This window comes from Zootoca vivipara, chromosome Z, assembly GCF_963506605.1.
Source record: "Zootoca vivipara chromosome Z, rZooViv1.1, whole genome shotgun sequence".
NCBI classification, from domain to species: domain Eukaryota; kingdom Metazoa; phylum Chordata; class Lepidosauria; order Squamata; family Lacertidae; genus Zootoca; species Zootoca vivipara.
This window is the reverse complement of record NC_083294.1, coordinates 28783973-29285119: the sequence shown is the minus strand read 5'-3', so window position 1 is coordinate 29285119 and position 501147 is coordinate 28783973. Positions and strand designations below refer to the sequence as shown.

The 501147-nt window shown below is 42.7% G+C and overlaps 2 protein-coding genes across 9 annotated transcripts; one reads left to right on the top strand and one right to left on the bottom strand.

The window, feature by feature from the left end:
* Positions 1-97839: 97839 nt before the first annotated feature.
* DACH2 (dachshund family transcription factor 2) lies at positions 97840-400213 on the bottom strand. 5 transcript variants are annotated; one of them, XM_035113841.2, is made up of 13 exons: positions 399449-400213; positions 248475-248590; positions 235940-236011; positions 205886-206017; positions 173882-174037; positions 168155-168327; positions 154402-154537; positions 151010-151090; positions 114048-114193; positions 112245-112392; positions 109736-109879; positions 108529-108594; positions 97840-108397 (listed from the first exon to the last, which is right to left on the bottom strand). In XM_035113841.2, exons 1-13 carry the CDS (start codon positions 399994-399996, stop codon positions 108123-108125), a joined length of 2193 nt encoding a protein of 730 aa, XP_034969732.1. In that variant the 5' UTR covers positions 399997-400213; the 3' UTR covers positions 97840-108122. The 5 variants fall into 5 exon arrangements, with proteins under 5 accessions (XP_034969732.1, XP_060126311.1, XP_034969733.1 ...); XM_060270328.1 differs by having other exon boundaries at positions 97840-98757; XM_035113842.2 differs by lacking the exon at positions 235940-236011.
* A 30986-nt stretch (positions 400214-431199) lies between these two features.
* Positions 431200-500920, top strand: CHM (CHM Rab escort protein). 4 transcript variants are annotated; one of them, XM_060270452.1, is made up of 15 exons: positions 431200-431290; positions 441244-441310; positions 450987-451059; positions 451666-451790; positions 455461-455863; positions 459830-459946; positions 461825-461945; positions 463549-463774; positions 474790-474867; positions 482972-483076; positions 487330-487393; positions 489495-489591; positions 494615-494707; positions 496734-496903; positions 500079-500920. In XM_060270452.1, the coding sequence occupies exons 1-15, from the start codon at positions 431242-431244 to the stop codon at positions 500268-500270; spliced, it is 1980 nt and encodes a 659-aa protein (XP_060126435.1). In that variant the 5' UTR covers positions 431200-431241; the 3' UTR covers positions 500271-500920. The 4 variants fall into 4 exon arrangements, with proteins under 4 accessions (XP_060126435.1, XP_034969737.1, XP_060126434.1 ...); XM_060270451.1 differs by lacking the exon at positions 431200-431290 and adding an exon at positions 431309-431564; XM_035113845.2 differs by lacking the exons at positions 431200-431290; positions 441244-441310; positions 450987-451059; positions 451666-451790; positions 455461-455863 and adding an exon at positions 455991-457477.
* Positions 500921-501147: the final 227 nt, after the last annotated feature.

Here is a 501147-nt window from a genome sequence, read left to right as displayed (position 1 = left end):
CCTACTCTGTAATGGTGATTATCTGCTAACTGCTCTCATGCAGCTCATTCCCTTATTTTCTGAGAAACGAACAAAATAACCTGTAGGGGTGGTCACAATCTTGGCCAGTGTGCTAGAAACCACATGCCAGCATAATTACTAGGCATTCATATATCCTATATCTGTGGGACATTCTGACCCTTTATACTGAATGGGAAGCTCTTAATGAAAACCACAACTCATGTTTCAGAAATTAATTGTAAACAATAATATCCTTCGGTTGGTTACAATGGTATAACTTGGTGTTGACTTTGAGGGAAATCTAATGTTTTTTATAAGACAACGCATGCCATCAGTGTGTATTGCATTTTACACCATATAGAAATCCCAAAGCAGTTTAACAATCAATCACTCTCCTTGGAACTGAGAATTGTAGTTCTGTGGTGGGAATAAACATCACCTAACAACGCTTAGCACTCCTAACAGTTCCCATAGTGCAGGTGGGTCCTTGCTCTATAAAACATTTATAACATGCTTCTTAAGAAAGAAATTCACAAAGGGTATACAAACAACCAGGAGAAAAGCATTAAGAATAACCACAATTCAAAATTATATTTTAAAACAATTCAGCACAGCAACACAATAAGTCTTCCCAAGCCACCAGGCAAGTCAAAAAGTGTCCGATTTCCAAGGACACGGACTTCAATTAAGGCGGGGCGATGTCTGGTTTTCAACATTGTGATATATCACCAGCTAAACATTAAAGAGGTAAAGAGACCCCTGACAGTTAAGTCCAGTCACGAACGACTGGGGTTGTGGCGCTCATCTTGCTTTACAGGCCGAGGGAGCCAGCGTTTGTCGACTCCACAGACATTTTTTTCCGGGTCATGTGGCCAGCATGACTAAGCCGCTTCTGGCGCAGCAGAACACCAACACCAGAGCAGTGCACGGAAATGCCGTTTACCTTCCCGCCAGAGCGGTACCTATTAATCTACTTGCACTTTTTGGCATGCTTTCAAACTGCTAGGTTGGCAGGAGCTGGGACCAAACAACGGGAGCTCACCCCGTCACAGGGATTTGAACCGCTGACCTTTTGATCGGCAAGCCCAAGGCTCAGTGGTTTAGACCACAGCGCCACCCACATCCCTAAATATCTCTCTAAACATTGCAATATATCAGTATATCACGATGTCTGCAATAAGGATGGAACTATGTAGAAGCAAACACTTTCCTCTCTGTTTGAGTCGCCCCCCACCAAAACCAACAATATTTTAAAGTTAATAAAAAAGAGAGTCATTTCTATACATTATTGATCAATGAAGATTAATAAAACACATCTGCAAATGACACTTTTATCAATTTATTATTTTCCCTCTTCTGGTCTGTTTCAAGCTATTCCACTAGGGGGTATCAAAATATTTTTTGTGGGAAAAGAAAGCCTGTTTAGTAGGTATTTTCCTTGCATGTCTGCTCTTCTAACAAGTAAAGTTGAAATCATGCTACTAAATGTTGTTCTTTCTTCCTTTCCTCCTCCCAAACCAAACCATTTCATCCTTTGTTTCCCATGCCATCAGCAATTTATACATTTTAGAAATTAATTTCTCATCATTTTCACATAAACCTACTTCAAAGTTTGACTTTTGCTCTGTAAATCGATTATTTAAATCCTTTTTATAGATTTTGTTTAATTGATGATATTGGAACCAGTTACCCCCTAAGTTTTGTATTTCGTTGAACTTTTGAAGCTTACATTCATTATCCTCAAAACTCAATAAATCTCTATAGCCCATAAACATCTGGTTGGGCATTGTGAGAACATGATGCTAGCCTAGATGGGCTACTAGCCTGGTCTGGAAGGTTCTTCTTATTTTCTGAGAAAGTCAGTAATGGAAAAGTATGCCAAAATTTTGCATTTCCTAAAGAAAGATCAGAAATCAATACAGAAATGGCTTATAACCAGAGTATCTGAAGGACCATATTCTCCAATACAAATCCTACTCATTTATTCATATCCATATCATAGTCTCTGACAGGGTCTTCTCAATGATTGTGCCCCATTTCAAAGTGTTCTGTTTGGCATCCACACTTTAATTTTATTTTAAAAAAAACCACACACCTGCCTTTCCCCTTATATCATGTGGATGTCTTTTGTTATCATTTCTGCTTCCTTTTGTTATGCCTCTGTTTTTATTGCTTTACCAGCTTTGAAATATATTGTATTAAATTGCAGGTTGGGGTGTTAATTAAAAAATCAAGTTGCCTTGAATGCGGAAAGTGGAAAAGTAGGTAGAAGTGTGTAGAACAAACACACAAATTAATAAAACAAGATGAAAAATCTGCAACATGGACTCACTTCTCCTAAGCTGGAGGTGCGCTGGGTGTTAATTTGTTTCAAATCTCTGCATATATTTTGCATCTCATAGAATATTTTAAAAATATTATTTGTCAAGTGGGACCTCTAACAAAATGTTGCAGTGTGAAGTGCCTACCCAAATTAGTCTGCTTTATCTCTGCAGTTTTTAATCCTTGCTGGGCTTTTAAGATCATTTTTAACACTGTTTTATGATTGGTTTTCTGTTCTATTTTATTTACGTACACTGCTCAGGGATCCCTTACACGTAGAGCAGTTTATAATTGTTTTATAATACAAGTGAGTGAGAGAGTAATTAAAAAGTGCTCCTGTTCAGGGTGCCAGCCAGCCATGCTTTTTTCCGTGATGCTCCATTTCATACTACAGTGGTACCTCTACTTACAAATAACTCTACTTATGAATTTTTCTACTTACAAATGGAGCTCCGTCCGCCATCTTGGATGCGGTTTAGATAGGATTTTTTCTACTTACGAATTTCTAGATAGGGTTGCTTCGACTTATGAATTTTTTCTCCCAATGCATTCCTATGGGATTTGACTTACAATTTTTTTCGACTTACAAATGTGTGTTCGGAACACACTAAATTCGTAAGTAGAGGTACCACTGTACCAGATTTCAAGATCACTACCACCACCTCTTGCAATAGTCTGAGCATCCTCAGTGCTCACAGAACTGTTTTTGCTTCTTCTCTTCCAATACCCTTGTCCCACCCTAATTTCCCCTCTTTGTGACATCTTGCCCCTTTGTAATCCTGGCAGCCTCCCCCTTTCTTGTCTGAAGCTGAATGCCTCACCTTTTGGCAGGATAATGACTCTGCTATCTCCCGTCTAAGGAAGCCTAGCTCCTGAGGAAGCTGGCTTGACTTCAAACCCCATATTTACTAATTTCAGAAAATATGGGGAGAACCTCACACAAAGGAATTTTAAGAGATCCTTGCCCTCTGCAAACCCACAACAATATATTGGATTAGATGTTAGATGCAACTTACATGATTGCTACTGTTTTGTTAGACAGGATTTCTTCCATTTTAAAGTTATCTATTAAATTTTCATTATATTGCAGACCATTGCACCTATTTTATGACTGCTGTGTTACCTGGTGTTTTGTGTGTGTGTGTGTGTGTGTGTGTGTGTGTGTGTGTGTGTGTGTAAATTACAGACTAGTTGTATTTAATCAATCTTACAAACAGTATTCAGAGCACTTAACAACAGACAAAATATTTTCACAGAAACACAGACCTTTATAGTTGGAAGGGGCCATGAGGGTCATTTTGTCAAACCCCCTGCAATGCAGGAATCTTTTGACCAACATGAGGCTCGAACTCACAACCCTAAGAGTCTCATGCTCTACCAACTGAACCAGGGGTCAGCAAACTTTTTCAGGAGGGGGCCAGTCCACTGTCCCTCAGACCTTGTGGGGGGCCGGACTATATTTTGAAGGAAAAAAATGAAAGAATTCCTATGCCCCACAAATAACCCAGAGATGCATTTTAAATGAAGGCACACATTCTACTCGTAAAAACAGCAGGCAGGCCCCACAAATAACCCAGAGATGCATTTTTAATAAAAGGACACATTCTACTCATGTAAAAACACGCTGATTCCCGGACCGCCCACGGGCCGGATTGAGAAGGCAATTGGGCTGGATCCAGTCCGGGCCTTAGTTTGCCTGTACATGATTACTGAGCTATCTAAGCCCAACTTTTCTTGGCACAGTAACAATTGGTGCAGTTTCTACAGTCATTAAGAAAACGTATGTATCTATCAATATAAGGAAATTGAGAACATATATACAATTGTACAAGCACTACTGTGAGTAAGTCCCATTGAACTCCACAGGTTTTACTTCTGAGTAGGCATGCATAGGCTTGCACTGCAAGTCTTGAAGTCCTTTAGAACTATAATGCAACCTCTTTACCCTTTTTAACCTTCACATATTTTGTTTCACTTAGCAGCATCACACATTGTTGTTCAACTGATGTGTGTGTGTGTGTTCTAATCTTTGAAGTATTTAGATCTTTTGAATTATTTTGGGAAGCTTTCTTGACTGCTTTATCTCCCATTTCATTTCCTTTAATACCCACACAAGCTGAGATCTATACAAAAATGTCATTGTTGCCGTGACATATTACCATATTAGGGACATCAATAATTTCCAAAGCCAGACCCTCTTTGGTGATTGAAATTTCCAGGATGATATCAATGGCACTTAAAAGATCTGGAAAAGTGACAGATTGTAAAGGTTGCACTTTAGCAATCTAATTCAGTGCCATCAGAACGTCAAATAACTCAGCACTGAAACCTGATAAGTAATCTAACAGCCCAACTGCCTGAATTGAAATTTATACATACAGGGTAGGTGAATTGTTCCAAATCCAGGAGACACACACACACACACACACAGAGAGAGAGAGAGAGAGAGAGAGAGAGAGAGAGAGAGAGAGAGACTGGTTCACATGTATGTATATTCAACACTTGGTAACTGCAGTTTTAAGTGCCCAACTCAAGTGTGTGAATGATTCACACATGCAACAGGATGAGCTGCCAGAATAGACTGTACCACTTCAGATGCCAATGGGGAAGTCACTTTTCTGAATACTCCCACTTAAAAACTTTCTGCAAGTAGAAAATACAGTAACATTCCTAGGACTGGGCTGAGTTAGGGCCTTTTCCCTTGCTGTGATAGGTTGTTTTTGTTTTTTCTTTCAAGTACGGTATTTTAAACTGTAATTGAGAGAGCATACGATATTGGCACACCCCCAGTCCTTCAGTGAGAAGTGGTATAATCCACTTTGTGTCTTTAAGGGGTCACAAAGCACTTTCATACTATTTGTTCGTTGAGGTCTGTGTACACACTTAGGGCTGGGCAATATATCAATATACTGTATCATCCAAAACTGGTTTGAAGTCCATATTGTGATAGCAGTTTCATAATTTTTGACCTCACAGTATATAGTGAATCGTGTGTGTGTGTGTGTGTGTGTTAGCTATGCAAAAAACACAATGTGGGGGGGGGGGAAACCATGAAGCCAAGCCAATGCTTCTCTTGATACCTGCAGCCCCTGTTAACTCTGCCAGCTCAGCTTCCCCCTGCCCTCCTGCAGGGGGCAGCAAATCACAAGAGCAGGCGCTAGCAAAAATCACGATGCGGGAAAAACTGTGAAGCCAGCCAATGCCTCTACATAGCTCCAACCTTATTTGAGACACTGTGATTGATTACATTGGTATATCGTGATGTTTAGCTGGTGATATATCACGATATTGAAAACCAGGTATCACCGGGCTCTAGTACACACCATACATTTGAAGCACACAATTTCCCCCAAATAACCCTGAAAACCATTGCTTAAGGGTGCTTGGAATTGTAGCTTTATAAGGGCCCTCGAGATGTTCCCGAACATTCATATCTAGCCATTGGCCATGCTTGCTGGCCCTGATGAGAGTTGCAATTCAGCACCATGTGGAGGGCCAAAGTTTCCCTACTCCTTGCTTTAAAACTTGGGACTGGTACTTTCTCAGTTGTATGACCATCCCCACTCATTTCAGTGGGGATTTACTTTGCAGGTGGACCTGCTCCTTCATTCCAGAATGGTTGCTTGAGATGAAGGGTACAATGGCATCCCCCTCCCTCTCACATACTGGAGTAGCAGCTGAATTTAATCTAGCCTTATACTGAATCAGGCCATTGGTCCTTCTAGTTTATCTGCACTGACTGGCAGCATTTCTCCAGGAATTCAAGCACGATAGTCTCCCAGCCTGTTGAGGTGCCAGGGATTGAACCTGGGACCTTCATGCAAAACAGATGCTCTATCACTGAGCTACAGTCCTTCCCCCAAAATTGATGATGGAACAAGCATCTTCCACCCAACAACAGCAAGCTGAGTTGAGGGTGCAGGGCTGACACAGTTTTGTCATCTTAACATTTCGCTTTCTAAATCCCCCAAGCATCTACCACCTAAGGTAGTCATCTCATTCTGCATATTTGTAGGACCAAACCAGCCAGCATATTCAAGAAGTTTGGATTGGGGCAAAGACCTTCAATTTCTGCCTGTGTGTTGAACATTCAGTATTATATTAGCATTTGTTAACCACAGTAGAACTGCCAACTTTGGGTGCACATTCTTGTCCTTAACTAGAGTATTATACACTCAATGCTGTAAAATTCTGAGTCACAATGATCTAACTACTTCAAGCTTTATTTTTCAGAGGCCATCAGTTAAAACTAAAGTATGTTCGAGTTTTTTCCCTACTGTCTATAAATACAACACATAAAAAGTCCTTATTACAGAATGCTTTATTAACATCAGCAGACAGTCTTACAGCGTGATCTATGGATGATCGATTTGCCTGAAAGCCACTTTAATATGGAGGAAGAAGATTGTTCTTCTCCAGAAAGAATGACAGCCAGCAATAAATCATCTCCTCCATCATCTTATATAGCAATGAAGTTGGGGGACAACAGATCATAAGGACCTAAATCAGAATATGATCCTATTTTCTTTTTGAAATTGAAAAATGAAAAAAGATCTTTCAACCATTCTTGAGACTACCAAAACTACAAATATAATTATTACAAGGAGCTGAGCCGAAACTTCGCCCAGTTTCCCGCCAATGTATTCAGTAGGTTAAAAAAAAAAAAAGCCTATCTTTTTTATGATTCCTGACTTTCCTTGTGAAAATGGTGGCATATTTGTTTCCATTGCCTTCACTTGCTCTTGTGCAAATCTCTTTCATTTGCTGTTTTGGCACTCCTTCTGATAATGGTCAACAATTCATTTGCATTGTTTCCACTCTGTTATTGTCACTTGCCCTCACTGACATCAGGACGCAATCAAACTTGATCTGTTTCGTAGCAATCAATTATCTCATTCACCATATTATCCCTGATTCTGTCTGATCACCCATGTGACTATTCCAGGAAGGAGTAAGCTGTACTATTGGAAGGGGACATCACTGAAAATGTACAATCCAAAGAAACCCATAACACCAAATAGCATTTTAAAAAGTAAATGTTCACAAAATCAAAGTGTTTACTGAGACAAGCATTTCTAACCTACCAAAACCATTAGTTTCTACTGGAAAATCACAATGAGTCAAGCCAGGGTAATGAGTGTTGTGCCCTCCAAGTGCTGCTGGTCTCCAGTTCCATCGTCTCTGACCATTGGCCAACAACATCTGGAGGGCATTGGGCTGCCAACTCAGCTTAAGTTATTACTCATATGTTGAGCTATGCAGAAGTTGCCAAAGTAATGCAGCATTCAAGCCATGTTCTCTCTCAAAAATTCCCAGTTTTTAGGAAAGAGTTTTCTGGGCTACGTCTTGGAACCTAGTTGGAACACCTGGGGAGATGTTCCCTCCTTAAATCTACAACAGGAAGGAATACCAGGCTATTTTGTGACAAAAAGGCACTCCCTACTGTTTTGCTGAAGTTCTATAATAAGCAATATATTTAGGTTCTGTTTAAGGCTTAAAAAAACTTTTACTAGATTTATCACACTAAAAAGCGTTATTGAGATTTTGATTTCCTTCATATCTTAATGCAATAAAGCCACTTAGCATTGCCTTATCAAGTGCAACTAATTAACAACAAAACAGATATTGTTAGCTATAATCATCCTATGATCAGCTATATGAATGCTGAATTGGCTTTTCCAAGTCTCATTCAATACTCTCACTTTAAGTACCATATAGATTTTTCTGCCTTCAATAGCATCGTACAGTTATACAAGTTAATAATGCATACGCATTTGACTGGAAAATTACCTCTTCCTGAAGAACCATCAAACCTGTCTATTGACATTTTATAGAAATTAAAAGTAACACATACTTCTCGGCTAAACGACAAGCTCACCCAACCCATTCCTTTCCATCTGTGAGATGATAGAATGGGTATACATATGCTCACTGTACCATTGTTATTTTTTATCTGTTTTGACATTTATATCCCACTTTTCTATGATAATTCACATTCAATATCACTTACAAAAAATACAAAACATATTAAAAAAAACTGTACTAAAAACTCTCAAACAAACGATACAGTCAGGCATAGAAACTTGCAAAATGAAAGCTGAAATCCTTAGACTGAAACCTTCCACCCAGCCCAGAGGCATTACGGGAATGATTTCCCAATTTCCAGCATACTACAGCTGCCCCACACCACCAGAAAATTAGGCCAGGGTGCTGGCAGGCTAGATCACACCTGCAGGCTTGCAGTACAACATTCGTGCCTTAGAATTTTGCAATGTCATATTTGGATCCTGCCTTATACTGAATCAGGCCATTGTTCTATCTAGCTCAATATCATCTATAGTGATGGGCAGTGGTGCTTTATGGCAGCGTTTCTCAACCACTGTTCCGCGGCACACTAGTGTGCTGCGAGACGCTGGCTGGTGTGCCGCGACGTGCGGCGACGAGAAGGGCGATTTGCATTGTCACGTGCCTGGCGGCCGCCAATATACAACACTACCCTGCTGGAAAGCAATATTTCTCCTCCTCTTTCCCAAAGCTCAGTGCAAACGAGCCTGGCGGCCGCCAATACACAACACTGACCCGCCAGAAAGCAATATTTGGCAAGTGTTTCTTACAGTCATAATTATAATATAGGGCGGCACAGAGTTAAATTTTTAAACTTTTTTAATGGTGGTGTGCCTCGTGATTTTTTTCACGGAACAAGTGTGCCGTGGCCCAAAAAAGGTTGAGAAACACTGCTTTATGGTTTCAAGCAGGGGGTCATTCTCAGTCTCAATCCTCAGACACTAAGGATTGCACCTGGGACCCTCTGCATGCAAAACAGATTCTCTTTACTAGTGAACTACATCCCTCTCCACATTTCTTAATAGTACAACATCCAAGCATTTTTACCAGGGCACTTGCTGCTCTGCAAACCTAATGTCACATTGCTATCTCAGCGGTCACCTTGTGGGGTGATGGAATTCTTGGCACCGATTCCGTAGAAATGATGGCAGTGGTATAAACTAGCACCATCTATACTTAAAACTGAAGTACAACGATTTCTACTTTTAAAAGTGGACTACCCACCATATGTCACTACTGTCACTTTTGAAAAGCACAGTAAAATAGAGCGATAGTCAAAAAGACCACTGTCAATTAAGCAGAGAATGGCTTTGTCACTGACATTCCAAGTGCATTGCTTCTTCAAGCACATCAGGAAACTGCGTTTCTTAACCATTTCCCCTCTTTAACACTAGTCACCTGCCCACCCAGCTCAACTGCTTCCCTGTGCTCTGTTAATAGGGATATTGCTGCCCACTGTGAAAAAGAATGTACAAATCTATCGATTCTGGTTTGTTTCAGTTCCCCACTTTTCCAATGTAAAGTTCATTTCTCTGTACTGCATTCTATATCAATTTGTGGTGGTGGTGGTGATGATAATGGTGATGATAATAATAATCATCATCATTTCATGACAATTTATCAGTGTATTTCCCCTAGATGGAACTTTTATCAATCCACATTTTTGCAATGCCACTTCTGCTAAAAAATAATGCATTTTAGAATATTATTTTCACAAATATATGCATTGCACACTTTAGCATATGCATTTTTATACACAATACTTAGGTGGAGAATTGCATTGAAAAATTATGAGAAGTGCAAATTTTGAAGCATGGTTGTGTTTTGGTTTGTGTATTGTTTCAGGAAGTACAGAATAAGTAGGTTTGCCTTTAAATGCAAACTGATCCAGATTCTCTCCCCTCCCCATAACCTATAAATTAGCTGCACTTAGATCCCATTGAAATAAATGGGTAAAGTTAGTTACTTAACTTAAAGTTAAATCCTTCTGATTTCAATGAGATCTGGATGAAACTACTTGAGGTTGGATCCAACCCAAATTCAAGTAGTCTCATCTTTAGCTCACCAATAGGGATCTTGGGGAATTCTGATGTAAAGCAAAATGAGAGTGGAAATGGCTGGTGTTTATTTATCCCATGTCTGGGGTGGAAATCAATCCAGCAAATACAATCGGTATTTGCTATGGTTGTTGCTTTCAGTCTACAAACATTACATAATTGATTATGTGCTGTCTCTCTTCCCTGCTCCCACCCCATATTTCCATTGCCTTTGCTTTGAAATGAATGACCTGGAATAATGTAATGATAATGTAGCCATGCAATTTATGCAATTACTTATGTAATTTTTTCCACAGTGGCAGTAGGACAAATAATGACTTTGTGGGCAGCAGACAAACTGCAGCAAAAGGAAAACAATGCTGCATGCAAGCGATATAGGTTGAAATGAAAACATGTACTATTTTACATAGCTAATTAGTGTGATTCCAATATGTTAAACTAAAAATATTTTTTTTAAAAAAAAGATTGACATTCAAAATCACTAAGATTAAAGCCCAGGGCTTCCATTCTTCCAGTGGAGAAACGGAATGATGAATGATATTAAAATGGGGGTGACTTTTAAGGAAGGGATACATCCTCTGGGGCACCTTTTGTGAGACCATTACAGTTTTATGGCTCCTGTGAAGTTCCTTGAGAAATGCACAGAGCTAAGGCCAGAGCATCTGACAAGTTTTAATGTTTTGCATCAATTCTCAGCCATTATATATTTTTTGGAAAATAAAAAAGTCCCATATTGAAGAAACACATAAAGGTCAGGACGTAAAGAAGATGCATTTCCCTAAAGAGGAGGAAAGTTCAGCATGATGGTGTGTGTGTGTGTGTGTGTGTGTGTGTGTGTGTGTAAGTGCATCAAGACTAGTGTGCAGATGCCTTTTCAGCACACAACAATGATCCACCTTATAAGAAGTATATAAAACATGAATTAATGTGACAGAGCAGACACAGAACACACACTCCTGTTCCTTGCACTATAAAAGAAAGTGCACTCTCTGCACCAAGGAGCAGGAAGTGTGGGTGGAGGGAATGGCAGGGAAATGTGCATGCTGCAAAACAAATATCCCAGGACCAGTCCTGCAGTACACCAGGGGTTAAATGACCCCCTTGAGTGGCACCATAACGGAGTGGTAGCAGTGGAAACAGATGAAGGCAGGCACTGCCTCTGGATTCAAAATGTCTTGGACAGTCACTGGAAAACTCTTGCATAAAATGTTATTTTAAGTAAAATGTCAAAAAACCTCTTCACAACAGAGAATGTGCCCTGGCTTGTTATCTATCTAATTTGTGTGCCACCCTGAATGTCATACAGCAAAAGTAGGGGTGTCAGGAAAAATCATTTTGTGTTCCACTCTATTCATTGCATGCAACCCTGCTTCCACTCTGCTGCAGCGCTCCTTCTGCAAAAGCTACTTTTCTCACTGTCTGCTGTAGCAAAATCATGCGACCTACATAATCCACATGTAAATTACATTGTGCAACTTTCCATAATTTACGTAATTCTGTGTTTGTAGGCTGAAGTAGCTTAGAAATCCTAAAACTACAATTAGCAAGAAGACCTGCTACCTATGTGTTAATCTTTGATGGGCAACATCAAGGGTTCTGTAGCTCTCCCTCCCTAAGGCTCTTTTATCTTGAAGCCAGACTTGGACAGCACTTCAAATACAGGGCACCTTCCAATAAAAGGACTGTCTTCTGGAAACTGGGCACAACCTCACTTTACCCCTCCACGCACCCCAGGGGGAGGTGTCCCCATGCCCATTTGCAGCAGATGAAAAATGGAAGTTTATGCCTTTAATACAAATGCCATCATGGTGTTTAAAGATGAACTTGAGCTCTGATAATTCTATTAATCTGCCAGATGGCAATGAGTAATACAGTACAATTAATCATTCTGTCAGCTCCAGCTATCCAAAGCAAGCTGGTGTACATTTGAATATATACAAAAAGCTGTTGACCAAGGACCTTACAAATTTTTCATGTAAATGCAAAGGGTGTTTATCCTTATATTGGTCCTTGCATATCACATTTTATTTATTTATTTACTTCAGAGGATTTCTACAAAGTCTTTTTTTTTCATGAATCCTTTCCTCTCTCTTTCCAAGGGAAAAAATATCTTCCAAAAGTGACACGACGGAAAAGAACATTTCTACTCGCACTCACAAAAGTTGATCAAAAGTTTTCCAGGAAGCGCCAAAATATTATCACAGTATTTCTTTATTTTAAAAAGGGTTTATAGGGAGTTAAATACTGTAATAGCAAAACGATCAAACAACAGTACACAAATAAGGATTTTACACAAATGATATAATTTACACAAGTGCCATTAGATTAATGTAACAGAGCACCATCTTCAGAACATTCTATTTTTCAGTCTGTGTTACCACAAAACCACTTTTCTTGAAGCTTGGCCTTCAATGTTGCTGGAGGGAAAATGGCTTTCTCTTATCCACCTCAGCTCCACAGTGGTTCTCTCAAATGGGTTGTCCCTTGGAAACGGGAACCTACAGCCCATTATAAGAAAAAAATAAATAAGCTGAATGCCTTGAGGTCAGGGTGGAGTACACCTTCCAGCAGGATCTGGCACCTGTGAGTAAGAGCCCTCAGTTTCCTGGCAAAGCTCATCTGTGCTGCGCCCCACCTGTCTATCTACCTGGCCATGGCATCAGCAAACAACCATTACATTTCCCACAATGCCCTGAAGCGACTTTGTGTCACAACACTGTGAGGAAAAAAATGGCCACTTCTCACTGACATTACTAAAGGCCCACCAATTTAGGAGAGGGTCTCCTCAAATCTGAAGCTGATCTTGGACCAGAGAGCACAACCAAGTCCTCTTTTTTCTGTGTTCAGTCTACATACAGTCCATGCCAGTGTGGTGTTGTGGTTAGAGTGTGAGACCTGGGATTATCAGGGCAGTAGGTGACCCTGGGTCAGTCACACTGTCTTTCAACCTAACTTACCTCCCAAGGTTGCTATGGAGATATGATATGGAAGAGGAAGCCATGTATGGCCATAGCTGCCGCCTCCCGTTTTCGCGGGAAGCCTCTGTATTTTAAACCGTTTCCCGCTGGCAGCCCGGATTGGGAAAAATCCCGTAAATCCCCCGGATTTCCTACCTGCCAGGGAGGCTCCATTTTGGGTCCTGGCGCCGCCCAATTTCCAGTGCCCAGACATGGGTAGTGTGGCACTGGAAGTCACTTCTACACATGCCCAGACATGCGTAGAAGCGACTTCCGGTGCCGGCAGCACCCAATTTCCAGTGCCCATACACGGGTAGCGCGACACCGGAAGTCGCTTCTATGCATGTCCGGATATGCGTAGAAGCGACTTCCGGTGCCGCGTTGCTGCTGATCCCGCATTTTTCAGCGGGAGACTTGGCAGCTATGCGTATAGCACCTTGAGCTCTTTGGAGGATGGGTGGGCTATAAATGCAATTATTATTATTATTATTATTATTATTAAACAATTATGATAATGTAACCAGCATTTCCCAATAGGGTTGCCTGCCCTGCAGAAATTGCTGGACACCAGCCAGAGTGTCCAACAGTTAGAGATGATGGGAGTTGAAGCCAAATAACATCTTAGAGGGCACCAGCTTGAGAAGGTTGGTGTAACCAAACTTTGAGAGCTGGTTTTGACACATATAGACCTTTGGCAAAGTTTTGATGAAATAAAACAATAATTCTTTCCTTGAGACACGGCAAAATGTAATAACCGTTTCTTGAGGAAGTCAACCTATTTAGTCAAATTTTGTAGCTGACAGTGCAACTGTGTCTGCCAAGTCAGGTTGCATCAAAGCACCAGGTGATGAAAAGGTAATGAAATGTGACTGATAGTACTTTGGGGGAAATGGTTACATATAGTAAGGGGGACGTGTCAGCATTTTTGCTGGAGTCAGGGAGGAATGCTGGCTTTGGGGCAAGGTACCTTCAAAATTACTCTCCACCACCAGCAGTCCACTCCTGCTTAGCACTGATTTAGGTGCCTTGTCTGTCTGTCTGTGTTTGTTTGTTTGTTTGTTTGTTTCTAATAAAAAGCACAGTCTGTTGATAGCATTCAAATACTTCCAGCTGATTGCCTTGGGTTCCATTTCACAAGGCATGCAGATCTTCTGCTTGGAACGAAATAGTTGGATTCAGTGCTTAGATTCATTAAAAGCATAGAGAATTGGAATCTTATCAAGGCTATATGTGTGCCTGCACACAAACATATAACCAGAAAATGCTTATTATGGGACAGTTATAGAAATGCCCAGGGCTGTCTCAAGCACGTCGGGCACCCTGGCGCCGTGGTGCGGAGATCGCTCCAGCGCCCCCGCCCCGCTCCGTTTCTTGCTGCGGCTGGTAGGCGGGTGCAGCGCGCAGCATGGTTACCAGACCGGCGCCCTGGCACCCCGCGCCACCCAGACTACCCCTAGAGCCGGCCCTGGAAATGCCATCAACATGCACACAAACATAGAAGCAAAGTGAGGTATTGCAAAATGTTGCTGCAAATTCTACTGGAGAAAAATTAACACAGGTATATGTGAACATTGAGCATGAAGACTTAATATGTTAATTTTGCAACAGGGAATCTTTATGGCCTGGTGGGCCAGATTGTTATCTGTTCCCACCTGCGCAGGCCGACTTGAGTAGGACATCCCAATCTGTCAATCGCCTAGGGGTCTTTGTGACATCAAATGATTGACAGGTGGGTGGTCCTGTTCTTCTGCCAAAGTCCCCAGCATTGTCAGGCACTTGGGAACTGTATTATCATTTATTAAATTTATATACCAACCTTCATCCAAAGATCTCAGGGCAGTTCACAATATAAAAACACATAATAAATAGAAATAAATAGAGCCAAAGACTTTGCCAGCCCTATGTTCAGCAAAGCTCCGTGCAATAAGACTGGGAAAGCTGTTTTCCACAGGAGAACTTGATTGTGCACCTTCTCCAGCAGGGTTGAACTCACACCCCTCAGCTGATGCACAGTGGCTTCAACCCTTCAGGAATCTGAATGGCAAAGCAGAACACTCACTCATCTATTCAGCCTTTATTGGCATGATTTTTTAGACAATAGAATCATAAAAAGGGGGGGGGGAACTATGCATAAAACATTGGCAATCCAGATGACTCAATAGCAACCATTCAGTGAAATTAAGTAGTTTTAAATTTGACTTTTAAAATATTGGCTAAATATCCTGAAACAATCTCAGTAGTTTTGGGTATATCATATTTCATCGGGTATATCATGGATTACGAACCCTTTGCAAGTAGATACCCTTAAACTTCAAAGGAGTCACCAGTAGGTCTCTCTGAAGAGAGGGCAGTCCAAAAATTACCGTATATGGTATATTGCATCTGGTTTATTCATACCACAAGAGCAAAGTCTGTTCTGAAAGGGTATTTTTGGGAACCTTCCAGACAGTACAAATGAGGGGAAAGCATTTAAACGGGTTAGCATAAAAACTCTTTGATACAAAGGGGTATCTAAATTATATATAAAAAATTAGTTGGGCGTCATTCCATAAGAAGGCTGCAAACCTAAGCAAGCGGATGAGCCTACAGAAAGCCGATGTTCGCCTCACACCACTCATCTGTTATCAGAGTTCATTTTTCTTTTTCTAAATTCCCTTGTATGGTAAGTAAAGCAGTCAGCATTTGGGGCCACAGAGGACTTTTGACTGTTTCCAGTGGTGTGCCCAAAGAGCTGATTCCTGCGCCTGGAGGCTGATTGGATGCACATGACTGCCAAAGGTGGAAGCAGCTGGGAAGACAAAATGGACATGAGTCGTCCCCCGTCCCCTCATTGAAGCCACCTATCATGCATCCAGATGGTCGTGTGAAGAAGCGATCGGTGAGCTTTGGAACTTGAGGAGAGCAGTGTTGTGTGAAGGATGAGACTTATTAAACCCTATTGCCACCCCCATCCTTCCTTGGTGGATGAAAGACAGTCAGCTGTTGGTCTCGGGCAGATTAACAAGGAAGGTTGTTTTTTGTTTATCTGCCTGGTCAAGGACAATTTACAGTTCAGTTACTCTGAAGCAAGGACTTGTTGATCCGAGCACGCTCCTGTTATAGCTCCAGGTGGAGGGTGATAGATCGAGCCGTCAGTGTGATAAAGTGCAGCCTATAGGCAGGCAATACACAATATAAATAAAACACCCATAGATCTGTTGGGTTCAGCTATTTAACAACTAGCACTGGTATGTAGGCGCAAGCATCCGTGGAGGAAGTGTTGAGGCTTGAAAGCCTACAGCCCTACAGGCTTTTTTTCATTCAATGAATAAAAAGAAAAAGCATTTTGGGATCTTGCAGCTTGCTCCTAAGCAAGCTTAAGCACACACACACACACACACACACACACACACACACACACACACCCCTTTGCATTAACTGCAAGTTCCATGGTGTTCACTGCTACTTAAGGGAAGGTCTGCAGTAGCAGAGCAGATGCCTTGCATGCAAAAGCTCCCAGGCTCAGTTCAGGGCACAGTCCCACCAATCTCTGTCTGCCCTCAGCCGGTTACCCAGTCCACCTGCATACCTTCTTTCTTATAACCAGTCCAGAAGGTAGCACTGCCAGTTGCCAGCTTGCTTCTCCTTAGCTCCAGTGTTGCCCTTGCAGAGCTCAGCAGGGAGGACAAAACTAGAATTAGTTTCCTTTTCATGGTAGTGGCTCCACCTGCCCAACTACCGTTTATTTATTTGTAAAATTGTTTCCTATACTACCACATCCCGAAATATCAGGGTGGAGTACAGCAATCCATTCACAAACAAAACCTTGCATTCTTGTAGTTAGGTGTAGGATGAATGAATGATTAATGTAAAGATGTATAATAAACATGCAAGCAAATCGGGGTGAATGCAGGATGAATGTTCATTGTCATTTAACCTTCCTGACAACAAATTGGAACAAATGGCTGTTGAAAACTGGACACAGTCTAACCATAGCTGACAAGTTATCCCTTTTTTAAAGGGATTTTTCCTTATGCTGAATAGGCTTCCTCGCGAGAAAAGGGAAAACTTGGCAGCTATGAGTCTAAACCTATACATAAGCTTTATGCAAGCAACTCAGAATGAAGGCTCAATAAGCAGGTCATCTGGAGGAGCCCTCACATTAGTTCACTCTTTCCTCTTTAAAAAAAAAAAGGACCATGCTTGGATGAAATCTTTAACTGCAAAAACTGAGTGAACTGCCAACCAGAGATGGAGAGAAACTTGATTCACTTTGCATCTAAAGGTGAGCCTACCTATCCCACACTTTCTGAAGCAATATGCAAACCGAAACACGGACATCCTTTGGAATTCACACCTCTCTGAATTTTGCAATCCTGTTCTCCAACTAAGTAATGTGTACAAAATGTACATACCAGGGTAAAGTGTACATAAAAATGCATATATTCAAGTAACATACAAAAGTGTTTTATGACAGAGGAATTGATTTCCAAAAATGCAAATACTGTGGAAAAAGTTGCATACAAAATGGTGTACATTGGGAGAAATCCACGCGACTGAGCTTGTGAATTTTCACAAGTACTTTAAAAGAGTATGAAACTGATGTGGAAATGTGGAGAACTGAACTTCAAAACTGAAAAAAGAGAAACTAAAAGATATTGAAATGCTAACAGCATTGAGTTGTTTTAAATAGAGATGGATTCCTTAATAGATTAATTAACTGCCAACACTGAGATTTTTTAAAATACAGCAAATTCCTTAACATATGCATTAAGTAAAAATGCAAATATTGTGCTTGTTGGCTGGCTGTAGTAACAGCACAGGCTTGTGTGTGATGGATTGCATCTTTTCCATATGATTATGTGGAGGAAAACAAACACAAACAGATCCATGTTTGCACTTGACAAGATTAAGGAATCAATGTTGAGAAAAGGAGAATAAATAAATAGAAAACCCAAATAGGCAAATATTCATGTACCCAAAGATATGCAGATTTAGTGATGGAGGAACAGGGGTGAGAATTTTTTCTCTGGTTCTACTGGGATATTTTATTCATTAGTACACACTTTTAAAGCTTTTGGGTGCATGATTTGATCAAGGCCACATCCATACTATACATCAGGCACCCCCAAACTGCGGCCCTCCAGATGTTTTGGCCTACAACTCCCATGATCCCTAGCTAACAGGACCCGTGGTCAGGGATGATGGGAATTGTAGTCCAGAACATCTGCAGGGCCGAAGTTTGGGGATGCCTGCTATACATCTAAGTGATATTTAAAGCACAAGGCTTTCACCCAAAGAATCCTGGGAACTGTAGTTAATTGGGAGTGCTGGGAACTATAGGTTGGTGAGATGGTGCTCTTCAAAAAGGAGAATACTATCCAAATACTCAAAGGCTTTCTGGCTGCACATCATTTGTAGTTGTTTTCTATCAGAAGTATATATTAAAAAAAGATTCTGCACATATTCAACAACATTTGGAGTTGTACCCAGTTTTAGTTCAACTCAGAGTAGATCCATCAAAATCAACAAACATCTTAGGTCTGTCAATTTCAGTGGGTTGACTCTGAGTAGAATTCAGTTGGTTACAGCCACATCATCTTTAATTCGTTTTCTTTCCACACACAAAAAGCCTGCACAGAATAAACACGTTTTGTGCATGCTCAAGCACTCATTCTAAAGTATGAAGACCATTTTTGGGGGGGAGTTTTATTTCTTTATTATTTAAAAATCAACAAAACGAAGAAAACAAATAGTTAACAAACAAACGAAAGAGCAATGAAAAAACGATAGAAAGAACAGAGGACTGGCTGCAGCACAGCTCAGCTGGTAAGAGCATGAGACTCTTAACCTTAGGGTTGTGGGTTTCAAGCCCCACGTAGGGCAAAAGATTCCTGCATTGCAGGGGTTGGACTAGGTGACCCTTGGGGCCTCTTCCACCTCTACAGTTCTATGGTCAATGGTATTTTTGTTGGGTAAACAGAGATGGAATATGTGGTATTAGGGGCTGTATGATCCAATGTAGCACCGAGTCGAAGTCACTGAGCAATATATGTTTTCTTCTGGCAAATCGTTTTGCCACAGAAGCAATGGGGTGTTGTTGCACAAGAGAACACAGAAGTGGGTTACCAGTAGCTATGCTGTGCAACAGAATGTGCAATTCTGCTATGCACCGATTCCCCACTAGCATAGCTATTGCCTTGGATTCCTTGGCCATGCAATATACAAACTCACCCATCTGCCAGAAGAGGGGAACTTGTGCTGGAGGATAGAGACTGCTGGATGCAGCCCTAGGTCATTCCAGAATGATTATGTTGGATTGATGGACACTGTACTGAGGGGCTGGATGCTGGCTATGAAATGGAATCACTGGTCAACAAAGTTATGTGGGTGGGAATTATTGAGGGCCATTTTTCTGCTCAAGTTAAGTTCCCCCGACCCACATTTTCCAAAACAATGCCCGGCAACTCTGTAGGTGGTAGAAGCTGCCAACTGGTCCTTAAAACAAGGTCTTTCTGTTCACACTACTGTCTTTGCACATGTTTTTTTTTTAACTATGCAGACTGGAAAAAGAATTCTTCTTTTTGCCCACCTATGTCCAGTAGGGGGCAGCAAATGACACTGAAACAGCCCTCCTTCCCCCAAGTCTTTGCTTCTCTAACCCATTAGAAATTAACAACACAGGTTGAATGCAGAAAACAAAGTTGAATGAAGGTTATTTTAATTAAAGAAATTGGCAAAGCTAGCACAATTCCATCCACTTCCCTACCACCACCCTGTCAATTTCATAATGCTTTTAAAAATTCACAGCGGCCTCTCTCTAGCCAAACCAGCTTCTCCTTCTTCCCTAAGTACAGTGCTTATCTGTTAAAAACAACAACACAAAACACCCTCATGTACACACACAAAAACCCTTGACATTTTCTTGTTCGATGGTAACACAAGGAGATGATTTATGGGTTAATGGCAAGAAAAGGGGTTAGTTAAATGATCCCCAAGTACAGGAAACTTTCTAAATAACGTGAACTTGTTGAAACATAGCCACATGCATATATCATTGTATTGGAATCCAGGAAAATTAGCAGAAACACTAGTCTTCTGGGGGCTGTTGGAGCATTATATTCTGATAGTGGTTGCCAACCACTGAGGGCAGGGGAGTCAGTCCTGCCTGTTTCTCCTTCCCCCTTCCAATATTGGACAAGCAGTTATTAATTTTGGTTGGATCTAAAGTCATCACACATTAGTAGTCCCAATGAAACCATCGATTCATAGAGATGGAAAGGGAACTTCAAAGGGCATTTGGTCCATCCCCCCCTACACTGATGCAGGGAAACCAATGCTACAACATCCCCAAAATGTGGCCATCCAGTTGTTCACACATCATACCCAACTAACATACAGTCCACACACCCATGTACACAATAGTTGACCTGTAGCATTCTTTCATACAAACATCTCTACATGTGTAGAGGCAGCAGTCTCCTATCTGTGTTGAGCGTAATGTGTGAACAAGCCTATAGAAACCTATAGTGAAAGATAACACACCACTTTCCAAGGCAATCTTTTGTGCTGTTGTGCAATCTGGAAGTTATTCCACGTGAGCTAACTTGTTGCACTGATCTCAATGGGAATAAAACATGCCTTAACTCAAGTTGCAGTTCTAGACACACTTACTTCAGAGTACGTCTCGTTGCATTCAAAGGGGAATTGGGACTATTTCTGAGTAGACCTGCACAGACAGCCTAGATTGAACCAAGGAGCATTAACTAGCCCCTTGAGATGTGCCCAGAACTGTATAGAAAGGGCCATTTTAACAGAACAATGTGATGTCATCTTATTCTCATTATGTACGTACTTATTCCCAGATTAGTGGGTATAAGATTGCAGTCTCAGTGAAGTAAGGTCCTCATAAGAACTTCTCCCGATACACACATTTTGTACGCACTTTTCTCGAATATACACCTTTCCCCAAAGCATACAGTATTTCCCCATATGTTTATATTTTCCATGATATGCTACACTTCTATATTCTATTTTCACTAACATATGCATTTATATATGCACACCCTACCTTATCAGATGCATTTCTTGGCTGGAGAACTGCATTGCAAAAGTTGGATAAATGCAAGTTTAAAGGATGACTGTCCAAAAGATCGTTCACGTACAGTTTCAGAAAGTACAAACTAGATAGCTTTGCTTTTAGATGAGTGCTGAATTGAATTTGACTTGTACGCCTACTTCCAAAAAGCAAAATGTGCTTCATTTGAAAGAAGATCCAATGTTGTGTTTCGTTTCCCTCCTTGTTTTTGGAAGGGGTAAGCGGAGATTGACAACACATTCCTTTGCATGCCAAATTGCTGTACACCACACTGGCGCCCTAAAAGACTAAAACAAAGTTAGATGTTCCAAATAAGCAAATAACCTGAAACCTCATTGAGTTCAAAGAGACTTACTCCTGACTAAACATGCTGACAAAACAGCAAAATGAATTGGCAAAACAAAGTGATTCAGGGGTTGGGGGGCAGTTTATGAATCTATTTCTCTTCAATGGCATTTCCATGATTTTGATTTTTTTTTACCTTTACTATTTCATCCTCTCAACAACCCTATGAAGTAGGTTAAGCTAAGACATAGGAGCCACCTCCCAGGGGCCATGGGGGCTTTGGCCCCCCACAATATAAAAGATTTGAGGTCACCGGGCCTCCACAAAGTCGATGGGCATTCCCATTCAAATTGTGTGTGTGTGTGTGTGTGCGCACACACACACACACCACGTCATGTGATCAATTATGCAGGGTGGGGCTTACCTGGGCCCCCACAATATTTTATTCAAGTTGGCACCCCTGAGCTAAGAGATAGTGGCTGGCCCAAGGTGACCCAGTGAGGTTTATTGGCTGAGTGGGGGAATCGAACCCTGGTTTCCAAGATCCTAGTCCAACACTTTATGCTACATTGGCTCCTGCCAAGTGACATCTGAGAGATAGGAGTCCTGGTGGAGCTGAGACAGATGGAAAGGATGAATGGATAGATGCACACACATGATGGAATGGATAGTACAATATTCTATTCTCTGTTCAAAAGCCAACTGGACAGCCAGTTGAAACTTGACTCTACGACAGCTGAAGCCAGCAAGCTGGCATAGGAGGTGTATGACAGGGAATATACACACAGTTCTGGAAGGCGATAGCTCAGTGGGAGAACATCCCTTTGGCACACAAAACTTCCCAGGTTCAATCCCTGGCATCTCTAGGTAGAACTGGGGATTTCCCCTCTGTGGAGGGCCACTACGAGTCAGTGCAGAAAATACTGAGCTAGATAGACCAATGGTCAGCCTCCTACATTCCTGTGTTGGCTGTTGGAGTTGCACTCAGGCCTTGCTTGTGGGCTTCCTGAAGGGCACCTGGTAGACCACCATGAGAACAAGATGCTGGAACTAGATGGGCCTTTGGTGGCCTGGTCAACCCGGGCTCTAGTTGAATGGTGAATGGTGGTGATGGGACTGCCACTGCCACCCACAGCATCTGCCTAATGGTACTTGGGCTGAGTCACTAGTTGCTTGGATGCGTCCTTACTGATGTGGACCTCCCAAATGAACCCCGGAACCGCTCATCTTGAACAGTGAACACAGAGATCAAACTGTGGCAAAGAAAGTGTGTGAGTGTGTGTGTGTGTGTGTGTGTGAGTGTGATTGTGTGTGTGTGTGTGTGTGTGTGTGTGTGTGTGTGTGTGTGTGTGTGATTGTTTGTTTCAGGGCTTCTTTAAATGGAGGCGGCACTGCCTTTGGCAGAAAAATTTGCTGATGCCTACAGCTGGCCTTGAGAGTTTGGAAGGATTTATGTTCATCATTCTTAAGTAGTAATCAGTTTTCTTACAACTGTTCCCTCCGATTTCCAAGATTATTTAGTGTCAGCAACCTTCCATCCTCATGATTTGCTTTCCTTAGTAAAACTTCGGCTAGAAATAAATTACTCAATAACCAATACAGCTTGAATATTTTAGCAGTGCTCCTTCAGCCGTTTGTTTGCTCTGAACTGTAATTTTTCCTCGTTAGCAGCCCACACAGCATGGCCGGTTAACAATCTGTTTATTGAGAAGTTGTTCCACCCATCATGCCGACGCAATGGACAAGGGCTTCTCTCTTTTTAAAGTTAAGACATGGAACATTGCTCCTTATGAAATGGCCATATTGAAATGATCAAGTGCCATTTGGCAATGCCAGAAGGTGATGCTTAAGGGCACCAACCACATTATTTGGGGGAATGGTGCTTTGGATATGAGAAAGGAATGGCGCAGAGTTTCTTTAACTGGGCACAAAATTAGGAGAAACCAAGGTTGTATGATGTTGGCACAGTTGTGATGAGAAGCTGAAGCACAAATTGAGAACTTCACTGGTCTATATATATGACTGCTAGGTGTGGGGAGTCATTAAATTTTGGCTGCAGAATCTGTCTGGGCTGCTTAGTATCCTATAGGCCAGGGCAGTGTGTACCTGGTAACTAAACAAGGTGGGTGGCTACCCATTCAAAGGTGGTAGTAAAAAGTGCTGAAATGACTCAGGGAGGGGGTGGGGGGCATGGAGGGTGATGAATGGTGGCATGGCAGGGCCAGGCCATTGGGGGTCCTGTTTAAAGCCCCGGGGCATACAATCAATGCTAAACCAACCACTGGCACTGGGCCTGTTGAACAACCAGGTCTTCCTGAACTTTAGTGTTTCCCATTCACAGAGAACAAAAATGCTCATTTACAAAGCCATTGGTAGGCCCCTCGATGCTGGGTTCAATCTGGCCAATGGGGCGCAGTCCAAACGGATCAAGACAGCTCTTCCTGAACTCGAAATTTTATGGTTGCAGCCACGTGTGTGGCATGGAAGCTGAGAGGGCCAGGAGGCATGTCCAGAGCACAGTGGCCAAGAAAGTTCTGGCTTTGGGTGGGACGGTGATCCGTCACCTGGGCATTACCTTCCGTGATGCATCCCTTTACAGGCTTGATGGGGTTCATCTGTCTGTGATTGGGAATGCTTTGTGACTGACCACCATGTCAGCCGGGTTAAGGGATTGGTTACAGGTGTGAGCGCGGGTGCTCGTGTGGCGGATAGGCACTGGTTCAGGTGATAGGGATGGGAGAAGGCTCTCGCCATCCCTATGGGAAGGGTATTCCATTAAAGGAATCCAGGGACTCAAATCGTTTGGTCAACATCTGGGTGGCGGACATAGCCTGTTCCCAGCTTTCCCCGCCTATCCAGATGTTCACCCTTGGCTGACCTATGCTCGTGCCCTGGGTCAGCGCTACCTGCAAGGGTGCAGGGAGCTAGTCGAACCAGAGCCTATGCAACCACTCACTTTCTGTAATCAATAAAGTTGTGGTCTAAATTCTGCCAAAAACCAAACCAAAATTTGAGTCAAGTGTGAATTTATTTAGGGGGGGAGGTCTCTGGGTCTGAACACGCAAAAAATACATATCACTTGGGAAGACAGGCAAACTAAAGCCAATGTACTGGAAGAAGCAAACCTCATCAGTGTCGAAGCAATGATTGTTCATTGGACTGGTCGTGTTGTTCCGGTGCCTGATTATTGTCTTCCAAAGCAACTACTCTATTCCGTACTTAAAAATGGAAAGTGAAATGCTGGTGGTCAACAAAAGAGGCTTGAAGACTGTGAGGCAGGGGTGGGTGGGGAATTTGCTGACATGTCCCTCTCCTGAACTGTCCTATCTCCCATCACGACCTCCAGCATGCCTTCCTCCACTTCAAACTGCCCTGACTCTCCCTCCTCCCCTGGCCCCTGACTTGTGGGTGGAATAACACCCCACAAATCACTGCTTCCCTCTCCTGGCTCACTCCCCTGGTCCCAGACCTCTGCCACACAGACTGCAGGGCTCTGCCAGTCCTTCACAGGTTGCCTGCATGGTTTAAAATGAACCTGTGACTGGGTGGGGGCAGGCAAAGGCATATCCTTGTGCTCTGTGAGCCTGATCATCACACCTGCACATCCTCACACAAGACACTTTGCAACAACCAGCAGCTGATGGGAAAGAGCTCTGCCAGAGATCTCAGAGAGCAGCAATATCTGAAGGGCCATGGATTAGCCACCCCTGTCTTAGTATAAAATGTGCACAATTTACATGCAGATTTTTAATTTTTTCAATCGACACACAAAAAAAAACCCACTAGGATGAATGTGCCTGTTGGAGCACATGCAAAACTGTCATGGAATGTCAATAGACTGGTCCTTCTATCCCTCAAAGTGTTTCTGCTTTCACTCTTCTTTCCTATACAGAGAATTTTTACAGCAACTTGTTATAGACATAGTCATGGAATTTCCCCTACAGAAAAGCATGAACACACACACACGTCCCCCCCCACACGTCCCCCCCACACGTCCCCCCCCCACACAAGTAATGAACATCTGGAGACAAAATGCTTTTTAGTACCAACTGAACAAAATAGAAAAGTAATTGTGTGGGTGAAAGAGGCAATAAAATATTTTTGGCTGCTTGTTACTTTTGTAACTTCAAAATAGTTTTCCTCCCAATCAATATTATTCAAGGAAACTTTTCAAATGGTAACAATCATTTAAAAAAGCAACAACCAGGGAGAGGGGTTGCGGAGGAAACCCACACAGACTAAACTACTCCTAAATCTGGATGTATTAATTGTGAAGCTTAATGGAACATTTTATGCGTCTGAACAACTGGTTTGCATAATTAAAATCTCCTTTGATCTGTGAATGAATGATTTAATCATAATGCTCATTAGGCTAAACGGGTCTTCCATTTGATTGTATCAAGATGGCATGGAAAATTTTCAGACCTTTTAGAGATTATTTGTGTTGTTATTAAGAAAGCATGGAAGCCCATTTGAAAGCTTTTCTTTTATTCTGATGAATGTAATTGATTCTGAAATCATTCAGATTAAAGCATTGTTTTTCTTTATCTGATTTTGTTTCGCTCCCCCCGCTCCAACACCCAGCAAAAGCATTTCAGTGAAGTAAGTAGTTTCTCAGTCAATTTATGTTCCTTAAACACTTTGCTACAGGAATGACACATGGATAAAGCAATCTGATTGCTCTGCTCTTCAGAGAAAGCTGCTGTATTTCCCTGTTAAGAAAATGTGATTATTGACCCTTTGAAGTAGAAAAGTGATATATTAAATGGATGGCCGGGGTTGTTAAATAGTGTGTGTGTGTGTGTGTGTGTGTGTGTGTGTGTGTGTGTGTGGAGTGGTGCTTGTGTGCATTATCAATTTATTTATTATTCATAATGAGCTTGCAATAGAAGATGGATAATGAGTTCCCTAAGCCCTAAACCTTAAGACAATTGACTGGTTCAGACAAGGTCCTTGTTGTACATTAAGTTCGTAATGGAAGGGGGAGGCAAAGAGAGCCTGCTTATGCCTTCCTTGCACAACTGCCTTGCAATGTAGGCCAGTTGTGACCTAAACTATCCAGTAATACTGCCACCACACCCTTTATTAACCCCTATGACCTCCAGGTGGGGTGAAGTCTGGGAGACCAAAGTCTGGGAGACCAAAGCAATTGCTTCCAAAGTGACTCTGAGACTGAGCACCGTCAGCCAAATCCCTCTCAATTTATCAGGAACAGCAGGGCCAGCATTCATCTTCCTTCCTCACACTGGGGCTCACTGCAGCCTGCTCTTTCCCCCATAAATTCTCACTCTTTCACTCAAGTAGTAATGTTCCCAGTGGCTAGGCATGTGGGAGACTACAAGAATCCTCAAGTTTGGCATAAACACACTTCAGACCTCCAACAGCCAAATCATATGAAGTTTCACAAAGGATAAAAAAGAACGGATGAAAGAAAATAGACAAAGTAGGAGGTGGAAAAGAAAAGGAACCTAATTTTAACACGAGCATTTTCTTCACACCTATGTGTTCATTTTCTTGTCTGTTTCATGCTTTATATTTCTTTTGTGCCACGTGGACCTGCTGGTGGAGTGAATTCATTTCTTTTCCACTGCAGAAGGTGATGTTTTCTTGCACACTGACTCTGAGAGGAGCTAGTACTTAGCTTGCACAATACTGAATACCTAGAAGCAACAACATGCTATTTTGTAGTGAGCTGAGCCTAGGAGCATGCCTGTTATCTCACCCACCTTTCCAGTTGCCCAAATAATAGGGGACATTATTTCTTTACTAACCAACAAAGTTTTCTGGGTGGGTTACGATAACCGTGTAATAAAACAGTAAAATATAAAAGAGAGGATAAAATCAGGTAGGCTTACCTGGCAAGACTCCATATTGGGTAGCTATCCTTTTAATTCTGCACAACAATCTAGAGAGAAGCTAGTTCAGAGCGTTGTCAGAAATTAGAAGGGTGACTAGATCCATCTGCTTGGCTCTACCTGGAGCGCCAGAAAAGGAAAGGAAAATTAATGGCAGGCATCAGCGATGAGCTGTGCCAGGACACTGGTAACTGCCCAAGGCTGCCAGGTGTTGGTGCCAGTCCTGCCATGTGGCACCTATGTGGCTGTTGATGTCCACCAACTTGGATGGCAAATTCATGTTCTACCTCCACTGCTGGAGGTGTTATGCCTCCGGCAACCGGTTGCTGGGAATTGCAAGTGGGAAGAGTGTTGTGTTCATTTCCCGTTTGCACCTGGATTGCCACATGCACCTGATTGGCCACTTCTAGAAACAGGATGCTGGTAGTAGATGTCCCCACTTTGGCCTGACCCAGCAGAGCTCTTCTTATGTTCTTTAAAAAAACACAACATGTATTTCTGAGGCTAGTATGTCCCATGGAAGCCTTTTCCTTCCTGTAACTCTTAAGACAGCCAGAAGATGCTTAACTAGGACAACCCAGATAAAAATTTTAGGACAGAAAAACCAAGTGTCATAAATTAACCTCCTGTTTTGGTTCACTGCCACTCCTCCACACATTTATTTCTCTTCTTCTTTTACTGTAGCATTCTTTCCAGTTCATTTCACCTGCTAATGAGGACTTAGCAGTGACATGCAGGGGAAGGAGAATACAACCACAGATATCACCAAAAGAACCTCTCTTCTCAGTTGGGAGTAGTAACGATTTATATATTCTAACATTAGATCCTTACAAAAAGCTGTCACCCATATATACAACTATTTAGGCCAGTAGTTCCCAATTAACTAATTACTGAGGACCCCCTATTTTTCAAAAGCCAAGCCAAGGACTCCCTACTTTTGAAAATTTTGATAACTCTAAGGTAACTGGCTCAGCAAAGCAAAGCAATTTTTTTGAACAAAATAATAAAGAAAGGATTTTAGGTATACTAAAACAAACAAAAAACAAAAAAACACACCAGACCATAAAATTTGCAATATCACCAAGCAAAAGTGACAAAAAATTAGTTGGGGGGCAGGCAAGGACCCCCTGGGTGCATTCAACAGACCCCCAAGGGGCCCTGCACCCCTAATTGGGAACCACTGCTTGAGGCGGTCATAAGGCCATACCTGCAATGAGGTCAATAAAAATCATTGACCGCTCTTCTGGACCTCCTTCTCTGATGATTAAAGGGAGGCAAATGGTAAATTATTTAACTGTTGTAAATCTGGGGCAACTCCACCTAGGTTTGCCATATTTTGAAGAGCAAAAAAAGAGGACACATTTGACGACTTCTACTTTTAACTATGGATCACTATGATGACTCTCATTTTACATAACCATGAAAAAGAGCATGTGTCCTGAAAAAAGAGGACATATGGCAACCTGATTCCCACGCCACAACTATGGTGGAAATCCTTCAGGCTGTTGGGTTCTCAAGGCTCAAAACTAAACCAGATCTGTTATAGGTTCTCCTGCAATTTTATTCTTTCCTCCTTTTATTAAATAGCTGCTGGGTTCCCCTGGTTCATGAGGCCATGAAAATGAAGGACATGTTTTTAACCTTGTACTGTTGTCCTGTTGCATATTTTCCCTTCCCCACCACCATCACCATTTGGGGAGCTGCCATTTGCTGCAAGGGGATATTTACAAGCACTATATGGGGCTTATCACATCCACCTTGGCCCTCATAGTTCTTTTCAGGAGCAAGAGATAGCACACTCAGTGAAAGGGAAAGTTTATTGTGCCACAGGGACAGGTGGCTCTACCATTAGGCTGAGAGAGGCAACTGCCTCAGGTGGCAGGTCCTGTTGGTGGCAGCCCCAGAGCAACCCTCAACTGTTCCTCCTTGGTCATTTCATTCTGTCGCTACATGGTCTGTCCTAGCCTCCCCCTTCTAACTGGCCTATCGCTTCAGGTGTAATAGAGGATAGTATCCCATCATGTGTTGAAACATGATTCACCTGCTAGTTAAGTTAGGGGGAGCAGCACCATCTTCACATCAGGTACCTCAACATCTTGGGCTGGCCCTGACAACAACACGAATGGGTTCAGTGCTAAAATAAAAAAACTGTCGCAAAACCAACGCTAACCACAATAAAATAATTTAACACGTTACCTAAAACCAAACAAGTCAAAGCCAACCAGCCAACCAGCCTTCATCAAACAGAAGGACAAAAAAAGAGAACTCTTTGAAAGATTTTAAAGATGTTTGCCTGATGTCAAAGAGACGCTAGCATAGGCACCAGGTGAGTCTCTCTAAGTAGAAGTGATGTAGCTCAGTGGCAGAATATCTGCTTTGCATGCAGAAAGCTCCAGGTTCAATCCCTGGAATCTTCATATAATGCTAGGAGTGACCCCTACCTGATATCTCGGAGAGCTGCTGCCAATCAGTGTAGGCACTACTAAGGTGGATGGGGCAGTGGTCTTGATTTAGTGCACAGCAGCATCCTATATTTAGTAAGCTTCTTATCAGAGCATTCCACAACTGGTGGAGCACCCTTGAAAAGGTCTTCTCCCTCAGGGGGGAAAGCGACACAATGTAGTGGCCTCCAGAATTTGTTAAACTGCAGCTCCTATCATCCATTTCCCATGCTTGCTGGGGCTGATGGAAGTTGTAGTCCCACAACATCTGAAGTACATCATGTTTCCTACCCCTGATGGGACAAATAAGAGATGTGGGAGGGTTAGGGTAAGCAAGGGCTTGAGCATACCAGAAAATGGGTTTTGATCTGAAAGAAAGAGAGCAGTGTGACTCTACCTCAAGCTCTGCTTACACTACCAAAGAAAAAAGGGGAAAAAAGGAGTCAAATGATGGCTGATAATTTTCCCACACTCTTTCTCCCTAATGCGTTTTTAGATGTCTTTAAAAAAAAATGTGCCCAACCAATTTTGCCCTTTTCCCCATTTGATTCAAATTGATTTGTTATCCTGTTCCTAATGGAGCTTGAAATTAACACAACTCTCTTTATTTACTCTCTTGTTTGTGCACCCAACATCACTGGTTAAAAAGAAAAAAAATCACATCACAACACACACACACACACAAAGAAAATGCATTACCTCTACCGTCCGCAGGCAATGGTCTGCTACTACTTCATAAGTAGTGTGAATTAGTTTATTTGTACTGGGGGGGGGGAATCAGCTCAGATGGTGAGGGATAGCCCATAGTCTTGCTGAATTAAAGCCACACTCCAGAAACAAAAGCCACACTCCAGAAACATAGCACAGAAAAACCCAAACACAAAGTCATTGTTATTATGTGTTGTATCTGAGTTTAGAACATTTGCAACCATTGCTTACAATGACTGCTCTCTACATATAAGAGGGGGCACCCTTTGCATGCACCCCCGATCCTACATGATTCCTGGCAGAGTGCTCGTGGACCACCTCCCCAAGTCATGAACCTTGAGGTTCCCGCCAAACCTCAGTTCAAATAACCCATTGTGACTGGGGAGGCAGAGCCAGGGGAGTGGACCATGTAAGGGTAGGGCCTGCTCTTTAAGCATAAAAGGGGGGGGGCTGCCCAATGTACATTTCTGCTAGGGAATGTATGGAGTCATATCACTACTTCCCCCTTGCTCTCGGGAGGAATCAGTGCCTTTCTGGCACTAGCAGCCATTATACAAATCCAAACCCTCTTCTCAGATCTATTTGCATGTCTAGCAACCATGTAAGAGCATTATCATAGTTCAAGGAACATGCAAGCCATGCAAAAACACTTTGGGTGTGAAGCAAGACTAATAAAGGGTGTGTTGGTGTTGGTGATGATCCCATTAAAGCTTGGGATGATTTGTCGGTTTATCCGAAGTACTGCCTTAAGCTACACAATTTATTTAAATTTCATTTCTACGGTAGGCGAGACACATTTTCAGAGTTCAGGGACATATTCCAGCCAGGCAAAAACATTTGAGGTATGGAGCAAGGCGTGGCAAAGGTGTGGTCTGGGATGAGCTCCATGGGCCAGAGAGAGAGGCCTGAGGTTCTCCAGCCTGGTTTTTGGATATGATTCTGGATACATTTGCCTAGGATGGCACTGCATGCCACATGTTCATGTACCCATGCACTCCTTCCATTAGGTAAGCATTTTTCTACAATTTGCATCCTTTACATGGGAATAATTATGAAGGGTAGACTGGCCTACAGGCAGAAGCCAGAAGTCAGGAATGGAGGATGAACCAGGAGACAAGACCAAAGAATACAGGTACACAACAGAGCTCAGGGAGATCCTGTTGCTCAAGTAAGACTCAGCTGGAACACAAAGCAATTCCTGTCCACAGGGTCCAGTGGCAAGCCTGTGCAGGTGGAGTCAGTCCTGGACCCAAGTTACTGCCTGCAATTTGGTGGTTTACCACATGGCGGCGCCGCTCACAGATCCAGCAGCTCCTGACAATTGACTTAAAAAAGAGAGAGAAGTGGCCCACAGCCCATTTTGAACCTCTTAATAATGTGCAGATTGCTTTATTTATTCAAAACCTAAATGAAATATAGAAGGCGTTGTGAATATATCTGCCAACAGATATCCAAATCAAGCTGAATGACCTTCTTGCTAAAGCTAGCTGCAGTAGACTTTTTCCATCTCCCATCACGTAGGGCAGATATATTAAGAATATGTTTTTTGTTTCTTTGGCTCTCACAGCTAAATCTTTTGATGCAAAAGATACGTTTTCAATATTACCTTGAAGCTTTACCTCCCCACTCTGAAACAGGAGCTGTGATTCAAATGAAGGGGCTTAATTTTCCAATAAGCACTAGGTTAGTTTTATATGAGCAATCCCCGTCTATCAGCACACAGGAAAACGAACGAGCTTGCGCCGCCACCGCCCCAATCCCTGTGACCTGTACATCTGTGCTTTATTTATTCTCGTGAAATATTTTATTTTCTAAAATGTAAGCAAACTTTGAAAACCTAATTCAATTTAGTATTAATTTTGAGATTGTGCCGTTTGGTTTACAAAAGAACTGAAAGGGGTTTGAGTTCGTTGAGTGCTTGTTTATTTTAAGCCTGAAAAGTCGGCAGCTGTCAGAAAGGGCGGAGGGGTGGAGATACCATACAGTCCTAGGTTCAATTAAGAAAACAGGTTGCTTTTATTAAATGCATGGTTCTTATTCATTTGCAATGATATTGCTCAGGAGAATACTTTTGCGTTCCTTGCCATGGAGTGGTGGCTTTCCCTGTAGGGTGGGCTGGTGGGGTTGAGTTCTTCATTGGAGACAATGGCCATGGAAAGGTAATAACTGTTATTTGTCTAAAACAGGGGTCAGGAACCTTTTTCAGCCAGAGGGTCCCATTCCCTCATGGACAACCGGCAGGGAGGAGGGGAACATGAGGGTGGTGGGAGAAGCCAAAGGGGGAAAAAATAGGTGGAGCAACAAAAATATCTCTTGTCTTTGTACAATAAGACCTCATTTGCTCCACACATTTAAAGGCCGTGCCGTACCACTTTAAACAGTCATAGCTTCCCCCAGAGAATCCTGGGAAGTGTAGTTTATTGAGAGTGCTGAGAGTTGCTAGGAGAACCCTTGTCCCCCTCACAGATCTACAATTCCCAGCGTTCCCTAGAAGAGTGATTGGCTGTTAAACCGCCCTGAGAATTGTACTTTTGTGAGGGCAACAGAGGTCTCCTCAGAACTCTTTACAGCAAGGAACACTAAGCAAAGCCCTGCAGCTATCAGGATTGAATGTTGAGCTGGTAAGCTGAGGATCCAATCCTGCTGGGTTCTGATTCCCCAGTGCCTTCCCTCAGGGCAACACTCTGGTAAAAGCAGACCCCTGCAACCTGCAGGATTCAATTCAGTTCAATTCTGCTCAGTTTGACTGCAGCCACGTGCTCCCTGCTGGGAACAGGACATAGCTGTCAAGTTCTCCCCTTTTTAAAGGGAAATTCCCTTATGCTGAATAGGCTTCCTCGTGAGAAAAGGGAAAACTCGACAGCTATGGAACAGGCACCCAGCCAAACTCCCTCCTTTTCACCTGACACCCCCATCCCCTGGCAGCTGTAGGACATCCAACACTAACTGGGGTGTTCTGGGGTTGTCCTCTTACAACTCAGCCAAGGCCTGGTTCTGCTCTGGTAGAGTTCACAACACTCACTCAAAAATCCAAATGCACCCAGAGGCTAAAAAAGGTTGGTGGCTCCTGGGATAGTGGCGGTGGCCTCAGCAGATGCTGCCCCCTGCTCCTGCCAATGGTGGACCAAATTATCTCACCCAACACATGCACCACCACCACCACTGCCAGCCTGAGAATTTGCTCCTCTTAGCTTGGCTTCTTGTTTTAGCTCTTGAGAATCAGGTTCTGAAAATAGATTGTTCTCAGGGAACAAAAATATATGAAAATAAAATTGATTCCTTGGATTCTCGGCATTAGGGCAAATTATGAGAAGTATGTGAATGGAACATGGAGAGATATAATAGCAATGTGCTGTATATTTGGCTTAAAAGGGAGTTCTGTTGAAAAGTATAAGGGATTATGGAATGTTTCTTTGTTAGAACCACACAAACTGGCCCGGTCCTCCTTCTCATGAAAACCAAAGTGATAATTTCCATTCCCCTCCCCACCTTCCGCCGTAATCCATCTCAGGGTTGCTGGGGCATAATAAACTATTTTAAACCAGAGGATTTGGCAGAAAGCCCCGTCCTTAGCAACTCTTCCAACTGGTTCTGATGCTCAGCACCTATTAAAATAAAGACCTTTTCAGCAAACAATCCTTCCTGAGATCTAATCCAAGAGGCTGGGAAATACTGAAACTCAAGAGGCGGATAAATAGTACTTTTACTTTCTACGTGTTGTCTTGATTTCATTAAGGAAGCACACAGATGTAAAAAGAGAAGAACTTAACTGGATCAGGCCAGTGACCCATTCAGTTCCAGGCCTCTGTTCTCACAGATGACTATGGGAAGTTAACAAGACGAATATGAGCACATCAGCACTCTCCCCTTTCTGTGGTTTTCAACAACTGGTATTCAGAGTTGTGTTGCCTCCAAAAGTGGGGGTAGCCATTGATAGCCTTCTCCTCCATGAATTTGTCTAACCCTCTTTTAAAGCCATACAAGTTGGTGTTTAAAGGCTGAAGGGGAGCAATGTGTATCATGGAAAGTGTAAATGAAACGGAAGCTGTTTTAACATGTAGGCTTCCAAACTTCCAATGCGGAACTGGGAGCATGGCCTTCTTTCCCCTTGTTCCTCATGCATATTTGGGCATTGTGACCAGGACTGGAACCTTTGCTTGGAGGAGAATGAGGAATAAGTAAGCATAAGCTAGTTAAGACTGTTCTGGGAAGCCTTGGCAACTGTTGCCCCCAGGGGATTGGAGTGCTTGAACAGGTAGGAATGGTAGGCTATTGTGGAAGAAGGAAGTGTTGGTGAATTTGTGGCATACATCTGGTGAGAGGACACTGTGGCACATCTGGTGGAATGTACCTTGACAGAGTGCTGCAAGTGGCTGTGGAGGGCATAGATGGAGCAAAGCAGAAGTGGGAGACAGGACAGCTGCAGGGCGCAAGGGGGATCCGGCAGCCTGCAATGCCAAAGAGAAAAGAACGATGGCATTTTGTACCTGTGGAAATACCTTAACAAGATGATATTGTGAAGAAATATACACCATTTGCTTCAGTGAGAGATATTCAATTTATATGCAATTCCAGGTACTATAAGACCCTAGCCTTATCCAGTCCCTGATTAAAAAATAAAGAGGACATTAAAATTAAGAAGTGTCCTTGCATCTGTTTAAAGAAGCTCAACCATCAATTAAGCTTCACCTTTCTATTTGGAAAAAAATAAATAAAATCATTTTGGCATTTCATAAAGCTCCACTGCGGCAATAATAACACCTTTTATTATTATTTCCATTTTTATGTGTATAATCACCAGTTCCCCCTTTCTTTCCTACCTGTAAATGGATAATTGTACTTTTATGTTATATCAGCAAAAAAAAAAAGCAAACTCAAAAGTGGGAATTAATTTTGCGCCGAGTCCGGAAAGTTCATTAGCTTTTGACATCAGTCATCCGTTTCCTTTCATTACAAAATTATTAGTATTATTACTTTATTTTTATATTTTTATATTTTTTTAAAAAAATTACATTGTTTCATAAATAGCAACATATAAAACACAGTGCAGCAATTTCACGTAATGGTTGCAATTCTACAAGGAAAATAAGTATTGTTTCAGAAATCCTTTTAGTTCGTTGACATATGGAGTTATAGTAAAAGAAAAGGGGGAAGGTGGGAAGGAACAGCTTCCTGCCTTCTACTGAGTCAGACCATTGACCCATCTAGCTCAGTATTGTCCACAATGACCGGCAGCAGCTCTTCAGCATTTCAGGCAGGGGTCTCTCCCAGACCTACCTGGTGATGTTGGGGATTGAATATGGGACCTTCTGCATGCGGAGCAGATTCTAAATACTGAGCTATGTCGGCTAACAGATTGAGGTTGAGTCCTGACAAGACAGAAGTACTGTTTGTGGGGGACAGGAGGCGGGGAGGTGTGGAGGACTCCCTGGTCCTGAATGGGGTAACTGTGCCCCTGAAGGACCAGGTGCGCAGCCTGGGAGTCATTCTGGACTCACAGCTGTCCATGGAGGCACAGGTTCAATTCTGTGTCCAGGGCAGCTGCCTATCAGCTCCATCTGGTATGCAGGCTGAGACCCTACCTGCCTGCAGACTGTCTCGCCAGAGTGGTGCATGCTCTGGTTATCTCCCGCTTGGACTACTGCAATGCACTCTACATGGGGCTACCTTTGAAGGTGACCCGGAAACTACAACTAATCCAGAATGCAGCAGCTAGACTGGTGACTGGGAGTGGCCGTCGAGACCACATAACACCGGTCTTGAAAGATCTACATTGGCTCCCAGTACGTTTCCGAGCACAGTTCAAAGTGTTGGTGCTGACCTTTAAAGCCCTAAATGGCCTCGGTCCAGTATACCTGAAGGAGCGTCTCCACCCCCATTGTTCTGCCCGGACACTGAGGTCCAGCACTGAGGGCCTTCTGACGGTTCCCTTGTTGCGAGAAGCCAAGTTGCAGGGAACCAGGCAGAGGGCCTTCTCGGTGGTGGCACCTGCCCTGTGGAATGCCCTCCCATCAGATGTCAAAGAGAAAAACAGCTACCAGATTTTTAGAAGACATCTGAAGGCAGCCCTGTTTAGGGAGGCTTTTAATGTTTAATTATTTTATTTCATTTTTCTGTTGTAAGCCGCCCAGAGTGGCTGGGGAAACCCAGCCAGATGGGCGGGGTATAAATAATAATAAATAATAATAATAATAATAATAATAATAATAATAATAATAATAATTACTAGGCTACTCTCAGCTATAGCACTCACTATTTATTTTACGTATTTTGAATTTTTATATCCCACACATCCTGCATTCTGGAGCACAGGGCAGCAAGCACCACCACAAAAGAAATCAATAAAACAACCCTAAACTAAAGGTAAAGGGACCCCTGACCATTAGGTCCAGTCGTGACCGACTCTGGGGTTGCGCGCTCATCTCACATTATTGGCCGAGGGAGCCGGCGTATAGCTTCCAGGTCATGTGGCCAGCATGACAAAGCCGCTTCTGGCAAACCAGAGCAGCACATGGAAATGCCGTTTACCTTCCCGCTGTAGCGGTTCCTATTTATCTACTTGCATTTTGACGTGCTTTTGAACTGCTAGGTTGGCAGGAGCTGGGACCAAGCGACGGGAGCTCACCCCGTCACAGGGATTCGAACCGCCAACCTTCTGATCAGCAAGCCCTAGGCTCAGTGGTTTAACCGCAGTGCCAATAATAATTAATAATTAATAATAATAATAATAATTACTAGGCTACTCTCAGCTATAGCACTCACTATTTATTTTACGTATTTTGAATTTTTATATCCCCCACATCCTGCATTCTGGAGCACAGGGCAGCAAGCACCACCACAAAAGAAATCAATAAAACAACCCTAAACTAGACATCATTTAAAACAATTAAATTACATTAAAATATAAAAGGACAGGAGTGATGAATATCTACAGGACCACACACAAGATCCGAAAGCTTGGGTAAATAAAACAATGTCTTCAGGCATCTATTGAACATTTAAACTGTAGGGCAGCTGGATGTCACTTCGTTCCATAACTGGGAATGCAGTGCATGTAAAAGAAAATATTTATTTGTACAACACAAAATTAACGGATGGAATTTGTGGCTGCAAGATTTGTTGATGGCCACTTGCGTAGATAACTTTAAAAGTTGGAATTCGGGGTGGGGGTGGGGGAAGGTTAAGTCTGTCAATGGCTATGAATCCTGATGGCTATATACAACCTCCAGATTCACAGATAAAATGCTTGGCAGTAATGAGAGCAAAGGGCTATTGCCTTCAAGCCCAGTGTGGAGGTTTATGACTTCCCAGTTATTTTGTGGTTGCTTTTTTAAAATGGTTGCTTTTTTTGCTATGAAGACCCTCCTCAATAGAAGGGTCAAAAGTTCAAAGGAAGTTAGACATTTGATGGGGGATGAAATATACTCGGAGTCGAGAGTGAATTTCATGCTCTTTATTCAGCTCATATTCATCAAGGAGAAGAAGAGAAGACGAATGGCTCTTTTCCCAAAACCATCTGCTTATATACATTATTTACACAATGGGCCTTGCGTGATTGGCTACTTCAGGGCTACACCTGTGGGCCAATTATATTGTGGATTGACTTCTGCCTGCAGCCTGATTGGTTGCTCCTACAGGCCAATCAGGTAGCAGATTCACTTCTGCCAGCCGCCTGATTGGCTGCTCCAGCAGGCCAATCAGGTTGCGGATTCACTTCCACCTGGAGTTGGATTGGGTAGCTCCCGCTGATTCTGAATCCTATTGTTCTAGGATTCAGCTCAGTACATAACACCCCTCCCCTCTAAGTTCTAGTCCTGCCCGGGAAGTTGCATTCGTAGTCCCCAAGGTCTGCTGGCCGCCTCCGTGTGCGTTGTGGCCTGGGGTGTTCCTTGGTCAGGGGTTCTGGTTCTGGCTCGTGTTCCGAGGCTGCTGGCTGTGCCGGGGCTGTCTGGTCTGGCGCCACTGAACCACTAGGTTGTGACTCTGGTTCCGGTGTCCTTCCAGCCTCGGGGCGCCCCTCTGTGCCTACTGCTTCTGCTTCCCCTGCCCACCCCTCTCGCTCTACAGGCCTCACTGCCCTGCTGTCCCCTTGGGACCCCTCTGTCCCGCTCTCCTCCCGGGTTCCTCCTGGGAATCGTCGCCGTAGCTGGTCGCAGTGGCGGCGCCAACATTGCCCCCCTTCCGTTAGTACCTCGTACGACACGGGACCGGTCACCTTGGTGACTGTGGCGGGTACCCATGCTGGGCCTGCCCCAAAATTCTTTGCATACACTGGGTCCTGGGCCACAAATGTCCGGGGGTTCCTGCCTTTCCCCACCACTACCTCATCCTGAGCTCTGTCGGGGTGAAGTCGGTCCAGTCTAGTTGCAAGGCGCCGGCCCATGAGTAGTTCAGCTGGGCTCCGGCCCGTCGTTGTGCTTGGGGTGCTGTGCTGTGCTAGAAGAAATGCGGCAAGGCGGTATTCCCAGTCCCCTTGTGTTATGCGGCGGAGGCTGTCCTTGGTGGTCCGCACCATGCGCTCCGCTTGGCCATTGGTGGCAGGGTGGAATGGTGCTGAGCGGATGTGGCGGATGGCGTTCTGCGCTGTGAAGGTCTGGAACTCCTCTGACGTGAATGCGGTTCCATTGTCCGAGACGAGGGTGTCAGGGAGCCCGTGGGTTGCAAACAGCTTACGTAGTACCCGGATGGCTGCCGCCGTAGAAGTGGACGGTACCAGTGCGACCTCCAGCCATTTGGTGTAGGAATCCACCACTATGAAGAATGTTTTTCCCTGGAAGGGGCCAGCGAAGTCCACGTGCAAGCGTGACCATGGATGTCGGGCGGACTCCCAGGGCTGGACAGGGGCCCTTGGGGGATCCGGGCGGGATTCTTGGCAGGTCTGGCAGTGTTGGACCCAGGCCTCTATCTCTCTGTCAATCCCCGGCCACCACACATAACTCCTGGCAAGGGCCTTCATCCTCACTACCCCTGGGTGTGTCTCGTGTAGGGCTGTGAGGACCCTTTTGCGGAGGGGCTGGGGAACAACAACCCTGCTTCCCCATAACAGGCACCCCTTGTGGGCCGACAGTTCATGTTTGCGGTTTGTGTAGCCAGCGAATTCTGGCCCGGGGCTGCTGCTGGGCCATCCTCGCCACACCCAGTCCAGGACCCGGGAGATGACCCTATCTTTTGTGGAATGGTGCGCAACTTCTTGTGCCTGAATGGGTCGGTCGGGAAGCAGCTCCAGGGTCATAACCTCTTGCGCAGGCGCTGGGTCGGGGCCTGTTTCTGGTAGTGGTAGCCTGCTGAGTGCGTCTGCGTGGCCCATCGCCTTCCCAGGGCGGTGGATTAGTGCATACTGGTAGCCGGCAAGGAAAATTGACCACCTGAGGACACGTGGAGACAACACTTGGGGGGGCTGCTTCTCGGGGGCAAACAGGCCAAGCAACGGCTTGTGGTCAGTCACTATGGTAAAGGGCCGCCCGTACAAGAAATCATGGAATTTTTTTACGCCCTTCACGATTGCCAGACCCTCCTTGTCAATCTGTGAGTAGTTTCGTTCGGCTGCAGCAAGCGTCTGGGAGAAGTATGCCACCGGCACCTCTCTTCCATCCGGGAGTTGGTGTCCCAGGACAGCGCCGATGCCATAGGGAGAGGCGTCGCATGCCAGCACCACTGGCAGCCTCTCGTCGAAGTGTGCCAAGACCGAGTTCGAGACGAGCAAGTCCTTGACTGCCTGGAATGCGGCCCTTTGTCGCTGGCCCCACACCCAAGGGGCCCTTTTATCTAGGAGTCTGTGTAGGGGCTCCGCTACCGCTGCCTTATGGGGAAGGAAGGCATGGTAAAAGTTCAATAGTCCCAAGAATGACTGAAGTTCGGGCTTGCTCTTGGGTGCTGGGGCCTCACAAATGGCCCGTACCTTGTCACCGGTTGGATGGACCCCTTCTGCGTCCACCTTAAATCCCAGAAAGTCCACCTGCGGCACTCCCAGTAAACACTTTTCCCGCTTCACCTTGAGGCCCGCCGTCTGGAAACGGTGCAGGACGGAGCGGAGGCGGTCCTCAAATTCCTCTGGTGTGGGCCCGGCGATCAGTACATCATCGAAGAAGGGGGTGACGCCAGGAATCCCTTTAAGGAGAGAGTCCATTAGATTCTGGAATATGCCTGGTGCCACGCTAACGCCAAATTGCAGCCGCTTTACTCTGAATGCCCCTCTGTGCGTCACAATCGTCTGAGCCTCTGCTGTGGCTTCGTCCACAGGCAACTGTTGATACGCTTGGGCCAAGTCCAGTTTGCCAAAGATTTTTGACCCAGCCAGGGTGGCGAGGACATGGCTGACCACTGGCACTGGGTATGCATGGGCCGTGAGAGCCTTGTTTATGGTGCATTTGTAGTCTGCACAGATGCGGACCGAACCGTTAGGCTTGACGGGTGTGACAATTGGAGTTTCCCAGGGGGCGTTGGGCACCGGCTCCAGCACTCCTTGCTCCACGAGCCGGTCCAATTCCTCGTCTATGCGGGGTTTCAGGGCGAACGGGACCCGGCGGGCCTTGTGCCTGATGGGTCGTACAGCGGGGTCTAGCTGTAGGGCAATGGGGGGTCCTATATATCGTCCCAATGCCCCATCGAAAACCCCTGGAAACTCTTTGCATATGGCGTCCACGTCCACTTGTAAGCTAGTGCGGTTCACCCTGGTAACGGCTAGCCCCAGAGGTCCAAACCATGCCAGTCCCAGTAAGCTAACGTAGGGGCCCTTAACTACCAGCAAGTCCAATTGTTGCTTTCGCCCTCGATATTGCACCCTGAAGGTCCCCACCCCCATTGTAGGGACCTTACGTTTCTGGAAGTCCCGGAGGGTGAATGGGGCCGGCCTTAGTTTGGGACCCCCATTAGGGCACAGTTCCCTTAATGTTCGGGCTGAGATTATGGATAGAGTTGAACCCGTGTCCAGCTCCATGCGGCATGGGGCTCCCTCTATCTGTACCTCTATATAAATTTTCTCTGTGCTGGGATGGGGCAACTGGAATACCTGGTAGTCCGTGATCTCCGTCGAGTTGCCTTGGTGCATGGTGCCGTGTGACCTGGGGCTCCTGGGTCGGTCATCTGATGCTTGTCGACGGGTGAGTCGAGCCCGACACACCCGGGCGATGTGTCCCAATTTTCTGCACTGCCTGCACTCTGCGTTGCGGAAACGACAGGTCCTCCTCTCGTGGTTCTCCCCGCAGCTTGCACAGTTCCCTCCTTCTCGTCGAGGCTGCTGTGGTGTGTGTGCTGCTTGAGTGCGCCGCTGTACTCGGTGTACTTCCTCCCTGTCAGATTCGGATTCGTCGGTGAGGTCTTCGTGGTAGACCCTCGGTTGGGATGGCGGGGCCGGTCGTGCCTCTTGCGTTGACCTCTCGGCGGCTTCGGTTGCCAGGGCTTCCTCCAGAGCAATCTGGAACGTGAGGTTTTTTTTGGCGTAGAGGCGTCGTTGCAACATCTCGTCCCTCAGGCCACCGACGAGGCGGTCACGAAGCATGTTCTCCAACTCTGAGAAGTTGCATAACCGGGCGGCTTGGCGGAGGGAGGTCACAAACCCAGTTATGGTTTCCCCCGGGGCTTGCCGCTTTGCGTAGAAGGCATTTCGGCAAGCTACCACCGAGGGCTGTGGTGAAAAGTGCTCCTTCAGCCGTTCCATTATTGTTTTGTAAGAGACGGTAGCGACATCTCTAGGTGCAAGGAGAGCCCGGGCGATTTCAAACGTCTCCTCTCCACAGACGCTGAAGAATGTCGCCCTCTTCATGGCATCGTTGGTGACTTCTTTCGCTTGCAGGAGGAAGTTGAAACGGGCGGCGTACCCTTCCCAGTCTCCTGATGCTGGTTTGAATGGCAAGAAGCTGCTGTCGGTTGCCATTCTGGGTTCCTTGGGTCCTGGAGCGGAAGCCTGGATGCACGGTGCGATGCAGCGGTGCAGCAGGTGGCGGTGCTGCGGTGCAGTGCGTGGTGGCGGTCAGCTCAGCAGGATCCCACCTTCGTCGCCAGTGAAATATACTCGGAGTCGAGAGTGAATTTCATGCTCTTTATTCAGCTCATATTCATCAAGGAGAAGAAGAGAAGACGAATGGCTCTTTTCCCAAAACCATCTGCTTATATACATTATTTACACAATGGGCCTTGCGTGATTGGCTACTTCAGGGCTACACCTGTGGGCCAATTATATTGTGGATTGACTTCTGCCTGCAGCCTGATTGGTTGCTCCTACAGGCCAATCAGGTAGCAGATTCACTTCTGCCAGCCCCCTGATTGGCTGCTCCAGCAGGCCAATCAGGTTGCGGATTCACTTCCACCTGGAGTTGGATTGGGTAGCTCCCGCTGATTCTGAATCCTATTGTTCTAGGATTCAGCTCAGTACATAACAGGGGAGTTGTGTTCTGGAAGCAGTCCTGTAGCCAGCCTTCCTTCTTATGAGCAGGGGTGCCATCTGGGTGGCCGAGGGAGGGGCATCTTACCTATAGAGGCTAGTGGCACGGGGCACCAGGGCGCCAAGTTCTGGAGGGCGCCAGGGAAGAGGCAGAGGCTGGACACAGCGCCCCCGGCATCAGCTCTCCACTCTCGCCCGCCTCCACCATGCTGCGCTGAAACAGTGCTGCGCCCGGAGCCTCCGTCTGCCGTGTCCACTGCGGCACAAAGTGGCCAGCTGAGCCAGGAGGCACCGCGTCCAGCCTCCGCCTCTTCCCTGCCAGAGGAGCTGCCCTCCAGCCGCTGCCCGCCTTCTCCAGCCTCGCTGGCAGCACCATCCTCCCTAAAAAAAACTCTGGGAAATGGGGGGCGGCGGAGGGAGCTTTGCACCACGGCATCTGATATGCTTAAGATGGCCTTGGACTGAGGGCCCCCAAACAATTTTCAAGGAGGGCTCCCTCCATATTCCACAGCCTGCCAGGCCCTGCTGGATCTTCCCACGACTGCGGAAGGGCCCACAGGCCCTACCCTCGGCTGCAGTGGGCCCCACTGGGCCTTCCTGCAGCTAGTGGAAGGCTGAACTGGCCTGTGCAATGTCAGGAGACACGGCGGGGACTGGTATGTCTGGCATGAGGTTGCTCAGGTGTGTGAGGCATCTCCTGATGCTGCAGGGACCAGCACAGTCTAGCAGAAGGCTGCACCAGCCTGCACAACGTTGTGATGTCACCTGTGTGTGAGGTGCTCTTTCAATCTTGGGTAGCCTGTGCTTTGGGGTATGAATGAAATTTAAGGTGTTGAACTGTCTCACCCATTTTTGAGATATCCCCAGGAATACCAGACTGAAAAGCTAGACTTTGCATATAACTATAGTCCTCTTTAACCAGTGGTCTGCCCCCCTCCACCCTCCCATATTCTGATTGTTCATGAATTGCACTACTTTGGTAATGACAATGATCTCCTGAGCTCGGTTTTTGACACTGGGTAAATTCTTAGGGCCTCAAGGTAGCAAGTTTAAATCTTAGGGCCCTCAGCTTATCTAAAACTATTACCTTTAGATCTTGAGTTTCATCCCAGTATTATTCTGAAACATCATCATTATCATTTTATTATTTATACCCCGCCCATCTGGGTGGCTCCCAAGAGAGGACTAAAAACATGATAAAACATCAGACATAAAAAAAAACTTCCCTAAGCAGGACTGCCTTCAGATGTCTTCTAAAAGTCAGGTTCCTTGACATCTGATGGGAGGGCGTTCCACAGGGCAGGCACCACTACCGAGAAGGCCCTCTGCCTGGTTCCCTGTAGCTTTGCTTCTCACAGTGAGTGAACTGCCAGAAGGCCCTCGGAGCTGGACCTCAGTGTCCAGGCTGGACGATGGGGGTGGAGATGCTCCTTCAGGTATACAGGTAAACATGATTATTACGGTAGCTTTTTTAAATAACATTTTGAAACAGAAAATGTTGCATAAGACTTATTTATTTTAAAACCACAACAAAGTGTGCTGCTTCTAAAGTTTATTTCTGGCAGTTTGTGTATTTTTGGTTCAAAAACACACACACACACACACACACACACAACACTCATGAAGAAACCATATTGCTTCACCTGTTTATGCCACTTCAGAATGCAGTTTTCTACACTACATTTAATGGTTTCTTTCAAGCACCACAAAGCCAGTCCAAGATCAACCAAACAAATGTGGGCTTCAGTGGCTGATAACATGATATGCCAAATTAGCAAACAACAGGGTATAAAAAGTGGACAGTTGGTGGGTGGGTGGCTAGGCTTTCACCAGAAATAGCAGAAAAACACTTAAGTCATCTTGCAAGTTATGTGGGTAGTTAATCATCCCACTGGAACAGAATTTAAAAGCCTGCTACCCTGAGCTCTTTGATGTCAGATGCACTTCCACATTCACCAGACCAATCAGAATTCAATCAGCTTTTACTAACCAACTCACACATTCACACATTACTATCCACTTCAGACCTACATTTCAAAGTGACTTTCAAAAACTCCTGTTTACATTTGTCTCTTACACAAGTCTCTCAAGAAAGTAACATCTGATTGGAAAATTTTCTTGATTCCTTTTATTTTTGGTACTACTTGCACCTTCGATTATTTCATCCATAGGTTCTGTGTATCTTGCAAGACACATGCAACACACCTTTTCTTATGATGGTACTTTCCACTTACCTGCCTGTATGTTACCACAAATATCCAGGTAACCAACTTTATCATTTTTTTTCCTTGTGACCCTACCATCCCATGGCAGCCTTGGTTTGGTTTACTTTTTATATTTTTGTCTCACGAAGTTCTATTTTGTTAGTTGGGTTTGTGTTGTTACTGTTGGTATCCTTCTGTCTCAAGAGACATTGGAGTGCGCCTCTGGGGGTGAAGTCAAACCGCTATGTTACCAGCACCAGTGTCCCCCCCGGAGTACAAGCTTGGGCATTGTGTGTGGAGGTCCTGGGCTGCCCAGATGACAAGATCCTCCTCTCAACCTTTACTGATATGGTCCAGAAGAAAACAGACTAATATCTTTGGCAGCAGCTTGGCTAGAGGAGTTGCCAGAAGGAATAAATTAAAAAATTAGCACCTTAGAGACCAACTAAGTTTGTTCTGGGTATAAGCTTTCATGTACCTTCCCAGGTTGATGAGCCCTGTCTACCCTTCACTTCCTGCTACAGCACATGCAGAAACTGCCTCTTGGACCCACTATCAATCTTGTCTGCTCAATCTGCCAGAGCAAATTTTTGCATGCAGGGGAAGTCACAAACTCCCTAAGGGTTTGAGACCCATTGGCTACCCTCCCCTGGTTTAGCCGGCCAGTTGAAGCTGTTCCTGGAGTGTGGCTGCTGTTGCAAGCTGACAACTTCTAAGAGCCACAGGTGAGAGTTGAGGGACCAGTTTTATTTGGGTTATATGAAGAAAATTCAGTTGAAATACTTAAAACAAACAAACCCTCTAAAAGGAACACATTTTTTTTTGTCGTCGCGCCCCCCCCCCAGTCATTATAGGGAGGGAACAGAAAAGCACTGACCCCCCATCTGCTTGGGGGTCTGGCTTTTCTCCCTTTTGCTCCTGAATTGTCCTGCCATGGGAGAAGGGTGTGGGGTTGGGGACTGACCAGTTTGTGCTCCTATTTGCTGCAGATATTGTGGCGTTATTAAAGATAAGCCAGTTCCTGAATTTAGAAGAGTGTGTACATGATTTGAAAATAATTCTCTGTACTTACAGAACCCATCTCCCCCAGAGCACCTCTCCTTAAAAATGAAGTGGAAGTCTGTGGTTCCACTCATTTGATATCAAGGCTCCGGATTTCTCCAAGCAGAAGTGGCATCAACCCAGAAAAGTGTCTGCTAAAGATAAACTCACAAAGTTCATTTGGGGGAAAATCCAGGTACTTTAAATTCCATGTATGTAGACGCCATCCAGTGTGGCCTGCTTAAATCTGGGACAATCTTGCACAATGTGGAATAAAGCGAGGGATCTAGCAGTTCATCTTTTCGCAATCTGAGCGGAAAGTCCTATTTGTTTTCAATGGATTGCACACATATCCAGCAATTATCTTGATAAGATGACAGTAGTGGAGCCTGTCTCAGTCAGAAACCTATAACCTGCCTACCAGTATATCTTTTGCCATGGCTTTATGTTAAAGCTCTGTGGCTCATTATTGTGTGGACGGCCACAGGTGGAATTAAAACACTGGAGAAAGTGGACCTGAGTTACCCAAAATGGATGGGCAACTCTGTCAATTTCTTTTCTCCAAGTTTCTAATTTTGACAATCTTAAACCCAGTTCACCACATTTTTGCAACCATTTTCCTTTCTTGAAGAAAAAAAATGAATCCTCAAGAAAATTAGTCAGCATTGTAAATTTCTCCTAATATATTTCCGTATGCAGTTTTGACGTGTATGCACGTTTTTGCAAGCAAATCCTCCCCTAATATAATGCTTTTTAATGCGGTTTTGACTTATATAAACATGTTTATGCATTCTAGTATACACATTTTTGTATCCATTACTTAGCTGGAGAACTACATTGCAAAGGTCGGGGGGCTGTAGACTTTGGAGGATGGCTGTTTTTCAGCTTGTGTATTGTTCTGAAATGTGCATATCTGGCAAGTTCGCCTTTAAATGTGAACTGAATCAAATCTCTCCCCCCCCCCATCTCTTCCACAGAGGCCCCTATCCCATCCCCATTACTGCAAAGCCTGGCTCACTCATGCTCTGTGTGATGCTAACCCATGGTGCGCCCAATATTTAGGCCTTTTTATAATGTTATTTTTCAGAACCATTTTGTGATATCTTTTTTTAAAAAATATTGTGATGGTCATTTTGCTTGTTTTTTTTAATGGTGTGAGCAGTACACACTCAAGTTCTTACTTGAGAGTTAGCAATTCACATAGTCAGCTAAAGCAACACAAAATGAACAGGCGTATCAGAAGCTGCCTTCTACTGAACCATGCCATTGGTGCATCAAGCTCTGCATTGTCTACACTGACTTGCAGAAGCTCTTGATGTTTTCAGGCACGGGTCTCTCCAGCCCTACCTGGAGATGCTGGGAATTGAACTTGTTACCTTCTGCATGCAAAGCATATGCTTTAAACCTTGAGCTACGGCCCATCTCCAACCAATGTGGCAAATACAAATCTGAATAGGCAGCTAGATTTGCTACTGTTCAGATCTATAACAACCTTTTTAGAACAATTGCCAAGTCTGACATGAGCCGTTTTCCTCTACCATTGCAAATTGTGGACATTTGTATACTCAGGGTTACAGTACTAGATTACAGTCAATAATTATTCATATATTTTTCCACATTGTTTTTCCTCCTCTTTGGGGGTTGTTGGATAAGAAATCACTTTCAAAATGTGTTGTCAGAAAACCGCCCTTAATGCAATAAAAATATTTCAAATATGTGCCCAGTGTCATTCAATATGTGTTGATCTGTGTTGGCTCATTCATTGCAATCTGTTTACGAAAGGAAGGGGCAAGAACATAGCAGAGCGGGTTGCTGTTTCAAAAAGTGCTCTGTGGAATGCTAAATTGGTTTTGGAGGAGAAAATGGTAAATTTGCTAACTCTCTGTGTGGTTCTCTTTCTGAGCATTTGGAAGAAGGCTTCTCTCCTGTAAGATTTGGTTTCAAATATGCACTCTCACTCAAGTGGGATATGTGGCTAGTTTGTGAGTGTAAGTAAAAGGATGAGAGTTTGTGTCTGAATGCAGCAATATCCCCTCAGGGACCAAAGAAACCAACACCAACACCTTGCGACAGATCATGGCATTAGGAAAACTGGAATTTTGTGGTAGAAGTGCTAACCTTCCTAAAACAATGTTTCTCCAGCAGCTCTCCTTTTGGATGAAATGCTTATGGTTGCCGAAGTTATATGTTATTTGGAAACCAATAAAGAGTCTATATAAATGAAAGATTTTCATAGTAAACGAAATAAGAAATTATGGCACTTTTACATTATTTTCAAGTGTTAATATGTATGTATTTTGGGGAGTGGGGGTGGGGAACCACCTCTGCATCACCGCTTCACACACCTACCTACTCACTGAAGAGCTTATTGCATCCATGGAGACTCCCTGGGCATCTTAGAAAATCAGGGCTATGGTGGGTGAGGGAAGAGCTCGTTTCCTTACATGTTTAACTTCCTTAAAAGAATCACTTTAAGAGGCCTATTATCACATCAATTACTAATGTGTGAATCAACTTGAAGGACACACCTATTATTGGTGTTGTTATCATTATTTCTTACCCACCCTTCATCATGAGCTCTGGCAGCAGGTTACAATGGTATAGATGGAAATCAGTTAAAACAATTTACAACTTACAGTAAGGTGGGTCTCACATGTCAAAAGACCAAGGCCAAGAACTGCATCTTCAGCATATGATGAAAAATACACCTTGAAGGTGCCAATAACACCCCTGCAGGAATGGAATTCCACAGCTAATGCCATGCAACATGGCTTGATGTTTTATATCACATATAGTGATCCCTGTTGTCTGATTGCAGGCCTTTACATATTCAAAATGACACCATCCATGCACAAGGAGGGGAGGCATTAGCAGGCCTGGGTTTGCAGAAATGCAGAAAACCTTAGGGGGGGGGACCCTTGAGGCATAGCTGCCAAGTCTCCCATTTTTCATGGGAAACCCCCGTATTTTGTTACCATTTCCCGCTGTTATCCCAAATTGATTATATCCCGTAAATATCCCGTAAAGCTCCTGCCAGTGGCCATGTCCCAGCTCCCGGCTGTCTGCCCATGTCTGGACATGCGCAGAAGCAATTTCTGGTGCCCAGACATGCAGACACGGGCAGCCCGGCACCGGAAGTCACTTCTACGCATGTCTGGACGTAAAAGTGACTTCTGGTGCTGCACCGCCACGTAGAAGTGACTTCCAGTGTCGCGCCGCCGCTGATCCTGCATTTTTCAATCCGGGAGTTGGAGGGTATGCCTTGAGGGGGAAGGAGAGCTGCCCCCCAACACCCCAATGTTAAGAATGTTAAGTGGACATAGAATGAAGACTGCCTTTTGGGGGGGGTCAGCAGAAGAGACTCAAGCTTGTTTTAACTAATTTTGGCTCATGCTGATTACCGATTGATGAAAGCTCTACCACAACCCCCCCACGCAGACAGCAGAGCCATCCTACTCCATATTTCTTCTTGTTTTTGTGCTAAGAGAGACACTCATCCAGTAGCACAGTAAGATCCATTGTGGGCAGAGCAAGTGCTATTTCTTACACTATTTATTCTCAAAGCTGCCTGCCCTTATATATTAGCCATGCACACCCAACAGAGAAATGACAGAGAGAAGTCTGAATTCCAGTGCTAGGTCATACAGAGATCAGAAGCAGAAATAAATATACATGTTAAATCTCTTTCTTGACTGGCTGCCACAGGAGTCATGAGAACCAAAATATTGAGAAGTTATACCGAGCACTAACTAAAATATACCCCTTCACACATATTAAATGTTTCATTATATACGCTGCACTGAAACTGATTCCCAATGGAAAGGTCCCTTTCCTGCCTCCATTCCACACATCCAGTTAGATTTCGGGGAACCTTTTTCGGGCTTGTGTTATGGAAACCCATTCAATTCAAGGATGGAGAAATGATTAGCTCCAGAATTTGGAGTGGTTTTTTTGTGGGTGGTATGTGAGAATGAATGTATTTTTTTATCAGGAGGAATTTGACTGCCGCAGACAGGCTGGGCAGTGCCCGCTCCAATGCTAAACTAAGTACCCAAGTGTGCAGAGCCAGGTGAGGCCCCCTCCCTCCTCCACTCTCTGCCCCCCATCTCATCCATTCAGCTCTCAATTCTATACATCATGTCAGCATTCACATCCATTATCAGATCATGGATAAGGGAGAGCTTAGTATAAAGACCCCACTCCTGCAAGTAGAAGCCTAGTCAGCCAAGCTGCCAGTCATCATCAACATCATCATCATTTATTATTTATACCCTACCCATCTAACGGTGTTTCCCCAGCCACTCTGGGTGGCCCCCAACAGAATTAATGATAAAGCAATAAAACATCAGACATTAAAAACTTCCATGAACAGGGCTGCCTTCAAATGTCTTCTAAAAGTCAGATAGTTGTTTATTTCCTTGACATCCGATGGGAGGGCGTTCCACAGGGCGGGCGCCACTACCAAGAAGGCACTCTGCCTGGTTCTCTGTAACCTCACTTCTCGCAATGAGGGAACCGCCAGAAGGGCCCTTGGAGCTGGACCTCAGTGTCCGGGCTGAACAATGAGTCACAAAGATGGCCAGTGATGTTCCTGATCATAGAATCATAGAGTTGGAAGAGACCACAAGGGCCATCCAGTCCAACCCGCTGCCAAGCAGGAAACACCATCAAAGCATTCTTGACATATGCCTGTCAAGCCTCTGCTTAAAGACCTTCAAAGAAGGAGACTCCACCACACTCCTTGGTAGCAAATTCCACTTTGATGCCCTAACTCAACAGCAAGGGAACAGAAGGGCAGCAGCACTGAGCAGGGGTTAGGTGGAAGAATGACTGTTCCCCACATAAAAGAGGAGGCGCATTTTGTGCGGTCACGCGCAGCCCCCTGGGATCCCTGTGGCAGCCCTGGAAGTTCGGAGGCCGGCCCTACCTTCCTGGGCTGGATACTGGTGATCTCCACCCAATCCAGCTCGGGGAGGCGTTGCCGGGGGGGATTGGCCAGGTAGGAGGAGGTAAACTTACCTTGAACACGGCTGAAGCAGAGTCATTCCTGAGAAGCAGTCGTCAGCTCCAGAAGCTTTCCCACCCTCCACTCCCAAAAATAAAAAAATTAATTAATGGTTGCATTACAGGTTATTTTCTTCCACAGGCGTACACGCACGCAGGCGCTGCTATGACAAGGATGCTGTTGAAGGGCCAGAAAGGAATTTCTCCTGCATTGGCAGGTTTCCCCTTTCCCATAGCAATTCGTCACAACTTTGGCAGATACAGGTCTTGGGTGGAATCCTTTAGTCATCTACATAAATAGGGGGGCGTGAGGTGGTGACCCCCTGCCCCCATTGCGGCAGCAATAACAGGGTTCCTGTAAATGGGGCTAAGGGGGAGGCATTGACCGTATGCAATAGGCTGTCATTGCCCTCCCTCTCCAGCGGCTGCGATCGGGGGGGGGGCTATCTGCTTGAACATATGTTCTCCAGAGCTAGCCCAACCCCCACACATGCTGGATAACCCTGAAATTACCCAGATCCCCAGCTGGGGGCTGGGAAGGATATACGCCCAATGCCTGAGCCAAAGTCTCCCTACATCCGAATTCTTAATAAAGTTGTGGCCAATTTTAATCCCATAGAACGTGGTCTTGTGTCATCATTCCGCTCAGGGGCTGCCTGGGGGCTTTGGGGGACTCCGCCTGACCGCGCAACAGCTGCCCTGCTCCACAGATTGTCCCAACCACTGTGTCTGTTGAATCCACGGCTTAGTCAAGCCCACTGTTATATTTTGATGTAGTGTCAAACTGGGTATATTACCATATTTATGATGTTTCCAGCATAATTGGGTAATAAGAAATTTCACTGCATCTTTGAATAATTTCGTATTACATAGAACTATGCCTGCATTTGTTCAGACAGCATTGACAAAATTCCCTGTTATTTATTTTTGTCCTTGACTATGCTGGCCAGATTCCATTCTAAAAATTGTATTTACATCCGGAGATCAAATTGCTGATTCAGTAAGAACTAGCTTCTATGTTCATGCTGCATCATAGCATCCTGTCTTTCTGTATACATGCCCAGTCTTCTTAAATATACCTGCTCAAAGCTAATATGAACCATCACCTTTTTTTGGCACTTAGATACTATTTATGAAAGTCACACTTTCCCCAAATAGTGGTATAACAGATGGCACTGTATAAATTTGCCTCCTTTGGTACTGGTTGTGCTGCTGTGATGTCATAGAAGATTCACAAGCTACTGGTCATGACTGAATGGCTCACTCAAAGGATCTTAAGGGATCAGTCAAGAGAAAGGTTGGCTTGTCATAGTAAGAACTTCAGGTTCTTGTCAAGACTGCCAGGGGATTTGGGGAGCAGGGAAGAGAGCCAAGTGTGTAAGTGAGGGAAATCAACACAATACTTAGGGATCAGAGAGTTATGTGATGCAGTGGACATGGAAGTCAGGGAGCCTGCAGACTGAAATTTGGAAGAAATCAAAGGAGGACAGGAGGAGGTTTGTGATAAAGGTGGGCCAATGATTTCATGTCCTTATCCATAAATCCAGTCTGTCCTATTTCAACATCCAATTTCAGTTTTTCAAAAAAGAATATGCATGAAAATTTACACCTCAGAATGTATTTTCAAATGTATTTTCATTCAAAATGCACATTTCAAAATGTATTGTTTATACATTTTCTAATCTGAGAAGTGCAGAATATTCTGGGTCACCCATCTCTATTATCACACAGGCTAGCCTGGGAACAGGGCAGGTAGAGAGCAGGGCAGGTGGGAAAAAATGGTGGATGCAGGGTGGATTTGGTAGTGGGAAGGCAATCTGAACACTCATGACAGGCTGCACTGGTGAGCCGCCCCTGACAACAGGCCATGGTGCAAAAAACCCCAAATCACAGGTTTCTAAACACACTTCTCCATCCAGTAATCAATGGGCATTATCACAGTTGAATGGCAGGTTCTAGCCAGGCAAAACCTTTCAGGAAGCAACAGAGCAGAGACAGTGACCAGTGAGTGGGGAGGTGTCTGTCCTGGGGCGAGTCTTGAGGGCCAAACATGGGGATCCAATTGTGTGTGAAGACCCCCAAGACCTCCCAAAGAAAGATACAGTTGACAGCAATATTAGTTTAAGGTTATTGGGATAATTTTGGCCACAACTTTTTTGATTACAGAATGTGAGTGGTTTGCTTAGGCACTGGTCTGACTAACTGCACCTACACCTCCGGCAGGGCAGCACTGACAACTGGACACTGGCAGAAGTCAGTAAGGGTAAACAGACTGGGGGGAGCATTGGTCCTACCACAGATGCAACCTCACCCCCAAATACTCCCGGATGCTCTGGCATAGCCCTAACCCCTGGAAGGGGATCAGACAAAAGCATGGCGAGCCCCTGGATTCCTTTAATGGCACATCCTATCACACATTGGGAGGGGTAGGTGTGACAACCTCCCCTCCACCACACCTTGAACCAATGCCTAACCGCCAAACCTTACAAAGTTGTCATGATTTGCTACGTGGCAAGGGAAACCCAAGTGGCACCAGCCAATCAGCCAAATGGGAAAATTCCTACCGGGCCCCTGCCCCAAAAGCAGACAACCCATGTTGGCATAGCAAGGTCATAGCAAGACCCTAAATATAGGGAGGGTGGGAGGGTGATCCGATGCATGAGGCGCTAAGAGGAAGCTTGACACAATGTGCAGAGATATAAATAGGTACCCCGGCTGCAAATTCTCTCAACCCCATTGGCCAGAATTACCCCAGCAACCGAGGGACCCAATCAGGTTGTGGTGGATATCCAAACGATCCCACCCACACAAACGGTGAGGTCAGTCTTGGTGATCTCACCGCAACCCGTGCCCTCCGTGAAGAGGACACGATTTGGCCCATGGGATCAAATTAGAAAGGGAAGTACGGTAGCAAAGATCCAGCCACTGAAAGCTACAGTTGAGAGAGACAGACACTTGCCTACACTTCACAACAAAGGCCCAGAACTTTCCCATAATCGCAGAAAGTGCTATTCCTCTAGACAAATAAATGCATTATGAAATGTTTATTTTCGAATTCTTTCAACTTAAATCTCTTGGTATTTTCTCCATGTTTGTGTCCTGCCAAAAGCTTTCCTTTGCTTTAGTTTTCCTTTCAGCCTTTTAAGACTCTTGCTGATTTTTTTTGATTTTTTTAGACCCATAGTTTTTGTTGTTGTTGCAGCAGCGAAACATTAAGAGGAAAGGGGAACGCTAGTGCCAGATCAAAAGACGAAAGCACCGTTCCTTTGGCTACTAAATTAATTCCCTTCAAAGGTTTCATTAACAGCAGATTTCTTATCACTGAAGTAAAGTTTTAGATTGGAAGCTGGACAAATTTCTCCTTTTATCAATAGGGAATAGATTTCTCCCATATTCCCACTCTTCTCCCCCCCCACACCTCCTTATGTTCATTTTGGAAGTTGAAACCTGAAAGAATCATGAAGAGGTGGCCACACAGAGAGGATGCATAACAAAAACAACTTTAATGCAAAACAGTTTATGGAGGGGTTAAAGTTAAACCATGCCAGCAGGGTGCTGCATGCAGTGCAAAACTGAAACTAAAAGCACAGTGCCTGAGAGTTCCTGGTATGGCAAGCCAGGAGGGCCAATGTTTTACTAAACCCATTGTGTGGCACTCACACCAAGTTTTCCCTTCTTCCTTCCTTCTTGACAGAAGTAGATCTCTTTACAAAAATCATCTGGTGCATTGAGCTGAAATATAAGAGCAGGTTTCAGAAAGTTTCTGAAATATGGAAGCAGATTTGGAATAATATTTTCCTATTAATTATTATCAGTGCCAACCCCCCCCCCCAATAAAAAATAGGTGCCGGTACTCACCGTGAAGTTGTTGCAGTAAGTGCCACACTTTTTAACAAAAAGATGTGCCAGTACTGCATACCCTTGAGTACCCCCTTTAAAAACCCAAGCACTATTATTATTATTGTTGTTACTATTATTTAATTAACTACCTGCCCTTCAATCTAAGGTCTCAAGGCAGGTCACAAACAACTTAGAATGCAACATTAAAAACAGACCCCTTGGCCTCCTATGCTTCTGAGGCCAAAATGGCACTGCCGTTGTGAGGTGTGCAGTGGCAGCAGAGCAGAACCGTTGCTGGGGAGCTACTCTTACCTGTTCCCCTGCGGCTCACCTTGGCCATCACTGTCATCATGCTGCAGTTCATGTGGTAGCCTCTTGGCAGCTTGGGGCAGCGATAGCAGTACTGTAGAGAGCTCTTCCAGGGCATACTTCCAACCTGTGAAGTTATGCATGCCCCAAACTCACTCTTTCAACATCCACACATATAGATCATAGTTCCTGGGAGGGGCACAAATCATGAGGAAGGGCTGCAGCTTTCTGGAGACCACACCCCAATGCTGGGTGTGAAAGTAGGTGTGGCCAGACAGACAACCTTTCTATCCTCCGTTATTAGAGTCCAGCTGGGTAAGATCACTAAAGAAGGGCGCAGAGTGGGGCCAAAGATGGGTGTGGCCTGAGATGGGTGTGGCCTGAGGAGGGTGTGTGGCCTCCCCTGGGCCTGAGGTTCCCCACCTCTTAGTTATGAGGATGCAGTAGCAGGTGATGTGAAAGGCTGTTCCCTGTCTCATCCAAGCAGAGTAGACCCTACTGGGATCAATGGGCACACAATTTGACCTGAAATTAGTGTGTTGCAGCCATGTGTGCATAGATCCTGCTTTTCGGAAGTCACAAAAAATAGGTGTGGTCATGCTCGCTCTTCTCCACACCTTTAATGTGTGCATGGAGAAGGCTTGGACAGGTAAATGACTGGGAGAGGTGTTGTGTTTAGAGTTCAGGTCCCTGTATTCAGTGTTTGGTCATGTGCCACCCAGTTGTTTGCTCTCAACATCTGAGAGCATCTGAACATGACTGTCATAACTGATAGGTGGGCTTGCAGAGGCAGGGCTGAAGGTAAAACAGTTAGGAAGAGGTTCACATGAGTGGAGCAGTGGGAAGATGGGTTGGCATGATGGTGGAGTGGCTAAGTGGAGGGGATCTGTAGAAATGTCAGTTTTGGAGAGGCACAGTCCACCTCTGCAGATCACATTCTGCCTTGATATCGTTTCGGCTCTAAATGCCTTGTGTCTGTTGAATGGGTAAACATTGTGTCTAACAGATTCCTCTCGTTTTGTTTTTTTCAATTTGTTTAGAGAAAGCCATTGATTTTATTTACTTACCTAATTTATTATTACATTTATATGCCTCCTCTCCTCCAAGAAGTTCAAAGTAGCATGTAAGGTTCTTCCTCTCCTCATTTTATCTTCCTAACCACCCTGTGAGGTAGGTTAGGCTGGGAGACAGTGACTGGCCCAAGGTCACACAGTGAGTTTCATGACTGAGTGGGGATTTGAAACCTTGTTCTCCTAGTCCAACACTCTAACCATTTCACCACACTGTCTCTCATGTGGACGTTCAAACGGAATGCTGAGCTAGACCCGCCAAAGGCTGATCGTCTCAGTACAAAGCCTACATTATGTTCTCATATAATGATCCCTTGCTGTGATAATGCTTTCAAGCCTCCTATTTATAAAAGGGGGGGAGTGAGGAAGAAAAGAAAGATTGGAAATAGATTTTTTCCAATTAATAAATTCCAATACCTGATTTATTGCATTAGAAATGGAAGGAAGTTTTAGTCTTCATAAATGGAATTCTATGCCATGGGTTTGAACTGTGAAGCTGTTGTTTTTGTATTTGATGTGGCAACTTAAAAGGCTGGTTGCCATGTAAACCAGGTGTTCTGAGTTAATATTTACACATGCGGCAGTGTAAAAAAATTATACAAGGCTAATAAATAGTTGAATCCCTTAATTAAAAATGAAAAGGAAGGCACTGTGAAATCAAAGTCTTTACGCTTACCTTAGGTCGAGTATTATGTCTAGGAATTCATCTCTGAAAGGCCTTATGGCGTCTTTCATCACTCTCGGACTTCTGGGAATTATTACCAGTAAGTGGGATGGTGATTTTACTTAATAAATGGCCTATATGTGAAGTAAGTAATAGAGGTAAAATGAAGTTCTCCCTGTTGGGACCATTGCTTTACAGAGTAGCTTGAAAAGTCAACTGATAGATAGTTTAAAGTTGCTATTCTCCGTTTAAATAGCCAACAGGGAGACTGTTGGCATCTTTCTGTGAACAAAGCTCTCTCAGCTAACATCTTCAGTGCTGCAAATTAGAAATATACCTGCTCCTGAATGGGATGTGAAGCAAAAAATGACATTAAACAGCTCCATTTCCAACTCCTCATCACTGCGGAAGGAGACACAGCCAGCTGTAAGCAAACTCCTCCAGGTGTGAGCCAGACTGGGACTGGCAATTATGAGCAATATTGGAGGATTTTAGGCACACACACACACGTGATTTTGATAGCTCTCAACCCTCTCACCTGGTGGTTGGGGCCATGGCTATTGCAACAGCAGCACTATGAATCTGCCCTGCAAGTTGTACAAGAGACAAGTAATAGCAACCTTGGAAATGGTAAGAAATCTGGATATCTGTGTTCGCTTGGAACTAAGGTGCTTCTCACCTTAATGGCAAATGCCAGATGGAATGAGACTGCCCTACTAAAAACGAACTGATCCTTTTATCATTGGCAAAGTTCATATTCTGCTAACAACACTGAGTTCTGACAGAAGAGGCTCCAAAAAAGCATATGTAGGGTTCAAATATTTCTTTTTCTGAAAACATAAAAGCTTAGCAGTTTTATTGTGTGCTGACCCATGTATTGTTTTCTTTTTAGTAAGCAAACAAAAATAGGTGAAACACTGGGTGTGACACACAGGAGGAAGTGATTCATTCCAATGAGACAAATTCTTAAGTGTTGGTGCTTATTAAATGACTTTCACAGAAGTGCCATGTTCCTTTTGTTCCTCTGGAGGATTGCAGCACATAACATATGCTAGATTTCTTTCTTTTTTTTTATTTTAGTTTTTGGAAGTCTTGTGTTTACAGAAATATTAGCACATGAAATTATTTCACATTCCCCATGAGAGGAAATACTCACATTGTTCAGCCCAAATAGAACTGCTTTCAAGGAAAGCTTTTGTCATCACTGATGAGAATCGATCAAATGGTCTCTTGAGTTTTGTTTTATTTTTGTTTGTTTTTTACCCCAGTGCTATTTTTGGGAAGAGAAAACAAATGGTGGTAGCACCCGAAGTATATGATGTTAATAACAGAAACATAGGGAGCTGCCTCATACCAAGTCCAACCTGGTGCCCTCCAGATGTTGTGGGCTACAATTCCCATCAGCTCCAGCCAACACTAAATAAATAGTCCAAAACATCTGGAAGAAGCCAGGTTAGGGTAACCTGGCTTAAAATGGAGATAGCCATCGCTTGCTCCTTGTCTGCAGAATCTGAGAATCACATTCCCTGCGGAGATAGATGTCTCAGCCCTCATTCACATGGATAATTGCCAGTGATAGCTGTATTCAAGCCAATTCCATGAATTAAAATAAATAAATAAATAAGCCGTACAAGCTGCAGGATCTTGTCAGACTGTGGACTGCATGGACTGGAAAGATTCTCTCCCTTAAATGTTCCCTGTATTAGACAAACTGACCTTCCTGTTATTGCTACTGCTTGGTTATCGCTACTGAATAGCTTGTGGGCTTGGATCTCGGAAGACAACAAGTGGAAATCTTTGTCTTTCGGGTAAATCCCAAGGGCATCCAGAAACAGACCTGAGCATCCTGACTCAGATTTTGGGGGCTTTTCAGGGGTGGAGGCAGTATTATTGGGCAGGGTTGGTTTCCCCTTGCAGCCCTTTGCAACTAAGTTGCAGAAATGGGAATTTAGCCCTGGGTAGAGGGGATTGACACCCCCCCCCCTTCGTTACATGTCTGACTTCCTATATTTGGTGAAGCAGCCATATCTCAGTGCTTTGCATGCAGACGGCCCCAGGATCCGTTCTCAAGAACTCCAAGAACTCCAAGAACTCCAAGTAGGGCTGGGAAAGGCTCCCTGTTGAGCTGCTTCTGCCAGGGATTGCATACAGTACTGAGCTAAATGGACCTTTGCTCTGACTCAGTACATGGCAGCTTCCTATGTTCCTGTGAAGCAGCACCATCAAAAGGCTCAAAGAATCTTCCAAAACGCTGAGCTCAGAACACAAACGCAATCTGCACTGTTTGATCAATGCACCACCAATATTGGCACCATCACAAAACATTATTTGGATACAAAAGCTGTTAGGTAGCAAAAACAACATTGTCTTTATGAGGGTGTGGGGTTTTTTTGTTTTGTTTTGTTTTTGGTCAGACTCGATTCCAGACTTACACCAACACATTTGACATTTCATACCGCTCTGCAGAAAAGCATGTAAAATGAGTCCATGTTTTAAAACAGCAGGGAATCTTCCAGTGCTACAATTAACTGGTAACATATGCCACTGTTGCCAGGAGGATTTTTTAATCCCTTTAAACATTAATGTAGTATTTCTGCTTCTGTCGCAATACGGCAGCCATCTGCGTTTGAACCTGCTGGGAAACCAGGGATATGATAACAGAGAGAAAGACTTAGAAAGAGGGAGGGAGGGAGGGAAGCAGACAATATTGGGTTTGTTTTTCACATCCAGCATCTAAAACAACAATTTAAGTGTTTTCTAAAGTATTATTAAGGAGTCAGATGGCTGCAAGAATGAGGCACAAACTGCTCATTGTATGGTAGGATGGATCCAAAACAAATCAAAATAACAAATATGTGCTTCCCTCTTTACACACACACACACACACACACACACACACACACACACACACACACCATGCCAAACACTTTTTTTTTGCATACTTTTGCAGAACAAATGCTAAATTTCTAACAAAGGCATTTTCCTGCCTGGGAAAATAAATACCTTCATGGTTGGTGTGTATGTCTGTGTGTATGTGTTAGGAGGGGTTGAAATCATATAGAAAGTTTAAAAGCATATAGCAGTCTGAAGGTGAGTCTATAGCTTGCTTACTCTGCCTATGCCATGGAAGCCTTAGGCACAAGTGCTCAATGCTGCTTTCCAGGCCTCTCTGTCTGACCTCAGGACTCTCCCTAGGCAAGACCTGCTCCCCAGGCCACACATTCTCTCCCAGGCTACTCCCCTCACCTATCTTGCCCTCTCCTTGAGTGTTTTTGCCTGGCTGGATTGTGTTTTTAAATTGGAATAATGCTTCTTACTTGCCTGGATGAAGGGTGGACAGTATAAGCAAGTCAGAGAAGTTGAATAAGACATACCGGTAATTTTATTAAGGCAGTATGTACAATAGGCCTTTTGACCTTTAGCTGCTTTCTCACTGTGTCCTGCTTAGGCCTAACCTCCTCAGCTACATATGGGGCATGCGTCCGAAGCTTGTGTCAGGAGTAGGTCAGCAATAAACAACATGGTGTCAGTGAAGTTAACTCTTTATTCAAAGAACCCAAACCGGCATAGGCCTAGTGATCAAAGCAAGTCTTCCCAGTAAGTCTTGCCCCAATAAGGCAGTTATGATGACCAAAGGTCCTCACCTTCCTAGTGCTCTCTAAGGATCCTCTCCAGGTTCCTTCCCCAGCAGCCTAAGGCAGGCATCAGCAACCTCCGGCCCATGGAGGCTGTTTATCTGGCCCAAGGGCCGCCCATGAACTGAGCCACCCGCTCAGCAAGCGGTAAACCAGCGTGGCGCGGGGACTCGCCGAGTGGTGCCAGAAATCGCGTCTACGCAGCTGCAGATGCGATTTCTGGCACAGCAGACATTTTGGAAATGGGCAACCAGCACCGGAAATCACTTCTGTGCAACCGCGGACATGTGCAGAGGCTATTTCTGGTGTTTGGGACATGGGCACCGCGGCACCGCAAATCGCTTCTGCACCTGTGCAGTCCATGTCCGGCCCACGGACGATAGTCCATGGGAATCCTCTAGCCCATGGGCAGAAAACGTTGCCGACGCCTGGCCTAAGGTGTGCAAGTGCCATCTTGAGATCACTTCCTGGTGCAACTGGACTTTTCCATGACCCTTCCCCTTTGCAGGGAGGTGGGACCAATTTGGATGGTCTGCCCTCGCCACATAATGGATCCAAATGGTTTCCAGAGAATGGTAGGGGATGCTTTATCCCATTTTGATGGCCTTTCAGCTTATTCCCTGGTCAGACACGACTAAATGACTAAACAACAACAATCTGTTGTCTGGCTCCAAAGCACCCTCTCCGATTGGATGGAGCCCAGACAGCCCCATTGTTTTCTCTGGAGCTGAGGACAAGGAAATAATCACTGAGAGGGTTAGAGCGCAGTTGTCAGAAAATTCATTCTGAATCTGACCGGACACGGGTTAGAGCTCAACGTGGAGCCTACCAAGTGGTGATAGCGATGGCAAATAAGACTTTCTTCGCCGCCTCTATTGTGTCTGCAGAAAATATTAGCAGGAGACTCTTTCAGGTGGTTTGCAATTTAATGGAACCACCTTTACCATTGAGGCCTTGTAAAGACCCCAAGATCTCCTGCAATGGTTTTGCAAAGTTTTTTGCAGATAAAGGTGCTCAGAGAGCGGCAGCCCATGCAAGAGACAGCCAGTGTGGACACCCGTATGGACGGCTCACGAGAGTGGCAGCCTGTACGGACGCTGGCGCCTGTACTGACTATGCATGCTCTCAGACACTCTACAGCTGGGGGGAGGCAGGAGCCATCTTGTCACCCCCTCCCCCAGAGTGGCACCTGGGGTGGCCTGTCCCCTCCACACCCCACTTTCCCCGCCCCTGCATCCAGCCAGTCCATGACAATGTGCTCTTTGGCATACTCACATTAATCCTCCCAGAGGGGTGTATGTATCTGGAAACATCCACACACACTTGTATGGCTACTGTTGAAAGATGAGAGTGAGAGTAATTGTTCCACCCACTTTTGTTGCTGGCCACCTCCACTACTGCCATGCGGCCCCTGGAAGGTGTTCCATGAGGGAATTGGAGCCCATGGGCTGAAAGGGTCCAACACTCTATGCAACTAGTCATACAAGTATAATCACCTGGTGAACTCTGTTGACTGTAAGGTGGTCATGTGTCCTACTTTACAGATATTAATCCTCTATTAGAAGGCATACGGAGGAGAGTCTTGTGTTTGAAGGGCTGTCCAGTTCAAGTCTAGTTTAAACCTGAAGGATTCTAAGAAAGCACAGTTTACAGTGGGCTTGGAGTTCTCCATCTGCAGTGAGCGCCTGAACAGCAGACTAAGCAGGCACACAGGTCAGAGTTTCCTGCAGTATTGTGAGATATTTTGCATTCCTGTTTAATTATAGGCCTTATTTCTCAACTTTTTAAAAAAATGTAAATTAGCATATGTCCATAATGTGCAAATCTGAGTCCCCTTTTCAACTTTGTTTTTTGTTGATGCCAAATAGGCCACCGTAGCTTAGCTCTCCCCATCATGCACTGTTGAAGAGAGCTTCTCAAGAGCACTTGACTACCCTCTATTGGAGACAATAGTTTGGTCTAATCCAGCAAAGAAACTTTGTTGTTCCATGCCCTATTTGCCACAGGCACTTACTGAGGACATTTTAAACTGCCTTGGTCAGGCAATTAGCATACTGCTGAGTAACATCATTCTTCCAGTGTCCCTATTCACAGATTAACATTTCTCAGTAATGAGTTCCACAGATTTCATACCTATTATGCAGTTATTGTTGATGTCTGTTCCCCCTTTCCTGGTTTTATACTTTTCCCAAAGAAAAAAAAAAGGAGAGAACTTAGAATTACCAAAATGCACCATTTCTTATTTCCAAGTCACTCTGGACTCTTCAACAAAAATTAAACTGTGCCTACAGGTTTTCCTCCATTCCCCTTGAATGAGGAAAACACCTGTCTCATTAGATGTACATTATCCTAAACCAGAGGCAGCTAACCTGTGGACCTCCAGATGTTGCTGGACTATAACTCCCATCATTGGCCTTCCTGGTGACGGCTGATGGGAGTTCAGAAACATCAGGAGTGGTAAACAAAAGGATTTTGGCCATCAGATGTCAGTCTCCAAACATCAAAAACAGGAAAGGGGGCAGTAAGTCGTTTCCATTTCATACATTTAAAGCACACTGCTTCCCTCAAAGGAGCCAAGGAATTGTAGTTTACCCATCACGGGGCTACAATTCCCAGCAACATTAATGAACAACAGTTCCCAGGATTCTTTGGGGAAAGCCATGTGCTTTAAGTGTGTTTTTAATCAGCAGATGTCAATTCAAAATATCCATGTCTGCCTCAGTTACACAGGCGGGCACTAGAAGCATTGAATTATATATTTATGGTATTATTTTTTTAAAAAAACTTATAGCCCACTCTCCCACAAAAAAAGGAAAAAAGAAAGAAACCCAGGGCAGCTCACAACAAATTTTCAAAATACATTAAACCACTCCAAAAAATTACCATTATCATCAAATCCAAAATCACCAAAAAACTTGCATTTCCCCCAGGCATTCTGCAGTTGAATTGTCCTTAATTTCTAGCCAATACAATAAAGGATTCTTTATTATGCTTTTAATTTTTTTATGACTGAATTCATACGATGTATTTTTATATACTCTTGTTCACCACTTAAAATATTTTGTATCAAGAGGTTTATACAATCCTAAAACAAAAAAATGCAGCAAACAAGCAGCAAAAGCAGCAGTTCATAAAACTCAAAAATGCAAGTGAAGTGATCAGTACTTACCTCCCTGAAGCGTATTGCTCCCAAAGGCTTGGGTTAGATAACAGTAGATTGAAATGCATTATGGCATATTCTTTGAAATCCAAAGAAGCTGTGACATCAGGATATTGCTGACAACATACTCTAAAGCTCCGAATGACCCCACTCAATGGTTTCATGTAGATGTTAAACAGGATGGAGGATAAAATTGAACCCTGAAGAACCTTATGTTGAAGGCTCCAAAGCTGCCAAGTACCCAATTTCCCCCGGGAAACCCCCGTATTTTCTTACCGTTTCCCGCAGGTGTTCCGAATGGCAAAATACCCCGTATTCCCCCGGATTACGGAGCTCCTGCCGGCAGCCATGTTCTTCTGGTGCCGCGCCGGCACCAGAAGTCGCTTCTATGCACTTCCAGACATGCGTAGAAGTGACTTCTGGCGCTGCGGACATTTTGGAAATGGGCAGAGCGGCACCAGAAGTCGCTTCTAGGCACTTCCGGATATGCATAGAAGCGACTTCCGATGCCGCTGTGCCCATTTCCAAAATGTCTGCAGCGCCAGAAGTCGCTTCTACGCATGTCCAGAAGTGCGTAGAAGCAACTTCTGGTGCCGCGGGGCTGCTGATCCCAGATTTTTCAATCCGGAACTTGGCACCTATGCTCCACAGGACTGAAGAAATAAGTAGGAAACAAGTAGGACCAGAACCAATGCAAAACAGTGCCACCCACCCCCAACTCAGATAGCCACTCCAGAAGGATGCCATGGTTGATGGGATCAAAAGCCACTGAGAGATTGAAGAGAATTAATAAGGAGACATTTCCCCTGTCTCTCTTCAAATAGTGGTCATCATCAGGGTGACCAAAGCAATTTCTGTGCCAACCAGGCCTAAACACCAACTGAAATGGATCTGGAGAATCAGTTTCCTCCGAGAGTGCTTGGATCTGGTATGTAAGCACCCACTCTAGAACCTTCCCCAAGAAAGGGAGATTGGCAACTGGCCGGTAATTACTTGGATTTTCCAAATCCAGGGAGGGTTTCTTGAGGAGTGCTTTTACCACTGCCTCCTTCAAGCAGGCAGGGACCATCCCCTCTTGCAATGAGGTATTAATCACCTCCCTGGCCCAGCCAGCTGTCCCCTTCCTGCTAGTTTTTATCAGCCAAGAGGGACAGGGGTCCAGAATGCAAGTGGTTGTCCTGAACAATCTAAGCACCTTTGTTGTTTGCATCTTCAAGCTTTACTAACTGAAACTAATAAAACACAACAGGACTAGACAGTGCTCGAGCCACCTCTTGAGAGTCATCTGCTGTAACAGTGGCGTCAAGTTCTCAGCTGATGCAAGAGTTTTTGCGTGTCGAAACCCTATAACCACCCCCTCAAGAAGAAATAAAAACACTAAGACACAGGATATAAGGTTAATGTTATTGGGCAAATTTAGGCCACAACTTTATTGGTTACAGAATGTTAGCGGTATTGACTTAGGCATTGAGTAGACCAGGCTATATCTGACTTCTGCCGTTGTGCAGGAATTCTGGTAGGGTAAACCCACCGGTAGGGGGAGCCCCGTCAATGCAAACCAACTCAAGCTCCCCCCTGGGTTCCCGAAGGGTCGTGGCATGGCCCTAGCCCTGCCCCAGGCTTCGGACAAGATCCACACACCCGGATTCTTTTAACGGAATACACCTAAGCATGGAGGGGCAGGCGATGGCCAGACCTCCCCTCCCCCATCAAAAGGTCACCCAATGCCTAACCGCCACAAGAGCCCTAAATGCTCGTCGCCACATACCCTCACAACTGCAACCAATACTTCACACCCTCAATTATGTCAGCCAACCAGATGTCATTTCCCCAATCTGAAAGGTGGACAACAATCATCTCGAAACAATGCCATCTTGCTGTAAACTCTAGCGGGTTGCGGAATCACCTGGCCACCAAGCATGTGCAGTAATATGCATTGCATTTTTTGTGCAAGCTGTAAGAAAGAATATGCAAACCAATGTGAAAATACAACAAACTGAAACCAAAATTGATGGATCTGTCCATCCCTGCTCTCAGGTAAGTGTGCAAATGATTGGAAACTTAGACAACAGGCCAAGGTTTACAGGAGAAGAAGGCATACTGACCACCTGAAAATCCAAGTCAAACTGAGAGCATTCAGGACCAAGGACGGCTCCAGAGATGTTGTCTCTGCAGATAACCGAAGCTCTATACAGTGGAACCTCAGTTTATGAACACCTCGGTTTATGAATTTTCGGTTTACGAATGCCGCGGACCCACCTGGAACGGATTAATTCACTTTCCATTACTTTCAATGGGAAAGTTCGCTTCAGTTTATGAACACTTCAGTTTATGAACAGACTTCCGGAACCAATTGTGTTCATAAACTGAGGTACCACTGTATAGGCTGAGGGGTGTATGGGGTGTTAGGGGATGAGTAGTTCTTCTGGTGGGGGACACATTGTGCTGCTTTTTGGGTAGTTTGTCTACCTTTGGTCCCCACCCTACACTCAACTCTCATCTCTGACTTCTAGAAGCTGTCAGCATGTGACAGTGGCCACACCCCAGGAATGGCTTCAATTGGCTAGCTAACCAAGTTGAGGGTAGCCAGTGGGTCTCAAGTCTTGGTCCAACTCTTCATAGAGGGCACTGCTTCTGCAGCTTCAGCAGATGGAAGAAAAAAAATGCCTTCCCAGCTCCACATTGGCTTGTGCACTTTGGCTGTTCAGGAGCATCAAGGGAAGATCAGAGATTTAACATTGCAGGAGAGAGAAGGATGGGTCAAGCAAGAGGTAAGAAACCTCAGTAGTAAAGATGGTATGTTGGGAAAATTCAGCATGAATGGGACCTGTAGGGTAGACAGTAGGAAGGCCAGCAATAGGTGGAGTGAAAGCCAATGAAAGGCAGAGACAACTAATTCTAGTTTTTTTTGTTCCCTTCCTCCTCTTTGCTGAGTTCTATAATTCTGAGACTAAGAGGAACCTGATAGGCAGTGCTACCCCCTGATTGATTGTAAGAATGTGGGCAGATGGGGGCTGGGTGAAAGCAGCCTGAGATTGGTGGGGGAATGCCCCATCTGCCATAATGGAGTAGCTTCCACTGATCAGTGGGTCCCACAGGTAGATACTGCCTGCCCTGCCCTATTTTCTGTCTCTCTCGCCATACATTTGGTGAAGAATGAAGGGTTCAGAGGCAGTTGCAGAAAACCATCAGCTGCAGCAGAGCAGATGTTTAGCTCAAAGGAAGAGGATTTCTGTAATCTTCAAACAGATGCTTTCTTGATCAAAGGAGCAAAATTGCCCAGCAGGTCCTTCTGCTAAAGTGTTGCAATGGCCCTAGTGAAACACATCTGCCTTTTCCCAACAAGATTCTGTGTTGTTGTTGTTTTTGAGGGTGGGGGAGGTGCCCATCATCCTTTGTTTTAAGTGGAGCTCTGAAAGTAAAGCAGAGTTCAAAAGCCACGAGGTGGTATGTTAATGACATTGCCTCAGGGAAAAAAGGTTTCTCTTTGGAGAAAAGTGCCTATCATAAAGCCATCTCTTGTGGCTTTATTGGAGTTTTCTCCTTTTTTTGCAACTGCTAATGGAGAAATTAAATAATTGAAATCATTAAAATAGTCATGGAAGTCTAGTAATTTGTACAGTATTATAAAGGGGGCAGACAGCTGGCTGTTGAAGACTGAGCTCCGTTCTTCAAGAGCACAACTCATGTTGCAGTGCCAGTCTAGTCACCCGACAGAGCACTCAATCCAGGGATGGGGAAGTTCAGGTCCTGAGGGCAAAATGCAGCCATGCAGGCCTCTCTCTATCTGGCCACCAGGACTCTCCATAGTCCATACTCCATAGCGGCCTTCTTTTGCATTAAATTTGTCACTACAAGAATTTTCCAATTCTTTTCTCGCTAATACTAATATTAGTTCAGTGGTTGCAAACCTTCCAGGGACCTTTCAAGCATATTTGCAAAATGGAAAAACTGTTATGGGCACCATGCACTTGCTGCAACTGTGAACATGTGTCCTGCAACCAAGCACATACATGCCCCTCTCTCTTTTTTCCTCCTCTCCAACAGCATTTTCTACCTGATGTACTAGTTGCCTTTGCTGAGTACTTTCCTTTGCATTGGTAAACATTCTGCCATGTGGTGGCACAGGCTGAGTAGAAGCCATATCATGTGATTTTGTTGACAGCATGAGTTGGCTCTGTTAGGCTTCCCAGGTAAAACCACATACATGGATATATTTTCCACCCTTGATTTCTGTCCTCCCTGGATATCTGCCACTTCTTTGAAGGGAAAAGCATGTGTAGGGCATGCATGTGATAAATGTATGCATCACAATGTAGGAAGTCACAATTGCTTGTGGTGTGTGTGAAGAAGCTCATTGTGAGTGTGCAGGTTCATCTCCAGAATCAAACTATTTTATTTTATTTATATTTTGTTTATTTGTATCTTCTCTATCAAGTTCCTTCCTTAGTCGTGATTACTTTTTTCTATATACAGCTTTATGAATTGGCATATACAGGAATCATGCTGCCATCTCTGGGGTGGAAGAATGTGACAAGCAAGCATAATGCACACATGATAATTCTAGAACTTGGGGGAATGAGGCTATGACCTTCTTCCCAGAAAACCAAAGGCAATATAGTAAGAGTCATTGCTGTGTGCACTCATCACATTACTGCCTTAATTTGCAGTCTTGGAGTCATACCTGCCAAGTCACCCGCTGAAAAATGCGGGAATAGCAGTGGCGCGGCACTGAAAGTTGCGTAGAAGCAACTTCCGGGGCCTCTCTGACCATGTGTGGGCACCGGAAATAGGGCAGAGCGACACCGAAGTCACTTCTACACATGCCCGGTGGCCATCTTGGTGGTGGCCACATGGTGGCAGTGGCCATCTTGGTGGTGGCCGCATGGCGGCGGCCAACCATCGCCATGTGACCACCACCAAGATGGCCACCAGGCATGCATAGAAGCGACTTCCGGTGCCGCTCTGCCCTATTTCTGGTGCCCTCACATGGTCAGAGCAGCACCCAAAATGGAGGCTCCCTGGCAGGTAGGAAATTCGGGGGATTTCCAGGATTTTTCTCCATTCGGGAGACCAGCGGGAAACGGATTAAAATCTGGGGGTTTCCCGCGAAAAATGGGATACTTGGCAGCTAAGCTTGGAGTATGTGTGTGTTAAAAAGTCATTCAAAAACCTGTTTGAACAAAGGCCTCAGCGGGACAAAATAAACAGAGTATATACAGCATGGGGAAAGTGCTGGAAGGATGGTGCCTTCATTGTATCCTCAGCAGAGCTTTCGCAGATAGTGTGGGGCCTTTTGCAGTTTGTCCTAAAGTAGATGGCAGAACCAATGGCACTCACTGTGACTTGTTTGCAAAGCATTTCGTGGATAAATCTGCTCAACTTCCCAGTGGGGAGGAGTTGCGGTGGACCGTGTGGCCAACCACTCTCCTCCGGGGGCGGGGGACGTTGTTCCACGCTGCCTGGGGGATCCCGGCCATGTCATCATTCGGCCGGCCAATCAGCTGGCTGGGGGGGCGTGGCCAGGACCTGCTTAAATTGAGGCCCGCTGTCTAAGTTTTCAATCATTTGCACACTTACCTGGGAGTAGGGATGGACAGATCCATCAATTTTGGTTTCAGTTTGTTGTATTTTCACATTGGTTTGCATATTCTTTCTTACAGCTTGCACACACAAAAATGCAATGCCTATTACTGCATCTTTCCCTTACTCAGAATCATGGAATTGTAGCATTGGAAGGGACCATGAGGGTCCTAGTCCAACCCCCTGCAAAGCTGGAATATTTTTGCCCAATGTGAGGCTTGAACCCACAACCTTGAGATTAAGAGTCTGATGCTCTATCAACTGAGCTATCCCAATCCTTGTCACTGTACACACTGTGGTAACTGGATAGCTCAGTTGGTAGAGCAGGAGACTCTTAATCTTAGGATCATGTGTGTGAGACCCACGTTGGGCAAAAGATTCCTGCATTGCAGGAGGTTGGACTAGATGGCCCTCATGGTCCCTTCCAACTCAACCATTCTATGATTCTATGTATCTTGGCCGATAAACATTTTTGCAAGTATCTTCCCCATATGATGTATTTTTGTAATTTTCACTAAATAAAGCACATAGGTGTGTGCATGTTTTTTTCCCCATTGGAGAACTGCACAACTGTGCCAACTTCAAAGTGTGTCTGTTTCAGTTCTGGAAGAGTGAAATAGGTAGATAATACATTAAAATGCAACCAAATTAGTATCTCCCCTATCTTGTAAGTTCCATTAAACCATGGGTAGGCAAACTAAGGCCCGGGGGCCGGATCCAGCCCAATTGCCTTCTCAATCTGGCCCGCGGACGATCCGGGAATCAGCATGTTTTTACATGAGTAGAATGTGCCCTTTTATTTAGAATGCATCTCTGGGTTATTTATGGGGCATAGGAATTCATTCACCCCCCCTCCCAAATATAGTCCGCCCCCCCACAAGGTCTGAGGGACAGTGGACTGGCCCCCTGCTGAAAAAGTTTGCTGATCCCTGCTTTACCAGGGATGAATGTAAGTTAGTTGCATTTAATTCCCCTTGTAAACAGCATAACTCAAGGCTCAGGTATGCATTACTAAAATAAAATAAAAAAAAGTATGGTTCTATTATTTTGTAACCAATTATGTGAAACGTGAAATTTAGGGTTTAAATAAATAAATAAATAAATAAAGGCACTCACAATCTGAGGCCTTAAATATTGCTAACTTAGCCTGTGTGTAAATCTGGCAGTGGTGGAACTTAAGGCATGACTATCTTGTTTCGTTAATTTTGATTGGGCCTAAGTTCAACTAACTCAGTCTGGATCCACCCCACTGACATCTGAAGGCAGCCCTGTTTAGGGAGGCTTTTAATGTTTAATAGATTGTTTTATTTCATTTTTCTGTTGTAAGGCGCCCAGAGTGGCTGGGGAAACCGAGCCAGATGGGCGGGGTATAAATAATAAATTATTATTATTATTATTATTTAGTCCGAGCACAATCCCCACTGAAACAAACACTTAGGAACTGGCACATGGAAGAAAACAGTCTTCCACTAAGCTTTTGAATGGAGAGGCATGAAAACGAAGGCACATCTGATTAGGAAGTGTGGGGAAGTATAGAATGTCTCAATCATTCTCAGAAACTCCCTCCCTTGTTTTGTCACCAAAATAGTAATCACTTAAGCATCTCCTGCTGTCTTTTTGTTCAACATCTATTCCTGCCCATCTGCCTATCGATTGGAAGGAAACTCCAATTGGGGATTTCATCTCATTAATCATGTCTCATCACAGGGCTTGCAATGCACACAAAAACAGAAAAATCCTTTATGCTCACAGCAGTCAGCTAATACCCAGAAAGATGGGAATGAATATGATAGGGGTGGAATGTATTCACACTAATTGAATGTCATCCGCTTTAAAACAGCATATCATGCTTGTTTTGCCTATCCAACCAACTAAACCTATAACTACAGATACTATGTGAAACTAGGTTTTTTGTCATTTGCAGTTTTCTATTTTCATTACACACACACACACACACACACACACACACACACACACACACACACACTGAGATGTGATGGCGGTGTACCCACTTCAACATCCAGTAGTGCAGTCAGATAATTGTAGATACTAGGCTTAATGGTTTTACAGATAATGATCTCATGGCTAAAAGCTACTTATCTCAACACCAGCAGCTTCATACCCAGCGTTGCTCGGGAATTTATTAAAAAAAAAACCCCTCATCATTTTAGTTTTGAAATCAGTGGTTTAAAAAAGTGCAGTCCTGAAATGTTTGATCCACCATCTTGATTCAAAAAGGCAACAAATTGTATTCTTTGGGCCCAATAGCGGGAACAGGCAGTGGGCCCTCTCGGCAGTAGCGCCCTCCCTGTGGAATGTCCTCCCATCAGATGTCAAGGAGACAACAATTTTTAGAATATATCTAAAGGCAGCCATGTATCGGGAAGTTTTAACGTTTGACGTTTTATTATGTTTTTATATTCTTCTGGAAGCTGCCCAGAGTGGGTGGGGTATAAATAATAAAATGTTCTTGCTGCTGCTGCTGCTGTTACTCCCCTGGGCTCTATCCAGAATATGAAGGGTGGGACTAAAATGCACAGCCTTGCTCCTCCCACAGTGCACTGTGGGGGAAACAGGGCTCAAGCTGAACTGCAAAGCAACAGCCTGCTTAGCAAAATAGTGGTGAGATGACAACTGTAATGGCACATTAACAGCATGCTCATAACCCAATGGATCTTATTGGAGACAACATTGATCAAGCTAATGGGGCTGCCATTAGTTGTGTTGGAGCTAATAAGCACATGAAGACTTTTCTATATGGGAGTCTTAGGGAATCACTCCTCTGAGCAGGGCCAACCCAAGACATTTTTGTGCTTGAGGTGAAGGGCAAGATGGTGCTCCCCTCTATTCCACATTCAGAAGTCAGCTGGACTGGCAGATTAATCTTAGTTCACCACTGGCATTGGGATAGCATCCCCTTCCACACCTGAAGCAGCAGGCCAGATTAAGGGGGCCAGGAGAGACCATGTGACCACAAAGGAGAATACAGTGGTGACTGGTCCCCTTTGGGACTGGTAAGACAGAAAGGCAGGGAGACCAACATTAGGTGACAGGCAGAGGCAAATAACTCTCCTCCCTGCTGAGTCCTACAGGAGTCAAGGGGGAGGGAGCTAACAGGCAGTGCCATCTTTTGAACTGGTTCTATGTAAGAAGGCAGGCAACTGGGGGGCTGACTGGGAGCACATTATATTTGGTGGGGCAGTGCCCTATTCACCATAATGGAAGGAAGGAATGGCTGGTTGGTTCAGAAGGAATAGCCATGGGCTGCCACTGCATCCCCAGAGCACTGCCTCCTGAGGCCATTGTCTCACACTGCCTAATGGTAGGGCTGGTCCTGACTTGGAGTCTTCTCAAGGAACACTGGGATATAAATAAAATCAAATATCTACCAATTCTCCTTATCTCTGTGTGTTTTTCCTCCTTCCCCCTCCCCCACACAACAAAATCATATTCACAGCAAGAGGCTAAGGCTTTCCCCTTCTGCTTAGTCCCTAATATGCAAAAGAGAAAGCAATTAAAATGCAGAGAGATGACAGAACAGGTGAGTCTTCCTTACCTTCTGGACATTGTGGCAGATGAGCAGTATATGCACACACACACAGAGCCTTGGAAGACAGCCAACTTATTAATGAAATTTATCCATGCAAAAACTTGTTGCTATCCCTCTAGAACTTTGAATACTGCACAATGATGTCATTGCCTAATTCCATGGAAATACTGTAGTTTCGTATGATTTGGGTTGGGGGAGGGTGTAGTTCTTTTTGAATGAAAAACGAGAAATATTTTTGCAAGTGTGTCATCTTGCTTTTCAACTTGCATTTGATGAAGTGGTCTCTAGTCTGCTGGGTCAACACTAACAAAATTAATTTCAATAGGGACAAATGTAAGGCTCTATACGTAGGCAGGAATAACCAGCTGCACAAATATAAGCTCGGGAACACATGGATTGTCAGTAGTAGATGTGAAAAGAATATACGGGTCTTAGTAGACCACAAACTTAACATGAGTCAACAGTGTGATGCAGCAGCAAAATCAGCTAATGCCAAGTCCAGATCAAGGGAAGCCATAGTACCACTCTATTCTGCCTTCGGTAGACCCCACCTGGAGTGACTATGTCCAGTTCTGGGCACCACAGTTTAAGGAGGATATTGACAAACTGGAATGTGTGTAGAGGAGGGCAACCCAGATGGCCAAGGGTCTGGAAGCCAAGCCTTATGAGGAATGGTTGAGGGAGTTGACTAGGTTTAGCCTGGAAAAGAGGACACTGAAAGGAGATATGATAGCTAACTTCAAATGTCTAAAAGTTCTGTCGGATGGAAGATGCAGTCAGCTTGTTTTCTGCTGCTCCAGAGGGTAGGACCCAAACCAATGGATTGAAGTTTCAAGAAGGGATTTTCGAACTAAACACCACAGCTGTTGGACAGTGGAAAAGACTCCCTTGGAAGGTGATGGACTCTCCTTCATTGGAAGTTTCTAAGCAGAGGTTGGAAGGCCATCTATCATGGATACTTTAGTTGAGATTCCTGCATTGCCGGGGGGGGGGGTGAACTAGATGACCCTCGGCATCTCTTCCAACTCTACAATTCTATGATTCTATGAAGATCTTCTGCTGCAACAAATCTGCATCATTAGACTCTTTATTTTACTTGCCATTGAAATATAACCAGAGAGAGAGAGAGAGAGAATGATTATTATTTATTATTCTTGAGATAGTGATTAAGTAAGCAGATAATTATATATCCACATCCAGTGATTATACCAATCTGAAAATCAGTAAGATGTGAGCAAGAACCTTCAGGGTGGAGAGAGGCAATCCTACTTCCACTTATCTGAGAGTAAGTCCCATTGAATTCAATAGGACTTACCTCTGAGTATGCATGGTTAGGATTGCCTTTGGAGGTCCACTTTCTTTTTGCCACTAGTACTTGGTGCCATAGAAGGTTTTTTGCCCCAGCTTTATTTTCATCTAGGTTCCCTTTTTTCAATATCATCTCTCTATCACTCAATAGTTTCCAGAGATCCTGTTTTTTATTCCTGGTCAGTCACAACTACTTTGGATGTGAATTAAACATGACCCCAAAGAGGGTAAGGTGGGAGTGAAGTTTGGAGGAGATATTTTTAAATGCAAGATGCAATGTTTTATTTGTATTAAATAGCCATGAGCTAACTCCCCTCCCCTCAAGTAAAAGTACTGTGCTTGCTTCCAGCAGGGCAGAACTTCCTGGTTTGCTCATGTGACTCCGTGATGTCACAGCCCAGGAAGTGTTGCTCAGCTGAAAGGTGGCATATGGAGACCTTTGACTGTTGTGAGGGCATTCAAGGCTTAAAAAAATAACAAAAGAGCAATATTGCAGAGCAATGTGGATGTCCCAGGAAGTGCTGATGAGCTGGAAGCCAGCATGAGACCTTCACACTATTACAAGTAAACACGGTGCTTTTGCTTATTGCTGATGTTCCATACAATGAAGGCACCCACTTTTGATTTTTTCTTTTCTTGTCGTGCAGTAGATCACTCAAACAATGACCCAAAGGTCCAATAACAAAAACAGATGGGATGAAGAACAAGACAAGTGCATTCTGGTTCTCCACATTTCAGGAATGAGAGGAGACATTTTAGTGGGCGGGCTGCTTTTTAGTTGCTCTGCCCGTCAACATTTTAAACACACACTTCACCATATGTTTGCAACTGTACTATTTACAAGCGCTTGGAATAAACAGGGTACAGAAGCTTATGTTTGAGGGAACTGAGAAAAAGCAAATATTGAAATTCTGGGTTTGAGGCAGTGAGAAAGGGTTGAAGAGGAAGCCCTACTTTGCCCTAATGTAGGGGTGTGAGAGAAATTTGGTTTAGTTTGCATTTAAAGGGAAATATACCTAATCTGCACTTCCTCCAAAGGGCATAAACAGTACCCTCAAGATTTCTCTTTCAAGTATCTTGGTGTGGTCTTTCAGTGGACAGGCAAATGGTCTGCACAGGTCCAATTGTGGTGCTGGCCCAAAGGGCCACAATAAATGTGACAATGTGTACCCCTGTAAATCCTTGATTATGCTTCTAATAGAGAAGTTATGGTAACCTGTTACTTTATGAAACTGATGATTTTGCAAGTTGCCGCCCCCTTGGGGCAGGAATACAGCTAATATGTGAATTACAAAGATGCAGCTCAAAGCCAGTGGCGTCACAAGATGGGGGCAGGGGGCAGTGCACTCCGTGTTCCATGTGGGGTGCTTGCCCTGCTGCCGCGGCCTGACTTCTCACCGCTGCAGCCATCGCACCGCTGCAGCTGCATGTGGTGGATCCTCTGTTCGCAGTTGCAGCCACAAGCAGAGGATCCCATCACCGTACGTACGGCTCTCGGGCGACGCACATGTGCTGTACATAGTGGTTTGCCACCGACGCTGCTGGAGCACCTTATGGATGGCGGTGGGATCCCTCCGCCACCAGCAGGAGCCACTTACGGCAAACTGCCCCCCAGCCTCCCTCTCTCCCTGGCTCGCTGTAAGTGGCTCCTGCTTTGCCACTTGACAGAGAGCCGGGGAGGGAGGGAGAGAGGGGGATGGACGGGAGCCATGGCTTCTGACAGGATGAGCTGCGCAGCATTGCCAGCACCCCGGCAAAGCGGCATAGCTCCCCCCTCCCCAATGGCTCAGGGTACTTGGCATAGCTGCCAAGTTATCCCTTTTTTAAAGGGATTTTCCCTTATGCTGAATAGGCTTCCTCGCGAGAAAAGGGAAAACTTGGCAGCTATGGTACTTGGGAGTCACAGGTGTGGGGGCGCAGAGACTGCACATAACACAGGTTCTCAACATGCATACTAATACAATGTAACAGATCAACACCGAATCAGCAAAATTGCCAGTTCTTATTGTGCATGTAACACAACCAGCCTTTGAAATATGCAGTTCTCCAAATTTTGCAATGTAGTTCTCCAGCCAAGTAATGTGTGTAATGGATAACAAAGGTAAAGTGTGCAAAAATGCATATATTAGTGGAAATAACATACAATATTATCTAAGGGAAAATATGAATATCATATTAGCGATAATATAAATATTAGAAGCATATGCTTTTTCAAAAATGTGTCTGTTGGGCAAAATTGCATAGAAATATGTGTATTTTAAGAGAAATCCTGAGGAATGTTAATGAGGGCTTTACTTTCCCCCCCACACACTTGGACTTTCAAAAAACTCTTGACAAGGTACCTCACCAAAGATTCCCGAGTAAGCTTAGCTGTCATGGAATAAGATGACAGGACCAGGGATTTGTTAATTAGCAGAGAGTAGAGAGTAGGAACAAATGAACAGTTCCCTGAATGGAAGGAAGTCGAAAGCGGGGTCCCACAAAGATAAGTATTGGGACCTGCACTTTTTGACTTGTTTATAAATGATCTAAAGGGTGAGCAGCAAAGTGGGCAGATTTGCTGATGATATTAAATCGTTCAGGATCAGAGAGAGAGAGAGAGAGAGAGAGAGAGAGATTGTGAATAGGACCAAAATGACCTCTCCAAACTGAGTGAATGGGCAAATGCAATTCAATGTAGGCAAGTGTAAAGTGAGGCATGTTGGGGGGATTCACCCCCCTCTTAATTTCACTTATATGCTCAGGGATCAGAACTAGCTGTGACTGACCAGGAATGGGATCTAGCATTTGTAGTGGATAGGTTGATGAAGATGTTGCCCCAGTGTGCAACAGCTGTGGAAAGGCAAATTCCATGCTAGGAAACATTAGGAAATTGGGAATTCAAAGTGAAACTGCTGATATCATAATGCTGTTATACAAATCTATAGTGCTATCACATTTGGACTACTGTGTACAGTCCTGGCATGTGTACAGGATATTATAGAGTAGCAAAAGGTTCAGAAAATTATTAAGGGTGTTGATCGACTCTGTTATGAGGAAAGGTTGTAGCATTTGGGACTTTTTAGTTTAGAGAAAAGGGGAATAAGAGGAGACATGGTAAATGCTTATAAAAGTATGTGTGGGGTTGAGAAAGTGGATAGAGAAAATGTTTGTAACACTAGAACTTATGGACACCCAATAAAGCTGAATGTTGGGATATTCAAAACAGATTAAAAAAAATACTTCTTCTGGGAGTACATATGGATTGGCCCATGGTTACCCAATGAAGTGGGCGGTGATTTGAACCCAGCTCTCCCAGCCCCTAGTACTCAGTACTAAGAACTCAAGGGGCTTACGGTAGTTCTTTTCTTTGTAGAGGAAGATACCTGTGAGAATCCTGCACCTGGTGGTAAGTAATCTGGTCCAAGAGGCTCCTGCCTGCCAGCCTTAGATTTAATGGCTACTGGGTCAGCAAGATCACACTTAGAGTCAGGTACCCAGTATGACTCCTTTGTTGGTGACTTTGTAGCCTCTGACTTGATCACTGTTGGGCCCAGCCTTAAGCTTGGTTCTTGGCATTTCCACCTCAGCTTGTGATTATTTTTTGAAGAAGTCCTCATGAAGATTCATCAGCATTTTAGTGCCCGTTTCGAATGTACAGTACACACTTTTTCTCCTAATACACAAAGCAATTATTCCTAATACAATCCATTTGTATGTTATTTTCACTACTATTTGCATTTATTTGCACACTTTACCCAAATATATGCTCTTCGGTACACATTACTTGGCTGGAGAACTGCAGTGCAAAATTCAGAGCCTTGTGAATTTCAAAGGATGGTAATGTTTTGATTCAGGTATTGTTCCAGAAAGTGTGAATTAGGGAAGTTTGCCTTTAAATGCAAACTGAACTGAATTTCTTCCTGAACCCTACAGTCCACACATTTGAAGCACATCAGAAGGGGTGGAACACGTGTGTCAATTTAGAATTTTGCCAGGTGATGGGAGATCTGGTGGGATATTTCCCCCTCCCCCAAAGGCTAATTGCAACAGGGAGGCAAGAGTTAAACCTCACCTCCCCACATACTGTGGTACTGATGAAAATCCTCCATTTTCCTCATCTAATGAGATTGTTTTACTGTGTTTGTTAATTACGGGTGTTTATCTTTTAATACTTCAGCAATTGGTTATATACTAGTGAACTACTTGGATGTCTCCTTTGTAATTAAACAGTATATTAATTAAATAAGAATAACCTATAATTAAAAGGGTGGAAACAGATGTCATGCTACCGGTGCACATATTAATGTACTCTAGCTCGATCCTCAGATTGCCTTCCCAACAATGACAAGAAAATGGCAAGAACACTCCAGCAGTATGTACTCTCACCAAAAAACAAGTGAACAGATTCCAGAATCATTGGAAATGTTGCCATTATGCAGGGATTTGTGGGGGTTAGCTGTGTAAGCCACACCCTGCACATACACTCATATTTTCCAAAGTGTACCCATCTCAGACAGAAATCAGCTTCCAATTTCTTTGTTTTTCATACATAAGCCACAAACCTCCTGTTAAAGCTTTCTTTTTATCTGTTAAGAACATAAGGGAAGCCCTGCTGGTTAAGGACAAAGTTCCATCTTGTCCACCAGCATATTTTCACACTGGCCAACAAGATACACATGGAAAGCCTGCAATTAGGATGAGAGTGCAACAGCTCCTTCCACACTTGTGATTCCCAGCAACTGGTGTTATTGGGCAAGCTGTAAAAGTGTAAATCATCAATCACCATCATGGCTAATGACCATTGATTCTGGTTCTGGAACCACAGAGAGAGTGAGTTTTGGGTGACACCACTTCCACCAGGCAGTTACAGGTATGAAATCCTTACTAAGCCATATTTTTTAATTTTCATATAGGAGAGGAGAATGTTTGGAAGAAAAAAAGGTACACATGACGTCTTTCTCAGCCTACATGATCCAGCTTTCTTTCTTTCTTCCATTTCATGGTGGGCAAAAGTTTGTCAACCATAATTTTATAAAGATGACAATTGAACTGGCCATCTGGTAAGAATTAATTTATGCCTTTCTACATTTTAAACAACCTGGCTATTTTTACTCTCTCTATCCCTCTCCAAGGGAGTGAGACGTAATGAAGCATGAGCTGGAGGAGGGCCACACCTCAGCTGGAAAATGTCAAACTCTATCACATAGCCTTCCAAAACATAAATCATTGCCAGGGCTTTTGAATAGGTACAGAAGTATCAGAAAAGACAGAGGAATGGTCACGTGAACACAGCACTTCTTGCAGTAGCTCAAGAACGCTTTAATGGAGAGACCTGGGTCACAGAAACAGCTGCAAAGACATCACTGAAATGGGTTCCTCAGAAAACATTTTTATTTATTTATTATTCATAAAAATATTTATAAACCACTGTCTCATGGGGGGCATGATGGTGTACAACAAACATTAACATTGTTTTCAGCAGTGATGAAATATCAAAAGTGTAGGTACTTGTCTGATTTTAGTAGGAAAGGTATCATAGCATGATTGGTGGTGCTTCTTTTTAAGTCATTATGAAAAATTATTTTTTGTTAGTGTTTATTCTTTCTAATGTACATATTTTTGCAATGCAATTTTCGCTAATAAAATGTCCTTTTGTATGTTATTTTCACTAATATATGTATGTGGTGCAGACTTCACCTTCATCTATATGCATTTTTAATAAACATTTCTTTCCTTCTCCTTGGCTGGAGAAGGTGTCTCGCAAAAATGAGAGAAGTATGAAGTTTGAAGGACGGCTGTATTTCAGTTTGTTTTTGAGAAAGCAAGAATTGGCTAGGCTCATCTTTAAATGTAAACTGAATTGAATTTCTCCCTCCATTCCTACCCAGGAACATATGAGCCAGCAGCCACCACTGCATCTTGTGGAGCTCAGATACTGAAAGGACACAGGGTCCAGGGCCATTACAAAAATATGCATAACATTTGCATGCACTTTATTTATAGATGCCCAGAACTACTGTGTTTTGCTGAGTCCCCAGTTGCCCTGCAAGCAAGGTAAAGGTGCAAGACTGGAGCCTAGCAGCCTTGTGATGGTTGCCATGTATTACAGTAATTACATATGTGCAATTTAATTCTCAGCAGACTTAAGATAGTAGCCTAGTTTTTGTTTAAGAGAAGAGGCAAGCTGTCTCATGAACTGATAATATTTTCTTGTCCTCTACAAGTATGTAATATTGAAAACGGTAGAGCTTGCATCAAACCTAAGTTGATCACACAGTCAAGGAGAATTACTCTGAGATCTGAGCACACCAGGAGGGATCGTTGTACATTGAATTTCTCAGTGTAATATGGTATAAATCTTCGTGAGAGGCTCAACTTTTATTGGACGCACAAAAGGTGCTCTTTTCCCCCTTATTAAATGCAAGAGATGCTCCCAAGGGATGCCTAGCCTTCTAAAACATCTCTATCAATTTTTTCCCTCCCTGTCTACAAGCTCCAGAAGGCTGATGGGTACAGTCTGGTAAATCACTCCCTCTTGTTTATCAAATGTAAAATAAATTACTCGTTTCCTGGTCTGAAATTCGCAGAGTCCTTCTCTCTAGCAATGAATACATTTTCATTTGCTTAGTTACGATGTGTTAGCTTCTAAGATCATTCCAAGAGAAAGTAAATCTTCCAACAGGCAATAGGACAAAGTTTGCTTTGTTCAGTTGGGTTCTTCAGACTCAGGGGTAGCCCGTCCTGTTTCGCCACCTGAGGTGAAATGGGAGACATGCCCCACAGCCACTGCACCCTGCCTGCCCCACCAATTCCACTGCCAACAAGCAAGATTGGGACTGGGGGTGTTCTGGTGCTGGCAGGGCAGGCAGGGTGCTGTCTCTTGTGCTTCTGCTGCCTGAGGTGTCTTCATCACCCCACCTCATGGGTGGGCCAGCATTGTCCAGAGTGGTCATATAAATGGGGTCTTTAATGGGGCTGAATCTCAGCCTAGGGTTGCCATTTGTACATTGCCAAAAAGAGAGGAAATCCCACATTTAATTTAAATATAAGTACTTCTTATCCTAGGGGGATAGGATACTGTGACCAGGTGTCCTGCCTACTTAGTCTGCTGTCCGGGTGCCAATGGCGGATGGGAAATGTCCAGGGTCCTGATCTCTCTTCTTAGTTTTCTTCCACAAAGCAAAAGTCTGCGATTCTTCCAGCAACTTTAATTATATATGGCCTATGTGCTGCCCAAATCCCCCCTCCCCACCTTGATTTTGTAACTTAGGACAGCAGCCTGGAGAAAGGTGACAGGTAAAATCTATAACCATGTTTGCCACTCCAATAAATTATCTTGCGTATGCCACTGTGGGTAAACAACTTGGGATGAAACCAGAAGTTCCACCTGGTTTGAAGCCACCTATTTTTTATAAGCTAGACATTGCCAGAATAGCAAAGCTGGAAATGTATAATGAACAAACACAAATCTGTCTTCCCCTTGGAACACCTTGTCTTCGCTATTTCTCACCAACGTCATCTGCCCCTTTCAGGCTGAGCTGCTGAACCAGGACATACTATTTGTTCTACGCTGAGGAACCCTCTCTTGGTCCTTCATAAGGCTCAAGCCATCCTTAAGTGTGCCTGCTGTCCAGTGAACAACAACTTGCCCTCCTCTTACACACACACACACACACACACACACACACACACACCCCTTTGAAGTGCATTAATAGCAGCACAATAACAAAACAATTCACGCTGGGCATGAAATTGCCACATATTCCACATATCCAAGGATATGGAAGAGTAGTTGGAGTAGTGGGACTGTGTCTGCAGGGCCCACCCTTATCCACCTGTTCCCCCAAAACTGTATCCCAAGGTGGTGGGAACCTGTGGCTGGACTACAACTCCCATCACCCCTGACCTTTGGCTATGCTAGTTAGGGCAGATGGGAGCTGGAGTCCAACAACATCTGGAGGGCAACAGGTTTCCCATCTCTGCTGTAAGCAGCATTATACAAGCTGTACATGTCTCAGGTCTCCACGCAGTAATCCAAGGACAGACAATGCGGCATCCTTTCGATGTTTCAGATTCCAGTGCTCATCAGTGACAGCCACTACCGCCAGTGGTCAGGAATGATGGGAGTTATAGTGCACAACATTTGGAGGGTGCCACGTTGACTACTCCACAGTAATCAATGGTCATACAAAAGGCAGGTTCTCCAGCTGCAGAGAGGGATTCCACATGCAATTTTTGTTTACTTGTTGCATTTTATCCCATCCTTCAAAATACCGAGAGTTGCATACATGATTTTCCCCATGCCCATTTTATCCTCACATCAACCCTGTGAAGCGGTTCAGTTGAGGCAGGAAATCACAAGTTGGGAGTGTGCACCCAGGTCCTGCTTGTGAGTTTCCCATGGTCATCTGATTGGCCACTGTGATCAGTGGCAGAGCTTCATGTTCTGGCACCGGGGGGGTGGAGAGCAGGGGGGGTGGCTGGCATTTGTCCTGGGGGTGTGGTGCACCACCTGTAGGGGCATGGTGCCCAGTGCGGGGAGGGGAAGCAGCCGCAATGGCACTCCACCGGGATCGCGCTGCCAGGGGTGGTGCGCTCCCCCCGCCCCCCTCATCCACATCTGTGTGGATGTAGCCTATCTTGATTTCAGCAAGGCCTTTGACAAGGTGCCCCATGATATTCTTGTAAAGAAGCTGGTAAAATGTGGGCTAGACAATGCTACCATTCAGTGGATTTGTAGCTGGCTTACTGACCGAACCCAAAGGGTGCTCATCAATGGCTCCTCCTCATCCTGGAGAGTAGTGACTAGTGGGGTGCCACAGGGTTCTGTCTTGGGCCCAGTCTTGTTCAACATCTTTATCAATGACTTGGATGATGGGCTTGAGGGAATCCTGAGCAAATTTGCAGATGACACCAAATTGGGAGGGGTTGCTAACACCCCAGAGGACAGGATCACACTTCAGAATGACCTTAACAGATTAGACAACTGGGCCAAAGCAAACAAGATGAATTTTAACAAGGAGAAATGTAAAGTACTACACTTGGGCAAAAAAAATGAAAGGCACAAATACAGGATGGGAGACACCTGGCTTGAGAGCAGTACATGTGAAAAGGATCTAGGAGTTTTGGTTGACCACAAACTTGACATGAGTCAGCAGTGTGATGCAGCAGCTAAAAAAGCCAATGCAATTCTGGGCTGCATCAATAGGAGTATAGCATCTAGATCAAGGGAAGTAATAGTACCACTGTATTCTGCTCTGGTCAGACCTCACCTGGAGTATTGTGTCCAGTTCTGGGCACCACAGTTCAAGAAGGATACTGATAAGCTGGAACGTGTCCAGAAGAGGGCAACCAAAATGGTCAAAGGCCTGGAAACGATGCCTTATGAGGAACGGCTTAGGGAGCTGGGTATGTTTAGCCTGGAGAAGAGAAGGTTAAGGGGTGATATGATAACCATGTTCAAATATATAAAAGGATGTCATATAAAGGAGGGAGAAAGGTTGTTTTCTGCTGCTCCAGAGAAGCGGACACGGAGCAACGGATTCAAACTACAAGAAAGAAAATTCCACCTAAACATTAGGAAGAACTTCCCGACAGTAAGAGCTGTTCGGCAGTGGAATTTGCTGCCAAGGAGTGTGGTGGAGTCTCCTTCTTTGGAGGTCTTTAAGCAGAGGCTTGACAGCCATCTGTCAGGAATGCTTTGATGGTGTTTCCTGCTTGGCAGGGGGTTGGACTGGATGGCCCTTGTGGTCTCTTCCAACTCTATGATTCTATGATTCTATGATTCTATTCCTTCACCAGTGATTGTGAGAACAGGGTGCTGGACTAGATGAGCCATTGACCTGGCCCAGCAGGGCTCTTCTTTTTTCTTAAGGAACAGAGTGACTAGCAGCCCAAGGTCACTTACAGCACAATCGAAATCCAGCATCCACCAGGGTGAGAGAGCTTTGACAGATCTTCAGCTTTCCCAGTTGAGCCTAAGTCCCTCACTGTGGCTTAGCTGGCTCAGCTGGGTCTCATGCAGTGGAACTTAATCCAGTATTCTGGGACTGTGGCAGAGATAGCACAGGGCAAGGAGAGACTTTCACCTCTTCCGAATCCCTTTTCGCTTGGTCTCATGACACAGCAGTCAGCCTCCTCTGTTGGTGTAATTTGGGGAAAATGGGTGAAATTGCACTAAGTGCTTGGTCCATGTCTTGAGCACCATGTCTGTATTCTGTTTGTGCAAGGCCAAAAATTGGTGCCCCCCCCCAAATGGATTTTTTCAGTTATGGGTCTTCTCAATTTTGCACCCCCTGAGGTTGGCACCCTGTGCAACAGAACTGCCCACTGTATTAACTTAAAAACAAAGAATAAGCAGTAAAAGACTACAACAATCATGATGATATGTCACCAGACAGCTTACAATTAACTGCACAACGCACAAACTCACAATAAATTTAAAGAGGAAAAGTGGGGAGGGGAGTAAGAAGAAAAACAAACCATTGAGAAGAGCTGTAGCTCAATGGTAGAGCATCTGCCTTGAATGTAGAAGGTCCCAGGTTTGTTCCTTAGTGTCTCATTAGCATCAGTTGGAACACCTGAGAACTGGGTGGAAGGCATGTTCACAGCTTTGCTCCCCAGCCCCTCCTCTGTCTGCCATCAGGGCTGTGGGAGACCTTATGTCAAAGAATAAGCCGGCAGTAAATCACACAATTTGAAGTTGGAGTTAACTCTTTATTTGCAAAACCATGGTCTTCACAGACTTGGCTCAGTGTCAGCACAGCAGCTTTTTCCCTATAGGTTACAAAAGCAGTTGCTAAGACTAAAGGTCCCCAACTTCCCACAGCTATCTGTGCCTCCTCTTCTCCAGGGCTTTTCCTAAGCCATCAGAGATTGTGCCTGCACACAGCCTGTCTTTGCTCTACCCATTTCATGCCTCTCCTAGTTCTGGAAGTCAGGTGGGGGGAGGGGAGCTTGTCACAGCAGGAGGGGGAGACACCCTTAATTCTTCAGTAGCCTGTCTCGTCTCTGCCTCTTGGCCTCCCTCTCCTACTCTCCTGCTTCAGCTTCTGACTCTGATTCTGGACATATCTCTGCCGCAGACTCTCCCAGCTCACTAGACTTGTTAGCTCCCATCACCACCTCTTCCCAGTCTTTACCCTGTGGTCACTTATCATTATCCCACCACCACTCCCCAGGGTCTGAGTCTTCCCTTGGTGGTTTCTGCAGCTGGTCCCTCCCACCATTTCTCTGCATCCAGTCAGTCCATGATACCTTAACTGCAGCCACCCAATGAGGAATATCTGGAGAAAGTCCTGCATGACTAGAGAGACCTGAAGGGACTCATTTGGCCCCTGGGCCTGAGGTTCTGTATCCCTTATCTGTGTATCCTTTGTAATGAAAGAGGAATGCATCCTCTACATATGCTTTGTTTGCATATGTAATAAAAACCCATTCAAACATCACAAAAACCCTGTCTCTGATATTTTCTGCATTGCCCTGACTTGATGTTGTAAGCTTTTTGTTAAGATGTAAAGGTGCAGTCAAGTGCAACATTCCGACAGAGGACTAATGGCCTCCATGTTCTAACTAGTTGCTGTGACAACCAGTTTGTCGGTTGCTGGTAGTTTTGAAAGATAACTGCTCAGCTGCAGTCACCTCAGGACCAACTTCCCTCTGGTATAGTTTATTTGCTTGTTATGTAACCTAAGCCTGCCTTCAGGTACAGTTCTGTAAACCTGAATGAATCTGAGAGTTAAATAGTTTTATATTACCCCCCCCCCCCACACACACATATTAGTTATCTCCCACTTGGAGTACTGCAATGCGCTCTATGTGGGGCTACCTTTGAAGGTGACCCGGAAACTACAACTAATCCAGAAGGCGGCAGCTAGACTGGTGACTGGGAGCAGCCGCCAAGACCACATAACACCAGTCTTGAAAGATCTACATTGGCTCCCAGTACGTTTCCGAGCACAGTTCAAAGTGTTGGTGCTGACCTTTAAAGCCCTAAATGGCCTCGGTCCAGTATACCTGAAGGAGCATCTCCACCCCCATCGTTCTGCCCGGACACTGAGGTCCAGCACCGAGGGCCTTCTGGCGGTTCCCTCATTGCGAGAAGTCAAGTTGCAGGGAACTAGGCAGAGGGCCTTCTCAGTGGTGGCGCCCACCCTGTGGAATGCCCTCCCATCAGATGTCAAAGAGAAAAACAGATACCAGATTTTTAGAAGACATCTGAAGGCAGCCCTGTTTAGGGAGGCTTTTAATGTTTAATAGATTATTTTATTTCATTTTTCTGTTGGAAGCTGCCCAGAGTGGCTGGGGAAACCCAGCCAGATGGGTGGGGTATAAATAATAAATTATCATTATTATTAAGCAAAATAGAAACATCGTCACCCGATCCCACCCCCCCACCCTCCCCCCATCTACCTCTCTTCCTCTTTTCTTCCCAATGTCTCAACAAATGAAACTGATTTGTAAAAATGTTTCATAACATGACACATTGCACATATCTTTGTAAACCAAGAAAACCTTTAATAAATATATATAAAAAATAGTTTTATATTAACATGAATCAGATTCGTGTGTGTATTCTTTAAGAGGGATTCAATGGGATTTTTAACCAGGAAGGCATGTTTATTAATAGAACTCAGACGAGTCAGCAACAAGCTGATCGCTGCATAAACTTATAAAGGGGATTGTTTAACTCTGCTAAAGTAAACCATCCCACAACCTTGAGTTTCAGGTACATATGCATAGGTCTCAAAGTGGTGAGGAATTAATATGCAATACTTCTCTCACTTCAAAATGTAACTCACCCTTGCTGAATTTGGACCCCTTTTGCTCATTTTACTGAATGAGACCTCGGAACTCCTGCCCCAAAGTTCCTGTGAGACATTTCTGGACAGTTCAACCCTGATGGTGCTGCTGCATGAAGATTGACAGCTTGTTCTCCGTCACCCACAGGGCAGGGCTAGATCTGAAGGGTGGGATGGAGGTTTGTAACACGTTTGCCCCCCGCCCCAGCATAACTGCATTTGCCACCAGGGCCTGGAGCTAGAGAGGCAGCAGCAGCAGCAGCCACCACCCAGTAAGGAAGTCTTCATGATCTAGGCATTTGAATATAAGGGAACAAGGAAGAAAAAATTATACAGTGATATATTGGTTTCTGAATGTCTTGGAAGTCGAATGTTTTGGTTTTCAAACACCGAAAACCTGGAAGTAAATGCTTCCGTTTTCGAACATGCCTTGGAATGGAAGTTGAATGGTTTCCACTGCGTGTTTCTCAATTTTCTCAATTAAATTTGCAGGGTGCCCTTCACGCCTGTTTTCAGATGTTTCGGAAGTAAAATGGTCTTCCAGAACAGATTACGTTAGAAAACCGAGGCACCACTTTCCAAACCTTTGCCCTGCTTCAGTGACTATTGTATCATTGTCTATTTTACTGTGCTTTAAAAAATTGCAAGCTGCCTCAAAAACATCCGATTCGTAGGAGGGGTAGAAATACTCCCAAATCAATCAATCTCCAAGCAGAGCTGAGAGAGCTGCTGTCAGTCAGTGTAGACAGCATTGAGCTAGCTGGACCAATGATCTGACTCTGTGTAAGGCATCCTCCAATGTCCCTGTGATAAAATAAGGCCTTAGGTTGCAATCACAAATTTGTCTCTGATACAGAACATACCCATGGCCTTCCCACCTTCAGAACGGTTGCTTTTTTTCTCATGAGTTAATCACCTGAAACATGATTAACCAGCTATCAGATTTCTTTAATCAGGTGAAGCTCCAATAAAATGTTTCTTCCTCAAGCCTATGCCACAGAGTCTGGGTTTGTATTAATAGCTTGAGGTGCCGTCAGCACCTAGATTAAGTGAAATTATGTTCAACTTAAAATTGATCAGGGTGGAAGCTACAAGTGGATTTATCTTTCCTATTGTCCTCCTGATCTTTCAAGCAGCAGTTGAAGGGCCTGGATAACTCTCCCTTGATTCCACACAAGCCTCTGTAAAACCCTGTATTAATTTATAGGATTCTTTCCCCCTCTCTGTTCCCTTCACAATATGATTCAAGCCCAAGGGCCCTTCCCTTTTAATATAGTGAGCAAAAAGAAACGGTAAAACCTTCTTCCCCCACTGCCCAGGCAAGTTCTGGAAACATGTGACATTGACATATCCAGTAAATACTCTTCAATGTTTGCCATGTTATTTACAAGCTGTCATCCATGGTCACAGGAGAGTTAAATAAATAAAACAAAGAAGAAACAAACAGGGCCCTCAAATCACTGCAATGTCCGTGATCAGGCTGATACCAATTGGATTACAAGAGGCCAAGTTGTGGTTAGCCAGCCCAATGAAAATAAGAAGAGCCTGACTTCTGGATCAGGCCACCTAGACCAGCATCCTTTTTTCTCGGTAGCCTTTGGGAAGCTTGCAAGCAGGACATGAGCACAACAGCATTAGGGCTGGGCGATACATCATCCAAAACCAGTTTGAAGTCCATATAATGATATAAGTTTCATGATTTTTGACCTGGCAAAATATCACGAATCATGGTGTGTGTGTGCTATGCAAAAAATTACGATGCGGTACAAACCGTGAAGCCAGCCACTGACTCCACATAGCTCCATCCTTATTTCAGACATCATGATATATTAGTATATTGGGATGTTTAGCTGGTGGTATATCACAAAGTTGAAAACTAGATGTCTCCCAACCCTAAACAGCACATTCCTCACCTGTGATTCCCAGCAACTGTTATTTAGAGTGAATACTCCTCTGGTCCTAATAGGTTATCCTTGATAACCTTACCCACCCCAGATTTGTCAGATTCCCTTTCAAAGCCATTCTGTGTACAAAAATCCAGAAATGTTTTAAAAGAGAAATAATACAGTAGTGGCTTTCTAGTACACCAGTTTCAATGTGGGGTGGGGGTGGGGAAAACAGAGTTGGAAACAAAACCTCTTAAAATGAAACATCAAAATCTTGTGATTCCCAACAAGTTACATTCAGAGACATACTGCCTCCAACAGTGGAGGGAAAATGTAGACATTGTGGCTATGTCTTTTTAAGCATGGATTCAACAAGCTTCCCCAATAAGGGCATTTTATTTAATTTTTCTGGTTATTCAATGCCTGGGAAGGATTGATAGAAGTGTAAATGCAAATAGCATCCTTTTTTTTGCAGAACGATATCTAGTTTCAGAAAGCGGGCGTTTATGGAAAGTAAAATGCATTATAAAATTCAGTAAATGTTAGTGTGGCTATTTCTACTCTGGTATGAGACTCATTTCAACATACTTTTCTTTGGCTTTTTTTTAAAAGTTATTGAAATTGTCATAAACATTCCTGGCCATTATTCAAGAAAACGTAATGGAAATCCGCCTGGCATGAAAATTTTGGGCAGCTGATTTCTCATTTAAATATTGTCCTGTGTTCCAGTTTATGTCCAGTTTACTGAATAATTAGCTGAGGGTGAGGAACTGGCCAACAATGTAAAAGCACCACAGCTATTGCTTAAAGTAAGTCTTTGGATCCTTCCTAATTTATTAAGGAAAATATGTACACAGGGACAGAGGCATAGGAAGGGGGTGCCAGTGGGTGTGGTTCGCCTAGGGTGTCCTGACTGGAGCGGGGGTGACAAAATGGCAGGCAAGTGGGTGGCACACCTTGTGCCCGGCGGCAACAGCTCTTCTTATGCGGCTTGGGACCCTCGTACCTATGTGACCGCCTCTCCTGGTATGCCCTGCGGAGGACCTTAAGGTCCACAAACAACAATATTCTGGAGATCCCGAGCCATAAGGTGGCTAGATTGGCCTCTACTAGGGCCAGGGCCTTTTCAGTATTGGCCCCAACTTGGTGGAACGCTCTTTCACAGGAGACCAGGGCCCTGCGGGATTTTTCATCTTTCCGCAGAGCCTGCAAGACAGAGCTGTTCCACTTGGCCTTTGGGTTGGACTTAGTCTGACCCCTGTGTTTTCCTTCCTCATGGCTTGGATTTATGGACTACTTAAAATGAGGCTGCATTTTAAATTTTAATATTGTATTTTAATCTGTATTTTAATAAATTGCTTTTTATGTTTTATTGTAATTTTATTGGTGTTAGCCGCCCTGAGCCCGGTTTTGACTGGGGAGGGCGGGGTACAAATAAAAAAGTATTATTATTATTATTATTATTATTATTATTATTATTATTATTATTATTATTATTACCCAGCGACAGAGAGCAGCCCTCTTCAGCCATGGCGAGGCACACCCAGCCGCAGCAGCTCCATTGCCGGGTCATGCATGACCCAGCTGTGGAAAGCAAGAGGAGAGTGAGAAGCAGCTTCCTCACCCCTCTCCTACCCTGAACTGTGGCGCATGGGAGGGCACCCTCCATGCCCTGCCCCCCTTTGGGAGCATGCCCGCCCTGGGCAGCGCGGGCACATGCTCTGCCGCTGCACAGGGATTTGGGTGAGTTGTGTTGTTAATATGGCTCCTATACAGGTAATATCTTGCTATTGCTTTTGCCGATGTGATTCTCGAAGGTGTTGCTTTGTTGGTGAATTTATGATTGCATTGTTCTTTTGACTCTGTGGAAGGAATTCAGCATAGCCCTAAGGAGATCACTCCATCTGTGCAAACATTTTTGACCTCCTCTCTCCTCCCTCTGCATGCTGTTCTGGGGATACTACCAAGCCCCTGAGACAATTTTAGGGGGCAAGCGGGCACACAGGGTAGGAGAGTAGGGAGAGGAAAGCCTCATTGCACTAGCAGAGGTCCTGGCATGAAGTGCGGCTGCAACAGGTCTTTGTAGACAACACTGAGCTATTTGGACCAAGGAACTGACTCAGTATAGACTCGTAGAATTGTAGAGTTGGAAGGGACTCCAAGGGTCATCTGGTCCAACCCCCTGCAATGCAGGAATCTTTTGCCCAATGTGGGTAGGACTACTCAAGGATTCCTGTTCTTGCCCTACCTTCTGGCTGTGTGATAATCAGGTGAGGAAAAGCTGCATGATCAGTTCCACCTATGCAGTGCTAGCCTTTCAGTACAGTTGTACCTCTACTTTCATATCCCTCTGGATACAGAATCTTTGGGTTACAGCCACAGGAAACCTGGAAGTGTATACTTTCATGTTTTGCCTTGCATGCATGCACAGAAGCACCCTATGCACCTTACATATGCACAGAAGTGCTCAATCGCGACACACGCATGTGCAGAAGCACTCAATTGTGCCATGTGCATGCGCAGAAGCGCACCTCTATTTACGTAATTTTCGGGGTATGAACAGACCCCTGGAATGAATTAAGTTCATATCTGGAGGGTCCACTGTACTAGTCAAATAGGCAGGGGTACATATTAAATACACAAGAGCTGACTGAAATTCATACAGGGGCTCTTGATACAGTGGAACCTCGGTTTATGAACACCTCGGTTTATGAATTTTCGGTTTACGAACGCCGCGGACCCATCTGGAACAGATTAATTCACTTTCCATTACTTTCAATGGGAAAGCTCACTTCAGATTATGAACGCTTCAGTTTATGCACAGACTTCCGGAACCAATTACACCTATGCTTCGGGTTAAGTACGCTTCAGGTTGAGTACTCCGCAGACCCGTCTGGAACGGATTAATCCACTTTCCATTACTTTCAATGGGAAAGTTCACTTCAGTTTATGAACGCTTCAGTTTACGAACAGACTTCCGGAACCAATTGTGTTCATAAACCGAGGTACCACTGTAGTTGGATGTATGCTTTTCATGGAACCATTTTATAAACTGCATTCTTTAATAAGAGACTTCTGTTCTTTGCTCAATCTACTATCTATCTAGTACTACGTTTTAGAGAGAGAAAGTATTTTGTGTGTGTTACATTTTATATGTTTGGAGTTAACAGCAGAGGGTTATGGAAGTAATTTCAGAGGGTTCTCCCCCACCCCCGCCACCCGAACTGTGTGGCTCTTTTCATATGTAATTATTCTCAGAGCACATTAGATAATGCTGCTGTTCCCACAGCTGTATACACATCTATAAATCATTAATGAGGCAGTTAACTGAAAGAAAACTATAAAAGATTTGCATTACCCAGCAGAACCCAACCTTAATTGACTTCCAGTTATTTACAATTAATTTTTCCATTTGGAATAATAACACGTAACTTTCTTTTTCTTTAAAAAAATATTTTAATGGTTTAGGAATAAGATGCTGACTTCTCATCAAAAGTTTATACAGTAAGGTCCCTGCTGACATGCAGATGCTAGTTTTCTGCTTGTGTACAAAAGGCACATGCCAAAGCATTGTTTGCAGATAACACCACATTCCTTTGTTTCAGTTTATACCTTACATTACCATAGGACAGGTGTGAAGAACCTTTGGCCCTCAATACATTGCTGAACTACTACTCCCATTATCTCTGGCCATTGGCCATGCTTGATGAGGCTGATGGGAGATGTACTTCAGCAACATCTGGATGGTCAAAGGTTCTTCACACCTGCTGTAGGACCTTCATGTGATGGAGCAGAAGAGTAGCTTGTTCCATCCACATAAATGATGTTGATTTTCTGAACTGAGCTCTCATTATTCAAATTCCCAACAATGCAAAGGCTCCATTTGCAAGATTGTTGTCCTTCAAAAGTTGGGGGCGGGGAATTGCATGATTTATAATTTTCATAATCTACATTAGGTATGGGGGAATCTGTGGCTCTACAGATGTTGTTGTGTACCAACTCTCATCAGCCAGCATGGTCAAGGTCAGGGCTGATAGGAATTGTCCTGCAACAAATAGATTTGGGGACAGCCCTAATCTACACAAAGGAGGAGAGGCAGGGGACACTGTTTCCTCCACAACACACTATGGCCCCAATCCAGCTGTATCCCCCCCCCATTTCTGATGGGGTCTTTCCCAGTCCTTCCAGGAGATGCCAGCAATTGAAACTGGGTATTTCAGCATGCTGCAACGCATGTGCTCTTCCCCAAATGGAGCCCTTCCCCAAATGGAGAAGGAACATGGGAAGTGTCCTTATCCCAACGGAGTGGATCTGCCTAGCTTAGTATTGTTTACATTGACTGCCAGTAGTATTCTAAGAGTTTCCAGCCACTTTCCTCTCCGGCACTGCCAGGTGATGCTTGCGATGGAACATGGGACATTCTGCATGCAAGGCATGCAGTACTCGCATTGAGCTCTCCTATGTGAATTCATATCCTCAACCTAATCTAAAGGGGGTATCAAATAAGTTCACTGCAGCTCAGAGGAGACAAAATGATCCAAGAGAAAGTACTCTCCCATAGAAGAGCTTTTCTGTTCTTTTAGTTTAGTTTTCGGGGTGGGGAATGAAGGGAGAGGATGGTGAAATTTTGCTTGCCATAGCATAGAGGAAGTGAATGATTTCCTCAAAAACACTGAGCACACTGGGGTGTTAGGGGATGAGTAGTACCTCTGGTGGGATACACACCATGCTCCTTCTAGGGTAGTTTGTCCACCTTTGGTTCCCACCCAGCACTCAGCTCTCACCTGTGGCTCCTAGAAGCTGTCAGCATGTGACAGTGGCCACACCCTGGGAACAGCTTTGATTGGCTGGCTGGACCAGGTAAAGGTAGCTGATGGGTCCCAAACCCTCAGTGAGTTAGGGACTTCACTTGCATGCAAAGACAGGCTCCGGTGTGTTGAGGAGATGAGACCAATAGTGGGTCCAATGGTCAAGAAGAGGGTTTCTGCATGTGCTGCAGAAGGAAGTGAGGGGCAGACAGGGCTCGTCAACCTGGGAAGGTAGCCCATCTAGAAGATGGAAAACTGTGTGCCTTGTGTGCCTCCTCCTGTCACCTTCCTGCAGCCAGGATGGTGCCAAATGTATTGCTCTGCTTTCCTTTGGACCACACTAGAGGCCAAGAGGGAGTCTTGCTGCCTGGGCAGCCCAGGACCTCCATGCACACTGCCCAGGATTGGGCCCTAGGGAGGACATTTTAGTGCTGCAGATGCCACAGTCTGACTTCACCCCTGGAGGTGCCCTCCATTGTCTCTCAAGACAGAGAGATGCCAACAACAGCAGGAGATTCAGAACCATTGTAAAAGGAAGCCATTGACTCAGAGATTAGACAAATGAAGGAGGTGGAAGAAAGGTTTATCAGTGGCTGTTAGGCATGTCCGTTAAATGAATGGCATTGCCTTATTAAGGCAGAGGCAGTATGCTACTGAACACCTGCTGATGGAGGGCAATGAATGGGAGAAAACATCTGCCTTCAGTTGTGCTTGTGAACTTCCCAGAGGCCACTCAGGGCCCAAATATCTGAAAGACTACTTGCTGCCCCACAGACTCCCTCACATGTTAACAGAGGGGGCCCTCTTGGCAGTTCCACAGCTATCAGAAGTTTGGGGGAAGTGGCCCAGGACAGGGTATGGTATTCCCTCATTACAAAGGTGCACCTGGCACCTTCATTATACACCTTCATTATATTTCATCACATAATGATCCACCTCTTTGCCCTGGTCTTCACCACCTCAGATGTTTTTTAGAGACCCACCCTATTCCTGTGGCTGTGATTTGTTTCAACATTGAGTTGTGTATCACCACCCTGGGACCTGCTGGTGAAAGGCGTGAAATAAACTTGATCACCATTCTCGTCTGGTTAAATACTGTGTGAAGCATGGAATAGATAGGCTGGTGGCTTCATCCATCAGAGCTCTTATGTTCCTTGTTCGTACCCATGATGCAGATGTGAACACTGATAGTACATCTTGTGTGGACATTTCTCTTGTTGGCTTTGAGAAGTGTGTGTGTGTGTGTGTGATAAAATCATGTTAAAAATTCATGATCTGGAGCCCCATGTGTGCTCTCAACCGAAACCGAAGGCCAAGAGCTAAAGAAAGAAAATAGAAGCAAGAGGGAGGCAAACTAACAGAGGCAGTATATTTCTGAATACAGTTGCTGGAGTGGAGAAAACTGTTGCACAGGTCCTGCTTGCAGAGACCAGGTTGGCCAGTGTAAGGACTGGACATTAGACCTTTGGCTTGATCCAGTAGGACTCTTCCTATGCTCTCATATAAGGGGCTAGCTGGCCCTGCCACGCATTGCCATGGCTAATCCCTGTGACTGCCACCACCCTGTGTCGATTCATGATGTATCCTGCCCCCTCAACCCCCTCCCCAGGTTTTCCCTGTGATTCCCCCCCACCCTGTCCCAACCCATGACGTATCATGCACCCTCTTCCCCCACCCCTGGGTCATCCCTGTGGCTGGCCCCACCATGTCCTGACCTATCCCGTCCCCTCCCCCCCCACCCAGGCAAGTCAGTACCTCCATTCGGCCGAGTCTGTAAAGGCTTCGGCCTAGTATGTAAACAGCAGCTGAGGTGCTGTTGAGAGGGAAGGTTCTATAGGTGTAGTACCAGTGTAGCCGCCGCTAGAGGGTGCTGGTTTGCAACCTGGTCCTTTTCCCAGCATGCACTTTTGGGTGAGTTGTGTGTTCTGTAACATGGGGTTTTATGGGTTTTACGTGGCGTAAGTGTGACATATGTCTTAGCAAACTTTATAAGATTAATCTCACGGTAGCATGAGACGTGTGCAAATTTGAATGCTATCGGTCAAGCGGTTTCGGTGAAAAGTGGAAGCACACCCACATGCCATTTTTACATTTATATATATATATATATACTAGCTGGCCCGGCCACGCGTTGCTGTGGGTCATCCCTGTGATTCCCCCCACCTTGAACTCTGATTTCCCCAGTAGCTGAAGCTTGACTGTCTCTCCATTATGCCACACTTGCTCTGTCAATCAGTTCTGACAAAGTTGTTGTTGGTGAAATGCTATTTGGCTGCATAAAAGTTAGGAACAAAACCTTGGGCACCTATTGTTTCGAAGGAGCTCATGCATACACCTCTCAACATGGATGGTGAACATGAACTAAGTTATGCATTGTTTGAAACTTTCCCCTTCCCTAAACCTCATTTGCCTGTGCCTGACATTTAAAACTATTATGTATTGGCAATTGTGCTTGCTAAGCTAGTATCAACATAGACCAGACTTTGAGTAGGAAAAGGATGCTATTATCACTTTCCTGAAGTTGCTTTAAAGCAGGCACCCCCAAACTTTGGCCCTCCAGATGTTTTGGCATCCCTGACCACTGGTTCTCTTAGCTAGGGATCATGGGAGCTGTAGGCCAAAACATCTGGAGTGCCGCAGTTTGGGGATGCCTGCTAAAAGGATAAATTCAGTTGTATACTATAGTTTATTCTAACCCCGCCCCCCAACCTTGGTAACACAAAAAACAAAAGAAGCTATGCCGTATTAGACTAAAGCTCCACTGAGAACTCAGAATCCTGTTAATTTGAGCATCCAGGTGCACATTGGAAGTCCGCATGTAGGAATCCTCTTTAACAAAGTAAATACTCAGATAATTCGAGATCGCAATCAGTATATACCATGACGACTACTCTTGGTGGAGAAGTGGTAGAGGACCTTCTTGGTATGCTGCTTTTATTATCTGTATTTTAATAGATTTGCTTTAATTTTATTATAGTTTAATGACTTTTTAACCATTATAATGTAAAAGCTTTTAGCTTTCTGTATTTTATCTGTGTTGTTTTAACCTTGATTCCCAATCTGGGGGGAAAGGCAGGATATAAATGTAATAGTAACAACAGCAGCAGCAGCAGCAGCAGCAGCAGCAGCAGCAGCAGCAGCAGCAGCAGCAGCAGCAGCAGGATCCAGAGAGCAATGAATGCTATAGAAACTATGGTACTTCAGATGTTGCTGAACTCCCTACTCCCATCATCCCTGAAATCAGTGTTAAGAAATTGAGATATAAAAGCTAGGAGCTAAATGGCACGTTAATCCTAGGTTATGGGTGCAATAATGGAATGTCTAGGTGCACTTTTTTAATAACCAGAATGCAAAGCTGAAGCTGAATGAACTGCAGCTAAAATATTATGTTCATTTTTCACATGGTGTAGTCCTTCCCCTGACCATCCCCCTAATATTCTTAAGAGAGTAGCTGGAAGTGGGGAGGCAGGAAAAGGTCCTCCTTTCCCTTCCAACCTGCAGTTTTAATCTGCAATCTTAGGTGCAGTACTGCACCCAGAGCTCAGAAACTGCGTGTGCTAATTAAATTCTGTCGCAAAATGCGCCTAGAACAATGGGAGTTTTGAACACTGCTTGAAATGAGTTAAAATTGCTGATGCTTGCTTTTTCATACGATGTCTGGAACGAAAATCAATCCAGAAAATGTGATCAGTATCCACTGCTGTTCTTGTTTTCATTCCAAAAACAATACAAATTCTATGTGACTGATGACTTCCCCTGTCTCCCACCAGCTGCATTGTGTTTTCTTTGCATTGAAATGAATGGTGTCGGATAATGCAATTAATTGCTTAAATAATTATGTGAAATTTTTCTGTGGCAGACAGCAAGACAATAAGATTTTTGATGGAAGCTGAATTGCAGCAGATTAGAAACAATGCTGCAATGAATATGAGCAGAATGAAAATCAATGCTTTCTTATATCCTTAACCCCTCCCCCCCACTGTTATGGCTTCTTTCCCCTTTGGCATTTCCCCTCCCCAACACTTTAAAAAAATTCAATCAATTTCCAAAGTCAAACAAAATGTTTTTAATACTGCTGTTTTTAGCAAGAACATTTTAACAAAGAATGTGTACCTTTAACTTAATATTGTACAACAGAGAAACTATACTTTAAAATTTCTATTGTCTAATATTCTACCATATAGTCATCCTCCCCTCCCCCCATTCTTCTTGAAAGACCAAAAGCCAAGCGGAACTGAGAATAATAATAATAATGTAATAATAATGATGATGATGTTGCATCAATTTATAATCCCCTTATTACATCAGCTATTGTAGGTTAAGTTCACACCCTCTCAGATTGCTCATCTAAGGAAAGGACAATTTTTACATCGTTATCATAATAAAAAATGTACATACTTTTATCTTCGAAATGTATTATATATTGAGTTTCAGCTTCAGTAAACAAAGCTTAAATTTATAAACACAATTGAAACGGCTCTATGTTGAGCAGTTTCAGTGCTAACACTGGGCCTGTAGGACATACAGCCAGTGAGAACCTTTGCGGCTTGTTTTATTCATTGTGCCATTGCTATACTGTAATAGCTAACTCCTTGGGGAGGTGGGAAGTTAGTTATTTTGGGGAATCATTCTTGTGTGTGCTTAAATATAGTAAAACTTTTACCCCCTCCCTCTCTATCCTCTGGGGCCTAAAATGAATTGCTACAACAGGTTTGGTATAGTACAGAAAGCTTGAAAGAAGTCATAATATTTCTCAATGACATTTTGGCAGTTTTCAACACAGGAACAGTAAATTGCTTCACACTGTCCACATTTCAATGCTACCAATCCTGTCCTTCGCAGAACACTGAAGGCATCAAAGGTTAGAAGGGACTTCGTTCATGAGTTATATAGTCTTCAAATAGTGATCATTATATTTTTCCCCATCCCACCCCTTCATTTTTACTGTCTTCAGTACATAATGGTAGGTTTGATGTATGCTCTGTTTTCTGGAAGAAAAAAAGAAGAACACAGCATGGTAATTACATAAATCTAATATTTGCACTTTTGAAAAGGCTGAGTTAAAATCAATATTTATGAATCACACACGTTTCAAATCTGCAAATGCAGGAATATCCTGATTGGCTAGAGTAAAAGTAAGACTTTGAGTACAGCAAGAAGTGAGACATGTACCATGGCAATTCCTTCTGAGTAAATATACAAACAATATTTGTAAGGCTCTGTATAGATAGACAAAGATGGTGAGCCTGTTGTGGATCCGCCTTCACTTCGCTTGGGTCAGACATACAACCTTTCTAAAAGAGCTGAGCTCAGGAACAACCCATTTCTTCCTGATTCTGGCTGTGCAAGGTGCTGATTGGCTGGCCCTTGTGGAAATTATGAACTCACTTCCCCTCCTCTGCATGGATCAATGCAATAGTAATAGTAGTGATGATGGCAATGATGATGATGATAGAAAACAATGGACCAGCTTAAAAACATACCTAAGTGCAAAAATAAACATTGAACCTGCTAAACATACCCGCCACATCAATTTTTTAAAAGCAGAAAATCTTAGCCATTTTTTTTTTTGGGGGGGGGCAACCTGTACTGGATTCAGAGTCAGGTATGCATGTCATTAGAGGAGCAAAAATGAATGGAAGCAGAATTTGCTCTACAGCAGAAAAGCCTTCATTGGTTCCTGACTTTAAGCCTTTATGGGTTTGGCAAAATCATTATGGGCTGAACTAGTCAAATAAGAGCAAAAGAGCTATGCAGAACATTAAAAAAGAAGCTCTAGTAGTAATAATAATTTATAATAATAATTTATTATTTACACCACGCCCACCTGGCTGGGTTTCCCCCCAGTAAGACTCTAGATCCTTTCTAAGTTAATAAAAACAAAACTTTGCTAAATCCAAGGTGCTAGATAGTTCTGCCGGGAGGTCATGCACTTAAGATTCCATGCAAGACTTCAAGACCTCATCCAGCAAACTAGGAATCAACAACTAGTTTATGACCAATTAGATTTATTTTTGCTTTTAAAAAGGCTTAACATTTTCTTTTCTGCTTAAAAGTATGACAATAAGCAACAAGTTTAAGTCAGACCTTCATGGTGGGGGTGGGGTGGGGACTTGGGATAGGAGTCATACCTGGAAATATCTGCCTTTCCAGAGAACCCAGGGAGTCAGCACTGCCAAGATCTGCCCTGTTCTCTTTTGAGGGTGCCTCCTCTTCAGAACCCTTCTCGGTGTGGGAGGGTACCCTACCACTACCACCTGTCAGAGACCATGCTGAAGAGGGTTGCACTGAAGAGGAATGGTGGGAGCCTCCCCCTCCCCTTGGATCCTGAATCTTCCCAGGAGATGGAGGACAGTATAGATTTGGAACAGTGGTTTGCAGAGGAACATAGTTCAGAAGGCAGAAGCTGGGAAATACTGGGGAATAGCTAGGAGAAGAAACACTGGGGGAGAGAGGATTAACAGATTCCCTGCCTCTGGAAAACACTCCTCTGCTCTTCCCAAGGTCAAGAAGAGCTGAGAAAGTGGCAGAACAGAAAGCACACAAAGCACAGGGGCTACAAGCTCAGATTTCAAGATGCAGAAGTAACATGGATAAATAGAGATGTAAGGAGGTGAAATTCTTAATTGGGAGCAGCACCATTCCTAGTAGATGGGTTCTTTATTCTCTTGCTGTGATCATTAAAGTTTCTAACTGGTAAGAAGACTCCCTTTCCCTTTGTTCTGCTTATCTACTGCCGGGGGGGGGGGGAGTCGATTCCCTGAAGCTTGACACCACCAAACAGGACCTCCCTCCCTGCCCCACCAAAGCCAATGCCTGAAAAACAGCATACAAGCTCTTTCAGTTGCAAGCTTCCTCAGAGGGGGTGGAGTTAAAGAAAACCTCTTTGGTGCAGAACTATAAAAAATCTAGTTGACTTTGGACTATTGCTGCAGCAACATCCCAACTTGCTGCTTTTAGTGCCTTTACAGCCATTCCATGACACCCAATCCACACAAGAGCTGGCCATGGTCCTGATCTCCTGCAGCTGGCCTGCCCTTTATCCAGGCCTTGGCAGTACCAATGTGAGGTCCTAGACTGAAATAGCTTAATTCATTTTGTTTTTGCATATATTCTTGAATAAAACCTGGAATATGAAATTGAGAGACCTAAATAGGTGTTGAGTGAATCAAGTGAATACTTCCATTAGTCTACAAAATGAATTAAGCTCATCACATGCCCAATCCATCTGCAAGAGGGCCTATTTTAAAACATAAAAGACTGCATTACAAATCAGCACGGTTAGTAAATCAATATCTACTCCTGGGATTGGGAGGGGAAGCCACTTCTATCACCTTTGTTTTCTGCATTCCTCTTTATCTGGAAAAGCAAACAGACACCAAGCTCTTTTCTTAATGATAAGAAATATGCTGTTTTAAGTTCAGGCAGTGGTGGTGGGGGGTGGAAGGAGTCTACGGAGAGCGAAAAGGAATGCAAATCTATATTCCTATTAGTCTTAGAATACATTTAAAGTCCAAACAGCTGCACCAGCAACTACTGCTTTTGGAGGCTGTAGGAAAATGATCAACCCAACCGGCATGTGTATAATGTTGACATATCTCCCATTACTGTTTTACATATGCCAATACCAAATCTTCATAAGGAAAGAACCTGTATTGACCGGCTAACCGACACAGATCCTTGGAGCAATCACCAAGTTTTGCTACATTTCAATTTTGAAATGCATTTCAGCTATAATATGAGTGATTTATCATTTAACGGGAGCTGTCAAAGTAAACTCCTAGATAAAACAAAAACATCTGGAACTATAAACAGCCGAGTGCAGGAGCTGAATTTTAATCCACATCCAGCATGTTCACTCTATTACAAACAGGAAACAGCTAATTAGTAATTGAATGTTTCATGTTTTTAAGAGGGCTTGTGCTTTCCAAACAGTGATGATCTAATATGGAGCTTGGACATAAACACGAATAAATACCAGGGACAAATGATTGCCAGAGGAATGTCCAGGAGCCTGGGAACCTCAAAAAGGATGCCAGGAGAACTGGACTGTGGAGGTCTTTATAGTGGTGCAACATTACTGCCATGAGATCCACAGGGGCTTGGGCAAAGAGTAAACAACTTTCAACATTTCACATAAGCGAAGTGCTGCTTTCCATGAGTCACAGGGCCCAGAATGGAGTCTAGCAGCCATGGGGCAAGGTCACGTATGGTGGACAATGGTAGGTCAAGGGTATGGCCTGTATAAAATATACAGGAAGCATATTTTACAGAAAAATAATGAACAGATGATGGTAGGCAGATAATGGATATGTTCAGATGTCATGACAGACCATGGTTTATTGCTCTGGGAATGAGCCTAGTCTCTGTTAATCTGGGCCCTGCTAGGCATGAAGGCACAAGCCATTTCAGCAAGCTTCACCCAACAGCAGAGCAGCCATGATGGATCAAAATGGATGGCAAGGATGGGAAAGTTCAACTCTGGTCCACTCTGCGAAGGCTGCTTGGAACTGTTAGCCAGCTCGCTCAGTGACAGTCATATGAGACCTTGGCATCTTGGAAAAGCACAATGTTAGCAGAATAAGATGCTAAAGAGCACAAAAAAGAAAAGAAAAACCTAACAGTGCTTCCAACATTATTGAAAATAGAATGTGCTGGGATGAGTTGGTTAGACCATGATCTTAATGAAGCAATGCTGGACAAGCATGAACCCCAAATACACTTTCCCCTAGTTAGATTATGGACATTCAAGGTCTACAACTCACGTAGCTTGCCTACGCAAATCAAGTAATGATGGAAAAGATGGGCAATTATGTTCCATTTCCTGATCAATACTGCACAAGAAACTACTTTATCCCTTATACTGTATACCCAAGTAGGTCACTGCAGTCTGTGGGAGAACTTCTCCTTCAAGTCCCAAGTGCACCAGAAGCCGGATCCACAGTAACTCAGAGCAGGGCTTTCACTGTGGCTGCCCCTGTTATGTGGAACAGCATTCCTGTTGAGATATGACAGGCAACCACTATCTGCATTTTCCAGAAACAATCGAAGACATTTTTGTTCCAACAAGGTTTCTCAGCCAGATGAATAGGTCTCTGCCATGGGGGTCTACTTGATATTAATTTTTAAAACAATTGTTTTTAAAGCTGTTTTAATTGCATAGAATCATAGGATTGTAGTGTTGGAAGGACCCCAGAGAGGAATCTAGTGCAACCTCCTATAATGCAGGAATCTCAATTAAAGCATCCGTGACAGATGGCCACCCAACCTCTGCTTAAAAACCTCCAAGGAAGGAGAGCCCACCACATGTTGTGGGAGTCTGCTGAACAGCTCTTCCTGATGTTTAGTTGGAAACTACTTTCTTGTAACTTGAATCCTCTGGAGCAGGAGAAAACAAACTTGCTCCATCCTCCTCCTTGTGGCAACCCATTAGATATTTGGAAATGGCTATCATATCTCCTCTTAGTCTCCTCTTAACCAGGGTAAGCATACACAATTCCCTAAACAGTTCCTCATATGTTTGGTTTCCAGACCCTTGATCATCTTGGCTGCGCTCGTCTACAGGCATTTCAGCTTGTCAACATCCTTATTAAATTGTGGTGTTCAGAACTAAACGCAGTACTCCAAGGCTTAATTTCTATGTTCCATACCTTATCCTCATTTCTGTGTTTCTCAGCATGCCTAGCATTTGGGAATAAAGTTCATTGTTGCCCAGACAGAGCTGAGAGGCAGCAACAATGAAAGAAGAAAGGAAATGATTCTCTGCACATCATTATTACTGATGTTATTATTAACAATATATTATAAATTGCTTTCCATACACATGTCTCAAAGTGATGTAAAAAAAAACCCCAACCCAGTTAATGCTATTCTATGCTGCATCAACAGAAGTATAGTGGCCAGATCAAAGGAAATAATAGTCCCACTCTATTCTGTCTGATAACTAGGTGAGCTGAAGGATGATAAGAGGCCAAATCATCAGTTAAGAGTTGGAAATAGAAAGCTTAAGATGCTCATTCAAATGACTCTGATTGCTTTGTCAATGTAATTATAATGCTATTATGCCATTCTCAACCCGTATTAGTTTCTAAGTACCATATTGCTTATCTTTCATTGCTTTATGTTGCCAAGTTCCGTTTCAAGTTCAGAGTATCATTATCTTCCATATGAAGGTAATAATACGCTTTGAATGAAGCACTGCATGTCAATAAACTGATGGATTTGTTTCAGTTATAATCTTGAGTCTGTGGTATTTATCACTGGGTATGCACTATTCCCTAATTCTCTGGTTTGCTAATGTGCAACTTTGAACCTTGATCAGATCACCAAATTAGCAGCCCCCTGCCCCAGTTTGTTAGGAAGTTTGAAAACTTTTGCTTCTGGTTTCATGTAACCACAGTTTAGCATTACATTGCAAGCCCAAATTGTGATTAATCTATGGTTTGTTGAAACCACAGTTTGAAGCAAATCATAATTAAGATCATTTGTCAGGTTTGGACAATACAGCAAGCCACAATTAACTGAAAACAGAAACCAAAGCTTCCAAATGCCTCCTTGTAGCCACACCAGCTAAGGTCATTCCATTATGACACCATTGTTTATTGTGATTTCTGGATGCAGCCAGTCTGTGTTATGTAGTAACAATTTCACATTAGCTGCTATTAAGTATACAGGCTTTGTGTCACTATTACCACTATTTACCATTGCCTTGCTTGCAGAACACAGATGACGCATTTCTGTGAGCAGCCCATAGAACATACATTATTAGTGACAATGCAAATGTAAGAGATGTTGATGATAATAAATGTCACTGGGTAGGGAAAGCACCTTCTCTGCTGTGACCTCCTCTGTCCCTAGGGAGGCTCACCTGGCACCGAATGTTTGAGGGAGTTGGGTTTGTTTAGCCTGGATAAGAGGAGACTGAGAGAATATATGACAGCCATCTTCAAAGATCTAAAGGGCTGTCACATGGAGTAAGCTTGTTTTATTCTCCTCTGAAGGGTAGGATCTGAGCCAATGGATTCAAGTTACAAGAGATTCCAACTAAATGTCAGTAAGAACATTATGGTGGTAAGAGTTGTTCAACAGTGGAACGGACTCTCTTGGGTGGTGGACTCTCCTTCATTGGGGGTTTTTAAGCGGGGTTGGATGGCCATCCATCAGGGATACTTTAGCTGTGATCCCTGCATTGCAAGGGGTTGGACTAGATGACCTTAGGGTTTCCCTTCCAACTCCACAATTATGTGTTACTGTGACTGTATGCCTTTTCATCAGGCAAATATTTTTCTTTACTTTCCCTGGGCTTTCATAACTTGAGGAGTTTTACTCCATTTGATTTTATTGCTCTTTTTGTCCTACTTATTTAATTGTGGCGAGTTTTATTGGGGCTTGTATTTTTTTTTTATTGATATGAGTTTTTAGTTGTTGTTAAACCACCATGGGAGTTATTGCATTTAAGAGTTGCATAGGTGTTGACTTTGAGATACAGATGGATGTTCAATCTGAGACTCACACATTCAAGATGCACCTTGACACTGCACTCATTCAATAAGGGTGGATGTGGGAACCAGTCCTATGATATTATGCCTACTACCTTATTTCCCACTTCTTTCCCATTCCCAAATCCACCAAAATCTTTTTCATTGTTCAAGCTTTGTGCAAACTGGTTGAATAAGAAAAGAAGCTAAGGTCAAAAATTCATCCTGTATGGAATGTTCAGGACCTATTGATGTTTCCATTTTATAGCATTTTTTACTGTATTACATAGTGAAGATTTTAAATAAATCTTTGGGCCATAAACGTATTATTTTATTAGGTTTATCCCATAATCAAATATTCATTTATGTGGGCTTCATTCTATTAAAAAATGAAATTAGACAAAGGTGAGCCAAACTGTGGATTTACAGTAGTTTAAAGCATAATTTAATTCTCTAGGGATAATATTGACAATATAAAAAGGGTATAAATGATATTCCCTAACACTAAAATATGCTTATGAGCCCCCAGTGCATGATAGGCTGCTTTACAACCTACCGTGAAATGCATGACTGCCTTAATAAGCAAGACATTTAGAAAGGGTTTTCAGACCCAGTACATTGTGTAGCATGAATAAAGATCTCACAATTTTGCCTGTGAGCCAAATCCTATGTTAATGATGGTAATTTCCCCTTTGGATGATATTTTCTTTCCTAACAGGGTTGTTATTACATAGTATAGATGTCTCCCTCTGTTCTATATTTGGTATCATGGAAGAAAAGGGGGGGGGGACTCAGTAATTTTGGAGGTGGGACTCTTAATAGCAACCTAGGAGGCTGTCTTATACTGAGTCAGAGCACTGGTCCATTAGCTCACTACTGTTTGCATTGACTGGCAGCAGCTCTTCTAGGGCTTCAGGCAGGGTTTGTTCCTCAGCCTTACCTGCAGGTGCCAGGGACTGAACCTGGCACCTTCTGTGGGCAAAGTAGGTGATCTTACCAATGTGCTGCAACTCTTCCCTTAATTCTCAGTGCATGCTCATTAGAGCACAGTAAGTGGCTCATTTGATGTTGCTCAATGAAATTGCTGGCACTGTGGGCACATGCACACAACAGATTTTTTACATTTAGTTGAATCTTGCCCCAAGCACAGCTTCTACAGGCCAGTTCATATGCTCTCCAGGGACTGGAAACGTCAAGAGTGTAGGTGGCAGGACTTCATGTTTGAATACACTGCTGTGTGTTCAAATCTCTCCCTACATGTAGAGTCTTTGGTAATTAAATGGCAAGCAAACAAGTAAGTAAGTAAGTAAGTAAGTAAGTAAGTAAGTAAGTAAGTAAGTAAGTAAGTAAATGCTAGGGAGAACAGCTCTGCTCTTGTCCTTGATAGTCCTCAGTGAGGACCAATAAAACTGTCCAATGAGCAAACTATAATGCTAGACTGTACCATTTCTGAAGGAGGGGGTCCCACATATTTGAATTGTTCCTCTTTACTTAGGTCATACAGTAATTTAGTGAGAAGGGGGTTTAGCAAAGCATACTAGCTGATTGGTGCTTTAACTCTATTCCAGATTACATACAATCAAAACTGGAGCTCCTAAGCGTCAGTCTCATCCCCTCAATTTCATCACCCTTTTCAAGATGTACAAAGAGTTCCCCTTTCCAGTGATTCTTCAGGATGGGGTGGGAACAGAGACAAATAGTTTGCCAGTTCTGTTTCTGCCACTGGCAATGCTGGTGGTACCCCATGTTGATGAGTGGCACCTGTTATTTCTTTTAGCTGCATAATGCAACATGAGAGCAAGAGCAGGAAAGCAATGCCCTCACTCTGATTTGGTTTCATGATGATCCAACAAAGCCAATTCAGAGTGAGGACAATAAAATGGTTTTGTGATGATATCATGAAGCCAAACCAGAGTGAGGCTCATATTTTCTGCTGCAACTAAAGCAAAAAATGGATGCTGAACAGTGGCAGGGAATGTGGTTACTGCTGCTGCCAGAACTACAATAAGGTGGCAAAGAAGGGATACCTCCCACCATTCTAACTTTCAAATTCAAAATATTCTATTTCAGAAGATTCTGCTCAGGCCTTCTTTTAAGGTCTCACTAATATTGTCAAGACTTTCCAAATGAAATCACTGGCCTCTAAATGTGCTCAACTTAATCACCCTACAAGTTTGCTGTTATTTTGTTTTTTAAACGTGAAGATTTTCATGTTTACTGTGTTGGTACATCTGTAATATGAAGGAGTATTAACTCTTATTTTTATAGAAGAAGAGAGAGATGAAACACTAGCATTGGTTATTATTTTCCTCTTTTTTGCACCTACAGGCTCTTACTAAATGAAATATAATAATATACAAAAGTTAACTAAGGTATAAACATGCAAAAGGAGAAGTCTCCCTGCGATCATAAAATGATGTTATTTTCTGTTCAGCAGTTCATGTTACTGCTGTTCATGCTAATTAATTAAAGGAGCTGTTGCTGTAATGTGCAAACAGGGAATCTGAGAAACTGAGAGGGCTTTTAGGTCTCCGAGTGAAGTTAAGTCAATCTGGGTGCGAGCAATCAAACGTAATGAAATCACATGTCAGTGCTAAGCTTGCAAAAACTGTGAAGTTTGACTGGGGAGTAAAAGGATTATAATTAGATTTCCAATAGGATAATAACTAAATGGCAGAAAGCAGTAAAGAGAAAATATTACTTTGTTAGCTAATGGTGCTGCTGTTCGAGCTTCAGTTTTTATCAGCACCGCTTGTAGTTGTGCTAATTTAATTTGCTTTTATCAGCAAAAAATGTACCACTCGAACGGTACTTGAATGTCATTTGCAAAAATCATTGATCTGAAGGTGCACTTAATGACACCCAGTATGTTTATTTTATGGGAAACGGAGATTGGTTGATAAAAATTGGTTGATGCACCATCCTTGCATTTGGCCCCGCAAGTGAGTTATGGCAACTGAAACAGAAGAACATTCAAATGTGAATCTTTTCTTCGGCTTTACAATGCAACTGCCTGCTGGACGCCCACACAAGAGTGAAGAGTTAAGACTTGCATGCTGAGGAAACAGTGGCGGTTTCCAAGGGCAAGACCGGCCTGAGAGATTTTGCTGCTTGAGACAAACGATATCTGGAGGGCCACAGGTGGAGAAATCTGTGGAGAAATCTGTATGATTAGAATTTCAGAAGCATCTTTAGGGCTGTGTAGGCTTTGTTCCCATTAATTGCTAGCTTGCTGGGTTAGAAGCGGAAAAAGGATAGGAGAAGAACTGAAACATACCATACCTTGCATTGGCGCACTGTCATGTTGGGTTCCATTGCGTTCAGTCTCCATGTCTGGAATCCCAGCATCTGCAAAGCACAATTTGTAGTTTTATGTTGTGAACCGCCCTCAGATCTACGGGTACAGGGCAAATATACACATTTAATAAATAACAACAACAACAACAATTTATGCAACCACAATATCTGAAGAAAGTTAAGCACAGATCAAAATAATATTTCATTATCCATTATGTTTATACTCCAGCTTCTCTCCAAGGGCTCAAGCTTCCCTCTCTGTGTCTATCCTCACAACCACCCTGTGAGGTAGGAGTTCATGTCTGGCCCAGAGAATTTTCTGGTCTTTGGAGATTTGCTATAGACTGGTGAAAAGTTTGGACAGGGACAACTCTGTAAGCATACATCCTGAACTGGGATTAAAAAGGATTCTAGATTTTAACTTGTTTTGGAGAAGTACATTTCCAGAGCAGTTTACTGCAGCAGCCTAACATTGGCGCACCTCATTCTCAGTTGTTCCCTGGATACAGCAAGGACCACTTCTTTCCACACAAACCTGACTGACCAGGTAACAGGATCCACATCAGAAGCCCAGGAAAATGGATTTAGGATTGCAGCTGTGCAGCACAATCCAAACCCAAGACGAACTGAGGGCATGCCGGAATAAATCCCTCTACCTGTCTTTGCTTGCTCAGCTGTTGGAACTTAAGAAGGCCTAAGTCCCGAGAAAGCTATGCGATTGGGGATGTGATGGTGCAAGGAGACACTTAACACTTATTCCAAACCTCTTTCAGCTCATTCACATGACCTGGCAACTGTGACAAAAAGGGTGGCTGTACGTCAAACTCTTTTTTAAAAAAATGGCTTTTTTCCTTCTGCCAGGCTTGGGCCGACAGCCAACAGTGGCCACACTCCTGTATGGAGTTTGGAATGCAGTTAACTTATGCCTGCTTAATTTAAGCAGGTATAAATTCTGCTGGCTTCATATATTTAGGATTGCTCTGCAAATTTGACTGATGAAGTTATCTGGCTTTTAAAATGTTCTCCTCTTGTGATCTTCTTAAGTAGTGCTGCATTAATCTTCACCGAGACTGTATCTTTTCACACTTTATAAACTGCTTTGGACGGTTGTACTCCTGAAAAGCAGTATAATATGATTTAAATGAATGAACAAATAAATGAATTCACCAGCAATGCCCGACTAACACATTACCATTTAGCATCCTGAGACTATCGCCTGATGTTGCCTGTTTAAGTGCCTGTTCCGCTTGCTCTCTCCTCTTTGATTCAAACTCAAGAGCTTCTTGCAATTTTCTCTTGGCTTTCTTCTCTTTCTTCAAGCGCTTTTGAATTATTGCTGAAAGATGAAAACACAATTATGAAAGCATTAATGGGACCTTCCCTGGGAATATAAAACAAATATATTTCTCTGCTGACATTCCAGTTCTGCTTTTGGTTTACAAGACTATTACACCCTCTTTCTCCATATAAACATTCTTGAAAATTAGATACAGTGGTACCTTGGGTTACAGACGCTTAAGGTTACAGACTCCGCTAACCCAGAAATAGTACCTCAGGTCAAGAACTTTGCTTCAGGATGAGAACAGAAATCGGGCGGTGGCGGTAGCGGGAGGCCCCATTAGCTAAAGTGGTACCTCAGGTTAAGAACATTTTCAGGTTAATAATGGACCTCCAGAATGAATTAAGTTCTTAACCCAAGGTACCACTGTGAGAGCCAGTGTGGTGTAGTGGTTAAGAGCAGTAGACTCGTAATCTGGGGAACCGGGTTCGTGTCTCCGCTCCTCCACATGCAGCTGCTGGGTGACCTTGGGCTAGTCACACTTCTCTGAAGTCTCTCAGCCCCACCCACCTCACAGGGTGTTTGTTGTGGGGGAGGAGGGGAAAGGAGATTGTTAGCCGCTTTGAGACTCCTTCGGGTAGTGATAAAGCGGGATATCAAATCCAAACTCTTCTACCACTGTAATAGTGATTCTGCTTGCTACACATTTGAAAATTTATCTGATCTATCTATATCTAACTAACTATCTATCTAAAAATATTACATCCTGCCTTTCCATGAATCATGAGCAGCGTGTTTAGCAACAACAATAAACAAACAACAGTAATAGTAATACTGTACTACTTTTAACCATAATAATACAATTAAAACAAAGACAGAATCTGGAATGTCAAATTTCTTTCCATTTGAAAATGGTAAGCACACCTTCGAGGTTTTTGTTCTGCTTTTGCAAAACTCAAGAGGGTTTGATTTACTTTAGATAATTAGAGTAGACCCACTGAAATCTATGGGACTTTCTTTGTGGGGGGGGGGGACAAAACAATGGGTTGGATCTACATTGTCATGCTTAAGAGAATAAACTATTATATTCTCAAAGTATGATAGCCTACTCTACGTAGCACTAGGCCTGGATCCAACCCACAGTTTTGATTCCCCACCCCACCCCACCCCACTGCCATGATGCTGAATTACTTTTTGTGACCTGAATTTCATCACAATCTCTCAATTTGCTATGAACCTCAAATATTTAGCCAGTGAAATGTGAGCTGTACATCACATTTGAAATGCAAGTCTGTGGTAATATCTTCTTCAAATTTTAATTTTATATTCCAAATTAATTTTTAGCTTACATATCAATGGCTATCAGCGATGGGCTATTATTAAGCTGTTGAATGATTATTTGCATGAATTTGTTTATATAAGCAGACATAAAATCCCAATTGTTATAGATAATAAACACCAGTTTGCTATTTACGAATTCCATGCTCTTTATAGGTAAGCTGAATGTGAGGGATTAAATATGAACAAATACTGCTGGTGAATAAATGTGAACATGAATCTGGGGCATATGTAAGCTATATGACCTCAATAAAGATTGCTACCCAAGCCCAATAATTTCTTAAGGAGATGTAATGTGCAAATACTTTCACTGCTGACCAACACTGCCCCATTAACTTCAGCAGTGTTGGTCAGCAGTGAAAGTGCTTCCACTAGGAGTAAGTGCCGTAAGTAAATGAATAAAGATCAATTTGTGCATTGAACAGACAAGTGACCCTAATCAGAGCAAGTTGCTACAATCCAGTTACAGTGCAGCATTGGTTTATGGTTATATTTGCTCCCATTATAGAAGGTGAGCACTACAAAGTTGCACCTGAACAGAATAATGACATAGAACATAGTTCCCCTTACCCCTGGCCACTGGTCCTGCTAGCTAGGGATGATGGGAGTTGTAGTCCAACAACAACTGGAGACCCAAGTTTGGGAAACTCTACAGTCTATTCAAAACCAGAGCCCATCAAAGTTGCTCCAAAACAGTGGTGGAAAGCACAGCAGGAGATCCGATCACAGGTTTCCTATGTTTTGACCCAAAGATGTCATCAATGTCATAAAAATTTAAGAGGAGCCCAGCTTGACCAGTCCAAAGGCCTATCTAGTCCAGCATCCTGTTTCTCACAGTGACCAACCAGATGCCCCTGGAAAGTCCACAAACAAGATATGAAGGCAACAGTTCTCTTCTCCTGTTGTTCTCAAGTTTCCCTCTGGCAGCCTCTCCCTGTTTCCCTCTGTGATATAGTAAGAGCACATATAGAGGAGGTGAGGCCATGGTGAATTAGGTTTAGATGAAGGCTTGGTGGGTAGGAAGGAGGAAGGCGTCTAACCATAGGGAGCAGTGTGCCAGAAATCAGTTTTTCTTTTGGCTTACCTCTGTTTTGCAGCTCAGCAGTGAGTTGCCTCTCCAGACTCTCTCTCAGTTCTCTCTCCCTGCACAGCTCCATCTTCAACTCTTTCTTATCCTGCTGGATCTGTTTCTCCTGCACTCGAGCATTATCTACAGCAACTTTCAGCAACCCCTGTTAAAACAGTTGCACACAAACCGATCCTGAAAACAACTTTTTAATGGAATGGTAGGGCTGAGCTCAGGCGAGGGAACAATGGGTGCTGTTTTATTTTTTGCCTTGTCGACATGATCACAATTCTGGTGAATCTAGTAGTTGACATTATTGTTGGATGACATCTGGATGAACAATCCCGTTCAGAGTCTGCAGGACACAAATGCTTTACTACAGATCCAGGCTCTGGTTAATGCACACCCCAATTTCCAGTCTCATACATCAGTGCAATACAATATAGCAGTCTTTCTCAATCTGGTGCCCTCAATATGTTTTGGTCTGAAACTCAAATCTTTCCTTACCATTGACCATGCTAGTTCAGGCTGATGGAAGCTGTATTCCAAAGCATATGAAGGGTTCCAGGCTTAGAAAGACTGCACCATTAACTAACACAGATTCCCACTATTATCTTAGCACAAACACTCCCAATTTCAGCAAATACTGGATTCACCCAAAGATTTGTGTTACTGGAAAAATAAATGTATTTTAGGACCAAATGGTTTTTGTGGGAGAAGATTCAGCAGCAATGGCTTAATCATGCTCCATCTAATGCTCATGCGTCAGTCTTCTTCCAATTTAGGGGCTTCCTCATTTATTTCAGAACTTGCATACATTGTTTGGAGTTCTCAGTCTGAAATACTTGTGGAAGATTTTGAAGGTGGTGATACCCGTGTGTGCCTGAAGTCCCTTGTGTGTAAGAACTCCATTGGTTGAGGGCATTCAAATATAGTGGAATTGTATGTATCAGCTGAATCTCATTGCTAAAATCTATTGATGAATGAAGGACAAGTGGATGTTGGCAGATGATCCATAAATAATCCGGCATATGCATTCTAAGGAGAAGAAGTATTTGTTAGTTGATTTATTTAAATGATTTCCATCAAGCTTTTTGACTATAAGATCCTCAAGATAGCTAAGAAAACAAATGACAAAAAAGCAAAAGGTAAAAAGTTAGGTTGAAGTGCTTGCAAGCTTATAACATTTGTAATAAAATGTATTATCACACACAAACTTTCTACTTTTCACAATTCACGTTAAAATCAAATGTGATTCTGAGATCAACAAATAGTTGATTGAAACTGAATCCAAATTCCCCACCATAAAACAAAGTTCTCAAATCCCAACTATATTATAGATAATAGAGATTTATCCTTCCCACATATCTGACCTCTTATACATGAGCACATCTTTCATATAATAAGGCATATGGGTTTACTACAGCCTCTGTATTATTATTCCAATACAAAATAAACTCAATTTCTCTGAGAATGTATTATCTTATTTGCCTCCCTTCCCTGGCTCTGATTACATTTGTTCTTTTTACATGTACTGTATACTTGTTCCCAAGTTTTCATTATCCAAACTGCTAATTTCTGACTTTTTCTGAACTTGACATATAGTCATCATACCGTGTAGTCATCTGGGCAGCTGTTGCCAGTTGTCCTTTGGGGACACCACTTCTTTAAGATAATCAGACAGACTAGAGGAACTCTTGCTCATTTATAACCAATAATTTATCTTATTTCTGTTAATATTTGATACCAATATAATTTGATTCTGAGTCTCTGTCATCTCAATGCAGGGTGGGAGGTGGAATAATCACTGGGGCATTTTACCTGTATGTTGGTTAATAAAGTTTCTACAGATGACAATCCATCTGCAAAAAGAAAAGGTGCACGGAAACCAGGAGGAACAGTCTGCCCAGCCAGTTGGATCTTCTCTAGGGTTGGTGCCATTATTGGGATGCCAATCTGGATCTCTTCTGTAAAGACACGACAGAGAAGGAACAGATTACAACTAATCAGCATCTTATTACTTGGGGAGCAACTGAGGCAACATCTTTAAAAATGACCTGGGTTAAATAATCGAGGGGATGCTCCCAAACTCGGAGGGGTAGCTCATGCCACAGAAGACAGAATTAGGATTTAAGATGACCTTAACAGACTCACAAAACTAACAAAATGAATTTCAACAGGGAGAAATGTTAGGCTGAATCACTGGTGGAAAGGGACAACTGCCCATCAACCAAAGTTGCTCTGGAGGGCAGAATCATCTTGGACTTTCTCAGGTGGGAATGGATCTCATTATTATCAAGGGCCACAGGAATGAGTTCTTCACCGATGGCACCTGGGTGGGCTACTCGGAGTCAATATTCACCTTACCATTGGCAATAGGCCCAAGAGCCTCACAGTCTCCGCCATGGCCCACTACCTGAGGAGCTCAGCCAATGCAGCATTTATCTGAGCTGGTATGGCAATGGGCACCATGTGTATTTTAATGAACTGAATGGAGTAAAATATTAGGAGTTATGGAAGAGTGGAGAGAGAGTTTGTGAACAGTGCTTACCTTGTTTATTTACGGTAGCTGCCATTTTGCTGTTAACATTGTTTTACAGATTATAAATATTTGTTGCATAATATGATATATAATATATTATGTAATATATCTGTGCTATGGTCCATGGGGTCACGAAGAGTCGGACATGACTAAACGACTAAACAACAACAACAATATATCTGTTATACACTATGACCTTTGCTGTAATTGTGATATTTAGATTGTTTTCTACATTGTAATTGTTTACTAATAATTTGCTAATTATTTTAGAAATTGCATAGAAATACAATAAATCAAATCAAAATCTAATCAAAGGAGGTCATCTTGCAGTTCCAGAAAGGAACAATTATAGAAAGGAAAGAAATGAGATAGCTTTTTTTTTTTTTGACCTGGGGACTTCTTTGTCTTAAATAAACGAAGCAACAAACAGAATGGAGTAATGAGAAGTAATTTGGTTCTAACAACAGGTATAATACTAACTATAATAGTGTAATGTTTAAAATACAGTCAAAACTGCTGGCCTTTACATAAAACAAAGATTGTGCACAATCTTCACTGTGTTGAGAGACATTTTTTGCTTTTCGTTGGTCATATTGTTTCACTCTTGCTGATTTAAAAAGGATTAAAAGAAATCTGATTTTTGCTCCATTGCCCTTTTTGATGGATGGATGAATTCAATGCTTAATTCTTTTTAATCCCCTTTGCGATACTCAGTGATCATGTAACAATGGAAATTTGGGGCTGTGTGTACTCTGTAACCACACTGTGCAAGTTCAGAAATTAGTAATGGGTGGACAGCTCTGTGTCCTGTATGAAGGTGCCATACAGCCATGTGAAGTCAGACCACTGATCCATGCATCCTCGTATTTATAGGATTGCTTTATTTCATATTTTAACTCTAGGTGTTATATGTTAATATATTAATAGGATCGCTCAGTATGCATTTTATTATGCATCTCTGTGTTTTAATGTTTGCGTAATTTGTTTTTATTCATGTAAACCACTTAGAAACCTATTTCGGCATTAAGTGCTATAATAATAATACTAATAATAAATTCTAGCAATGATTCTCCAGGATCTGAGGCAGGGTGCACAGATTTTAGGAGTGAAGTTTATAGAATCATAGAATTGTAGAGCTGGAAGGGATCCTGAGGGGTCATCTAGTCCAACCCCCTAAAATGGAGGAATCTCAGCTAAAGCAGCTATGAGAGATGACCATCCAAACTCTGCTTAAAAACCTTCAATGAAGAAGAGCCCACCACCTTCGATTGTCAAACAGCTCTTCTTGTCAGAAAGCTCCTCCTGATGTTAAGTCAGAAACTATTTTCTTGTAACTTCAAGGCATTGGGTCCTACCCTCTGGAGAAGGAAGAAACAAGCTGACCTTCTCCCTGTAAGTGTTGGCTACTCGTGTACACCAGGCATCCCCAAACTTTGGCCCTCCAGATGTTTAGGGCTACAATTCCCATCTTCCCTGACCACTGGTCCTGTTAGCTAGGGATCATGGGAATTGTAGGCCAAAACATCTGGAGGGCCGCAGTTTGGGGATGCCTGGTGTATATTCTTGCTTTGTAATTTCCCATTTCTTCCATTTCCTATGCATGACATTATTATTATTATTATTATTATTATTATTATTATTATTATTATTATTACTGTCATTATCGCTATCAATATTATTATCTGATTATTTCTCAGAGTTTCTAATAAGATTCTGTCTTCTCAGCAAATCAGTTCAGTTAATATTTTATGAGAAGGTATGATCAATCTTTCTGCTATTCTCTCCAACCCTATCCTCTGGTTACACACTTAAAACAAGTTATTCCCAAGTCAAAGACTACATACCATTTCTCATGCTCAAATATTTCATATGCAGGGTCAAGTCATTAAAATTAATTGTTTGTGCCCAAAACCACTCCTCTGTGAAGCAAGGTAAACTAAATGTATCTTGGAGAGGCGGAGGGAAAGACAGAGGGGGAGAGCAAGCGAGCGGGTGAGAGAGAGAGCGCAATGAATGAATTGTGGATAAACTGCTTAAAACAATCTAGAAACCTCAACTGCTTGGGAAGGGGGGGCATGGGAGGGTGGGGGAAAGTAATGCTATTAAAATGGCCAAAAGGAAAATTCATATTGACTGCAGAGACAGGGCACACCGTCTATGGTTAGTAATGTTGCTGTAGAGTAGATTGAAGTTTCAAAATGGCATTAGTCTTCTTTAAAGAGATAGACATGGCTAAATTAGGTGCTGCTGGCTGCAGTGAGGATCAAATGCAAAAAGAAATCATATTTCACCCGAGCTAGTCAACAGCAGGAAAATAAATAGAAATATAAGAGCTATGCAGGCAATGATTCATTTTGATAATCTGGCCCAAGAGAGACACAGGGAGACAGCATCCAGATCTAAGCTCCCCACCAAAAGACAAATAGGAGACGGAGGGTGGAGACTGGGATGACAGCCTAGCAGAGGTCACATCGATTTCTACCCGCGGTTTTCACACAGATGAGATAACCCTGCACTCCATTTGCCCCATTGTTCATATCCTACCTGTCCCACAAGCCATAAATTTCCAAGTCCCCGAAAAAAGGGGCAGTAAAGAAGAAGGATTCTACTTATGACTTCTTATGATTAAGTTTTTGTGCTAACCAAACATGGTTTGCCAACCAAGGTCACATTGCATGTTAAAGTCCGTAATAGCTAGGAAAAGACATGGGGAAGCATATTATGGTTTAGCGTCTATGGGTGGGAAAGGGAGAGGGGGGTGGGGAGAAAAGAACCCCTGTCAAACAATTCATCATTTTCTCCTCCTGATTGAAATCACACACTGCGAAGATGAATGATATAAGCATTAGAAATCTATTTCAATCTTGTAATAGATCTTCACATCTGAATGGTGCCCCCCCTTTAGGGCTACCTTCAACAGAAGCACATGGAGGGAGTAGAACCGTATTTGTTAATTTGTTAAAGACATAAAAATAAAAATCTTAATTGGCAAAGTGATGATGATCCCAACAGCAAGAATAAGTGTTGAATGTCCCTAAACAGGTCACTCTCTTTGTGGGTGGAATACAAAGGCTTTGATGTGTGTGTTTGAATTTTAACACCCACTATTCACAATGTATACATTGAAAGCTGCCACCCATGGGGTGGCAGAATAAACAGGAAATAAAACTAGGACCTAAGCAAGGGCACAAGCAACATAGCATTTATTGAGGCAAAGGGAAGACTGCTTTTATAGAGCTTGTTTGTCATACAAGCATGTGTAACTTTGAGATTTTTTTTTAAAAGTTTTAAATTTAATTTTTTTAAAAAAATTGTACACTCTTTACATCAGAGGATTTTACAACAAAAATAAACCATAATATAAACAAGAACATGACTTTGCTTTTCATTCATGTTAATCTCCTTCTTTTAACTCCTTGTTCTTAACCTCTTAAATCACATACTGTATATATCTTTAACAATTTCCCAAATGCTGCCCTATACCTCCCTCCCTCCCCCCCCGTTCCTTCCCTTCACCCATGTGCAATCATCTCTACCTAATATTGTTTCTCGTTGTGTTAACAAAAGTTTGTATTTGTTGTTCCATATATCGTCTTGTATCCTTGCACATTTTACCTATTGCATATTAAATTTAAGCTCCAAAACCAAATCTTTCCATGTATTCCTTTATGCACTCCCACTCTTTGTAAATTTTTTGGTTGGAATAGCCTCTAATTGTTGCCGTTAATTTTGCCATCTCAACAAATTCTCAGATTTTAGCTTGCCATTCCAATATTTCTGGTATTTTTTTCTGTTTTCCAATTTTTAACCAATAATAATCTAGCCGCTACTGTTGTGTAAAGGAAAACATTCCTTTTGTCCTTGGGGATGTAACTGGTTATTGCATGTGCAGCTTTGAGATTTGGGACACACACACACACACACACACACACACACACACACACACACACACTGGATGTTATCTTTGGCAGGGCTGTGCCCCAGTAGCCCTAGTGGAAGAGTTTCCACTGGATCTAATTCATCAAAACATTTCAATTCCAGTCAACAGCAAGTTGCTTCCTATCCATTTAAAGCAGTATCAAACCAACAGTCATGGCTTCCCCCAAAGAAACCTGGGAATTGCAGTTTGTTAAGTGTGCTGAGAATTGTTAGAAAACCCCTACTCCTCTCACAGAGCTACAATTTCCAGAGTGGTATAACCATCAATCCATCTTTCACTGGTACTCTGGAAATTGTAGCTCTGTGAGGGAAACAGTGGCTCTCTCCCTTAAGAAACTACAATTGCTGGGTTTCTTTGGGGGAAGCCATGTTAGTGCTTTAAATGGTTAGCACAGATGTGCCCTATGTCTAATTCATTAGTGCGCAACCTGTGGTGCTACAGGAGTTGCTGGAATACTATTCCCCATCATTCCTGCCCATTGGCCATGCTGGATAAGGCTAATGGGAGTCAAGTGTGCAACAACATTTGGAGTGCAAAAGGCTTTCCACCCTGGTGTAATTGTACCAAACTAAGTTCTTCTGTTTAACCTCTCACCCATCTTCTTCCCATCCCTCCCTTGCCTCCCATGCACTGGGACAGGAACATAGCCTTTTCTTATTACTCTGTAAAATGCCATTGACCATGATGGTTCAATACTACCATGACAAATGTCATCTTATTAACACTGTCACCACAAATGCGCACACACTTAATAAGATGGGTGAATCATTCAGATCAGATCCCAGCCTCACATCTGGGACTGGCATTGCTCTGGTGGTGTCAGTGGTGAGGGCTCACACAGCAGGCTCCGTTCACCCTCTACACTCTGCCCCCAACCTGCCCCGGGCACCAGCAACCATGCTACACCAATGCTCCTCCCCCCTCCATAGTTGAACATGATAGCTTTTCTAATATATAGATAGATATAGATATAGATATAATTGCATTGTAGAAATGTATCTCCCATTAGTAGTATTCAGTGGAGACTACTCCATTAGGGCTAAGGGGGAACTGTCCCACCCACCTCAGGCTGCCTTCAGCCAGCCCCCAGGTGTCTGCCTTCTAACTTACATTCAGTCAGAGGGAAGCACTGCCTATCAGCTTCCTCCTTCTTAGCCTCAGTAAAGAACTCAGAAAGAAGGAGGACTGGGAGAAAACTAAAATTAATTGATTCTGCCTGTCACTGGTTCTAGTTCCAACTACTGTTTGGACTCCATGCTTTTACGCTATCCGTCCCAATGGGCACCAGACACCACTGGTAGTATTGTAATAGAAGTTTTGATTTCTCTTTCCATAATGTCTGCTCTTAACTAATTTGGCCAATCTGCTTAAGCAGACTACTGACTACCTCCCTATGTGCCCGTGCTTTTGACTGATAACGACACAGACAAAAAGAGGGCTAGATTATCTTCCATTCTGGCCACTGCACAATCTGTTCCGGCAGACAAATAACTTCCTCCCAAGCAGAACTGAATGTATCATCATCATCATAATCTTATATAGTATCATCACCATCATTTTATATAGCACCATCAGTGTGCATGGCACTTTACAAGAGGTACAAGATGATAAGTTCATGCCCCATGGAACTTGCAACCTAAAATTCAACAAAGTGGAAAGAACAGAAAGAAGGGGAGGCAGGGTTAGGCAGGGAAGCTATATTAAGAACACGAGAAAACCCCTGCTGGATCAGGCCAAAGACCCACCTAATTCAGCATCCTATTAACACACTGCCTATTGGAAGCTGGCATGTAGGACCTGAGTGCTACAGTGCTCTCGCCACTGGTAATCCCCGTGAAACTGGTATCCAGAGGCTTGCTACTTCCGAGAGTGGAGGCAGAACATTGCTATCATGGCTAGTAACCACTGACAGCCTTATCGTCCATCAGTTTGTCTAACCCTCATTAAAGCCATCCACGTTGGTGGCTATCACTGCCTCTTTGGGGAGTTCATTCCACAACTTAACTATGTGCTGTGTGAACAATTATTTTTCTTTTTTCTTGTCTTTAATCTGCCAGCATGCAGCTTCATCGTATGGTCTTGAGTTCTAATATTATGAGAGACGAATTGTATTCTTTAATATAAACTTTGCTCCTGTGCCAGGAGAATAGGAAGCATGACAAACAATCAGGGAATTCCTGAGGTGGGAAGTGGGAGACACAAGCCACCTGGATGTGATCAAGACTGCAACTGAGCAAGTGCATCCCATGTGAACATCACACATCACAAGATGAGTGTAATGTTTGGAGCTGGCCTGAACAAATACTTCCCATTGAGGCCAGCTCCATTGGCTCATCTCAATGTGCACGTCAAAGAACTACCCTCTTTCACAGAAATTAGTGGAGATGTTCATTTGAGTGGATGCTGTGTGCACAATACTGATGCATGTCTACTTGGCCTTAGGTAAAACTTTGGCCTAAGGGCTAAGCTATGCTTCATATGGTCAAGGCCATCAATAGAAGTGCATCACTTGTGGGGCTGCCTGCCCTTATCAGGAATCAGGGCAGGAATATCACATTGGTCCAAACCACCTGTTGGCAGAACATGGCTCCTGGTGTCCCAAACCAGAAACATTTGTTTTGCTTGAATATTGTATAACTAGTGGAATTCAGCCCGTTTAAAAACGGGCGCTAGAACACTGCTGTCGTGCAGCGCCAGCATGGGACGGAGCTTCAGAGGTCTCCGAAGCCCCGTCTCATGCGGGAGGTGCGCGGCGAGGCGGTGGGGGGGAGAGAAGCACTTCTCCCGCCCCCCCGCCGCGCACCTCCCGCATGAGACGGGGCTTCGGAGACCTTCTACGAAACTCCGCCCCATGCCGGCGCTGCGTGCCGAGGCGGCGGGGGGGGAGGAGCGCTTCTCTCCCCCCCCCGCCGCCTCGCCGGGCACCTCCCGCATGAGACGGGGCTTCGGAGAAGGTCTCCGAAGCCCCGTCCCATGTCGGCGCTGCGTGGTGAGGCGGCGGGGGGGGGGGAGGAGCACTTCTCCCCCCCGCCGCCTCACAGCGCACCTCCCGCATGAGACGGGGCTTCGGAGAAGGTCTCCGAAGCCCCGTCCCATGTCGGTGCTGCGTGCCGAGGCGGCGGGGGGGGAGGAGCGCTTCTCCTCCCCCCGCCACCTCGCCGCACACGCCAAGCCAGTCCCTGAGCCGAAGTGCGGCGCGGCGGGTGCTTTTCGCAGTTTGCCTCCCCCTTCGCTCCGGGAAGGCAAACGGCGAAAAGCCCCCGCCGCGCCGCACTTCGGCTCAGGGACTGGCTTGGCGGCGGCGGGAAAAAGGGGAGGAATTCCTCCCCTTCTTCCCGCCGCCGCCAAGCCAAAGCCGGCTTCCCTCAGCGCCCGCTGCCGCTTCGGCTTCCTCGGGGAAGCAAGCAGGCGGGCTGTCTGCCTGCTTGTGTTCGCCGAGGAAGCGCCGTCCCATGCCGGCGGTGCGCGGCAAGGCTGCCGGGGTAGCGCTTCTTTCCCCCGCCGCCTCCAGCATGAGACTGGGCTTCGGAGCGGCGGTTGGCGGAGCGGCGGTTGGCTGTTGTCTCTCCGTCCAATCCCTGTGTCCCTGGGGCCCATGCGCAGTACCCCAGGGACACACGGGACAACTGGACGCAGGGACAACTTGGACATTATTATATAGGATTAACTGTAATCGGGGCTTGTGTTTGGAGAGGTGGGGTGGGTGGGGAGAGAGATTACCTAGAAACATAGAACTGTAGAGTTGAAAGGAACCCTGATCATCTAGTCCAGGCATCCCCAAACTGCGGCCCTCCAGATGTTTTGGCCTACAACTCTCATGATCCCTAGCTAAGAGAACCAGTGGTCAGGGACTACAATTCCTATCTTCCCCGACCACTGGTCCTGTTAGCTAGGGATCATGGGAGTTGTAGGCGAAAACATCTGGAGGGCCGCAGTTTGGGAATGCCTGAGCTAAACCATCTTCAAAGGCAGCCCCACATATACTACATTTAATACAAATTGCATTTACAATCCAACTTACAAGTTTACCAGAGCACAGACAACAGACAGCTGACAGTCGAGAGCACAGGGCTCTGGAACAATATACTTTTTTTGGAGGGTGCTGAAAGGGGAATGGAACAGGATAGTTTCTCACAAAAATGTGAAATGTTTGTGCCTGTACATTTTGCCTCATATCTCAAGTTAGAAAAATGCTAGGAACATACTCTTTACTTTTAATAAAATGAAAACTGAGAATCTGGAGATTATGGGTCATGTGGGGCAGAACTGCCCTCTTCCTTGCCCCCACCCGCTATGCTACTCAGAAGAGGGAGAGGGAATAGAGTAGATGGAATTAGCTGGGTGAGGGTATGCTTAGCCTTAGGAGATCACTAGCTTTGGTTGAATTCATTAGTTAGTTCAGTCCATAAACTGCCAAACAGCACCAGTGGCAGCTGAAGTCCAGTTCAGATCAATTGCAGACTACACCCAACCTAACCCACTTTATTATTTTCTATTTTAATTGTCAATAATAATAATAATAATAATAATAATAATAATAATAATAATTTATTTATACCCCACCCATCTGGCTGGGCTTCCCCAGCCACTCTGGGCAGCTTCCAACTGAATATTAAAAACAGTACAGCATCATTTTATGTTAAAATAATATTTTTTGTTGTTGCTCTTAAACATAGTTGGACCTGTCTTAATCCGCCCCTGCTCATTACAGTTATCAGATCTTGCTATCATGAGACTTACCTTAAAAAAAAAAAGTCTGATGGAAATCCGCATTCCACCCTGATTCCACCTCTGTGATTCCATGAAATTTCACATCCATTTTCAAGTCTTCAAGGACAAGGCTATCTACCTTCGATGACTTACTAGCGCTGCAACCTCCTCCCTCGTCCACTGCTTCTGCTTTCATTGCCTCTCTGCCAGGAGGTGAGTCGTTCTTTTCATCAGTGAGAAAGAGGGATGCCTCCTTCTAACCTGGCAGAAGTCAAGCCACCCCAAATTTACTGCTTTAACCTTGCAATTCAAGTGCCAAATTTAAAGTCCCGGCTGTTTTTCTTAATTACACCCTCTGAATGCGCAAAGGGGTCAAAATGAATGCAATTTGAGGAGTAGCTGATTAATCTGGTTGCTGAGTGTTAAATCAAACTTTGGGATCGTTTTAACGGTATGATTTATATTTCCTGGTGCCGTGGTGCCTTCCACCTCCTCCAGTGGTCCAATTTGTGATAAGGTGCTTAAGGAACATTTCTAGGGCATCCCAGAAGCATTGCAAAAAGCATCAAATGAAAAAGACAGCTAACTTGTAGATTACCTTATTTGCCAGTTAAGCTTAGTTGCACCGCCATCTATTATTGAAAGCCATAGGTATGCACAACATTGTTTTTTTTACAGACAAACAGGAAAGCAAATATCTGCCCCAAGATACTTACAATCTAAAATTCTATAAAAAAGGGAATGATGAGAGGAAGAAGAGGAAAGAAAACAGGATGAAGAGGTGATTTTTAAAGTTGCACATACTTGGTTCTGCCCATCAGGAGTATAGTAGGGCAAAGTGACTTGTCTGACTTGTCCTCTCTCACACTAGCTATTCGTTTATTTCAATTTTGTTAAAAACCCATAAGCTACACATGTGTCTGCCCCTTAGTTACAGTACAATATGAGGGCTCAAGGGTTGTGCTAAAGACTTCACGGGAAAGGTGGGTTTTGAAGAAGGGGTTTTAAGGAAACATGAGACAACAAACGGGTGTTGCAGGATGCATGTCCAGGCATAAGAGGCAGGAAGGGAAAAAACAATGGTATCATTTGAAGTGTTTGTCTATTCATTCAAATCAATAGGTTCTTTTCTGTACAGGTATCAACTGCAACTTTCAACCTACTGGTTGTGAGGATTTTGTTCAATCTGTATTTCAAGCACAGCTGATCTGCAGTTCTTAGCCTAATACATAGATTAGAATGCAGTTATATTTTGTTTTTCGCACTTCTGCCTATGCTGCAATAGAGTTCTCTGCTAAAAAAAAAGGACAATAAAACTGCACTTTTAGGATAAAATGTGTGGAGAAAAAATGTGTAAATTTAGTATAAAGTCCACACCAATATGTGTGTTTTAGATGGGGATGGGAGAGAAATTTGATGCAGCTCACATTTAAAGATGAACTTATCTAATTTGCATTTTCCTAAACAATTGGCCAACTGAAAGCACAGGCTCACTTCAGAATTTAAAGCTCTGTGACAGATTCTTTCATCCTTAATATTAGAATACAATGCATGTAAAACATGTGTATTTTGTAAATAATAATGTAAATCTTTGTGTGTATGTTTGTTCTCTTTAGTTTCAGATTGACTGATTGATGCAGAAACAGGACAGAATGGCCTTATCAATGAACACAGGCAAAACTGACATGGTCTGGGAATAGAGTGGTGCATCCGTGTGTGTGTGTGTGTGTGTGTGTGTGCGCGCACACACACACACACACACACACTGTTTTACAGAGCTATTCTTATCAAAGGTGTTTTAAACAAACAGTCACTTAGAAAATATCAGTACAATAGCACAAAGATTACCCTGCAACGCAGAATTATGCCAGTATACTTGTTAACAATGATACCTAGGTAATTTATACAGTCGTGACATTTACCTGCATGAAGCTCCCATTAATAACACTGAAGATTATACTTATTTATAACTGGGTACATGTTTAAAATATACTTTGGTGCCATAAGTTCCTGTCAACAGTTTTGTGTGTGTGTGTGTGTGTTCAAAAAACTAATTTGGACTTAAATCTTCATGGTGAGAGGGAACAGCTAACCTACTCAGAGGCAAGAAATATATGGCAAACATGGATAAGAATTTGGGGAGAAACACAGTTAATTTGGTTGGTAAGGAGCTCGGATCAGCAAAGCCACAGAAACAACCAAGTCAAAACATTCAGTCTTTAGGGACGATGGAACTATTTAAAAAACTTAAAATAATCATGCAGTACGTGGACTGAAAGCTGATATAAATACCATAAAACCCACTGAAAAGCATTTCTGGGCAACAGCTCTTCTACACACACACACACCCTAATCCACCATCAATTATAACACCTCCAAGTAATCCAGAATTTACTAATAAGAGAATTACAAGAGGGACTGACAGTTGCTGTTGTCCCTGCTGTAAAGGAAAAACCAACAGCCCACCAGCAAACCTGTAGCCCCCAATGACAACCTACATAGATGAGCCACAAATAAACAACAGGTGCACCTGTAGAAAAGAATCTCCAGATTATTTCTCCAGGAAATGGTGCTGCCTGTCAGAGTAGATAGTACTGTGGGCAGGGTTGGGGGTAGCAACTGCTATGGGGCACATTCCCCCAGAGATAATCTCTCAGAGGCTACGTACTAGAAGTGGCATCAGGTCACCCTCTGGGTCTCCATGTCTCTGTCACCCCCTTTCCCCACCTTCCACTTTCTGCCACTTCCCCCCCCTCTGCTATTTTCTCACTGCCTTTCCCTAATGTCAACCTCTTTCCCCTTCTCCTTCTCCTGCTCAACCACCCATTCTCCCTCTTCGTTTCTCTGTCTCATCCATCCCCTTTTCTCTTTCCTCCCATTTTTTTGCCCCTTCCCCACCCCTTAAAATAAGGGCGGGCGGTTTAGTCTTGCAGGTTGCCCATCTATACAATATGAGTACAGAAGGACAAACTGACCTAAGTCAGATTCCTATGTGCCTATAAGCTTCGCAAACCTATTTATATGAAACTTCTCCCTTTCCAATACCCAAACTTCCCATGAAGTCTCTCCCCCCCACACACACATTAAATAACATTTTTGTTTGTTTGTTTCTCACTATCATGGGTAGGTGAAACTTGCCAATGCGGAGTGGGGTGGGGTGGGGGAGAGAATTCTAAAGAATCTTGAGTTTCCTTGGCAGATTCAGCCTTTCCATATTAATGTTGAGATGATTTTTCCCCCCTAGCTATTTTGTTGCAAATATTTATGACTCCATATGGAACAACAGATGTTCAAGGAAATGCATGGCAGAGAAGACTTCATTTTCAGCAATTATCCTTCTACTTGTTGTCACACTGTAGGTGGTTTTAGAGCATCTCTCTAAAAAAATATTAAAAAATAAAAATAAATCCACTCACTCACACACTGTAAGGACATCAGCAGAGATCATTATGCTATCCTCCCCCTCCCTTCCTAAATACATTAGGTTTTTTGGGGGGGGGGAGTGCCATTAATTTCACTTAATCCTAAGTGTGGGGCAGGTTGATACAGTGCCAATTTTGCAGGGGGACCAATGTCTAACTCTACTCCCTCACCTTGCTGAAGTTCCTTATCTGATCTTAGAATCACAGAGTTGAAAGGGGCCTTAAAGTTCTTCTAGCCCAACCCTCTGCCAATATAAGAAATATTTTTGGGATTCCTAGCTTGTCGGACTATGCATCCTATTTAGATAAAACAAGCACCACTACATCCACCATGTTCTGTCAATTCCACCAGATTTTGTTGCACCCAGTATAGAATATGCTCTCCATTCTTGGCATATGTGTTTTACCCTATGGCACTTTGACCTCTTTGACTTGCTATCATGTGCTCCAGCACTTACAGTTTAGTTCCTTTAATCTACCCTCAAGAGCAACGGAAGATGAATTTGTCACCTATGCGACAGCCCTTCAGGTATGTGAAGGCAGCTAAATAGTGCCTGTTAATAATCTCTTCTCCAGGCTAAATATGACCATCTCCTTCAATGTTACCTATGCACTTACTTTGATATCCATACCACATATATACTGGGGTGGCAAAACTTTGTCAGCTGGAGGGCTACACGGCATTCTTGGCAACCCCTCGGGACCACGTGGCAGTGCCGGGCAGGACACGAGGCAAGTGTTTTCCCTTTGTCCAGCTTCCAAGCAGGCCAAAGACATGATCAGAGTATCAAGGATACACTTCCAGTCAAGAGGCTACAAATCAGGGCTAGTAGGGGTCATGCCATGCAGAGAGGTGGGTGGCTGTGGGGAGACTAGAGGGAGTCCCGAGGCCCAGAGAACATTCATTTCAGACCGTTCTGAAGCAGATCCCTCCATTCTGTAGGGGAAATGGGAAAGGGGAGCTGAGAGACAGCCCTGTCTTCATACAATCCGAAAATTTGCACCCAGAGGCAGAATCCTGCACACCACTAACTGCAATTGCTGAATTGATAAAAAGCATGATCCCGTGAAACCACCCTTGAAATGGCCACGGTAAAAGATCAAGTTCAGACTTATCCAACAATCTTGCAAGGTTTAATGCTATTGTAAAGCTGAAGTTCTTAACAGATTAGCAATATATGGAGACAAGTTACACCCCATGAACCCTACACACACACACACACACACACACAAGATAGGAAATGGTGTTTCCCACTTCCTGTTTTATTAAGCTTTATTTTACAACTGTATTAAATAGGTTATAAAGGACAATCCCGCTATTATACCCTTCCTTGCTTAGACTTAATAAATATTATATCCCCACCATCTATTAAAGCCAAGCAGTGGAGAAAATAAGTGAGGTAGTAATCTCCTCCGCAGATGTAAAATACCCTTAATAAACTTGGGGTGTATAACAGTCAGGAACGAATTACTCATGTCTGCTTTAATAAAATAGTACCCTTAAAGCAGTATTACTCTTAAGGTACTGACATTCCCACTGGCGCTACAAGCATATCCTTTCAAAGCAACACAGCTTGTTAAAAACGGCAAGATATCTTCTTGCAATAGAGAGTTTGTGTCCAAGCAAGATACAAGGTTTGTCGAGAAAGTATCCGGGGAGCAATAAAGCTGATGGGAAGCATATTTCTCGGTGGTATTTTAGCACTGTGAAAAATTCAATCACGGGGAAAAAATGTTTAGCTGTAAACATTTGAAGAGTCATATAAAAGCAATAGCTTTCCTGCAACACCTGCTTAAATAATTTTAAGAGGTAGAATGGAGCCCCCACCCACCCCACCCCGCTCCAATCTTTGAAAAGCCATTGAGGACATTGTCTATTAATTTCCCTGGTGCCATCATGGCCGGATTCTTGAAATCAGGCACAGTTAATAGCAGAATTCAACACAAACCAAGGGCATTTGACCAATATGGCTAATTTTCAGAGCCTTCCCCCCTATACCAAATATCTGTTCAGTATTAAGATAGGCAAAATTGTCATTCTTCCACAGGTTCTTTTACAATGGCTTCAAATCTGAAGAAGTGTGCATGCACACGAAAGCTCATACCAAAATATAAACTTAGTTGGTCTTTAAGGTGCTACTGAAGGAATTTTTTTATTTTGCTTCGACTCAGACCAACACGGCTACCTACCTGTAACTAATGGCTTCAAATGTAAGAGCCAGTGGTAGTTATATTATGAGAATCTTAAAAGGGAGGCCTGGGTTCAAATTCCCTCACAGCCATGAAAGCTCTTTAGGTGACCTTGGGTCACTATTTTTCACCCTATCCTACCTCATGAGGTTATTCTGAGGATAAAACGAGGAAAGGAGGATTAACCTAGATTTGAACAAATCCTCCATCAAGGACCAAAGAGGGGTTTGTCCAAGCTAAAGCAGGCTCTCTCCAAATCACACTGAACCAAAACAAGGACCTCTGAAGTGCTTCAGGGCACTTTACTAACTATGGGTGCTTGGTTAGAAAATGCTGGACTTGCAGTCCTCCTGCTTGAGCCATATGCCCACACACATCCACTCCTGTTAAATCAGCTTCTCACTTAGTTTCTGTAACTTCTGAGTACACAGAAGCCTGAAGCTGTCTCCACCCCCACCCTGCAAATCATCATAACTCCTTAGCCCACCTTTCATAAATTTTGCAGATTAGGCTTATGCCTGTTCATAATAAAATCATTGCTGAGAATATCATGGGGGAGAGGAAGGATATAAAATCTAATTTAAAGGTGGTCAGAACTACTCTGGGAAACTACTTGTCTGTAAGTTGCCAGCTTTCTTACCTGGGGGTGTATGCCAGGCATCCCCAAACTTCGGCCCTCCAGATGTTTTGGACTACAATTCCCATCATCCCTGACCACTGGTCCTGTTAGCTAGGGATCATGGAAGTTGTAGGCCAAAACATCTGGAGGGCCGCAGTTTGGGGAGGGGATGCCTGGTGTATGCTATACTGAAACATGCTCTACAAAACTGTGTATCGTGACATGTGTATCGGCTGCAGCGTGTAGGTGTGTTGTGCGAATGCCACTTACCTGCCCTGCCCCCTGCCTGGTGCTCCTCCTAGGGCTGGAAAAGGGTTAGTTTAACCTCCGGTTTGCTAGGAAAACTGACTTATTGTGTCATGAAATGACGCATGTCTAAAAAGTGTGTCACCAGCATGAAACGTTTGGAAAGCTCTGCTCTAGGGTATAAACTCACATGGGTGGTTAGCCATACCTGTTGGCCTTTGCATTGCTGAATATGACCTGAGAGCACACCCTAGAACTGAGTGGACACCCTAAAAGGCACCCAAAATGCCCCTGTGGCAGGTGAAGATCAGGAGGGGTAGCGAACCAGCTCTGTATAAGCAGCAAAACAAGATGGCAGAATCACAAGCTGGTAGAGAGAACTGTGACCACTACAGGTTGGAGGTGGGTGGCTGGGAAATGTGTTCTGGTTTTGAATGCTTCCCTACATTACTTACCAAAGCAAGTTTTTTTAAAAAAGTAAGAACTTGGGGTGGGGAATTCTAGCAAAGCCTACTCGCTAGGCTATGTTTCTACTTGCAGGGAAATTTGATACAAGGGAGCGTTCGGAAACGTGGGCCATCACAGGCTCCCTGAAGTGGTACAGCCCAGCCTACCAGAGCAAGCCTCTACCACCTCATTGTGCTGCATGTGTGAACCAGCCCCACTGCTCTTTACTGAATCCCATCACTGCTCTATGCCATTGTTAGCAAAGTGCTAAAAATTGTGTTTGCAAAGGTGAAACGAGCAAATGTCCCAACGAACATTAAGACAGCCAAAGCAATCATAACGAACTGGAAAGTTTATCAATCTTGATCATCACCTGTACAGAATTGTAGTAGTAGTAGTAGCTGTCCTTCCCCCCCGCCCCCAATTTCTCCCACCATTTCTTGTTAAGACTGCAGAAAAAAGGAGCCATTCAGTCTTTCAGATTAATGAAGTAGTGTATAACCTCTGTGGTTCAATTGTTCTCAAACAATAAAACATGTTCCTGCTTTTACGGCCTATTCTGTTTGGATTTATATCCTACAGTAATAGCTTTTGACTGAAATAAGCTACTTCTACTATTCCTGAAAGGGCAGGAGGGGGAGGGGGAGGGGGTCCTAAGACCATGTAAATTGGACATTGAGTCTGGGAGTAAAATAAAATTTAAGTAATGAACTATATAAAACCTTAAATTACCCAAAGAAAATGTTTCAACTGTTAAAGAGCATGCAAGAATACTCACTTGCAGCCCCATCAACAGCTGCTAGCAAGCCATCGTTAATGAATGTAACTTGCAGTAGGACACGACTGCCAGCCAGATCAGTAAAACAGTGGGTTGTATTTCTTCCTTCTTTCAAGCAAGTGCAGACCCAGCACCACCACATGATGTCCTTGGGCATCTGCCAGGCCCCACTACGGCCCATCACTGAGAGATGCCCTGTGTCTTCCTCCTCCTTTGAAAGAGCACATCTGGGATGAGGAGCTGCCATTTTAATTTTTCAAAATTTCATAGAATTGAAGAGTTCGAAGAGACCACCCAGGTCTTCTAGTCCAACCCACTGAAATTTAGAAATCTTTTTGCTCAAGATGGGTCTCAAACTCATGACCCAGAGATTAAGAGTCTCATGCTCTATCAACAAAGCTATTCCAGAGTGGGGAACATCAGGCCCAGAGGCCATAGGTGACCTCTGACTTTTCCCAAGCCTGCTTGCCTCCCCAGTCTTACTCTGCCCTGTCCCTGGGTGGTGTTGCCTGGCTAAAATGTGTCATTGGACTCTTTATACAGATTCTTGCTTGCCTGGATGGGGAGCAGAGAAGGGTGTGAGTGTGTGTAGAAAACAAAGTCTTCCAAACAAAGGCAAAAATTACATCAATTGCCCCTTCCACTATTGCCTCTGGCCCCACCTACCAACAGCATATTGCTCCTGAAATTGGCCCTCAGGCTCAGAAAAAAACCCCCACAAAAAACTTAAAACTTGAATTACTGACCTGGAAAGACCAAAAAAGTATGTCTTAAAGAGGCACTGAAATACAGTCAAAAATGGTGCCTACCAAAATTCAGGAGCAAGATGATTCCATATTAAGGGGGCCATCACAGAAAAGGCATTGTGCCCTTTCTGGACATCAACAGCCTCTCCATGGGCCATGACCCACCTCGACAGATAATAATAATAATAATAATAATAATAATAATAATAATAATTATTATTATTATTATTATTATTATTCCACGCCCTCCCCAGCCAAAACTGGGCTCAGAGTGGCTAACATCAAATGTACAACACATTAACATAAAATCAGGCAATCAATTAAAATACATCCTAAAATCAGATCAGGATCAGAATAAAATCCAGTCAGATGGCAACCTGCAGATTAGGGCTGGGGACCTTAAATGCTCACCAGACCCAACTGTTTGTGCTGAACTTATATGAGCTTGTGAAAAAAATTGGGAGGCCTCTTTTATGCAAGTTCTGATGAAAGGGGAGAGGGAGACTGAAACCTGACCAAAGGCCTGGTGGAACAGCTCCGTCTTGCAGGCCCTGTGGAAAGATGCCAAATCCCACAAGGCCCTGGTCTCTTGTGATATGAGTATTTCACCAGGCTGGGGCCACGACCAAGGCCAGTCTAATCTTCTTGAGGCTCAGGACCTCCAAGATGTTATTATTTGCGGACTGTAAGGTCATCTGTGAGACATACCAGGAGAGGTGGTCCCGTAGGTACTGACTGTGTTGCATAATAAAGGAGAAGATAAAATTATAGAATCTTAGAGTTGGAAGGTACCCCAAGGGTCATCTAGTCCAACCCCCTGCAATGTAGGAATCTCAGCTAAAACATAAATAGATGACCCTATGGGTACTCTGGTCCTGAGAGGACACATTGCCCCAATCCCCCTAAACCTGGAAGTGGCCCTGGGTAACCGGTGCTGCAAAGTGTGCCTGTGTTGAAAATTAAGGCATGCAATGTTCTGTCCAGGCTCTAGCATCCGTTATAGTTAGTCCAAGTAAAGTGGAACATACTGTATCATATGGTATATCTGGCTGATTCAGTCTCGTGGATAATCGCACTGATTGGTCTTTGTGGGGTGGTTGCAAGTATCTATGCTTCTCCAACAGGAAGGCAAAGATCCAATCACATGACTGTATAGGAACTACTGGTTTGCCTAGTCCAGCATTGTCTAATCTGAATGGCGGTATATCTCTGGCCAATTACTTTCTCTTCACCAGCTGTCTGATCTTGGAACTGGATATGCCAGAGATTAATTTGAAAAGCATTAAGCTATGGATGGAGAACTTTTAACCCTCTAGTTATTGCTGGACTAGATATTGATGGGAGTTGTGTTCCAACAATATCTGTATGGCCACAGGTATCCCACCCTTGACCCTCCCCATTATAATGGTTAAATTAGCTTCAGGTAGGCGTGTAGCTTACTGGCTTTCCATCTTGGCTACAGGCCTCATATCTCTTCCCAGCTGCTGCACCAGGAGGGACCCAAATATTTCAACTCTGATGTCTTTTTAACAACAGACTGCTTGAGCTTCAGTTGTTCTCTCTTGAAGAATCTACTTCTGTTGCTGTAGTTTAAATTATTATTGATGCATAGCTGCCAAGTTTTCCCTTTTCTCGCGAGGAAGCCTATTCAGCATAAGGGAATTTCCCTTAAAAAAAGGGAGAACTTGGCAGCTATGTATTGATGCCATCTCTGCTTTTAAATGCTTAAATGCTTTTAAACAGTAACCTTCTCTGAAAGCCTGTGGGCTGAAGAGTGGGAGGTGAACATTTGCAATTAATAAACAAACCAAAGGAAAATGCAAAACAAGCAAGCAAATGGACAAGGATACTCTTCTTTGTTCCCTTGTAAGCAGGAGCCCTGCTGATCTTCAGACTCCTTATGCAAACACTGGTCTATCTAGTCCAGTACTGTTTCTACGGACTGGTAGCAGTTCTATACAGGGTTGCAGACAGGGGCAATTCCAGCCCTGCCTGGAGATGCTGGAGATTGAAGCTGGGACCTCCTGCAAGCAAGGCTGTTACTCTAACCACTGAGCTATAGCCCTTCCATTTAAGTCCTATCGCCAGGTAGGTTGGGTACACATAGCCCCTTCCTCTTGCACATGTCCTTGTGAAACCCCCCCTCTCATTCCATGTCTATAATTTCATCTTTCTCTTCCTAGTTTCTCTTTTCCTCTTACATCTTGTCTCCCCTCCTTCCTGGGCTATTCCCTTCTACCGTGTTTCCCCTATTTTAAGACGTAGTCATTATATAAGCCATAGCAGGATTTTAAGCGTTTAGGAAATAAAAGCCATACCCTGAAAATAAGCCATATCTTAAAACCTTGTACAAGCCTACGTGCGCTGAAGTGGCCTCTAGTGCATAGAAGCGGACGCCACAATAATAGCACGCGGAGTGCAATGGGGGTCGACGCCCACAAAAGGATTGCAACCAGCCTAAATCCTGCGCAGCGCAAGCCCGCGCGGGCTTCCGCGCAAATAATCCCCAGCGTGTGCAATGGAGCAAGTGCGTCGAGGACTGCAACTTTGCAGCGCCATCCCAACTAGGTCGAATTCTGTGGGTCTTGTAGCCACGCCACCCCCACCCCCACCCCCAGGTAAATGGGGCCGGGATTCAAGGGGCCACGAGGAAGTCCCTCGGACGCGAACAGGCAAAGCGAAAGAAGCGCGGCTTTCCTTACTAGCGCTCGGTCATCCTCCAGCTTCCCACATAAGATCAGTGCGCCTGCTGCGATCCCACGACGGCGACGGCATTCCCATATTCTTCCGGCTTAAGGAAACCTTGGAGGACGGCGAGGCGGCTCGCTCATGGCGCTCCCGAGCGGCCTCTCGGCGGGAATGGAAGCAGCCAAGCGCCTTGGTCGCTCTCGGCGGCGTTGCGCAACTCTCCGCCTCCTTCCTTTGTGTAGGTCCGGGAGAGGGGCAGGAGAGACACCCCCGGCGGGAGCTGCCTCTTTCCACGTCGGGGACTGGCTGCAAAGGAGGCTCCCCAAGCGGCTGGGTCTGGGCCACAGGCGGCGGCGGCGCTGAGCGCACGGAGACGGCCCACGAGGCGCGAGGAAACGGCCCGCCTCCCTGGCGAGCCTCTCCGGGCGCTGCAGCATCTCTGCGCCCACGGCTGCTCTGCGCGGCGGGAAGAGGGAGCAAGAGGACGCTGGCGAAGGCTCGCCGCGAACTGCTGCCCTCTCCCGGGTGCCGCGGGCGTAGCCGATTTGGCAAAGGGCCCCCGGGACCACCGGGGAAGATCAAAGGCAGCTTAATTAAAAGCAGCGTCCTGAGAATCAAGGCGCCTCTGCGGAGTGAGCCTTAAGGTACAAGACATCCCCTGAAAATAAGACACCGTGTGTTTTTTTGAGTAAAAAAAGAATAAGACGGTGTCTTAAAAGGGGGGAAACACGGTAGGTGCCAAGTCCTGTCAGTCTGCTGTTCCACTCATGGCTTGAAGATGTGCAGTTCCCCACTGTGCCCTGGTGATGTGGATCACTAGCTGTCAGCACCTACAGATGAACTGTCCTCTCCTTCAGCACATAGGAGGGCAGGGCAATAGCGGTGGCTGGTGGCCACTGTTAGGGTGGACAGCAGAGAGGCCAACGGTATGTCCAGTCAGAGCCAAGTAATTCCAGTTTTGTTTCCATCCTCCCCCCTGCTGAGTTCTGTGAGAGCAACATCAAGACTCAGGAGGAGGAAGCTGACACCAGGGCCGCCCTCTGGACTGGCTATGAGTAAGAAGGCAGGTAGGTAGGGGCTTGCTGGGGGATGAATGATGCTAACAGGGCAACCTCCCCCCCCCAACTGCTATTCTGGGCTCCTTTCCCCTCTGCAGGGTAAAAGATGCTTGTTAGCGAGGGTAAACATATCTAGAACGTATCTAGAAAAATACAGAAAAATAGCAACACATGGGGAGACTCAGATGAGAAAACAGCAAGGGTTAAGCACTCCCCTCCCTGATTTTTTTTTTGTAACTCACAACTGCAGACTACCAAAGATGTTTTCAATTTTAAAAAATCCTATTAGCTCTAGTTTTGTTTTGTACAAGATGATGTTGCAACAATTGTCAGAGTTCATTAGTGACAAGCCATTCCTTCTTATTCAAAGTTCACGACAACACACTCCTTTTCAAACAATGTCATTTGGAACGGAGAAAATTTATTTTTCATGTCTTGCAGAGTTTCTGCCAGCTTTGTCCTGGTATGATCCACTTCTTAATTCTCCTTACAACACAAATATTTTAAGATCACCATGGTTGATTTTGCTTTCTTTGTCGGAATGATGACTGCCTCGTACAGTGGCTCAATTATTTATTATCATCACCATTCATTGAGTATTTTTGTAAGGAATGTACTCAAAGAGGTTTAACCAAAGCTGAAACAAACAATCCACCCCCCCACAATTAAACAATTAAGAAGCGAACAAAAACATAAAAGCAAAGCTTATCCCCCCCATTAAGAGGAAGAAAGAAGCAGAATGCTAAACAAAACAGAGGATTGCAGGCCATAGGGAAAGTTGGGCTTGAACTCCCTCCCTTCTAGAAAGAATAAAATACCTAGAAAGGGGGACACTGATTCAGCCTTATGATGTGCCTTCGTGAGAGTAAATCAAAATGATAAAGCAACAAGTATTAGTAATAGCAGCAATAATAAAAGGTGAAGCAGAACAAGTGATGAGGGGTGTATGTGGGAAAGGTGAACCTCCTTAGTCCATACTTTCTGAGACAAATTTGCGATGTAGCTTCCCAAGCCATGTGTACAAAAATGCACACTCTAGGGTAAAGTGTGAATAAAAATGCATATATTTTGGTGAAAATAGCACACAGAAATGCAACATAGCGTGGAAAATTGCTTTGCAAAACTGCATAGAAAAATATTATATTAGGAGAAAATTCACACCAAAATGTTGATGAATTTTCATAAGGACTGATGTGGAAATGTGGAGAACTGAACTGGAAGACTAGGCAATAAGAAAACAGAGAGAAACTGAAAATAACTGTTTTGCCAGTCTCTAAAGTAAGTGGTGGAAGCAGGTGGTTATGAACCTGCAGAGAAAGAAGGAAGAAAAGAAGGGGGTGGGGAAGTTGCCCTAATAGTTCACTAATATTTGAATACCAGCAAAACAATATGGGAACCGTGGCTTCTCTTTCCTTCCCAAACATTCCTCCTTTCCGTAATCACCCCTTGTTAGGGAGATGTTTGGTGGCTGCTTGTCATGGGCAGCATCCATCTTCATTTGTATCTATCAAATCCATGTATAGATGTTCCTGTGATCCTAAATACTTGAGATGGCATATTTGTTGCCAACATTACAGTGATCTCTCTGAAGTGCTGGTGAGAAGCATTTGGTGTTGGGGTTGAGTTGAAACATTTTCGCTATGAAAACGGGTTTGGAAGGGAACATCGAAAGGTCCAATTATCTGAAAGGTCCTTTTTGCACTGGTTTTACCTCTATTCATGCCCCTAGGCAGTTGCTTTGGCGTTCTTCTGGATGGCTTACTAGATCCAGCCAATAAGGGAACACATAGCCAAAATGATCCAGATTTCCCCACCACTTTCATGTTGAGGACACTCAAAAGCACCCCTTGGCCACTTCAAAAGTAAGCACACAACCATCACCCTGGCACCCTGACTCATGAGAATCTCGCTGAAACACTCTCTCCCCTTTGATTATTTTCAAATGTAATTTATTTTCTCATGAACTGATGGAGAATTGTCAAAAGAAGAAGAAAAAACGAGCAAATTTTTGGCAGGGCACACTGCAATTTTGAGCAGACAAATAAGGGGAGGTGTAAGAGCTAAGCAGCTCCTTCCTGAGTTGTTTTTTGATCTATGAAAAGAATGTTTATAGAGAACATATTAAACAATCTACATGAAGCTTGCTAACTTTAGAGGCAAGTATTCTAAAGGCAGAACTGCAGACTCCAAGAAACAAATGAGGCTAAGATTGAAGAAGGTCCTATCTTCCTGCCGCAATAAATTCTTGCATGGGTTGTTAATAGACATATGCTGCTACCCCTGGAGCTCTTTGGTGTGCGATTCAAGAAATATGCCTTTATTGCCAAAGTAACACCCACCTACCCCAAATATAATGGCAAGTAATGTGATCATTGCCCTTGGCGGCACCATTAAACTGGGCAGTGAACTGCTTCAAATAGCTTGTGAGTATTCAGCATCAATACAGACTTAAGGAGGTTGGGTTTTAACAGCCAAATGTGCACCACAGTCTACCCAAACATAAAAAGCACCTTTCAAACTCATTTTTTTTTACTGAAATGTTAATGACCAGAACAAACTATAGGAGGCTCAAAAGAAAAGAAAAAATATTTCAGTGGATGAAAGGAAACACTAAATTAAAACTCCAGCTTTTAAAAGGGGTGGTGGTGGTTGCTGTAATTTATCTGCTTTAAGGAAATTGTTAGCTAAGGGGATGAGGAAGATATTAATCTTTCTCTCTCTCACTCACTCACTCCTTTTCTCTGGAAGAAGTGGAAAGGTTATTTATTTACTTAAACATAAAAACCAATAAGAGTCAACAAGTAAGCCATCTCTGAAAAGCTTTGCCAGGATAACAGTAACTTAATGGTTTCCAAATATACGTTTCCTACAGCTTTGTTTTAGCAATAAATAAGAGCACATTGTCACAGTGTCGAGAGAGTGAAGTCAGAATAAAACAAGTTTCTCTTTCATGTTCTAAATGATCAGAACAGAAAAGGAGAATGACACTTATGCGGAAATGTATTGCATTTCCCAACAGAGAAATATTTACATGTCTTTTGACCGTGAAATATTTACACAAAAGCCATGAGAAAGAACTAAGATGACTTGGGAAAACTGAAGAGGGGAAACAAACTTCTGTGATTAATCCTGCTACCAATAAGTGCCCTGGATATGCAGAACCAAAGGGAGCAAGGTAAAATAAATTTACCCAGGAGACAATTCCGGCAGGATTTTCAGTGTGATAGCCCACAGTCACAACTGCATAAATGGTTCTTCGACCAACTGCCCTTCTCAATGCAAATGAGAGATGGCATGGGGATTGGGTGAAATCATCCTGGTGAAATCATCCTGCATTCTGCATACTAGAGACTTGTTGTTTTTCAAACTTTTCTTCTTCTTCTTGAAAGCAGAGGTGAGGATCTTTTTTCAGTACAGTATAAGGGCTACAATGCATTGCGGGCTCCTGGAGGCCACATGCCAGAGGCAGAAAGTGAGCAAAGCAACAGATACGACTCTTGCACGTGTACATTCCAGCCATATAAAAACCCACAGATTTCTACATACACACAACCGGCATCCAAGCAAGCAACAGACACAGGTTTCAGACACAGATCTTTCTCAGATCTACCTGAAGATGCATCGTATCAAACCTGGGGCCTTAAACATGAGATCTACTGCTCAGGTGTAACATCTCTCCAAAATGGGAGCATCCTACAGCAACTGCTTTGTTCAGCGTCCATGCACGCTACCACCTCAGAACTCCTCCATGCAAACAGTTTTATTCACAACTTGTTAAAAGGGAAAACTCTGAAAACTTTCCATCTCTGGAAAACTAGGGAGATGGCTGCTTCACCTTGTCTATAGCTGTCTTTAACTAGAACCTTTGCAGGATATGATTATTTTTAATGGTCTGAGAACTGTATGGTTCAAAACATCAAAACCACCCTCCCCAGATCCATTAGGGATTATATGTCATCCCGAGCAATTTCCAACCCAAAATCTGTACAAATTTGTCACCGTGCATAATAAAAAAAATATGGTAATGCAGTTGTAATGCTTCACTCGGCATTGTATTTGATAGTTAATTAGTTTGTTGCCACGCCCTTGTAAATTATTGCTATTCATTTGAGCCCTTGAGATGCAGCAGGTTAAAGATATTAAAAAAGAAGATTAAAAAAAACCAATAAAAGCAACTCTGAATGGGGGGAAAACATGGGCACCTGCATCTGAGTAGCAGAGTTCATAATTTCGTTTGACTCTCAAAAACTGCCAGAGCAGTATCTGTTCCAAACGATAAATCCCAGTGTTGCCAAGCTGAGATTGTTTGGTTGTACTGCTAGCATGAACACATCAAAAACAACTTTGTCAGGAAAGGCAGCAGCTTTTGGCAGCCAGGAGACTAAAAATTGTAAGTTTCTGCTGTAGCCGGCAAGGTATATATTTTATTATTTTCATTATTTTTTGTAGGGGGTGGTGGAAATAAATGTGAAATTCAGTCTTCCACAAAAGAAGCAGTGTCATGAGAAAACTTGGGACTCAAAAAACTTCTGTAAACGCTGCATTTTCAATATTGGAGTGTCAGTCTTCATTCATTCCTTGACAAGGTTGTCAGTCAAACGGCAATCTAGTTTTGTTAAGACTTTAACCAAAGATCAAAGCAATGATACTGCTGAGTTCACATTATCTTCCCAGAGATAACGACTCAAACACTTTCATACACTGCATCGATATTAACTTTGCTCCGGTCCATTCTTCCTGGGCAAATAAAATGACACAACGTTTTGGCAGCCTCTGTAGGCCTCACTGCTTCCCCCCTGTCAATGGATCTATTCTCTCCATGCTCTCCCCCCCCCTTTTCTTTTCTCCCAACCCCTCACCCCAGTTGCTAGCTCAATACTGTGGCCGGCCAGCCCAGCATTCAAATAAATGGATGACCATTTTTAAAAAAGTAAGAAAATGAAACATTCTCTCTCCCTCTCTCGTTCTGGGTCTCCTTCTTGAAATATATCAAATGTCTTTTATTCAATAACAATAGTTAGGCAATAAAAAGATGAGTGAGCAAAAATGTGGTATATCATCATTTTGCTTCTGACTTTAGCCCAATGGCAAATGAAAGGCATCCAGAATCAATTCCAAGAAGCTAATAAATTCCACCAGTGAAAGCAGGGAAAATATAACTTTTGCAACCTCATCATCCAGCTGATTTGTAAGCAAAGCTGGCCCTCGTTCCTGAACAGTATGTCACCTACAGTTTCACTTCCAAGTGGGTAATATAACATTTCTACGGAGCTTATATTCAGAGGCTAAACATATTTATATCTTCTTTCCCAAAACATACAGCCAGCTAATACCACAGTAAAAATAAAAATGTTCTGGCGACGGGAAATAATCACATTGATTGCTATCAGTTATTTCACCAAGTAATGGTGACAGAAAAGTATGTCAGCATGCAAGGGTGTGCAGGCTGGGCATTTTAAAGCTTTGCAATCATTGCAAAGATCTTTAAGGGTTTTACAAGGTGCCCTAAATTGGTTCCCGTGCACTTTACAATTGCAGAATGGTGTCTCCAAGGCCCACAATTGTGCATGTGGAAATATTCATGTCTTGGTACACTCAGTGGTCCAGTTCAGATGTTATGGGAGAAACTATGGTTTGACTGTTGCTATATAAAGAGCCTTGGTCACCCCCAGCCTTTCACAGGTTTCGTTTCCCTCCCTCACTTCCTGGTTTGCATGAAGTATAACTGGTTGTTGCACCTGTTCTGAGCAAGCTAATATTACCACTACCCATCATTCACCTTCAACTCAAAATCGGAAGCCTTTTCAAAGCATGGTTTCTATTTCTAGTTTATGAAGAAACAATGGCTTGCAATAATCAGTTTGTGTGATTCAGATGCAAAGATCAACAAAACGTATTGCAAACCAGGAGGTGAAGAAGATAACTGGATCATGCAAATGTAGGCTAAAACACTGTCTGGTGAATTGGGCAAAGCCCATCTCCCCAGGAAGACTGAATAAACCCACTAAAAATAGATGGTTGGATCCAAACTTAGATCTGCTTAGAGCTGGCTCATTGCAATAAACAGTATTTAAGATATTCTGCAGGTTCAGCTGAGTCCCGTGGATTTCAGTGAATTTACTCGAAGTCTGGACCCAACTGATAAGAAGTTGTGCCCATCAAGTTTTGTAAGTCCCGGGCCAAGATCATATTGTTACTATGGCATCTTATGACCACTTTACTTGTGGGATCACCTTAACCCGCCATATGTGCCTGCTTGACCGCTTTGATTTGCATAAGTGGTACTGTTACAAGTGCTACACAATATACAGTGGTACCTCGACTTACGAACGACTCGACAACCAAATTTATCAACTTACGAATGGGGCAAATGGCCGCACGTTTACGAATTTCTCGACATCTGAACGGAAACGGCGGCGGGTTTAGATAGGGTTTTTTCAACTTACGTATTTTTAGATGGGGTCGCTTCGACTTATGAATTTTTCTGTTTCCAATGCATTCCTATGGGAAATCGCATTTCCAATGGCGCTTTTCGGCTTACAATTTTTTTGACCTATGAAGGTGCCTTTGGAACGGATTAAATTCGTAAATTCGTAAGTTGAGGCACTACTGTACATCTTGCACTTGTATGAAATCAATCTTTTATTGTGGCTGCACCTACACTTTGGAATTCTCTGCCTATTGCTGTGAAATACTCTTTTTCTCACCTGCTTAAAAAATTTTTTTATATTGTTACATATGTTTTACTTCTTTGCAGATACTGTTGATTTTAATAATCCTTTTAAATACCTATTTTAACTTGGGTGTGTGTGTGTGTGTGTGTGTGTGTGTGTTACTGATAATTTCAATGTTTTATTCTACATTTTTGTAATCCACTTAATTGTTTTGTTTTTACAATCAAGTGGTAAAAAGATTTTGTTAAATAAAATAAGAGAAGGGAGCAGGCAAGAATTCACATTCTAACCTGGGAATTGGGAACTGACTGCTTTTAATGAAAGGGCTGGTACCATGCTGCTTTTGTGTGGTTATTTGTATGTTTTAAACATATGCTACTTTATTTACATACATAATTATAATTATATTAATGTTTAATTGTTTTAAAGTATTGTCGTTTTCTATGCTTTTAGTGGTTCTTGTTTATATCTGTAAACTGCATTGAGTCTCGCCAGGGAAAATAAATCTATATAACAACAACGATAATAATGATAAAGATAAAAAAAGATAATGATAAAATGATAAAAGCTCTATAAGGCAGAATGCGGCTAAAACAGCCCTGACAGATGGCTGCCCTCTGGAGAAATAGGGTGTGTTCACACAGCAGTTTGTTCCATCCTCATGTTTCCCTAACTGTTGATTTCTGCATTTACACGATGTAAAAGCCACTTCCAGAAACATCGTGCAATGCAATTGCACAGATTTAGTGCTCATTTATATGTTACTTGCTTCCAGGAAAAAAAAAATCTGTTTGCTAAACTTGCATTTTATTCCACCATGTTTCTGGAAGCTGGTTTTTTTTAATGTAATGTGAAAGCTCAAATGTAATGCAGGAATTAACTGTTAGGGACAATCAGTAAAACTGAATAAACTGCAATGTGAGCCACAGAGAATAAATGTGCTCCATCTTCTGCATGTCACCTGCCCATACATCTAAAGATGCTTATCTTGTTTCCACTTAATCTTCTCCAGGCTAAATGTACTACCGTATGTACACAACTCCTTCAACTCACAAGACTTAATTTCCCAGTCCTTTAGCATCTTGATCGCCATCCTCTGCATATGCTCCTGTTTGTCAACATCCTTCTTAAAATGTGGTCCCCACAACTGGATGCTACGTTCCAGATGTTGGCCTGAGCAGCATACAATAAAATGGAACTATTAACCCTGACACTATTGCTTTTGTTAATGCAGCCCAACATTGCATTAACCTTTTTTTTAGCAGGCACACTGCACTGCTGGCTCATGTCTAGAAATATGATCAACTAAGATGCTGACCTGGACCAACCATGCTAAAGAAAAGGACATAATAAGTGGCAAGCACAGCTGGGTATCATGCACCACCATTGTAAGGAAGGGTATCTATGTCACTCTCACCTCTCATTCTCCACCTCACCCCAATGTTGGGTACAGCAGGGCATGCTCCAACTCCCTGGAGTCTTGCTTCAGTCCAAAGATCCATATAGACCAGTAACAGATCTGTCCTCTGTCTTTGTATTTAGTGAGATGCCCCATATGAAGCTCGGAAACAGGACACATAGGAATAAGCCATGCAACACCCAAAATCTGGTAGTTAATGTCATAATGCCATTCTTAACGTGATTTTTACTTACTGAATTTGTATTCTGCCTTTCCTCCACGGAGCTGGAAGCAACATAAGCTGCTCTCCTCCCCATTTCGGCACCACAAACATTCTGTGAAACGGACTGAGTACCAAGAGTCTCCCAGTCAGCTTCATGGCCAAGTGAGGATTTGAACCTGAGCCTCCCTGGTCCTAGCCTGACACGCAAAACACTACACTGGACTGGCCCTAATATATTGCCACTCTTCTTGGGTTGCGATGCTCAGAGCTTAACACAGTGCACAATGCTCCAATGTATCAGGAAAACCCAAATATTCTGTGTGAAGTTAAAACAAAAAAAACCAAGCCTCTCAACCTCTGAGATGTGATCATTCCCAGCGATGGCCTTTAATAGTCTGCTAGTTAGAAGCTTCGTATTGATTAATGAAGGCTTAGCAAAAGACAAAGAGCCTGCAATGGTCCAAGATAATTCAACATTGCTTATGACATCAAAGATGTTGCTTAGGTTTGCGTGTGAATTACGGGATGTGTGGATCAGCCGTGTGCAAATTAGCCATCCTCCATTGTAACTGTGAATCAACATCAATACCCGCTTTCTTTCTTTCTTGATGTGTTCACTAGAAACTTGAAAGACAACCTTGAATGTCTTTATTTATATCCTTCCATGGCCCCACAAGTCAGCCTTTCATGGCTGTCCTTGTGACACTATTCTAAGAGCTGATAGCAAAAGATGCCATTAAAAATGGTCTTAGCTACAGTGCGCATTTAGCGCTGGTTAGAGGAAATAATTGCAGCCAGGGAAATGCTAGCCAGTCAATTAACCCCTAAATCACATCTTGAGCAGCACAGTAAATAAAGGGTACAGGTTCAAGTCTCAATTAGGGTGACCGTTTCCCACCCACCCCGCTCCTTTAATAATGTAGTCTTGTGGTCAATTAAATTCCTTAACACTGGATTAATTGCTAGAGGAACAACGGGCAACTTCTCATTTAAAGGTTAGTTATAGAGTGCCTTAGCCTATTAGGTTTATTGTCAACTAGTTCTGAAGCATCAGTCAATTGTGACGGGAGTGTGGGGGAGATACTTGCCAATACCACTGAACTATTCCTGATCCTGCCAGTATCAGCCCTTGTGCTGTCCTTCTTTCAAGCTGCAATCCTCTACATACTTACCTGTGCATTAAGCTTCCGTGAACTGAATCGGCCTTACATCTGTGGAAACATGTATGGGATTCTGCTCCTAGGGTCATTTCACAATAGGTACTTCACATTCGTGTGTTTTGCTCCTGGTGTTGCACTGGTACGAGTAAGAGGGAAGGGAAGGGAACCGGTCCCTTTGAATGTTTTGATTTACATCCCACCTTTGAGGATACAGATGGGGAGCCTTTGGTCAATGTTGAATCTTGAAGGCTTGTTTAAAAGTGTAGAGGGGCGTGGGATGTGTTTGATCTCATGTGGTACTGAATTCCACAATTTGGGGGGCCACCACGGAGAAGACACTATTCCACGTGCCTGCCAGCACACAATGCACTTAACATTTTGTCTGTTCCAGCAGACCACAGGTCAGCTCATAAGAACACAAGGAGCTGCCTCACACCAAGTCAGACCATTGGTTCATCTTGCTCAGTACTGACTATCAGCAGCTCTCCAGTGTTTCAGGCAGGAGTTTCTGCCAGTCCTACCTGGAGACACCAGGAATTTACTTTGGGCTTTACTGCACTCTACCACTGAACTGCAGCCCTTTCCCAAAGCCATTGTTTTATTGTACAAATCGTCCCCTTACCAAATGAGTGCTCCACCATAAACTCAGATCTCTTAAAAAAAAGATTAAAAGATCTCAGCTTGTAGCTTTAAAAGCTATAGATGCTAACCCCATCAGCATTTATCAGTTTGCATGGCATATTGGTGGAAACAGCAACTTGGGATATTAGTTTGCCTTTCCATCTGCTTGCCCTCTAGATTTGTGCCATTTATGAAGCACTTCTTTGCTACTCTTTTTTGGGGAGAAGAAAGTCTGGGATCACCTCATGGGAAGCGAAAGACATATGCTGATATTCTAGACTGCGACTGTTCGAGCGGGGAGGGGGGTGACTGATTCTTCTTGGACAGCATTCTGTTGAGTAGGTGCTGGAATCATATAAAACAAACACACCAAAAAAGCAGAGAAGGAGTGTGTGTGTGTGGGGGGGGGGGAGTCAGCTAAGTTCCTGAGCCAAATCACTGATCTTTTCTTATCTTCCAACTCATTAATTTTCACCCCTTGCTCAAAAATGAAAACAGTCCATCTGAAAGACTGTCTATTATTACTGCAACCCCTCCCCTCCCCAAAACTATTTCCAAAGTTTCTGAAAGCAATAATAACAGATGCTGGAAGGGTTGAAAGTATCAGAAACTGCAATGCCATGCAGAATAAAACTTCAAAACAAAAAGCAGAGGGTGGGGGGAGAGATTTGCACATTATCCCAATAACTGGGAATGATTAAGGGTTTATAGACACAGGTAGATAGTATTTCACCCCTTATATAATACAACTTACCAAATACAACCTAGTCTCTACAAACAAATCGGAAAAGGATATGGTCCTTTTACAGTATTTGTAGGCAATTGCTTTCTCAAAAAACAAATTAGTTCAGATATCTATTGCTAAAACGTGGGTCGCTTGAGGAATCTGGTGTTCGTAAAAACCACTATGAACAGACTTTGCACCTTCCATGTCTGGTTTGGAAGTCAGTTATTTACCAGGTTTCACAATTCCTGAAACTTCTGGTGCAATTTTTGGTTCAAAGAAAAATTAAAAATTCACAGATTAAAGCACAAATGGAATTGTTCACATGCAAAAATGACATGAACTAACTTTCCCATCCTCAGCTAAACAAAAGTGTCATATATTCAAAAATGTAGGAAAGGGTTGGTGCGTTATTTCCCTTGCCTATTTTGAACATATTCAAATTTTCCAGTTTATAGGGACTGCATAATACTGCAGGGGAGAATTAAACTTAGGGCTGCCGACATGATTTTTAGGGGCCCAGAACACTGCATGTGAATTGGGTTCTCCTTCTCACATTCAAAAGTGCCATGAGAACATTCATACCCTCTTTTGTAGGAGGGATGGAGTACACAAAATAAAAAAGTAAGATATCTGACAGACAGAATGCCAACAGGTGAAGCTTTCACCATAGGTGTAAAGGTAAAAAAAGGTAAAGGATCCCTGGATGGTTAAGCCCAGTCAGAGGTGACTATGGGGTTGTGGTGCTCATCTCGCTTTCAGGCTGAGGGAGCCGGCGTTTGTCCGCAGACAGCTTTCCGGGTCACATGGCCAGCATGACTGAAACCATTTCTGGCAGAACGGGACAATGTGACACAAGCCAGAGTGCACGGAAACACTGTTTACCTTCCCACTGCAGCGGTACCTATTTATTTGCTTGTGTTGCTATGCTTTCAAACTGCTAGGTTGGCAGAAGCTGGGATAGAGCAACAGGAGCTATTTCCATAATTAAAAAAGCCCTAACCTGACGGATTTCTGCCTGCCATACACCTCAAGAGCCCTGCTCTTCTGCCTGTGCCAATCCTGAATGATGGAAAGAACTTAAGTTTCATGAGTTGTAAACTGGTTTTGTTGCTGTAGAGCTTTCGTCAGCAGATCTTATGTTAGCAGTACTAGATTTCAGATGGGGGTTGTGATCAAAGGAGATTGATGATTTACGGCAACTAAGCTCATGCCTGGAGAAATCAACATTAAATTCTTAAAAAGCAAGCTGAGCATTCTAAAAACATTTGTTGTGATCATTTATTTATTCTTTATTAGTTACAGCAATGTTATCAGAACAAGTGAAACAGCTACTACTTTCTTTTTCTTGTTTTGAGCAAAAAGGATTCCAGCCTTTGACATGAATCTCTCCATTTACAAGTTTTTACCACCAGCAGCAATGAATCCCCCTATTTTTCCTCTATGGGTGCTAAAGCAATTAATCACCTGCCTTGGCCATTGCTGCCAAGTTCAACCCCTGCCTCCACCAACTGCATTTACCTAAAAGAGACTGAATAGCAACACTGTACAACACTGCAAGGGGATCATACACTACTCGCCCACGCCCCCCCCAATAAGTATAGCAACACTGGGCTACTTTGTAGGGATGACATAACCTACAAATCCTCCTGCTCTTTGCAACATATGCTAATGATGGATTTTATTTCCATTAGCAGGACAATTACTTGATACCCAGATACTGAAGGAGAAGGAGAAGGAGGAGAAGGTAGCATGAAGCTTAATCTGAGAAATAGCATGGATTCCTGTTTATGCTGCTAATTTTGAGAGGACACACTACTGCCCTGTCACCACAACACTGCAGTTCTGGATTTCTCAGTTGTTGTTATTATTATTATTTGGGTAGCAATCACTTCTCTATGGAAAAAGATGGAGGGGGCAGCTTCAAAATGACACAGAAAGTCCCTTAAAAAATAACAGGGCAGCCTTTTGATATTGTTTGAATCTAGAGGAAAAACCAGTTTGACATGTGCCCGGTGTATAAGATGATTGGGCGTATAAGTTTGACGTATATTCCAGTTTGACGTATATTCCGGTGTATAAGATGATTGGGCGTATAAGACGACCTCCAACTTTTCCAGTTAAAATCTAGAGTTTGGGATATACTTGCCGTATAAGAAATACGACCTGGCGTATAAGACGACTTTTGGGAAGATTTTCCTGGTTTAAAAAGTAGTCTTATAGGCAGGAATATACAGTAAACATGGCTTCAAAATGGCCCAGGAAATCTCTTCTGTATTTTCTGGAGAAGAGATTTCCTTGGCCATTCGGAAGCCATGTTTGTGTCTTCTCTGGTTTGTGTGACTCTACGCTTCTCTACAGGGTTCATAAAACACACCTCTGACATCACTCACTGGTGAAACACACTGAAAGGTATCTGAAGAAGTGTGCATGCACATAAAAGCTCATACCAATGACAAACTTACGTTGGTCTCTAAGGTGCTGCTGGAAGGAATTTTTTTATTTTGTTTCGACTACATCAGACCAACACGGCTACCTACCTGTAACTGAAAGGCATGAGTAAGCTCATAACTAACAAAGCAATTGCTTCAAATGGTGCCTGCACATTTTGCTTCATAACTTTCATTCCACACGTGCTAGGGGCACATTTATTATATTTTTTAAAATGAAAGCTCACAGTTTGGCTCCCCTGCTGGATCTGGACCTGTAACCCCTCTTCCTCACCCCTAGGTGGCCCTGATTATTGCGGCATCCTACAGGGACACACTCTGAATTCTACTTGCTACCTATTGAGGAACAAGATAACCTTGTCAGCATTTTAGGGCTTCTCAATATGGAGTGTTAACAACTGTAGCTGGATTTTGCACAAATTGCCCTGCTAATTGTTATGGAATACCAAACTTTTGGAGTTACATTTAAGACGTGGGCAAACATCTCTCCCTCACTCCCCTGCTCCCCCACCCTGCCCTCATTACATGCTTTTAGTAATTTGCTCAATGACTGAAAAACTCCAAGCTACAGCAAAGCTGGCATTTTATGGCCTGCAGAGCTATAAATCATTTTAAAAATCATGATGATATTACTCAAACCAGATGTGAAAACATATGTTTGCCATGCTTGTGTAAATTGCTGACTTGTCATACTTAATAAATGTTGATAATTTTGAGTTAACTACATACCACCTTAATAATAACTTTGAAAACCTTCACAGGAATAAATACTATTTTTTTTCTCGGTAAAGACAAACAGTCAGGGTATGAAAAATGAGGCTCACATTTCATACAAATATTACGGAAGGAAATACTGTATACAAAACACAAGTAACAGAAGTATATAGGTAAGCTACAAGGCACAGCCCAGGTATGACTGCAGAATTTGCACTCCTGAACTGGCATTCCCTATTTAATATTCATCTGCTTGGTATAATTTTGTTGGAGTGTGAATCAATATTTGTATAATTTTGCCATATAACTTGCAATAATCTGTAGCCACAGGCTCACTCCAAAATTGCGTGTTCTAGGAAAAAAAAACTGTATTCAGAAATGCAACTGTCGGCCAACATGCTGAGTCACAGTAAGCACTCAAAATCTTTAGTCATATTCATATTTAATCTATTTTTTGCATACCATATTCTACATGAATTTATTTATGTAGACATGTTCACTCTGCTTTTCCATTCATATGGTCCTTTGAAGCAACAACAACAAAAATCAGAAAGCTCAGACATTGCAACACACACACACACATATACTCATCAATGAATGCAGCAACCAGCAAAACTGGGGAAAAGAAGCAGCAGCAAAACCAGGACCTAACTCTGATAAGATGACCATCTGTTAGGCAGAAGACTCAGGTGACAAATGCTGGGGCACATTCCCAAGAGCCACGTTACAAGGGAACAGTCATAGCTCAGAGGTAGAACATCTGCTTGACATGCAGAAGGTGCCATGTCTGAAGGCAAGACAAGAAGGAACCAGATGGGTATTTCAATACAGGGTTTGATATATGAGCCTTATGGAGCTCAAGACCCTAATATCTCAAGGTTCCCCCTGCACTACACTTGGTCTTGGTCCTCCAGAACTATTCAGGAACAGATATCCCTATCCAAGGGCATAAACATCTATCTTTGTGTTGAAATTGTGTATTATGTCCGTCAACCGGCGTAAATGCTCTCTTCCCAATGAATAAAACCTGGCTCTATTGAACTTCATGCCTATACTTGTGGGTTGCTTTTCTGTCTGTCCCTTTCTCTGGTTTGTTTATTTCCATGAAACTCGAGGTCTGGATCAGCTGTTTTACCTCTACATGAAAGAATCTCACCAATATCCCTAACAACTGATTGAACCACGTAAGCAGAACTTGCAGCCTATGAACCAGACTGTTTGTTTGTTTGTTTGTTCTCCACGGTTAGTACCCGGGGGGGGGGTGTCTTTGCAACAAATGCGATCTAATTGCAATCTAAAATCAAATGAAAACTACACACTTAGCTACTGTGATCATTTTACAACAGACAGAAAGAGTGCAGTGAATCTAGTCTGTGATCCTTTGTGAAGAACGAAGATCCTTTGTGAAGAATGAAACATGAGAGGACATTACCTTTTTCCTTCAGGAGTTTCTTTGGGTTGGGTCCAGGATCTTGATCCACGGGTTCACCCTCTCTATTATTTGGCAGCATGCCTAAAAGAAAGGGCACGACAGAGTGAAGAAGGAGAAGGAGAAAGAGTGAGGGACACTGACCTGCATATTTGCCAAAATTATAAACAATATCCTCAGTGTACAACAGTTAAGAGCTGTGGTTAAACCACTGAGCCTAGGGCTTGCTGATCAGAAGGTCGGCGGTTCGAATCCCTGTGATGGGGTGAGCTCCCGTTGCTTGGTCCCAGCTCCTGCCAACCTAGCAGTTCGAAAGCATGTCAAAATGCAAGTAGATAAATAGGAACCGCTACAGCGGGAAGGTAAACGGCGTTTCCATGTGCTGCTCTGATTTGCCAGAAGCGGCTTTGTCATGCTGGCCACATGACCTGGAAGCTATACGCCGGCTCCCTCGGCCAATAATGCGAGATGAGCGCGCAACCCCAGAGTCGGTCACGACTGGACCTAATGGTCAGGGGTCCCTTTACCTTTACCTTTTTACTATATTCTTGGGGGGCCCTCAATCTTCTTGAGATTGCTATTCAGGAACTGGAAATGTATTGTGCCACACACCTGCCACAAAGGATCAGGTTTTATGAAGCCCAAGAGCTTCAACATAGCTGGCCAATTCATACAAAGTCAGATGGGAAATGACCTTCAGAGCCCATCCTTTTAGTTATTCGGTGTCCTTTTTCCACTGGTGGCCCTTGACTGGGTCAAATTACATCCCAGCCAGAGAAATCAGAATAGTTAACTTTATGACCACTGCAAAGAATTCACAGATGTCCTTAAGGCTTAACCCCACTATGATTGCAGTGTGGAATTGTGTGAAGTGAAGCAAGCCTTACTGGGATGGATACCTACTCTTCCTACTACAGATGCTTTCACATAAATATTTATTTGTCTCCCTTATCACCATTGATGGTATTCTACTAATCTGCCTGAGGTATATTCAAATGTCAATCCATTTATGCGCTCTGAAATACGAAGCAATACTATTTCCTATTGTAAGAGAGGTCACATCTCTAAGTGAATTTGCAAAATACTTTTTCCCACCTATGTCAGTGATAGGTAACTTGTGGCCTTCTAGATGTTGCTGGACTTCAGATCCCATCAGCCCTAGCCAATGGCCAAGGGTGATGGGAGTTGTAGTCTGACATCCAGAGGACCAAAGGTTCTCCATCCCTGCTCTGTGATCAATACTGGTAACTAGAGTCTAGTAATAGATGCCTGGAAAATTGCTATGGAACATGAAAATGCATACTAGTTAGATCGTTCAAATATAAATCACCACCATTTCTAGGAATTATCTTTCACTTTTTTTTAAAAAAAAAGCCCAGTTCCCATATTTTGTACCATGTTGGACACATACACAAGTTCAAAAAAATTCATATGCATCATTTGCTCATGCACCTTGTATGATAGATTCTGAAGTGGTTGTGTAAAAAGGCACCTAGTGTTAGGAGCCCACATTATCCCCTCCATATAAAAGCCTAACACATTAAAGGTAGACTGGGGCTATGTTTTCTGCCAACAGCTGTACTCCAACACCCCTGTGCCCTGCTACAATGGCATCTACATGTTCAGTGAATATTTGAAGGGAGTAGCCAGCTATACTCCCATTGGCCCCCTTCTCCACATCACTGGGACTCCCAATTACATATAGGAGAACAGGGGGCTCTGTCTTCTGTGAGAAGGGAAGAGCCAGATAAGCACACTTGCCATGGGCAAGACCATATGGCTTAGCTCCATGCCACACACACACACACACACACACACACACACACAGGTTTTTTTTAGCAGGAACTCACCAGAACTGAGTTCCGGCACCTTTCCAGTGGGCACCATTGCCATTATAAGACAATGAGGGAGGTGTTCATGGTGCGTTTTTGCACCTATTTTTCTAGAAAAATAGCACTGCGCACCCTCCATCCATTAGCCATACACATGAGAAATGGGAGTCTAGGGGTATGGACAAAATGAATGGATTTTTTGGAGGGAGCGAATTACCAATTCTTGCAGACAGGGGGAAATAAGCCTGCAAGCCTGCAAGCACAATACAGTACAAAGAAAACCATGAAGAAAGTGAAAAAACTGCAGATGAGTTGAGACATGAATGATTTCCTCTGAAATGTTCAGATTAACTAATTAAGAAGAGTGATTCATTGAAATCATTTCGGAAGAAAAATGCTTTTAATAGACCAGAGGATTTAAGGAATTGGTAATTATCTGTAATTCCTCTCACTTAATAGACAGATATAGACAGCTAGATGGTTAACCACCCAAACTGATGGATGACAGTTCAAAGACAATAATCTGTGCTACTGAGATTTTTTTTTAAAAAAAAATGTAGCACCTGTAAAATCACATGGATGAGGTAACTATATGATATTTGGCTTATCTTCTCCATTGATTAAAAATTACATTTGTCATACTTAACAGAACTATTAAAATTCTATCCTAAAATAATAATAATAATATTATTATTATTATTATTATTATTATTATTATTATTATTATTATTATCAACATACTTTACATGACTCTGATGAATGTTTGTTGTCAGAGAGCAAACATTTTAAAACAAATATGGCGATTTTCAGGTTGCAATCAGATTGCAGACTGAGACTATAGGAATGTAGGTAGCCTGCCCTACACAGAGTCAGACCATTGGTCTATCCAGCTCAGTATTCTTTACTTGGACTTGCAGGAACTCTCCTAAACTAATATACATAATCTGCTTCCTAAATTTTTCAGGGTGAAACCAACCAGAGCATATTCTGTGAGGAAGAACTAATTATAACGGTTACCTAATTAAATTGGATTTAAGCTTGTATCATATTCCTCTGTCCACTTAAAATTGGGGCACCTTCTTTGTGTGCAATCATCCTAGGGAATAAATCCAACATTGAACTTCTCTGAAAACAATTCTAGGCTTGTGCTCGTAAGTGGCTAATCTAACTGATTACCAGTAAATGTTATTGCCACCCACAGTCATTATTTCTTGTTTGCATCCTTTGGATATATGCTCACTTCCTACAATTACAGTGGTATATTGGCTTGCATACTCAACCTGTTTTGGGGTGCCGTTCGCACCCAGAAAACTACGCAGCCTGAGCGGCGCTTCCACGCATGTGCGAAGCGCTGATAAGAGTGCTTCTGCGCATGCGGCGGAACCTGGAAGTAAACAGTTCCGGGTCTGCACGGTTCTTATCGAAAGTACGCAACCCGCAGCGTACTCAACCCGAGGTATGAATGTAGCTTTCTTTCCACCTGTCTCTTGTGAGAGATCTTTGACAAAGGACACTTCCAGACATCAGTGGCATCAGAACAGTCACCATGAATAGGGTACCAACCAATTCTATCTGATGTGTTGTCAAGCTGCGATGGAGAACTTGAAATGCTGCTGCTCTGGTGTGAAGAGGCATGACTCCCGGGCCGCTGACTCTCTTCCATGGATGGGGCTGGTGAAGGGCTGTCATGAATTCTCTCCTTTAGAAAGAAGAAGCACATTAAAATAAAGTATTTGGAGTACATCGCTGCTGCCCCAATTCAGACTCATGGCTAGGCCACCCCCCCAAAAAAAACCCTATCAGAACACACACAAATATCTGCCAAGACAGTACTATCCTAGGTGCCTCAGCAGAAGAGGCAGACAAGGGTAGTCAAGAGGGAGAGCAGGAATGAATACTGGCATGGCTCTGTTGCAGTGCCTTTGAATACAAGGGGGACTCAAGACCGCTGGGAATAGCAGGTAGGGAGAGTGCTGTAGGTGGCTGTTCATAAGGCAGCCAGGCATCAACCAGCCCCAGAGTGCTCTGGTGAGAGAAAGTCAAAGGTGGAAAAGAGCCCAGAGAGATTGGGGTGTGTGTGCTTTAACTCCACTCCTTAATACCTGGGGCACAAGCTAAGGCAGTAGCTGTGTGAGATGACCATGTCATAGTAAGCAATTAAAGCAATCAAATAGTATTTGGTGTTACTTTAGAATACACTTTCAAGATCAGTTACCCAAAGGACAGTATATTTTACCCCCAATGCATTTTTATGCTGTACACCAGGGGTGGGGTAGCCTGTGACTCTCCAGATCTTGCTGAACTACAACTCCCAACAGCCCCAAACAGCATGGTCAATGGCCAGGAATAGTGGGAGTTGTAGTTCAGGAACATCTGGGGAGCCAAAGGCTAGCCACTCCTGCTGCACAACTTTGCTGAACTGCTTTGTGTTCTGTTCTGTGGATTGGGTCCACCTACATCTGCTAGGCTATACCTCAAGGTTTGCCAAAGTGTGAGAGGCTCTGTCCTTAGATCCATCAAAGACCTCTTTCTCACCACCTGTTGCAGCTCTGATCTCTCTCCGTGCCGATGCCAGACCCTGCCCAGTGATTTTTTTTATTTTAGGCTTCGGCTTCCCTAGTCAGTAAGGTACCATACTATATGGAATACAGTTCTCTGTTTCAAGTGCTGATTGATCCAGGTCCAATTTAAAGATAAAAAGAAGGGAGATCAGGAGTCCTGAAGCTGCCTTATTAGTAGTTAGCAGCTGGACAGCAGACTAAGCAGGCACACTGGTCACCTGGTCACAGTTTCAACCCACTATTTAAATTACAGTAATTATTTCCAATTTTGCATCTATACCTACAAATTAACACATGCAAATTTTATGTAAATCTATCCTCTTTGTGTCCTCTGTTGGTGATGCATGTCCTCTAGGGAGGGGAGGGCCACTACTCAGTGGTAGAGCATCTGCTCTGCATGCATAATGCCCCTGGTGTCTTCAGGTAGGGCTGGGGGAAACCCCCCTCTGAGATCTTGGAAGCTGCTGTTGGTCGGTGTACACAACACTGAGCTAGATGGTCTAATGATGGGACTAAGTATAAGGAAGCTTCCTCTGTTTTGGCAATGTGTTAAGTTGCCACACTGCTAATCAGGCCTCATATTTCAAGCTCTGCTTCCAGCAGGCTGTGCAGGGGGCTCTAGAACAGAGTTTCCTAATTGTAATACTGTATGTAGCATTTGCCTATTCCAAACACACTGCGCTGAAAATGTTGCCTGAAATTCGTTTTTTTAATAGGATAGTTATTGGACATTCAATGCCAAGTGAACCTCAAAATCATGTAACAGATGCCTATCTATTATACAGTGGTTAATCCTCAACGGACATGCTTTTTAACTCATTATCTCTTATTTAATGAACATACAATAACTAATAAAACTTAAAAGAGAAGCATTTAATTGCTGTACTATTTGTCTACTAATTAAAAATATTTGTTAACCTTAAACAGATCATAATCTATTCAAGGCCTTTTGTGCCTCTGTATCTTGAGGGCATTTTTGATTTAAATCAGTTTGAAACAAACATTGGGTGTTTTTTCCTTCTCTCTTCCCAGGGGACCTGTAGGATATTATTTCAGAGATTATAACTGTATTGGTAAGAAAAGGAGGAGAACAATAGGCACTACTATTTTGGGTAGTGAAAATGGCCTCTGGATTAAATTACCTAAATTGAGAAAGGACCTGAGAGAGAAACAAGGAAGCATTGGTTCTGTTTTTGAATTGTTCCCATCTATTGCATACATTTGAAGAGTTCCCCCCCCCTTAGTCTCCAATCCCTGCCTTACTCTCCCCAAATAACCCCTTTGATTCAAAACCTCCAGATGTTGTTGGACTCCAACTCCCATCAACCTCAGCCAGCATGGCCAATGGTCAGGAAAGATGGGAGTTGTAGTCTCTGGCCTAATGGAACAATGATAGAACAGCTTAACTTGCAAATAATGAACCCTTTTGGAAAGAGAAAGCAAATTTGCATCATTGCTAACTAAACAGGTGGGCACATGCTTGATGTGAGGAGGATTTCCATTTCCCAGGTAGGCAGTAGTGGAGCTCCCTAGAGGTTTGGATTCTTGACAAACTACATTTAGATGACACTTGGTGATAAATGAAGACCCAGCAATGAGAACCAGGATGTGGATTGAGACGTTCTCTATAATGGAAGGCAGTTGTGATTCTCTTTTTACCCCTTAATATATGCGAGCAGTTTCTTCTTTGCACGTAAACAGATCCATTTTTCAGCCCCGTAATCAGTATGCATCTATTAAGCTACTTAACAGCAATGAGCTGTGGTTCATTAGGTAGCTACTGTTGTGTCTCCGTCTAGTTAAAATTTCACAGCAAGTTAATCTATTTTATTACAAATGAGAACACAAGCGATAATGTCCCCGCCATTTTCCAAACACAGGGTTAACAGTATTTGTAACAAATCAATGAGGACATTTCAATAGAAAAATTGCAAAGCTCAAGGCCTGAAATCTTTTTTTTTTTTACACCTTGATGGCTTCATTCTGTCGTTTCTGAATTTTACAGCCCCGTGTCACTCTTCATGTATTTCAGTTTTGTTCTCCTGAAAATAGCTGTTGTTCCGCTAGCCCAATACATTAAAGGCTTCCTTCTGAATAGTGAATTACTACTCACTCAGAGAGAAGAAAATATCAGAAAAGCGCAAGGGGAACCTGTGGTGCTTGGACTCCAGCTCTTGTCAGGTCCAGCCAAGCATGGCCAATGGTCAGGAGTGGTGGGAGTTTCAGGGGAACCAGAGTGCCACAGATTCCCCATTTCTGTATTAGAAGACTGCTACAACAAAACTTAAGCCTGCTGTCAATAGGATTGCACTCTACTTGAAGGAACGGGGTTGCAGTCTGCAGGTGCTCCTGGATTGCCAGGTGGCACACGTGGCCAGCGGCGCATTTGCACAGCTTTGGCTGGAGTACCAGCTGCACCCTTTCCTAGATAAAGTACATGGAACTACCTTGAAGAGTGTTTGGAAACTTCAACTAGTGCAAAACACAGTGGCAAGAGTACTACGGTATCTGGCCACTTTTGGGGGGGGGAGCATATTACTTTATCTTTGTCTAATCTGTGCTGGCTTCCAGTTCAATTGTGGGGACAATTCAAAGTGCTGGTCATCATTATTATTAAAATTTGTATACTGCTCTATACCTGTAGATCTCAGGGTGGTTAACAGCATAAGATCACTATCTATCTATCTATCTATCTATCTATCTATCTATCATCTATCTATCTATCATCTATCTATCTATCATCTAATCGATCATCTATCATCTGTCTGTCCATTCATTCATCCATCCATCCATACTAAAAATCAAAACAAAGACAACCAATAACCATCTCCCCTTTGACAACACATTTAAAAAGGCATTAGGTGTCAATCAGCCAAACACCTAGTTAAGAGGCACCTTTTAGCCTGGCACCTAAAGGTGCAAAACGAAGGCACCAGTCAAACCCTCTCCTCAGCTGTTACCTGCAGAATTTCTTAGGGTGGCATGAGTCTTAAGAGGGCCGCTTTTCCAGTCTTAACACCTGAGAAGGTCTGTAGGGAAGGAGGTGGTATTTGAATCTTACTTCAGCACTGGCAAAGGGACAGCGTCCTTCACTGCACAGAAGGGCATCAGGATGGCGTATGAATGAAAGACAACTCAACTGTGCACCAACATTTTGCCACGACGCCACGCCACCAGCACCTGCCACCTGATGCTCCTGTAGCCGGGTGGCAGAGCCTTGCCTTCTATGCCATTTCTCTTTACCAAGGCTTTCCAAGTTTTGTCTGAGAGTCATGTATATTGCTGGTTATTGTGGATATGTGAAATTATTGCATTTCTTATTGGTTTTATATTATTTTATTATGCACAGTTTTTTCTTACTTTTGGTACATTGCTTTGCATTTTTAAAAAGTTGAACAGTTTATATACATTGAAGTAAAATAATTAATAAATAGCTTCGTTGAGAAATTACCAGTTCTCTCTGTTCCTTTCTCATTCCATACAAACTGAAACTGCTGCCAGTTTAAAATAGGCAAACACATATGGGCTTAATAATAATAATAATAATAATAATAATAATAATAATAATATCAATTACCAATAAGTGTCCTATTTCCCTTTGCATCCCCCTTCTAACACATGTACAGAAATGCAGGACATTTTTCTCATACCCCACTCCCCTGAAAATGAACTGCAGAACTTCAACAGACCATCCAGTCATTAAAAAGCATTTAACATTACCTTTGGTCCTACTTTAGTGCTGTTAGTGTGCTGCCAAAGCTTTCTGTAGCTATTATTGGGCAAGTGGTGGTTGTGTGTGTGTGTGCGTGCGTGCACACACACACATGTGATTTAACTGTAGGAGTTTGCATGAGAACATTGATGTTTTATATGCATTTTTATGTTTTTGTTTTAAATGTAAGTCACCCTTGAATTTGTTAAGGGACTGTCTGAAATGCACTGGTTAACTGTTCCCAATAGATGTCAACATACATGCTAACCATACCCTAAAGGGATTCATACTGTACAATACATGTGGAAGTATTGACATTAGTGCTCCCATTTCCATGGATGGAACCCTATGCATATGCAAATGGAGAAGATCATGCATCAACCATAGGGGAGTGGCAGCTATCAGTAGTGTGTTAGTCCATGCATTTTGCATAGCCCCTTTATAAGTTCAGTACCAATGGCTACCACATGACAGAATATGGCTTTTGCCAGGGCCCAAGCTACCCATTCACAGTGACCAAGTCAGCTAAGCTCACAAGAACACATACATAACACACAGATACACACACATGCAGAGCATATCTATTCTTGACATAATCAACTTGACCTTACTACTTCCAGCAGTGATATTTCATAGTATTGATCTTCATTTGTGTGCCAAGTGTTTAGAGGAGCTGTGATGCTAAGGCTTGCTTGTTTATTTTTATTTCTAGTGCAGCTATAATTACTCATCCAAATGTTAATCTATTAATGAGTTCCTAAAGGACTTAATGGCATTTCTCTGCTGACAAGTGGGTTTTGCAGCTCTGTCTGAATACTGGAAATTTTATTCATACATTTGTCTCGATATTTCTTTTTAATTTATGCCTTTCCTCTTGTGATCTTCTAGGCAGGGCAATATGGGAGTTAACTCACTAATGAAACTGGAGGCAGCATAACAACATCACCCTGCTTCAGGACCAAATGTTACCATGTTTGGAGCGACTAGTCATCACATTCCCACTCCCCACAAATATTCAGAAATGGGGGTGCTCTGAACTGTTTTGCCCATGTTATCCTTGTAAACACACATGAGAGAATCATCCAAATGTTCCATACAATCCTACCACCAGGAAGTGGCAACCATGCCACAGGTAAAGTATAAATCAGGTTTAAATTGGATGGATGTGTTTCAATTCAGAACCTCATGTGAGCTACAACCTGCATATTTAGCTTCAGGAATGTAGACTTTCCCATTCTTTTCAACACAGGGGGCAATCCCAATGAATGAAACTCTTACGGTGGAGTTGGGGGATCTCCCTGTACACAGCAAAGCTTCTCATCCACAGCATCTCCCTGGAGCAACGACCTGAACTTCACACTTCCCTCCAGAGGAAGTAACTTTGGTATCAATAAAATGAATAGTCCTGTGTAGGTATTATGCCGGGGGGGGGGGAGAACTATCAACCTGAAGGCATTAACTCCACAAGCTCATCTCAGCCACCATGTCCCAGCATGCACCAGTTCCACCCTCTCTGTTCCCAACCTTCTCAACACTGAACTTACATAGAACACTCAGCATGGTTAGGAACTTTGATAATCAAGGGTGTCTAACTGCATGAATACTTCAACTCATGTCCAAGTGAATGCAATCAGAAGCCCCTTTCAGACTTTCCCCACACAACACAAGGAGATTAGGACCACACAACACAAGAAGATCCACTTACTAGTGGATAGGATGTTTGGGGCAGGGCCAGCATGCCCCCCCTGCCCCCTCCAAGAAGCATTTCCTGTTCAGGCCCGAACTGGACTTTTGTTTCACTATAATCTGAAAGATTAACTCCACCTTCAGCATGCATTAGCTTTTAATACCAGATGTTCACTTACTAATTTCACTGCATTGTGACCATTTCTCATCAACTCATTAATTGCCAGCTGCTCAGCCAAAGGAAAAACAACAACCCAAACAAACCCATAGATAATCAGAGGATATTGGTAAATAGCCAACCAAGAACACACCACTTTGGCAATTCTCTGTCAGTCGAAGAATAGTAACAGACACTTCCTTTGTGCTATTATAACATTTCCTGGACTTGTTATCAGTATTGCTACTCCAGATAAGTGGGGAGGGGGAAAAATAAATTAATGACCCAACAAAGATCTTTGTTAAAATGTAACAAATGTAAAATGTAAGAGGACATTTAGTGCAGGAATGAGGAACTTCTGGCCCTCCAGATGTTGTTGCACCACAACTCTCATCAGCTGTGGTCAGCATTTAAAATGGTTGGGAATACTGAGAGTCACAGTCCAGCAACAGCTGGAGAGCCACAGTTTCCCCACTCCTCATTTGGAGGAACAGTCAAACGACATTATATGTCAGTCAACAACATATGTGATAAAATCCCATCAAACAGACAGATGGGCTCAGCAGGGGTGGCATGGATGAGAAAAGTGGAAACTTGAGTTTAATGCCATCTTCCTTCTGCACACCCTGCTGCAATTTCCTTTTGGCATCTGGTTGGTCACTATGGAACATATGAAGCTGGAGCTTTGCTCAGGTCCAGCAGGGCACTTAGTATGTTCTATATAATATAATAATAATAATAATAATAATAATAATAATAATAATAATAATAATAATAATATTTTATTTGTACCCCGCAACAAATACTAAAATACATTAAAATATCACAGATTAAAAACTTCCCTAAACAGGGCTGTCTTTAGGTGTTTTCTAAATGTCAGGTAGTTGTTTATCTCCTTGACCTCCGATGGGAGGGCATTCCACAGGGCAGGCGCCACTACCGAGAAGGCCCTCTACCTGGTTCCCTGTAGCTTTGCTTCTCGCAGTGAGGGAATTGCCAGAAGGCCCTCGGCGCTGGATCTCAGTGTCCAGGCTGAGCAATGGGGGTGGAGACGCTCCTTCAGGTATATAGGACCTGGTATATAGGACCATATAGGATATAGGTATAGGATATAGGTATATAGGATCATATAGTTAAGGAACAACAGGGGAGGTGAATGCATACTGAGGCTGTTAGCTGAGACTCAACTGCAACTCCAGACATGTTGCAACACCTCCACCCTGCCATGTCCACCCCATCCCCAAGCTCTGCACAGAGATTCAAGAGGCCAGAAAAGCCACATACACCCCACCCGTATAGCATTGCTTTAGAAGTCCCATTTGCCTCTGGCTGCGAGAAACACAAGAAGAAGGAGAAAGAAGAAGTCAGCTGTACCTGTCCCTCAAATCTACATGGCTAAACTTGGGAGGGGTGCAGCAAGCCCTTCTAGTCATGTTAAATGCACTGCCCATCCTTCTTTTTGCCTAGCCATTATTTTCCATCACACGGTTCACTTTCTTCAAACTAATTAGGCTTTTCTCTCTCTCGAGCTCCCAGCAATCTCCTTCCTACTATGAAAACATTCCTTATTTGATGCTGTGTCTGACTGATTAAATGATGTTTCCAGGCTTTAATGACGTTAATGCTATTTCCAGCCCACATTAGGGCTATATTTGTTATTAACAACAAACGCTGGCGGCTGAGCCAACATTAAAAGGACCTGAAGCACAGCAAAAGGCTAATAAGCGATTGGTCTGACAATATTCCCAGGTTAGCTTTTACAGAAAAGCATGTGGATTTGCAACTCAAAATAGCTCTCCCAACATTAAAGACAAACACAGCACATTGGTTATTATTTACCAGAAGCTACCACTGAGCTTTGAAAGAACTTTTATCTGGCACTTATGGGTCTCAAACCTGCATCCCCAAGGAAGAAGCATCGATTCCTCCTGCTATACCATCAATTGCACAGCAAACTGAATTGCAGTTGTTTCAGAACTGGGAGATCTGCAGTGTTCTTACCATTAGGCATGTGTATCAGTAAAACTACTACTACTACTAATATATTGATGCATTTGAAGTGCCATATTATCAAAGTGCCTCCTACGCCAGTGTTTGTTTTTTTAAATGAATCAAATGATTTTCAAGATTCCAAGGGATCTCGGGAGGTCAACCTCCCACTCAGTGCAGGATCTATAATGCAGAATGCAACAATGGGAACAGTCTGCACCATACAATTAAAGCACATCCAACACGCATTTACAGAACCTGGCTACCCCCCCCAACCCCCGAGAACTGTAGTTTCCCATTCACAGAGCTACAAATCAATTAACAAACTACAGTTCCTAGCATTTTGGGAGGGGAAGACATTGTGCTTTAAATGTGTGTTGGGTGTACGATGGTGTGGACCCTGCCTGTTCGTATCCCTGACAGATGGGTGGCCACCCCCTGCTTAAATACCTGTAGTGAGGAAGAGCCACCACTCCCCAGGGCAGCCTGTTTCCACTGTCAAACAGATTTCACTGCCATGACATTTCTCCTAATGTTTAGTTGAAGTGTGTTTTCTTCCAATTTCTACCCATTAATAATAATTCTAGCCCTGCCTCATGCAGTGACAGAGAAAAAGTCTGTTTGAGCCAAAAGGTTGGCAGAGCTGCAAATATGACTCTATCTTTGCACAATAATAAGCTACATTCCAGACCATGCAAAAGATAGGGGTTTACCTCCCCCCTTGCCCCCCTCTATCTTTCATCTAGACAAGCAGGAGACATTACCAGAGTTTAATGGCACATTCTGGCCAGGCAAAAGCACTCAACAAGACTGAGGAACAGGATGGATGAAAAACATGGCCTAGGGAGAGAGGGTGTGGCCTGGGGAGTGTCCTGTGGGCTGCATAAAGAGAATGGAGGGCCACAATCAGCCCCCATGACTTAGGTTATACATCCCTGTTGTATAGATGATAGTGTTATGTGTGGCTATCTGACTTCTAGGACTATCCAACTGGAATTCTTCTGAAATGCTTCTCATGCAAATTTATCTTTATTTATTTTTTGAATTCGAATGACCTGGTCTTCTCTCTAAAGTGATATAGTAGGAATCTACAAATATATATGCAACAAATTTTGTGTTAGTTACAGGTAGGTAGCCGTGTTGGTCTGAGTCGAAGCAAAATAAAAAAATTCCTTCAGTAGCACCTTAAAGACCAACTAAGTTTATATTTTGGTATGAGCTTTTGTGTGCATGCACACTTCTTCAGATACACTTGAAACAGAAGTAAAATAAAAAAATTCCTTCAGTAGCACCTTAAAGACCAACTAAGTTTATATTTTGGTATGAGCTTTCGTGTGCATGCACACTTCTTCAGATACACTAGAAATTTTGTGTTGTGAAGGAATAGTTTGCTGTACTTTTCACTTCCTTGTATTCATTTCATTTCACTTTGTTGTTGTTTAGTTGTTTAGTTGTGTCCGACTCATGGACCAGAGCATGCCAGACACTCCTGTCTTCCACTGCCTCCCGCATCATTTCACTTCCTTCTGTTTATTTCCTCCTTCTGGCTACCACATTTTAAGAAGGATGTTGACAATCTGGATCATGACCCCTGGAGGACAACCAGAACAGTGAAAGCCTTGGAAACTAAAAGTCCAAGAAGGAATGGTTGAAAGAGCTGGATAAACTTAGCTTAGAGAAAGGAAGATTATTGGGGGAGGGGGGAGCGTGATAAAAAAAACAACCAAAGGACTGCTATCTGAAGGACTTGCCTAACACTGGCATGTGGCCCCCAGAAGGTTGACTGTGAGAAAAAGTGGACCTACTTCCTGGATCTCCCCCACTTCTCAGTCTTAACAGCTGTTCCAAGGAGTTTGCTATTTATTCATTATTATTATTTTTAAAAACAACTTTTTAGTCACCTTTCTGTAAAATGCAGATATGACACACAATATAAAATATACATAGCAACATGTCAAGAAAGGACAGAAAAGAACATGAAACCACCAGCAGTCAGAGCTTGGCAGCAGGATAAAAAATTCAACTCAAGTTTCAACTAAGAACACTGTCTTCCAAGAAGACTTTGCCCCCCCCCCCAAAAAAAAATAAGAGGGCACAACCTGTTGGAGAAACAAGTACAGTGAGAAAAACCGGTACAGTGGATGCTTGGGTTGCCAACGTGATCTGTGCAGGATGCACGTTCGCAACCCGCAGTGTTCGCAACCCGCGTCTGCGCACACGTGGGTTGTGATTCGGCGTTTCTGCATATGCGCAAAGCACTATTTAGCGCTTCTGCGCATGCGCTGAACCCGGAAGTAACCGGTTCGGCATGGAGCACAACCTGGAAGGATGAACCCTGCAGTGGGCATAACATGAGGTATGACTGTATACTGTTTGGAATAGTGAGTTTCACAGGGTGGCATGCTCACTAGTGGACACTTTTGAGTGCTAACCATCTTCACTTTTATGGCTGAGTGGGGATTTGGACTGGGGCTTGTGTCGAAGTTCAGACCTAGAACCTAGGGTTTCCTTAAAGGAGGAGCAGAGGGAGCATAACCTCTCCCCCAGCAGAACTCCAGGCTGCCAGCAATTCTGACAATGGAGTCACTGCATCCAGATATTAATGAAAATGAATTCAGACCATTGACAAGGGAGTCCTTAGATCTAGGCATCAATGACAATGGAGTCACTGGGTAAGACATGCGTGGCAATGGATTCAGACCAATGACAGGTGTATCACTTCACCCTAGACATCACCAGAGGGCTCCACACCAGTTGCCTAAATTCCTGGCTGGCTCATTCCATCTGGAGTCATAAGGACATGGAAGAAGGTGAGCCAGGAGCTTCAGGACCATCTGTGAAGTGCCCAGGTAGCTTCATGCAAGGCTACTTAGCAGGGGAGATAATTACCGTAGTTTTCACTCTAGACCAGGCACCCCCAAACTGCAGGCCCTCCAGATGTTTTGGCCTACAACTCCCATGATCCCTAGCTAACAGGACCAGTGGTCGGGGATGATGGGAACTGCAATCCAAAACACCTGGAAGGCCGAAGTTTGGGGATGCCTGCTCTAGACCATAAGACACACTTAGTTTTCAGAGGAGGAAAGGGGGAAAGCCCCATTTTTTTGGGGGGGGGAATCAGCCCAGAGTTGTGCAGCTTCTTTTGCAAAGAGGAAAAGCCCCATTTTGTAAAGGATCAGCTCAAACTTGTTGAGTTTACTTTGCAAAGGGAAAAAATCCTGTTAAACTCACAGTTGTGCAGCTTCTGATAATCTAATCAGCCAGATAATCCAATCAGGCAGTCACATGTTGCTGGGGAAACAAACAGCCTCCCTCTGCAGAACATTCAACAATGGAGGCCTGGGCAAGGGGGTGGGGCCAGAAAGCTAGGGTCCCTTATCTCCCTCCTCCATCTCTTGCAATCAGCTGCTGAGCGGCATCTTTTCAACACCCCTCTTTCCCTCTTGTTAGCCTTTAGTTCTTATTTTTTTTATATATATATAAAGCATGATCTGCTTTTTGCCCCAGGCAATTCGGCTCCAGGGAACACACATTTGCTCCATAAGACGCACAATCCCCTTACTTTTTAAGAAGGAAAAAAGTGTGTCTTATGTAGCGAAAAATATGGTACATATATACACTTGTATGGATCAGGTTCTGGTTGAGAGGAAGGGTGGTGGAGTCTCTGGCTCCTATGTAACAGCTCCAGTCACAACAACATCATACATTTAAAACACTATTATACCACCTTTAGCAGTCATGGTTTCCCTCAAAGAATCCTAGGAGCAGTGAGGGTACTGAGAGTTGTAAGGCAACCCATTCCCCACACAGAGCTACAGTTCCCAAAGTTCCCTGGATAGGGGCATTGATTAAACCACAATGGGAAATGTATAGTGTAGAAGATGAAGCCTCCATTAGAGCTTCAAACATCCGTGCAAAGCCTTCCTGAACTGGGGAAATGAGTAATCTTCCCATTCCTAGTCCTACACTCAACAGCCAGCTTACACTCATTCAGTTCATTCTGCGCTTTTTAAAGACATATTCTGCAGAACAGAGAGTGCTAACATTTTGTTTAAAATTCTGATCCCATGGATGACTTACAGCAAGCCAAGATTCAAAGAGAGGGAGTTTCCTCAGCGGGACTGTAAAGGCAGGGATTTACAGTAGAGTTTTTGACAAAGAGTCTTTACTACAGAAGTGCTAGTAGGACCTGCTAATCACATGAGGCTAGATTAAAAATGGCAAGGAAGGCTTTCTAAATGGGCCTACTGTAGCTCTTCCTAATGTATAGTGTTCTTGTCAAGATGAAATCAAATTTCATAGTTATGACATTTCTTTCCAGAGTACTAAACGTTAACTTTGCTGAGCAGGCACATTTTGCAGCAGGGTAGTGGCGAAGGCAGGGAGAGACAGCTTTGTTTTAGATAAATTAAGGCAAGGAGGGAGACACACATGATAACCTCATTCAAAGATGTCCATGAAGCAGACTCTTCTGACACTACAGAGAAGCAACTAACTCATACAACAGCTTGCAATAGGGTTTGCACAATTCAATCTATTGATTGCATTAATCCCATTTAAACATTATAATTGAATCAACAGATGGACTAATATTGGTGAGCATCAGCAAGGCCCACATTGATGCAGGCTCTGGGCTGTCGTTTAACAACAACACTCTTGATTCTGGAGTCTGCCATTTTTGTTTTCAACAATGCCATGGATGATGACTCTATTCCAGGCATTATATGGGGCAGGGGAGAGGAAAAGGCTGCTCTCAGGAACTGTTGCCTCCACCATGATTAGCACACACACAAACCCACGAAGTCTGAAGGAAGGAAGGTCGCCACTGTGTTCTAAGTACTTGAGATGACTCCATTCATTGTTTCTATTCATTTTCCAATTGCTCCAATTTTTGCTGTTTGGGGTTCATATATGTGCAATAACTCTTAGGATCCTGGAACTTCACTTCCTACTTCCCTGGGCTATATGACTTGCAGAGCACATTACCTATGCATGACAACTCACTCCCCTAAACCTTGCTGACCTGAGAGACATGCCCCTTGAACTAGAAACAGATCATCTCAGGAGATAACCCAGTTTCCTGTATTTATTTTCTCTGTGTGGAAAAGAGCTTGTAAATATGAGGTCCTCCCTTCTTGCTGCCAGGGTATATTCCAACAAGAGCTGCACCATGTGATTATGTTGATTGTGTAACTAAGCTTTGAGCCTTACCTTTATAACTGAAGCTCCTGCTCTTGAGAGAGGACTGTGCATCTGAGCTGCAGCGGCCATGTTAGCTATAGTGTTGAGATGGTTCATCTGATTCATAGCCATTGCCACTGAAGCAGGAGGTAGGCCAACTGGAAGAAGTGGGTGGGGCATCATCATAAAAGGCAGATCTATTCCTGGGGGGGGGAAAACAGGCTGTGGATCAATTAAGTATTGTTATTTTTTTCATTCCTTAATAATCTGACATTTTACTCAAGACTGCAACTGTTCCATGCAATTAATAATCTATCAGATCTTTTCCCCACCAAATTGCAGGTGGAGTGATAAGAAAATCTGTGGTATCTGTGGATGTTACAAGAAAAGAGATAGGGGTGGGAAGCTACATAGAGCCACAGGGCACTTTTAAAATGTCTTAAGTTTTTTCTGTCTGCACTGGAGGAGATGGAGGAAGAGGATGAAGAGGAAGAGGAAGAAAGTGAGGGAACACAGAGAGACCTGAAAGATATAGAGATCTGTGGCTTTTTCTTTGAAGTGCTGAAAAGGAGGCATGGAATGATGCCCATTCTTTTTCCATCTGTTAATCATATTGATTATGGTCCATTTGGACTGCCTTTGACAAGCCCCCATCTGCCTGCCTTCTTACTTGCAACCAGTTAGGGGTAGGGCTCTCTGTCATCCCTGGCCCCACCAACTTCGCCCCCCCCCCTGCTTACCACTGCACTAGTCCCAACTCCTCCACCAACGCTGTCTCCGAAAAATTTTACACATCACTTGGGAAGACAGGTGAACTAATATCAGTGTACTGGAAGAAGCAAAGATCACCAGTGTTGAAGCAATGATTCTTCAACATCAACTTCGTTGGACTGGTCATGTTGTGCGGATGCCTGATGATCGTCTTCCAAAGCAACTACTGTATTCTGAACTTTAAAATGGAAAGCGTAATGCTGGTGGTCAACAAAAGAGGTTTAAAGACTTCTCCAGGCAAATATATATATAAAAAATGTAGTATAAACACTGACAACTGGGAAACACTGGCCTGTGAGCGCTCCAGTTGGAGAATAGCCTTTACCAAAGGTGTCATGGGCTTTGAAGACACTCTATCTCAGAACGCAAGGGAGAAACATGCTAAGAGGAAGGCACGCTTGGCAAATCCACACCGTGATCAACTCCCACCCGGAAACCAATGTCCCCATTGTGGAAGGATGTGTGGATCTAGAATTGGCCTCCACAGTCACTTACGGACCCATTGTTAAAACCGTGTTTATGGAAGACAATCTTACTCGGATATGAGTGATCACCAAAGAAGAAGAAGAGGAAGAGGAAGAGGAAGAGGAAGAGGAAGAGGAAGAGGAAGAGGAAGAAGAAGAAGAAGAAGAAGAAGAAGAAGAAGAAGAAGAAGAAGTCCCAATGGGCATTAGCCACTACTTGACACATATCATTAATAAAATAATGTGTTTTAAAAAAAAAAAGATTTAAGATAGCCTAAAATGATTAAGACCAATCATTACTTCCCAGCCAGGTCAAAAAGTGTGTAACATCTTGACCTGGAGTCCAAAATCAGAGAGGGAGCCAAATAGATACTCTGCAACATAGAGCTCCATCCAAGACCATATCCTCCAAACAGCTTCCGGAAGAACTGTATTTTCTTGTTTCAGTTGTCATGCAATGGCCAGGATTGAGCAGCTATAGGATATCTTGAATTTCATTACGGTGTGTTATCTTGGTTTATTTTTTAAGTATTGTTACTTTCCTCAAGCCCTTGGGGAAAGGTGAGGAATAGACGTTGAAATAAACAAATCCACACTGCAAACAGATGGCATTTTCAAGGGGCGAAGCTTTCTTAACAAAGATGGAGATAATATTTTAAGCAGAGTGAACTTGGGCATAAAACACTGACATAAATGGTAATTATAAAAGACCAGAAAAACAGACAACTCTGGTGCATAACCCAGGTTACAAATATGCAGCTGCAAGAACACAGAGTTGGATGTCAGTGGAGAAACTTCTTCAGTCAAAAAGATTCATTGTATAACTGACCAGCAAAGCGTTGGTTGCTCTTCCTGTTAAGTTTTAATGATGGGATGGCTTGTTTTCAAATTTATAATTATTATGAACTTATTATGAACTTTTAAAATGTTTTTGTAACTGAGGACATTTTTAGCTACCTTTATGTCCACAGATGGAAAACAGGGCAAACATTTTAATAACTATAAAGGGAAGAGGTGATCTCCAGGCTCATTCACATTAATCCAAATCAGCTTTCACCAACCTGGTGCCCTCCAGATGTTTAGGGCCACAACTCCCATCAGCCCCAGACTTCTTGATGAAAGTGACACAAAATCATTATTCAGATATCAACTGAAATGAATCTTGAGATCATTCCCCCTGTCTCCTACACATAGCTGCCAAGTCGCCCGTTTCATGGGAAACCCCTGTATTTAAACCCGTTTCCCGCTGTTATCCCGAATAGGAAAAAAAATCCCGTAAATCCCCTGGATTTCCTACCTGCCAGGAAGGCTCCTTCTGCGCATGTCTGGACATGTGTAGAACCGATTTCGGGTGCCGCTCTGCCCATGTCTGGGCACCGGAAATCGGGCAGAGAGGCACCGGAAGTTGCTTCTACGCATGTCCAGATATGTGTAGAAGCGACTTCCGGTGCTGTGCCGCTGCTGATCCTGGATTTCTCTTACCAGGAGTTGGAGGGTATGCTCCTATGCTTTGGGCTTGCACACACGCACACCCTTCTCCTCCTGCTCATGCGATACAAGGGGAAAGAAAATGTGCATTTTAACCTTAGAACATCTAGGATATTAAACTGCAGTTTGATTTGGGTTTCTGTTACTTGTGGTTGGAATCAACCACAATTCACTGAGTTCGTGAGCAACCCCACCCACCTGACTGGGTTGGCCCAGTCACTCTGGGCAGCTTCCAACAAATATAACATTAAACATTTTAAATTTCCCAATACAGGGCTGCCTTCAGATGTCTTCCATAAGTTGTATAATTATTTATCTCCTTGACATCTGATAGGAGGGTGTTTTACAGGGTAGGTGCCACTACTGAGAAGGCTCTTCGCTTAAACCAGCAATGAGGAACCCGTGGCCTTCCAGATATAGCTGGACTACAACTCACATCACCCCATGCTGGTTGCCCCTGACAGGAACTGGAATCCAACAACACCTGGAGGGCGGAACGTTTTCAATTCCTGTTGTATATACAGGATGGGGAAACTGCAGCCCTCCTGATGTTGTTGGACTCCAACTACCACCAGTCCTATCCAAAATAACTAGTGGTCAGGGATGAAGGAAATTCTCATCCAGCAACATCTGGAGGGCCAGAGGTTCCCCATCCCTAGTATAGACTGTGCTTGTCATATGGAGTCAATGCATTAAAGGGCTGAGTAAAGCAAAACCAGAAGGTGTAATTGTACATGGAACACCAAAAGGAAGCCACTGTAGATGTTGGAGCACTAGCCCTCTCACCACCACTTCCAAGCACAAGACGTGAAATAATTTCCACTGTCCCTCACAGGAGTAGCAGTCATGCAAGACCTATATATATATATATATATATATATATATATATATATATCCCGAGAATAAATTTTGTGCTAGGGATGGACAAGGATGTATTACACATCCATCTTTAGCCCCAACCATTTTTATATTTACTTTTTGAGCACGTTAATCTGTTTAAATTTTATGTGCACCACAATCTCTGAAGATAGGGCTGGATCTGAATTTAAACACAAATTAATCTGATTCGGTGTTGGTCATTTGCTCTGCATGTTATGATTTTATAATTTTTTCTGGTGTTTCATTGATTTTATTGCACACTGCTGAGAGGTTGCCAGTTGAGAAATGTTAACAGAAAATGCTAAATAAATAAATAAAATTAATTGATCGCTTAGATGGGCTTTGGAACAGTGTGCGTGTGACATCTCTTTTCTTTAAGCAGTTCTACAACCTCACCCAACCCTCCAAGCTCATACAAACATAAGTCTTTGTTTCCTCATTGATGCTCCCACAGCAGTCTGGTAATCTTTCCTCATACTCCACGGAGTTTTCAACCCTCCCAGACACCATCTGTCTGCACTGAGTTGCGTGCCTACTTAGAGTCCAATTGACATGCAAACTAAATGCAAACTACAAACGGAATTTAACAGCACATTGCCAGTTTTAAGGGACAATACATCAAGTGCTTTCAAAAGGGTGTGTGAAGGAAATGCATCTCATGTTCACAAATCAGACATAATGCCTGATATTCAGTAAACCCTTGAATTGTCTTGTGGAAGGCTGCTGAGTGATCAGCAAGACAACAGGGTGATCAACAATAATAATAATAATAAATAGTGAAATAATCTGAAAGGAAGGAAAGAAATTTCATTTGCAGACCTTGAAAAGATACTAGATACTACAAATGTGTTGAACTCCTCAGTACAGAAAATGAAATTTAGCAGTATATAGAAGTTAGCTACTGTCATTCAGTGTGACACAAGAAGTCTAGGGATTTTCAGCCAAATAGGGGATCAGAGAATGCGTTGTTATAAGAACCAGTGCAAATTGCTCAGTGTGTTCAACTAACGTTGGGAGTGATAATCAATATACTTTGTATCACATCACAAATATATGTATCTTAAGTAAATTGCATAAACCTACCTTTAATATTTCAGAACACAAATTAAGACATTTATTTCTCCCTCATTCATTTGCTGTCACCCTTTCACAACTTTTTTCCTCTTTGTCTATCTGGCATGCAACCCATCCACATTCTTTTCCTTCTCCTGCCTGGACAAAATATTCTTTTGTGCACCAGGAAAGAAAGAAGGCTGTATTTTCCAATGATTTCAAACCACTAAGTTTGGCAGAATTACCAAAGAAACTTGTATAACAAGGAATCATTATTTCCAGCTTTAATTCAAAAACCAAATGTTCACTTCCCATTTGTTTGCACACATAAAAAAGTAAGCAAACCCAAGCAAAAGTGCTTAGATTTCAGTGTAACTCATGAAAGATCTAGGACTACAAGTTAAAGCTCTGGTCCTAAGTATTAGGCCCAAGTTTGAAGGGGATAATAACACCCCCAGAGATTGGATTAATGGAGTGGGTGAATTCTAACATTTTGTTAATTGTGGTCTCACCTTTAAATAAGGGACAGTCAAGGTTCTTTCCTTTCCTTTACCAAAATGATAAAGACAGATGATTTCCAAGGACAGTGGTAGCTGGTACACATTGCAACTGGTAGGGCAGAAAGTACGGAGCTCAACAGTAGGTGGAGCCAGAGCCAAAGACAGGTTGAGCCAACACATCCTACCTTCACCTCATCCTCCTACCCCCTGGATACAGTATGTTGTAAGCAGGAAGGCAGACAGGTGAGTCTGAAAAAATCAAGACTGAGATTGGTTGGGCCCATTTGCCCTAAAGAACCAGCCTCCACAGGCCAGGGAAATTGTGTTCCTGGAATGTTGACTGGGCTGTTGAGAGCAGCCACATTGGTCACTTGAAGCAGTATTAAGGTTTTCCTGATACTGTAAATACCTTGTATTTAAGAACACCATCCTGACAATTCTTAGAATCCACTTGGCTCTCAAAAAGTTTCTAAGTATCTCCACACACTTTTGCAGGGGATGAACGTGTGGTAGGATTTTCAGCCCTACCACATGTTTTCAGCTTTCCTCCCACACTTCTCATGGCCATGTGGAGAATGAAAAGAGGACAGCATCATACATACTGTTTGTGAGCAGGTGGTTTTGCTGCAGAGGGCTGAGAGGATGAGCACTTCCCAGACTTGGCTGCCCTGCCAGTGTCGCATGGCTGACCCCATGATGGGATCCCGGTGGGATGGGTGACTGAAGTTTCTCTTTATCCCATGAAGATTCACTTCCACCTGGAAAAGAGTGTGCAAAGATTGGGCTTTGAGCAATTATTTTTCATCGCTGGCAAAGGGTCAAGAAAAGATTTTCCCCCTACCCTGACAGGAAGATTAAAATAATAATAATAGTTAATTAGATGAAATGTTCAATTATGCATTAAGGTGTGTGGGGGAAACAACAATACATACAACAAACTAAAGAAAGGACACAAATATAACCCCAACACAGGATGTCTGTGAGGTCAAGAGTTTACTAAGATACAATCGGGCAGAAGAAAAGAGAAAGCCCATCTGTAAGGAGAAGAAAGATCTAGTGACATCCATATATTCTGGGCTGCTGCTGACATATAGAATTGAACATCCAACATATTGGATTACAAAATAAAGTTCCACCAAATAGCACTGAATGGCTGTGTTTTCTCTTTCCCTTGTAATAGGTGTAAGTTATGGGTTTGGTTTGTTTTGTTTTGTTTTGTTGCAGTATAGCAAATAGACCCCACAGGAATAAGATGTTCAGGGACAATGGCTAAATGAAGTTCCTACATAATGGACTCTAGATTTGTGCATGTGACATACCCATGAAATTTTTTAAAAAAATGATGGAGAAGATTGACTGCACTCTCTGTCCATGTCCCTGACTTCCACAAATGTGACCAAAGACTACATACATACAGAATACATGAGCTCTGACCAGGAAATCCACCACCCAGAATTCCCAATTATGTGGAAAGAGCCTATGCTGTTAAACTAGAAATGGGGAACCAGTGACTCTCCAAACTTTGGCCTCAGATTATAGGTGCCCAATGGCACCCATGACATAACGTGATGTCATGATGTCATATTACATTGGCGCTTCGCAGCGGCACATCTGAGGCCTTGAAGACCTCTGACATCGCCTCAGAAGTCTGGAAGTCACATCAGAGCCCTGCGGTGTGGGTGCCCAGGCCCCCAGGGCCCCCTATAGTTGGCACCAGTGTCTCTCTCCAGGTGTTGTTGGATCATAGTTTCCATCATCTCTAACCACTGTATTGGCTAGTTGTGACTGATTAGAGTTGGAGTCCAACACCATATGGAGAATCATAGGCTCCCCATCTCTGGTATATAACGCACAGAGTATGGAATCTTTTCAGCTCTTCAAGTAAACAAGCACATCTCAGAGTGGGCAGCTGAAGAGAATTTTCCTGGAAGTCAGGGCCAAGCTGTCCCTTGAAACACCATTCATAGTTGATGGCCCTTCTGCACAACTAGAAGAAGAAGCAATAAAGTCTAATGACAACACAAATGTGTACTCATTGGCTGAATGTTGCATAGGTCAGAGAATTCTGTTTTTGTTGGAATTATTACCAATCCACATCTTTATTACAGTCATAGATCGGCATAAGGAATTATTTCAGATAATGTTGTGTGTGTGTGTGTGTGTGTGTGTGTGTGTGTGTGTGTGTGTGTGAAGTGGACTGCCCTGTTCTACGTGGCACATCTTGTTCCATGTAACAAATCATATGCATTTCCTGTTGCCAGGCAAAGACACTCAAACTGGTCCCTCCCCCCGACTACCCAACCATTTTCTGCCAGCCCAAACCTCCTCAAGTTTCTAATCTGCCCCCCCCCAAAAGGTTAAAAAACCCCAAATGCTAATTAAGGAATGCATTATTAATTTTGCCCATGCACTCGGTTCTGGGCCAATGTCCCACAATACTTTTCTACAGAGCAAAGTATTATGTTAATGTTAATCAAGGTATCTTCCGTTATCTTCCGTTTTCAATGAAAGCATTCGATTAGATTTTGTATTGGTCGAAGGAGGTGGGGGTGGGGGAGGGGAGGCGCCTGTCTGGGTTATTGACACTGCCAGGAATTCATTAACTTGATTTCCAATTAGAATCAGTAATACTTTGTTGGTGCGTAAGGGACAGTGGCAGGAGGAAATATGTATCTTAATTGAAGATGAAAGTAACAGCATAGAAACACTCAACATTCTTTATGATAAGCACTTGGCTAATAAATGTGATTAATGCTATCAAACAGAACAAAAAAACTGAAAGATCAATGATTGAGCAAAAAGGGAAACACTCCATCATTTTAATACTACAGCTAAGCTATGAATTACCTTTACTATTACAGATTTGTAATTTTCAAAAATGATGAGCATTGCAGTGACAAAGAAAGATACATTTATGCCAAGCTAAATTATACCATATGTTTTAATATAATGTGGCATAATTACAGCGGTGTTCAACAGCGCTGCTATATTTGCGTTAGTTGTGTCAGCACTTCCATCGTAAATTTAACACACTGTGCATTGACTGTCCCAAATTCACACTGACTGAAATAGGGTGCATTTCAAAACATGGTGGCATTTGCATCTTCTGAAAGGCCAGTGTTCCAGCGATTAAACATAGCTGGACTAATGAGCACAAAGCAGGCACTATGCATTTTGCATTCTAGAATTTAAAAGTTCCTTTTCCTTGGAAGTTGAGTTCTCATAGGTCAGCTTGCCCCCACCTAGCACTTTCCAGATGCTTTAGATTACAACTCCCGTCAGCTCCAGAGTGGTCAGTTATCAGCAACGATGGAAGCTGTAGTCCAGGGGTCAGCAACCTTTTTCAGCCATAGGCTGGTCCACCTTCCTTTAGACCTTGTGGTGGGCCGGACTATTTTTTTTGGGGGGGGGGGGTAACGAATTCCTATGCCCCACAAATAACCCAGAGATGCATTTAAAATAAAAGGACACATTCTACTCATGTAAAAACACGCTGATTCCCACACTGTCCGTGGGCTGGATTGAGATGGTGATTAGGTCACATCCGGCCCACGGGCCTTACATTGCCTTTCCCTGCTGTAGTCTAAAACATCTGGTGGGAACCAGGTTGTGACATTGTTTGACATTCTTTTGTGAGGCTGCCTCTTTCCCCCCTATCACTAATGAGATTATCTTCAGGTAAAATAGAATAGGTAAGTAGCTGCATCAATTGCATTTTTTAGATTTACACCCCACATTTTTAAGGGTATACCTAACAATAAAAGTAAAATGTAGACTCATCCTTCTTCTTCTTTAAACTATTACATGGCAAAGTCAGGGTTTGTGGTGTTTTTTTTTTTGCTTTACAATGTGTGTGAGAGGAGAAGGATTCAGTCCCTATAAAAGAGCTCTCTTGTTGAACCAAATCCTTTACTTTAAGTCTTGATCACTAGTTTTATACTCTCTTCTCAATATCCATTAATGTGTCAACAGGTCTACTCTAAGTAGGAGAAGGTTAATTGCCACCCTGAGCTTTCCCCAAATAATCTTAGGAACTGTTAATTAATAAAGTGAGCTGAGAGTTTTTGGGAGACCATTGTCCATTCTCCCTACAGAACTGCAATTGCTATAGTTCTCTCTGGGAATTGTAACTCTGTGACAGTACGGTAATATGGGTATCCTGTTAAAGTGATGTAAGAGCCCACTAATTCTGGTTTCTAAAAGGGTCGCATAGCTGCCAAGTATCCCGTATCCGCCGGGAAAACCCCTTTTTTCTCACTGTTTCCCGGCGGTCTCCCGTTTGGCGGAAAATCCCGGCATTGTCCCTTAAATTCGCTTCTTCCCGGCAGCCATTTTTCTGGTGCCGCTTTGCCCTTCTATGGGCACCAGAAAATGGCGCCGGCGGCGCCGGAAGTCGCTTTCACGCATGACCGGAAGTTGCGTGACGCGACTTCCGGTGGCGCTTCGCCCTTCTATGGGCATCAGAAAATGGCGGCGCCGGCGCCGGAAGTCGCTTTTACGTGTTTCCGGTCATGCGCGGAAGCGACTTCCGGCGCTGGCACCGCCATTTTCTGGTGCCCATAGAAGGGCGAAGCGCCACCGGAAGTTGCGTCACGCAACTTCTGGTCATGCGCGCGCTGCCGATCCCAGATCTTTACGATCCGGACTTGGCAGCTATGGGGTCGATCTTTTACTTTTATTCAGGATGCAAATGTGAATTGCATGTACCATTATGTAATTATACTGTGTCTACAAATGTTAGCTAGATAAAATGCTCACAAACAACACACAATATGGTGTCTGCATAAATTAATATATCCATTTCCTAACAAAAACATAAAAAATGTGTTCTGGATTGTGGCCAAAGTTTTCTAACTTTTAAAATAACATTGGCAGAACCAAATGCAAGTTTTAAGGGCTTGAGAATTTTATCTCCATCACATTTTGCTAAGCACATTTTGTGTCAAAGTAACTTTTTTAAAAAAGAGGCACAAACTACCCTTCCTCCAGCAATGCAAACACCTTACTTGCTTTGGCTTTCGAGAAAAAGGTTATGCTACAATTTTGTTTATTTATTATTCCATTTATATGCCACTTTTCTCCCAAAGAGCTCAGGAAAGCATAAATTGCTTTCCCCTCACAACAACCCTGTGATGTAGGCTAGGCTGAGAGATAGTGACTGGCCCTAGGTCACCCAGTAAATTTTCATGGTGTTTTGAATCTGAGTCTCCCAGGTCCTAGTCCAACACTGTAATCACTATCCCACACTTGATTCTTTATAGTGATGAACCAAGAGAGAGAAATACACATACAATCTGTAGTTAATGCTAAAGCCAACTTTGACTCTGAATCAGTGGATCTGCTTAACATGGGCATATTTTTTTCTGACCAAAGGTGGCTAAACAACAGGAAGAACTTTCTGACAATAAGAGCTGTTTGGCAGTGGAATTGACTCCCTCAGAAGGTGGTGGACTCTCATGCACTGAGGGTTTTTAAGCAGAGGCTGGATGGCCATCTGCCATGAATGCTTTAGCTGAGATTCCTGCATGGCAGGGGGTTGGAAAAAATGACCCTCAGGGTCCCTTCCAACTCAACAATTCTATGATTCCATGTTGCCTTTGAAAAAGAACAACACATTTTCTATAATAAATAAGTTTGTTGAGGTCCACGTCATTTACTAAACAGTGGATGCAGTGCTTAAAGTAAGATGATGGCCTGTGCCTGGGCACGTTCCAGATGTCTGAATGATAGATGCTAACCAAAAGGAAAAGAAACTGAAATGCAGGCCAAAAGGAACACTACATATAAAATTTCAGTCTGATTCAGAAGCCTTCTCTGATAAACAAGTTCAGCTGAGCTGGTTTCAGAAACTGTATGGGAAGAAACAATACATATTACAGAGATGCCATCCATTCAAAGAAGGTGAAGATGCTATGACCTCTTAAGAGTACTGTTTTATAGGCTGACTACAAATGTTGTTTTCAGATCTACCCTTCCACATGTAGAACAAATGTCTGTAGGGGAGGTTAGGATTATGCCACCAGCCCTATTCCTGACATCCCCATGGACCACTGGCCTCACTTCTGAAAAGAGGCCTTTTAATGTAGCTAGGCACCCCTTTTCTATCTTTTGGTTCTCCATACAGAGTTGGGGGTGTGGCAGTATGGCCAGCACTGGAGTCCCCAATGTGGTACTTGTGGGTGCCATAGCACCAGCAGACATATCCTTGTTGCCAGCTTAAAGTCTACCGTCCCTCCCATTTAAAAAAAATCAGGGGCTTTGGGGGAATGCAGGCAGTTGCCTTTATTGTATTCTTTTGGCCAAGACACTTCGCTGGGATTTTTTAAATAGAGTTTTATTTTCAGTTTTTTTCTTCTGTGAAATGGGTTCCCATAACAGTTTCCAAAGGTGCCATCAGAATGTTGGGGACCCCTGGGCTATTTCCTTTATATCCCACCTTTCCTCCTAGGAGTTCAAGCACATGGCCTTGCCCTCGCCATTTCATCTTCACAACAACCGTGTGACTTTCCCTGTGTAGGAGAATAGCCACCTCACACCAGCAAATCTGTTGGGGGAAATTCCTCAATTGCTTTTCGAAGCCAGGTTTTCTGGGGCAGGGAAGATTCTGAAAAGGAACTCAAGGCATACAATCAGGTGCCCACACTCCAGGTATCGACCACTGGTTCTTCAAACTTGCATCTTTCAGGGGAAGGCAACTTTGTAAAATGCAAATTTGTTTCAAAGTTTTAGATGGACAGGGGTGAAATAAAAGTTTTCAAAAAACCAATCTAAAGTTCAATCGGCTGACAGCACTTTCTCCTTTGGTTTCAGATTCCTTTTATCTATTTTTAAAATTGTGTGGTCTGTCTAAATGAAATTCACACTGTCCACTACATCTATCTGCGTTTGACATTTGATTTGTTGCTATACAATTCAGGGAGGGGGAGGGGGAAATTGAATTCCCTAGTTGAAAGCAATAATGCCTTCAGTGTCCATGCCTGGTGAATTCTCAGAAGCTGGTGTGTGTGTGTGTGTGTGTGTGTGTGTGTGTGTGTGCGCGCGCGCACGCGCACATGCAGATCCTAAGAGCCCAAGGGTGGGAAGTCCTGAACACCTTTTTTGTTTGTTTGTTTCCCGTGGCAAAATGAAACAATAACAACAAATACCGGCTTGCAAAAATAAAGCAAATATTTGCACTTTGTCTGCACTCTGAATCCATTAAAACTGAGCCCAGGCAATTGTGCCTTGCCCCAGAGAACATCAGCGGGAGCCACTGCTTGGCAGTTACCAGCAACAGCTGGCTTGGCTCCATCATGGGCTGAGCGAGTTTCACCTTCTCAGCTCTACTCTCTTGTCTCGGAAGAGCCCTCCAGCAGGCTCCGCTCCTTAGGAGGCTCAGGTCAAATGGGAAATGCCACCTGCATAATCCTGACACCACAGCACAGGCACAACACAACCCAGAAACTACAACTAATCCAGAATGCGGCAGCTAGACTGGTGACTGGGAGTGGCCGCCGAGACCATATGACACCGGTCCTGAAAGATCTACATTGGCTCCAGTACGTTTCCAAGCACAATTCAAAGTGTTGGTGCTGACCTTTAAAGCCCTAAACGGCCTCAGTCCAGTATACCTGAAGGAGCGTCTCCACCCCATCATTCTGCCCGGACACTGAGGTCCAGTGCTGAGGGCCTTCTGGCGGTTCCCTCACTGTGAGAAGCCAGGAAACCAGGCACAGGGCCTTCTCGGTAGTGGCACCCACCCAGATGTCAAAGAGAACAACAACTACCAGACTTTTAGAAGACTGAAGGCAGCCCTGTTTAGGGAAGCTTTTAATGTTTGAAGGATTACTGTATTTTAATATTTTGTTGGAAGCCACCCAGAGTGGCTGGGGAAACCCAGCCAGATGGGCAGGGTATAAATAAATTATTATTATTATTCTCTTTATGTCATGGATACCAGACTTGAATGTGATTTTATTGTGATAATCTTTTGTAGGTTTCTTTGAGAGCCTCATGGAAAGGTAAAGTGGAATATAAGTGTTCTAAATAAATAAATAACCCACAGCAGAAGCTTGTCGTGGCCTTTTCTTAACAGCCTTCTTCTGCCAGGTGGCTACAACCTTCATGTTTAGAAAGGTTTTGGGGCTATAAATGGTGATCTTTTCTTTAGCTGAATAGTTGAGCTGTTTTTGACTTCAGGAAAACAACCAGCCTACTTTGGATTTTTATCTATTATTTATTCCACAACATTTACAGACCGCTTGGTTTTAATAAAACCTCAAAGTGCTTCACACAAAAAATCGATAACTTGACATTATTTTTATATCTGAAATTGTTCTACAATTTTTTTTAACACTTATAACTGGGGTGTATGTGAAATCCTATTCTGAGTAGACTCATTGAAATCAACGGGACCTAATCAATCATGCCCATTAATTTCAGTGGGTCTACTCTTAATAGGATTAACATTGAATGCAGTTCATTGTTTGTATACGTGAAATTGTGTAATTGTTTTTTTTATTGCTGATGTAGTTATTGTGAAATCCATTTAAGATATTTCATAGGAAGCAAAGCATAAATGGAATTAATCAAAGAATTAAATAACAGCTTTGTCATTTTTTGGAGGGACAAATAGATTCATGAGTTTTGGTCAACTCAAGTTTCTCATTTTTCCAATCTTAAATTCAGTTCTCCACATTTATGCAGTAATTTGTAATATTCTCTGTAAGCCCTCATGAATATTCTTCAGCATTTTTGTGCAGATTTCTCCTCATAAACATATTTTTGTCTGCAGTTTAACTAATGTATGCATTTTTGCAAGCAATTTATCCTAATATAATGTGTTTTTGTATGTTATTTTCACTCATATATTCACCTTTGTGCACATTCCCCCCCCCCTAACATGCCCAATATTTCAATTCTGTGCTTTTAGCTGTTTCATGTGCACTTTTTAAATTAATGCTATCATTTGTAATTGCTAACTGCCAACTGCCACAAAAATGTTTTAATGGTCTGTTGACTGCAAATAAAGGAAGAAAGAGAGTAATATATGCATTTTTGTAAAGACTGGTTGGAGAGCCGCACCACAAAATTCAGGTAAGTGCTTTAAATGCAAACAGAATCAAATTCTCCCACCCCACCGCTGGTCAGGCTTATGAGGCCCTAGAGAACAGATGGGAAACCTGTGGCCCTTCAGATGTTGCTAAACTGCAACTCCTGTCAGTCCCAGTCAGAATGGCCAATGGCCAGGGATGATGGGAGTTGTATGTCAGCAATACGGTATATGGAGGGTGAAAGCTTTCCTATTCCAAGCACGCATGTCTAGGGACTTTAGGAGCCACGAGAATTCCATCTTTCCATGGCCCCCTAGCAGCTGTGGACACTCCCTGCAACATCTAGTTCTTAATGGAGATGGCTGTTGTGAGCCCTCCTTACTAACATGCCCATTAAGTTTGGGGAAAGGGTCTTTGTAAAAACAAAACAAAACAAAACACAAATACCTCAAAGCGGTTTACAAAAAGATAAAACAATAAAATAGACCACAATTCACAACCCTACAGAAACACATTGAAATTACCTCAACTTTATAAGCATCTGAGATGGGATTATCTAAACAAGAATTCTAGTATGCACCAAAAAGAGTGCTTGATCTCAACAGGCAGAGAGTTCCAAAGTGCACTTTCTGCCACACTAAACAACCAAGTTCTTACAAATGCAAAACAAGTATTATATGGCACCTGCAGTAGTGCCGATTCCGCCAACCGAAGCAGTCAAGTGGGCATCTGTTAGTCAGTTTTTGCTCTTTAAGACGGAGTACACCCCCCCCCCCAATAAATCAACGTCATATAAAATTTCTAAACTGATTTTTCTTTCAGGTGTGTTTGAAAGGAGAGTAAAGGGGAAAGACATACTTACAGTATAATCCTAATATGTTTATTCGAAGGTAAGCCCCACTGAATTCAACAGTGCTTACCATTAAGCGCAGGGTGATATAATTCTAAATTGACAACCTTACAATTTCAGTGCAAAAGAAGAATCGACATCCTTCTCCCCCCACCATGAAAAGGCACCGGACATTTTGAGGTGATGGAGAAAGGATTGAGTTTCTAAATGTGGAGAAGGGAAAGAGAGAGAGACTGGAAATCCTTTGGACAAAACAATTCCCCAAAGAACTAGCCTAGTAATAATCTGAAATGATAAATGAATGACTTACAAAAGGCATTTCGACATTTCATGCACCGGTTTGTACAGCTGCGTTTAGGGTGTTCTGTACTGTGCACTCGAAGTAAGCTATAAAACCGGTTAAGTTAAAATATTAAAAATTGAGAACTCTAGCGATGGCTTTACTGGTCTACTTCCAAAAAGTTATCAAGTGGTTCAGCAGATGTAATTACTGCTCAGTCCTGCCAAGGCTTTGAAATATGCCCATTAATTCAGCAATTCCCAGTCTGTCCATCAGTCAGTCATACTTAAAAAATATGTCTGTCACAACTTAGGTGTGGTAATCTATTGATAATTATATAATAAAAAGTCACTGGGGAGGAAGGAGGGGAAAGGCACCCAGAATATCATTTTTTCTCCCCAAACTTTTTGAAAACTCTTTCTGACTTTAAAAACTAAAACTGGGGGTAGGTGGAATAAATTGCATGTCGGCCGGGGTCTTTGATGCTTGTGATTAAGTTTCTAGACCATGAGCCACAATACTGCTGAGTTGCACTGGAACACAGGATGCCTTGTGCCATCTGACCATTGGCCCATCTAAATCTACCCCACCAGTAGCCAACCTGGTGCCCCCTAGACGTTTTGGATTACATAGACAGGCCAAGTTCAAATGATCACCTATACCAGGCATGGGGCGCACACCCACCCACCCCTATATAGCTATCTATATTGCTATCAATATCGATATAATTTTTACAACAACAAAACATCACATAAAAAAGAAAAACCATACACCAAAACCTTAAAACAACTATACGTATACACAATCCATATTGAATCCAAAACATGGGACTACTAGAATTCCCTGACTCCCCCACCCCCACCCCCAGTTCCCTTGTTCTATGTTGTTCATGCATGTCTATAAATTCTTTACCTCATTTTACTTTCCAATTTTATACCTTATCTATAATATTACAAGCATTTTTTTATAAAAAAAGTCCTGCTAATGTGTTAACTTGTATACATTGCTTTTGTATATATGCAATAAACCAGGCGTGGGGAACTTTTAACGCTCCTGATGTTGCTGAACCTAGAACCTCCATCAGCCCTAGCAAGCATGGGCAATGGCCAGGGATCATGTGGAGGACCAAAGGTTCCCTGCACCAGACCTAGATTAGGCCTAGAACAGGGATGGGGAACCTATCCAGATGTTGTTGAGTTCCACGCCCCATCAACCATGGTCAGCATGGCCAAGGGTCAGGGATAATGGGATTTGTAACCCATAACATATGGAGGGCATGATGTTGGCTATTTCTGATCTACACGGACTAGCAGTGATTCATTGAGGTTTCAGATGGAGGTTTTTGTAGCCATACATGAAGATGCCAGGGATTGAACCTGATTGAACCCAGGACCTTCTGCATTCAAAGCATGAGATCTGTAACTGAACTGCTAACTTTTACATTTTGGCCACTGGAGAACAAATTTCAAAGGTAGGATGGGGTGGAGGACAAAACACATTGTTGTTCCCTCAACTCCTTGTTGCTCCTGGCTTTCATTTGGAAGAGAAGGGGGCACATCTACCAGAGGCACTGGAACCTCCAACTGCCTTTAAAAAGGAGGACAGCCTGGTAAGTGGGAGTGGAGGCAGTGAAAAGTGTTATGGTGGGGATTGACCTGCACAGAGAAGGTAAAAGGGAGTGACAGGAACTTGAAAGTCCCTCCCTGCGTATTGCCAGGTTGGGGAATGTGAATCTAGAGCAGCACCCTAGTGTTGGGTGCTTTCACTCTTTGCTTCCCCCTGTAGTCACGATTTAGGTTGGTCCAACCTTGCAGCCAAGTAGCACGTCAGAAAAAGCTCTATCTGAACTGAATTCAGGCTTCCTGTAGGCATCACTTTGGTCAGTCTGAGAACAGGATGCTGAACAAGATGGGCCATTGACCTGATCTAGCAGAGCTCTCCTTATGTTCTTAGTGGAGTCTTTTTTAAAAAAAAGGAATTTACAGGTGTGGGGCTTCAGAACCAGAAGCACAGAAAGGGGACACAAAGAGTTAAAGCTATATTTCTTACTGTGGCCCTGATTGTGTTCTGTAGGACAGTATGAACAGCCCCTGCTTTCCTGATGTGGGCTGAGACAGGTCAGCACTGAGCAATAGGTTGTTTTGTCTTGTGTGCGGTTGTTATGTGGGGTGGCTTGTTTGTGTGGTTGCTGCAGTGGGGGTGGGGGTTGATCAGTGGAAGTTGGTTATTTCGTTATGTGTTTTAAGGAGCAAATGATAGTTTGGTCTTCAGGGCACAGACAAAACCTCTGACGGGCTCAGTTTCTTCTTGTGACTCCTAGTGACTTGTCCTTTGTCACAAGGCAGGCCCTCATAGCAGCCATTTTGTGACTTGCAAGGCTCTCACAGACACCATTTTGTTGCCATGCCCATTACAATTTCTCCTATTTCCAAATGTGCCCATAGTCTACCCCCTCCTATATATGCTGGTAACTGTATAGCTGTGGATTTCCTACATCAGCAGGGGTCAGAATAAATGGCCCTTGAAGTTCCCTTCTATAATATTTCAAGGCCATTACCCCTTCTAAAGGGACTCTCTGGAATATAAGTATCTGAAATCTACATCGGAACAGTTTCCAAACTTTACTAACCATCTTGGCTGGGTTACATTCTGGTGCTAAGCAAGCAGCACCTTGATGATCATTTATAAAAATATTGACAGCTTGCGTTCTCATACCAGTGCCCAGCAACACATTTCCAAATGTTTTGTCCCATTTCTTGCAAAGCAACGCCATCTGCCAGAGGTGGCATTTCATAGCTATTTACTCCGACTACCTCCAAGAAGTCATCTGCCACTATCTAATGCTGCCTGAATAAAGGGGATTAAGACTCTGATGCAACAGAGACTATTGATAATGTGGTATAATTGGGAAGAAATGAAGATAAATGAGGTTGAGGATGGAGAGGCAATTAGTTGAGGCGCCCGTACAGCTGTGCTCTCGGCCTAGCTCCCTTGGCCTTTCCTTTGGTGAGGTATGTGCAAATTAAACATAATGACAAATGCTCACTTCACCCAAGCTCTTCATTTTGGGAAGAAAGTTGATGTTCATTCTTGACATCCCATGCAATAAAATTTATACTTTCTTAAAAAGCAATGTATCACAGTGCCTTTTGTGGAGAGTGCATTATTTTGTTGACTTTTTCTCTCTACTTATTATCACAGTCAAGCTGTGATCTTTCTGCTGATCTTTCAAAGCACAGTTTGTAATATTGGGAGTGAACCTCAGGTTTATGCTTATCCCCACCCCCCTAATCAGGATCTCTGATCTAACTCCCTTCTCTGGTTCAGCAAACCATCATATGCCTGTAGTTTACCACAGGTTGCCTCCATACCAGAACTGGAAAACATAGTTTGAACCAGAGCTGAGCAGAAATTTCTTAGAAGTTGATTTTCAGAAAAGGTTTCTGAAATTTTTCTTTTTCTCATTACCCCACCAACTTAGAAAAAGAATGTCAATTCACAAAAATTTATCCAAATATTCTTCAACACTTTTGAGGGTGATGGGTACCCTTCCTCCCCCTCCAAAATGAAGCTGGGTCCCATGCACTGGAGGTGATGTCGAAACATGGCCACACTGCAAAGACAGTGATTTATGCTACCACTAGCAATGGCAGCACAAAACAAAGCCAACAAACAAACATCAGAAAGGAAAAATATAAAGATGCCACCCTCCTGCCACTACTCATGATGAGCCTCGCCCAGAGAAGCCATTGGGGAATTTCTCCTCCCCGTGGAGACATTTGTCAGTTTCTCTGCCCAAAAACAAGTTGGAGAAAATCAACAAGTCATTTTGTATATTGCTTTTATTTGGACTTGTCTGGAGGCAAACCTTGGCTGGTTTGAACCAGGAAAGGAAAGAGGTGTGTGTGTGTGTGTGAAATTCTACCATTCCTCTCTGATCTTTACAATCACTGTTTGCAGGATCATCTGAATCAACTCTGTGTACACGATGAGCATGTTTCCCTGTACATTCCTCCACTGGAGTACCAGTTGCTAATATTCACAGGAGGGAAGACTGTTCTCACGTCCCATTGGCACCTAGTTGACTTCTGTGAGAACAGGATGCCGGACCAGATTAGTCCACTGGCTTGATGCAGCAAGAGCTCTTCTTACGTGGCAAAAGCATAGCTGCCAAGTTTTCCCTTTTCTCGCGAGGAAGCCTATTCAGCATAAGGGAAAATCCCTTTAAAAAAGGGATAACTTGGCAGCTATGGGCAAAAGGCATTTCTCTCTTTAAACAAGGATGGAAATGAGAAAGTCCTTCCCCAGCAGTTTTACCCTGTATGAAGCATGCAGATGTTATAACATTGCAAGAAGACGTCCAAGGAAGCCTGAACATATCCTCCTAATGACAATGGAAGCCAAATCTGCACTTCAGAAGTATTACCTAATACAGTCTTTCCTGGACTACACCACTTCATCCTGCAAGTGTGGGAATTAGTATCTGAATACTTCCCTCATGTCAGAAACTTATTACACTAAGGAAGCCAGGTGATCTAGAAGAACTAGTCTAGTCTCTCTTTTCCAGTGCTACTTTTCCAGTGTGGCTAAGGCGGGGGGGGGGGGGGAATAATGTCAGAGAGAGATAGCATTCAAACATGTAGTCCACTACCTCAATACCACATTATTTCTGCCTGCATAGTTCAGCTCTTACTATGTAAAACCTTGCACCTGGTCAGTTGTGCTACTGAGCTCATGCTGTGCTTGTAGGTCCCAAAGGCATCTGTTTGGCCACCACGAGAATAGAATGCTGGATTAGGCAGGCTTCTGCTCTGAGTATTCTTTCACTGCGCAGACATTTTCCAGGGCATTTACCAAACAGTGAGCAAGCTGAGACATTGATAACTCCAGATGAGCAGGGAGATCACATTATCCCGATATCTGCAGAACTTCTTCCTGCGGCTTCCTGGGTCAGACCTGCTGATCCTACATTACCAACCAAACGCAGAAGTGAAAACATAGTTAAGCATACTATGCACAAGAATGTTGTGCGCAAACCTGCGTTGAATTAATGGGTGCAACTTCTATTTGGCACCCAGTGCCAGTGGCTGTCCGTTGGGACTGGCAGGGCGAAAGGCAAGGAAGCCAACAGTAGGTGGAGCCAGAGCTAATGACAGATAGAGCCAAAGGCAATTCTGAGACTCAGAAGGAGGAAGGTGACATACCGGCTGTGTGTGTGTGTGTGTGTGTGTGTGCACGCGCGCAGAGTGAGAGAGAGAGAGAGAGAGAGAGAGAGAGAGAGAGAGAGAGAGAGAGAGAGAGAGAGAGAGAGAGAGGTTGTAAACGAGAAGACAGGCTGGTGAGCGCTGCTGAAGGCAGACTGAGGTTGGTGTGGACCACCTCCTTATTCCAAAAAGAAATAATTAGATGGCCATCCCACAAAGCATTTTATTTCCTTATTCTTTTCTTTTAAAAAAAAATGCTTCACAGTGATTCATTTTATTTTTTTCTCATAAAGTTACGTTACCATAAATAATATCAGATTTTATCAGTCCATTGCATCGTCAGATATGTGTCTGGGTCAATCCCTGACCAGCAGTCTGCCTACTTACTCCTGTACATTTCCCCCTATCATCACATTTCAAAACATCTAGCTGTGTGTGTAATTATACTAATGAGCATTGCAAGGGTAAATGTGACCTTTACTTCGTTTGCTCTTAGCAGTGTTTCTACTGCGCCATCCAAATTATGCCCCCTCCCCCAAATATGTTACATGTAAAATGAACAAGATAAATGCTTATTATGGAAAGCTTTGATTTAGATCTTGTTTATGCTGTTTTAACCAAATGTGTTTTGCCAAATGCACAGGATCCCAGTCTGATTCTGGGACCAATTCAAAGGGTACCTGAGAGGTCGTCTGTCTCCATTTCTGCCTTTCTCAGCAGAGGCTGAGAACCTCAGCAGAGGCTCTTCACAAGATCCCCACAAACAAGATGCACTGGGGAAAGGACCTTTTCAGTGGCAATGACTTGGCTTTGGAATGCTTTCCTCGAACCCATTCTCTTATGCTACCCTGAAGAATATTCAGGTGAAGAGTAAAGATAGGCTGCCCTAATTGTGGTGGCATCCACACGAGAGTTCTCAAGAAACTCAAATGTGAAACTGCTCACCTTCTAACAAAAATATGTAACCTGTCCCTTGATTCAGCCTCCATACACGAGGACTGGAAAGCAGCCAATGTAATGCCAATTTTTACAAAGGGATCCAGGGGGGATCCTGGAAATCACAGGCCAGTTAGCTTAACACCTGTCCCTGGAAAACTGGTAGAAATTATTGTTAAAGATACAATAAAACCGAGCACATAGAAGAACAAGGGGAAATATTGCCTCACACACCTAATGTAATTCTTTGAGAGTGTCAACAAGCAAACGGAGGTGATCCATCTGACATAGTGTACTTGGACTTTCAAAATAACTTTTGATAAAGTACCTCACTGAAGACTTAGCAGTCAAGCTTAGCAGTCAAGGAATAAGAGGGGAGGTCCTCTTGTAGATCAGGAATTGGTTAAATTGCAGAAAGCCAAGTGCAAAAAAATAAATGAACAGTTCTCCAAATAGTCTTCTTCTTTTTTATATAAAAAAACCCCATCTCTTCCACAGCATATAGGTCAACACCTTCAGAACTGGATAAGGGACCTTTAAGTCAACACAGCCAGCTCCCTAAGATGGCGGGGTCAACTGCAGTATGGGCCAGTCTTCCCCCACCTGGTGCCCTACAAATGTTGGACTCAAACTCTCACCAGCCCTAGGTGGCTTAACCAATGGTCAGGGATGATGGGGACTGCACTCCAGCAACATCTGGAGGATATCATGTTTGGGAAGGCTGGTGCAGATCTCAGCTACCGATAAAAGGCCTCACTCAGATCTTTGCTGAGACAACATCCGCTGAGACAACATCCTCCAAAGCTCAGCCAGCACAATCCACTGGCAGTTGCCCAGGGTCCACAGCTACTTGGAAGAGTTTATTGATAGTTTCTACTGCCTCTGCGAGACCCAAGTTGTAACAGAAGAAAATACTCACCAGAGAGACTCATTAGGGCCCCACCCTGGTGTCTTTCTGGCACCAAGCAAAGCCTTTAAGTCCCCCTGTGTTTTAAAAACTTTGGCTGATCTGTTTTATCTGGATGATCTGTTTATAGAGTGGATGGTTTTAGCTTATTTGAAAGTATTAGTTATATTACAGTATTTATGATATTTTTAGTAAGCTGTCCTGATCATGCATTTAAAATGTGAAGTATACATTTTTCCAAAACAAAAAAACAAAACACACCAAGAAGTTGAGGCTATAATTGATAACCATGTGTTATGTGCTCCAAGTTTTTCTAAAGGAAGACAATACCTATCTATATACCTAATATAAATAAAATGTATGCCTGTAGCTGTCTTAGGGACCAAAAATACACACAAAATAATTTCATGGAAAACAAGTTGCTGAAACAGTATACACCCTTGAAGGTGACTTGAAAATAAATACCCTCCTATTTATAATTCCAAAGCACAGGCAGATTTGTGTAACTGATGGCCCAAGGTAATGGACGTGGACTTTCAAGTGGTCTTTAGAGCGCCTTGGTATTGTGCTGAGAACAAAAATGATCTAAAAAGGTTCTTCTCTCTTGCACCGACAGTGTCAAGGTTAATGAGCTAAAACTAGTTAAATTGATATTACCAAATTAATGACTTTTTTATAGTACACTGCATGGATTTTAGCAGAAAGCTTAATGTGGAATAGTTAGTCTTAATTGAATTAGAAGGTATCACACGCATACAATTAAGCTCACTGTAGACTATGGTATTTTAAGGTAATTGCATCCAATTCTAGAGCTATCTGGGCTATCCATTTGCACAATGGATGCTCTATAACTGCCACACAGTTGCCATTATCTTTTCTGAATGCAAGAGGCCCAACAGGTACACAACCAGCAAATGTCTTAACCATTGATTTCAACAAAGTGAAGTGATCCAGCCACGCATTCCTGTGAGCAACAGATACATGTGCATGTCTGAATCCACACAGATTTCCTAATTGTCTGTAGCAACTCTCTGCTTTGGGCACAAAAAATAAATAAATGAAAGCATTCTAATTTAATTGAGATACAACATGAAGTCATGACTTAGCACACACTCTCCTCTAGCGATTTTTTCAGAAATCCGACAGAATCAAACAGTGGCTTAAACAAACCAGAGTTCAAACTACCCAGAGTTCCCCAAGTTCTGATGCAATGAACAATTCTGGTTGGTTTTGTTTTACAATTATTATAATAATTACTAACATTTCTTACTCACTTCTTTGCCAAGGCAAGTCAAAGTGGCTTACAATATTTTAAGCATAAAATAAACATAAACATATATTAAAACCAGTGTTTAAAATAATAATCTAAAAGACCATTCTGTCTTGTAAAAATTAGATTAAAACATCCTACCCATGCAAAAGGGCCACAGATACCGTACTTTTCCGTCTATAAGACCCCCACGCGTAAGACTCCCCCTATTTTGGGGGAACTCAAATCTAAGAAATGGGGGGGGAGGTGGCTTAGTTGTTGAGCTTTTTGGGGGGGATTGCACAGAGTTGTACAGCATTTCTGCAACCCGCATATATTAAACAAAGTAAGCAAATCTGCATGTGGTGCATCTCATGTCAAAAACGTGAAATGTGTATGTTTTCAATTGGAGAAATCCAGTCAAATGGAAAGTGTCATAAAATTATAAGGGAAAATATGTTAGGCCTGACACTTCTGTTCTTGGGACACATTTGTGTTTCCTGGAAGCAACATGGCAGCACAACTGCAATGTTAATTAATGCTGATTTGGCAAATTGCTATGGTGTAGATTGGGCCAGGTTTTTAATAGTGCCAGATTAATGGGACACACACCAACAACCATCACTACCTGGTATGAAAACTACGTGCCAAAATGCAGCTGGCCAGCTATTACCTTGCCTTCTCAATGCTTATCATAAAATGGTGACACACAGGATAATAATAATAATAATAATAATAATAATAATAATAATAATAATAATAATATATTATTATTATTTATACCCCGCCCATCTGGCTGGGTTTCCCCAGCCACTCTGGGCGGCTTCCAACAGAAACATTAAAATACACTATTTCTTAAACATTAAAAGCCTCCCTAAACAAGGCTGCCTTCAGATGTCTTCTAAAAATCTGGTAGCTGTTTTCCTTTTTGACATCTGATGGGAGGGCGTTCCACAGGGCAGGCGCCACCACCGAGAAGGCCCTCTGCCTGGTTCCCTGCAACTTGGCTTCTCGCAATGAGGGAACCGCAAGAAGGCCCTCGGAGCTGGACCTCAGTGTCCGGGCAGAACGATGGGGGTGGAGGCGCTCCTTTAGATATGTCTTGTTTTTTAAGATGTCTTGTTTGTTTGTTTCATTCGTGCATCATTTTTTTACCAAGTTTGCTGGGCTATTACACAGAAGTATTGGAGAATAGCATCAAGCAGAGGTAGTTAGTGTGGTGTCTTGCAGATGCTGCTGGACTTCAGTACCCAACACCCAGACCTTTTGACATGCTGGCTGGGGTTGGTGGCAGTGCATTGTGTTAGCTACCCTTGGTACATGCTGCTGTTATTCAGTTAAGGGTGGGGAATCTTTTTAGCTCCATGTGGGTGGGTGGGTGGGAATCACCCACCTGCCATTTGTGTCATGCGTTCAACAGGTGGGTTCAACAGGTCCTGCCAACTTGTCGAAATCTCTTAAGCAATGTTCCCAAGCATCTAATAGTAAGCTGGCTGGTGGCTGGTGCTCTTGGGAACTGAAGCAGAAGGCCCATTGCTAGCCCTATGCTCAGCGCATTGACAAGTGCCAATCACTTTATCACTCCTCCTGCATGGAATTCTACTGAACTGAGCAAGATTTAATTCCCAGCCAATGAGTAGCAGTCAAATCCTGCTGCCTTAGCTGCTCACACTGGTTCTATGCTGGGAACAGACATGCACAGCCATTGTAGGGTTTAACCCCATCCTTTCACACATCAGCTGTGGTTAAACCACTGAGCCTAGGTGGCGCTGTGGTTAAACCACTGAGCCTAGGGCTTGCTGATCAGAAGGTCGGCGGTTCGAATCCCTGTGACGGGGTGAGCTCCCGTTGCTCGGTCCCAGCTCCTGCCAACCTAGCAGTTCGAAAGCACGTCAAAATGCAAGTAGATAAATAGGTACCGCTACAGCGGGAAGGTAAACGGCGTTTCCGTGTGCTGCTCTGGTTTGCCAGAAGTGGCTTTGTCATGCTGGCCACATGACCTGGAAGCTATACGCCGGCTCCCTCGGCCTATAGAGCGAGATGAGCGCGCAACCCCAGAGTCGGTCACGACTGGACCTAATGGTCAGGGGTCCCTTTACCTTTACCTTCACACATCAGCAGGCATGGACCAAACATGTCACCTGGTACGGTAGGTAAGAGTATGGGGTAAACAGGGAAAGGATGGGTGACTTCTTCAGCTTTCCTCTGAAGTGCAGTGATAGCAATAGTCACCTGCCTTAGATGTTTGTTGTTAATGACTGTGATTCTTTTCAAACTGAAAAAGTAGTACAAATGAGCCAACGTCCTGTGCAAAAAAAAGAAAAGAAAAAAGTGCTGCAGATGGCTAGGGATAGTTGGTGGGGGTATCTTTTTTCAGTTTGCAGGCCCTAGATCCCCTCCACACCTTGCTGGTTATTTGTCAAGGTCCTTTAATGGTCTCTTGCCCAGGGCCTTCCAAAAGCCTGGAACCAGCTGGGTCTATACATATACATAAAGAAGCAATCAATGAGACAATTAATGTTCATGTTGTCAGGAAACATCGCTGCCTTCTACATAAATTAGTATTTTTTTTATTGTTGCATGTGGGTTTGATAAAATCAGCTCTGATTAAAATTGGCATTTATGTGGCTCCTGCTGTTGGCAGCTGTATAGCTGGCAGAAACGTCTTGCGCTCAGCATGGGAGTTGCAAATCCAAAGAGAGAATGCTCGTTCCGGTTTCAGTTTTGCGCGTGCGGTTGATTGGACGGGATAAACTGTTTAATTTTTTTGGGTTCTAGGGAGTGTTTTATTCAGATTTCATTCCTTCTCCCTGCCTCTGATGATGAAGCTAAAGATCTGGGCTCTCTCTTTTACTGCTCAGATAGAATGACAGTATCATACATACACATTCATACAGAGTAATTTCTTAAGTTTTAGTAAAGAGCTTCCCCATCAGTAGATGTTGGGAAACACTAATCATCGTCATGTGCAGCTTCCTAATGCAATAATTAGGAAATGGCCAGAACCTTCTTACTGCTTAGTTATGAAGCATAAGAAACCTGAGCTACTGGTTCAGGGGGCTGAAAAAATTAAACCAACAAATAAATAGGAACAACACAATTTCTCAGCTGTCCCCTGTGAAACTCATTTCTAACAAAAAAAAAAAAGGAACTCGGCCCAATGATACATTCCCACCCCCAAACAGAGGGAGACAGAATGAGCAGAGGTCATGGAAAATGGTGCTCCCCTTGGGGAAATCTTGTAACCCGGCCTTTATGCATCCACTCCAAACCACTCTCACATAAAGACAAGGGTAAGAGAATTGTGTGTAGCTCTGTATTCAAGTACTGGTACCTGATCCAGGGTGTATGAGCAGCTTAACTCTTAGAACATTGAAAGAGCTTTGTACCTTTCAGGGAGAGCATCAGTCAAACAACTGCCAAGGGATGACTCTTAAGGGCATCAGTGCTTTGTCGCCATGCAAAAAATTCTTGTTCTTGCTATTTGTTTGTTTATTCCATTCTATCAATGTGTGTGGCACTTCATAGAAAATGAAAGGAGTCTGTAATCTAAAATGCAACATAGGTGAGGAAAGGGACAGAGCTGTAGGGAGGGGTAAACAGGGAAAGAATGGGTGACTTCTTCAGCTGGATAGCTCAGTCAACAGAGCATGAGACTCTTAATCTCAGGGTTGTGGGTTTGAGCCCCACGTTGGGTAAAAATTCCTGCATTGCAGGGGGTCGGACTAGATGACCCACACGGTCCTTTGCAACTCTACAATTTTATTATCTGAAAACTTTTGTTCAGAGATCACGTTATAGCATGACAGGAGAAGTAGGAGTTCACAAAGGCTTCACAGTAAAGCTGGTATGGGGAGCCCTTTTTAGCCCAAAGGCGACATTCTAGGCAAACTTCTGCAGGCCACATGCCAGAGATGTGAGCGAGTTCAGATGGAAAAGAGGCACAGCAATTAATGCCAATTGTACCTCTGTTGAGTACACTCCTTTCTACAAGCACCCCTCTCTATCCTCTATCCAGGGAAGCAAGAGGCTTTATCAGAGTTTCTGGGACATGTTTGAGCCAGGTGAAAACACCTAGGGTCTGAAGCAGGACCAATGAAGGGTGTAGCCTGTTCCAAGGGCCAGATCCAGGGGTTCCAGGGGCCAGGCAGAGAGAAGCCTAGAGGGTCTCTTGCAATGAATGTTGGTTTTGAAGAGAGCGGCACTCTAAGTGGGACCGAAATAGAACTCACACTTTTTGCAAGCATTGCCTCACTAACCTTCCCACCACATGAGCTCCTAAAATACTCAGGTCTGAATGAAAAACAAAAACTAAATGGTTTACTACGTAAACCCATAAATAATTTGATGAGGAATAAAGCCGGATCAGACACACTCCTGCCTTTTTCTTTATTAAAAAAATCAATCTCTTATGTTTTCTATGTTTTCTCGGACACATTTCCTGTCAATAGCTTGAAAGATGATATAGATTTAGGAGGAGAGTGGTCTCAGTGTAGCGTCTCTCATATTATTATTCCAGTATCATCTGTTACAAAGTAAGACCAATTCCCACATCTAATTACAAACAGGATTTCAGAGTCATTAAACAAAATACATTTCCATTAGTGCTGCTGTAAGAAGATAGCAGAATGGGGGGGGGGGGTGTTTGAAGATTAGTGAATGCTGAATGTCTTTTCTCTTTTTTATGCTTTGAAGTGTTAGACCTCTGCACTCAAATACTATAAATTTGTTAAGGAAACGAAAAAAATGTGACAGATATAGGCACTCTCTTCATTTGGAAGAGGCTTTTTTTGTTGTTTTAAAAAGTTCTGTTCCACTTGAATCTCATCACTAGGCCATCTTATGACACACTAAGATTTAATAATTTAATATTTTGTTGTTAATTTTTAGAGTTTCCAGCAAATTCCAACTTGAACAAAAATACAGGAACAAGGGAAGCTGCCTTATTATACTGAATCAGACTATTGATCCACCTAGCTGTGTATTGTCTACACTACACTGACTGGAAGTGGCTGCCCTGGATTCCAGAAGGCATCTTTCCCAGTCCCACCTGAAGATACTGGGATTGAACCTGGGACCTTCTGGATGCAAAGTACGTGGATGCTCTTCCATTGAGCTATGGACCTCAGAGCGGGAGACCCAGGCTCACATGCCTCCTCTGAGAGTTTCCAAAACGGCCCACAGATGGTGCCCCTCAACACTGGAACCTCAACATCAGAGGTGTTCTGGGGTACATGGGAAGAGTGCTAGCTGACACTGTGGAATCACAGGATTTAAAGTCCTCCGACATGCACCCAGAAAGAGGGATGAACTACACCAACCTTGAAGTTGGCATAATTTATTTCCTTCCCACTAGAGTCAATGGGAGGGAAATTGCTCTTCATTTTTAATGGAATAGGAAGGGGGGAAGGGAGGAGAAATGTATACCCCACTGATTCTCATACCAGCACGGGCTTTGCAGGCTATAGAAAAAAAAGTGGCTTATCTCATTGGTTCTTCCTCATTGGTTCTTTGGATTGTTCTGCTAGATTTTTTTTTAAGTAAAAAAAGATGCCGGAACTCAACATAAAGTTGTTACAGTAAGTGCCACACTTTTAACATTTTGGGGCTGGGTGGGTGCCGGTACTGTGTAACCTTGATTTACCCCCCCCCCCAGCACTGGATCTTCAGGGGGGGTACTTAAAATCTGTATTTAAATGTCAATTTCCATGCTTTTTTTAAAAAAGTGATACTCACAACTTTTATTTAAAATGGTGCTAATAGCTGACGACAAGTTTGCAATGATATGTTCTTGATACTGACTCACATGGTTAACTTTAACAGTGCCATTTGGGTCAAATATTTAAAAGTGGACATGCAGTCTGCTTTCTCAAATATTCTTCTAGTACATTTGACTATCACACATGCCTTAAGGCAGGGGTGTCAAACTCAAATTCATCAGGGGCCGCATCAGCAGTTTGGTCACCCTCAAAGGGCCGGTTGTATCTGTAGGACTATGTGTCCACTCTTTATTATCATAAATTATTGTCACTGCATTCAATTATTACTGTTTTTTGTAATAATGTAAGTAATAACTAGCTCTGAAAGCAGAAACATAGTCAGAATAATGGCAAGTAGATATTCAAATGTACAATTATTGTACAATTTATTGAAAAATGATTTTTGGTAACTGCACTGGGTGGTGGAGGCTCGCTAGGGTTTCATGCAGGACCTTTGCAGAGCTACTAGTACCTGGAGATGCTGGGGTCCTTCTGCATGCAGGACAGATGTTCTGCCAGTGAGCCACCACCCTTCACCAAAGGGACTGGCTGAGGTTGACTCACTGGAGCTGCTCTCCTGGTTCCAGGGTTTAAGGGCCAGAAGTATGAAGCAGCATCCTATGTTTCTGAGGAGAGGGAGAGGGAGAGGGAGAGGGAGGGGAGGGGAGGGAGGGAGGAAGGGAGGAAGGAAGGAAGGAAGAAAAGAGGGAGTGGGAGGGAGAGAGGAAGGAAGGAAAGAGGGGAGAGAAAGAAGAGTAGGAAATAAGGAAGGGAATAAAGAAGGAAAGAAAAAGAAAGAGGGAGAGAAGAGGGAAAGGGAGAAAGAAGGAAGGAAGTAGAGGGAAAGAAAGAATAAGAATGAGGGAGAGGAAGAAAGATGGGAAGGACGGAAGGAAGGAAGGAAGGAAGGAAGGAAGGAAGGAAGGAAGGAAGGAAGGAAGGAAGGAAGGAGGGAGGGAGGGAGCAGGAGGGAGAGAGGAAGGAAAGAGGTGAGAGAAAGAAGAGTAGGAAAGAAGGAATAAAGAAGGAAAGAAAAAGAAAGAGGGAGAGAAGACAGAGATAAAGAAGGAAGGAAGGAGAGGGAAAGAAAGAATAAGAACGAGAGAGAGGAAGAAAGAAAGGGAAGGGGGGTCGCCGCCTTGATTCAGCGCCAGAAAAGAGCGCGAAGGGACCCCCCCGGCCCCAGCTGTTTGTCGGCGCTTTGTCGGCACGGCGCTTCAGCAGCAAGCTGCTGGGTCCCGCTGGCTGGGGCGCTCGGCGGGCCACATGACGAGGTCTGGCGGGCCGGATTTGGCCCCCGGGCCTTGTGTTTGACACCCATGCCTTAAGGAATGACTGGACTGGTTCCAAATTGGCCTGGATAGATTTTTGCTACCTTGCTCTTTGCTTAAGTTCAGCTTTAAGAATGGCAGCAGGCAATTTTTAATTTCATAACCAGGAATATAAACTGGCCTGTATGGATTTTTGCCACCTTACTCTTTGCTTAAGTTTGGCTTTAAGAATGGCAGCAGGCAATTTATAATTTCATAACCAGGAATATAAACTGACATATGCAAATGAGCTGCGGCAGGCAAGCTTCTTCTCCCAGAAGAACTGGGCCATACAGTTGCTTACAATTCATTCTAGAGACATTTGTTAGTAGTGTAATGTGTTACAGGTGGGTGTTGGCAAACTCACTTAAATAACAGAGATGGGAGTCCAAAGAGGAAATGAATCCTGATAATACTTCACTAAGGAAAACTGAACAAAAACTGTGTATAATTTGAGGAGAAAGGAACAGAGAGGTTTTGTCTATCTTACTTCAGGCCTTGTATGTAACAAGGAGACATTCAATCAAACCATGCAAAAGAAAACCCTCTCAGGTAAACTTAGCCAACCAGAGCACGTGCTACCTCAGTAAGCATCCTGCTAATCTGGCAGATTGCTAAACTACACCTTCTGTGCCATGGGTGCATATGATGCACTGTATTTCCCATCTATCAGATGGGTTCTCCCAAATATCTCTGTGGGAGGAGGCATGATGGAAGCATAGAAGCCTAAACAACAAAAGGAACTTTTAACACCTATCTTCTAGTTTATTGCTATGAAAAAGAGCAAGAGTTCTAATCATTTGGCAGCAGAGAGTTTATTTTATTAGTGATTTCATTTATTTTTTATTTTGCAAATTCATAAGCAGTGTACAACACGTATTAACAAGAATCATCTTATGGGATCATAATATTTGGCAGGGGGGATCAAATATCTAGTTTAACTCCCTGTCAATGTGACATGACCCCAAAGTCCAGTAGTGACCAGCTTGCGGACTTGGAGGCCACAGTAACAACAGCTAAAGAGCTAGGTCAGGTGATCAGTCGACCATTAAACCTGAAACGGCAGGCCTGATGGACCACATTCCATACATTAGGCCTTGTAGAACCAGAGTCAGGACCCTCATGGGGGCCTTCCAGTGAGTCCCACCGCACCAGTCCAGCAGTGCAGGTGGGAGGCCATGGGAGGGAGAAGAAGTGCCTGCCAACAGGCCTGTGGGTCAGTCCTTTGAGAGACTCTAGTACTAAGTCCAGAAGCTTCAGTTAGTGGAGAATGCATCTGCCTGACTGTTGACAGGTTTCAGGGGAACAGATAATATAACACCTGTTCTGTTCTAATTACACTTGATGCCAGTACACTTCAAACCCCAATGCAAAGTGCTGGTTTTGACCTATAAAGCTCTTCACAGCTCAGGATCCCAGTATCTTTTGGAACACCTCACCCAATATGAACCTACCCAGACATTTAGGTTTTCTTCTGAGGCCCTTCACCAAGGCCCTGCTGTGATGGAAGGGTGGTGACAAGGGAAAGGGCATTTTTGGTTGTAGCTCCCTACCTGTGGTATGCTTGTGTTACACACACAAAACTGACATATTTTCGGCACCAGTCAAGACTCAGCATTTCCCTCGGGTTTTTGATAGACTGAAATGATGGTGTGTTACTAGTGTGCTGCCAAAGCTTCCAACAGATGTAATGTATGGCTGCTTTGTGTATATATGGATGTAAGATAGATAGGAAGGGGTGTGTGCGCACACACACACTCACCAATGCACACAGACACCTGTCTATCAATAAATGGCAGGTGTTTTGTCTGATTTTTTTTTTAAAAAAATGGTACAATGTACTTCTGTTTATGTTTTTAAATGTGCTGAAAATTGCTTGGAGATTTTTGGCTAACAAGCAATTAACAAGTAGTAGCACAGGACTCAACAAGGAGTTGAGTGTAGGAGAGTTGGACTAGGAGCTGTCCTTGGTGCTGCAACAGCCAGCCAGCCTCGCTCCTGTCAAAGTTAGGAGGGGATAAAGGGAGCTCAACTGAGTTGCTATGACAACAAAATTGATGAACACTGAAGAGCTGCCTGGATCACAGGTCCATAGTAGGGTCTACTACCTGGCCCCCTTATATACCTAGCACACCAAGCAGCCATCCCTTTAATACCTCACATTGTCCCAGATCTAGGATCACCCCACATGGCCTGCAGCCGGGGAAATCCACCGGGGCCCTGTGACAGAAGAGCACCCACAAGAGGGCAATTTACTAGGGGAATCTGAGACCTGGAGCCAGCCCCATCCTTCATGTTTAGATGTGCAGAATTCCTGTCCAGGTGGCTTTTGAAATAGGGACAAGTCTTCTTTTGCCATTGACACCTGGACATTTGTGACTGGTGGGGTGGTGGTGGTCAAAACAGGACAGAGAGAGATGCTCAATGTCCATAAAATGTATCCTTGCCCAGATTATACTTTTTGGGATAAGTTCTCATGCAAAATATAACATAAAGATTAAAACAAAAATCAAGGTGCTTTTATTTGGCCTTTAGATATATGTGGGTAGATAAAGATATATAATATGGAGAATTAAACATTAGCACCACTGGAATATAAAACTGTCCATGTTTAAATAAGCAAAACGTGCCCACATTATGCCTATTTTACTGGTGGGGGTTGGTGGCGGGGGTAACTACTTTAGGAAATCAGCAAAGGCATTTTTTAAAAGATTCTTTAAAAAACAAAACGCACACACCTTGTTCTTGGATCTTGTCATCTTTAACTTACAACAAAATAACAGCTTAGGCAGCCTGTTTTTTTGAATAAAACACCTACCACTTTCAACTTGAGATTTTTAAAATGGGGATTTTTAAAAGGGAGGGGGGAGGGAATGCTGACCGTGTAATAGCTGGGTACTTGTGGTGGGTGTAGAACATGAAAGGTTACAATATGGATCCATGCCTATGCTTTTTCTTTTCAACTCCGAGCCCCTTCCCTCCTGCTTCTGCTAACTCGGCAATCATACTGCTGACAGATTTCGAGGTTTTCTAAATAATGTATGGGATTTTCTTTTAACGTGTCAGTGCAGAAGTATCAATTCTGCCCTTGTGTCATTTCTGATGCTGATTTTTCTTGACAGCATTCCATTAAACCAATGAGTTTCTCCCCTCCTGATGCTCCTTTAAATATTCCTCTGAGTGATGTATTTGTGGTTTTTTAAACAGATCGGGAAGGATGTTTGCATTTAGGAGGGGCGGGTGGAACTGCATGGCAGGTACATGGGGGGAAACTCATGTTACACACACAAAACAGAATTTTACTTACTTACTTACTTACTTACTTACTTACTTACTTACTTACTTACTTACTACTACTTCCCCTATAAAAGAGGTTTCCCCCTGGTTCTTGAATTTCCAGAATCTGCATGAGGCTTGCTTCCTTGGTTGCCCTGATCCTTACTAACATATCAGTTTGCCTCAGAAATCAACCAGTGATATTGAATATTTGCCACAATAAGTATTTAACGCTCTTTGGTGCTGTTGCTCAGGAATGCTACTGACACACACGTACTGGAGAATTTCTATTAAAATGCCTCCACCCCACTGTAAGTCAACTGCTTTATTCCTTGCTTAACATGCCGGAATGGGCATGTTCAATCTCTGGAGTTATATGTTGACGCTCCTTTGATTACAGCACAATGGCATAAAGAGTCCTTCAAAGTACAGCAACAAAAACTTGCAGGCAACAATCAGTTTATTCACTTTTCATCTCCCTTGCATCCACTCATTCACATGTTTAGCACATCAGCAAAGAACCAATAATATCATCAGTGGCATGACTGTTGCCCCTACTAGTCCTTCTAAATTATGTGTTTTATTTATTTATATAATCACTTAATTACGGGTAGTCTCTAAGTGGTTGCAAGTTATGCCATAATACAAAGAAGATAAAAGTAAGTGAAAACTGTAAGAACAGAATTCAAACGAAATGCTTGCTAAACAGATTTTTAAAAAAGGTTTTGGTAGAACATTAGACCTGCCTGACCTCAGCTGGAAAGGAGTTCCATAAAATTGGGGCCCATTTGTATTATACCTTTCAAAGCAGTATCATGCCATGTTATACAACCATGCCCCCCCCAAAGAATCCTGGTAATTTCAGGGTGCTGACAGTTCTTAGGAGACCTGTAATCCCCTCACAGAACTGCAATTCCCAGAAAGGTTTAACAATGAATTCTTCTTCCCAGGCAACTCTGGGAATTGGAACTCAGTGAGGGGACTACAAGTCTCCCGACCAACTCCTCCTTATTCTCAGTTTTGCCCACGCAGAACTCTGCTAGGAGTGGGGGTGGGTGGGAACAAAACTGGAGTTATTTGCCTCTGCCTGTCATTAGCTCTAACAGCACCTCTGTTTGTCTCCCTGCTTTCCACCCTACCACCCCCTGTGAGACCCTTGAAGAAGGGCACACTACTACATGTTCAACATCCTTCTCACAGAAACGCCAGGTGTACTTTGGATTTGAATCTTAACAAAAGCACAATAATATATACTCAAAAAAGAAAGACACTGGCAAATATCATTTTATTCCAGCCCAATTGCAAAACATTCTCCTTGCTCCACTTAAACCATCACAAAAGGCAACGAGGCAATCACCCAGAATGAAAAGAGGTTTAAAGGCATATCTTTTCTATCTCTCTGGTGGAAATCACAATGTAGCAATGAATGAAAGGACACACGGACATGAACACACACACACACACACACACACACACTCCACATATATTTTTTTCAAGTAAAAAGGTGACTTCAAACTCTTTGTTACTCATGTGTATCTATTAAAAATCCAAAAGAATAACAAACTCTACCACTGTAAACCAATATTTCTGATTTGACAGCTATAGTTATAACCACTCAGGCGTCTATTTCCCACAAACTCTCAACAGCCATAACCTTTAGTGATTAATTATAAAGTTCCAGGAGCAATAGTACACAGACTAATTTCCTAAAACAATAAAAAGACAGAATTTCTCATTTGGAGCTAAATGAAACACGAACAGGTTGTTATTCATGCTGAAATCGAGATGCAGAGTCATGTTGCAGCCATTATAGAAGCTATTAAACACAACCTCGAATCAAAGAAACTGTAGGTCTGTCTCCTTAAAATAAAATGTTTTCTTCACTGACATGGCTCCTGCTTCAGTGGCTATGTTGCCTCCTGCCTTTGTTAAGGAGTTACTTTCAAAATTCAATCTCCTTTTATTTTTGTTTTACACCATTTTATTTTAGCAGTAATTTCGCCCGTATGAGCCTATACACACAAAAACACCACCCCAAACATTTGTTGAAAGCTTGAGTGTAGACATAGAATTATAATGGGGATACCATAGTTTCAGTGAAGTATCTAGGTCAATGTTTGTCAAGCTTGGGTCACCAGATATTGTTGAGCTATAACTCCCATCAACCCTGGCCACTGGCTGGGAGATGATGGAAGTTATAATCCAACAATAGCTAAGGAAATGAAGGTTGGGAAATGCTGATCTGCATGGCTTGGGTGGTACAGAGAGCACCCAAAGGAACATGCACAAGAGATAATTGTTGGTATGCACTTTATGACTGGGGAGAAGGGCATAGCTTAATGGCAGAACACCTGCTTTACACAGAAAAGGTCCCAGATTTAATTCCTAGCATCTTCTCATACAGGGGTAGCTTGTCTGGAATCCTGAAAGACAGCTGGCAGTCAGAGTAGACAGCGTTGGGCTAGAAGGACCAACAGTCTGGTCTGGTATATTGCAGCATTTTCTATTCATACGATTGCCATAAGGAAGTTGGCAAAATCACCCACCCTCTTTGCATATTTCTGATCTACCCTGCTGAATCAAGATCAATACATTGGCCATGTTCGCACATCATGATAAGACTGCTGGCTCTTGTGCATTATTTGGAATGAGCAGTGTGCTGGTCCAATGTGCTTGATCACTACTGCTTTGCTCTTCCTGCACCATGAGTGGGAGAAATGAATCAGGAAGCTGAACAAACTAGGAAGCCACAATTCGGTTTGGGTTTTTTTGGTGATGCCTGAAACAGTTTTACTACGTAGTGAACAGCCTTGTGCAGGCTGGTCTCACAAATGGAGCTAAGTCAACAGTACTGTGAGCTGGAGAATCAATGATATGAGCTCTTCAAAGTCAAGAGGGGTTGCTAACCTTTTTTGGGCCTTTGGAGAAATTGAAAAGTGGAGAAACTTTTTTGGACCCCAGGCGAAAATAGCTTCTATGGGCTACAACAGAAGGCTTATTTCAAGTCTAATTTCAGGAAATGAGACCCTGCAGGCATATTGTGCCATTGTGGATTGTCAAGCCATACACCAGAGGATCTCAGGCAAGCCAATATTCAGCCAGAGCTATGATATTAATGCATATAATGCAGCAACCTTTTGGTATGAATATGATCAGTGTCTGGATTAGGAGACCACTCAACAGCCTCATAACAAGACTGAGAGATTTAAAAAAATGGAATAATAAATCTTATCTCAAGCCTCAGCGCCATATTTGCAACCTAGTGAAAATAATCGAGGCCTATCTTAGAAGATCCCATAAGGACATTGAGCTGATATACATTAAGTGCTCTCAAAACTTGAAATGTGCTAGATCCATGCTAATTATAATGATTAACACGTAAACACACAATCATTCTCCCCAAGGCTAAGCATTAAGATTGCCATTTGCCAAAAGCAAAAGGTGTGATCAACATCTCCCCCAAAGCTCATTTGTGCAACAATGACTTCTCCTGTTGCCAAAAAAGAAAAGAAAAAATCCTCCATTGTGTGTGGACTTTTCCTGTCAATAATGGATGACTTCCAAAACATTCTAATTTTTGGAATGCAGTATGAGTCATCCCGCAGAGAGACAAAGGTGGAGAAGCGAGTTACCACCATCAACCGCATAATCTGGCAGCTTTTCCATGTGTGACTCTCGTAAAATGGCTATTCGAGTTGCAGGCGACCCAAAATAGCAACTGTTTGACAATGGAAGAGTTTCTCCTTCCCAGGAGTGAACAGTTAAGAGGAAAACTCAAAGAAACCTATTTCAGATTTGCTTACCTGCATTGGAATTCAGTTCCTCATTCTCAGATTCTGTCCCATTCTGACTCCCACTTCCATGAAGGCTATTCATGGCCATCAGCTTCATCTTCTGTAATTTCATCGCCTCTGCCATGGCAGCTGCTGTTAGACCTAGCCACAGAAACAAAGAGGAAAATTATTTAAACAAAATGACCAAACAGTATTTTATGTCATTTCAACTTGCCTAAGAACATAATATCCCTGCTGGTTCAGACCAAAGGCCCATCTAATTCAGAATCCTGTTCTCACAGTGGCCAACCAGATGCCTCTGAGATGCCTACAAGCAAGATACGTACACAATAACACTCTCTCAACTTGTGATGTTTGGCTTATTCCCTCACAGGAAGCAGTGCATTGCCATAATGGCTCTCAGCCATTGATAATGTGGATACAGTAGTTGCTTGAGGGAGGGAAGCGAGACTCACACAGCAATTATAATTTATAACCTGGTGCAAATGGAGTTATAGAATCTGGTGGGCACCCTGATAGATATTCACACATATATTCACACATATATGTATTTTGCATTCATATTTATATATTATGGATGATGATGGAAGGTTGTACTATTCTCTAACTAAATCCTCACACACACACCCTCCTAGTTTAGTAATTGGTTAGATGGTACCCATCCCTCTGCATTATTCATGAAGCTTTTTTGTCAAAACTGTGAACGAGTAAATTAACTAAAGAGGAGCTATGAGTAATCCAATCTTGAGGTATGCAATTAATTAATTAAAATTGAATGGCAAGCCACACCGCCTGCACTACAGTCCCTCATATTAAAACAAAACATTTAATTAAATTAACAAACTATTTGTAACTGGAAACATCCAAAAGGGGGAGAAAACACACGAAACTACTTAGGCTCTGGTGCCGCTATGATTTCAAGTCCAAATTGTGCCTGGTTTCTGGGTGCTCTACCGGTTGTATGCAATATCTGCATTCAAACCTGTTGTGGGTCAAGTGAGACATTCAGAAAGCAAGAACAATGAAACATCTGGTGGTATGAAATTTTAATGCGCAATGCCATATTGAAAATAGGAGGGGGGGAGACATTTTGCGGTCTCTGGATCCCATACTCCTCAGAGATGAGTGCAGCTGCTCCCGGCTTCCTTCAGAAGCAGGCTGGAGTGAACAGTCCTCCCTCCAGACCAGAGAAATCTTGCTCATTGTGGGGTGAAGGAACCCATCTATCATTCTGCACCAGTTACTACTGCATGCTTTCCTCAAGAGGGAGCATGTGCCTTCCTCAGGACCAGGCCAGAAGGCAGATGCTACCACAGGCTTCCCCAAACTACGGCCCGGGGGCCAGATGCGGCCCACGAGGCTGATTTATGCGGCCCACGATGACCCCCACCACCCGCTCTTGCCGGCGCGGCTGCCCACTTCCGGGTCGGAAAAGCGCTGGAAATAGCTTGCACGCATGTGCATGCGTCATTTCCGGCACCCTTCTGGGTCAAAGAAGGCCCGTGCGCATGCGCACAAGCTATTTCCAGTGCTTTTCCAACCTGGAAATGCGCCAGAAATAGCATGTGTGCATGTGCACAGACGTGCGCTCCGCTGCCCTCTGCGCGATCGGTGCTGCGGGCACCAGCCCGAAGCCGAGTAAATTTGGGGACCCCTGCTCTTGAGGGAAGGTAGACTGTCACTGAGTGACAGGGGAGCCAGACCAGGTCTGAAGGTGGAGGCAACTTCCTGAGCAGAGGTGGGGAACCTTAGTCCTGAGGACCTTTGTACCTGGGTCTAGGTACATTCCCCAAGGCCACACTCCTGCTCCTGATGTCATACCATTCACTGGCCTTGCTTCGCATTTTCCTTGAGTGTTTTCGCCTGGCTTAAAATTTGTCCCTGAATTCTGATGTTTCTTGCCTGGATGGAGGTGTGTGAGTGTGTATAGAAACTAACCTAACGGACAAAGGTGAAATTTACCCTCTACTGCAGTGTTTCTCAACCTTTTTTGGGCCACGGCACACTTGTTCCATGAAAAAAATCACGAGGCACACCACCATTAAAAAAGTTAAAAAATTTAACTCTGTGCCACCCTATATTGACTATATAATTATGACTGTAAGAAACACTTGCCAATTGCTGTGTTGGTTGCAATCTCCTGTAATAAGGCTTCACAAGCCACTGATTTCTCTGCCAGCACAATCCTTTGCTCAGCAAGTTTCAGGTTGAGCTAATCCAGCCAGCTTCTTTAAGTTTGTCTAAAACCACCCTCCAGTCATTTGCACTGAGCTTTGGGAAAGAGGAGGAGAAATATTGCTTTCCGGCGGGTCAGTGTTGTGTATTGGCGGCCGCCAGGCACGTGACAATGCAAATCGCCCTTCTCGTCGCCGCACGTCGCGGCACACCAGCCAGCGTCTTGCGGCACACTAGTGTGCCGCAGAACCATGGTTGAGAAACGCTGCTCTACTGCACACACATAGAATAATGGAACTGTAGAGTTGGAAGGGACCACAGGGTCATTTAGTCCAACCCCCTGCAATGCAGGAATCTTTTGCACAACATGGGGCTCGAACCCACAACCCTTGAGATCAAGAATCTCATGCTCTTCTGACAGCTATCCCTCTTTCAATGTATCAAAATCCAGCTTAATCCTTCAGTCTTTCAAATGTTCAGCCTAACTAAACCTAGTTTGCAGATGGATCAGAAAGAAGGGGGGATGAGTAGGTTGAGTTCTGGGGTGCCAGAATGGACTGCATCACTTATGACTGTATTGGGAGGGTCTTCTTTTTTAATGCTTCTCTATGAAAATATTTTGATACAAACTTTGATGTTCCAATTCCATCCTGGCTGTTTTGTTTGGAGTTGTTAACTGCAATGTAAGGGCAGCATGAAAAAAAATGTTACCCACTACTTGCTGTTTTCACTGACTGCCCCCTCGTTGGTTCAACCAATTCATTCTGCTTTATGTATAAGTCCTAAAATGGCAGTGATGGTTTTAGGATCTTGGATGGAACATGTCAGGGTGGAAGTGATAGATGCCAGGCTAAGTCCAGCCAATAAGCAGCCTATGATATTGCCCCAGCACTGATCAGGAGCTTATTGAAAACTGGCCTCACCCTTCTCAGGGAAACGTCAGTCCCAGAATCTGAAATAAACCTAGTGAAAATGTATGTGTATTACTATTTGTATGTATCTTGGCATATTATTCCACCATGTAAAATGTTAAAATCAGTAAAATAACAATATTATCAATGATGGATGAAACATAACAAGATGCATCCATCTCATACTCAGAAAATCTTTTTTAAGTTATATGATTGAGAGGAAATGACAAAATCAGAGTTGGAAAGGGAAAGGCCGGGTTAGATTGTATTTTCCCTTGCTTTCTTTTCAGAGACCCGCTTATGATGGTTGATTGATTTCATGACATTTTCCGTTCCTTTTAGAGTCTAGGCTATGGGAATGATTTGTCAGGATTGTAATACTTAATACTTTTAGTGAGCTCCACTCCAGCGACCTTTATCTTATTCTCTATAGTTGACTGCCTGACCCTTTCGGTTCTCAGGATCACAAAGATGAATGTAAAAAGGCAGAGAAGGGATTTTGGGCGATGGGGTTGAATAGAGAGGAGGGGGAGGGGGAAGAAAGACTGGCTGTCCAGAAAATCAGCAGAGTGCTCCATGTCCTATAATAATTGAACCTCTTTTTTAAAAGTGGCAACTGTCCTGGTAAATGCATTAACCGAAGAAGAATAAAAGTACTCATTGAACTTAGGTTTCCGTGAGGCTAAGAGGCAAAAACTGCAAGCCTATGCACTCTCCACTGAGTGGGGCATACAGTGGGGCATACACCCAAGTAAATATGCCACATGTGTGGTGTACTGGTTAGAGCACGGATAGGGAACCTGTAGCTCTCTTGGTCAGGGCTGAGCCATAAATATTTGCTGCCTGAGCAAAGGACAGGATGGCGCTCCCTCGCATCCACTCACTATGCAAGAGCTTAACTGGTAATGGGACAGCCTCCTTCAACTGTACCTGAGGGCAGTAGCCTAGCTGAGATGAGGTTTCAGTCTTTGACTGTGTCACTCTACCTGATGGTGGAGCTGACCCTGTTCCAGAACTTTGTTGGACACCAGCTCCCATCAAACCCAGCCAGCACAGTCAGGGATGATAGAAGTGCAACTCCAGCAACACCTAGAGGTGTTCAAGTTGCCCATTCCAAGGTTAGAGTGCTGATAGAGCACGAGACTCTTAATCTCAGGGTTGTGCGTTCGAACCCCATCTTGAGCAAAAGATTCCTGCATGGTATGGGGTTGGACGAAAGATTCTTGTGGTCCCTTCCACACACACACACACACACACACACACACACACACATTGATTATCATCTTCCAAAGCAACTACTCTATTCCCAACTTAAGAATGGGAGGCATAATGCCAGTGGAAAACAAAAGAGGTTTAAAGACACTCTCAAGGCAAATCTTTTTTAGTATAAACACTGACAACTGGGAATCACTGGCCTGCGAGCGCTCCAACTGGAGAACAGCATGAACTCAGGACAAAAGGGAGAAATGAGTTAAGAGGAAGGGACATTTGGCAAATCCTCACCATGACCAACTCCCGCTGGAAACCTATGTTCCCATCGTGGAAGGATGTGCGGATCCAGAATTGCCCTCCACAGTCACTTATGGACTCACTGTTAAAACTGTGTTGATGGAAGACAATCTTACTTGGCTATGAGTGATCGCCAAAGAAGAAAGAACAATATAGGCCTCTATATAGCAGCTAGACTGAGAAGCTTCCCTTCTTGGTTTTGTTTCCATTACAATTATGAATGTATGACTCTATCATCGTTATTAAATGACACAGTTCTGAGGTGATAGGCTAAGGCAAGGACAGGGAACATCAGGCCCAGGGGTCAGATGTGACCCTCCAGGCCTCCTTATAGGGTCCTCTGCAGGCTGTGCCCTCTCTAGCCATTGCCACACCTGGAGACCCAGCTCCTAGTACACTAAGAACTATTTACGCTAAGAACTATTTACAGAAAACATGCTACAGAAAGTATAATACTTTAAAGGTGTAAATAAAAAGTGATCATTTTAACATTATTGGGGAGCATCAAAGAGCTGGTAGTGGCTGTCTTTCTACTGGTACTGAAACCGGACTACAAGTCTCATAATTTAGGAGTAAATGAACCTTTTCCCTGATTAAGCACCCGTCAACTTTGACTGATGAAGAGGAAACCACATTAGAAGCAACTAAGCTACCTGTTATCAAATTACAAAGCTTTTTTTTTTAAATCAAAGGACTAAAACAGGCCATAGATCGACCAGCTAACAGGTTTCCAGTGACCTAAGGGGGATTTTCTTGTTCCAGTTAACAGCCTCTGAAGAATGCTTCCTTTTGATTCTTGTCTAAGACACAAAAATGATTGTCCCATTTAACCAGTGTTCTGTCGCATACACCAGAGAATCCTATTTACTTAGATGCTGGAGGAACATTAAAAACACAATAGTGTGATTGTCTTTGGAAGAAAATTTTTCAAGATTGACTTTCCCCCCTTCTTTTTTGAAAAAGAAGGGGGGAGATCAAAAAGCTAACTTTAATAGATGTTTGACTAAGGTCAGACTCCTAGGAAATGGAACACTGAAGATGAAAGCGAACAAATAGATTTGGCTTTTGATCTCGGCCAAATCCATTTGGCATTGTTTAGCTTTTCTATAATGCTTCAATTCTGGAGTGATATCATGGCCGAAATGAACTGCCTTCTATTTGAAGTTTCTTTTTTAATAGCTTTTGTAAAACTTTAACATGTACCACAGAAGAAGTTTAGGAAAAAAACAAAACAAAACAAAAGCTTTCTAAGAATTTGGCTACAAGGTGTTCACACCCACCCCACACCTGGTGGTTATTCTTATATAATACAGTAGCACTACTTTGCGTTTTCAGCAGAGTGGTTAAGGGTGCAATCTGAAAAGCACAATTTCCATCAAATTAAGAGAGATTTCATTTTATAGAATTGCACTGTATGCATGAACAAAAGCCAGAAAAGTCCTTAGCTCAAATTGTACCTTTGTCACTGTTTCACTGGGCAACCTAAATGAATGTTCCAGGTTAGTGAAAGTAACAAGGGTGTTGGTCTAGGAATGGGGTAACCCAAGTTGCAATCCACATTTAGCCTTGAAGCCCATTAGGTGAGTTGTGCCAGTAACTATATTATCAGTTTGACCTGCTTTGTAAAGTTGTCAAAAGAATAAAATGAAGTTGGGGGGGGGGAGTGAGGAACATGTAAACCTTTTACGTTCCCTGGAGTAAAAGTGGGATGTAAGTCCAAAAATGCTACAACCTCTCAACCGCAGCCAGCTCCCCCAATTTGTAGCATAAGGACGATAATATTTACCTCCTGCATAAAACAGTTATAATAATGACTGAGATAACATACGTAAAGTGTTTTGAACACTTCAAAAATACCAAGTACTGTATTGATGTTATGAGATGAGCTGGCATTTTGAGCTTCCAACCATGGTAATGTTCAGTTTCTCAATGGACAGCCCCAGGTCAACTCATCAACCATCTTCAACCAACCTGCCCTCCCTCCCTCCCTCTCCCATTGACTTAACACCTATATCTGCTTTTCATTCTATCTGCATCATCCCAGCAACCATCCCAATATTCATGAACTTTAGTGAGTGGCAGCTGCTACCCTTTGGAACTCTCTCCTGTAAATATCAGAAAGGCACAGTCTCCATTGTCTTTCATTCTTTTTCAACAAGCATTTGAAGGGGAGATTTTATATATATATATATTGTATTGGACTTGAAATGTTTTTTACATATGAAATTGTTTTAATTGCTTTTTATGTGAAATGTTTCTATTGTTAAATTGTTTTCAGATGTTTCATAAAAAGGGATTAGGTGTTGCGATAAACAAATGAGCAAATGAACAAATAAATACCCTGATGGTTATGTGTTTTCTGAAACTGAAGTTAAGAGTTTGCATTCCAGCCAATTTACTCAGATGTTTGCAAGCCATCTTGAAACTGTGTTGGTTGGGATTCTGCTTTGGTGGCAACCTGCAAAGCACAGACCATCGCATTATGTTGGCTTAGACATCAACACAAAACATGGTTTGGAATTAATGTCTGAGTCATATCATTGTCTTTTAAAAGCTACAAGGTCCTTGGTTGTATTTGATACCGAAGTCTAACACAATTCTGAAACAGAGCTCAGCAGTGTTAAAAGTAGAAACAAAATACGCATAGTTCCCACTTTCCAAATACAATGTGTTCCCAGGAAATTGTTCATTAAGTGAGCATTTGCATAACAAGCTGACAATTTCCATTATTTCCTGTGGGAACATTTCTAATCTGTGATCTCTTCCCCCCCCCCCAATGGTTTCCTCCTAAAATGGCTGCAGTCAACCAGCTACAGAGAGGCAGAGGAAAAACTGGTTTGTCCAACCTCTCCTGCTCCCTGATTTGTCAGATACCCCTCCCCCTACATGCTTTCTGCCTGAAATGGCTGCTGTTGACCAGCAAAGCACAAAAAGTGTGCAAACTCTGGCTGTGTGGATATATTCGATCTGCCATTCAGGTAGTGAGGCTTGGGAATAATTCCTTGTGTTTGGATAACCAAGGTTTTGGATAACAAAGACTCCAAGAGCAAAATCTGCGTGTACTACAGGAAACCCCTGAGTTGTACATGGGTTGCGTACCTGTCTCCTGTGTGCATAAGCCCACCCTGCCCCTAAAGGGAATTGCCGATGATTCGAATGAAGCCAAACTGAGATACCTACTAAATGATGAAGACCCTTTAAGATCACTCACGGTTGCCAGATTCCTGATCAGCGTTCTATCCCTAAAGAAGAAAAACGGACTCCTGTGCGGCTCGGATAACCCTTTTAAACCATGATTTGTGTTTTAGGATGTAATTAAGTGACATCAACATTGATGTCTTTTATTAATTTATGAGCAGAGGGCGATGTTTATGTTGTAAATTTATTGTATTGTATGTTGTTGGTCTTTTGTTTCTGTTTTGTTTGTTTTCTGTAGTTTTTGGCTGTTTTAACCTTGGAGGTTGGTATATGTTGGTATGGGAAATTGTTGTGTGATGGGCCAATGGCCGTAATAAATATATCTATCTATCTATCTATCTATCTATCTATCTATCTATCTATCTATCTATCTATCACCCTGCCCCATTCCACCCCACCCGCATTCTGCCCTCCTCTAAGTCCAAATCAACCCAAGCATTGGCAGTTGCACATTGGTTGAATACGTGCAAAATGGTCACAGCCTGTACTTCACAAGCATTTTAAAGCACCCCACCTTCAATTCAACATGTCAAGAAGCACTGGGAAGGAAATTATTTTCCCCAGTCCCCTCCAGATAGTTCCCACTTTAAAAGCTTGCTTCCTAGTTACCAATTTTATTGGGATGAAAAGATATCCTATCATTATAACTGCAAGGCAGAAGGTTGGGGTTTTTCAATGGCCATGTGCCACTATGTTAAATCTGACATCCAAAGTTGCTTGAGCGTATATATTTAAACTAACACCTTAAAACAATTTAAAAACAGCACTGGTAGGCGAAGAAGATAAAGCAATCCCTCCACTGTAGTTGAACTTAATTAAGCAACTGTTTCCTACACTTTTAATAATTGTTATTGATGGGATCAATAAAACAAGCAAGTTGAGGGAAACAGATGGAAAGAAAAGCTTGTTGCTATTGAGTGCATTAATCTGAACACGTTTAAAGGTGGTGCAAACATGCTGCAATTCGTAACGGGGCGGGGCACACAGGACACACAGGCAGTGGGGAAAGTCTGTTGTGTCTCCTGCGCAAGATTCGATGAAATGGACAGGACTGGGTTTTGCGAGAGGACTGTGCAAACCGCTGCGGGGGCCAGTTGTGCCCCTTCAGACCAGGTGGGAAAGGAGTGCAACTCACTGGCACAGAACACACTTTGCACGCAAAAGGTTCCAGATGCAATCTTTGGCACTGTGGTGTAGGGCTGGGGAAGGCACTGAAAATTCAGCAAAGCTGCTGGCAGTCAATTTAGACCAGGGGTAGTCAACCTTCTTATACCTACCACCCACTAATGCATCTTTCTTGATGGTAAAATTTCCTTACCGCCCACCAGTGCTCAATGGAAGGAGGATTCAGTTTGTGCCGTGGAACCCCCTACCGCCCACCTGGAATCCTGAACCAGGTTGACATCCAGGGTCCAGGTTGACAACCCAATTTAGACAATTCTGGGCCAGATGGCCCAATGGCCCAAATCAGTTATCAGCAGCTTCCTGTGTCTTGATGTGCAATGCTTCTCTATACAAAGCAAATACCTGCCCACATAAATCTAGCACACCAGACTAGGGTATGAGCCTACTCCAAAACTCTTAAAGGTGTGTGTGTGTGTTTTTTAACAATCAGTGTATAAATTATGAAATAAATAAATAAATCTTCTCAGCGTGTGATGGTTACTTGTATGTGAAAGAGACTATAGTCTCAAGTGGTAATATGCAAGCAAGCATTTACTGCCTTACTGAGAACAGGGACAGAGTTTATGACCACAGGTAAGATTAAGAATGCAAGAAGGACCTTGCTGGATCAGGCCAAAGGACCACGTACTCCAGCATTCTGCTCTCACAGTGGCCAACCAGATGTTGATGGGAAGTGCACATGCACAACAGCATTTCTCCCAATTGGTATTATTGGTATTCAGAGGCATCCTTCCTCCTCAAAGCCTGCTGCTTGCTGGAGAAAACTGAGAGATATATGGAGGGAGGAGGAGAGGTGGACACTCAGTATGTCACCACCACTCACAGATACTCTTCTGATCAGATTCCAGACTGGTTGATGATTAGCTCTAGTATGATGATTAGCATGAAATTTATTTTATTTATTCCACAAAAATTATGCACCACTTGATTGTAAAAAAACAACAACCTCAAAGTGGTTTACAAAAATATTAAAAAATGAATCTACATTGGAGTTCAAGGGCCTTATAACTAGGGGGTTTTTCAGACAGAACTCACCAGAACTCAGTTCCAGCACCTCTCAGGTGGTCGCTATTGCCATAAGAGAACAATGGAGGCATTCATGGTGAGTTCCAGCACCTGTTTTTCTAGAAAAATAGCACTGCTTTTAAAGTTGGTTCAAGTTCCTATTCATGCATGAAGATGCTGTTTGTTGCAAACAGTGGGTGTGTGGGGGTAATTATTAGTGGAGGAAAATATGAGAGGACTTTGACCCCCACCACAGTTCCCTGCATATCATAACTTCCCAGCTACAATTTCTTTCTTTTTAAATTTAAACAATAAGAAGAGCAGCATGAATGATAATGCATAAAACATTCCAAGTATAAGTGTGGCTGAAATAGGTCACTGCCATAGCTTTCCTGAGAAGTCATTCTTAAAATGCAACCAGATCTCCTCTTTCTCAACACAGATATAAACTTCACTTCCTTAGGCTGCCTGCTTCAAACATGAAAGGCGATACTTATTCAAAGGAGCTGAAGTATGCCAACTGTAGACTAATTTGAAGAGAGGTCATCTTTGGTGAGTAACTTGCAGGGCTACAAGCTAAAAAACATTTTGCCCATTCAGCAGCATCTTGGAGGGAGAAAAACTGGAGCTGGTTACATTATTTAAGGCTTCTGCATCAGACCACAAAGGCTTTGTCTGCCTTTCTCAACTGGGACAAAAGTGTTGTTTTTAATCTGTCCTCTCTTACCCGGTTCCCTGGCAGGTGTGTCATTCCCTTCTGGTGCCCCTTGGAAGTGATAAGGTAGAAGGTAAGGAAGCCAGCAACAGGTGGTGCCAGAGCCAGTGACAGGTGCAGCCAACTAATTATTATTTTATTATTTTGCCCCCATCTAAGAATAAGGAAGTGTAAGCTGCCACAGACATTGCCACTCCCAGAACTGGGTGTAAGAAGACAGGCAAGTGGGGCCTGGCTGTGGGCATCAAGAGGTTGGTAGGGAAGTACCCCATTTACCACAATGGATCAGCCACCCGCCAAAGCTCTTTAATAGTACCTCTTCTCCTGATGCTATCTAAGTAGTTTGGAAGGCAGACCATACAAACAGACAACTGTTGTGGTGTGGCTTAATATAGATTTCAGAATAAGGAGTACATTCACAAGAGATCTTAACCCAGAAGGGAATAACTCACTTCTCACTTCCCCTGGGCAACCTATAGGTTTATCAATATTTCCTTCTGCATCTGGGGCAGAACACCTGTGACCCTTGAGATATCGCTGGACTGACTACAATTCCCATCATCCCTGACCATTGGTTGTGCTGGCTGGGTCAGATGGGAGTTGGAGTCCAATAACATCTGGAGGTTCACCGGTTGCTCCCCACCCCACCCCGGTTCTACATGGTGACAACCACAGGGATTGCAGGAATCTCATTTTTCTCCCCTTCATCTTTAATATCTGCATGGATACAGACACATAATTATACAAGATAGATGGGTGAGCTCAGCATTTCCCCTTCTAACGTATATGAAAATGATATGGAAATAAGCAAAATAATGTTTTATGAATTAGGTTATTAGTATGAAAATCGAAGGGCATTCCCCATCTGCTGGAACAGGCCATGTGACTGATTTATGCCATGCAGGCTGAATTATTGATACAGATGCTTATATATTATATTTTATATGGGGTATCATGGGATGAGACCATCTGGCACAGAGACATTAATGAGAGCACCTTTGCCTAAATAAACACTAACAATGAGATACCAAAACCGATCATGCAGAGGTGGGTTTTGTTGTTGTATGTGTGCCCTTCTATGGAACTTTACCAAGCAAAAAGATAAAGATGAACAAAGCCCACCTGCAAAGCAGTTTGACTGTTTTCCTGACAACAAAGGGCTCAGACTGCACAAGTGTCTTTATAAGAACATAGGAAGCTTCCACAGATTGACTCAAACCATTGGTACCTCTAGGCTGGTACTGTCAGCACTGACTGGCAGTGGCTCGCCAGAGTTTCAGACACCTCCAATTAATGCCAAGTCCATTTTAGCATTTCAACTTATCTATCTGCCATTTATTGTATTTTTGGACTTTATAGGCTCTATTTTAAGTTGCTTCAAGACTCTTTCTGCTATAAGGAGCAACAAATAAATTGGAATAGAAAATGTGTGTATGCAACTCCTCTCTTCTTCAGTAAGGCCTGCGGTTAGCTAATGCTGAAACGCTTCTTTCCCTGATGAAGGCGAAAGTGGTGGGCTAAGGATGGGTTAGCTGTAGTTCAAAGTCCTCCAGCTGCCAACCACCACAATAGGATCTTTTGTTTATTCTGAGAAAATCTCAGAATGCAAAAGAAGGTTATCAAGCCTAACTCACACCACTCCCCCCCCCCAGGATCTTCTACAAACCAGTGCATGACACATTATTTTTGCACAACTGATTCCAATGGCAGAAATGCCACCAGAAGGTTATAGGAAGAGAAGACTGGTAGAAATGGTTGCTGATTCCAAAGGAAACAAATAGTTAAGAAAAAAATGCCAAGTCAGCAGAGGGAGAAAGTCTTGGGAATGGCCAGTCATTGCTAGTTTCACGTGGACTATTTTTGTTCTTAGTGTCAGCTAACAATGGCTGCAATCAGGCAGCATTTTATTTGGTTTTTGAAATATTTCCTTACCTATTCGTTTTTTCGTATTATGTTATCTTTCACACGACGTAAAAACTGCTTCTGGAAATCTAATGGAATGTAGCAGATATTTAGCATGCTTTTCTATGTTATTTCGGGGGCGGTGGGGGGGGGCAATATACAACACTCTTAACTTGAAAAATCACAGGAGTTTTGTGCTTTAATTTCATTTGATTAAATTTGGGGCAGTATCCAAGAATGGAGTACTTTCCTGCCATTTAAAATTCAGTGTGACATGGTGGTATATTTACTGAAAAGCAACAGTTCCATAATGCAACAGGTAAAACAGTGTCAAAGGAACAATACAAATTGGGACATAAGCTATAGAGTTATAACCAGTAAAACTAGCACAATCAAAGCCATGTTTTAATGCAGCCCACGTTTCTTTTCTCCTCGCTTATATTTGCAAAACTAAAATTATTATTATTATTATTATTATTAATAACTCAATCACTTTTAAACATGGGCACATACCCTAGTTTATAGTAAAAACACAGAATAATGTAAAGGCAGGCTGCACATTTTAGAAATAAATAGCCTAAATTGCTGGGCAGTAAGGGAAAGCTAAAAGAATAACAGGAGATGGATTTTGTCCCAACGGTTGCAAACAACCAATTTATCTTCCTTTTTTGAAAAAACAAAAACATACAAACAGAAGAACATCTTGCTCTACCTAATTACTGTTTTAGGTAAGCACACAGTGTTATCAAAGCGAGTGAGCAATGGTTTACATTTTATTGGAACATTTTGTGGCTTATTAGTTTGCTTTTGCATAGGCAAGAAAGCACAGTCTGAAGCCTGGAGAGAGAGAGAAAGAAAGTTCTGTTTCAAGGAAATGAGCTCTTTCCCCCTTCCTGGAAGAAAACTCCCAATACAAATGAACAAAACAATCACTAATTATGAGATTATTATTTTTAAAAAGCAATGTAAACATAAGCAGAAACAATGAATCTATTATGCAGAACTCCCACCAGGAATCCTGGAAACAGGACAATTTGCTGTCTGTTCCTATTTTATTTAGTCAGAACAAAAATGAGACAAGAGAGGTTTGTGGGTCTGGGTATCAGTTAGCTTTAGTCAGAACTTCCAACTGCACTTAGCCCACAGCTGACTGGTTGTTGTCTTCCGTTCATCTATTTTTGTTTCTTTCTGGCCAAGGCGAACAGACGGCAAAGATGTCTTGCTTGTCCCCTGGTACATTAGTATTCATTAAGGCAAAAAGTAAATAGTCCATGTTTCATCTTCAGAGCACCACCCAAAAAGGCCTGATTTTCATAAGATCATGCAAGTCACATTACAAGCCTTCAACACACATCAATAATAATGTTGTCATGTGTAATAAAAATGCAAATCCATAGGTGACCAGAAAGACCACCAACTTCTCAAAGTTAGCAAATTTTCAGAGCTCAAACAGTTTAATGTTGCAAAGTTTTGGTTTCAAAACAGACTGACTCCCTTTTGAGGACCCAGCAACTGAGACTGAGGTCACCACACAACAGCTTTCCCAAAAGAATCATGGGAACTGTAGTTTATCCCTCACAGAGTCACAGTTCCCAGCACCACAAACAATCTGCAAGTCCCAGGATTCCTTGAAAGAAGCCATGTGCTTTAAATGTGCTTTAATGCATGGTGTGGTTGTGACAATATATTTATAGAGGAGGGGCTGGAGCTCAGGGGTAGAGCACCTGAGCTTTGCATGTGGAAAGTCCCTGGCATCTCCAGTTAGGGCTGGGAGAGCCCATTGCTTGAAACACTAGAGAGCCACAAGCATTCAGTGTAGGTAATGCAGTGCTAGACGTATCTGCTTTGAATGTAGATGGTCCCAGGTCTGATAACAATCATCTTCAGGTACAAAGAAAAAAGACTCCTGTCTGAATTCTGGAGAGCTGCCGCTTGGCAGAACAAAAAACGCTGAGCTGGAGGGTCCAATGGTCCAACTCAGTAAAAGAGGAGCCTTGGAGAATCCGGGATGCAAAGTCAGTGTCAGAGCAGAGGCTGCCAACATGGACCTCATAGGTGCAGTGGCACTCTTGAGACTTTCCCCTGGCACCTACAAAAAGGCTTCTCCCCTCCCTCTCATACACTTACACTCACTCACTGCCCCCTTAGTCATGAGGTGGTGAAGATGGTTACATACCCTCCAACATTTCTCCAATGAAAATGGGCAAGTCCAGTGTTATTTTTCTAGAAAAAGAGGTGCCAGAACTGAGTTCCGGCTGGAAAAAAAAAAAGCCCTGGGGAAATCCTATTCTATAAACCCTCCAGCATTTTTCCGATGAAAATAGGGATGTCCTGAGGAAAAGCGGGACATTCTGGGATCAAATCAGAAACTGGGACGGCTTCTGTGAATCCGGGACTGTCCCTGGAAAATAGGGACACTTGGACAATCTGTCAGGTTAACCTTTTCTCCCTGGAAAAGTACATAAGACCTGGAGGAGGAAGAGAAACTCTCTTTTCACTTCCTCTTTCAGCGCTATGTGCTTTGCAAGGCTTGGAATAAGTCCATTAGATTTGACTTTTACCAAGATCTCTTGGAAAAGCAAAGTGCACGTTCTCTCTCTTTCTCTCTGCCTGGGGAGGTGAGAGAACTAACTGGAGAGGGTGTTGCTCACAGCACTCATTCAGATGTGCTCACAGGCCTAAAAAGGTTGGCAAGCCCTGAGTTGAAATCTTTTCACCTTGGCCAGGAATAAACAAAAATAAATGACTGGCAGACAAGTCAGCTGTGGGCTGAGGTAGCATACGAGATCCAGAGCCACCTAAGCATAAAAACTAAAAGATCTGAATTAATATTACACAATTAGCACCCGAGCCATTATTTGCCAGTAAAGAGTCTATATATATTATACAGTGGTACCTCGGTTTAAGTACACAATTGGTTCCGGAAGTCTGTACTTTACCCATAGCTGCCAAGTTATCCCTTTTTTTAAGGGATTTTCCCTTATGCTGAATAGGCTTCCTCGCGAGAAAAGGGAAAACTTGGCAGCTATGTACTTAACCTGAAGTGTACTTAACCTGAAGCGAACTTTCCCATTGAAAGTAATGGAAAGTGGATTAATCCGTTCCAGACAGTCCGTGGAGTACTCAACCTGAAGCATACTTAACCTGAAGTATGAGTGTAATTGGTTCTGGAAGTCCGTACTTAACCTGATGTGTACTTAACCTGAAGCAAACTTTCCCAATGAAAGTAATTGAAAGTGGATTAATCCGTTCCAGATGGGTCTGCGGAGTACTTAAACTGCAAGTACTCAAACCAAAGTGTACTTAAACCGAGGTATGACTGTACACATGTAACCTACCTATTCTCTAAAGAGCTCAAGGCACTTCACATCTCTTCCCATTTTAACCTCACAACAATCCTGTAGTTAGGATTAAATATAGGAACTGGCCCGAGGTCACTCTGGGAGCTTCATAGCTGACAAAAGATTATGCCTTTGTTTCCCCAGTCCAAGTGAGATACTCTAACCACCAGTGGTGGCTGGTGCCCATTGCAGCTGGTAAGGTAGGAGGCAGGGAGCCCAATAGTGGTTGGAGTCAGAACCAATGACAGGCAGACTCAACTAGTTTTCTCCCCATCTTCCTGTTTGCAGATTTCTACAAGGGTGACAATGAGACTATGGAAAAGGAAGCTAACAAGCTAAAAGGAAGCAGTGCTACCCCTTGGCCTGAATGTAAGAAAGAAGGCAGGCATATGGAAGGTAGCCGAGACGAGGCTGAGGCTGGTGGGGCAGTGCCCCATTCGACCCAATGGTCCAGGCCCCCACTGCTAACCACTACAGCACACTAACTCTCCAGCATTATTTGTGTTTTTTCCCATTTGCTGTCTTTTGTGTGTGGTTTTTAGACAGCTGCATTTTAAATAATTAGTTTTAATTGTGGATTTTACATTTGGTGCATTCAGGTTTTTTAACAGCCACTTCAAGAGCTTAGCTGAGAAACAGGGCAGCAGTATAAGAGTGAACAATGTCTCTCTTAAGGGGATGCAAGAAAAATGTTCATCTAGGTAAGGAAGTTGAGCTGTCTAAGGAATATACAAGATGCATGCATTGGGAGTATAAGTAAACCCTTGGAACAAGCTGGAAAAAGATCATATTTTATTCATTATTTTAGTTCGTTATTTTAAAGTATTCATTATTTTAACATAACCGTAAGTAATACAAGGCTGGAGAAAATAAAGTGCAATCATTCACCGTGTAAAAACACTTTAAAGCTTGCCTTCACATCTGCTTTCCACCTGTACACGTACACTTTAAGGAATAATCCATCTTGGTGTTAAAGGGCCCTAAAACAACAAACAACAACAACAACAACAACAGTAGGGGTTGCATAAAGTAAGTGAATTTGCAGTTGACAGTATGTGTTGATGTGATAATGCCCAAAAGGCTCAGTTAAATACTTTTGAGCTTTGAGAAGGAAAGGCGGAGTATAAATGTAAGAAATAAAAATATATTCCTTAGTGTTGCATGTAACATTGCACTGTGTTATCACGGGTACAATAGTGTTTACAAGTGATTGCCCAGCAAGCCTTATGGTATAAGCACCCATTATCCAATAATGGTCTGAAGATTGTACTCCCCTTTCTACATTAGAATGTGTATCATATAATCATCAATACCATTTGCATATCTATTTGAACATAAGAATTGCTTATATAACTATATATTCAAATTAGGATTATTCTTATTGTTAATGTGAGTTGATGTTTCTTTTTGTTATACTTGCAGTAAAATATTATTGTTGTTGTTATTGTTGTTATTATTATTATTATTATTGGTTTTGGGGAACCAGGTTTAGCATATGGGCTTTAAGAGCTCCAGAACAGGAATACATTGTGAAAACAGATGTGAATGTCAGAACATTTAGTGTACTTTATTAATGCATAGTGTCTTTTTTGTTGCTGGTTTGCAGTTATGGTACATCTTACAAATAAATTAGGTTCAAAGTTAAGGAATAGTTCCTTGAAATAAGGAAACAGTGGGGTAGGCTAGGCTGCTGCTTACAGAAACCAGGGGAGGTCTTGCATGCACCTGTTTAACTGGAAATGAACTGAATTGTTGTAGAATACTTCAAATTCCATGACCCACCCATACGTTTTGACGGGTCAGTTTGTTTGGAAGGTGCCTTATTCCCTGAACCATCAAGGCAACAATCAGACAGAAGGCGTTATCAGTGCCATCTCTACACTGCCACCCAAATGCAACCAGAGATGGTACTGCTTCTTTTCAGCTCAGCTTGATGAGGATCAATGGGAACTGAGGTTCACATAAAACTGGTTATAAATTGGCCCATTTTCAGGCAATCAGACTACAGATTGGGACCAGAGAGACAACATAGGAAGCAACATAGGAAACTGCCTTATCCAAGACAAATCATTGGTCAATCTAGTTCAGTAGTGTCTATTGACCTTCAACAGTTTGTCAGGATTTCAGGCAGATCTCTTTCCCAGCCCCAGGTGGTGAAACTAGGGATTGAATTTGGACTCTTCTGGGGCCTGGAAGGCCCCATGTAGCTAAACTGAGATTGCAGCCGGCCCTAAACTTCATGGCCTGTGGTTGATGCTTGAAGAGAAGCACCTCTTAAATGCCCACCAAAGGCAGAATTAAGCAAAGCGTGACTCTTTCCCCTACTGAAAACAACAGGATATAAAAGTGCTTCAATTCGACTGGATTGCATTCTTATTTTTTGAATATCACATAGTACAAAGGCATTTCATAATGTGGGTCATCTATTGAAAACAGACAGAAGATGCGTCTCTTTGCTAATTCAACTTCAAAGTTTATTCTCTAAAACGTTAAAAGCTATTCAACATCAAGTTTGGGCCTAATGACTTGCCAAATTGTATTTCAATCAAAGCCATTGTTTAGTTTAGAAGAAGTCTTCTCAGCCAGTGCATTTGAAAGCAGTTAGCAGTTTCTTTTAATCTATGTGGGGGTTTTTTAAGTCAGAAAGCCAATTATTTAATTGAAAATTTATTGGGGGGGGGGGTAAATTACTCCCAGACTCCCAAGTCTTTTATGGAGCTGATTTCAGCAACTTTTAAAGGTGTTCACATTATGGTGAACAGAGTTGTTTGTAGTAGGGAAATGTAACTGTTATTAACAGTGATGTTAGGCGATTCTACTGGAATAGACATGGACAACTTAATTTCATGCACTTTTATCTAGACACATTCCTCCTACCCCCAGGAAACAATGCGTGAGTTAATTGTCTCAATTTACCTCATTGGGTTGAAAAAGACTGAATAAAAAATAAATAAATCTGAATATCAAACATCCATTAGGTTAGTGAGGAGTTTCAGACTATTAAAAGTAAGTATCCACTTTATTCTTCAGGAGTAATGGGACATAAGTTTGACAGTTCATTGTGGCCTCTGCCAGGTAAAGTAAAGTAAATGAGCTTAGACAGACAGACAGGCAATCTAGCCATCTAAACAATAAAGCTGGACCAAATATCTGCCTTCTACAGGAACGTTTGTCCTCTACAAATGTGGTGGTGGAGGAGGAGTTATTAGTTGGCTCTCAGGTGGAGTTAGAGGGAAGGGATTTCAAGACCTTTTGGGAGGCCAGAGACATTTCCATGGGTAGACTGGAATGCCACTTGAAGCAACATAGTTGTTTTTCCTTTTCCTTTTTTTAGTTAAGAAAGACCCTTGTCATCCAATATTTGAAAAGAACCTTGCCCATTCAATGAAAAGTCTTAGTATTTCATCCCTTAAAAACCAGATCAATCTTTGGGGGTTATGATTATGGCAGCCATATGCCCTACTTTACAGATGATACAGCTCTGTTTGTAGGAGCTGTCTATTTGAAGGGCTGTCTGGTCCAAGTCTGGTTTAAAGATAAGAAATCATTAGAAGGGAAAGTAGAAGCCTTGAAATTGGCCCATCAACAGTGAACACCAGGACAGCAGACTGAACAACACACAGTTTCCGCCACTACAGTGAGATTATTACTTTTTTATAGATGTGTGAATTGCCTTCCAAATATATGTCCCAAGGCAATTTGTAGGTATATGCATAAAAAAAAAGCAGAATTAATTTTAAAAACCGGTGAAGAACCACCAAGTACAATTTTAAAAACACGACAAAATCAACATCTATAGCAAATACCTTTTCATTTAGCTGTAAAAGCTTGTTGAAAGAAAAAAATGTCTCTAATTGTTTCTGGAGGGTACATAGTGGGCATTTGACATATCAGGAATACAGAACAGCGGCAGCCACACCGGAAGTCTTGCTCCAGAGGTTAGTGTGCAGCAGGCGTCTGATATTTTCAGGGAGTAAGTATTCTGCAGAACACTGAACTACTGGGCCTATAAGGTGGTGTCTCAGGTAACCTGGCCCTGACTTGTATAAGGCCATATACGCTATGAAGACTTTAACTTTGCTGGATAGCTGATTAGGAATCATTGCAAATCTCACAAACAAGGTGCTATATGCTAGCAGGAGTTTGTTCCCACAAGCAACCTAGTCACTGCTGCCGCTGCCTCTGAACCAACCTCAAGAGTAGCCCCTCCATGGAGCACATTGCAGCAATCCAACTTTGAAACTACCAATGCTTTGAGTACTGTGGTCAAGCTAACCCAGTTCAGGAAAGTCTGTACCTGCCTTACCATCTGAAGCTGGTAAAAGGCACCCCTAGCCTATAATGACACCAGTGATAGAGTCGGATCTAGTAGCACCCCCAGACTACACACCTGCTCCTTCGGGGACAGAGATATTCTGCTCCTATTTACAATGGAATAGTTACCTATACATATGAATTAGCATGTGCAAACTGAGAATCGGTAGCCTCTGCCTTTTTTTGGCAAACACTTTCTCTCTCTTTTTCTGCAACACAGTAGTCATCCTATCTTGGCACATAGCTATCCAGGTTATCTTTATCTTAATTAACCTAATCCTTAATTAAAAAACAGTTTACACAACGTGGCATAACATATTCATTTAGAAATAGCAAATTAAGACATAATGAAATGATCAAAATAAAGATAAAATCAACATATTTTGAAAACCAAATATACAAAATAAAACTGTGCCTGGGTAGGCGTCCCTAAACTAAACAATTTTAGCAGGTGTGGAAAAAATACACAGTGAAGGCACTCATACTTTGGGTTAAGTACGCTTCAGGTTGAGTACTCCGCGGACCGTCTGGAATGGATTAATCCACTTTCCAATACTTTCAATGGGAAAGTTCGCTTCAGGTTAAGTATGCTTCAGGTTAAGTACAGACTTCCGGAACCAATTATGTACTTAAACCGAGGTACCACTGTATTAGATAGAAAGTATTCCAACAAGTTATTTGCTTTCTGACAATTAAAATAAATTCCATTAGAGAATCAGAAGGAACCTACTCCAGAAGAGCAATGGTGTACTTAAAATATTTAAAACAATAACTCTCTCTATGTGTATACTATCTATCTAGCTATCTATCAACTATCTATCTCTATACATACATATATACATACATACACACACACACACACACACACACACACACACACAATTTAACCCTTGTTAACATCTAATTGGATAGAGTAATGTCATGCACCACTTATTTCTACTCTCAGTGTGATATATTATGCAAAACAGCCTTTTCAAATTATGATTAAGTTCTTCAGTGGTGCCCATGTTCACACTAAACCCACTTATCTTAAATATTATCATTTCCTGCATGGTCAGTGGCCTCAGAGAGGGTAAGAGGAAGGTGGTAAAGAGATTACAATGTAGTCAAGTCTAATTGATAGATATCTGTAATAGGAAGCGCCGGGGAGTACTTTGGATACATTAAAGGAAGTCTGATGCTAATAGAATTGAACAAAAGTCAGCCGGAACAAAAGCAAAGCCTACTTACATTTGTTGAACAACTCCAAACGGATCAGTGATGGGGGGATTAAAAATATTACTTACCACAGACTGCAGATCTCTTTTTTTTGGCATCTATCCGAGCCTTATCGCAAAAGCTCAGGGGCAGGGGAGATAATATATGGAACAATGAGGAAGCCCCCCTACAAATCAGGCTCGCTAATATACCACTTGCTTGGCTTATTTCAAACCTGAGATGTGTGACAGAGGCTTCACACAGTACCTATAAGAAAGAACTGCTGCTAAGTGGTAGAGCACATGGCTTGCGTGGAGAAGGTCCCAGGTTCAATCCCTGGCATCTCCATGTAGGGATGGAAAACTCCCAAAACACTAGAGAGCTATTGCCAGTGTAGACAATGTTGAGCTAATGGACCGAAAGGCTAACTTAGTAGGAGGCAGTTTCCTGTGTTCCTATATGTGTTCTTTCTGAGCAACTACAGATATTCAAAGTCTGTTTTCCTAACTTTTAGTAGAGTGGGATGAGTTAGATCTAGGGATGGGGAATAAAACTGGTTTAGTTCATGTTTAAAGGCAAACCTAGAACATCTGAACTTTTAAAAACAGTATGTGAACTGAAACACAGTCGTCCTTAAGAAATTCACACTTCTCTGAATTTTGCAATGCAGTTCTCCAGCTAAGCAACTTGTAAAAAAAAGTGTGTGTGTTATGGTAAAGTGTGCATTAAAAATGCATATATTGCTGAAAATAACGTACAGTAATGCAATATATGGGGGGAACTACTTTGCAAAGATGTATATTTAATTAAAATCTTTGTTAGATTTTTTAAAAGATCCAAATCATTGCGGAAATTTGCACAACTAAATTAAACACTGGAACAATGAAGAGACTTGGAGAACTGAAGCTGATAGATTTATCTGCAGTTAAATTTGCCTTTTTATATATATTATAGTTTTTTTCATTTTAAATTTTATTCTAGCTTTTATACTTGATTCACTTTGATCACTTTGCAGGTCACAAGTAAAAAAACAATGGAAACATCATGAAACAATCAATCAATCAGGTTAAAATCTAAAAGTTGAACCCAGGCAACCAAAGGCTTTTTGAAAGAGTGAAGTCCTTAAAATAACATAGTGTTAAGGTCTAATGACACTTGTCTAGATAAGGCATTCCACAAAGTTGGTGCCCTCATAGAAAAGGCCCTGGTCACAGTGGGTGCCCACTGAATATTATTCAGCAATGACACACGGAGAAGGAATGGAGTGTCTATGGGCACACAAACTGATATCTAAATCCATATTCTAAGTTACTGAGATGCTCAGTAAGTTCTAACCTGGAGTGGGGATCTGGAGTCCTCCAGACATTGATGGACTACAACTCTCATCATTCCTGAAACTTTCTAGGCAACATATGGAGAGAACATTGGCCTGAAGCCTCACTGCATCAGAAGTAGTGTGAGAAGAAAAAGTTCATCCCACTTGCACTTCCTCCCTTGAAATTCCTTCAGAACAAAGGTAGAGAACCTCTGACCCACAGGGCAAATTTGGCGTGCCAATTCTCATTTGGTCCATGAGGCCATTTCCCTCAAATCACATCCACCTGCCCCACACCTGATGTCATATGTGATGTCAAGTTGTGACGGTAGATATTGGCTAGATCAACTGCTCACATACCTGAACTCTGCAGAAAGCAGGACTTCTCTCTTTACTTCTCAGTGAAGGGCAGATGGCTTGAACAAACCACCTGTCAGTTACCTGGCATGATTAGGATATCAGTTAGCCCATGGAGTGAGGATAAAATGCCAGCCAGGCCAAAAGGGTTCCCTAACCCAGCTTTAAAACATCCAGCTCCCCCATTTCCAGGGCAGGAGGGAGCAGGATTGCCAGTTGTTAAGTCAGTGCTCCATATAGCTCCTTGGTCTTCTACAGGGTTCCAGGCCACGTGGCCCTTCATGCAACAAGTGTGCTTGAAGCTAAACAGTTCCAGGTCAGGTCAGTGTTTGGATGAGAGACTATCTGGAATTCCCTGTGTATATTGCTATGAATTCCAAAGCATAAGAAAGGGAGGCTATATAAATATATACCAGAATAAATTATGCAAAATAAGCACTTTTTAAACATAATTTTGTTTATTTCACTATATTTATATCCTACTTTTCCATACAACATACACAAAATGGCTAACTGATTAAAGCAACCAATAAAAATGTCACATGAAAACCATCGTTATGATAAAACACCGAAAGCAGCATTGATCATTCACGGGAAGGCATTTAAAAAGCACAGCAACCATCTGAGATTAAAAGCCTGCAGAAAAAGACAACTTTAGCTGTTAATCTGGGGTGGGGGTATCCTAGAGCATCAACTTCCACAATCCAGGCACTGCCATGGAAAAGGCCTAAAAAACCCTCTAATGGTGGTCAGATAGAAAGAGAACAGCTCTGGTGCTGGCCTTAAGAAGTAAGGTATAGCCCCCAGATCCTGCACACTGCAACTGCCATCAGCTCCCACCCACAACATCTGGAGAGCACCAAATTGGCTACCCCTGGTCTTAGCTTATCCCAAGCCTCGTTCACTGAAAGCAACAAGAGTTCAAGACTTGAGAGCAATGCATGCCCTCTAGCCCTGTTCCCAAACAGTGTGTGCTTTGATTAGCCCCACCCTGTGGTGTCCATGGGTAAAGCATGAAAATGTGCAGGAAGGGGGCCTTCACACATGCAGCTGTTGCACAAATGCTTCCACATGACTTGGAACCCTGATTTTGTAGTATTCCACTTCACATAGAAGCTTCCCTAAGAACAAAGGCCCCTGTGGGCACTCATACAATGTGTACTAATACAAGGAATGCCTAAATGCAGCGTGGTGGCGGGGAGCACAGCTGATCAAGCGCAGGGCCATAGCTCAGTGGCAGATGCTATGTATAGCACATAGCACATGCTATGTATGCAGAAGGTTCCAATTTCAATTTCTGGCATCTCCAGGTCAGACAGCTTCCTATGTCCCTACAGGGCTTCTTTGAGTCACTTGAATGGGACTCTGGTTCTAAGCTATTAAACAACCAGTTGCAGGATTGCACTTCCTTATAGCATGTTTTCTTTTTGCTCAGTCTCCAGGTGTTAAGTAGAGATGGCGCAAACAAGGATGCAGGACCTTCCCCCCAACATGCTGCCCTCCAGAGGTCTTTGGACCTCCGACTCCCATCAGCTTCAGCAGCATGGCCAATGGTCAGGGATGATGGGAGTTGTAGTCCAGCAACATCTGGAGAGCACCTGGTTAGGTAGGGAAGGCTGCCATAATTAGACAAAGACACTGAGGGCAACACATTTAGAAGATTTCAAAGAGAATCTTCAAATGTAGGTATTTAGTCGCCATAATAATAATAATAATAATAATAATAATAATAATAATAATACCACTGCTGACTTTCATTGTCAACATGGCCATAGGATAGGGCTAATTATTACCGGCACCAGAAGCAGCTTGTGATTTTATATTACATTGAGGTAAATTACACTGGAATTAGAGTGGATTACTTTTATCAAATAGGGAATAAGCTGTTAATTAACTCCCTGCTGTAGCAATCTCTTTCAGAGCTTGCAACTGTTATTAGCTCTAGATTAAACTGTTGAATTAATTTCCCACTTACTTACTATTTCAAGAGGGGTTTTTTTTAATTTACCTGGCAGCAGCTTTAATGGGAAATTGTATTAGTGAGCATAAATTGTTTTCTCCCCCTTTCCTTCCTATTTTCCTTTTGGTGGGGAGGGTAAACAGTTTGTGGTAATGTTTATGAAGTCGTTTTGTTTGAGCAATATATATGTGTGTGTGTATATATATATATATATAATTGTAGTTTTAATTAGTGCACGGTTGTCAGAGTATTAGGTTTGAGATTACATTATGGCTTTTGGAGAAAACAAACACTCAGGTAATCCTCACATTAAGAATAAATTTACAAATGGGGGAGGGACTCTGTTGGTGTGACTGTGTTGATGTGAGGGGGGGCAAACAAAGTCCACTGTCTTTCAAAGTAGCCTTTGGGGCAGAGCCCAGCCTTCCCCAGATTTCTGCCTCCAGATGTTTTGGATTACAATTCCCATCAATCACATTAGGCACCCAGTGGAGGCTTCTGCAGTGGGGCAAATGCCACGAGCCTCAGTCTGCCCTCTGCTGGCACCCATCTGCCTGCCAACTTCCTTGGTCTCCTTGGTCTTTGTGTTGCCCTTGTGGAACTCAGCAGGGAGGAAGATGGGGAACAAAAGTAGTATTTGTTGGTTCCACTTTTCATTGGCTCCGGCTCCAATCTGGAGGGATAAAGGGAAAGGGAGGTCTACCACATTCTGTCTGGGAAGTCTTCTCTCCCAACGTCAAAGGTGTTTTGTACTTTAGGCCAACCAGATTATTTGGGCACATCAGGCAGAAACTTCCACTAGCAGCCCTCCCACTCCCTGGCAGTTAAAATACAATAAATTTATAAACCAAGTAACTAAGAACTTGCTACCTTTTACAACACCCGAAGTCAGATGCCTTAAGCAGTTGCCTTAGTCTGCCTTATGGCAGGACTATCACTGCCGACCTTCAGGGCAAAAATATAACCAGCTGGTTTCAATAAATAAATTGGGGGTGGAGAACCTGCAACTTTCCAGATGTTGTACAAGTCCCATCATATCAGTCTATTGGCTGGGGCTGGTGAGAGCCCTCGCCCCAAATATCTGGAGAGCACCAAATTGGGAAAAGCTGAGCTGTACAAAAGCTCTTCCATGGATATGCCAGTCCCATGAATGTACCTAATTGGTCAAGCCAGTTGGAGGATCTGAAGCAAGGCTGCAAACCCTTTGGTTCTTCTGTTTGTGAGAAAACATCTTAAATGATCAGCCTGAAGCCCCATCTGGTCCTTCATTCTATGATTCTGTTTCAGATCAATAAGGGAAGCCTGCAAAGAGGACACAAGCTGCAGCAGTTGCCCACTTCTGTTACCCAGCGACTGGAATTCAGGAGCATGCTGGCAGTGATTATAGAGGTAGTATATAGCTATCATGGCTAGCAGCCATTGGCAGATTTATTCCCATGAATTTGTCTAATTCCCTTTTAAAGCCATACTAGGTGGCGGTCATCACCACACTGAGCATCAGTACAGTGCAGTGCAGTTTCCACCAGCCTGGTGCCTTCAAGATACGACAGGGAATGATGGAATATGAGGTCCAAAAGGTCAGGGCAGCACCAGGGCTCTGGTGCTTCCAGGGCTCAGTCATGAAGCATTCTCAGTGACGCCAAGACACTCTCTCAGCCTAAGCCCCCATGAGGACATGAGGGAGCTATGTATACCACCTTGAGGTCCACAAAGGAAAGTCAGAATATGGGTGCAGTAATCAATAAATAAACTACCAACAGCCTTTTCTGCGGTGGCCCCCTGTTTATGGAATGTTCTCTCCAGGGACGCCCGCCTGGCATCTTTGTTGTTTATCTGAAGTCGCCAGGCAAAAATGTTCCTCTTCTGCCAGGTCTTTGGTTAATTAAACAATCTATGGCTTTTTAAACCTTGTGTGTGGAGTATTGTTTTCGTTTGGCATTATGGTATGTATTTTTGTGGTTTTATATTGTAAACCGCCCTGTGATCCTCAGATGAAGGGCAGTATAGGAAGAAAAATGAGGTGGAGGAGGAGGAGGAAGAGGAGGAGGTGGAGGAGGCAAATCTGTGGTCAGTGGACCATAAATAAATTATATCCACATTTGTTTATAAATCTAGCATAACAAACCTCTAATAAAAGCTTGATTAGACATCTCCTCTTCATTAGCACTGTGGCTGTTTTCACAGAGAACCCTATGGGGGGCACATTAGTCGCCCATCCCCTAACTGTAGGGGGGGTGGCAGAAAGTGGTGTACAGTGGAACTTATTAAAACATAAACAGAAGCATTAAAACATCAGTTGGAATTGTTTCAATTAATTGCAGCCTCATTTTTACAAAGATTTAACTATTCATGCAAATAAAAACAAAATCAGAAATGAAATGTGTAGGGAAGGTGGAATGTGCTGACACACAACATAACTTTACAGCCTTTTAAAATACAAAAGTAATTTTAAAAATAATCGGTTTAAAATAGTTTTTTATATATAAATGAACAAACCCCAAAACGAATAGTGTCATCCCCCCCTCAAATTACCCTTTTATTACATAGTTTCAATTAGCAATTTCTCCCCCCTCATAAAGGTACAAATTGCTCTTCTCTTTTCTCTGGAGGAAATTATAAGATGATAGAAATACTAAAAAGAAATCAACCAAATGCTAGACTTAAGCTGAAAGCATACATTGTGCATGTTTGACAATTCCTGCACAGTGCACACATGAGATATGTCCCTTGGCTATGGTTACACATAATATTCTACCCAAATCCACCCATTGCTTATTGCATTTAATATACACAATACTTAAGAATTATAAACAATTCATGTTTTCAGTCTGAGCATGGTCGTGCTTCCTTTGAAGTTGTTAGGAAATAGGTTGTGGTATTACTTAAAGCATTTATGCTGGAACATGCAGAAAATTTTGAGGTTACAGGTGCACAGATGACTTTGCCCAGATGCTACGTGGACACATCTGGAACCTAAACAATAGATTTATTCTCAGTTTCTTTATAGTGCAAATCTCATGGGTCAGAAGGAAAGGTGGCATTCACAAGTAATAGTGCTATATGCGCTGTCAACATCGAGTCAAAGGATTCATGATCCCAAAGTGTGCTTCCTGACAAAAAAAAAAGAGGGGGGTGCTTGGCTTCAAACCATGAACCCACCATTAGGTCTTGCAAACTGTATGTGCATTCATTCCACTCTGAAGTTCTGTGGCTGCTAACACTTCACGGATAGAACTATAGCACTAAGTGGGTTTCTCCAATTCAGTGCTGGGAGCAATTCTGAGCTTGGATTAGGGATCTTAGTGTGCTCAACACTGCATGATGTTTGAAGACCCACGGCACACAAGTAATTTCTACATCAGCTGTTCCACTTCTTGACTTAAACATCTGCCTCCAAATCAGTGGCTGTCAATATGCTCAGCAAGTGGACATAAATCAAGATCGAAATGCATGGAGAATGCTGTTCTAGAGCACACCGCAGCATACACACAGAGAGATTTTAATGCGCTTTCGGAGGCAGATGACTAGGTATCTGGCTTACTGGCCTAGTCAGTGCCACAATTCTCCCTTTCGGTTCAAAAGGTCCTGTGTTCAATTCCCACATAAGTTGTTGAATAGAGGGTAAACGGAGCCATGCTTTTTAGAAGCTGTGCCTCAGTGGCACAGCACATCCTTTTTAAAAGCCCCCGATGCTATCCCTGGCATCTATAAAGAGATGCTAGGAAATATTCAGGTCTAAAATCCTGAACGGCTCTCAGTAGGGCACAGAGTAGACAACACTGAGCTAGATGAACTAGTGGTATAAGGCAGCTTTCTACATTCAGAAGAATCTTAGCTCAAAGGAAAAGCATCTGTTTTTGATGCATGGGTCAGTCTCCATGTCTCAGTAGGGCTTGGAAAGACTCCAGTCTGAAACCTTGGAAAGCCACTGCCAGTCAACATACGGTATGCTGCGCTAGATGAGTCAATGCCTGACTTGATATAAGACAGCTTATGATGGCTGCATCACAGCTGGATCTATGGGGCCTCCTGCTCCTCATTAGGAGTGCTGCAACCTTCCATTGCTTGCACCACTTGCTGGCTACTTGTGCCCTCCATATGTGTGCACCTACCTAAGTCAGTCCATGGCATTAACAGAGCAATATAGACATGGCCACCTGGATACTTAAGCTAGCTGCCATCACCAAATTTTTAGGTACATGCACAGCACCTAGAAAAGCCTGGTCCAAGTAAGTCTAGCTCCTATTACACTCCACCTTAAGACTATGAATTCATATACAGTGGTAGCTCGCAAGACAAATGCCCTGCAAGACGAATTTTTCGCAAGATTTGCGAAAAATTCATCTTGCGGATCGCGGTTTCCCATAGGAATGCATTGAAATTTAGTTAATGTGTTCCTATGGGCAAAAAAAGAAATTTCAATGCATTCCTATGGGAAACCACGATTCGCAAGATGAATTTTTCGCAAAACGAATTGACTTGCGGAACAAATTAAATTCGTCCTGCGAGGCACCACTGTATATATATTGTAGCTTCAACAATACCAGCTTCATATCCCTCCTGTTGCTTTGCTTAACCTCCAGCCAGCTAAGAGGCTCTGGAGGAACTTGTTCAGTATTTTGGGATATTCTAGTTGGTCGGTCAATATAAAGTTATTGCCCACCTGTGGGTTTTGAAATTTCTCAGATGCACAAACACAGCTATGCTTAAACAAAAACAAAAACCCTCAGTAAGTTAATAATTATTGTGTATAAGAAGTGTTTCTTTCCATTCACATCTTAACTGATTGCCAGGTCAGCTACACCAAAGCTTTAAATTCAAGTGGCTACAAGTTAGAATCATTCAAGGGTAACAGACAGAAATCATATGCATATGCAGGAAAACACACATGCTTTTTAAAAATAAAATATATATGCAAAGTTATGTTCCAGAGGAGGGGAAAAATGTATGTGACACAAGATATAAATAGGAGTAAACACCTTGTATTTGAAGGGTCTTGAGCTCTGCAAACTTTATGTGGCTTTCATCAGGGAAAAACAAAGTTCTTATATCTGGAAAGAAAAACACTGTTAAAAGCCTTTACATAATATTGAATGGGAACACTGTCTTTTTGTCATTTTGCCATATATACAGATAGAACAAGAAGAGGTGGGCATTTCAGATCTGGAAGTCCCTGCAGGAGGAAGATTTGTTCATTCACAGGTGACTAGAGAGCCTTTCCACCCATAAGGTATATGGTGGGAAGTTCTAGCGTTGAGCTGAATTTCTCAGAATACTATTTATTTATTTTTCTTAGAAAGCTTCTGAGATTTTTCCTTTCTTCTACCACCACTCCTTTAAAAAAGTAAGGCCACTTTGCAGAGTTTTCCCTGAATATTTTCCAACATTTTTTGGTATAAGTTGTCATTTACCACCACCACCACATTACCCTGGGGTGACACTAGGTTCTGGTGCAGGATGCCAACACAGTCACTGCTACTCCCACTTGCTGTGGGAAACAAACAAAAGATACCATCAAAAAGAGACAAAATAAGTTATGCCACTGTCACTAGTAATGGTGAGCCCTACCTCCAATAAATGGTTGGATAAGTTATCTGCCTGCTGAAGAACTTTGGCAAAACGTTCCTCCACCTCCAGCATGACTCTTCCCAGTTTCTCCAGCACAATAACATGAGAAGAACCTACTGGATCAGACCAATGACTCATCTAGTCCAGCACCCTGGTCTCACATTGGCCAACCAGATGCTTGTGGGAAACTCTTACCGTAAGCAGGACCTGAGCAAAAGAGCACTCTCTCCTCCTGTGGGTTCTAACAACTGATATTCAGAAGCAATACCACCCCTGACCATGGAGGTACAGCTCAGCCCAATGGCTCAGCTAGTACCCATTGATGGCCTTATCCTCCATTTCCACAGGTAAGGTGGAGAATTCTGGGAAGCCACTTGCACACAGCTCTAGTAAGAACTCTTTGTGTCAAAGCCAATATACAGATTCAGAAATACCTGTGGAATGTGGCCTTTGGAAGAGAATGTGGCCCCTGTTTAAATGTTTTTGCTCAAGAATGCCTATCCAGACATATAGAAGTTACATGTGTAACTTATTTCTTCTTCTTCTTTTAGCTAGTGTTGATTTTAATTTTCTTTTTAATAGTTTTAAATACCCTATTTAACTATTTTTTACAGGTAATTTTAATGTTTTATTTTATATTGTGGTAGAAAGCATAGAGCTTGCTGTTTTGCAATCATCCGTTATATAAATTTTGTTAAATAAATTAATATATGGCAACAGTTTGCTGCAGTTCCCAGTTGTAAGCTATTCTACTATCCAAGACCTGCTCTATACACTCAATGTCCTGCGGTTGGCCACTTTGCCATTCCAGGCTGGAAAAGCATAGCTGGAACATAAGACTTTGATACCCTATTAATGTTATTCTACTGAGAGTGGTACTGAGCAGTAAGTACTTATTGTTTATAGATCTCATTTGAATACTGTATTCCAATCGCATAATTTGAGGTTTGCTAGAGGAGAATCTGGAATTGTTGACACTCATAGATCCAGACCCCTTCTCCTGAATGACACCACCTAACAGCAACTGTTCCAGAAAACCTCTGGCTGGCCTATGTCTGCTTGTTGCATGAGTTAGGAACACTAAAATTTCAATGATGTCTTTAAATTTGAATGGTTTCAAGCTGTTGTAAACTCCTGAAGCAATCAAAAATAATCTGTCATGGGACTGCTGGGTATGTGTACATTGCGCCATGGCCTGATCTGATGTCAGATTTATTGGAGGGTAAATTATGTCATTTATGCATCAACTCACAGGAGGAAATGGGGAGGGGGAGCAATCCCTATGCAGTTAATTTAATAATAGAGTGGAAAGCCACGGTTACTGTTTCAGGTACACCCGCTCTTTCAGAGCAATGGCTGGCTCGCGTCAACAACAGCAACCTTTGCTTCTCAGAGCCATGGGATTAACAAATATTTAGTGGAAGTGGGGGGCTTTGAGAGACGCATCCAGAAGTGGTTGAACCAGGAGCAAAGGCCTCTTCCACTGGGTTCTGTTGTGCAGCAGCTGAATCCTACCAGCCTCCTTTTTTCACCTTTCTGAAACTTTCCTCTATCCTCAATCTGGTGTCTTCCAGATGCTGTTGGGTTTCTACCCCCACCCCCATCATCCTTCTTAAGAACTGTCAGGGTGAGCTTGTGTCAAGCTGGGGTAAGAGGACAAGGCTGTGGCAAGTCTAAACTTGAAGTATGCTAATAGGTCAGAGAGTATCACATGACCTATGAGTATCTTTGGTTAGATCAGGCATCCCCAAACTGCGGCCCTCCAGATGTTTTGGCCCACAACTCCCATGATCCCTAGCTAACAGGACCACTGGTTGGGGAAGATGGGAATTGTAGTCAAAAACATCTGGAGGGCCGAAGTTTGGGGATGCCTGGGTTAGATATTGCTTTGCTTTTCTGGTTGGTTTCCCTGCAGTTACCTCCCTTGGCTTGCTGAAACTCCCTTAAATCCTAGGCTTAGGATCCACTGCATGTGTAAGTCACTCAGCCGCTGCAGATGCCTGATTTCTTTCCCTCCTCTCACTACTCACTATGAACATTACAGGCATGAGGACAAGTCCTTCAAAGCCCACCATTAATAACAGAAAGGTTCTTCAAAGTGAGAACTGCCTCCCTCCGCCAGCAGCCTCTCAACCTGGCCACATCAGAGGGGCAGCTGAGACAGCAAGGCTTGCTCTAACAGTCTGGCATCTGGCTTCCCCTCTCCACCTGGTTACGAGTGAAATAGCAGCACCTACACTATGTGCTTTGCTGAGACCAGCTGCTGTTTTGCTCCCACCTTCCCAGAACTGCCACCCACAGCAGCTATCCTACTTGTGTGAAGATCCATCGAGATGACTACATCATGGGCAAACAAGAGACAGTGAGCCCCCTCCATTGGCCTGGGTGTGACGTGACCAACTCCCATTGGACTCCTCACCTATTCAGAACTACACACATGGGCTGTCACCACAATGATGCATCATTCTGTAGGTGCTGAGACTTCACTTTGTTCATTTTTCCTCATAATCGTTCCACTCATGGTTTTTATTATTATTTTAATTCCCATCTATGAGATAGGTAAAGGTAAAGGGACCCCTAACCATTAGGCCCAGTCGTGACTGACTCTGGGGTTGCGGCGCTCATCTCGCGTTATTGGCTGAGGGAGCCGGTGTACAGCTTCCAGGTCATGTGGCCAGCATGACTAAGCTGCTTCTTGCGCACCAGAGCAACACACGGAAACGCTGTTTACCTTCCCGCCGGAGCAGTACCTATTTATCCATTTGCACTTTGATGTGCTTTCGAACTGCTAGGTTGGCAGGAGCAGGGACCGAGCAACGGGAGCTCACTCTGTCGCAGGGATTCGAACTGCCGACCTTCTGATCGGCAAGCCCTAGGTTCTGTGGTTTAACCCACAGCGCCACCCGCATAGCAGGCCATTAATTTAAATGGCAAGCTGCCTTGAATTCACTGACTAGAAAGCACTATATAGATGCCAACAACTAAACAAGGCTGGAGATCCTAACCCCACTTACCTGGGAGTAAGCCTCACTGAATTCAATCGGACTTACTTACGAGTAGGCGTTGTTAGAATTGAGCTGTGTATAAATAAAATATGAGTTGTTGTATACCCCCTCTCGGAATTATACCATTTTCACCCCTTATCTCCTCTCTCCATTTTTTAGCCTTTTACAAAGGGCAATATAAAATAAAGTCCTAAAACGAACCAAATCCAACACAAACCACTGAAATTCTGTTCTCCCTATTTAGGTCATCCCTAGGTTGGACACTCACTAAATTGGCAGCGACAGGCCCTCTGATATTTCAGTACAGCTTCCAGAGAAGATTGTACATCTGAAGTGACTCCTGGGGGGTGATGAATTCATATTTGCTAAACAGATTAGCTGAAATAAGCATAATAAATGAAAGTGTTTTGTTTTTAAAGAAAAGAAAGAAAACAATTTCACACTAAAATGCAGGCTTGACTTATAGGAAGTGGCAGATCCAATGGCCCAAGGCCTAAGATTGGTTTTGCCACTTGATAATTTGACTGATTCACTTGAGTAGCCAGAAGAGGACATTTTCTGCCTGATTTCAGCATAATCGAGTCACCTGCTCCATGATTGCCAAGGCCAAGTCAATTGCACTCGGCTGAGCACCGAGGGTGTGCGATGCATTGCAAAAAAGGAACCTTTGCTGCATATGTGTGCAGAACTATTGAGATGTAAATGATAGTGGAACACAGCCCATTCCCGCATATTAGAAACAGCTTCTTTACTACTATATGAACCTTCTCCCTGGAACACAGTTACTGCATTTTGCTCTCTTAAGGTTGGTTTAGATGGTCACAGTCTAGAGGAACTGAACTAGAGGGGATTGATCACTGTTGTAGCCCAAGTCAGACCATTGGCCCATCTAGTTCAGTACTGTCTACACTGGCTGGCAGTAGCTCTCCAGGATATGAGTCAGGATTGGAGTCTCTCCCAACCCTTCCTGGGGATACTAGTGACTTCCTGCATGCAAGACAGGCACTCTAGCTACTAAACTATGGCCCTTCCTCGTCTAGCTTAGTTGCTTGCTCCAACACACCACTTCTCAATAATATTCTAAAGATTATTTCATAAAAATAAGGGAAATGGTGACAAGAGAGAGAAGTTGCCCATTTAGTAAGACTAGTAGCTCAGAACAGATCCCTTCAACTTGTACAAGAGATCTGGTGAGAAGGATGGGAAATAAGGCTGGATAGAATGGGTGACTCTGCAAGTACTCTGCCTCCTTAATATTTGTTTATGGGTGGTGGTGGTTGTGTTGTTTTGTTTTGTTTTTATAAGAACCAGCAATTACCATTCTGGCACTTATTTGAAGAGGCTGAGGTGGAGAAGACAGAGCTAGACCCAACAAGACCCAATTTAAGAGTCAAATTGTTTAGCTACAGCTGAGCATTTGGTGGTGCTCATATGTCACTATGTGATAATGATTTTAGTAATGTAAGAAGAACCTTTTATTTAGACAAAACAGCTAATGGTTTATGTGTTTATATTACTTGTCTCTGTCACTGCCTTAGCCGTGAGTCCCTTTGGAGACAGTAATAACCACTGGCATATAAAAGAACATTAAGAATCATATCAAAAATAGTTACACAAGCACAACCTGAAACTAGGTGTGCTATCATGTGAACTGCACAGTGGAAGAAAGGCAGGTTATTTAGGGATGTTTTTAATGTCTGATGTTTTATCACCTTTATTATTATCGTTATCATTAATTCTGTTGTGAGCCGCCCAGAGTGGCTGGGGAAACCCAGCCAGATGGGCAGGGTATAAATAATAAACTATTATTATTATTATTATTATTATTATTATTATTATTATTCAATGAAACTATTTAACCATGAAAATAATGAGCAATGGGGCATAGATTTAACACTGCCAAAGGTAGCCAATGACTACCAACAGGTCTTCAGCATTTTATAGCAACTGAGCACCTTTGGTCCTCACTGGGCTGTCTGGGCTTCCCTACTACAAACCTTGGGGTTCCTCCAAACCTGATGATACCTCCCTGATGATACAAAATGGTGACATTTTGGCTTCATAGGCATCCATACTTGGCTTATTATTGGTGTATACCACTCTCTGCTTTTGAGGGTAGTAGTCAGTATGAGAAAAGAGGCTAACTCAGAACTATTTTTCTGTTTTCCATCTTTATCTGAAAAGCCCACCTAATCAAGCCTTGAATTACATCATCACAAATTAAAGCACTGTCTCCATGCTTTAACAAATCATCCTCTGGTAAAAACAACAACACCGAAGGTTTAAGCCACCTTAAATTGATTCAACATTGTTTCAGCCTATTTTCTATTTGACATAGGTTCCTGAACGATTTAGCCATATTTTTTTAGAATCAAAGTCCAAACCTAATCTGTTAATAAAATGAAAAGGTGACCTTGCCTAATTTAATAAGTCAGTGCAAAAAATACTCTTTCAACATGCTAAAGAATTCCAGAAAGGGTATCGTCTAGTTCTTTCAGAAGAAGTAGTTCTCTCTTTCCTGGTCTGTTTCTCCGAGCTGTATTTTCATTATTGTTAATTCATTATAATTTTTAAAACCCTGTTTGCAATATAATATTTTGATAACAGCTTTTATTTATGTGACTGGTATTAACAGGCACATATTACAACCTGCATCTTATTTTTGTGCCCAGTGCTGCCCTTCTGCCTTGCAAGGCACAGAGACTAAGGGGGAGGACTCTGACAGACAGTCAGCCAATAGACTCGTTACAAATAAGAAGGCAGGCAGGAGGGGATTGGCACTGGTTGAGGGAGGCTGATGTTGTTGGGACAGTGCCCCATTTCCCCATATGGGCCAACCTCCACTTCATATGAAGAGATGTGTTCAAAGAAGGCAAAAGTGGCTATAACATGGAAATGTAGAATTACGAAGGGAGCCTACGAGTAGATTAGGAATCTAGCCAGGTATGGGAAATCTTAGGTCTCTCTATCTGGCTCTCAGGCCAAACAAGCTTTCCCAGTCACACCCCATCTCCCCAGAGCACATCTCCCAATGCCCTCCTTCGCACCTTCCCTTGAATGTTTTTGCCTAGCTAGTATGCGTTCATGAATTCTGATAATCCTTCTTGCTTGCCTGGATGAAGGATAGAGAAGGGCATGTGAGTGCCTCTAGAAACTAGCCTACTGTAGAAAGGTTACTTTGCTGTTATTTGCTCTGTCCAATTTTTCCTCTGACTCCACCCACCACAGGCATTTGGCCCCCAGAAGGTTACCTAGAAGAGAATGTGGACCTTGGACTGAAAATGGCCTCCAATTCTTGCTCTGGGGTCTCTAAAATCCTATCCCATGAACAAGATTTCAGGGTCATTTCTAATACAATGGTACCTCAAGTTACAAACACCTCAGGTTACAAACACTTCAGGTTACAAACTCCACTACCCTGGAAGAGTTACCTCGAGTTGAGAACTTTGCCCCAGGATGAGAATGGAAATCGTGTGCCAGTGGCGCAGCGGCAGCAAGAGGCCCCATTAGTGAAAGCACGCCTCTAGTTAAGAACAGTTTCAGGTTAGGAACGGACCTCCAGAACAAATTAAGTTCGTAACTAGAGGTACCACTGTATGCACAAAAATCTGGATGATGCAAACCCCACCACCCATCCAAAAAAACCCACCATTACCACCTCCATCTTTTGGTTACTTAAGTCTGACTGAGAAAATGAATAGCTCTGATACAAACTGCAGATCCCTGCACAATTCATAAATACGTGGAATAATTATTTCCTGGGGAAGTAGTATCTAATTTATTGCATTTTTATGGAGTGTTAGACTAACTTCTTATTTGTGGCCTGTCAAAATAGCAGCAAATTATGGCAAACATAACATTAAATGCTATGCTGTAAAGCAAATATTTATCTAATTTGGGATTCTGTACATCTTAAAAAGCATGATGGCTTGCTTTTCTTATGTCAAAAGCAAATAAACGCCAACTTTGTTCCTCTCAATTGTATGAACTAAAGGGGGGTTTCACTATCAGTCAAGTTATTCTAAGAGCTGCCATTACCACTTAAGATTTTTTATGATAAAACATGACTCTCTTTTATCTTCTAGTCTAGATACCAAGGCAATCCTTAAGCCCACATCCCAATGCAATAACAGACCACAAACTAGCAGGAGTGTTACTGCCTTGGAAATACAATAAATAAAAAAATGAGCAACCTATAACTTCCACATCTCCTTCCATAATGTGGAACACTACTATTACAATTGTCATGCTTTCAAAATGAATTTTAATATCACCCTGTCTTAAGTGCATCAGTCCCCATAAATCTAATGTCAAGTGTCAACCAAGTCTTTAAGTTTTTGAGGCAGTGGTTGCTCTGGGATACAGAAGCTATGGGGAACATTACTGTTTTTCTTTGTCCTTTAAATATTTCTCTGACTGGAGGATTTTACTGCAGAGAAAGCTGATACCTGTCAAAGCCCTGGTTTTGCTAAGCAGTTGACATGATTCCAAAGCATCCTCTCCAACACTGTATTCTGGGGAGCTTCAGGCTATGAAAAAAGCTGGACAGAGACTCTAGCACAACTTGTACATGCCTTGCTCGGAAGCCAACCAAACACTGGTTAGTGTACATATTCATGCCTACCATGAGGCAATGTGGGGTGCAAAAAATGATCATTTCACAGCTTGCATTGCATCCTCTAGTCGTCAGCCAGCAGAGTTATTTTAGATGGTCTGGAGGTTACAGCCTCCCACTGTAGGGAAGCAGCCTATGGAGCTGTGTCCAAGTGGCTATATACTTTGGGGATAAAGCTGCTTGATTTCGGGTGACCTTGACTCTGCAGTTGTAGTTCCAAATGAAGCATGCAGTGCCAGTTTGTGATGTGTTGTGGGATCGGTTTCAGCTTATGCAATCAGCTTCTCCGCTACCTACCACCATGCAGGTAACATCATGGATGACATGGGGTCTTAAGTAATACCTGGTAGCAGCAGCAGCAACGACTATGACTAGCTATTCAGTAATTGCATTAAAAGTAAAAACAGCAGCAACGATCACCTCAAGGATTAGGAGTTTTGCAATAAATATGTTTAAAAGACCAAATCCACAGGCTCAATGTTTAAAGAAAGGAACAAGATGTTTAAGGAAGGGTGGGCAGGAGAGGGTGTGAGAGAGAAAGAGACAGAAGTCTTGTGAGAAAAGAGATACTTAAAAATTTGGGAGAAAGGCAGTATTTTCAGGTGCTGTAGCACAATCAACATACCTTGTGAATTCCCTTAACTCGCAGCCCCACAGATCAAAAATCTGCCCACTCCAATTTAGCTTCAGTTGATCAATTTAACTATTACAGCTTGCAGACCTAGATACTATTCTTGAACGACTTTGTTATCAGAGGAAAGTTTAAAACTAAAAATAATCAGATCTTCCTACGATCCCTGCAAGGCATCACTCATGAGCGTGCGATCTGTATAAAATACTTCTCATTTTGGATTAGTTTGAGGGCACACCAGATGGAACACAGGGTACTGTGGGATCTGCCATTTATCACAGTGACAGTGCGTAGGAAGCAACGATCCTCTCACCACAGGGGGAAAGGCAGGACTGCAAATGTAGAGAGCAGGAATCAAAAGATGGACTTTGTGGAGTTTGGCAACATTTGTGCTGCTCATTAACTTAATCATATTAATTTATTAGCCACAAACATCAAAGTAATTCGCAGCAGAATTTTTGTCACCGAGAACAAGTCTTCACAGAGACAGTGGATGAAACTGTCGTTTTAAAGGAGTACAGTTTGCTTCACATTTTGTATCATAGATGGCTAAGATGGTACTGTATGTGTCTTGCCTGCCACATGAAGCTGCTGCTTTTAATCGTCTCCACTTTGGGGCAGGTAGCATGGGAATACTGACCAAATCCTGTCTCCCTGATGCGTACACTTAGATGTTTAAAGGTGAGCATACATACAATGCCCTGTTTCACGCATTTGTTGCATTAACAGCATTAACACTAGTGTTTCCCATAGCGCTCTCTCTCTCTCTCTCTCTCTCTCTCTCTCTCTCTCTCTCTCTCTCTCTCTCTCTCTCTCTGTGTGTGTGTGTGTGTGTGTGTGTGTGTGTGTCCTGCACCTTTAATTAGCCGCCAGCCATGGGGTAATTTAACTCAGTCATTACATGGCAGCTGTGAAATATCTTTGACAACCAGTCCCGTTTTCTGCCCTTTTAATAAACGCATATTGGAAGTGATTTTACATTTCCTTCACATCTGCCAATGGAGAATGGTCAAACCAAGGAGAATGTTCAAACTGAGTCAGTCCAGTTCTTCCAATAGTTCAGCATTCTATCCGCAGGCGCTAGCCAGCAGGGGTGGGATATCTAAGCAGGGCAAAATGGTGGTATCCCATTTCTCTTTCAAGCTTTACTTAAGTCCAAACATATCAATCATCACAAGATCCTGGACTATACGACTTCATACTACATTGGGGGGAGGGTTGTTGTATGTTGGAATGGTACACAAACATGCCACAACTCCCTGCAGACAAAAAAACTGAGATCTTCAACCATCAATCTACACTACTCAGGAAGAGTTTGACCACACGGTAACTTCCAGTAAAAGTTGAGATGAATATGCATTTGTACAAAACTCAAAGTCTGAAGAAGGGTTTTGCCCAAAAAGCATGTTCACAACATTGCACGACATTTTATCTGAGTCACAATAATGGCACTGGTATACACTGTGGTATTAGGTCCTTCGCTTTGCTTTGTCTTCAAACAACACCGTACATTACAGCTGTGGGAAATCGCTGAGCTACACTGATGTTTCTCTCACAGAGCTACAGTTTCCTTAAAAAAAAATCCCTCTGGGAATTGTAGCTCTCTGACGGGAATAGGGAACTCCTGACAATTCTCAGCACTTGTAGCAAACAACAGTTCTTAGGATTCTTTGTGGGGAAGTCACAAATGCTTGAAGTGGTATGATGCTGTTTTAAACACATAGTGCATAATGGGGGCTGAGGTATCTCGTAATATTCAAGTGAAATCTACCATCCTGTAGATGCAGGCATTCCCTGGGGCAACAGAGAACAAGTCTTTGCCCTCTTGTACATGATACCCAGTGGTGGTTGAACCCCCAGACTAAGGACCTAATTAATTAGCAGCCAGCTAATGGAAGGGCATTTTGGCTAAGCCCTGCTCACCTGTCCCCTACCTGATGTCATCTGATCACTGGATCTTACAGTGCCCTGTGCATCATGCCCCACCAATAATCAGCTGGTTGTCAGGCCTTGTGAAGCACTGCAGGCACAGCACACTGCAAGACCCAATCGAATGTTCAGCTGTTTGTCGGGGCTTTCCAGGCAATGTGCTTGCCAACATAGTTTGATTTCAAACCAGGACAGCAAAAATGGGTCGCCTGTCATTGTCGAAAATGGGTCAAACTTAGCCCATGGCTGGATCCTGTTACCCACCTCTGTGATAGCCCTCCTAGCACTGCCTACCCAGATGTTCAAAGGCATTATGTGCACATGTGTATGATTTCTACATCTTGCATGGTCTGCCACAGGAAACATTACTAGTGCTACCCACAGCTATCACCATGCATGAAGGTCCTCTTTGATCATGGTTGCAGCACCAGATTAAACCCTGTGGAGGCCCCTAGGCAGTCGAAATCTTTCTCCCCTCCCCCCTTGCAAATTATCTCCTAGTACAGTGGAACCTCAGTTTACGAACACCTCGGTTTACGAATTTCAGTTTACGAACCCATGTGGAACGGATTAATTCACTTTCCATTACCTTCAATGGGAAAATTTGCTTCAGTTTATGAACGCTTCAGTTTATGAACAGACTTCCGGAACCAATTACACCTATGCTTCGGGTTAAGTATGCTTCAGGTTGAGTACTCCGTGGACCCGTCTGGAACGGATTAATCTACTTTCCATGGGAAAGTTTGCTTCAGTTTATGAACACTTCAGTTTAAGTACTCCGCAGACTGTCTGGAACAGATTAATCCACTTTCCATTGCTTTCAATGGGAAAGTTCACTTCAGTTTATGAACGCTTCAGTTTATGAACAGACTTCCGGAACCAATTACACCCATGCTTCGGGTTAAGTACGCTTCAGGTTGAGTACTCCGCAGACCCGTCTGGAACAGATTAATCCACTTTCCATTACTTTCCATGGGAAAGTTCGCTTCAGTTTATGAACGCTTCAGTTTAAGTACTCCGCGGACCCGTCTGGAACAGATTAATCCACTTTCTATTACTTTTCATGGGAAAGTTCTCTTCAGTTTATGAACGCTTCAGTTTATGAACAGACTTCTGGAACCAATTGTGTTCATAAACTGAGTTACCACTGTACTCACAAATATTCTATTAGAATCTGGAGTTGGCAGGAACGTGCGACACACCAACGCATAGAAAGCTTCGTTTCTGGAGGTTTCTCATGCACACACTCTAGTGGGATAGCCTTTGAACTAAGAAAGCTTGGTTGTAATTTTCTTTCAAGACCAAACCAGTATTATTTAAAAGGCCCCATAGGCCGGTGCCTACTCTGCCTATTTGGTAATCCAGCACTGGGCGGTTGGCTTCCGTGTGGCTTCGACAGGGCAGGAGAAAGAATAATTTTTCCCACCCCACTACACTTAAGAGAAGGTATTCATCCAGCCTATGAGGCCCTTAGGAGAGCAACATCCCACCCTGCCTCCGCCTGTATCACATAGCCAAGTATCTAATGGCACTTTCCCTTTAAGGAAATTACGATTAATGAAGAACTAAATCGCAAATCCATTAGGTTTTAGTCAGCACAGCAACACCACACGGGGTTTTTCATGAATGCTCAAAAAATCCAATAGCGTAACCTCTGGTAAAGCTTGAAAAGCCCTGAAGGACAAGGCAGTTAGATCAATATTAGTTTATTTCAACCGCTGTGCAGTACGGAGAGACAGAGCTGATCATCCAATGGATTTTATTACCTGTTGGGGAGATAAGTCCTGGTGATAAGATGCCTGGTACTCCGTGGGGCAGTAGGCGCGTGTTCTCTTGTATTGCAACCCCCAGAGAGCGCTTGGGGGGTCTTCCTGGTCGTGAACTGTTGAAACAAAAGTGAAAATGAACTTTTCAGAGCTCTTTTGTCAAAAGGATTTGCATAGTAATGCACTCTGCATTGATTTTTTAAGGTCCTGAATAGCATAGAGGGCCTTGGCTGTATTCAAAACCAGCTCCTTCAGCCTTAACTCTTTCGGTAACCCATTCTGCCAGTGGCCCTTAAACAAGTGTTGGGGGCGATCTGCTTTTCTGAACTTTGACATATCCTCCAACATTTCTGCAATGAAAACAGGGAAATTCTATTCCATAATAATAATAATTTTACTATTTACACCCCACACATCTGACTGAGTTGCCCCGCCCCTCTGGACAGCTCTCTCTCTCTCTCTCTCTCTCTCTCTCTCTCTCCTACTCACAGAAACAAAAGGTTAGGACCTGGTGCTTCTTGTCCATGAATAGACCACATGCTTATGCTGCACTATCCCCTATAATGTCTTTAAAATAGGGGAGGACAGCAGATCTGAATACACTCCAGGAATCCCCACCCCTAACAGACCAACCCACTTCAAGCATTCCTGTTTTACAAGCAATGGGACTTCTCAACTGAAGTACAAGGTTTAAACCAGGCATCCCCAAACTTCGGCTCTTCAGATGTTTTGGACTACAATTCCCATCTTCCCCGACCACTGGTCCTGTTAGCTAGGGATCATGGGAGTTGTAGGCCAAAACATCTGGAGGGCCACAGTTTGGGGGTGCCTGGTTTAAACAAATATAATATATTGTGTATAACAGAAGTGGAGAACCTCAGGACCTCCAGGTCTCTGTATCTGGCTTTTGAGACTCTCCCTGGGTCACAACCCCTCCCCACCCTTCTCACCATGTCACACACCTCACCAGCCTTGCTTTGCACCCTCGTCTGCTGTTGCCTAGCCTGAGTGTGTTCTTGAACTATGAAGATAATGTTGATGCCTGGACGGAAGGGCCTATGTGTAGAAAGCTCTTACTTTAGCACGTGCATCAATTTGCCCACTTTTGCCTCTAGCCCTGGCCTACCTCTGGTGCACTTCCCCTAAATGGTTCCCCATGAGGGAATACGGCTCTCAGGATGAGAAACGTAATCCAACCCAAGCATATAACAACAAGGGAAGGGGCTGTATCCAATGTAGCACTAAGTTGAAGTCACTTAGCAGTATACTTCTTGCACAAGGGGAAAGGCAAGTTCATTACTAATGGTGGTTGCACGATGGATTGCATAACAAGAATCGTCTCTTGCAAAAAAAGCTTCTGCTAGCACAGCTGTTGCACTGGATTCCTTTGTTGTGCAGCCTTTAATTTCTGCCACCCACTAGTCCAACGGTCCTCGTGCTGCCAGACACAGAACACTGGTTGCGTCCCAGAGGCACAAATAAATGGGACACAAACACTGTAACCTGGCCACTAATTGTGATATGCAGGGCAAGTGATACAAAACAAGAAGACTTGGGTCATCAAGCTAGATTTCCAATTAGACCTGCCACCCAAACAGGCAGACACTTAGAACCCAAGCTTTCCTGCAGATCAACTGTGAGCCAAATATGCATCTGGCAGAATTATTAAGAGCTTATGCATGTACACCTAGAAGCTTCACTGAGTGCAATGGAACTAAATCCCAGATAAGTGTGAATAGGATTGCAGCCTAATTGTTAAATCATATATAAAACTACAAAGCCCACATTTCAACTTCCCAGTGAGTGAAATATTCGTGTGCAAAAGCACCTGGAGCCTTTAGTACTCACTAAACAGAACACGAATTGGACATTCCCCCTCCTCTTATTTCGTAGAGAGAACTCCATTCCATCTAGATGAGTAAAGAAGCTTTTTGACAAACTTTGTGTTATACAGCCAACCAGCAACAATGAATGAGAGGTTCATAGCAAGAACCATTTCTCTCAAAAATGATTTCCCTTGTTCGCAAAGAAACGAAAGTTAAATTTCACTCCATCAAGCTTGCAGTAGCAAAGCTCTTTATCAAAAGGAGACACACTCAAGTGGTTAAATGTTAGAAATCTCTGGTACTATTGCACAGAGGTGCCATTACTGTATTCATACTTCCACAAAGAGTGCATATTTGTTTTATTATACATCTGTCTAGACTTCAGATACACACACACATATCACATCCTAAAATCATTCTTGAGTTTACTACTTTAGGCCTATAAACCTTGTCCTTTTTATCTAGATTAATTTTTTAAGTCCCATAGTCAGTGCATTTTAAAAATATACTCTGGGGAGTCCTATGCAATACAATGCAGCAAAACACAATAAAAAAACTGTGCTGTATAGATCAATACATTTTATTGCACAACAGTCCTCGGCTTTGGAGACCTGCTCTTGTGCAGCAGCAACCGAATGACAATATCACTTGTTTTTCACATCACTGCAACATCATACTTACTAAGTGTGCAGTTTTACACACAGCCATCAACTAAGCACCTTAAGTATTGGGTCATGAGGAAGTGATAAGCTGGGTATCACCACAATGGAACAAATGGAGTGGCAGAAAGAAACTTGAGCCAGGTTGTGTTGAGCCAGAGCTCCCATCACCGGTGACTATTGATCTTGTCTCTAGAGTTCAACCACTTCTGGGGGGCCACAGGTTTTCCACTGGTCTTCTCCTTGCAATAGTCTTAACTAACTATGAGGATCCTGTAAGAACAAATAGCCCCCTTTCCACGTAACTCCAGCATCTCTTGAGGAAGGCAGGTTTTACCCCATTACGGCACCCTTTGCACACTGCTGTATATGACATCTATGTTCTACCATCCACTTCTCCCTGTGACAGGGAGCAAACAGTTAAGCACTATGAGTGGGGGAGAAAAGGTGGCAGTAACAGTTCCTACCCTTCTGGATTTACAGGAGCTCACTTCAACCATCAGTGCAAGTCATGGCTAAAGAAGATATTGACCTGAAGCATGTCTTACAATTGACCTGTGAAACAAAACTGGAAACCAAGCTTGGAAGGAGTGCATGGTTTTATGCAGTGGGTTAATTGACAAACCATAGTAGCTCCAACTCTGCAGAAACCACATGAACCCCAGAGAAGATTGAAATGAGTAAGCAGCTCTATATTATGGCATGCCGGGCAGCACAGGGGAAAAAAAAGAAACAGAAACTTCACAAGCACGTCAAAACTGTGTCTTGCCAGTACATTTGGAAGCCAATAGTATGGTTTTAGGTTCTAAAAATATGGCTTCACAAACCATGGTTTAGTGTGAAATTGAGCCATGTATGCATATACCTTACAGGAGGGGAAGTGAACTTCACTGGAAGTCCAATCTGGCCAAAATGATACGAGAGTAGACTGTCATGTGATAGTCTAAAATTGATGTTTTGCAAACTTAAAAGACAAACTTTTAGAAGCAGTTTGTATGCAAATGGCTGAAAACATAGCTTTCCTGATGGAGGCCAAGGCTCTACTTTTAAAGTTACTAGAATCAGATGTAAATTTACATATTAATCAAGACAAATAAACATGTGGGGATTTAACTAGGAAACAATCTGATGGCAATTTAATCAGCACAGGTTGAAAGGTCCATCACTACCACATCCTGTTGCAGTGAAAATATTGATTGTGTTACTGATTTTAGTAATGCCTTGTTTTGCAGGGTACAAATAGCCATGTAATTATTCTTTAATTGAATGGTGATTGCTTGCTAGTGATTATTAAGGTTGCTTGTGTGTGTGTGTGTTTTGCTTAATTACTAGATTATTTATGCTCAGCAATATAATATAATATTTCATCTTTTTTTCTTTCTTGGGAGGGAGGTGTAGGCTGAAAGACAATGGGTCAGATCATAAACCCACTTCAACTGTGATAACAGAGTAAGTCCCCCTCCATATGGGGTCAAGTTCAGAAGTAATGATTTGTTGGACTTTGGATAAGTCATGTGTCCATGCTCTCCCTTCTCCCCTCTCTTGTGAGTCATCTTTTTAGTTTTTTAATTCACAGTTTCCTGTGACATCCAAATCAAGATTTAGCATTCCCTACAAACCAGGCCAGAATCAAACTATAATTTGGTATCCTAATTCACAGAGTATGCTTCAACCGCAGCTGATTTGCACATCATGAGAAACTGTGGATTAGCAAATCAGGAAGTATTAAATTAAGGTGTACAAGCGATACAACAGGGAGAGGGAGCACACAACTCATTCCTGGTGCAACAGAAATTAACTGGGTTAACTGTGTCTGAACCAAACCAAAAGAATTATAAGAGGGCCCAATTCACACCATCAATTCCTTGTAAAAAAAAAGCGGGGGAGGGCGATAATGCAACTTGAAGAGCTTTCCACATCATGCATTCTCTTATATATGTGATGTATGTGTGCATATCCTTTCTTTTACACAACACAAAACAAAATTGCTGGCGTAATGAACCTATGAACCATATGTCCATTAAAATACAAAGCCACTCAAAGCCCATCTAGATAAATAAAGTTGAATGTCTTAAATCCTTTTGAAATCAAACATTGGGGAGGGAAGTTAGTTCTGACTTCATGAAGCATGTGATATTGTCATGTACTGAGTCTGACCACTGGCCCAAAACTCTCGCTTCTGACTACCAGTGCCTCCCCAAAGTGGCTCCCCAGGGCCTGTTGGTGTCATGACTGCTGACCTTGGGACCTTGCAGGGCATGGCAGAGGACTCAGATGAAGTTCAGGTCACTTTCATAGGGGGAGAACTGCCAGTACCATATCCAGGTCCCTCCCAACAAGAGGACGCACTTCTACCACCACCCTCAGACTCAGAGAAGGAGTCTCCTGCAGTACCTTCCATGTCTCCACCTTCAAATAAATCAACAGACTGCCTTTTGAAAACCCAACCAGCTCCTTTAGGGCGGTGGAGCCACAGTCACAGTACAGGTCTCATTAGCCCACAATGTTTCAGTTGACTTCAGCTCCCTGCTGGAACAACATCTTTCTACCTCAGCAGGACACAGCTTCAGTCATGTGCTGAGGCAACATCATATACCTACCTTAGTGGGAGAGAGCTTCAGCAATGAAGTTGTCATTATTAGGTACTGTAGAGGATTGCATCCCAATGGCAACATACTGCCAATGACCACAAAGGGAAAGGGGTATTAAAGGGATAGTATATACAAAACACATCAAGGCTCACGTCCTGCCAGGCCAACCACTTGCATTGTGCATAATGCATACTATTAAATTGCACCAATGCAACTGCTTGTGTAGCAACAACTCCCTATGAGCATGAAATGTTAATGCTGAAATGATCACTGTTTAAAGCACTGGGTGGATCTGCAGATCTTTCGACAGTTTAGCTTTAAAGAATTAACATTAGATGTAGCATTTTGTAGGATTAATGGTGGGATACTGTCCCGCAGAAGCTTGATTTCCTCTGGGGGTCTAGCCCTTCATTTAGGCATAATTTAACCTGATGCTCTGCCTTTCATTTTCTGGCCTTCATTAGAGAAACTGAAATAGTATCCTATCCCCCTGAGTGCTGAGAATAAACCAACTGGAAATATATCTCAGCAGTACTTCATGTTTCTGAAACTGAAGTGGATTATCACCCAGCAACATTAACTCAGCAGCCTCCCTATAAACTTTGTGGGCTTGGCAGTTATCTAGATGAGAAGGGAAAGCATTGAATCTCTGAGTGTCAATGAGATATGACACATTCCAAAGTATGTTTGCTACAAAAGGTGATAAATGAGGGAGCCAATATATTTTCCGTTAAGTTTTTTTAAAAAATACTGGTAGCTACCTCATTTTTGACACCTGCTACTTATGAATTAATGCCAGGCAATTTGGCAATCTCTACTGATTTGGGCAGATTTCCACCCTATCCTCTGTCCTGGGGACTCTGATTAGTAAATTACTTGTTGATCGCAGGAACCTTTTATAAGGGGAAGGGTCGTAGCCCAGTGTTGAGCTTCTGTTTTACATGCAGAAGGTCCCAGCTTCAATTCCCAGCACCTCCAGGTTGGGCTGGGAGAGACCCTGACCTGAAACCCAGGAAAGCTGCTACCAGTCAGTGTAGACAATAGTGAGATAGAGTAACCAGTGGTCTGATTCAACATAAGGCAGTTTCCTATGAATGTTTCGTTCGGCAAATTCTCGCACATCTGACACAGTCAAATCCACAACGCACTTAAGCAAAAATCCTCTAAGACAACTTCCAGTGGGGTTTCCATTAGCTTATATAAAATTCATTCATCTCAACCAGGGTATTGATTGAGCTTCTTCTCTCTCTCTCTCTTTCAGGCATTTGCAGGGTATAAAGGTAATTCCTTAAGAGCCAGGCGTGTGCTGCTTTACAACAATTGCTTATACAGCACTTCCCCACCCCACCTCCCAAACATTCAAAGTGTTTCTCATTAATTAACAGAGAGATTGTCCGTAAACTCTATAAGAAAACCCACAATGACCATCTCCATTTTACAGCTGGGGAGGGAAATACATCTCAGAGAGAAGCCCTGTTCATGCATTACTCACACTACACATTTAAGTCATATTTAAGCGACATGGCCATATGACTCCCCTAGGAACTGTGATTTGTTAAGGATGCTAGGAACTGTAGCTCTGTGAGGGTGAAACTACAGTTCCCATGATTCCTTGAGGGAAGCCATGTTTGCTAAACTGGTGAAAATATGATTTAAATGAATATTGTAGATGTGACCTATCAATTTACAGCAGCAAAGTCCATAAAGTATTCAAATACTTTTCCATTGACTCAATTTCTTTGACCCAAGCAGGAAAGTATTTACTCTCATGAATTACTTTTCATTGATTTGGGCAATTACGGTAGCAGGATTTAAATCGAATAAAATTAAGACTAAAATGGTGGTTTAAAATATGACTAAAGCTGACATAGAAGAATTGCAACAAGGGTCAAGAATTATGGTGGTAAAGAAAACAAAATATTTGGGAATTTGGCTCACAGTAAAAAATATCAATTTATTTAATGATAATTACCAACTGGTGTGGAAGGAGATTAAGAGGGATTTAGAAATACGGAATAGATTAAAGTTGTCATTTTGGGGTAGAATATGAGTGATAAAAATGAATATATTACCTAAGATGTTATTTTTATTCCAAACAATTCCAATAATTAAGGGAACAGGACAATTCAAAGAGTGGCAAAAGGTACTTTCAAGATTTATCTGGCAGGGGGGAAATCCAAGGATGAAATTTAAACTGTTGATAGATAAGAAAGAAAGAGGTGGATTCTCTGTGCCAGACTTGAAACTCTATTATGAGGCATCTGTCTCTATGGGTTGAAAGGGTGGATTATATTGGAAAATACAGACTTATTAAATTTGGAAGGATATGACAACAGATTTGGTTGGCCCTCTTATCTTTGGTATGACAAAGTTAAGGTGCATAGAGGTTTTACAAACCATGTGATAAGACGATATTTATAAAAAGTTTGGGAAAGGAATAAAAATCTGTTGAAAAGGAAAACACCATAGTGGAATCAGTGGATATCACCTGTGGAAGTACTAACGGTAAAGAAGTTGAATATGGAAGGGAGATGGGCCACTTATGAAGAGATCTTAATGAAAACTGATAGGGGTTGTAAATTAAAGCCGTATGACCAAATTGAAGATGTCTTTACAGGTTGGTTGCAATATCATCAAGTAAATGATGTGTTTTTGTGTGACAAGAAAGTAGGATTTGAAGATAAAAAAATCTAGATTTCGAATCAAAGTGTTGGAATGAAGAAGTAAATTATTATCTAAAATGTACAACTTTTTATTGGAATGGTTTACAAAGGATGAATTGACGAAAGAAGTTATGATAAAATGGGCAATGGATTTTGAGCACAATATCGAGTATGATGCACGGTTAAGATTATGGAATGAAAGTTTAAAATTCACAGCATGTCTTACCTTGAAAGAAAGCATAATGAAAATGATGTATAGGTGGTACCTAACACCGGTCAAGTTGGCTCAAATGTATGGGATGAGCAAGAGAACATGTTGGAAATGTAAAGATAAGGATGGAGACTGTTACCATATGTGGTGGTCATGTGCCAAGGTTAAAGCATTTTGGGAATTGATTTACAATGAGTTGAAAAAGATGTTTAAATATACCTTTCCCAAAAAGCCGAAAGCTTTTTTGCTGGGCTTGATGGGAGAGGAAATAGCAAAGGTAGATCAAATATTATTTATGTATGTAACAACTGCGGCGAGAATATTATTAGCCCAAAAGTGGAAAATACAGGAGGAGTAGCAGACAAAGATGATGGATTATGCAGAACTGGCAAAACTGACCTGCAGAGTCCGAAACCAGGACGAATTAAAATTCCAAAGAGACTGCAGTAAATTCATTGACTATATTAATAATAACTGTAGAAGCTTGAAGACACTAGCGGGATTGAAATAAATCCTACGACGTGGACTTGATTTAATAAGACGAAACTGTGAGATATAGACTGGAAAAGGGAAAACCGGATGGCGGGAGGGAAGGAAGTCATAAGCTCGGCAGAGCGGAGGGGAATGAGATTGATTGATATATGTTGGAATTTATTGTTTTTTGTTTAAAGTGAAAATTTAATAAAAATTATTTTTTTAAAAAAATTACTTTTCATTGATTCTCAAATTTGAAAATCCAGAAATTCCTGTTTACATGAATGATGACAGCTCAATCTGAGAGGCAGGGCTCAAAGAACAGAGAGATCTACAGTTCAAATGTAGTACCATTGGAGGTCAGTTTCAATAGGATTGGTTCATAAGTATATCCAAATGGAATGCAAGGGAAAGGATGTGACGCGATGAGCATTTGAAATATTCTTTGGAGCTTTATCCCTGCAAAAGGAGTACACACGAACATACACACGCACATTACTCCTCATTCTACAAGTTCTTTATCTGCATTTTGACCTCAGAACATTATTCTCTTCACTTGGGCCTTACCGCACACATTTCCACCCTACCAAATGCAGTTAAACTCTATGTGACCTTCTGAGTGTTTAGGAAGATAAAGAAACTATGACCTCTCTGCAACCCGATTCTGTCTCCTCTCAGCATTGGCAAACTGATCACTTGTCTAACTATTGAACCACATTGTATTACTAACCAGATCAAAGGCAACAGCAGGCCAATTCAGCAGCGGGGTGGGGGCGGGGAGTCAACCATGCAAAATGAGTAATTAACATTAATCATACATGAAGTTGTTTAAGCAGATAACTAGAACCTGGTCACCATAGCAACCCTCATAAAATAGGGCTTCACGCTAATGCTCGGACTCTCTCCTTACCACATCTTGTGGGAACGCCAGGCCGCTGTCTCCTCTTGACTTTAACAGACTAAAGTGAATTACTGTTGAGGGATGACCAATGGTATAATGACATGGTGCTTAGCTGCATACCACTGAGGTTTCACCCACAGCTTTGGAGCCAGTTTGCACAATCATCAATCTTACAATCTTCTTTGGGTAGCAGGGAGCAGGTGTGCGTACACACAAATACAGGCCCAATCTGCACTGCGCATTTAAAGGAGTATCATACAGTTTTAAACCGACATGGCTTCCCTCAAAGAATCCTGGGCACTGTAGTTAGCTAAGGGTGCTGTGAGTTGTTAGGAGACTCCTGCCAGCTACAATTCCCAGAGCTCAATGGGAAAATAGATAGTGAATTGCAGCTCTGTGAAGGGAGCAGGGAACTCCTATAAACTCTCAGCACCCTTAACAAACTACAGTTCCCAGGAGACTTGGGGGGGCATGACAGTTTGAAGTGGTATCACAGTGTTTTAAATGTATAGTGCGGTTGGGGCAACAGACTCTTCATCCACAAGCTGGTTTGTGTGTTTGCACATATAGAGTGGTACCTTGGTTCTCGAACTTAACCCGTTCCGGGAGTCCGTTCGACTCTCAAAATCATTCGAAAACCAAGGCACGGCTTTCGATTGGTAGCAGGAGCTTCCTGCACTCAAGCGGAAGCCATGTTGGACGTTTGACTTCCGAAAAACATTTGCAAACCATAAAACTTTCTTCCAGGTTTGCAGCGTTCGGGAGCCGATTTGTTTGGCAACCAAGCCATTCGGGGAACCAAGGTTCCACTGTAATGGCAAACTAGGATCCACAGGCCTAAAGGCAGCTGATGCAGCTCAGGAGTAGAGAGATTCAGTGCCATGCCTTTCCTCAGGTCTCTCCCTAGATCATGCCCTCTCTGCAAGCTACACCTCTCACTGGCCCTGATCCAAGCCTTTCTCAAGTGCTTTTGCTTATCTGGAATGAGTCCTTTAGGGGTCCACGCGCTGATGGCAAGTGCAGCCAAAGGAAAAAGTGGGCGGAGCAGCAAATATAATTTTTACCTGTGTCCAGTAGGCTAGCTTCTACCAGCACATACCTCTCTCCTCCATCTAGACAAGCAAGAAGCATTATCAGAACATAGGGACACATTCCAGCCAGGTGAAAACGTGTGTGTAGGGGTGAAGGAAAACCATTAAGGTGTATTCCAAGGACCAGACAAGAAATGCCTAGAACGTAATCCACAGTCCCGAGGTTCCCCACCGCTGATCTCTACAGATGACAACCCCACAGTGGTCTCATTCCCATTTCCTTCATAAATACACCTCCTCTCCTCCTAAGAAATGAGAAGGGCATCAACAATGAGTACTTAGGAACTATGGTATAAACACTTTGGCAAAATGTCAGAGCTAACAAGATTTTCTAAGAGGCAAGTCACGGGGAAAGATGGAGTAAGACCCCCCTAAGAGCTCTGCTGCTTGAAGCGAAGAGCAAAGTGTCTGACTTGACGCACAGTTTAATCTTATTTCAGGTAACGTGATAGTGTTGCCAACCTAAGTTTACCAGATGTCCCCGTTTCCCGGGGACAGTCCCCGGATTTACAAATCAGTCCCCTGAAAAAATCCTATCATTCCTACTGAAGTTGAAAAGTGTCCTCAGATTCATTGGAAAAATCTGGTAGCCTTATGCCTTATGCCAACCACACTTGAGGGCAACGTGTCTGTTATGAGCATGTAGGGCAGGCCACAAGGCGCACACAGCTCTGTCTTGTGCCAGTGAGTTCAGAAGAAATAGCCAGGGAGCTGTTACAGGTGCCTCTAGCAAATTCCACCTGTGGCAGTTACATCACTTTGCCTCATGTTGAGCCGGCCCTGGGTGGAGGCTTGAGAATGGCAGTAAGAGTTAGGATTCTATTATCACTATCAGGTTCTGATTTATTCTCAACTGATTGTGTGGCATTCTCTGACACTCCCTGTCTATTAATAAGAGGCTGTTGCCTTGGTTGTGGTGCTTCTGATTCCAGCTAAAAACATTTCTGGTTTAGGAAAACCAATTTATACATGTAATTTTATTATGTACATTAGTTTTTTAAATGGTTTGTTTTATGTATATTGTGTAAGTTTTCTTAAATCTACTTGTTTTCTTTTAGGTCTGTTGATTACATCTGTATGAATATTTTATATAATTTTATGTAAACTGCTTAAAGGCTTTTTTATTATTAAGTGCTATATTAATCTTTTTTCTTTATTTTTAATTTTTCCTTCATTAATTTTTAATAGTTCATACAAACCATGCACAGTTTACATTGTCACAAGCATCTGAAGAAACAGCATTAAAAGATTAATTCTCAAAAGGGCACCTAATATGAAATTATTAAATGCATTGCACTGTTACTTCGCTAGAATAAATATTACAAATAAATAACTATAAACAGAATACTCAGTAACAATAATGAATACTTCAACTGCAGTCCTGCTTGTTCTTCATTTAATTTAAACCTTTTGCCAGGCATATTATTTTCATTTCTTCACAGATTCATATACAGTGGTGCCTCGCTTAACGAATGCCCTGCTTAACGAAATTTCCGCTTAACGAAAGGATTTTTCGAGCGGAGGTTGCCTCGCTAGACGAATCCGTTTTATGAAAAATTCGTCTAGCGAATCACGGTTTCCCATAGGAATGAAATTCAATTAATGCGTTCCTATGGGCAAAAAAAAAATCAAAAAAAAATTCGATGCATTCCTATGGGATTCGCTAGACGAATTTTTCGTTATAAGAAAAGACCCGTGGAACGAATTAAATTCGTCTAGCGAGGCACCACTGTAAATAATTCACTCCCCATACCCTAAGCAAGCAAACAAACAAAGATGACCACTTTCCTATATAACCTCAGCCATCTCAAGTACCAGCAGCCCCTTGGTCCTCATCCATGTCAACAGGATCCACAAGACTAAGATGGTGTATGAGAGAAAAACATAGGGGTGGTGGTCAGGCCTCAGCCTGAGAATGCAGCAGAGCTGAGTAACCAAACTAAGCTGGAAAAAGGACAGAGGGTGGACCGAAGGGGGAGAAGGAGTCAGCAGCCAAAGCCTACAAGCGGCAGCACCTGTGGAAAGAGATTGACTTGCCACCCCTGCATACAAACGAACTTCCAAGCCCTGTTTTTAAGGCGCCATTAGCAACTGGCACTGCCTGAACCACCTCAGTCTGGTCATAGCCTGCCACTTCCTGCCCACCTTCTTACTTACAGGCAGGCCAGGTAAAGCCACTGGCAGTCATTTTCCTTCTCTTTAGTCCAGTGCTTCCCCTTGTAGAACTCAGCAGGGAGGAAGAAATGACAGAAACCAGACATAGTGGTCCCTCCTGTCCTTGGCTCTTGGCACCAACCACCTCTGCAACTTGGTATTTGTGGCCCTGCTGTGGAATACAAGATCCTCCTCAGTGATCAGAGTTGCCTCAACTGAGGCCGTTTCTGCTGCTGTCTGGCCTGGGCTCCCCTTTTCCGACGCTCCAATGAGCATTGGAGAAGTTTGGTGAAGCTATTTAAAATTGCCCCAGAGAGCTCCTGATGTGACATCATACAAAATTGATAGGACAATTTGTTTTCCAGGATCTCCTTCTTTTGAAACTAAGCTTAGATTGCAGTCCTAAACACACTTACTTTAGAGTGTGAGACCCATTGAATGTATGACATGCATAGAATTGCACTCTTAATATTTTAAATATTAAATATCCCCAAGCCAATCAGATAACTAGCGTCGTACTACTCCTGTAAGTACAGAATTCATTTGATGTACCTTATTACACAGGTCTTCTCCCTTTTGATATGTTAAACCTTTTTAGTTTTGTTGAGAATTCAAAACTGCTATAAAAAAAGTTAACCATTTGTTGGCTTATCATGCCTCTGAGTCATAGCTCCATTTTTCTGCCCTGGTAGATTCAACAGAACTTTAAAAAAAAAGACATAGCCATAATGTGGAGAAATACCCCAATGTCCAATATTCAAACATATTTTTCCTTATCTAATGTCTCACCATAAAACCACCCTTACAGCCAGATGCGTCCTTTATAGCAAGTGCTAACCTTTCAAAAAAAAAACTGAAGTAAATTATTTATGAGGGAAAGGCATTTTAAAATATGTTTGAAAGCACTATAGGAATGTGCTATTAAATGTCTTGGAAACACATGGCTCTCCTCCTAATTGCCTCTGACTGAAGTTGGGCAAAAATGGGTGTGCCAAAGCATAGCTCGATGCTTTACTTCCATCTAGTCTTTGAAGTGGGACAGAAAGTATTATGCCCCTCTAAAAAGGCATCTCAGCAGGCTCAGAAGGGGTGAAATGTAGGCCCCATAGACCAGAAGAAGCCAATGTTGAGGCATCCACATATTGAACTGTAATTCTGATCACCCCTGAACAATGGTCATGCTGGCTGGTGCCGTGACTTGCAATGAAACAACATCAGGAGGTCACTATTTTGGTTATGTCTGCTCCAGACCTTTGGGATATGGGCACCTCCAGCATTTACATCAGGGACACCAGGGGATGGGTTCTGCCAACAAATGGACTACTTCAAAAAAAAAAACCTCTGATTTTGCACCAGAGAAATACCCCACTAAATTAGGCTGCAGTTTAGGTCTTGCTCAACATAATGGAATATGGCCAAAGATCTTCCAGCAAGCTTCATGGACTGAGTGGAGATTTGAAACAAGCTCTCCCTACTCCTCTAGCCACTAAACCACACTGGCTCGAAGGTAAGTGTGTGAGTGTTTGTGTGTCTGTTCCCCGAAACAAACTCTTTCTCTCTCCCTCTGGCAGGAGAACAGGAGGATTCAAACCCAAACCTGCTTGTGGGCTTCTCAAACGCATCTGGCTGGCCACTTTCAAAATATGACGCAAGACTAGATGTGTCTGTTGGTTCTTTCTTATGACCTCACACATACAAGCCTTTTGGCTCCTCCCTTTCCTAAATTGTTTCTATCCAAGCTGGAAATTCAAATGAACATTTTATGTATGAATGCAAGGATGAAGGCAATGTCACTTTAAGAAATGGTGCCTGTGAGTTTGCCTGATTTCCTCTTTTTGAATTTATCTTCATTTATTTGTTTGTTTAATATAACTTACAACCTGATTTCTACCCAAGTTTCTCAAAGCAGCTTGCAGGAAGGAAAAAAAGCATACACACTAGGAAATTTAAAACTTAAATCAAAATGTCAAAAACAGAAACATGAAAATGCACATATAGTTGTGGAACGCTACAATTCTACGGTCCTATCTTGCTGTGTGAAACTTAACAGGGATGGTGCCTGCCTGATTTCTAACAGGATGGGGTCCCATATACCTAAAGCCCACTACACTTGTACACTTGAAGGCACAACTTTTCACCAGCATGAGCCATGCCCTTGGTTCGGGGGGGTGGCCACTACTAGCACTCCTCCAGATGTTTTCATTGTCCACCGCTAATTTCTTTGCCCATTAGAGTTGGGCTTTTTCAACAGGGATAGGCCTTCCAGTTTACAATCTGAAACCATGTGCAATACTTAAGTAATGTTACATGCTTTATAAAATTAATATTATTTGAATCCTGTCCACACCACCTCTTCTCCAAAGTCTCGAAGCAGTACACATAATAATGATCATATAGTAAAAGTGGGAAGCCTAATCCATGAAGTTGAGAGGGGAGGATTCTCCCCCCCCCACGCCCTTGAAACATTAAATAGATGTTTCTATTACAGCCAGCTAGTTTACAAGCACTTTACAGGCACAAATATTTCGGCTGAAACCCATCTTCAAATCCCATTTAAAATGTAAAAACAAAAGTGCCAGGAGCTTTGATGTATAAATAAGAGTTAGGTATATTTGAGCCTCAGTCTCTCTTCCCCCCCCCCCCGCCCCCACTTCCTGCTGTTTTTTATGTTTCTATTATATTTGTATGTGCATTCTATTATTGCCCTTCTTATACCAAAAAAAAAAAAAAAAACACAACGTAATTCCTCTGTCACTTGCTCACACTGGATGCATTCATTTTCTTTAGACTTTCCTTGTTGGTTATTGATTTCCTGCCCCTTGAAGGGGCTTTGATTCTCTGCTCAGCAGGCCAGCCATTAGAATAAAGGTTGTTAAAACTAACAAAGAGGGGGGTTGGAAATCTAAAATTAGTTCTATCCACTTTCATCTAAGCCAAACACAAGCGACGCACTTCTGTTCCTGAGCGCAGAAATTAAAAGGAAGTATCTTTACGCCAAAGACCGGCTCATCCAGCAGTGTCATTATCCAACACTGGATGCCTATTTTCAAGCAGAAAATATGACCTTTTCCAAGGGGGCAACTGCTGCTTTTGACGTATGCATGCCAGGAGATGTTTGAAAACAAAGAAAAAGACTTCCACAGAAAAGTTAGGAGGCCTAGGAAGCTCATAAATCATCTCGATAAATAATAATTTCAGCAAATTCTCAAAGCTGGAACGTAACTTAGGAAAACTATTTTCATGAGAGGTCTGAATGAATTGACTAACTACCGGTAGGAGTGTGAGTGACTCTCGTGTGAAAAGGCACTGTTGTTCTCCATTAATGGAAACACTAATCACTTAAACAGTGGATGGGCCACCCCACTCCTTTACCACCACTTCTTTCTTACTGTTGCCAGGATTGCGTAGCTGGCATTCATATCAGCTGACAGCACCTTAGTTAACATAAGGAGAGCCCTGCTGGTTTCGATTAAAGGCCTATCTCAGAGGCTGGGATGGTGGGTGGAGTGAAGGAGTAATTTTACCTTTGTAAATTAGGCTACTTTCCTTAGTTTCCTTACGAGAATGTGAATTACTCACATGCATTACTGTAAGCAGCCAGAGCTCTAGTGTAAGGTTACTAGACATCCCCGGATTTACAAATCAGTCCCCATACAAAATCCATTGAAGTTGAAAAGTGTCCTCGGATTCATTGAAGAAATATATGATAACCTTACTCTAGTGCCAGCTGTCAATGAATCTAGCAGAGAAGATTCTGGGTCAACAGCAGATTGGGTGGGAGAAATGGAAACAAAACATAATACTTTCGATTCATGACTGCATGAATCACAGGAAAGGTACCTCTGAAACTTTCAAGGGTGTTATATTGGATTTAGGAGCTGCAGCAGTAGACCATTTAAATCCACGCAAGTAAATCTCTGCTCCATGAGGTTGTTTGTGGCTACAGCTCTTCAGTGGACAGAAAACATGGACATCAGAAATACATGAACACAATAGTATTACGGCCACAGGCAATAAATATACTTGACCGCCAGCAAAAGTTGAATGAAGCAAGTGAAACCTGAACAATCATCAGTAACTCCTCCCTTATATAATTATTTGCATGTGCATCTTTGGATTAGAAATATGTTGAGTTGCAAACATCCAAGAAACTCTAGCAAAATTATACCCACATGCATATTGTTGTGCACACCCCACTCTCCAAGTAGTGAGAGACTTCAGCCAGTGCTTGCTCAGCATTTGGTTTCCATGGAATGAAGGTCACTGAAGACTATGGTGTCTTCAGGGTATATGGTTTCATTTACACATACTGTACAGTATATACAACCTGAACATAAGATGGAAGGACTCATAGCATTAACATCCCAACAGATCTTGCTTCCCAATTAGATTTCTAGGGGAGTCCCCAAAGTTATTGCTTTGGATTCAGCCCAGAGAGCAAAATTAAGCCTCTCTGTCTTTTACAGCTCCCAGTTTCACACAAGACTAAAATAAAGACTAGCTCCACAGCCTATTACTCTCCTACCCCCTGGGATGCTATGGCATGGCATCCAGCCAGGTAAGAGAGGAGGAAGCTTACCCCCTGCCTCCTGAAAAAGCATTATACCAGTTATGTCTATGGCAAACATCTATTCTTGAGGAACTCTTTAGACATGTAAATGGAGATGATAATGATGACATGTAAATGGAGATGATAGATGATAATGATAGATAGATAGATAGATAGATATATTATAGATAGATAGATAGATGATAGATAGATAGATGATAGATAGATAGATAGATAGATAGATAGATAGATAGATAGATAGATAGATAGATGATAGATAGATACTGTGTTTCTCCAAAAATAAGACACTGTCTTATATTTATTTTTTTCTCAAAAAAAACATACTATGGCTTATTTTCAGGGGATGTCTTATTTTTTCCCTCCTCCTGCACCTATCACTATGTCTTATTTTCTGGGTATGGCTTATATTCCTTGAATGCTTAAAAATCCTGCTATGGCTTATTTTATGGCTACGTCTTATTTTCAGAGAAACAGGGTAAATAGATAGATAGATAGACAGACACCCCAATTTACTATCGGCAGGGACCAGAATATAACCACTGTGCTTGCCAAATAGATGTTTTTGAAATGTATGCAGTTAGTAAAACTGAGCTCAAACCAGAATACTAATCAGTTTGTGGGACTGGGATGGGTTGGGACAGCAGAGGGGCAAATCACATATGTATTCTAGGGATGAGGAGCCTGTAGCCCTGCAAGGATTACTGGGCTGGGGCTGGTGGGAGTTGGAATCCAGCAACATCTGGGAGGTCCCAGGCTCCTTAACACTGATATATTGTGTGTCTATATTGTAAAAGGAGAATTAGTAAACGTTTACAGGACAGATCCCTCCCACCCACCTTTCTACAAATGTTTTCCTTCAAATGTCTTGTTTAAATATTAAGTATATACCATTTGTCCCTGGGATCAGAAAAGGTCACCCAGACAAGTTCAGTTTGAAAACCAAGGAAAGGGTTAGAATAAGTAACAGTTTTTGCCTTATGTCTCATTTACATTCACTTACAGGGAAATCAATCAATTTCGGGGTCCTCCACAGTAAAGAGCTTAAGAATCCTCTTTTTGTCAACCTCTGAGAGAAGGTCCATTTGTTTTGTATTCTAATCCTTTCCCTCTGTACGATTAGTGGCTGTTATTTAAGTTAAACTATTCATTTTGCCTTCAGATATGCGATGTATTACAAGCTGCTTTTCAATTAATCTTAGCCCTTGAAGACTGCAGACTCTCTGACAGCTTCCTCAGGAATCTCACGGTTATGTGAACATTTCACAAAAATTACTCTTCATAACTGCACACATTATAATTTACACATTAGACGCAGCAGGTTTTCACCTTAGGCCTCTTGCCAAGAATAACCTCCCCCACCCCCACTTCCTTGAAATTTGCTCTCCTTTGATAAAATAATAATTATGAATGTACAACTAGCAGCAAAAAATAAATGTTTTTTGGAAAGCATTTGGAATAACATTCTCACTTACTACCTAAAAACTAACATTACATCAATTAGTGTAGTGTAGCAATACATCACCACCACCACCCCTTAAGACTGTCATGTAAAATAGAAAGGGCAAGAGATAGATGATAGATAGATAGATGATAGATAGATAGATAGATAGATAGATAGATAGATAGATAGATAGATAGATAGGTAGATAGATAGACAGAGGTGGCCAACTTAAACAAAATATGGCGGCAAAGGTTAGCCTAACCCTGCATAATGAATCACATGGCACACTCAAACCATTTAAATGGCAATGCCCACCAACTTTGGGGGGGGCAGCCCCCTCAAATATTTCATTGGGTGTGTGTGAAATGACCCCAACCCCTAGCAATTGGCTCCTATGGATGAATAGACAGACAGACAGACAGAGACATTACATAGACACTCCATAATGTAAGGTCAAAAAAAAGCATAACAATTAAAATACAATGTGAAACCCTTTTTTTTACTATTACTACTATTACTTTAGTAGGAACTTTAGGGACGCAGGTGGCGCCGTGGGTTAAACTACAGAGCCTAGGGCTTGCTGATCAGAAGGTCGAATCCCTGTGACGGGGTGAGTTCCCGTTGTTTGGTCCCAGCTCCTGCCAACCTAGCAGTTCGAAAGCACGTCAAAGTGCAAGTAGATAAATAGGTACCGCTCCAGCGGGAAGGTAAACGGCGTTTCTGTGTGCTGCTCCAGTTCACCAGAAGCGGCTTTGTCATGCTGGCCACATGAACCGGAAGCTATACGCCGGCTCCCTCAGCCAATAATGCGAGATGAGCGCGCAACCCCAGAGTCGGTCATGACTGGACCTAATGGTCAGGGGTCCCTTTACCTTTACCTTACTACTTTAAAAGTACTTGAAGCATGTATTTTTAAAATGAAGAATGCTAGCCCATAATTTATTTAAAAGGCCAGGGTGAACAAAATAAGTTCTTCACCTGGCAGAAAGATGGCACTGGGCAAACTTCTATGGCAAGTCCATTTCTTAAGCAGGGTGCCCCGTTCAACCACTGGAAACTGCCTTACGCAAAATCAAGCCCTTGGTCCACCTAGCTTAGCACTATAGAGACCGACAGGCAGTAGCTCTCCAAAATATAAGGCAGGAATTCTCCCCGGTCCTACTTGGGTATTCAGGTATTGAATATGGAATTTTCTGTATGCAATGCCTGCTCTCAGCCACAGCGCTCCCTTGAAAGGTCCTCTCACTCCTGGCTACCCACCTCACTTCGTTCGTCTGGGACATATTAGTACTTAGCATTTCCTAATATAAATATTATTAAGACTTGGCATTGCCTAGGTGTATGTTACACATGTGACTATTACATGAGCTATCCTCAGGATTATGTGGGATGCAAGAGTAAACTATGATTTGTACTAAAGAATGTGTGTGAGAACCTAGCACATTCCTGACCTGACACACCATGATTTGGAAGCATGTTATATCTGAACCACACCCATTTTATCAGTTAAATCTATCACAACCTTGCAGAATAACACAAATGTTACTATCCAAAGGAGTGAAAGACAGCCACTTGTCTAAGGCCAGCAAGTAAATTGATGTGTCAGTTGAGATTAGAAACCAGGATGTTCTCTCACCGCTCTTTCTCTTAGCTACTATGCCAAAACAGCTGTTGACATCGCAGATCTTCCTAACATTACATATGCCCAAACAATATTTTATATAAAAGCACAAGAAAGCTGCAATGATTATCCATTGATTTCCGTTAGCAAAGCATAATGGAAAGTCCACGTGCAAAACAAGTTATCCAAATACACACACACACACACACACACACACACACACACACAAAGCCCCAACAGCACCACACATTGCTGTACCGGAAATAAGTAACACACTCTGTTTTTAATGTTACCACTTAAGGCTGCACAGTCTAATCTACAAGCCTCTTCCTCTACAAATACAGGTGTTTCCCTTTCACTAATTGAATGTGACCATTGAGGAATTGTTGATATGCTGAAAGCAGCATGTAATCTCTTTCAGTCAAAGGCTGTGTTTCCATGAAAGTCATGGGGCGGGGGGCAGGGGGAGAACACAGACTTTCCGCAAAGCACAAAGTGTCAACAAATAGCTACAGCAATCTCAATCTGGTTAAAGTGGGGAAATAGTTATTCATCTGCTAATTAGTGGCTGGGAATGTTCTTTTTCATTATTTGAGTATAGTTAATCTTGTTTGCTATTATTATTTTTACGGCGAGTGTTGTTGTTTTCATAAGTGTTATGTTTGGTGATATATTAATATATTATAAGACACACACACACACACACACACACACTCGTCACTCGGAGACTTTCAGGTGACAAGCAACTAATAAGTTAGTTAGTTAGTTAAATAAATAAACAAACAAACTTTTCTCTATGCACGCTCTCCATGCCATTTTTTTTATTTTAAAAACGTCTATAATCTCACCCCATACTCAACTTTTCTCTAAGCTAAAAACATGCAACCTTTCTTCTTAGGAGAACTAGTCCTTGCAGAAGGCAGCATTCTGAGTAATCCAGCACGTGCTGAATTGCAAATTAATGTGTGAACTCGCAGCATATACAGTGGTACCTCAGTTTTCAAAAGTACGTAATCCATTCTGGAAGAACATTTGAGTTCTGAAACCTTCGAAAACCAAAAACTCAGCTAGGCCTCAGAATCTTGCACTCAGCAGAAACCGTGTGGCATGTTCAACTTCCGAGGCGTGTTAAAAACCCGAAGTACTTACTTCCAGGTTTATGGCATTTGAGAACTGAAATGTTCATCAACGGAGACGTTCGAAAACCGAGGTACCGTTGTAACAGACTTCCACTTCAGGAGATCTGGAGTGATAGGAAGGTACTAACTCTGGTGTGCTTTACTGGTGATGACTGCAGCATATAGCCTTGACTCACCAGTGCAAATGAGGCAGTTGTTATTGCCACCCGCAGTGCCTTCTCCCCTTCACTCCCCCTCCCTCCCTCCCTCCCATCGCCTCCTTCGTTTATGATCAGAAGGTGGCATGAAGAGTGAAGACAAGCTTTTCCGCTTTGCTGAAATATTCTCCAGGCTTTGATCGAGTTCCCAAACCCTCTGCAACTGCGCCCTTGGAACACTCAGCTTCTGTGTAATTGCAACATGTAGTTTGCCAACGCATGACATGCTTCGGGATTGACTGACAGCTCCTGCATTCCCAGGGTGGCCCTAGCCAATAATGAGGCATGTAGGATTGGGAAGCATTTCTCAAAAACATGAGCATGCAAATGGCAATGGTGATGCCAAGAACATAATTATCAATGTTATTTTAAGTTACCCCCACATGAGGCAGGCAGGCACAGTCATTCTTGTGTAAAGATCCCCAAACAGCTGCAGCCATATGTGATTTACCAAAGAGTGAAAATATTCACATTTTAAATATTTCAGTGGTATGTGTGTTTTATTTATTAAGAGGATTTACATCCCACATTTCAACTGCCGTTAACAATATTGCTGCAGGCTGCCTGGAAAAGAGTTAAGAGACTACTCAGAGATAGCACTCAAAGTCATGCAGAAGCCTTTGAAACAAACTGTTAATAATGGTGATTATGAAGAAGATGATGATGATATAAGCCAATGAATTCAATTTCATACACACACAAGCAAAAGTCAATAAATGCTTGTAATTCTACAAACAGTATATGCAAAACTGGAGAAATTACCTTACAATTTTCTTTTTTCCCCATTGTCCCTTCTGCTTCAGAAAAGCACACAAACATACTTCAAAGCCCTGCCTGGTAAATATTGGAAGTGGCTTGCTCACACTTGAGGGCTAGAGTCTTTAGCTTTTAAACCAAATAAAACCTGTGGTTCTCAGAATGCTGAGTTTGATAACAAAACTCCAAAAATTGCAACGAGATACTGCAATTTAAGAAGAACAGAATACGCTTGACCCCGATAGTAGATGTTGGGGGCCCAATTTCACATCTGACCACTGAGTGGGTGAACTGAAGACATTTTTACAGCACTAAATTGTTCCTCCTTTGCCTACTCTCACATTTCCTCTGAACTTGCTTTGTCCTTTAAAATTTGTACCATTAGATTAAGAGGTGGATGGTGGTGCCCACTGGGACTGGTGAGGCTAAAGGTTTGGAGTCCAACAACAGGTGAAGCCATAGCCAATGACAGTCAGAGTCAACTCATTCTAGCTTGATCCTCATCTTTCTCCCTACAAGGGCAAAACTAAGACCAAGAAGGAAGAAGCCGGTTGTAAGCAAGAAACCAAGCAGGTGGGGGCTGGCTGAGGACAGACTGAGGTTGGTGGGATAGTGACCCATTTAGCTTAATGGAGCAGCCTCTATTGGTTGGATTGTTGAAAGGTTTGTTGTGGGTTATCATATTATTTTTATGTTTGAGCTGAGAGGAAATCAGCCACTCCAACCCTTCCACAGTACTAATGAGTAGGAGGAGGAGGAGGAGCAGCAGCAGCAGCAGCAGCAGCAGTAGTAGTAGTAGTAAAAACATGCAAGGTGGGGCTGGGAGGTTTTGCCAGTGACATAGAGTAAGGATTGGGAATCAGCTACATGCAGGGCTGTCTTAAGCATATGCGGTGCCAGGGTGCAAAGATCCACCCAGCGCCCCCTCCCCTAGGTTGCCCAGTCCCAGGCACGCAGGAGGGTGGAGCCAGCTGGCTGCCTCAGCGTCTCTCTGGCTTGGTCACCCCCGAACTCGCAGCACAGAGCCGCCCACAGCAGAAGATCCCGCCACGGTGCTCTGACCAATGGGCAGGCTCTTCCCTAGACTCAACTCTCGGACCCCGGACACTCGGCCTGGCGCCCCTGAGAGCCCAACACCTCTGGGTAAGACGGCCCTGGCTACATGATGGCTCTAAGATCATGAGGTGTGTTCTATTAAATAATAATGATAAGGCTACTTGCTTGCCTTGATGTAGAGAGGTGTATAGGCAGGTACATCTACCTTTTACAAGGCTGGGACTGCACAAAAGGAAGAAACACACCTGCAGCTCCATTGGCTTTTGCCTCCAAACTCCAACCATTTCCAGCTTTGGCTCCACCCACAACTGGTACATAGAGGGTCCATGAGGAAATATGTCCCTCAGGCTAAAAAGAAATCATCACCCGTGGTACAGAGAAAATCAATGTAGATAAGAACATGAGAGGAGTCTGCTACATCAGCCCAATGGATTATCTAGTTCAGCATCCTGTCCTCACAGTGGCCAATCAGATGCCTTTGAGAAACCTGCAAGCAGGATTCAAGTACAAGAACACAACTGTTTCATCAATGCCTTACATCAGCAGCCTAAAAGGTATTGGAAGAATTTCTGGGTTGGGATCTGGGAAGAGAGGTGGGAAGAAGTCTGAGTAAGCAGTAACAAGGAAATAAACACATTTTCCCCCATTGCTTTTCAAGTGCACGTCACCATGTTTGACACCTGCTACTTTCTGCCTAAAGTTTAGCCTTACCTTTCGCTTCGTCTTCTTGTTACCCATGTCTGCTAGCAGAGGAAATTAAAGATGATCAGAATCCCTGAGGCATCATCAAGACCATCACCTCAGACAAGAACAGAACACTTGGTACTACGCTGGCACTAGAAGCACTGTTCCTTGAGGCTGCCAGCCACCTTCATCTCCTCAATTTCCTGCCTTGGCCCAAGGCAATGTGATGTGGCTGGGGCCAGGAATGGATGGCGAGAAAACAGATTAGCAAGCCTCGCTCCAGGTAGGAAAAGCAGCAGCTGTAATTGACCCTTGCAGTTGCTCAACTTGTTCAGGAAAAGGAGGGAAACAAAAGCTGGGCAGGGTTCAGTCGGCAATACTTTTTTTTCAGTATTGAGAACTATATTCTTATATTCCTAATTTTTGTTAAGGGTGCTGCAAACAATAATGGTACACCTGGGATAGGAGGGCCAGTGGCCTTCCAGATGTTGATGGGCGCTAACTCCCATCAGCTCTAGTCAGCAATAGCCAATAATGATGAGAGTTGTAGACCAACAACAGCTAGGGGACCACGGGCTCCCTATCTCTGTTTTTTAACCCTTTCATCTATTTCCCCATTAAAAAACAAAATACAAAACATTATGAAATATTGCATCAAAATCTTGCCCCAAAAAAAGAATAGCCACAGGCCCAAGACACCAGGTAACACCAGGTTTGGAAGAGAAGGGCAATGGAGGAAAAGCATTTGGTGGAAACACTGGATAGCTCCCGCTGCCCCCAACATCTCGCAAAAAAACCTGTGGGGATTGTAGCTGGTGGCAAATACTGAAGATATGCGCCACAATGGTGAGAATCTGCCCAGCCCCAGAATGAATTCACCATAAACATGAAAATGAATTCACAATTTGGGTCTCCTGATGCAGCAGCTGATGCATAGGTAAATCATAGACAAACCTAGCAAAATGGCACATGTTCATTTGGCCAAGAATTATGTATGCATTATGGTTACCACACACCACATTTGAAAGAATATAGAACGGTTAACATATAACCTGCAATTCTATTAAAGGGACCGAAGTGGGCAATGAGGAGGGTGGAGAGGCTGGTCATATATTTTTAGATTTCTTTTCCATTAATACACATTGTGGTTTCCTGGTTCTGAAGGCATAGCTCTTCCTTAAGTAAACACTAATGACAGAATGCATTCTCTCTTTATCTGAAGAGGTTATTTTTGAGTTCTGTCTTAAATACAGTATGCTTGTCTTCAGGCTCCATGCTCTCCATTCTAAACAGTTTATGAAAGAAGTTCTTTCACAAACAGGACAAGTTTAATACCTTCATGTCTGAAGCCTATTTTCAGCCTATTACTGAATGAAAGCCTGATTTCCTTAACTTGTTTTAAAGTCTTGTGCTCAATAAACATGCTTTTTATGGCAACAGTTTTACGATGGCGAAATAGATATACTCCCATCATGTGTCTGGAGAGTCTAATAAGAAATGCATGCATGCTGCACTATTAATTATTAGTTTTTTGTGTGGGCTCCAAGATTCACCCTGTATCTGTGCTGCTGTTTTTGAAAATGTGAATCTGTTTCTGAGTCACACTGTGCTCTTTCCACTTCAATGCGCGTCTCAATTTCTGAGCCATTCTGTATAAAGCCAAGCTTTCGCCACCACACCTTAAGCGCTGCCTCTCCCCATATGAACCAGCCTGGACCCTGTGATCATAATCTGAGGTCCTTTTTCGTGTGCCTCCTCCACAAGAGGTCTGGAGGGCAGCAACACGATATTGGGCCTTTTTTGTAGTCGCTCCCTGTTTGTGGAATACTCTCCCCACAGATGGTCACCTAGTGCCTTCATTGCATATCTTTAGGTGCCAGGCAAAAACATTTCTCTTCTCCAAGGCCTTTAGATGACTAGGAGTGAGCAGCTTTATGGAGGAGCGATCAATCTAGGGCCTTTTAAACTGTGTGTGGTGGGTACTGTTTTGATTGTTATTGTTATGTACTTTTGCATTTTTATATTGTAAACCACCCTGTCCTCAGTTGAAGAGTGGTAAGTAAGTAAGTAAGTGGAAATCTAAAAACAGATATAACTTCCTCCTTTTGGTCAAAAAAATGGAAATACTGGTACAGTGGTGCCTCAACTTATGAATTTAATCTGTTCCGAAGGCACCTTCGTAGGTCGAAAAATTCATAAGTCGAAAAGCGCCATTGGAAACGCAATTTCCCATAGGAATGCATTGGAAACAGAAAAATTCGTAAGTCGAAGCAACCCTATCTAAAACCGCCGTGGTTTCCGTTCGGATGTCGAGAAATTCGTAAGCGTGCGGCCATTTGCCCCATTCGTAAGTCGAAAAATTCAGTTGTCGAGTCGTTAGTAAGTCGAGGTATCACTGTAAATCTCATCATACACAGGGGAAATGATCCTGGCTATTACGCTTACACATTGCAACTCTTTTAGGTGCATCTGACAGGTTTCGGACTACGACCTGAAAGGTGAGGGCTCAAATCCGCACTCAGTCATGTGAACCTACCTTTGCCCAGGCTAGTCAGTCAGATTTTTATTGCCAGTGGCCAATGACCATTATAATATAAATAGCAATAAACAAACAAGGCAATCAAAGGGTAAGTTAAAACATACCAATTTTCAGAACTGCAAGTTATTAGGTCTTAAAATCCTCCAAATCATTTAGATTATGTGTTTAAAAAAAACCCACAAAAAAAACCCTAGGGAGTCGAGACTGCTAGCACATTCAAAGCTACCCTATAGGCAACACCTGACAGCAACTATCTAATTCTGAAATCATATGATTGACCTTTTAGGGAAATTCAAAAATGAACAGAGGACTCAAAAGGGCAACACAGGACATAGTGAACAATGTCTTTGATCCGGCCTGATCTGCATGCACAGAGAGTGTCATTTGTTGGCCTGTTACAGAATTTATTGGTCAAGATATTCTGTGGGTATGTCTAATTTAATTTTAATATACCAAACTGAGTACTGTACTTGGAATCATGGTCTCTCAGCCTAACCTACTTTACAGGGTTGTTGTGAAGTTAAAATGGGAGGAGTGATATATGTAAATAATCAAGTTATATCTAACTTATTCATCCAACCCTTCCTCCAAATTGCTCGAGGTGGTATCCATGCTTCTCTATCTTCCCTTCCAACAACTCAGCTAGGCTGTCACAAAGTGGCTCACTTTAGATGTAGCATTCCTAGTCCAACAAACTGGTTTGTTGAAGTGAGAGAATAGCCATTAGGTTTGACCACTCCTTCCTTCTCCCCTTGCATGTCCAGCTGCAGAGAAGGCTTTCTCCTTTGATTTTTTTTTACCCACTGTTTCCTATAACATCTGAACCCTAAGACATCATAGTTTAAATCAGGCATCCCCAAACTTCGGCCCTCCAGATGTTTTGGGCTACAATTCCCATCTTCCCCGACGACTGGTCCTGTTAGCTAGGGATCATGTGAGTTGTAGGCCAAAACATCTGGAGGGCCGCAGTTTGGGGGTGCCTGGTTTAAATGCTGCCTAGCCCAAACAATGCCTTGCAAACTTGGCTTGGAGGAGATGCTTAAACCATAGTTTCCTGGTTTGGATATTGAGGACAAATTGTTTAACAAACTAGGATGTCTTATCTTAAGTCAGGCACATGAAGTGAGGAGGAAAGTATCAGAAGAAGCATTGAACCTATCACTTGGTGGTGCTCTGATTAAGTACAGCACCTTGGAACAGGAGGCTTGCCTGGTGCTGTTAATGTTTGCTGGTTGGTGGAAACTAGGCCATCCAGAAAAGCTTTTGACAGTGGATACTACCTTATTTGTGCTGCTTTGGAAACTGGGTCCTTTTTTGCTGATTGCTGCTTCTTGTTTAATATGAACACAGGGGATGGGGAGGGTTGTTGTTTGAGGTTTGGGATTCTATTAATTTTTGTATTGTTAGCCGACCTTAATTTGCAAAAGCATATAAACTTATTAGAAGGAAATAATTACAGCAGCTATAGATGTGCAACCTTATTCAGTCACATTCGCTTGTTCTGCAACACAGACTGCAGTCACAGGAAGTAGGCCCCTTTGAACTTATTGGGACACCCTCCTGGGTAAATGTGCATCAGATTGCACTGATTGCATAGGGGACAAAAAGTAAACCGTGCAAGTAGATATTAGGACCCACCATCCCGCCCCACACCCTTTGCAGAGCGCAGCAGCCCAAAAAAACAACACCACTGAGTAAGTCAGGGTGCCTTTGAAGATATTTAATTAAAATCTAATCCTGCATTCTTAAAGGCTCACATAAATTAAGCTGTCATTCAGGAGATTTATGCATTCACATTTGCATATTACATACAATTCATCAATTACTCATGTTTGAAAGCAATGCCTTTCTTGGGGAGCAGAGCTGCCAACCATGCCAAAAGGCGCACTGAGACACACAAACGGTGCCCGCTGGTACCTTGGAGAAAGCTGCTTCCATATGTCTGTTCTTCCTTTGCACAGCCACACAGCCCCAAGCACGCTCACTACAATCATACTTTTAAACTTGATGCTCTCTTTTCAACTCAAACTTGTCAGTTCGAGATGAACCATCTTTGGTTCTGCTCAGGGCAGCCAGGCAAACAGCAAGGTTTCTGCTTTGTGATGAGCATGTTATGTATGAAATGCCTTGCACTTTTGCACCAGGTGGTATCAGAGTTGGATAATGGGTCAACTGTTGTCAAATAATAGTCAAGGCTTTGTTTACAAATCATAAAACTGAAAACCATACAAGGAGGAAAATCATGGTTTTTACAGCAATGAAAAATAAGAGATAAACAAGGACCTGGGTGCATAGGATTATCTTGAAACTTATGCCAAATATATATCATAATAATATTAATACTATTGTTTTGTTTCTTGTAAAGTATTTCCAATCGGTTATCAGATATTCCAACTTCTTCTAAACTATTCTTAAGATTGGAATGGTTATGCATTTCATAATAATAATAATAATAATAATAATAATTTATTATTTATACCCCGCCCATCTGGCCGGGTTCCCCCATCCACTTTTAGCAAATTTATACTTTTAGCTAATAATTTTGACTTTTCAACAATCCATATTTTAACATCCGGCTTGCAGCGTTATTTTTTTTTCAGTCAGTACCTTTTAAACCTTTTTTTCAGTCAGTACCATTTAAATTGGATTTTTTTGATTTAAATCGGATTTTTTTTTAAATTGGATTTTTTTAAATAAAATGCTTTTTGAGGAAAACATATTACCATCCAAAGGTTATTCCATCATGAAATAAAGATTAGTTTTTTTAATTATGTAGTATAAGGTTGTATATGTTTAATTTTTGGGGTAAATAAATTCCATTAATCCATTCACCTCTTCCAGAGGTTTTTGTAAGATTATTGGGCAGTTTCTCTGCCTACAAGATATTATCACAGGTGCTTGGTTTACTTTTGCAGTTCTCAAAACTGAATTTGACTCAACAGAGATCACATGCCTCTTCTTCACAGCAAAAATGTTATAACATGAACAGAGTTGAGAAAAAGACCTTAATCCTATTGTTCTACAAACCTATGAATACAGAAGCAACCCCTTCAGTGCTAAGTTTCAAGAAGTTCAGTGAATAGAATAGAAACAATATTTTTCTGATTGTTTGGACAGTATTTAAGTTTTTCATGTGTAGGCTGGGCTGACAGTCTAAGTTTCTTAAAATATATATATATTGTTTTTGTTTAGCCAAATTAGTTAACAAACATGGATGTTTGTTTAAGCAAATAACATTTGCTGAAATGTTATTGTTTCAGTTGAATAAATCTATTTAAATTGTTATTATTAAGGTAATGATTATTTTTCTCCTTCCTAAGTACAACAGTAAAGTTGTCCAAATATGAATGATTAACCTATTAAACTGGGGATAAAAAAACTAATATGAAAAGTTGTTATTCTAAAAATCTTCATCTACTTGCATAATAAAGTTATACCAGCAAGAATTAGTCTTTATGATTAAAATCAACTATGATTTAAATCAAGCCTTACTGACTAGTGATTTAAATCGTGATTTAAATCGTGATTTAAATCAGTTTGATTTAAATCAAATCCACCCTGTTTTAATATCAAGAGCTTTTTCTAGACCTGAGTCCAGTCCCACACAGGATCTTTGCAGAATAGATCTGCAAATGATATGCTTCCCTCTTTCCAACAACAAGCAAGATGGAATCATAGGTGATACTGTACTAGGCAGTAAATGTTCCCCACTGAAGTTGGCTTGCTTGTGTTCCTGTTCAGAAATGCCTGCAGTTACAGGAGGTGACCAGCAGAAGAGGGGGGTACTGGTATATTTACCCCCCACTGCTACTGGGCTAGGGGACAAACAGCCTTTAATCTTGTCCTTGACAATGGAATAAAAAAAGGGGGGTAAGCGCAGTTGCACTTTGGGCTTCATGGAATATTTGATCACAATCAAATAATATATGTTCAACTGCCAATATATTATTATTATTATTATTATTATTATTATTATTATTATTATTTATACCCCGCCCTCCCCAGCCAAGACCGGGCTCAAGGCAGCTAACACTGAACACAAAACAATTAATTAAAATACAGCTTAAAAACAAGATTAAATACAACATTAAAATTAAAATGCAGCCTCATCAGAAAAAGGAAAAAGGGGGAGGGGATCAAGTTGATTCCAGGCCAAAGGCCAGGCGGAACAACTCTGTCTTACAGGCCCTGTGGAAAGAAATCAAATCCCGCAGGGCCCTGGTCTCATGAGACAGAGCGTTCCACCAGGCTGGAGCCAATGTTGAAAAGGCCCTGGCTCTGGTTGAGGCTAATCTGACTTCCTTAGGGCCTGGGATCTCTAAGGTGTTGCTATTTATGGACCTTAAGGTCCTCCGCTGGGCATACTGGGAGACGAAACAACTGACCAATGTGTCAAAGCACTGGTGCCCAACATTAGAAAACCAAACATTTGACTAACTTTTCTTTTTCTTCAACGACATATACACACTAGTACTATATACACATAGATCTTTTCTCTGTTTCTTCAGGGGATGAAGATATTATATGAAGAAGTGTCAAGGAAACAGGTGGGGTCTTCCCTCTTGTGTAGGTGTGCTCTACAATTTCAGGAGACATCTCCATTTACTTTCAGTTCTTCATCCCCCCCCCCCCAAACAATGAGCACTATAAACTTGCTTGGGGAGGCAAATGCACCCATATCAACTGCTAAGCTCCCTGGCTACAAGTATGCATGGTTAAAGGACCTTATGAAGCAAGGAGATATTCACTCCAAAATATCATGTCCTTAGTATTTTGACTGGCATATCCCCCCCAAAAAAACCCCACACTATTAAAAGTGCTTAACAAACAGAATACATAATGATACAATTTCGTGATGGGTGGGGCATTCATCATTGCGTGTTATGTTGTTATGTGATGGCTTGTCACAACAAGGAATGGTGCAGTCACTCACAAGGCACGATGCAATGTATTCCGATACACATCCAAAGTAGCTTTCATCTTACACGTGGTGTTTATATATTCTCTGCAGCAGAATCCTGAACTGTCAGTAAGCGTGCTGATAATCACATGATGAACCTCCTCTGGGTGAAAGCAGTTGATTAAGGTCTTGATAAAATCCTCAAATCTCAAAGGTTTGCTTTGAGGGCGCACGCGCGTGCCGGGGGGTGGGGGGAGGTTGTGATAGAAAATACCCTCTCAGAGGTGTGTAAATAAATAAACCTGGAAAAACCCAGACTTACAAACGTTAATACATCGCCAATTTGCTTCAGATCAATGTGAAATATGTGTGGCTAAATCACATTTGCAACGTTTCTGGAACGGGGTCAACTCAAGGCATTTGGTTATCCAAGGGAAAAGACTAGCAGTCACTGAAACTGGTACGGAAGAAGGCAGGGAAGCAGATGTTGGTTGTATTGTGCTAGTGCTTCTTTCACATTTTGCAATGGCCCCCTCACATTGCAATAACTATTGTGTTATGGAACTGTGGACTTTTGACCAATATAACAGCTAGGGGAACAGAGGAACCAGAGACCAAATAGCAAACATGTGCTGAATTATGGAGAAAGCTGGAGAGTTCCAGAAAAAACATCTACTTCTGCTTCATTGACTATGCAAAAGCCTTTGACTGGTTCGACCACAGCAAACTATGGCAAGTTCTTAAAGAAATGGGAGTGCCTGATCACCTCATCTGTCTCCTGAGAAATCTCTATATGGGACAAGAAGCTACAGTTAGAACTGGATATGGAACAACTGATTGGTTCAAAATTGGGAAAGGAGTACGACAAGGCTGTATATTGTCTCCCTGCTTATTTAACTTATATGCAGAATTTGTCATGCGAAAGGCTGGACTAGATGAATGCCAAGCCGGAATTAAGATTGCCGGAAGAAATATCAACAACCTCAGATATGCAGATGACACAACCTTGATGGCAGAAAGTGAGGACGAATTAAAGAACCTTTTAATGAGGGTGAAAGAGGAGAGCGCAAAATATGGTCTGAAGCTCAACATCAAAAAAACTAAGATCATGGCCACTGGTCCCATCACCTCCTGGCAAATAGAAGGGGAAGAAATGGAGGCAGTGAGAGATTTTACTTTCTTGGGCTCCTTGATCACTGCAGATGGTGACAGCAGTCCCAAAATTAAAAGACGCCTGCTTCTTGGGAAAAAAGCAATGACAAACCTAGACAGCATCTTAAAAAGCAGAAACATCACCTTGCCTACAAAGGTCCGTATAGTTAAAGCTATGGTTTTCCCAGTAGTGATGTATGGAAGTGAGAGCTGGACCATAAAGAAGGCTGATCGCCAAAGAATTGATGCCTTTGAATTATGGTGCTGGAGGAGACTCTTGAGAGTCCCATGGACTTCAAGAAGATCAAACCTATCCATTCTTCAGGAAATCAGCCCTGAGTGCTCACTGGAAGGACAGATCATAAAGCTGAGGCTTCAATACTTTGGCCACCTCATGAGAAGAGAAGACTCCCTGGAAAAGACCCTGATGTTGGGAAAGATTGAGGGCACTAGGAGAAGGGGACGACAGAGGACGAGATGGTTGGACAGTGTTCTCGAAGCTACAAACATGAGTTTGACCAAACTGCGGGAGGCAATGGAAGACAGGAGTGCCTGGCGTGCTATGGTCCATGGGGTCACGAAGAGTCGGACACGACTAAACGACTAAACAACAACAACAGCTAGGGAAATGTCAAGGAATAACCTGTCATATGAATGCAGACTATGGCCAAGGATGATTCCAGGATGAAGCTGGTGGCCAGTCCCATAAGCAAGTAGGTCTGGCTGAGGTTAGCAGAGCACTGCCCTATTTGCCCTAACAGACTACCCTCCACTGCAAAGGGCAATGTGGCACTCTGTGCCTTCTATGTAAAGGAACTGACAAGACAGAGACGTGAACCTTACTTCAGCACTGGCAATAGGACAGTGTCCTTCTCCACATCCAAAGGCAGCAGGCCACGTGATAACAGCTCCTGCCATTGCCCACCTGCTCAGTATTTGCTGCCTGCAGCAGCTGCCTTAATCTATCTAATGATCGAGCTGGCCCTGGCTAAATGAGCCACATTCTCTGCATATTGTTTTTCGAAGGGTAAAGGTGAAAGAGGGCAGGAAAATGCTCCAGGTTGATCAGCTTTCTCTTGAAAGTTCCTGCTTCAAGCCAGGTAGGATGCCTCCCCAAATGGGTACCGTCCCCTTGAGGTGAGGAGAGCAGAGCAGGGGTTAAATTGAGGGATTGTGGTATCCAGTGATATCAAGTTTATTGCTTATAGCCAAAGGCTGATGCAATGTATACAATGTCATTCAGTAAAATATATACAAATTTGGTACAAAACTTAGAACATTTACATTATCAAAACATGACCTAATCAGCACAAAGCTATAGAAACACTTTAATATACCAGTTGAAACATTAAATAATAAAATTTATAAACTAAAATCATCACGTGGCCACTGATGTATTAAAAGAAATATTAAACAATACAATTGATAATTGTGTACAACTTTGGTGAGAGAAATGCATCTTGGTATGGATGGGGTCAGATAAATTCATCTCCTTTACAGTTAGTAGCTACCTCAGCAATATAATTTTTTTCTAATTTTCCTGGCGGCAGTTGCAAAAAGTGCTACATGCTAGGTCACATATTTATCTGTGTCTGCAAGAAGATAAAGAATCATATCAGAAGGATTCTGGCCAGGGGACCTTGTCATTATCGGTGTCAAAAACTGTTCTCTTGCATCACTGTATAAAGGACAACGTAACATATAATGCATTGTTGTTGTTTAGTCGTTTAGTCGTGTCCGACTCTTCGTGACCCCATGGACCAGAGCACGCCAGGCACTCCTGTCTTGCACTGCCTCCCGCAGTTTGGTCAAACTCATGTTCGTAGCTTCGAGAACACTGTCCAACCATCTTGTCCTCTGTCGTCCCCTTCTCCTAGTGCCCTCAATCTTTCCCAACATCAGGGTCTTTTCCAAGGATTCTTCTCTTCTCATGAGGTGGCCAAAGTATTGGAGCCTCAGCTTCACGATCTGTCCTTCCAGGGAGCACTCAGGGCTGATTTCCTTAAGAATGGATAGGTTTGATCTTCTTGCAGTCCATGGGACTCTCAAGAGTCTCCTCCAGCACCATAATTCAAAAGCATCAATTCTTCGGCGATCAGCCTTCTTTATGGTCCAACTCTCACTTCCATACATCACTACTGGGAAAACCATAGCTTTAACTATACGGACCTTTGTCGGCAAGGTGATGTCTCTGCTTTTTAAGATGCTGTCTAGGTTTGTCATTGCTTTTCTCCCAAGAAGCAGGCGTCTTTTAATTTTGTGACTGCTGTCACCATCTGCAGTGATCAAGGAGCCCAAGAAAGTAAAATCTCTCACTGCCTCCATTTCTTCCCCTTCTATTTGCCAGGAGGTGATGGGACCAGTGGCCATGATCTTGGTTTTTTTGATGTTGAGCTTCAGACCATATTTTGCGCTCTCCTCTTTCACCCTCATTAAAAGGTTCTTTAATTCCTCCTCGCTTTCTGCCATCAAGGTTGTGTCATCTGCATATCTGAGGTTGTTGATATTTTTTCCAGCAATCTTAATTCCGGCTTGGGATTCATCTAGTCCAGCCTTTCGCATGATGAATTCTGCATATAAGTTAAATAAGCAGGGAGACAATATACAACCTTGTCGTACTCCTTTCCCAATTTTGAACCAATCAGTTGTTCCATATCCAGTTCTAACTGTAGCTTCTTGTCCCACATAGAGATTTCTCAGGAGACAGATGAGGTGATCAGGCACTCCCATTTCTTTAAGAACTTGCCATAGTTTGCTGTGGTCGACACAGTCAAAGGCTTTTGCATAGTCAATGAAGCAGAAGTAGACGTTTTTCTGGAACTCTCTAGCTTTCTCCATAATCCAGCGCATGTTTGCTATTTGGTCTCTGGTTCCAAATTCATAAGGTCCAAATTCATAAGGTTAATGCATAAGGTCCTCTAATTCAGGGCATCCTCTAATACAAGCACGTTCATTTACTGGAATGCCTCTGTGTCTCAATTGTGGGATTGGGTGTGAATAGCCAAAAGAAGGAGATGTCTGGGAGGCAGGCGAGATAAGAGACGGCAATTTTGGCAAATATGGCTAATGATGGGGCAAAACCAAGGATGAGGTAGGGATAAGGAAAGAGCATATTATGAGTTTACATTTCTGCAAAATTTCATAGGCACTTTAACACCAATTATTTAAAAGGGATCAAATTACAAGGCAGTTAGCTTAACTTCTGCTCTGGGAAAACGGATTGAAAGTATTATTAAATATGAAGTTATCAAGTCATGCTGGGGGGGGGGTGTACCAGGATGGTCATACTTTATACAGAATCAGATCATTGGGTTGATGTAGCCCTTGGGCTAGTCACACTTCTCTGAAGTCTCTCAGCCTCACTCACGTCACAGAGTGTTTGTTGTGGGGGAGGAAGGGAAAGGAGAATGTTAGCCGCTTTGAGACTCCTTAGGGTAGTGATAAAGCAGGATATCAAATTCAAACTCTTCTTCTTCTTCTTCTAGTGAAAATGGCCCCTCTAGAGTTTCAGGCAGGGACTCTTTCCCAGCCTAGTAGGAGATGCTGAGGTTGTGTGCAAAGCCACTGAGTCTTGGCGCTTCCTAAGTAGGACTGTGCCACAGTTTGGCTAAAGCCCCACAGCAAGAATGTGAGGTTAGGGATGAAAGGTTACCCAGTGACCAGCTTTACTTCAACCAAACATTTTGATTCATTAATAAAATATACAGAGCATGGTCCTGCAATCAATTTAAATAAACAATAAAACTTTTTAACTTCTGAATTTGTCCAAACCATTCACATAGTCAGGCAGTTTATCTTTTGGGTTGCAGTACTAGTTGAGGCTGAAATCAACAATCTCTCTTGCTGCCTCTCTGGCAGATGACTGGCATGGAATTTGTTTGGCTTCACCAGCTAACTCCAATTTATGGCCCCTATGTACAGGACTTGGCTAAGCATTTATAGATCTTAGCCTGTGAAATTGACATACTGACCTAAAATGTATCCGGAAGCTGACGGGGGAAACAAAGGTCAAGCCTGATGGCCCATTCAGGAAGGAAGAGGAAGGATGGTAGGAAGAGAAGGTGAGACCTTGGGGTGCAACAACAGGTCAAGCTTAAAACATATTAGGCATTTTCTGTCATTTAACCTCAAACCTCTCAACTCTCTGAGAGTTGCTTTGTAAAATGATGTTCACATTAACAGAGCAATGTATGGGAAAGGGGTGTACAGTAGCTCAGTAGTGGAGCATCTGCTTTGCATTCATTCGCTAGTATCTCCAGGCAGAGATGGAAAAGATCCCCTGTCTGAAACCCTGAAGAATTACCCCAGTCAGCGTAGACAATACTAACTTCAACAGACCAAAGGTGTGATTCAGAATAAGGCAATTTCCTATAATACATTTCCTTGTAGTACCAGTGACAACCAAGCATGCTGTTTGGTTGTCAGAAGGCAGGAACTTGGGAAGGGAAGGGAAGCAGAATGGGAAAGGGGCATGGATAAGTTGGCTGGAAGATTCTATGCTGGAACAGTTTACTACAGGTCAAACTTGTGGTAAGTAAAAGGAACCTCCCTGCTCAGAAGCGGTACAACTAGTTGTTGTAGAATAGCAGAGGAAGAGGGTTATTGCCCTCATGGCCTCTTCCGTGCTTTCCAGAAGCAACGGGTTTCCCAGTATGCTGCACTGTGTCGACATTTCGTATGATCCAGTAGGGCTCTCTGTATGTTCTTATTATTGGCACTGCTACTTAAAACATTATGCTGAAGTTTCCCACCTAATCAAGTCTGTGTCCTTCTCCAATACTTGTTGAAACAGACATCACTGCACATCGCTTGAGCTAACAGCGTAGCTCCCCTACTTCCTATATTGCTTCCTGGAGTTTTCATATAGCCATCAAGATTTTTATTGTTGTCATCATCCCCTTTCTGTAATATTTCTCGGCTGGAAGGTGGGGGGGGAAATCAATAACAGCTCATCTCTTGAGTAGCTTACCGAAGTAGCCATCAAACGAAAATGTCCAAATTACTTGCGATTGTGATACGAAAAGCGTCTTTTGAACTTTCCATGCTTATTTAAAGAAAAGCTGTACACCTGGCTTGACTACTTCGATCGAAAGCAGCCTCTCAAAAAAGCTACAGTTGTGCACACACCAATTTACTCAAGTATTCAAAACAAGCTACATTTTAGGGTTTAATTTTCAATTAAATAAACTCAAACATAGCTGCCGACTTCCACTGAGAATTTGAGTTGGCCAGCAGCCAGTTCAATCTATTCATTGTTTTCCTTTCTGCCAAAAAGAAGGTGAGGGAAGAGAAGTGCTATATGAATAATTTCCCAAACTCTGCATTTCAATTTATTTATTTATTTAATGCTAGAATTTAGTATGGGGTGGGGGTTGTGAAAAAGGAGAAACCCATAACCTCATCAAGTATTGGTACTATACTGTTGTCTTTTAGCCATACCGACTACAATCCTGAAATCACAGTATGCCCAACTGAAAGCAGGGACACTTACTTATGTGCAAAAGAATGGCACTGCATATTTATTCATGCAATACAGAGAGAACCGCCTGAAACCCTGGAAAGCCACTGCCTGTCAGTGTTCACAATACTAAACTAAATGGACCAGGTATAAGACAGCTTCCTATGTGCCTGGAACCAGTGGCAGACTTTGGGGTCTCAAATTTCAATGGTGCCCTGAGCAACACCAAAATTCAGCACCTCCTGCTTTCCATTATACATCATTGTTGTGGCTCCCCCACAACTGGTAGCACTCGCCTAAATCCCTCTCTGCTAGAACTGGCAACTGGTTCCTTTAACATTTAATTAAATATAATTATATGGGTAGGAACCTAAAGAGATCAAAATATGTCCCAGTCTATAAGAAAGATTATAAGCTTTGAGTGCAAATAGATTACCACCCATCTTCCTTTACTACTAAAGACAGACAGTCCAAATTAGCCATATTCCAGCCATTACATAGTACAGCGTTTCTCAACCGCTGTTCCGCGGCACACTAGTGTGCCGCGAGATGCTGGCTGGTGTGCCGCGACGTGCGGTGATGAGAAGGGCGATTTGCATTGTCACGTGCCTGGCGGCCGCCAATATACAACGCTAGCCCGCCGGAAAGCAATATTTCTCCTCCTCTTTCCCAAAGCTCAGTGCAAACGAGCCTGGCGGCCACCAATACACAGCGCTGACCCGCCGGAAAGCAATATTTGGCAAGTGTTTCTTACAGTCATAATTATAATATAGGGCGGCACAGAGTTAAATTTTTTAACTTTTTTAATGGTGGTGTGCCTCGTGATTTTTTTCACGGAACAAGTGTGCCGTGGCCCAAAAAAGGTTGAGAAACACTGATATAGTAAACAGAGAAGTTTTGTATGTTTCAGAATGCCTTGCTACGTCATTCAATATTGTTTTTATTTCGTTTTGATTCAGTTAAGAGTTTGGTTGCCTTTTAATGCATGGCTTTATATATATTTTAGCTTTTTGTATTGTAACTGCGTTTTCTGTTTTCATTTGTAAGCCACCTTGAGTATTAATGGGAGAGAGAGAGAGAGAGAGATCCTTCAGTAGCCCAGAGCCCAGCCAGGCAGGAGGAAGAGCAGACTACTCCTTCACTTGCTTTTGTTGAATTACAGAAGTGCTGTGTCCAAGGCCACCATTGCAAATGCTCACCCATCATGAGGCTAAGTGACCCTGCAACCTACAGCAACTGAGTAAAGTACCACTTAGCCACTGTATCTCTTTGTGGGCATCCGAATGAACACCTTTTTTTATTTCTACAGGAGGAAGTACACCTTCATTTCTCCAGCTTCTACTACTAAAATGAGATTTTTTTGGGGGGGGGTTTAACTAGCAAATGCTTTGAAAGGCTGAAAAGTCAAAACGAGTGTCAATGTCCCCTTGTGGCACAAATTCCAAGAAAGATCATATACTTGTTTTCACAAATGGCTAATTATATCCCAGAAAGAAAAAGAGTAAGATAAACATATCTCCCCCCACCCCTCCCCCCCACCCCTCCCCCCCCACCCCGTGCCTGGTTTGTTTTTCCACTTTTACTGCCTCGCCATCCTCACTCACTCCTCAATGGTCACATTTTGCTGACATTTACAAACATTTCATGTTGATCTTACGTGGGTCACATCAATCACCCATACAGTTTCAATGACACTCTGTTAAATAAACTGTCATGAAAGATTTATAGAGAATTTGATAAAAGGAAAGAAGATGTAGTTTAGCTTTTAAAGGTGCATTACTCCCTTTTTTCAGTGGCGTAATATCAACTCTAAAATACCATTAAGCTCTCTTCTGGAAAAAGTTTGTGAAGGGTGGAGAAGACTCATTTGCCAACTCTCTTCTGATCTTCCCCCGGTTTCTCTCTGTGTCACTGTACCCAATAACTTGTGCAAAGGTGAGTGAAAAAGCATTCACCTTCCAACAGCATTCCTACCTGTGCACTAATGAAATAGCTGCGGTAATTCAATAATCAGAATGAAATCCTGTGAGAAATAAGTAGAACCTCTGTCAGCCTAGTTGTGAAAAAATTTGTTGTCCCCTTCTAAAGTTCTCATGAGACTTGAAAGAAACAACCATTCAAAACCAATCTCCTGATACAATTAGGAATGGGTCAAGCTGTCAGTTTTGGTTCCTCCTAGTTTCTCATTTTTCCAATCTGAAGTTTAATTCTCCACATTTTCACATCGTTCTGCGATCTTTTTTTAAGTCTTCGTGAGCATTTAGCAGCATCTCCTAATATGCACATGCTTCTATGTAATTTTGCCTAGGTAAAGGTAAAGGTACCCCTGACCGTTAGGTCCAGTCACGGGCGACTCTGGGGTTATGCACTCATCTCGCTCTCTAGGCCGAGAGAGCCGGCGTTTGTCCACAGAAAGCTTCCGGGTCATGTGGCCAGCATGACTAAGCCACTTCTGGCGAACCAGAGCAGCGCACGGAAATGCCATTTACCTTCCCTCTGTAGCGGTCCCTATTTATCTACTTGCACTTTGATGTGCTTTCGAACTGCTAGGTTGGCAGGAGCTGGGACTGAACAATGGGAGCTCACCCCGTCGCGGGGATTCGAACGGCCGAACTTCCGATCGGCAAGCCCTAGGCTGTGTGGTTTAGGCCACAGCGCCACCCGTGTCCCATCATAATTTTGCCTAATATTTGCAAAGCATTTCCCCCCTAAAATATTGCTTCTTTGTATTTTTATGGACATGTTACCCCAGTATATGTATTTCTGTATGCTACAAAATGGGTTGGGATGGGTAGGAGATCAACGGCTCTTGATGAAGTTACACTTCCTCTGAAGGGGCAGGTTCATAGCTTGGGGTAATCCTGGATCCTCTGCTGTTGCTCAAGGCTCAGCTAGCCTCAGTGGCACAAAGTGCCTTCCATCAGCTTTGGCTGATGGCCCAGCTTCGCCCCTATCTGTACAGGGATAGCCTAACCATTGTCATCTATGCTCTGGTAACCTGGAAGTAGATTACTGCAATGCATTGTATGTAGGGCTGCCTCTGAAGACGGTTCAGAAACTTCAGCTAGCGCAGAATTCAGCGGCCAGGTTGCTCACCGGAGCAAGACGGTTTGAGCATATTACACCAAACCTGGTCTGACTGCACCGGCTACCAATTAGTTTCTGGGCCCAATTCAAAGTGCTTAAATGGCTCAGGACCACAATACCTCAAGGACCGCCTCTTTCCATATGAACCTACCCTGAGATCATTTTCTGAGGCCCTTCTTCATGTGCCTCCTCCTCAAGAGGTTATGAGGGTGGCAACATGAGAACGGGCCTTCTCTGCAGTGGCTCCCCATCTGTGGAATGCTCTCCCCAGGGAGGTTTGCCTGGCACCTTTATTATACAACTTTTAGGCACCAGGCAGAAATGTAACAGCAGCAGCAGCAGCACCACTGGGCTATAGAACCACATTGCAAAATTTGGAAAACTGAACATTTTGAAGCATGGCTGAGTTTTGGTTCATGCAAATTAGGTAATTTCACCTTTCAATCCATTCCTAGATACAACTACAGTGCTAGTTTTCCAAACGGCTACCATCACACAGTTGCAGAAGCAGCTGCCTGTACAGCCCACACATGGAGCAATCAGTCATACAAAGCAGGTCCTCCACACACTGCTGACTGGACTGCTGAGTTTTGCAAATCATTCCAGAGTCAGTTGCACAGAGGTTAGCAGATGTATGAACCTGGCTTCTTACAGTGAAAAGGGCAATCCATGTGCACTAAAGGGTCTCTGTAGGCACATATCCAAGCACACGAAAGGCTCTGGATCTGAGTACTTAATTCCCATACAATCCTCCTAATTTGCTGTTTTCTCTGCTGCACTATGATTATTCCATAGCCATTGGATGGCATGAGTATCCCACAAGGGACTGAAGAATGCACTTTACTTATATCATGATTATGTTTCATATGTGTGCTCTCACGGTGACCTTCTACACTGTTATCTCTAAACATCTGTTTCGGCATTGAAATTAGATAAAACTGTATTCTTCAGCTAGTATTCACATGGCTGATCTCATACAAGCCAAATGTCCTCTGTTGTTAGATCCCCTCAGTCCATTATCTCCTTCATTAATCACATTCCATCACCTCTGATGTTACCTTTAATTTTCAGATTGAGCGTTACCCTTTCACATTGCTAACAGGGTCTTAATCTGGGCTGATTTAAAGGCCTTGCTTTTTTGCTATCTGTGACACTGCAAGGGCTCAAAGAGAGAAGAGTAAGCAAGCTATCTGTAAGATCGCCCCTCCTCACCAACACACAAATAAAACTGTGTTGTTTTCCTTACAGAAAGAGTATTTATAAACAGAAAAGCAGAGGCCTCTACTTCTTAGGAAGCACATGTGAGACACGGAGTTACTCCTTTGCGCACTTCATGCCAAACCAAAGCCTTATTCAGTTGTTTGCCCATGATTAGAATTACATGAAGGAGAGAAAGGGGACCAAGTCATTGGCTCCACCCCCTCTGTTGTCCCCTTGTCAATGATCCTCACCACTCTCCATGTTATGGGGGATGAATGTCTGCCATGGGGAGCCTAGAGTGGGCTCCTAGTGCAATTTAAAACCATGCGCAATCAGGGTTCTAGATTGTGCACAGAGCTTTCACAAGTAGAAATAGCACCCTGCTGCCAACATTAAGCCCCACAAAGTGTGGAGGGCTGTGGAGATTGGTAAAAAGGGTGTGAGAGAAGAGGCAGGACCAATGGGTTAATTCATGCTCTTCCCCCTTACCACTGAGTTAACAGCTGAAAACAGATGACTGCTTAGACTATGAAATTCACTCCTGTGAGATGTAGTGCTGGTCATCCACTCAGATGGCTTTAAAAGAGGATTAGACCAGTTCATGGAGAACAAGGTGACCAATGGATACTGGCCACAATGGCTAAATAGTATTCTCCCTCCATTGCTGGAGGCAGTGTGCAGTGTGCCTCTGAATACCAATAACTAGGGACGTGAAGTGGGGAGAGCACTGTTGCACTCAGGCCTGCTTGCAAGCTTTCCCACGGGCATCTAGTTGACCACTGTGAAAACTGGATACTGGACAGAATGGACCCTTGGCCAGATCCGACAGAGCTTTTCTTGTATGCTTTTGCCAGAACTGCCCCACTGCTCACCACCACCCACTGGCTTAATTCCTCTTCCCAATAACTTGTGTCCATTTGGCATTTTTATATCCATCAGCGAAACACTCCCAATAGGTGTAGAGTTATCTCGCCACACAGAAAAGAAAGGGGCAACCAAGGCAGCTTCAAAAGGTGGAGAAAGTAGCCTGAGGGGTCAAGAAGGTGAGGACTAAATTTCACCAATGGATTTGGACAGACTGATCAAATGTCAGTCTTCAGTAAATATTAAAAGTCTGGCTTGAGACAAGGTTTCAATGTGAGCTTGGACCAGCACAGATGCCTGCTTGTCCACTGGAGCTTGTCCAGTGCTGGTGCCTCAGGGATAGTCGTTTGCTGTACCCTTGTGGCCAAGGTGTTCTGAGCAGTCTTTCAACCTGACAATTCCTATTTGCCCCGCATTCATGAGAATTTGTTAGAGGCTGCCGAGGGAACTACTGAATGTGATTTACTGATAGTAATAACCCTCTTTTGTCAAAGAGGATTACTGTCACTCGGCATGAAAAGGCAGAAACCCTAAACCATGGGTTTCTTAATATTCTCCCTAATCTTTCTGAATCACTTATTGGAGCAAAATGCCATGGGAAGATGTAAACATATGCTAGATTCCCTTTTCTTCTTTTCTTTTTGTACCTACAGACAAAAAAGGGGGGAAATATTGAATCAGTATGTTTCCTGTCACTTAAAGCCAGTTCCAAAAAACCTTTTGCTCGAAGGTCTCTTAATGCTTAGCTGACTTCGGAGTGTTGCAGATTGCTCTGATGAGACATGTTTACATGTCACCCAATGGTTCATCCTGGGCATCCTTGTCAATCAAAATCAAGCTAAGCAGACTGTGTTCTTTGTTTTAAATGAGGGTTCCCAGGTCATTCTGAATCCCCTTCTATTACAAACCTTCTTGAAATGTTCTGCATTTTCAGGTTTGTTTGTTTTTTAAAATGCTGTAAGGTAATAAGTGAGCAATATTAGACATACTCAGTGTATATCCTTTGAAATCCGATTTCAACAGGACTACTCGAGTCTTCTTTTTCTTCGGCGATCACTCGTAGTCAAGGAAGATTGTCTTCTATGAACATGGTCTTAACAGTGAATCCGTAAGCGACTGTGGAGGCCAATTTTGGATCCACACTTCCTTCCACAGTGAGGACATGGGTTTCTGGGCGCTAGTTGATCATGGTGAGGGTTTGCCAAATGTGCCTTCCTCTTAGCACGTTTCTTCCTTTTGTCCCGAGTTTGAGCGTCTTCAAAGTGCATTACACCTTTGGTAAAGGCTGTTCTCCAACTGGAACGCTCACAGGCCAGTGTTTCCAAATTGTTGGTGTTTATACTACAGTATATATTTTTAGATTTGCCTTGAGAGAGTCTTTAAACCTCTTTTGTTGACCACAAGCATTACGTTTTCCATTTTTAAGTTCGGAATGGAGTAGTTGCTTTGGAAGACAATAATCAGGCATCCAAACAACATGACCAGTCCAACAAAGTTGATATTGAAGAATCATTGCTTCGATACTGGAGATCTTTTCTTCTTCCAGTACACTGGCGTAAGTTTGCCTGTCTTCCCAGTTGATATGTACAATTTTTCGGAGACACCGTTGATGGAACTTTCAAAGAGTTGGAGATGGTGTTTATAAGTGGTCCATGTTTCACAAGCATACAGTAAGATTTAAAGTGCAATAGCTTTGTAAATGAGCATTTTGGTTTCATTTGCACTGGAACCTCAATCCATAAAAGGCAATCTGCACATGAACAAGGCTTTCATGGACATAGTAGGAAACCAGAAGAGCATCTCACTGTAGAAATTGTCCATCTAGTACACTGCAGTACTTTCAATGGAGCGTGCATTTGGATGTACACCAGAATGTACAATTGGATGCATATTAAAATGTGCACTGGAACCTGCACGCTGCTTAAAATAATTATGCAGATATAAACTAGATATACATCTAATTTATTATCTGCTTCTGATTCACATGTAGAAGCCTTGTGAATCACTTTCTCGGGGCGGGGTGGAGGTGAGAATGTGTACTATCCCTAGTGTCTGAATTTGCCTTTATGGAATCATACCTTATTTTGACAATTCCTCTTCCAACTTAACGAACACAGGAGTTTATAGGTGGTGGGAGAAATAATTCTTGCCCTCCCCATGAGAAGCTTGCAAAACCTTTATTACAGTTCAGTTGTAAATCACAAAGGAAGAAAAGAAGAGTAACTCTCTAGCTAAGCACAGCTGCTATTTTCCAATTAAAGGATCACAAGACCTAAATATTAATTTATTACACAACAATGTTTGGTTCAAGGCTCTCCAACTACACTCTAGCAAAGAATTCATGTGTTTTGTGTTGCTGTTATAAAATATATATAAGAGAAGCTGTCATCATTTCTTTGACATCAGTAATTGAATATGACAAAACAGTTTATTGTCCGCTGTTGATATGCAAACAACTCTGTCCCATATTCACAATTGTGCTCAAGAGATGTAGCCAAGTGTAAAGGATTTTGTTTTTAAAAAGGAGGGAGAAAACTCCCCAGAATTATTGACATTTCTCCAAACATTTCCTGTAGTCAAGCATTAGACAATGGGAAGATTATCTTTTGATATCAAAAGAGGCAACTTAAAAATACAACAAAAACAAGTTGACATGTCTGTCTAAGCTTACAGATAAGGATGTCAAAATATAGGCTATACAAGTACAGTATCGATGTGGTTAATATATCATAGCTCCCCTCCCTCCAACCATTTATTATCTGTCAACATTGTTTATTTCCAGCTAGGGGTTAAATAATGACCATGTTCCATGCCTTTGGGAAGTTACTTTGTCTTACATACTGTTCACCTGTTTACTTCAGAGCAACTTTTCAGTTGCTTTTGTTTAATTCTCTGTTTTCACAGCTGGCATTTATCAACTTCAAATGGTCTTTATGGTAAAGACCTCGCTGAATGCTGATGCTAGCTTTCTCCTATAGGTACAAGATGCAACAGCAGCTCATCTTCAAATACATATTTTGCATTGCACTTAAGGGTGGGAGGGCACAAGCCATTAAAAAAAAAAACCTCAGTGGCCCACAAGTGTTGAAATCTCCAAGTGGCATAAAGTCAGTGGTTGGCAGGAATCCCACCATGCATACATTCTGCAACTTATATGGATGAATCAAACTAGATTAGGGCTGCCATACATCTGGGATTTCCCAAACATATCCAGGATTCGTATGTTGAAAACAGTATGAAATTAGTTTAAGTGTTTGGGGAAACCCGGGCATATGGCAACCCATGTCAGAAGTGTTTAATTTTTTTAAAAAATGAATTTCCTTGAAAATTGGACAAAAACTTCTTCTTTTGTTGAGATTTTGCACACACAAAAATCTCAACCACTTTGGCCCTGGATTTTCACTTTTTGAAATATGGCAATCTTAACCAAGATCTTTGAAGTTTATTCATAATATGATAGAGCTCTTCAGACACCTCACTGAAGCAATGAGGGAGAAGAAATAAAACACCATGAAGAATTAAATATGAGAAAAATTAGATTTATGAATTTGCGGAGGTCTAAAGAAAACAAGCGGGAAGAGCTAATTAAGAATAAATGTGTCTTGTCAACACTTTAAGCCATTTTGTGATTCTTGAGGGGGGGGAACCAGGCAGACTTTATTCTACTCTCTAAAAAATTTTTTCCAAAAGATCAGGCTTATGTAGCAGATTCCCACCACCTTCAACAAAGCTCTACAGCCACAATTCAATGCAGCATCATATATGCAAAGGGTAGCCAACATGGTACCCTCTACATGTTTTGCGCTACAATTCCAATCACTGACCATTGGTTGGACTGACTGATGGGAACTGCAGTGCAACAATTACCTGGAGTGGCACTATGTTGGCTACCCCGGCACATGGTACAGCCATTGGTTTCAAAGAGAACTTAGTAAATGGGTATTGGGTGTAGTAGCCAGGCTTTATTGGGGGGGGCAGGCTTGGGGGGAGGCAGAACCAAGTTATCTGCATTACAGTTGGTCAATTAGTTAAGTATTTTTATTTATTTACTTGATTTAGGTGGGCAGATGTCCCTCCCCTGCACGCCCTGGCTACATCCGTGCGATGGGTTGCATCCAGTACATTTCCTATTTATTCCCCTTCATTCAGCTACAGTGGAACCTCAGTTTACTAACACCTTGGTTTACGAATTTTCGGTTTACGAACGCCGCGGACCCATCTGGAACGGATTAATTCACTTTCCATTACTTTCAATGGGAAAGTTCGCTTCAGTTTATGAACGCTTCAGTTTAAGTACTCCGCGGACCGCCTGGAACAGATTAATCCACTTTCCATTACTTTCAATGGGAAAGTTCGCTTCAGTTTATGAACGTTTCAGTTTATGAACAGACTTCCGGAACCAATTGTGTTCATAAACCGAGGTACCACTGTACTTCAAGGACCATTTCTTCATGCCTTTTGACTCTTAAAACCTTACATGGTTGAAAGCCCCTAAACCTAAAGGATTGCTTTTCCATACAGTATATGAATCTGCCCAGATCCTAAGTGTCATGATCTGAGGCCTTTCTCTGTTTGCTGCCTCCAAGGCAAATTCGTATACGGACAAGCAATTCGTTAGGTCTAGGGGCCTTCATCCATGTAAGGTTTGAAGAGTCAAAAGGCTTGAAGAAATGGTCCTCGGAGTAGCTGAATGAAGGGGAATGGATAGCGGAAAACCCAAGTTATGAAAAGAGGGACCAAGAAGAAGGAAAGGACTTGAGTGTTCTCCTCAAGGAGGCCACTGACCAGACAGGCATTTTGTTTTCCCAGACAACCAGGTAGGGCTTGGAAAAATCTCTGTCTGGGAGGCTGGAGCACTCTGCCAGTCTGTGTCAACAGCACCAAGCTGGGTTGACCAATGGTCTGACTTTCTATGAGGCAGGTTCTCATTCCTTTGCTTCCTAATTAAGCCAGATTGTCACTCCAGGGTAGAACCAAAGGCAAACTCTGTGTATCAAACAATATGTAACTGCAGACAGTAGATGTACATGGCTTCTTTTTTTAAAAAAAATGCATAATAGGCATTTATTATACTTTCTTTAAAAGCTGTGGTTATTAATCAAATCTTTTTATCAAAAAAAATTTTTTTTGAATTTAAAAAGCCCATTTTTATTTTTATTTTTTAAAATAGATCATTACAGCAAGGTCTCTTCCCCATCTAGGGGCATCACAGCCATTAATAAAAAATTCCAATTAATAACGGAAGAACAGCTACTAAACCAAGTAAATGTTTGTGTTAATAATAAAAAAGAGCTAGTTTTCACTGACCAAAAGGATTAGCGTGGGCAATTAATTTTTAAAGGCTTATATTTTTCAAATGAAGTGCTTTATGAAATGCATTCCCAGAAGAGAACTTGAAGGCACACTTACAAACCTAAGAGGGGGAACTGCTTGCCATTGAAGGTTTCTGCCCTTTATTTCACAAGGTTTTAAGCAACACTAGAAGCCTAGTTTATCATTTCAAAATGTGTCCTCTGGATTTGCCACAAGCACCAAAGGTTTTACAGGGTTTGGGGGGGGGCTGTTTGATTTTTAAGTGTGACAATGTGCTTTTCACAGACATACAGCACTGCCTAGAAGATCTTGTTGTTGCTTACATTCAAAACTTTTCCACGGAAGTGTTGTGAACCTCTCTGTACCACCAAAAAACAGGAGGCTGCCAAGAAGTAGGTTGCTATGGTGGCATCTCATAAATCATCAATTATTGTCTGTTATTATGAAGGTGACAGCCTCATAAAGCAATTTGCATTTTCAGCTAATTTTGAGGGTCCCCCCCCCCTTCTCCAGACATCATTTGCTTTGTAAAAACAGCGCCATGACAACCATAGGACACTTAAGCTTGTTATCAGGGTGTTCAGGCGTTCACTCGGACCCTGTCAGTTTGGCATTTAACCATTCCAGACCACTTTGCATTATTGAGTAGATTATCTTTACAGTTCATAAATATATTTCGAAACATGGGGAGAGCATAATAGGCAAAAGCCAGCCAAAGAAATTGAGGCCTTTCTGGTTGCTATGACAACCTAAACTGATCAATTTCCTGTCACTGTTTTAAAAAGACCCACTCTCCTGTGGCCGTAAACACTAATTACAAATGCAGTCCGTTTCTCACATGTTCAGTTTACAGATTAAAGCAGTTCATGCCTAATTTATCATTTAACATGTCCTCCCACATTTGTAGTGTAGAGCAGAATGAATAATAACTTTACTTGTTTACAGCATTTTCAACTTAATTTCACTAATTAGGTTTGCAGTCAGAAGAATTCTGGATGTACGGTAACTGGCTCCATAAAGGGAACATATTATTTCTTTTATTTTTGTGAAAGAGCAAGAACTTTATATAAAAACTAATAATTTGTGTCTGCATAAACCCTTATCATCTTTATAACAGCTAAATGCACAATTTCCCCTTCAGTATTACTGAAGAGAAGAAAAGAAGGAAAGGTTCTCCCTTTTTTTGAAGACATCCTGTGAGTTTTAGACTTTTGTTTTAAAGTTTGCATGTCCTTTGTAAAACCCAAAGTTTATGCAGTGGAGAAAAAGTTTATGCAGTAATTTAAATACTTTACAAATGGCTTTGCTGCACATGGTTGGTCATGAAAGACAGATGGTGAAATGTTCAGATTTGATTCAAGCTCTCTTCTATTCCAGTGACTCTTCCTTTAGTGTTGCATGTTAAAAGGATGTTATTGAAACCTAAGATTGCATACAAGTCTACTCAGAAGTAAATTCCACTGAATTCAATGGCGCTGACTCAGAGTTAAATAGGCCTAAGGGCTTAGATAGCAGCCTCAGGCAATTTTGCCAGATGGCTATCCAAATGTACATGTGTACACACACATAGAAACACACACAGACACAAAACAGAACTAATTGCGAAACAATTCTGTTGCTCCAAATTTCTTCCCAAATGTTCTTAGAAGTTATTTTTAACATACATGTTTTATATTTTGGCTTACAAACAAACAAACACACACACACACACACACAAACCCAGAACCAATTGCGAAACAATTTTGATGCTCCTAATTTCTTCCCAAAGGTTCTTAAAAGTTATTTTTAACATGTATTTGGCTTGTTGATATTTTTTACTGTTAATATCTTCGCATTCTCAAATCTTATATGAATTTACTAAAAAAAATATTGGATGTATCAGTTTGAGAGCCCATTCTTTGATTAACAATCGGGATAGATGTCTTATAAAAAATAGTAAATGATGATCATCTCTCCCCTCTTGGAAATAAATTTATTTCTTTTATTTTTATTTTTATTGTTTTCTTCATTATTAAGTCCTATGCCTTGATAGTTTACAATGACTTCTTTTTTATTTAAGTGGGATAGTTGAAGGGAAAAGAACACCAGTAGTTCTACAAATCAAGCTTACAGCCCTGCAGGAAGGATTTTAGAAAATGTATTTCAACGATGCCTTTTGCAGTACAGCTCTGCTCTTCATTAAGGAAAAATTAAGAGGGCTGGGGGGAAATGGCAGCATGCCTGCTTCAACGTGATGATGCCACAATTGTGTTATATAATGCAATTAGAAAGAGCAAAATGCTAGAAAACTTGAGATTCATCCCTCTGGGGATATTGGTTGCACAACCTTACTAATACTACTAATACTAATGCTATTATTAGTTAAAGCCACTGCCCCAAATAACTGTAGGAAATGGGGAGAAAGGGAATTTTGGGTTCAGTGGCAGTCTCAGCACTCAGCCTTGCCACAAAGACGGCTGCTTGACAGCTTCTACTCTCCGCAGCTCCTCCCTGTCATCAGTTTTACAAAAGCGCTCCTTCCCGGAACCTCCTGTTAATCAACAAAAATTATACATCCAAAGAAAGTTAAAACCCTTTAGTGGGTCCCGGGGGAGGCGACAAGAGGGAGCTGCGAAGCACCTCCAACTGCTTCGGAGCCCGGCAGCTGCAGCCTCAACACTCTAGGGGCTGGGAATTCAGTCCAACAGTCTGTGCTCACAGGTGCTCCACGCTTTTTCAAGCACCAGCTCAGTGACTTTACGGCAGGATTGCTGCATTACCGCCGAGTCAAGGTTAAAGCTCCAGTGCCCTTATTTCAAAGGGAAATTTGGTCAGCATGAAGCAATGAAAACTAATCTAAGCACAGCTAGCTGTCGATCGGGAGCACATACTGGGGGGGAAGATGACACACACACACACACACACACACACACACACCCCAACAACCACAACAAAAGGAGGCAAGGCTTTGATTTTACTTTTTCTGTAAATGTGCAGAGAGCTAGCAAAATAGAACTCTGCGTCTCTCTCTCTCTCTCTCTCTCTCTCTCTCTCTCTCTCTCTCTCTCTCTCTCTCAGAGCCTTTTAAACGCTTTTCAAGCAAATGCATCACAGAAAAGAGCACTACATGGGGCCGGGGAGAGATCAGGGTGGGGAGAAGAACCAGCAGAAGTTCAGATCTTTTTGCACATGGTGCTTATCTTTACCATTAGGTTGGGTTTTATTAATGTATTATTAAATTTCTATCCCCTCCCCCTTCTTCCCAAAGGAGCCCAGGGCGATGAACACTAAAATATTAAAGCAATACAGTACAACTAGAAATGTTTAAAAAATCGATTTAAAACAACAGCTAAAAACGATTAAAAACATTATATACCCCCAGAGCTAACCATTCCAAGGTGGCCAGGAGCACTGTCTTCAACCACCAAATGCCTAAATGTGCAGATGTAACACTGCCCTCTCCGGCCTGCAGCTGCCAGATGTTTTGGATGCCTCAGTATCCCTGAATCTCAGTCTTTAGCTGTGATTCCTGCATTGCAGGGGGTTGGACTAGATGACCTGGGGGGTCCCTTCCAACTCCACAGTTCCTATGACAAACACTGATCTTTTGAGTTCTTCCTGAAGGCTTATAATGATAGAGACAGGCAAACCTCATCAGGGAGGGCATTCCACAAACAGGGAACTGCCACCAAGAAGGTCCTGTTACAAGTCAGCGTCGGCCAGGCAGTAGGCACCAGCAAAAAGGTGATCTTAGAACCGTGATGGTCAATACTAGGAAAGGAGCTATTTTATGTACAGATGACTCCCCACTTACGTGGGGGTTACAGTCCAGCATCCTGCAGACATAAGTGAAAATCGCATAGGTGGGGAGCACCGTCTAAACACTCTTTAAATACCCTCTCTGCCACTCTATATCCAATCCACATCAGAAATACTGTGAATTGGGCTCTGTAGCTCATTGGCAGCCACTGTAGCGATTTCATGACCAAATCACACATTGCTCTATTGGCTGCACCACTGGCCAACCTTGTAGCTACATTCGTAACTAGCTGCAGCCTGAAGGCTGCCCTTCCAGGATGGCCCCATATAGACTGCATTACATTAGTCCAGATGGAAGGTCGCTGACCGTGGACAATTGAGATTAGGCTATCCTTTTAAGCCTTTCTTCGAACCAGTGCACATATTATGATTTCCAGATTGCATTCACGTGAACAAAATTAAACATTAAGTTCTCTGGCAGGGTCTGTTCAGAAAAATGTCCCTAATCTCCTCTAGTCCTCACACGTCACATTAGATCAGGGGGAGCCAATGTGATACTTTGTTTTGGACTACAACTCTCATCTTCCCTGGCTACTGATCATCCTGGCTGGGGTTGATACAGGCCACAGGCCACAAAATCTGGACAGCACCACTTTGGCTACCGCTCCTCTAAATATGTACAGTCCCACAGTCTCATTTCCCACCCTGCAAGGAGGTCAGCAAAAATACATGAATATTCTGCACACCTTAGCCATTGCCGGAGGATGTAGTTATTCACAGCAGTATGCTGGAGGTACAGAGATTTCATGGGAAGGGGTTCTTAATGAACAGATCTGGAGCATGAGGCCCTTCTAAGAGGAGCCCGTACCCCTGTTCTCACTTTGCTTTTAACTGCTCCCTCAAGCTAGCATCAGCTCTCGGAAGAACAGTATACTGGTAGTTGCCATACCATTTGTAAGCATCAACCATGTGGATACACTGAGTCATGTTGTCAAATCTCTGAGCTCCTACTGTCTCCCTCTGGAGGCCGCTGGTGACTTGCAGCACGATCCAGCAAGTCCACAAGGTTGCCGCTTACTCCGCCATGTAAAAATAGGCTTTCAGCAGAAATTCAGGCACACTACAGTTGTAAGATCTGTAGCTGTCCAAAATGTATCAACAAGGGGAACAGATGTAGCTGTCAGAGGCGGGTACGGGGGTCAGGTAAGTAATTACTCACAAGCTGCCAGTATGCAGCATTTCTTTATTCAAAGAAACAAAACAGCTAATGCCTGAAAAGCCTAGTATTTCTCCCCAGTAGATTTTGCCCCAATGAGGCAGTTGTGAGGACTGAAGATCCCACAGCCTTCCCACAGTTGCCTAAGCCGCCTCCTCCTCCCCCAGGTCCTTCCCAAGCGATCTGAGACTCCATTGATGTGTCTGTTTCTGCTCTGCCCTCTTCATACCTCTTCTAGTCCTGGGAGACCAAGGGGAGGGGAGCTGGCCCCAGCAGGAGGGGGAACCCCCTGGCTTCAGAAGCAGCCTGCCTGATCTCTGCCTCTCGGCACCACTCCTTGCCAGCCGCTGCTTCTGCCTTTGATTCTGGAATGCTCTCTGCCACCGCCTCTTCCTGCTCACTAAACACTGTTACTTCTTCTGCTTCTGACACTTTCTCCTCCCAAGCTGCTCCCTCTTCTTCCCTTGACCACTCATTGTTGTCCTATCACCAGTCGCCTGGCTCTGAGACTTCTTCCCTTGGAGTTCACCTTGGGGGTTCTCCAGCTGGTGCCTCCCACCACTCCTCAGCATCCAGCCAGTCCATGACAGTAGCTCTGTGTTGGAGCTTCTGTTCTGCATGCAAGTGGCTGCAGGTTCAATCCCTGGCAACTGCCAGTCCGTGTTGGACATACTAAGCTATATGGACCAATGATCTGACTCAGTATAAGCCAGCCTATTGTTTTCCTCTGTACACCTTGAATGCAGCTAGCTTTAACAAGAACAGAAGCAACAGAAATTCTGAATATTAAGTGCGATATAAATATATGAAATGAATAAAGAAAGAAAAATAAAGAACTAAATGCACACATGCTTTTTGACTTGAAGTAACATTTTTGTGCAGATATGGCATTACTATTTCAATGTGACATTATTTGTTATTGGAACTATTAAGAATTGTAGCAGAAAATCTGTCTTTAAACTAATTAATGGTCCTCTTCAGATACTGAAAGAAGTGTGGGACCATTTTCAATTGGGTAACACAAGACGTTAATGGACACAGTTAGAAGAAAGAGAAGGCCCACCTCCCATTTCTCTCTCATTTCCTAATCCAGTAAAACAGCAGAGGTAAAATGACTTCAAAAAGTAAACAAGTGTGCCCTTAATTCTCAGCACCATCAATTAACATTTGCCCTCACCAACTAACAATCAATCTTCGACTTCCATCGAATTTAAGCATACAACTATGGAATTACGGCCTCAAGCTTTAGTTGATTAATCCATGGATTACACTGATTAAAGCTTGTGGCAATTCTCATAATTGAGGCTTAGCAAATTTTACATGGCTGAACCTTTTTGGTGTGAAAAAGAACATCTTTGGAAAACGCCCCCACCACACTACATTTTTGCACCATATTCACTCCTATTTGGTATTTCTTGTGGCTCTTCCCCCCCCCCAAAAAAGGGATTTTCTCTCCCAGCCAGTCATAGATAATCTTTGAGGAATGATACCATGGCCCTGTAAAACCAATTGTACTTGCCTTTGTGATGACATCATAAAGTCAAGTCAGAGTGAGAACATTTAAGATGGTCAATGGCCTCTTCTAGTCAATCATATACCGTAACTACTGTGATGATGCCATGGTACCGCAAAACTAATCAGACTTGGCTTTCTGGTGACATCATAAAGCCAAGTCCGATTGAAGGCATTTGAGATGGGAAACAGCCACCACAGATAGTAGCTAAGTTTGGCTCCCATATGAAAGCAGCACTTCCACCCACCACTTAAATGACAAGACAAGAGTACAGCTGGGAAGGGCAGTGTTGTTTACGCAGCTAAAAAGGCACTAGAAGAAAAAATACTGTGTGGTTGTGGGCATGAAAGAGAGGGCATTGGCGACACTGTGTAGAGACTCCTTGAAGTCAGGCACCAGTCCTGTACAATATTAAAAGGAACCACGTTTAAAAATCAAAATATTAAAAAATCTCAAATATAATAAAGCCAAAACTATTATACCACCTAAGACAATATATAACGGGACGCGGGTGGCGCTGTGGGTTAAACCAGAGAGCCTAGGGCTTGCCGATCAGAAGGTCAGCGGCTTGAATCCCCGCGACGGAGTGAGCTCCCGTTGCTTGGTTTCACGTCCTGCCCACGCAGCAGTTCGAAAGCACATCAAAGTGCAAGTAGAAGGTAAACAACATTTCCGTGTGCTGCTCTGGTTCGCCAGAAGCGGCTTTGTCATGCTGGCCACATGACCTGGAAGCTGTATGCCAGCTCCCTCGGCCAATAGAGCGAGATGAGCGCCGCAACCCCAGAGTCGTTCACGACTGAACCTAATGGTCAGGGGTCCCTTTACCTTACCATTAAGACAATATATCCATTGAAAAAGGCTGGGCGAATAAAAAACTCAATCTGTCAGCAAAAATAGTACAATGTTTGCACCAGTCTTCCTTCCTTTCAGAGGAGATTCTAAAATCAGAATGCCACCCCAAAAAGACCCTTATATCTATCGATGCATAATGCACTTCCTTGATGGACAGAAGGGCCTTATTCAAAGATCCCAACTTAGAAGGAAAAACGCTGTTTCCCCCACCTGTTGTTATTCTCAAACAATTGCTAATTTCAGAGACCAGTCAGTAGATCCCAAGGTACCTTCCATCCACACCTTTTCCAGGCAAGCCTACTCCTTGCTGTGCTACTTTTCAATAGGCAAGAAGTATTTGAAGCAAACAAGTGTTTAAAAATGCTGCCCTTTGTCTGTAGTCCAATCAGTCCACTTCACCTTCTCAGAACTTCATATCACCTCATACTGCTGCCAGTGTAAACCAGGCCAAAAATGCTCAAAAATATTGTACATCAGATTCTTGTAGGTTCATCTAAATACTGAAGGACAGTTGTTCATGACTTTAGAAAAATGGCACAATTCCCAACATTCTTCAATAGAGAATGATAATCTTCTCAGTCTCGTTCCTTCTCTGTCACTCAGTTAACTTTAATCTGCTTTACCACTTTAGAAAGATAAAAGAAAACAGCAACTTTTAATCTATCATGGATAGAAATGATTTAAAGGACTATTAGTACTTAGTAGGGCTGCTGGTAGTCAGGCCACCCAGTTTTCAAGAGTAATAAACAATCCATTAGCAAGATAGCTAAACTTGTTTTGACTGTGAGATTCACTAGACCAGGTATGAATAACAATAATGAAAATATTAACCAGTAAAATGACTCTGGTGTAGGACTGAAATTATAACTGTATATAACTGGTTACAGTGCCCTTTTTCAGAGCAGCATTTCCTGTACTATTTGACCCAATGTAAAGAAATATAGAACAGCCATTTGTTTTTGTTTTTACTTGTTATGGGGCAAACATACAAAGAAAATGTAGCACAGCTATCAGTGACCTGATGGCCTCCAACTCTCAGGTGTCATGGCCAGCAGGGCCAATGGTCCGGGATGATAGTAGCTGTAGTCCAACATCATCTGGAGGGCATTGGGTTGGGAATAGCTCATGTAGCCTGCTAATCATCACGGAAACCATTAGATAGCACAGGAAGTGAATGTTTTGTTATAGCTTTAACATGGGGATGAGCTTCTGCTGCTTAAAAAGATTGTAATCCCATGGGAGGTCTCATATCAACAGAGAACAGTTAGTCAACTCTTCCATCATGCACAGATGATCTTCAGCCTTAGAATTCAGATGTTCTTCAGCCTTAGAATTCCATTTCCTAGGAGAGTCCCACCACCATCAAAACAACTACATTTTATCTTCTGAAACAATTATTCTTAAAACATAGTCTGTGGACCACACCAAGTGACTCATGGCATCCTTTCAAGGCAGTTCAGGAGAGCTCAATGAGAAGAAAACAGTAAAACGCTGAAGGCCCTTTTGCAGGGCAAACAGTGAAGAAACACTGAGTTTAAACTAGGCTCTTCTTGCTCCTTCTGTGTGGTGTTGAACCACAGCAAGAAGGCAAAGAAGGCTTTACTTGACATGTCAGTCCTTGAATGGCAATTGGCTCTATGTAACCCATGAACCTATCTAGCAACAGAGCATAACACATGTCACTTCAGAATGACATGTGAAGGTCACTTGCTTGGTCTCAAAGGGGGGGGGGGAACTACCATATGTGGAAAACTCTCTGGGTCTAGCTTGGCTATCTTCCCACATGCTAGCTTTCCCAATGCAAGAAGATTTGACACCTTGCAAAGGATACATTTTTTAAAAAAAATGAGACCTTTTGCAGGCAAGAAATAACACTGTCTAGGGGTTTTCTTGAAGGTCTGGATTGACTCTTAGGTTTCTAACATTCCGCCGTACTTTATTTTATCTTGGTACTTTATTGTTACACAAAACTTTTTTTCCTTAAGACTAAGATTTGTTTTGCTCACTCCTAAAACCTGACTGTTCTCATTTTGGAGTGGGAAGCAAAGGGAAAGACAAGGAGCTAGTATGTTTATCCTTTGGGTTATTAAACCAAACATGCAGAACATTACATTACTATGCTGCACATGGCTAAGGAATTTTAGTATTCACAGGATTATGGTAATTAAGTCTTCCTTCACTTTGGGTGATGTGACACTTGCTTGACTATAATGTCACTCCACTTAAAGGCTGTGTAAACAACATTATCTTAGTCACTCTGCATTACGGTTCCAACTGCGACAAAATTACAAGGTCAGAGTGGACAAGAATATAGGTAATCCCAAGAAAACATCATGTAAATGACTAGCTCAGGAGGTTCAAGCTGGGTTCTTAAGAGCAGTAAATGGCTTATGTTCTACACCAACATTTGGGTATTATGTTGTAGGAAAGATCAAAAGCGCATTGCTTAATATCTTAACAAAGGAATCCATTCCTTGAGGGGATCCATGGTCAAAACACTGAAAGCCTTTCAGGGAATAGCCTCACCTGTCAAACAGAGACACACTACTTCTGTTCCAATGACATAAAAGGTACTAATTAATTTTCATATTAGGGAAACTGAAACGGCAGGGCTAAATAATTCATCCTTATGCAGGCTCTGAAAGAGGTCTGCATAACCCACCCAGGGAGTCTGTGGCACCATTCACATAAAAAAAAACTACCACAGAGATATCAAAATTTTCAAAAGTAGGGGGTCCATGGCTTGCCTTTAGGGAAAAAAACAGGGGGTCCGCAGTACTTAGCTAATAAGGAACCACAGTTTTAGAACTTTCCTGGTACCTGTATTTCCTGAAAAGCTCATGATGTCCTCAGCTTGATTTTCATGTTAGCATGAGAAGATGGGGAGACTGTTCTCCACTTGACAGCTGTTTTGTCTAAGTTAAGTACTTCCCTTAGAAACAAAATTGGTGACTGCACCAATTCTCAGGCACTCGGTAGCCAGCTGCCTTGGCTTCCCCTGCTTCAATTAAAGCTCAGAGAAATATGTCATGAGATAACTTTCACTGGGGAATTTTGTCAGATCAGGAACTGCAGGCAACTGGGGAGATTGCAGAAATGTTTAAGGGGAAGTAACAACACAGAGACCAAATTGCAAACATGCGCTGGATTATGGAAAAAGCTAGACAGTTCCAGAAAAACATCTACTTCTGCTTCATTGACTACACAAAAGCATTTGACTGTTGACCACAGCAAACTATGGCAAGTTCTGAAAGAAATGGGAGTGCCTGATCATCTCATCTGTCTCCTGAGAAATCTCTATGTGGGACAAGAAGCTACAGTTAGAACTGGAAATGGAATAACTGATTGGTTCAAAATTGGGAAAGGAGTATGACAAGGCTGTATATTGCCTCCCTGCTTATTTAACTTATATGCAGAATTCATCAATGCGAAGGGCTGGACTGGATGAATCCCAAGCCGGAATTAAGATTGCCAGAAGAAATATCAACAACCTCAGATATGCAGATGACACAACCTTGATGGCAGAAAGTGAGGAGGAATTAAAGAACCTTTTAATGAGGGTGAAAGAGGAGAGCACAAAATATGGTCTGAAGCTCAACATCAAAAAAACTAAGATCATGGCCATCACCTCCTGGCAAATAGAAGGGGAAGAAATGGAGGCAGTGAGAGACTTTATTTTCTTGGGTTCCATGATCACTGCAGATGGTGACAGCAGTCACGAAATTAAAAGACGCCTGCTTCTTGGGAGAAAAGCAATGACACACCTAGAGAGCATCTTAAAAAGCAGAGACATCACCTTGCCAACAAAGGTCCGTATAGTTAAAGCTATGGTTTTCCCAGTAGTGATGTATGGAAGTGAGAGCTGGACCATAAAGAAGGCTGATCACCGAAGAATTGATGCTTTTGAATTATGGTGCTGGAGGAGACTCTTGAGAGTCCCATGGACTGCAAGAAGATCAGACGTATCCATTCTGAAGGGAACCAGCCCTGAGTGCTCACTGGAAGGACAGATCCTGAAACTGAAGCTCCAATACTTTGGCCACCTCATGAGAAGAGAAGACTCCCTGGAAAAGACCCTGATTTTGGGAAAGATTGAGGGCACAAAGAGAAGGGGACAACAGAGGACAAGATGGCTGGACAGTGTTTTCGAAGCCACCAACATGAGTCTGACCAAACTGCGGGAGGCAGTGGAAGACAGGAGTGCTTGGCGTGCTCTGGTCCATGGGGTCACAAAGAGTCAGACATGTCTGAACGACTAAACAACAACAACAACTTGTGACAATAAGGTAAGTTCAAGGTTGCAATCACCAAAATTACAAAGACATTCTAAAATGTCCCAAGAATGAGGTAGTAAAATAGAAGCCTCTAGTTCAGGGGAAGAAAGGTTTAGATAAAACTGGAGGACAGATTTTGGCCCGGCAGGACAAGAGCTCTCTACAACGCTGCTTGCATGGAGTGCTGCAACAACTGTGAGTGGTGGTGCAATATTGAACATGTGTGCAACTTCTTCTCAAGGCTTGGCGAGTTAGATTCAGATGTCAAGTCCCTTCACTTGCCCTGAGTGGGATTCCCATTTTTTAAATATTCAAAGTATTTCAAACGCTCAGAACTATACATTGATATATAACCTATATGGAGATATGTTCCAATCTAGAGCCCTGTACATATTATTGATGTATGAGAAAAGCTTCTCTGTGTGGATTCCTCACACACTATGATAGTGAAAGTATGGATAGTATCACTTCATGGGTCCTGCATAACCAGGGTTCCAGCTGCTAAATCTGCAGAAGCTCACTAGTGTGGACTACACACTCCCTGAAACAATCATCTAAATTAGATGATTAACTGCATGTCGCAAATGAATAAGGTGTTTAAAACCCTCATGGGTATATGTCTTTTATGGAAACTTCAAGGGGATGAAATTTGGAGTGGTGACGGTTGAGGAGGACCTTAACTCTTTTCTACACCTGCCACTATTCAATTCCAAATCGCCTTCCTCCAGCACTTTCCACGGCAGATTACCTGCTTCCAAAGTTAGTTATGGTGCACATTTGTGTAGTGCATGCAGTTTTCTAGAAAATGTGGGAAACTGGAAAAGGGAACACAGGGCCGGCCCTAGGTAGAGTCCCGGTGGTACGGGGTGCCAGGGTGCCGGGCCGGTAGGCAGGGCGCTGCACAGCAAAGCCGCGCGGAAGCCATGCTGCGCCCTGCAAGGGCGGGGGCGCCGAAGCGATCTCCGCCCCTCAGCGCCAGGGTGTGCAACTTGCTCGAGACTGCCCTGAGGGAACATGAACCCAACTCAGTCCTTTTCACGGGGACAAACTCCACTCCTTCTTATAAATGAATCCTAATAAGACTATCTATCTTTAGGACATATACAGGTGAAACGCGGAAAATTAAAATATTGTATAAAAGTGCATTTATTTCAGAAATACAACTTATTATTTTTTTATTTTTATTTTTACAAATGCTTTCTTTTGGAAATTCCACAGTAATACAAAAAAAATAGTTACAATAATACAAAAATAAACATCGCTATCAAGGTAAAGGGACCCCTGACCATTAGGTCCAGTCGTGACCGACTCTGGGGTTGCGGCGCTCATCTCGTGTTATTGGCCGAGGGAGCCGGCGTACAGCTTCCAGGTCATGTGGCCAGCATGACAAAGCCGCTTCTGGCGAACCAGAGTAGCGCATGGAAATGGTGTTTACCTTCCCATTTGGAGCGGTACCTACTTGCACTTGATGTGCTTTCGAACTGCTAGGTTGGCAGGAGCTGGGACCGAGCAACGGGAGCTCACCCAGTCACAGGGATTCGAGCTGCCGACCTTCTGATCGGCAAGTCCTAGGCTCTGTGGTTTAACCCACAGCGCCACCTGCATCCCTAAACATCACTATTACATTTCATTAATTTCATTCCATTTATAATTGACCCGCCTAACAACAAATAATTACAATTAAAACAAATAAAGGCTTGACATATCTTGCTTTGCATGTCATCCATCTATCTCATATATTGGTTTCACCTTTTAAATTGCGTTACTGAAATAAATGTTTTTTTCGACGATATTCTAATTTTCCAAGTTTCACCTGTAATTTCCTCCATCATCTACACAGACGATGAGAGAATCTGAGCTGCACAAAGGGCGGGAGAGGATTCACAAGAGCGCTGGCTAACAATCTACACTTTCATCATAACTGGCTTTTGAAAAAGACAGAAGGTGAAGTGAAAGACAGATGAAATAACTGCTGGAAGGGAAGAATTATGGAAAATCCATGTTTTCAGGGGATGCAAAGTGGTTTTTTTAACAAGAAGGAAATCCAGCATCATTCATTGATCACATGGATAATTTTTTTAAAAGCAAAACTGATGATTTGATATTTTGGTATCACGTAGTAATATACTGGACAAAATAGACCATTTGTCTATAAAGCCCAGAGCTGGGGAACCTTTTCTGGCTTGAATCCTTAGAGCAAAGCACATAACCGATTAGGAATCTGCAGCTGGTCGCTACATTCAAATATATAGAATCATTCCCACTTGCAGCTCAGCTCTCGGAATACTCACTGCAATACATCAGAGCAGCCCAGTCTACGGTTAGCTTGCAGGAGACAGGCAGTCACTCAATATACTAACACCGTCCAAAGAAACTACTTGGGTGTAAAAATCTGAAGGAACCTATTTCTTTCTGCTCTACTTTTCTTTTCCTACCACAATGAAATTCTGCATCTTGTCTGTATACCCTGTTTCTCATATTTTAAGACATACCCATAAATTAAGCCATAGCAGGATTTTTAAGCATTCAAGGAATATAAGCCATACCCCAAAAATAAGACATAGTGATAGGCGCAGCAGCAATGCCGGCCACGGAAGGAGGAGGAGGAAAAAAATAAGACATCCCTTGAAAATAAGCCATAGTGTGTTTTTTGAGGAAAAAATAAATATAAGACGTGTCTTATAATATGAGAAACACGGTACATGCATGCACACATACAGATATTTAAAACCTCGAGTTAATATTTTTTGCATCTTCATCAAGTGCTCAGTCTGATGTAGGAGAGCAGAAGAACGCAGCAAATCATGTTTAGAAACTTCTTCTGTTGTAAAAAAGAAATGCAAACTGAACTTTAAAAAAATGTAGCTGAAGAAAGAGGCTATACTCTTTTTTATTATTATTACTGAAATTGCAGGATTCATAGCCAAACACTGATGTTCTAGCCTACCGAATTGTGCTTCTGATACGGTCTCTGTTTCTTCAAACACCATTCTATGACTGCCTAAGTGTGTTTTCTTTAAAAAGCTAGGATTTTTCAAGAGAGATTGGAATTTAATTGTTTCCTTTCTAGACAAACACACTGTCGGATTGATGCTGATGGAAAGGCCAATAGGATGTCAGAAAGACAACTATACTGTGGAATTACGTGCCAAGGTCCAGGGCAAGACAGGCAAACAAGTGAAGGTCTCCGATTGCTGGAAAAGACCCTTATAAAATAAATCTCAGATAACAAGCTTTTGTTTTATCCACCTCAGCGTTCCAATCAGCAGTTCAACTCAACTTCTGTTATGCTAACTCCTAGGGTTACCTTTCTTATTAAGAAATGCTTCTGATAACATTGCCAGGCTCTCTCATCCATCCACACACATCTGGAATGCAACAGAAAGGGGAAAGTGATTAAGAGTAAGATGTCATGTATGTCATGGAAACACTCAGTGCTCTGGCTTATCAGGAGGACAGTTCTTTTTAAATCCAATTGAACCCAGAAGAAGAAGAAGCAACTGTCAGAAATGCTCAAGAGTAGCTAAGGCTATATCTGCACTATGATTCCACTTCCTCCTCAAAGAAAGTCATGGCTTCCTCCTCAAAGAAATATAGGAAGGGTAGGTTGTTAAGGGTGCTGAGCATTATTAGGATACCCCTATTCCACCTGGAGAGCCAAGATTCCCAGAGTTCTTTGGGGAAAGTGAATGTTAAATCACTCTGGGAATTGTAGCTGTGAGGAGAATAAGGGTTGCCTAACAACTCTGAGCATGACCAAGACTCAGTTCCTACAACAGCAATGAGGGGACACATGTAATAAATTACAAATAACCCAAGCATAATCATCTTCCTTTTCTTGTACATTTCTGCCTGTCATCGAAAATCGAGATTTGTTTATTGCAGTCACTCAATCCTTGTTTTTTTCCTAAGCCTTGATTTAAACATTCAACTCTGCCCTTTGTGAAAAGCAAGTTTCCCTGTACTCTTTAAACTGATGGCTTTGATCTGTTTCATATGCACAACAACAACAAATCCCTTCTAGTAGCTGTTGAAGAACTACGGTATTTTAATCTCTATGAAAGTTTTCTTCTTTAGCTGATGATGGCAACAATGCTGAAGCAAAGGAGAGAGAAGGAAGTCATCCTAACATATCTTCCTATTTCAAAAGGGGGGGGAAACAAAAAACAAACGTAGTATCAGCTTGTGGGTGTAGCTGCTTATGTTTCTAACAAAATGCCCCAAGCAAGTCCTGTCTTCTCTGTTCTTTGGTCTTCCTTTTTCCAAAAGGGAAACAGTGGGAAATAACAGGAAGAAAACAACAACATTGGCAATTTCTTTCTTTCAGAGCAGACTGTGCACTTGAGGCCGTTCGTGATGCTTTAATCTTGACTGAAGTTCAGAAGCTTCTCATCAGAATGTTCCTTCTCACTCCAAAAACTTATGCTTAATGGTCATGATACACTTATATCAAACTGTACTTGAGCCACTTATTGGAGAGAGCAGCTGTAGCTCATTGAGAAGGCCCCATCTTCAATCCCTGGTATCTCCAGGGATGGGAAAATCCTGACCTGAAACCCTGGAGAAGGCACTGCCAGGCAGTCTACACCAGGGGGTGGCTAACCTGATGTCCTCAAGATGTTGCTGAACTAAAGCTCCTGTCAGCCCAAAGTCAGCATGGCCAATGGCCTAGGGATGATGGGAGCTGAGGTTTGGCAACACATGAATGGCCACGAGGTTAGCCACCAATGATGTTGACAATACTGAACTAGGCAAACCTATGAACTAACAGAGCAGAAGGCAGCTTTATCTGTTGCTAATTAAGAGTTTCTAACCAAATGATTGGGCCATGTTTTGTGTTTGTTTTCATTGGCCTCCTGGGTGGCTGTCAGATTTTTGGTGGTGGTGGTAGAGCCAGAATTTTTTATTTATTGTATTTATATTCTGGGTTCCCGTCTGGGGATGAGATTCAGATTGCAATCCAGAAACTATTAATGCAGATTATTATAAAAACAAAACAAAAGAGCAGTAACAATTCCCCAACCACAAAATAACCCAATACCTCAGGAAGAACCACAATTTATAATCTGCAGCAGGATACTATTCAGCTTTAAAAACAACAACTTGTACCTTGTCTTCTCCCTAAAAACAGAAAAGAGAATGGTGGACTTCCCAAGAGAGGGAATACCATATATTTGGTGCCCTGTTTTGTACCCTCGTAAACAGGGTTCAATAAATATAATTGCCCATTCACCAGCAGCAAGCACCTATTTCCTTCTGAGGAGTACCTCTGTTCCCAATGCCCAACACAAATATTTCCTTCTTTCTTCAAAGGGGAAAGAAGGATGAATGATTGATAGCAACCATAAGTAATGGTAATCAAGCCAACGGTTGTGAACTGCTGATTACAGGATATGTATCTCTTACTGGCTTCTTTACAAAGAATCCAAGAAAACCTTCTACGGTAGGTCCTGATGATACTCTAGGCTAGGGAGGCATGGGGAAGCACAGCAGGCCACAGAGTTGCTTAGTCAGTGATTCTCCTGCTGGACAGCTACCCTGAAATATGGAACACCTTGGTCCCTCACCTGCTGGACAGCTCCTCTGCCTCACTGATCAGATAGACATATGATCTCCATGGCAGGAATGGAGAGAATGGGAAATGCCACTGCCTTATAGCCAGCAAACTTTAATATCTTTGGGCTGCAATCTCTCTCTCAGAAAGCAAGGTGTCATAATCTTTGAAGCTGAAAGTGTGGACATCTTTCACCCTCCCCTTCTGATTAAATGTAACTACTCCTGATGAAGAGTCTGGCTTAGCGGTTTTATTAATTTGTTTAAAATCTCTCACTCGCACACACCCTTCCCACTTTCCACAGATCTAAGGTGGCTAACAGCAAACCATCTCATACATTAAAAGAAGAAATAAAAACCAAGAAAAGGGGCTGATTTGACTGCCAGTTACACTGGTGGGTCTGGTGAGATCTACAGTCCAAAATATCTGGAGGACACCAAGGTTGGGGAAGGATGGTCAAGAACCTTAACAGAAATAGAAACTGTTTTCCTTGGCACTTAAATTATTAAGGTACAGTCTTTGTAAACATGCCTGGGGTGAGTAGTCCAAAGTCTAAGTGCCAGAACCGAACAGAACAGGCTCCACTCCCAGTGGCTTCTTTCCTTTCCTCAATAGCTCATCTGCTTTGCATGCAGAAGGTTCCAGGTTCAATCTCCAGGTAGGGCTGGATATATTCCCTGCCTGAAACCATGGCCAGTCAGTGTAGACCAGAGGTCAGCAACCTCCGGCCCATGGGCCAGATGCGGCCCACGGAGGCCGTTTATCCGGCCCACAAGCCTCCCGGTCACCAAGTCCCCTATGTGCTGCGCTAAACCAGGACAGTGTGGGGCGGGGACTTGCTGAGCAGTGCCGGAAATGGAGCCTGCACCAGCACAGATGCTCGAAATGCGCAGACATGCACAGAAGCGATCCTGGCGCCCCAGACATGGGCAGCACAGCGCCGGAAATCACTTCTGCGCATGTCCAGTCCACGGACGATAGTTCGTGGGAATGCTCCGGCCCACTGCCAGAAAATGCCTAGTGTGGACAATTCTGACCTACTTGGCCCTCACCTACCTTGCCAGAATTAGAACTCAGTGGCAGCCTATGAGAAGGCTGTGTCTCAAAACCGACAACGGGAGCACATGGTCTATCTATCCTTGCCCCAAACCACATTTCCAGCTCCTGTTTGCTAAAACATGTTTAGCTTTCACTTTCGTTTTGGTGCCATGCCAATGTCAAAATTTCTGTGATACTTTGGCTCTGTGAACCTTTATCAAAAGCAGCAAATATATGCACGGAGGTCCACACAGCTTCTAAAGGAGAGACACAAACATGGCACAGGGCCATCAGGTTTGAACCACCATGGCTGCTGTACTGTGTGCATAAAACATAACTGCTGAGTGTGATGGGATGTGTAGGCCTAGCAAGGCACAGATTAGCATGCGCTGGCACCGCTGCATCCATGGAAATGGGAGCAGAGTTAGAGCCAGCTTGACATCTAAGGAACACAGGAAGCTGCCGTATGCTAAGGCAGTATTGTCTACTTTGACTGGCAGCAGCTCTCTGGGTTTCAAACAGGGAATCTTCCCCAGCACTGCCTGGAGATGCTAGGGATTTAACTGAAGAACTTCCATGTGCAAAGCACATGTGCTACTGCTCAACTAGCAGGGCCTCGGGATATCTAGTGCCACAGGGGCAGACTGCTCTTCTGACTGGTGGCTTGTCCCTTCCTGGGATCCAGTTCTCCACCTCCCAGCCTGCTGGGCCCCTTGTCTGTGTCAGGCTCCTTTTGAGGGTCCCAGTTTCTCCTCCCTTCTATAACTAGGATCCTCCCTGAGGTCGTCCCAACTCCAGCTCTCCAATCTCCTCCCACTCCTCCTCAGCATCCAACCACCTTCTCCAAGGAAATCACAGCACTGGGTCTGGTTATGGCTCCATCCCCTCCCCTCCAACAGCCAGAACTCTGTGGCAACTGAATTCTGTCCGATCCTCGCTGGCCAGTTTTCCATCCCTCTGCTAAATATTTTCATACTTCTGCAAACCTCAGGGTTCCCCTGAGCCTGCTGATACTTCCGCCTTCTATGTGACTGGTTTAGGCCAAACAGCGATCTGCTGAATGAGTTGACTGCCAGCACACAGGATTTATGTACCTTCTTATCAAACTTCAGCACAGTTGCCATCTCCAAACCACAAACGCTACAACTTCTGCCCTTTTTGTTAACGAAAGCTGAGAATCCCAGGATGTCTTATGAAATCCCCACCCTCAGCCACAGGCTCCACGGGAAGTGTGGCATGCCCACCCCCTGAATTATCACATTTATTCTCCATTCCCTTACTGAGTGACATTCACACTCATTTCCTCCTTTCAATTCAGCCTGCACTAATTGTTTTAATTATTCCAAAGTCTTATTCCTTTCGCCATCAAGTTGCATGTCACTTGAATTGGTTGCTCTTTTGCGTGACATAGCAGGGTGGGTTGGAAAGAAGAAGACTCACAGATGCCCATTTGAGTTAACTTGCAGTGAAAAAAGGAGAGGTGACAGAACCTCTCCCTTTCTAGCTCTCGGAGCGAGTCTGTGTTTTTTTCCAGTTAAACCCCCCCTCCCCTTCAACCTTTGCTCCTTAAAGAGCACATGTGTCTAACATTTTAGCACATCTCCGCACACCACAGGCCAATGTAGACTTGACATGGGGAATCACTGAAGCTATTTCCAAATAAAATATATATTTTCCACCAAAGGGAGGGCAATTTGGATCAGAGCTGTGGACTTGGAGAAAGGGGGGATTAATCCCCCCAATAAACTCTCTATAATGGAAATTTGGGACTTCTGTTAGTCACCCCCAGGGCATATACAGTATATTCCTGCGTATAAGACTACTTTTTAACCCAGGAAAATATTCTCAAAAGTTGGGGGTCATCTTATACACCGGGTCATAGTTCTTATACGGCGAGTATATCCCAAACTCTATATTTTAACTGGAAAAGCTGGGGGTCGTCTTACATGCCCAGTCGTCTTATACGCCGGAATATACGGTATATGCCCACATTGTACTTCTAGGTTTTTATCTCTGTGCCTGGGGAGGGGAAAGTGATTTCTAGGGCTATGCAGTGCATGGGATCTGGCCAAAGCCTGAATCCTTAACCGAACTAGGTTATTCCAGGAAGATCTGGGCTTTGGCCAGACCTACAGCCTCAGACCTCCTGCCTTACTACTAGGCCCTCATGCAAAATGTTACAGCCACTACAGGAAACTTACATTCTACTTCACTGCCGCATATACCAGAACTGTAAAAAACTGACAAAACTATACAACTTTGGGTTGTTGTTTTTTGTAAGGTGGGCCCCTTCTCTCCTCTCCTCACTCCCATTCCAATGGTGGTATACATTTTAAACAGAAATTCAGTCACGTAGCACCATTTCTGTTAATACTCCAGGAAAGCAGTCACTGAGGGCAAGTCCTTTCAGGGAGATCTTAGAGGTGCCTTCAGTGACCTTCTCTGCTTGGTCTAAAGGAAAACTATCCAGGTGATTGTGCATAATTCTGCCCTGCAGTTGGGAGATGGGAACATCACAAGCAAGTGGATTTAAAATATCTGCTTTATAAAACTTGGGAGAAGCAGAGACAGATAAGAGGACTGACTAGATGTTCTTTCATTTCTAGAAAGTTATATGGCGTTACTGCAACGTTTTCTTTTATTGAGGTTAGCCTTTTCAAAGCGTGAACTACCTAATGAAAAAATTGATCTGTGAACTCAAAATGCTGCTTTCTGAAGAAAGCCTCAATAGATCCAGCACATCTAAATTCCTCCATTGCAAGAGATTAGATGGAATGACCCTCAGGGTCCCTTCCAACTCTGCAATTCTATGATACTATGAAAACTCTTCTCAGGGAAACCAAGGGCAATCCCATGGCATCCCATATGGCGAGGCTGAGAAACCCGTGTGCCACCCCTCCCCCTTGCCCCTGCCCAAATTGTCAATGGTCTGAGAGTTGGCCATACTGGAAGGCGCTGTTGGGAGTCAAGAGTCAAAAACATTTGGAGGGCCAGAGTTTCCCTGTCCCTGAATAACCAAACCAAAACAGAACACAAAGGGCACAAAAGAGATCCACGGGGATTTCCCACAACTCAAGAACTGACTTGCAGGACCAGACCAAAAAGTCCAACAAGTCCAAACTAGGGCTATTCTGAAATAAGCCCTGCTCTCTGGACTGTGTGTTACAATAATTCAATTCAAAAATTGTGCCAGATCCTTGTTCAGGGAGCTTAAGTACATTTTGGCATTGCATGAGATGGTTTGCAATTGGTCAACAAACTGGAACCAGAAACCATGTATTGAAATGTGTTTGCAAGCCATGGCTTGTGCTATTTTGGTGTGGCATCGGAATTGACACAGCAGAGTTCTGACCATCGGTTCCGCTCCAAGCAGAGGCTACTGCACCATGCATATGGGGCGAACAGCTGAGTGATCAAAAAGTAGACAAGTTACTCTTACAATGGTTTGTTTTTTTCTATGCATTGCAGGGGGTTTGACTCGATAACCCTCGGGATCCCTTCCAACTCTATACTTCTATTACTCTATGTAGTGGCTGCTGCCCATTGTTTCTGGTGGGGAGCAAGAGCCAAGCAAAGACAACTACATCTAATTTTGCCCTCATCCTCCTCCCTGTTGAGTTCTACTATGACTCCCTGCTGAGTTCTACTGTGTAGTCAGAAAGTCTAAACTGGTTGCAAATAAAAAAACCAAGCTAAGGGGTAGCTAAGGGCAAACTGCAGTTGGTGGGGTAGTGCTCCTGTGCCCTAATGGACGAGCCATATAGCCCTGTTATTCAGTGCACAAGCCCGCTCTGCCATGGAATTTGCTGCCAAGAAGTGTGGTGGAGTCTCCTTCTTTGGAGGTCTATAAGCAGAGGCTTGACAGGCATATGTCAAGAATGCTTTGATGGTGTTTCCTGCTTGGCAGGGGGTTGGACTGGATGGCCCTTGTGGTCTCTTCCAACTCTATGATTCTATGATTCTATGGCTGCAAATGACACCAGTGGACCAGCCATGCATTCAGTGGTTGTATGAAGAAGGCCTAAAAGTGTACCGATCCCCTCAGGGGCGTAGGAAGATAGGGGTGGATCGCCCCGAGCGACGTGATCCCAGGGGCGCCATCGCTGCTGCCCGCCCCACCCCCAAAACATGCGCCACTGCATGCACACGGCATGCCCCACCCCAAAACGCATGCCACGTCATTGCGTACGGCGCACCCCGCCCCCAGAACTTGCGCCACGTCACTGGGGGCAGCGTGCCTGCTCTCTGCCCCCGGTGGCGGAGCATAAAGCTCCGCCGCTGGATCCCCTTATCTTAGGCCTCTATCCCTGCTGTCAAGCAATCAAGCAATCAAGATAACATTGGTAAGTAAACTTGTTTATATCAATTTTACAAGTAATAAAAAGTTCCTGAGTACAACAGCTGTCTGGAATAGAGTTGTGTTTATATAAAAAGTATAAAAGATCTTTTAGACAAACAAATACAGTGATCTCAAAAGGAAAAATATGGGTATCTTTTCATCTCATTAAGAAAACACACAATCATTTCCTTCTTCAGGCTCATTTAGTCCTATTGAAGGAAAAAACGCCAGCACAATTTTTTAAGATCGCCATCAGAAACATAAATATCTGCACTGCCTTGTGAACAAATTATGTGGCAAGGAATGGGAGATTGTACAAACGGTTCTGCAGCAAAACAAAACCAAATTATTACAGCAGAAACAGTTCTCGAAAGGACCCAAAGATTAAAAGACTATTGTTTTTGTTTCTAAAAAGAGGATTACCCCTTTTCACCTCTCAAGAGAACAATCTTGCAGGTCAGGTCCAAGATACATTTGAAGAAAATGGTAAACTGGAGGAAGGTTTTTTTGGATGCCCTTCAAAATAAGATGACAAATGAACAACTGTATAAAGAGCAAATCAAACCTTTCATCATTCAAAGCAAGAAGAGTTTATGAACTTATCCTGAGTTCCTTAGTAGCCTTTTTTATTTGTAACCTTAAGGATAAACAGGATGCATACCACACTCAGAAAGATGTTCACATGAACATTATGGCTCTGAAATCTGTTTTACACAAGTCCTCAATCAGATTTTTGAAAGTACTTCTATTTTTCTTTTGGGAAAGGGGGTGATAGAAGGAAATGGACAAAAGGTTAAAATCCTGTAAAATCCAGCTTCCAGACAATGTAAGGAGTCTTGCCCAATCGCATCCTGATTCAGGTGGTTACTAACCTGGTGGCCATAAAGGTTAGTTGAGCATAGAAAGCTGCATTACAGTCTTCAGTCTGAAAAACATTCAGAAAAGGTGAGGGTGAACACCTAGTGGTCTCAACTAGGGTTGCCACCTTTGGTCAGGCAAAATACAGGACAGGTCAGGCAAAATAAAAGACAGGTTGGGGTGGGGATTGGGGGGCACACACACTCTCATGACTCCAAATCCTCCACTCTCCTTTTTGGAAGGGGGTTCCTCATATTTGGCATCTTGCTTCCCACACCACCCTGGCCCCTCTTTCCCCTTAATCTCATGTAGACAAGCAGTGGCCAGGGGTAGACAGCCAGCTCCCAACTTGAGCAGCAGCTGCAGCCTCTCACCCATGCTGGTGTGGGAAGAGACTCAAGCATGTAGGGGGAAGGGGGGACGAGAAGAGGTCAGCTTGGGGTGGCAGAGGTGGCCAAGCATCGGAGGACCCACACCATGCTGGACTGGGGGACAGTAGCTGAAGAGGAGCATCAGCGAGAGAGGAGGAAGGGGTGGGCAAGGGAGGGAGGGAGAGAAGGTCCTTCCTTCCCCCTTTTCTCTCTTGTCACTTGTGCAGAGCCAAAAGCGATGTGACTGCCATTTGCGGCCAACAGAGCTTGAATACCCGGGAGGGGGGAAGTGTCCGGTTTGAAGTCCAAACAGGACAAAGGATACTTCTGTCCAAAAACTGGGTGGTCCCATTTTTCTAGGGAAGGGTGGCATCCCTACTCTCAGCCCTGGGTCCATGCAAAAACCGCCCTGAGATCTTCAGATGAAGGGCAGTATACTAATTTAATAATTTAATTTAATTTTAAAAGCAAGGGCTTTTGCTGGAGACTGAAAAGAAGAACAGGCAGAAATACCTTCTCTGTAGGCCAGGGAAAGGCAAAAGTGCTTATATACCAGGCCTGGCCACTTCATACTGTCTGCCAATCTGAGGGTCAATAGAACACAGTCCTGTTCCCTTCTGGGGAAGGGCCATAGCTCAGTGTCAGAGTATCTGCTTTGCATACAGAAGGTCCTGGTTTCAATCCCCAGCATCTCCAGGTGTGTATGAGAAAGCATCCTGCCTTAAATCCTGGAGAGTTGCTGCCAGTCAGTGTGGGCAATGCTGAGCTAGATGAAACGATGGTCTGAATCGGTTTATGGCAGCCTGCCTCGTTCCTATGTTTTGCACCTGGAGAGATCTCCGAGTGCAGGTAGTCTGTAGCCCTGTCTGAAGCTCATGCCTCAGCCGATGGGATTCCCAGTTTAAGCCTCAAAATCTCTGGCAAGATCAAATCAAGGAGCTCATAAATGCAAAGGATTTGTGCTTCCAGCTGATTCTTTCTTTCTTTCAGATTGTTAGGGACTGAAGGGAATAGCCGTACCTTTCCATCTCTGAAACATTACCAGCCTCACTATCCCTTGCCAGGAGCAAAACAGATGGCGAAACACAGACATCCAAACGTCACTACAGAAATAGCTGTCACTGTCAAGGCATCACGAAAACAAACAGAGACTTCTCTGCCGAGCTGCAATATGATGTCTTTATGCACTGTTCAGAACAATGAGCAGGAGAGTGTGTGTTATGCACAGAGGATGTGGCTGCAAGGCAGCACAGTGAAAAGCCAAACATCGTCAGTGTGCACAAGGAGGTGTATGGCAAACATGAAAATCTGCAAAGAGTGTCAGAAGTTTTATCTGGATTCTCAATGCATAAAATCCCTGCTATGGGTAAATGAGACAAAATCTATCCAACATATTTTTATGGATTTATATTATTAGCCTGTCTTTCCATTTATCTTATTTATTCATCTATTTAATCTATCTAAAAACTCTATTACTGTGAATTTGTCTCTAAAAGGGAAATAGTCCGACAGAGGAACACCAGAAATGTTGATCTCTCAGCTGCAAATATGGCAGCAGTTGTGTTTGTTGGGGGGAAAGGACGGCAAGTCTTTAATTATTAAACCAACTGCATTTAGCAGATGGTCAAAGAAAAGTACTTTTTTAAAAAAAAGTTGCCCGGAGGGTTATATAAACGAACAAGCAAAAACAGCTGGCAGCTGGCACGTGAAATCAATAATGAGAAAATGAATCCTACTGTATCTTTGTTTTCATTGTCTGGCTGGAGACAGTGAAGACGCAGAAAGGGAAACTTCACAAACCAGCTTAACGGATCGCATGGATCCAATTTGGAAATTAAAACAAAAAAAGGCAAAGCCTGAAACTGAGGGGCACAGAGATTGCAGGGAGAAAAGGCGGGTGTCAAGGTTCACAGAAAGGTTCAAAGGCCCCTGCTTCAATCTATTCAAGACCACATTGCATAAAAAAGGAGTGCCTTTTAATACCATTATGCTCAACATATAAGAATAACCAGAAAGAGATAGGGACTCCTGAGGAACATGTGGTTTCAAGCACCAGAAGGAAAGAGAATAGCTTCCTTGATCTCCCAAATGGCAACCCAGGGATTGCTTCTGAACACCCACAGCTACTAGTCACAATGGCTACATGCTATGTCCACTATACCAGTTGTTGGCATCCACAATGGGAGAGGGTGCTGTTTCACATAGATCCTGTTTGTCATACTCTGGTTTCACCTCAGATCGTATAAATCTTTCCCCTTTTTTTAACTTAACTAAAGATCCTGTTTGTGTCTTTTGCACAGGCATTTGCTTGGCCACTGTGAGAACAGGGTGTTGGACCAAGATAGACCTTTAGCCTGATCTAGGCTCCTCGTTCGTATATTCTTATTGAGGACAAAAGAAGCTCCAGCTGCAATTCCAGGCCAGAGTCCAAATGAAAACAGTGCACACACACACAAAAACAACCAAAAAACAAAACAAAATGGGCAGCTGCAGGTTTCAGGGGTTCCCTATCAGAGAACTCTCTGTGCTACATCAGTGTTCACCTACCAATGTCTTGACTAGTTGTTAGCGGCGGCAGCCCTGCAAGCTGTTAAAATGTGAACTGCAAGCCATTTCATATGTGTTCGTTTGCAAATCCATTCAATCCCACGCACCGTATGAAAAGAAAATACCGTACTTATTTTGTTTCAACGTATGCAACTCCAATGGTACCTTTTTTACAAAATAAACATGACTAATGCAAACCCCTCAACGGCACCCCTCCCCCCACTAAATCAGGGCATCCTGTTTGGGGGACGTGCTCTTGAAAACATGGCGCCCCAAAGCACGTGGGTCATGTGACTCCTGCAGGAGCACATCCCGGAAGACATGTGTCCCGGTTTTCCACAGCAACATGTTGGAGAGTATGCTAACATGTTTTGACAGGGTGCTTTGAGCAGGAATTTGCATCAGTTTTGGGGGGAAATTGTGAAAACCAAAGGACAATTATATTCCAGTGCACACATCAGTGTAAGACAGGGGCTCCCAAACCAGCAGTCTGCCAGGTTCGTTCTGGTCGAGAGGTAGTAGATTCGTCACATTAAATAGTCATTATGATTTTTTTTTACATTACTTCTTTTATTGTATTTTCTTTTCTTACAATTTGAATTCTACAGAAATCAAATTCTAAAAAAGAAAGAAAACACAATTAAAAATCATTTGCATGTAGCACAGGGCACTGTTGTTGCTACAACTGGCAGAAAAATCATAAAGTAATCTACCGAGACCCTCAGCCATCTTCAAGTGATTCATGGTGCGGGAGGTGATTTTAGGGAGCACAGGTCTAAGAGGTTTTGATCAGGTCTGTTCACACTGGAATTCACAGAAATCAAACTCCTCAACCATCCTTAATTCTGGGCAATTAAAATGCCAGGCAGCTCACAGACCCTGCCACCTGAAGCACTGGGATCCTAGTGTGAAACTTGAAGTATAATTGTATTCCAATCCATGTATTAGTTCAGGGGTCGGTAAAAACAATTAGCCGTGGGCCGGTCCACTGTCCCTCAGACCTTGTGGCAGGCCAGAGAAGTGGCACCGGGGGGGGGGAGCTGGAAGAAGAGGTGAGGGGGGGCAAGTAATCCTCCTCCCCACCCCCCACTCCCAGCCGCTGCGCTTACCTTCCCAGGGGCTGCCACCACCACCACTGCTGCTGCTTCTCGTGGGTAGGTAGAGCGAGCTCATCCGCTCCACTCTCTGGCCCACAGGAGCACCAGTGCAGTGGCGGCAGCAGAGGGAAGATGAGCGGTGCGAAAGGGCTGGCTTGAAATGGTGCTCAGACAGCTCAGCCCACCCCCCTTCCTCCTCTAGGGAGGGCAGGGAGAAGCCAGGAAGAGGGAGGGCGGCAGCAGCAGCGGCACAGTGTATGAGAGGGAGCGGGGAATAGAATGGTGCAGGGGGGGGGGGAAATGGCACAGTCCGAATGAACAGAATCCCCACGCCAATCCACGGACAGTCTGCGGGGCGGATCCTGAAGGCAATTGGGCCTGATCCGGCCCACGGGCCTTAGTTTGCCGACTCCTGTATTAATTCATGAGATATGAATTAACAGTAAGTCATTTATCTTAAAAATGCAGACTGAAAGAAATTCTACCATCCCTATAGGTGGCCTGCCAGCTATCATATTATTCTTATCATCATCATCTTCTTTTTAAAGAATCTCCCACCTGTTGCATCCATTTCCACAATAATCCAATGTTTAATAAAAAAGATTTACACAAAAAATGAGATATTTAAATATTTCACAATATGTGTTTCTATTTCCTTTCAAACTACTGATTTAAACTATTTTTAAATACATTTTTAAGTCAGTGTGTGCACCAGAACATTTGGGAAGTGTGGATAGAATGGGCATATTAGACAGAGCTTTGCTGTGTACGTCAGTCTATATCAGAACTTAATAAAAATCAAATTCATCCAGGATCTCTTCTTTCAGCTTCCCTGTCTCTTCACATCTTCTTGGACTGAGCCCTACGAAGCTGTGTCTCTAGGTCAGCCTTCACCAACCTGATGCCTTGCAAATGCTTTGAACTACAACTCCCAACAGCAGAGGACACCCAGTTGTCGAAGTCTGCTCTAACTAACACAAGGCCCGGGGAGGGGGGGAGGGGGGGAGAGATAATGGCATTACTAATTGTTACTGGAAAGAAAACACAGATGGTCTGGTCTGCAAACATTCTTCCAATATTTTTAGCATACAAATGGTACTCTTTGTTCCAGCTAGGACCTCCCTCGTTATTTTATCTGATTTTAAAATCAGCCGATGGGAACAGCTCTCCAACACGCCCCCCCCACCCTGGTCAGCTGTTCTATTCCGTAGCCTATCATTTATTTAAGGAAGCAAGTAATAGTCTCTCCTGAAGCTCAAGATTAGCTGTTTTCCCAATTATTATTGACAAGGCGTATTGGAAAGTTCTCTGCAGAACACAAAGACTCTGAGTTTGTACAAAGATGTGGAAGTCAACGCTTCCTGTAGACATCAAGGCTAGGACAATGCCTCTAACATATGATCATTTCAGTGTGGGCAAGGGAGGAAGATGCATCCTGCAGCCAATAAAAATTGGCTTTTGGCCTTTTCACTAAAGGGAGGGGAAATAGTTTATAACAACCTAGCTAGAGCATGCGGGAGGCAGTGGAAGACAGGAGTGCCTGGCGTGCTCTGGTCCATGGGGTCACGAAGAGTCGGACACGACTAAACGACTAAACAACAACAAAAGCTAGAGCATGAGTGGGTTAGCAGAGCCACATGTTCCTAGGGCTCAGATAAATAAGATGCATGAAGACATCCATTTTGACAGATATTAGATTAAAAAGGAGAGATGCACTCTTTGATGTTACCAAGACTTGAAATTCAAGTCATCATAGCTTGGCTTCCACTTTTTTCCTTTAAAGAAAAAAAAAAAGATTTGTAAACAAGGTTTATTTCCAGAAGCTCAATTTACTGTCTGTTATCACATAAATTCTGTATAAATAAAGTACAGCAGTCAATTTTTCTCTCTCCCCCCTTCTCCTGCCTCTGTTTAGCAAGACTTAACTCTCAATCACAAAATATATAAAAATGTTAAGATTGCTGGCACCAAACATTAATTTTGTCTGTTCATTTATTTAGGAATCCCGAAATAAGCTTCAGAAACATTGCTTACAGCACAACTGTAAACTGAAAGGGCCCTGGAATAATAAAGATAAGACTGTCCCATTTAGAAAGGGAAATTTTTACATTCCTGGGTAAACAAGGGGAGCTCATAAATCTTGCCATGCTGTTTAGCACTGTCAATGTGACCTGTGTCTAGATGAACCTTTGTGTTCTCCAAGAAAACTTAATTAAAATATTTACTGTAGAATTGTTTTATCAAGGGGTGCGAGAGAAAATTTAACTCTTTCAGCACAGCACTGCTCTCTGTGTGTCAGAGTAGCATTCAAAACCTGGGTAGCAGGGAGAGGATTGTGGGAGAGAGAACATCCATGAACTGCCATATGCGTTTGTGTACAGTATTCGCCTGTGCTTGCAAGGCAGAAAACCTGTCTTGGTAATTCTTAAAATCCTGTTGTTGTTGTTGCAACTGTTCGCCTGTTCTGTGGAGAGTATTATTTCCTCACACAGCAGCCATCACTTCCAAGACCGCTCACAAGGGTTTCAAGTCCTTCAAATCCCTCCCCAATATACAAAAATAGATGATGCAGCTGCACCACTGGGCCAACCAAAGGGGGGGGGGGAGTGTGAGGTGAGCAGTGCTGTCTTCCAGTTTGTTACCAAGAACAATTCAAAGCAGACCCTCCAAGTGTACCTATTTTCCAAGGACGTCCCTGATTTAGAGAAGCCGTCCTGGTTTCTGATTTGATCCCAGAATATCCCACTTTTCCTTAAGATGCCCGTAGTTTCATTGGAGAAATGTTGAAGGGGATGGAGTTATCCAACCCCTGAGCCATCTGAAGGCAATCCTGTAAATGAAAGTTTTTTAAAATATTTAATGCTTTATTATGTTTTTATATGTGTTGGAAGCTGCCAAAAGTGGCTGAGATAACCCAGTACGATGTGTGGAGTATAAATAGTAAAATTATCATTATGGAATGGGACGTCCCTGCTTTCATTGGAGAAATGTTGGAGGGTATGTTCAAAGTGCTGGGCATTGAAGACTTTGTGTTGAAGAGATAAGATACTGCACTCTAATAACCTTGTGAGACTGAACTACTACAGGGTGCTCTGTGTCCAGGATATCAAAGGACCATCTCCTCTCACATGAGTTTATCCCATTGTTAAGATCGGCAGGAGAGGCTCTTTTTTATGTCCCATCAGTGACTGTGGTAGGGCTGGCAAGCACACGTGAAAGGGACTTCTCTGTGGCTACAGAAATCCCTACTAAGGAGAGCTCATATTGGTCACTCTCCAGTGGCCCTCCACTGCCCTAGTGCAACACTTTTTCAGCAGTCTTTCAGTCAGCCGCCATAATTTATTTATTTTTAAAGCAGAACTAGTGGACCATAGAACTTCCAAATGATGCTAGACTCCAGCTCCTATCAACCCCAGTCAGCATGGCTCACAGTCAGGGATGCTGGGAGTTGTAGTCAGCACCTGGAGGGCCAAACATTTAATGGTGTGATGTTTTGTGGTGTTGTACCTTCCCACCCACTGAATGTACGACCTATTTTAGGTACTCCCTGAGTGTGAATTTTAGTGGTTATAGCTATTTATTTATTTTAAAAATGTATCTTATTAGGTATTTTGGGCACATGTGTGGAAAAGGTGAGATGGAAATGTTTTAAATACATAAATAAATTTTCTTGGACATATTGATAGGTTTTAGACTGCCATATGATGAAAGAAAGAAAAATGCTTATCAACCACATGAGTTTTAGTAGTTACACTCATTGACTAAAGTTGCACAGAGTTCCATGTAAATAGAAACCAGTACTCAATTAAAATTATGCACACAACTGGCATGGCAGGTACCACCTTAGAAGAGGCTTTTCCTTCTTCATGACAGCCTAAAAACTCCAAAAACCTATCGAGAAATCCCCACTGAACTCTATGGAACTGATCTCTCTCTCTCTTTCTGTGCGTGTGTGTGTACACACATATACACATATATATGCCAAACACTGCAATCATAGCAGGTTTAGATTCAATCCTCTGATGTCAAGTTCATTGGGTGTCCTTAGGCCTGCAGGAACGAGGCCAACAGGGCCATCCCATCTCTCCCTCTCACTTGATGGTTATCACACTGGGAAGGACGTTTATGAAGAAGGGGGCACTCAAAGCAGTGTCTCCGCTGAAGATTTACCAATCATGCAGGTTTATTTGAAAGATGACTATCCTTCAGATACGAAGGCTCCCTATGGTATTCTGGGACTACCTGCCACCTCATGCAACTGGTTTGGCACCATGTTTTGGCTTAGCACATGTAGAGCAGTCAGGCTGTAATCAAAGTCATCTACCCAACATTTGTCAGTCTGCAGGCAAGCAGGCAGGTATTGGCATTAGATTAATGAGAGATAAAGGTGTGGTGCCTAAACTATTAAATAAAGCATTTCTAACACAACTACCATATAGACAGCACAATTACTGCCTGACCATTAAACCAAAATAATTCATCGCCATCTTTTGATACATTACTACAGCAGTTGCAATTAAGTTTAGTCTCTTGTTACTCCTAAAGTAGGCTTTTGAATGTTCCCATTTTACAGATAGGTAATATCTCGTAATGATGGATCAAGCCTAAAATCTCCAGTCTTAACTCTATTATGGATTGAATGCAGAATGTTTAAAATAATTTGGGCCTCCTATATTCCCAGCACATAACCGCATTAAATAGGTTTTGTGAGTGATTTCCAGGGGCCAGTTCAAATTAGCACTGGAAATTCCCTGCTTGTGGAAAAACAGGATGTCAGGGTTAAGAAATGTTGTTTGTCTACATGCAGGGAAGATAGGTGTGTGTTCCATAATATATAAGCAACACCCCCCATGACACATCCTGAGGTGGTACAGTCCAGAAAAAAGCTTTTACCACTTGGCTCTGTTAAATGTATGAAGCTTCCATAAAAAATACAAGGAACTCCAAATACCCTAAGGAATATTCTTGTTTTTCTTATTTATTTATTTTTTTAAAGATTAATGAAGAAACTAGGGGGAGAAAAAAGGGGGATGAAGGGGAAAACCTCATCAGCTCACATCCATATCAATTTAATTATATGCATATATTGATTTAACTGAATCATATATTTTAATTGAAACATATATACTGATATCCAAATGTCCAGATAGGTATCTGCCTGAAACAGATGTTTTTAAGAAATATGCTCAAATGCAACAAGGGCAGTTAGGGGCCAATGCAAAATAGATGGTTGGTCTAAAGAACATTCTAAAGTGCAGGTTCTGAATTATTTTTGTTGTTCTTTTTCATCATCTCATTACTCATCGCCACCATCATTGTTGCAGGTAGCATGCTTCCCAGAGAGGCACCCTAGTGGATACTGTGAAAACATGACATCTCCCTGGGCTCGCTTGGGAGGAAGGGGAGGGACATGAATATAATTTATAATTATAAATAATAATAATAATAATAATAATAAGTATATTGACAATGAACCAGATGGACCTTTGGACTGATGCAGCAGGACTCTGATGATGATGCTAATACAGTATTAGGCTATTGGACCTCTGATCTTCTGCTTCTTCCCTAGTTTGTGTTTATTTCCTGCCTGCTCTCTCTCTCTCTCTCTCTCTCTCTCTCTCTCTCTCTCTCTCTCACACACACACACACACACACAAACTTCCTCTGTGCAACTGTATACAAACCTCATGTGCACCAAGGTCAGAATTTTTTTCTTTTACTGTTCTTTGATTAATGCTGAGAGCTGCAACGTGTTTAGACAGGGTCACGACCCCAGGCATCCATTTAATCAAATTTCTCTGCTGTGTGTCCCTACGGAGCCATCGCAATGAGAAACTCTCTCAATGAAGGAAAAGGAGAGGGGTGGAAAGAGATGGAGGGAGAGGGGAGGAGGGGGAGGGCGAAGCACACTTCACATCTCACATTGTTTACACACTGTTAAGTAATTATTTCACTCTCCAGACCCCCACTGGCCATCAGCGGAGAAGTCACCTCCTTGGAGATCCTAAAGAGCTTATTCAGCAAGATCTAATCCATTTGTTTCTCGCCTGCATCGGAAAGCTTACTGCTTAGCTTAAAGACTTCTTTGTGAATACTAAAGTACACGGGGTCCATGCTAATGATCTCACTAATTATTACAGTATTTCTCCTTCTTGGGAGATGCAGACAAGGGAAGAGCAAATGGAGGCTTAAGCAGCACAGCCCACCCTGCCCCAAATACACACACCTGCTCACCCCACAGGAGAAGACCGGGCTGGAGCAGCAATGGGCAAATCAATCTCTATCCAGTCCGTGTCACTTTCACATGTGTCCCCCCCCCCGCCCCATGCCCCCGTAAGTCAGTTCCATCTTGTTCCTGCATTAAATCTGGGGGGGGGGGTTTATGGCACTGTATATATTTAAAACTTGCTTCCTAAATATGTATTTAAACATGGACTTTTGAGCATACTTTTAAAATGCTCACTTTAAACATATTTTGATAGGTTGGGTTGTTGTTTTCCTGAACTGTGAACTGCATTGCAACATTCAGGATGTGTAAACGCTGGTGGATAATGAAGTTCTGATTGGTTAGGGCAGAGCTTTCCAAACTTTCCATGTTGGTGGCGCACTTTTTAGACATGCATCATTTGGCGACACAGTGATTCAGTTTTACTAGGAAACCGGAGGTCAGACTAACCCCCTTTCCATCCCCGGGAGGAGCATTCGTGTGACACACCTTCTTCACACTGCAACCAACACACTAACGTGTAGCAACACACAGTTTGGAAAGCTCTGTGTTAGGAACTGGGCAAAGCACCAACACGCACTGGAACAGCCACATCTGTAATTGTGTCCAACTAGGGCTAAGTGGGGGAGGCAAGCAGCTCAGAGAGCTATTTAACAGCCCAAGGAGGAGGTCTTGTAAGAGACTGAGAAAGCCACCTCTACCTTCTGGAGCATCTGCCTGTGTCCCTTACTGTGTCCCTTTGACAGTCCATACATTGATCCGGGGTATATGGTTCATGTCAGTCTCTATCTTGATTCACAAAAGCCAAATTTGTTGAGCATCCTTAGTCTGCAGCGGCCTCATTGCAATGTGTATCCAGTCAGTAAATCCCCGATTCAAATGCTGCCCCTTCCAGGAACTAACTCAATGGCCAGAAAGAAAGTCCTTCTTTTCTGCCTTCTTACCTGCAATATGGTTATAAATACTTCTGTCCTACCTTTAGGGTTGATGTAAAGATCAGAAGATAATGTATGTGAAGCCCTTTAAGTCCTCTAAAGTGCAATATACATTTTAGCACATTAATGATCCTGCTTTTCTTTTATCATGGAGCTCTTAGGTGAGTGGTCTTCCAACCATACAGTGATCAGACACAGACCTACAGATCTATTTCTAACTTTGTTTCAATGTGTGCCTTCAGATCATACTCAAAATGCTCCCCCCATCTCCCCACCACCACCCATATGAGAAGACAGGTATAGAAGGAGAGTGGGCACCTTTGAAAATAATTATAAGCCATGGTTTAGGGTAACATACAAAAGCAAGAATAAGTTTTATCGGGCTCGCATGATTTCCCCTACATTCACTTTTGCTTTAGTTAGCCACAGTTTGTTGCATTGTCCTTACCAATGAACTGTAATTAACATCAACTGTGGTTTGCTGAAAACAATTCAACTTCAAATCATAGTTTCTAAAGCCAGCAGATTTTAAACTAAGCACACTTAATGTTAACCACAGTTCCCTGTTAGGATTACTCTAGAAGCTTGAAAAGTGGAAATGGAAGCTTCCAAACTCTTCTCAGCCACATAGGAAGGAGAGAGGGAAAGGGGGAGTTAAGTGTGGTGCCCAAACAAAGCCAGAAACAAAAAGCTCCACCTTGCAAGGTTCCCACCTCTCCCCACCCACATGGGAGAAGACAGGACAAGACACAGAGGAAACAGGTCAATGATCTATTAGGACCCTATTAGGATATTGTAATCTGAATCTCATTCAATAACTTCAAATCTTGCTCCTGTGTGACTGAGATTTGGCATGCATGAACATCACATTGAAAACTGTTAAGTGGGAACCATGAAAGCTGCTTCACTCACTGCTTGAGAAAGTGTCAGGGCTGGAATCAGCACTTAAGTAATTAAGTCACTGATGCCAGTGAAGTTAACTCTTTATGCAAGTAAACCAAAAGACAGCCTCTGCTTCAGCCTCAGAGTCTGAACTGCAGTCTGCCACAGACTCTTCCTGCTCACTAAACCCTGTTGCCCCTCCAGCTTTCAACACCACCACCACCACCCAGTCTTCTCCGTCTGACCACTCACCGTCATCCCACCACCAATTCTCTGGCTCTGAGCCTTCTTCCCCAAGGGGTTCCCTTGGGGGTTGCCCAGCTGGGGCCTCCCACCACTCCTCTGCACCCAGCCAGTCCATGTTGGCATTTACAGTGAAATCAAACAGGAAGTCAATTGCATGCGCTGGCAACCTATACACAAACAAAGATGCAAATGGGGGGGGGGAGGCTACCACCTTCCAGTGTGTCACTCTTGCTTCTGGCTAATATAGTTTAAGTTAAGTGCTGTTTGCACCCAGCGACCTAACTCAGTGTTTGGTTCCTGATTCTAGATACAGTGGACACTGACGTAAGTAAAGCAGCAGTTCGCTGGCAAATTCTTCTCCATAAATGAAGTATACCAAACTGTAAAGCGATTTCCAAATTCTACTACACTGGACCTCATTTCTAGGGCCAGTTCCAGAGGGTAACATCAATGGGCATTTGACAGGGCAAGACCAGCAGAGGGCTCACTTCCCTAACAGCACTACTGTTTCCACTTTGCATCCAAGAAGATCAGGTGCAATTTAAGAGGTTGTCAGTTTACATGCCCTGTCTCTTCCAGGTTGGGGAGGATGACAGTGAGGGTGGCATGCTCAAGAGCTCTCAAAATCTTGGAGACAGTACTCACCAGCTAAAACCACAAGAGGGAACTGTCTGTCCTTCATACTAGAGACTCAAAGATATATTCTGGTGTTTGGTTTATTGAGGGAGGGAAAGGGAATGCTTCCTGACTGCTCTGTAGTGGCACCATTTTGTTTAAAAACATATTGTGCCATCCATACTGTACTCCCCAACATGTGGAAACCTGTGGCACTCCAGGTGTTATTAGACTCCAACTCCCATCAGTCCCAGCCAGCAGGGTCAATGGTCAATTTACCGTGCAGGCTAATTACCACTACAGGGTTATTTACAAGTCTGCAGTCAAGACATAGGATGCTGCCTTATACTGAACTGAAACAGTAATCCACCTGGCTCAGCACTGTCCACAGAGACTGGCAGGAGCTCTCCAGCGTCCCAGCCCTAGCTTGAGATGCCAGGCATGAACCTGGGACCTTCTGCATGCATTATGGCTCTCCCCCATACTTTATACCAGCTGCCCCAACCTGGTGCCCTCCAGGTGTTTGGATGGGAGTTATAGGCCTTAAATATATAGAGTACACAGGGTTGGAGACAGCTGCCTTATAACATTTTTTGTTTGCCCTCTGCAGTCACTCTTAACAGCAAAAAAATTCTCCTTCTGCCCCAACTGCAGCTGCCCTTTTGCTAAATCTTTGCTGCTCCTTTTCTTTTCTGCTGCAAATACTCAATATTTGTCCGGTAGCTCTCAATAACACTCTGATCTTTTATGCAGCTCTTCTCCAGGGCAAAGAGCAGAAATGAGGCAGGCAGGTAATGAGGAATTACAGTTTGCCTTTATTTAATAGCTCCATCCGTCAGAGTAATAGAGATGGAGCAAATGGTAACCTTATTCACCCAACCCTTCCTAATTGCTAGCCTGAAAAGCAGCAAGAAAAGTGTATTGGGGGGGGGGGAGACACCACACTGGATCTAATTGCAGTTCAGAAATTAAAGGTGAACAACTTGAAAGCCAGGCGTAAGCATAATGCTCCTGTCTTCTAATTCAAATGCAAACAGACTGCAGAAGGTAAGACAATTAGAAACCAAAGAGAAGGCAGCAAAGCAAGAAGAAGCCAGGGTCTGGCAAAAGCAAAGTCCCTCTTTCAACCCAACTTGAACCTTCACCTTTTCCTCCCTTGGGCTGTTGGGATAAATGCATTCAGGACGGCTTGCTCATCTGCAGAGGGCACCTCCAACAATGCAATTCAGTCCCCGTGGCTATTGCACAGAGCAAAGAGGTTTGATCCCTGCTGAAGGTGGCAGATTTCGGGTGCCATTATGCAACTAGGAACCACAGCTCTTTTCAAGAAGGCGCAGAAAAGGCCTGTCAGAATTATCGAGCGGTTGGAGCACCTTCCTTAGGAGGAAAGACTGACACATTAGGGTAGGGTTGGGTTCATCGAGATAAAAGTCAGGTAAGGTGGGGAAATAGCTCAGTGGTAGATGGAGAGTGTGCTTTGCATGCAACTGCTCCCAGGTTCAAGCCCTGACCTCTCTACTTAAACAGATCAGGTGGCAAGTGATGAGGAAGTCTGCCCAGGACCTTAGAGGGATGCTACCAGTCAAGAGTCAGCAAGTGCAAGTTGGGCTGTTTTGAGTTGGCAAGAAAATATTTATTCATGCAGTGTATAGTTGGACTGTGGAACTCACTCCCACAAGAGGCATTGATAAGCACCAACCTGGATGCCTTTAAAAGACAAATGGGCAAATTCATGGATGAGAGAGATATCTGTAGGTACTAGCCATGTTGCTATGCACTGCCTCCACAGTCGGAGACAGTAATGCTTCTGAATACCAGTTGCTGGAAACCTCGACAGGAGAAAATGCTCAGGTGCTTGTGTCTTGCTTATGGGCTTCTTGTGGGCATATGGTTGGTCACTGTGAGAACAGGATGCTGGACTATATGGGCCTTTGGTCTGATCCAGCAGGCTCTTCTTATGTTCTTATATACTCTGACAGCCAGCATGTCTCCAGGGTTTTGGGCAGATAGAGGTGTTTTGAATATTCTGTGGTCTGACCCTTTTAAGTAGAGAAACCATGCATTAAACCTAGAAGATTTTTCAGGAGTGCATGTACACCCAGCCCCCCCCCTCTATACATACATACATACATACATACATACATACATACATACATACATACATACTAGCTGGCCACGCGTTGCTGTGGTTCTTTCCTGTGATTCCCCCCACTCTGTCTGGACAGATGACTTATCCTGCCCCCTCCTCCCCCCCACCCCGGCTCATCCCTGTGACTGTCCCCACCCTGTCGTGACCCATGAGGTATTGAGATCCCTCCTCCACCCACCCACCCCCAGCCCATCCATGTGACTGGCCCCACCCTGTCCCGACCCATGAGGTATCGAGCCCCCTCATCCCCCAGGCCTCCGGCACATCCCTGTGACTGGCCCCATCCTGTCCTGACCCATGAGCTATAGAGCCCGCTCCTCCCCCCATCTCCATGTCCGAGTCCTCTGCTGTCCCAGGGGAATGTTGTCCCCTCACCCCCTGTATCTCCATACCTTGGGACTCATGAACGCATCGGGTACATTTTCATATATTTGGATTAAAATATGTTGAAATATGATCTTGAACAGCAGAAATTATTATTGCTTAATTTTAATTTTGGGGTTGAATTCCTGTATGGTTTTTGTATGGTTTTATGGGGTTATTATGGGTGTTATTGTGGTGGTGCCTTTGGGGTTTTGCCTGACTCGGGGGGTTGTTGGTGAGGGGATAACTAATTTTTTTGAGGGGGGGGTTGGGGAAGGAACAAATTCCTGTATTATTATTATTTTGGGGGGGGGGTTGGGTGTTATTTTGGTGGTGCCTTTGGGGTTTTGCCTGCCTCACGAGGTTGTTGGTGAGGCGACAAGGTTTGGCTTTTGGCAGTAGCGGGGGCAGCATTGGGAGCAGGTCCTGGCCTGCCGTGGGGTTGGTGGTTTGGCGGGGAGGTCCGGCTTATGGTGGCGGCGGCTGTGGCAGCGGCAGGCGCAGATCCTGGCCTGCCTTGGGGTTGGTGCTTTGGAGGCAAGGTCCTGCTTCAAGCAGCGGTGGGGGCGGCGGCGGCGGGTCCTGGCCTGGCTGACATTATTTTGTCAGCGGTGCCGAGGTGTTTTTTGTGGCATGGGGTTGGTTTGTAGGGGGTGGGGTCTGGGTTGTGTCGGTGGTGGCAGCAGGGGCCGTGGGGTCTGGCCTGCCTTGTGGAATTTTTGTTTGGACGGCGAGGTGCTGTTTGTGGGGGTGGCGAGGGGGTGGTAGAGATAGATTTGCAGAAAATGTATTTATCAGTTATTATTAACCATGACAGCTAAATGGAATCACCATATTCAGAGGTAGTCTAGCATGAAATACCAGTTGCTTAGGGAGCAGGGGAGGGCTGTTGCCTTCATTTCCAGTTAGTGGGCATGCCAGAAGCATCTGACTGGCGACTGTGAGAAACGGAATGATAGGTGTTCTTGAACCAATGGGCTCACTTAGCAAAACTGTTCTCAGGCTTTCATGAGACATGATCTACCCAAGGCATTTTAGTGCTTGATTGTCAGGACAGGGTAGCAAGCTGGTGCCAGGAATCAGAGAGGGAGGGGAAACCAGGAGACAGGACCTGAACACAAGCCAAGAAGCAGGACTAGAAGAGCAAGACTAGGAGCAATAGAACTTCAGAAGGCCTTGTTCAAGCAAAGCACCACGGAGGCAGGAAGCTTTTATACATTCCCTTCCTACCAACATGCAGCCTATTAGGCAGAGTCAAAACACCTCCTGCTGTTTACCGAGAGGATGCAGTTGTGCACTTCACCTGATGGGGGCAATGATCAGTTGCTCCTGACTCTTCAGCAAGAGGTTGCAGTCATGCACATCACCATATGGGGCAGTGGTCAGCAGATCCTGACACTGAACTGGAAAATCCAAATGGCAACCCCCTCCCACTAAGTAACATGAGGCACAGTGTATAACTGTGATCCCCCCACTGAAATCAGTGAGAGCTGTACAAAAACACCCTACCTTTCTTCCACCAAGTAACTCAAGGCAACATGCATCCAGGTGGTCTCCCATCCAGGAACTGACTGGACCCAGACCTGCTTAGCTTCAACAGGGGTGCTACATCATATACCTCCAAACACAGCTACAGGGGTAAGAAAAGGATTTGTTCACAACATACAAGTAACCTTTAAAAGGGTCGTTTGTTACAAGGAAAAGCACAAAGGAGCATCTCTGAACTTCAGGTTCGTGTAACTGCACAATTATGATTTCTACAACAATGAATGAAGCTTTGGGGACATCTGACTCAGACACATGCTCTTCCTGCATGTGGGTGTGTTGGGGGGGGGTTATCTTTCCTGCTAAGTGGCCCTTTCAAAATGTTACCCTTGCAAAAGTGACTCTCAATAAGTGTTATTACGGCACATTTTACAGATATAGGAAAGCAATAATGGCATTCTTTTAAGCCTCACTGCAAACACAAAGGACCCATTCTATCCAAGGAGTGACACACACCTGAACGGCAGGCTTCCCACCTGCTAAATCTTTTGCAACTTAAAAGTTCTTATCATCAGCTGAGAATCCAGTTTTCATTTTAAATACAGTCATAGCTTGGATCCCGAACGCCCTGGAACTCGGACGTTTTGGCTCCTAAACGCCACAAACCCACGAGTGATTATTCCGCTTTGCGAACATTCTTTTGGAACCCGAACATCCAACGTGGCTTCCATGGCTTCTGATTGGCTGCACGCGCTTCCTGCAGCAAATCAGAAACCACGATTTGGTTTTTGAACGTTTTAGAAGTTGAACGGACTTCTGGAACGGAACCCGTTCGACTTCCAAGGTACAACTGTATATGCAAGTTCCTGGGCATCATGGTTAAAAAGATACACTTGGCATCTTGATGACAATAGACATTAACAAACAAGGATCTGTACACCACATTTTTAATCAATGTAGCCTAGACATGCATCAGTCCGTTTAGCTGCTGCATCACACCACAGTCTCATGTTTAGCTGGCAATATGATTAAAATCAATAGATCCATTTTGAAAATTGTTTTCAAACCAGGGGTTTCCTATCCTGTAGCTGTACACCTGGCTCTTCCAACTTAAACGCAGCAATTTACATTTCTATCTATTACAAATCATTTTTATTGTTTGGACTCAGTTCCCCATCCTGTCAAGATTACCTAGAATCCTGTTTCTGACTTCTTAAGATGCTAGTTATAACCATCACCCCAGTTTTGTGTCACCTGAAAATTTGATAAGCATCATTTCCACTGTTTTGTTCAAGTCATTCTTAAACCTGTTAAACAGCACTGGGCCTGGGACAGAACCCTGCACTTGTTGACAAGGAGCCACTGATGACCATTCTGTGGGTACTGTCCAATCTAACCCACAGTTTAACAGCTAGAATATAATTGGGGGTGTGTGTGTGTTGTTGAATCAAGATATACTATATCCACTGATTTCCCCTCATCTACAGAATAATAAAAGCTGCTTGATATGGAGCCACACTCATAGTCCATCTAGTCCATCTCAGTACTGTACACTAGGATGGACATCAGCTCTCCAGAAGAGGTGTACTTGTCTAGGGTCACTGAGAGGTTGAAGACCCCTGACTATTTCTGCAGCAGGGTCCCAGCCTCCAGCATCTTACAGCCACCCTATCAGCATGAAAGGGGAGCTGTCCAGCCACCAAGCAAAAGCCACCTCACCTTTTGTGTTGATTGGAGCCACCCAGACTGCATGCACAGAAAATAGTAAATCTAGCTGAAAATCTAGTTGGAGATCTGTGTTGATATTTGCAATGCACCCCCAATTATTATTGTTGTTGTTGTATAATTATAATTGTATGATCTTAGAAGGGGAGTGGCTATGAGTGGGTGTAACTCTGATTATCAAATGTGAACTGGAATTAGTTCCCTCTTTGACATGCATGCTGAACTTCAACTAGCACTATTTCCTTTGTAAAATGAACTTTCCAAACTCTGGATATTTCGCATGTTCCAAAAACACCATCTGTAGATACACATGCTTCGTAAAACACATCAAATACACCAGGTTTCTGCTGTGCTATGCGATAAAGAAAGGGCACTCTGCAGTTGAGTAAGAACTTTTACTATTAACATAAAAGAAAGCTATAGGCCTAGGTCTCCTTGTCTCACCCCCTCCTGCTGAAAAGGAAGGGATCTTCTATCAGCCAATTGTCATGTATCATATATTTCATCTCTCTGAGGGCCCGGGGCTCAGGTTCTTTTCTCCAGAATAAAATACACCAAGGGGGAAATTTGTGTTGCACTCCACACCATTTACAAACTGCTTCCAAATAAATTAAAGCACTTTCTGCTATTCATTAATCCCTGGATGCTGCCGTTTTTGCATTTGTGCTCAGTATCAGAAAATCCTCAACTCCTGGTTCCAGGAGTTGCACCTCTATCTCTCCTCTTCTTCCCTCCCCAAGTACACAGATGGTGACCTTTCTTAAGCGCACCCCAGAGATATCGCATAATGTAAGTCAGAAAAAGGAGAGTGAACAGGGCAGATGCCACCAGAAAGAAAATTCGGTCCAGCAAATGCAGCCAAAAGGATGAGAAAACTAAAGGGGGGGGGGTTAGTTTGGCTATTTGTCAAATCCAGACATTAGGCTGGATCATCTCTATTCTGAAGATCTATTGTCTTTTGCATAAAGTAGGAACTTCTACAGTCCGTACCCATCTTCCAAGTTTAAGATTCTGGTTGCAATCCCATAGTCGCTGAGAGGCTGTTCCAGAGACCATGAGATTTTGAGGATCTCCTTCTCAGAGGGGACAGAAGGGGATCTGCCTTGGGGATCCCCCTCTCAGCTCCAACAGAAAGGGCTGCCACCAATGCTCCTCTGTTGTCACTGCAGAAATAAAAAGGGGGGAGTGTTCCAGACGTTTATTGGAATGGATCCTTTTGGAGTCCGGTTCTCTCCCATTCCTCCAAGATGGGTATGGGGGAATACACTAGCTCAGATTGGTTTAGCAATTAATCCCCCTTCCTGAGGAAGTCTGGGAGTTAAAGCTCTGTGAGAGGAAATTAATACCCTTAAAAACTGCAGCTCCATGATTCTTTGGGGGAAGCCACGACTGTTTAAAGACCCAGGTGGCACTGTGGGTTAAACCACTGAGCCTAGGGCTTGCTGATCAGAAGGTCGGCGGTTCAAATCCCTGTGACGGGGTGAGCTCCCGTTGCTTGGTCCCAGCTCCTGCCAACCTAGCAGTTCGAAAGCACGTCAAAATGCAAGTAGATAAATAGGAACCGCTACAGTGGGAAGGTAAACGGCGTTTCCATGTGCTATTCTGGTTTGCCAGAAGTGGCTTTGTCATGCTGGCCACATGACCTGGAAGCTATACGCTGGCTCCCTCGGCCAATAATGCGAGACGAGCGTGCAACCCCAGAGTCGGTCACGACTGGACCTAATGGTCAGGGGTCCCTTTACCCTTTAATAGTGTTTTTAATGTATAGCGCAGCTGTAGCCTGGCTTCAACACTAGAGGTGCAACATCCTTCCCTTCATCTGCAGGAGAAGGCTAGTTTAAGGTGGAGCTCATGAGAAATAGCATTGGGGGGGGCTGCTGTTGCCCCCACCCACAGTATCTACCAGCTGATTGCCTCACTCTGTCTAATGGTAGGGCTGGCCCCAAGGGCAGGTATGAGTTATGCTTACTTGTCACCAAGAGCATGTCTTGATCCAGCCAGAACAAAGGTGGACAGTGCTACTCAATGAAATCAATAGGACCTTTGGCACAGACTTCAAGGTGAGCAAGAGAAGACCCTCTGTCAACAAGAATTTCACTTACGTTTCCTCTCTGAGTAAGCAAAAATAATAATAAAAATAAAATCCAGCTTGCTCGCACCAAGTTCTCTCTGTAAGAAAACTATCCCCTCTAAGCATTTAGCAGACGGGAAACAGGACTCCATTTGTATAGTGGCATCAATGCAAATCTAATTCCCGACATTAAACTGGAGAGGCAGAAGCACATTCAGTTAGCAAAGTTAAAAATCATTTACTTTTGAGTACTTGCTGTAAAATGCTAATTGCCCTAGAGTCCTTGCGGGCTCCATCACTGCATCTGCAATGGCTTCCTCATACTCATCAATGGAGGAGGTGACTATGTGGACACAATGAGCTGTTTCATTTGCTGAACTGAATATAAGGGCTAGCTTGGTGCTCTTTTTTCAACCGTTCTCCACCTCTTCTTGAGAAAAGAAATTGAATTTAAAAACTGGAGTGAAATTCTCATGGGTGGGGGAGACTGGGATTTTTATGTGTTTGCTTTAACTTCTGAGATGGTCAAGAGGTGTTTTTGAGTGTCCTTTTTTCCCTTCAACAATTTACCCGCAGTCCACAGCAATCCCAAGTGCCTTTAGTAATAGCCCTTGGCTATCACTCCTCTCATAGGGCTTTTTTCAGATCAAAAAGTGTGGACATCTGAAGGCTACTGGAGAAATGTTTACTCTAAAGGAAAATACATACACCATCCTTGCTTACCTTATGACAATAAGATGAACTCAAAATCCCACACTACCTTAAATGTAAAAGAAGTCTTCAAATGCCCACTCAGGAAAAAATGGGAACTGCTTTCAGAGGGGAATAAAACTATGGACAAATGGGAAGAATGATTTGGGCAAAGCACACAGAACAAGGACTTTCTGCAACCACATGGAGTGCTGCATCGACTGTGAGATGCTGCAATTTCGAACACGTGTTCAACTTATTCTCAAGGCCTGATCAGTTCCAATATATACTTATTTCCAGTATATATGGCACACCAACTTCCATCAGCCCTCAACAAGCATTGTCAGTCATCAGGGATAGTAGTCCAACTGCATCAGGAGTGTTGTGCACTGTGTGATAGTTCCTTTGGAGCAAATGCTGGTTGCTCAAAGCATCATGTGTTAATCCTGACATTGGCACAGAGAAGGAGGAATGAACATGGGATGAACATCTCTGGTTCCATTCTATGGGTTCATTCACTATTACATGCTAACATTCTGGCTGAACATGGTCGATTTATTAGAATTAATTCTAGAAATGGTACATATATAGTCTACCACAAGTTGCATTTCCTTTCATTTACTCTGCCCTCTGCTCCTCTCTTAGAAATGCTCATAGCTGATGAAACATAGCACATACAGGCAGAGGCGCATCCAGTTGCCTTGTTCAGCTACCCTTTTATCAGTGTGTGCAATCATTTCTGTGCATTGGGCTGGGGGAGGAGAATGGGTTGAACCAATTAGCTGCAGCAAACTGCACAGAATAATGACAGGTCCCTAAAGCATTGCTATCACTCCACAGAAAAGACCAGACAACTTGGAACTCCAAGATCAAGATTCAAAACCAGATGGGAGGATTTCAAAAGAATCCCTGAAATGAATGAGTGGGGAGAAGGGTTTTTATTGATTATGCAACAGTGAATAAGAAGCACTCCATATATGCTCTAAGAACTCACTATTTTATATATTCCACCGGTGAATGGTATCAATAAAAAGGAGTAATGGCTAAGCCACAATCAGCCTTGTATGCAGATTAAGTCCAGCTAATAAGAGAAGGGAAATCAAGGGATAGAATGGGATAGGAATTCTCAGAGCAAAATCTATAAATACACATGTTTGGAAGGAAAGCGATTGGGAAAGGCCTCAGACATTTATTAGTTGGAGGGGGCCTCAAAATGTTCACATTCTTTGTTCCTATTTCTTGCTGAAAAGCTGCTGGACGTGCAACCACCCAAAGCTTCAGAAGCAAGGAATGTTTGTGCTAAGTTGGAATGACTTCATATAAGATAACACTGCTAAAATAAAAATTCAAACCATGTCCCCAAAATGTAGTTGACAACATGTATATTATGCAATTATGACTGTCATTTTATTACTGTTATTAATTTATTAGTATAATTGCAATTTTTTTTCAATGTCATAATGTGATAATAAAGGACTTGTCATTACTGAGTTAACCTCAGAACATCTCTGACCTCAGGGGAGGGTGCTCTCCGCTTTCAGTCCAAAATGAGCTGTCAGTTACCACAACGACATTTTGATGACTACATTATCTTGTAATTAAGTGTCTCAACAAATTTCTCCTTTTGATTGACAGGTAGTTAAGACTATCTTTGACCACAGGGCAGTTCCTTTATATTTCAAGAATATTTTTCCCCTTAGCACTGAAAGAGAAAGATGAACATTTAAAAATTAAAATGTTGGAATATATATAACACTTAAGTTTTTATGTGTAAAACAATGGAATCTCTGACCAATGCTAATTTCCCCACTAGTCTCACACTATTGTGTCAATGTGACAACTCTGACAGATTCGGAAAGTCCTGAAGTTCTTTGCCAAAGTTCAGAAAGTGCACAGTTTTCTTTCCCGTTTTCTTTTCCATTGTTTTCCAAATAAGTATGAACAGAACCCACAGAAGCACGTGCCCTGACAGCATAGCCCTTGCAAAGGGACTTAATAAAGTGTTGCATGACTGAGGACCAGAGAAGCTGAAGGGTGGGTTATCTGGAACAGAGCAAAGGAACTCTGCAAACTGCAGCTTTCAATTGAGAATCAGAAGTCCAATGATGGGTAGTCACTATAGATGGGCCATTCTGTTTCAGAATGGGCAAAAGCAAAGCGCTGGACCACTCTATCTATCTATCTATCTATCTATCTATCTATCTATCTATCTATGGAGGTCTAACTACTCACTTGTAGAGGGTTTTTGAAATTAGACAGTGGACAGTAGGTTGTCCACCCCTGCCTCAGAATATACAGAGGGAAGGAACAGCTGCCTACAGCAGGATACTACCCAGAGATCCAAGCACTGCATCTTGATTGAGGTTGGTCTTCATAACTTTGCTTATGGTCCAGTATTGTTACGCAGGTGAAACTGAGCATCTGCTCTCCATGGGGCTGAATTAAAAATGCATTGGATGGTTGAGGTGCACTAGGCCGTATTCTAGTAAGCTGTTAAATAAATGGGTCAACAGTGCAATATTCATGAAGGTTAGGGATTAATTTTTAAAATATTTTTTAAAATTTATACGTAAATATGCCTTTCATATTACTGGTGCTAAACAGGCACGGGGAAAAAACATTAAGCAAACGGCAGGAAGTACATTTCAATGTGGAATTCTAAAATTCAATCTACATCCGCAGAATCATAAAACAACAGGTTCCCTGAAAATATAGACTTATTCATTTTTCCTTCCCATCACCAGCAGCTGATGGGGGTCAGGTGGTACACAGCCTTGGACCACTGAGTTGCCACTTCTAGGTTCCACAGCTAATTGACTTTTGAGTGGTTCTGATTACATTTGAGTAGTTCTGCACCCCACCACACAACCAGCGGAGAGGGGATTTCCTGATCAGAGCAATGCTATACATATATACAGTACTCAGAAGTAAGTCCCATTGACTTTATCTGATCAACAGAACAGTGCCTTCCACATCATTAGGGGTTTAAAGCTGGTGAACAAAGCCTCCTGTTCTGAACTGGGCATGTCCCCTTGACCCCAGAATGGTCCTGCCAAAGCTTGCACTCAGAAATGCATATCAAGTAAGGCCATTGACTTCTCTAGTTTAATGTTGTTTACCTAGCCTCTTCCAAATTGGGGCTTCCCAGATTTGTTTGACTCCCAACTGCCGCCAGCCCCAGTCAGCATGGCCAATCATCAGGAACAATGGGAGTTGCAGCCTAGTGACATTTGGAGGGTTCTAGGTTGGGGAAAGCTGATCTACAGTAACTGGCATTGGTTTTCTACAGTTTCAGATGGGGTCTCTCTCAGCCCTACCAGGAACTGCCAGAGGTTGAACTTGAGACCTTCTGCACGCAAAGTAGAAGCTCAACACCCCTTCCCATGTGGCATACCCGGCCTTCACAATAACATCCTAGGGTGGGTGATATGGAAGGAAAAATACAATATTCAAATCAGTTAAAACAGTTTGTAATCAAAAGAATGGGGCAAAAAGCTTTGACATAGTGAATGCAAAGCCATTATGGTTTTTTTGTTGTTGTTTAATTTACTTCACCCTATTTTAGGTCTTTGGTTGTAATAAATATTGGTTTGCTCTCTATTCTGTCTCTCCTCCCTTTACTACACACACACACACACACACACACACACACACACACACACACGCAAATCTACCATCTGCAATGCATGGATAAGTCTCACTGAATTCTGTGGAACTTGTGCATGATTTGCTATGCTCAGGGTTGCAATCTTAGTGTCTATGCATTTCCACCCTTCAGAAGCGTGTGGCAATTCATCAGCGATTTAACCTATAGACATTTGAAGGTTGAAGAGCACCTCAGAGGGGTCGTTGACCTTCAGCAACTGCAAGATTCGTAGCTTCAGCTACAGTCAATATATATTTATCTTTCTGTTGGGACTATTACAACTGTTCAAGTAATGCTGACCTTGAAACTTCCTGTGCTGGATGCAGTAGAATAACGATCCCTGAAGGAAAAGTATAAAAATATCGCAATAGGATGTCTAAATCTAAAATGCACATAACAATCAAGAGCACAAGGATTCCAAATATACACCACCTGGAAAACAAAACAAAAGGAGGAGGAGGAGGAGGCTGATTTTTGGCACAGTCTTATAACTGCCATTTGCATCACACATGTCAGGCTCAAAAACTGCATATCCAGATGTATTTCTGATCAAGGCTTGTATAGCTTAAGAGACCACATCTCTCAGCATGAATCAGAGCCTATTCAGATGTCATACAGTAGGAAATGTGCTTGTACCACTGCATAAAAGGCAAGAGCAACCTCATAAGCTGGTCTGGATGTACATAGTACAGTTATATTGCTGAAGCTAAGCAGGTTTGGGTCTGGTTGGTACCCGATGGGAGACCACCTAAGCCGCCCGCTTCCCATGGATACCACCTCGAGCCCTGAGTTGAGTGAAATGTTCTACGTATGTATAACAAAATAAATTTAAAGCACCTAATACTTTTACTTACTAAAGGGATTGCTGTCCCCAACCTCAGAACAAATGCACAGCCCAGCTTAATAAAATAAAAGCAAATTAGAAATACACTTCAGTTTGTCAATGGCTGTTATAAATTATAATGGCTTTCAAGCTGTTTTAGTGCTGGTTCTGACCTTTAAGGCTCCCTTGTCCTGAAGGCTGGGTAATAATAATAAAAACAATAACAATACTAGCGTTGTTAAAGAATTTTAAAGAAATATCATCATCCATTTATGATTTGGGATCAAGGCACCTGGAAGAACACCTATTTCCACAAGGGTCTACCTGTCCACCAGGTATTGGGAATATTGTTCAACCTAAAGGCCACATTCACTTCCAGAACAACTCTCACGAGGCCCCATGCCAGTGGAAGGTAGAGACAAAAGGAGCATAGCAACTTCTGTTAGAAACTTCTGCATTTAACTTGCAAGGCTAAGCATATTTTGGAAATAAGTTTGATGGCTGGTTTCTTTCAGAACATAGGATAAGTTCCAAACTGGAACTGTTTATATAGAGAGACCTGGAGGGCCACACTTGGCTCTGAGGTTCCCTGACCCTGCTGTAGACTAAGGTCTTCAGCAGGGCTCCTTCTTCAAGACATTAAACCTTCATAGTGGTGGCACCCAGATTGGGGGTGGGAGCCTTCCCTAGCAAAATTCACCTGGAGCCAACTCTGCTGTCAACTAATAATAATAATAATAATAATAATAATAATAATAATACTTTATTGCGGTCCAAAGACCCACAAAACAATTTCAAAACAAGATACAGTTAAAACGGCCATACAGACAGATGGAAGAAACCAAGGCAGTCATTTTGTTTTATTTTGGGCATAATGATCTTTGTTTCTTATAACCTCTGAAAGAAACTTTGCCACGGCCAGTGTAATATCATTTGACCTGTCTTCCAAAAGATATTTAATATGGGAGGCTTCGGATTTCCAACTTTCTTTGGGAGAGAGCGATGAAAGTGGTATAATACTGTTTTAAATGTATAGTGCAGATGGGATCTATGCTTCCTGAAACTCATACTCCTGACCACACCCCCTCTGTCTGTCATTCCACTTCTGGACCTAGAGCATCTTCTCTGTGGGTTAGAGCATGGGGCCAAGGCCACAGGTTCAATCCAGCTTATTGGCCAGCTGCACTGCTGGGAGTTGGACTAAATGACCCTCAGGATCCCTACTAACCTATTCCATTCCATTCCATTCTACAGAAGCTGAAGTAGACCACATATCACTGACAAAAAACTAGTAAAGTATTCTTCAAGAAGGGAGGTAGGGCTTGTAGCCAATGCCTACTAAGAGTAGAGCCACTGAAATTTATGACCATGAAATTTATTACCATTCCTGATGGATGCACTGTGAGTAAAAACTTCATTGGCTACAACCCTGGAGGACTTCTTACGTTGTGTACCAGCCAGCCCCCAAGACCCAGCCCCCCACCACCACACTTAATGTTCAAGAATTCAAATCTAGGAGTCTTATTAAAGAGCAATAACCTCCTCTTTTTATTCTTTTGTAAACTAATCAGAAACTAACGACTTGCACTAATTAAAAAGCTATAATTAGGAGAGACCTCATAAAACATTGAAACGATTTCAGGCTGTGAATCTTCATGTGATAAGCTTGTTCCTTATACCAGTATCCATGCCTCATGGGCAGGGGGAGGCCACAAGGATAAACCCTGATAAGGGAGCATTGTTTCTTAAAAGTTAGAATGCTTCCACGGACTGATTTCACAGTGGTGGTAGTGGTGGGGGACTTAATATAATTGGTTCATTCAGAATGACAATGTTGAGTCATTTTTACAGAATGGGATACCAGCCAAATAACTAGAATTTTTCTGGTCTGATCACCAAAACCACCAAAATATTAGGATCTGAGAAGTCAGTTTTTAACTCCAGATTCTGTTCCAGCTCCATCCTCTCACTTTCCACATTTCATCTTGGCTCCTGGCTCTACCATTTTCTCTACTCAAAGCACCTATTTGAAACAGATGGGAAATTATGCAGGAATAGAATATTGATACTGTACAACTGAATGTACAATCCCATCAATTTTGATAGGTGGGGGTCCATGGCTTGGCTCTAGAAAAACAACGGGGGTCCACAGTACTCAGCTAATTGTGAACCACTGGTGTAGACAATACCAAAATAGGTGGACAAACAGTCTTCACTTAAATCAACTTCTTATGATACAAGTACAGTTTTTTTGTACCCCATTCAATTATGAACGCAACTCATAATTTCTATTTATTCCCTCAAAATACTTGTGGGGATCTTTTAGTGAAAGCATTGTTACCTTATTTCCCAAGTTGTCACAAAATCCACTGCCTTCATCATAATTAAACAGCTGCTATAATCACCATAATAAATACAGTTTAAATTACGTTTAAATTAATAGTGAGCTGTTATACCCAATACTATCTGTGAAAAGGTGGGGATTAGTATTTTTTTTCAGGTTGAAATACAAATTAGGTTATATTGAACAAAGTCCTACTCAGAAAGTAATGAACCTAAGGCAGTCATGTTTATTAACTTCAGTGGGTCTACTCTGACTAGGACTAACATTGGATATACTCTATTATTAATAATAATATTTGTTTGTTGCTTTATACAAAAAAAGCAGCAGCTGCCTCTCCGCACTGCCCTGGAGTTTGGGGAGGGAGATAGTTTTTCGAAGATGTTGCTGTGTCTTGACATGATAAACTACAAAAAGCTAAAACCATATCAAAGCAAAAAAGAAAGAAAAACGACATGCAACAAAAAAATCCTAAAATGCTCATCCAACAAAACAATAATAAGACATACCCCACCTCACTAAAAGACATAGCTGTCAAGTTCTCCCTTTTTTTAAGGTAAATTCCCTTATGCTGAATAGGCTTCCTCGCAAGAAAAGGGAAAACTTGACAGCTATGCAGATGAGCTTCACAGCAGACACTAACTTAAGCACCAATAAATAAGTATGCTTCAGCCTGGAACCTAAATACTGCCAATGATGGTGCCAGGCACATTTCCCTGGGAAGTGGATTCTACAAACAGGAGCCACCACTTTAAGAAGCCTGCATGTATATATTCCTCAATACTTGATTTCTCATAGCCAAGTTGCTCTATTTATTAGAGTATGCTTGCTTGATTAATTATTGTTTGTTTGTTTGTTTTATTGTCCGTTCATTACTAAATTAGGCAACACCCTTCAACATACTTACTAGATCATAAGCTCCAATGGGTCTTACTTCTGAGTAACTATGAATGGGAGTGTGCTGCTAATCATTTACTCAACGAATCTTCTAGCAAATGTACTGCCTACTGAAGACCTTCCTCTTCTAGCATGTCATTTAAGTAAGGATCTTTCCCAAACTGCATCTGTATTTGAATTGTTTTAAATGTTTTAACTGTTTCATCATTTTGTGTGTCTGCTGCCCTGTGTTCCTTTAGGGGGAGGAGCATGACATACAAAAATTTAATTAATAAATTATTTAATGAACATCTTAAGCAAGTAGGGGAATTTGAACCAGCAACAGAATGGGAGTGGAAATCTGTTTTTCATGTTACAAATTTTGATTCTGGAAGTACAAAGCAATTATTCCATGACAAAATTGTAAGAAAAATAAAACACTATCCCTTCTATATAAGGGAGGCACTTTTAGAATCCTGGACAAATAAGTGGGAAAGAAACAAGAAGGGAGGAGGAGGAGGAATGGGGTGGAGGCATGGGGAGCTTCAAGAGGCATTGGGGCCAGATGAGGCCCTCGGAAAACAGGTTGACTTTCTTTGGTACACAGGAGGTGTGGGGAATCTCTGGCCCTCCAGATGTGGCTTGGCTACAATTCCCATCAGCCCCAGATAACATGGCCAATTGGCAGGGATGATGGGAGTTGTGGTTCAGCAACATCTGAAAAGCCAAATGTCTGGGTAAACCACACCTGCTTTAAATAATTAATACACAAACACCACTACAACTTGTGTATTTGGACAACCAAGGGAATGAAATGAATAAACTCCTTACTCTATACAGCCAAAGTTAAGCTGATTTAAGCACTACACATTTCACATGGATAGCTAAACAATATCACTTCCTTCCATCAGAGGATGGGTCGGGTCTGTATCCTCTTCAATTATTGCCCATTCATTGCCTGAGAAAAAATCTGCTGGTATTTTGACTTTAAACTAAGTGTCTGCTCTTGTGTGTGTCTTATGTTATATAAAAAGAGAAAATGCTGCCACTAACTGCCACAGTAAACTCTACCACTACCACAAAACCTCTGAAATAATTTCCAAATCACTCACACAGTTTTGGGGAGCTAAAAATAGATCCTCAGACGCCCAATCAAACTTTCAGTCCAACCCAACCTTGAAAACATTCCCAGCTGCATTGCATGGAGACTGGGAAGAGTTTCCACTGGAATGGAAATAGCAAGGGAAGGAATATATTGCAGCTCCTGAGATCTATGTGGCTGTGGAACATAATGTTTTATACAAGCATCCAACCAACTTTGTGCAGATGGTATGTAGCCTCTCCATCTTTATTACAAAGAATAAAAATGATGTACAGTATACCATGGGGTTATTCAACAAACAATTTCCAAGGATCACCTTTACAACAAAGTACGAAAGAGCTCTAGAATGCTTTATACGATGTCAGAGGTTTACGGAGCTGCAACAACAGACTCACAGCTGGTGGATATGAAAAGTCAGGCTGAACGGAGACAGATATGTTTTAGCTCTGCACAGTGCATGCAAATAGTGAACAAACAGTTCTTCGTGAGACATTTCAAATAGTGCAAAATCAGTATTTGAGCTTTCAAAGTAGTATCTTTCCACATCAAGGTCCAAGAAAGGGCAATTCTACGGGCAGGTGAAAGCAACACTATGCTATACTTATTTTAAAAAACACACACATATACAATTATAAAACATCTTTACGTGTCAAAAGACCTGTTCAGATGATCAGTGATGTGGTAAATCCAAAAGTTTTAAGGCTGTCTACTAGCAGGGAATCCCACTGTAATGCCCTTGGCAGAGAATTCTGAATTTCCACAAATTCTGCTCTTTGCAACAGGATGGACTAATGGCCACCAACTTGGGTGCCTTTAAAAAGAGCTTACACTAAAATCCAAGAAGGATAAAACCTATTAGTGGCTACTAACCATCATGACTGTGTACAATCTTCACTGGCAGATACAGCATCCCCCTGTTTACTAGTTTCTATAAAACACAAGTGAGGAAAGTGGTGTTGAGCTGCAAGGATCCGGTTCACCACTCAGCAAAAAAGGAACCCAACTCCTGGAGGTTTGAAGACTCATCACTGGCATGACACTGAGGGACATTTGTTTATTTCCAAGACCAAGGTTAGCCTTACTGTTTTGGCTTCTTAAAGGTAAGAATTAGCTTGCTATCAGTTTGAGATAGCAATGTTTCTGAATAACAGTTTCTGGGAACCACAGGTGGGGAGAACACTATTGTGCTTGAATTCCACTTGCTGGTTTCGCATGGTCAACTTTTCAGCCTCTGTGTGTGTGTGTGTGTGTGTGTGTGTGTGTGTGCGTGTGCTTGAGGGGTATCACTTTCTTCCCCTGAATACTTTTTAGAGTCTGTATATGCTTCTTGAAAATGTGTAAAATTAGGCAGTGCTCTAGAGCAGTGCTCTTTAAACTTGAGTCCCTATATGTTTGTTGAACAACAATCCCCATGATCTCTAGCCAGCTTATTCAAAGTACAAGCCTGATGGGAGTTGTATGCCAAAACACCCCCATGCATTTTGCGGCTGAAAGCAAGATTGAAGAATACTGCTCTAGGGAAAGGACATGGAATAAATAAAAGATGCAATTTGCTTATGTACCAGTTACAGTGCTATATCCACTTTTTCTCCAAGGAACTCAAGCCAACATACAGATGACTCTTTTCTGTGGTGATAGGCTGGAAGAGATCAAGGTCTGCCTAACAGCACTCACTAAACATCATAACGAAGCAGGGATTTCCTGATCCAAGCACAATAGCATACTGCTGCCTATGTACCTTCTTCAGAAAGAATGGCATTCAGAAAAGACAGCATGGAGAGTCATGCCTCAATTTCAATTTCATCTCAGGTCCTCTCCACTCTGGATCCTCCAGCATCCGAAGCCTAGGTAATAGGGGCTCTGCTATGTAATAGGCCAATAATTGGCAAATGGTCCATGCTCTGACCAGTCTAGGGTGGGCAACCTCAGACACAGAGGCCAAATGTGGCCCTCCAGGCCTCTCAATCTGTCCTTGGAACTAAACCCATTTTAGCATCACCTTAGCTGCCGCGTGTCACAGAGGCAAGAGAATCCACTTGTGCACTGACATTTGTTTTTGGCCTATTTCCCCCAAAATATCCAGGGAGAGTTTAATTACAAAACCTCCGCATTAATGTTGTCTGTTGTGAGAGTCCCAATATCCAGCAACTAAGAGAGATTAAGATAGTTTTCCATTTCAAGGCACTGACGTTTTACAAATTAGTACAGTGGTACCTTGGTTTACAAACACAATTGGTTCCGGAAGTCTGTACTTAACCTGAAGCGTACTTCTTAACCTGAAGCGAACTTTCCCATTGAAAGAAATGGAAAGTGGATTAATCCGTTCCAGACGGGTCCGTGGAGTACTCAACCTGAAGGGTACTTAACCCAAGGTATGAGTGTAATTGGTTCCGGAAGTCTGTACTTAACCTGAAGCGTACTTCTTAACCTGAAGCGAACTTTCCCATTGATTAATCCGTTCCAGACGGGTCCGCGGAGTACTTAAACTGAAAATACTCAAACCGAGGCATACTTAAACCGAGGTATGACTGTACACCGTAGGTAAACCCACATTGCCCCTTGTAAAGTACACACAGTGTTGCTTTGACGCAGTTATTTTATTACTGTATCTTTTGCTCAAATAAAGTCTTACAGAAGCCGGTCTCTCCTCTGACATATTTACCTACCTTGTTTCCTGATCTCAAGTACACATTTATGCATCTTCCTTGGCTTGGTTAAGACAAGAAGCACCTGCATCCTTGCAGGAAAGGGAGGATGAACAGGTTTTGTTTTATTTCTTAACAGCACAATTGTATGCATATCTACTCAGATGTAAGGCACCCCCCCTCCCAAATTCAATAGGGCTTACTTCCAGTTAAATATTATAGGATTACAGCCTTCATTTGTAAAATAAATTCTGAAGCAACGGCATATTGATGCTTCGGATAATAAATCATTCTTATTTATTCATCCCTGCCATCAAGAGTTTTAATCTTCATTTATGACTCAAAGAGTCTGTTTTGTTGCAAACATTTGATAAAAGAGTCAATTACCTTCTCCCACCCCCTTTCTTTTCTTTCATTGCAAGCAGTTTCAACAACCTGTTGGGCTGATTAAAAGAAGGGGGAGCTTCACTGCAGAAGATAAAGTGAAAATAATTTCTGCAGAACAAATGTCAGGGACAGTTTGCAACGATTTTCTTTAAGTAGATTATTCTTTCACAAAAAATGACACGGCAATTCAATATTTAGTTTGCCGAGACTGTCATTTAAATATTGTTTGGCACCTGCTCCCTTCCATCTCTGCTCCTTAACGGCTCCCAATTTCAAGGGGTCGGAAAGCCATATTTGAAGTCTGCAACCTGCTTTAAAAAAAAAAATCAATAAAGGAGCTTCCTCCCTGCTAACTCCAATTGTGGGGAGAAAGACACCCTTACAATAAGCCTCGATTTATCATTTCAACCCAGCATGTCCATTCAAAAATCCACAAGGCAGCAAAGTCATTGTTTTAAAAGCCCAATGTACAAATATTATCACTACAACAATAATCAAGAGAGCAAAATGAAAGTTGGCAGCAATGCACCGAACATCAGGAAGCAAGCATTAAACAGCAGCAAAAAGGTGCAGATCCAGGGGGATCATTCAGCCCCAAAAGCCCATTAGAAAAATACCATCCGTCTGAACAATAGCAGAAAAGGAGGGAAATGTCCTTAAGGAGGGAGGTTCCACAGCAGGCTTCCCCAAACTTCGGCCCTCCAGACGTTTTGGACTACAATTCCCATCTTCCCCGACCACTGGTCCTCTTAGCTAGGGATCATGGGAGTTCTAGGCCAAAACCTCTGGAGGGCCGCAGTTTGGGGATGCCTGTTCCACAGCATTGCCATCCGTGCTAAGAATCATTGCTGCCACCACTTTGATTCAGCTGGAGAAGGCACATGCTGCAAGGTCTCAGTTCACGGGTGGGCTCATATGGAAGAATCCTATAGCCAACCAAGGAAAGCCAGGAAGGGGAACAGTATCAGATGCAAGAGTTTTTGCACCAATGAAACATCATGAGTATTGCACCCGGAGGTGCATCAAAACATCCTGTATTTCCTGTCGCAATATCTTAGGAAAAGTGCATTTTTAGTACTTACCACACCATGCAAAACATTTGATGAACTTGTGTAATAACTCAGAAAAAAGTGTGTATTCAATACAAGTGCCATGTACCGGTAAGAAAAAACTGCATTCAAAGTAAACTGGGTCAAGGCTGTAGATGGAAGCAGTAGAGCTCGAAAATGGTTTTACATGTTAGATCCCACTGAATCTATAAACAGATTCTTACAGTCCAGTCCTAGGTACTTGCAAGTCCTATGAAATCCAATAGCAACTGCTCTCAAAAAAGTATACAAAGGGTGGTGGCATTCATGATTTAAGCAATTGTTAAATGAGACCCTTACACGTTGCCCAGTTCTGGTTGTATTTGTACATCTGTGTGCCATAAGCAAGTTAGATTTTTCCAAAGAAGATGAATATACAAATTGTGTTTTTCAGAAAAGCAATAAATGATGGAATTTTCATAATGCAAATTTGCACCTCACAGAAATCAGCTTTCCTCAGAGTACAACTTGCATTTCCTGTAGCTATGTATAAATACACACATACAATCCTTATTCCATGGGCCTTTTTTAAAAAAAGATAATCCCTACTTTCTATCAATCTACTTTTTTATCCCTCTTCCTACCCACCTCCCCAGCATTAAGGCTAATAAACACTCATGTTTCCAAATCTTTCGCGGGTGTTTTTTCTTCTCCCAAGTTTCCAGTAGCTCAATGCAACGATCATTATTGCTCTGCCAGTATAGCGACTCTGTTCGTCATGCTTCAAACAACTACAGCACAGAGATTAAATACAATCTATATCCACATAAATCATTGAATAAATGAATCATGAAATTAATATGTAAATTGTGTGTTTAACCTCTATTTATACAGCACTGTCTGTCACCATGTAGTAAATCTAAAACTAATTGCAAATTCACAACTCTGCAAAAAGAACACCATGGTAAAAGCTTGACATATTTATTAACTAAATGTTGAACTACATTGAGTAAGTAATTAACAGTCATGCCAGAACAGGGAGAGGAAAATTATATTTAAGCACAGATGTCACCTGTATGAAATGGCTAAAACTATTTTAGATTAGATTCTGATATTAATCAAAGAAATACCACTATTTAATTTTTGACAGACAAATCTGTTACCATTTATTCATGATTCCATTAAACAATCCATTATTTAAAATCTGCACGTCGTGTCCATCACATCTCTCTCCATTAGTTCTTTTAAAAGGAAAAAAAAAACATCAGAGAGAGAAAGAGGCAGTTCTGTAGCTATGAATGGGTTGTAGGTTCCAGGCCTATGTTAAGTGCCGTATTTTTCAGTCTGTAAGAAGCTCCCATGTATTTTTGAGGACTCAGATTTAAGAAAAAGTGGGGGGTGTATCTGTGTATAAGACACCCTCTAATTGTTGACATTATTTTTAGGGGGGAAACCTAGTCTTATACACGGAAAAATATGGTATATTCTTTGAATTTTGGGATTTGAGAATCTAGCTCCTTTCCTTGTGGATATTTGAAGGAAACATACGTAAGTGCTCACGAAAAAATAATACCATTAAATAATGTTAAGTATATAAGGCTAATGTGCCTTCACTTAGTGTCCCCCCCCCCAAAAAAAATCTGGCTACTGATCTGGAAAGAAGCCTTCACAAAAGGCAACATTCACAAGGGTAACTGAACCAGTCCTATAGCCTAGGTCAGGGGTCAGCAAACTTTTTCAGCAAGGGGCCGGTCCACTGTCCCTCAGACCTTGTGGGGGGCCGGACTATATTTTGAAAAAATATATGAACGAATTCCTATGCCCCACAAATAACCCAGAGATACATTTTAAATAAAAGGACACATTCTACTCATGTAACACCAGGCAGGCCCCACAAATAACCCAGAGATGCATTTTAAATAAAAGGACATATTCTACTCATGTAAAAACATGCTGATTACTGGACCGTCCGCGGGCCGGATTTAGAAGGTGATTGGGCCGCATCTGGCCCCCGGGCCTTAGTTTGGGGACCCCTGCCCTAGATTATCACCACCTTTTTTTGGAGTGGCTTCCTTATTAAGAAAGGTGCTTTGGTAGTTGACCTTGGGACCTAATTAACACTATCTGAGGTGTCATAATTTTTCATTCATGGTGGATGTTAATTGAATAACAATGGCAAGCTGACTTGGACATTGGGTGAGGTAGAATCTACATAATCTATAGGACTAGAAAATAATAATAAAAATCTACAAACATGGTGCCACCACAGCTAAAGCCCTGCACTTCATAATTACTGACCTTACCTGTCAAAATGGACACACAACAAAGCCATAACTCATCAACCTGAAGGATAATATTATGTATTCCCCAGGATACAGAGAATTTAAATGGAATGGGTCATGGTAGAGGGGGGGAATAGAATTGATAGAAGCAATCCTAAGGAAAATTGCGTAGAAAAAGAACATGCGATATTCGCTAATCTGGTGTTCTCCAGCATTGTTAGAATACAGGAAACTTCACATCTGTGCAGGGGTTGCATTCTGAGGCACCGTGGGATGCACAGCAGGAAGCACACAAGCCCGCTTTGCCCGCTTCTGGTTCCCAAAAATGTGTGCACGTCAGTGGTCGTGAATGTGCCAAACGTGCACATACGGGGAATTTTCCGTACAATTCCAAATTGGGACATCAGACCACTTGTCTGTCTAGCTCAGCAGTGTCTACACTGGCTATCAATGGCTCTCCAGAATTTGAGGTGTGTGGGGGTCTCACCCAGACCTACCAGAAGAGGCCAGGTTTGCAGTCTAAAACATCTGGAGGGCACCAGGTTGGCGAAGGCTGCCTTTAGAAATACTTCTAAGTAGTGTCTCTCTCTCATAAGCTGAGGAATTGCCACAGGAGGGGTTCAACTCCAGACTAAGGATGGCCATAGATTTTGTGCAGGCTCTTTTTTTAAAGTAAGCAGGCCCGATCTATGCTTTCTGGACCAATACATGGGATCAGAAATCAGTTAACCTTCATTTTTTGCACTCCTGCAAATCTGTAGTTTGACTTCGCTCCCAGAGGCACACTCCATTGTCTCTTAAGACAGATGGATGCCAACAACAGGGTTCTCTGGAGGGAGAAGAGAATTACAAAGATGTGTATTAAAAGGTGTATTTTAGATTAAAAATACATATGAAAGGGGTAGGTGCTTGCCAGGGGTGATAGCGCCACTTACTGGGGTGGTAAGTGTCAGCAGCAAGCAATGTCAACTGGATTATCTGGGCCCAGTAGACTCTGTGATGGACTTTATCTGCATTAGCATCCATGGAGTAATTTTTAAAATATTTACCCACGGGAGAGGGTGTCACAATTTTTTGCAGGAAATAAAACCCATTACAAAGAGCATGAATCCCTTTCTTTGCTGCTGCTTTTCATTTTTGTATTTTTAATTGACACACTGTTCCCCAATCATAGGTACACTTAACATTCTGAGTTCCTTCTATGGGGCAGCAACAATCATTTCTCCACCAGGGAAGACCAGCAGAAAAAGGCTTTAAAACAAATCAAGACATTCTTTCCCTTGGGAATCGAAACACTCTCGCCTTATCTTGGTCCAGTTGGTTAGATCTACTTTCCTAAATGTCAATCATTGGCTAAAGACACACTGAAAGGTGAGAAAAGGCTAATTTCCCACAAAACCAGCACCAGCTCAGGACATTTTTGCCACATGAAGCAATAACAGAAAATGGCAGCTCCCCCCGACTCACCTGTGCCATCCCACCACCTTTGGTGCCCTCTTCGCTATCCCTTGCTAGTGCTATCAACTGAGACTCCGATGAAAACTCTTTCATTGGGAGGTAGTATGTCCCTCTGCCTCCTTCCTAATCCCCATGCCCCACAAACAGGGGACTTGCCCTATTCTGGGTGGGGTGGGGAGTGATCCAAAATTCCCTGCCTGTCATCATGTAACTAAGCAGTGGTTCACAACAATAATGATGTGAGATTCCCAAGCAACCCTCACACAAGCTTTCGTTTCCTTAAACAAGCTCCATAGTAAAATAAAAAAATTCCTTCAGTAGCACCTTAAAGACCAACTAAGTTTATATTTTGGTATGAGCTTTCGTGTGCATGCACACACGAAAGCTTATACCAAAATATAAACTTAGTTGGTCTTTAAGGTGCTACTGAAGGAATTTTTTTATTTTGCTTCGACTCAGACCAACACGGCTACCTACCTGTAACAAGCTCCATAGTGTTACCTTTTCATTAAAAAAGAGCCCTTGCACAGTGTCTCTTTCAAACTGTACATGCTGACGGGAGTGCTTGGTCAGTAGTTAAAACATAGGGAGAAAAAGATAGTAAAGATTCATGGTTTCTATTTCTTAGTCTGCCACTCATTTTCCCTGTGGCCTTGGGCCGGCAAATTTCTCACTCTGTCCTCATCGGAAACGGCACGTGTGCTGTGTCATTGACAAATCCTCACTAGGAATCAGCAGGCTCCTCTTTTTTTTTTCCTCTCCTTTTTAAACGGTTTTTGCACACACAAAAAAGGCTCTTAACCACATTGTGTCTGAACCTCTCTCTTTAAGGTTAAAAAACAGAGCACATGAGGCACAGGGACTTTGCGAGGGTTAATTAATATTTATAAAACATTGATTGTTCCAAGCTAAAAGAGGTTTAGCATTTATAAAGGCAAGTTATGAGCTTGCTGGCTGAAGTTAAATAACTTCCCACAGGCTGAAAAACAATAATGCAGCTGGCAATCGAGGATGGGGTGGCCACGGTCCATTTGCATGTGTTGCCCAATTCAAAACACAAATTTAAAAACATTGCCCATTATCACTATAATGTTTGAGCAAAATTATAAGAGCAAGAGTTCCAGCTTTCTCTTCAGAGTTTCCTACAAGTGGGCGAGGCTGGTGTTTGCAGGGACAACTCAACAGGGATACAGCTGTTGACAAAAAGAGAATCCCTCACCCAAGGTTAAACCCATGTAGGTGGCAGACCAGCGGCTAGCCATAGCTATGAATTTCCAACAGGAAGGCATTTTGCACATGCTTAAATAAGAGTCAGATCAACAGCCTATATAGTCGAGTACCTAGGGCATCTCTGACCGACAGTGTTTTGCTAAGGTCTTGGGCAAGTTTTCCCAGCTGAAGATGACAAGGACTGAAGCTAGCACCTTCTGTTTGCAAAGGAGAAACTCTATCACTCTATCACCTCTCCCGCACATAGCAGTACACCCCCCCCAAAAAAAAATTAGGCAGCAGCATAGGGAAGGGAGGAAGCAGGAACCAAAAAGTCATATTGAAAAATACAACCTTTTGAGCCATCTGGCCCAAAATTGCAACTAAGCGTTCTGTATTGGTGACTGGAACCCTGGTTTAAGGAGGCATTTGGCACCTAGCTTATATATCTCACACTGCCTCAGACCATACCCCAGGAGCGCTATTTTCTAGTCATTGTCTGACAAACAATTGTACCTGTTGCAAGGACACTCTGCAGAAATGTTTTAAAAACACTAACCTGCATGCATGTAGAAGGGGGTATGTCCTTTTCTATTCCCCCAGCCCACACCAGATAACTTCCAACCAAACAGTGCATTTTGCTGAAAATACTTGAGTTGCAGCTCTTCTAGACTATTTATGAAAACTAGGCAGAGTGATCCTATACATACCCACATCTGTAGCCCCACTGAGACCAGGTAGGAGGGCAAATGTTTCCCTGTTCCCTCCCACTGATTCTCCACATCTCTCTTGCTCTACTCCAAAAAGTATTGACTTAACACAGGGAGTTGGGTAGGGTGTAGTGGTTAGAGTGTTGGACTAGGACTAGGGAGACCAGGGTTCAAATCCCAACTCAGCCATGAAGCTCACTGGATGGTTTTGGATCACTTACTACCTCTCAGCCTATCCTACCTTGTTAGGGTTGTTGTGGGGTAAAACAAAGAGGAGAACCATGCAAGCTCCTTGTAGGGAAGGTGGGCTAGAAAGCAATAGTATCAGCAAAACAACAGTGTGGCGGAGTAAACACAAGCAACATATGACAGGCATTTGTCCGTGAGTAATATGGGACGGGAGAGAGGTTAGAGAACAAGCGTGTTATATAAGCGGTAGAGCGCCTGCTTTGCATGCAGGAAATCCCACATTGAAGACACAGCATCTCTAGGCAAGACCAGGAACATTCCCTGTCTGAAATCATAAGGAGCCGCTTCCACTCAGGATAGACAATCTTCAGCTAGATGGACCAATGGTCTGACTCATATGTACCTACCAATAAAATTAAAAACAGGTCGCTAACACGCTGCATAACGATGATCCTTGATGACAGCAAGCTTATTTTGCCCCAAAGAATTAGGCATTTCTGATATGTCAAAACATATCCTTTTTCCATATAGATAGATATAGATATAGATATATAGATGATATATAGATATAGATATGCCCTAGAGACAAAAATGCACAAGAGGGCTGTAAAAAAGAGAGGGTCAGCTCTCCCTCTCTCCAGGGCCAGGTGGAACAGTAGAGCTTTAATCCTTCAGATCGCAAGAGGGTCCAATAGAGTTGCCACAAAAGATTTATGTTAAAAATATAACTTTCTCCACTTTTTTATTTTATTTGTGGAGGGGAGGGGGCGCTTTCATCTCAGCTCCTTGTCTCGGTCCGACATTTCATCCTAGAAGGGGAGAAAGAGCCTGCTCATCTCTGTGGCAGGAAAGAAACAATCTTAGATTTATAACATGCTAGGAACCCATCACCGTGATAGAGCAATCTTTCCACCAGACATGTCTCCATTACGAGGGCTGATGCCTCTCTGCCCCGGTGCCACTTTTGGTCTGATCTGTCAGCCCCATCATTGTGGGTGTTAATAGCGCCTCCTCCCTCAGCTCTTTCTTTTTCATCTTTAATCCCAGTAAGCTCTGCCGTTCTTGCTAAACAAACTGCTACAAACTGAGGTTTTGCTAAGAATCGCTTTAAAGAAAGAAGGAAGGACATGTCTCCAGAAGAGCAGAGAGCAATTCTATCCTCGCTTTCTTTTCCTGTTTAATAATGATTGAAGTTTCCACTAAACTTTTTTTTTTAATAAAAAAGTGCACATACATTCTTCTTGCTATGTTTTCATCCTCATAAAACCTCCTCTCAAAGGAGACATCGAGGCTGCAATGGCAAACCTAAGGTTGTGGGGAGGAAGCGAATGGTAGTCCTTCTGCATAATCCAACACTCACAGGCAGGGTGGAAGAGAGGACAAGCAAGTACTCTTACATCCCTCCGTCTGTTTCCAGGATTTCTTTTCTTACTTTCCCCTCTCCCATTGTTCTAAGTGAAAAGGAAATAAAAAAGGGAAGTGAATTATGCCAGCTCCTAGGCCAATGTAGTTTTCTTTGTAGTTTGGATCCATTTCTTCCCTTGGCACGTCCCCTTTTTGGCCCTACAGAACAAGACCACTGCAGTTTAGAGACAGAGCATCCACTTGGCACACATCAGGCCTCAGGTTCAATCCCTGGGCTCCTGCCTGAAACCCTGGAAAGCAGCTGCCAGTCAGTGAAGGCAATACTGAGCTAGAGGAGGAGGAAGAAGAAGAAGAAGAGTTTGAATTTGATATCCCGCTTTATCACTACCCAAGGAAGTCTCCAAGTGGCTAACATTCTCCTTTCCCTTCCTCTCCCACAACAAACACTCTGTGAGGTGAGTGGGGCTGAGAGACTTCAAGGAAGTGTGACTAGCCCAAGGTCACCCAGCAGCTGCATGTGGAGGAGCGAGGACGCGAACCCGGTTCACCAGATTACGAGTCTACCGCTCTTAACCACTACACCACACTGGCTCAGAGAAACCATTGGTCTGACTCAGCATATGTTTCCTATATTCCTAAAATAAGAAATGCATGGACAACTAATGCGTGGAGCCAGAGGGGTACTTAGAAAATAGTAAGGGTAAAGAATAGCGTAAGATTTTTGTTTTAGTTGCAGTGTTTGAAGAGCAATGAGGGAAGGGCAGTGGCTCAGTGATGGAGCAAACGCACTTTGCATGCAGAAGGTTCCAGGTTCAATCCTTGGTGTCTCAAGGGAGGGCTGGTAGAGAACACTATCCACAACCTTGGAGAGCCACTGCCAGTCAGTGTAGACAAAACGCTGGGCAAAATGGACCAATGGTATGTCAGCTTCCTATGCTCCAAATCCAACATGTGGCCTTCTACTTCAAGGTCCAAGCTTTTTCTTTGTGTGGGATGCCTCCTGTTTGCAACGTGAATGAATATAAAGTGCATGAACACAAAAGAGCCTTGCAAAAAAAAAAAGAGGGGGGGCACCTGCCATCATTTGGGACACCAGGTGATTGACAGCCCCTGTTCACTTGCCAGAATTGCCCCACAGTGAGCAGGGGGCAGGAAGTGAAGGATCTGGCCTGCTGGCAGGATCCACTTCCCCACCCTACTCTACACCTATGATCCACGGCCCCTCGTTGACAGTACAACTTATACCAGCGCAAACATTTACATATTTCCTGAATGTGCGTTTTTCCCTTCCAGGCAGAGCGCACACATTGGGTACAGAAACTGCTCCACCACCACAGCAGTGGCATATCCTTTATGCGCCATGAAACTAGTGCATAAGATTGCTCTGCCCATCACCTAATTAAAAAAAAGTAGGCTGTTGTTCATATTACCTTGGAAGTCCGCTAACAGCGGGAAAGCTTTTACAGTGCCAACATTATGATCAATGCTGTGGGCCCAGGTGTTAATGCTTCATTTGCCTTTAAAAGCAAATGTAGTAATCTAGGAGGATCAATATTGTACAACTCTTTTATACAGTATGAAATGGCTGTGAATCCACTGCACTAATATACTGTAGAATTTCAGCTGTGATATTATATCCTAACAGCATGTTCAAGCTTCTTCTCTCTCCCCCCCCCTTTTTTTTTTGCCTTCGTGGCCTTTTAAACTCCTTTTAAAAAAAGAAGACCGGCGGTGAACTGCAAGATTAATTTACAACAAAATTAACCCAGCACCATCTGTTGAATTTTTCATGAGTAAAAATAAATATAAACAGCAAGCTAATCAGGGAGAGGGGATCACTCTAAAAAGGTATGCGTAATGAAATACAAGCACTTCTAACAATGGCTGGTTTAAATACCGAATCTAATATGAATTTTGGAAAGTTGTTCCTTCTTTGCGTATTTGGACACCTCTTAAGTTATCGCAACCAAATTTTGCATGAAAGCTTCAGAGATCAAGGAGCAGTTTTAAACATAGTTTTAAATCTAGATTGTAGGCTTAGCCTTTCAAAACAGCACTGAATTTTTGGCTTCTTAGATTTCCTAAGTCACATCAAGTACAAGGCCACTTGTGGGTCTATAAAAGGTGAAATCACACATGCAACAGATGTTATCCTAGGACAATGGGCAGAGAACTGTTTATGGTCTAGTGTGTGTACATTATATACATATACATACACACACACACACATACACACACACACACAGTGGTACATCGGTTCTCGAACGAAATCTGTTCCGGAAGCCTGTTCAGCTTCCGAAACATACAAAAACTGAGGCGCAGCTTCCCATTGGTTGCAAGAGCTTCTTACACTCAGCGGAATCCGTGTCGCATGTTCGGGTTCCAAAAAAGCTCAAAAACAGAAGCATTTACTTCTGGGTTTTTGGCGTTTGAGAACAAAAACATACAACAGAGGCGTTCGGGAACCAAGGTTCCACTGTGTGTGTGTGTGCGTGCGCGCGCGCGTGTGCACACATATGTATATATAGAGAGGGAGAGAGAATGTCTTGACCTGACACAAGTCTTCACCAAACTGGGGGTGAAAGCAACCCACAGATGAACCGTGCCACATGCATGGCAAGGTTCATGCTTATGCTGTGGCAAAGCAGACTGTTGATTGTCCCAGTTACTGCATTGCCAGAGCACAACAAGCTGCTAAGCAAGTCTGTAGAACTTCCTTCCTTGAAGGTTTTCAGTGAAAGTAGGCTGGCATGTCAGCAAGGTATGACAATCAATGCTAATTGCAATTGCAAAGGAAGGCCAACTCATGTTCGGACTTCCTGTGGCGGGAAGCGGGAAGAGAAGTCACCTATTCTCTCTAACACTATTGTATTGTATTGTATTGTATTGTATTGTATTGTATTGTATTGTATTGTATTGTATTGTATTGTATTGTATTGTGGGTGTAACTGTTTCTGCTTGTTACTAAGTTATGCCTTTCTGTGTTTTATATTGTAAACCGCCCTGTTATCCTCAGATGAAAGGTGGTATAGAAATTTAATAAATGAATAAGAAGAACTGGTGTTTGGAGTTTCTCCTCTTCTCTCCTAATTCCATTCCCCTTTGATGCCTATGCTTTTTGGATTTTAATCCCCAGACTTAGAAATGCTTGCAAACCCATCTAGGAGCCTTTCTTTGACTGAAGAGCAGGACAAAAAAATACTTTTAAGTAAACAAAATAAATATGGCCATTAAGGCCATGCACAATGCTGTAAGATCACAGCATGCTGCAACCAATGTGACATGCTCTAGATGTTGCTGGACCACAATTTCCATCGCCACCAGGCAACGTTGGCAGAAGCTAGTGGGAGCTACAGTCCAAAAGATCCAGAAGGAGCCAGGTTGGGGGGAATTTGTTCTAGCATCTCATCTCAACAGGGGTTCGCAAATCTAGGTTTGATAGCTCACCACTGATTTCAAGTTTTGGGGGGAATTTAAAGTTGTTTTTAAACTATTTTGTAATATTGTGTCTTAATATTAACGTTTTATAGTTTCAAGACAACCTTTGTCACAAGCCTCGCAAATCTGGAGCATAGCTATACTTTATGATCTGATAAAGTTGATTTTAAAAAGTTGGTTATTTTAACTCATGGGCAACTACTCTTTCCATGTAACTATTTTATAGCTTTGTTTTTTCATCTTTTAGTTTCTGTCTGTTGTTATTATAATTGTTCTCTCTGCTTTCTACACATCATAAAATGAAATAATAATAAAAAATACTTTTTCCAAAAATAATAATGAAAATAATTGATGTTGTGTTTTAATTGTTGCAACGCACCCTGGTACCTTAGAGTAAAGGGCACATAATAAGGTGTAGTAGTAATAATAACAATAAGTAGTAGTCAGCTGTTGAGTCCAGTTCTACCATAAAATATACAGTGGTCAGCTATAGATAAACATCCCTGATCATGGAAGGAAGAGGAAATCGGATGGGCAGCTGGCTCTTCGAATTACTCAGCTGTGATGAAAATGCACCATGGCAGTCCGAGCGAGGCCAAACAGGTGAAAAAAAGTATTCCATGCGGCATTTTGACACCAATTTCTCCCTTCATCTATCCTTCCCTAAGTGTTTCCTGAAGCAGGTCACTTCACACTGGTGCCCAACAGCAGGGCTGGCACTACATGGACAAGTTTAATGATAAAAAACCTTTGTAATTATTCCATGGTTACTTCTGAACTAGGCAAACTATGGTTTGCACGGAACATATTCTCCCCACAAACATATTCTCCCCACTAAGGGAATCACATATTCTCCCCACTAAGGGATCACAGCTTGTGACTATAGGCTTATTCCCGTAGGATTAAACTACAATCTGAACTGTAAAGTGGGTTTTTGTTTTAGCAAAGGTAAAAGCTGAAAATGAAAAAAAAACCTAATATAAAACTCAACCACTCTCGCCCCACCCCAAAATCACACACATTCAATGAAATTCAAAGGAAACATTTCCACTTTTTTTAGTGCTGATATTTTGATTAATGCCATGTTGCCATGTTAGATAAGACAAGAGGCCCCTCTTTCACTATGCTCCTTGACCAATTATCGCTCCTTTATCCAAGCCTAGATACTATCAGAGGAAAGCAGTGAGCTGTTTTATTAAAGTAAACACAAGCCGAAATACAGCTTTTTTCCATTACATAAATACTCCTGCCATATTTTAAACTCAATGGCAGCTTTTGAAGCTGAAGCACGATAAATATTTTTACAGTAACACCGATTCAAAGTTTCAGAAATGTCAGAATGTGTATGCTGCTGCTGACGTTTAAAAAAGAAAAGTGTTTCTCATGCATGCCTCAAATCAGGATTACACCGAAGGGGAAGTCCATGGGAAGTCCAAAATTTACTCAAGCGTAGAGCTACTGAGATCCACGGACTTGCCCACCTGCACTTCAGTAGGTCTAAAAAGGTAAAGGGACCCCTGACCATTAGGTCCAGTCGTGACCGACTCTGCGGTTGTGCGCTCATCTCGCATTATTGGCCGAGGGAGCCGGCGTATAGCTTCCAGGTCATGTGGCCAGCATGACAAAGCCGCTTCTGGCAAACCCGAGCAGCACATGGAAACACTGTTTACCTTCCCGCTGTAGCGGTTCCTATTTATCTACTTGCATTTTGACGTGCTTTCGAACTGCTAGGTTGGCAGGAGCTGGGACCAAACAACGGGAGCTCACCCCGTCACAGGGATTCGAACCGCTGACCTTCTGATCAGCAAGCCCTAGGCTCAGTGGTTTAACCCACAGCGCCACCTGGGTCCCTCAGTGGGTCTACTCAAATATAAACAACGCTGAACAGTACCCCCAGTTTTAGGACACACCTTATTTCTGTGATTGTAAGTTGTTTTGAACTCAATTTAATACTGTGTTTTGATGTTGTAACCTGCCCTGGGACCTTAGGGTAATAGAAAATTATGATGGTGATGAATAATCATATCAGATTAACCCCACTGCTGTACCTAAACTGAGCTCTCTCTCCACCTCATCCTCTCAGGAACCAGCAGTGATGCTCAGTGTTGGAAAGGCAACTGAGCAAGGCTGCCCTGCATGAACCACCCCACTGACCACTAATGGACTGGCCCATGGTCAGAGATGATGGGAGATGTAGTCCATCAACATTGGGAGGTCCCCAGACCAGCCACCACTGATTTAATACACTCCTCAGTGAGAGAGCAACTACTACTGCATACTCTTCCAATGTTTTACAGAAAAACGTGGGGTACTTATAATCCTTGGGCTCCTGAATTGCCATTTAGGAAAGATCAGGTTTTCCTGGGGAAAGTTGCAGACAGTCCTCATACACGGACTGGGAAAGTCTAGAATGACTAGAAAGCACCGGGCAAAAAGTAAGTGAGAGCAAAAAGGCACAATTAAAACATCCGTTAAGTGGGGGAAGGAGTTGGTTGCATTTTTTTCTTCCAAACCTACTAAGCCATGCACATCAGCTCAGATGAAAGTGTGAGAGAAAAACAATGTGGCTTTTTTCATGAAAAATTCTGACCCTTCTTTCCCAGCAATTTTGACAAACATTGTCTTCCATGAAAAATGCATAGATGTATTGAAATTCCAGACCGAGGCTTTAATCTCCAGTCACTTCTCTAAGAGGGACAGATCAGAGGAGTATAATTTGCCCTTATCATCCTGCTCATCTCCTGTGTTGACAAAAGAAATACTCCTGTTAGTTTTTCTTAGACAAATGTGACCCCAACCTGATAGGACACTTTATTTTTGCAGCTGTGTTAAAAAAAAAAAGAGGCTGCACATACCAGGTGCTTTTTAAGCTCCCTTATCCCTTGCCCTGTTTGGGAGAAGGGGGGCTTCTTTAGCTCTCAGCAGGGATTGTGCATGAGGAGGGGTAGGGGAGAGAAGTCACCTTTCAGAGGTTTCTAGGCAGGAGACTTAAAGGGGGGAAATCACAAGCTAAAAAGAAAAAGGGAAATGTTATAAGATTTGCTGAGACAGCAAATAAGGACTAGTTCCTGGGAAATATTCTTTCCTCCATGGAGAAAGTGGGGGGTGGAGGAGAAATCAGTTCTGGCAAAATCCTCAAGCCAAGATCTATCAGCCGGTGAACCAGCTGGTGTCCACTCTTACCCACAGTTCCTTCTATGTAGGTAGTAGCTACCAGGACACTACATTTGCAGTAATTCCCCAAAAGCACAGTCATGTGGTATATGACACAGAATTCTGTGTTCTGAAAACTGGCATTAAGGTCACTAGTTCTTATGATATATATTTTAAGGCATGATGAAAATGTTAGCCAAAATCTCAGAATTCTGGAAGGGTGAGAGAATTCAGTCTCGATTTAGACATAATGCCATGGTTTACAATAATCCCAGTTTAGAATCCCAAACCATGGCTTGAACTTCCCAAAGAGAGGGGCCAGACTGTGGTTTAGAGCTGCGTAGCATGTTCTGACTTCTCGGAACCTCATCTCCAGGTAAGGTAACCTCAGGTAATGATGCAATGCTAAGAAGGGCAGGGCACAAAAGGTTAAGCATGCTAGGCCCAGGTGTCCTCTGTATTTTGAGCACAGATCTCTGCAGGAATCATGCCTCAGCAGCACAGGATATGCTCTGCATGCAAATAGTCCCAGGTTCAGTACCTGGCATCTGCAGTGAAGGAGGTCAAGTAGCATGTGATGGAAGGGCTCAGGTAGGCAACAGTCAAAAGAAGACAATCCTGAGCAAAAAGCATAACCTGGTATAAGGTAAAAGCCTATGTTTACATTCATTGGGCAAAATGCTACTTTAAGCTTCAGTGTTGTTAGCATGTGGTGTGTGTGTGTTTTGAGTACTTGCCCTCATTTGAATGGTACACTGTAGCTTTGGATTTATAGCCCTGGTCCTCAAGAACTGGACTTTAAATATCTGACACAGATATATATATATTATATACACACACCAGGCGCAGCTATTGGGCCTTCAAAGAAAAGCAATAAAGTATCCAGCTTGCTCCCTTTCATGTTCCTTAATTCATTTCATTCCATTTTAACTACCCGGAACAATTTCACCAGCCATTAGCCTGGAATGAAACCTTACAAAGCCTGATTGTTGTTTTAAAGATGGGTCTCCGCTCCTTTACTCCCTCCTCCTCCTCCTTTCCTTGCAGACTTGTTAAGGGCAAATAAGGTGCCTTGGAAAACCAGTACACTCTAGAATGATACACTGGGTCACGGGACAGAAAATAAAGGCAATTATTAATAATAAATACAAAAATCTTGGCAGGTTCCCCCCCCAAGCCAAGCTACCTTGATGTCATCACTTCAAAGACTCCAACAATATGAGATGTTTCGGCAGAATGTTTCTGATCCTTCAAAGTGTGGTTTGGAGAATCAGGAATGAGCCCCTTTTTGGAATACTATCTCCTCCCTATGTACTAGTATGAGCTGCAAGGTTTTTTTGGGGGGGTGGAGCATTGGGCAAGATGGCCTCAGTTGCCCACTGCTCTAAGTGAGCCACCCCCCTTCACTACTTCTGCCTGTTTTCCTTGCTCTCTTCCTTTTTTGGCCCAATCCCCACAACCACCAAGAGAGAACATAAGGAAAGTGCAGGAAGTGGCTTCCTCTCCCCAACATGAACAAACTCAGAATGCTAAAATCCCCTAGCAAATTACCTTTAAAAAAATGAAAGGTTATCACTTGCTAAAATGACTAAAACAAAAGAAGAATGTACAAATCTGAATAAGATTATGTTAAAACTAAAATGAATCAAAGCATGAACAAACATAGCATTCTGAATCTCCCTGGCAAAGCACACCGCTATTTGGGTTGATGTCACGCATTGGGGTGCTTGAGGATTAAGCAAGTCAGCCAATGGCCAAGACCACCTGCTGCTGTACCTTTCTGGGATTTCAGCCAAGGAACTTCCACAGCCGTCACAAAATCTCTTAAAGCAGGATAGGGAACCTGAGGTCATCCAGATCTTAGTAGGACTCCAACTTCCATCATCCCTGATAACTGTCTAGGCTAGCTGCAGCTGATGGGAGATGGAGTCCAACAACATATGGAGAGCCATACGGTAGGTTCCACATCCCTTTGCTAGAGGAATTACAATATAGAATTTCATGGAAAATGAAAGATTGCTTTCTTCTCTTTAGTTGCTACTTATTTCCATACTGTGTGCTGGATTGCAGTCAAGGAGCAGTGTCTAATTTTCCCATCCTGACAATCATTTGAAGAAATGGCAAACCAATATACATTTCCAAACTTCCTGCCCACTCCCAACCCTGCAGCAAAAACCTTTTCATTCATTTCTATCAGAGGTCAACTCTGCACACAATGGGGAAAAACCCACTCAATGTGAAATCATAATTTCAGTGGTATGATTGCTCTGACAGAATGATGAATAAGAGGAAACAACACTATGATGAATCTCCATCTGGGTTGACATTAAATGATATAAGAAATCCTTCCATGGCAAAAAAAAAACACATTTGGATGGGTACTCTAACAGTTGCCTGTTCTTTAGCAAAGATGGATCTCCCCAATAAGATGTGAAAAACCATTTTAAATCCATGCAAATATTCTCAAGGGAACTCTATTGCTCATCATATTTTCTAATATTTGAAGAATGTTAACATCATGCTAAATGAGTAAATAGCAGAAACTGTAGTAGTCTCCAGTGCTGTAGCACCTTCCATTGCTTCTATGCCACAACCAGTGGAAGAGTAGCAGCAGCTCCTCTCTCTTTCCCCACCTCAAAATATTTGCACTCGCAGCCCAGGCTACACCAAAATTTGGAGCAGCACCAAAATACAGTTGATTGAGGGGTGGGGGGCATTTAACAGTTTGACATTTTCAGCATTCTAAAACAAATGCTATGAAGAGGTTTGGGGGAGTTTTTGTTACAAGAGAGCATTTCTGCTTTCAAAGAATCACTTCCAAACTGGCCTATCAATGGAGCATTGAATGCTACAGTAGATAGCCTTCGCACCATCCCTGAGCATTGGTCATGCTCGCTGGGTCTGGCAGAAGTTGTAGCCCACCAACATCTAAACCCAAGGTTGTGGAAGGTGGTTTGGCATGTTAACATGCACCAGTTTATGCACCAGGCTAGATCAGAAACTTTGCATGAAGAAGGTCTCAGGCTCGACGTCTATTTTTTTCCAATTAATGGGAGCGGGTAACAAGTCATTAGAAAGACTTCTGGACCCAAGACCTTAGACAGCTGCTGTCCATTAGAATCATAGAATTGGAAGGAACATTGAGTATCATCTTGTCTAACCCTCTGCAATGCAGAAATGTGCAGCTGCCCCTCCGGGGATCAAACCTGCAACCTTGGTGTTATCAGCACCACGCTCTAGCCAACTGAGCTATCAAGGCATGAGTAGAGAGTACTGGGCTAGACTGGCAGGAAGCCTGACCTGCACCTGCTCACGCTCCTCCGACTGTTGGACCTCACAACTGTCCTGTATCAGGGACAGAGGACTTGTGGCTCTGCAGATGTTGGGACTCCAACTAACACCAGCCCAAACTATTAGCCATGCTGACTGGGGCTGAAGAGGAGCTGCAGTCCAACAACATCCACCACCACCCATCTAGAGGGCCACACCCTCATCCCTAGGTTGAAGGAAAGTTATTTGGGTGAGGTTAAAAACCATAGCCTGAGAGCCATACTCCATTGTAGGAAACATTCCAGGGACCACCTAGCAGTTTCTACAGTAGGCTATATTCCAACCACACAAATTCACAAAGTATCTGCATATTCCAGCATTGCAGGGGGTTCGATCGGATGACCCTTGGGGTCCCTTCAAACTCTACAATTCCATGATCCTGTGATCTACATACACAACACAAAAAGTCTCCATGGACCTTTTGCTTGCCTGGACAGAGTATCACAGTCCAAAGACACATTCCAGCCATATAAAAGGACTTCAGGAAGGTGGAGATCAGGGCTGGCTTAGGGGGTGAGGCTTGGTGACACATACACACCCATCACAGGGCCCTGGTGCACTTACCTGGCTGTCCAAATTCATTAACCTTTTATCCTTTTCCCTTTTTTGGCACAATACTGAACTATTATTCAATTGAATGGGGAGGGTGAAGTGACAGGTGCATTCTAAAGAGATTTAAGCAGCATAATGCCCTTTGCTGTTGCTTTTCAGTGGAACAAAATGTTGAAGTCTGTTGCTGTATACTGATCCAAGGCACATAATAGTCCTGCTGTTGTTTGAGGGGGGTGGGGGTGGGGAGGTCACACTGAACGTTCTGTCAGGGTTATGATAAGTTTCACCCTCAGAAGGAGTATTATCTAATAGTCTTTCTAATTACATTTGCTTAAAGGCAAGAGTTAAGTCACAAATATAGTCTAAAACAGTCCAATAGATGTTTAATTATAACACGGTCCCTGGAGTCAAACTCTTCATGTATTTTGATAATAAAGCCCTTGTTATTCACAGAAGAGGGAAGCATCTCCTCTTTGCATAGTGGGGGGAACCCACAGGATCAGACATAATAATCACATAACTCCACAAAATGAACTTCTCTGACTTCGCAATTAATTCAGCACACACAGGGGAGGAATTTGTTCATCCCACCAAAAAGAGTGGGGTGAGAGAAAACCAAGGATCACAGCTTTCAAAGTCCCAAGAAGCTTAGCATCTGCTGGTGTAAGACCTCGGGTTATTTTGTTTTCTAAGACCTGATTTTTCACATCATTTCTCAGTTTTCTGTATAACCCTTAGGGCTGGCCAAAGGCATTTGCTGCCTCGGGCAAACGACAAGACGGTTGTGCGCACGCACAGTTCTACATACAGAACCTGACTGGACTGGCAGCTGAATCCTGCTTCAGCACAGAGCGCTCCCTGAAGAACAGTCCCCGTGGACTCACCTGGCAGCAATGAAACCACAGCATTGCCATGCCTCCAATGCCCATCCTGAACTGTCAATCCAGGAGGTTACCATGGTCCACGGTATCAAAAGCCACTGAGCAGGTGAGAGTAACAGGGCCAAACTGCCACTTCACCTACCACAATAAAGATCACCCATAAGGGAAGCCAAAAATGACTTGGTATGAAAACCAGGCCTTGACCCAGATTGAACTGCATTCATACGTGGGGTTAATTGGATTAGTTTCACTGATTATAAGGCTAGTGCTTGTGTCCCATTTTCGAATGCTCCTTTCACACTGCACATGCCTGCTTTGTCACATCTTGACCCACTATACCACCATGTTGCTGTAAATCAGGGGTCACCAACCTAAGGCCCATGGGCTGGAAGCAGCCGTTTGACCGGCCCACAAGCTGCCCCCGAACTGAGCTGCCCGCTCTCGTGCTGCACTAAACTGACGCAGCGCAGGGACTCATTTCCGTGGTGCCAAAAATAGTCTTCGCAGAAAATCGTGGGCGCGCTCATGATCCGGCCCACGGAGGGATCTCCGCGGGACCAATCCGGCCCAGGCAAGATAAACCTTACCAACCCCTGCTGTAAATGATACTCATACGTGTCATTCCTCCATGTTACTCCTTTCCCTCTACCTTCTGCCTGTCTTCTAGGCTTTGCCTTTTTGGCATAACTTATCTATGACGAAATACCAGCACGGGGTGGGATTTTTTTTGCCACAGGGAGCATCAGAAAGAATATAGAACAGGGAGCAATGTGCTCAGAAAGGTTAAAACTCTGAGATGCAGCAGGCTCTTCTAACATTCTTAAGGATGTGTTCACAATACCCTGGGCCCATCTGGCTGGCAACTTTGCTCCAGCTAACTTTAGCCAATTGGAAAGGGCAGGAGCCCATTCAAATGCATTGTAGGAAACGTTTTCTTCCAAAACAGACAGGCGAGAGAAATTAGGGTGACACCAAAGCATGCAATTCCTTCTTCTAATTACCTTCTCCCAAGAGAACCCAGGAATTAAAACACATGTAAAAGTAGTAGCTCTGCCAGATGACTTCCTGTTAAATTATTTTTAAAGGTCTTCTTTATAAAGACATTCTAAGTGCTCAGCTTTAACTACCTGACTTGACAACATTCAAAAGCAGATCCTTCTGTACAGTATCACAGCATTAACAGGAGGAAAGAAGGCACTACAGTGGAACCTCGGTTTATGAACACCTCGGTTTATGAATTTTCGGTTTACGAACGCCGCGGACCCATCTGGAACGGATTAATTCACTTTCCATTACTTTCAATGGAAAAGTTTGCTTCAGCTTATGAATGCTTCAGTTTATGAACAGACTTCCAGAACCAATTACACCCATGCTTCGGGTTAAGTACGCTTCAGGTTGAGTACTCCACGGACCCGCCTGGAACAGATTAATCCACTTTCCATTACTTTCAATGGGAAAGTTCGCTTCAGTTTATGAACGCTTCAGTTTATGAACAGACTTCCGGAACCAATTGTGTTCTATATGAGTTACCACTGTACAACATTGTGTCTTTTAAGCTCACGGCCTCTTGGGAAGATTACGTTTTTTTCACACATAAAGAAGGAGGGACATAAAGTACCGCATTCAAACACGGCAGTAGTCGTGGTAATCACAGGATCCTTTTTAAAAAGAGGCAATGTAAAACAGCACTCAAATTTTGCAAAGGGCAGCATCCCCTTGATTAACACCTGGGGAATCTATTGTGCCACCTTCGTTTGTTTACCTAAACTATTCTGCATCCCACCTTTCAAGATAGTTAACAAATCAAAACATTAAGAACGAAAAGGTATCATAAAAACCCACTGAAGAGCAATGAATTAACATGAACTGATGAGGCAGACACTGTCAAGACTGGAATGAACCAAAGCAAAAGTCCAGCAAAGTGTATACAGGCCTTTTGTTCCCCAAAGTCTCAAGGGCTTCCTTACGTATACTCTCTTAGGCAGTAATCCACTAACAAGAACGACTGGTTCTTGTAACCCTTGTCCATCCCCAGGGTCTGTGTGCAGAAATGATGCTTCATCCCAAAATGGTATATCAGATAGGCCAAGGACTCATCTAAACTGGTCAGTCAAAAAGTTATAAATGCATTATAAACATGCGAAACCAGAGGGCGCTGTAGAGCAAGTAAAAATCGCCAATGTTAAATTGCATTGAGAGCTATATAACGGTTGTTGGGTTTTTTTTAGTGTTTTTACAATCAGTATAGATCCAGCCCAAAGTTGATGGTCCAGATGCTCTCCGTCATCCAGAGATCTTAAACAGTCTTATGAAAAACTTCTCGCCCAGCCCTGTTGGGAGATGCTGGAGGTTGAACCTGGGACTTTTTGCATGCAAAGCAGATGCTCTACCACTGAGTAGGGCTGAGTAGGTTTTCAAACCCACTAAACATAGTGATATAGAGAAGCAGCCCAATGTCTGAAAATAAGGAGGAAGGAGGACTTCAAATCTGTTTGAACTGGCTCAGTAGCCAGCCAGCCCTCTGTAGCAATCAGTGACATTGCAGCACACCCTCTCCCTGGGCTACCCCCCAGCTCCCACTCACATCGAAGGTCTTCTTGTGCAAGCGGTGACTACTGGGAGCTCCTCCATTCCTCCTTAGTATCACGGTGCAGCTCTATCTGCGCCAAGTGCAGACACTGCTGCCTACCAACCATGTAGCCTTTCTGGAAGAGAAGCTTATGGAAGCATTGCCAGAGGCAAGTTCTTGGTCTATACCTGCTCTGTGGTTTGCTGCCCCCTGCAGGAGAGCAGAATCAGCAGAGCAACGGACAAAAGCTGGTTTCATGTTGTTCATCTAGAAGGCAGATATTTTGAATCGGTTATCGCAATGTGGATTTTCAATTATTTATCACTAAATCACACATTCCTACCACTGAGCTATGTCCCCTGTAACTATGTCATTGCAGTGGCAAAGAACTGTAACTGCCATGGACAAGAGTTGGGCAAACGTAGTGTGGTACCCTCTTCAGTTAGAATGGCCTGTCTCTCACTCTCTTGTCCTTAACATTACCCACAATGCATTGCCAGAATCAGCTGGACACATCCACTTACCTCATGGCCAATGATCAGATATGATGGGAGCCGTAAGGCAACATTATCTGGAGGGCTTCAGGTTAAGCCAACCCTGCTCTGTCTCACAGTGACACTGCTTCTGAAGAGTTTCCACAAAAGGAATATATTTATACAGGCATAATTTCCAAAAATGTATCATAGGAAAATGGCCCTTTTTGTATTTTCCATACAGATAAAAGCACATCATCTTTTGTTGTTGGAGGTGGGCAAGGAAGGGACCAGGGAGGTGTGCCACTTTATTTTACTCAAAAAAAGGGGGGGGAGACCCAAGGTCACCTGTCAATAACCGAACAAACCTTCCGTAAATCACAACACTTCACAAATAAATTCCTCATCAGTAATTAAAACCAGGCCTTGCTAGCCCCCGTGTTATCAGCTCATCAAATTCATTGCTCATCTAGAATAACAGATCCACATCTGCAGTCATTACAGCACGCCAGATAAATCAATCCTTTCAATGATGCTTTGAGCCATCTCTGCTCCCTTTTAACCAGCCCGATATTTATTTCCCTCTGACACTTCTGACATTCTATTTACTGTAGGCAAATGGAACTCATACGGCACCTTGTAATGGCTTTACCAAATCCCATTGTGGGGTGCATCTTTGAAGACGGATGGTGGCAATAAACAAGGTTTTTACGGTGCAAGTGTGAGCGTCCCACTCAACACACACACACACACACATCCACACACACCACCTTTGACTTCTGCAGGATTTTTGTTAAAGTTTTTTTTTAAAAAAATGCATGATTACAGGTAGAGCAATGAGGAATCAACAGAATACTTCTTTGACATTTTGAAATTTTTGTGCAGGCCAACAGAGCAAGGCAGGAGGAGCTTTGTAGGCATCCCATGTAGACAAAGCAAGAGATAAAAGGTATCACTCCGCTAAATTTTACTCAGAGTAGACCTACTGAAATTAATGGATTGTGTTTGTTCATTTCAATTGCTCTGCTCTGAGTAAAACTTAGTTGAATGCTGCCCATTAACTCTAGTTAAGAGATTTCACTGATGGTATTTCTGAATAAAAATTATTTTAAAATTTGATCAGGGAAATAATATCTGTTCTGCACAACACACTAACTAGCATCTCAGCTGAGATTTTAAAACATGAGTCTGTTCAGTCTCAGCAAGAACCAGAGTCAGGTGGTAGCGGAAAGCCTATAGGAGAGAGGGTTTTGAACTGTGTTGTAGGGAGCCTTGGGTTTGGAGAGATTAACAAAGGTTGCCAAGCTTTTCTGAATGCCAGCTGATCTTTCAAAATGCCAGATTGACCCAGCAAAGGACCAGGAAAAGGATCCCCAGCAACATCAAGGTACTATGAAGAGCAAGGACAAGCAGATGCTCAGTAGGGACACAGAAGCCGGATGAAGAAGGTGGATGCTTTTTTTCATCCAAAGCAAAGCCTCATATAAAAAATGTGCAACATACACAAGTAAAATTAACAAAAATACTTTGCAGAACACTAGGAAAAGAAGAACGGAAACTGGAATTATACCTGAATAGCTAAATAATTATGTTTTAAGGAAGTGCCAAAATAAAATAAAATATGGTGGCTATAGATGTAAGAAGGCATCATTTTCTTTAATGGCCCTTTATTCTTTGCATACAGCACTGTTTCCATAATGCTACAGATCATCTTACATTGAAAACTATGTTATTTCTCTCGCTGTTCATTGGGGTGGAATTATTTAACTTACACAATTTATGTAATTAATTACATAAATTACATTGACACTCTGCTATGCATTCATTCCAATGCAAAGGAAGCACAATGCAAATGGGAGAAAATGCCATTGATTATGTATCACTTGTGGACTGAAAGCAACAATTATAGGAGTCTTTGCAGACATTAAAATAGTCAGTGTTAACTCTGGATGTTCTGTGACTGCCAACTAGATATGCTTGAGGATTTTGTTCAGTCTGCATTTTAAAGTAAATCAACTTGATTCTGGACTAAAGCACAAATCAGGACATAGTTATCCTTAGTTTTTCACACTTCTCCCAATTTTGTGATACCATTATTGGTTTGAAAAATGTATCAAATTGAATGTGTAAGCCTATATTTTAGATTAAATTGCATTTAAAAATGGACAATTTGTGGGGGGAAATACATTCAAAAATCATGGATAGCATTCAGAAAAGTCCTACTCAGAGTAGACACATTGAAATATCTGCATTGCAGGGGGTTACTTCCAACTCTACAATAATATGGAATTAATGAACCTAAATTAGTCATATCTACTAAACATAATGGGTCTACTCTGAGGAGGACTACCACTGTATACTGCCTAATGTGAATGTTTGTGCTTTTTTAAAAAGATAGACATGGAAATAGGGCAGGGCAGACTTATGAACACACCTGACACCAGAATTGTGGTGATCTTGTGATCCACCAGATGTTCCTGAGCTCCAATGCCCATCAGCTGCTAACCAGGATGCGCCCCTGCTTACTCTGACCATCAACCCTGCTGCTGCCGCCCCCTACACACACACACACACACACACACACACACACACACACACACACTAACCCCTTTCCCAGGAGCGAGCCAGCAATAAATTGCACTGTGCAAGTTGGAGTTAACTCTTCGCTAACAAAAATACAATTGACACAGAAGTGTCAGGCCTAATGTGCACAGCAGCACATCTCCGGGACGTTTTGCCCTCTGAGCCTTCTTTGCTTAGGGGCTCCCCAGCTGGTTCCTCCCACTGTTCCTCTGTGTCCAACCACTCCATGAGAACAAGCTTTTCTGAGTGGGAGCTCACCTTGTAAATGCCATTCGGACCCAGCAAATGAGTGGGGGGAACAGATTACCAGTTGTTAAGGAGTAAGGTTGCACTCTCAGTTCCTATGAGCTAAAGAGCAAAGACAAACAGATGCTCAGTGGAGATTACATGTGCTGGACATAAAAGGTGTTGTTGTTTTTATCCAACAATGCCACCCTGAAAATGTTAATGTCAACCGATTGAATTTTTAAAAGTCTTAAGGAGGTGCCTAAAATAACACATTGCTGGTACCATTCTGATTTCTAAGAGGCATGTGAGAGGGACCTTAGGATGAAGGATGAATTACAGATCAAATTTTTATTACTAAAACTGATTATGATGATGAATAGTGATGATGAACTCTCAGTACAAACTACTGTTACCAGGATTTTGGGGAGAAACCATGACTGTTTAAAATGATATGAAGCTGCTTTGAAGGTATGGTGCAGGTGGGTCCCAAGAGTAAAATTTCCACTGCCATCCACGCTCAACGATAGTCTTTAAAAGGAAGGGCGTTTGCACCCAGAGCATGCATTTGCAGAATGCAATCTGGGTTTCTTAGGCTTCGATTAGCTGCTGACTTAAGGCACAAGATGATTTAATTATCCATTTCAATTAATCTCTTAAAACACACCAAGAAATCAAGAAGTTGCCAATTTCTCCTCCGTGTGCTGCAGGAGCCAGGAGGGTTGCTCACCAATGCACACTTACAGAGGGAAGGGGGGGGGGAGAAGTAGGCTACCCAAATAACAGTCTCTATGAAGAGGAAGGGTGGTGAATGTTCTACAGCTCAAAGGCCACATCACCTATGTGCAACCTCCCTTGGACCACATGCCTGTGGAGGGTGTGATCAGAGGAAAAAGTGGACAGAGAAATACATGCAACTCTTAATTTTCTGCATTGTGTTTCCACACACACACCTCCCTATTCTCTATCCACACCACCAAGAGGCTGGGGTGGGGCGTCCCATTTCACCTCCTGACGCAGAATGGGAAGGTGCCACCTCGCTCTGCCCCACTCCCTCCTTTACCTTGCACAACAGCACCTGCAAAACAGCGGCAGCCGCAGTGGGTACCGGTAAGATCTCATATAGCCTAGCTGAGCTCTTCTGAGATCTCATGGAGAGCACAAGCTGCTGCAATATTCCAGCAAGATCTTGTGAGATCCCACCAGAAGACACTGTTGCAGGTGCTGCCAGGGTAGGTGGGGTGCCCACAGGAACACTGTCTCTGGGGCTTCCACCACAAGAGGCATTGTAAGAGTTTAAGGATACATTCCAACTAGGGTTGCCAGACAGACTCAATAGAGGACAGGACTTCTGTGCCTTTAATTGCCCTGCTCTCTTTTGAGTCTGGAAACCTTAAAGAGAAACCAGCAGACCCTTTGTTTAATTTCCAAGCAAAGGGTCTGCTGGTTTCTCTTTAATGTTTCCAGACTCAAAAGAGAGCAGGGCAATTAAAGGCACAGAAGTCCTGTCCACTATTGAGTCTGGCAACCCTAATAAGGTACCTTTGGTACATTCTTAAAGGTAAAGGTAAAGGGACCCCTGACCATTAGGTCCAGTCGTGACCGACTCTGGGGTTGCGCGCTCATCTCGCATTATTGGCCGAGGGAGCCGGCGTATAGCTTCCAGGTCATGTGGCCAGCATGACAAAGCCGCTTCTGGCAAACCAGAGCAGCACATGGAAACGCCGTTTACCTTCCCGCTGTAGCGGTTCCTATTTATCTACTTGCATTTTTACGTGCTTTCAAACTGCTAGGTTGGCAGGAGCTGGGACCAAGCAACGGGAGCTCACCCCGTCACAGGGATTCGAACCGTCGACCTTCTGATCAGCAAGCCCTAGGCTCAGTGGTTTAACCACAGCGCCACCTGGGGAATCCTTAAAACAGCCCTGCAAAGTAGGCCAACATTATCATTTCTGTATTGCAGGCAATGAAATATCTCTTCTAAATTACATGCTTTGTCTACATGTGATGCGTACAAAGCTACATTGAACCTAGCACTTCATATGGTACCAGAAGTAAAATACATGGTGAGAAGGAACTATGGAATCTTTAGATGGCTCCACCTCTTTTATCTCTCTCACATGACGCAGCTGAGGAATGGAAGAGGGAGAAGCTGAGTACTGAAAGGGGAAAGTTGTCTCTCTTAAACAGCAGAACTTTGACAAAAGTGGGCTGAGAAATACTGAGAGAGGCAATTGGCAGTTTTAAACAACAGCAGAGGTTTGAGTAAAGCAAGGGTAGTGGATCCCTGAGAGGGAAATGATCATTTTAAAAGGTACTTTATTCAAATCACTGCTGTTGTTTAAAACCACTGTTTTCCTCTCCATTTCCTTTTTTACATTGCTTTACTCAAACTTCTATTCTAGGGGGCCTTGAATTTGAAAAGCTTAGCAATGGCTGACAGGTGTCAGGAGTGAGCCACCAATAAATTGCACCATGCAAGTTGGAGATAACTCTTTATTAGCAAATACACCATCAACATGGGAGTGTCAGGCCTACTGAGCACAGCAACTCAACTCCAGGGGGTCTTACCCCCATGAAGCTGTTGCTGAGACTGAAGGTCCCCAGGTCCCCAGAGCTTCCTAAGTCCTCTCCTCTCCAGGTTCCCCCCCACCAAGACTGTGTTTGTGTGTCACCAATTTTGCCCTTTTCATACCTGACAGCATTGTTACATTTTATTACGTATATAGAAATACAGTTCATTTTAAGAATAGAATTCAGAGTCATATCCTGCTAAGCTGATTAGGAGATTCAGGACAGAGAAGGCAACTGTCCACTACTGGGAACAGGTCTGATCTAGGGTTGCCATACGTCCAGAATTTCCCAAACATATCCAGAATACTGCAGGCGGCGGCAGTGTCTGGGATAAATGTCCGGGAAAAGGAGCTCTGTCCAGATTTTCACTGTTTGAAATATGGCAACCCTATCTGATCTAGCCTGATTTATAGGGTATTATGATTTGAAACAGGAACTTCTTGCTTCCAACTCACCCCTTTCCCTTTGTGCTACATGCAAATCACTGTTACTTCCAACCATTTGATGGTCCTTAGCAAGCAAAGGGTCATCAATGGTACCTGTTGGTAATTGTGCGAGCAGTTCACAGCCGTGTCAATAGAATACATCTTAAATGTCCTCTTCAAGGCCTAAAAAAAGTTTAAAACTGGCAGTGTTAAACAGTTTTGTTGAGTGGACCTGATCACATGCTTGAGAATTAAAACGTACCAACAGCTATTCTTGAGAGGGACAACAGCTTATCTAGACTGCAAGCACAGGTGTATCGGCCAAAGATATTCCTCAGCAAGCACGGATGGTAAATAGCTTCAGCCATTGAGTGTAAATAACTTTCAAGCCACTGAAGATTTTCCCCACTTCCTTTTTAATATATTTTTAATGCAGTTTTCATTTTAATTAGCTAAATACATTTCAAAATGCACAATTTATCTCAGCCTGCAACTTGGAGACCTTTGTATGGCTCCCTGCTGGAATTTCACAAATAAATCACAGCTAATAAATAGGAGCAATCTGTGTGCCAACTAGCCTTTCTTGAGGAAGGAAATGTCACTATTTGCAAGCTAAAATTTATTTTCTCCTTTTCATCTTCAAAGCAGTTTACAAGCATTAGCCAGCTGACATGGGGCCTTTGCATTTTCTCAGAGTTACAATACTGTTTGTGGGGGGCACAAGTTTTTTGAGTATGTCTAATTCCCCTAAGTAAGATAATATTGGCATTTATTTGTTACAGCTCGTTTTCCCCAAACTGAGCAAGGTTAACACTGGCAGTTCTAAGGTAACTGTGTCCGTTGCAATAATGTGTGTGATGAATAATCATCTCCCACAAAGGCAGGGAGCACCCTCCAATATTTTGTTCAAGTTGGTGCTGAGAGGAAGGAGGAAGTCCCTCCGACATCCTTGATACTTCCTGTTGTTAAAAGATGCCAATGTTTGGGATTGCATGAGGACACAGAGGACCAGAAGGGGTCTCTCCATACCCGCTTTCCATCAGTTCAGAGAGCTGCTGCCACAGTTACCCCGAGGCCCCAAATGGTGGTTGGTTCATAGGCCGCTGTATGAATCTGGTCTTGGGAATCAACAAAAGGAATACTCAAGTTGGTGAAGGTCATTTAGACTTTGATGCAAGTCATCCTGTGCACAGAGCCGTGGAGTGATTTTACTCTATGAGATCACATAGTGAATAATCCAAGTCGTTCGTATGAGCCGCATAGTGGGACTATTTTATGGGGTAAAAAAGAACTCGTGTTTCCTCCTTTGTAGACTCTTTAACTAATTATCTTAAAATTACTGCTCTGGGGGCTAACCTATGTACTGTTTCATTAGCATTCACCACCATTGTCACAGCATGAAGGGGAAGATGTAGATACAAAGAGAGGCACAAGCTGCCCAGGATTATCATGTTACATGAACCCTTTTTATTTTTGCATGGCAAATGGTTCAGAGCAGCATGAACACAGCTCGCTTGAAGTTTCCCTCTGCCTAGATCACACACCTAGAAAGAAAGATCACACCATTTGCAGCTGTCTTGGAAGCTAAGATGACAGCTGTGCATCAATAATAATTCAAGGGATGCAACATAAAAAAATTGGGGAGGGGGCGCGCAGAAGTGGCAAGGTGCGTTTCTGAGGCAGTGGGTTGTTTTGTCCCACTGTTTCTGAAATAAATTGAGAGGTTCACATTCATGTTCCCATCCTTAACCTGTTTCATTGCAGGTAAATCCTGTTCATTTAGATCATATTATATTTTGGGTAAGTCAGTGGTACAGTTTGTAAATTTTAAGATTACAGGCCTGCAGCAAGGGATGGGTGGGGGGTGGGTGGGTGGCAGGATTTGATTTGGTTCACATTTAAAGGTGATCCTACCTAATTTTCACTTCCTAAAGCAATAAATGAAGTATAACACAGCAATCCTGTGTTTTATGCAGTTCTCCAGCCAAGTAATATTTCCAAATACTTATACAGTAGGGGAAAATATGCAATAAAATTTAATTCAATTCTCTCAGTTTCCCATTTCCACAATCTTGAATTCAGGAACAACAACAAAAATTAAGTCATCATGAAAATTCAGTAGAATTTTCATTTGAATTTTTCCTAATATATGCAAGTTGTATGCAATCTTCCCTAATATACAGATATTTTTTTAAAGCATTCAATATACATTGCCTTGTGCTGGCATGGCCAAACTTGGCCCTCCAGCTGTTTTGTGACTACAATTCCCATCATCCCTGACCACTGGTCCTAATAGCTAGGGATGATGGGATGGGAGTTGTAGTCCCAAAAAGCTGAAGGGCCAGGTTTGGCCATGCCAGCACAAGGCAATGTATATTGAATGCTTTAAAATATGGTCTATGTTATTTTCAGTAATGTATTGTTTTATATGGACACTTTCCCCTAATATATGCATTTTTGTAGATATTGGTTGGTTAGAGAACTCGACTGCAAAATTCAGCAAAGTCTGAATTTTGAAGGATAGCTATTTTGGTTCAAGCATTGTTTTGGAAAGTGTAGATTAGTAAGGTTTGCCTTTAAATGTGAACTGAATAAAAATTACCACACATCCCTAGCTCTTCCTAACCTAGCATAGCCATAAATATTTGTCACAGGTAGCTGCTAGAGAAGAGCCAGAAACCAGATGCTGCGCCACAGAGTCAGAGGTGAGGATTCACATCAAAATGCTCCCAAGCCAGATAAGCCACAACTGCCCAAACCCCAACCCAAACAGGGCCATAGCTCAGTGGTACAGCATTTACTTTCCATACAGATTGTCCCAGCTTCAGGCCCTCATATCTCCAGGTACGGCTTGCTGAGACCCTTACCTGAAAAGCCTAGAGCACTGCTGCCAGTTAGTGCAGGCAACACTCAGCTACATGGACTGATTCAGTATAGGGCAGCTTCCTACATTCCTATAGCCCTTGGTCTACAAGTGCCCAATGGCAACCTATGGCGAGAGAAACCAAAGTCTTAGAATACTTCACTGCCCTAGAAGATGCTCCATAGCACAGCTCACCATAATGGGCTGAGTGTTTCTGGTTCTTAACCCAGTAGCTCCTGAGAGGATTGTGTAATTTAGGTCTGCTCAATACCAATTTTACTCTTCTCTGTCTGCCTCAATACTTTTGATGCTCATACCTATAAGCAGCATCACTTCTTTCCTTCCTTGTTGCTGTCTGCATCAGACAGGCAACAGTGTGTTCTTCCCCAAACTTTGCTTCCCAGTTTTTGTTGGGCTCCAGTCCCCATCATGCCCAGCAAAGTCAATGGTGGATCTTGGAGTCCAGCAACAACTAGGAACCCAGGCTTGCAAAAGGCTGCCACTGGGGACTGGTTCTCAACATTCAAAGCAAGCCAATCCCCTTTTTATAATGATCTCTGAACCAAAGAACTCAATACAAGGCAGTAAAATGGAAGTGGGGAGCCTGTGCTCCTCTGATGTTGCAAAGTCCACTTTCCATCATCCCTAGTCAGCAAGACCAATGGTCAGAGTTGATGGGAACTGAGAGTCCAACAAGATCTGGGGGGCATCATATTGCAAAGCAGATCCTTGAAGTCAGGCAATGAATAACTAGGTGCTAGACAACCCCTTTTAGCATAACACCTGCACAGAGTGTAACAAGAGCTTTTAAGCATATAGCTTTCAGACCTGCCATCCATATCTGTCCCTGCATTAGGGCTAAAAAATTAGTCCTTCCATGTCTCATTCTCTCTCTCTTTTTTTTTCTCCAACTCTTCCCTCCCAATTCAAAACTGTCCCTTTAACACATCACTCCTAATTAGATGATTACTGCTTGGAAGGGCAGGAGATAAGTCATTTGCATAATTTAATCATAAAGAGAAGTTAAAGATACAGATTTTGCTGTTCGTTTGTACAATTATCTTCCCCAGCCCAGAGGCGGGCAGGTGGGAGGGGGGGAGGAAAAGAAGAGAGAAAAGGGGAGGGGGAGATATTAATGTGATTAAACAGTATTTCTGCAAAACAGGCAACTGTGTGTCCTGTATTAAAAACAGAGCTAGAGGCAAATGAAAGATTAATTTCAGAAGACAATCAATTTTATTCTACATGACTGTAATAAATAACAGCTCATCTGCAGACAAGTCATTAGGCCTTGGGTGGGTACATGTGTCACAAAGTCTAAATGACACACAAGGTTGGATATTCCACCCAAAGAGCATGTGGAATAAGCAGTCCTGCTCCAGCTGGCATTTCAACCTAGACATTTAGAGGGCTTCTGAGAAATGGCAGCAAGAGCCAGATTAAGCAATAAGGGAAGGACTCTATAGAAACCAGCACTTCAGCCAACACATTACCTGCTCCTGGGTGTTACTTATCCCATTTCATATTTCATCCATTGATATCAAACTAATACAATGATATGAAGTCTATATGAAGTTGCAATCAATATGCAGGTTTTTAATCTTCTGAATCTGGCGGTGTTAGAGGAAGTAATGGGCTGGATGGGAACTGATAAACTGAGTCTTAATGCAGATAAATGAAAGGTATTCTGGGTTGGTGGGTCTTGGGGAGACCGAGAAGACATCCTGTCGCTGATGTGGTTGAACTCTCCTTGAAGGAACTAGTGTGTGGCTTGGGGGCACTCCTTGATTCAACATTGTCACAAGGAGGCCTATGTGGAGGATTCACAAGCCATTTATATACCTTTAGAGCATGGGTAGGCAACCTAAGGCCCAGGGGCCAGATCTGGCCCAATCGTCTTCTTAATCTGGCCCGCGAACGGTCTGGGAATCAGCGTGTTTTTACATGAGTAGAATGCATGCTTTCATTTAAAATACATCTCTGGGTTATTTGTGGGGCATAGGAATTCATTCATTATTATTATTTTCAAAATATAGTCTGAGGGACAGTGGACTATAAAAAGTTTGCTGACACCTGCATTAGAGCCTTGCAAGGGGAAATTATATTCTGGTAACCTTCTGATTAGACTACTGTAATGTGTTCTATGTGGGGCTACCCTTGAAGATTATCCAGAAGCTGCAACTAGTGAAGAGTGCTGCCACCAGAGCTGTGAGTGGTTCACCAAGTCAAAATAATATAGCACAAATTCTGAAGAGAATAAGACATGCAACACAACCCTATACATATTGACTCATTAGTAAGCTCCAATGAGTTGCAGTGGTGCTTAGTAACCAGTAAGTGAGGTTAGGGTTGTAGGATGAAGTTTATTTCCATACATCTGATGCGACAGCTAACTAATTTACAAAACTACACCTGTCGTCACCAGAAAGTAGAGAGAGTGGCCGTCTGTATGGTACATCATCTGCGGTATTGCATGTATCATACAATCAATGTATTGTGTTTTATATCCAAACAGAAACAGCTGCATTTTAAAAAAAAGAGAGAACATGCCAAGTCTGAGATTGTCGCGGGTTTTACAATAAGTAAAGGCGGCAACCTTCCCTAACAACAACTAAATTGCCTGGGGTCTCAGAGAGAAAGCTTCATGCCATAACAGTTATAACTGTTAATCCAATACACCTTTTATACAAACCAATAAATACACAAGTGGAAAAACAGCACAGATGTTCATCCCTAATGCAATCTCCATTCAATTTCCTAAGTGCGGTCCCTCTGTGCAAACTAGCTTAGCGTTATGTTTAGCTTGCAAATTCTTTTAATAAATAATGAATGCAATAAAACCAGTAGATCAATGGCAGGCTTGAGAAATCATAAAGGGGTTTGAGGGGAGGGGGGGGGAAGGAGAAGCCTTTTGTGTTTGAGCTGTTACCGATTTAAAAAAGAAAAGAAAACTTTAATCCACAGGCAGATCAATATTACTCTTTTCCTTTTTAACCCAGTGCATAAATAGCATGTTGTCTCTAACTGCAGTTTAAACGCTGTTACCAGAGATCAGCCACGAGGAACCCGATATGATCACTGCACACAACTGTAATTGAACATTTTGTAAAGCTTTAAACGTTTGCGAAACTACATTAGAACTACTGATAAGGAGCAGTGTATGTATATATATATATTTCCTAAAAGGAAAAGAAATGTTGCATGGACATAAGAACTGTCGTTATGCTGTCAATTTAATTCTTTGCATGACTTTGGATTTTTATTGAGAATTCATAGAGCTGGATCAAGAACAGGGGTCTGGCGCAACGCACTACAACAAGGAAAACAGGCTTAGAAGGTCAAAATAGCATACAGACATAAGAAACATAATCTCCTTACTCTCACTTATGGCAGAGAGACGACAGAGAAGTTCATGTGAAAAAGGACATATACAAGGGATGCTATATCGCTAGGTCATTAATTACATGGATATAAAAAGGCATACACTGGGACCTTTCAGGGACAGACATAATGCCTTTAGCTGTGGTTATTAATATTTCTAATTCTCCAGCTGTAGAATTGGTGGGGAAAAGTTTCTCCCCGCACTCTGCTGCCTTTCAGAAGCGTGCGTTAACCGGTGGCCACGGAGAGCAAAACCGCATTGCCCCTAGGGATGTCTCTAATATATCAAGCAGAATAAATCTGTAATCACTGAGAACCATTACATGCTAGACTAGCTGTTGCACTTAGTAATTCATGTCTAATCAAAACACTCTTTTTTAAAAAATAAATAAATAAATTGCCCTGCACATACATAGCAAAGAATGCGCCCGGCTGCACTGCTAGAGCTTCTTTTCAGAGCACTAAGAGTTCAAATTTGTGGCTTTTCCAACCAGGTCTGTCCTTTCTTCACAGCTTGTTGCGTTCTCATCGCAGAGACAAGTTGTTGTTGAAGGTCAACAGCAAAAAAAAAAAAACCTACAGAACAACTGAATGAGGTGCAGCGAAGGATTCGTATAAAGGGGCTTAATGAATGGGAAAGAGAACACCTTTGGCTGCGGGCCTGAAAACAGTTAAGCCGCATGGGCCCCCTTAACATCAGCGGGATTTAAGCTGCTTCATTGCATGCAGAACTGCAGACATAGGGTTTTATCCACCTAAGTCCAACTCAGAGCAGACCCATTGAAATTAATGGGTCCGGGTTAGGCATTCACATTGATTTCAATGGGTCTACTCTACATAGGACTAGCATTAGCGGCAACCCTTTGTTTGGAACATCAAGAAGAACTTTACATTTGCTCAGGTGAAAACACAAGGCAAAAAATCTCCTCTTTACAAGTGTCTTTACACCAGTTATTCCATTTAATATATATATTGCAGGTTTAAGCAGTTGAGGACAGTCAAAAAAAAAAGCTTACATCAGGAGAATCTGAAGAAAAGGGCTCAGATAAAAGAAACATCTACTCAAAACTGAAAGAGAGATGGAAAAATTCAACAGATGTAAGGAGGAAGAGAACTTTGAAAGTCTCAGCAAGGGAAAAAACGCAAACACATCACAGCAATATCATCTACGACCATATGACTATTTTAAATATCACTGGTTCAATGACGATAAATGAATTCCATTAGAAGATGTTGTCGAGGTTTGAACATTGAACTAAGCTATAGTTGTTTAGCCAAAGCATGGCTTAACCAAAGTTAGTTTTCTGGAAACAAACTTCAACAGTTTTTTGTTGGCTCATAAACCATGGCTTGTTTAAATGTGGTTTGGTGTTATGTCCAAGCCTAGCAGCCTCACTTAACCATAGTTCGTTTGGCCAGCCAATTCCAAATGCTCATCAAGCTATAGAAGCACAATGGAAGAGCAGCAGGAAAGTGACCCAGTCTTTGGAGCATGGGTAGTCAAACTAAGGCCCGGGGGTGGGATCTGGCCCAATTGCCTTCTAAACCCAGCTGGCGGACAGTCCGGGAATCAGTGTGTTTTTACATGAGTAGAATGTGTGCTTTTATTTAAAATGCATCTCTGGGTTTTGTGGGGGGCATAGGAATTTGTTCATTCCCCCCCCCCCAAAAAAAAATCCAGCCCTCCACAAGGTCTGAGGGACAGTGGACCGGTCCCCTGCTGAAAAAGTTTGCTGACGCCTGCTTTGGAGCAACTAGCCATAGTTCCGTTGCCTGTAAGATGGCTCACAGTTTGCGGAACAACCTAGAGTTTTAAATCAGACCTTGTCAACCTGATGCCCTCCATATTTTTTTGGATTACAATCCCCACCATACTCAGCCAACATGGCTAAGTGTTGGGTGAAAGTGCAACCGGTAATTATTGGACTCCATGTTAATTACAAATTTAATTCAACATGCTTGTTTTACTTGTACTGTGTTTAATAAACAAACCTACAAGTGCTTTTGAAACTGTCAAACTTCCTTATTATTACATTTGAAATCAACACCCATTTGTTGTTCCTAACAAACTTATTTTAAATATAAAATTTGCCGTAGAAAAATAAAGCACTAGAAATTTTCTCCTCCCACATCATTTGGCAGGGCACCAAGGGCATGATCCAGCCAACTATAAACACTTTTTAAGCCCCATCAGTTTCAGTAGGAGGTAGACTGAAGTGCATGCTTAATCCCCCCTTGAAATCAACGGGATTTAAAAGTGTTCAGCTATGGCTGAATAACATTCTAAAACCCTTAACGCAGACAGAAACAGATCCCATACAAAGTACTAGTTCCTCATATGTCAGTCATAAGGGTCATGGGGGTGGCAGGGGGTCCGAAGAGGCCATTAAAATATTATAAGCCAGGTAATAAATTGGATTTAGTACGGTAGGGTGAAATGCTACAGTGCAATAACCAAGATATCTTTCCTTTTCCACCAGCATGTTTAGAACTTAAAATAGCACGCTCTGTTAAAAAAGCAGCAGCCGTCAGGGTACTTTACGCAACTTTATGATCTGTGATGCGAAGTGCTACTTCTGTAGGAAAAGTTACCAGAATGTGCCAGTCAACAAATGTTCATTCATTTCCAACCAAGGTATTGGTGCATGTGTGAGACCGTTTTAAATTAGTGTAAAATTGATGGATTCAAGAGAAGCAACCTCAGAAATGTCAAGTCCAACTGAATTAACCCCCACCTCCAAAATGAGAAAAGCCCACCCTCAGCCATGGCAACAAAAGCAATCAATTTAGTTCTGTTTTCAACATTTTCATTTTCAACATACTTAATCTTATATTACTTATCCTGGTCATCCTCTTTTTTTCCCCTCCTCCTTTTCCTTCTGCAATGAAATATTAATGTTGATAAAATGGTTACGCTATTAAAAGACCTTGTGCTATATTTAGATACATATATTGATTCCTGCCATTGTGCAATAATTTATCATTCAGAAATAAATTCTTACAAATTTAACCCTGAATTGCTGGCTAATCAAGAGGTTAATTCCCCTTCTTCACCCACCCTCCAGAATCATCTTACGCCACGGTTAAGTTTATGGCTTTACTTATGATTTCCTCCTCTTCCTAAAAATACTGTTTGGGGTTTTTTTGGGGGGGGGGGATTGTGAGATTCTTTCCCATTAGAAAACCTGGAGAGAGGGAGGGAGGGGGAGAGAGGTTACCGCCACTTTAAAAGCTTCAATCTCTTTGACATTGCTGGCAGTGTATGGGAACATTAATGCATCTGTCACGATAACAAGCTAAGAATAACATCTAGACATCAAACCGAGCAGAGAATCCATCTGAAGTGATTCATTCAGATCCGTCTCGTTGATTTATTAAACACAGGGCAACATCTGCAGCCTCACAGAGCTGCTTGGCAAAATTAATGCAAGATCAATTCAAATGGAGGGGGGGAAGCGAAAAAGAGATAAATCAAAACACAATTTGCATTCAGTTCCACAATCAGGCTTATTGGGTGCAAATGCTCAATTTCCCTTGCCAGAGCCAATGAGTTTTAAAAGTGTGCACGTTCTGATCCCTACATCTTTTCAGAATTGTCGGATTTGAAGTGACGCTGAAGAGTTCTTCTGCAGGTTGAGATGGTGAAAAGGAGAAAAAGAGATGCGGGGAGAGGGAAAATGCTTCCAAAGACCTTTTGAATATGTGGCGAGAACATCATTAATGCCTAATTATTTTGCTTTGGCTCCAGGAGCACAGAATGTCGTATTTTTGGGGAGGGGGAGGAGAGAGGAGGAGGTGGTAGGGAGAGTTTGTGAAGAAATTGCTTCCATGAAAACTCAAACATCTAATAGAAACGTACAAACATTTCCCTTTCAGGGGGGGGGGGGATTTCATCTGCAGCTGGAGAAATCTAGAGCTCTCATAAATTACAAGATTTGTTTTAAATCACTGTTCCTTCAAATTAGATTTCTTTATCAATGAGCCAGTAAGACATTCAGTGTGCTAAAGGCAAACAAATGCCAAAACTGCTCTGAAATGCACACACAGAAGCACATTAAATCTCCCGAGATTTATAAAGTATTGATAATTTCTCATAAGAGAATGGGGGGGGGACCCCTCTTTCTCCATGTCTCTAGACACGTAGGCTGCAATCCTAAACATATTTACTAGGAAGTAAATCCCATTAATTTCAGTGAGACTTTGTGAATAAGCTGATAAAATGCTGGTAAAATAATGCTACTAACTATGCAAAGCATTTCTATAGTGTATATTCAGTGTTCAAGATGCTTCACACACATTGATTCTAACAGACGTGTAATGTGGTGCTCAAATTTGAGGGAAAAGGCAGAACAAAACCAATCATGTTGTCTTTTATACTGGCCCTTTTTGCTACTGTATTTCAAATGCTACGGAGGGGAAATAATTTGGCTAGTACGGGGAAGTTTCCCGGGGTGGATTAATCCCTCCATCACTTTCCTTCTCATAATTTGACCACCACTGTAAGGTCGTTCAGTATTAATATTCCCATCTTACAAATGATAAGAGGTGGAGAGTAAGAGAACAGTGGTTTCCTAAAGCCACAAGGCTAATTGGTGGCAGATTAAAGAATTGAACTGAAGGCTCACTTCTTAGCCACTGCATTACATGACCCCCTAGACTGCCACCCCCAAATTCACATCTGTGCCCAAACCAACAGAATTAACACTTTCCACATACAGCTTGGGGCAAATTTAAATCCCTGCTGACAATTTATGTAGGGAGAAGCATGCCATTTATTTAAGTGAGCATTGGTGAACAATGTGTGCACTGAAATCTACAGAGTGGCGCATAAATCCTGGAGTTATAACTTTGACATCGTTTTTCTCATTAAAAAAACCAGTGACTTTACTGGACTCCTTTTAACAGACCCTACAACTAGAAACAGTTAGAATAAAGTGTGTACAGGCCAGATTCAGGGGAGTTTCTTGGTGTTTGTTTTTAACAATGCTTACTCATTATTAGGAGGGAAAGGAGCAAAAGGTTATTTGTAAAACTTGTTAGCTAATTTACAGTCTCTATTCTACCAAATAAAATAAATCCTTCCAGTAGCACCTTAGAGACCAACTAAGTTTGTCATTGGTATGAGCTTTCGTGTGCAGGCACACTTCTTCTATTCTACTATTCTATTCTAATCACCCTTCCTTGCTTATGTGAGAAAAGTTTCTTCTAACATTGATTCTAAAATTCAGAGTGCAAGTAAGAAACTTCTTGCAGTGTGATCCTATGCATATCTACTCAGAACTCAATGGGGCTGACTTCTAATTAAGCACATACTGTACAATATATTTCAGCCGAAAACATGACCTTACCCACCTTGCAATTGGTGATAAGATGTGAGAATAATACACAACATGCTGACTGGTGGAATTTGAAACAACTCTAGAAATACACACACAAAATTATATTCCTGCCATCTCCAAAAGCTGCATGCGCTCACACAAATATATGGGCAGATTATCATTGTCTGAAATCCTAACACATAAACTGCACCTTATTCTGAGTCAGACCACTGCTCCATCTAGCTCAGTACTTCCACCACAGACTGGGACCAGTTCCCAGCAGGCAAGAGTCTCTCGTCATCTTACCTGGACACTGGGTGTAACACCTGGAACCTTCTGCAAAGCAGATGCTCTAACACTGAGCTACAGCCTTTCCCCAATGTTAAATTATAGCAGTGTATGTTTTCAACAGGACTTCCATGGAACATTTAGGATCTGAGTGCATGAGATGCTTGCTATAGTTTGTCACAAATTCAGTAGCTGAGTTCCACTTTAAAAATCAGAGAGACATATAAGGAAACATTTCTCCCTCGACTTGGCTTAAGGTATTCCTGTTTAATATTTCATCCTACTGCACGAAAAGGATGTGAAACTTCAAAACAGCTTTTCAAACCCCCACTGAAGTTGACATTATATCAGGGCAATCTGAAGTGTCTGTAACTTTTTTGTTGGGGTTGGTGATTGGCGAGCAAAATAGCCCATAACTTGGCTTGTGCAATGACTGAGCAATATTTTTGAAAAATGCATATAGGGGGAAAATTATCCCACCTGCTCAATAGTATCATCTTGACAATTCCACCTTCCAGGTGCAGGCACTGAACTAGTGTAGGTGACCCTGCAAGACTGTTGGATTCATCTTATATGTGCAGGTCTAACTCAGAAATGTTGACATAATAGAAAATTCCAGTACATATGATCCACACATGTAATGACACAGATCTGAAATCAAAATCTGAAGTAGATTTGTTTTGATGGATGGATTCATTTGATCTGGTGGTTGAGTCAAAACTGAAAACAAGTATCTCACAGGATGATTAATATAAAAATGCAGCAATTCATTTCCGGTAAGATTGATAATTGCTATCAGAACAAGTTGATCAGAGAGTTGAAATTAAGCAGATAGGAGAAACAATTAGGAATATCAGCCACTGAGTTAGCTGTAGGAGCAGACTTGAAAAAATCTAACTAGCAAAACACACATAACAGTTTTGAGTTTTTCCTGTTTCGCTTTGGGAGGCAGCAGCTGTTTTTCCCTATCTCTGTATTGTATCTTTGCTGCACAAATAGCTCTCCCATATTCACATTTTATGTTTCTCCATGCTTCCAAGCCTCTTGCTTTCAGGGTGCCCCATCAGATTTATCCATTATTACACCCGATTTCATAACTCCCCTCCAGCAGGTTTTATCAATGGCTCAAAGAGCCCATCTCCCACTCAGTGCCGACTGGACCCAAGAATGTCAAAATACATTTGTTAAGAACTTTGCAATTCCCATTGGATTTTTTGCAGTTATGTTGTCAGCAAAATGTGCTGCCCTGTTAACTAAGGGCAGTGGTCAACTAGCATGGTGCTAGTTAAGAACCAAGAACCGGATCTTAAGCAGGCAGGACAGTAAATCTACTGGTAGAGATTCTGATTTATATTGGACCAGCAAAGATTCCTGTCCCTTAATTGTTTAGCAGGGGCAGCAACAACAACAAAAACTTTTCCCACTTCTCCCCCCTCCAAAAAAAAAGTACTGTGAAATGAAGGAAGGTAGGAGTAACTCAGAGTGAACCAAATGCTCAATTGAATTCTGTACTTAAAAGAAAATTCTGGGCTCAGAATTGTTTTATTTCAAAGTGCTTGTCACTTGACTACAGTTGGGAGATCTCAGAATTCTAGTAAAATACCAAGAAGGTCCTGCAAGCCTGAAGTCTGCATTCCTCAATCTAAAGAACTACCCAGGAATTTGAGCCAACCTGTGAAATTTTAAACTCTTTATTCTTGAAACAGACCCCCGCCCGCCATATCACAAATTGGTTTTGAGAGTCACCAAGCAGTTTGTGTTTGGCATGGGAGCATCACCTTTGGGTGAGTAGATTAGATCATGATTTTGACTTACTTAGTGTGCAAAGCAGTAATTCTTTAGATTTCACCTGCTAAATAAAAGCTAGACATTGTATATGCACTGTGGTCTCCATTTGTTTGAACCTCAGACTTTGCTTATAAACAATCAACCCCGAAGTAAAATTTGTTCCGTCACACATGCACCTAAATTACTGAATAGATATGGATGTAAGCAAGAGTTAAGTGCTCTGAGCAGCTCTAGAATTTTACCTGTTGCCAAACCGACAATTAACATGTGATGATCAAGAGCCTAGTCTTGCAGAAATTATCAGTTTCTAAGGGAGTAGGACACTTCCCCAGCAATTGCAGAAAGCGTGTTATCCAAGTCCCACTTTTGTATGTAAGATCAACACTTTCCTATAAAAAGTTCTAAGGGGTAACATGTAACCAACCACCAGGCTCCTATTGCGGACAAAAAAGTTGCAAAACATTTACCTCACAATGAGTCACAATAGACCTAATCAAACTGCCATGTGGTTTTTTTAACTAACACATGCTTTATTTGCTCATGTGCAAATGTATAATAGGTTCTAAACGCAGGTCCTTCTCCACAGAAGAAGATCGGAGTGGGGAGGAATCTAATAAAAGTGATTTAATAGATTTAGGTTTTAGGATCCAATGCAAGCTTTTATTTATTTAATTTCATTATAGATTCCTGAAGATTCTTGCTTACATTGCATGCATTTCTTTATCAATTAATAATGGAATTAAGCACCCTAAAATTTGAAGAAGCTTCTTCACAGTTTCCTGGAGCCGAGCTGCTTTTAAACAGTTCCAAAGGAGATGACAGAACAGACCTCCTAACTCATTGGGCTAAATAGCAAGATATTGTTCCGGAATTATGCTGAGCAACAGTTAGTCCATAAACTCTCTTTCAGTTCTTAGGTTCCTATCTCACAATGCTCTCTTGTAAATTTCCCCCCCACTTCATTTGCAGCGCTAATTAACTGCTTCAGCATCACAAGTTATGTTCGCAACCTCTAGCAAAACCCTAACAGGTAAAGTTTCACAGAAAATAATATCTAACAGGGAACTTTCTTCGTCTTCAGAGGAAGATGAAGTATGCGTGTCCTGTTTTGATGCAAAGAAGTATATCCTTTCATGCACGTTAAAACTATTGCAAAAAATGATTGCCAAACAATTGCAAAAGAAAAAGAAAAAGAAAGAAATTTATTACTACACATTTGAAAAACACACTTCTCTCCTTTTAACATTCATCACAACTGTGAACCTTATTATTCTCTGGACAAAGATACCAGATAACCCCCAACATTAATATCTCAAGCCCGTATATTATATCACTATTAGGAAAAGTTGGGACACACTTCTTTGCATAATCTAATTCAGCCACAATCTCCTTTGGGCAAAGAGCATCCTAATGAGGACAGAAAATTTAGGGTCAATGAGATTTAGGGTCAATGAAGAGACCATATGGGGGTCTACACCAGGCTGAGCTGGTCCAATAAGACTTTCACTGAGAGGTAAGAAGCAGCCACAGTTTCTGGACTGACCAACTTTGTGCCATGTTTGGAATCTTACAACACAGAGCAATTGGTGCAATTTTCTGGGTGGGGGGGGATGAATACAAAGAGAGACTCCCTGGCCTGCCGCACCATTTCACCTACTGCACCAAGGGTACATGACAGCAGACTCCAAAGTGCCCCCCGGGGCTTTTAGTCACTTATACCCCAATAATGCTACCTGGCAGGGCAAGCATTCAGACAACACACTATACAAAACTAAGAAAAATGTGGCAGAGGGAAAAAGAACAATCCATGTTGAATTTATCCTGAAATGAAGAACAGGATAAAGAAGGAGACAGGGAGGGGGAGGGGGACTCTCCCCACAGACAAAAACTTGTCAGGAAAAGCAAAGGGAAGCCAGGCAGCATCTCAAGGCTCCTGCAGCTCCTTTTCCTAAAACTCAGGTGCAGGTATGCTCACCTGCTCATTCGTTTAAGCTGCAACCCTAAACACACATGTTCCTAATATAACATGCTAATTATTGCATCGTAAGGGTTGCAATCAGATAACCACTTACCTAGGGACAAGGCCCACTGAACTCAGTGGAATTCACCGCTGATTGCACTGTTAGGCTGTGATCTTATGTGCACTCTATCTGAATGCAAGTCCCATTGAGCTGAATGGGAGTTACTTCTGGGTAGGCACAAATAGGGTTTCATTATCAAAAGGAAGAGGCTGGCCCTAACACTTTACCACTTTTTACAGTTATACAAGTTGCATTCTTTTTGTTTTAACTTTCTTCCTGGTAAGTGCATACTAAACACCCCACTCCTAACCCTATTTGCTTGGGGAAGCAAAATCTGTTTGTCCCAATCAAAGTACGTAGCTTACTTTCAAGGAAGCTAAGTTTTAAGCAACCACTCTTTAAACGCCTTCCGTTGGAAGTAAAGGTTGCTGAAATCAACAAGATATTCCTCTAAGTGCACCCAGTGATGTCCAAAGAACTATATTGCTGATGCTAAGTCTTTCTTTCCCCTTGGAAAAATTTTCTACCCTTTGAGAATTTTCCTACCAAAATGCGTAATATTGATCACCGGGCAAATATCAAACCCATCATTTATATACAGGTACTAGGATATTACCCGCAGAACCAGTGTCCAACATAATGTGTGAATTGGCCATACATCCCAGAGTTTGCCACTCAGTTGCAGGTAAGATAACAGCACCCAGCACAGGGCACCTGTGATAAACGCTTTGTCTGAACATCTACTACCGGTAAGCATTAGATGTACTGGGTCAAATCTCACCGATTTTGACAAGCACTACTCCTAACTTAGTTTGCCTACAGCTGCAGCCTAATTTACTCCTAAGTAGGTTCGCCTACAGCTTCCATGCAAACAAGCCCCATTTAGGATTTCTGTGAGCTTAATGTCCAAGTAGGTCTGCTCAAATCTGCCCCAAATCATCAATGATGATGAGCACATACTTACCTAACAACTCCCATTACTTACAATGCAGCTAAACTTTCAGAAGTTAAGTTTGCTTAAGGTTCCAAACACACACACACACACTGGTTTTAATTGCAACTGCTCAGGCAAGTCACTTCCAAAGAGTTTTAAAAGTTCCCTTTCAAAGAAACTTTTTTCTTTCTTAATCAAAACCCAAGCAAGTTGCACTTCACAAGACCTGTTTGCATCTCTCACAAAGGTAGTTCCTTACTCCCTCAGCTCATTTTCCTGGGTTTCAAGCAAATTGGACAAGGCTTAAAACTTTTTGTGCACACGTGGGATCTTCAAAACACAATTCTGTTGACCTGCCCTAAGACTTTGCAATTAGATGGATGTCGGATTTATACAGAACTGTGATCTGAAGCAAAGAAAAAAAGCAGCGTACCCTACTTTTTAAAACAAGCATCACAGAAACCTAACGGGATTTGTTCCCAAATAAAAAAGCGGGTGATGAAGAAGAAGAAGAACGCAACATTCATTCAGCTTCAGGAAGACAACGAGCTAAGCACTTAGGATACTTTCGACATCCTGCTCAGCGACGCTTTCCACAAACGGACCCGGTTTTTGCAGGGAAGGGAGACTTGGCCGGACGGACTGGGACCTCTCTGCTCCTCGCTACGGTCGGGACCCCGGTGGAGGGAGAGGCCTGAACCGCCATATCCCATGCCCCCTAAAAAATACACCCACCCATCACAGGCACAAACCCACGCACGCGCTCTTTCTCTCTCACTCTCTCACCTGGCATTGGTGCAGTCGTTGTACAAAGTTTCGAAGTCCTTCCGCGTGATGAGTTTGCAGCGGTTGACGCCGGGCTGGATGGCGCCCAGCCCGCGCAGGATACGCACTTGCTCCACGGTGCACACCACGGGCGCGATGTCCAGTCTCTTGAGCTTGGTGTAGACGGTGTGCAGCCCTCCGACCAGGTGCTTGAGGAAGAGGTCGAAGACCTGCGGCAGGCAAATCAGCTCCTGCCCGTCCACCAGGAATGAAGCCACCTTCACCCCGTGCAGGTCAACCATCTTGCACTCGTTCCCGCCGCCGCCGCCTCCTGCTCCAGCTCCAGCTCCGCTGCCCGGCACGCCAGTGGCAGCGTTGGCGGTGCTCGCGATGAAGCTGTGGATGAGGCTGCTCGTCAGGCGCGGGGACTCCGACGGGCTGGAGGGATAGAGCGCGTCCGCCCGGAACAAGCTTCCAGCGCTCGCGGCGGTGCTGGCGCTGCCGGTGCCGCCGCTGCCCCCGCCGCCGCTCGAAGTTGCCGGGATAATCGGGGGAGAAGACACGGCCATGCTTTCTACTCCGCCCCGGGCGCCTGGATCTTCGGCGGCGGCGGCAGCTACAGCATCCAACCTTGCCGGCTCCACTTTTCCACCCGAAACTGTTTGCAACACTCGAGGAAACGGAGGAGACGGAGACGCTGAGCGAAAGAGGAGAGAAAGGGGAAGAAGTGGGGGAGAGGGGAGGGAAAAAACACCCCGCACGCACTCCCACGACCCAGCCGCTCGCGGAGTCGCCTCCCACTTCCCAGCGAAGGGGCGGAGGAGGAGCGCGGAGCGGCAGCGGCCGGCGGCCAATGCGACGCGTCGGGGTCTCAGCCTGGCCGCCAGCCACTGGCTAAGGATGGAGAGGGAGGCGAGGCGGGGCGGGGCGGGGCCCTCTCTCCCTTGCCCCCGAGCGTTGGGTACCTGTGAATGGAGCGCCGGGACGCATCGGGAGGAGGGTACCGTTCCCACCCAGCTGGGGGAGGAGGAGGGAAAGGGAAAGTAGAAGAGAGTTTGCGACCCGAGGTTGCGCTTTTGGAAAAGGGCTGGGCGTTCTAGCTGCGGGAGTGAGCGGCGGGTGGGACGCCTTTTAAGACTTAGAGAAAGAGAAAACCGCGGCGGGAGATGGGGCGGGGGGGGGGGGGCGAGAGGCAGGAAAGAAAGTTAAAACTTGAGGGGTGGCGGGGAAGTTTGCGCGCTCCCCCAACCAGAGGCACAGGTGACTGGGAAATAAAAGCCGCGGGGCGGGAGCGCGCTTGAATTTCCAACTGAATTTCTGAGCCAAGGGGAAAGTGCGCAAGAGGTGCAGCCGGATTCTGCGAGGGTGACCCTCCGCCGAGGATCTCGGTCAGCGGGACTTAAGGCATCCGACTGAGGGATGCGAGACAAGGAGAGCTGCCGTCTCGTGCACGCTTAAACTAGAAGTTACTTTCTGAGTACTCAGACACTCAAGTCAGTGCACAACTGCTACGAATCTGAAACCCTGTGCCACGTTTACCGGGGACAAAGCACCCTCGAACACAATGTGTACGCTTATACATTTACTGCATTTATTATTACATTTATTTATTATGTATTACCCACCATCCTGGGATTTATTACCCAGCACTCAAGCCTACATACCATAGCTGCCAAGTTTTCCCTTTTCTCGCGAGGAAGCCTATTCAGCATAAGGAAATTTCCCTTTAAAAAAGGGAGAACTTGGCAGCTATGATACATACATACATAGAATCATAAAGTTAGAAGGGACCCTGAGAATAATCTAGTCCAACCCCCCCTCCCCCCCCCCCGCAATGCATGAATATGGGGATCAAACCTGCAGCCTTGGCGTTATAAGCACCATGCCCTATCCAGAAGATGTGGTTCACTAGTAATCTGCCATCTTGACCAAACCCAAGACTTACTTGGCTTTATTAAAGTACTGTAGTAGCCTCAAACCATACCCTGGAACCAGGACTTGCATTTGAGTAAACATGAGCAAGATTGTGCTGTAAGTAAATAGGTTGGACTTTTCCTTTCATTATGCTAACCCCAAATCCACACTATCATACTACATATATTTATTAAGACCAACCAAGATATTACCAAATCATTAGCATATTTTTTTTTAGTTCCCTAGAACTCTTCTTTAAACTCAGATGAAGGGAATATTTGGCCCTCCAGATGTTGCTGAAGTACAACTCCCATTAACCCTGCAAATAGCATTTGCTGTGTTAACCTCGTGAAGCAGATGGGAGTTGTAGTTCAGGAGACAGCAGGAGTACGGGTGCACTGGTGAACTTACCACTCTGTGGAGGAAGGAATGGGGCAGAAATTTGATACAGTACTCGTTTACAAGCAAACCTTTCAAATTCAGTTTCCAAAACAGTATGTGGACCAAAATCCAAACTGATCTAAATGTTGCAATGTAGATTTCCAATCATCCAACGTTTACCCAAAATGTACATATTTGGGGAAGCTGTGCACAAAAATGAAGATACTGTATAGGGGGAAATAACACCCCAAATGCATTATGTTTTGGGAAATTGCTTGCAAAAAAGTGTACATTAGGGAGAACAGCATACAAAAATGTGTTTCTAGGGAGGAATCAGCACTAAAAATGCTAATGAGTTTTCATAAGGGTAATAATAATAATAATAATAGCTGCAGAAATGTGAAGAACAGAATTTAAACTGAGAAAAGGATAGAACTGAAACTGACAGGTGCTGCCACTCCTACACTGTTCCTCCCTAGCCCCTTTTAAGATTACTCTGCCCTTGCACCTACTAGACCTCCCACCTTCAGTGCAACGTACCCCTGGGTTTAGGATTCCAAAGCTACATTGCAGCCATTCTATCATTCATCTTCACAATAACCCACCAAGGGAGGTCATTGTGACACCCCCATTTCCAGAGAGAGAGAACAAAAGCTGAGAAATAGTGAGTTCAAACATTCCAAAGAATTCCTGGCCAGCCAAAGGATTTTGTCTCTCATGTTCCATCCGCTTTTAAGGTTTGTATCTTCAGCTGCAAACAACAAAAACAAAAACATGCAAAGGTCTTTGAGCAGGAAATATAAATCTGATTTATAGGTTTTGCATTGTTGTTGTTTTCCTTCCTTTCCTCCCTTTCAAGGAATTTTTGCTTGCAGATTAATGAGACTATCAAATTCCACTCTCTGGGATTTTAGCCCCCCCCCCAAGCTTTGGACTGTAATGCCTTCCATAGGCTAAATATATTTCTAAATAAGGCTGAGTTTTTGCAAGGCCAGATGAAGTCTTGCGCATCACACACACCCCCAACTCCCTCCCACCCTGCATGTTAGAGTGGCATGCAGCAATATAAAATCATAAAGGCTGTAGTAAAAAACGGTACCCTTGAGAAGCGACTATCCATGGAGAAAAGAACTGCACTTACTCTAAGGAAAGGCTCAAGGTTTGTGAATTAATACCAGGCAATGGCCCAGCTCACCTGAGCATGGAAGAGCTGACTACATTAGTCCACAGGATTATTTCCCATAATTTTTTCAGGGTAAAACAAAGATGCTCCAACATATGACCCAGTTTTAATATATTGGGCGCTTTAAAAATACTCTGAATCTTTTGTGTATTGACTGTGTTCACACAAAAGGATGATCCAAATGATCAGAGATCATGGTTTGCGACAAGACCTGCCAAGGAAAATAAAAAAACGTATTTATGTATACTACAACAGCGGCAAGAGTCTTGTTAGCACAAAGATGGAAGAATGAGCCAACGAAGGAACAATGGCAAGAAAAACTGATGAGATATGCGGAGTTGGCAAAGATGGCATACAAACTATGTGAGAAGGACAACTGTGACTTCAAAGAAGAATGGGAACTTTTTACAAATTATTTTAAAAGACAACAAAAGGATTTGGACTCCTTGGCAGGTTTTGAACAAACATCCACAATTTATTAGTAGAACATATGATTGATATGTACAATTTTATAACATGCAGAAAACAATATGAACAAACAAATCAGAGGGGAGCTGATGGAAGTCCTTAGAGGGTGAGAGAGGGAGGGGTGGGAGGGGGAAAGGGGGAAAATTGTAATGGGCTATGTTATTGGTAATTTGTATTGTTCGAAATTCTTTTTCTTCAATAAAAAAATATTTTTTAAAAAACAGATCATTACAAGGACACAATAAGAGTGCATTTCTGGTGGGTTTATACTGGACCATCCACACCTCATTCTGCTTTGTTAGTTGCCCTGCGATGCTTCCCCAATGTTACTGCATTATTGTCACCTGGAGGGCACACTTGCACCAACAAAAGTAGGACGTACACACACCTGCAACATCTGCTGTATGAAAAGTTACAGGATTTCAGCAGGAATGCACAGTTTGAAATAAAGCTATAGGTTTGCCCTGAACCCTGAAATGTTCCCGCCCTGAAAGCATGAACAGTGTTGAAAGCAGGATCATGTAAAACCGCTCCAGTTGCAATTGTGATCATGGGCACACATCATCTTGAATGCACAATAAAAAGGATTGGGCCCCAGGGTCCATCTTAATTCCCCAGATTATGCATCACTTTGGTCTCTTGAAAAAAGTGAAAATGTTGGTTAAAAACACTGCTGTTCCATTTCCACCAGGTAAGTCTGCAAGGGCTCATTGATGGAGAAGGGGGCGCATTGCTCAGGGCCCCCTCAAACCTGTACCCAGCCCTACCTATCATAATCTATAATTCAGGGGATGGGGAACCTGTGATTCTCCTGATGTTGTTGGACTACAACTCCCATCATCCCTGACCAATGGTCATGCTGGTTTGGCCTAAAGAGAGGCTGAATCTAACAACATCTGGGGGGCCACAAGTTTGGGCCAATGGCCCATCTAGTGCAGCATCCTTTTCTCATAGTGGCTTATCAGGCTTAATTAGGCATGCAAGCCAGAGGTCTTCCACCACACCCCTAGTCCACACTGACTCTTAGGGTTTCAGGAGGGTCTTTCTATCTGCAAATGCCAATGATTTAATCTGGGAGTTTTTGCATGGTGAATCTGGAGGTTCATACACACACACAGAGAGAGAGAGAGATACAGCAGTTCTGAAGTCTGGCCACTCCTGCTGTGAACTGAAGGCACCCTTTTATGCAGCCTCCTGGGTCTGGCAGCTTATTTAGGCTCCCTCCAAAATGGAGGCCCAGCAGCCCCACATCACAAGTGATAGTTCGTAATCTAATAAATCTTCCCATTTGAGCTTTCGAAAACTAACTTTTAACCTATCCACTTGATATTGGCAACCGGGGGGGGGGGGATATCAGAGCACTTTTCAGTACAAATAAAAAATGGATTGACAGCATCCATGCTACAAAAAGAGCAACTAATTGGGATTTTATGTTTTATAGCAGACAGAATAGTTGGGTTGGGGAGGGATTTGTGAGACTGCAAACTTCTGGGTCCCTTCAGACCTCAATACCCATACCTTCCAACTGCTGCCTTTTTACCATGAAATGTCCCAAGTAGTCCCTAGTAAAAGCACTCTCCTCAACCCATTTTGGAGAAATGTTCTTTTTTAGTATTCCAAACAGCCTTCGCTGACCTGATACCCTCCAGGTGTTGTTGGACCATAACTCACATCAGACCCACCCAGCACACACTGGTTGAGACTGGTGGGAGTTGTAGTCCAACAACATCTGGAGGGCATCAGGTTGGCAAATATTGAAAGCATGCATGTATGTGCAGTAGGCATCTTCAGTTACTAATTTAAAGAATTTATATGCTGCTTGTAAGAACAAACCCCTCCTAGGCAGCTTCGAACAAAACTAGCCAGAACATGGTCCTTACTCTGTTCACCTGATCTGGTGTCTGACCTCTACCCATGACCATGTCTCCAGCATGTATCCCAGCAGACTAAGGGCAGGGGAGAAATTTGGTTCAGTTCCTTCCTACTTTGTTCATACTGAAACAATAGATGAACCAAAACACAGCTGAAACAAAAAATAAAAAAAAATTCCTTCCAGTAGCACCTTAGAGACCAACTAAGTTTGTCATTGGTATGAGCTTTCATGTGCATGCACACTTCTTCAGATACACTGAAACAGAAGTCACCAGACCCTTATGTATAGTCAGAGGGTGGGGAGGGGTATTACTCAGAAGGGTGGGGGGAATGGGTGATTGGCTGATAGGAGTGGTAAACCTGTTGACGACTGTTAACGACTGTTTACCACTGTGACTTCTGTTTCAGTGTATCTGAAGAAGTGTGCATGCACACAAAAGCTCATACCTATGACAAACTTAGTTGGTCTCTAAGGTGCTACTGGAAGGAATTTTGTTGTTTGTTTGTTTTGACTACGTCAGACCAACACGGCTACCTACCTGTAACAAAACACAGCTGTCTTTCAAAACCCACACTTCTCCAAATTTTGCAACACAGTCCTCCAACCCCACCCCAACGTACAAAAATGCATGCATTATGAGAAAGTGTGCATTAAAAAGCACACATCATTGTGTACACGTGACGTTAGTCAAAATCCATGAATATCCTGTAGTTTCTTGCGCAATACAGTTGCTTTGCCTAATTTCCCCTCAAATTGGCTTCCATCCAGTTTAAAAGCAGGCCACATTCACTTCCCAGTTAGGCTGATGTGTGTACCTCTGAGACAGCCATTTCACATGTGCAGATGACAGCTTCATTAAAAGGAGTTCTGGGAGCTGAAGGTGTGTGGATGCAGGTAGTGTTCATTGGATGAAGGCATCTCTGCCCCCTCTCTGGTGTGTACAGCAATGTGCAAATGCAATTTGAAGTGCAGCCCAGGGGTTGCATTTTAAGCTGTTAGTGCATACACAGCCAGCAATACAAAAAAAAATACATGTTCAGCAAATTTGTTTGCAAACACACACACAATGCACATTAAAATACTGAAGAATTTTTGTGAGACCTTTTCCCTTAAAATACAAACTCACTGAGAAATGTGGGAAACTGAACCAAAGAGTGGAAAGATGAGAAGCTAAGCAAAAATAAAACTGGCAGATGAACCCATCCCTATGTCTGATGAGCACCTTACAGTGATAGATTCAGAACGTGCAGCAGTCTCTAGCAATGCTAAGATGCAGATCTGAGGCTACTATATTGAGATGTGCACACACAAACATACATACTTAACTGTCCACACCTAGGGATACTTATGGTTGCCCTCACCCACATATCTGCTGACTGGGAATGATGGGTGTTGTAGTCCAAAACATATGGAGGGCACCAGGTTGGTATTTCACAGATTGGTATAGCTAGAAGTATATCCTAAAACTCCCTATTGAAATGAAATTGGGGGGGGGGATGAAATTGACCCAAAGGGTTGATTGCCAATAGAGAAATGATACCCTCTCCTGTGTAATTAAACGCATTGTATTAATATGTGCATAATGCAAAATCAATAAATAATGAATTACTCCTGATTGTAATTGAATGTTTTCTTAATTTTATTGTCAGCCATGATAAATAATCAGTCCTTTTATACTGCATTAAATTAATTAGAGTGTCATTTCTATTACATACATCAGCAGTGAAGTGATGCAGGGACATCTGTTTCTAATGTCTCTAAGATGTGACATTCCCTATTAAGTATTAGGTATGCTCTTTTTGTGATTGACAGCTCTGTTGAAGTTAAGGGAGGGGTGGGGAGAATGCTAAGGTGGAGGGTGGGGTGGGGGTGGATTTGCATTCCATGCAAGTCTATAGAGAGGCAACCAACACATGACATTCTGAGCACCAACATTCACTGCAGTGTTGCAAGAGTTCCTGGGGTGCGCTTCTCAGAGCTAAAAGCTACATGCTGACATCCACTGTCACAAGAGATAGTGTGGTAGGGTGGTTAGTGTGTTGAACTATGACTGGGGTGAGCTGGATTTGAATGCTTATTCACCAGTTCAAAAGTCTGACGTGCAGGAGCTCAGTATGACAGCTTCCCCTTATACACACCTAGCCATGCCCCCAAACAGAGTCCCTAGTCACACACCCAAGGGGAATCCAAAAATGCAGTTGTTGTGTTGACCCTGTAGTAGCTAGAGTGTTCAATTGGGATCTGAAAGGTAGGATGTATAATAATAACAACAATAGTAGTAGTAGTAGTAGTAATGTATTACTAATCACTTTCAACCTAGCAGTTCGAAAGCACGTCAAAATGCAAGTAGATAAATAGGAACCGCTACAGCAGGAAGGTAAACGACATTTCCGTGTGCTGCTCTGGTTCGCCAGAAGCGGCTTTGTCATGCTGGCCACATGACCTGGAAGCTATACGCCGGCTCCCTCGGCCAATAATGCGAGATGAGCGCGCAACCCCAGAGTCGGTCACGACTGGACCTAATGGTCAGGGGTCCCTTTACCTTTAATCACTTTCCATGAGGCATCCTGAGGTGATTTACAATATAATAACATACACAAACATATACAAAGCAGTTACATATACAAAAACAGTTTAAATCTATTGCAAATCCCCCCCCCTCACATACATAAACTTAGCATAGTGGCCAGTCTATTAGGATCACACAACTGTCATAAAATTACGATTTGGCAAGCAGTGTTTTTAATGTTGTGCACTGCCCTGAGGTCTTTTGATAAAGGGTGATATAAATCATAGTAGTAGTAGTAGTAGTAGTAATTACTTAGCCTAACAGACTTTGGCCGTGGAGACCTAAGTTCACATCCCTGGCATGCCACTGTGTGACTTTGGGCCAGTCACTGTTTGAGTCTAGCCTGCTGAGCAAAGCTACCGTATGCCATCCTGCAAGATCAAAATATTGGCAAAAAAACCCACCTCCGGTAGATGACAGCATCACTCCTGCCATAGACGAAGTGGCAATGCTACAATCCTTCTCCATAATCCTGCCCCACTACATCACCGTTGCTCGTGGCACCAACAAAATGTTTTTGCTAGTGCTAGGATTTCTGCTTGTGAACATAATCATAAACTCACAGAATCATAGAACCGTACAGTTAGAAGCGACCCTGGGGGTCATTTAGTCCAACCTCCTGCAATGCAGGGACCTAAACGAAAGCATCCGTGACAGATGGCCACCTATCTGTTATTGCACCTGTTATCACTCAATCTTGAATGGCCACTTATGCTTCTAAAAAGTTGTGCTCCAACTGCTCAGGAATGGCATAACTCGTTGGCGTTATTGGAATTGACCAGACATATCGCTCCACCAACTACGAACGGCCATGCAGTCCCCACCCACCCACAGAATCAATAAAAAGCTATCAATCTTTTCTTGTCCTGGCCAGACGAGCTTTCCCGTGTTGAGTCAAATGAAGCCACAGGCTCCAATCCTGGTGGTGTCCTTCTGTAATGATTCATTTAAGTTTCAGCTTTGCAACCATACTCCCCTGGAACCCAAAGACTTTGGTTTTTCAGAAGCTGCCCGGTGGGTCATGGGAGTAATGGCACCAGACCACCAGTCAGCATAATTTATGGACAGAATGATGAGAGTATCTGATCGTCTTCGAACCTCTGACTTGCGTTCTTGATTAATGAAAACGTTATTGGCAAATGCTTTCACTCATGCTCCCCATCCACTGCATCTTCCCCAGATCTGCTCCAAAGGGTTGGGAGGGGGGCGGAGAATAAGGAAAAGGGAGTTCTGTGGCACAACCCAAAGCCCTTGTGCTAGTGGAAGCACACTGTTTGAAACCACTTATGGTGTTAGGGCTGAAACCTAAGCAGCTTGTCAGAGGTGCATCAGAGCTGAGGAGCACACCATAGCCAAGAAGATCCATTGTTGCTCAGGCAAAGGTCCAGCCCAAAGAACAAGGCTTTTAGAGCCCATCCTGTCCTGGAGGGCCAGTCACCAGCTGGGGTGGCTGGTCCAGACCTTGAGAAGATGTTCCAGGCCACATACAGAAGAGATGGTTCCCATTTCTTGCTGCAACAACTCCAGATGTAGGTCCAGCCACTCTCGCAGTCTAACAGAGTGGTTGTGAGCATGGAGGGGGGCAGCCAGGTACACTTGCCCGGGGCCTCAGAGGGCTAAGCCAGTCCAGGGACTGGCTGCTTTTTTGATAGCATTTACAACTTTATTCTAACAAGACTCCCACTCTGGGCCTCAGGCAAGCTCTGCACAGGGCTGGGTGTAGGAACAGGGCAATGTGCCTTGCCATGCGTTCCTTGCAGGAAAAGTGTGCTAAAATGCCATCAATAAGTAATGCAGCAGAGGATGCAATGTTGAGGTTGGGACATGATTCAGGGCTTTCAGGGCTTTCCGTTGCTTCTGTTCTCTGCCCCCCAAAGTAATTCTGTGTGCCAATTACTGATGGGGGGGGGCTGAACAAGGAAGGGTTTTAGATTGCAGCCGTGCTTCTCTATCCTAGTTGATTCGGGTGCAATCAGATGTTTTTATATATTTTGCACTGGCATGCTCTTTTTCTATTTTTTAAATCTTTTGGTTGGTTCATGTGGGGAAAGGCAGTTCTTGGTGTATCATCACCACCATCTCATATAAAAAGCAAAGCAAAAAACATAATATATAACATATCCTGATAACTTTTCTGTAAATGTCAGATTTATGGATGGGTGCCCTTTTTTAAAATGGGGGGGTATGGAACAACAGGTTTTCATCATTCCATGATACATGAAGCTGAGACAGAACACACACCATACATTTAATACACCCTCCCACCCACCCACCCACAAAGAATCCTGTGAGTGAATTGTATCTCTTACAGAACTACAGTTCCCAGCACTCTTAACAAACTACAGTATTAGAGGGTGTTTTAAATATATGGTGCATAATAATGAATAGAGTTGGGGCAATAACACAACCCTGTTTAACACCTGATCCCACGTGCTAAGAGGAAGGCATGCTTGGCAAATCCACACTGTGAACTCCCGCCCAGAAACCAATGTCCCCACTGTGGAAGGACATGTGGATCCAGAATTGGCCTCCACAGTCACTTACGGACTCATTGTTAAAACTGTGTTTATGGAAGACAATCTTACTCGGCTACAAGTGATCGCCAAAGAAGAGAGAAAGAAGAATGGTGCATATCTCTATTTCTGGAGGAAAATGTTTCCGATCAGAAAATTGTTAGGTATTCTCTAAGACACTTTTCATCCTATTTTTTCCTCTCTCTCCCCTTGCAAGATAGCCAAACATAACACAATCCCCAGTTTGCGTTGTCTGTATCTGCCATTAGATTTCGTGCAGCCCCTGACCCGAAAGCACTGCCACCTAGCGGCAGGAAAACGGCTTGTTTGCTTTCCTCTCTGTAGTGGTAAGGCAAACACGCACAGAGGGTGGGAAACAACATTCTCTGATCCTTGGACTACAAGTCCCATCACCCCTGGCCATTGGTTATGCTGAGTGCGGTGGGTGGAAGTTGAAGTCCAACAATATGTGGGAGGCCAGAGATTCCTTCTGCTGTAATCTTTGTAGACAGCCTGGGAAAGTATTCTTTCAGCGGTGTTCTGCAATCAGTTCCTGAAGGTAACTGAATGCTTCTGTGCCTGCTATAACCACTCTTGTTACATATAGAAGAAGAGTCTTCTCTGCCACATTCTGTTTTCATTTACTCTGAAGTAGCCTGAACTCATAAAAGATATTCTATAGTTGGAAAAGTTTCAGGGGAAAAGAGCAATCGAAATGATCAAGGGGATGGAGCAAGTCCCCTATGAAGAAAGTTTGTAGCATTTGGGACTTTTTAGACCACAGCAAACTATGGCAAGTTCTTAAAGAAATGGGAGTGCCTGATCACCTCATCTGTCTCCTGAGAAATCTCTATGTGGGACAAGAAGCTACAGTTAGAACTGGATATGGAACAACTGATTGGTTCAAAATTGGGAAAGGAGTACGACAAGGTTGTATATTGTCTCCCTGCTTATTTAACTTATATGCAGAATTCATCATGCGAAAGGCTGGACTAGATGAATCCCAAACCGGAATTAAGATTGCCGGAAGAAATATCAACAACCTCAGATATGCAGATGACACAACCTTGATGGCAGAAAGCGAGGAGGAATTAAAGAACCTTTTAAAGAGGGTGAAAGAGGAGAGCGCAAAATATGGTCTGAAGCTCAACATAAAAAAAACCAAGATCATGGCCACTGGTCCCATCACCTCCTGGCAAATAGAAGGGGAAGAAATGGAGGCAGTGAGAGATTTTACTTTCTTGGGCTCCTTGATCACTGCAGATGGTGACAGCAGTCACGAAATTAAAAGACGCCTGCTTCTTGGGAGAAAAGCAATGACAAACCTAGACAGCATCTTAAAAAGCAGAGACATCACCTTGCCGACAAAGGTCCGTATAGTTAAAGCTATGGTTTTCCCAGTAGTGATGTATGGAAGTGAGAGCTGGACCATAAAGAAGGCTGATCGCCGAAGAATTGATGCTTTTGAATTATGGTGCTGGAGGAGACTCTTGAGAGTCCCATGGACTGCAAGAAGATCAAACCTATCCATTCTTGAGGAAATCAGCCCTGAGTGCTCCCTGGAAGGACAGATCGTGAAGCTGAGGCTCCAATACTTTGGCCACCTCATGAGAAGAGAAGAATCCTTGGAAAAGACCCTGATGTTGGGAAAGATTGAGGGCACTAGGAGAAGGGGACGTCAGAGGACAAGATGGTTGGACAGTGTTCTCGAAGCCACGAACATGAGTTTGACCAAACTGCGGGAGGCAGTGCAAGACAGGAGTGCCTGGCGTGCTATGGTCCATGGGGTCACGAAGAGTCGGACACAACTAAACGACTAAACAACAAAGCTTAGAGGTAAAATGGTCCACTGGGGTTGTGGTGCTCATCTCGCTTTCAGGCTGAGGGAGCTGGTGTTTGTCCACAGACAGCTTTCCGGGTCATGGGGCCAGCATGACTAAACTGCTTCTGGCACAACGGAACACCGTGACAGAAACCAAAGCACATGGAAACACTATTTACCTTCCCACCACAGTGGTGCCTATTTATCCACTTGCACTGGTGTGCTTTCAAACTGCTAGGTTGGCAGGAGCTGGGACCGAGCAACGGGAGCTCACCCCATCGCGGGGATTCGAACCGCCAACCTTCTGATCAGCAAGCCCAAGAGGCTCAGTGGTTTAGACCAGTGGTCCTCAACCTTGGGCCTCCAGATGTTTATGGCCTACAACTCCCATGATCCCCAGCTAGCAGGACCAGTGGTCAGGGATGATGGGAATTGTAGTCTCAAAACATCTGGAGACCCAAGGTTGAGGACCACTGGTTTAGACGACTTAGAGAAAAGGCAAGTGACATAATAGATGTTTATAAAATTATGCATGGTGTGCAGAAAATGGATAGAGACACTTCTCCCTCTTCCATAACATTTGGAGGGGGTGGGAGAATTGAGGGTTTCCTTCTCAGCATCCTTAACAAACTACACTTACCAGGATTCTTTGGGGTAAGCCATGACCATGGAAGCCAACTCCTAGGTGCTTAGGAATCTTTGCCCCCCCCAATAAAAGATGATGGGCATTGCCAGTGCTTTTTTTCCTTTTTTTTTTTTAAAAAAGTTTAGGAGTACTCTCATTTTGACTCAAGAATATCACCATTTTATAGTTCAAATCGGGGGAAATAAATACAGTAAATGGACAAAAGTACAAAGATTCACAGAATGTTTAGGGGTACGTGTACCCCTGCGCCCCCCCCCGAAAAGAAGCACTGGGCATTGCCATTCAAACTGTGTGTGTGCACTGCATCATGTGATCAATTATGTAAGGCGGGGCTTACTTCCCCCCTCCCCAATATTTTATTCAAGTTGGCACCCCTGGCCATGACTGTTTAAAAGGGTGCAGATGGTGGGGCGTTGTGAGAGTGGATTGGACTCACGTGCCTTGCCTTTGAAGCAGTTTGTTTTAAGAAACTGAAGGTTTGTTGGAACAATCCCATCCACCTGCCTGCCCACGTCTCCACCCATTTTTCATCCTTAAGCATTATGGTATTTATATTTTGTAATGTTCCTTGTTTATTTATGTAGGAGTTGATTTATACGCTGCATTTTACACAAGCCACAGGGCGCTATACAAGTAGATAAAATTACAAAAATTGATAAAAATAAAACACAATGCACAAGAACGAATGACTAACAATTACTAATAGCAGCAGCAATCGTATCATCTATGTTGCTACTGCAAGCATTCCTATGATGGATTTTCTCAGAAGCCCTTGTGTGTGGGAAACAAAAACAGACCATTGGGGACTGAGCATGCTCAGAGGCTGCAGAATCCTAACTGCCTGTTGGGTGCAAGGGACTGAAAACCAGAGGGGGAGAAGGAATGAAATGGAGTATCCTGAAAAGGGGCATGGCTGCCTGGAACTCCAGACAACAAAGCATGAGACTCTTAATCTCAAGGTTGTACCCGTAGGTTTGAGCCCCACATTGGACAAAAGGATTCCTGCATTGCAGAGGGTTGGACTAGATAACCCTCGTGGTACCTTCCACCTCTACAATTCTGTGATTTTATGATACTTAAACATTTTGTTGCAGGTCCTACTTCTACATTGTTGTTTCTCAACTGTGCAGAAATGAAGCTATGAAGTGTATTTTTTAAAAAATGGAAAAAATATTTTAAAAATTACAAACAACACCACAGTTTCCATTCTTAGACTCTTTCCTTTTAAATGCTTGTTAAAAGATGACAGCTACATTGTGAAAAGTTCAGGGGCTGAAGAAAGCAAGTACCAGCTTCAAGCACATTGCCACAAGAGAGAATCACAATGGCATGTGGGGGGGAATATATATTTTAAAATAATTCATCTTGCATCAGCCACTTAGACTTACAAAAAAAAATAATGATGATGATTATGTTGATGACAATGACAATTATAATCATCTCCAAATAATTCACTCCATTTGATTTCATACAAATACAAATTAAGATTTCACTTGTTTAATAGGATTGTGCCCATTTTAAGCAATCTTTCCCATTCTTCTTCTTCTCTCTCCCTCCCTCTCTCCCTCTCCCCTTCTTTTGAAAGCATGCCTTGAAAAATCTAACTTCTGCAGTAGGGAAGTCTCGGCAGTTCTGTCAAAGTACAAACACTTTGCACAGGAAGAAAAAAAACCAAATAAATCTCATGCACTTCAAATCGGAAGTCAGCTTCACAAAGTTCAGTGGGACGTGCTCTTAAGTAAGCATGCACAGGGTGGAACTATCAATAGAAAAGATGCATTTCTTGAGCCACTCATTCACATTTCACCAATTGTTATGTGAAACATTTCTTTTTGAAAGTCAGGAACAACAGTGACCAAATCATATTGAAGTAAAATAAAAAAAAATTCCTTCAGTAGCACCTTAAAGACCAACAACTTAGTTGGTCTTTAAGGTGCTACTGAAGGAATTTTTTTTATTTTACTTCGATCCAGACCAACACGGCTACCTACCTGTAACCAAATCATATTGGTGTCTGTGATCACACCCATAGCACGCATTTAATGCACATGGATTTCCCCAAAGAATCCTGGAGCTAGAATTTACAGTTCCCAGCACCATTAACAATTTATTGTTCCCAGGAATATTTGGGGGAAGCCATGTATTGGTCTAGACTCACATCAACAACCATACATTTAATGCAACCTTATGCCACTTTAAGAGTAACTATTTCCCCCAAAGAATTGAAGGAACTGTTGTTTACTATGGGTCTCATAACAAAAACAAAAACAACAACAACAACAACAACAACGTTATTATTTATACCCCACCTATCCAGCTGGGTTTCCCCAGCTCCTTTGGGCAGCTTACAGCACATAAAAAATGGTAAAACATTAGACATTAAAAATTTCCCGCTACAGGGTTGCCTTAATGCCTTTCAGCATCCTTAACAAACTTTCCCCCAATACACAGTCCTGATCCAAAGTGGGTCTCCTTCTTCTCCACACACAGCTGCATCTAACAAAAATGCAGAACAGCCTTTTCCAACCTGGTGCCCTCCAGACATGCAACTCCCATCAGCCCCAGTCAGCACTGTGCTTGCTTGGGCTGGTGTGAGTTGCTTTCCAAAACATCTGGACGGCACCAGGTTAGCAAAGGCTGGTGTAGATAGTTAGGGAGGTCCTACATGGTCAAGAGGAGGGGCAGCTGTTGGGTGCCAGCAAGATGTTCCCATTGCTTTCAATGGGGCTTATCCCCAGTGAAGTTGGTATTAGACTGCAACCCAATCTGCTCTGAGGTTTCTAAAGAATAAGTAGAAGGCAGTGGAATGGAAGCATGTTATGCAAACTTGAATACAAAATCCCTGTGCTTGCAGTCTGCTGTGAACGACCTATGCTCATTTAAACAACCGCTTTTTTGCAGAGAAATATGCAGAAGCAGTCCCTGGCAAAGGACCAAACTCCTGTGCAGTGATTTGTTGTTGTTTAGTCGTTTAGTCGTGTCCGACTCTTCGTGACCCCATGGACCAGAGCACGCAGTGATATAGACAGGCAATGTAAGACTCTGGAATTAATGGTCTTCCTTAAATGGTAGTGTGTATCACATCACCTGTTTTGGAGCCCTCCTGTTCATTTTGTTGAGCGGTACCCAAAGTTCTGTGCTGGTGGCACTTGCATTTTCCACAGGAAAAGCAAAGGTGTTCTTGCACCATGCATACAAGGGACAAGTATTTTCAACCCGCATACCCACACGTCAGTACAAAATCTACTGTTCTGGCTCTAACATAAGCTTCTTCCCAAGAATCTGAGCTTGCAAGAACCCATTTCTTCTGATGCCTTTATAGCTTTTTGTTTATGGTTTCTCTCTTGAAGCCTAAGTTAAAATACTGCATATGAGAGACATCAATTCACTCAACTTTATGGATCACCTTAAACCTTTTTTAATTGTATGATGATATTTATGGTGCGTTTTCTGAAGGAGCTTTTAAGCAGTTTCATAACTTTTTCCAGATTAACAAATTCTCAGCTTTTCTCCTTCAACCCCCTTCCTTGTGTTAGAATTTTCTAAGCAAAAGGTTTTCTTTTCAAGGGCTGGCATTTTACGAGCTGCCTTCTGCTGACACGCGGCCTCATCGTTTTTATTCCTAGGTACAACAGTGCAAGAAGAAAAAGAGTAAGAATATGCAGTCCCACAACTTAAAATCTGTAGCTTTACACATTTCACACCACAGTTGTCATAAATTATACATTAGCCAACTCTTTCTACACTTAACAAGATGGACCGGTGGGTTTTGAAAATGTTTGCTTCTTTTGAAGTATGCATCAGAAGTAGATCTTCCTATCTTCCTCTCTATATTTGCCACAGAGTTAGACAGCACCAAAACTGTGGGGAATTAAATATATGAATCCTGTGGACCCACGTGTGTGGGTGCAAAAGGAAACAACTCGGTGCCTAGATTCAAATTGAAGGACTTGCACACAGACAGCTCCAGACAGAGGATTAAACGCACAAAAATATGCAGCACAGTGAAGCATGAGGACTATAGGTTGTTAGATCTGTCTTATCCCATTCAGCTGCACACAGCAGTTGACCTCTTTTTACCCCTCTTGCAATGAGCAGATTGCACACTGTTAAGTAAGTTCAAAAGGCTTTACTTACAGATTTAAGGTCTCAGTCACGCATTGTTCCATAGAGCAGCCAGCTCATAACACAAGCAAAATACTGTGGGGTAGAAAGTGCAGAATATAGTTCCAAACATATGCTGTAAACTTGGGAGAAAGTTTACACATGTCCTGCTTGGTGGATTACAGGATAGAGAGAGAGAGACAGTCAAAGAGAAAGGAAGTAGGCTTCACTTCCTCCCTTTCCAGAGGAGAGGGGGCATACCCTAGCTGAGTCCATCTAGCAATACAACTCTGTGATCTTTTACCCCTTTATGCACTAACTAGTTCAGTGCTTGCTAGTTTTATTTGACTGCAGTCTCCTGCCTATACTGTACACCCAAATTCATCGCTCCAGGAGAGGCATCTCACAGGTACCATTCAGGAGATCCATTCCATGTGAGGTAGGAATCAGGGCTTTAGAGTTGCTGCACCTCCCATTAGGAGCTCCCTCCCTTTCCATATCAGATGGGCACCATCTCTGTTGCCTTTTGGATGCTTCCTTTTTCAACAAGCCTTTTAAACGAAAATCTATATGTGAATCTCGATTGGATTTGAATTTTTTTTACATATTTATTTTGTTTTTCTTTAACAACATTTATATACCACTTGATTGTAATAAAACGGCTTACCAGAAATATTAAAATCATCAATAAAAACCGTATCCATAAAACATAGAATCGTAGAACCATAGAGTTGGAAGAGACCACAAGGGTCATCCAGTCCAACCCCCTGCCAAGCAGGAAACATCATCAAAGCATTCCTGACATATGGCCATCAAGCCTCCGCTTAAAGACCTCCAAAGAAGGAGACTCCACCACACTCCTTGGCAGCAAGTTCCACTGTCGAACAGCTCTTACTGTCAGGAAGTTCTTCCTAATGTTTAGGTGGAATCTTCTTTCTTGTAGCTTGGATCCATTGCTCCGTGTCCGCTTCTCTGGAGCAGCAGAAAACAACCTTTCACCCTCTTCTATATGACATCCTTCATGGCAATAATGTGGGTAGAACTAGTGTTTGGAACATAGGAGCCAACTCCTAGGGGCCAATGTCCCTTCACACACACCCCAATAAAATATTCGAGGGGGTGACCCCCCCCCCCAAAATTGATGGGCATGTCTATTCAAATGGTGTGCATGTGCACATCTTGTGGTCAATTATGCAAGGCAGGGAATAACTCCCTCTCCCAATATTGTATTCAAGTTCACACCCCCTGGCTTGGAATGAACTAGTATGGCTCAACAAATTGTATTGAATTGGTTCAAGAATCTCTGATTCATATGAAAGCAGTTCCCACCATTGCCAAGTAAACTGAACATGAATTAAGTTTGTTTGGTGGGTAGAACTATGAATGATTTCTGGTTCATCTTCAAGTTGATTCTCTTACATGTGTTTTTGTTTACTCTTTAGAGTCTTTGAGTCTTTAAGCTTCAATATCATTACAGCTGGGAGAAATAAATTAAACAATTATTATTCTACTCTCAGTGTTGATATTTAAGTCTTCTTAAGTATATATTTTTTACTTCAGCACAGCAGCTCATAACATTCTGACTGCTGGGGGTAAACTTGCCAATAATTATTTGGATGACTTTGTACCGAATGGGAACTGAATGAAATGAACTGGAATTAGTTCCACTTTGGATATGTTAAACATGGTACAGTATTCCTTCAGTAGCACCTTAAAGACCAACTAAGTTTATATTTTGGTATGAGCTTTCGTGTGCATGTGTGCATGCACACGAAAGCTCATACCAAAATATAAACTTAGTTGGTCTTTAAGGTGCTACTGAAGGAATTTTTTTATTTTGCTTCGACTCAGACCAACACGGCTACCTACCTGTAAATGGTACAGTATATAACTAGTTCTTTAAAAAATAATAATTTCCGTGCTTCTTAATAATAATAATAATAATAATATTCTGATTTACAAACATACCTCAAGGTAACATGCAAAATTCAATATAAACAACAAATAAAATAATGTCCAATAAATTTAAAAACAAGCTCAAGTAGACATCCATGGTAGAGACCTATTTCTCCAGGTTAGAAAGCGTGTTTGAACAATTGTCTTCAATTGTTTCAGGAAAACGCAGATAGTGAGGACCTGTCATAGCTTGACAGGAATACTATCCCAGGGAACACTAAAAGCCTTGTTCTGAAGTACTGTGGATTAGGCTTCAGAGAATTTCGGAATCTGAAGGATAATCTGAAGGAGAAGCTCTCTCACAGACCACCACAGTAACCAGCTGAGTTGATAAGGGCTAAGAATGTCTGAAGGGTGCTGCTGTTTCTCGGCCCTGGAGCAATAAGTGCACTGTTAGGCTTGCCATACGTCAGGAAAATTCCTGACATGTCCTGTTTTCAGGTGTGAAAATGGCATCGGGGGGGGGGGGGGGGGTTGCCGAACTGACAAAATGGAAAAAGCAACAGAAACAGCTTAAAATCACTATTTTGGGGGGATGTTTCCCTAAAGAAACTCAACAATTTTGGTGGTTTCCTAAATTTTAGGAATTTTACTTTTTGAAATATGGCAGCCCTATGTATTATTTTTTTAAAGAATTCCCACCATATTACACTGGCACTCCCAAAGGCCTTCAGATATAGAAGTGATAGGAGAGAAAACACCAATCAATTGTGCTTCCTTTTACCCTGCTTCCAATACAATTTTCATTCACACAGACATCTCAAGAGCAGCCTGGCTTCTGCCCCCCCCCCCGCTCTGGCTTACTTCCGTTGCACCAGTACAACTAATTCGAACAATTCTGAGATATTTCAATCTGTCATTGAAAATGGAATAAAATAGTAGAGTAATACTTATTAATAGTACAGCAATACTTATCCTAATAAATCAAGATCTGTGAATTATCCCTGTTCACAAATCTTGATTTATGGCCCAACTTTTACATGCCCTCTGAAGAACGCCACACTTCTCAGACAATTTCATTTTCTGTCTGTAGCTTCCTTCCCCTGCCATTTCTGAAGGGAAATGTCATTGCAAAAACACACTGGCTTCGCGATGAAAAGATGGTTTGGAATAGTAATATGTGGATAAGGTGACTAGTAGGACAGAAAAGGGCCAGGCTGAGCTGTCAATTATACCAAGAGAAACAGAAATATACTGCATAGCCCACAGGTTTGCTGAGATCAGCAGCTGGCTCTGTTGTGAGAAGAGATATTTTCAACGCGCCAGTTAAGGCACAGGGAGAGGTGGGTCTCAAACCAGGACCTGTAGCGACCAGTGCCTTGTTTCTTGTCACACCCTTGCTCTGCCTTTTCAGCAAAAAGCTTGTAGATCAAGGGTGCCTGCTAGACAGTTTTCTGATTGTCAGCTGACTCCACATGGAATCATGAAGGCTATCAGTGGCTTCTCGCCATGATGACTATGTTCTTCCTTCACTGTTGGAGGCAGTAGGTCTCTGAAGATGATGTGCTGGGAATCACAGTTGTGGAAGGTGCTGCTGCAGTTAGGCCCTTCTGGACTTCCCAAGAGGCATCTAGTTGACCACTCTGAGAACAGGATGTTGGCCTGATCCAGCAGGACCCTTCTTATGCTCCTATGACTCACCAGACCCTATAAATTGCCTTCATCATAGTCAGCTCCTCATTCTGAGCAAACTGTCCCCAGGAGAAGTTGCTGAAAAGTTCCGGCCCTCCCCTCCATGCCTACCTGCCCTGGAACCAAAAGTGATAAGACACATGAATGAATGAATGAATGAATGAATGAATGAATGAATTTACTTTATTCGGTCACAGACCAGCATAAGCAAAACATTTAAATAACATAACAATATGAATCTGAACAAATAATCATTAAATAACTAGGGGCAAAAACTAACCATAGATTAAAACATATGCATAAAATACTTGGTTAAGCATAAATAATGGGTGGGTAAAACTAATAAGAGGGATTAAAAGGACTCGTTAAACAGCTATATGGGATGAGGCTTCAATGATAAAGATCTAACAACATGGGTCTTCATTTTAGGACTGATTTGTAACATAGACCATCCTTTGACAAATGATAAGACACATGTAAACGTCAACATGCCTGGATAGTCTTGTCTAAACAAAAATGTTTTAAGCAGGCACCAAAAATAATACAGTGAAGACACCTGCCTGATGTCAATATGCAAGGAGTTCCAACTGTGGGGTGCTGCTATACTTACAAGTATAGGACGAGTATTATGCAGCACTGTGTCACTTCTGCAGAGCAGATTGAAGTAGTTAACTCGGCATATACAAGGCAAAACTGGACTCAAGCTATTAAGGGCTTTATATATTAATAGTAACACATTGAACTTGCCCATTAGTGAATGGGTAACCATTATAGATCTCTGAGCAGAGGCGTTATATGCAGAAAGGGTCTCGGTCCTGTCAGTGGCTATGCTGCTGCATTCTGCACAAGCTGCAGTTTCCAGCTCAAACGCCAGGGAAGCCCCACATAGAATGAGTTGCAGTAATCCAATCTATCCCACAAGCTGCAGGTCCCCATCCCTCTTCTCTTTCAACATCCTTAAGTATTCTCACCTTTAAAAAAAATAAACTTGGTCTGTTTAATATACAGCAGATAGAGTAGAGACTTTAGGATCCAGAATCCTCTTAGCGTTTTCCCAAATTGCCTTTGCGTGACTGCAGGCCTCAGCCATGCAAAACAATGCACATCCCATGCACATCAGTAGCGCTGTCTTTTGTCTGTGCCAATATTAACTAGCTGGTGTGTTTTATATTGTGGTTGAAGACCACCAGCTGATGGGAAGAATAGAGTCATAGTTAGCCCTGTCACCTCGCGCTGTCTCATAAATCATCAGCTAAACTCACAAAGTGATGAGGGTCATGGTGTTTGCCTGTTTCACACGTCTATCGAAAGTAATAAAGAGGGCTTTCCTTTCACTGAGCAATGAGTGGGATGGGTGTGTTTGCGTGTGCTTCAGTGTGACACTTCTGTGCCGAAGTATCACCTACAGTCTGGAGATTAATTTTAAAAACAAAAACCCGCATCAACCATTAATTGGAATGTTGCAGTCTGATTCATCAGTTGGTTGAAAACAAGAGCACTAACTAACTGGAAGATTTGCAACGGGTTGCCAACCCTAAGTTAAATAGCACAATGTGGCTTATGAATTTTAAAGTGTGTGAGTAAGTTTTCCTGCCTTATTGTCTGAGAACAATAGCTGACTTGTAGGCATTTATGTGGGTTGTGTTGATTTTCAGATGTGCATGTAATTATAGTATTTTAATTTTTTAAAATTAGACTGTAATCCTACACACACACACTTGTTAGGAAGTAAGCTGCATTGAACCTAGTTGATCTTATGTCTGAGTATTGCACTGGATTGCACTGTCAATCTATGTTTGCAACTACGAGCAGGCAACAGTGAAACTGGCAGATTATTCTCCAATGCTATATTTCCAAAAGTCACCTGAGCCACTGTGCAACTTTTGTCTCATAGTGAAATGGAAGTAAAAATATTCAGCTAATTTATAGTCATATGAGGCATCGGAATGCTGAGTCTCAAATATTACTTCTTTTTAACAATGGCAACAAACAGATATTTATTAGTGTGAGAACTGAAAGGCTCTCCCAAAAAAATTGTGTTCTGTGATTTCCCCCTGCCCCTATGTTCCCTTTAGTTTGCTCAAAGCCATTGCAGTACTGTAATGGGAAATCACTTTTAATGGGAGCCGCTTCTGAATGTAAGAAGAATTTAAAAAATGGAATATTAAATCCAGATTTGCATGTTTTATTATTTCCCTCCCCCCCTCCTCCATGCATATTAATTAATTGCACTTAAACGGCTCATTTGTTAAAATGCCATCCACGGATTACAAATGATTCCCAACTTTTGCCGATTAAAAATGTACAAAAGAAAACAAATTAATTTATTGAATGCAAATGGCTGCATTTTGCATTTAATCTTGCTCATTCTTGAATAGGTTTCGGCAATTGTAATTGACTGGGGTGCTTGTTCAATAAAATATAAGGATATTCTTCAATCACGCCATTGAATGTGCTGTTTAATTATGTCGGTGGGCACTTCTATTTGTTTCTAATGCAGAGGATCTATTGGTAAAATGAATGCCCATTTTGTGGTCTGTTATGCAGAAAATGTTTAATCCAGTGTTTGATTTACTCTGTTAAATCTTCTTTATTGAATGCGCTTATTCAGCCGTGCAGAATTGGGTATGCTGCTTTCTGTTACTATGACATTGCAATTAAATAGCAAGGGGGGGGGTGTGGAACAGTGTATGACATTTTTCTAAAGGGCCATGACATTCCCATAAAAATTATTCATACATTGTGTCTCTCTCACCCCCTGCTTCACACTTTCTATTAGATTTTCACCAGTTGATGCTGATACTACAAGCTAATAGTTTTGCACTGTAGAAGATCAACAAATCCTGCCGTTAAGGAACCTAGATAAACATTTGGCTAACTCAGCCGGTACTAAGAAAGGTTTCTGGTTCAGTGACTAATGACTGTCATCATGAAATAGAATTGCATCGACTGCCATCTTATGAATGAACTTAACAGAAACTCGGGGAAGCAGCCAGCCAATAGCATGTTCCGCTAGGATAAATACTCCGATACTTTGGAAACCAGGATTTGCTGACAGCAAAATAATTCTCCCTTTGTATATGTTATAAAATAGCTCTCACTTTAAAAACACGCACGCATGCACACAACAAATCTTGATGTTTGCAAGCATTCCAGCTTGGTTGTTCTACAAAAGGTAATAACTGTGTCTGCTCTTAGAAATATGCAAAGTTATGGTTACTAGAGAGGTAACAAGGGGTGGGATCTGCAACAAAATGTTGCAGTGTATTTTTTTGCCATCAAAGAGGAAGTGCTGCTGCCCAGCCCTCTATGCACTGCTGCAGGATACAGTGGAACCTCGGTTTATGAACACCTCGGTTTATGAATTTTCGGTTTATGAATGCCGCGGACCCATCTGGAACAGATTAATTCATTTTCCATTACTTTCAATGGGAAAGTTCGCTTCAGTTTATGAACGCTTCAGTTTATGAACAGACTTCCGGAACCAATTACACCCATGCTTCAGTTTATGAACATTTCAGTTTAAGTACTCCGCGGACCCGTCTGGAACGGATTAATCCACTTTCCATTACTTTCAATGGGAAAGTTTGCTTCAGTTTATGAACGCTTCAGTTTAAGTACTCCGCGGACTGTCTGGAACGGATTAATCCACTTTCCATTACTTTCAATGGGAAAGTTTGCTTCAGTTTATGAACACTTCAGTTTATGAACAGACTTCCGGAACCAATTGTGTTCATAAACCGAGGTACCACTGTACTACATTCTGTCCACACACCCCACCCCACTTTTATTTCCCAACTGCCATTCAAAATTCAGTACTGTAGTTATTGAGCATGATTGGCCCTCAGTTGGCCTTTTCTCTTTCAAGGGTTGCCCCCTCAGATTTAGGGATTGTGTGTTGTGTGTAATTTGTATTGCAGCAAACTTTGGGGTTCCCATGGGGATGCTGATACCTCCCTCTGGCTCAGTGGCTGGGCTGCAACTGTCATATTCCCCTACCACCCTCCAGATGTTGCCGGACTACAACTCTCATCATCAAAGGCGTCTTTCCCATAGGGCCTAGTGGCTCATTGCGCCAGGGCGTCGGCCTCTCAGAGGTGCCCCAGCGAGTGGGGGAACTGTGCGGCTTTGCTGGCGGCCTCCCCTTTCCCTGCACACCACCAGATGGTTGGGGGTGCAATGAGCCACTAAGCCCTATGGCTCCTCTGTTGCTACCGCCACCACCTCCTCCTCTCCCTCAGCCACGGGAATCCCCTCAGCTGCCGCCCGCCAAGCCACTGTCTGAGGGAGCGGAGGGAGTGGGAGTAGCTCCCGAGGGGCCTCTTCCACGTCACCAGTGCCCGCCGCCCCACCACCACTCTCCGGGGCACAAGCGGTGGCGTGGCAAACACCTCCTGCTCCTTGGGCCGCTGAGCAGCAGCGAGAGTGCCAGCAGTGGGCTGTTGTTGTCAGGCAGCGGAGGAGGAGGAGGCGCCTCGGAGCCTCGCAAGCGAGCACGGGGTTCCAGCAGTCTAGCCATCGGCGGCGTCTTCTGTGGGCGGCAGCTCCTGGGGCTGTGAGGTGGTCCGCAAGTTGGGCCCCAAGTTCTAAATTCGGGGAAAGGGAGGGGTGCGTCAGAGGGATTTTTGCGCCACAGCGCCAGATGTGCTTAAGACGGCTCTGATCATCATCCCTGCTCATTGGCTGACGTCAATGGGAGTTGCAGTCCAACAACATCTGTAGGGCCAGAGGTTTCCACACCCCTACAACAAAAGCTTCTTGATCAATCCTGCTCTTTAGTCTGAGCAACAAATAGACCAATCTTGTTCAGGCCTCTGCCACTGGCTTGCCTTGTCTCTAGCTCAGGGATGGGAATCAAGCAACAGCTAGAGGGCCAAAGGTTCCTCATCCCTGAGGAAGAGGCAAGACATATCAGTGGTGGAGGCCTGGAAAAGATTGACCTCTGTCCAAAGAGCAAGGCTTAGGGCAGGGCTGTTACTGAACTCTTTACTCCCATCAACATGACCAATGGCTAGGGAGAGGGAAGCTGTACTTCGGGAACATCTGGAGGGCCACAGGTTTTCAATCCCCATTTTAAACAACTGAAATCCTTCTAATGGATATTGGCAGTTTTATTGACTGGCTTTGTTACTTTCACTTTTGTGGCCTTACTGCTGTTTTTGCTATTGTGTTTTTATTGTGGTGCACCACTGAAAGCTGCCTCGAGACTATTCATGGGAAACAGAGGGATTTAATTTCTATATAAATAAAATACTCTGGTGTTTAAAAAAAGTTACTAGCATTTTGAGGACAAATCATTATACTTCTGCTGTGTTTGCGCATGTGCATGGGTATAGTGAACTAAAGTTAGAATAAAACTCCTTTCGCTCGTTTTCCATAATGGTATGCTAGTTGTAATTTAAACAGATAAATAATCCTCTGTACGCTTATTTGAGCGTTAAAGCAGTAGTGCTTGCTTCCAAGGATTGCGGGGAATCGGGGATTCTAGACAGGTTAAAAAAGGAAGCACATTGATCTATATTCCAGATTAATAAATCCATGACACATCAAGTTCCAAGTAGTGCCCTTCTGCTGCCTCCACTTGCAAATGCTGTTGTGGCAGACCTTGGGGCCTCAAATTTAGCAGTGCCCTGTGCAATGCCAAAATTTGGTACCCCCCTGTCTCTCATCTTCCATTCTACATCATAGTTGCAACTAAACCAGTCATGCTCCCCTAAATCTGCCTTTGATGTTGTTCTTGTCAGATAAGAGGTTGCTCACTACTGCAATTGGTTGCTCACTACTGCAAAGAGGCTGCTTATATTTCTTATTGTCATATATATACAATCATATTTTTCTAATTGAGGCATCCCCAAACTTCGGCCCTCCAGATGTTTTGGACTACAATTCCCATCTTCCCCGACCACTGGTCCTGTTAGCTAGGAATCATGGGAGTTGTAGGCCAAAACATCTGGAGGGCCACAGTTTGGGGATGTCTGGTCTAATTCTCTTTCTTAAGTGGTGTTGTGTCAGTTAATTTATTCATTAAATAATATGCAGCTGAGCTCCAGTCCTCTGGTCATTTTTGGTTGGCTACCTTTTCTACATTATTCTTATTATTATCAAGATGGAAATCCCCTTGTTTTTTTTCCATCTCTGAGGTTTCTAGCCAGCCTGACAACAAGACTGTGCATTAGCTGTACTGTGCCTAACAGATTCCTAAGGCTGAAGTGGTCTCTGGTTTCCATTAGTGGTTTTGTGTTCTCTTGTGAATAAGCAAGGGGCTTATAACAAGGCGTTAATGGGCTGCCAGTCAGGTTATTACCCCTTATGATGTCGGGTGTTAAGACTTGAGTATTTCCTCACACACATTTCGGGGGCCCAGGCATGTTAAGCCGCAGCTAGCACAACATCCTGCTTCTGGCAAGCAAGGCAGGCCTTCAGTCAGGAAAACCTGCCCAACCATGAGCACTGAAAAACATGGACAGCATGAGATGATTAAACAGGGATCATTTTAGGTCTGAGATTCCCATAGGAAAACATAGAAAGGTGCCTTAGATTGGAATGTAATAAGAGTCCTGCTGGATCAGGCCAAAGGTCCACCTAACCCAGCATCCTGTTCTCACAGCTTGCCACCAAAGCAAAAAAAAAAAAAAAAAAAACACAAAAAAAACCTCAAGTGTGATCTGAGTCAAATGGCACTTTCCCCACTTATGGCTCCCAGCAGCTATTAATCAGCTCACTATTGTTGGCACTAACTGGCAGCAGCTCTCCAGGGGATGTTTCCTAGCCCTACCAGGAGACACAAAGGATCAAACCTGGAAGCTTTTAATGAAAGGCACGTGTTTTTTCTACTGCTGCGCTGTAGCTTAGCTATTCTGAATGCCATTACATTATGCAATGGTAAAGAGAAGCTGATGTAGCACATGGGTCAGGGGCCTAGGACTGCAATCCTAAGCATACTCCCTAGTAGGGTCGTACTCTACTTTGCAGAGAATAGTCCTCTATTTCAGACACGTCCAACTCTTTAGAGACTGCAATCTACTCCCAGTACTGTATAATAAAACTGGCAGTGATCTACCCATTGTCATTGCCCATAGTCATTGAGCTTTTTTTAGGTGGAGGAGAACCAGAGTTGTTGACCTTTTTTTTAGATCGCTCACCCTACAGTCCACACCCATTTCTTCTTCCCCCCCACTCTGCTGCAGACGAAGGGAATAGAACCTTTAACAATACGACACCAATGGCACCAATACGACATAGCGCCAGGGTTGGGGCGCATCACGATCGCTCAGGAGCAACCGGGCGATCTCTTTTTTAAACTCCTGCAATCAACCTGGAGAACCCTGGCGATCTACCGGTAGATCGCGATCAACCTGTTGGACATGCCTTATCTATTTGAAGGAGTCTAGTCTAGGCATGTCTAGAAGGCATGTCTAGTCTATTGTTCAGTGTAAAGATAAGGAACACTAAAAAGGGAGAGCTGCGGAAGCCTTAAAGTTCATTAAGCACGTAAGCAGCAGCAGCAGAAGGTGCATAGGTTATCTGGGCACATTCTTCCCCATTTTGGTGAGATGTATTTCCTTCAATTATAGTAATTGGAACATAGAATGTTTAAAACCTGCATCTGTGCATATAACTTGGTATACAAAGTAGAATATTTCTCCACCAGTGGAATTTATTTATTTGTATATGTATATGTATAAAAAAATTATACAGAGCTTGATTTTTTTAAAACAACAACAACAACACACCCTTAAAGTCATCTATTAAAGATAAAACAATACAATCAGGAAAACTTCACAACCATACTTTAAAACGTGCAAAAGTTAAAATATTAAAACAGATTAAAATTATTTCAACTTCAACTTTCTAGGCATCCTTGTGCTCTCCACTGGGAGGCTCGCCTGGCACCATCATTATACAGTGGTACCTCTGGTTGCGGATGGGATCCGTTCCGGAGCTCTGTTCGGATCCCGAGGTTTCTGCAACTGGAGGGACCGCTTCTGCGCATGCGTGCGCAGCGAAATCCAGAAATTTTTCCGTGTTTGCCGCGTGCGTATCCCGAAGGATACATAACCAGAGGTGACCGTAAGTAGAGGTACCGTACCACTGTATATCTTTAGGTACCCAGCAACCCCCCCCCTCCAGAACATTAGCTTTTAATTATCTGTGGCCTCCTTCAGAGGGTCGAATACTTTAATCTTGTTTTTTAAATGAATGTTTTCGATCTTTATTTGTTTTGCTTTAAGCTGGTTTTAATGTATGCTATTTATTTACCTTTACAAGTCACTGTGAATTGTTTTTGTAAAAAAGAAGCAACTAATAACCTTAATAATAATAATAATAATAATAATAATAATAATAATAATGACAATAGATGTGTTGTAAGGATGGAGTGGGGGGGGGAGCTAGTGAAGTCAGACGATAATGAAGTGCAGAAAAGTTCTGATAATGGCAATTTGTAAGAACTCAGTTGTTTAGTGTGGCAGCATCTACACTATGGAACTCCCTGCCTATTGATATCAAATGGGTATCTTCACTGTGCTCTTTTTAGTGCCTGCTTAAAATGTTTTTGTTCCACAAGCCTACCTAAATGCTCAGGAAGCTGAAGTAATTTTAATCTTTTTGGCATTTTTACTTTTGCATGCTTTTCTTGAATTCTTGAATTCAAAATAATCATCAAGCAGTGTACAGTATAAATTTTATGAAACAAATTAATAAAATCAGTAGGGGGGGGGGAAGTGGGGCACATCGATGCATGGGGCATGTTGATACACCAACAGTATTTAAATATTGAGAAATGTTATTTGTGTCGCAACATCACTAAAATGTGTCTATACATGCGTGAGTACAACAGTTGCGACCGCACCGCCCGCCAGTTAGCTGTTGGTGTTTGATGAGAGTAGGTGTGTTTTTAGCATGGCCAACTAAAAAAATTACGTGAAATGTAAAAGTGTTCCAACACGGTTTTACGTCTTTTAGTTAAGATTTAAAAATACCAAAGGTAAGTTATTCCACTCAGTACAGATAATCAGGATTAGACATGAATTTTAAATAAGTTCAGTGGTTTTATTAATGATTGTTAGTTTTTGTTTTGTTTTTTTACATGTCTGTGGGGCACTTTGATACACTAAGACACGGAGCACATTAATACATATAAAAGTGCCCCGCAAGTATACAATAGTGCCCCGATACAGTCATACCTCGGTTTACGTACGCTTCGGTTTGAGTATAAGTACTCCGTGGACCCATCTGGAACAGATTAATCCACTTTCCATTATTTTCAATGGGAAAGTTCGATTCAGGTTAAGTACGCTTCAGGTTAAGTACAGACTTCCGGAATCAATTGTGTACTTAAACCGAGGTACCACTGTATACAAGTTTGCATGAAATCTCTCAACTCATTCAATTTGGAAAAAAAAAAACTGTTGTTTACTATGTGGCCAAAGTCATTTCTAAATATAATATGATTGATTATCAAGTGTGATATCTCAGGGAAAAACCAGGATCTTGTACTTTTGTCTTCCCCATTGTAGAAGATAAGGCAAGCGTTGATTTCAAGGATGTTGTTTTGCCTTTGCCAAAACCAAATTTCCCAAAGGGCATATCTCGAACATCAACTGAAGAAGTGTGCATGGACATGAAAGCTCATACCAATGACAAACTTAATTGGTCTCTAAGGTGCTACTGGAAAGAATTTTTTTTATTTTGTTTCACCTACAGCAGACCAACACTCAGACCAACCTACCTGTAATCATCTCTTTATACTTTATACTTTTTCTATTGACTTAAGTGGATATAATGTGCAATAGAAGCTAAACGTTAAGTAATTACATATCTTATTTTATATAAGCTTTTTGTTTAAATTACTATTTTTTGACTACCTAATGTGAGTTCTTATACTTTTTAAGTTTTTTCAAAGTTTTTTTTTTTTTTTTTTAAAAATAGATATGTGTTTGAGGAAAGATTAATATAAGTTTTGATGTTTTGTTAAGAAAACCTGCCATAAAGTCTATGATAAAGTCTATGACATAATTTAGATTTTAAGTAGCAAATTGTAAGGTTGATTATGATCTCTCACAATAAATGTGACAATCCAGGAATCTGGTGGCTCTAAGATAAATCATTTTTAAAAAAAGCAAAGCAAAATTCCATCCAAGCAAACTGACACTGAGCAGCATAGTTTTAGTTTACATTAATTTAGTTTACATTAACCGAAGAGAAGTTCAGTTTTCACGCTTTTTTCGTCATCTGCGAACTGATGTTGATTTCTATAGGTAAGTACTGTATGCAAAAAAGTTTCCGCCAGACGTTGCTAGACAACAACTCCCATCATCCCTGCCCATTGACCATCCCGGCTGGGGCGGATGGGATTTGGAGGCCAGAATATCTGGCGCCACATTAATTCATGACATTTGATGGGGGGGAGGGTTACTGTTTTTTTGTTCCGTTACCATAGTATGGTGTTGTTTTTATACTGTGAAGCTCCCTGTGCTCTTCAGATGAAGGGCTGCATTTACATTTACAGTAATAAATAATTGTTCCCGCCTCTCTCCCTCCCTTCTTTACCTGGGAGAGAGGTTTTTTTTGACCAGGTAAAACAGTTATTCGTCAGGCCTAGGCGGACGACTACATCACCCACAATGCACCGCCACCCCGCCAACAACCTCCGCTCCTTAGCGTCCGGTGCCATAAGCTACCTTGCAGCTTCACTTCCGCCAGGAGCTGACACTCTAGCGGGGCGGACATCGGCGGCTTTCCCCCTCCCAAAATGGCGGATAACTTGCCCTCGGAGTTTGATGTGGTGGTCATAGGAACGGGTAAGGGCGGGGTGGGTAGGGTTGCGCGCGTGTGTATGTAACGTGGGAATCAGACGTGGCTGGCGGGTGGCCGGTCTCCTCTAGGAAGTGAGATGCTGGAGTATGGAGGAGAGATGGGCTTGGGGGCAGCAGGAGGCGCACAGGGGGAGACCCCGACCCCATTTTACCTGCCCTCCGTTTCCCCCTGCCTTTTCCCTACCTCACGCCCCTTTCCCAATGTCGTACAGTGCAGCCTATTCAAAAGTAAGGGCTACTAGTGGAGGCTCGCTCCAAGGTAAGTGGGTTTAGGATTGCAACCCCATCCTCCTAAAAACCACAGTAACCTATTATAAGAAATGCCTGTTCACAGGTTTTTAGGGTTGGAAGGAACCCTGAGGGTCATCCAGTCCAACCCCCTACAGCACAGGAATCTTAAATACTGTACTGTAAAGCCTCCATGACCATCCAACCTTTGCTTGAAAACCTTCAATGAAGGAGAGTCCACCACCTTCTGAGGGGTCCGTTCCACTGCTCATGTAATCAGCTTTGGTAGATTCAGCGAAAGGCCCTTTCAGTTCATTAAATATAGGGTTTCTCAAATGCTTCAACTTTCCTGTCTGTTTGATGTCATTATTGTTACTTATCCAATTAATGCCCCACCCTTCATCCCAAAGTAACAATCGGATAGGAGTATGTGAGAATAAACCCTGGTTTGTTTTTTGCTTGCGTTCAGCGTTCAGGTGACATGGCAAGCCATAGTATTGGCTTGTTTGTGAAATTATAAAATTTGTTTAATGAATAAATTTATTAAATACCGCCCTTCATTCGCAGATCTCAGGGCAGTTCACAACATAAAAATGCAGTTGTAGAGCCGCACAGGGAGTCACTCTCACAATTAAACCATAGTTTGTGACAAACTGTGGTTTACAGTGGTACCTCGGGTTGCGGACCCGATCCGTTCCGGGGTGCTGCTTGCACCCCGAAAAGTCCACACCCCGAGCAGCGCTTATGTGCAAAAGCCTGATAGAGTGCATCTGCGCATGTGCGAAGCACACAGAATGCTTCTGCGCATGCACACGCGGCGAAACAATTCCGGGTCCGCCACGTTTGTAACCTGGAAAAACACAACCCACAGCGCACCCAACATGAGGTATGACTGTACTTTGTTGTTAAGGCCAGGTCATAGAATCATGGCATTGGAAGGGACCTTGGAGGTCTAACCCCTGCTTGATGCAGGCATTGCAGTGCATGATTTAACTGCAGCATCTCTTACAGATGGCCAGCCAGCCTCTGCTTAAACACCTCCAACAAAAGACAGCCATTGCTTGAGGCAGACCTCCTCACTGTCAAACAGCTCTTACTTGGTATAGTTCCTATGTTTAATACAGTATAATTATTATTAGTAAAAATAATAATTTGCACACCACCTTATGAGTTGTGCAATGAAGTCCTTGTGTTCACTTTCACAAGGTAATTATTGTTTTTGAAGTTTGGTTGTGGTGGTTGTGTGTGTTTCTAAATAGGGTTTTAAAAAACCTTTTCATGATGCAATAAGGTAAAAGAAACCAATCTAAATAAAAACCTAAATGGAGAAAAGAAAATGCAGAGTCTTCCCTCAAAAGCAACGCTGTCTTCCCTCAAAAGCAACGCTTAACCTTTGTCTCACACAGAAGGTGGTGTAGCCTCCCAGCTCTCACTTGGAGCTTTTTCTTCTTCTCCCAGTCTCTCACCCTGGGAGTTCTTTGCTTCCCTGCCTCTCACCCAGGGTACCTCCACCAACCATCTGGGTTTTTGTGGTTGTCTTTACAAAGAGGAAACTGAAGCTGAAAACAAGCTACTTGCTTCCATGTACCCACACATTCTACAGACAAGCAAGGTTTTGAGCTAGTGTTGCCAACCTCCCTTTTTGCAGGGCATCCAAGTATTGTTATGAGCAAAAGCAGGTGAAGCTTTTTCCTAGCCTGCAGATGAAGTGATGGAAATGTCTTCACCAGCTAGAATTCTGGTTGTTGTGCCATTGCATAGAAGTCAAGCCAGAAGTAAAATTGGCAATCCCAGTAGTACATGAGACTCTTAATCTCAGGTTTGTAGATCTGAGCCCCATATTGGGCAAAAAGATTTGCATTGCAGGGGGTTGGACTAGATTGCCCTCTTGATGTCTTCCAACTCAACAATTTTGTTTCTATGAATCACAGTTAACTCTGACCATGGCCAGAGGTTGTGTATGAAGGATGTAGCTTCACCTTGTGTTCACATCTCCCCTGGTCCCCTCCCCCATATGTTTTTTCTTCTGTATCACAGCTGCTTGTGCATCAGACCCTAACAATATCCTTCCCCTCACCCTGGCTTCTTATCCATTTAAGAGTATCTGTTGGATCTTGAGAGAATGCATTGTCCCTTATGTACCTGGTAGGCCACTGCAGTCTTCAGGAGAGCTTCTCCTTCAAGTTTCAAAGATATTGGAAACCCACTCCACAGTAACATGGAGCAGGGCTTTCACTGTGGTTGCCCTGTTCTGTGGCACAACATTCCTGTTGAGATATGACAGGTGTCCCCCATCTGCACTTTCTGGAAACAATTGAAGACATTTTTGCTCTGACAAGCTTTCTCAGCTGGATGAATAGATCTCTGCTATAGGTGTCCACTTTGTATTGTTTTTTAAATTTCATCTTCTGTTATTTTTGGTGCTGTTTTTATTACCGTATATTCCGGCATATAAGACGACCCCCAACTTTTCCAGTTAAAATATAGAGTTTGGGATATACTCACCATATAAGAAATATGACCTGGCGTATAAGACGACCCCCCAACTTTTGAGAAGATTTTCCTGGGTTAAAAAAGTAGTCTTATACGCAGGAATATATATTTTTGTGCCTCACAATGGGGCATAATGTGGAAGATGATTAATGAGTAGCAACAACAATATTCAGTCCATGAAAGCTAATGCCATAGTGAATTGAATTGTGTGTGTGTGTGTGTGTGTGTGTGTGTGTGTTTGGAGACATTCTGTTAATACTTGTGCTCTGTGTATATCAAATAACTGCTGTATGCTGAATGTATTTAAAATAATGTTCCACAGCAGACTTTTCCTCACTTTCCAAATAGTCCTGTGTGGTTGGTAGGTAGGTTGGTCATAATGCTTCCCATTTTATGAATTTGGGCCTGAAGTTGGGAGATAAATGACACAGAAGAGGCCTTGCAGGCCGTCTAGTCCAGCTCCCTGCTCGGTACAGGAAATCCAGAAGCTAGACCGCTGTTATTTGGGGATGCTCTAGCTTTCCCCAAATATTTCTGTAGGGGAGAGCCCACCATTCGCCTAGGTCAGCAGTGGAGAACTTAGCCTAGGGAAGTGAATGCAGCCTTCCAAATGTTCCTCTATGACCAAGGATGATGGGTCAAGGATGATGGGAGTTGTAGTCCAACAACATTTGGAGGGCCACAAGTTCCTCATCTCTGGGACAGAATGTTGGCAGTAGACCAGCGTTTTATCAGGTGCTTCAGCCACACTGTTTGTATCCAGTTAAGTTCTACTTGGAGTGAACCCATTGAAATTAATGGACCAAAGTTAGTCCTGTTCATAAATTTCAGTGCGTCTGCTCTGAGTATGATGAATATTAAATATAACACCAAGTCGTTTAGGACTTTATTTACTAATAGAATCACAATTGAGCTTTGCCTCCTACCCAGTCCTCGGCTCCTGGCAGAAAGTAAACAGTGCCAATGAGAAGCCCCCATCCAGCACCTCCAAGCCTTTCTCTCTGACCCTCAGAACTCTCCCCAGGGCATGCCTCCTCTACCTATGGAGAGATGTACATGTAGAAGGCTCTGACTTTTGTGTAGTTGGGATGTAGCCCATAGTGTAAAGATAAGCGATATGTTGCCCCACCCACCACTGACATGTGGCCCCCAAAAGGTTGCCTGCTAGGAAATGTGGCCCTCCTCTGTACCTTGGTGGTATATTGGTACCACCAAAGTTCTTGTTACTCCAGTTTAAATAAGGATGCTTGTATTAGTACAGACTTGTGAATAAGCTGCCAGAAGTAACTAGCCTGTGAAATACAGTGGTACCTTGGTTTAAGAACAGCTTAGTTTATGAACTACTTGGATTAAGAACTCTGCAAACCCGGAAGTAGGTGTTTCGGTTTGTGAACTTTGCCTTGGAATAAGAACATGTTCTGGTTCCTGTTGAGTGTGTTCCATTTGTAAATTGAGTCCCCCAGTGCTATGGGAAAGCACGCCTTGGTTTAAGAATGCTTTGGTTTAAGAACAGACTTCCAGAACATTTTAAGGTATTAAACCAAGCGTTAGACAAATTTAATTCGTTCCATGGGTCAATTCGTATAACAAAAAATTCGTCTAGCGAATCCCATAGGAATGCATTGGGGGAAAAAATTTTTTTACCCATAGGAACACATTACTTGAATTTCAATGCATTCCTATGGGAAACCGTGATTCGCTAGATGAATTTTTTGTAAAACGAATTTGTAAAATCTCTCCGTTAAGTGAAAAATTCATCTTACAGGGCATTCGTTTAGCAAGGCACCACTGTATCTATACGCTAGTTTGCTGGGGACTGGCAGAGGATGATTGGAGAATTCTGCCCCTTGACTGCCCTCTGTGTTTCTTGCTTGTTGCAGAGGAGGGAGGTAGTGCTCTACCCCTTCCCTCCCAGCCCTTTCACTCTTATACACTGTATATGGAATTTCATACAGTTGCCTTCACACAGTTCCTTGTCGCCTGTGGCTTAAATACAAGGTAATATTGTGATCAGTGGGCTGATTAGCTCCAGCTGCATGCTTCTGAAAGTGTTTGTGTTTTTCACTATTGAATGCTACTGTCAGATATTGTAGCTCAGGAATAGGGAACTTTTTTCAGCCTGAGAGCCACATTTCCTTTCAGGAGCTGTGTGCCGGGGGGGGGGGTAGGCAGACCCAGAGGCAAAAATGGGCAAAACAATGAATGCGAATTTCCCTATGTACAGAAGGTTAGTTTCTACAAATTCACATATTCCCCCTCTGATCCAAGGATGTATTGTAGCCAGGCAGAAAATTTCAAGGAGAGTGCAAGCCAGGGCTCGTGAAGGTTGTGGCTTAGTGTGTGTGTGGCCTGGGGCAGCACTGGGACCTTAGACTTGAGGCTCCCCATTCCTGTTCTAGCTCACAACACTTTTGGAACATAAATAGATAATTTCTAAGCGCAGCCTTTTAAGTAGAGTTTGATGGGACTCAAGTTTGGATTCCGAGAGTGCAAAACTTTTAAACTCTAGGCCTGTAGGTTGAAAATGCAAGACTTGTCTTCATTCTGTATTTTCCCTGTTTGGTTTTAACGTTGTTTGTTTCTTGTGGTATTAATAAATCACACAACCCCCTCTTGAAATTTAGGGTAGTATTCACCGTACCATATAGTGAATCATGAGGTAATATGTGGAAAGGGTGAGAGAATGGCAGCATGTGTAATGTTGTGTGTTGTTGTGTTACTGCTGAAATTTAAGTAGTGTAAGAGGAACACTTGTGTCCTGGTTCTCACTGAATGAAGAACTTGAACTCAGATTGTAGATATGAATGTTGTATATAAATCCTAATTGCTGAAATTGGTACATAGTAAAAAAAAAAAGGCAAGAGTTAGAAGACATAGCAGGTTCCATGCAAAGCCAGTTAAGCTAAGATGTTGATCCAATAAGTGACATGCCCCCTGCAATTCCATTATATAGGAACTAGCTGGCCCGGCCACCTGTTGCTGTGCCTCATCCCTATGACTCCCCCCACTCTGTCCCAACCCATGAGCTATTCTGCCCCCTACTCCCCCCCACCCCCGGTTCATCCCTGTGACTGTCCCCACCCTGTCGTGACCCATGAGCCATCGCTCTCCCTCCCCTGGCACAGCCCTGTGAGTGGTCCCTGCACCCCCTCCTCCCCACCCCTCGGCTCATCCCTGTGACTCCCCCCCTTGCCCGCCCCCCCAATGCATCCCTGTGATTCCCCCAGTGCCGGTGTTGGCGTATCCTGGCCTATATGTCAGGTATTTGGCGTTGGGGGGGAGGCAACGGCGGGGTGGGGGTGGTTTTTGGCGTGATGTCGGCGTGGCACACTCTGTCTGTGACGGTTGGACGCGGGGGGGGGGCTAGGGGCAGGATCCCGGCGTTGGGCTTTGTGGAGGAATGGCCTTTGTGGCAGTTATAGAATGTTGGCTGCTGACGTCATGCTCTTGCCTTGGCCTTGGAGACACAGCTACTGGCTTCTATTTCCCAGCATGCACTTTGGTCTGAGTTGTGAGTTCCATAACACAGGGTTTTAGGGGTTTTACCTGGCCCAGGTGTGACATCTGTCTACGCGAACAGGCTTCTCCATGACCCAGATGACAGAAGAGGCATTAGCAACGCTTCTGGAGCAGATGGGGCAGAAGTCTCCTCTTGGGAAAGTAAGTTGGGGGCAGGGCCTGGTAGTTTTGGAGGTAAAGGCAGATTTGGAGATGCAGCTGGCCTTGAAGCCGCTGACAAGGTGAGCACGAAGCACTGAGGTGGATGACAGGGAGACAGAATGGGATCCCTCCCCAGAGGGATGCCTTCCACTGCATCCCCTGCATCCCTCCCCAGAGCCCTCCTCCCTTGATGACTCCTTAATATTCTGGGACTATGATATGACCAGTTCTGTTCCTCTGGGCCCATCCCCAGTTGTCCATGGTTACTTCTACCCTTCATCCTGATCTGATTCCTCTCCACCATGTCTCCTCGGGAACCACAGCTTGAAATGAGGACAAGAGTCCTAGCATTACAACCAGTAAAACTAAACCACACATCTGTTAAGTTATCAGATAAAAGAGATTCCCTTCTGAAAGGAGTTTGGGTTCTCTTTCTTTGTGCCTGAGTCAATCTATTCCCCCCTCTTTTTCTCTCTCTGAAAAAGAAGTTATTCTTTTTTTTTTATAAAAAAAGAGTCACTGTAAATTTCCTGGTTCCATGCATCCCCCCCCCTCTTTTCTTTTTCTAGTCTTCACTAGTTATAAATAACACATGAAATGACTTTCAAGGTAGAAAGCAGGGATCCATTTTGAAATATTCTATAAAATAAAGAGTGATTTATGGCTCCATATGATTTTGGCTGAAAGCATTTGGGCTTTGCCCAGTCATCAAAGTCCTGTCAGGGGAATCTATTATTTATTGTTCGATATGCCGGGAGTGGTGGTAGTACTTTATTTTATGTTTATCTTATGTAAGTATAGTGTTAAGAAAAATCAATTCCAGATACTAATACAGTTTTAAAAATCTATTGTGGCAAACTAACCAAAAGATGAGGTACAAAGTGAAACATTGGGGGCGCCGGTTTTAGCTCCCTGCAAAACACACACTCTCTTTCACACACACACTCTCTCTGTCACTGAAAATCACTGAAAGCCTTAAATGTTTTGATAACTACTGAATATTTGGGGGCATGATCTTCCTCAGTTTCATCATAATGCATTTCCTGCTGCAATGTTTTCATAGTTCAAATTTTTGTAAGCAATTGGGCTTCATTTCACGCAAGCAAATATTTAAGCATCTGGCACAGGGTGGGGGGTAGGGAACTCTCAAAACTAGATGGTGTGAATTTGTTTTTCATATTGTCATACAGCTATTTTATTTAATGCCATACAGATTTGTGAGCTTCTGAACTTATTGGCTTAAGTTATAGCTCTGCTTGCTTGTGATGCAAGGTTAGCAAAAACTCTGTGGAGATGGTTGGCAGGGGTGAGGAAATCTGTGGCGCTTCATTTGTTGCTGGAATACAACTCCCATCAGCCCCAGTCACTGGCCATCCTGACTGGGGCTGATGGGAGTCCAGCAACATCTGGAGAGCCACAACTTCCCCAACCCTGAGCTAGAATTGAGACACTTTAATCGTGGAGGCCTGAAAAAGATTTGCCACTTTGTTGTAGGGCTCACCAGGAAGATTTTATTTTTAAAAAAGTGTTGAGGAAGCTGTGGCCCTCCAGATGTTGCTAGGTTCCAGCTCCCTTCAAGCCCCAGCCAGCAGCACCAATGATCAGGGGTGATATGAGTTACATCCCAACAACATCTGGAGGGCCACATGTTTGCCAACCCTGTGTTACAGAATAATGGAAATGTCTCTGTGGCGCAGTGGTTTAGTGTGCCTGGCTGTTAACGAGAAGGTTGGTGGTTTGAGCCCCCCCAGGGATGACTGTGGGCAGGAATTTCTAAGGAAAAAGGTGCAATCCCAGGTGCTCTGTTGAATTTTGAGCCCCATGTTGGGCAAAAGATTCCTGCATTGTAGGGGGTTGGACTAGATGACCATAGTGACCCCTGCCAACTCTACTGAACTAGGATTCTGCTGAACTAAATCATTAGAGCAGCAAAGGAGCCAGTTCTCTAAAGTTAGCAGGAATATCTCACTTGCAGAGCCACAGTCAATGTTTTCTTTTGGGGGGGAAGGGGGTTCCATTGTGTAAACCAGTTTTCTGTTTGACATACTACCCGTCTGCAGGACCCCTTTCTCAATCTACGTTTTGTGGTATGGGAGATGCTGCAGCTTAATGCCTTTTTGGGCTGTGAAAATAACATCTGATGCCCTGGGGCAGCCCTGGTGTGCACTGAACCTGGCACAGGGGCACCCCATTACATCTCTGTGGGTCAGGAAGAGTTTTTAGTGCAGTGGCCCCCACATTGCTACGGTGACAAAACAAGGAGTACGGTACTATTTAGACAAACTCAAATTTAGTTGGAAGGTTGCCCCATCCCAAATTGGAAAAGGGTAATTTTGCCTCCATTTCCTTTACAGTCGTATCCAGCATTCATTTCCTAGATTATAAACTGCTAACATTTTATTAATACTACTTTTAAATCTGACAGCAAAAAGCCTGTAAAATAGCTCATGGGGATTTCTGGATGAAATGTAGCAAATGCAAGGTGGTTGTTACTTGATTACAGATGGTGATTTTGAAATCTTGGTATGCATTGCTTTAAGATTTAAAGGCATTTGAAAAGCTTGTGTAGCCAAACAAGCATAAACTACAGGCGTTGTCTGTTGCAATGCGCCATTCCTAGATACCGGCAATGTGTCAACGAAAGTAGCTGGAAGCTTCGCCCAAATAGTGTTTCTTCAATGGAAATCAATATGCTAATTGGCTCATAGAACTGGGGACACTTGTGTAAGTTTGAAACACTGCTATAGGAAAAAAGAATCTTGGCCTGTGGTGTGAAACTCCCAATGCCTTCGGAATTGTCTACTAGACAAAATAAACTTTCATCTATTCCTAGCATAGCAATCCTTTTTCTCCTCCCCACCCTGGGGTAAAACCCAAGTGTTAAAATGGTGTTCCATCACAACAAAACAGCCATTGATGTTGGGAACTTGCATTGAACCTTTATAACTCCCCCCCCCCTTTTGCCAGCTGAGATTAAATCTTCCACTATCTGTCAAAAAGGTAGGCCTTAAAAATGACTAAAAAGTTGCTGAAAGTCTGAATTTCTACCTTAAGGGCACCTGAAGATATGAAATAGATTAGAATGCTTCCTGGTTTCATACCGATTTCTGATCTTGTTATGGAGTCATTTTGCTGAACTTGCGTAAAGCTCATCTACAGGCTTCGGCTTGGTCTTCTTTATGGTCTTACGTGATAGACAGCTTTGGTGTCGCTTTCCATTACAGTGCAGAAGCAAAGGCAACCCTGTTATGTGCACATAGAACAAGGGCGAGCAACCTTGCGCCCTGGGGCCAAATGCAGCCCTCTGGACTGCTTTATATGGCCCTTGGGACTCAACCTAGGCCATGCCTTCCCCAGGCTTTTGCCTGGCTGGAATGTGTGCCTAAAGTTGGGGGAGAACAGGTAAACAAGGGTGGAAAAGAGAACTTTAAAATATTAGACCCTCCCCATTAAAAGCTCCATGATTCCTTCCTCTGAATGTAGGGAGGATGTGCCAGAAGGGGCAGCTCTCAGCTGGTCTGGTATAACAGTGGTGCCCATGTCTCCCTCCTTTACAGGTTTGCCTGAATCTATCATAGCAGCCGCATGTTCAAGAAGTGGCCAGCGGGTTCTCCATGTGGATTCGTAAGTCTTCTAACTAATTGTCATCTTTTGTTACATGTTGTCTTCTTGGCATAACAGATTGTGGTTTCACCTTGTATTAACTGTTGTATGATACCTTTAGGGACATTTATTTTTGTTGTGATCACTAAACAACATGATATTATCTGAGACACATTCCCCTGGAATGAGTGTAAGTACCCCCCTTTTCTGCAGTCTACACTGGAGCTTTTGGGTGAGATTCCATCACTCCTTTCAGTATCTCCTTGGTTGTATGGGACCTTGTGTTGAATGATGGATAAGAAATACTTTAAATAAATATGTAGGAAAACATGGACTCTCATATGTCAGTTGTTCACCTCTTCCAGGAGTGAGGACGTTTGCGGGAGAGTGTGTGAGAGCCTGCAAATCTCTCCTTAGCCATGGTATTAGCCCGTGAGGGAGGAAATAACAATTGAACATCACCCTTCTCTGAATTGGGACTGGCAGAGGATTGGTAGGAATGCTCAGACATAGGCAGCACCAAACACTATTTTACATGTTCTTGAATACACTTAAAATAGACTTCTGATTTCAAAACTGCATGTATTTCCAGTGAATAAATCTATTTATATACCGTTATTCCTAAAGAATATTAGAGTGGTTTACAACAATTGTACATATAAAGCCATACAGTAAAAACACTATAAAAGGTTACCACCAAAAATCGGCTAACTATTGTGGAAATTTGTTGTTGTTTAGTCGTTTAGTCGTGTCCGACTCTTCGTGACCCCATGGACCATAGCACGCCAGGCACTCCTGTCTTGCACTGCCTCCCGCAGTTTGGTCAAACTCATGTTCGTAGCTTCGAGAACACTGTCCAACCATCTTGTCCTCTGACGTCCCCTTCTCCTAGTGCCCTCAATCTTTCCCAACATCAGGGTCTTTTCCAAGGATTCTTCTCTTCTCATGAGGTGGCCAAAGTATTGGAGCCTCAGCTTCACGATCTGTCCTTCCAGGGAGCACTCAGGGCTGATTTCCTTAAGAATGGATAGGTTTGATCTTCTTGCAGTCCATGGGACTCTCAAGAGTCTCCTCCAGCACCACAATTCAAAAGCATCAATTCTTCGGCGATCAGCCTTCTTTATGGTCCAGCTCTCACTTCCATACATCACTACTGGGAAAACCATAGCTTTAACTATACGGACCTTTGTCGGCAAGGTGATGTCTCTGCTTTTTAAGATGCTGTCTAGGTTTGTCATTGCTTTTCTCCCAAGAAGCAGGCGTCTTTTAATTTCGTGACTGCTGTCACCATCTGCAGTGATCAAGGAGCCCAAGAAAGTAAAATCTCTCACTGCCTCCATTTCTTCCCCTTCTATTTGCCAGGAGGTGATGGGACCAGTGGCCATGATCTTGGTTTTTTTGATGTTGAGCTTCAGACCATATTTTGCGCTCTCCTCTTTCACCCTCATTAAAAGGTTCTTTAATTCCTCCTCGCTTTCTGCCATCAAGGTTGTGTCATCTGCATATCTGAGGTTGTTGATATTTCTTCCGGCAATCTTAATTCCGGCTAGGGATTCATCTAGTCCAGCCTTTCGCATGATGAATTCTGCATATAAGTTAAATAAGAAGGGAGACAATATACAACCTTGTCGTACTCCTTTCCCAATTTTGAACCACTCAGTTGTTCCATATCCAGTTCTAACTGTAGCTTCTTGTCCCATAAGCCTGATGGAATAGAGAGGTTTTCAGCAGGTGTTAAAAGGTGACACAGAAGGTGCCTGTTGAATCCCTGTTGGAAAAATATTTCATAGTACTGGGCCAATAACACTACAGGTTCATTTTATTATTGTCCATCGAGCCTCAACAACTCAGTGAACAACCAACAATTCTCCTGCAGATTATTTCAGTGATTGAGCTGGGATAACGGTTAAATCCAGTCAAAGGCAACTATGGGGTTGCAGCGGTCATCTCGCTTTTCAGGCCGCCGAGGCAGTTGGCGTTTATCCACAAACAGCTTTTTGGGTCATGTGGCCAGCAGGACTAAAACGCTATTGGTGCACGGAGGACCATGATGAGTACCAGAGTGCACGGAAACACTTTCCCACTGCAGTTGTACCTTTTTATCTACTTGCACTGGTGTGCTTTCAAACTGTTGGGTTGGCTATGTATATTTTTAAACGAAATAAAGTCTTTTTTAATAAAAAACAAACAAACTGCTAGGTTGGCAGGAGCTGGAACAGAGCAATGAGAGCTCACTCCATCGCATGGATTCGAACTGCCAACCTTCTGATCAGCAAGTCCAAGAGGCTCAGTGGTTTGAACCACAGCGCCACCCGTATCCGTTGATTGAGCTGGGATATAGGGGTTCAGGCATAACTTGTTCAGGGCTTTGTAAATTGATACTGTACAAGGAACTTAAAGCTGGCTGAGTAATAGATGGGCAGCCAGCGCAGATGCTTTAACAATAGTGTCATATGGGACTTCCAGTCTACTGGCAGTGCTGTCCGGCGGGGTTCGCCTCGAGCTCCGAGGCAACCCGGCTCCGCGAGGGGGGGGAGAGCCGCGAAAGCGACACGCTACCCGAAAGAGCCCCATATTGTGTTTTATGGGGACGAAGAGCTCAGCAGCGCCCTAATTCTGACTCCTCTACTCTCCGGTAAGCTCGGTCAAGAGCCCCGGTTAGAGTGGGCTGGTAGTCGTGGGGGCCATTTTGAGCATCATTGTCACCCTCGCAGTAGCGAAGCTTCGTGCCGGCGGCGGAGAGCGGTGGATTCTTCCATAGCAAAAGAAATTAAAATTCGGAAACCGTGAGTAAAAGAACTCTAAAAGTCTAAGATTAGACAGAATTGGCCACGGAAGAGGTTTAAAAAGGGAGTCGGCCTCTTCTAATTGAGAGACTGTGATACAGTAACCTGATCCCTTGCCGGGAAGGTGAAAGGAAGTATCTAATTTATTAACAATTGGACTTAAAAGAAACCCCCCCCCCCCGGAAGCCAGATCTAGGTCCCTGGAGGGATCAGCGATTGGACTCTGTGATTGGAACTGCTAAAAAGAAGAAGGGGGGTGTGATTGAAAGAAATTAAAAGGAGAAGATACCCAGATTGTACCCAGTACAATGTTTTGGAATAAGCCTCACACTATTTCCTGTTGTGCAATTTGCTGTTTTCCCATGGGACTGGAATAGAAAAGATGGCTCTAGACCCAACATCCGCAAAAGACCAGCTTTGGCAAAAGATTCTTTTAGAACTTTTTGACATTAGAAAGGAACTGAATTCATATACTAAGCAGCTGCGTGAAAATAATAAACAACAAAGAGAAGCGAATGGAGAAAGCTGCACGGAAAATAGAACTGGAAATGAAGCTGTAAAATTGGATGCTGAGGACAAAGAGGAATCACCAACATTGGACATTTCCATGGTGTATGAAGAAGCTGTACAATTTGAAGAGGAGGAGGAAGAAGAATGGCAGAATGCTCCACAAGTGGGAGATGTGGAACAGAAAAAGGATTTGACGCAAGAACACCTCAAGGACGAACCAGGGTGGGCTTTTGCCCTCCTAGTGAGAGAAGGAGGACAGGGCACGCTCTGGGAAGTTAGAAAGGAAGGTACAGGTGGATGTGGGAGGAAACAGCAGAAGTGGGGTAAAAATGTCCTGTGGAAGTTATGGGAAAGGGTGGGAGTGGGTTAAAAGAATATATATGTTGATTAGGATGGATGAAATGGAAGGCCCAATACTGGTATGACAAATGGATTTCGCTGAAAACTCTTGGAGAATCTAGATCTGGGGGAAGGGGGGGGAGATATATTATTATGTTTGAAACAATATTATGATATAAGAGCTAATATTAGAATGATGAATCGTTGTAAGTAAAAACTATAGGCAGAAGGGAAAATTTTAATAGAATGAAGAAAGGGAAAATAGAAATATTTGGTTTGAAATATTAGATTAAAGGTGATATAAATAGAATTGGGAATTATAGTTGAATATAGAAATAAAGGATTGAGAGAGCAATGTTTAAGATGTGTTAAATAACAATGAATACTGTCTAAATAATATTGTAGCAGGGACCCAAGGTGGGGGGTGTCGAGGGAGTCCAAAGTGTTATGATCAAGATATAAGTTAGAATTTTTGTATTTTGTATTTTTTGTGTTTTGTTTTTTCTTTTTGTGTTTTGTGTTTTCTTTTTGTGTTCTGTATTTTTGTATGTTTTTTGTGTTTGAAAATCTTCAATAAATACATTTTTAAAAAAACAATATTGTCATATGTTGTTTGCCAGATGCCCCAATCAGCAATCCATATGCTACATTCTGCTCCAGCTGGAGCTTTCAAACCAGGCCCAAGGGCAGCGCCATGTAAAATTCATTGCAGCAATCAAACTTTGAGGTTACCACCGCATGAACTAAAATGATCAGGCTAGTGAACCAGGCTAAGTTGGTAAAATGCACTCATACCCACAGAGGATACTTCTGCTTCTAATGACAAAGATGTATCCAGGAGTACCCCGCAAGCTACACTCTTGCTCCTTCAGAGGGAGTGCAACCCTATCTAGAACAAGTGGGTTTCCAATCTCCCAGTAAATGAGAAATGGACTTGGAAAAATGTATTAAGAATTGTCAGCTGTCTAAAGCACTGTCTTAACAATTTGAGTAAGTAAAACATATCTAATAATTCTCATTTTTTGTTGAAATGCAGCATACAATGGGATGTTTTCCCCTCCCGTTACAGTAGCTATGTGTTTTGAGTCCTTCCAGATCGAATTGCATAAAACACATTTCCCACTTTCATTTATCCTGGCTGGACAGCTGCCTGTTGCTTCTAAGAGTGTTTGCAAGACAGGGATAGGCCTCCATCAATAAATAAAACTAAAATTTGGAGAAATAAAAGATGAAAACTACCACTTGGGTTTGCTCCTCAAAATTTAAATCCATAAATCCTAAACAATATTCTTGGGTGTTATGGCATACAAGAAGGAGGAATGGAATATTGGTCCCACTTGTAAATCTGATCCTCGCTATGCTGTGTAAACTTTAAATCTCTCTTTTCTGATAGGAGTTGGATAGAAAGCATAATAGGAGGGGGGCAGCGAGAAACTGTGAGTCAAATGAAACTTTTGAAGTACTTTGTGTGCCAGTGCCGCCTGGATTCATTACCCTGGGTGGATCTTATTACTTTTAATCTCCCGCCACTGTTTTGCGTTTATCATAATATACCGCTTATGTGATGATGGTAGATGGTCTGAAGTGGACCATTATAAACCACTGAGTAGCACCTCTGTTGATTTATAAACACTGTCCAAGCATCCCCCATCAAGAACAGCTAATCTTATTCAAAATAGTCACTTCCATTGCAGCCTGGCCATAAATTCCGGTAGTCATGTTTTAAAACCAAAGTTAGCTTCTGCCAAATTGTAATTGAAGGGGGCTCTATTTCTGGGTGCTAGCTATCCGTCTCAATAAAATGTTTTTGGGGAAAAAAAATGTGGTTCTTTTTCAGAGAGCTACATTTACTGTAGATATTAATGAGCTGTTGACGTGTGAAATTTCAAGGATAGATGCTAAGTGATTTAGAAAAGTAATTTGCAATTCGGAACGTGAGACTTGGCATTGACTTTAAATTTGAAGTTGTGAAAGTTGAGAATTGAATGCAGTTGTGAAAGCGATTTGTTTATGCATGAAGATCTTTCTTCCTAGTGACCTCCCTCCTCCCCTCCCCTTCCCCCAAATGTTCTTGTTTTAGGGGACTTTGCTCTTGTTCGTAAATTCTGGATGCATTGGTGGAATAACCAAAGCAAAGGGAAGGCAGCATATTTCTTCAGGTTGTCTATTTCGTGTCTGACAGTAAAATTTGGTTTATGAGTCTAATCATTTTGTCACAGTACAAAGAAATAAGCTGTTGAACTAGGGATGTAAAACCTCCAGAAATTTTGAAGCTGAGGGTGGGGGATTTCTTCCTAGTTCTTTTTGTGGGGGCACTGGAGATTTTGGGGAAAATATAAACATATGCAACACTTTTTTTCTTATCAAACTTAATCTTATTACTGCTTTGACAACATAAAATGGTTTCTTTATACCTTAGTTGGCATATAAAATTGTCCTGTTCGGCATATTTATGAAATTTATATAGCAGTGTGCAAAATATTGCATGCTTAGTTTGGTGGAGCTTACTAAGTGCACAAAGGTTTGTAACCACAAAGTAAAAATTGCTTTGGCTCCAACCCTTTATACACTTATCTAAATCTAACTGGAAAACTGGGGGCAGGTGGGAATAGATAGATCCTCCCCACCCCCCTGCACTACTCTCTAGTCAGCTTACTTCTTTCATTCATAGAATCATAGAATTCTAGAGTTGGAAGGGACCCTGAGGATCTTCTAGTCCAAATTCCCTGCAATGCAGGAATAGGCAGCTTTCTCACTTTGCTTTTTTAATCAGTCAAACCAGTTGGCATAAAAGTAAGTTTGGGTATTACCAAAAGCTCACTATAGGTGCCTTAGTGAAATACTAGATAGAACAGAATACTTCCAAGCCAAATTTATCCCTCATTCTTGGAAGGAAAGTCTCTCTTTTTAATATGTTTATTTTCCATTCATTGTTGTGGTAGTGTACTGGTTGTAAAATATTAGGATGTTTATCTGAATAGCCACCATGCCATCCACCTAGTTATCTTTGTGGGAGGCTCAAACTTTATTTTCTCCTTTGTTGGGCAGGGATAATCTATAAAATCAGCTCTGATGTACGATCGCCCTGATCTTCATGGCAAAAGCCATATGTTGGTCATGTAGACCAAATACTGGAAAAACTCACCCTGTTCCAAATTTCTGATCTTGCCCTTTTTGAGTAGAAGCAATCACAAAATGGCTTTTGGGGCACACATTTATTCTTATTTCACTGCCACATTAACTTAGATGGCTTTAAAGGGGAGAGGGGGTTAGATAGATCTGTCTTCCTAGTATTTATCAGCATCTATTGACTATGACAGCTACATGGAACCTCCATTTGGCCTTGAATTTCCTCTTCCCTCGTGTGTGTGTATGGAAAAACTGAGGAGATTGGTGGTGAGCTTTTCCCAGGGGCCACAGACTGTTGGACCGTTGGTCTGGTCCAACAGATTGCTTTTACACTAAAGTTGACCTGGGTCTCCTGCTGATGTAATGTGTGAAAATGATCAAACGTTGGTAATTCATTCTTTTTTCAGTGATATGAAAAGTTTAAAGAAAAATATGAGGTGTTCAAAGAAGCTGACTAGCCCTCAAACCATTTTGGGATGAGATGCCAATCACCTGCCCTTCAGATCTTGTTGGGCTCCAAATCCCATCAGCCAGCATGGCCTGTGACCAGGACTGATGGGAGTTGTATCCAGCAACAGCAGAAGGGCCACAGGTTCCCTATATCCCTATCTAATAAGTGCTTCAGCCAAGTGATTAGTTGAAATTTAAGATTAGGCCCAGAAGTCCTTATACATTCTTGCCTTAAAATCCATTTGACCGGGTCAGTAACAAGAGAAAGCTTATTAAGGTGACAGGAGACATGCACACACACTCCAGAGATCAAAAAGGGGAGAGACAAATGCAGGCTGCGCTCTGGAGAAATCATAAAGTAACAGAAACTTCTTCTCAGGCATCAGCAGTTTTGATTTGTTTTTCCAGGACTATTACGGCATCGAGAGGTGTAACTTTCCTAATCAACATTTACAAAAGAACTGTTCTTGCCCCCTCCTGCAAGTCTACTGTTGCATTTGCATCAGTGACACCGTTCTTCTGACCACACAGTTATGAAGGTCTCCTGTCTCTGGAAGACAGAAACGTGCTTCAGATGTAGCACTAAACCATGGTTCACATTATAGAAGCAAGCATGCACAAGATTTGGGGTTGCATGCTTCCCTCCTCTCTTTCCCCAAATAATCTAGGGCAGGGGTTCCCAACAAAATTTTCTCGAGGACCCCTCATCGAGCCGCTATTGTGACAAGGACCCCCATTAATTCCTAATCCTAAAATTAAAAAGTGAGAGCCAAATTAAGAGTCTTTTTATATTTTATATTTATACGTTTTTTACAGTTACAACAGAGTACTCCATCAGTATACAGTTAGTTTTAATTTTCAGTTCTTAATGAGATGAACCACTTTTTAACCAAGGGTCCATTTTTAACTACGCGAACTGTAGCTTCCGCGAAAAACAACGCTTTGTTTACAAACACTACTGTTTTGCAAAGAGGCAGCGCGCGCCAGGGAGGAGGGAGGGGAATGGAGAAGACAGGGTACCTGCACAGTAGCGCACAAATGAAGCCGACGCGCGCAAAGCATCTTGGGGAGGTGAGCGTTAGTAGAATGCGCGCGCTGCCTCTTTGCAAAACAGTAGTGTTTGTAAAGCGCCACCTAATGGCATACAGCAGAACTACTGCCTCTATCTAATTCTAGTTTTGCGCTAGACTCTGCTCATGCAGGGAGTGGCCAAAACAAAAAATCTGTTATCATACTAAATATATTTAATATATTTTTTATTCTAATAGCATCTTGAGGACCCCTCTGGCATAGCTCGCGGACCCCTGGGGGTCCCCGGACCACCTGTTGGGAACCACTGATCTAGGGAACTGTAGTTTACCCTTCACAGAGCCACAGTTCTCAGCTCCCTTAAACATGTGCGTAAATGTACTTTAAATGTGTGAATGCATATGCTAAGTGGGATTTCCTTTGAGCTTGGATTGGGGTAACCCTTTAGTGCCCTCTGTAGCTACTTGTGCTTCTCTGTGGCAAGCTGAGTACATTCTGCACAGCACACAAATGCACACTTGATTTGAATCCTTTTATCAGGTCATATAACTCGACATTTCTTTGTGCAACCTGCTTTTTTATTGTTAAGTGGGGACAAAAATGCTGTTTAACAGTAGCCAACCTAATCTGAGTTGCTTTAGGAGGCTCTGTCAAAAATTTAGAAGCCACAGTGCCCATGTTTTTCTGTAGTGGCCCTTTCCCCCCAGATGGCCAGGGGCTTTCAGGTTTCTGCAGATTTGGAATATGCTAATTACAGAAACTAAATTAAGAGTTGGAAGAAAACCTGGCCCTTCTATTTTCTCAGCTCAAGAGCAGCCTTTGATGGTGCTGCTGTTCTTGAATGATACAGAGCACTTGACAGTGGTTATGCACAGAAGTGCTAGGAATATCTTATCTTATTCTTTTGTCCTACAATTGAGACTCTTTTTTGGGGTATCATTTTTAAGGTGGAAAAATGCAAATGTATTTTCAGAGTGTATGGGTTTTATTAAAAGCAGAAACAAAATGTCACCCCCACACTCAAAAAACATCCTACCCAAAATTCTACCAATGCTACATGTATATGAATTAGAAACTGTAAACTTTACTTATTTGGGATTGCTGTGGTGTGTTTTTGCTTTTCTTCTGTTCCTGTGGAACAGAAGCCTTTTTGGTAGCAGAACTTACTCACTTCATTTTGCTTGTGAACCATAAGATCAGACCCTGTGTTATTTCCTGTTTTTATGTGTATACTACTACTTTTACTGACTCTGCATTGTATATTTGCTTTAATGATATTCATTTTTTTCTGTTGTTCACTGCAAGGAGGTTTTTGGTTTTTTTTAAAAAGTACTAAGTAGTTTGTAAATTATGTTTAAATAATTGCAATAGAATCTGCAAAAATGAAAGCTTACTCCATTAGCTATTCTTTTCTTCTTTTCTCTCCCCCTTCCCCTCCCCCATCTCCACAATAGAAGACAATACTATGGAGGAAACTGGGCAAGTTTTAGTTTCTCTGGATTATTGTCTTGGATAAAAGAGAACCAGGTAAGCAGTAGTGATTTTGTATTGTGCTAAATGTTCAGCCTTTTGGTTAAAAACTTCAGGGGAAAATATCATTCAATATCTATTTTAGAATATGTAGGTTTTATCAACTATGCTATATCCCATATGTTTTTATATCCTTGCAAAATGTCACCTGATATATCTGATTTCCAATTTCTTGCTGTGACTAGTCTGGCTGCAGTAATCATTACTGTTGCAACTTCCGAGTTTTCCTTGTTTGCTGTGCATTTCAGATATTTCAATAAACATTTTGGTGTTAAGATTCTATTGCTGCCCAGAATTTCATTTACAATCCTCTGCAACTTCTTTTTTAAATTACAGCACGAACATAGGAACTTTCCAGGCCTGTTTCCTTTGACCTCTCATTTCATAACCACACACACACATTTGAAGGGTACATAGACTGGAAAAATTCAGTCTATGGAGGGGGTCTGGTATAACCCCTACCCCTCACACTGCTAAAGAAAGTGAATCAAATATTTATTTCTCAAATTTCTTAACATTTAAATAAAACCAAAACATCATTTGCTCATTTTTTAAAAATTTTTTAATGAAACACTTCTGTTCTTTTTTGCATATTCTTGCAAGAAAACGGCTGAGCCTTGTGAGGATAACACCCCCTGGAAAGAACTGATCCTTGAAAACGAAGAAGGTATTCCTCTGAACAAGGCAGACCGAACCATTCAGCATGTTGAAGATTTCTGCTATGCCAGGTGAGTGCTTCCTGTTCTGCACATAAATGGTGTGTGTGGAGGCACATTTTGAACTGAGGGAAGCCAATGGGCCAACTGTGTGAGCTTGGTCCTCTATGGTGATACCTGCTCCCCCAACTTAGACCCGAGAAAGGAAGGTTTGGCGCTCACTGCTGTGGCCACAGCTGGCTTCAGAGATGCCACAAGCAGTTTGTTTTATTTTATTTAGAATAGTTGTAGCATATCTTTCATCTATACAGATACCAAATTGGGGTGCAGAGCATAAATAAAATCATAAAATGTACAACAATAAAAGAAATAGCTAAAAATGTAATTGCAGGCTAAACAATATCAGCTTAGAATTCCTGGACAAACAAATCAGAAGGCAATTTCTGTGTCTGGTATATTTGTGAGTGTAGGGCATTCTGTAATTGAGGCATCACTATAGATAAGGCTGTCTCATTCCACTGCTTGACAAGCTTCCTTCAGTGTGGAAAAGAGCATCCCCAGAAGATCTTAAAGTACAGGCAGGCTTTGATAGGGAGAGGAGATCCTTCTGGTATTTGGATCTGAAACCCTAAAGGTGAGCACCAGCACCTTGAACTGGACTCAGAGGTGAATAGTGAACTCCTGTAAATTCTTTAGACTCATTGTCTGGCTTCATATTATGTCCAAAATTGGGCTGACAGAATGTCTTGCTCCTGGCAAACCACAAGCTAGAACCAAGGTATGTTCTTGGGTTTATAGTTTGTGGTTTTTTCATGGAGGCATGCATTGAGTTTGGACAATGCACTTAACTAAACTGTAGCATAGCTCATGGCAGCACACCTGCAAGAAGGCCAAAAGAAGAGTGCACTTCCTCTGTGGGAACCCTTGTGCATCCATCCTAAACCATGGTTTGGCTTAGTGTTACATGTGAACCAATTCACTCACTTCCTGGTTTAAGCGAACCATATCCAAGCCATGCAGACCAGTACTGAAGACAGTTTGCCTGTTACATCAGAACAGGCTCTTTGTCTTGAATAAGTGTTATTTGAGTTTATGTTATGTATCTAAAAAATTAAAATTGGAAATAAAAAACCTCTTCCTTTTAATAACTTAATGTTTGAGGGAGAGAGCTGATCACAGCAGTTCTGACGGTTTACATGCTTCAGTTAGTTTTTGCCATTGTTGCTTAATTTCCCTGAACTCCTATGAAGTTGCCATTAAACATTTATTTTGAAAGAATAAAAACAGCTGGGTTGCAGTGGTAATATAGTGCACAAAACCGAAATGAATGGCCACAGAACAAAGTGCATCCATCAAAGTGGAAGAAAACCATCTCCGCAACAAGCGGTATTGAAAAAAAGGCAAATGGTTGAAAAATAAATAGTGAACACCTGTGCTGCATAAATTAACCAGCTGGTTGGCAATTTTTCTTTTGACCTATCGGAAGGGGTGGCTGTTACGAGGCATTAATAAGACACGTTGGCTTTGAGAGATTCTTTTGTTAGTACCATTAATTAATGAATGACGCTAGATAATGTTCAGAATTTACACCACAATTTGTGCTGCAGATGTATCCTTGTGAATTAGTATTACAGGTTTAAACAAACAAACAAATCTCCGTCTGCACAAAAGATTTAAACTTGGGTGTCTCTCCTGCCCCCCCCCCCAGCCCGGTTTTTATAGCTACAGTTCTGTTGAGAAATTAAGTTTTATACAAAAATATTTTGGTTGTTGTTATAAGGTTGCTGGGAATCCTTGAATAGTCACACCGTCAGCAGGTTTAATAGCTGCAGCTAATGTACGTCTGAATGTAGCTGTGTTTACATATTGTTTTAGAAAGTGATAATTTGGTCAATTTGCATTAAAATGAGAACCATTCCTCCCATATCTGTAGTTGGGAGTAGGAGGTTGTTCCATAGGCTTCCTGGAAACTGTGAGTTTTGAGGATAAACTCGAAAGAAGCCAGGGAGGCATTCTGAGAACAGCCTCTGTCTCTTCCTTTTCCTCCCCTTGCCCCTCCCCTCTTAGGGCCAATAGCAGCTTTCAGGGGAGGAATCATTTTAATCGTGGAAAATGTAGAGAGGATCAAAATATTTCTCACCTAGTATTGTTTTTCCAATTCACTTTGCAGCCCACCCTCACCCCTGCAGCTGTGTTAAAAATATATATGACAAAAACCCTGCCTGTCACATGTAGCCTAACCCCTCAGCCCTGAGTTGAAAATACATTGTTACTGGAAACAATATTTCTGAAATAATACATTTAGGTGAAGCCTATAAAGCTTACCTGGGCCGAGTGATGTGATGAGTTTTATTTCGGTCCAGCTCACTCGGGGGCTTCTCTTGCAAAAAAAAAAACTAGTGTGGTTGCTAATTAGATCAGAGATAGACATAAGAAGACCTGAAAAATTAAATAGCTTTTACCTCTGGCAACTGGGGAAACTCTGCCTTTTATTGATAAGTACTGAAGTTTTACTGCTGTATCATTTCAGATCACCTTTCAGATAGCAGTTCATTTGTTGACGGCTAGGCTTAAAACATTTACTCGGAGGATTAATAGCTAAGTGGCTGAGATAAAAAGATAATGCAAAATGGTTGCTGAACTCTTCCTCCCCCGCCCCCCACTAATAATGACACTGATTTGATTCATCTCTGCTGGTAGCCTAAGCTGAAATCCCAAGTTCAAAAATGCTAGTTGCTGAGGTAGACTTCATTGAAGTTGAAGATTAAAAAGGAAAATGAGCTTGAAATGTGGAGTGTGGCCTTAGAAGGAGAATGTTAAGGATTTTGCCATTAAGGAAGAAAGGAGGATGCCAAAGACTTGTTACATCTGCTGACCTTGCTCTTTTGACCTCCTTACCTTTATCATGATAGGCAGCCACAAGATTAATGGTCACAGCAGTAAGATTTAAAGCATGCCTTCATTATGTTTCATTAAAGGCCATGGGTGGATCGGTAATAAAGATGAAGATTTTGTTTCCGTATATGTGTGTGCGTGCATGTACACATAAGCCACTTTTAATGATATTCCAAATTATGGCTTTGCACACAATCCATGATGCACAGCTCCTTCTATTCATAGTCCCTGTGGTGTGATATTCTTCCATCCAAGCTGGTCATTCACTTCCCTCAACAAAGCTGTATTGTATTTGTTAACATTTTGTTGCTGGCACTTCCCCACTGAGCCCTTCTAAAACATTCTGTTACTTCACAGCAGTTCAGCCAGTCAGTGGCTGGGGATGAGACCTGTGCACATGCACTCTACTCACGCCGTTACCTGGGACTTGTAACAAAATATTGCATTATGGAATGCTGCTATTCAGAATTTCAGCTGCTTTGCTCCATCTTCTTTTGTCCCTTCTGCCCAACATCAGTCAGTATCCTTTAGCCAATGAGTGTGCTTTATCCTAGTGGGGCTATTTTTCATACTGCTGGAGGCTTTCTCCAAACCGATTGCTACCACTGTCTTAATTGGTTGTGCTGTTTCGGTAACGTAAGCTACGACACTCACACTCTGAAAGTTAGAAATATAGGAGATGAGATGTCTTGTTTTGTGTATCTGTGTTGACTAGGCAAAGCAGACATGGCTCTTATAATGTTTCGATCAGTTGGTTGAAATAGCTGTTGTACCCAGAATGTTGCAAGAAAGCTTTGGGGACTGATTTTCATCTGTTCTCTCCCTCTCCCTCTCCTTGAAAAATCAGTCAGGATCTTGCTGAAGATGTGGAAGAAGCTGGTGCACTTCCGAAGGCCCCTGCCTCTGTTGCTTCTTCTTCTAGTGAGGTTGTAGAGGAGGTCTCTGGCACCCCAGAGGCTGAGGAAGAGTGCTGTCCTTTGGAGGATCAGCCATTGGGGACCAAAGGTGAAGAAACATTCCCTGACAGTGCTGCAGGAAGTGAAGCAGAATGTACAGCTGACCACGAAGCTGTTGAAGTGACCTCTCTGGGGGAGAATCCCTGTGACAATGTAACACCTGGTCAGTCAGTACTGGAAGTGGAAAATAACGAAGCTGCATCAATAGTGGAAGCTGCAGTTGAACCAAGGAAAATTACTTATTCCCAAATTGTTAAAGAAGGGAGACGATTTAATATTGATTTAATTTCTAAGGTAGGGAACTCATTGCCTATGTTTTCTTTAATAATCCTGCACCCTATGTTTGCTTCATTGAAAAATATTCCTTTGGAAACTTCACAGGCAATGCAAGATAATTATGATGATACCGGGACCTAGTATTCTGCTGTAAAGAACATAGGTTACTTTATAAAAGAACTTTTTGTGGGGGTTTTAAATAGACACACATGCTCTCTTTTAAAAAAAAGGAACCAAAGCTAAAGTATCTGCTAAAAGCACGCTTTGCTTTTGGGATAGTACAACCATATTGGGTCTCAAAACAAGATACTTCTTGCACCTTTTCCTTTAGGAATATTGCTTTGCTGATCAGGGATTTGGGTTTTTGTAGGGAGAACTGTACTACATGTTCTCTGAAAGCTATGTGCTTTTTAAGAAACTGTATTTCCAGAAAACAAAAAAACAACTTCTCCTGTGCTGTCGTACTATTCTAACTCTCTTCTACCTTGCTGCGAGAAATATTATTGCAGGATGAACTATTGGGGAGAATCAAATGTTATGATTCGGTACACATGCTTAATGAAGTCGTGTAAAGTTGCAGACATAGTACTTGTGGCAATGCTAAACAGAGACAGGGTCCAAAGAGTCCCAAAACTAGGTCTATGGCTCCCAGATGTCATTGGATTTGAGTTTTCCAAACAGTCCCCCACTGCATTTGCTTTGCATGGTAGGAGAAGGTCCCAAGTTCATTCCTCAGCATCGCCAGGTAGGGCTGGAAAAGCCCTCTGCTTAAAACCCTGGAGAACCACTGCTGCCCATTAGAGACAATACTGAGCTAGATGTACCAATGGTCTGAGCTGGTATAAGGCAGCTTCCTATGTCCCCCACATTCCACCTGTTTTAACTGTGTGGGGGTTTGCTGGCAAAGTAAGTCGCTCAGTCAGAGCTCTCCCAGATTCTGCAACTCTGGCCTCTTTTGCCCTATCGTGCCCCTGTGAGCTTCCTTTGGATTTTGTTCTAATCAGGCAACCAGCCTCCCACATCTCTTGCTAGGCCTTACAAAGTTCTCTCCTCGAGACTTTGAGAGTGATGGCATTGCATAAGTAACTTTCTTCAGTGGAGCATTGCTTCTTCTTTTTTAAAAAGTTAAGTCATCCATCTTGCACTGTGGTTTTTTACATTCATGTCCTTCCCAGAATGTGTAATAAATTTTTAGCTTATATAAAGTGAGCAAAGGTATTAGAAGATTAAGTTTTATGGTTTTAACTTGTAACCGTTGTGAGCACACTGCTTGCTGGGATATTGAGGAAATGAGGAAGTAGTTTAAGCCTCAAAAAAGACGGAAATTGAGGGAGAGAAAACATATAAAGAATGCACAACCAAGGGAACAAACCAGGAAGCCACCATTAACTAGAGCTTCCCATCACCCGCAAACGCGTAAGTGTAAGGAAGTTGGGTTTCAAAACCTGGCTTGTTTGGAAGCCATAAACCATAGTTACCAATTGACACATAATAGGAAACATTGCAACTTCTTAGTTTGTTTTCCCTGCTTGCACAAAGGGAGGAGCCAAAGAGGTTTTGTACGAGTCGATAAAAGCTAATGCATTGTCCAAATGCAACCAGAATGTACAAGTTTGAAACCTCCAAAAACTGGTAAGTATGTTATGCAGTAGAAATGGGAAGAAGATCTCCAGCTTTTTCTTGATAGCATGGGTAGCTTTTGGAGAACTCCCATAAGATTCTCTATTCTAATTTATCAAACCTAGGGCACTTCCTGACTGTCAAATATTTAGGGTGGGGTTCAGTTGCACCCTGGCAAAATTCAGATTGTTCAGTTGGTTTCACACTCTTGGGCAACAAACCTACTTCCCCCAAATAATCAGATTTTATGCAGTAAGGAAAGTGAAAAGAAAATGCCCTGGGATTACACTTGCTTTAATGCAGCACCACCTAACCTCCATGCAAATAATTTGAAATGAATGCTCATTAAATAGCCAATGTCATCTGATCTCCCTGCAAATAAATCAGGATAAATGCTCTATAAACAGATTGGTTGGAAGCACCCTGTGTTCCAGGAAGTTTACTTCCAAAGATAAGAATATAGGAAAAGCCTTGTTGGATCAGGCCAAATTCCCATCTAGTTCAACATCCTGTTCACACTGAGACAAACCAAATGCCTATGGGTACTCTCCATTCTGGCAATTCTAGTAACTGGTATTCAGAAGCATATTGTATCCTCTTTGGTTCTGACTTCAGGGAGCCTTACAATAAATATGTCACTTATTTTGAAAGGATATTCGGTCTCGAGTGCTCTACCTCTTCCATTGTCCTCACCTCCAGGTAGACCAAACTGGCATTGGTTGCTGCCTCCCTTTATTTCTGATTACCAGATGGCTTGCAGCCTGCCTGCATCCTTTCTTCTGCTCTTTTCAGTTCCTTGGCTGGGATCCCAATCTCTGCATTTACTGTTTTGTTCATGCACAGAGGCTCTTTAGCTCACCGCAAAACTGCCCTTCCTCTGCAGATTAAGGTGGCCTTTTGAACCAGCACCCCATGAGACAGTCCAAAGTAAATACTGCACCCGTGAAAGTGCTTGGAACTCACATATCAGTGGGAGTAAACCATTTGGACCCTAGTTCGTGTGTTGCGGGGCTGGATACCCAGTAACTCACTATATAAAGCAAGTATAGCCATCGTGGTACCCTCCACCTGCTAGATCACAATTTGCATCATTCCTAGCCAGCATGGCTGGGGATCAAGGATGATGAGAATTCATGATGACTATCCCTGATGTAGATGACTTCTTCTGCCAAGATTGCATGAAAGGATTTGTGCCTCTCCTCTGACTTCCCCTAGGTTTTTCTCTTGACTATTTCAGCAAAAACACATCCTTCATATCTCTCTCTCTCTCTCTCTCTCTCTCTCTCTCTCTCTCTCTCTCTCTCTCTCTCTCTCTCTCTCTCTCTCTCTCTCTCTCTCTCTCTGGACAATAGTCAAAGCAGCCAGAAACTATGTGTGAGAGAATGTGTGAATTATGTGTCTCCTCCTCCTCCTCCTCCTCCTCCTCCTCCTCCTCCTGGATTTAGTCTGTAGTAGATTCTCCCCTCCCTCTTCAGGTATGACCTGGAAATTTGAAAAGCATGATTCTCCCACTTACTCGGACACTCGTAGAAAAATCGGAAGCAGCCCTTCCAGATTTCAACTCTTTGCATTTTACCTTTATTCTCCATCCTTTCTTCACCTTGAAGCCTCTGGCTTTGCTTCAAGTGAGCATAGGAGTGAACTTTTCAGTAAGGTAAAGTCAGATATGCAGCAGTTATTGCCCGTGGAGTTACGGAGTGTAGGGGAGCATCCTTATTCCCCTCCACCAAATCTGGAAGAGTATGTCCTTTTAATTTAAGTCCTGAACCAAGTAGGCATGATCCTCCTAATAGCTTCAAGCCCACACTGAAGCTGGAACTTTTGTAGTACAGTACATAGTATTAGTATATAGACAAATTCCAACTGCAACAAAATGTTGTTGTGTATCCTCCACCCTGAAAGCGATGCTGCTGTTTCAGCCAACCATTCTCTTAAAGCAAGGCATTTCATCTCCTTCTCCTTTTACTCTTTTACTTTTACAGCTGCATTAGGTGGCAGTTTATTCTCATTGGGCAGTATTATTTTGTTTTTGTAGGGTAGTGGCGGTTTGCTCCTTCTACTTTTTCAAGAATAAAGGTTATTTGTACTTGTGGAAATCTCAAGGTTCCCCCAAGCATGCTGACATTTTCCCTCTTGTTTTTCACTTCTCCCACTTTGGCTATAGCACTGGGAGCATTTACTACTTTTATTCAAAGGCTTAAGATACAGAAGTAGTAGTCCCACTGTTATCATATAAATGACACTTTTAATTTGCAAAAATGTGGAGCCTTGACAGTGTGTTCCTCTTCAACAATGCTAGAAAGAAGATAATTGAAATTAAGTTTGTCTTCAAATATATATGTGTGTGTGTTTTCTTTTGTGCAGTTACTGTACTCCCGAGGATTGTTGATTGACCTCCTAATTAAGTCAAATGTTAGTCGCTATGCCGAGTTCAAAAATGTCACCCGGATCCTTGCATTTCGAGAAGGCAGAGTGGAACAGGTACTGTGATGGACCTAATTGCAAAAGCTGAGCTTGTAATTCATGTGAAAGTGCAAATTTGACAAACATAAGTTTTTATGTAGCTATAATTCCTTTCACTCTACCACTTTCTCTGCTATACGCTCTTTCATTCATGGACTGGTTTTGATATAATGACCAACCCTGATCTGGCTTGTCTAAGCAGGAACAGGTGCATGTTTTGAAGCGCCTTGAATAAGATGCTGTCATTGGGACCCCCTTTCTGAATGGGCCCATCTACTCCTCACCACTGTCACTGCTACCCACTCACTTGCCTCCTCCCTCTGGTCCCAATCTTCACAACTTCCCAGAGGAAGTGTACAAGTCAAGTGAAAGTCTATGCTGTATTCACATCCCTCCCCTCTTATCACTGCTTGTAAGGAAGAGAGAGAAGTGGAGCCAGTGGGCATCTGGAGTTGGCAGTGTGTCCTCAGTAGAAGCATGGGCTTTGACACATTCCTAGTGATACCAACTGCTGATGCAGGCCTAGGATCAAAGTTTCAAGCTCACACACAGTTTCCCCTCCACCTTCTCTCTTCCCCTTATCTATTCAAGTTCTCTCTCACTTTCTTATTCAGGCAAACCATAGTTTGTCAACGCCGTGACAGCAAACTTTGATTTGCCCTGCAACCCATAGTTGGAAAATATGGTTTTAAATGGCCTTGTAGTGGTTTGGAGGGCAAGTGCAAACTAAAAGTTTACCAATTCAGATAATAAAGGTTTGCCCAGCAAAAGGAGTTGGGAAGGGAACTGGAGTGGAGAAGGCTAGAGGAGGGAGCACATGTACCTGAGGTTTGGGAATATGTTAAGGAATTGGAAAAAGAGAATTAATTTGATTGGTGCTCCAAATCTCCCATTCTCACCAGTTGACTGTTGATATAATAAAGCTAATATTAGCAATAGATTTCCAAATAGTGCAGTTTTCCAAATTCATTATTTGCATTCAGTTGGGAAGGAGGTGCTAGAGCTTATTAGCAGAACTAAGAAAGGAAATGTCTTCTAATGTAACTCTGCAGTCAACAGGATGCTGACTGGAAAATCATATCAACCAAAATCATTATAGTTTTTGTGAGGACAAGAGGTGAGGTCCTTGAAGGACACAATTGCCCAGCATTGAAACAAGGTTGTTTAAAATGCAAGACCATCACATGAACCAACATCAAGTGTTTGTCTAGAAGAATAGCATATTAGTGGCTTATTATATGGGAGAAAAGAAGTCTAAGAGGCAGCAAACATGAGTTTTTGCAGACATCTGAACACAAGTTTATAGGACTAAGGAAGAGCTGCAAGAGATTTCTCAAAAGTTGAGTGATTGCTCAAAAAACAATCCTTAAACTTGTTGAAAAGCAGGCAGTTTCCCTCTGGAGGGAAGGTAGGTTGTGATCCATGCTGATAATCTTCAGAATACTCTGAATGGCTAAGCATGAATATAATGACTGTTAGAAAGCATGACTCATAAGGCAGGTGTAAATGTAATGTCCCCATTCTTCTTTACCATGGCTAAGAAATTCTTCCCTCTCCCTATGTAACCATGATTAATATTAAACCAAGGTTCCCTCTCAATCAGCATTTAAATTTTGAGGAACAAGCCATGGTTCTGAGAGGGCAGGGGGTATTTGTGCCTGCAAACCATGGGACCAAGGAAGAGAGTGCATAACCCACACCCCACTCCAGACCTCTTAAGCGTGGTTGAGGTATCTATCCATGATGTGTGCAAGAGATTGCATTTTTCACACAGAAAAATCCCGTTTTAAAATAATACTAAAAAAATACAGATTTCTCCAGTTCTGTGACACAGATCATTTCCTGGCCTGACTGTGTTTGAAATGGTGGAAAACGAACCTCCAAATTATATTTCAGGTTCCATGTTCTAGAGCGGACGTCTTCAACAGCAAACAGTTGACCATGGTGGAAAAAAGAATGCTGATGAAATTTCTTACATTTTGTCTGGATTATGAGCAGCACCCTGATGAATATCAAGGTACCTATTTGTTGAACAGGAGAATCTCACTGGGCATTTTCATTTGATCTTTAAATGTCTGCACCTTTTGGCTCTCAGATGCTATACAAGATCTCCCTATTACCTCTGATGTGCTGAAGGAAGCCCCATGTGTGCAGGCTTTCCATTCACATTACTGTTGGTGGACGCTCCTCTGGGACATGTGCGGAACCTTCCTGATCATTCGAGTTGATGTTGAAGCCTTTGAGCATGTGGAGCTCTGAGCATTTCTCTCCCCTCCTTTATAATATTTTTTATTTGGTTTTACAAATTAAAATTCACATTCAAAATCATAAGTAATAAAAAGGTAAATAAACAAAGGTTTACCCAAATCTCTGGGCTTCCCCCCCCCTTCCATGGGTTCCGTCGCTAGTGCTTTTTCTGCTGCATATTTTAAGTCACTCCAGTTTTTAAGTATCCCATATATACCTGGTTCTTGTTACACTACAAGTGTTATTCAAATCCTGCTAAAGAGTTCAAGTGTTTACAGTGGTCTCCAAGGTAAATTATAAATTCCCCCCATTCTTTGTGGAAATGCTGGTCTTCCTGGTTTCTGATTTTCCCAGTCATTTTCACCATCTCCGCATAGTCCATCAGTTTGGTCTGCCATTCCTCTCTGGTGGGAACTTTGTCTTCCTTCCATCTCTGGGCTAAGAGCATCCGTCTAAGTGCATTTCTAATCCAGGCAGTACATGTGGTTCCAAAGCTGTGAGCGATGATTTTGTTTCTTGAGGCGAGAGATAACAGCAGAAATGGGGTTATTGGTTGCCGTGCTTTAAAAAAATGTGTTGGGTAGGGAGGGATGGATCCAAAACAGTGTGAGCCAGTATGGTGTAATGGTTAGTGTCAGACTAAGACCTGAGAAATCAAGTTTCAATTCCCCACTCAGTCATGAAGTCCACTGGGTGACTTTAAGCCAGTCCCCGTTTTTCAGCCTACCTCACAGGGTTGCTGGGAGGATAAAATGGAGAGAGGGAGAAGAAGTGTGTGTATGACCTTGAACTCCTTGGAGGAATGTTGTTGTTGTTTAGTCATTTAGTCCTGTCCGACTCTTCGTGACCTCATGGACCAGAGCACGCCAGGCACTCCTGTCTTCCACTGCCTCCCGCAGTTTGGTCAGACTCATGTTGGTGGCTTCGAGAACACTGTCCAACCATCTTGTCCTCTGCCGTCCCCTTCTCCTAGTGCCCTCAATCTTTCCCAACATTCTCATGAGGTGGCCAAAGTACCGGTATTGGAGCCTCAGCTTCAGGATCTGTCCTTCCAGTGAGCACTCAGGGCTGATTTCCTTAAGAATGGATAGGTTTGGAGGAATGGTGGGGAACAAATGTAACCAGTAAAGAAAAAACACAAATTGAGGCTTAGTGTTTGAGTGTTGCCTGGTAGAGTTCTGAGAGATGCCAGAAGCCTAAAAGATGACTAACACAGTATTTGACATAGTACAGTCCTTTTGTGATTGTAGTGTGCCTTGTATTGATTGATTGGCTGGTTTTTGTTGTTGTTGTTGTTGTTGTTTTGTTGCTGTAGTTGTAAATAATTATCCGGAGTGACTAATGCTGGACTTTTCTTTTATTCCCTGAAACAGGTCAGAAGGACTGTAAATTCTCAGACTACTTAAAAACCCAGAAGTTGACTCCCAATCTGCAGCATTTCATCTTGCATTCCATTGCGATGGTCTCGGAGGCTGACTGCTACACCATAGATGGCCTGAAGGCGACCCAGAAGTTCCTCCAGTGCCTTGGGCGTTACGGAAACACTCCCTTCTTGTTTCCTTTGTATGGCCAAGGAGAGATCCCACAGTGCTTTTGCCGGTAAGCAATGTTTTATTTCTTTTCTTTTTTTAAAGCCAGTCAGTTGGGAATACTGACTAATCTGATTTAATTCCTTTTAGACACTTAACTGTTTTCATTTCCCTGTGTTTACATATTTGTACGTGGAAAATAAAGCCTTTTAAGAATTCGGCGCTTCCTTAGGGCTTCCTTTGTTTAGCGGTGAATCGTGTGGAAGAACTGAGATGGCAACAGTATATTAAACTTGTGGCTCCTCCCCTTTCTCCCCCCCCCCCAATCATCATCACAATAGCCTACGAGGGACACCTGCATCCCTGTGGACTGATCCAATCCCTAAAGCTCTAGTACATTGTTTTCTATTATTAATTCATTAACTGGAGCTTTAAAATATGAAACTTTAATTTGGAGCTGTCCCTTGGGAGCAGTTAAATGTGGCATTGAAAGTCATCTTGTGTCTCTCAATTCAGTTTACAGCCGCCATCCATGTGTTTTCCTTTCCCGTCAGTAAAATTTTCTTTTCCTACCTCTCTCCCATCAAGCCTCAAAGCAGCTTTTTGAAGGTTCTCCATAAATATAGAAAGTTGCTGTGTGGTCCAGGAATGACGACCTTAGGTTATGATGTGTGATACTTGTTTCTGACAGTCAGTGTGTAGCCTTTGTGAAATCCCTGTTTGTGTCCAGAGGTTCTCAAACTGTGCCCTGTGGTCTACTAGCAGTCCTTGAGCTGCACTCAGGTGGCTCATAGAAAGGTTGTGGAACAGCTGAAAATACCCACACCTCGCTCTGTATTTGGTTGGATTTTTTCCCTGCTGATGGAGATAAACTTCACCAAACGCTGCTTACATAACCAGACACATACCCATTGTATTAGAACAGCAAGACTACAATCATTTAAGATATGACTTATGTAAGTTCATTGATTTGGATAACAACAAAAGGTGTGTGTATTTTTAAGTGGCATGTCAAGACCCATGGCAGCTTTCAAGTGGCCCAGAGGAAAAGTTTGAAAATCACTGCCCTAACCGATTTTAAAGGGTGCTTTGGGAAAGCGGCGCAGCTCAGAGATAGAGCATCAGCTTTGCATGCCCAAAGTCCCAGCATCTGTATGTAGTAGGGCTGGAAAAGACTCTTGTCTGAAAGCCTGAAGTGCTGCTACCAGCCAATATAGACATTGTTGCGCTATATGGATCCTGACCCAGGAATATATGGAGCTGCTTTTTAATTAAGTAGGTTCCAGTGGCTGAGAGGCTGTACTGCCATTTGGCAACTCCTTGGAGGAAGGGCAAGTAGCTCTAGGTTGAAGGGGGTCCTCTGGTGCGTCTCTCATGTCACCAGCCAGCCAGCCCCTGTCCTCCTCCTATTTCTTTCCACCAGACATGAAGGGCAGGTAAGGTGAGGCCTACTAGAGGACCAGGAGGGTGGCAGCAGTGGTGCTTCTACAATGAATGCTAGGCTGCTGCGGTTCTGATTGCCTGTGGTGCACCAGAGTGACATAGCATCAGGGACATCGTAGGCAATCACAATGGTGGCTGCCTGGCACTTATTGGAGTGCCAGAAAAGGGAGACCCGGGCACTCCTGGCAGCAGTGATGGGCTCTTGGCAGCTGTTTAAGCATGTTGGTGCTGTGTCTGGTAAGAAGGTAATTGTCTTGCATTAAAAATTAAAAATATTTGTTTAAAATGGTCTCTTAGCGCACGATCAATTAACTTGGAAGGTAGCCACTTCATTATTTAAAGATCTCAACTTGTAATGATTCTGTTTCTTATGTACAGGACCACCTTTGCCCCAGCTTGTGTTGCTAATTCTAAGCAGCGTTTCTAAGACTTCTAGGATTAGTGTTCAGTCAGTCTTCCAAGTGGTAACATCTCTGCCTATACATCATACCCTACAATTTTTATCGCCAGGTTATCAGAATAAGGTGTCACTTGTCCTGTGATTTCTAACCATCTCTTCATATTCTGTTTTAATGTAACCCTCTTAAGCGTTTCTTGCAGTCAGTTACCCTGTGTGTTCTCATCAAGGCTACTGTTATAAATGGCAGGTATGCATATTTATGTGAATGATTCAAAGACATTTGTAAGTCATATCCTTCCATTCTGAGTGAATTCTGCATAAACTCTACAAGGCTCACTAGAACTGTGGTAGTCCCTTGAGTGAATAAGATTGGTTCTTATTTCTGAAACTGCCCTCAGTGAATGGGATTCTTTTTCATGCTACTATGTAACTTCCATATGCGAGGTTCACATTTTTGTTTTCAGAGCTTATCAGAATGAGATTTATGCAATAGAAACTGGGTTTGTGATTTTGCTTTTTATCCATGGTTTTACAACTATACAATTTCTTTCTGATGAATGGATGTTTGTAAGATCCACTGATCTTACATAGGCTCCCTTCCTCCATCAGAAAGAGTTTTGATTAGAACCTTTGGATCCAGACTAGGGTTTCTTAATAGAATGACATGTGAAAATATGCTCGGTCACAGAAACAAAACTCTCAATCCTTTATAATGGGTGCATAATCTTTCATTTTTGCTTTTGTTCAAAACAACAGCTTTGGACCCCCTCTATCTTGGGTAATGACCAGCCAGTTTTAAATGTTCTATTCTGGTGCTCAAGAGCATTGTAGCAACTCTGCTTCAAGGTCTGCTTGGATAGTGCAGTTCCCTTTCAATCAAACTATGGTTTGTTGGCATAGTAAACAACTTGTAATGGGAGACCAACAGTGGGAGAATGAGCCTGTTAATTCTTCTGGATTTATCAGCAGCTTTCAGTACTGTCTACCATGATATATGGTTTTGATTTGATTGATTGATTGATTGATTGTACGTATTGCTATGCTGCTTTCCATTCAAACGAATCCCGAAGCTGCTTACAAACAATAGATAACAATAACATCACAAATACAGCATAAATCATATTCTGTAATTAACAAATCATCAATAAAACAATAAAACATGTTGGAGGAGTTGCTCATTGGTGACCGGGGCCAGGTGGTTGGGACTGGCTGCAGTGGAACCACCCAAGGATAGAGCAACAGGCAGGGATTCAGCAAGCCATCACCCAGGCACTCTGGGCCAGCCTCACCTCCAGATCCAGTGCAACTCCTTGCACTGCTCTTTGTCCATGACCTGGGTGACCCTCCAGTCCCCAAGGAGGCCCCTGCTGATCAGTCTGACTACACCTTTTCCATTGCTTAGAACATTGAGAGATCCATGCCACTGCAAAGAGACCACTCAGGTTTAGCCCACCCAAAGGTATTCCCGTTTGCTTGCCCAGTCCAAAGAAACGTCCCACTTGCTGCACTGAAGCAGTACCTGTCCCACTAGTTTATAATAGGAGCCAAGGGTGTGGGTGTGTGTGACTTGTTGGATCAATGTTTAGCTTGTTAGGCATGTCTTGCACCTGCTGTGCCTTTGATACCTGTTTTGCTTATGTATTGTTGTCATTTGAGCATTAAAGCTTTTAGTAGAAACATCTGAGTTCTCCATCCAACAGTTATTATGTGGTCCTACCTTGCGTCCCATGCTTTTTAAACATCTGCATGAAAGTTCTGGGCTGAAATGTTATCTGTATGGTGATGACACACAGCTCTAGCTCTCATTCTCATCTTAAGGGAAGTAGACCTGTAGGACTGGGTGGTAAAAGCGTGAATGAATATAGACAAGATAGCTGGCTTCATAGCTTGGAATAAAAAGCTCAGACTATCTTGTTTGAAGCTTAAGTGCAAGGATGGTTATAGATCATTGATAAGATGCACATGTTTGGCATGCTAAAGGTCCCATGTTCAGTCTCCCACATCCACTGTTAAAAGGATCAGGTAACAGATGCTGGAAATAACCTCTGCCTGGAGAGCTGCTGCCAGTCAGAGTAGGCAGTACCGGGTTAGATGAACAAATAGTCTACCATGGCATAAGGTGGTTTCCTATGTTTCCCACTTTCTGAACTTTGCAATACTTTTTCATATTTTAAGCAGCATGTTTATCGTTAAAAGAAATCGTTTGGTTTCAGCATTTTCTATTCTTAGTTTTGCATTGATGACAGATATAAGGGTGTGGATAGCACCGTTGTGATTGGAGTTGGCTGGTGTGCCCCCCCTCCCTTGAGAAGAGAACCTTAGTTTGGGACAAACATCAGTGAGGTGAGATAATCCATCACTTCTGAGCCCTGTTCTCCAGTGATGGATGGATAGATTGGTAAAGTAACTCAATAATCTTCATTTTTTTTCCTTCTCGGGTTATTCACAGATCAGTGAGCGCTGTCGTTAATAAAGCTATGGAATGCTTTTGTGTCCTTGCCCATATTATTTCTCAAGTTTTGACAGGACAAGACTTTTAATTTGAAAATAACCTTTGTGTTGAAACATGCCCTCCTAAGCATACAAAGTCCTTTGTGAGTGTGGCACTCCACGATCCCATGTTGAGCAGTGAAATCCTTCTCGCGAAACATTGTTTGGAATAATTCTAGCATTTAAGAAATAGCTGCTAGCGTGCAGATGTTGAAGTTTTCAGAGCTGAACTGGATGCTTGTTTTGAATATATCAGTTAAATGTCCTAAACATGATGCAGAATTTGGTGCTATTGATTTTGTAACTCTTAAAGTGTTACAAAAGTGCTTTAAATGCGTGTTGTGATTGTGATCCGAGCTGTGTATTAGTTCAAATCTAATCTCTGCTATGAAGTCGCTGAATGCACTTAGGCATGCCATGCTCCCTCATTCTCAGTACCTGTACATGTAATATTGTTGATAGTAGTTAACACTGACTTACCATGCACAGTTGTTGTAACTAGATAATTATCTACCTGCAACTAGATAATGCCTGTGTGGTGTTATGAACAACTAAAAGCGCTTTGTTGTTGCTTTCAGCTGCTTTTTGTGAGCGTTTTGGAGATCTTTGCTGAAAACAACAACCAGGATATCATACACACACACACACACACACACACACACACACACACACACACACGGTAAAGGTACCCCTGACCATTAGGTCCAGTCGCGGAAGACTCTGGGGTTGCGCGCTCATCTCGCTCTATAGGCCGAGGGAGCCGGCGTTTGTCCTTAGACAGCTTCCGGGTCATGTGGCCAGCATGACTAAGCTGCTTTTGGCGAACCAGAGCAGCGCATGGAAACACCGTTTACCTTCCCGCCAGAGCGGTACCTATTTATCTACTTGCACTTTGATGTGCTTTCCAACTGCTAGGTGGGCAGGAGCTGGGACCAAACAACGGGAACTCACCCCGCCGCGGGGATTCGAACCGCCGACTTGATCAGCAAGCCCTAGGCTCTGTGGTTTAGACCACAGCACCACCTGTGTCTCGCTAATCATACATATACACACACATATATATAATATTCCCACAGGCATCCTATTTGTTATCCAAACAATGTCTGTGTGCCTGTGTGCCTGTGTGTGTGGTGAGTTAAAAATCAAGATATCTGATAGATATCTGCATCCCCTCCCCCACTCCCTCCCCAAATACTCAGGTCCAGGAGCATCACATTACAATAGCATAGTCCTCCTGTGGCAAAAGATGCAGTAACCCTGAAGCCTCTTTCTTTCCTTGTAACATTAGTGTTTTAATTAAAGAAAACAACCAGTTGGAGGCAGTTACTTTCTGTGAAATGTAATGAAGATTTATTTTAGGGAGTGACCTTCACTGTATTAGCTCCAGCAGTAATCAGTAGAATTAATAGAATAATCAAATTATATACAAACTCATAAATCACTGTGAATGTGCTGTCAAAAGTTCAGCTATTAATGGGGTCTATTGTTTTGCAGCTGTATTTGAAATTGCAGCTGCTGATTCCTTGGCTTGATAGGAATTGAAATGGCATTTAAAGGCTAGAGATGATTGGGGGCGGGGGGCGGGGAATTACTAGGCCAAAATTTTTCGCAACTGTTAATTTAGCTGTAATGCAGTTTGATGTCACCAGGGCAAAGTTGAAACACAGTGCGTAACAGGCGCGATCTTTCAGCAAAACCTGAATTATTGGCTGAGACAGTAGCCAGTTAATTAGAGGAGAATCAGTTTAAACGTCTGTCATTAGGGTTAATAGTATCAGAGTTACCTTGTACTTTGGTTCTAGCCAAATCATCCTATTGTAGAATAAGAAATTGACAAGACAGTTTGCTTGATTTTCATATAGATTTTGACTTTTAAAGAGCATTAGAGAATTCCAAATTGTTTCACCTGTCTTATTTCATATATTTACTACAATTACATACAGTCTTTTTGGCATAGAATCAAATAGTTATGGAACAAAGGCAGAAAGGTTGAGATGGGAAGAGGAAAAGAAGCAAACCTGGAACCAGTTCTTACATTGTGTTACATAGGAACCAGATAGAAGTTGATCCCAACCGAATTAGTAATGAGGGCTTTGGTGTTTCACCTCTCCCTCTGATACAGCTACATCAGTGTGCTGGTGTAGTCAATAGATAAGATGGCAAATTGTTTGTTTTCATTACAAACTGAAATGTCATGGCAAGAGCATTGGTCAAGGGCTATGGAGACCAAATCAACTTTACATCATGCAATTCACTTGGTGATCTGGGATTACCGTACTCAACGTAACCCAAATCATAGGACTGTTGCAAGGCTAGGTAGGAGGACAAATTACATGCATGGGACAAAGCTGTAACAAATAAAAATCCAGGAGGCGGTGCTAAATGTAGCACTAAGGAGATAGTTCCACCAACTCAGGTATTTTGCTTGCCTGATGGAATAATTTCCCCCTCCTCCCCCTGCACTCTGTTCTGAGGGTTTCCCCCACTTTTCAGAGCAGGTTTGGAGAAGTCACAGAGGCAACATGGGAAGGAGGGTGGGGGTGAAAGTCCCATTGAGCTAGCAGGAGTCTTTGTGTTGGCTTCCGTTAGCAGCAACATCTTAGTTGCATCCTGCCCAGGATCTCCATGGCTTGTATCCAATTCTAGACCCATGGAAATTAATGAATAGCTTAGTCCCATTAATTCCAGTGGGTCTACTCTGAATAGGACTTGGTTGAATACAGCCCTATATGTTTCTGGGAGCCTTTGATATTCCTTGCACTGCAAGATGTTGTTGGCAGGCAGCTGCCCTTGCTATTGAAGTGATCAGGAAATCCAGAACACCAGGGTAGCTTTCCACATGTTTCCATCTTCTGCAGCCATGGGCCATGTCAGCTGGAGTCTGAAACATCTGGAGGGCCCCACGTTCCCTGACCTTGCAGTACACACAGGGGATGTTAAGCAAGATTCCCACCTATGCTTAAGTGCCCATTTGCAGAATTGAAGCAGGCACAGCCCACTTCAAGTGCCCACCCCCTGCCCAGATTCTGTTCACTCGCCAGCAGCCCTACACTGCTGGATTTTTGTTTTATGTCTGTCAGTGTGATCTCCATTTAAGAGATTAGCAGGGAGTTGCTGGGCACTACTCAGAAGACTGTAGACACCAAATAAAAATAAGTTATTTTTAAATGAATCATGTAACTTTTGAGTTTGGACCCATCATGCCAAAAAGTGGATAAAGTCATGTCAGAGTCACATTTTGGTCCACCATGTTGAATCAAAATAGTGCCTGGCATCTAAACATTGACAGAGACCACTGTACCCACTTTAGGAACCCTTGTGCCAAGTTTGGTGACAATACCTCAGTAGGACACAGACTTATGCCCCAAACCGAGTGAAGTCATGATTTTGGTTCACCATCTTGATTTAAAATGGTGGCTAGTGACCCAGTGTCAACAAAGACTTCTCCCTACACCTTGGTAACCCCGTACTGAATTTGATGACAATATCACAAGAGGTGGTCAAACCTATAGAGAACAATCGGACAGGTGGGCAGGCAAACTACTTTCCAAAAATATGTAGTAGATTAGATTAAGATCCCCACTTAATGTGACCCATCCCAGAGTCTTTTATAATAAGCTGTTTTGTGCATAAGTTGTTCACATACTACTTCTCCTTTCGTTCAATGCTGGTGTCTTATTGTTGTTTAATGGTAAGCCACCTCAAACTCACAGAACTGCAAAGCAGGGTACGTATTTTAAAATAATATATAATATTTGCCCTTGCGATTAACATGAAACCTCTGGATTTGCCAGGTTTGGTATAAATACTGGGCAATTTGCATTCTGCCCTTCCCTGAAGCTTTGCGTGCTTCATTTATGCCCCGCATCCTCCAGCAACTGATCTCAGGGCTCCACAGTTGGAAGGCTGGGCAACGAGTTCAGTTATCAATAAATAATGTAATATAGTGTAGCATAATATGTGCTGTATGTGTGTGAAACATACACAGACACATGTTTATTATTATTAAATAAATTTCCAAGTGCAATACTGTGCTAGATATCTGTTCTACACATTGATTCATCTAGATGCTGCATAAAAACCTCTAGGACTGATTTAATTGAAAAATTGACCGTGCCTCATTGCTTCTATTAGATCAGGCATGTCCAACAGGTAGATTGTGATCTACCGGTAGATCACTGGACGTCTGCAGTAGATCATTGCCCCCCCCCCCCGAAGCTGAACAACCGTGGCTCCCCTAAAAAAGCTCAACATTTTACCTCCTCCCTGAGAAAACTCAACAACTTTGACCTGAAAATCCCCCCCCCAAAATCGGTCTGCTTCCTTCCTTAAAAAAGTTCAACAACTTTGACTTGAACCCCCCAAAAGGGAGTAGATCACTGCCAGTTTTTAATTCTGTGAGTAAATCACAGTCTCTTGGGAGTTGGCCACCCCTATATTAGATCTTCATTCGTTAGTTTACCGTTTTTAGACAAACATTTGTCTAATAAACACACATGTTTAGCTGGCTGTGTTTAATTGCCAGTTATGTGAGCAAACAAATCTAATTGATTTTCCTATGGAAATGTTATTCTTTTTGAACACACACACACACTTAAAGAAGAAGACCAGGACCTCATTTATTTCTTTGGTGCCTCTTGGTTTCTCCTGAGCATTCTCTTGTGTGTGTTCAGTTTCTTAGCTACTGTATTTTAACTCCCTTCCCCCGTTTTGTGACCTTGCTCTCAACTGAGAGAGAATTGTTTGGCTCATTTTTTAAAAGACATCATCCACGTGTCTTGATCACTTATGAATGGGTCTGATTTTCGTTTCCTTTTATAAAATCAGAAATATTAGTAGAGGAATGCTATTTTAGGGTTAGATTTATTCTGGTAGCAGAGAGGAGCAAAGTATATGGCAAAGTTATCTTGGCCAGCCCGTTTTATTATGGCGTGCGAGCAGCTCCATCTGAAATGAACTGCTATTAAAAGGTGCATGGATAATGTTGATTGGATTGCAGGGGCAGGGTGGGGGAGAGGCAGGGGTTTGGTGGGGTGGCTGGGGAGGTTTGACGGGTTGAGATGGTTAGTGAATCCTTGCCTGTTTCTTGGGCCTTGCTCAGCTTTGTTTTGTAAAAAAAATCCATAAACAAATTATTGTAAAAATAAATGAATAAATGAATAAATGAAATATTAAATAAGCTCTATATTCCCATCAAGGGATGGTTTCTTAAGAAGTCTAGTAAGATGCAAATTTGCATTTGCACTGCAGTCCTTAACACATTTACTCAGAAACAAGTCCCACTCTGTTCCATGGAGCTTACTGCTAGGAAAGCATGCATAGGATTGTGGCCTTCATGTGGCTTTAGTCACATAACGTACATCATGAATTATTTTGAATCATTGCAAGCTACCTTTTTTAGAGAAGATAGAAGTCATGCTAGCCAACATTTCTCCGATGAAAATAGGGACGTCCCATTTCATAATGATGATTTTACTATTTATACCCCACACATCTTACTGGGTTGCCCCAGCCACTCTGGACTGCTTCCAAAATATGTAAAAACATAATAAAACATTAAAAATTAAGCTCTACCTCGCTTTCAAATCAGAACCAGTGAAGGCAATGAAGGTCCTGTGTGAGTGCCTGGAGGCAGTTGGAGGATGGATGGCAGCTAACAGATTGAGGTTGAATCCTCACAAGACAGAAGTACTCGTTTTGGGGGACATGGGGCGAGCAGGTGTGGGGGACTCCCTGGTGCGCTGCCTGGGAGCGCTCCCAGGTGCGCTGCCTGGGAGTCATTTTGGACTCACAGCTGTCCATGGAGGCACAGGTCAATTCTGTGACCAGGGCAGCTGTCTACCAGCTCCATCTGGTACACAGGCTGAGACACTCCCTGCCCGCAGTCTGTCTTGTCAGAGTGGTGCATGCTCTAGTTATCTCTCGCTTGGACTACTGCAATACGCTCTACGTGGCGCAACCTTTGAAGGTGACCTGGAAACTACAACTAATCCAGAATGTGGCAGCCAGACTGGTGACTGGTAGTGACCGCCGAGACCTTATTACACCAGTCCTTAAAGACCTACATTGGCACCCAGTATGTTTCCGAGCACAATTCAAAGTGTTGGTGACCTTTAAAGCCCTAAACAGCCTCGGCCCACTTTACCTGAAGGAGCGTCTCCACCCCCATCATCCAGCCCAGACACTAAGGTCCAGCTCCGAGGGCCTTCTGGCAGTTCCCTCAATGCGAGAAGCAAAGCTACAGGGAACCAGGCAGAGGGCCTTCTCGGTAGTGGCGCCTGCCCTGTGGAATGCCCTCCCATCAGATGTCAAGGAAATAAGCAACTATCTGACTTTTAGAAGACATCTGAAGGCAGCCCTGTTTAGGAAAGTTTTAAATGTTTGAAATTTTATTCTGTTTTTAGTCCTCTGTTGGGAGCCGCCTGGAGTGACTGGAGAAACCCAGCCAGATGGGCGGGGTATAAATAATAAAATTATCCTTATTATTAACATTTAAAAAACCTTCCCTATACAGGATTGTCTTCAGATGGCTCGGGAGTCAGATAACTCTGTATCCTCCAACATTTCTCTAGTGACAATAGGGATGTCCTAAGGAAAAGCGGAACATTCCGGGATCAAATCAGAAACCAGGCCGGCTTCTCTAAATCAGGGACATCCCTAGAAAATAGGGACACTCGGAGGGTCTGGGAATTGAAATTTATTCACACCTCACCCCTCATTTTTTTTGTTTGTTTTTTCTGATGTTCTTCTAGGATGTGTGCTGTATTTGGTGGTGTCTATTGTCTCCGCCATCCTGTGCAGTGCCTTGTGGTGGACAAAGAAACTAGAAGGTAAGGCTAGCAAGAATTAACCTTTCTCTCCTTTTTATATAAATATATATACACAGAACTGCAAGATGAAAAATGCTGGAGTCAATTTTTTAAAAATGGTTCTTCAAAGATCTTCCTTGGTATTAATAACACATCAACCTTGATTAAAAGTAATTTGTGTATAGGTCCTCCAGAACAAGGAAAGTGGGTTTAGAATATAGAAACTAAATTAATTTCCCTGCGATATTACTGCAGCCTCCTTCCTGATCACCCAAGCTTGGAAGACAAATCATTTCGGTTGCCGGGGGTCTGGTGATGAGTGATGTTAGTTTTCCTTGTGGCCTTACCTACTCTAATTGATTTTCATCAGATGACAACAAAGCCCTCTGTTATTGCATTTTTAAAAATGAAGCTCACCCAAAGACTCATCAGATTAATCTTTGCTGATAATGCATGTCACTCTAAGAGAAAAGGCTTTAATGAGTTTTTAGGTAGATTGTTGTCATAAACTATGCTGCCCTCTTACTGTAGGATGAATTCTTTTTACAATAGTATCGGGCCTCTGGGCAACTTTTTAAAAAGTTGGATCAAAATTGGCTGATTTTTTTTTTTTTGCTGTGGGAATGGAATTCACTCCTGTGAAAGGGTCTATTAGAAAGAATGTATTGGATCCAGACTTATGCTTAGAAGAGACCTCCCGAAATCAGTGGAACATCTGCCGTAATGAACATAAAGCTCACTGATCTCAGTAGGTCCACTTTAAGCATAGCTTAGTCTGAATCACACACAGTATCTGCATATGTTGGCTAGAATTGTGACTAAATGCTCCTCAGTGTGTGTGTGATGTACTACAAGCTAGCCTTCCCCCAACCCTACTTAATTAAGCAAGAGCAACTCATGCACAATTTGCTTGCTTGATAGCCTGCCAGCTAAATGCAACAACCATCAGTTAAGGAGAGAGAGTAGTCCAGTGGTACTACATGCTTTGTGTGTGGCAGGTCCCAGGTTTTATCTCCAGTTACTGAAAATATACTGGAAAAACTGACAGCTCAGGGAGTAAGGCAATGAAAAGTTCAGTGACCTCTGATGTTCTGCTTAGATAGTCTTCACCTGTAGAAATAGCCTTTGCCAACACTGTCCCCTCCCCCACATCTAGTTAAAGGATATGAGGTTTGCAGGACCAAGAGAGATGTCTGCCTAGGACCTTGGACAACTAATGCCGGCAAGCATTGGCAGTAGTGGCTTAGACAGACCAGTGGTATAAGGACTTTTATGAGCAATTGGTGGATTAGACATGTCCTTTATTCCAAGTAAACCAAGTTGAGGGGAAGGTTGTAGGCCTGTTTTGTATATTAAATTCAATTCTTTAAATACCAGAACCAAAAATTGGTAAACAGATTTGCAAAACCACCACATATGTATGTAAGACCCAGTCTCCTCGCATCCCTCAGGAGATGGTGGACTCTCTTTGAAGGTTTATGAGGTTGGATGGCCGTTTGTCATAGATGCTTAAGTTGAGATTCTTGCATTGCAGGGGTTTGGACAAGAAGACTCTCAGGGTCCTTTCCAACTCTACAGTTCTATGATTCCGTGTATATTCAGTCACCCATGCACCCATACAATTAAGATTTCTACAAACGTGATCCACATGGCAGTGACTGGATTGATTTTGCTAGTTGTTTCCACCTACAACTCAAGAGAAGGACAGTGAAATAGGTTGAGATGGCCATCAGTTTAGATGGCTTTAAAGAGGATTAGACAAATGCACGGGAAATAAGGTTGTCAATGGTTATTAAAGTGTTTGTTTAGATTTTAAAAATTTGTTAAATTTCTATCCCAACCTTCCACTTTAGGAGCCCCTAATAGCTTTCTTCTACCTCCACTGTTGGAAGCAGCACATCCTCCAGTTGGTGAGGATCACAAGTGGGGAGAGTGTTGTTGGACCCTAGTTTTGCTTGCAGGCTTCCCATTGGGTCATTTTGTCAGCTGCTTTGAGAACATGATGCTGGACTAGATAGGCATTTGGCCTGATCCAACAAGCCGTTCTTATGCTCTTTTGTCCCGTTGAAGATGGGGGAAAGGAAGATTGCTTACTGTTTGTGTCATATATGATGTCGGGTGCAGGGAAGCAAATGTGGGTTTGTAGTCACCACTGATTAGTTGTTCCAGCAGCCTCCTTTAAGTGTGCTGTGCTAGGCAAGGCCTTTGCAAGGGCCAGTGATCAGCCGATAGTTAGTACTTGCAAAGCCCTTGCCTAACAGCATGCTTTAGAAGTCCATTGCTGTGCTTGCAAGTTGATGTTTTTCCTCTCTATTTGCAGGTGTGGTTTGAATGCAAATGGGCTTGAAAGGGGTACTTTGAAGCTGTGCTGTTAGTGACAGCTGGCACTGATAGTATGCCTTCAAAGAAGCTCAATCTCAATTGACACTGAAAGTTAACCCCTCTGAAGTTGTCCCCTGTCATAATGACATCAGGTGATTGGCAGGTGGATGACTCCACCCACCTGTTACAGTTGGCCTACGAGGGTTGGGGTAAGATGAGTATCTGGCCAGCTCCCCACATGGAAGCGGGGAGACTGAAAAGAAGAGGATGATGCCACATCAGCCTCACAGATCAATCCACCCATGTTAATGGCATGTCTTGTTCAGCAGCATCTTTTCACAGTGGCCAGCCTGATGCCTGTGGGAAACCTGCAAACAGGATTCGAGCACAAAGGACTCTCTCCTCCTGCAGTTTCTAGCAACTGGTATTCATAAACATTGCTACCTTCAACTGAGGAGGCAGAGCATAGCCATCATGGCTAGTAGCCATTGATTACCTTCTCCATGAATTGGTCTAATTCTCTTTTAAAGCCATCCAAGTTGTCTATCCCACTGCCTCCCGTGGGAGTGAGTTCCATAGTTCATCTATGCACTGCATGGGAAAAAAAATACTTTCTTTTATCTCTCTTTAATCCCCCAGCATTCAGCTTCATTGGATGTCTCTGAGTTCTGGTTTTATGTGTGTGAGACATAAACTTTTCACTATTCACTTTCTCCATGCCATGCATAATTTTATAGACTTCTACCATGTTGTCTCTTACTCACCTTTTCTCTAAACTTGAAAGTCCCAAATGCTGCAACCTTTCCTCATAGGGGAGTCACTCCACCCCTCTGCTCATTTTGCTCGCGCTTTTCTGAGCCTTTTTCCAACTCTAAAACATCCTTTTTATGGCAAGGAAACCAGAACCACACACAGTACTGTATTCCAAATGCAGTTGCAGAATAGATTTGTATAAAGGGATTATTGTGTCGGCAGTTTTATTTTCAATTCTTTTCCTAGCATGGAATTTGCCTCTTTAGTCACCGTCATACACTGAGCTGACATTTTCATTGAGCTATCTACTATGACTCCAAGTTCTTGTCCTGGCCCGTCACCATCAGTTCAAACCCCACAAGTGCATGTGAAATGAATATGCACAACATTACACTTGTTGTCACTGAATTGCATTTGCCATTTTACTGCCCATTCACTTGGTTTGGAGTGGTTACTAGCCATGAATACTGTGCCTATTTGTGGCCTATTCACATTCAGAAAGGGGGGGGGACTGTTTCCCTAGTGTCTGAAAACTTCCTTACATGCTAATATGGAGCTAACTGTGTTTAGGCTGCTTTATAGATTGATTTTGTGTGTATATATATTTCTGATCCAAAAGTTCATTCTTAGGTTTGGGCAGAGCAGATTTGGGTAAGATTAGGTCTTCAAGATTAGGTCTTGGGATGCGGGTGGCACTGTGGGTAAAACCACAGAGCCTAGAGCTTGCCGATCAGAAGGTCGGCGGTTCGAATCCCTACAACAGGGTGAGCTCCCGTTGCTCGGTCCCTGCTCCTGCCAACCTAGCAGTTCGAAAGCAGTGCAAATGCAAGTAGATAAATAGGAACCGCTACAGCGGGAAGGTAAACGGCGTTTCCGTGTGCTGCTCTGGTTCACCAGAAGCAGCTTAGTCATGCTGGCCACATGACCTGGAAGCTGTACGACGGCTCCCTCGGCCAATAATGCGAGATGACCGCCTCAAGCCCAGAGTCGGTCACGACTGGACCTAATGGTCAGGGGTCCCTTTACCTTTAGGTCTTCAATGAGATACTGGGAAAAGGTGGCTTATAGCAAAGGAAATGAAAAAAAATGTTTGCCTGGTTACCTTCAGTGTAACGCTTATTATTTTGAAGCATAACTTCCATTTTTTTAGAGGATGTCATGTGACAGATTACAGGAACGCTAAGAAAGAATGCTCTTGTCACAAAGATTTAACTCTGTGCAAGGCATGTCCTGCAGTTTCTCTGCCATTAAATCACTGAAGCTGACATAAAATGGAAGCAATGGAATGGCACTTCCTGAGATTAAGTAAAGTAATCATAACCTTTTTATATGAACTGCATCATATTGCTTTCATGCAAAATGACAAAAGGTAGAAGGCATCTTGAGGACTAGCATTAATGGAAGATCAGAATCCCACAAGTATTGTTTCTTTCCTAATTTTCCTGCCATGGGTTGAAAATTTTGGGGGTGTACCAAAGCAACACATGGAGCTCTTTTCTAGGTGGGTCATCTCATTCTCAGAAATGATGTTGAGCACTACAAGCTCAAGGCACACAAGAGCTTTTCCCAGCATCAGAAAGAGAGAGAGAGAGAGAGAGAGAGAGAGAGAGAGAGAGAGAGAGAGAGAGAGAGAGAGAGACTGAAGCTCCATGTACATCTACCCCTACCCCTAATATTTGTCTCCATATGTGTTTCACTGTGAGAGCATGGAACATCCCACATGTCTGGTCTGCCCCATTAATTTTAATGGCAGGAGTGAATTACAAATACAAAAGGAAACTGGAACATTTTCTTCCATTGAAGTGAATGTGGAAGCCCTTGCTTCCACAGAGCCCTAGGAGCGTTAGAGCTCCCATGGCCCTAAGAAATGGCCGTGTGAGGCACATAGTAGATCAAGATTTACAGCAGGTGTGAGGAATCTTTTGCCCTCCCGGTGTTGCTGGACTACCACTCCAATCAGCCCCAGCAAGCATAGCCAATGGCTAGGGATTGTGGGTGTTGGAGTTCAGCAACATCTGGAGGGCCAGAGGTTCCACACACACAGTTTATAAGTTTAGCAGTCCTGTCTTGTCTCTTAATTATCTCTCCAAGCCACAGAGCCCTAGATTATTATAGATTATGTTTACGTGCCCCAATAAGTGAGGGTGTGTGGCTTTATATCTTAAACAAGATGCTGAGGAGGGAAATAGGAGAAAAAAGTTTTTTCCATATACAGCATTATTCTAGTTAAAATAAGGGGGGTGGGTTTGTTTCGTTTTGCTAATGCCACTGGATACCCATCAAATTTGTTGCCTGCTTTGCTTGTGAATGAGAATCTCCTCATGACTTTTGCCTTTAGGGGGACGAAAATTGAATTTCCGCTCCCTATAAGCTTCCTTTCCTTTTTAATTTTGTGTCTCAGTTCTTTTATGCTGCATAGATCTTGCTTATGTGGCTCCATTTGATAAGATTTAAGGTATTTTAATTTACGTCTGTATATTTTGAGCAGGCCTTACATTAAAAATAATTGCCCGCATTTTACTTCTAGCACAGTTTTAAGTGCGTTTTCCAATGAAACAATCCCGGCCTCCAACTGAAGAGATGTGACAAATGTAAATTTATATTTCCATAGTAAAAAAAAGATATAGCAAACACTGTAATTTACATATCTTTCCTGAAATATTGCATAGTGGCTTTGTCAGTGCTGGTAAGTCCATTTCAAGGATGTCGCCCTTAGTCCATTAGTTTGGATAATGAGCCCTATAAAGTACATTTATAACTGGTGGCACTTGGCAAGGAGATGGATTCTAATTTTCATCCTTTTATCTAGACACATTGAAGAAGGTCAATGGAGGGTTCTGTATGATTCATTGTCCTAACATATCAGATGACAAAGACCTGATAATGTCATTGCATAAGTGTTTTCCTTATTTGAACGTGGCACTAGAAAGAATTCTTCTGCTGATCATCCCTTTTGAAGTAAAAGTAGAAATCAGTATTAAAAGATGTGTGCATATACTATCCCTTCCTATTTTTTGGATAAAACCTTACTGTATGTCCGACTTGTTAAGCATCACTGAATGAAGGAGAAAAGGGAAAAAAGTGGGGAAATAAAGAACTAGTGACTTGCTTTTTTGCTTATTTTGAGTGCTGCAACATGACATTTAATCAACCTCCACTCTTCCCACTGGAATATTCAGAGAGAGGGGAGAAATTGTTTCATAAACAATAGAATAGCTTATAATTAAATATGAACTGTGCCAGCTTGACCAAGCTGTTTGTTAGCAGCATTTAAATGAGCAACTCTAAAGTGATCTTTTTAAAAAAGTTAAAATTAAATCAGGGTAACGTTGCAAGCTGAATAGATGATCCTATATGTCTGCCCAATTCGGTTTAAGTTATTTCTTGGTTTTCTGTATTTATATGCCATCTTTCGACACCACAGTCCCCCAGGGCGCTTTTCCAATGAGATAGTCTTTTTCTGCAGTTTTACAATGAACAAATAAAGCTGCCCAATTTAAAATGGCAGGTTGCGCTAAAACTCAGAACTTTTAAAAACTTTCAAAGGCTTCAGTGAACAATGAGGCATCTGAAGGATCACAGGACAGTGCCAGGTGAGTGACTCTGGGGATGGGATTCAAGACCAAGACGGTCTCGTGTCCCCCTACCTCATACTTATTTATTTAGATGATTTCAATTATTTATATAGAAAGATTTAGAAAAACCCTTGATCACAAAGCTGTCATAGCTGCAGTGGTGAGTGGTGCCCAACTGGATTTGTAGGGCAGGAGGCCAACAGTAGGTGGAGCCAGAGCCAACGACAGGCACAGCCAACTCATTCTCGTTTTGTCCCCATCCTCCTTGCTGCTGAGTTCTACAGCACAGATGGAGGAGGAGGAGGAAGCTGCCAGTCAGTGTTTTCTCTTGGACAGGTTGTAATTAAGATGGCAGGCAGGTGAAGGCTGCTTGAGGGCAGACTGAGGCTGGTGGGGCAGTGTCCCATTTACCCCCAATGAAGCTGCCTGTATTGCTAAACAGTGTACATGGTAGAGGTGTTCAAAGAGGAGCCTCTTCCAAAATGATGGAGTATGACATTGTGAAACGATGTATCAATTGTTGTTGTTGTTGTTGTTGTTGTTGCAGTCCAACAACCCATGACAACCCATAACATGGATTCAGAATAAAATGCAGATTCATACAGACAACCCCCCAGGGAAGGGAGACCAAAGCGTTATTTGTTCAATAATGGATATGTTGATCTTTGATTCGTATGACTACTGAAAGAAACTTTGCCACGGCCAAGATGAATCAAATGTTCTAATACATTAATTATTTCTCTTCAGTAGGTTATATTTATAACATAGTGATTGGGCAAATTCAGGGAGAAATAATTAGGCCCATTGAATGGGACTTGCATTTGTTTTATTTATTATTTTATAATAAATAAAACATAAGCTATTGCCTGCCTTTTCTAAAATCAAATCAAAGTAGCTAACATCATCATCATTATCATCATAAATACACAAAGCAGTAAAAACAGCCCAATTACTAAAATCAATTTCTTGCAATAAAACCATTTTGCTTTAAAATCAGAAAAGTCAACTTTAACCTATGCTGAAAGTCTGACATAGAAAGGTTGAAAGAGTTAAGTATCTATAGCCTGGAGAAGAGATGATTAAGAGGTGATATGAGAGCTGTTTTCAAATTTTTAAAGGGGTGCTGCACAGATGATTTGGACCAATTCCCAGATGGGGCAAACAGTTCAGCTGTGGAACAGATTGCCTTAGGACTTAGGTGATGGACTCTCATTCATTAGAATTATTTAAGCGGGAGCTGGATGGCCAACTATCTGGGGTATTCTAGCAGCATGTCTCCTTCGTCACCAGCAAACTGGATTGGGTGTCCTTTGGAGTCCCTTCCAGCTCTTGTATTTCTTAAAGCTTTTCAAAATAAAAAGTGCTTAGTAACTTGCCTGAAGCATAAAATGAAGGCCTCCTCAATTTGCTTTTCATAAATATGCCTGTCAAAAGGAAATGATTTCCCCTCTATCTGTCCATCTTTCTCTTAACAGGTGCAAGGCAGTCATTGATCATTTTGGTCAAAGAATAAGTGCCAGCTATTTTGTTGTGGAAGATAGTTACTTTTCAGAGGAAACCTGTGCAAATGTGTCCTACAGGTACGTATTAAGACAGAAGAGAAGCCTAATAGGTATTTCATGCCCCTTTCTGCCAGCCTTAAAGATTACAATCACCCATTCCAGGTATTCAGTTGTCACATAGTGCTATGTGAACAATGAATGCAAGCTATGTACAGATGACCTACATATGTCTTCATTTTCTGTTCCACTCCCTAACTCGCTACTCTTGTGCATACATGCACTGGAGACACCCTCCTTCTTAATAAATTATGTGTAGTCATGCCCCAAGAGGCACTGCATTCATTCAGGCATAACATCAAACCATGGTGTTGAATGAGGCTAGCTCTTACTCCTCCAGAAGAAGGTTCCACTTAAACTGCTCTTTAGCATATTATCTGAACCCTAAACTGTGGTTAATCTTAGCTATGGTTAGCTGAAGTAAGCAAGCTTCATAAACTTGAAGTTGTATCGTTTCCACAATCCATTTTAATATTAACTGCAGTTTGGGGTACAGATGACATAGCTAACTGTGGTTAATATAAAATGGAACTGAAAGCTGCAGAATTCCTCCTTACAGTTGTTCTGTGGGTGATCAATGCAAGCCTAATGCTTGTTGCAGGGACGCGGGTGGCGCTGTGGGTTAAACCTAGGGCTTGCTGATCAGAAAGGTTGGCGGTTCGAATCCCCATGACGGAGTGAGCTCCCGTTGTTCAGTCCCTGCTCCTGCCCACCTAGCAGTTCGAAAGCAGTGCAAAGTGCAAGTAGATAAATAGGTACCGCTCCGGCGGGAAGGTAAACGGCGTTTCTGTGTGCTGCTCTGGTTTGCCAGAAGCGGCTTTGTCATGCTGGCCACATGACCTGGAAGCTGTGCGCATTCTCCCTCTGCCAATAACAAGAGATGAGCGTCGCAACCCCAGAGTCGGTCACGACTGGACCTAATGGTCAGGGGCCCCTTTACCTTTAATGCCTGCTACAGTACATTATCAGAACAAAACAATGGTTTATATCAAGATCTCCAAACCAAAGTACTGTGTGCCAAAACTGGCTTGAAAGCAGGGCTTATAGAATCTCCCGAGGAAATGCATATGTGTAAACTGGTGAAGAGGTGGATTGGGAAAGGCAGATACTTATATCTGTACCTGTTTTCTTTCCTTGGTGAGGCTATTAGCAGTTGCAGCTTTTACCTAAATGTTTGATTTCAGACAGGGAAACTCAGACCTCCCTGAGCATTTGTCTTTAAGCTTTGACAAAAAACGTGGGACTTGGCCCACCAGCTAAGGGAAAAAACTCTTCTGTATTATATTGCAATTCGCCCTGGCATTTGTGTCCTTGTTCAGGTTCTGGACCAGTTACCCAGGAGAGTAGCTCAGATGCCTCTTGAAGTCACAAAGAATTGAACTTTCCTGCATTTTACACCTATTCCCTCACCCCCTCCCTGTCTCTGCTTCATTTATGCCATTAACCTTTGCTGAGGCAATTAGTAGCCAGCTAATGGCTATTTAAGAATGTTAAAAAGCTGCCATAGTGCTCTTGAGGGTCAAGCCAATGGCCTGTTTGATCCAGTCTCCTCTCTCTCTCAATGGCTAATACTGGATGCTTCAGAAGGTATTTAACCAAAACAAGGTAATTAAAGGAATGGTACTTCCCTCCACTTTCCTTCTATGTCAGCTCACTGTCTCTATTTATAAGGAAAGTTTCAATCATTGCTTGAACTTTAGGTCAGCTTCAAACATTACTTTGAAGAGCTGAAACAAGAACCAAGAGTCTAGCTGCTGCTTCTCATGCTTTTGGGATAGCAAGCAAACAGTGGAGTGATAAGGACCTAGTAAGAGCCTTACTCTCTCAGTAACAGCTGATCAGATGCTTCTGGGAAGCCCACCAGTGGGCTGTGAGGGCAGTAGCCCTCACCTGTTGTTGTCCCCCAGGAACTGGTATTCATAGACATGCTGCCTCTGCATCTGGAGGCACCATGCCTTGTACTAGTTGCTGAGAGGCAAGAATGAGGGAAAGCATCTGGTTGGCCACTATGGAGATGCTGGACTAGGTGGGTCTTTGGTCTGGTGCCTCAGGGCTCTTTTTGAATGCATTGTGATGTCCAAATAAAAAAAGAGCCCCTTGCTTTCTGAAAACTTACCTTAGTCTTTTCTTTTTTTAAAAAAAACCCAATTAAATTTATTGAACCTTGTAGCCATTAAGGTCTTACAGATAAACTCCAGGAGGAAGTCAAGCAAAATGCCTCTGAATACCAGTTACTGAGGAAAAAACAGCAGGAGAGGCCTGTTTCACTTACCTCCTGCTTGTGGGCTTTCCCAAAGCATTTGGCTGGCTGCTGTGAGAAACAGGATTTCTTACAAATGTGGTACATACACTTCATTCTTCATCCTCGTTGTAGATGAAGATATCCAATAATGTGATAGCCACTATTGATCCATGCAGAAGTCTCCATTTCCAGTCTGTCATAAGGCTGTTTATTACTCCTCCTTTGCACACTCCTCCTTTATGTGCACTTCTTCAGCCAATTTCAAGCTCATCACATTACATGATCCACCCCCCCACCCCCCCCGGCAGTGGTTTCAGTCTCTTCAGTAAAGAAAACATGGAACTAGATCAAAATTCTGGCTTGAAGTCCAAGAATCTTAATTACAGAGGTATAACTTCCCCTTGCCTATGCAACCCATTATTTTATCTAATAAGGAAGCTTGGTCCGATGTGTCTTTTGAGAAACACCATGTTGATTGCCAGATAATCACACATCCTCCGCCCCCCTTCAGTTCTGTTGTGCTGCTTGTTTTTCACTAACATTGGCAAGATGCTATCCGTACACACTTCATTGATGGCAGAGCTGAGCTGAAAGCCACTTTGTAGTGAGCCCGAGGAACCATAATCATGATCCCGATGCCAAAAACCAGTGAGTGCTGTTGTTGACCAATCAAATCTATAGCCTGGGAGTCTTTCTAGTCATTCCTGATGAGAGGAAAATGAAGGCTAGCGTAGGTAGGCAGAGTCACAAGCCCAGGAACGATTCAGGGCAAGGTTTGTAGCTCAGTGGTAGAGCATTTGCTTTGCCTGCAGAAGGTCCCAGGTTCAATCTCCAGGTAAGCTTCGGAATGTCCCTTTTTTGAAACCCTGAAGAACTATTATCAATCAGTGTAAACCCCCTGGAGAACCATTGGCTGTTCAGATGTTGCTGAAATGCAACTCACATCAGCTGCAGCTAGTGTAGCCAATGACCAGGGGTGATGAGAGTTGTTCAGCAACATCTGGAAGGTGAAATGTTCCTCGCACCTGGTATAGACAAGTACTGAGCTAGAACCAATGGCCTGACTCTATAAGGTAGCTTTCTATGTATATCTCAATATAGAACAAAACATGCAATCCTGGTGAGACTCCATGTGGATCAACAGCACACAGATCCATGACTTATATCTGCAGCAGCTTCTAATAGTAGCAGACTACTCCAGCAGATTATTGTGCCCTCCACACACTCTGTTTTGTTCAGCTGGTGGTGGCAGAAGTGTCCTTGGTCTTAGGTTCTCCTACATTTGTCTTTTGGAAGTGGTTCCACATTTATAAATTTCTTATTCTTTTCATATTTGTAGTGGCAAAGATCCAAATAGCTATTTTAGGTGAATATAAGGGATGAAGAACCTGCTGCTCTCTTGGTGCTGTTGGATGCCAAGACTCATTATCCTTGACTATTGGCCATGTTGGTAGGGGCGGATGGGAGATGGAATGCAGGTTCCCTACCTCTGGCCTAGAGGAATTTTAAAAATACATCAGAACCCTCCACCTTACTGCAAGCTGCTGTGTTGAATGTCCCCTTCATTTCAAAGGTAGTTTGCCATGTGGCATGTTGTGGGAGAAACATAAGCCCAAAGCCTCTAGGTATATTCCCACTAGCTGCACAGTTTTTTGGCTCTCAGTCATTGGCTGTATTGGTTGATGTGTTTGCATATTTCTACACTCTAAAACAATTTGCTATTAGAGTGATTCTGTGATGGGTGAAGTAAACATTATGTTCCATACGGAGTACTGAGTATATTCATTATAACTTGATAAATATTAAGAGTCAGATCTGGCAGCCTTCATATATTGCATGCACTTGAGTCATTGTTAATTTCTTAGCTAAGCTGGCCATATGCAAATGTGTCATTAGCAATGTGCAAGCTGGTGGAATGTTAGTTTCTCATGGTGGTAATAGTTATTTTTGGAGAGAGAGAAACCCTGAATCCATATGGCTGCTTTCTTCTTACGTTTTGGTGATAGACCATAATTGCTTTATTCACTTACAGGCAGATCTCCAGAGCGGTTCTCATTACTGATCGGTCGATTTTGAAGGCAAGCTCAGATCAGCAGGTTAGCCCATCCATTAAGCATTGGTAACTTTCTGCCTTATAAACAGCTGCTTGCTTGTGACTGTATTTTCAATCACAATTTCCATTCATTGTAAAGCCATTTAAGTGCCTTTGTCACCATTGGACACATTTGCCAGGAAACAGAAGAGTTTTTAAGTTGAATGCTCAAAACTTGGAAATGGACAAACAAGATCATAGATGCTTGATCAATGAAGTTAAGCAAAGGTTATGTGTTGGATCCAGGTTAAGTTAATCATATTTTAGTCCCATTGAAATCAAAGAAATAAGTTGGATACAACAACTTAACCTGGATCTAACCTGCCTAACAGATAGATGGAGCTTATAAACATCAAGTTAGAGATCTGGTCCCACTTCTCTGCACAATATATATCTCATTTATATTTGGATCTCTATTGCAATTATAATTCCAGCTTTCTTCCAGCATGGCAGTCTTCAAGCATGTACATTGGGGTTCCCAAGCAGTCTCCCATCCAAACATATACCAGGCCCAGACAAACAACAGGTTGCTTGAAACCATGGCCTTCCTTCAAGGGGATTGGTATGGTTGGATGTGATCCCATTGTAGTTTTACAACAACCCTATTGGTAGATTAAACCAAGGCTATGATTGACCTAAATTTGCTGGTGAACTTCATGGCTGAGTGAGGATTTGCACTTCGAGGCCCTCAGGATCCCACCTCCTTTGAAATAACTTCACATTGGCACTTATTTTAGTTTTATTGGGAAATTTTTGGCCACAACTTTATTTAAATACAACCATGTGAGCGGTATTGGGCTTAGGCATTGGCTCCAAACTATAACTGACTCCACCTTTCTGATTGGTAGTCTAAAAGGGTAAACCAAATGAGGGATCAACATCGATGAAGACCAACCGAAGCTCACCCTGGGGTTCCTGTGGTCCTGGCATAACCCTAGCCCCTCAAGCGGGCTTTGGTCGAGATCCAGGACCCCCAGATTCCTTTACCGGAATACCCTCCCCTCCCCCACATTTCAATGAGCCAGGGCCTAACTGCTACCTTACAAGTTGTGACGATTGATGAGAGGGTATAGCCAATCTGCCAAATGGAAAAATTCCTACCCAGCCCCTGTTCCAAAACAGGTGACCCAATCCAAAGCAAGGCCAAAAAAACACTGTCTAACATGAGGGAGGGAGGGTGAGAGTTCGGCACCTTGAAGCAAATGCCCCCAATTACGTTGTGCTGCCAAATTTAACAGCCCCTGGGATCACACCACCCCCAGGCAATTGGCCCAGACAGCTTGGTGTGATCCAGGGCCATGGCTAGGGCTTGGGACACACCCTTCAATCTAGATTAACCCTTGGTGTGCCCTGAGTGCCCGCACGTAACCAGGACCCTCAATTAGGAGGATCCCATTTGGACAAATGTCTTCCAGATTCGAGGTCAACGTTCTACACCCCACTGCATCTCTGTATAACTTCCAAATCTAAAACTGTAAACTAGGTTGTAACAGGAACAAGCATACAGATCAGCCTTAACAGATCAGCTTTGCAAATCAGATAATACCAGAGATTCTTTAAAATAATCCTATTACATAAGTGTGCATATAAAGTTGCTTGGTTTAAATTTGGAAAATCTCTGCAGTCAATGTAGATAAAGCTATTTGACTAGGAGGGAGGAATACAAATAAAAATTATTATTATTATTATTATTTCTAGTCTCACTTTGAATGGGACAATCAATTTTACAGCAAGGGATATGTTCCACCTCCACAAATACATCCCACCTGAACAAATACAGTGCCTCCAATCACATTTCCATAGTGGCCATTTCTTTAGTGGACATCATTTATTGCTGAAATCTAAATGCTGCACTTTTCTTAAGCAAAGCATACCATTTTGAAGAGCACAGTGGTTGTGGCTTTCAATAAAATAGGCATAATTAGGCAGCAGGGGCAAACATCCCCCAGTCTCTTTTTGAATAGCGCTTTGGCAGACTTGGGTTTAAAATATGCTAAATATGCTGGTGCAAAGGCAAAAGGGCCTTGCATTGTAGCCTGCAAAGAACTACTAGATGGATTCTTTTGGAAGACTTTTAAAAGAGATTCTGTTTTCTTTCTTTCCAGATTTCCATTTTGACTGTCCCACCTATGGAGCCAGGTCAGCCTGCTGTCTGCCTCATAGAACTGTGTTCTTCAACCATGACATGCATGAAAAATACATGTGAGTACATGTTCTGACTTCGTTCTTTGTTATTGTGGCAAGAAGGGAAGTGCCAACTCTCAGTGGGAATGGCAAATACCTTTTAAATTTCAGGAATGTAGCCAATACATGCTTGATAGCAGCATGCATATTTGTCCTGACTTACACTGGTGTGAAAGGGACTTGCAAGTAGTAGTAGTAGATACAGCAGTAGATACACTCTAGGAACCTGTCACCAACAGCTGCTCTCTGGCATAGATTCCTCTGTGTGTGTTCTTAGGGATGAGCAAATCTGTCAGTTTCAGGTTCTCGCTGTTTCTCTTTTTTTCTAATTTTAAATTCAGTTTTCCACATTTGTTTGCAAATTCTTTTTTATATATAAAAAAAGTTCTCCTGAAAATCTCTCTATATATTTGCAAGCTGTTTTTCCTAATATGGTGCATTTTTTGTCTGCTGTTTTCACCTATATGCCCTTTTATAGATCCTTTTTCTAGTATATTTATTTTTGTGCCTGTTACTTGGGGTGTTACGGGAGAAGTAATACCTCTGGTGGGGGACACGCCATGCTCCTTCTGGGGTGGTTGGTCCACCTTTGGTCCCCACCCTGCACTCAGTTCTCACTTGTGGCTCCTGCAAACTGTCAGCATGTGACAGCAGCCACACGCCGGGAACAGCTTTGACCTGCCGGCTAGACCAGGTGAGGGTAGCTGGTGGGTCTCAAACCCTTGGTGAGTTAGAGACTTCCCCTGCTTGCAAAGACAGGCTCTGGTGGATTGAGTGGACAAGGCCGATTGTGGGTTCAATGGTTAAGAAGGCAGTTTCTTCACATGCTATGGAGGGGCAGATAGGGCGTGTCAACCTGGGAAGGAAGCCCATCTAGGAGAAGGAAAACTCTGATCCTAAACCTTGTTGATCCTTCTCTTTCAGGAGTAGGAAAGGCTCAAGAGTAAACCCTAAGACGCTTGGATGGCGCCTTGTATGCCTCCTTCTGGCAACTCCTTCAGCCAAGCTGCTGCCAAACATATTGCTCTGCTTTCCTTTGGTACACGTCAGTGAGGCTGAGATGTGAGGTTTGTCATCTGGGCATCTCAGGACATCCACACACACTGTGTCCAGGCTAGCACTCCAGGGAGGTCAGCTTGGTGCTGCTAATGCAGCAGTTTGAATTCACCTCTGGAGGCACACTCGGTTGTCTTTTGAGACAAACAGATGCCAACAAGAACAACTTAGTTAGAGAATTGCATTGAAAAATTTGGAGAAATTTGATAGAAGATTCAATATAAAATTATCCCATATCCCCAGTATTTCTGCAACCTTCTGTTTGCACCAATCTCCCAAGCCCTTTATCTGCCAGGCCAAAACCCAACATGTAGCCAATTCTGTTACCTATTTAAATGGTTGCAGCTACAAAATGTAGCAGAAGTAAATGAGATTAATATATATGTATTTGCATAAGAATAGCTTAAAGGAAATGGGACCTTGTTAATATAGCAATAAAGTTTTTTTGATGATTTCTGTGTTTTAACAGTATATAATATATTGTATAGAAAAGTAATGGCATTCCTGAAAAGGGCTTTGTGGCATTTCCTCTAAGAGATCTTTCAAATAAACTGCATTGAAATGCGGATGTTAAAGGTTGGAACAAATGCTTGCCCTGGCAATTTAATTTCCTATCCTTTTGCCTTTTCTTGACAATGGAACGTTTACTATTAAAGTTCTACTCTGAACATAATAAACTAAGGGGGTCTAAAACATAACTGTTTCCAGTTGCTTGGGGAATGTTTCTTTTTAATAGAACTTCTGTATTATCAGTGATATATTGACCTTGTGGGGGGGTTCATTTTACAGGTAGAACTATCCTGCTTGCGTAATGGAATGGGGTGGCGGCAGCTGGAATAACTAGTGAGAGAGGAGAGACCTTTCTCATACCCAGTTGCTTACAGTGTGTGTGGGAGACAGGGCAAGTATCACTTAAGGACCCTTCCAGGTAGTGTGTCATCAGCTGCTGTCTCAAAATGCCACAAGCTCACACTAAATCTGCTCATTGTGTGTCCCAAAAAACTGAATATCCATTTAGTTAAAGAACTCAGTGTCAGTATAGGTGAGTCACCCAGTTCCTCTACTTTCCAAGATGAATAAATTGCAAACAATGAAAACTAAGGAAGTTCTGCACTAGTTTGAGAAGTACCAGTAGCTGTTCTTATAAACTGCCTATAGACTTTGTGTGTTTTCCCCACCACCACCTTTTGTTATTAAAAATCACTTTAATAAGCTTTTATTAAAAAGTCTATAATTATGTATTTACACTTCAGGGTCAATTGGACTGCTAATGCTCATTCATTAAAATGACAGGTGGTTAGCTAATTTTTATAAATATATATAAACTCTATTATAACACACCACAGGAAGCCCATATCTGCAAGGCATTAGCACTTAGCTTTCTTCTCTAGTCAATGAGTTTACAACTGTATTGACAAATGGAGGGTAAACACCCATCACATTCCTCTGCCCTGCTTGCCCCATATGGTTATGGCTGTTCTCAAACATTTTTAAAGTGTTCCTTTAGCTTCAATGAGTGCAATACCCCACACCCCACCCCGTTAGCTTATATGCTTTTTTCCATTTTACAAACTGTTTGCTATTGTCATTGTGTTGTCATGAATATAGCATTCAGATTGGACATGGAGTTCCATGTTCAAATATCTACCTGGCTATTATTTATCTATATAATTACCACGTAGTGCCAAAATAGTTTTCTGAGCAGTTTACAAGTATATAATTACACAAGCATATGAAAATACAAACATCTATAATTAACAAATGCAATGAAACAATCTGTGATTTGGCCAGATGTGTATGAAGGCATGGTCATGATCTAATTGTGTCTGGATATTGGACAAAGCATAAATAATATTTCCCCCTTTTATTTTATTTTTTTGGATGTTTGCTGTTAATGGTTATTAACATGGCTGATATCTTCCACTCATTTATGCAAGATAAGCATGCAGATACACCTGACCTTGGGTCACATGGTGCAGAAGACATGCATATAATTGATGTTGCGCGCTGAGTGGAACCAAACTCCCTTCTTCATGCCCTAAGTACTGAGAGCACTTTCCAACACTAGTCATATTCAGAGTTGACCCATTGAAATCAATGGGCCAGTGTGGTGTAGTGGTTAAAAACGGTAGACTCGTAATCTGGTGAACCGGGTTCGCGTCCCCACTCCTCCACATGCAGCTGCTGGGTGACCTTCGGCTAGTCACACTTCTCTGAAGTCTCTCAGCCCCACTCACCTCACAGAGTGTTTGTTGTGGGGGAGGAGGGGAAAGGAGATTGTTAGCCGCTTTGAGACTCCTTTGGGTAGTGATAAAGCAGGATATCAAATCCAAACTCCTCCTCCATCTCTTCTTCTTCTTCTTCTTCTTCTTCTTCTTCTTCTTCTTCTTCTTCTTCTTCTTCTTCTTCTTCTTCTTCTTCTTCTTCTTCTTCTTCTGTCCATTGATTTCAGTTGGTATACCCAGAGTATGACTGATGTAGGATTTCCCTTAGGCCAGTTGTTCCCAACTGGTCGTCCATGGACCCCAGGGTGTTCACGTAACCCATCGGGGGGGGGCATGGCTTGGCTTTCTGAAAATTGGGGGTCCACAATACATAGCTAATTGGGAACCACTGCCTTAGGCTATATACTTCCCCAGCCCTAAATGAATTACTCAAAGACCAGCAGTGGCACACTGTATAACTAATTTAGTTAGACCCAATTACATTAGAGACACACAGCCAAGGTGGTGGTGGTGGGAGCATGCTGATGGCTCATAGCAGTAACATCACATGTGATCAGATAATTATATAGTAAATTAAAGTGAACTTTGATTATTGTGGTTTTAATAGATTTTTTTATGGCAAACGTTATACAAAATAGCAAATGCTTCAGTTTTCTCTGCATTTGCTTATTTATTTTAAAAATTATATCACTTTTTCATTCTTTAAGAATTCTGAAGGTGTTTGGGAAGAATAGGTTAAACAATAATAAAAGTTAAGCATTAAAATGTAGATTCCAAAAACTCAAATGATAAAACAAGCAAAGCAAATAATCAAGATAAATCTCAAATTTAGAGTGTGGACAGGTGTTTTTTTTTAACCTAAACAATGCTCTGAGAGAGCACCCACAGAGGTGCAGCAACCAGCCACAGTGGCTGTAGTTCTACCTCCAGTTATTACAGTATAACTCTGAATGCCCGTTGCTGGAAATTGCAGGTGGGGAGTGTGTGTTATGCTCAGGTTCCACTTGCAGTTTTCTTTTAGACATCTGGCTGGCCACTTTGAGAACAGAGTGGCTGGATCAGATAGGCCTTTGGCCTTCTGCCCTCTATAGAGCCTTCTTATTTGTATTGATCACTTCTGGAGATCCTGCTCTGGGAAACCTTGGAAGGGAATCTAGAATTGTCCATAACAATTGGTAGAGGAACTGGATGCTATTGGGGGCTTGCAATGGCAGTGGCCGGACTCAGCATTCGAAACTTCTCTCTTGCTCATATTCAAAATGCAAGCTTCTTTCTTTGAAATTTTTAGGAAGAGGGTGTTGTTGGGTTTTATTTTGTTTTTAAAGGTTTATCCAGTTATTTTAGAAAGCGGGGAGGGACAAAGATTGATTTTTGCATATTAATAGCTGAAATAGTGTTTAAGGTATTTTACTCATGACTTGATTTCAGTTGGTGGTGCTCGCATCTTCTTCTTTTTAATTGTTGTCACCTGGGTTGGAAATTATTTTAAATTGCAAAGCTATGTGCAATTTTAAATGCAGTTCAGGGTGGATTCACATGACCACGTTTTAGTGCAATGAGGAAGTTTACCATGCCTTATCACTACCATTGAATGCTGTTGTCCCAAGAAAGTTGCAGCTTGTTCGCCTCAGAAGACTGACCTGTCTCCACATGATACAGCCCAGTTCCAAGCTGACCTACACTTTTAACGCTAATAGTCGAAATTGTGAATGCCAGGCTGTGGAGCATCCTAAAAGTACCTTTCTATCCCATTCCAACAGATTTGGTGCATTTAACTTGTTCGTCCATTAAAACTGCTAAAGAAGATTTGGAGCCTGTTGTGAGCCAGTTGTTCAGTGAAAGTACAGAAACAGGTAAATGCTTTGTTTTACTTTAAAACAAAAGTCATGCTTTACAATCTTTTCTCTCAGCCCAAGTTGATTGACAGCCATTCTTCCACTTAGGTATCAGAAGTCACGTCAATAGCCTGGCTGATTATGTGTGTGCATCTTTTTATTTACTTTGTGCTTTATCAGACAAAATAAGAAGCTAGTTCTCTGGATGTGCCATGGTCTTCCTGTGGGGACTGTCCAAGTTCAGTATTGTCTGGGGAGGCACTTGCTTTGGAATGCCATGGGACTTAATCATGCAGAATAACAACAAATCACACTATAAATTTGTATGGCTGTTTATTTATTTATGCAGGTATTACTTTTTCAACTCCCGTTCATATAAACACTGCAAATCCGTTTTCTATTGCTCCCAATTCATCTCCCGCAATTTAACTAAAAAAAAAAAAACCTGAAACCAAACCAGCATTGTACAGATCTGAAAAAAACCACATCGGAATATAAAAAAAGTGGTTAGATTGCCACTTAGCATCATCTTGTCCTTTCCCTCCTGCCTTCTTCTTAACATTAATCTTAATGCTTAAAGTGATCTGGTTTTGAAGTGATGTATTGTTTAGAAGCTGCCTGAAATTCTTTTGGAGGAACTCTGTGATCAGGAGGGTCCTCAGGTGCACTGAGGCACTGAGAAGCTAGTTTTCACTGACACATAGGCCTTTTTATCATCAAGATGAGGTAGTGGTCATATTTTAATTAAAATGTCAGAACAAATACTGTTGGAGTTATTGAAAATGAATCACCAGATAAAGTGAGCACTGGGCCATGGCAGGTCAGAGAAGCAAAGTCACCTGAAGAAGAGGACTCTATTCATTTTCTTGCCTAAATGAGGAAGAAGTAACTTCTTTTTTTAAAGAGTACTAGGAACTTTTAATAATATTTTTTAAAGAATGCACTGCATCAGGCCCCACATCTTTTTGCTGGTTGACTATCCTTTCCAAATAGATTGGAAAAAGTAAACTGCTCTCTCCTTGAGAACAATCATTATACATCTGTTTAAACACACATGCCACACATGCCACACACGCACACACACAGAGAGAGAGAGAGAGAGAGAGAGAGAGAGAGAGAGAGAGAGAGAGAGAGAGAAAGAAAGAAAGAAAGAAATTGAGAGAGATTAGTTGCCCTGTGTTGCCTTTTAAAAATACCTTCAAACCTCTGTTCTTATCCATTATGAAAGGCTTCTCTCTTTTTAAGCAATGTGAGCATATCATTTGTTTTAAATTTTATTTCAGGGGTGTGTGTTTCCCCCTCTTCCCTGCCTTAAAAGCCTCAGGGTTGGCTACTGCTTCTTGTATACATAATTAAAATGTAGAGCAGCAAGACTTAATATTCCCAAACAGAAAGCCAATAACAAATCCTGGTTGACTGCTCATGGTCTCTGTGTGTGGGAAATGAAACGAAGAGCCCAAGTTCAGATGATAAAGATGTGCTTGTGTTGTCTGTGACATGGCAGAGCAGGGGAGATGTGCCACAGGAAATTTTGAGCAGGGTGTACCAGCACACTGCTTGTTCATGTTAAACTATGGTTTGTTATAACCTGTGGTTTAGTATGATGTGCATTTGGGGCCATAGCGACTGGCCGCAAGTTGCCTAGTGAGCTTCATGCCTAAGTGTGGATTTGAAGCCAGATCTTCTCAGTCCAACATACCACCCTCATTGCTACAGAATTATATATGCACACATCTGTACAGGGCCCCTGAAAAGTGTGGGAAAGATACCACCTAAGTAAGATCCTGTGTATGAGGTCAGCCACTGCTTCCTGAGGCAGTAGAGGTGGGTATCCTCCATTGTTTTGAAGGCGTGCTAGTCTGTGGCTTGCTATATAGAACAGCCTGTGTCGTCTTGGTTCCATTTTGAGCCCTAAAACCCATACTGGAGTGCTTAAGGAGTGGGCTCGTCCTCCTTAGTTGATCTCAGTGCCCATTTTGCTGTACTGTACCAGTCTTGCTGCGTTTTAATTCCGGTGAGTAAAGTCTTCCCCCCGTTGTTCCAGAAAGTGAAGGCGCAGGAGAAGGGCAAAAGCCTCAGATTCTCTGGTCGGTATATTTCAACATGAGAGACTCATCTGGTGTAGACAGGACATCCTATGCCAATTTGCCTCCCAACATCTATGTTTGTTCTGGGCCAGACAACGCATTGGGAAATGACTGTGCTGTCAAACAGGTAAGGGAGGTGTCCTATGTTTTTCAGCTTTTGACTGAGGAACTTTCAGGGTGATGGTACACTTCAGGGTTGTAATACCTATTTTGTTTTGTGGGCCAGTCAAGAAATAGAGGCAATAGAGTGGGGTTTCTGCAACAAAATGTTGCAACTTGTCCATGGTGTGCATGTAGACCACTTAGAGGTTATGGAAGATTAAACCACATATAAATCCTGTTACGGTAATTAAAATTAAAGTAAGTTAGATGTGACTCAGGGGGCTGAAAAAAGATCAAGCTAGCATCAAAGACAGGAGTCCTATTTACTTTTAGAACTCTGACTAATGTCTGTTGCAAGTACCAGTGGAGCACAAGGCTACTGCATGCAATTGAGTGCTGGACTTGGTGTGGGAGGAGGTCTGAGAGCAGTAAACTGCCTTTTGCTGCAGCCTGAGAGAGGCAGGGGGATTGACTGAGACTCTTGACCCGTGGTTCTCAACATGGGGCACACACCCCATGGGGGGGGCAATTTGATTTTTAAGGGGAGGAAATTCGAGAATGAGTTATTAACAGTGAATGGCCTTTTAGGCTTCCTCCATGTGAATAGGAGTTCACTTTTTGAATAATAAGAATTATACGTCATGGGGTGGCAGCATCAGGATTTTAGAGATGCTCAGGTGGGGCATGGCAAAAAAAAGGTTGGGACCACTGCTCTAGACCAATCTAGTGAAATTTATTGGAAGAATAAGAAATCAAGATAACAAACCTTTAATAAAAGAGTGGAAATGGTTTATTGAATATTTACAGATACATTGCAAACGGATAAAAACATTAGCAGGATTATTGTAATAACCTGCAGTTTCATAAGAATATGCATTTAAAGTAGATAATTTAATGAGCAAATTAAATGAATTTGGATATGCAGAAGATATTAAAAAATTAAGTTTCAGGAACCAAAGAAAGAGGTGGAAGGAAGTCAAACTTTGAAATGTTAAATTGATTGTAAAACTAATGAAATGCATAAATTTGAAAAGCATAAATAAAAACTTAAAGAACAAGAGACTCTAAACCAGTCTCAGCCCCTCCTTTGACTTACAGTGTGCAGGGTGTATTGTATTGTATTGCAGCGCTGCCTTAAGCTACTCTCTCCCTCTCCCACTTGCTGCTCATATAACAGCGAACTACACTGCAAGGTTGTTGCTTGCTGTTCTCACAGCCCGACCTGCTAAATGGGGACAGGAGAAATAGGGAACACTTTAGGATTGTTATAAACCATTCAGGATTGTTATGAACAAGTCTCACCTGCAGTACTCAGTGTTAAATACACCATGGGGCTGTCTTAAGCCACGCTCTCTCAGCTCCAGGCCCTTCCAGCCTGCCATATGGAAACATTAAACTGCATTTGCTTTGGAATTTCTATTAGCTGTTAGCTAAATGCTTCACACAGTAAAAGCTGAGTTACAGAGAGTGAGGAGTCTTCTCTATTGGGTTTGGAGGGGGCTGTGTGTCTCTTGCATATATCAATTGATTGTCTATGGGCAGCTCTCACTTCCATACCCAGGGACAAAACAAAATATTTTTTTTAAAAAAAAATCATTCCAGTAGCACCTTAGAGACTAACTAAGTTTGTCATAGGTATGAGCTTTCGTGTTCATCCACACTTCTTCAGATACCAAGGGACATTTACCGTAATTATAGCTTCTTAATGTGAACTGGGAAATGACCTACCCCGACAATGGGATGGTTCCCTCGGCCCTTTTTATATGCACAATCATTTTCCCCCACCCTCTTCTGCTGGCTTATATGGGTTTGAGGAATTGGGGATGGGAGGAGGGAAGAAATGGAGCAAAGGTAGACAGCAGAAGAGAAGGATATGTAGAATAGACAGTCTCCTCTCTCCTTGTCTGTGCCGTTTCCTTTCTTCCACCCTAGTTCCATTATGATGGAGACAGTGTGTTGTAGGAAGACAGGTGGGTAGAGGTGATTTCTCCAAGCCTTCAAATTCCTCCCCCCCCCCAAAAAAAATAACTTTTCTTGGTCGTTTGGGAGCAGGGAGGAAGGTTGGGCGTTCCCCCCCCCCCAAAAAAAATTAATCTAAGAAGATTTTGCTAGAGTTCACCCAGTTCTAGAAATAAATAAATCTCCAACAGTTATCTTTTTTATAAAAAAAATGAAGGAGGAATTTATTAAAATTATCACAGAAGCCTTCTGCTTCCAATATAAGTCTTTGATCTTCATCTTTTATCCTCTTACCAGTCAGATTATTGCCTTGTAAAACAAAATTAAGGCTACTATTAGCCTTTGAATATACAGATCAGATGTGAGCATTCAGGCTGTGTCAGCTGTTCTGTTAAAAAGCCCATTGATGATGGCCATAGGGAGGGGAACTGCAGCTGCTTAAAATTTCTTGCATATATTCTCACTTGGCCTGAGTCATTTAAAAATTAATAGTTGCTATAGCCTTGTGAGCTTAAGAAGTTGTGCATGTTATCCTTGCATGCTTACTCGGACAGAAATGGCTGAAAATGTTTCTATGTAGTCCTATCTGGATATCAGAATGTAAAAATATATGCTGCTCACTTAGCTCGCTTTCATTTGAAATCAGTGGGACTTAGAAGTGTTCAACCCTGACAGCATTGTGCCCATAATTTATTTTTATATATATATATATATATATATATATATATATATATATATATATATATATAAATCTTTAACTCGGTGGTAGGTGAAATGATGCCTTTGTCATCTTTCCCCTGGCACTTACGAAGCCTTTGAGTCCCAACTCTCTGCCCTCCTTGGTCTTGAGATGGTAAGGGTGGCAACCTTTTTGCTACCTTGAAAAATGCATAGAGTGGAAGGAGGAAGTTGGAAGAGTGACACACTTTTCCACTTCCTCTTTTAGCTCTGTGTGCTTTTTCAGGCTCAAATGAATTCTACAGCTTTTCCAAGGGATCTGAGTAAAGTCCAAGTGTGTGCATGCAAATATTTTCTCATTTTTCTGTTTCTTAGGGGGACCTGAGTATGAACGAATAAGTACTTGGGTATCTCTTAGCAGCAGTATTATGAACAAGCATGTGACGAGGCAGATGTGAAATGTGGTTTTGTTGCTTGTGGACACACCACAGTATGCATGTGGATTGGTTTGTAATCTCAACCAGCAAACCAGGTTAACTAAATGTTTGCTTCCTTCCAAATAGGCCGAGGCCATTTTTCAAGAGATGTTTCCCAGTGAGGAATTCTGCCCACCACCCCCAAATCCAGAAGATATCATCTACGATGGAGATGGGACTCAGCCAGAGGATCCTGGGTTTGGTAATCCATCTGAGGCCAATCCAGAGACTTTGCCTGAGAAAAGCACTGAAGAGAATGAAAGACCCTCTGAAGAGTGAATGGATGGCAAGGCCAAGACTGAACTCATTTCACCATGGTGTCTGGGGAAGCTTGACCCAGTCCAAAGTGCAACCAACCAACCAGTTTGTCATACACAAAATGTAACCCCAGCAATTGAGATACACAAGGGGATATATATTATTTTTATTTTCAATTTTTATTTGAGGAATAGCAAGTTATGTATAATGATTAAGGGAAACAATATGCAAATGATTGGAAGTCAAATTTAAAGGGTTGTGTTTTCTTTTTTCTTTTTTTGGTAGGTATGTTTGTATTTGTACTTCATGATTTGTGTTTTTGGTTTGTTCGTAGGCCTATATGTTTGTATTTTAAAATGTAAATAAACATTGTTTTAAATTTTTCTTTAAAAAAATGTAACCCCAGCAATCCTAGCGGGATTTTACAGAGTTGCTTAATAGCTTGATTTGAGTTGGAACAGGAGAGTCTTGTCCAAAGCCATCTCCTGAAACATAACTCCATTATTGACTCATTTTTCCTGGAAATACAGTTTTATCAGTTTGTAAATAAAGCATTCCCTCATTCCACAGAATTGCAGTTTGCCAAAGTCAGCAGCAGCACAACATATGGAACTCAGTTTGCTCTACAGGAAGTGTGGGGAATAATTCCATTAACTGGAAACAGCTCTTGGGGTAGACTAGTAGGTGCTAGGCCAGGAGTAACCGCTGTGGTTCCCTTCAGTTGTTGCAAGACTATAGTTCCCACCATCCCTGACCATTAGCCATGTTGGTTGGGGCTGGTGAAGCTGGAGCCTGAAGTCTAGAGGAAAGTGAACTTTGCTACATCTGCACTAAACACTGAACATTCAGTTGTTGGTGATCTAGCAGTAGCTCACCAAAAGGAAAAGATTCAAGTGTT

Coding starts and splice junctions, on each gene's coding strand:
- CHM (XM_060270451.1), top strand. CDS start 431,393: ATGGAGGAGAGATGGGCTTGGGGGCAGCAGGAGGCGCACAGGGGGAGA. Junction 483,077..487,329: donor TGTGCAAATGTGTCCTACAG/GTACGTATTAAG, acceptor ATTCACTTACAG/GCAGATCTCCAGAGCGGTTC. Junction 487,394..489,494: donor AGGCAAGCTCAGATCAGCAG/GTTAGCCCATCC, acceptor CTTTCTTTCCAG/ATTTCCATTTTGACTGTCCC.
- DACH2 (XM_035113841.2), bottom strand. CDS start 399,996: ATGGCCGTGTCTTCTCCCCCGATTATCCCGGCAACTTCGAGCGGCGGC. Junction 168,328..173,881: donor AAACCACCTGCTCACAAACA/GTATGTATGATG, acceptor TCCCCCCCCCAG/GAATAGATCTGCCTTTTATG. Junction 109,880..112,244: donor TGCTGAGCTGCAAAACAGAG/GTAAGCCAAAAG, acceptor TTCATCTTTCAG/CAATAATTCAAAAGCGCTTG.